We start from the raw sequence: 536725 nt of genomic DNA, 5'->3' as shown, positions 1-536725 counted from the left end.
TTTGACCTGGAACCTGGCCTGATTTCTGGGGTGTGGAGAGCTCACAAACGCAGCTCAATCTGCGCGGCCGGCAGTAGCCTAGTTTATTTTCCAGACTCCCCGAGGTCCTACATACAAGAGAGGGAATGGAGTTTCTTCCGTCTTGGTGCTGCACGCCACCGCTTTAAGTTAACGTTTCAAAGGAAGGTTAATTCAGTGGGTCTGGGTGACCCTGAAATGCCGCACCTGAAATCCTAGAAGCCAAGAGAAACATCCAGAGTTTAAGGCCACCAGGCTACCCAGGGAGAGACGCTCTTGCAGGGGCGGGGGCAGGGAAGCAGATACTGGAGGAGGAGGGAAAAGAGAAAGGTAAATTAATTTTCATGAGACTGTAATGGAGTAGGGGAGCGCTTTGGTACCAAGTGCTACTACCAGCTGGCCTCCTCCATCAGTGCCTCGGTTTGCAGGAAGAGGAAGGAAATCACAAGAAAGCTAAATAGTGAAAGGGAAGCCATTTTAGCAAAACCTCCTCGACTACTGCGGCGTCTCATCAGATTTTTTGCATAGCCGTTTGAGTTTCTTTTGGGCTAGAATTCCTGCCAAATACATTCAGCTTCTTGTTCGATTTTTAAAAAGGAAAGAAAGGAAGCTAAAAGTGTTGGTGGGGGACCTTGCAAGAAAGGAAGTGGGCACAGAGAAATTAAACAATTTGCACGTAGCAGAGCCCAGACAATGCTACCTTTGATTACCCAAGAAAAACGTCCTCGACTTCAGGCTGGTGGCGTCTAATAAGTTGAATTCACGTTCTCCGCTGAGATCCTTTCTGGCCACACCCATTATTTCTTTTTCCCTGGAAAAGGTGTTTCCAATGTTCTACCCAGAGATCTCCTTCTGCTCTCTCTGTTTTAGAGATAACATCCAAGCCTGGCTTTAGTATAATGTTCCTGGCAGATGACTAACCAGGCCAGAGAGACTTGTTCCCGCAATAAAGGACTGAGTCAGCGTAGTTCATTTAGCTCAAGTCTGTCCTCACCTAAAGACTCCAGCTAGAAATAACTGCTCCCATCCCGGGGTGAGCGTTTAATCTTGCCGTAACGCATCTGGTACAAAGGATGCTCTAGGTAGAAGGTTTTTTTCTTCCAGCCATCTATTGTCCGCTGCTCTGTCCCGTGACGACTCCAGAGACAGGTGCCACATGGCAGCTCAGTTTTCAGTCAGGACAAACGTGGTTCTTGAACCTTCTACCTCACCGCACAGCTTCCGTAAATAGATCGCTCCCAGCGAAGCCCCTCACCCATGCATATGAACTATTTTGTTTGCTTTGTATTTCCCCTCAGTACTGTGCTCTATCTCATTGTGTGTGTGTGTGTGTGTGTGTGTGTGTGTGTGAGAGAGAGAGAGAGAGAGAGAGAGAGAGAGAGAGAGGAGACAGAGAGAGGGGAGAGAGAGAGGAGAGAGAGAGGGAGAAAGAGAGAGAGGAGAGAGGAGAGAGAAGAGAGAGACAGAGGGAGGGGAGAGAGAGACAGAGAGAAGAGAGAGGGAGGGGAGAGAGAGACAGAGAGAAGAGAGAGGGAGGGGAGGAGAGAGGGGGAGAGAGAGACAGAGAAGAGAGAGAGGAGAGAGTGGGAGAGAGAGACAGAGAAGAGAAAGAGAGAGAGAGGGGGAGAGATGGGGGGAGAGAGGGGACGTTAATGGGAACAAAGGGAAAACGTGGCAAGAACAGGTCCTAATGTTCTGTGGAGCGTGAGATAACTGACTGTCTAATTCAAGAGAGAAGAGTGTTTCCAACACAAATGATAGTGTCATGTCATGGGGTCTGCCTGTGTCTGCTGCCAGCTCTCTCTTGGCGTCACCTGCTGCAGCCTCTTACCATGCTAACTCCTCGGGCTGACGGAGCAGTAGATGGAGGCTGTGTGGAGTCCACAGAGAAGTCCCGGTTGATGGCAGCGGGGAGGCTGTCCCTTAGAAAGGAATCTGATGCTGTTGAGGTAGGTTTCCCAGGGACGGCATGTGAGGGACAGGGCTCACCTCAGTCCTCACGTTACCCAGCACCCCACATATGACTTCATGGTGCCTGAAGCCGCAGCACCCCAGCCTTACTTCTTCTCCTGCCTCAGCCTGACTGGAGGAAGCACAAGGAAGCCAGAGGGAGCCACTGTCCAGGACTCACAGGTCTGCTTTTGTGACTGTGTCCCTTCCCTGTAGATTGGAGGCTGCTTCTTTTTTCTGGCCGCCCAGACCCGAAATAACCACCCAGAAACTGTACTAATTAAAACACTGCTTGGCCAATTAAGTGTATTGTTAGCTAGCTCTTATATCTTAAATTAACCCATTTCTATTATTTTATATTTTACCATTAGGCTTGTGGTTTACCAGGAAGGTGCAAGGTCCTGGTGTGTCTGTCTCCTGCAGCAGCTACATGGCCTCTCTTTGGACTCTGCCTACTGTCTCTATGTATCTTTTCCAGCCTGGCTATATTCTGTTAAGCCATTGGCCGAAAGAAGCTTCTTCATCAACCAATGGCAATAAAACATATTTACAACTTACAGAAGGGAATCCCACATCACCTCCCCTTTTCTGTCGAAATAAAAAGGAAGGTTTTAACTTTAACATAGCAAGATTACATATAACCAAACAGGTATCAAGCAAGAATTACAGTTACAATATTTACATCTACTTTATCTTTTATCCATAACTAAGGAAAACTATATCTATTCTTCAACTCCATCAAAGACTCCAGAAGGATATAATATTACTCAAGTAAACAGGAAGTGCATTGTAAGCAACTTCCAAAACTCTAGAATTGACAGAGACATCTCGCTACCTGGACAGTCACCCAAAGTTCTTTTGTAACATTGGGGCATCCATCTTCAGCCTACAGGCCCATATCCAGCAGACTTTTCCATGAAGCAGGAAATCTGAAAGACTGTTTTGCCTCTATTGACAGTTTGTCTGTCATTTTCTTCTGTATCCTGCAGAAAGTGTCTGGCAGACTCTTTCATGAAGCAGGAACCCTGAAGGACCGTCTCACCTTTAGTCAAGTCATTGAACACTGTGGACACGTACTGAAGCATCCCAGAGTGCTTCTTACAAAAGCAGGGATGATTTCTGTGTCAGTTAAAATATCTTAAGTAATGGCCAGGTGGTGGTGGTGCACACCTTTAACCCCAACACTCAGGAGGCAGAGACAGGTGAAGCTCTGAGAGTTTGAGGCCAGCCTGGTCTACACAGCCAGTTTCAGGACAGGCTTCAAAGCTACACAGATATACCCTGTCTCAACTCCCCATATATGTGTGTGTGTATGTATATATGTATATATACATATATAGATAGATATATATAGATAGATATGTATCTTAAATATTTCAAAAAATCTTAATAACAAATCGGAAGTTTCCTCTAGATTACACAGATGTCAAATTTTAAAAACAGCAGCAGGCACTATTAGAAGAAATATAGAATATCCCTAAGGGCATCTAGGCACATATTAACGTAAGATTCAGGTGACATTATCTCTGTGAGAGAGATTTCTTGTGGACTTTCTCAGAAGCAGACTGGATTTTTGAAAGAGAAGTACACGTTGGCCCTTTGTTCTCTTTGGTTTGCACACTCAGGATGCTGTGGATTCATTAGCCCTTGGGAAGGACTGGTTTGGGATTTGGTTGACTCTTTCCCTTAGGACAAAGGCTCGCTGGTTATGTCTCAGCGCTCAAAATCCATGAGCACCACAAAGAGACCCATTTGCGCAATTATTCCCCACTCTAGCCAAAGAAATACCTGTCTGAGCTTGTCCTCATTTTTTTTCCTTCTCTGAAATGACTCTTCATCTTTTAAAATATATACTTGGAAATCTGCGGTTCTATTTTAAAATGCTATCTATCCCCAAATACTTAAATAGCTCTACTAATGGGTTAAAATATATGGCCCATTACAAAATTATGACTCATGAATGAGGTCTCATGTAATTTGGTAGCCTGATATCATCTGTTTTGTATTTTTTTTAAAAAAAAAAAAAAACTTTAAAAAGTACAGGTTTGCCCATGCCTCTACTCCTTGCCTGGTCGCCCCATCTACACTTCCTGCCTGGCTACTGGCCAATCAGCATTTTATTAAAATACTGAGCCTCACACATGGTAAAGGCTCAGTAACATGAGCCAGGTGTGGTGGTTCACAGTGTAGTTACTACACCCAAGAGACTGAAGCAGAGATTGCCTGTTCGAGGCTAACCTGGACTACATAGTGGGATCCTATCTCAGAAGAAAGAAAGAGAGAGGAGGAGGAGGGAGGGAAGGAGAGAGGGAGAGGGAGAGAAGAAAAGAAAAAGACATCTTCTGATTGAACAAAAAATGAACAAAAGTGTCAAAATTTGCTCATAGTCAAGGTCGCAAAGCGGAAACAATTTCAGTTTTTTTGTGTGTATTTGAGACAGCATCTCATATATTCAAGGCTAGTCTCAAATAAAGATGTAGCCTGGGCTGTCCTTAAATGGCTGAACATCCTATTCCTACGTGCCGAGTCCTGAGATGATGGGCATGCACCCCCTCGACAAACCCGGGCAATTACTGTGATTTACAACTCCCGTTACTGGACTTCTGAACAATGAGCTTGTCCTGAGTTCTGTTCAGAATCCTTAGAGCCCCAGCAAATTCATCAACCGTGGAGTCCAGTTTCTCTGCCGTACCATTTCCTCCAGACGGCTCGTATTTGACAAGGGCGTGCGATAGGTACAGTCATTTTTCATCTTCCTGGGAAGGATGTGCTATCTGGTGGCTTCATCTTGAATGGGCTATTATAGCAAACCATGCCACTATTTCTAAGAAGAAGATACCACGTGGAGGTCAAAAAGAGCAATTTTGTCATTTGCAATAGAGTTTCTTGTTTAAAAAAAAAATGCTGTTAATCTGAAAACTGATGTCTCTCAAAGGACATCTTATTCGGTGAGGTAGTCATCGCTGTCCCCAGCCTGAACATGAGAAAAGTGAGAGCTTTTGCTGTGTGGAGGTGGTGCGTGTGTTTTATAAAATTCGTGTAATACGGCCCGTGGTTCATGAGGCAGCTGATGCACTTAAAAGATAAATAGGTCACCCCTGAAGATGCCGAGCCATCTGCTTCTCAAGGGTCTTTGTGCCACGGATGAAGACGGAATCATTATTTTTGAATCGCCTCTGCTCACGTCAGTGACTCCCTCTTCCAGCCTGTCCCCTGGTTATAAGAGCCCGGGAACTGCTGGCAGATCATAGGCAGGGCCAGGTGAAGCCCTCTCCAGCATCCTGGTAAGCTTTATTGCCTCTGTCTGTGCTTCAGCTTCTATGCCCCACCTTGAGACGAAAAACAGTCTCAACTTATACTGCTGTGGGATGTGTCTGTCTGTCTGTCTGTCTGTCTGAGATATGTTTGCTGGGAACATTTCTCAGTTGAGGGTACTTTAAATATTCTTTCTGGTTGTTATTTTCAATTCTTCTTCCTTCTCCTCCTCCTCCTAATTCTCCTCCTCTTCCTCATTTTCTTTCGCCCTCTCTCTGTATCTGTCTTTCTCTCTCCCTTTTTGTAGTACCAGGGATTGAACCCAGGACTTTGTGGATGCTAAACCATCACTGTACCACAGAGGTATATCTGTCCGCAGCCAAAGTACTTTCTATTTCTCTGCCATTTCATGTTCATAAAAGAAAAAAAAATCCGCTGACTTAAGACAAGATGTTTAGACTTAAGATTTATTTTTTAATTTTAAATCTTGTACTGTTTTGGATATCTATCTATCTATCTACTCTGTATGTATGTATGTATGTGTATATATATTATGCAGATTGCATACCCAGGCTTTCTAGGGACAGTCCCATCGCTTTGCTCAGCACATTACAGTGTTTCCATCACTGTGAAGTGTTTTAAGGTAGTCCACTGGATTTCAAGAGTCTCATTTGCAGCTGACCCTAAAAAATGGTAATAAAACTTAGGAGAGCCAATATGCTCTTTCTTTTCCTTTATCTGCATGGATCCTTGTGTTTCTTTCTCTTCCCTCTGACTGTCTTCGTGATCATAGTCCCCCCTGTTTCACACAGCACCATGTCTAAAGCACCCCTCCTGCTGCTCTGGGCTGCCCTGGTACTGAGCAGCCATGCACACGGAGCTGTGCTGAGAAAGGAAGACACGTGGAAGCCGCTGAGCAACCCCAGAAACAGAGAACTGGTAAGAATACACCTGAGGAGCAAGGACTGGGGGATGTAGCCAGCACCTCCCGAGAATCATACGGTGGCAGCCAAGGCTTGAGAAGACTCTCATCAGGACAGGACTAGATGTTGCTCCCCTAGTAGCGGGCACCCTAATGTTTCTCTAGCCGATTTACATTTGTTTCCATATGGAGAAACAAGTGTATATTAGAAGTCGGTTTATACATACACAGCACATCGCATTTGTCAGTGATCTTATCTATACCCCAGGATCAGAGCATTGATTTCTAACGTGCATACAGTATGAAAAGGGGATTGCGTCTTAGCTTGGGGTTGGGAAGCTTGCCTAGCATGCACGAGGAACCTGGGTTTGGTCCCCGGAACAGCAGGAAAAGGGGAGAGCAAGAGAGAATCGCTTTTTGTAAGGCATACATACATGGCATGGAAGACATATATGGTAGAACGATTTGCCCCACGGCGGCATTTCAAAGCTTGTTTGCAGAAACTGGACGTGGACCCTGGGCGGCTATCAGTTTCGAGCATACAGGTATCTAGAAAACAGAATTCAGAAGATCAGAAGAAAATACTCTTTTAAAAGGATGCCCAGCTCGGCAAGCGTGTTGATATGACTATTTCAAATGTAGTTTCAAGCTGCTAGCACAGCCTCTAGCCATACCTTTGCTGAAGGGTATCTGAAAACAGACACAGTAATCCAGGGCTACGTAACTGGGGTCTCCTCAGGTGGAGAAAGTGGGGTTCGGTTTCGTTGCTGACCTTGCTGGTTGGAGAAGGTTCACTATAAATCTCTGCCAGAAGTGTGGCTTCATGGATTCATGCCTTCCCGGGTTGCCACCAAGAATGCTGAATTGCCCTGTGAGGGCTGAAATGCCAGAAAGCGGGCAGAAGCTTCAAGCCTCTCTATACCGTCAACTTCCCGCTTCTCTGGCTAATGCTCAGGGAGGAGGAAGGCGGGGAAACAAACACGGGGCTCTGGGCGTTAGGGTGTTCTGTCTATAAGGCACTGAGCGTTTTCTCTGTCTTTAGTTTTTCAGAAGCCTCCAGGCCTATTTTAAGGGCCGAGGACTCGATCTTGGGAGCCTTCCAAATGCCTTCCCCATGGATGAGGACCCCAGACCTCTCCCTTTCCAGGAGGAGCGTATCGCTTCTGCATTTGCAGACTACGAAGAGCAGAAAAACTCCCTCCCTAGGTCCCACAAGGGCTGAGACCACTTCCTGTGTTTCTGGTGAGCCTTCAAGCCTAACTCTACCCAGCAGGAGGCACACATTTCCCTATCCCATGATTTGCATACCAAATGCTTTCCTGAACAAAGGCAAATCAATAAACTATAGTCACTCTGAGCCCAGGTAATGCTGCCCCTTCTGTCCCAGGGTCTGTCCAGGCGCGCAGTCATGCAGGAGACATTTTGACAGCTTCCATTGTACCCATCACTATTAAACAATGAGATTTGGCTCAGGCATTTCGTAGTCTGTTTTTTAAAAAAATAAATGATAGTAATGTCACTGAAGAGACGCCCATTCAAATCATAGAATTGTCCCTCTTAGGAGGATTTTCAAATTGATGGGTAGCACATAGTCTTACTTCTGCATTTTTTTTCCCCGACCTGGCCACATAGGTAAGTTACATGGAAAATTCCATGTAAAGAAATAGGTTAATGACTTGGACGGCATGGTAAAGATACAAGAACAGCTCTTTGGAGGAAAAGCGTCGTGCATCTCTTTGATCTTGAACTTCCTCACCTAGAAAAACAAATCGCAATATTAGCAAAGCCAGCATTTTTCTTGTAGGAAAACATTTAAAATATATTTTTATAAGATTTGAATTTCATTTTTTGCACTCTTTTCAAACAAATAGGTATGATTTTAGAAGCAGTAGGCATGCTGTATTCAAAATATTATTATTCTAGCTTGCTTAGCTGACCAATGAAGGCAATGGTATCATAATTAAAATCTTTCCCCATTCCTCCAAAAGTACACGGATTTCTTGTGAGTTTGCCATCACTGTTCTTTTCTTTCCATGATTATTTCTCTTAAGTGTAGCAGGGAATGATTGGTAATTCTAAAAAGATGGGATTGAACTTGTGGAACATACACTTGAATGCGGCACTAAAATGAGAAAACAAAACAGGACAAACAATGACATAAAGAGCCTTATAAAGTGATAAGACAAAAATGATAAAGCTGATAATGTTTACAGTTGACATTCCATAAATCCCATCTAAGTTAGCATCCTCTCATTTAATGGTTCCATTTTCAAACTGTCCAGCATTTTATCAGAGACACAAATCCCTCCATTATAACATCCCCCCCCCCATTTTTAATGTGGGAAAAACTCTCTCTTTTAACTAATTCCTCCCCTTTAAGAATTCCAAATTGTCTTATCAATTCCACCAACAATACTGATGAAGATGTGGGGCTTATTGCTGCTGCACAGAACAGTAAAAGTCTGATTGGATTTCAAGGCAGCTGCCTATTTTGGCAGCATCCCAAGATGGGGGTTCAGGGAGAGCCTGCATCACACAGTGGAGAGAGAGAGAGAGAGAGAGAGAGAGAGAGAGAGAGAGAGAGAGAGAGAGAGAGAAAAGCTGGTTATCTGAAAAATGCACAGGGAATTGTTTGGAAAAAGCATGTGTGTTGTGGGGGGCTGAGCTTCATGAAGGCTACAACAGAAAGGTTCCAAACTTGCCCAGAGGCTTGGGGACAAAAGAAGAGACAATTCATATGTGTGGGACATGTGCAGCACCAGCCTGTTCTGGTGGCTTTTTCATGAATTCGTACCCCCAAATGTTGGATGCCAAATGTAGCATGAATAATAAAAACCCAGAGACAGATATTGTTTTTCTTGTCTTGGACTGTAACTCTCTCTTACTTTTTCAGGTGCCACTGTGTTGAAGCTGCAGCAAAGCTTTTCAGTAGAAAAAACTCAACTATGGCTGAAGTCTTGTGTGTGTGTTTTCCCTTCCATGTTAGCCAATTTATAGCAATTTTATTCTACGTTTCCAGATTATACATCGAAACAGCTGGGCTTTTGCAACATATGATACTGACATGCATATTTTAGGACTATTTCCCCTCTGTGATCATAATTATCGAGTGGAAGATGGCATGTATTTGAATGAGTCACAGAAATACAACAAATGAAATAAAATAATTTTCCAAATCAGATATTTTCTTGAAGCCTGATTTAAAACTGTCTTTTTCTATTTATTACCTATTATTAATCAATATTTTTATTTAAACAAGGTGTTTACTTTTTACTACAGTGTATTGTACCTAATAGGGACTCAGACCTGTTTACTATCGTTTATAATATATAACAGAGGTTCAGACTTAGGATTTTTTTTCCTTCTAAAAAAATGATAAGTCCCACTTTTAGCTTGTGCTCTTGAAAGATCTCATCACCTACTGGGTGAGGGTGATGCGTATCCCAGTGAAATAGGAAATAAACAGGATTCTAGTTGCTGCAAGGTCTCTGGGAGATGCTTTCATGCTGCCTTTGAAGCTAAAAACTGCCACATGTCAAATATTCCACCTTGACCCTAACTTTACTTTAAATCTGAGTCACTCAACAAGGGAGAGCAGCAAAAGGTGAATTTCCTGCTCCTCCAACCAAGTCACTTTCCTACTGAGCCATTCGGGGTCCACATTTTCGTTTGATATGGCTACTTTCCTTGTGTTTTTATGAACACTGGCAGTGTTTTCTGTATGATCATTGTCCCTGAACTTACACAGCATTGCTCTGGTATCATTTGTCTGTGTATTTCAAAACGTTCCACTGTAGCTTTTTGAGAACTGTCGATGCTGAATATTGATATGGGATTCTCCTCTGTGTGCTGTGATTACCACTGATTAATAAAGAAACTGCTTTGGACCTACAGCAAGGCAGAACTTAGCTAGGCGGGGAAAACTCAACTGAATGCTGGGAGAAAGAAGGTGGGGTAAAAGGAAACTGTGTAGTCCCGCCAGAGACAGATGCCGGAACTTTACCTGGTAAGCCACAGCCACGTGGTGATACATAGATTATTACACATGGGTTCGCCAATAAGAAGCTAGAGCTAATGGGCCAAGCAGTGATTTAATTAATATGGTTTCTGTATGATTATTTCGGGGCTGAGCAGTTGGGAACAAACAAGCGGGCCTCTTACTACAGAATATGTAGAATAAAGTACTTGTGCACCAACAAGTTCCGAGTCTAGCTCAGTGCGTTCTACTGCGGTTAGTGACTTACGTGCTTGTCTCTGGAGGGTTGTGAGATGTTTGTGAGCAGCAACCGTTATGTGACTCATTCGTTGCTCTCCAGAACCTAGCCCAGTGTCTGCTGGGTAGCAGTTGTTCAGTGAATACTTGTTAAATTCAAGTGTGCCTTGACATCCTTCACACAGTCCTAAATGTAAAGCAGAGGACACTGTAGTTAACAAGATTGTTTTTCCACCATTTAAAAAGATAAGCGATTACTATTGTGTTACTCCTCATTCAAGTATAGCAGCTTTTTCAGGTAAATGGCTGGGTGAGGTGTTCTCCTCGCTTCTGTGGAGTTCCTGAGTGGAACCAGAGGCCATTTTCCCTTCCTCGACACCATTTCTCATCCAGGCGAGGGTCGATTAATTTCAGAGACCTTGAAACTGATGGGCACCCACAGGAGACTCTCTAGGTATGAGCTTGTGAATCGCAGGGCAGAGGTATGTGGTCTTCAGCTTAAAAATTCCTCCCCAGAGTATCTGTGTGTCCCATACTGGATACCCAAGAGGTCCCGAGTTGAAGGGTTTCCTCTGTTGGAAGCGAATGCACTTCAAGTGTTATAGACTGTCAAGAGTCCCATGGTGCATTTCTGTATAGGTCTATGGCAATCTTTCCCCTCTGGGTTTGCTCTTCTTCAGTGAGGATTCCATTTCCAGGATATGGCCCATTATCCCCTGTTCTGGATCTGGCACGGTCAAGAGCTTCTGAGAGTTGAGACTGTTATCCTACAAAATATTATCCTTCTATATTTTCCTCCATCCTGGCAGGCGATGAGGCCCCTGAAATGAGACAATTGGTCCAGTGACTCAGGTGTGGCAGGGAGCCTGACTCATACTCTCACTTGGTTCTGATTTATTGAAGGAGGCGAGTGAACACGGGGCCCAGAGGTATACTAGAAATAGGTGTGTCTCCACCAAAGCTGAAGAGCTCAAAATGTAGGACAATCTCTCATTATGAGTTTGTTATGGGGGAAAAGGTCCAACTTTTGCCTCAAAGGGAAATAGGATCTTTATCACAGTGATTAGAAAAGATATCTAGGCTGGGCATGATTTCACACACCTTTAAACCTTTAAACTCAGGAGGCAGAGGCAGGTGAATCTCTTTGAGTTCAAGGGCAGCCTGGTCTACACAGAGAGTTCCTGGGTAATTGCAGGGAGTATACACATAGTACACACACACACACACACACACACACACACACACACACTCATGCAGAGAGAGAGAGAGAGAGAGAGAGAGAGAGAGAGAGAGAGAGACCCACCCTGTCTGAAAAAGAGAAAAATGTTTGCTCCCTGTCCCAGAATGAGACGTCTACTTTCATGGTGTTTGATCTACAAAGATGAATGCAGGAAGAAAAAAAGATCCACAAACTTTTGCAGAAGAGTGAGATGCCCATGGAAAAATGGTTCTCTCAGAAGCATCACAACTTTTCCTGTGTCCTCCCTAACAAGAGAAAGAACAGAGTTGCCTCTCTGTCTTCTTTAATTCAATTGCCACGGCATAAATTCAATGTTCTGCTTCCTTTAGACCTTTCCATTTTGAGCCTCAAAAATCCGTCTGAAAGACCCAATTGTTTCTTGATATTTTCATTACTGTTATAACAGTTCAGCTCCATCTCTTGGTAATGTGACTGCCTCTGACTCACTCATGGACAAATTACTAAAAGGAAGTAGAAAAATAAAATCGAACTAAATGTGAAGACATTCTGACCTCGAAAACACTTCTATGTCCCGAAGGTGGTCCTGCGCAGAACCTGTCTCTTCCCAGCTCTGTCCACAGCCCCCTTTCTCTTTGCTATGCACCTGCTTTATTGCTGTATCCTTCTCATGTCCCAGTCAGCGTGGTTAGTTACCGGGTGACCACCCCTCTTCACTTTCTGTCTCTTTCCCTTTTGGAGTCAGTCCTGGCCACAGTCCTGACTTCTTAGACACAGTTCCCCAACTTCCTGAAGACTTCAGGGGAGTAATCCTCACAGCAGTTTCTGGGGATTACATTAACACGCTCCATCTGCTCCTGGATGTTTTCATGTCTATGTAGGACACTGAGGATCCTCAAGGACTCCTAACTGAGATCGTTTTCTGTCTTCTGTTAGTCCTGCTCTTGCTGGTCCTGCCCTGGGATTCTGTCATTTTGTTACGGAGCACCTTCACCTGGATTGTCATAAAGATACTCAGAGACAGGTTCCCTGTAGCCTTTCTCTCAAGTCCGGAGTGGGTTGAACTCAACTCCTTTACCCAAAGTTCCAAAGGTTCTTTTAGTTTCGTCCAACTTGATTCACAAATCTGTTTGAGCACATGCTATCAGGTTAGTCAGGTTTATAATGGCATATAGACTAATGTTCTCATGGACAGTAGGTAGTTGTTCCTTTGCGGAACTACAGCACCCGGTATTCCCAGGCGGTCTCCCATCCAAGTACTAACCAGGCCCGACCCTGCTTAGCTTCCGAGCAGCGTTCAGGGTAGGAGGGAGGGAGGGAGGGAGGGAGGGAGGGAGGGAGGGAGGGAGAGAGAGAGAGAGAGAGAGAGAGGACAAAGAAATAGCTGTAAGAGCAAAACAGAGGAGCTCCTATAAGATGAAAATGTCTGCCCCCCCCCGTGCCCGTGTGTGTGTGTGTGTGTGTGTGTGTGTGCGCACATATGTTTATAGGTAGTGTCTCTAGAGTAGGACAAAGAAATACAAGAGAAGATGCAAAACTCAGGAGCTCATAGGAATTGAGACGAATGCCCCCCTCCCCCTCCCCATTTGACCCTCACCTCCACCCCTTCCTCTCTTTGGTGATCCCTCCCCCAAATCTTTCCACCTCAGGTGTTGTCCTTCTCCCTTTCATATCGCATGTGTTTTATGACCCTCCCCACACCTCTCCATTACATCGCCTTTCTTCTCTCATAGGTTTCGAAGGATTATTTTGGGAGCTGTATGTAACAGGCAAATGAGTAGTCACCCTAGGTGAGGGATCTCATTCCCTTTAAAAGTCTGAGTGTTCGGGACAGAAAAGTGATTGACGTTAGAACTAGAAACCCAAGCGAACGCGCAACGCGCTGGCCTGTGCTGCACCCCAGATTAAGTCTCCTTCTGCTGGTAGCTCAAGGAAAAGCCGGCCTTTTCGATCTTCTCTGCCTGCCGGAAGAGGCCTAGGGCCGAGAGCGCCGGCGGAACCCGAGTGCGCGGCCGCGGCGCGAGCCGGGAAGTTTTCTGCGGCGGACGCGTCTTTCCTTAGCGCCCCAGTGGAGCCCGGGTGTTCCCGCTTTCCCGGTCCGCTACCTAGCGTCTACCTCGCCGACATGTCGGGGTTCAGCCCGGAGCTTATCGACTACCTGGAAGGCAAAATCTCCTTCGAAGAGTTTGAAAGGCGGAGAGAAGAGAGAAAAACCCGGGAGAAGAAAGTGAGTCGCTGGTCCCCCGGGGCTCCTCGGTCTGGTTTCCCCGAAGCGGTGGGCGTGCGGAGCACGGGGTGGGCGGGGGACTCGGGCTGGTTCCTCCTCTCCCAGAAATTCCGATTTTCATCCCTCACCCCCGATTTCAGCGCCTCCCAAGACACCCCCCAGCTCACAAGCTGGCCTCGGTGGGCGCCAGGCTCCCGACTTCTTAGTATTGTTCGGTGATAGCTGGAGGAGTCTGGAGCCACGGTGGTCTTGACTGGTCCTAAACCTGGTCTTGCCACTAGGTTGTCACCGTGGACGGGGCACGAATGCGCCACTGTTCTCTAGGAACCGGACCCTTTGTTTTTGTCATACGTACAGTGGTCTTGGGGGCCAAACTTCAAGGCCTCCAGCTTGCTGGACAACCCCCCCCCCCCATTGAGCTACATCCCAGGTGTGCCCGTTTTAGATGAGTCTCGGTAGTGCAGTTTTATCCTGGACATAAAAGAGAACTTAATTGCCTGACAGCAAGAACATCTTTTTACTTTGCTTTTCAAATTTTAGTAAATATCTGAACTTAAAAAATTGTTCTCACTTTTTTGAAGACCAGTCTGTTGACTTTTGAAGTTAGCCCGTGGTTTCTTACTGATTCGTGGCCGCCTAAGCACCCTATGTTTTATTTATTTGTTAGATTAATGAAATTCAAGTATTTTAAACTATCCTGTACATATTTGCAAATGACTTACATAAAGTTAAGACTTAAGTACTTTGAAATACGCTGAAAGTATTCAAATTCAGATTCCACATCCCACAAGTGGAGGTTCAAGTTTTATAAATGCCCAGTCCCAGGCCGGGAGAGTTAAATCCGTGTAAGTTTTTGAACGGTTGAACTAATATTCAATCGCAGAGCGTTCCAGAAAAAGGAAAACCATCACCCCAAGAAAACCCGGAAGTCCCATCATCATCAGGAATCGACTCTGCCAAATCCCAGGACAAAGATGCCAATGAAGGTGGGTGGACTGCGTTTGCGGCCAGCTTTAAATGCTAAGAGCCCTTAGCCAAAATGATGCAGTAAAACCACTTGCTTTCGCTGTAAAAATAGCCTGCCTGTGTTACCTGGTTTATCAGTGTTTGGCACATAGTAGCTGCTTAATATTTATTTTTTAAACAGTTGTATGTCACGATGGATGTTTTGGTATAGTTCCAGTGTTGTGGGGTTTAAAATTGATGCCAGCGTTTGTTCAGGGCCTTTTTATTGTCATTTGCTAAGTTGACCTCAAGTGGGAGAGTTCTTGCGGACTGTAGTGGATCGTGCCACTGTGCAGACTCCCGTGCTTAGATGGCATGTGTCCGTGTGCATGCGTGCCTATGTATGGAGGCCGGAGATGGACATTGAATGTCTCCCTTTAGCCCACTCCAGCATGATTTTTGACATAGGTTTCTCACTGTCTCAGTCATTGCTCTATTGCTGTGAAGAGACACCACGACTACAGCAACTTGTACAAAGGAAATCATTTAATTGGTGCTTGCTGACAGTTTCAGGGTTTAGTCCATTATTGTCATGTCAGCAGGCGTGGTGACAGGTGGGGTGCTGGAGAAGTAGCGAGGAGCTACATCGTGATCCAGAGAGAGAGAGAGAGAGAGAGAGAGAGAGAGAGGGAGGGAGGGAGGGAGGGAGGGAGGGAGAGAGGGAGAGGGAAGGAGAGAGGCTATTGAGACTAATGGGTCCTGGCTTTCAGCTGCTCTTCCCTCCTAGAACCTTCTAATTAAAGTTACTAGAAGCTGTGCGTAGCTTAGAGGATCAGAGGATGGGATTTTCACCTGTTGGCCATTGACTGCAGGGTATTTAAGCCTACATGGTGCTAATAAAGAGGGGCTTTGGTATCAGTGTTTGAAGGTCTGTGTGTCGGTCTGTCTCTGCGTCTGTGTTCTCACCCTCCAGCCCCTTGCCTGAAGCTCATGAACTGAGGTCTGGTGCAGGCCGCGGTGCTTGGCAGGAGGGGCTGGGCCTAGGTGGGCTTTTGAAACTTCAAAGTCTACCGGCCCCCCCATCCTACCTCCCAAAAGGCCACACCCACTTCAACAAAGCCACCCCTCCTAATCCTTGGCACATAGTGCCACTTCCTGGTAACTAGCATTCAAGTCTATGAGCCTGTGGAGGCCATTCTTATTTCAACCCCTGCACTCCTTAAACCTGGAGCTCACCGATTGGCTAGATGAGTTGGCTGGCAAGCTCCCATCCTGTGCTCAGCCTCAGGCCTCTCAGGTTTCAGTTGCAGGCTACTATGCGTGTCACTGGGCTCCCCTAGGTCCTAACTGTGCCTTGTGAGGGATGCTGTCTCCCTTCTCTGCTTGTCCCTGTCACTGTGTGTGCTTTTGCTCTTCCTTTGCTTGCACGTCTGGATGAGGCACAGAGGGGGAACCAGCCTTTCCTGCAGAGTGAAAGACGTGGCTTTGCAATAGCTTTCTTTTCTCTTTAGGGGGCAGGGAGGATGTTCATTTGCCATTACTTTCAGGTTTGTTGTTGCTGAGGTTAAGAACTTGTTCTCCATGAACAGGCAATTTTTTTAAAGTTGTTTTACTGATTTCCTACCCCCATAACTTCAATGTACCATTCCTTAGGAGAAACATCCGATGGAGTGAGTAAGTCAGTTCACAAAGTGTTTGCTTCTATGCTTGGAGAGACTGAAGATGATGAAGAAGAAGAGGAAGAAGAAGAGGAGGAGGAGGAAACTCCTGAGCAACCCACCGCAGGCGATGTGTTTGTGTTGGAGATGGTTCTCAACCGTGAAACCAAAAAAATGATGAAAGTAAGTTGTTAATTATTTAGTTCTTATAAAAATATAAGAAAGTGATATGGTCATTGAGCAGGAAGCTTTCAGTTATACTTGGGAAGTAGTTCAACAGTAAGAACAAAAACTGGGAGGAAACTGCCTGTTACTCATTTCTTTTTAAAATTTAACTTTTATTTCATATATGTGTGTAGTTTCTGCCCACCAGTAGCTCCCAAATAAATACACTGAGGCTTATATTAATTAAAAATGCTCGGTCAGTAGCTCATGCTTATTACTAACTAGCTCTTACAACTTAAATTAACCCATTTCTGTTAATTGTGTTGCTACGTGGCTTGTCGCTTTACCTGTCCTCCATCTGTCTTGCTCCCTGTGTCTCCTGGTGACTCTGTTGACTCCACCCTTTATCCTCCTAGCATTCTTAGCTTAGCTATCCTGCCTATACTTCCTGCCTGGCTACCGGCCAGTCAGTTCTTTGTTAACCAATGAATGTGATATATATGGACAGTATACAGAAGGACTCTTCTACAGCATGTGTGTATTGTATTTACATCAGTTCCCTTGTGCCCCCTCTAAAGTCACAGTCTCTCATTATTCTTGTTACGTGTGTGTTTGTGTATGAGAGAGAGAGAGAGAGAGAATAAATATATTAGTACAACTTGCTGTGTTCATTTAATGTTGCTCTTGTGTCTATGTGTTTAGGGCTGACTGCTCTGGAGTCAGGGTTACTAATCTGATTCTCCCTCCCTTTCTCAGCAGCACTGATTGCTGTAGCTCTTCATCTAGGGCTGGGGCCCTGTGAGATCCCCCCCCCCCCCGCCCCATCGACACTGGCCTGTCAATTGGCACTGTTATTTTTGAGGTTTTACTTAGGTAACCAGACACTGTTTCTCAGCAGACCTCCTGGTTCTCTGGCTTTTAAAACTTCCCACTCCCTGTCTGCAGTGTTCCCCAAGCCTTAGCTGTAGGAGTTGTGCTGTAGACTGCCGTTTTGACCAGCTGTGGCTTTCTGTCACCGTTCCATGTGCTGCAGAAAGAAGCTTTGTTGAGGGTGAGAGCTGTTCTAACCTGTGGATGTAAGGAGGAATATTTAGAACCTGAAGTCGTGCTGGTTTAGGAAAGTAAGCTCTTCTAGATTCCATGGCTCCACCAGTCATGAGGAGCTGCCCAAGTTACAGAACCAGGCATGCATTCCTTCTGGTTGGATGGGATTAGTCCAGTAAGGTGGCTGCTGGTTACCCCAGAATATATAGGTGTCATTATTGCACTTTCCAGAGTATTGTGCTGTTCTGGTCATATGGTTTGTAGGTTGCACACTGAATATGACCGGTTATTGGATATTATGAGAGCTTGTCTCCATCTGTTGGAAGTGTGGTTTGTCTTCAGCAAGAGAGTCTTACCTTCAATTTCTTGTAGGCAATCAAGGGCCAAGGAAAAAGCCTGTATTGTTTTGTAGGGGTGGCATGGGGGTGGGGCCTTTTGTACTTTTCTGACCAAGGACTCAAAAGGACACTTCTATACCTGGCATTGGGGTTTTTGTTAGATAAACTATCACTCTTGAGGGGAGCATTATCACCCTTAGTGGCATAACTTCATTAAATACACACACACACACACACGTTTTAAGTAAACATATCACTGTGAATCGTATGGCTTTTTAAAGCATCTTTTGTGCCACCTACCCCTCTTCCCTGGTAAGTCTTCCTTACCTGCTTTTCCTGTTTCCCTTTCATAGCACCTGCGCCCCGCATTCCCTTCGCTAGGCGTAGTGCCCTTCTCTCCTGCCAGGTAAATTTCACATGTCTGAGTTACTCCACGCTGTAGCACGTCTGTAGACTTGGAGCTGGGATCCGTAAATAAGAGAGAACATGTGGCGTTGGTTTTTCTGGGTCTGGGCTACTGCTCAGCATAATATCTTCTCGTTTCATCCATTTACCTGCACATGACATGATTTCATTTCCTTCCTAGCCGAATAGTGTTCCATAATGCGCATACACTGCATTCTGATTATTAATCCACCTGTTCCAGGCCATTTGCATTATTTCTTACCTGTTGTGAATAGAGCGTCAGGTACCACGGGGAGGGATTACCTGTGGAGTAGGGTCCCTGGGGTATATGCCGAGGCGTGGTCCAGCTGAGTTATATGCTAGATGTGTTTTTAGCTTTCTGAGGAGTCTCCACACTGCTTGTGGAGTGGCTAGTCCAGTTTAGTTCCCACCAACAGTGGCTCCTCCCTGCCCTTGCTCCTCCCCCAACCTTGACATTTGCTGTTTTGTTAACCTGTGATAAAATTTCAAATTGTCTTTATTTGCATTTTTCTAGTAGATAAGGATGATAAACACTTCTTGAGATATTTCTTAGCCACTTTTATTCCTTTTGAGAACAGATTTCAAACTTACTTCTTTTTAATTAAGTCATTTGTTTTCTTGACTTTTTTTGAGTTCTTTATATATCTGGTTCTTAATCCTCTGTCAGATGAGTATTTGACAGTCTCTCCCACTCCATGGGATTCCTTTTCACTGGGTTGATGATTTCCTGTACTACAGCCTTTGAGTTTTATGAGGCCCTTGTTTCCTGTACATAAAGGCCTGGTTTCATGAGGTCCCTGTTTCCTGTATTAAGGCCTTCTGGTTTTATGAGGTCCCACTTGTCAGTTGCTGGTCTTAATTTCTTGAAAAGTGGATCCTGTTTGAGGAAGTCTTTCTCACACCTGCCATGTTTCTTCCGGCAGTCTCAGTTGAGGTCTGTGATCATCTGGAGTTAGTTTTGCCTGGGTGGTAGATTTGGGGTTAATTTTATTGTATGTGTGGACATCCAGTTTTCTCAGCATCTTTGTTATAGTCAGGCAGCTGTAGTTCTGCGTACTCATGTTTGGGTGTTGTGTTTGATCAGTTGGTCTGCATGTCTTCTGTAGACTCATGTTTGGGTGTTGTGTTTGATCAGTTGGTCTGCATGTCTTCTGTAGACTCATGTTTGGGTGTTGTGTTTGATCAGTTGGTCTGCATGTCTTCTGTAGACTCATGTTTGGGTGTCGTGTTTGATCAGTTGGTCTGCATGTCTTCTGTAGACTCATGTTTGGGTGTTGTGTTTGATCAGTTGGTCTGCATGTCTTCTGTAGACTCATGTTTGGGTGTTGTGTTTGATCAGTTGGTCTGGATGTCTTCTGTAGACTCATGTTTGGGTGTTGTGTTTGATCAGTTGGTCTGGATGTCTTCTGTAGACTCATGTTTGGGTGTTGTGTTTGATCAGTTGGTCTGGATGTCTTCTGTAGACTCATGTTTGGGTGTTGTGTTTGATCAGTTGGTCTGCATGTCTTCTGTAGACTCATGTTTGGGTGTTGTGTTTGATCAGTTGGTCTGCATGTCTTCTGTAGACTCATGTTTGGGTGTTGTGTTTGATCAGTTGGTCTGCATGTCTGTCTGTGCCAGTGTCATACTGTTCTGTTGTTATAACTCTATATGTCTTGAAATATAGCAGGGTAATCCCTTCAGCATTGGCTTTTTTTTTCTCAGAATTGCTTTGGCTATCCAGGGCTTTTTGTGTTCCATATAAGGATGTGGTGGTGTTGATATTTCCCCCTATTTCTGTGACAAACCATTAGGATATTTCGATTGGGATAGCATTGAATCTATAAAATTGCCTTTGGTAGAATGGTTATTTTTACAATATTCTGCCAATCCATAAATTGGAGGTCCTTCAATCTTCTAGTGTCTTCCTTAATTTCTTCAGAGGTCAAAGTGTCATTGTAGAGGTCTTTTACTACCTTAGTTAGGTGTATTTCTAGAGATTTTCTTCTTTTTGAGGCTACTGTGAATTGTCATTTATTTCTTATGCTTCATTTTGGAGAAATTTTATGTAAAACTATTGTTCTTATGTCAAATGTTTTGTAGTTTTGCTACTGAAAAACCTATAACTCAGTGGGTTTTTGTTGTTGTTTACCGAGTTTTGTTTCTGATGAATTTCCAAGAAGGACTTTCTAGTAAGTGTTCTGTATGGAATGACACGGATCTAGTAAGTGTTCTCGTATGGAATGACATGGGATCTAGTAAGTGTTCTGTATGGAATGACACAGGATCTAGTAAGTGTTCTCGTACGGAATGACGGGATCTAGTAAGTGTTCTGTATGGAATGACAGGATCTAGTAAGTGTTCTCGTATGGAATGACATGGGATCTAGTAAGTGTTCTGTATGGAATGACACGGATCTAGTAAATGTTCTCGTATGGAATGACGGGATCTAGTAAGTGTTCTGTATGGAATGACAGGATCTAGTAAGTGTTCTGTATGGAATGACACAGGATCTAGTAAGTGTTCTGTATGGAATGACGGGATCTAGTAAGTGTTCTGTATGGAATGACACAGGATCTAGTAAGTGTTCTCGTACGGAATGACGGGATCTAGTAAGTGTTCTGTATGGAATGACAGGATCTAGTAAGTGTTCTCGTATGGAATGACGGGATCTAGTAAGTGTTCTGTATGGAATGACACGGATCTAGTAAGTGTTCTCGTATGGAATGACGGGATCTAGTAAGTGTTCTCGTATGGAATGACAGGATCTAGTAAGTGTTCTCGTATGGAATGACGGGATCTAGTAAGTGTTCTGTACGGAATGACAGGGGATCTAGTAAGTGTTCTGTACGGAATGACAGGGTATCTAGTAAGTGTTCTGTACGGAATGACACAGGATCTAGTAAGTGTTCTGTATGGAATGACGGGATCTAGTAAGTGTTCTCGTATGGAATGACGGGATCTAGTAAGTGTTCTCGTACGGAATGACAGGGTATCTAGTAAGTGTTCTGTACGGAATGACACAGGATCTAGTAAGTGTTCTCGTACGGAATGACAAGGGATCTAGTAAGTGTTCTGTATGGAATGACGGGATCTAGTAAGTGTTCTAGTACAGAATGACAGGGGATCTAGTAAGTGTTCTTGTATGGAATGACACGGAATCCATTTTGTTGCATGATGATACTGTTGTATTGGTCAGCAGCTCAGTAATTCCTGGCCATTTGACAGTTTGTATTTAATTGTACTATGGACTTTCAACTGTAAGAAGGTTTTTGTTTTGTTTCTATTTGGTTTTTATTTACTTGTTTTTGGTATTCCTCTTTGGAGAATATCAAAATAATTTTGAACTTTCCTGCATTTGAATTTTAGCTTGTTTTGTGTAATTAGATATAAAATTAAGGCATTAGAATTATGACTGAGTGCCTTGTTCTGAGTTTAGAAGATTTAGAAGTTTTAGAGGAAGTTCCCATTATGTTTTCTGTGTGGATGTGGATTGAACTCTGAGCTTTATCTTAATCTCCATGTTGTTTTCCTCTGAACAGGAGAAGAGGCCTCGGAGTAAACTTCCCAGAGCCCTGAGAGGTCTCATGGGCGAAGCCAATATTCGCTTTGCTCGAGGAGAACATGAAGAGGCGATATTGATGTGCATGGAAATCATAAGACAAGGTGTTTTCTGCAGGACTTTATTGATAATAGATAATTGATTGACGTTTTTAGCAAGTGGGGATGCATTTGATTGTGCAATTTATGACAATCCACCCAGAAGTGAGGGGCGGCTGTGGTAATCGGAGCCCGCTACTTTTCACACGGAGAGGAGTTACTGGGATTAAAGGCATGCGCCACCACAGCCCAGCTTATTTATTTCATTTTATAACTGTTTATTTTGGAAAACACTTTGACTTTACAGCAGTTGTTGAGATTTTTTTTTCCATGAATAATATTTTAGGAATATAGATTACCCAGCTCATTTGACACCCAAGACTGAGGTGCTGTCCCGTCCTCTGTATGCAGATGCCCTATGTGCAGATCCCCTGTGTGCAGATCCCCTGTGTGCAGGTCCCCTGTGTGCAGATCCCCTGTGTGCAGGTCCCCTGTGTGCAGATCCCCTGTGTGCAGATCCCCTGTGTGCAGATCCCCTGTGTGCAGGTCCCCATGTGCAGGTCCCCGTGTGCAGATCCCCTGTGTGCAGATCCCCGTGTGCAGATCACCTGTGTGCAGATCACCTGTGTGCAGGTCCCCGTGTGCAGGTCCCCCGTGTGCAGGTCCCCCGTGTGCAGGTCCCCCGTGTGTGCAGGTCCCCCTTGTGCAGGTCCCCGTGTGCATTCTTTCTCATGGTAGGAGTTTGCACCAGTGGACGTGCTGATGCTTCCTGGGTAAAACACCCAAGTTTTTAGGCCATATTTGGCCTTGGTAAAAAGAGATTTTCCCAAGGAAGGTGTGGCAGAAAGGAGAGTTTTCTTGAAATTGTATTTTGTTAAAAGAAAATAATGCTTTAAAAATGATGCTGGGTCTGATGGCGCTTGCTCTTAGTTTCCAGAACTAGGGAGCCTGGCAGGGTTCTTAGGTGACCAGCCTGAGCCAGGTAGTGACTGAGGACAGCCTGAGCCAGGTAGTGACTCTGAGGACAGCCTGAGCCAGGTAGTGACTGAGGACACGCTCAGCCTTCGTCTGTATTCGAGGTGGGCTCCTGAATCGTTTTTAGAGCTCTGTTGGAATGATCAGAGCTTAGATAGCGGAAAAAGTCTCCAGTTTGAACGGTAGTGTCCGTACCAGCTTAAGCCTCTTCCGTTAGCCAATGAAATTTGTTTTATTTTTATTCTTTTAGCTCCTTTGGCTTACGAGCCATTCTCTACGCTTGCCATGATATACGAGGACCAAGGTGACATGGAGAAGTCGCTGCAGTTTGAGTTGATTGCTGCACATTTAAACCCCAGTGACACAGAAGAGTGGGTTAGGCTGGCAGAAATGTCTCTGGAACAAGACAATATTAAGCAGGCTATTTTTTGCTATACAAAAGGTAATGCCATTTTTCTTGTGTAGATGGAAAGAAATTATTTTTCTTGTTTTGTTTCATTAGTTGTTATATGCATTTATTCTCTTGTTATATTGTTACTCCAACCGTATTTCTTTCTCTCTCTTTTTTTTTTAATTTAACTTTTTCGAGAACTTTATATATGAGAACTGCATCTGCCTTCCCTCTTCCCTCCAGTTCCCCTCATGCCGCCCTCCAAATTCATGCTCACCTCTCAGAGAGAGAGCATGTGTATACATAAATGTATAAATACATAAATCCTGCTAAGTCCATTTAGCTTTACTTATATGGCCATGTGTTCAGGGCTAACCACTTGGGATAGGAAAATACCTTCCTCCTCCCTCAGCACCCGCTGATCCCCTGTAGATCTTCTAGGGGCGGGGCTGTGTGGAATTTTCCTGAGCCATGTGGGCGTATCAGCTGCTGCCATTATGCTGGTCTTGTTGAGGAAACCGTATTGTTGAGGCTCATGGGTGCATTTTCCATGTCGTGTCTGGGGTACCGTCTCACAGCAGACATCCTGCCCTCTCACCTGTGATTTCCCCTGAGGCTTGGGTGTGCAGGCTGTGCTGCCAGAACTCTTAGTAAGTGAGTTGTTTCTTTCATCTGTTGAACAATGTTCCATGACCAAATGGATTTGTTCCTCATAGTCTGTTACAGCATCTCCCTGGTTCTCATGCTTATTTGTGACTTGCTTTGTATTGCATTGACTATAGCACAGAATTTCAGGATTCCCACTGAGATCAGTGCTGCCTTCAGGCTGTTAGCGTTTATGGCTTGAGTGACCAGATTACTGTAGAAAGCCAAGTCTGGCCTTAGACCAAGCCTGTTCAAGAATTCTTGTGAAGATAGTTTTATTCCAGAATAATTTTATTATTATGTTTATTACATTTTTGAGGTAAGTCACACTTCTTTTGATAAATATGTAACTTTTTTATTCCTCTTCTTTTTTTATAGCTCTTAAATATGAACCTACTAATGTCCGTTACCTGTGGGAGAGATCAAGCCTGTACGAGCAGATGGGTGATCATAAAATGGCCATGGATGGCTATAGGCGTATTTTAAATCTTCTGTCTCCGTCTGATGGAGAACGCTTTATGCAGTTGGCCAGAGATATGGCAAAGTAAGTCTGAAGTGAAATGTATATACATATATGTCTTTATTAGTTGTTTGCAAATCAAGGCTCAGACTCTGGAAAGTGAGGTGTATCTGCACGGGGCTCAGATGCTGAAAAGTGAGGTGTATCTGCACGGGGCTCAGACTCTGGAAAGTGAGGTGTATCTGCACGGGGCTCAGACTCTGGAAAGTGAGGTGTATCTGCACGGGGCTCAGACTCTGGAAAGTGAGGTGTATCTGCACAGGGCTCAGACGCTGGAAAGTGAGGTGTATCTGCACGGGGCTCAGACGCTGGAAAGTGAGGTGTATCTGCACGGGGCTCAGACTCTGGAAAGTGAGGTGTATCTGCACGGGGCTCCTACGCTGGAAAGTGAGGTGTATCTGCACAGGGCTCAGATGCTGGAAAGTGAGGTGTATCTATCTGCACGGGGCTCAGATGCTGGAAAGTGAGGTGTATCTGCACGGAGCGCCTACGCTGGAAAGTGAGGTGTATCTGCACAGGGCTCAGATGCTGGAAAGTGAGGTGTATCTGCACAGGGCTCAGATGCTGGAAAGTGAGGTATATCTGCATGGGGCTCAGACTCTAGAAAGCGAGGTGTTTCTGCATGGGGCTCAGATGCTGGAAAGCGAGGTGTATCTGCAAGGGGATTAGACTCACAGAGTTCTGTGACTTAGTTGAAGTTGTGTTTGCAATTTTTTTTACAGATTTTTTTTTATTGCAATGTGTCAATGAAATCTTCATGGTCTGCACTGTCTCTAATCCTCTTGAGTCAGTACTAGAACAGAATGTCTCGTGTTGACCGTTCCTGTCACAGGCTCGCTCTTTAGAATACTCGTACAGCACGTACTTCTCCCACTCTGTCGTGAAGCAGACAAAGCAGGAGCCATGTGGCTAAGTGACATCTCCTGCTGTCCTTCTGTTTGAAGACCATGGTGTGGCGTTTTATCCTGGGGTTCACTGTCTTGATTTTGGTATTAGGATTATCCCGTTAGCTCTGGGCCGCCCCTCCCTCCTCCAGGACAGTAGACAGACATTTCCACGTTAGTCAGGGAAGCAGCTCTGAACTGATGGCTGATGGTATGTCTGTCGTGAGCACAGAGGGTCTGCCCAGATGACCTGCCGCTAAGTTTGCAGCGGCTGCAGGGCGTGGTCTAGTAGACCCGAGGAGTTCTCAGGTGGCTTGTGATGATCCCCTTGTTTTGGATGTGTATTGTATGTGCAGAGGGACAATGGCCAGTTGATTGATTAGGCTTTGCTGTGGTCCTCAGTTACTCTCCAGAAACATTCATTGACTGTATCTTACATAGGCACTGAACAACTATGAAAAGTTCTCTGCCCTCATACAGTCTATAGCCCTGTGAGGGGAGATAGGCAGTAATCAGATAACAGCCGGATATTACTATGTCACATGATAGGTGAGGACGAAAGCAGGGAGAGGGGATAGGAGTACAGGGTATGGAGTGTGCTGTCATGAACAGTGTGGGGGAAGGACTCGGCTGAGGGAAGAGGCTCCAGCGCGCTGGGGAGTGCGAGGGAGGGCAGTGCCTTAGGGTAAGCATAGCAGTACAGCAGAGAAGTCTCAGGAGTGAGGCAGCCGGCTCTTGTGGGCTCTGGAGGGACTGTGGCTTTTACTCTAAATGAGTTTCGAAGTCACTGAAGGGTCTGAGTAGAAAATGATGATTTGACATAAGTTTTAAGTGCATCAGTTTTGGTTGCTCTTTTGAGCAAAACTTGAAGAGTGGTAAGGGCAGAGACAGGACAACAGACAATTACGGAAATGATGCTTGGGAGGGAAAGTCATAGCTTAATCAGGGCAGAAGCAGCAGAAGGCATAAGAGGTGATGAGATTCTCGATGAAACTTAAGAGTTCAGCTAAAAATACGGGGTGTGTGCGTGGGCTGATGTGTACTGGAGGGAAGGAAGATGGGGATATCGGGTGTGTGTGTGCGTGTGCACAGGCTTGTGTGCGTGGGCTCATGTGTACTGGAGGAAAGGAAGATGGGGATCTAGGGTGTGTGCATGGGCTCATGTGTACTGGAGGGAAGGAAGATGGGGATCTAGAGTGTGTGTGCATGGGCTCATGTGTACTGAAGGGAAGGAAGATGGGGATATCAGGTGTGTGTGTGCGCACAGGCTTGTGTGCGTGGGCTCATGTGTACTGGAGGGAAGGAAGATGGGGATCTAGGGTGTGCGTGATCACGTATACAGGAGGAAAGGAGAAGATGGTAAAGAAAGCTCTGAGGAAGGACTAACTCTGAGTTATTCCAGCATTTAGATATCAGGGAAAAGAGAACTTAGCCAGCAGATGAAAAGACAATACCCAGTGCAGGGAAGAAGGGAAGAAGGTGACATTCCAGACTCACAGAAGAGAGCATGTCAGTGAGGGGTGTGGGTGTCCTTGTGAAATAAGGCGGACAGGTTCCAAGGAGCGAAGACTGGGGTTTGGCGCTCAGGGTTAGCTACCTGGAGATCTTTGGTAGAATGGTAGTGTTTGCACAGCGGGGCCTGCATCAGGTGTTTCTAACTCGTCAGTCTCTAATCCAAAGAACTGAAAGAGTCCAGAGTGGCAAGGAAACTTTATTCAAAAGAAAAAAAAATGTGCAGATCAGAAAGAAACTCTGCAGGCCACATGAGTGAGAAAGTATCTATAATTGCCCAGGTTTTTCCCTTTGGGGTTCAGGAGAAGGAGTTTGGTTGTTTAAAGTGCTTTCTCCCCTAAGTTTTAAGAAACTGAAGTCACTTAATTGTTGAAGGTCCTAAGCAAGAGTTGAGTTTTATAGTCAGAGTTCAGCATTCATTGACTTGCCCCTCACTGTTTTAGGAGTTACTATGAAGCCAACGACAGCACTTCAGCTATAAACATAATTGAAGAAGCTTTCTCAAAACACCAAGGCTTAGTCTCCATGGAGGATGTGAACATAGCAGCTGAGCTGTACATTTCCAACAAGCAGTATGACAAGGCTTTGGAGGTAGGGACGTTCTCGTGCATCTCTTCTGGGTTAAAACCTGCGCTTATGTTGCAGAAATGCTTTGAAATTAGCATCTTGTCATTTTAATTTCTTACTAAAGTATGCATTTAAACTAAGTGGAAATAATAGATTTCTGGATTCCGTGTGAAGTATAAAATGTAATTATATGGTAAGTGCTGTTGCCGCTGTAAAGCCCAAGGTGTCTGCACTCAGTGGTAGCGGGACTCAGCGGAGCGACTCCTGCTGGAGAAAGCAGGTCGGTTTGCTGTCAAACTGATGCATCTTTGGTTGTAGTCGGTGTGATATGATGATGTCAGTGTTCTACAGCTAGGATTTCTCATTTTAAAAAGGTTCTTCTTCTTAATACCATTTTATGTTGTAAGAACTACTTGAAATAAATATTCACAAAAAGGTTTTTTATATATAACTTTTATTTCTCTTTTTTAAAATTTCTTTAGGTAATTACAGATTTTTCTGGAATTATCCTAGAAAAGGAAACTTTGGAAGAAGGCACCTCAGAAGAGAATAAAGGTTGTAGTTAATTTCACGTAGAACATGAGCATAACCCTCTTCTTAGGTGTGGCTCTCCTTGGTTATGTTCTCAGAGCATGTGCACGGCAGGATTCAGTTTTCTTAGATTGGCTTTTATGGAATCTTTTCCCCCCTTTTTGCAATGCTAAGGCTCAGACCCAGAGCCTTGTGCATGAAGGACAAGCATTCTACACTGACATATACTGCTAACCCTTCGTTTGCAGGCAATTTAAAAAATGTTTTGAAGTTTTTTATTTATTAATAGGTTCACTTGAACTTGACACTTCGTCTGTTTGGTTTTTTTTTTTGGCTCTTTTTTGCTTAGGATCTTACTCTGTAGCCTAACATGAAACTTACCATGTAGTCCTGGCTGGCCTCAAACTCATGGCAATCCTCCTGCCTCAGTCTTCAGATGCTGGGAGTTGTGCATCACCATATTCAGCTCCTATTTATCATTAGAAGAAAAAGAGTTTACAGTCATTCTTTATCTTTTTCCTTCCTTCCTTCTCCTTTTTTCCTTTATTTTCTTTTTTCTGTCTTTATATAAGACAGGTTCTTGCTATGTAGCTCTTGCTAGCCTCAAACTCCAGGGGCCAGAATTGTGTCACCATGCTTAGATTAGCCATATTTTTTGGTTTATACTTTCTTTCTTCTAAAATTATATTTTTGGGGCTAAGTATGATGTTGTTTACCCATAACTACAGTCTCACAGTGAAACCATGTTCCTATGACTGGGTAACTCAGACTATTAATTAATGGCAAATTCTGTAAAACAGATAAGATTACTTAATTTGCCAGTAACTTACATTTGAGCCTACTATTAAAGGCACATCATTAATATCATGCAGTTTAGGAAATGGAAGCAAACTGACTTGTAATTTGAAGTAAATATGAAATAAATATAGATTAGAAGTCCTTTAATTTCCTGGAACTTTAAAAGTTGTCTTGCTATAATAAAGTTTTAGAAAGCAGAAAAGTGACCCTTTTTATAACCTCTCTAGAGTAAAGTCTAAAGTGAAGCTTTTGAACTCAAGAATTTAAAAAGAGAGGTTTCATACATCCTGGTCATTTTTTATCTTTTAATCCTCTGCAGTCTGGTAAAAGGTATGGGAATTTTTATGTCTGGGCTAAGTCGATACTAGGAAAAAGGCAGGATGAGTACAGACACAGACAGACTGGAAGAGGTAAGAAGCCGCTGACCGTGCTGTCGAGAGTGAGCACTGACTGGGTCTCCCCTAGAGCTGTGGAAACGGCATCTTGTGTACAGGCTGAAGCTGCCTTAGGTGGCTTTGCATGCGAGCTTGCAGGTAGGAATGAGCGCCTTGTCTGTTGGTCCCCAGCTGCTGAGACCGTCACCTGTTCTATCCCTGAGAGTGTGCCCATAGACATCACGGTGAAGCTGATGGTCTGCCTGGTGCATCTCAACATCCTCGAGCCACTCAACGTAAGTAGCACGGGGGCCACACCCTCCGCAGAAGTACCGTAAGATCCTTCCTGTCGAGCCCACGGTCTCCGGCAGATGACTAGAAATTACAACGAGATCTTAGATTTTCACATTTCTTAGTGACGGGGAGGGCACAGTAAATGTCACATTACTTCCATAGGAAGGACTCATAAAAGCAGAGCGTTTTGGAATTGGACTTGGAATAATTTTCTTTTTTTTTTAATTTTTTGATTTATTTATCTTTATTTCATGTACATTGGTCTGAAGGTGTCAGATCCCCTGGAACTGGATTTTCAGACAATTGTGAGCTGCCATGTGGGTGCTGGGAATTGAACCCAGATCCTCTAGAAGAGCAGTCAGTGCTCTTAACCGCTGAGCCATTTCTCCAGCCCTGGAATAATTTTCTTTTAAAATGAGAACGAGATTAGAAGTTGTGGTTAGCCCCTAGGCAGTCTATATTGCCATATCTGCTCTCTGTTTCTGACTATGGAACAAGTATTTCATTGAATAAAAAATGTATTGGGCATCTGCTTTGTTGACCTGTGGATAAGGTATTGAGTAAAACAAACCTTCCCTTCTCTGGTAGATCATTTGTTTTAAGCGATTAAATACATTCATAAAATATGTAAGTTATCGGGTGGTAAAGTGTTCTGAAGAAAAAGAAATCTACAGAATGGAGGAAGGGGAGAGAGCCGTAGGGATCCCCTGAGAAGGTGCTGTCTGAGTAGGAGCCGAGGGAGTGGCTCTTCAGACTCCCAACAGTTGCAGGGAGCCCGCGGCACAGACTTGATGGGCTATTTAGAGAACACTCCCCAGTGAGCTCACTTCCTGGCCGCTGGCCCTTTAATAGGCCCACGCAGCGATGAGTGAGGAGTCTGGATCTTTTTAACAGAAACAGAGAAATGAGCAGTAAGCTGTTTTTGTTAGTCCTTGCTGCTTTTTTGGCTTATGTCATGTAGCTGATAACGTGGTTATTTACAATGAGTGCTTAACCTCTGGTTTTATTTGGCGTTTAGCCTCTCTTGACAACACTGGTGGAACAGAATCCTGAAGATATGGGTGACCTCTATCTGGATGTGGCTGAAGCTTTTCTGGATGTGGGTGAATACAATTCTGCACTTCCCCTGCTCAGCGCGCTGGTCTGCTCTGAAAGATACAACCTTGCAGTGGTTTGGCTTCGGCATGCAGGTAACGCTTCAGCTGCGGAGGAAGCTGTTTCAGCCTCCATTCCCAACACATTATAACGTAGAATATCCGTGCCTGTAGTTCTGAGTTTGTGTAGCTGGGAGACTGGTTTGTACTGCGGTCGTCTTGCTAGATTACCAAGTGTCAGCACCTTTGAGCCACCGCTCCTGACGTGGGTGACATCAAAGCCACAGTGTTCTCTCTAGAGGACAGTAAATTTGCCTAATGACGTTGACTTTGCGGGAAATCCGAGGGTGATAACATAAGAAAGCTGACGTGCCCCTTAAACACCTGTTCTTCACTTGCCGTAATCACGCATTATAGAACTGTATTATCAGATAGGAACAACACTATTTTTAGTTTTTATAAATGTATGTTTAATGTTATTCGGAGATAAAATAGTTGATGTGCTTTTCCATGCTATTTGAGTCCCCGTACTCAAGATTAACCTATTAATCATTTTATTTTATTGTGATTAAATCCATAGTAGTCCGAAAATAAGTTATTCAGAGTAGAGAAAACCACTTAAGAAAGCAACCAGATCTCCCAGACATACAAAAATAGAAGATAATCTGCTAGGATGTCCTAAGTAAAAAAGATTAAATGCTGGGCCTGGGGGTGCACACCTGGGGAACAAAGGCAGGCGGACTTCTCTGCATTTGAGGCCAGCCTGGTCTACAAGTTGACTCTAGGCCAGCCAGGGCTACATCGTGAGACCCTGTCTCAAACAAACAGACAAGCAAAACAAAACCCCAAAAGAAAAACAAAAAGACATCAACAGAACAGTTTTCATTTAATGTTAGAAAGCTGTAACAGGTATTGAGAGAAGCAAGTCCTCTGTAACTGGAGAAGAAATAGTTGGCCTCTAAGAACACAGCTCACATCACAGGTGGGATCTAGGAAAAATCTCATTATTAAGAGAACATTTTTTCGCCAAGTGATGGTGGTGCATGCCTCTTAGTCCCAGCACTTGGGAGGCAGAGGCAGGCAGATCTCTGTGAGTTTGAGGCCAGCCTGGTCTACAAGAGCTAGTTCCAGGACAGGCTCCAAAGCTACAGAGAAACCTTGTCTCTAAAACCAAAAACAGACAAGCAAAAAAGAGAATATTTTTCTATTTTGAAGAGTAGACATGAATGTGATAATTCCTTTAAACCAAGCCACCTTTGTGGGGTTTGTAAAGGAGCCGTGGTGCACTGGGGCTGCCCCGTGATCAGCAGTAGGCGCTTGGAAATCCTTTCTCATCCTGATTATGTTGATCACTGCTTTTTCCATTTTGAAGCCATGCAGCTTGAAGTTAGTGAATTGTGTCAGTCAGCTGAGTTGCAGTGGGAATTAAAGCTTTGGTCATCTAAACATCAGGGAAGCCCATTGAAGGATTTGATAGCTGTGGTGTCGCGTGAGCTAACTGGGACAACGAGCAGGCGATGCCATCATGCCGGTCCATTCATGCTTCCGTTCTAGTTGGTTCTCGAGAGTTAGCCGGCGCAGTGGCCAGGAGACGTTTGAGGAGGACACTTTGGGGGTCATCTGAGGGGATGTGGTGGAGCTGCTAGAACAGAGAGGACAGGAGAGAAGACAGACTCTCAGAGCAGAGAGGACAGGAGAGAAGACAGGCTCTCAGAGCAGAGAGGACAGAAGACAGACTCTCAGAGCAGAGAGGACAGGAGAGAAGACAGGCTCTCAGAGCAGAGAGGACAGGAGAGAAGACAGGCTCTCAGAGCAGAGAGGACAGGAGAGAAGACAGACTCTCAGAGCAGAGAGGACAGGAGAGAAGACAGGCTCTCAGAGCATGCCTCCGAGTTCAGATGACTGAGCGGGGTGGATGGCGAGGGGTTTCCTGCTGAGGACTCCTGTTGAGTGGAATGGGAAAGTGAGAGGTGGTTGATATTGGGGGTCTCCAAAACTAGGGAACCCAGTAACAGTGTGAGTGAACTGGTTATGTGTAGTAATATGGGCGGCGGGGCTGCATCCCCAGCACCCCGGCAGCCTGGCTAGCTTATGCTCCAAAATAACAACACACAAACTGTATTCATTTAAACACTGCTTGGCCCTTTAGCTCTAGCCCTTACAGGCTAATTCTCACATCCCGATCAACCCATCTCTAATAATCTGTGAGAACCGGTCTTACCGGGAAAGATTCTAGCCTAGTCCATCCTGGGTCGGAGCTTCATGGCGTGTGTCTGCCCAGGAGCGGGGCATGGCGTCTCTCTGAGGCATCTGCTCCCGAGAGGAGAGCTGTGGAGTCTGAGCTCACTTCCTCTTCCTCCCAGTGTTCTGTTTACTCCTCCCACCTATCTTCTAACCAATAAAATGGGCCAAGGCAGTTCCTTTATTAGCCAATGACCTTCCTCCATCAGTTATGGGGGAGTAGAGTGAGGTGAGGATTGGGGAGTCACCTTTCCATGGGCTCGTGATGCCGTGTGAGAGGAGGGAGCTAGCTTACTGTTGCCAGTACCCTGGATTTTATAAAATCCTAATCTAAGATACATCGACAGTTAATGCTGTCAGCAATCACTGTGCCATAACAAGCAAGTCTGTCGATTAAGGCGGCTCTCTGATCTTGAACTCTCGGCATGTTAAGCTGATCTATTGGGAGCTCACCAAGGCCAGCTGGACTGTGACTGAAAAAGCATGGGATAAAACTGGACTCTCTGAGCATGGCGAACAATGAGGGCTGATGAGAACCCAAGGACAATGGCACGAGGTTTTGAACCTACTTAATGTGCTGGCTTTGTGGGAGCCTAGCCAGTTTGGATGTTCACCTTCCTAGAAATGGACGGAGGGGGGAAGACCTAGGACTTACCACAGGGCAGGGAACCCTGACTGCTCTTTGGACTGGAGAGGGAGGGGGAAAGGAGTGGGGGGAGGGGGAGAAGGGTGGGAGGAGGGGGAGGGAAATGGGAGGCTGGGAGGAGGTGGAAACTTGTTTTTTTTTTTTTCTTTTCTCCTTTTCTCAATTAAAAAAAAAAAAGATGTTTCCTGTGGTATGACCAGCGTGTTTGTTACTATATAACATTCAAAATGCCAGTGAGGACATGGGGATTGCTAAAAACAGCACCCAGTGAGGAAAGACTCATCAAGTTGAATCTAGACTCTGACTGCATCCTTGAGGCAGTTTAGTTCTGAGGCCAGGCCTGGCGTCTAGCTCACCCCATAGAGTGCTTGCCTTGTATGCATAAGGCTCTGGCTTTGACCTTTACCACCAGGGAAGAGATCAGTAGAATGGCCAGTTGATCGATCAGTTAACAGAGTAGGAGGGAGGCTATAGTCGGGGTATATCGTTTATAATAAATAAATTATAATAAAGAATAAATTTTTAGACAAGGAAAAATAAGTACGAACAATATATATTCATATTATAGTTTTCTTCTGTTGCTCTAACAGTTCTTTTGTGAATGGGTACTCAAGCTCGGAGGCTGGGGCGAGAAGGTTGCAAATTTGAGATCAGTCTATACTACATAGTGAGACTCTGTCTCAGAAAGTAAAATAAAATAAATTACTAATTAAATTTGAAAAGCAATAGTTTTGTCCAGTTTATAACTTGAGAATTAGACATCTTTATTTTACCATCCTAGAATGTTTGAAGGCCTTGGGCTACATGGAGCGCGCTGCCGAGAGCTACAGCAAAGTGGTTGATCTGGCCCCACTCCACTTGGATGCAAGAATCTCACTTTCCATCCTCCAGCAGCAGCTGGGTCGTCCTGAGAAAGCCCTGGAAGCTCTGGAGCCGATGTATGACCCGGACACGTTAGCCCAGGATGCGAATGCCGCACAGCAGGTCGGTCATGCCTCTGGGCTTTCTGCTCAGTTTGCCCAGCTCAAGAACCTCTGCCTCGGTTTTTACAGCTATTGCTTAGTGTGTTCATTTAGTGGGATTTGTTTTGACATGTGTGTTGTATGTATTAGTAGCATGAGTGTGTGTCTGCTTGGAGGTCAGGCAGATGGCATGTGTGTTGTATGTAGTAGTGTGGATGTGCGTGTTTGGAGGTCAGGCAGATGACGTGTGTTGTATGTAGTAGTGTGGATGTGCGTGTTTGGAGGTCAGAGGCAGATGGCATGTGTGTTGTATGTAGTGTGGATGTGCGTGTTTGGAGGTCAGGCAGATGACGTGTGTTGTATGTAGTAGTGTGGATGTGCGTGTTTGGAGGTCAGAGGCAGATGACGTGTGTTGTATGTAGTAGTGTGGATGTGCGTGTTTGGAGGTCAGGCAGATGGCATGTGTGTTGTATGTAGTAGTGTGGATGTGCGTGTTTGGAGGTCAGGCAGATGGCATGTGTGTTGTATGTAGTAGTGTGGATGTGCGTGTTTGGAGGTCAGGCAGATGGCATGTGTTGTATGTAGTAGTGTGGATGTTGCATGTTGGGAGGTCAGGCAGATGGCATGTGTTGTATGTAGTAGTGTGGATGTTGCATGTTGGAGGTCAGAGGCAGATGTCAGGTATCTTTCCTAGGTCTCCCCACATATGTGTGTGTGTTGACACAGTCTCACTAAACGTGAAGCTCTCATCGCTATGGCTGGTCAGCGAGCCTCTGCCTCTGTGCCCTGTGCTGGGTTCTGGGGTCTCCATTTCCCTAGCCTCCAAACTGAGTGGTTTTGAAAACAGTTTCGCCTTAAGTTTTAGTCATTTTTATTAAGTATAAATTATAGCTCCTAAAGTAATAGGTTTTGATTTTATCATAAAACAAATGTTCGTAGAGTCTAGTTTCTTAAAAAAAAAAAAAAAAAAACAAACCCTTATTTCTTCAAATAAAACCATTTTCGTCAGCTTCATCTCAGCAGTCCTGTCGTGTGCTTGCTTCTCTAGGAACTGAAGCTGCTGCTTCACCGGTCTACGCTGTTATTCTCTCAAGGGAAAATGTACGGTTACCTGGACACCTTACTAACCATGCTGGCCATGCTTCTGAAGGTGGGGAACATTCAGAATGCTCATCTTAAAAACGTTCAAACAGAATGACAGCTCTGTATTAAACAGTTTAAAGGGAAAAGCTGGTGAATACAAGACTTAGAAATTAGTGATATAAGACTAGAAATTCTTTTATAACAGGGATTTACTCCAGAGCCTTGCATGTGTTAGGTAAGTACTCTCCTATTGAGCTATATCCAGCCCCAAGATTGGTAATATAAGCTTGATTGTAGAAAGACTGAAAAAATCTTTAAGTTAACTTATCTTGAAATAAGGGAACTCAAGAATTACCGATTATTAGCCCCCTAGACAGTATAGTATGTATGCATGCATGTATGTATGTATGTATGTACTAACATGGTCATTTTGTGAAAATGTTGTGCATGTTTGCACATCCATTCTGGGTCTTTTGTTGTTGAGACAGGGTTTCCCTGTGGCTTTGGAGCCTGTCCTGGAACTAGCTCTTGTAGACCGGGCTGGTCTCGAACTCACAGAGATCCGCCTGCCTCTGCCTCCCGAGTGCTGGGATTTAAGGTGTGTGAGTCTGTTTTTGCAGGGAAGCGACATGCATTTCCTCTCCCGCTCCTGCTCTGCATGTCATAGTGAACTGACAGTGTCCCCTGATAATGTTTCTGTAGTGACAGAAATTCCTTTGATAAGAAAAATAGATCAATTCATTCTACTTGTAGGCATTTAAAATGTGGAGTCATTTGCTGGCGTGCTTTCAGCCTGGTTTGTGGTACTCGTGGGTCGTCAATCTTACTAAGTTATTGGCTAAGAAGCAGCTCATCATCTTTTATTCAGGTCGCAATGAACAGAGCCCAAGTTTGTTTGATATCCAGTTCCAAATCTGGAGAAAGGCATCTCTACCTTATTAAAGTGTCAAGAGATAAAATATCAGACAACAATGAGCAGGAAACATCAAATTATGATGCAAAAGGTAATTGCTTCATTTGTTTTACATAAAACTTGACTGAATTGAAAAAGACCGAGGTAAAGCCTGATAACCACCTAGAGGAAATGAAAATTGTAATCTCAGTCTGCCAGGAATAACCAACTCATTGTTAGAAGACAACTGCAGATACTTTTAAATATTAAAAGCAAAATATCCACTGGATGCTTCTCTGAAAAACATAAAGTGATACAGTTTTGACCTTTTACGAAGAAAATTATCCTGTGAAGATTAGATGTCCCGTGACTGTGATCACATTGCTTCTGTTGTGTTAAATCCTTTTATGACAAAGGTAGCGATCACAGGAACTCTCTGCAGGTGAATGTCAGCGGCCCTCCAAGTCACGGGACTTTAAAGACATACAGTGCTGGGGTGTTGAGTGCAGTGGTTACGCAGAGAAAGATCGTTAGAGACCGGAGACGGCAGTCTGGGGGTGACTTCATTTTAGCTAACACAGCATTGACTAACTGTTAGGACCAGCACTGGAGTCCAAGAAGATGGAGTCAGGAGCGCTCAGATGCCCACGACCTAGGCTCTAGCTGCCTGTGAGCCCTTCTGTCTCCTCATTTCGTGGATTCTGGGTTTACTCCAGAAGCTTCTTGTGGCATGTAGTTTGGACATGTTTCCCTAAATTATTTTTCTGCATGTAAAACCTAGCTTTTTCCTTCCTCATTTCAGGTCTGCTGGCTTTTCTTAGTTTAGTAACTAATTTCATCTTAGTGGTGATGGCATCTGACTGGATGTCTTTATGTAGCATGCATCTTTGTAGGGCTGGGGTCAACCCGGACCTTGCACATGCTGGGCAGGTTCTACCAAAGGTCCTCTCATCCTGCATGCAGCTCTGCACTCTGTATTTTCACACAGAATTTTCTTAGGTTAGTTTGCTCTCTCTGTAGCTGGTGTGGAGAATGCACACTAGTCCACTGGATAGCAGTCTATACTATATCAGGTTATTTCTTTATATTCTGGTGTACGGATAGTACTGTAAAGTAAGCATCTTCATATATAGATCTGTCCATGTTTTCATTGTTTAACATAGATTACCAGAAGAATAGTTGGTAGCTCAGACAATACAAATCTTTTTGCCTTTCTTTTCCTCTCCCCCTCCATCCGTTTTTCTTTTTCAGTGTTAGGGATTGAACTGAGGGACCAACGCATGCTAGGCAAGCCCTCTGCTACTGAGCTGCGTTCACCAGCCCAAGTCCTTTGTCCCCTCTTCTCCCCTCCCCCACTCTTCTCCTCTTCTTCCCTCTTACTCTCTTTTTTCTTTCTCTGTTTGCCTTCTCTCCTTCCTCCCTGCTCTCCCTCCTTGTAAATTGCTTTGGCTTGTCTTAAACTTGCCATGCAGCTCAGGCTGGCCTTAAACTCTTAGCACCCTCCCACTTCATCATCCCGAGTGCTGAGACTTACAGGTGTGCACTACCGTGTCTGCCTTGCTAGTTTTTAATGTAATTTTTTAAGGAGACTAATATAAATGGACAAATGAAAAAGATGTTAAAGGCAAAGTGAAATTTTAAGGCAGAGAAAATTGAGATTTGAAAAAGACCAAAAAAACCCAAATCTGTACAGTGTGGCAGTCACTTTCCAAAGATCAGAAGGCTGTGTGCACTCTGTGTACTTAGAAGACTGTGGAGCCGGGCGGTGGTGGCGCACGCCTTTAATCCCAGCACTTGGGAGGCAGAGGCAGGCAGATCTCTGTGAGTTCGAGACCAGCCTGGTCTACAAGAGCTAGTTCCAGGATAGGCTCCAAAACCACAGAGAAACCCTGTCTCGAAAAACAAAAAAACAAACAAAAAAACTTAGAAGACCGTGGGCATCCACGGAGAAGATGCTCATTCCCCCAAGTGCATCTGAGCTGAGACCAGCAACGGCATGTGGGGTTAGTGACTGCAGTCATGAGAGTTGACTGCCATGCTAGGTTGTTGGTCATTCAGAACTGAGGGACGCAGGACTGAAGGAGTCGACACAAGCAGCCACTCTTCTTGTCTTTGTCGGGTATCAGCAGGTTAGGACTCAGGACTGCTGTTTCTGCAGCTGACATGTCCTGATTGGTTTCCCTTGTCTCGTTCTAGCAATATTTGCTGTGCTCACGAGCGTCTTGCCCAAAGATGACTGGTGGAACCTTCTCTTGAAGGCCATCTACACCTTGAGTGACTTAGCCCGGTTCCAGGAAGCCGAACTGCTCGTGGACTCCTCACTGGAGTACTACTCATTCTATGATGACAGGCAGAAGCGCAAGGAGCTGGAGTACTTTGGTCTGTCTGCTGCTATTCTGGACAAAAATTTCAGAAAGGCGTATGACTATATCAGGTGACTTTCCAGTCTTAAATCATATTTCAGAAATACTCATGTGTATGTGTGTGTGCCTGAGTGTATGTCTGTGCACCACTGTGCAGGAGCTCACGGAGCTCAGAAGAGGGCACCAGATCCCCTGGAACTGGAGTTACACATGGCTGGCAGCCAGCAGGTGGGTGCTGGGAACTTGATTCTCTGCCAAAGCTGATGGTGCGCTTAACCACTGAGCCATCTCCACCCCTCAGTCGTATTTTAAGTCTGTTTTCCGACACCACCTGTGTACTTACTTAACTTAGGCTCCTACATCAGAAATTAATAAGCTGTTTTGTTCCCGATGCTCCTGTGGCCCGTGGCTCAGTTCACTGCTGATTCTTAGGTGAACTTTACAGCTGGAGTTCTCAGGTTCGGGGCCCCCTGACATTTCCTGGTTTGTGACATCAGGCTAGTGGTTTAACCTCTCCTTCCAGGATCCCATTTATAAAAGGGCATCCTACTGTCGTTAGGGTTAAATGGCTTATCGTATCTAAAGCCTTTCACAGTGCCTGGAGCGCTGTGTTTATCAGTCACTGCTTACGGTTCTCTAGCGACAGGAAGCTGGAAGGCAGGTACAGCAAGCTGCTAGACGTTTTACATTAAGAGATGTTTTTCAACATCAAAAACAAGATAAATGCTACCTTAAGCAGTATTTTCTAGGGAACAAGATCTCTCATCATATAAGAAGCTTTGCTTTTCCTTACTGGTGGACAGCAGTAAGGGTTTTTATTAAACTTGCTGATTTCTACATTCTTTCCCTCTCGTTTCCATCCTGCTGTTGCAGGGTGATGGTGATGGAAAATGTCAACAAACCCCAGCTATGGAATATCTTCAATCAAGTCACCATGCACTCCCAAGACGTAAGACATCATCGCTTCTGCCTCCGTCTGATGCTGAAAAACCCAGAAAATCATGCTCTGTGCGTTCTAAATGGACACAACGCATTTGTATCTGGGAGCTTCAAACACGCACTTGGTAAGTGTGCTGACACCTGATTGTCGGCATGGGGTCAAGGGCCAGGCTTTCAAATCAAATAGCCTCTTTCCCATGCAGAGCAGTCCTTAAACACACCTAAGAACCTATCGTAGAGATAATTTTGGACATTCAGTGAGTTAATATAAAAAGAAATCTTTAAAACAAAGTCTGCTATGTAAGAGTGCTTCTAAGTACAAATAATAATCGTGAGAAAGTTTTGTTATTTTTCTTTAGAGGTCAGGTAGGTCTAAGGTCAGCAGGTATTCCTGCTTAGGGTTAGAAGTCATCACCTGGCAACCGTGTGCACACATGCACATGCCCACATGAACACCGTCACACACCACACACATTCTCCCTTTACTTTGAAAACAGATTTAAGGTCATAGATTATCATACTGCTAAATTATTTTAGAAGTATTATTCTATGTAGAAATGTCTATCTTGGCTCAAGTTACTCTATCATCAAGATATACTTACGAGGGTACTTCTAATAGTGGTGTACATTGCTGTCAGGTTTAAGCTGATGATAGGATCTGCATACATTTAAAAACATGTGAGCGATGAGGAAGCGGGAGCTCTGTTGTCACCATGTCATGGTCTGGCCTCACTCTCTCTCCAGGGCAGTATGTGCAAGCCTTCCGTGCCTATCCCAGCGAGCCTCTGTACAACCTCTGCATCGGCCTCACCTTCATTCACATGGCGTCTCAGAAGTATGTGCTCAAGAGACACGCTCTGACTGTGCAGGTAACTCAGTAGACTCCCGCACGTGAGTGCATGTGTGTAATGCCTTTCGGAAAACCTATTTCAAAAGTAATGCCTGCTTGATAAAAGTGTTGGGAACGCTCAGCACTGATTCCTGTGCCCCAGATTCATGGGACTCAGCATAATGTCACACTGAAGATGAACGCTGATTTCCAGCAGGTAGTGAGCATGTGCAGTAAGATCGCTGCAGCTGTAGGAGAATCTGCAGGATTTAGCAGGGTAGTGACCATGTGCAGTAAGATCACAGTGGCTATAGGTAGAATCTACAGGATTTTGAATTGGGTCCTTTTATGCTCTCTGGAGGCTCCTGTCTGAGGTCCTAAGGACTCATTTGATTAGTTTTGTGTGCCTGCTCACATCTGTGCAGGTGAAGCCACACGTGTGTGTGTGTGTGTGTGTGTGTGTGTGTGTGTGTGTGTGTGTGTAGAAGCCAGCGGTTAAATTGGAGATCTTACAGTCTTTCACCTTGCTCTTCCACAATGTTCCCTGAGCCTTGGTAGTTTTTTGTAGATGTTTTCACTGGGACTGGGCTCCACTCTGCATTTTAATTGGTGGAGGTTTTTCCTAGTGGTCTCTGTCTGTTGCAAAGAAAATGCTCCTTGACGAAGCGGGAAGACGACTCATCTGGTTAGGAATCGTGCTGGCTTACTAAAGGAGTGGTTGTAGATCCTCCTCTAATAGCCATGAGTAGCTGGCTAGGTTTCCAGTACCAGGCATGGCTTTCCTCTTGTCAGGCGGATCTTAAGTACAGGTAGAGAGCGGGGAGTGACGACCGAGGTGTGCCCCTTCAGGGTTCTCAAGCCTTGGTGGACATAGATATGATTCCTAGTATCATAGCTGTAGGAATGGTGGTTGCCTCCCTCCTTTGGAAGCTTGCATGGTGCCTTCTGGTGCCATGAAACCCAGTCCTCAGGGAGGGGACAGTGGTCTTCCAGCTCAGGGTGTCAAGGCCTGTTTCTCAAGTACATGGTGTCTTTACCAATAGGGACTGTCCTTCCATTTTGGGGTCAACTGCGGGCAGCAGCAATAGGCTGTATGCTTTGGGAGTCTCCTGAGTAGTCTGGGCCGACAGCTCAAAGGAGGACTTCTTATCTGGTATCGGGGTTTTTAGTCTCTGGCCCTTTGAAGGCAGACCAGATAAATCCATTAAAATCATAGAGAGAGAGAATTACATGCATTACAGTTGTTTTAAAAGGCAGATAGTGTGTTTTCTTGTGGCTCTTTCACTGGTGCTTGTTGGTCCTCTTCCCTCCTGTATCGCCCTGGTCAGATCGCCGGTGCCTGCCGTTCATCCCTCCTCTCTTCTCACCACCGTCCCCTCATCTAGCAGTGGTCTCACTTTATTTTCCCAATTTCTTTTTTTTTTTTTTTTTTTTTTTTTTGGTTTTTTCGAGACAAGGTTTCTCTGTGGTTTTGGAGCCTGTCCTGGAACTAGCTCTGTAGACCAGGCTGGTCTCGAACTCACAGAGATCCGCCTGCCTCTCCCAATTTCTGTAGTTGCTCCAGGCCCTGTGCTCATTTCTGAGGGTGTGGAGTTAGGAGCTTGTCTTTGGGTCTGGGTTACCTCACTAAGATCTTTTCTGGGTCCACACACTGACCTGCAGAGGTCCTGGTTCCATTTTCCTTACAGCCGAGTAGCATTCTATCGTGTGTGTGTCATTTCTTCCTCATTTGTCGTTGTAGGGCGTTTAGGTTGTGCCCATCCCCAGCTTTTCTGAGCAGCAGTCATCTGTGGAGCAGTAGCTAGAGCGCATGGGAGGTTTTATTTTTAGCTTGAGAATTCTACACACTGATTTCCATAGTGGATGCGCAAGTTTCCAGTCCTCCAGTAGTGAATGGAGGGTCTCTTTTTTCTTGCATCCTCTCATTTTTTTGTGATGGGTTATCTCTTGGCCATTCTTCTTTTCTTTTGAGAACTCTCTGTTCAGGTCCTAGACTCAGGTTTTGAATGGGTGGTGTGTGTCTTTTGACTTTCTTTTTTTAATATTCTAGTTGTTAATCTTCCGTCAGATGTACAGCTATGCAGAGGCTTTTCAGTTTTATGAGGTCCCCCTTGTCTGTAGCATGGTTCCCTGCGTCAATGGCACATTGGTGGTGTATAACTAGACTCTGACATGCGCGGACTTCTTCAGTGTGCCGCCCTTGTGTGGGCAGCGATCCAAGGTGAACACGCTCAACCGTCCTTTTCTTTTCGGTAGGGCTTCTCCTTCCTTAATCGATACCTCAGCATACGTGGGCCTTGCCAGGAATCCTTTTACAATTTGGGCCGTGGCCTCCATCAGCTGGGACTGACTCACCTTGCAATCCACTATTACCAGAAGGCTCTGGCACTCCCTCCGCTCGTGGTAGAGGTAACGTGCACATGGCTTCCACACTCTGCTCTGTAATCTGAAGGTCTAGACATAGTGTATATAGTATAATTTATGTTTGGGGTCAGGTGTAGTGATACATATCAACAATCTCATGGGAAACCAAGCAAGATCTCAAGCCAAAGGCCATCTCAGGCCACAGAAATATCTTATTATTTTCTGTAATGTATTTATATTTAGGCTTAGCAGCAGGAAGCTGTGGCATCCTGGCCTTGTGGTCTGATCAACAACCGTCTGACCCTGTGCACATGCGGTTGTGACCCTGTGCACCCTTTTCAGTTATGCAGAGGTAGTTCCTGTGTCTTCCAGTAGGAGCTGCCAGTTGTGAATCCCGAGTATCAGTGTATACTGTTCAATTCTGAGTTCCACAACAACCCGTTTCAGGAGAACAACCAAACAGCCCTTTTTTGTATGTGGGGGTTCATGTGATTGCAAGCGCATGTATACCAAAGCATGTGTGTGGAGTCCCGAGACCAGCCTCGCGTTGGGCCTTGCCATCTGTCTGTTGTGAGCCCTTGTGCACTGCAGAGGCGAGTTCTGGAGGTCTGACCTTGGGCTGCCACGCTTGCCCAGCCTCCTCACACAGACAGAGGCCACTGTCAACATAGTTTTTAAAGTTTGACACTTTAATTCCTCACACACTGTGAGCAGCAGCGTTTATTTTGGCCTCCATCAGTGAAAGTGAACTTTGAATACAGCAAGGGAACTGCCCAAGTTTTCAGACCCCTGCTAGGAACTCTTGACAAGCTCTCAGTGGGGCTCCCGACCGCTTGTGGTGCCATTTACTGACTCAGAATTTGTCTGTTCTACTGCGACTGGAAGGCTTTTCAGTTGCTTAGACATTTGACAAAACTGTGACTATACTCCTGAATCAGTGTAGGTCTGCAGGTCCAAGGTATTTTGTTTTTAGTATTATATGATTTTTAAGTCATTTTGGAAAATTACAGAAGCTTGTCATAATACTGTCATGGTTGACAGTTGGAAATAAAATACTCATTGTCTTTTCTCCTAGGGCATAGAAGCTGACCAGTTAGACCTTCGGAGAGACATTGCCTACAACATGTCTCTCATTTATCAGAGCAGCGGGAACACGGCCATGGCTCAGAGGCTTCTGTACACCTACTGTGTCATATAAGCCGCGGACCGAGAGAGGTGCGGGGACCGTGTCTTCTAGTGAGACTTTCCAGATGGTGCCGTCCCACTGCCAGCTGTCCTCACAGCCATAGCGTTGAGGCTGGAGTGGGGCTCAGCTGTACAGTGCCTGATTACTGTACGCACGAGGCCCCAGATTCGAGCCACAAGCCTTTAGAAACCAAAACACTGCTCTCATCTCTGGAATATTTGCAGTGTTACCATTCCCATGAGGGTGTGCAGAGTACTCTGTTACCTCCCTTCAGCGTTCTACAGAAAATTATTCCCAGTGCTGAAACGGACAGAGTCTCTGAGACAGTTGGAACCGAACGTTATTTTTCCATTTAGTGTCTGCTAAGCTCCTGTGTGGGAGACAGATGTTGTCCTCGAGGCATTGCAGAGTCCACTGCTGAGAATCAGCATGAGTAGAGCTGTTTTATCTACTTATTTTCTTGTGCAGTCTATCGGACCCAGGTCTGGTACCATGCTAAGCAAGCAAGTGCTCTACCACCGAGCTACATCCTCAGCCTGACAGTTCAAGTGTGAACATACAGTCTCTGCAGGGAATAGTTCCTGCATTTCTGGACAGTGTCATTGCTGTCCACATACACAGTAAAGGAGGGAGCTTACTAAAGGAGAAGCAGATTTGGATTCTTACGGTGATGTAATTACTCACAGCCAACACCTAACACAACTAATTAAGATGTTGTTATGGTAGGAAGACAATGAGTCGCTTCATTTCACATTCATTTGTGAGTATGTTAGTTTTAGAGTGTGAGCCTTGGGCCTGCGCTTAATTCGAAGCCCAGCACTCCAAGGAAAAACAGTCAGTGCATCTGGCTTCCCAGTGGAGAGAAGCGGTCATCTTATCACGTTCACACAGTAACATGTGCATCCCAGACAACTACAGACTGCAGAAGCTGGACATTTGAAGTAAAGAGTTGATAAAGTTTCAAGATATTTTATGTCATTGCATGTTGTTGAATCTCAGATCAAAACATTTGCTAGATATACTGTTTCAATAAAAAGAGCTTTTGTGGAAATGCTGTAATGTATGATTGATTCTAGAACTAGTCCAGTGTTGAGATTGAAGGTTAAAATACAACGGAGACTTTTTTAGGAGTTCTTACCCCTCTTTATACTGCATATTCAACTTTCTGAGAAGCAGAATTTGTATATAATTAGGAAATGCATCTTGTATTCTGTATATATCTATATATAAATAAATCCTTTTTAAAATTTTGTTTGTGCGTGTGTTCGCTGGTGTTTTGCCTGCAGGAGTGTCTGTGTGAGGGTGTCAGGTCCTCGAGAACTGGAGTTAGACAGGTGTGAGCTGCCATGCGGGTGCTGGGAATTGAACCTGGGACCACTGGAAGAACAGACAATGCTCTTAACTGTGGAGCCGTCTCTCCAGCCCCATACATTCTATTCTAACAATTGAGATTTTACCTTCTAAAAAATTTCATTTCATGCCATTGAGTAGTAATGATAAGGCTAACTATTGATGACTGATAAATTTAGGTCTCGGAATCCTACTGTGCATTCTGTATGTAGTCTCTATGAACCACCACGTACAGAGTTCTCTGAACAGCAGACTGGAGGACAGAGATTGGGGTTCTGTGTCGGAAGTTACTTCAGTCAGCATCTAACAGAATTATACATATTGGGTAAGCTGGGGCTGGATCTCCGCGGATGGCGTGCCTACCTCGTGTGCACGGAGTTCAGAACCAGGTGTGGTGGGTACCATCTGCAATTCTGGCCCTCAGAGGCAGAGGAGCAGTCCAGGGTCGTGCTTGGCGGCAACACGGTAAGTTCAAAGGCAGCTGGGCTCCGTGAGACGCTTGTCCTAAAGGAAATAAAGCAATTGTTGGTTGGAACACAAGCAACTGGCGTAACCTTTTACTTTTCACTTCTGTTTCTCGAGCTACACAGACTAAATGCCTGGTTTCTCAAATCCGCTAAACAGTATTGGCGGGACAAGGAACAAGTTTCCAAGAAAAAATTCTGTGTTGTGTGTTTATTTAACACTTATAGTCCCTACTAGTCCCCACAAGCAAAGCCCTCAAGCCGGGTGATGGTGTCCCTCCTACGGTGTTCAGGGATGAGAATAGGAGCTTGTGGGACAGAGAGCAACCAGAGAGACCCTGCCCCAACAATGTGGACAGTGAGAACTAATTCCCAAAAGTTGTCGTCTGACCTACCCGTGTGCCCTCAAACACACACACACACACTGAATGCTACCATCCTACTGTCTGCTAAGCATCCTTGAGATGCATGGCTTCTGATTTTGTGGAAGGCGGACGTTATTAGTTATCTTTCCTGTTCCAAAGAGGTTAACATCCTGGCCAAGATTTAGCAGTCCATGCCCAGAGTGATTCCTTCAGAGGAAAATCTGTTCCCGTTTAGAGCAGCAACACTTGTAAGAGTTTGCCCTCTGCTATTTTCCTTTCTCCCTCTCTGCACTCCCCATGCCAGCTCTGCCTGCTTCCTTGCAATATATTCGCTTCAAGGATTCTTTCTGCTGCCTGGAGTACTGCTCCCCGCTGCGCCAAAGAGTGTTGTCCTTTTCCTTCCTTGGGAATGTGGGAGTTGAACGCTAGCCCTCCTGCATGCTGAAACTGCAGCGCTATGTGGCCGGCCAGCCCTTCGCTAGTTTTATTGAGAAAGAAGAGAAATTTGCACTGTCAAGAGAACTTAAGAAATGGGACTAACCCCTAAGTTACTGTGGATGGTAGTTTTTTTTTTTTTTTTTTTTTTTTTTGGTTCTTTCGTAGGCTAGCCACCGTTCTCCTGAGTTTATTCTGGTGATGTTGGGTTTAGGGCTATCTTAGAGTTTTTATTGCTGTGAAGAGACACCACATCCACCGCAACTCTTCTTATAAGGAAAACATTTAATTGGGGCGGCTTAGTTTCAGAGGTTCAGTCCATTATCATGGTGGGGAGCATGATGGCAAACAGATGTGCTGGCTACATGCAGGTCACAGGAAGTCAGCTGGAGACACTTGGTATCCTGAGCATAGGAAACCTCAAAGCCCTCCCCCACAGTGACACACTTCCTCCAACAAGGCCATACCCACTCAAACAAAGCCACACACAATAGTGCCAGCCCCTATGAGTTTGTGGAGGCCAGGAACATTCAGAGCAACACAGTGGCTTCCACATTAATGCTGTCTGTAACTTGATTTTTTTTCCCTGTGGATTGTACCAAAATGTAAATGAATGCCACCTTCCCATTTAGCACTTGTTATATTTTCACAGCGAGGCTACACCACTTGATGGTGTCAGTTCAGCGCTGTGTATGGAGAAGACAAAAAGGTAGAAGAAATGAATAAATCTCTCAAAGATACCCAAGAAAACCAAGATAAAGCAATCAAACAGGTAATGGAAACAGTTCAAGACTTGAAAAATGAAATGGAGGTAAGGAAGAAAACACAAACCGAGGGAAGGCTGGATATGGAAAATCTGGGTAATCAAGCAGGAACTACAGAGACAAGCATAAGAAAGAAAGAATCTCAGACACCGAAAATACTATAGAGGAAATAAACTCATTGATTAAAGAAAATAACAAATCCAACAAATTCTTAACACAAAACATCCAGGAAATCTGGGACACTGTGAAAAGACCAAACCTAAGAATAAAAGGGGTAGAAGAATTACAACTCAAAGGCCCAGAAAATATATTCAACAAAATTATAGAAGAAAACTTTCCCAACCTAATGAAGGATATTCCTATGAAGGTACAAGAAGCATACAGAACACCAAATAGACTGGATCAAAAAAGCATCCCCTTGCCATATAATAATCAAAACACAAAACATAGAGAATAAAGAAGAATATTAAGAGCTACAAGGGAAAAAGGTCAAGTAACACATAAAGGGAAACCTATCAGAATTACACCTGACTTCTCAATGGAAACCATGAAAGCCAGAAGGTCTTGGATAGATGTGCTACAGACACTAAGAGACCATGGATGCAAGCCCAGACTACTATATCCAGCAAAGCTTGCATTCACCATTGATGGAGAAAACAAGATATTCCAGGACAAAAACAGATTTAAACAATACATAGCCACAAACCCAGCCTTACAGAAAATACTAGAAGGAAAGCCACGAACCAAAGAAGCAAACAACACCCATAATAACACAAGCATCTAACAACCCCCTCCACCAGCACAACTCAAAGAAGGGAAACACACAAACACTACCACCAAAAAATAACCGGAGTTAGCAACCACTGGTCATTAATATCACTTAATATCAATGGACTCAACTTACCTATAAAAAGGCACAGGTTAAGAGAATGGATACAAAAACAGGATCCAGCATTCTGCTGTTTACAAGAAACACACCTCAACCTCAAAGACAGACACTACCTCAGAGTAAAGGGTTGGGAAAAGGTTTTCCAATCAAATGGCCCAAAGAAACAAGCGGGTGTGGCTACACTAATATCTAACAAAATTGACTTCAAACTAATATCAATCAGAAGAGATGGAGAAGGACACTTTATTTTCATAACAGGAACAATTCATCAGGTGGAAGTCTCAATCCTGAATATCTACGCCCCTAATATAAAAGCACCCACATATGTAAAAGAAACATTACTAGAACTCAAAGAATACATCAAACCCCACACTCTAATAGTAGGAGATTTCAACACTCCGCTCTCACCAATGGACAGGTCAACCAGACAGAAACTTAACAGAGAAATAAGAGAACAGATGTAATGAACCAAATGGACTTAACAGACATCTATAGAACATTCCACCCAAACAGAAAAGAATATAACTTATTCTCAGCATCTCACAGAACCTTCTCAAAAATTGATCTCGTAATTGGTAACAAAGCAAACATCCATAAATACAAAGAAATTGTAGTAACCACCTGTGTACTATCATTGGATCACCATGGAATAAAGTTAGAATTCAACAACAATTCTACCCCCAGAAAGCCCACAAACTCATGGAAACTGAACAGTCAACTACTGAACCACCCCTGGGTCAAAGAAGAAATAAAGAAATTGAAGTCTTCCTTGAATTCAATGAAAATAAAGACACAACATACTCAAACCTATGGGACACTATGAAAGCAGTGCTAAGAGGAAAGTTCATAGCACTAAGTGCCCACATATAGAAAACGGAGAGATCACACATTAGAGACTTAATAGCACACCTGAAAGCTCTAGAAAAAAAAGAAGCAGACTCACCCAGGAGTAGAAGACTGGAAATAATCAAACTGAGGACTGAAATTAACAAAATAGAAACACAGAAAACAATCCAAAGAATCAATGAAACAAAAAGCTGGTTCTTGGAGAAAATCAACAAGACTGATAAACCCCTATCCAAACTAATCAAATGGCAGAGACAAAACATGCAAGTTAATAAGATCAGAAATGAAAAGGCGGATATAACCACAGATACAGAGGAAATTCAGAGAATCATCAGATCTTATTACAAAAGCCTGTATGCCACAAAATTGGAAAATGTAAAAGAAATGGATATTTTTTAGATAAGTACCATATACCAAAATTAAATCAAGACCAGGTGAACAATTTAAATAGACCTGTAAGTCGCGAAGAATTAGAAGCTGTTATCGAAAACCTCCCTACCAAAACAAAGCCCAGGACCAGATGGTTTCAAGGCAGAATTCTACCAGAACTTCCAAGAAGAGCTAATACCTATACTCCTTAATGTATTTCACAAACTAGAAACAGAAGAGTCATTGCCAAATTCCTTTTATGAAGCTACAGTTACCCTGATACCAAAACCACACAAAGACTCAACCAAGAAAGAGAATTACAGGCCAATCTCACTCATGAACATCGACGCAAAAATTCTCAATAAAATACTGGCAAACTGAATCCAAGAACACATCAAAAAAAATTATACATTATGATCAAGTAGGCTTCATCCCAGAGATGCAGGGCTGGTTCAACATACTCAAATCTATCAATGCAATCCATCATATAAATAAACTTAAAGAAAAAAAACATATGATCATTTCATTAGATGCTGAAAAAGTATTTGACAAAATTCAATACCCCTTTATGATAAAGGTTTTGGAGAGATTAGGGATACAGGGTTCATACCTAAATATAATAAAAAGCTATATACAGCAAGCCAACAGCTAACATCAACTTAAATGGAGAGAAACTCAAAGCCATTCCACTAAACTCAGGAACACGACAAGGCTGTCCTCTCTCTCCATACTTCTTCAATATAGTGGTTGAAGTTCTAGCAATAGCAATAAGACAACATAAGGAGATCAAGGGGATTCAAATTGGAAAGGAAGAAGTTAAACTTTCGTTATTTGCAGATGATATGATAGTGTACATGAGCAAACCCAAAAACTCTACCAAAGAACTCCTTCAGCTGATAAACACCTTTAGTAATGTGTCAGGATACACGATCAACTCCAAAAAATCAGTTGCCCTCCTATACACAAAGGATAAAGAAGCAGAGAAGCATTACCTTTCAAGATAGCCACAAATAGCATAAAATATCTTGGGGTAACTCTAACCAAGGAAGTAAAAGATCTATTTGACAAGAACTTTAAATCTTTTAAGAAAGAAATTGAAGAGCATACCAGAAAATGGAAGGATCTTCCTTGCTCTTGCATTGGGAGGATCAACATAGTAAAAATGGCAATTATACCAAAAGCAATCTATAGATTCAATGCAATCCCCATCAAAATCCCAACAAAATTCTTCATAGACCTTGAGAGAACAATAATTGACTTTATATGGAAAAACAAAAAAAGAAAAAAACAGGATAGCCAAAACAATTCTATACAATAAAAGTACTTCCGGAGGCATTACCATTCCTGACTTCAAACTCTATTACAGAGCTACAGTAATGAAAACAGCTTGGTATTGGCATAAAAACAGAGAAGTAGATCAATGGGATTGAATCGAAGACCCAGATATTAACCCACAAACCTATGAACACCTGATTTTCGACAAAGGAGCTAAAATTATACAATAGAAGAAAGAAAGCATCTTTAATAAATGGTGCTGGCATAACTGGATTTCAACATGTAGAAGAATGAAAATAGATCCATATCTATCACCATGCACAAAACTCAAGTCCAAATGGACTAAAGACCTCAACATAAATCTGACCACACTGAACCTGAGAGAAGAGAAAGTGGGAAGTAGTATGCAACACATGGACACAGGAGACCACTTCCTACATATAACCCCAGTAGCACAGACAATAAGAGCAACAACAAATAAATGGGCCCTCCTGAAACTGAGAAGCTTCTGTAATGCAAAGGACACTGTCATTACGACAAAAAAGCAACCTAATGAATGGGAGAAGATCTTCATCAACCCCGCATCAGACAAAGATCTGATCTCCAAAATATATAAAGAACTCAAGAAACTAGACATTAAAACTCTAATTAACCCAATTAAAAAAATGAGGTACTGAACTGAACAGAGAATTCTCAACAGAAGTTCAAATGGCCAAAAGACACTTAAGGTCATGTTCAACCTCCTTAGTGATCAGGAAAATCAAAACATCTTTGAGATACCATCTTATACCTGTCAGAATGGCTAAAATAAAAAACACCAATGATAGCCTATGCTGGAGAGGATGTGGAGTAAGGGGAACACTCATCCATTGTTGCTGGCAATGCAAACTTGTGCAACCCCTTTGGAAATCAGTGTGGCAGTTTATCAGGAAACTGGGAGTGAACCTACCTCAGGACCCAGCAATTCCACTCTTGGGAATATACCCAAGAGATGCCCAATCATACTACAAAAGCATTTGTTCAAGTATGTTCATAGCAGCACTATTTGTAATAGCCAAAACCTGGAAACAACCTAGGTCCCCCTCAATAGAAGAATGGATAAAGAAGGTGTGGCACATATACACTTTAGAGTTCTACTCAGTGGTAAAAAACAATGACATCTTGAATTTTGCATGCAAATGGATGGAAATAGAAAACACTTTATTGAGATAACCCAGACCCCAAAAGATGAATATGGTATGTACTCACTCATAAGTGGATTCTAGCTATAAACAAAGGACATTGAGCAATAGTTTGTGATCCTAGAGAAGCTAAATAAGAAGGTGAACCCAAAGAAAAACATATAGTTGTCCTCCTGGTTATTGGTAGTTGACAAGATCGCCGGGCAAAAGTTGGGAGTAGGGAGGTGGGGTGGGTTGGAGGAAAGGGGAGATGGGGAAAGAGAAGGGGAGGATTGGGGAGAGCTTGGGGGAATGGGATAATTGAGATGGAAGAAGGGTGGATATGGGAGCAGGGAAGAAGTTATCCTAATAAGGGAGCCATTTTAGGGTTGGCTAGTCTTGGCTCTAGAGGGGTTCCCAGGTGTCCAAGGGGATTTCCCCAACTAGGTCTGTAGGCAGCAGAGGAGAGGGTGCCTGAACTGGCCTTCTCCCATAGACACACTGATGAATATCTTGCATATCACCATAGATCCTTCATCCAGCAATGGATGGAGATAGAGACAGAGACCCACATCAGAGCAACGGACTGAGCTCCCAGGGTCCAGGTGGAGAACAGAAGGAGGGAGAATATGAGCAAGGAAGTCAGGACCACAAGGGGTGTCTGATCTAATGGGAGCTCACCAAGGCCAGCTGGACTGGGACTGATGGAGCATGTGATCAAACCGGAGTCTCTGAATGTGGCTGACAATGAGGGCTGACTGAGAAGCCAAGGACAATGGCACTGGATTTTGATTCTACTGCATGTACTGGCTTTTTAAGGGCCTAGTCTGTTTGGATGCTCACCTTCCTAGACCTGGATGGGGGGGGGGCTTGGACTTCCCACAAGGCAGGGTACCCTGACTTCTCTTAGGACTGGAGAGCGAGGGGGAGGAGGAGTGGGGGAAGGGGGAGAGAAAAGGGAGGATGGGAGGAGGTGGAAATGTTAAATAAATTTAAAAAAATAAAAATAAAAAAAAATAAAGGCAAAATCATATGAGAATTTTGCAGTAGAGGCTTGGGATAAGAAGGAAACTCAACTACTAATAGAGGAAATACGCAGTCCGTCTTTAAGGAAGGAGAGGTGCGTGGATGAGGGCTGGCAAGCCTGGAAACTGGAATTATGGGGAAAGTCACAGTAATAACCTTGAGGGGGTGACTGGGAAACGTTTCCTGGATACTAACTAAATAAAAAGAAATCGCCTACCATTTCCCCTAAATGTCAGGAATACAAGTTGTTCATTTCTCCACTGTACCTATTATGGAGCATTAAATGGTATGGGCAGGAGCCATTCATTAACCATGTGTTAAGACCAGAACAAGAGGCGAAAGGCTTGCTAACCATCAAAAACAAATGTTCACTAAACAAAGAAAAAATAGTATTTACTTGAAATTTCAACGGAAGAAATTGAAAATCTGCCGCGTACCGCGCCCCCGTGTCTGCGCTCTGTGCACTGGCACCCAGTTCCTGAGCTTTGGGCAAGGAGGCTGGAGGTTAAAATACACAGACACACACAGACAGAGAGACAGCGACACGGGTCATCCTTGAATTCCCCAAGAATGCCCCCTTTATTGTGTTGAGGGGCAGATTATATAGAGACAGCCACGCCCCAGCCAAATCCACCAGAAACCACTCTCCTGCCATCAGGAACTCCTGAAGGTCTCGTGCTCAGAGCAGCTGTAGGCACTCAGATCAGGGGAAAACAAGAAATTCAGGATCTGGGGTCTCACTGCTCCCAACAAAAATGTACATTTAAGTATGTGATTACTACTCAGTAACCTTTATTCCGAGAGCACGATCAATTCATTAGGATCCCTGTTTCTAGAAAGCAGTTCAGATAACAGACGAGCAGAGATAATAATCCAAGACAGTAAGAGTTTAAGGAAGTAGTCAAGAAAAGCCCTAAGAACACAAAGCTCAGCTTGCAGAAACTAAACCCAAATAAATGACAGTCACTAAGACTAAAATAAAATCAATTACATATGTTGGATTACTTATTAATATTTTAGTGAGTGGGCACATTAAAAATACTTTTTTTGAGCTGCATGCTGGAGCACACCTTTAATCCCAGCACTCAGGAGGCAGAGGCAGGCGGATCTCTGTGAGATCGAGACCAGCCTGGTCTACAGAGCTAGTTCCAGGACAGCCAGGGCTATTACACAGAGAAACCCTGAATCAAATACCAAACAAACAAAAAAAACTTTCATGGAGTTATTTGTATCCATTTACTGCAAATTGTTTTTTTTTCTAAGAGGACAGTTCCCTATTATGCATGCACGTCTTTTTCAACAAAATGCGTATTATTACTAGCAGATTTGATACCAAATAAATTTGATATACGCGTTCCAAGAATCGTAACCAGGAAAAATGTAAGCACTATGAGGAATACTTACAACTTAAGAGAACAAAAGGGAGAAAAACGACAATCACTGTTAGCCGGAAGTTACTGGCCTTACTCGTGTCTACAGCCACAGACCTTAACAGTAGAGCTAAACACCTGGCAAAGGCTGAATGAGATCAGTAATGTCTTAAAAGGTGAAGCAGGAGTTTGCAGGTGACTATGGAAGCTTTTGGGCAAATTAAGGACCACAGGCAAAGGCAAGCATTAGGACCTGCAACATCTAGGTGCCTAGAAGAGATGGAAACCAAATGCTCAAGAGGGAAGCACGGAGTGAAAGGTGGTGCTGAGGCCACGCCCAAAGGTCAAAGTTGGGGGGCGGAGGGTTGAAAGGCTTGCAATAGAATTCAAATTTTTGGAGATTTACTCAAAAGCGAACTGACTTGGTTCTGAACAAATACATGATTCTAGGTTTGCTTCTGGTGGGTAAGTTTGGGAAAGTGAAGCTCAGAACAGTGCTGAGATAAGAGCGGCATCTACAATTGCTTTTGTGGACATGGCCTCGACCAAGTTTTATCTGGTCATAAAAAACATCCACGATCTCAGTCTTCCCGCCATCCTACCATCCTACCGCTCTATCTCTGAAACACCCACAGCTTCCAGGACTTTGTTATTAATGGCGCAGTGGGCACCAACCAGGTGCCCGAATGCTTGCTAATTTCATCATCTACAGGATTACTCTCCTCAATCTGTCGGCACACCCAGCCCCGCCCTCTACTCTGAAGACACCCAGAAGCTGTGACAGAAAAAGGACTTGGCCTAAGGACGTTAACGAAGGAGGAGACAACTGGCTCTGTCCCTCAAAGTTCTCATTTTTGTCCCTGATCGTCTACTTAGATCCCAGTTGGCATCCCAAATGGCCAGGTCAGCCTCCTGTTCTAGTCTTTTTTTTTTTTTTAATTTCTATTTTCTTTCTTACCTTAATGATGTATATACAGAGCTACAAAATTAATTCATCAGGTAAGGAAACAACCGTGCTAAGCTCCTTGCTGAATTAAAAAAAATTTTTAAAAAAGCTGCTCATATTTAGAATCTGAGTGAGCAAAACCACATGATGATCTTACATTTGGTTTCCATATTTTATTGATTATTTATGTTGTATCTAAATATCCAACATATTTTCTCTTCGGACAATTTGTCAGTATAGACCTAGCATAAACTCCTCCTGTCAGACATTGAATGTTATTTAGGACTCTAAAACAGTATTTTAAACTTCTCACCTGCATGCCCGGGGCCCCGGGATCGACCCCCGTGTCCAGGTCGGCGACGAGCAGCCCGCGCCCGGGTAGCGGCACAGGAAGGAGGCAGCCCCGGTCTCGGTCTCCTTCTTCGGGAGAAGACCGTGGAAAGGGAAGGGCTCCTCGGTCGCGGCGGTGGCCGTGGACGCGGTCCAGGGGACGGAGGAAGAGGAGGAAGAAGCGAACCGCCAGGCTGCTCGTGGACGGGCGGCGAGGCGAGCCCGGGGCGGGGAGGGGGCGGGGCCGTGCCGCCGGGAACCAATCGCGTGCGGGCAGAGCTTCCGAGCCAATGACGTCTGCACCAGACCGAAACGGGCTCCTCTTCTGTCCTGCTCTTGGCCACCGGGATTCCTGAAAAATTTCTGCCTACTTCTCTCCATCGGTGTTCCTGTTTTCTCCTTCAGATTCAGCGCTGTCCTTAAACTATAGTTGGCATTTTTTTTTTCTATTAGGCTACCCAGTGACGGTGGCCAGCTTCTGCGTCCTGTGGTCCCTGAATGAGCTGGCTGTGCCTATACCTACCAGGGTAATCTTAATTGCCCCACTGACAATCGTATTAGACCCTCTCTCAGCGATTCAATACAGTGTATGAAATCCCCATTTTTGTTGACAGCTTCACATGTAAATCATCATGTGTGTGCTTTGTTTTGCATTAAATAACAAGAGTCGGCGTCAAGTCTAATAAATAAAGTCTTAAAAAATAAAGCCTACCGGGATTTCTAAATCGGAAAGCAAGTGCAAGTGACATTTGGATATATCTAAACCACACAGATTAGTTTACCTGATAACAAAGCAGCAGTATGCAGTTGTTGCCTGCTCTCATAATTAAAAAGAAACCATTTCAGAGAGGAAAAGAATTTTTTCCTATGCAATCACGGGCCCTTTGCATTTCTGTGGACTCCAGCGTAAGAGGCAGATGCACGGAATACCTTATATGTCACTTTTCAAACCACAGTCCTCCCAGTGACTCCGAACTTTGCTCTGGTGTCTGCAGCAATTCCTGCTGATTGCCTTCATTGGTCATTCTATAAGGCCCGAAGAGTTTGCTCTTGCTGGTGAGGGAAAGGCAGCAAGGTCAATGTTATCTTCATTCCCAACCAGGATTCATTACCTTTAGGACAGCATTGGAAAGCACTTAAGTATCTGAGCAGCAGAGGAAAGAGAATGACAAACTCTCCAGGGACTTTCAGTACTGAGCATGCAGTGGCAGAAGGAACTCATGTGCAGCTTCACGGGAGCCTTGGCCACCACTTCATTTCACATAGAGGAAATGACTGGAGGCCCCGGGTTACAAAACAACTCTCTGCTGAGACTAAGTTGTCTTCATGGTCTGCCTGCAGTGCTTTCTACCCTACAGTGTTGTGCCCACCAACCAGTGTACGAATGCCTACTCAGTGAGTGCTGAGAACTGCTTTTTATGAAAACTAAGTGCCAGGGTTTTTAAGAACTGAATTTCAAGTTCTCTGCTGCATCTCCCACAATTTTTAAACATTTTTTTCTACAATTTTAAGGAGACATCTGATGCCATGTCAGAGACTAGGAGACCTAAAGGACATTATTTCTGGTGTACGTATGGACTAGCATTCTTTATCTCGTTGATTTCTTGGTAGCCAGTTCAATGCCTAACATCCTTCACGTACAAAACACTCAAACACTGAAACAAAGCCAACCACTCTGTCCCTCATTCTGCAATTTTATTTTCATTCCATACAGATTTTAATCTGGATGTGATTTGCATTTTTGAAGATGTGACTTCCATTATAAATACACCACAATAAAATATCTCTTCTAAGTAGATAAGATCATAAAATGTGTTAAATTATAATTTAAATAATTTCTTGGGATCAAAATGTTAATTTTTCTTTAGGGTTGTTACCTTATAATTACAAAGTTGATGAAAACAATACAAATAAATCTTAAGATTAAAAATGAGGAGAAAAGGAGGGGACGGGAAGGGAAGACAAGGCAGCTTTTACCCAGATGTGTGGCAGGAATAAGCTACACTTGCATTAGTAACAGACTGCTTGAGTTGATAAGGATGAGATTTCCATGTGTATGCACGTCTCCTATAAAACCAGAGCCATCAGCTGCTACCTTTTAGGGAGCAAAACTGGGATACAGAAGTATTATATTCCTGTCTCAAAGGTGACAACAACAAGATCCGGGAGTACAGCTACTCCCATCTTGTTGAACCAACCACCCATGACAAATGTCATCTTTGCTATAACCGTTGCATAGATTGGAGATAAGATGGATATAATGAAATATTGGAAATTAAATACAAAACACCCCAGAGAGCACTACATGCTGTGCTTTCCTGACCATCCCCCAGCACTTGCTCCACGTGGGAGTCCCTGAGTATGTTTGAAAGACTAACATTTATGTCATGTGGTCCCTACATTATGGAATGAGACACCTACAATCCTAGCTCGTAGAAGCAAAAGGATTTTGAGCTGGAGGCCACTCTGGGCTATACAACCAGACCCTGTCTCAAAAAACAAAAAGCCTTAATTTGTTATCAATGTAAATTTTTTTTCTGTGGTACAGGATATTGATTGGAGTTTGATTTTTAAGTGTTAAAGTATTTCAGTTTGTTTATTCTTTTTTTTAATGCCCTCTGATAAAATTTTCTTCAGGAGCAAATTAAGATTAAAAAGTTACATATTTTATTGTCAAAATATAATTATAAAGTATAAATGCAGAAAAAGGTTTACAATGGTGCAATCCTATCCTCCAGTCAACAGTTCTGAATAAAGTCTATCCTTATCCACACTAGTGGAGAAAGACTCAGAGGGTTGGAATCCACTGAAGACAACCTACTTTGCCATCCACTGAATTTTAAGATCTCTCAAGGCTCCAGTGAACTCTTCTTTCAGATCTTTCTCCTTCTCTGAGTCCTTTTCTTTCTCTTTGCTGCCATTCTTCGTCTTTGTTGGTGGAGGTAGTAGATGGTAGTGCACAGGGATCACCTCCTAGGAAGGTGAGAGAAGCCTTAGGTGCATTCGCTTCCCTTCACACACTAAAACCATTGTCAGTAGCTGAGAACGTTGCGATAGGGGTTGTGCCTGGGTTGTAGTACACCGTATTCCAGATCCGAAGGGTCCAAAACCATCAAAAATACCAATCTACAATTACACCGTGGACACACAGGAAATAAATAATCTCATACCAGCAAAACCAAAAGAAGGAAAGCCCCCCATCACCAACAAAATAGCAATAATCAACAATCACTGGTTACGGATATCTCTCAATATCAATGGAGTCAAGTTATCCAATAAAAAGACACAGGCTAATAGAATGGATATGAAAGCAGGATCCATCCTTCTGTATACAAGCAACACACCTCAACATTAAAGATAGACATTACCTCAGAGTAACTGGTTAGAAAAAGGTTTTCCAAGCAAATGGCCCAAAGACACAAGCTGGTTTAGCCATTCTAACAGCTAACAAAATAGACTTCAAACAGAAGTAATCAAAAGAAACAGGGAAGGGCATGTCATATTCACCAAAGGAAAGATCCATCAAGATGATCTTTCAATTCTTAGTATCTACGCACGAAAGGCAAGAGCACCCACGTTAGTAAAGGAAACACCACCAGAGCTTAGATCACACATCAGCCTCCACTCATTGACAGGGGAGACTTCAGCACCCTACTCTCACCAATGGTCAGGTCACCCAAACAAAAACTAAACCGAGACACACTGGAGTTGAGAGATCTTATGAGCCAAATGGAGCTAACGGAGCATTTCATCCAAACACCAAAGAATGCACTTTCTTCTCAGAACCTCATAGCACCTTCTCCAGAACTGACCACCAACTCGGTCACAAAGCGAGTCTCCACAGATTCAAGAAAACTAAAAGAACTTCTGCATTCTCTCAGACCAGCACAGACTGAAAGTGAATCTCAACACCAAGAGCAACAACAGAAAGCCTACAAACTCATGGAAATGCAACAACTCTCTATTAAATCACTGTTGGGTCTAGGCAGAAACAAAGGAAGAAACTGAAGCCTTCCTAGAAGTCAATGAAAACGAGTGCAGAACATGCCCAAAGTTATGGGACACCACGGAAGCCGTGCTAGGAGGAAAGTTCATAGCGCTAATTGCTTGCATAAAGAAACTGGAGAGATCTCACACTAGTGACTTCACAGCTCACGGGAAAGCTTTAGCACAAAAGAAGCGGGTACACCCAACAGGAGTGGGTGCCAGGAAATAAACTGAGGGCCGAAATCAATAAACTAGAAACACGGAGAATAGTACAAAGAATCAACTAAACAGAGTTGGCTCTTTGAGAACATCAACAAGCTAGACAAACCCTTCTCCAAATTCACTAACAGACAGAAAGCCAATAGCTAGAATAACAAAACCAGAAATTGCTGGTGGCCATGTCAGAGCAGCAGTGGGCGGCTGACTTCAGGGGATCAGCCCACCAGGAAGCAAAGCTCTTCTGAGAGAGGTGATGTCAGACAGGCAAGGCCTGAGAGCCTCGGCTCTGGGATCTCTTGCTATTCTTACGTCTTTGTCCGTTTCCTGCTGCCCTTTCTCTCTGGTATCAGGCATGATGTGAATGAGCAGAGGGAGACGGCCACCGCCTTTCCTGTGGTGGGATTGTCTCATGGAAACACACCATTCTACTGGGCATTCCTACCTGTGGATTAGTATGCAGACGGCTTCCTCTCAAGCTGTATTGTCTACCTGAAGCAATGATTTTATATAATAATTATTATATAATAACAGAATTAATTAATATACATTAATAATACATAATTGTTAGTTGAAATATGATTTTGATTATTGAGAGTCTTTAATAAACATAACGAGAAATTGTGATAGAGGTTAGTTTAGTGGAAAAGTTATATCTCTAAAAGTGAGATACGGTGTTGCCCCCACCCCTGATAAAGCAGGGGCTGCAGAGGATATAAAATAAGAACAGGAATAACCATACAGCTTGTTTCCCTTGAGGAGCCGCATGGATTGTAGCTTAGGTTAGCGATTAAGAAAAGCAGTTGTGTCCCAGAAGCTAAGTTCGCTCAAGTTATTTTAACCTTACCTTTTAGAGATGTGTTCGCAGGTCTTGGGGTGCATCACAGCCAAAGCAAAGCTTTAAACACGATTTAGGGTTAGGTTAAGATGTTTCTGCTGATAGCCTGGAGGTGGAAAACCTGGGGAAAGCGTCTAAATTTAGTAAGGCACTTCTGAGTGAGGACGTGGTCAGGTCAGGGAACAAGAACAAAGCAGCCCAGTTCTTGTGAGTTGGTGGGCCTTTCTTGCAGGGATGGGTTGGCGATCAAACATGACGATAAATTCCTTTTACCCCTTTCTGCCCTCAGTTTCCTGTTGTTGAGTGGGTGTGCACCCTGAGGGGTTAAGGTAGTGAGGACCGATGATTGTTTTTTCATATACAAAAGTTTAGGTTTGTGGTTCTTTTAAATTCCTTTTAAGACTACCCTTTGAGATAAGTGATAAAGTGATCGATCCTTTCTTTGTAACCAGAAAAATGCAGCCTGCCAGTAAAAGACCTGGCTGAGAAAAAATATCTTGCTTGATTACACTCTGTTACTCTGTAACAAGTTGCTTGGATATGAATGTATGTGGGTTTGGGGATAATTTGTTTTTTCATCTATAATATGTAGGATGTTTAATCATGTAAGGGAAGGGAGAAACATGCTTTTTGCATTATTCATTGTATCATCCAATTGAAAAATAGAACATAACCTCATAATTTTTATACTGCTTGAAGATTTTGCTGTGATATATACTCTGTAAGGGGAAAAGTTAGTTAGAAGGAAGACGTCAAGACAGAAGGGAAACATCAGAAGAACAGAGCAGAACAGAAAGAAGAAGAAAATAAAGACCTAAGCATTGGCCCTCAGAAAAGTCCTCGTGTGTCCGCTTGTCTGTCCAGCAGTTGGCTTTCTCTGCACCCCCTCTTCAGTTTATCTGACCTGCAGGAGGCTTGTCATTCATCAGGACTCTAGGTGAGATCCTGACATGTTGGAGGTGTGTGTGTGTGTCTGTGTGCGTGTGTGTTTCTCCTTTTTGCCTGCCCAAGAGAGTTAAGTTTAACCCCTCTCACTGGCCCCAGAGATAGACAAGCAGAGTTCGGTGACAGCCCACTGCCTCCACTGGCTCCCCGTCAAACCTGCTGGAGCCTGGGTCTCAAGGCAGCAGGAGGAAATGAAAAGGGGCCCAGCCACAGACACCCAGGGTATCCAGAGAAGCAGAAGCAATAACTAGGTCATACTTTAAAAGCCAGTACTCCAAGAATTTGAAACATATAGAAGAAATAGTTAAGTTTCTTGATAGAAACCACTTACCAAAGTTAAACCAAAATCAGATTAACAATTTAAGTAACAATTAGGGGCTGGTTAAGAGCACTGGCTGCTCTTTCAGAGCTCCTGAATTCAATTCCTAGCAATCACATGGGCGGTTCACGGACATCTGGTGCCCTCTTCTGGCCTGCAGGTGTATATGCAGTTTAATAGTGTAAACAAAATAAATAAATCTTTAAAAAATGTAGGATGAACCAAAAAAAGCTACGGAGAAACCCTGTCTCGAAAAATCAAAAAAAAAAAAATGTAGGATGATCTCCCATATTGTTAAAAAAAAACAAAAATAGACCTGCAACCCTTTAAGGAAACCCTTCTATTTAAGGAAATAGAAGCAGTCATTAAAAGTTTCCCAACCTAAAACAAGCCTAGGGTCAGACAATTTTAGTGCAGAATTCTACTAGACTTTCAAAGAAGACCTAATTCCAAAACTCCTCCAATTTTTCCCACAAAATACAAACAGAAGGAACATTGTTAAATTCATCTTATGAGGCAACAGCCACCCTGATACACAAACCACACAAATAATTCAACAAAAATAGAGACTTACAGACCACTTCCCTTCATGAACATAGATGCAAAAATACTCAATAAAATACCCACAAACTAAATCCAAGAACACGCCAAAGAGCTCATTCATCATGATCAAGTAGGTTTCATCCTACAGATGCAGGGTTGGTTCTACATACAAATTCTGACAACGTAATCCACCATATAAACAAACTGAATGAAAAAACCACATGGTCATCTGATTAGATGCTGAAAAAAACCTTTGCCAAAATCCAACACCCTTTCATGATAAAGGCCCTGGAGAGATCAGGGATACAAGGAACATATCTAAACATAATAAAGACAATTCACAGCAAGCCAAGAGCCAAATTAAAAGGAGAGAAACTCAAAGCAATTCCACTAAAATCAGGAACAAGACAAGGATGTCCACTCCTCTCTATATGCGTTCAAAATAATATATATACACATATAAAAATATTATACATAATACATATACTACATATTTGTATATCAAATAGTATATTTCTAGCTAGACCAATAAGACAACAAAAGGACATCAGGGGGATGCAAATTGGAAAGGAAGAGCTAATTGCAGATGATATGGTAGTATAAAGAAGTGACCCAAAAATTTTACCTGGGAATTCCTACAGCTGATAAGCACCTTCAGTAATGTGACTGGGACTATATGTATATATATATATATATATATATATATATATATATATATATATATATATATATGTATATATACACACACACACACACACACACACACACATATATATATATATATATATATATATATATATATATATATATAAATTCCAAACAGACTGAGAAAGAAATCAGAGAAACAACATCCTTCACAATAGCCACAATAATATAAAATATCTGGGTGTAATTCTAACCGAGCAAGTAAAAGACTTATATGTCAAAAACTTCAAGTCCTTGAAGAAAGAAACTGAAGCAATCAGAAGATGGAAAGATCTCCCATGCTTATAGGTTGGTGGGATTAACAGTAAAAATAGCCACCCCACTCAAAGCAATCTACAGACTTAATGCAATCCCCGTCAAATTTCCAATCTCTCTCTCTCTCTCTCTCTCTCTCTCTCTCTCTCTGTTTTTCAAGACAAGGTCTCTCTGTGTAGCTCTGGCTGTTCTAGAACTCACTCTGTAGACCAGGCTGGCCTTGAACTCACGGAGATCCGCCTGCTTCTGCCTCCTGAGTGCTGGGATTAAAGGTGTGCACCACTCCCACCCAGCTCCAACACAATTCTTTACAGACCTTGACAGGAAAATACTGAACTTCATATTGAAAAACAAAAACCCAGGATAGCCAAAACAATCCTGTACAATCGAGGAACTTCCAGAGGCATCACCATCCCTGACATCAAACTGTATTATAGAGCTACAGGAATGAAAACAGCGTGGTGTTGGCATAAAAACAGACAGGTGGACCAATGGAATCGAATCAAAGACCCAGACATAAATCCACACACCTATGGACACCTGATTTTTGACAAAGAAGTCAAAATTATAAATAATTATAAATAAAGAATAAAGAAAGTATCTTCAACAAATTGTGCTGGCTTACCTGGATGCCGACATGTAAAAGAATACATATAGATCCATATCTATCCTCATGCACAAAACTCAAGTTCAAGTGAATCAAAGATTCCAACAGAAAAGCGGACACACTGAGCCTGAGAGAAGAGAAAGTGGAGAACAGCCTTGACCACACTGGCACAGGAGACAACTTCCTGAGCAATACACCAATAGCACAGGCACTAAGATTAACACTTAATAAATGGGCCTTCATAAAACTGAAAAAAAAAAAAACTTCTGTAGGGTAAAGGACATAGTCAATAAGATAAAATGGCAGTCTACAGAATAGGAAAAGATCGTCACCAACTCTACATCAGACAGAATGTTGTTTCCACGATATATAAAGAACTCAAGAAACTAGACATCAACACACCAAATAATACAGTTAAAACTGAGGTATGACTTAAACACAGAACACTCAACAGAGGAATCTCAAATGACTGAGACATATTAAAGAAATGTTCAATATCCTTAGCCATCAAGGACATGCAAATCAAACCTGCTTTTGAGATTCCGTTTAACACCCATCAGAATGGCTGAGATCAAAACCACAAATGACAGCTCATGCTGGGGACGATGTGGAGCAAGGGGAACACTCCTCCATTGCTGGCAGGAGTATAAACTTGTACAGCTACTATGGAAATCAATATGGAAATTCCTCAGAAAATTGGGAATTGATCTGTCTCCAGACCTCACCATACCACCAAGGACACTCCGTCATACCGCAAGGACACTGGCTCAACTGTGTTCATAGCAGCTTTATTCATAATAGCCAGAGACTGGAAACAACCTAGATGCCCCTCAACTGAAGAAGAGATAAAGAAAGTGTGGTCCTTTTATACAAAAAGGATACCATGAAATTCACAGGCAAATGGATGAAGTTGGAAAAAAATCATCTTGAGTGATGTAACAAAAGAAAAGCAAGCTGAAAACAAGAATTCATCTTGCATTAGGTAAGGGAAATATCTTGTGCACAGAAGTTTATTTTATGAGCATTTGGGATATTTTACAAAAAAAAAAAGAACAAAAAGGAAAGACAAGGGAAGAGATTGACCACTAGAGGGAGCATGGGATCCACAGAACTTTCCAAGGGCGCCCAGATTACCTGTAAGGTGTATGGGTGGGCTGCATTTTTTAAATTATTTCTTCTTTTATTTTTGGAGACTATAATAATATAATTACATCATTTACACCCTTCCATTTCCTCCCTCGGAACCCTTCCATACCCCTCCTTGCTCCCTCAAAACCGTGACCTCTTTTTTCAATAAGTGCCTCAGGAGGGGCAGTGCTGGGCTCGAAGTAGATCACCACCTGAGGCAGCTTTCCTTAGAACCGTACTAGCTGCCTTTGTCCTCCCGCCCAGGCTGCTGGACTGTGCTGACCTCCTGGACTCCCCCATAGTCTAGGGCGGGACTTCACACGAGCTGGTCAGTGACTTTTATTGCTTAAACTTTGCTCAACGTTTTGTAAACACTCAATGCTTTTCCTAACCCCCTAGTGCCTCTGCTTTCCATTTTGGGCAAAGCCCTGGGTTCGAGCCCAGCACTGCCCCTCCTGAGGCTATTGGTTTTTACGTTCACTCTGTTCACTTCCAGCTTGTTCCCTTCACTGTTTACGCTGTGTGATCACCCCTTTGGAGTTTTCCAGCTATGTTAGCCTATCGTATTCAAATGCTTTTGCTTTCCCCAGCTGTAACTGGTCCTAACTGATCTTCATAATTGCAGTGATATGTTTTGAATAGAAACCGGTTTCATCAACGGGTGTTATAGATTGAACGTGATTAGGTAAGCTTACATGCGTCTCGTGTATACACACTTGGCCGTGGTAAGAGACATCTCTCAATTCCATTGTCTTTTATGAACACGTTTCCCTTATTCATTTAGTGTGTGTACACACGCTATGGAATACACGCGAAAGACCGATAACTTGTGAGAACTGGTTCTCGGGGCTGGTTCCCTCTTTCTACTAAGTGGGGTTCGGGGATCATCAGGATTGGCAGAAACCTCTGTTGGCCACTAAGCCATCTTGCTGGCTCTATTTTCTTATATTTATTTTTAGTGAGTGTTAAATTACTTTTTGGTCTTAAAAATTATTATTATTTTTTTTGTTTTGTTTTTGGAGACAGAGTTTCTCTGTAGTTTTTGGAGCCTGTACTGGAACTCACTCTTGTAAGCCAGGCTGGCCTTGAACTCACAGAGATCCCCCCCCCCCCCTCGCCTCTGCCTCCCGAGTGCTGGGATTAAAGGTGTGTGCTACCACTGCCTGGCTCTGAGTCTGTTTTTGCAGGGAAGTGACGTGCAATTCCTCTCCCTCTCCTGCTCTGCACGTCCTTATATTGATATTGAGCAACAAGGTGGTAGTACACGCCTTTAATCCCAGCACTCAGGAGGCAGAGGCAGGCGGATCTCTTTGAGTTCGAGGCCAGTCTGGTCTACAGAGAGTTCCGGGACAGGCTCCAAAGCTACAAAGAAACCTTGTCTCAAAAAATAAAAAACAAAAAAATCAAATTGGTTTAATATACAAAAATCCTTTAAACAAGAGTAGATACATATATACAGTGTTGTAACAAATATTACCTAAAATTTGTATCAGAATACAAAAGTCCTTTAACCAAAGTTAAAGTGTAACAAAATTGACTTTGAATTGTACCCATATACCAAAATCCATGCCAGTGCAAATATCTGAGACTTATAGTTGTCTTTTTATCCTATAGTCCTATATTCCCCTAAATATAACAAGCACCCATGACCCACAAAATAACCAAAGACCACCCACAGCCTCTTTTTTCTTGGGAATGTGGTCATTGCATTCTGTAGACTGCTTCCTGCTGACTGTGGGTGAAGCCATCTTTAGAGTCCCAGGGAGAAAATTAGAGATAATGGCCAAGTCCTGGGGAGACCCGTATAACCTTTGTTAACAGAGATAACCTTTCAAGATTCAGGAGGTCTCCCCTAGTCAAATCCGATCCAAGTAAACCTGGAATGAATCCACAGCCTCTTCTTTCCTGTGGGGACAAAAGCAAAACCTCTCCTCCACAGCATTTGTGATTTCCATTTGACAAATGCATTTTTTGACTTTTTAAAAGTTAAGACATTCTTAGAGTATATAAACTGGATAATTTCTACAGCCCCTCTCTCAATTCTAGGTCTCCTAGCAGCTGCCTTTGCTTTTCAGCAATCAAAAAATTCAAAGTCAACCTGATCTCATACAGGATCCAGACTCCCTGTGTTTCCCATCTCCAAGTGGCTTTTTTTTCCTTTATATTACCTTTTACTGTCTCTTTAAAGACTTTATTATGTTTAATCTATTTTTTTATGACTACCTATACCCATTTTATTTCTTTCTTAAGCTTACGCACATTGTAAAACTCAATGGAACCTGTGTAGAGGTTTTTTTTTTTTTTTTTTTTTTTTTTGCATCTAGACCTCTGCACCAGCAAACTTTAGACTGCTAACCTACACCTGATTCTCCGTGTGCTCTGTAGGATGGTTCCACCCTCTCTTGAGTTGGTCATGAAAGCCAAGCCTAAAACTTGCGCCCTGGTTGGAGCTTCATCCTGCCAAGAACTGCACTTAGCCTACCTAGAGCTCTGGAAGGCTGATGCATGTGCGTTGACAGGCATTTTACTTCATCTTTTGTGCCTGTTTAACGTGATCAAGGGCTTGCTAGCATGTAAAAACTCTTTAAAAAGCTGTATACTCCCCCAACCACCAGTTTTTTTTAGTTTTCACTCCAAAGACATTTCATCTATAATGGCTCTGTCCTTCTCTAAATCCAAGCATGTTGTTAAAATAAAAATCCAGAGTTTCTGTCTCATGTCATGAGCCATGGTATGGGACAGAAATAAGAAAGAATTTAGGAAAAATTTTGCTTTTCTTCATATCTATTTTTGTCTCTATCGTACCTTTCATTGAATATATGTCTGTATAAATAATGTTTAAAGTTTTCCACAATGAACAATGAATTTTCCTGCAGTAACCTTTGAAGTTTCCAGGAAGAAGATGGGGCCCCACAACAACTCCACCTGGTTGATATGACATCATGTTGCTGATAGCGCTACTATAAGACCTGTTTTAGGTACCAACTGCTCAAGATGGTTCTAGCTTGGTTAGCTGAAATGGTGCACTTTTTTTTTTTTACAACGTTCTGGCCAGAACTCCAAATAGGAACCTCAGAAAAACCCTACCTAATACTCAGAGACTATCTGCAATTATACCAGACAGTAATCTTGAAATTTAGCCATCATTTTACTTTCACAGGATCCCATAGAAAGAACATCACCCCCATGACAGCTGGAATTCTAGAAGACTGTGTCCCCTCTGCCAACAAAGTTTGTCCTCAGGGTTAGGGGCATCAATTAGGGGTTGATTATAATTGGTATAGAATTGGGGGTCCAGGAGGAAATGTGTAGGCTCAGGGATTTCTTTGAAAAAAATAAAAGAGAAATTGGATGGGATAATAGATTAGTGTGAGCTTATTCACACTAATAATAATAGTGAGTAATGGAGTGAATACTTGTAAGCTATTATTTATAGGCAATTTGCATTAGTATAGATTCTTGTATATTGATACAAATTTAAATTATATTGAATATATTTCTATTTTCATATACAATATTTGTATACGCAGGCAAAGTTATTTTGTTGTATTGTATGCACGCATGCTTCTACCTCTGCTTAAGACATATTCTATATTGATGAAATTTTAGGATATATCTATCATATTGCAATATACATTTCTACCTCTGATCAAGATACTTCATTGTTTACATTTTGAGGTCATTGTTCTCACTTGTTGCACAGTTGTTTAAAGATTGTTTAATATTCTAATATGAAGTCTTAATCTTTAAGTTATATAGGTTCTAAGAATTATAGGTCAATAGTCATTCATGTTTGTCATAATTATAGTTAGACTAATAAGGCTCTTTAGATACATAGTGATTGTATTCTGCATAGATAGGTAATCTTCAACCACTTCAAAGAGCTGTAGAAATAACTCAGGGTTCTGTTGCCTTGAGACACGATTGCTTCTGGCAGCACCGATCTATTCCTGAGAGAATTTTGAGCACCACTTGGAGCTTGTTTTCTTCTTGGCAAAACTGGCCTTTGGGCAAGGAACTGCCCATGCCTCAACCACTGACAAAATACATGGTGTTCAGACAGGACAAGCAAGGTACAAGAAAAAAGGCTGTCAAATCTTGCCGCGACAGGTTAAGATGGTTTTGAAAAATTTCCTGCCTCTGAAAATGGTCTGTCCGTTACTCTAGGTCTTAGTCAAAGTTGGTTGCTCCAATGTTGCAATGAGACTTTGGGTGATTGCCCAGGTAGCCAGTTGTCTCTGTCATTTGTTGCACATTTTGGAAGTTGCTTGATTGCACTTCCTGTTTACTCAAGTAATATTATTTCCCTTCTTGGGTCTTGGATGTGGTTGAAGACTAGACAGTTGTAGTTACTTTCCTGTCATGATTTGACCAAGTTATTTATAATACAAGATTTAGACTCCTTAGGATAGGATAATTATTGAAACATTTATTACATGTTTCTTGTTTGATATTGTTTATGCCTATTGTAATTCTAATTTTATACTTGATATTCATTCTTATTGTATATAATTTTGTATTATGCTTAGAACTCTCTTATTTAAACAAAAGGGGGAAATGCTGTAGGAAATCCTTCAGCCAGTAGCCTTTAAGTGACAACCCACTTGGGCATGGCCTCTTATACTATAAATGCCGATGTAAAGCGTGCGCCCACTCTCTCTTCCAGCTGCTGGATTTGGTTGCTGTTTCCCCATTTGTGCAGAGGACTGTGATCCGTGAGTCCATCCTAAATAAATAACCCTTTATTGTACTCAGTTCTGAGCTGGTGTGGGATTTCTTTTTAGTGTTCGTCTCCTCCAGGGATGGTCATGCCTTCAGAAGTTCCTTTACTGTACAGGATTGTTTAGGCTATCCATGGTAGCAAACGGTTCTCAGAAGGAACTTCAGCTTGTCCTCCAGGCCAGTTACAATGCTCTTTAGTACCCATTCTTTGTTAAGCCCACCAAGCAATGGCAGCTCCATTCTTCTGAAGGCCAGAAAAACGTGAGCCCCTAAAACTAGAATTCTATGTGCCCTCAACCCCAATAAAAGACTAGCAGTGTACTTAGGATACAGCCTAACTCATATGGGTCTCCTTTCAAACAATAAATTCAGTTTTGCCATTATATATCAGATATTGAGTGCTGGACTCTCTAACCCTGGGCAGTTTTATAGTCACTAGTCTTTGCTTTATCATAATCGCTTACTTATATTGAGTTTTGATAGTATGAACATAAAATGCTATTACTTTGGGATCAGGTCAGATATTATGCCAATCCTTTATAAATATTGAGTCTAAATTATCCAGTCCACTATTTAATATCTGAAATAACAAATATAAAATTCAATTTGCTACTTACTAGTATAAGGAGCAGAGCAGACTCCTATATTCAGAAGCAGCCAAAGAAACTATAGTCTTTGATATGTGTTGCTTATAAGTTTTATTACAGATATACTTCTGCGATCACCCAGAAGTATGTTCAGAGGTTTAGAAGAGTGTCTACTGTTTTTATGACTAACTTCCTTTCCAGAGAGTATCCTTGATTGGTCCAAGAGTAGGGGTATTTACAATTAATTGATCACAATCGGTCACAGCGACTATCCTACAGAATGTGTCTAGAACCTCTCATTGACATAAAGCATCATATTATTTAGCGGTCATTTCATTTAACACTTTACTAAATCCTTTCTGGAAAACGGCAAATATCATATGACAGCATCTACTATCATAAAACAAACTAATTTAAATTTATTGTGTGGAAGGTAGGAAAAAGGACAAAAAGATGGGGTGTTTCTGCAGTAATATAAGAGTTCATAAAAGATAAAGTTCAAAATCTTGAGCGCATGACACGTTCTTACAATGTAGAAACAGGCCAGCCCCTCTTGCTGGCCAGCAGAATCATGGAGACATAACTTCTCACAGGAGGCTCCTCTGTCAAGGACAGTTCTTCCTCTCTGTGTCAGAATGATACTTCTTAGGCACGATCCCGAGGTTTTGTTTAGTCTCCCATCGATGGAGAACAGATTGGCTGGATGCAACCTCACGCCTCAGGTCGTGACTCTGTAGGGGAAAAAAAGATACACCCAACTCTCGTCTGCTGAGAACCAATCGTGTTCAAAGCCTGCTGCCCTCCACAGTGCATTCTGCATTTAGATGGGCAGTTTTCATCTAGATGGTTTGGGAAAGGTGGGACTTCTACCAAAACTTAGTCCACTGACTTCCGAACAGTGGTTCACAGAGCCTATAGTAAGGCGTGGCAGGACGATTAAGAAGGCTTCTGTAGTCAGAAATGGAGAAGGAAAAACTCAAGCTCTTTCACAACAACCACGTCCATCTCACCTCTTCCCGGGGAAGCCTCTGCAGCCGGTTTTTGGTCAGCTCAAGTTGTAGGCCATCGAACCTGCATTTAAACCAGCGGTGAGCTTCTTCCAGATTAGCTGTTATCTGAACATAGAAACAGCCACAAGTTCTTTCGTGTACACAGCTGGAGGTGTACAGCTAGCAGGCAGGAGACTCAGGCGCTCACGTGGGATCACAGCACTGTGTTTGTATTGTCTACTGAGCAATCAGTAAGCTGAGGGAACACTCTCTGCGCTCTAGGATCTGCTCAGGCTCCTGCTTCCCATGCATTTTGTTGGTGCTCCCTGCGGAGCCTACTCCTAGGAAGCACTGACTGGGTATGTCTGTCAAATGCATGCTCCTAAACACTTTCTGCCATGAGCGAGGCCATCTTGTGAGCATACGGTAGTGGGATAGGAGCGCTGGACTCCTTTGCTGTAATGTCATTTGACTTTCAAAGGCACAAAAATATTTTCTATTCTGTTGGAACAACCTGGTAACAGCAACAGCTTCATTCTCCAAACCCAGCCCAACCAACCCTTCCTCCAAGTGTTTTTCTTTTCTTCCCAGAAGTATGGAGAAAGGGAAATAAATTACACCACCTCCTATTGCATGGCAAATGAGCAGGGACTCACACTGAAACTTACTGAAAAATCTCTTAGAATAAGGCAGTAGTGGGTTTAGCTGAATTGTTTTGTAAAAACAGTAATGAATTGTTCCTAGAAAGTAAACACGGGCTGAGGAGCCCTTTGCTCAGTGGGTAAGGTGCTTGCTGTGTAAGAATGGGGACCTCAGTTTGATTCCCAGAACCCACATTAGAGGAGAGTCTGGATGCCGGGCCATGTACTTGTGTTCCCAGAGCCAGGGAGGAGGAGACAAGCAGATCCCTGGGACTCGCTGGATAGCCGGCCTAGCCCAGCTGCTGAGTTCCAGTCCAATAACAGACCCTGTCCCAAAAAAAAAAAAAAAAAAAAAAGAGTGGATGGGACCTGAGGACGCCCAGGGTTGTCCTCAGGCCTCCACATGCTTACACTCAGCAGACACATGCACCCCATGCAGGAACATCTCTGCATGTGCATACACACACTCAAAAATGAGAGGATATGGAGCTTTGCTGAGGGCACGCAGACTCGGGTTGTCGAGAGTCCTTTTCTTCCTAATACACTAGCTGGCGGTTACACTGCCATCCAGGAACAAAAGATAACGGACAGTTATGTCCTTGTGATACCTAGACTGTCCTTTGCATGCCATTGTAACCCCCACTGACGGTTCCACCTGGGGAGGAGCAGTGGGTGAATGCCGCGGGGTAGCCAACCACTTTCGGATTGGATCTGAGGCCTGCTCTACAGAAAGAAAACTCGTGTCGGGTACACTGTAGAGCTAGCCAAGAATCTGTGGTCAGGGAACCCACAGGGTGCCGAGCAGTATACAGTAGATCCTCACCTTGCTGCCCTTGCCTTACATTTAGTTTCATTGATATTCTAGTATTCGTTATCATCAGGACACGGAGTCTTCACAATAAAGATACCACTTAGTAACCTGTTGGCCCTGCCTGCTGCCTCCCGGCTACTATGCTGACAGCTGGCCCACAGCATTCTAGGCCCTAGGGTTGCTGACAGCAGGCTCCCAAGCACTCCAGGCTCCAGGGTTCTGATTTCTGTAAGGGCGCCGAGTCCGGCTCACCTGTTCCGACTCCACGCTGGCTTCTTTGAGTTTGTTCTCTGTGGCTTCTTTACATTTCTTCAGGTGTCTGATAGTTTCCTCCAATTCCTGAAAACATGAGCGATTTTAAAAAGCTTCCAACGTGCCATATAGACCCAAAATGCTTCACGTTTATAAAACGGCAATTAGATCATAAAAATAAGACGGGACACTTTTGAACTTCCTTTCATATTTTGATACAGCTTAATCTATAGTCTACCCAAAGAGTTTGATTTTGCTTTATGGATTCTGCCGAGAGAAATTAGTTAATGTCCCTGTTTCAGAATTAGGAGACCCTTTCACGGCTACTGGAAGATGGGGACCCAACAATGTCTTAAAGCTGGGTTTGGTTGTTACGGTTTCTATTAGGAATAGCTAAGACTCAACAGCAAGCACACTCGTTTTGCAGAGAAGAATCAAGAGCTGTAAAGCCCCTAGAGGGTTAGGGAGTCAGCTGCAAAGGCCCAGTGGCTGTATTCTGTTTATACAGGCTCTAGCTCTTCTGTAAAAGCAAACCGAGAATGAAGATTATCTTCCATATTCCCAGCTTCCATGGCTTCAGCACGAGATGACCTTCAAAAGGCCTTGCCCTGAATGCTGACTCTTCAGTTGGTGGCTTTACTTTGGAAGGCGGCAGAAACTGAGGAAGTGGGAGCTGGCTGGTTCCTGGGGTATTTGAAGTCCCAGTCCCTTCTTCTGTTTCCTGCCCACCATGAGGCGGGCAGTCTCCTTCTGTACACTCTCCTGTTCGCATGATGTCATGCCTCACCTGGGGTCCAGGAACAACTGAGCCAGGGTCTGCAGACTAAAATCTATGAAACTGTGGCCTAGCACAAATCCTCCTCTATGCTGTTTTTGTCGCGTGTTCTTGTCACTAGAATGAAGCAAGTGACTAATGTAGGTCTGTTGACCTGTGTCTACTGTTGTCCTGCTGCGAAGAGACACCATGACCACGGCAGCTCTAATAAAGGAAATATTTCATTGGTGCCGGGCTACTGTCTCAGACGGTCCATTGTCATCATGGCAGGGAAACATGGCCACAAGCCAGCAGGCATGTGCTGGAGAAGGAGCTGAGAGTCTGACATCACGATCCAGAGGTCCTATGGCTGCGGTGTGAACTGGCTGGAGCCTCAGCGCCCACCCCACAGTGATGCACTTCCTCCTGCAAGGCCCAACCTACCCCAGTGAGGCCACACCTCCTAACAGTGCCTGGCCCTATGGGCCAAGTATTCAAACCATGATGACCATTCAAACCACCATGACATCTAAACTTTTTTTTTTTTTATAGAAAGTCTAGGAAAATCCAAGTGCCATTTCACCGGATTGAGGCGCATATACTTGCTAATAACTGTTGAGAGGAGAGAATTCTCTACCTCACATCGATGCTCTAGCTCCTGCCTCAGTTTCCGCTCGGCCACTAGTCTGAGCTCCTGCTGCTTATTTCGGGCTGAGGTTTCGTACTGGCTTTTGGCCAACAGCTCCATCTCTTTCTGCAGGGTGTTCATTTCGGAGACAAATCTCTGGATACTCAGTGACTAGCAGGGGACAGGAAGGGACACACGGTGAAAGCCAGTTAGACTCCTACCTCAACAGTGAGCAGAGGTTTGGGGAATCGTATTTTACCTGTTCGTAGTTCTTTTTCTGATATTGATCCTTAATTACCTCCATTTGCCTCAATTCTGTTTCTATGTGCTGAAAGTAAATGATCAAATAACATAAAAAAAAAATAGTGGCCAGTAGGCTAACTTTAGCTTTTAGGCTGACTGAGTTCTAAGTTTCTGTTTCTGCTGGGTTCTATTTCCTACCTACCCACTGACCCCACAAGAGTCAAGACAGACAGTACATGAGGACCGCCCACCTTGGGAGAGATGGGTGGGGAGAAAGACACGCCACAGAAGCACCATGAGACCCACATTTACACAGCGGCGTCTCCCCCAAAGCAGAGATGGTCCCACAGAAGTCGCCTGCCCACCTCCCAGAGAACAACATCCCAGATCCCACGGCCTCCCAGCCCCTGAGGTAGCGAGGAGAGGCCTGGCGCCTCATACAACCTTCATCCTCTCTATATTCTGGGCATTGTTTGCCTTGGCCGACAAGTGCAGTTTGATCTGGGCCTTCTGATTCTTCAGTTTCTCCTTGTTACTGGCCACCACTTTCTCCAGCTCTGTGAGCTTCTGCCGTAGCTCTCGGTTTGTGCGGGACACTTCCACTGACCTGAAGTTGGCTTCGTCAAGAGCTTTCTTCACCTGCGAAGACAAAAGAACAAAAGAGCAGGAACTCCTCTTACCTACTGGTCAGCCAGAGAGGCTGCACTGTGTTCCTACATTTACATAGGAGCCTGAGGGCTGGGGAGACGTCAGCAGGTAAGAGCAATGGGCCTCTTGCAGAGGCCCTGGATCCGGTTCTCAGCACCCACATGGGTGGCTCATAGCCATCTGTAACTCCCATTTCAGGGCATCTGATGCCTTCTTCTGACCTCTGAAGGTACCAGGCGTGTACATGGAATACAGACCTACATGTAGGCAAAAGACTTTTACATATTAAAATCTAACTAAGAACATGCTAGAATGCACGATGTCTGATTACTAGATTTATGGAGTAACAAGCCGAGCCATTTTCACCATTTTCACATTTGAGAGTAAACCACTCTTTAGACTGGAGTATGTGAAGATGCAGTCATGAGCTGTACTTGCTGAGCATGGCTGCAGAGAGACCCAAGTTCCCATCTCAGGTTCGTCACCTGTGAGTTAGTGGGTCTGTGTAATTAACATCCTCAAGCCTTGGGTTCATTGGCTGAAAAAGGAGCGAACAGCCTACTTCAGGGGATACAGTAGAGTTAAGTAAAACAAGTAAAGAAAGAAAACAGAACCCAGTTGTTCTAGAATATTAGTTTAAGATGTGTTACATTTGTTCATGCCGTGGAACATCTGTTTAATGATGCAGAGATGTGTGGCATCCTCTTATGTTGCATTTGTTTAACTCTGTGAAGCTGTGTTACTTTGCCTGCCTAAAACACCTATTTGGCCTAATAAAGAGCTGATAAGAAGGCAGGAGAAAGAAAGAGGTGGGGCTGGCAGGCAGGGAGAATAAATAGGAGGAGAAATCCGTGAGAAGAAGATGGAGGAACAAGGAGAGGAGGATGACAACACCAGGGACCAGCCATCCAGCTACAGGGCGAGCCGCGGAGTAAGTAGTAAAGAGAGATAAACAGAAGGAGAGAAAGGTAAAAAAGCCCAGAGGCAAAAGATAGACAGGTTAATTTAAGTTAAGAAAAGCTGGCAAGAAACAAGCCAAGCTAAGGCCAGGCATTCATAAGTAAGAATAGGCCCCCGTGTGTTTATTTGGGAGTTAAGGGGCAGACCCCCCCCCCCCCCCCCAAGAGCAAACAGAAAGAGCCAAGAGAATAAAAAGCAACCGGCAACACCCGGTGCATGTCACTGCTCAGTGATGACTACCGCCATCTTGTGGCTCCTGGCTGAAGAAACGACAGTAAATTCAGAGTTGCCTGCACGTGGGCTACTGCTACTGCAAGGATTTGGTGGCGCTGCTTCTCGTTCCGAAAGAACTTTAAAACTTTTGTCTCCTGGAAAAGTAATATCATGATGACTGATCCTGCGCTGTCCTGGTTCTCATCGTGTTCCTTCAAGTTCCCACCACTGGAGTTTTAAAGCGGTGGCGACGGGAAATGAGCGGAGGGCCGGCAGCGCGGTGCAGTCCGTGCTTTCCGTCTGGCTCTCGCCACAGTTCTGTCTCTAGACCTTACGGGCCAGCACACTCGTCGGCTGCCACCACTGACCATCAGTGACGCACTCCGCTGCTTCTCAAGGAAGACAGACGCCAGGTCTAGCTACGTCTGGCCACATGGCACAGACACTTTCCAGTGTAATTCTTTCAACAAACCTGAAAAGTAGTTGTGATGACCTTGATGTGTGACCGAGGAAACGGATTCAGAAGTCAAGCCACTTAGAGCCGATGGCTACGTAGCTAAGACAGGCAGGGCTGGGACTCAGCAATGCTCTGAGTTCACATCTGTGCACTGCATCGGTGCACACGTGTTGACTGAGGTCTCTGTCCTGCCCAGTCCTACAGCCATTCAGTCCAAAGAAATACACCGAGGTCTACATTAATTACAAACTGGTTGGCCCAGTAGCTCAGGCTTCTTATTAATTCTTATAACTTATATCAGCCCATAATTCTTATCTGTATGCCATGTGGCTTGGCACATCTTGCTTCCTCTGCATCTGGCTTCCTTTCTGTCTGGGTGAAGACTGCAGACTGAAACTTCCCTTTTCCCAGAATTCTCACTGCCCGGCCTCTACTTCCTGCCTGGCTGCCCTGCCTATGCTTCCTGCCTGGCTCCTGGCCAATCCGTGTTTACTTAAAATACAAGTGACAGGGTACAGACCACTGTCCCACACTGCTGCCAGGCTCCCTCACACGTTCACCATTGCCACGGATGCTTCCTCTAGGGTTTCGGGACTTTACATTTCGGTTTATTTACGTGTCTGAGTGTTTTACCTGCTTGTGTGTACGGATACCACCTGTGCCTCCTTTCCAGTAAGGTCAGAGAGGGCACTGGATGCCCTGAAACTGGAATTAAGGGGAAGGTATGAGCTGCATGGGTACCAGGCTCCCATTTCTGGTGCTCTGCAAGCCAACAAGTGCTCCTACTGTCTGAGCCCACCTCTTCAGCCCCGTGTTTCAGTTTTCTGTGTGTTCTGAGCAATAAGCACTAATCAATGGTTTATTTTTACAGTTAGAATACCAATTTGTTTCCCGCAGAACTTATTTTTTTATAACATATTTACATATTGGCTTGCAGGTCACAAAAGTTCTATAAATATCACTACTTGAAGTTAACCGTATCCGTCAATTACAATTACTAAATGTGTCAAATTTGCTAAAACACAATTCACCTCAATTTACTACTTTTTAGTAGTTTTTATCATTGAAGGCAATTTTTAAATTTAAACACATTTTGACCATATTCGTCTGCTCACCCATGTCATTCCAGATCCTCTCCTTCCCTACCCATTTAACTTTAAATGCTTCCTCAGTATACAAACGAAGCCCTAACACAACAACAGAACCCCTCAAAACCAAGAAAACAAAATAAAACCACACCAAAATAACAAAATAACACCAAACCATAAGCAAATAAAGCACATAACAAACTTCCATTTTCTTCCCGTCCATGCTCAGAACACGGCCGTTAATGCATTTGATCCTCTATTAAAATAGCCTCTGATTATCTGCTTCCTTATCCAGCAGAACCATCTGACTTGGCCCTGGTCATCAGCAGGTATTATGCTTTTCTCTGCCCCCATCTAGCTTCTCCTTATTCTCCCCCACTTCCTCCTGCCACAACACTAACTGAACATTGCTCCCAGAGTGCTCAGGTTCCACCTGACAGTTCGTATCCAGTGGCCTAGAAGGCAAGAGGCAAGGCCATGGGGTCCGGCAGCCCATCAAAGACAACTTGCCCTTCCCTGATTTCCATTGCTGCTGTAGCTCAGCTTTGCTTGTATGATAGGGCATAGCCCGCATCTCTGTGAGGCTCAGAGCCGCATGTTCACTGTTTGCTGCCTTCTGGCCCTCAACCAGACTTGAATACACTTTCTCCTACTTTGAATTCCTTCAGGGCTGTCCACTGCCCGCAGTTACCCAAGGAAAGCTCTGGTGTCACTATTTTCTCATGTCCAGAATGGCAATCACAATTCAACACGGGTCACACAAATACCATGTCGTGTCCATTACAGCTGCTGTTTTACCCAAGGTAGTCGAGGCTGGCCTTGAACTCAATTTTTAGCTGAGGATAACCTTGAACTTCTGACTCTCCTATCTTTGGTTCCCGGTGTTGGGGTGGCAAGTGTGTACCACAGTGACTGGATTGTGTGCAGCTGAGCAAGCATCCTACAGACTACGCTGCATCCCCAGCCCTGGCGCTGGATCCCCAGCCCCTCGCGCTGCTACTGTGTGCGCCCCTCTGGAGATACCCAGTGGCTAGGAGGCCCGGGGACCAACCGCTACAGGCACCGCCCTGGCTCCACGGCTGCCCTCCTTGGAGCTGCGCCCCTCACCTCAGAAACCTCCCTCTGCGCGGCTTTCCTGGCAGTCTCTCTCTCCGCGTGAAACTGCTTTCTCAGGGCTTCAATGCGCTCCGCATGCAACTCCGCTTCTAGTTTGGCCTCCTCCGCCATCCGCTCTCTGTTTTGAAGGAAACATGATAAATTCATTTTCAAAATCATCGTCAGAGTCACAAAAAGGTTTTCAGGGGAATGTGCAACTCTCTCACAGATGTGTGATTTACCAAGGAGCAGTGTGCCACCTCAACCTCTTGAGCAGCCACTCAGAACCAAGAGAAAAGGGTGCCATTACCTGTGGTGTGAAACCAAGCCTCCCTCTGGATGCAGGGTTCAGCCCAAAGTGGGAAAACATTCATAAACACAGCAGAGGGTGCCGTCGGAATGAGAGTTATTTCTCTCTTGGGTCACGTCTGATGGGTCAGCGGCTTTCAAACTTCCTAAGGCTGCGACCCTTTAACACAGCTCCTCATGTCGTGCGGGCCCCAAGCGTGAAATTAGTCTCACTGATACTTCATAACCACACACCGCTCGTGAGAAGGTCAGAGGGCAGTTTGCAAGGCGTCTGTCTCGTCTGCTACCAGGTGGATCCCAAGGACTGAACTCTGGTTGCCACGCTTGGCAGTGAGACTCTTGGCCTCTGGGTCAGCTCATCTATCCTCAATTTTGAAGTCATTCTTCCCTTCAGTTCCCATTTCTGCTGACATTTATGTACAGATGAGCATCAGTGCTTTTCTTCTTATTGTAGAAGGAACCCTCAATGTGACATCTGTTCAGACAGAGGCTTGCACACATGGAGCAGTGTGTTAATTAAGGGCCTCACGGAATAAACGTCTTTAGGACTTATGTGAACCCTGTTCTTGTTTTTTTTTTTTTTTTTTTTTTTTTTCATCTACTATTGATTCCTGTAACCGTTTTCTGGTTTCAGGGAAATATACTCGCCTGATCTCAAACTTCACGACAACCCTTCCGCTCTGGAATCTCTCAGGGTCCACTGGGCTGCTTCTCTACCCTCTGATCAGAGAGCCCAGGCTTCTCTGCTAGACCCGGGAAGGAAGCAGCAGAAGCTCTTCTTTACACGCAGCCCCGAGCCTCCATCCTCTTTGTCCTCCCGCCTGCCTCTCCTCACCAGCTGAGTTTTGCTTCCTGAAGATTCTTATTCTGGGTAATCTTGTAAAGCTACTGAAATGGGCCACCTCAGGGTGCTCAGCAGACAGCAGCTGCTAGTTCAACGGCTCCTGCCCTGGCCTCGTCCTTCACAGGGCCGCGGCCGCCCGCTGGCCTCTGCTCTACCTCTACCTCCAGTAGCACTTCAGCACGTTAGCTCTCGTCTCGTGGGGACGGGTTCCAACTGAGACCTGCTCTCAGAGCTCGCCTGCATTTCCACATCTCAGAACTCTATATCAGAACCAAAGCGTCTACCACAGCCTCCCACAGGTGATCTCCCTTCCTAAGCGTGTGCACAGATGGGCACACACATGTGCACAGATTCAGAAGGGTTCCAAGTCTCGCGTGAGGTGGACTCTTTGGGTGGGAGCTGTAAGTGGAGGAGGGTAGGGACACATTTGGAAGCAGGCACTGCAAGGCCTGTGAGTCTCCCCTTACTCTTTCCCTGTCATTGACCTTGCAATAATCATTTTAGCAAAAGTGAGAGGGATTAGGCTTGTCTTCTTAAGTTGAATATAGATTTTTTTTCATATAATTTACTCTGGTTATGGTTCCCCTCCCTCACTTCTTCCAGATCATCCCACTTCCCCACTCACCCAAATCTATATCCTTTCTTGCTCTCTCTTATTAGAAAACAAACAGGAAGAAAATAATTATAAAATAAGATAGAATCAAAGCAGACACGCCCGAATGGGACAAAACAAACAAATGGACAGAAGACCACCGTGCCTGAAGCATTTCAGGGCATTTGGGATGGCAATGACCCACCAGGTAAACAAACAACTCCTCTGACTTTGATGGCTTTTTAACTGATTCCGCCAGCCACGACACAGTGTTATTTTACCCAGCACTGCACAGCCTTGTGGCTGTAACATCTGACCAGAAAATCAGCTTTGCACAGATTTCGTGTATGGAAAACACCTGTTTTAGCTTCTGCCCTGATCCTGCACTGATGCGTAAATCAGCGACAGGAATGAGGTTCTATATGTGTTTCCCTACGCAGAAACACCCATAGAATGCTGTTAGCGTCCAAACTATATTTACCAACATACTGTCTATAACAAAACATGCATGGTTTGATAGAACCAATTTCAGGCAAAAATTAACATAATGGGCTATCACCTGCTTAGATGGAGTCATTCCATTCCTGGACGGGTAGATCCACTCAGACTACTGTGATTTCTTGGATTAGTTATTTTGGTTTCCTTGATTTTTATGTGTGTGTGTGTGTGTGTGTGTGTGTGTGTGTGTCTGCGTGTGCACACATGCCAGAGGACAACTCCTGGGAGCTGGTTCTTCCCTTTTGCCTCTCAGGACTGGGGCTCGATCTTAGGACGGCGCACCCACACAAGTGCTCCACCCACTGAGCCATCTCCAGCCCTTACTTTGTTTTGTTGAGACAGGATCTTACTAAATAGCCCAGGCTGGCTTCAAGCCCATGATCCTCCTGCCTCAGCCTTCCAAGTGTTGGGACTCTCGGTGTGAGCCTCCACACCTGGCTCAGATAATGCTCTAAAAGGTTGGCTTATGTTTGGCTGACACACGTGAGTGTCCCCTACAGGAGTCATAAGGAATCGGCTTGAGGATGCTTGAGGAAGAACTGGAAAGGAGACCCACCCAGGCATGCTCCAGCTGGCTATTACCTGCTGCTGCTGAGTTATGCCTGCTTCTCACCATGAAAGAAAAAGGGCTTCACCATTATCTAGCGAAGCCACCTACGCCTCCGGAGGCTCTTCCCCAACTGCACTGTGAATATACCGCCCTTACTTGAAGGCTTCTAGGTTCTGCCGCTCCAGTTCTTTGCTTTCCAGTTTTTCCTGGGTGTGGTCGAGCTTAGACTGCAGGTGGCCGTTCGTCTGGAGGGCTTGCTCCAGGCTCACGGCCAGTTTCCTGTTGTCCTCTCTAGTTATGTCTAGAGACTTCTGCAGCGGCTCCATCTGGAAGGGAGAAGAGCACCTGTCAGTTCAACAGTCTTCATTCCTGACACTCTCTAAGTGCCATGGCAATAACCAGCTGGAACTAGAAACCAAAACTCTAGGTAAAATATGTAATATACACACACAGCTTACAACGGACATCGCTTAAGAGTCTTTAGGAAGGCAACTCCATTGGAGATCAAAGAGCACTGAGAAACGGAGTTAGCTTACATTGTCTCAATTTTCTTTTTTTTCATCTAATTTTCTTTTTTTATTGATTTTTATTGAGCTCTACATTTTTCTCTACTCCCCTCCCTGCTTCTCCCCTCTCCCCTCCAATCCTCCCCAAAGGTCCCCATGCTTTCAATTTACTCAGGAAATCTTGTCTTTTTCTACTTCCTGTAGTAGATTAGATCTATGTACGTCTCTCTTAGTGTCCTCATTGTTGTCTAAGTTCTCTGGGATTGTGGTTTGTAGGCTGGTTTTCTTTTCTTTATGTTTAAAAACCACCTATGAGTGAGTACATGTGATAATTGTCTTTCTGGGTCTGGGTTTCCTCACTCAAAATGATGTTTTCTAGCTCCATCCATTTCCCTGCAAGATTCAAGATGTCATTATTTTTTTCTGCTGTGTAATACTCCATTGTGTAAATGTACCACATTTTCCTTATCCATTCTTCGGTCGAGGGGCATTTAGGTTGTTTCCAGGCTCTGGCTATGCACTGTCTCGATTTTCAAGAGTTTAACCAGTTAAACTGTTCTCTTTCTGATTCTATCACCTTCTCGTCTCATCTCCAGGAGATTCAGACTGGCAACTGCACCTTGTGTCTTCTTCCCAAACCAGCTACTTAAGGGCCGCTGGGATGGCTCAGCAGAAGACGCCTGCCACCCAGCTAGTGCCTAAGAGAGCATATGACCTCTGCACACGGCACAGGTGCACTGCCTCCAAATCAGCAGGTGTTAAAAGGTTTGTTCACGTCTGTTACAGAGAAGCATGTATGGCTACACGGATATACACTCAGTGGGCACACTTGTGCGCATGTCTGCTCACTAATGGTGTCAGCAGCTAGCTGTGAGGTTACAGGTCGTTTTCAAAGGCACGGAACTCCTGAAATAGCCTGTGTGTTGAAAAATGAGAAGAATGGAGACAATGTGAGGGGAAAAGTCAGTCAAACCGCTGAGTTATTACCTACTTCCTATTCATAAGTATGTCACTGTCTCAGACTCCTAATTGGATGAGAAGGAACTGTCTCTGTTTTGTTTCAGTTTTCTAAAATAGCAAGGTCACAGGAAAGCCGAGCAGGTGGGCGTGGCCAGCTCTGACAGCTGTCCGCTACCTCGCTGCTGTGCTGGGCCTCCACAATCAGCATCCGGGCCTGCCACTGGTCCACTTCGGCTTCGAGCTTCTGTACCCTTTGTTGATTAAGAGACCTAGAAGTAGAAAGCATAGGAAATGACTGTAAGGAAGGGGACAGGAACGATGACAGCACCCACGAGCACAGGGCACCGTTCTCTCGGAAATTCAGACTGCATTAGTAGTAGAAGCTACACCTGCTCAAAATATCAGCGTTGAAAACTAACAGTGGCAGCTTCAGCTTCGGGGCAAGAAAGAAAGGCTCATGAGGCTTAAAGATCCTGTCCCATGTGCACTCAATCAGCCTTGCTCATTGGGCTATGGATCCACACTTCTGACTGACTCCTGGGATGGCAATTCAGTATATTACTTTACTGGGTGGGTAAGGGTTGGCCTCTGCTGAAACTTTTGCTTCTAAATATAACAGCCACTTTTAAATGTATTGAGACAAGTAAACAATATTTTATATGCTATTCTCTTGCCCGCTTTAGAATTTAAGGTCATATACTGACACTCATATAATATGCAAACATAACAATCCCAGCGAGTAAAACACAACTCACTTGTTTTCCGGTAATGCAGAAGCCATATGAAGCCATAAAATACATAATACATTCAAGGGGCACTATCTGCCTCAGACCATTTTTCCTTAGCACAAAAGAAATATTAAGTGCAATTTTTAACTATCGGTTTTCATTTTATGTAATTTTGAAACATTGAATAAAGCACAGCTAGAAGTAATTCTCAGGATGAGAAACCTAAAATAATTATTAACCTTGAAATAAGACAGAAATGAATGAATAATAAGCTGCTTAGCTTCGAGTTTGAGTGTGCGTGTGTGTGCGGCGAGGGACCGAGTGTGGATCTAGCACACGCTCCACAAGTGTCTACCCCCCGAAGCTGATCTCTAGATCTCCAGATTCAGCTATCTTGACAGTTAATGTTCTGCAGAGCCAAGGTCAGAATGAGGCTTAAATGGCGCAGAGAACACCACGGCTAAGAAAGTCCGCGAAGCGCAAGGACACACGCTCCTTCACGCCACTCTGAGACGGGCAACTCGGACGTTCTAGGAAGCTTTAGCCTGCAGGGTTAGCCCCAAGTCTGCTGGTTCTTTAGACACCATTTTTAACAGTTTTCAAGGTGAACGATACTCAAGAGGCTTCACATCCTTCCTAGTCACAGCGGAAACATGAACGTGGTACCTTTCCTTCTTGAGGCCGGCGATCTCCGAATCCCTCCGCCCGAGCTCGATCTGGACCTTCTCCAGCGCTCCCTGCATCTTGCTGTGAGAAGCCAGCACGTTCTCCAGCATGATGGTCACTTTGCAGTTGTCTTCTTTGGCCTCTGCTAACTGCCGCTGAAAGTTCCCCACCTGAGAGAAAACGGAACGGGCGCACATCTGAGGTGATCTGAGGGTAGAGACTGGGAGAGAAAGCGGGAACCGCTAAAGGATGATAGGACCCACAGGTCCCGCTCTCCAAGGGCATATAACACTTATCGCCGGCTATCAAGAAGCTTGAGACGGGCTAGCAAAATGGTTCAGAGTATAAAGCACTGGCTACTAAGCCTGGTCACCTGAGTTCCCTCTCTGGGATCTAGGTCATGGAAGGGGAGAGCTGACTTCTGCAATTTCCCTCTGACCTCCACGGTGCATTCACACACACCCACACAGAGACAAACATAATATATTATATATATATATATATATATATATATATATATATATATATATATATATATAATGTGTGTGTGTATCTGAAATGTGGATAGAAGAGATAAAATGACACACATACACAATGGAATATTATTCACACATAAGAATAATAATTTTGTCATTTGTAGTAACACGGATAGAAGTGGCAGACATTAGACTGGATTTAAACAACTCAGGCACAGAAAGGTACGTATTATACATGCTTACGGAAATGTGGATGCAAAAATCTGACCTCAGAGACGCAGAAAATCGCGGTTGCTGGAGCCCAGGAAAGGTGGGGGAGGACAGACAGAGGGTGGTTAGCCAGGACAGAGGGGCTACTGGACAGGAGGACCCCTACTGCTTTTTAATGTAAAGGAAGACAAGCTATCTGCCAAGAACTGTTGACTGTGTCACACACAAACAGTATGAGTAGCTAGTCAGAAGTCTACCAAGTGTTCCTGACACAAGGAAGGATAAACATTCGAGGTGACATGTTGCGTATCCTGGCATGGTTGTTTCAATACAGATGTATGAAAATGTCATATACTAACTATCCTAAATACACACAATTACAATGTGAGATTGAGAAAAGGGAAACATGTTTTTGAAAGCTGTTTGGGAGATGACCTCTGCGAAGTCACACGGGAGCACGGGCATGTCAAGGAGAAGGACCACAGTGATGCAAACCACACTAAACACAAAAGGAGGCTGGCAGGAGGGCATCTGCCTGAAATCTAGCCCTGGGGTCAGGGATGAGAGGAACTATGGAGAGACAGCCTCAGACCAGCGTGGGCTACATGGTCAGACCCTGTAAGTTAAAAATCCAAATAAATTAGCTAGGTAAAAGCCCAACAGAAGGTGATGACTACCCAAATCAGGCAGGATTTAATAGAAAACAATCAGTTTTTCTTGTAGCCACAGTGCGTCGTTATGGGAAAAATTAAAACTATTTCAGCCCTTCCCTGATGACAGCTCCCCTTTCACGGGGGAAGGAAGTTAGGGATGTGGCTTGTGGTTCTCCGTCAGAGACTATGCCTTGCCTTCTTGCTCTCCCTGTCCTCCAGAGCCTCCAGGTCCCCTCTCAGCTTCTGACTCTCCTTCAGGGCAGCATCTCGACACATCACAGCCTGGGCCAGCTCTTCCTCATTTTTCCCAAGAACAGATTTCATCTTGGAAGGGAACAAAAGAGATAAGACATAACTTTCTAAAACACGACACATCACTGATTGTAATAAGCACAGAAATTCAGAGACAAAACGTGAATAGTTAAGTATGTGTATCCACTTGAATAAATAACTGCACATGGGGTTATTTCCAGAACAGTTCAGTGAAAACACAGACACACAGAGTAAGACTACGGAGCAGAAAGTTTTACAACTTCTGGAAATGCAAATGTTTCCAGACGAAGACGGACATGAGAACCTGCCTCAGTGAGTCTGGGCAAACGAGAAGGGAAGAGGAGGGGACAACAGAAAAGGAGCAAGCAGCACAGGCCCTCAGCCCGGCCCCCTCCTGAGCACAGCGGAATCAGAAGCAGAGGCCCTGCACCCTAAGCACGGGACAAGCCTCTGACCCACCGGGCCACCTGCAGAGACAGTGACCGCCTCTGTGTTGCTGCTCCCTCTCAGAGCACAGTCTAAGACGGGAGCGTTTGGAGGGTGCAGCAGACAGGAGTGAGCTCACTTTGTTCTGAATTCTGAATTCAGACATTATAGCTCGCTGCTACTTGTTTTTGTGTCTCTATGGGAAAGCATGCTTTTGACAAGTGTGGCTGACTCACCAGATTCTCAACCCTCGGAGTATAAATTGTCTGATGCTGACTTAAGTTGGCTATTCCATGAGACTTAAGTCTGTCTCATTCTTAGGCCATGCTCTCTCGGTTTCCGGCCACCAACTAGATGGGTAAACAGTTCCCCAAACCTCAGTGTCCTGGCTATGTGCCACTTAGAGAGGGAAACTATTGGTTCAGACTGTGCTACTTCCCTCCCCCCAGCGCCTAATAAAAAGACCAATCAGAAGTCAAGAAACCTGGAGAGGAGTTCAAGTAACAGGAGACCCCACTTGGGCAGTGAAGGGTACCATGAATAACAGTGTTGGGTGCAGGGACCTCAGTTCACCGCCTAAAGATAAAGGAGGAGTCTCATAGCCCTGAACTTGGTATCAAGGGGGATTCATCCTCTGGAGTCATTTGTCTGAGTTGGGGGTCCACTGTTGGTCGCTCTGCCTGCTCCCAAGCTCAGTGGAGTTCTACGCTTCTTCGGCCTCACCCCTCGAGCTGGGGGTGACCCTAAGTAGGGCTTCAGAAGCACAAGAGTGGTCCCTGTGCAGACCTCAATGCTCGGTTTGCTTGCCGCACCCTGCAACACACTCAGCAGCCGGCCTTTGGCTGCAGCACTAGCTACCCACGGACAGATGAACTCAGGAGTCTTTGGCGTCTAGGGAAATCTGCTGGGGCTGGACTCAAAGAGAACGGTGGTCAGCATAGGCTCTGAAACGCAGGGGAAGTGAGGACAACTCTGTCTGATGTCTAAGCCAGCCTAACTGATCCCGGCTCAACACTGTCCTAAATGGTGGGAGAGCCAGACTTCAACTGGCCGCCATGTTTTACTTGGCAGACAGTTCTAGAGGATCCATTAAGAAGTTGTTCCAATACTTCATTTTTTCGGCCATGTGTATTCCCCTATTCAAAAAGTGTCTTAGTAGTATTTTTCACTTTGTTTTGTTTTTAAAAAGTATTTATGATTATATTATTGTTATTATCACTATTGTGTGTGTGACAGGCAATGTATGCTGTGTGGCTGTGTGTCCCAGCACACTGCGGAGGTCGAGAGGCCATCTTTATTGCGGCAATTCTCTCCTTTCGTCTTTGCGAGGGTCATCAGGCTTGCGTGGCAAGTGCCTTTAATACTAAGCCATCTTCTCTATTCCATTCATTTCGTTCATTTATTACTTCTACTTTTTTAATATTTATTTATTATGTATACAATATTCTGTCTGTGTGTATGTCTGCAGGCCAGAAGAGGGCATCAGACGTCATTACAGATGGTTGTGAGTCACCATGTGGTTGCCGGGAATTGAACTCAGGACCTTTGGAAGAGCAGGCAATGCTCTTAACCACTGAGCCATCTCTCCAGCCCTATTACTTCTACTTTTACCACCCATTTTCAGTTTATAGTATACTCGTGATAACTTTGCCATTTCCACAGTTACTGCTATTGTATTAATTTTCAATGTATTGTTTGGTTTCGAGTTGCTTCTGTATAGTGAATGTTACTCTGAGTGTTGCTGGGAACTGAGAGTCAGGTTGGTTCCTAAGAAGAGTCTCAAACGAAACAGAAACAGGCATTCAATCCTAAGATGCAGAAACAGCAACAGAAAAATACAAGAAACATGTAAAAGGGACAAGATACCCGCAAAGACCATGGCTCATCAGTTAGTGCGTCCTAAGAGACTGACATGGTTTAGATGCCAAACTAAGAACCCAGATTCTACTTAAAAAACGATAATGGCTTCAAAGAAAAAAAAACAAGCACGTGAAAGAAATAAGGGAAGTCAATTCAGAACACAGTAGGCCAGCAACGTGGTTGAGAAATATAGCAAGGAAATTGATAATTGAAAAAAAGAAGAGAAAGAACAGAATGTTAGAAATGAAAAACTCAAAAACCAAAGAAAGCATAAGCCATAGAGTTGATCACACAATTGAAAGAATATTAGTGGCCCAGAGAGAGAGTTCTCACATCTTAATTTAACCCATCTCTATTAATCTGAGTATCACCACGAGGCTGTGGCTTACCCGGTAAAGTTCCAGCATCTGTCAGGGGGTGGGGGGACTACATGGCATCTCCCTGACTCTGCCTTTTTTCTCCCAGAACTCAGTATAGTTTTCTGGGTCTAGCTCTGCTCTACCCTATCACAGGCCCCAAACAGCTTCTTTATTAACCAATGGTATTCACAGCACACAGAGGGGAGTCCACATCACGTGGGGGTGAGGTAGAGAATAACACAGGAAGATGCTTGATGCCTCCTCTGGCTTCTGCACTTGCAAACATGGGCACGCATATGTCCTCACACGCATGCACGTGCACACACACACTATACCACACATGTAACATACATGACAACAAACAGAAGAAAGAAGAATATTAGTGGTGGAAGGTGAAGAAACACTGCATCCAGACACCATAAATAAGCATGACCACAGCTTTCAAGAGCGCTTGAACGTGATCACGAGATCAGATGTAGGATTCTAGTGGATTAAAAGAAGGAGCTGGAGTAAAAACCAGCAGCACAGAAAATCTATTTAAAAACTCCAGCTGATCCAGTGGAAGTCACGGGGTACGCCAACCACATAACTGGGCAGGCCCCATGTCCAGGGGGAGCTGCTCAACACAAGATTAACCATATGGGGTTTTCTGTTTCATTCAGCTTTGTTTTGAGATTTTTTTTTTGTCTTATGGGATTTTTTTTTAATTTTCATTTTTTTGTAATTATTTTTAAAGCTAGAAAGAATGTAAAATTGAGTAGGTATGGCAGTGTGGAGGATCTGGAAGAGGTTGGAAAAGAGTAAAAACATGATTAAAATATACTGTATGAAATAAAATTACAATTAAGAAAGGAAAAAGGCACTTTGGGATTTCCCCCAAATTAAAGATAATAAAAATAGAAATTACAGCTGAAGTGTTCCAAATCTAGGGAAACAATGGATATCCAGGCACAAATAGACAGAGCCAGGCAGGAGAGCCATTAGGGTCCAGCCCAAGACCCTCTCAGGGCTCAGAAAGGAAGCATCAGCAAGCAAAGGACCTCAGGATTTCTGAGGGTGAATGAGTCTCTCATTACGTGATTTTCCAAATCAGTCTCTTTGTTCTTCTCCCATTCTGCAAAGTTTCCAGTTTACACACACACACACACACACACACACACACACACACACACACGCTCAGCAGGCTTCTGGCAACAGCAAGGTTCCAAGGCTTGACGTTCTCAGGCCATAAAACAGGTAAGAGAGCTGCATAAAGCAGCACCTTCAGCCTACTTTAGGGCTCAAGAGGGGCCTGGCTTCTAAAATGCCTGGGCCACTCTAAGAGGCGAAAAGGTCCATTGAAAGAGCTTTAAATTCTAAGAAGGAAAGAGAGGGGGATTCGTGTGCCACATTCCTTGATGTTGTTAATCAGACCAGAAGTGTGTGATCGATAAATGGAAGAGAGGGAAGGAATGCAGTGGCCGGCACTCTCTTGGCTCGCTGGAGTTGTGACACCTGGGAACAGCTTCAGGGTAGCCATGGCAACCAAAGTAAACTGCAGAAGGAGATGTAAGGAGCCTGTCTGTTTTAGCATTGTTTTCAAATGTTTGCTGGCTAGAGGGGACCTCTCAGATCTATGATCACATCTTTCACCCTAAGTGGTTGGAAACCAGGGAAATTTATGGTTATATAGCACAAAACTGGGGCCTGACAGTTTCCAGCTGCCTGGGCCAAACGGTGGCAGTTGCTTCCATGGCGTCCTTGGGAAAGGATTACCTTTCTCAGGAGGTGGTTAAACCTCAAAAGCTTTCCCCTGTTATCTCTCAGAGTTAAGACACAGATAGCTGGCCTTGGTGAGTTCCCGATAGAACATCCCCATTGTCTCAGTGTGTGGGTGCACCCCTCGTGGTCCTGAGTTCCTTGCTCGTGCTCTCTTTCCCTCTGCTCCTGATTTGGACCTTGAGATTTCAGTCTGGTGCTCCAATGTGGGTCTCTGTCTCTGTCTCCTTTCTTCGCCTGATGAAGGTTAATATTCAGAAGGATGCCTACATGTTTTTCTTTGGGTTCTCCTTATTTAGCTTCTCTAGGATCACTAATTATAGGCTCAATGTCCTTTGTTTATGGCTAGAAACCAAATATGAGTGAGTACATCCCCAGCTGGCCTGGGTCTGAAAAAACCTGGGATAAAACCGGACTCGCTGAACATAGCGGACAATGAGGACTACTGAGAACTCAAGAACAATGGCAGTGGGTTTTTGATACTACTGCACATACTGGCTTTGTGGGAGCCTAGGCAGTTTGGATGCTCACCTTACTAGACCTGGGTGGAGGTGGGTGGTCCTTGAACTTCCCACTGGGCAGGGAACCCTGATAGCTCTATGGGCTGACAAGGGAGGGGAACTTGATTGGGGGAGGGGGAGGGAAATGGGAGGAGGTGGCGGGGAAGAGACAGAAATCTTTAATAAATAAATAAAAGGAAAAAAAAAGACACAGATAGCTAATTTCCAAGACTAATGTCCTGTATTGATAAACCAAGGTGGGAATCGGTGCAGGGTGTTAATAGCCTGTTAAAGCCAGAGCACAGTTAACTGAGGCCACACTTTCCTATATCAGCTGTGGGTGAACCCAGTCCTTATCTGTGAAGCCTGAATCAGCAGACCCAGCTAGGCCGTTCTTTCCTCCTGTCGTCCATCTGTGGAGGTTCCAAACGCGATCTATTTGCAGGACTCCTCTTATGGCCAAATGTCTTGTCTGAAAAGATAACTACGGGGAGCTGGCTTCTAAGTTTCTCCCAGGGAAGGGAGCAGAGATTTGGCTGTGTGACTAACTTCCTCACCAGGGTCCCACAGTGTGGAAAAAGGCTCCCAATATAGCAGTACAGGGGGGAAGCTGTGCCCAATAATGAACACAGGGCTGAAGCTTTTGGAATGTGTCCTACTGTGGAGGGCGAGCGCTGCAGCATCACAGGTACTCACGGCAGGGACAGTCACTACTCACAAGGAGTGTTCTCAGATCCCTGCACCTGGGCTGGTCTCCATCAGAATGCATTCTCTGGTGGGCTGATATGTTTTGTCAGCTGAAATCTCACTGCATAATTGCGAGGACAGCAGCAGCCAGGGAACATCCAGGGAAAGGAACAATGAGTATCCAGCACAAACACACAACGCCAGGGAACAAACTCCCCATGCCACATTATAGTTCATATGCCAAAAGTACAAACAAAGAATATTAAAAGTTGTAACACAAAACACCAATTCATTTACAGAGGTAAATGTAAGGATACAATGAGATCTCTCAACAGAAATTCTAAAGCTCTGGAACCATGAAATAATATATTTCAGGCCTTGAAAGTATGTAATTGCCAACCAAGACTGCTATATCCAATAAATCTATATTTAAAAACTGATGAAGGAAAATAGAGACATTTCAAGACAAGATCAAAGGAAAAAATTCATGTCCACCAAACCAGCAATGCAACAGTATCTAAAGGAATCCTAAACATAGAGGATTTGGAAAAAAAAAAAGTCTCAATCACAATAGCACAAGAATAAATTCCATATGAGGAATAAACAAAGATAAAGCAAAAAAGAATCACCCATGTCTAAATCAATATGCCAGCAACAGTCTAAGATGAACAGGGAAGAAAGAATAAATAATAATCAAAACCAACTAGAAAAACACCTAACAACATCACAGTGATTAGTGAGACTCGCAAAAATAAACAAAAATAAACGCAAGCCATGTTCACTCTAGAGTTAAAATGTGTGGCCCAGCTGATTAAACACAAATCAGACACAAGCACTTATTGTGAATAAGAGACATATCTACTGGGGAGACACGGAGGCCGAAAGTAGAACAAGGGAAGTCGGCACAGCAAGTAAATCAGAGTGAGTAAGCTGGTGTAGCTATTCTAACACAAAGTAGAAATAAAAGCCAAAATCAAAGAAAGAAGGTCTGGAGGTATCAATACCAGAAGCAAGCCATCAAGAAGATGTAGCAATGATAAACATACATGCATCTAACACTGAAACAATTTCATAAAAACACTACTAAACATAGAGGGACAGAGAAGTCCCGACTGTAATATCTCACTTTCATCAATATATAGATCATGTAAACTGAAATAAAAAACCCAGAGTTAAAATGAACCAAGCGTGTAGATGTAACACGCTTGACAGACATATACAGAATATTCCCTTTACCGGTAGTATATTGCACATTCATACCAGCAGCTGGTGCATGGCTTTTCCTGGGGAGATCTGTACAAACATCCATTAGCCCTAGATAGAAAACCAATGGAAAACCAAAGCAATTACCCTACCTGAGTCCAACTTGGACTCACTGAGTTTAGTGGGCTTACAGGAGCTATAAGCGGAAGAGATGACTCCAAACATCTGTACCACTGAGAGTCCTATCTTGGCATGATACTGACCTCACTGGATCAGTTACTCCTCCACCTCCACGTCCCCTGGTCTAGAGCCTTCCCAAGATCACGTGCACTTGGGAGGCAGAAAGGAGCAGGGGCCATGTTGACAGGGTGAGTCTGATGACCCTCTCTGCCTCTCCTCCTGAACCGCAGGAATAGCTCCACTCTCATTTCCAGGGCCGGCTGTCCCTGGAATTTTCTGCTTGTTTTATTGGTATGACTACCAGGAAAACGCACCATTATCCAGAATGGGAATGGGATGGTTATGTTCCATGCCAAGGAAAGATTTATACTATGACAGAATCCTATGCAGCCCTCTCCAAAGTCAGTGACATCGTAGGTGATAATGCAAGGTTTAACAACCACAAAAATATCAAAATAAATTCTGTACCTTATCATGCTAGAGTAAAACTAGTCATCAGTAGCCAGCGAAGCTACAGAAACTCCAAATACAGAGACTAAACAATCGCCTTTGGATAACCAGGAGGCCGTTAAAGACACCAGGGAGGAAAGTTTTCTAAACCCAAGAATCATATAAGACGCAAAGAAAATCTATCTAAACAAAAAAAGAGTTCAGGTAGCTTTCGTACATGAACTTATAGCATGGTGCCACAGTAAGAAGTCAGAGTGCTATCGGATAGTCCTTAGCCAACAATGCCCCCCACATCTTACCCAAAATGAGCCAAGCCCAGAAGCAACAGAGGGAAAGATAATAAATGAACAAAATGGGACCCTAAAATAAAGAAGAATGCAGAGTTGGTTCTCAGCGAAAGATAAAATGTACAAACCCTTAATCAAAAGCCAAAATTAATAAAATAAGGGGTTAAAAAGGAGATATTAGAAGAAATATCAATAAAATACTCAGGACTATTAGAGAATATTTGGGAAATTTACATTTCAAAAAGATGCATAAAGAAATCAAGGATAAGTCAGGCAGCAGTGGCAGAAGCCTGTAATCTTAGTACCAGGGAGGCAGAGGCAGGTGGATCTCTGTGGATTCGAGGCCAGCCTGGTCTACAAAGTGAGTTCCAGGGCAGCCAGGGTTATCCAGAGAAATCCTGTCTCAACAACAACAAAACCAAATCAATAAATCAGGGATAAACAAATAGATCCTAGAACTTTATCTAGAAACATATAAATTAATTCAAGATGACATGAAAAAAATTAAGTAGATCTCTAACGGACAAGGAGGTTGAAGCAGCAATAAAGACTCTCCTAACAGAGAAGAAACACCGAAGGGAAGGACTACTGCCAAATTCCACCACCCCTTCCACAAGAAACAACATGCTGACGTCACACAGACAGACAGACAGACCAGCGAAATAAAACAGAGGACCGAGAAATTAACACGGAGAATCGTCAGACACACGCACTGACGAAGATACAAGAGTCTTCAATCAATGGTGCTGGGAAAGCAGGATTGACACACGCTAAGGAGAGAGAGGAGATCCAGACAGCTGACTCCCAGTGGCCGCTGAGCTCATGGGCCCTAGAGAGAGACCACCACCGGCATTTCATTATCCAGAATAGTTTCTAATTATATTCTAAATGGTCATCGCCCAGATAAGTGAGGACCTCTCCTCTCATCAAGCAATATCTTTACAGTAGACAGAGACCTGACAGAAACCCACATCTGGTCAAAGCGCAGGTAACAGTTATTGTGGGGTGCCAACCCCAAGTGACACATCTGTAACCCAACTCCTATAGCTAACGCTCCAGGAACATCGCAGAGGAGGCAGAAGAGCCCAGGAGCCACAGCATCTGCTGTGGGATCCATAGTGCCTTCTAAACACGAGACTGGACTTGGGCACTGTGGTCACTTAAAGAAGAACCACACAATGACAATACTGGTTGATGTGACAAAGTGCATGGGGGGTCTCAGAAAGCTCCACTCCTAGATGAAGATAGAGCCCATTCGTGGCTATCGAGAAAGAGAATCGATCTTCTCCAGAGTAGATCCCCTTAAAAAGTTCTGCAATACTAAGCAGTCAGTGCTAAACACGCGCACACACAAGCAACACTAAATGGACTCACAAAGCCGTGTTTATCAAGCATATGTAATAATGATAATTAAAGAAGATGTCATGAATTTGGGAGAAAGTGGTAATGGAGGCACAGGAGGAGTTGGCAGGAAAGAGGGAAGGTAAAAAAAAATGAAAACAGTACTCAGCACACATTTTCAAAACAATTATATTTAAATAAAAATAAAGACTAACAAGTGCATGTACCTGTGTGCACATATGCACACACACACACACACACACACACACACACACACACACGGCATGGGGATAGGGCTGGAAGGTTGGCTCAGCAGGAAAAAGTACTAACAAGCCTTTGGATCTGTATTAGGCCCTAGGCAGGACCCACAGGATAGAAGAGAACTTTCTCCTGCAATTTGTCCTCTGCCCTTCACGTGTGTATCACGGCATGTACTCTCCCCTCCCCTGCCCCACACAATAAAAAAATATCGCCACAGGCAAGAACTTTATGAAAAAGGATTCACTCCAGTAGCTCAGAAATAATCCCAAGAGCTGGCACACAGGGCTGTGAGCCATCAAAATGCTTCGGTACGGCACAGGAACCATCCTGGAGTGACAGTACACAAAATGAGAGGAAAGCCTTCCAACTATAGCAATGACAGGGGCTTAATATTTAGAATTCATAGGGATTCAAAACAATTAAACGATAAAACCCCAAATCATTTGATGACGATATGGACAAATGCATTGAACACACAGTTCTTCAAAGAAGAAGTAAAAATGGCAACAAGTGTGTGAAAAACTACTTACACCCTCAGTCATCAGAGAAGGCGAGCTGAAGCTTCCGGAAGTTTGCATCTCCCCCAGTCAGAGCGGTCGTTACCAGGAGAAATGGTAGCGAGCCCTGGGGGAGGATGCGGCCCCATGAAACCCTTCCCTGCTAGTGGGGATGGGAACCCGTGCGCCCACTGAGGAAAGAGAAATGGTAGCGAGCCCTGGGCGAGGATGCGGCCCCATGAAACCCTTCCCTGCTAGTGGGGATGGGAACCCGTGCACCCACTGAGGAAAGAGAAATGGTAGCAAGCCCTGGGCGAGGATGCGGCCCCATGAAACCCTTCCCTGCTAGTGGGGATGGGAACCCCTGCGCCTACTACGGAAAGAGAAATGGTAGCGAGCCCTGGGCGAGGATGCGGCCCCATGAAACCCTTCCCTGCTAGTGGGGATGGGAACCCGTGCGCCCACTGCGGAAAGCAGCATGGATGCTCTACCGCTCCTATGGAACAAGCCTTTTCTTTGGTCCACAATCAGCTCCCAAATCATGACATGGAAACCTTTCTTTAGTTATGAATGCTCATCCTTATTTTATGCTTGTTTTTTGATAATTCTTATAACTTAACCCGTTTCTCTTCATCTACATTTTTGCCTTGGGATTTTTTTTTTTTAACTTTCTTGCCGTATATCTTACTTTCTGCTGTCTCATGTCTGGCTGACTAGTGGCTGCCTAGCTTCTGGCCCCAGGAATGTCCCTCTCTTTCTCCTTTCTTCTCTCTTTGTTCTTCTTTCTCAATCCTGCATTTCTCCTCCTACTTATTATCTCTGCCTGCCAGCTCCACCTGTCCTTTCTCTGACCAGCTATTGGCCATTCAGCTCTTTATTAAACCAAAAGGGCGCCTTAGGCAGGCGGGGTGAAACATCAACACATGTTTACACAGTTAACAAGGCAGCAGAAACAAATGTAACAGTATTATTTTCACTTTGCTTAGTTCAAATAATATTCCACAACACTCCTGACTGCACACATGAAGAAATTTAAGCAAGCAACAGAGAAACATAAACATGCACATCCACAATACTGAGGCAGTATTCATGATAGCAAGATGTGGAACCAGCCCACATTCCCATAACAGATGAAAAGGTAAGGAAAATGTGATGTGTGTGTTACTCTAATCAGTGTGTCTAGATTGTTCCTGTGCTCTAAGTTATTCAATGAGCCTGAAATCTCCTTAAGATTCAACGTGTGCTCTGCACTTACCGAATCTTGTTTAAGTAGGCTTGACGACTCCTCACTGGGTAAGGGTCTTGAGGCGAGAATGTCTATTTTGCCTTCTAGCCTTCCTTCCATGGTTTTAATGGCATGTAAAAGAGTCTTCAGAGAGATTCTGGTGTCTCCAATCTCCTGAGACATCCTCATAGAAGGCAAGGTAGGTGCAAAACTCACTCGCCGTGTTGGGCTCTGGTTAACATTGGGCAGGGCAACTGCCGGAGCTCGCTCCTTTACATTACCAGCGTAAAGCCGCGAGCCTTCCAGGGACTTAGAAGACGTGGGTCTCTCTGGAGATTTCCTTTTTCTTGGAGGCATCACCAGGCACAAGTAACAGAATCTAGTAAACCTAAGACCTAGTTTTCAAGGAGTACCCGCTCAGTAAGAGAAACGGCAGAATGTCCCAGAGGAACCTGGAAACTATTCTTTGGCGTCGAGAATGGAAAGACCACACTGGTGTTTAGGATCCAGTAAAGACGCAGGCCATAGCCCGAGCTTCCTAAGCGTTCATCTACTGAGGGCCTCTTTACAACTCTGTGATCTCGCCATTCATCAGCAGATCAGTTGCTTAGAAGCCCTGGGCATTCCATTTGGACATTCCAGCACCATGGTTATCGGGGGGTATGGGTACACAAAAGTCACAGACATGGAACCTTCTGTCTATACTGAGAGTTAAAGACTTTTACATTGATCTAAGTTACACATACAGTAGACTTGTCATCACCAAACCGAACTACTTTCTTTCAGTAAGATGTTCATGGGTTAAGTTCTTTACTAAACACGTTCTATATTTTGCTTGCTTAACTCTTTTATGTGATCTACAACAGGCACCATGCTGACAAACAAGCCCCTCTGCTGCCAATACCTCTTTGAGGTGAGCTTCTGTCTGCTGCAGATATGCCTTGCTGGCACTCAGTTCTGAGTTTGCCTACAATTCAAAAAACAAAGACAACCTGTTCCTCACATTTGCCAAAAGGTGTTAAGGATTGAACTACAAAACCTATGAGCTTATGGAAGCCATGAACATCTTTCACAGCAATGCTGCTTCTTATGAGTGGCCGTGGAACAACCTATTTTCTTCCGAGAGGCATACCTTTCTATTCTGCAATAAATTTCGACTAATGCTACGCTCATAAACCCCAAGCACGCTGAGCATCCTAGCTCTGCGGGAGGCATCTCTATGGCCCCTCTCTGTCTCCACGGCAGCACTTAAGCGGAGTGAGAGAAAGCGTTCTCCTTCCCAGGACTGTTTCCGGGGAGGTGGGGAGGAAGGCACAGAGCGCACCTGAGGACGGCTGGCCCTGCAGATGCATCATACCTGAGCGTGTTTGACCTCCAGAGCCTTGTTCCGTTTGTGCAGATGGTCGTTCTGCAGCCTGGTCTCAGCCAAAGAGTGCAGTTGTTCTTCCAGCTGTTTGACTTTTATCTACAAGCAAAATAGGAGAACAATGAGGAAAGCCTGCTCTTCGAGGGGAAGGAGAAGATGCCACAAATTTAAAAAAATTAGAGAACACAACACTCGAAACTTGAAAAAAAAATCCTACGCTTTTCTAATCTTGCAAACAAAACAGTTCTTTCTGAACTCGCCGCTGCAAGCAGGCTACAGCTGTGGAAATGTGCCAAGACAACACATCTGGCTTCTACAGCCAAAGGGAAATCCAAGAGGACGTGATTCCGGACGAAACAGTGAGAGTCCTGTAGATAAATCTCAATTCTCAGTGAATTGTGGTACCTGGCATTCAAAACCCTTTCTGAGTGTGGATAATTAGAAGTGTCAATCTACAAAAAAAAAAAAAATAAATGATAGCCTTTTGTTTTGCTCAAAGAAAACTGGAAAAGTTGAATAAGTAAAATTCTCACATGTTGAGCTGAATTTAAAATGAACTCCCAATGCCAGGCATGATGGTACAGACCTGTTATCTCAGTCCTTAGGAAGCAGCAGCAGAGGACTGCTAGGAATTCTTAAATAAAATGACTATTTCATGGGATAAAAACAATCTAGGCTCCGTCCTTAGGGCTTGTCATGCTATAGCCACCAAGAAAGAGTGACGTGTCCTGAACCTGCTGGTAGCACACTGCCATCAAAGACACTTTAGCTCCGGAGTTTCCCATTTGGTGGAAATTCTTAGAATATTTAAAGTTGGAAAGAACACAGGAGCGGCGGTCAGAAGCAAATGAACCCTGGTCCCTCAGGCCTGGTGACTGCGTGAGCCTTAAAACCATTCCATGAGCAGCTCCTCAGGAAATCTGGGGATGCTCACACTGTTTCAACTGGCCAGTACACTAAATAATACTGTTAACACTATGTAAATTATGAGACAGACAAAAAATTTAACGTGTTTACACTGTAACAAATACCCGTTCATCACATTTCCCAGATACTTGTAGCAGGCACTGTGAAACTGCCCTAAGTTAGGACGTATCTATGGTGGTGGCTCATTCACAGCTTGAACGGCACTGTAGAGTTACAGTGGCCAGTGTTTGATTCCACCGAGAACGGAAGCCAGGATGGTTCCATAAGCAGTACTCACAGCGAGTACCGCCCAGCCTGCCTCCCAGCCCTGGGCCTCATGTCTGCTAACTTCAGTGTGAGGGAGGGGTGAACACTGACGGTTGGCACACCACAGCAGCTGTCCAGACCCAAGCCTCGGGGGCCTCATTTCTTACTGTCTAGTCCAGCTGTCCTTATGTACGACTGCACGAGCCATCTGGGGAGCATCTTGACTGTTGAGAGAGGATCTTACAGCTCAGGCTGGCCTCACCATTCGCTGACCTCTTCCCCATGAGCGCTTGGACTATAGGGGTACCCGATCGTGCCTGGCGCCAACTGGGGAGCTTTACAAAGTATTAACTCCGCGACTTAAATTCTGATCTAATTCCTTTTGCTGGGATTACAGTCATGGGGAATTTTTCATCTTATGTATCATGGAAAGATTTAAGCATGCAGAAAGCCTGAACGATCTTTCTGTGAATATGACCCTGTCTATCACTCTAAGGCCTACAATTATTATTACTGATATTATTATTATTACTTATCACATATCCTTCTCTCCTATGGGTCCTCTAATCTACTTTTTCCAATTGGATATATTTCAAAAGGAATGGTAAGTACATATCTCCCATTGCTGGGATTTTTTAAAAAAATCCCATCAGATTCTAATGTGTAATGAAGACTTAGAACTCACAAACTGGTGGTTAGAGTTTCCACTGGTGTTGGTCTAAGGGAGGCTCAGCATCATCAGGGGCAGGCTTCCTACTGTGTGGACACCATGGTGACAACGCAGGCAGGACTGACAGCTCAGTGCCCCGGCGGTCACACACAGATCTTGTCACACTCTCAGGACAAGCAGACTCAAAACTGTGGCCACAAGGCCAGCTTCAGTCATTGTCAAAGACCGGGCTACAAACATTCCCCAAGCCCACCATGCCCAGCTCTCTTGTTCTCACGGCCACGCACAAATGGCTGCACTAAGGCTCCAGACGGTCACAGAGCGGGCTGTGGCCCCATCATCATGAGGCTCCAGACGGCCACAGAGCGGGCTGTGGCCCCATCATCATGAGGCTCCAGACAGCCACAGAGCGGGCTGTGGCCCCATCATCTTACGGTTGGTCTGTGGGCAGCAGACATTTGGGTGCTAACGAAGAAATAAACGTAGGGAGGTTCAGAGGCTACAGAGCTAGCAAATGACAGAGCTACGTTTTCTAAAGTTCAACAAAATTTAATCCAACAATGACTATTTTAAACATCAGACAAAATCTGAAGATAGGTAATTCTCATACCTGGAGTTTCCCCTTTTCATAGGCCAGTTTATTCTTACTCTCAGTAATTTTTTCCAAGGCCTTTTCCACTTTCTGTTGAGCAAACTGATAAAGCAAACACATAGAGAGTTATCTTTTACCTACAACGTGATTACCATTCCCCGTTAAAACAGGCATTAACCCCCTCGCCATTTCTACAGAAGCAGCATCATGTTTACGTGCAGCTTACTCCGCCCCTAAGACAGCCCCTGGACAACACAGCATTTTGCCTACAGGCACCATGCACGGAGCCCGCTGATGAGATCAGATACGAAGCCTTAAGAGTTCCAGAGTGTGCTGCCGTTTGTGCGGCCATCTTTGCTGCTTGTTTCTGATTTGCCAATTAATCCTGTGTAGATATGTCCCAATCCAGACGTGAGCTATGATAGTGACTGTGAGTCACTTGAAGAGGGCTGAGCAGTTTTTAAGAACAATGACCACACCTCTTCACCTTTAGCTACCACAGCTTAAAAGGGCCTCTCAGACACTGAACATAATAAATACTTGTTGCTGAAGACACCACATACTTCGGACACACCAATGGAAAGATTTGACTGGATCTACATGGGAAAGCTTCCTGCGGTTTGGCTTTATGAGAGTATCAAAAAGTACGATGTAAGCTGCCAAGAAGGGCAAGCAATAAACAGTCATATCCACATGTGAAGCCTATGAACTGTAATAATGAACATCACGGCAAGCTTGCCCTAAAGGTATGAGTGGCGCCCATATCATGGTAGTAACCAACAACAGTCTACTGGATTTACAGCCCACTATTGGGGGAAATCACACCTGGTACTAGAAACCTAGACAGCAAACAGACCTAGAGAGGTCATGGATTCTAGAAACATTACCACCAGTTTACTAGACCTGCGCAATTCCTAACCACATTCTAAAACTTAGCATTGTAGCAACAAATGAGCCTAGTTCTCACCCCCCATCAGAGAAGCTTCTCCTTACAGCAAACAGAGACTGTTACAGAGAGCTACAACTGGCTGTAAGCAGAGGCCAATGGATGTGGGGGATTCCAGACACAATGTACAATACAACTGCTATATTTAAGACTCAAAGAACATCACAGAAGAGGGGCTCAACGGTTGTAAGAGAACATGACAGTCTGTTTGAAGATTATGTTTCCTAGAAATAACACGGAAGCTGTACCCATAATACCTCAGCAATATAGCTGCCTAAATAAGACCTCAACAATGACAATATCAATAGAGATATTAACTTATAAGGGGGAATCTCATGGGACCCCACCCCTAAACAAAGAACTGCAGACAACTAATGATTACCGAGAAGGGGACAATTACCAGGAAAATGTTCCCTAAGTGGTCATCAACTGATGCAGGGACAGTCCTGAAACCAAATACAGACACAATAAAAAGATGCAGCAGGTTATGTTTACATATGTGTGTATGTATATACATACACACATATGTATATATAAAAACAATAAAAGAAAAGAAGTCATCCATTTGAGAGGCTGTGAGGATGGAATGGGAGGGGTTTGAGGGGAAGAAAGGGAAGGAAAGGAATGACGTAATTATATTTTAATTTTTTAAAAGTTAATAAAAATGTTAGGTGCTTATTTAAACTTTTGCTTACGGGTTATTAGGTAGTCCATGCGCTTTAAATAATGGAAGAACATAGATTAACATTACTCAAATAAGTCGACACCTGATTTGTGGGGACCACAAATCAGATCAGTGTTTGCTGAAATAACCTTGGCATTATCATAAAGACTATTGATAGAGATCAAAACAAAAACTGGAGAATTACTTAACAAAGAGCATACAAAGAAGAATGATAGTATCTGTTAGAATATATATATTTTTACTCACAAAAGTTTTAGTTTTTAATCTGTTAGAATATATAGTTTTGGCACACAGAAACAACAGTACATATACTCCAAATGTTATCTCTATCGACTGATGAGAGATTATACTACAAGTTACCTATTAATAAGGATTTTAAGCCCCAAAGAACAAAAATGCATTGCTAGCATTGACTAGCAGTAGTTTTAATGACAGTGCAAAACCCATCTAACAAATCCTGAGATCTCAGCTTCATAGCTCAGGCTCGCATGTTCCACTGAAAAACCTCCCTGGTGGTTTGATGGGAAAGCTTCCAGGTAGAGACAGAACTCGGCCCATGACCGATATGAAAGCTACCACTGTGAGACCTTAAACAACAAGAGTAAGAAGAACAGGAAAGAATCAATACTGACCAAAAGTAATACGATCTACCAAAATCTCTAGGAGGAAGAGGCACAGACCGGGCTGTGGCAGTGGGTTCAGGAATTCAAGGAGGTAGATGGGGTCTTCCAGACAGTTAGACAAACCAAGCAGAGGTCTGAACAATACGCACAGGACATGACTGAATATTTAGTCTTGGAGCTGGTGTAAGATCGGACCAGGAGTCACAGCTAATGGGTCTCTGTAGGAGTCATGGAAATATACAGTATATGGCAATTGATAATTCAGATGTCCACACCCACCAGAGGAGTGACTCTAATGGAGGTCGATCCTGTCCAGGCAAGGCCTGCAGCACCATTGATCTGGAAACTGTTGCTCATATTTGCTAAGGCGGCTTGGTGTCTCCTCAATACCTGCACTGTAGTGTGTAATCTCTTGTGATGTGTATATGTAGTCTTCCCAACACCTGCACTGTAGTGTGTAATCTCCTGTGACGTGTATATGTAGTCCTTCCCAATACCTGCACTGTAGTGTGTAATCTCCTGTGACGTGGATATGTCATCTCACGATTGCATCTCAATCTTATGGGCACAAATATCTGTGGGTGGTCAGGAGGATGACCTTTCATTAAAGTGCATGATTTTGATATAACTGCATCTTCATTACTAGATCTATTTGTCCCACGAGGACCGTGGACACTTGAAAGCCCGCTTTGGTCTTTGGCTCAGACTAACTGCACACAATCAGCTCACTTTCACCTCAGAGCAAGTTCAAACTGGACTAAAGGCTTTCTGGAAACAGACCCTAAGTTTAAAACCTTACAGCTGTGCACGACGTCAGTCACAGGTGTCCAACCAGGCTGCCACACAAAGCACCCTAAGGAGAGCAGGCCAAGTCTTCGCTTGCCACATCTAGCTATGGACCCTGTGTCTCTGGGCTCTGTTACAGTCTTACTCCTGAAACCTTGACAACCTTGTCTCTGGGCTCTGTTACAGTCTTACTCCTGAAACCTTGACACCCTGTGTCTCTGCGCTCTGTTACAGTCTTACTCCCGAAACCTTGACACCCTGTGTCTCTGGGCTCTGTTACAGTCTTACTCCTGAAACCTTGACAACCTTGTCTCTGGGCTCTGTTACAGTCTTACTCCTGAAACCTTGACACCCTGTGTCTCTGGGCTCTGTTACAGTCTTACTCCTGAAACCTTGACACCCTTGTCTCTGGGCTCTGTTACAGTCTTACTCCTGAAACCTTGACACCCGGTGTCTCTGGGCTCTGTTACAGTCTTACTCCTGAAACCTTGACACCCTTGTCTCTGGGCTCTGTTACAGTCTTACTCCTGAAACCTTGACACCCTGTGTCTCTGCGCTCTGTTACAGTCTTACTCCCGAAACCTTGACACCCTGTGTCTCTGGGCTCTGTTACAGTCTTACTCCTGAAACCTTGACAACCTTGTCTCTGGGCTCTGTTACAGTCTTACTCCTGAAACCTTGACACCCTGTGTCTCTGGGCTCTGTTACAGTCTTACTCCTGAAACCTTGACACCCTTGTCTCTGGGCTCTGTTACAGTCTTACTCCTGAAACCTTGACACCCGGTGTCTCTGGGCTCTGTTACAGTCTTACTCCTGAAACCTTGACACCCTTGTCTCTGGGCTCTGTTACAGTCTTACTCCTGAAACCTTGACACCCTTGTCTCTGGGCTCTGTTACAGTCTTACTCCTGAAACCTTGACACCCGGTGTCTCTGGGCTCTGTTACAGTCTTACTCCTGAAACCTTGACACCCTGTGTCTCTGGGCTCTGTTACAGTCTTACTCCTGAAACCTTGACACCCTGTGTCTCTGGGATCTGTTACAGTCTTACTCCTGAAACCTTGACACCCTGTGTCTCTGGGCTCTGTTACAGTCTTACTCCTGAAACCTTGACACCCTGTGTCTCTGGGCTCTGTTACAGTCTTACTCCTGAAACCTTGACACCCTTGTCTCTGGGCTCTGTTACAGTCTTACTCCTGAAACCTTAACACCCTTGTCTCTGGGCTCTGTTACAGTCTTACTCCTGAAACCTTGACACCCTTGTCTCTGGGCTCTGTTACAGTCTTACTCCTGAAACCTTGACACCCTTGTCTCTGGGCTCTGTTACAGTCTTACTCCTGAAACCTTGACAACCTTGTGTCGCCATGGTGAATGGCTCGGCTACCTATTGCTTACCCTAGGAAGGCGCTTTTTGACCAATGAGAGATAACTCTTCTAACTTTTTTCATTGCTTCAGGGCTCCTGTAAAAAAGGAGTTTCTAGGCTAGAGGAGAGGAAGCTATAAAGAATTAAAATTAGAACAAGAAAATCAGAAGAGAGGCAGAAGAATAAAGAGACTTGTAGGGACCAGTATGAATGTACGAGAATTCATTTGCCCTCAGATACCCCCCGAAAAAAGTTTCTTATACTTTCTATAGCGCCCAGTCTGAACACTGAAGGGGACCTCGGGGCAGGACCCCAGTGGCCTTGATGGGTCTCGTTACCCCAACAGGCACTGGCAGACTTCCCATTGCCCACAAGAGCTCAGAACCTAAGAATTTAAAATACGCTAAAACTATCTGCTCCATGCTTCACATGTGTTAACTTAATCCCAGCACCTTTTGTAGCGATGGTGTTATTATCCTCATTCTGAGAGGTCATGAGGCTGAGGCTCTGAGGGATTAAATGTCATCTCGGGCATAGGCAAAACCGAAAGCAAGGCAGCCCGGCTCAAAAGTCATAAAAACATGAAAAGATTTAGGTTTAGTCCATGTAATTCTTCAGAGTGGAAGTAATACGAAGTTTAATCTTAGACTGAAAGGGACATTACGGTATTCTGTAAAAATCTAAGCACCGTTTTGTATGCTCTCAAACAGTATTAATCATGCTCCAGATGGTCAAATACATAGGAAAAGTATTAGCTTCTTAGCAGAATCTCTGTAAGTCCTCTTCACTTGGAGATGCTGTAGGAGCTAACAGCAAGTATTTGGAATGCGCTGACCTGGTCCAACAGCTTTCAGAAATCACACTTATTACTGGCTGCTTAATGGAGGGAAAGAACAGGTGCGAACAATACAAGATTCTTCCTTATAATTTATGTAAAAGGATGTATTTTAATACATCAGGTACATTTGTGCTTGTCAGTACTTCAGATCACTGTGACAATCATTCACAGCTGTCTTAACTCCTCCTATAGACTGACCTTTTTATACCCACCCCATGGTAGTCAGCTGTGACCCTCTGATGCTCCAGGGAAGCCATTTTGTCTGCCAGGTGCTTATTCTCTTCCAGTAGAGTCTGTAGGTTTTGGTTCAATAAGTTTATGTCTGCCTTTGAAAACGAAAGGAGAAAAAACTATTTTAAATAAAAAATTTATTTTAGAATAACAGCTGAGCTGAAAATTGGGAGGCAGCCTCTACTTGTGTTTCCCGTCCCAAAGAGTGGGGGCTTTGATGAGTCTGATAGCTCTAGGGTGTTTAAAACAAGTTGTTTTCTTTCAACTGTTTTTATTGAAAAAAAAATTTCGTGTATCTTATAGTCTGATCATACTTTTCCCCTCCCCCAACTTCTCCCAGATCTTCTCCACCCACCCGTCTCCATTCCCTTTCTCTCTTTAAAGAACAAAACCCAAGAAACACACACACAAATGCCCACAAAAACACAAGTGGAAATAAGCAAGCAGAAGATCAATATAGACAACAAATGCCCAAACAATGCATAAAGAGGCAAACAGCCTGCAAAATACCACTGAGTGTTTTGTGCAGGTCATCTGTTCCTGCGCATGGGCCCCCCATCCTGAAGAGTGGTGAGTGCACCCAGTGAGACTGCTTTGGAGAAGACGGATTTTTCCTTTTCCAGAAGACATCGATTGCACACAGCTTCTTGGCTAAGGGTGGGAGCCCATGTCCACTTGCCCCCTCATGGCTGGGACCCTGTCGGCTTGAACCTGTGCAGGTCTGCGCATGCTGCCGGTCTCTGTGGGAGCCTACCCTCTGGTTCTTACTGTCTCTGTCACTCCTCTAGTTGTTATTGGGAGAACTAGGTAATTCAGTTTAACTGGGAGTTATGCCCTGTCTAGTATCTGGTATTTGTTTATCAGTTTCAGCTTGTGTGCAGAGATGCAAAAATCTTCGACAAAATACTGCCAAAATTAACTAACCTAGGAATATACAAAATGAAAATAAGAGGTAAGTGAAGTTTACTTTGATAGCATATACTATTTACTACCAGTTTAATTTACCAAATCAATAGATAAGCCATATGACCATGTCAATAAAAATATTCATTTTAAAAACTCAACATTTCTCTATGACTTTAAAAAGCTGACATAAAAGTCATAGACACATACTAGGGAGTGTCTGCCGAGGAAGCAGGCCAGAGCCTGAAACCTATGCTGGTCCAGGTGCCAGTCTGGGACCCCAGAGGGAGCAGGTCTGAACCAGAGACTTCTGGGACTGGGTGTGAATCAGCGATATCTGATAAGGGAACTAACAGATGTTATGACTCAAATGGGACATAACAGATATCTATAGAACATTCCATTCAACACAGAAGAATATACCTTCTTCTCAGCACCTCATGGACCCTTCTCAAAAACTGACTACATACTAGGTAACAAAGCAAAAAAAAAAATGGAGTACAGACCTAAACAGAGAACTCTCAACAGAGGAATCTAAAATGGCTGAAAGACACTTAAGGAAATGTTCAACAATCTTAAGTCATCAGAGATATGCAAATCAAAACAACTCTGAGATTCCATCTTACACCTGTAAGAATGGCCAAGATCAAAAACACTGATGACAACTTATGCTGGAGAGGTTGTGGGGAAAAGGGAACACTCCTGCATTGCTGGTGTTGAGTGCAAACTGGTACAATCCCTTTACTGGGAAGACCCGCCCCCATTGGTTCTCCAATACCAAGGGGTCAGCCTTGAAATTATATACGTACCAGTAACAGCATATGAACTGATCAGGTTGTGTTCACAGATTTATGTAAGTTGAAACTTACACATACTTGTAACAACAATGAAAAAGGTCATGCATTTGAGAGAGAGCAAGGAGGGGCTTTATGGGAAAGGTTGAAGGTAAGAGAGGGAGGGGAGAAGTGTCATTATATTTTAATTTCAAAAATAAAAAAATATTAATGAAAATATCCTAAAGCTAATAGGAAGCCTATTTAATTGTAAGAGTTTAATTATAAGCTCAGAGTTTCAAAGTGGCAAAAAGAAGACACATAACCAAGGAAACATATCAGGAAGACTACAATGAGATATAAACATCTATGACCAACTCAAATCAACAAAAGTACCAACATGGTCCAAAGGAAAAAGTGGAGTTTATCAAAAGATGTGAGCAGAGGTGACATCAGTGACGTGGGAGAAGCAAGGCCCTTCAGAGCTTCTTTCTCACAGAGGCAGAACAGTCCCAATGAACTTCAAGCTAACAGAGGCGACCTATGCCATTCTTATTAAAGGGAACAGCTGAAACGAGAATGGCGAGGCTCTCGTTGTTTCTGTTTGCCCTGTTTCTGCCTTCCTGAAATCTCAGGGGACTTAAGGAGTATATTGAGATGAATAAAAAGGAAGAAACATCACAACTGAACTTATGCATGCAGTGAAGCCAGGTTAGAGGGGGGAAATTCATTCCTGAAAACATCTAGATTGTTAAAGAAGGAACATCTCTTGGTTGTGGGTCTAGTCTTTAGTGGCCGAACAGTCCAAAAGGAATGTTTCTTAAATCAATATCCCAAGCTTATCTTAAACTAGAAATCAAAGAGCAAGTTAAACACAAAGCAAACAGCAGGCCAGAACAAATACTGGTGCACAAAGGAAATAAGGTACAGGAAAAGCACAGAAGACAAAAGCAGGTGGCTGGACTAGCCAAGGACAGAGAAGACACAAACCACCAGACAGTCATGAAGTAGAGACCATCACTTCTGTTCTTGTAGAGACCACGGCGCAGGACTACTCCAGACAAGTGTGTGCGAGCAAGTTCAACACCCTAGACTGGATGGGCACACTCCTAGAAAGAAACAATCTGTTGAAACTGATTCCAAAGAAAACCAGAATTAACAGCCCCGAAAAGGAAATGAGAAAGGAGTCAGAAATTCAGAAAAGACCTTCTTCAGGAGGTGGAGTCAGTGATGATGTCCCACAGAGCAGTGTATGACAGTGTATGACAGGCCAGCTCCACTAGTCAGTGTGCCAAGGATGCTCAGGGAAGAACTGATAGGAGCCCCTCAAGAGACATTTGGCCAAAAAAGTGAAGAGAAGAAACAGTTACAAATTATTTTAAGAGGCTAATATTATCTTGACACCAAAACCAAAGTTAACACAAGAAAAGTAAAATCATAGAACAACATCTCTTGTGAATACAGATTTTATTTATTTGTGTGTGTGTGTGTGTGTGTGTGTGTGTGTGTGTGTGTGTGCGTGCATCAGCAATCACCCCTTTGCCTTCTCCGGACCCAGGGGACTTCTGGCTGAGGTACCAGTGAACTCTAGGGCAGAACCAGTGATGGCTTACAGAGGCAAACCCCATAAGCTCAACAAGCAACACCCCTAGAAAGCACTAGAAGGCCCTAAGTGACACTGGCTTTGTGCCATCTTGACCGTCAGTACGATCATCCCGCTCGTTAAATACACTGATATCGTAGGCGGCAATACAAAAAGGATCAAAAGAAAACGGAAACATCAAAAATAAAACCAAAATACCTTGCTTTTAGCTAATTCCTTTTCCAAACTGCATTTTTCTTTGGCTACTTCCTTTTCTGTTTTATTGACCTGCCCAGGTGAGAAAAAGAAGTGGATGGATGTTTAGAAGACACAGGTCCTCGAATAGCAGATGGCAGCATCCTACAGGTCAGCTAGTACCCACACTGCAGAGGTAGCACGTCCTCTCAGAAAGGGGTCAACGGCATGTCTAGGAGGTGGAGCAGACTTCACCAGGGACAGGTCTGCATGGCAGATCCTGCAGCTTGCCACCCAACTAGAAGACAGTCTGGGACTTTTAACTCTCACCCTCCTGTTTCCTTCGGAGAAAGGGTTTTTTAAGTTTGACCCCGTAACCAACAGGAGGACTGTGAGCTATCAGTTCACACTACTGCTGTTGGAGGAGCACAATGTACTGTTTGGCAAAGGCTACTTTACATGCTGAAGAATGCACACGCTAGTGGGCAACTCAGAGCATTGGAGCTCAGCTTGACTCCTGCTCTGGCTTCTGCAGTAGATACAGCTGTGAATCACCATTCTATACCCTGCCCAGGAGGGGAGTCTGCTCCCACCTCCTGCTGCTCTCACCCAGGATGGAGTCTGCTCCCCTCCTCCTGCTGCTCCTCACCTGGGGGGAGTCTGCTCCCCTCCTCCCTCTGCTCCTCACCCAGGAGGGAGTCTGCTCCCCACCTCTCTGTACCTCACCTAGGGGGGAGTCTGCTCCCCTCCTCCTGCTGCTCCTCACCTAGGAGGGAGTCTGCTCCCCACCTCCCGCTGCTCCTCACCTAGGAGGGAGTCTGCTCCCCTCCTCCCGCTGCTCCTCACCTAGGGGGGAGTCTGCTCCCCTCCTCCTGCTGCTCCTCACCCAGGATGGAGTCTGCTCCCACCTCCCGCTGCTCCTCACCTAGGGGGGAGTCTGCGCCCCACCTCTCTGTACCTCACCTAGGGGGGAGTCTGCTCCCCACCTCCTGCTGAAACCTTTCATTCTTCTCTAGCAGAGACTTCTTCTCTTGCACTGATGCTTCCAACTGGCCCCGCAGTCTGGCAATGGTTGATTCCAGAAGTTCTTTCTGTACCGCTGTCCTCTCCTCGGCCTCCTTTGCTTTCTGGAGACACTGACCGTGCTCAAGAATCAAATGGTCTCTGGAAGAAGAGAATGAAGGGCCATCAAGTCCTGCTGGCCCAGAGGTTAAATCTCCTTAAGGGAACACGACCCCTGCCTGCCAACAGTTCCCACAGTGTTCTAGCAGACTAGCTCCTCAAGGTTGGCTCAGAGAGGTGAGCTTAGACATTCCCACTAAGGACAAGAAGCAGAAATGAGGACCGAAAGGTGCACGTGGCGCTGGCTGGCTTACAGGTGTGTCTGGAGCTGGGCTTTATCATTCTGGACGGTTTGGAGTTCGCCGGTGATGCTGGCGTGGGCTGCGTCTAAAAGCAGACTTTGCTCCTGAAATGTCTCTGTGATCATCTTCTGCTCCACCTGAGAGAGTAGTAAAAGCTGAGATGCTATTTGACCGGTAACGTTCAGAGTCGCAGTTCAAAGACACTGTGCCCACTCCAAGACTTGTTTCTTTTCACAAACGAAGCCTTTGATAAGAGAGTTTGAGAACCCGGCCCTCTCTTTGGCTACAGTTCTGTTATTTTACGGGTCTACCAAACAAAGATGAAGACATATTTACCAGCCCTGAAAATATGTTGTGAAACTATAAATGTTGATATAGTTTCAAAAATGAAATCTACATTAAAATACTTCAGTATCTTAAAACTTTTTCTTACTTTGAAATATGAAACAATATAAACATCTATACATAGCAGATGAAAGGATCTTCCCATCTCTATCTTCTCCTTCCCTCCGAATAGCGTCAGTTTGTTGGGAAAGCTGTTTTGGGCAGTTGGTGTGAACTCTCTACGGCTCGCTCTTGTGTTGCCCTAGAGCGTGGCACTAACGGGACTAGTGGTTATTTGGTGCCTTTCTCTGGTTTACCATTTTCTAATTAGCAGCACTTCTATCTGCAATCCATCATAGTTTTGCAAGCCTTGAATGCATTAATAATTACTTATTAATTATTTTTATTTAACCTTTTATTGGAAAAATAAGGATAAAGATGTAGCAACTATAATAATCAGGGACTGTAACATATGTAAAATCCTTAATATCATACTTGTATATGTAAAGAAAGTAAGCAAACCAACATTCTCTCTCTCTCTCTCTCTCTCTTTCTCTCTCTCTCTCACGCATGCACACACACACACACACACACACACACACACACGCTACTACTACTTAGCATCCAAGGACCAGAATTTGAAAATTTTCTGTTTTGATTAGGATGACCAAGTTTCGTGGTGAAAGGTAATCTTAACAAAGAAGCAGAATTTCAAATAGCTGGGGTCAATGTCAAGAATATTCTTAGAATACTATAAACAAAATTGAACGTCATCGATGTTTGGGGGAAAGTAAGCCTTGAGACTCAGTTTTAAATGTATACCATCCTTAGGGGCTATAGAGACGGCTAAGTGATTAAGAGGACCCAGGTGGGGCTCCCAGACACCTACACGGTGGCTCGCTACCACCCACAACTCCAGTGTGAGGGGATCTAATGCTCTCTGCTGAAATATGGCCACCAGGCATGCACACGGTGCACATACAGACACACATGCAAGCCAAACACTCACACACACAAAATAGCTTAGTCTAAAAACTTCTTTTAAAACTACACATCATTATTACGCAAATACTAGAACAGATGTCTTTTCCTAAAATCATGAGCTTTTAGGAATAAAGCGTTAAACACCACAGAACTGCAAGGCCTTTGCAAATCAGCCCTTTGCAAAAAAGGAAGAAACTACTAATCACAGAATAACAACTGGGCCTCCACGGCAGCCTGCAACCCAGAACTCTGTAGCCTGAGGCAAAAGGATTGTAAACTCGAGACCAGCCTGATGGGCTCATACTAAGATCCCACTGGAACCATCAATCAGACAAAACAAGGGAAGGAAAGGAATGCTGGCACAAGCTGTAATTCTGGCATCCTGGAGGGAGAACCAGCAGAACCACAAGTCAAGGTCTTCTTAGCTCAGACTGAACTTGAGGCCAGACAAATGAGACCGTTTTGAGTGTCGGAAGGATACCTGCAGAATAGCACGGTGTTCAGCAACAATCCTGGCATTTTCCAGCTTTACAATCTGAAGCATGCTGGTTAGTTCTGAACACTTTCTGGAAAGCTGGTCATTCAAAACCTAAGACAGCAAAGACAGCAAGTCATAAGCCTTTCTAATACTCCACTTATATATTCTGTTTAATGATTTCACAGTAACCCGCTGAGCCTAACTTAGCTAACACATCATCAGTTAATATTTCATTAGTTTGAAAACTACTTTCAAAGACATCCCTATGCGTTACTGATCACAGAAGACCCAGAGAGAGCAAGAACAACACCGGCTTTTGCCTCTGTTCTTTGTTGCCCACCATAACAAAACAATAAGATCCGATTGCTAAAGACACTGCTCACTTTGGATGTAGAACACAACAAAATCAACCATGAACTGAACAGGAAACTCTCTCCCTGTTAGCTGGCTTTCATGCTGCCAGAAGGAGCTAAGCAGCCAGCTAGGAAAGCAAAGGTCAATGGCTTTCCCAGCACTGAATCTCTGACTGCTACAATACGGACCTGCTAGCAGGATATGCCTGCTGATGCAACTGGGCCATAGCTGCGACAGAAGTGACCGACTGTTTCCTGATTGGATACATCTGCTCTATGGGAGGGATTTCAGGCCTGGAACTATAAGCCTGGTTTAAAGTTCCTGACGGGGAAATAATGGGCCCTAGGAGGAAACCTACTGTTGTTTTGCTAAATGCTCATGCGATCAATTACATTCTAAATATTTAGGTTTAGACCCACAGGCTTGTGCTGCTCTCGACTGTGGTCCGGGAAGCTTGTGTTTGCAGCCGATAGCAGTTAATGAAGAGAATGGTAACTTAAGGTACCAAGTACAAGAGATTACAGCGCTATACTGTCAATCTCTATCCACCTCCCACAGCTCACAGACCTCTGCGGAAGAGGGAAGGGGCGAATGTAAGGGCCAGCGGGGGACGCGGAGGAAAAGGTGTGAAGTGCTGACCTCAGCACAGGGTATGGCCATCGCCCAGCTCGGCAGAGGTGCCATGGCATCCGCACATCAGCTGCTCAAGATGGAGCCAGTGGGGAGCTACTCAAAGTAGGTGGCTGCTGGAGGAGGGCCATCAGGCCTTTGGGGGTGTGGCTGCTGGAGGAGGGCCATCAGGCCTTTGGGGGTGTGGCTGCTGGAGGAGGGCCATCAGGCCTTTGGGGGTGTGGCTGCTGCTAGCCGGGGTGGGAGCGGACTCTCAGTGCCAGTGTCCAGCTGACAACACAGAAAAATCATCCCCAGAATTTTATCATCAACCCTGAGAACTGCTTACCCAATAACACAAAATATTCTTCTCACCACCAATGATAATACTTACAAAAGCAAAACACAGGTTTTAATCTCACAAGATTAATCCTTCAGAACAGAGCCCCTGTGCATCCTACCCGGATGATTCTCTCACACAAAATTCACATTTTTTCCAGGGTCTGGATTAGTCTTGGGGCTTTAAGCACGTAAATGACTTGCCCCACACTGTGCTATACCTCTGCCCCAGTTCCAGACACCCAGATTCTTGTGGCACATATATACTTGAATTATTGTTTGTTAAGGTGACATTGTTTGCTGTTTTCTGAGACTGGCTGACCATGTTTTCTCAGTAGCTGAAGAGGGCCTTGGACTTCTAGTCCTCCTGACTGTAGAGTGTGGGCTCACAGGTGAGCGCCGCCATATCTGGCTGTAGATTGTGTGCGAAGATTCACCTGTGCCTTTTCTGACGTATCTCGAAGGGACAGCATCTCGGATTTCAAGTATGTGTTCTCATCACGCTCCTTCTTCAGACACACTTGTGTACTCTGTGGAAGAACGAAAGGGGTTGTTCTCTTGTACACACGGGCAGGATACTGTGCCCATCGCCGTGTGCACGCAGGTGCGCAGAGGTGTCCCGACAGCCAAGGCGTCCTTCAGAATCTTGCTCAACTCAAAATTGCCTAAATTTCCATGGCTCGGGTATTTTTATTTTTGCGTATTTCAGAACACCGAAGCTGTTGCTTTCTAGCCTGCTTAACAAGGATTAATGTTTACTTGCCCAAGTGAAACTGATCACGAAATAAATACATAATTCCACAGAAAAATGTATGAGAAGAAAAAAACTCTATTAAAGAAAATATCCTTTTGTTTCTTAAAATTATTTCTTTTATTCTTTGAGATTATAATTGCATCATTTCCCCTCCCCTTTCCTCCCTCCAAACCTGCCCAAATACCCTTCCTTGTTCATTTTCAAATTTATGGCCTCTTTTTAAATTGTTATATCTATCTATCTATCTATCTAGATATACATATATCCTTTTGTTTTAAAACCTCTGTGTTATGCTAACAAATGGTGGTACATACAGATAATGTAATAATGTTGAACACTAAAATTAAGCTATCAAGACATAAAAACATACAAAGGAAATTTAAATATTTATTAAGCTGAAGAAGCCGATCTAAAATGTTATATTTATAATCCCAGTTATATGATATTCTGAGGAGGGTAGATCAATAGTTAATAAGGTTGGGAAGAAGAGGATTGAATATGTCTACAATTCAGAGGACTTCAGGGAAGTGACTCACTCCCTGAATCCAAGGAATTGAACATGTCTGCAATTCAGAGGACTTCAGGGAAGGGACTCACTCCCTGAATCCAAGGAATGAGCCCTAATGGGCATTTCTGACTTGATTAAAACAGACACTAATGTTGATTCATCTAGAACAATCCTGTGTTCCAGTGGGAGACGCTGACAGCGAGGGAGGCTGTACACGTTAAGAAGTAGTGGGCTGGAGAGATGGCTCAGTGGTTAAGAGCGTTGCCTGCCCTTCCAAAGGTCCTGAGTTCAGTTCTCAGCAACCACACGGTGGCTCACAGCCATCTGTAATGAGATCTGGTGCCCCCTTCTGGCCAGCAGGCATACATGCAGATAGAATACTGAGAATACTGTATACATAATAAATAAATAGATTAAAAAAAAAAGTAGGGGGTACATAGGAAATCTATATACTTTATATTCTGTGTGGTGGGGAGTGTAAAATCGCTCTGAAAGTTATGTTTTATTTTTAAAGACTTCATTAAATAGAATTTCATATTAGGATTCTGACTAGAAAAATGACTAAACCCATTCCTTAACTACTCGAGTATATTCTTATATCAAGCATGTTCTCTCTGAGAATACTTACATCATATACACATTTTTTATCACCCGTAAGACTTTGTGATTCCAGAGCAGCACATTCAAATACGTTTAAAAGTTGAGATGTCTTCACTGATAACCTCAGGGTGGAGAAGGGGAACACCTGCGCTGATGAACAGAACTAGTTCTCTCTGAGGGTGGGGAAGGGGGAGAGAGGGGCGGGGTGATTGGAGATCCCTAAGAGGGAAGGGCAGGGTGTTGCTTCTTCGTCTCCTGAGAAAACTGCTTCTCGATTTTTCAGAAGTGGGAAGATGAACATCGCACAACGTGGGGTGGGAGGGCAACAGAAAACCTCTCCCAAATGGGAGCAGAGACTACCCCAAAAATCTCACAAGATATAAAGGTATTTTTCTCTAAGTGTAGGTAAAATGAAGTTCACTATGCTGCCCGACTTTGAGAGTGTGGGTCAGTAGTATTCGATACCCACAGGGCTGGGCAACCACCAACTACAACATTGTGTTTGTTATAGTTCACGACCCCGTTTTAGAAATTAATTTGCAATTGGCAAAATCCACAAAAGTCTCATTATTTTATCTTTTGAAGACAAGATAACGTGCATACGAGGACCACTTAGTTCCTCACACACAGTACTGCCTGAATACACAGCTTATTTAAAGGAACCCTTTTTCCTAAGGCTCTTTGAGGAATCAAAAGCCTATTTCCTAGCACTAGTGAAGGACTGTGGCTTAATAAAGAGAGAGACCTCCTCCGTCTCCCACCACAGGAACACATACCTTATTCTCTTCAACCAGCTTGCAGATGAGGTTATCTCTGGAAACTGAAAACAAAGTCCACATGGTGAGATGGAGACGCAGCCCCGGAAACGGCACAGCGTCCTCCCTACACTCGGCTCGCTCTTGTCCATGTTTGTAGAGACAGTAATAACACATGCATTTGATTATTCTCATAGGGTAGGGGCTAAAACACACAACTGTCAACACAGCACTTCTGCAATCTCAGCATCTGGGAGACTGAGGCAGGGGGTCATGAGTTCAGGGCCAGCCTGCGTTACATGACAAACTTGTCTTTAAAGAGCTAAAATTAATCAGGGATTAAGTAAACTTAAAAAGAACCTGGTCCACAGTTACTTCTAATGATAAATAAGGTCACACTTTATTCAGTGCATAGATTATTCTGGGCGGGATATAACCCAAACATTTTTGTTAAATTACTTTACTCAAGATTTAATAAAATGAGGGACATACACATAAAACAGTAGGAACTATTTCCCTCCCGGCAATGACAGTGAAAACAGAGAAGAAAAACCAGACTAATGGAAAAGAAAGAGAAGCAGACTGAGAGACGGGGTGAGCATGCGGAGTGCAGACAAGGCCAGCAGGGGAGATGCTGGACTTCAGCAATGTGAGGACTGCGGGCAAGGAGCAGACTTGGGAGACAGAGCAAAAAGAACGAATGGAGCCTGGCGATGGTGGCGCATGCCTTTAATCCCAGCACTCGGGAGGCAGAGGCAGGCGGATATCTGTGAGTTTGAGACCAGCCTGGTCTACAGAGCTAGTTCCAGGACAGGCTCCAAAGCCACAGAGAAACCCTGTCTCGAAAAAAACCAAAAAAAAAAAAAAAAAAAAAAAAGAAGAAGAACGAATGGGCATGGGCATTTCCTGGTGCTCTGAGCGTCTCCCGGGCAGCCGATTGCAGGTTCTGGGCTGACAGAGGACAGTGGTTCAGAGCTCTGGAGGGACTTCAGGGTTGGGTGGGAAACCATTCACAGGGGAGCAGACAACTGGGCACACACTCGGGGGAAGGAAAATGGGGCAATGGTTTGGCAGTGCATATCAGCAACAAAAAATACATTTGACATTAATGTTTTGACTTTCCAGAAAATTTTAGAGCTTTATTAGTGCTGTTATATTTCAATTTAAAGCCAAGCAATCACAAAGCATGTCTAAACTCCTACTTTGCATAGGATTTATCTCACAGGAACTGTTTTCTACAAATGTGAGTCCATGATTCACTAAGTTCTAATTTAAAATGTGTGAAAAATGAAGAGAGATAAATGTGATCTGTTCTGAAGATACGCCCCAAGTCTGAACACAGGGAGAATGTCTATCTTCAGAGAATAGTTATTTATTATATATTGTTTACTGTTAATGAGATTTTCTATTTTTAATACATCGAAGAAAATAGAGGCATCTCTTTTCCTTAACCTGGCCATATAACTAGCTGAACCTTCAAGTGGTAAAACCGCACACAGTCAATATATTGAACACACAGTTGGTATTCGGTTAGGCTTCCCTTCCTTCACGCTATCCTGACTTACTGTGTTTAATCTCTATCTAGTGGTCTTCCACATATGCTTTATAGAATCCAAAAAATAAATAAACCATTAATCTAAGCAACAGAAAAGCCTACTGCAGAGAGAGCTCAAACAGAAGGGCCAGCACTTTGGCTCCTGCTACTTTGTGTGGAGCGGGTCTGTGAGCACCGTCTCCAGAGCGTTTTACTGTGAGTAACAGGGATATTTTCCTACTCGCTAACAAAGCTGTCGTGAAGTGAAAATGAGATCCTGGGGAAGAACATGAAATGTAACACAAACATGCGCAGGTGTGCAATCCGAAGACAGAAGGTTATCTCGAGCACTGCCAGCGAGCGCCAACACAGTGGTTCGCTCGGCAGCCCTAAGCAAAGGTGGCTAGCAGCTGTAGGAAGGCGTTGTCAGGTTTACTCTTCTGATGGAGCTTTCTGTCTCATGCAGATAGCAAACCAGAGGAAACTCTCAGCTTACAATGAGAAGACACAGGTTTAAGCTTTTCTTCTGTAGCTGTCCTGAGGTCATAGGAGCTCAAGGACTCTAGACCAGCTGGGGAGGTTGCATGGGACCAAACTAGGCCCTCTGCGTGTGGGTGACCAGGATCTATCCCTGGTGCATGAGCTGGCTTTTTGGAACCTATTCCCTATGGTGGGATGCCTTGCTCAGCCTTGATGCAGGGGGGAGGGGCTTGGTCCTGCCTCAACTCAATGTGCCAGGCTTTGTTAATTCCCCATGGGAAGCCTTACCCTTTCTGAGGAGTGGAGGGGGCACAGACCTATAATCTTAGGATGTGTAAGGCTTAGACAAGAAGATAGCAAATCTAAGGCAAACTTGGGTAACTCAGAGAGACGCTATCTCAGCAAACACGCACACAAACAAACCAAACCAAAGAGGGGCCGAAGAGGAGCAGTGTCAAAGAAAGAGTTTGCCTCGTACAAATGAGGCCCTCCCCAATCTCGTACCACATACACAGAAAATTAAGGTCAGAAAGGAGCCCGGCAAATTTTCACTCTGTTTTGTAGGAAGCACCACCAACCCTGCCAGCTACAGAATTAGGCTCTGAGGAGTCTTTGCATACTTAGATCGGACTTGAGCTTCGAGGTGGCCGTCTCCAGCTCTCCATTCTTGCTCTGCTCCTGCGCCAGAAGTTCTTGGGCGGTCTGTACAGAGCTGCGGAGGGCGGAGCAGCTCCGCTGCAAACTGTGTACCTGAAGTGTGTAAGAAAAGCTATTTCTGTAAGGCAACGCACGACCCGATACGACATGGGAAGGGAGAAGCTTCAACCTAGCATCACTGAGAGGAACAGGACGTGCCTGTGTGCCTGTGTGTCCCAGCTCAAATCTCGACAGACCGCGGCTTCTTGCTTTGAGTGCCGGCCAATAGAGCATTCTAGTCCACTTAGATACAGTAGCTGCTAGCCATAGGGTGCTCGGAGCAAGAGAAGAATTGCACCTTTAGTTCTATCTATATTTAACTAATTTTGACTTGGATGGGCTCTTTCATAAATTCCTTCAGTAAACAGACTCATTTCTATGCTTCAGCTGTGAAGTACGGTTACTGGTAAAAATAAAAAAGATTATGCATAATAATAATAAATACTAAAATGTGAATTTAAAGTATCTTCAACACAAAGGTACTTCAAATAAGTACAGTGAAGGCAAAAATATCATGTTAATATGAATCTGATAACCGAAAGCAGAAACATAAATATGTTCCTGTTATTTTACTTATTTGTTTCAAAGGTTAGTTCCACTTAGTCTTCCCTTTCTAACCAGATCAGACACATACAGCATTAGCTAAGACAACAGCTTCCACAACCAATGCCCATAGCAAAGACTGCATCGTAGAGGAGACAATAGAATTCACCGCTATAAAACCTGAGACAGACTCGCTTCTCTGGGCCTTGGCTTTCTCACTCACGAATTAAGACTGCAGAGCTTTTCTTATCTTAAAGACTGCGGTGAGAAGGCCACCGGGTTACTAAGGAAAAGGCCCCATCAATCCAGAGGAAACAGACAACCCGTGCGCTCAGGGGAAGAAGCCCAGCGCTCCCTTCTGGGTTTCAGTCCTCTCACAAGCAAGGAAAGCAAACCTCTACCTGCTTCCGCTCTGCGTCCACCGCGGACCCCATTTCTTGGATTTTGAGTAGCATGGATGATGCAGACTTCTCAAGAGACTCCCGGAAGTGCTTCTCCTGAGCCAGTTGTCTCCTGAGCTAAAGGACAACACTGCGGTTAGAAAGACCGATGGACTCCGCTCCAGCAAACACAGATGCGACCACGGCCGCAGTTTACCAGATGCGCTCCCATCCCCACGCCTGCACAGCGCTTTGAAACATGCTCGTCCGTCCCTAAAAACGAAGCCAAGTCTGTTGGCCTCATCTTCCTGCGGCTGAAGTCTGTTGAATGAACTGGGGGTCAAGAACCACTAGTAACTTACAAGCGGCATGCAGATACTAGAAAGACATTAGAAATGGCAGTGCCTGGCAAGTCACAAGGACAAGCGTCACGGAAATACCCAAGTGACTGGGGTCTGTTGGTGACGTTTTATATAAAACACCAAGATTGCTATCTATAAAAGACATTTTTAATTATACCTCATTAATATTAAAAGTTTCACTCTCTGAAAGATGTTGGTAAGCAAGTGAAAAGAAACTAGAGACTGGCAGAGAAGGTTTTTATAAATAAGACATATTTTGATAGAGGACTAATATCCTCTTAGTCTTTTATATGTCACTGTAACAAAAGATCTGAGGCTATAAAATGTATGAAGCATTGAGGTTTATTTAGCTCACGCTTTTGGTTTTAGTTGTTGTTTGTTTAAGATTTGAGGGCTCTAGCTGCGTGTACGCCTCTATGCCAGAAGAGGGCACCAGATCCCCCTATAGATGGCTGTGAGCCACGATGAGGTTGCTGGGAATTGAACTCAGGTCCTCTGGAAGAGCAGTCAGTGCTCTTAACTGCTGATCGTCTTTCTAAGCCCTAGCTCAAAGTTTTAGGAGCTAACGTTCAAGACTGGACAACTACATATGTCCAGCTCTGGGGAGGACTTGGTGACGGAAGCAACAGACTGGTGACATCCCATGGGCAAGACAAGAAGGTGCATGTTTGTGGACCAGGCTTACTCCACGTTCATAGGAACTAACCGGGGTTCTATGAAAACTATATGAACTCCTTTCAGGGGAGACTATACTCAGCGAATTAGCACTTTCCGCCACGTCCCCATCTCTTCGAGGTCTGACCACAGTTTAAGACCTCTGGAGATTCAGCCATTAGCACACGAATCTTCACAGTGTACCTTCAAATCAGACCCCAAACATACAAAGTGACAACCTCAAAGCTAAGAAGACTCAATTATGAGAAAATAATCTAAAATGTACTTCACCAATGGAGATATGACATTCCTCTCCAATACCCTGCCGCTGTCCCAGTCATGGAGATCCTGAGCTATGGGTCCCCAGGACCAGTCCCTTCACACACTCAAGCAGGCCCTAGATGGGGTAGATATTGGGGTGTGCCTACTCCAAGGCCAGATGTGTGCCTGGTTGGCAGCTAAGTTGGTCAGTCCCTGGACCACTCCTGCTGGGCTCACTCCTCTCAGACGAGGGACAGGTAACCGAGGTTGGCATGGTCTCGGCAGCAACATGGCCCCCAGACTCGAACACAGCCACAGGTGGTGACCCAGAACCCAGGCGACCGTGGTGGCAACACAGGCCAGAGCCATCATCGTAGACTCCAGCCTCTGCACGACCACGGACCCAGACATGATCTTCAGAACAGCCGGGGCCCGGATGCCACCACAGCCCTGGGGAGCAGTGCAAGCCAGGACGTGGAAATCTTACGTCCACACAACCTGTAAGACACCGGATGCTCCTTGCTAGGGAATGGATGAGGAAACGGTGCTACACATAGCTCATCACTGTTCACTACTGAGAAGGTATAAACTGCCAGTCTCGGGAAGACATGAGGGAAGTTTAAATGTACAGTTCAAAGGATGTTCTCGACTCTTCTCAACTCTACCCAAACCGTATACACAATGCTCGCTAAAGGGCTTGCAGAAGGGATGAGTGTGTGTGTGTGTGTGGCACAGGGCATCTTTAGGGCAGTGAAACTACTGTGCTCGATCCTGGAGCGGTGGATATAAGGCAAGACACACTCGTCAAAGTGCACATAAGTCTACAGTGCAGAGAGTGGGTTCTAATGACACACTCGTCAAAGTGCACAGACGTCTACGGTGCAGAGAGTGGGTTCTAATGTAAACCATGGGCTTTAACTGATATGGCATCAGTATCATTTCATAAACGGTGGCCAAGATACCTACCTCAATAATGTAATGTTAGAAAAAACCCGAGAGCTTAGAAAGTGGGCATATACTTTCTGCATAATTTTTCTATCTATCAAAAACTCAGGGTTAGGGTTTCTCCCGAACCTCGAAATGTTTTTTTATTCCAGTTTTTTTTAGTATAAACAGTGGAATTTTTATTATTATCATGTATTAAAGAAGAACAAAATCATGCCATTTTCAAGAAAATGAATGGAACTGGAGATAATCATATTAAACCAAACGAACCAAAAGAAAGTCAAATATCCCATTTTTTTCTCCATGCCATGACCAATTTTTATCTGAGTTCTGAGAATTTTAACTCATTTCTCGTCTTTGCTCAGCAAGTGTTTGGACCCAGTAAGCTATCTTTTTTTCTTACTTGGTACTCTTCTATTTTATTTAGCATTTTTAATTATTATTAAATCTCTTTTTTTAAACAATCTTTTCTCATTTTACATACCTACCCCAGTTCCCACTCCCTCTCCTCCTCCCACTCCCCTCACCGTCCCCAAACCCCAGCCAGTTTCATGGCAGCTTTAACACATGACAGTATCTTTAAGCACCTGAAGGCAGATACCCTTGCATAGGGCATGTTTTAAGAGTTCATACAATTTTGTTTCCGTTTTCAAAGGGTTCTTTTCGTTCTTTGCACTTTATTGATTTCCCCTTGCAATCCGAACACCTCTTCAACATCTCCCGTCTTTTCTCTTACCTCTTGAATTTTCAGGTTCATTTTACGCTTTGTGGTCTTTAGCTCCTCCTCAATAACGGCTGCATTCGTCTACAAGGAGGAGGAGGAAAGATCTAATACCTGAGATGACAGGAAGAAACTGTCTTAGTGTGTCGAGTCAAACTCAGTCTTTTTCCCCCTGGAAGCTTATAAGTGCTATTTTTTATTTTATTGCATGTGTGTGCAAAAATGAAACGTGTGTACACGTGTATGTATGTGTGTGTACACATGTGTATATGTATACATGTGCATGTATACAGAAGAGATAATGGGTGTCTGTTGGATTACACTCTGCCCCATGCATTCAGTAAGAGCCTGTCACCTGAACTCAGCCATCCATCCTTGAATCTGCCAGCTAATCAAGCCAGGGATCCTGCTCCTGCCTTCTCACTGTCAGGGCTGCCTGGCTTGCTTAGGATTCATGGAGATACGCAGTCGTAACAACTGGACAGCCCTACGTCCAAACTCCAGTCGTAACAACTGGACAGCCCTACGTCAATGTTTTTAAGATTTATTTTTATGTGTTTGAGTATTTGACCTGAATGTACATATCAGTACCCTGTACATATTTGATGCCCACAGAGGCCAGAAGAGGGTGCTGGATTCCTAGAACTGGAGTTACAGACATTGTGAGCTGCCATGTGTGTGCTGGGAACCGAACCTGAGTCCTGTGCAAAAGCAACAAGTGCCTTTAACCGTGTGTGTGTGTGTGTGTGTGTGTGTGTGTGAGAGAGAGAGAGAGAGAGAGAGAGAGAGAGAGAGAGAGAGAGAGAGACACTGCACAAGTGCAATGGCTGCTTTTCGTGTCTGGGATGCATTTAAAAAGGTATAGACCACCACTACCTTTTTCCTATTTAGTCTGTCTTGTTTTACCTCCCTAAATACCATCAGCTCTTAAAGAAGACAGAATCTAGATGGTCACTGTCTTCTATACACAGCAAGGGGTCTAGGAGCAACACGGAAAAGACTCTCTAACGGACCTTAGCACTGCAGACAAATCTCAGACGTCGAGAACCGACCATCACTATCGCCCATTGGTAACACAGCTTTGTGGTGCTGTTGCCTCTGCCGGGGCAGCCGCACTGGAGAATGCTGAACAACAAACCTTTGTCTCAGTGGCCGTCAATGTCTGGACTTCATCTTGTGCCGTGTCCTCTTCCTCCTGGACGTCTTTCAGCTGCTGGCGCAGATTCAACACTTCCAGGTACAGCAGCTTCAGGTCTGTGGCGTGCTCCTCCTGGATCGTGTTCAGCTGATCCTTCAGAAAAGCTGGGCACGGCACAGAGGGCAGAGCAGGAAGGTGAACAGAGGCACGGGAGGCACAAAACCGGCAAGGGCCGCACAGTGCCAAGTTCCCTGCAACCCTCTTCTAGCCGTACCTGTTTTCTGCGGATTCAGTTCCTTTTCAGTTTCTAGACGAAAGATGTTCCTCTTCAAGGACTCGATGAGGTTTTCCAAATGGCACATTCGATTCACCAGGAACTCACAGTTCTTCCATGACAGACTTGTTTTGTCTGGACGAGTTACTTCACTTGGGATAGGACAGATGACTTTCTGGCTGGCAGGGTCTTCGAAAGAGTTTGAAGTTTTAAAGTGACCTCTGAAAAAGCACCCCAAAAGAATATTACATGATGCAGTTTCCACTGCGCTAAGACCAGTCATCTGAGCCGATGGAGCCTTTCTAGTTAGAAGGGCAGTGGCCCCGCAGCATGGGAGAATTGAGGCTCCTGCCTCCTTCAGACAGGAGTGCAGCCAATGACCATTTGCACGCTGATCGGCTCTTTCTGAGAGAGTGTCGGGAATAAGACAGGACCCTCCACGCTAGGCAGTGATAACTACTCACTCTGGACGGATGGAGAAGGTGGAGGCACCACTAGCCACAGCCCCACCCAGGGCGTGCACTGGACAACCAGGACAAATCTCTGACTTCCCAGTTTCCCTAACAGCAGAGGACAAAAGCAGGTGGGAGACATCACCCTAACTCTTCTGTTCCCAAAGGGCTGGGTCCTGAATTCTCCTGGCCGCATGAACAAAGGGATTAAGGATGTGCATGCCACTTGACCACAGGACAAAACGTCAGCTCTATAAATATGCACACTTCAGAACTTGATTCCCCAGGAAGAAGATCCTAAAAGGGGTTTCCCAGAGTCCTCTCCTGCTGCTGCTGCTGACAAGTGGGTTAAGAAGACTAAGAAATGGGGTTCTAGGGCCTAAAAAGGTCAGCACTTCCCAGTCTTCTCTCCAGTTATTCCTACAACTACCAATGTAGCTAAGGAAGAGCTAGTCAGCAACTGAATGCCCTGTGAAGGATGGCACCCCAATTCTCCTAGCTCTCTCAGTGGAAGGGAAGGAGCACTGGAGAGTCCGTAGGTCACTCCACCAACAGGCTGTTGTAATCTGGAGTCTCCACTTCTAGGTATCCTACCTGACCAGGGGCTAGCACACATAGCTCCTTGATGTGGGATTCCCCTCTGTATGCTGTGAATATGTTTTACTACCATTGGTTAATAAAAGAGGCGGCTTTGGGCCTATGGCAGCACAGAGTAGGGCAAGGCGGGAATTCCAAGCAGTTAGGGGAGGAGAGAGTAGGTGGAGTCAAAGAGAAGCCATGCAACCGCTGCACGAAACAGCCGCCAGACACAGGACAGAACCTTACCTGTAGGCTACATCCACATGGTGATACACATATTAATAGAAATGGGCTAATTTAAGATATAAGAGCTAGCCAATAAGAAGCATGAGCTAATAGGCCAAGCTGTGTTGTAGTAACACACTTTCTGTGTGGTTATTTCGGGTATGGGAAACTAATGAGCTCCTGGTTTCTGTATGGTAGGACATCTCTGCACACACCTCGGTGACCTGGCTTCCAGATAACTTGCATGGGGAAGTGCAGTGGTTTAAATAGGTGTGGCTCCTATTTAATTTTATTTAAATTCTATTTAAATTTATGTGGCTCCTTGGCCTAGAGGGAGTGGCACTGTCAGGGGGTGTGGCCTTGTTGGAGGAAGCACAGAGATCTCAAATGCTCAAGCTGCACCAGTGTGGGAATCAGTTCACTCCCTCCTGCCTGCAGATCCAGATGCAGAACTCTCGGCTCCTCCAGCGCCATCCCCGTCTCAATGATAATGGACTAAAGTTCTGAAACTGAAAGCCAATACCAATGAAATCTTTTGGAAGAGTCCCCGTGGCCATACTGTCTCTTCACAGCAATAGAAACCCTGACTCAGAAGTTGGTACCAGGGACTGGGGTATTGCTGTGATAGGACTGACCTTGCTTTTGTTTGGAAGAATGAGGACCTTGGGAGTTTGGATTAGATAAGCAGTTAAACACTTTAGTGGGGCTTAATGGGCCTCCTAGTAGAAACATGGGAGACAGTGGTGCTGAGGATGATTTGAACTGGGGGGGGGGGGCTAGCTCAAGAGGTTTCGGAGGAGAACTTTACTATGTTTTGGTGAGGAATGTGTCTGCCTGTTGCCCCTGTTAGAAGACTCTTCCTGAGACTGAAGTGAAGAGGTTTGGATTAATTCGTTGGCAGAGGAAATCTCAAAACAGACTAGACTCTGCTGTGTGGTTAATAACTAATGTGTTAGCTCTAATGAAGATTTATAAGGAAAAAAAAGCGGGCTGAGCAAGTTAAAATACAAAACGTACAGACTGAAAGAGAAGGGTCACCGGGAAGCAGAATGAAGCTAAGGCCTGTGTTTACAGTGGAAAACAGACTGAGAAATGGGATACAAAGAACAGCTTAGACCAGGTGTGATGGTGCACACCTGTAATCCTATTCCTTACCAGGTGTGATGGTGCACACCTGTAATCCTATTCCTTACCAGGTGTGATGGTGCACACCTGTAATCCCATTCCTTACCAGGTGTGATGGTGCACACCTGTAATCCCATCCCTCAGAACAGCTTAGACCAGGTGTGATGGTGCACACCTGTAATCCCACTCCTCAGAACAGCTTAGACCAGGTGTGATGGTGCACACCTGTAATCCCAATCCTCAGAACAGCTTAGACCAGGTGTGATGGTGCACACCTGTAATCCCACTCCTCAGAACAGCTTAGACCAGGTGTGATGGTGCACACCTGTAATTCCACTCCTCAGAACAGCTTAGACCAGGTGTGATGGTGCACACCTGTAATCCCACTCCTCAGAAGGCAGAGGCTGGTCTGAGTCTCAGGCAGCCTCGTAGACAGAGACGTTTCAAGAAGGCCTAGTTTAGGTGGGGAAGGAAACCATCAAACACAAAAAGCTAGTGAGGATGTCATAGAGCAGGGAAACCATGTTCCCGCCCCAGCAAGCAGCAGAGCCTGGCAGCTTTGGCCATGTGGTTCTGGCTTTAGAGTTAAGGGTGGAAGAAAGGGGTCATGGAATCATCTTCCTCAGCTCAGGAAAGCTGCTGAGGCCAGGCATGTCGGGGTGTTTCTGCATGGAGGCCTTGAGAGGCCCCTGTGTGAAGCTGTGAAGGAAACCTGGACTGGCTGCACAAAGGTGCATATGCCTTACATTAGCAAGTCACTTTAAAACAACACAAAACATCGAGCAATATGGGGCGGCGGGGGCGGGGGTTCTATAATGGTTTCTCATTCTAAGGCATGGAATAGTTAAGGATTTCAAGCACATCTTTTAATTGTTTTATATTTATTTATTTATTTTTGAGACAGGGTTTCTCGGTAGGTTTTGTTTTTGTTTTTTAAAAAAAAGCTGGTTGTGGTGGCACACACCGGTAGGATTTGCTGAAGGAGGCAGAGGCAGAAGGATCAAGAGTTCGAGGCCAGCCTGGGCTACACATTTTTAAAATGGGCCTACAGTGGTGCACACCTTTAATCCCAGCACTCGGGAGGTAGAGGCAGGTGGATCTCTGTGAGTTCAATGTCAGCCTGGTCTACAGGAGCTAGTTCCAGGACAGGCTCCAAAGCTACAGAGAAACCCTATCTTGAAAAAACAAAAACAAAACAAAAACCCAAAACACCATCTTTTAATTTATACTATGATAGAAAAACTGAAGACCAGCCGGGTGGTGGTGGCGCAAGCCTTTAATCCCAGTACTCAGGAGGCAGAGACAGGCGGATCTCTGTGAGTTCAAAACAGCTTGGCCTACAAGAGCTAGTTCCAGGACAGGTTCCAAAGGCACAGAGAAACCCTGTCTCGAAAAACCAAAGGAAAAAAAAAAGAAAAGAAAAAAATGAAGAGCAAATTAATGGCATGAATCATTTCAGTTCTTCTTTTAACTATTTCCAAATAAGATCGAAACCAGTGTTTGTGGCTGCATGTTATGGTTTGTATATAAAGTGCTCCCCATGGGCTCCAATGTTCAAGCTCACTGGTCCAGCCGGTAGACCCCACCATGGGTAGGTAACACAATGGTGAGTTAAATCAGATGAGGTCACACTGAAGGTGCCATTAGGAGCTGTGGTCTGCTGAAGGAACTCTGTCTCCCCCCCACTCTCCCTGCCCTACCCTTTGGGCCACCGAGAGGATCAGGCCTGCTCTGCTATGCCTTCTCTCCCATGATGCCTTGCCTCTCCTCGGACCCACAGTGACAAGTTCAACACCAAGAACGCAAATGTCTGAAATGGTAAGCCAAAAGCAAATCCTCCTTCCCTCAAGATGTCCTCACGGGTATCTGTCATAGCACCAGAGATCTGACTGACATACAGTGGTGCTCTGAATGAGACTTGCCCCAAGTCTCCAGCACCTGCGGACCGGATCCCCTGGGGGAGCCCTGCTTGGGGAGGGCTCGGAGGTGTGGACTTGTTGGAGGAAGTAAGTCTCTGAGGGTGGAATTGGAGGTCCCCAAAGGCTCCTGCCATTCCTGTAACTGCTCTGTTTCCCGGTTGTTGCTCAAGAAGTGAGCTCCCTGCTTTTGCCTCAGCCCCCAGTCCACCACTATGGACTTGTAGCCCTGAGGAACCATAAGCTCCAAATAGGCTACTTCCTTGATAAGGTGCCTTTATAACCACAGAAAAGTAACAAAGACACCTACTCTATCACAGACCGGCAACTCTACCTAACATCGTGTCTGTGTCAAAGTTCACAGGGAAACATTTTCCAGAAGCATCTGCCTCCTCTGCTTTTCGGTCTAGTTAATCTTCCCGTTACCGTTTGTCTCCGTAGCCCAGCATGATCAGGTCATCCCTCAGAGAGCTGGTCTGCTCCTCAACGATCCTCATCTTCTGCTGAAGCACCGTGAACGTCTCTGAAGCCGTGGCGTTGATGTGGGTTGGAGACAGGACTGGTCTGCACACTGTAGTTTCCATATGCACCTAAGGTCACAAGGTCACGAGAGAGCAGAGGAGGTTCTCTCACTGGGGGAAATAGTCACAGGCCCTTCCTTGAGAGGATCGTACTTTCTGTCTTATTTACTAGGGAGTGGGTGTGGGTCCCATTTGGCTCAAATGTGAAGAAAAGCTTTAAGAGACAACGTCTCATTCACTGTCTGTGTTCTCCTCCCTCATAAGATAAGCAGCATCACAGATAGATCTGCTCTGTGGGTCAGGGTCCCGGAGTGACGATGACATGAAGCATCCATGCATATGGTGAGTGGACAGTGAGACCTATGCAGCGGTGCTAAGTTACTGGGACTGCTGAGTGCTTGGCTGTCGTGTTATAATCTATTCCACCCCACTTGCTTTACTAGTCACATACTACTTGGGACCTGAGCTTTCTCTATCATTACCACTTGTCCCCATTATAACGCCATAGCTTAGTAAGTGTCCTCCAAAAGGCTGATGCTGGAGCCTTGGTACTGCATATGAGCAGTATCTGAGAACTTATACCATGAGGCAGAGAGAGCAAGCTAACTGGTGATGGTGCTAGCTTCTGAAATCTCACCCCCCCAAATAAGGCCACACCTCCTAGTCCTTCCCAAACGGTTCCACCAACTGGGAAGCAAGCATTCAAATACATGAGCCTATGAGAACCATTCCCATTCAAACCACAACCAACATTGTTGAAAGGGGGAAAAAAAGCCATAGGATATGGAAGTTCCTGTTCACACTACTACATTAGCCAGGATGGTGTTTCCCGTGTGGCAGGGAGGAAGGCCCTTGAAGGAACCCTACAGAACTGGTTCCACTGTCAAAAGCCGGTCTCTTGTAGTCTAAGTCACATGGAGAAAGATGGGGCAGCACCCTGGAGAAATAACACAGCTACCGCCACACTATTTTCTGTCAACTGCTAATCTTATGTGTGTTTACAAAGTTGGATGTCGGGAGAGAAAAAGCAGAGGAAGGGTGTCCAATGAGGCTTGTGCAGATACCACTGACTCTGTCTTCTCTCTAAAAGACACTAGAGCGACCACGTGCCCGGTGATGCGCACCAGCCAATGAGACTTCAAGCAGAAACGATAGAGGAGATTTGGGAGAGACCGGTTTTCTGATGTGAAAGAACAGAAGTTACAGCCCCCGTCATTTCTTTCTCCCATCTGAGGCCGAGTTTTCAAAGCTCCCCCGCAGTCTGCCATTGTGATTTGAATGAGAACGGCCCCCATGGGCTCATAAGTCTGAATGCTTGCTTCCCAGCTTGTGGAACTATTTAGAAAGTATTAGGAGGCGTGGCCTTGCTAGGAGAGCTGTGTCACTGGGGTGGGCTTTGGGGTTTCACAATTTTTCCCAGTTATTTTTCTCTGTCTCCTGCCTGTTACTGGCTATGTGAGCTCTCATGCTTGCCTGCCCATCATGATCTCCAACATAATAGTGGTGGATTCTAACTCCCAAATTAACTAGTCTCCGTTCCTGCCACTATGCTGAAACACTCTGACGTAATCAGTTTAGAAGGGACAGGGTTTACTTCCTTCCACAGTACAAGGTACAAGCCACTGTGGCAGAGAAGTCCAGACAAGAGGAGCTCAGAACAGCTGGTAACAGCGTATCCACAATCACAGAGAAGAAACCGGATGATAAGTAAGACCACTTCCCCATTTTAGAGAGTCCAAATCTCCTGTCAGGGGTTGGTGTTACTCAGTCTTAATTTAGAAAATGACCCATGAACACAGCTGAGAGGCACATCTTCTAGGTTATTCTAGATTCTGTCAAGTTAGTAACACTATCCATTATAATTCCATTCCTTATCAACTTGACACCAAAACATCACTTGTAAGCCATAACCTTCTAACCCTCGTCTCCAAAGGTTTGTGACCATTTTATAGCATAAAATTAATTCAGTATAACTTTAAAAGTCTCTTAACTGTGAGTTCTCATAATGTAGATGGAGGCTGCTTGTTTGTTTCCTGGCCACCCAGACCTGAATAATCACACAGAAACAATATTAATTACAGCACTGCTTGGCCAACAGCTTAGGCTTATTACCAAGTAACTCTTACATCTTAAATCAACCCATTTCTATTAATCTGTGTATCACCCTGGGGCTGTGGCAGACCAGTAAGGTTGGTATCTGTTTCCTTCGGCAGCTTATATGGTGTCTCCTTGACTCCACCTACTTTCTCTCTATATATATCTCTGGATTTCCCACCTGGCTTTATTCTGCCCGGCCATAGGCCCAAAGCAGATTCTTTATTAACCAATGGTAATAACACATATTCACAGCATACAGAGGGGAACCCCACATCACTATAACATGAAAAGTTGCACACTTCAAACATAGAATGGTACAGCGTAAATATTTCTTTTCCAAAATGGGGGAAACTGGGATATGTCAAAAAAAACAAACAAACAATTAGACCAGAGAAAAGCCAAAACTGAAGACAAACGCCAAATTCTATACCCCTAAGCCTTGCAGTTGGGGGTTTCTATATAATCAAAAGAGTTCCAAAAGGCTTGGGTAACCCCAGTCTGCTTGTTCTTTTCTCTGTTGCATTCAGCACATACAGAGTCTCTCCCAGCTGACAGCTCACTCCATAGTACCAGGAGTGCTGTTAGCAACTGTTGTAGTAGGAGTGGCGAGGCTGTGTCCCCGGCACCCGGCCGCCTGCATGGCTAGCTTATGCCCCGAAATAATTACACGGAAACTGTATTCTTTTAAACACTGCTTGGCCCATTAGTTCCAGCCTCTTATTGGCTAGCTCTTACATATTAATCTAACCCATTTCTAATAATCTGTGTAGCCCATGAGGTGGCTTACCAGGGAAGATCTTAACCTGTGTCTGTCTGGAGTGGGAGAATCATGGCGACTCTCTGATTCAGCTTCTTTCTCCCAGCATTCTGTTCTGTTTTCTCTGCCTACCTAATTTTCTGTCCTCTTAAAGGGCCAAGGCAGTCTCTTTATTTAACCAATGAAATCAACACAAAACAGCAGACTCCCACATCAAGCAACAGCTAGTGGGAAAACAGAGAGAGCGATGGTGACACTTCTATAGTCTCTCTAAGGGAACATTTGTAGAAGGGGATCTGCAGGTATACCTTTAACACTGGAGTCCCTCAGGAAGGTGAGACTCAGTGGCCACAGCATGGAAATCCCACAGTACAGGACAAGCATTATCTCAGAGGCAAAGATCACCCCTGCAGCACAGGAAAGACTAGCCTGTGGGATTAGCTGCAGGTGAGCAGGGGAAAGAGCTCAGAGGGGACACAGAGAACAGTGTAGAAGGCACTAGAGTGCACTGGGAAGTGAGACACAGCAGGCGGCAGTGGACAATGACCAAGGAGCCGCTGTAAGGGTACACTCTCAAACAAATCTATTCTTAGGAATGTGTTAATAACGGATCATAGGGATATCTGAAAACTCTCTTACCCGACAACTGCTCCCTATCTCCCATGCCCATTTCACTTGGCTCACCTTACCATGGGGAAACAAAAATCAGTGTCAAGCTTAGGAGCCCTTGGAAACAACTGTGGACCGGGATGGCTGACCAGTGAGAGGACAGCCCTGGCCGTCACCAAGGAGAGCCTCCTGGTAACTGGGAGAATGCTCAGGGAGGTGTGAGGTAAGGACACATCTGCTGACGTGAAGCTGAAGTCAAAGTTTCTCATTTTTGCTGCAGTTCCTCATTTATTCCCATCTTCTGGATCTGACAAGCCCAGAACAGGGGCAGCAAAACGCTAGACACACTTGCACGATCCATGGCCCTGCGGCAGACCCTCTAGTCACAGCTTTGTAGCTCAGGCTAAGAAACAGAACCTTAAAAGCAAAGACTCCGTCCAATGGCGATCACCCCCTAGAAGATACTGCCTTTAATTGCCTCCACAAAGGGGCACAGAATGAATGCTGCTTTAAGCCTGAAGTGGGAAGCTGGAAAGTGGCAAAACAGAAAAACCCACCCAAGATTTCATTAAAACAACAGCAAACAGCTCATTCCTTTTCTTATGCATATCAGGCTATCTGCATGAACTTGCTGATAGACACATTACTTATAATAGTTCTAAAATATTATGACCTTCAAGTGTCCGTTCAGGGTTGTGCAAAATTCCATACAGCAGTAAAAAAATTACTAAAGTCATATCCAAATAACAAACTGAGTGAAGAGGTGGTAAAATATACATATAATATGTAGATATATAGTCAGGACTCTATGTTAGAAAACTGAAAACTAGGAAAAATTAAACTACACTGTTTAGTCATCGACATATATGATAAAACTTGACTCGGCACCCAGACTTCTTACATTCTCCAGGGTCTACGCTGGGTCCTGCCCCGGCCTCATCCGACCAGCACCCACATTTAGCCTGGGTCCCACAGCCAGTGACCAGCCTAGTTGTGCCTTCGTTGCAAAGCAACTCTACACTTGGCCCAGGCTCCCCAAACAACAGGACTCTCTCACATTGTACCCGACCTTTCCACCCAGAGATGGAGGCTTGGAACAGAGTGCACATCCTTGTCTACGCCGCCAGGCCTCTGTCTACTGACTTCATTACACTTCAAGCCATTTCCAACCCCTAAGCCCAGTTTGCCCCACACTGACTCTGCTTCTCCAACCTGCTCTGTCCATCATAAACTCAGAACTGTCATGGGATATTCTGATCACACCCTGACACGCCTGTTAGTGCCCAATAAAGTTATACCTCGACTCAGAGGGAGGAACCAGTGACTAGCTGACCGGAAATGGACACAGAGAAGCCAGAAATTTGGATAGAGACCCACAGGAATAAAGAGTGGGAACTGGAGTTTGAGCTCCCTCTTGGTTCTGGGATGAGGGAAGAGATGCGTCTCTTGCAGTGTCTCTGACCAAAAAGCAAGGTCAACCTGAGCTAGGTAGGTTTTCACCCCAGCCTTTGACTTCTGAGTCTTACTGATAAACAACACAATAGAGACATATCACAGCTGCATCAGAACCAGGCTGCAGGACCAGAAGGCCCACCAGGGCACAGTATGAATGGCGGGCCTGGTCTTTCGACAGATTTATAGGTAAACATTAGCCCGAGACGAACATGCCCCCTAAGGGGCAGGACTTATCCCTACAACCAAGAAGACATTACGATCCTAAACATACGTGCACCAAACTTGAGGTTGACCCAATTTCATTAAAAAAAAAAATCTAGTTCTGGTTGTAAAGACACAGATTAACTTCAATCCATTAATAGTAGGTGATTTCAATGCCCTACTTTTTTCAAGAGACGGGTCATGTGGACAAAAAACTAAAGAGAGAAACATCAGAATTAGTTGATATCATATATCAAATGGAACAATATCTACAGTATATTTTACCCAAACACCAAAGAATACACATTCTACTCAGTGGCATATAGAAGCTTTTCTAAAAATAGATGACATTTGGATACAATAACAGACCTTTAGAAACTCAAAAACAATGGAATCACACCTTGTATCCTGTCTGACCATAATGCACTAAGATTTAAAATTGACAGCGAAAAGAAAAACCTCTAGTAAATATACAAACTCAGAGGAATTAAACAACTCGTTAAAAAATGATGAAATGGTCAAAGAATAAATCAAGAAAGAGACACTTGCTGGGACAAAATGAAAATAAAAACACAGGACAATGAAACCTCTAGGCCATAATGAAGATGTCCTATGAGGGAAATTTGTAGCTCTACGTGCCTATGTTTTAAAAAAAATTAGAAAGAACACAACGAAATGACTAATGATGTAACAAAAAATCGGAAACACAAGGAAAACAAGGAAATCCAAACACAGCCAATGGCAAGAAATAATAAAAATCAGAACAGAAACCAATGCAATAGAAACAACTAAGAAACTAATACAAAGAACCGACCAACAGCTAGCTCCTCTGAAAAGGTAAACAGTATTGACAGACCCTTGTTTGCCTAACCAAAAGAGAGCCAGGACCCAAATGACCAAATAAAAATGAACAGAGAAACATTACAAATGACATCAAAAATTCATAATATTACAAGGGAATATTTTTAAAACTTGCACTACATAAAGCTGGGAAAGCCAAAAGAAACAGATGAACTTCTAAATCCAGGCAAACCACCAAAATTAAGCTAAGAAGTCAACAACCTAAACAGACCCATAACAAATGGGGAGATTAAAATAGGAATAAGAAGCCTTCCAGTCAAAAATGTTCAGAGCCAGACCGATTTCCAGCAGACATTCAAAGAACAGTCCTCAAAGAACAGACATACAGTCAGTCCTTAAAACTATTCAAAAGAAAATTAGAAACATAAGGAGTATGCCTTCTACAAAGCCAGTAACATTCTATTAACGGAACGAGGCAAGAACACAACAGTGGAGGAGGAGGAAGAGCAAGAAGAGGAGAAAGGAAGGGAAGAAGGAAAGAAACCAAAGACCAATATTCCTGATGAACATAGACTCAAATATACAATAAAATACCTTAAACGAATATCAAAAAGATTATACACCAAGACAAAGTTGGCTTTATCCCTGGAATGCAGGGATGGTTCAATGAATGTAATAAACCACGTCAATGGACTTAGAGACAAAAATCACATGACCTCAATGGAGGCAGAAAAAGTCTTTGACAGAATCCAAAATACTGTCATGACAAAAGTTCTAGAGAGTGTCGAGCTAGGGAGAACATATATATTTCAACACAATAAAAGCTACAGGCACGACCCACAGCCAACATCATCCTAGATGGAGAAAATCTTGAAGAAATCACGCTGAAGTCAGGAACGAGTCAGAGATGTCCACTATCCCCACGCTATGCTCAAAGTACCAACTTGAGCAACAAGGCAAGAGGAAGCAATTAAAGGAAGACAAACAGGAGAGAAGTACTCAAACCATCCCAATTTGCAGACGATATGATACTATAGGGATCCCAAAAATTCTACCAGGAAGCTATAAAACAATATAAAATCAGAAACATGGCAGGAAAAAGGATCAACTTCCACAAATGAATAGCCTTCCTATATGTCACTAACACACAGAGAAGATCATGGGCTCAGTCCCGTTCACAATATACTCAAAGAAATTAAAACCTAGGAACAACTTTCGCCAAGGAAGTGAAGGACCTCTACAATCAAACTATGAACCTCCGAAGAAAGCAGTAGAGACCCTTAGAAATGGAAAGACGTCCTATGCTCGTGGGTCAGAATTAACATTGTGAAAATGGCCATTTTACCGAAAACTATTTAGAGATTCAATAAAATCCCCCTCTCATTCTTCACAGAAAAAGAAAAAAAAAACTATCCTAAAACCCAAATGGAACCACAAATGATCCCAGAGAGCCAAAAACAATCCTAACCAAAAGGAACAATGCTGGAGGGATTACAGTTCTAGAACTTAAGATACAGTAATAAATACAACTATAGTAATAAAACAATATGGCCCCGGTAGAAAAACCAATCTAGAAGAACCAAACATAAGTACACATAATTTCAGCCACTTAATATTTGACAAAGATGCCACAAACACACACTGGAGAAAAGAAAGCATCTTCCACAAATGGTGCTGGGATAGCTGGATATCCACAGGCCGAAGAATGAAGTTAGATCTGTATCTATCACCCACGCGGGTGGCGGGAGTTGAACCCAGGCCCACCAGAAGAGAGCCGGTGCTCTTAATGGCTGAACCGTCTGTTTCAATATCAAGTCCAATGTTCGTGTTGGCCTTTTAGGTTTCTGAGTGGAAAAATAAAGACAGAGGACAAGCTCAGCCATGGACTCCTAAGAGGAGTTACACAGGTCTCACAGTGAGACGGTCCGCAGTGGTAAGGGCAGATCTTTTTTTTTTGGGGGGGGGGTCTGATGTCAATATCAGAAAAAGAGAAAAAGGAGGTGGCAAAGGAAAAGAAGCTACCTTTCTGAGACCTCAGAAAACATGGAAGCTTACCAGTAAGGGTCTGTTAAGGTAGAGATGAATATATTTCATTAAGGCATAGTTAGCTAGCTAGCTAGTTAGTTAGTTAGGCTTGCGGGTAGTCTTGTGTCGTCCAAGCTGCCCTCAAACCCACTGTGCACTGAGGATGACTTTGAGCGTCTTATCCTCAGGTCTCAGCCTCCCAATGCTAGAACTGCAGGCACATTGCCACTGAATGGGCTTGGGAAGCACCCTATTGTGTTGCACCCCCAGTTCCTACCACCCTGAGTCTTGTATATCTCTTTCTGCCTTCTGGCTCAAAGTTCTTCTCTTCAGATTGCAAAAAATTCCCATCTGAGCACCGGAGGTCTTAACCTGGCTTGTGCAGGTGAAGCTTCTACTGTCCCCATCAAACCGTGAACGAAGTCGTTAGGAAGGGGCTGCCATGGTATCTGAAGCATTGACACCACATTTGTGTTCATGCCTCAGAAGGGGTTCCAGATATGGGGGACCATTGGCTCTCTGCATCAGGAAGGATCTTACGGAACAGGAGTGTGCAGTTTTTATCAGAGGAAACTAACAGGCGCATGACACGTCCTAAATAGTGCCTGGAGTCAGTGGGTGGTGGCGCACGCCTTTAATCCCTGCACTCCCGAGGCAGAGGCAGGTGGATCTCTGAATTCTAGGCCACCCTGGTCTACAGAGCGAGTTCCAGGACAGCATAATTACACAGAGAAACCCTGTCTCAAAAAACCAAAATACTACCACAGACAGTGCTTTGAAGACAGCTGAGTGGAAGTCCCCCTGATCCTCTTCCTCCCTGCCTATCATTCCCTTGCCCTGGGGTAGTCCACGAAAAACCGAGAGTCTGTGTGCGTCCCATCTTGATTAGCATGTCTTCAAGTAGGGTGACAGCCATTAGGTTTCTGTGTTTTTTGTTTTGTTTTGTTTTGTTTTTTTGTTAGCTGGTTGTTTTGTAGATCCTCATACCATAGTGCCTTGGCTGCTGTTGGAGGCCAAACAAACACCACAATAAATATTTAACAAGATCTATTCCAGCACGGGCATGAAACTATGCACAAACGAAAATTCCTCTTGTCTTGGAAGCAAGCTTGGAAAACTAACCAGGGGTAGAAAACCAAACGTTAATGCTGAAAAAAACTCTATTTAAAGGGGAGAAGGGTGGCTAATGAGGAGGTCTCAGTCACCAGCCACCCACCTGCCATTAGGGTCCAAGCAAAGCCAATTCAGCCTGAGGTGGTTTTCACACCCAGCAAGAAGGCTGAAGCCTGGCTAAACCAAGGCCCTCGAGGTCTGGAGGGCGGGACTGGGAGGGAAAAGGACAGGTGGCCTTGGTCCGAGGCGTGCTCTCTCCCCCTGCACCGCCCGCTTCTTTTTCCCCGACCAGCCCCAGCAGCCTCACCCCTAATCCATCTACCAGCCTGTAGCTCCGTCCCCCGGCCAGCAGGTCTGTTTCCATGGGACTAAACCAGCGCTTTAAACCAACCCGCTCGCCAGCAGGGTTGCTCCCGTACGCAGGCGCACCCAAAGTGAGGCATGCCGGGAATTGTAGTTTTCCCGGCCCAGCAGGGCCCTCCGCCTGGGGAGGGACCCTAGCCGGAATCCCTCAGCGCGCGGGGAAACGCGACACCACGTGACCAGGATGACGCCACGCTCCATTGTGCTCCCAGCAGGGCATGCTGGGAAACGTAGTTGCTGACCTCTCCCTCCCTGAGCGAGTCCTGGGTCTGCTTTGCCTGGAAACTGGGTTTGCTCTGCAGGTAGCAAGAATCTAAGGTCATATGTTTTCAGTTGTAGCAGGGTCAAAGGAGCAAATATCTTCTAAACGACGGGAAATTAACGGAATTTTGCTAAGGAGAATAAAAATGGAAGAAAGCTGCTTGTTCTTGTAAAAGGAATCCAACTCGGCCCTTTTTCATGATGGTCAGGTGAACAATAAGCCACACAAAAGCTATTGTCTAATTTTCTGTCTTTTCAGCATAAGTTATGGCACCCTGTTGACAAGTAAATAAATAGAGAAGAGGGGAAGGAGGAAGGAAGTGAGAGGGAGGAGGAAAGAGAGAGATCGGGAATGAGAATAAAAGTCACGTTCCTTTCTCAGTTTTGCCGTGAAAGTGTTTACACTCTATGAAAAAGAAAATCTTCTATAGTGAAAATGTGGTGTTCAGCTTCGCTTAAGTTTTGATGTACAGGACCACACATGGTACCACCCACAGGGCAATTAGATCCCTTCTTCCTCCTGGCTGAGAGCTGGTGTACCACGATTAATAGAAACAAAGAGATAGAACTTGGGGTTCAACCTGGAGGTCAGAAAAGCAAAACAGTCAGCCACGGGCTCTTACCTCTACCTTAGTCCGAAATGGCCCTCCTGCCTCTAGAAATCTCAGAATGAGGCTGTGTCTGAGAGCTGTCTCCTCCCATTTTGTATTTCTCTCAAGGGCTGGCATTAAAGGCCTGCACCACTACTGCCCGTTTCTATGACAAACTAGTGTGGCTCCTGGGATTAAAGGTGTGTGTCACCACTGCCTGGCCTGTAAGGCTTGATCAGTGCAATTGCTTTACTCTCTGAACTTCAGGCAAGCTTTAATTATTAAAATACAAAGGAAATATCACTGCTGCTGAGTGAGGGCAGCTTTCTAATAAACGTCGTCAAGTCCAGGGTACATTCTCCTTTATTGAGCAGGGGTCTTGACAGTTTTGCCATTCTGATTCCTGTGGTGACAGTTTTTACTGCTCAGGACCAGTCCCTTTACGTGCTCCAGCAGATCATAGATGGGGTAGATGTCAGGATGGGCCCACCCAAGGCCCAGGATGTAGGTATGGATGATAGCCGAACTGCGTGGTCTGGGCCAATGGGCAAAGAATGGAGCCAGCTCTCCTAGGGCCAGCTCTCCCATGCCTGTGGTGAGAGGTGGGGCCATCTCTCCTGAGCCTAGGGGGACAGCTCCCCCATGAGGGGGAGATCTCCTGCTGCGGTGTCCAGTGAGGAGGAGAGCATCAGCTACCCCAGGGCCAGTGTTGGGTGGGACTGGCTCAGTATGGCCTTTGGATTTCACTATACACAGACCCAGCCATGTCTCAGCAGTAGCTCGGGCCTGGACTTCATGACTGGCCAAATGGTCTGCCCTGAAAACATGCATACAGGTAACATACGTATGGAACAGGTTCTCTTTATATATTTAGGGATATATAAGCCTCTGCATATACATAAATACATGTAATGACAATTAATGGGAAAGGAGGCCATGAATTTGAAAGAGAGCAGGGGGTGTTTAGAGGGAGGAAAGGGAAGGGAGAAATTGCATTAAAATCTCAAAGAAGTAAGGAAAAAACATTTAAAATATATAACGAATAATAGAAAACGGCAGTACCAGTGCCGGGTGATGGTGGCACATGCCTTTAATCCCAGCACTCGGGAGGCAGAGGCAGGCGGATCTCTGTGAGTTTGAGACCAGCCTGGTCTACAAAGCTAGTTCCAGGACAGGCTCCAAAGCCACAGAGAAACCCTGTCTCGAAAAAACAAAAAAACAAAAACAAAAACAAAAACAAAAAAAAAAAAACGACAGTACCATGTTTCTCCTCAGACACTGTGCGGTTCATGATTTATTCTCTCCCCCATTATGCATGAGGGTAAAATAAGGAAGAACTACAAGTTTAGGTTCAAGATCTGCCCTTTCTTTCAAAGCTGCGTTCTGCTTCCCAAGTGGGCTGCTTCTTCCTCCACAGGCAGAACCGTAGGCAAAAGCCTAATCCCACATTTGTTGGCTAGGTTAAGGTATTCCTCCTGTATCTGATGATTCTCTGGCTTCTTAGCGTTGATTTTTTTTCAGATGTGCTGTTTCTCTGCTTTGCCTTAGATGTGGTGGCATGTGCTGTAATCTAAGCACCTGGGAGGCGGTGGGGGCAGGAGGATCGGGAGTTTAAGTCCTCCTCAGCTGCATAGTGATTTGGGCCATCCGGGCGACATGAGACCCCCATCTCAACGAAACAAACCAAAGCGAAATTTCCATTCTGTTATTTTTAGTAGCTTCCCTTTCTCATTGGATAACATTGAACACTCTCGTCTGTTCAAGAATGTTTACCTTTATCTCATGGAGTGTGACTGTCATTGCTGATTTACAGGTTTTCAGAAATTAGATGAGAAACTGCAAAGCTTATGAGACAAATCCAACCTTCTGTCAGTTGTCATATAGCTTGTATAAAAAAAAAAAGAATTTCCCCACCATTGAAGTAGTTGGGGAAAAGTTGCCTATTTTGTGATGTACGAATTTCTTAATTTTGTTTTTATAAATCTTATTAAGATATAACCACAGTTCTTTATTTCCATGTAATCTATGACATTTTGAACGACTGTAACAGCTAAGTCATTGTGAGAGAGAACTTATGTCCCCCGTACCCTAAAATATTCCTTCCATTTGACTGTTTACAGAAACGTCTTTCTCTGCATCTGGGTTATCTCAGATTTCCTTTCTGTTGGGTGCCTTTTGCCTTAAGAACTGGTCACATTTTTCTGGTGGTTTGTGTGTTGACTAACTTTGGACTCATCTGGGGCATATTGGATATTAGTTGATGGGACTTCGGAACCTGTTAAAATCACCTCAGAAACACTGGCCAATTTTGTTTTAACAATAAACCAGAAGTAAATAATAAACCCCACTGAATGCTGTATCTAGACTCCACGAGAAGGTTCTAGGGTTTCAGTTGTCAACAAGCTTCTCTATGCTGGTTTTTCATTTATCCCAGGTAGGCATCGCTCAGAAGTGAGCCCGGGACAGTGTTAGGGATGTGCTGGCCAGTGCTCATTGTCAATTCCCCTGGAATCAGCAAGAAGGTGAGCCTCTAGACAGATCTGTGACTGGTTATTCCACTTCTGGGCATGCGGCTGAATTATCTAGATTAAATTGGTTGAGGCAATTCCACGGGCCAGAGGAAAGCAAGGTGAGCATCAACGTTCAACAGACTCTGCTTCCTGACTGTGCACCAGCTCCCCGGGCTCCTGTGGCCAGAGCTTATCTGCCAGGATCGCCTGCATCCTGGAACCATGAGCCTTCCTGCATTGAAGTTGGGCTTTTCCCCAGATACGTTTTTGAGACATTTTATTGATAGTGAATTTCACATCACGCATCCCAATCCCACTGACCTCCTTGTCCCCTCACAGGCACCCTCTGCCCTTGTGATCTCTCTTTCAAAACAAACTTTAAAGAAAAAAAATCAAACAAATAAAATAAAAAAAAAACCAATCCATCAAACACAAATCAAATCAACAAAATCTCAGCATGGAAGCTGTAGTGTGGCCTAGTGTGTCACTTACACAGTACCCTATAATCCATACAGCTTTACTTATAAGTGTTCATTGCAATGAGTTATCGGTCTGGTTCGAGGCCTCTGGCTTCTGCTACACTATCAATACTGGGCCCTCTCTGGGGCTCCTCTTGGATACCCTACTGTAGCCGTATGTCATGGAGATCCAGCAGCTTTGGGTCTGCAGTTCCGGCCCCTTCACATGCTCTAGCAGTTCGTAGGTGAGGTGGAGGTTGGGGTGGGCTACCTCATAGCCATGGTTGTTGGCCTGGGTGGTAGCTGGGCTGGTCAGCCTGCCAGCTCTCCGTTATCCTCACCAACTAGGCGAGCACCCAGTGCAGCAGGCAGCAGGGAGCAGAACCAGCTCTCCTGCTTGCATACTCTTGGGTCTGGCTCACCCACACTCACGCCGCCAGGGTCAGCTCTGCTGTTCTGCCCAGGTGAGGTGCAGGGCCTGCTCTCCCGATTGCTGCAGTTGGTGATAGGCAGTGCCAGCTCTTCAGCTCTCGTGCCCCTAAGGCCGTCTGTCCTACCTGCCACAGGTGGCAAGAGGTGGGGGAGGACATCTTTCCCTCATCCATGCCAGGGCATGACAGACGGGGGGGGGGGGGGGGGGGACTGGGGTCAGCTCTCCTGCTCACATGCCCTCAGGGCTGGCTCACCTGTGCCGCCTGGGTGAGGTGCAGGGCCTGCTGTCCCCACTGCTGCAGCTGGTGAGGCGCAGGATCAACTCTCCCGTTCTTGTGACCCTGGGACCAACATTCCTGCCTCACTTCCAGTACCTAGCCAGGGGCAAGGGGAAAGGGGGTTATTTCTCCCTCACCCGTGCCACCATGTGACAGTGGGTCTAGCTCTCCCAGTCTCACACCTTCAGGTTCAGCTCACCTGCACCCCTGCCAATGGGGTCAGATCCACTCTGCTGGCCAGGTGAGCTGCAGGGCCTGCTCTCCCAAGTGCTGCATTTAGTCAGGAGCAGGGCCAGTTCTCCCTCGTGTTGCAGCCAGTGAGGTGCAGGGCTAACTCCGTGCAGCCCTACCCTCCCTGTGGCAACAGGGACCACAGACATCAATGCAGACCGTAGCTGCAGCAGGGCTATGGACATAGACTTGGCCCTTGGCAGCAACCCAGGACCAGATGATGCCATGGCCCTGGGTGGCCGCGCAGGTCACTCAGATCTGTATGATCCTGGCAGCAATACAGCCCTTAGACACTTGCAGGGTCCTAGGTGGCAGCCTAGACCCGTGGCATCCACGTAGCCCTCCGTGGCAATGCGGGCCATGAATATCAACACAGAGTACAGCTGTGGTAGGATCACGGACCCAGACGTGGTCCTTGGCAGCAACCTGGACCCAGATGTCATCTGACTCCAATTCTCTAGTTGGCATCACAAGTGACCCAGGTCGGCATGGCCCTACTGGCAGTGTGGCCCTTGTTTTTTTTTTTTTTTTTTTTGAGACAGGGTTTCTCTGTAGCTTTGTTGCCTGTCCTGGAACTAGCTCTTGTAGACCAGGCTGGCCTCCGAAGCCCTTGAACACCGTGTCCCAGGGTGGCAGTCCAGACCCTCAGCATCTGCTTGGTCTCTGATGGTCATAGGAGTCACGGACATCAACAGACTTTGGCTGAAGCAGGACCATAGACCCAGACATGGCCCTCGCTTGCCTTAGACAACACTGAAAGACAGAAATAATGAGACCTATCTCAAAGAAATGAAAATCCTCAGAATAGTTCTTTCTTTGCTTTATTTACTTACTTACTTACTTATTTTTGAAACAGGATTTCTCTGTGTAGCCCTGGCTGTCCTGGAACTCACTTTGTAGGCCAGGCTGGCCTCGAACTCAGAGATCCGCCTGCCTCTGCCTCCTGAGTGCTGGAATTAAAGGCGTGCACCACCATCACCTGACTCTCAAAATATTTTTAATAGTAACTCAAAGGAGGAAGAAGTGACCATGTCGCTATTGAGATGTTTAGCAAAGTGGTATGGGCGATTCTGTGGAAGGAAAATAAAGAAGAGGCCATGCTCCTAGAGCACGTTCTAGAACTAGACCAGCAGACTCACTTTAGTTTTTTTTAGGAGCCAGAATTTATAAGAAAATTATAAATCATATAACTTGCGAATTATAAAAATTACATGGCAGTGTTGGTGTTTACAGTGTTAGAGCAGAGATCCAGAAAGTTGAACAAGTGGGGTATCAGGGTGATAGCTACAGGTACAGAATTTCTTTTTGGCATATTAAAAATGTCCTACACTGCATGATACTGTGGACATACTGAAACAAACAAAGCATAAAACTATACATGTTCCATAGTGAGTTGTATAGTAGTTGACTTACACCCCCATAAAACCATCCAAAAGAGAAAAGTGGGCCAAGATATGTCATTGCCGATAGCCTGTATTTCAACTACCATGGCATTTGCCCTTCGCTAGGGCAAGGTGACAGGCATTGCTGCCAAGGCAGCAACCCTGGAGTTGATCAATGGGCAGAAGACAGACGCTTCTATTCTTAGGGCTAAGATATCGGAGGAACAAATTTAAACACACACACACAACACACACACACACAACACACACACACCTTTCTTCAACTTCTGATCTCTCTCTCTCTCTCTCTCTCTTTCTCCCCCTCTTTCTTTCCTCCAGCAACTCTAAGGTTCACAGGGAAGAGAAAACTTCTAATTGAATAACTTGAAATTTTCATTTAAGGTAGCAAACAGTTCACATATCCCTATAAAATTAAGCTCCCTTAGCAATAAGGTAGTTCTGAGTGTACCCAGCCATGGCCCTGATCTTTACCTCCTTGTCTTTCTGATCCCTTTTCTAGTCACCCTTCCCTGTCTGTATCACAGGGAACTTCTCATACGTTTTCTTGCAGGCTCTGCTGGCTTGGATGGGCTGAAGGAAAGCGCAGACAGGAGACTGGAAGAGAATTTGGGCTTTGCTTCTTCTCATGTCATGGTTTTGGTCCCAACAAGATCATCTTCTGGAGGCCACCATCGGCTCCCTCTCCAGTAGACACCCTCATAGCAGGCTCAGAAACATCACCCCCTCCTCTTGACTCTTCCTGTTGAGAGGGCAAGGGCTTCCCACTGTCCTTTGAAAGTGCCCACTATCAGTCCCTTTATCCTCCTTTTTTAAACCTTCCCCCGATTTCCCCCTTGAGTATACAGTAGGTTTTTGGTCCCTTGGGCACCTACTTGATTGAACCATAGTAGGTCTGGTATCTGCCTATAAAAATGAAGAAGTCTAACAAAATGCAGAACAACAAATCCACACAAGGGTGGGGCCGCTTCACACCCACTTCTGAGCAGCGGCTCTTGCTGAAAAGAGTACAGCAGGAACCAGCCGGTAACCAGCCTCTGTTCTGCTGCCATCCAGTACATCCAAGAGTTTGAGACAGGGTGTTAGAGACCCTTATCCACAGTGAGCCAAAGACGCAAGTCACTATCGCCTGATCTTCTCATGTGCCCTGATCATGAGCAGTTTTTGTTTCTCTTTGTGTTTGGGGATCAAAAGATATGCAGATCTCAAATGGGAAGCACCAGGACTGTTTATTAATTGTAACTTTGTGGCGTTCAGTAGGTGTTCCAACCCCATAAACCTAATAGAAAATACAAATGATCAAAAAAACCTTTTGATTTGTGACTGGGTTTCGTTATAGTCCATGCCCTTCTAGCTATTATCACTGTATGTGTGACCATTCCCAAGACCTGTACCTAGGGGGCGCTAGTTGACCTTAGTGCTCTTTTTAACCAGGTAAGAAGAAAGTAAGTCTTGGGGGAGAGATTTTGCCGCGCACCGCCCCCCCCCACCCGTGTCTGCGCTCTGTGTGCTGGCACCCAGTTCGCGAGCTTCGAACAAGGGGGCTGGAGGTTAAAATACACAGACACACACAGACAGAGAGACAGCGACACGGGTCATCCTTGAATTCCCCAAGAATGCCCCCTTTATTGTGTTCAGGGCAGATTATATAGAGATAGCCACGCCCCAGCCAAACCCACCAGAAACCACTCTCCTGCCATCAGGAACCCCTGAAGGTCCCGTGCTCAGAGCAGCTGCAGGCACTCAGATCAGGGGATTACAAATTGTTTACAAGAAATTCAGGATCTGGGGTCTCACTGCTCCCAACAAGATTTAATTTGTGCTTTGAGGATTTTTTTAAAAATAAGCAGTAGCTTCAGGCTTGTTGGGTATATCTGTATTCTTTAATTCGAGACTAATACTTACCTTCAAAAAGACAAGCTCTAACCAGGAGGTGGTGGCACATGCCTTTAATCTCAGCACTGGGGAGGCAGAGGCAGGTGGATCTCTGTGAGTTCCAGGTCAGCCTGGTCTACAGAGAGAGTTCCAGGACATCCAGGACTGTTACACAGAGAAATCCTGTTTCAAAAAACAAACAAACAAACAAAAAAACCCAACACCCACAACAACAACAAAAAGTACTGTATGTACTGTGTTTGGTGGTTAAATGAAAAACTTACCCACCATGCTGGGTAGGGAGGTAGGAGGTAGGGAGGAGTTGGGAGAGGGAAAAGAATATTATCAACATTTTCATTTTATTTACGTATTCTATTGTGCGTTTGTGAATGCAAGCACACATACATGTGTGAAACTGGACAAAGGTCAGTGTTGGGCACCTTCTTTCACTCTCCACGTTGCTTTTGGATACAAGGTCCCTCACTGAACTTGGAGTTCATGGACAAGCTAGACTGGGTGACCAGTGAGTTCCAGGGACCCACTTGTCTCTGTCCCCATTGGGGTCACTGAAATGATCTCTTTTATGTGGGTGCTGGGGGTCAGAGAACTCCAGTTCTCACTGACCCATCAACTCTCATGTAAAACTTGGCCAATGATTGGTTAAGTGGGGATTGGGGAACTCTCCTGGGAAAAGTGGTTTCAACCTGTGTGTTGAGCCACAAAGTATTTCTTCTGTTTCCCCTTTTCTTCAAACCCTTCTGCCTCAAAACAGATGTAAGAGCCGAGTAATCACACCTGAGGAGTGTAAGGTCCCTGAGGTGTGTAATCCACGTCTAAAGAAGTGAAGCAAATAGGTGGCCTTTGCAAACCACGGTACAAACCTACACTGCTAACCTCTGGGTTTATTAGACAAGACAGAATGAAGTCTGGGACATACGCCACCGTCCTCATCTGCGTTACTCTAAGCCCAAACTGTCCTCTCCTGATGGAAATGAACAACCTCCTTTGGTACTGCGGCCATCCCAGTACCTCAGAGTCTGCTGGTTGAGATATTGAGGTTGCGATACTGAGGTTGATTTAGCAGGGGTGGGCCTGGACTCTTGCAACTGGACCCTACATTAAGCATGATCCGACTTAATTTTTGGGCTTCATCATTAGGCAAGCAAGATGACTATAGCAACACCACCTTCGTTGTGTTCAGTTTCCTGAAGTACAGAGGAATAAGGAGGAAAGCCTCTTTTCTTGAAGCGTCTATGAGGTCTTCTTAGGTTGCACTGGTTCCGACCAGGTTATGTGCAGGTTATGGTTTAGATGTAAATGCTTATGTCTTCAGGGCTTCTAGATTCAAAGAGAGGTGACTGAATCATGAAGGCTCTGGCTGAGTGCACACGTGAATCTACTGGTAGGTTAACAACTCCATGGCATGAATGGGAAATGGCAAAAACACTATAACTAAATCTGAAAGTCTCTTTTTCTGGAGATGTAGCCATCTTTAGCAGACAATCTACTTAATGACTGACTGAAGTCCTGATGCCCTGATGCCTGAAAATGTTATACTACATGTCAAAGAGATTTTGCTCATGTAGACAGAGTCAATAGCTTTGAAGATGAAAGAGTCGCAAGCCACAGAACATAGTCAATCTCTAGAAAGTTTGGAAAAGACAAGGGAATAATAAAGAACCAATTCTCCCATGACATCCACCGAGCACAGGCACGATGAACCCTCACTTGAGTTCACTGAAACTGACTTCACACTTCACCTCCTCTACTGGAAGATAACACACCTTTGTTTTAAAGCAACTAACTCTGTGGCCCTTCGTTACTGTAGTGATTAGAAACTAATAAAGTATGTCAGGTGAATTCTTTTCTGACCAAGGAAACAGCTCTGTTGGTTTCTTACATAGTGGGAGGGAACAACCATCCATGATGGCAAACGCTCTTCAGACCTCTTGCTGCTTGGGGTGAGCCAGTTTCCAAGGCTGTCCTACACCGTTACTTCCTTTCCATCCTTTCCATCGTAAAAGTCTAGTTGACCTAAGAAGAGGCTTGTCTTAAAGGATGCATTTTTAAAATTGAACTCTAATTGGCTGGGAAGGACACAGTGTATCATTTCATCAGTTCCCAGGGAAGACAATCTCTGGGTAGTGGTAGCAGAGCTACAGTATCAAGATGTAACAATAACAGCTTTAGCTACTAAAGGGGAAAATGTATTTGTCACTGGGTTTCAAAGAATAGATCAGAGTCTCTTTAGTAGTATTAGAAAGCCTAGCACTAAAAGCCCAATTGTTATGAATACAATGGTCGCAAAGGGGATATTTGGACAATCTTAATCATACTGTAATTTTCTAATTTTGTAATGTTGACACTAAGTGTTTTGGGAAGTTTTGTAACGTTGAAGATCCATGAAAGAAATCATAATAGCTAGAATTCTTGCTTAAAAGAAGAGATCTACAGTGTTTCTGTTTCATGTGGTAGCTAGGTCATGAGAGAAATCTTGTTTAAAATCAACAAAGTAAACCAAAGCAATCAAAGGCCTAAGCTAATAAATTCTAGTCATCATCAGAAACAATTACATGATACTACCTGGAGAAAATAGCTTCTTCCAGAAGAGTTAAAGCAAACTAGAATATAAGTCCCCTCCATGTCTCAGTTCTGTATTGCATGGTTTCTTTAGTGCACATTAGTGGTGTAGCTGAGTGCCATTTAAACAAGGCCTCTCTGGCATGGCAACAGTTGCCAAGTAGGGCTCAGCCTCCTAAGGCGTTCACAGGGAAGAGGCGCTGGCTCAACAAGCTGAGGTACCCTGTGTGGCCCGCGCGGTGAGCATATAAGCTTGGTTTCATGGTCTCTATTCAGACACAGTAACTAAGGACCAATAAGGAGCTCGATGAACTCCATCTCCAGATGCAGAAATGAAGGAAACATTACCCCTGCATTGGGGGCTACTAGATCTCCAAGCATCATGCTTTTTGGAAGGTTTTATGTTTGATTTTGTGTTCTCCACCTAATAACGTGTCTTCCGCTTAATTTTATATAAAAAGGTGAATAAGACTTCAGAAAACATAAAATTTTGCCATCTTAATCATTTTCAGTGCACAGTTAACAGACATTCACACTGGTACACAAGCCATCTCCAGAGTCTTTTTATCTCAACAATTTGAAACTCAGTTCCGGTTAACCAACAGCTTTCATGCCCCCCTCCCCAGCAACTATGAAAACCACTATTCCATTTATTATCTTTGACTCTGATTACCCAAAGGACCTCATATTTGTTCTGCTGTGCCTGCTGGATTGAAGCCTAATGTCTTCAAGGTCATCCTTTTAAAGATCGTGTTATATTCACCATAATTACACACCATATTTACTTCTCTGCTTCATTGTTTCTGGAAGTGCATCGTTTGCACATTTTGGCTATTGTGAATAAAGATGCCCTGCCCCTGGTGCACGTGTCTGTGTAAATAGAAGTTAAAGTGGGGATGGACATGGTCCCAAAATTTGGATGCCAAGATGTGAGCAGACTCTTTCAGTCTGTTTGGGCTGTTATAACAAATAAACTGGGTAGCTGATAGACAACATAGATTTAGTTTTCATATTTCTGGAGGCTGAGAAGTCCAAGATGAAGATGCCAGCAGACTGGGTATCCGGGGAAAGACTATCTCCTTCATAGATAGATAACGCCTTTTACTACACCTTCACAGAATGAAAAAGCAAGCAAGCTTCTCAAGGCTTTTTTTTTTAAATAAGATCCTTCACTCATGCTCTGATTGCCTCCACAGGCCTTCTTGCTAATATTACACCCTGGGAATCAGGATTCAACATCTTAATGGAAAAGGCACAAACACTGACATTACAGAAAAAATTCCACGTCTCACGAGGTAAGTGGGGAAGGAAACTCCAAAACACAAGCATAGATCCAGTTATAAATCACCGCATTGATCTACCAAGAAAGGAATGGGGTTTAAAAAAAAATGTTTAAAAGATATCAATGGGATTTTTTTATTTTTTAGAATGGAATGATTTCTCAGCGTTTACTTTGAATGGAAGCAGAGTGCCGTTATTCGAGAGTGTTGTATTTCATCTGGAAAACATCCAAGAAGTCTAAGAGCTGATGGGAAACTGCTGTGATGTGGGATCTTTGTGCTTGAGATGATATCAGGTAAGCTTGTGGGATTGTTGTCTGGTACCCTGTTTGAGGGCTACAGGGGAGTAGCAATTGGCCAGTGGGTCCACATTATTAGGAGCAAGCTCTGACGTTTTCAGAACATTTTATTTAAGTAAATATAAGCACAAAAACCCACACCCTATTATAACGTACTCCAACAAGTTTGCACAAAAGGATCCCCTTCTATGGCTAGCAATCAGCTTAAGGAAGGGATCGCTAGTGTCCAGGAAGCCCCTCATGGCCACTGTTTGACCCATAACCTCTACCCAAAGTAACCACTGTTCTGACTTCCACTTAGCGTTGATTGACTTTCCTTTGTTGTTGTTGAACCATATAATACATGCCTTAATTTTTTTGTTGAACCATTTAGTATATGATTTTATTTTTGTTGAATCATACAGTATATGTTTTTTTTGAGACAGAGTCTGATGTATTTTAGGTAATAACTAATGATGATTTTGAACTTCTGGTCCTCCTGAGTGTTGACTGAGGTTTCTTTCTGCCCTACCAGGTCCCAACATCTGTTTAGTCCCAAACAAACACACAAAGGCCTACATTAATTATAAACCAATTGGCCTATTAGCTCAGGCTTCTTATTAACTCTTATAATTTATATTAGCCCATAATTCTTGTCTGCGTTAGCCACATGGCGTGGTATCTTTTTCAGCAAGACAGTCACATCTTGCTTCCTCTGTGTCTGGATGACAACTACAGACTGAATCTTTCCTCTTCCCAGAATTCTCCTCACTTCCTGCCAATGAGTGTTTTATTAAAAATAATACAAGCAACAGGATAAACAGCCATTGTCCCACAGCCCCTGAGGATGGAATTGCTGGTGTGACATCAAGCCTGGTCTGTGTGTTGCTGGGGACCTAGCCAGGGTTTTATGCATGCTTGGGAAGCCCATTACCAGCCCAATGACATCCCAAGCTTAGCAGATGTCCTCTTGCGCGTGCGGTTGGTCTTTCACTCACCTCTTGCTCGTAGCCATCACTGATATTGCTTCTTAGTCGTAATTTGCTTATTCTCACCACTTACGTGGCAATTTCTGTATTTATTAAAGTAATTGATCGATTGCGTGTGTGCTTTGCATGTTGTAGCATGTGCATGTGGAGGTCAGAGCACAACTCACGTGAACCATTTGTCTCCTTTCACCACGGAGGCTCTGGGGATCGAACTTAGTTTTTCCAGTGCCTTTACCCACTGAGCCATCTAAGTCTTTCTTGCCCCTCTTTTTATAAAAAGTATAAACCTATATCCAAAGAACACAAAAGCAAATCACACAAAAAAGGAGTTTTTAAAGTGTTCCGTGTCTGTAGTTCTTCTGAGAGTAATACCTCAATACCCTGAAGCGTCGGGTCTGTGGAACCTTCTGTGTTGTTTTCTACCTGATGCAGAGCCTTGAACTAATGGCCCCAAAGTTCTAACATCAAAAGTTCTCTTCATTTATAGGCCAATAAGTGGAAATGTGGGCATCCTATTCAGCATCAAAACAGGTAAACACTCAATGACGCTAGAGCTCAGATTACCTGATGGCAATTGATTCAGGTTCCATCGATCTGAAATCTATTGATCAGAACTGTAAATACACTTCTGTGACTCCACCATCTCTCAAAGTGTGAATGTCCTAAAACACGCCTGCCAGAATACCCTGCACACAGTAGAAGGCCTGCTGGGCTCGGATACTGTGGGGAGCATGAAAAGTCCCTTCACAGGGGCCTGGGTGGAGTTAGAACAAGGACTCTTGAGACACCCGAGGAGCAAGGGAAAGCTGCTGCTATCCACAAGCAAAGAGGACTAGGGAAAGTATGTCGCCCGAGCCCAGGAGGGGCTGGAGCAGGGGAAGGTGGACTGCTGAGGTGGGAATAAAGGAGAGATGGGTGTGAGGGATGCTCTGACCTCCAGTCTAGTGACTGAAGGAGCCACTGTGTAGCCCACATGGGTAAGCCTCCCAGGACACAAGGAAGGGCAGAGAATGCTGAGACCCATGTTCCAAGGACTGGCTTGACGTACAGAGAAAACCAGGGTCAAAGGGTACACTGGATATAATGTCACATTGGCCTCAGGGCATAAGTGAGGGACACCACTTAAAAGGGCACCACAATCAAACTTCTTATATTTGATGTAATTTGCTTTTAGTGTACTTCCTATATCCCTATGCCACTTTAATTCTTCCTGGATTAATTGCTATGCCACCTATGTGTGACCTTGAACCAAGGCTCACCACCAACTCCTTGGCACAACTGTCAGTAACGACACAGTTTCTGGGAAAAGTGTCTTGTCTTTGGCCAAACGCTACACCCACGGTCTTCTCAGGCAACAGGGTCGTGTCTTGGGTTACAATTTTAAACCAAGTTTCGAACTGGTTTTTCCTGAAGTATTTGTCCACCAATAAAAAAAATATGAAAATTGTAGTAGACATACTGTATTTTCAAATCATCCGTGGTATTTTTTTTAGATATATAATGACAGTAGTTCCTTCTTTAGTGATAACTTTCCATGTCTTAATTTCTTTTACTTTTAATCTTCAGAAATTGTGGAAATATAAACAATCGGTCAACAAAGAATTTGGGGGTCTCTTCCTCTATGACTGAAACTGCTATAATGGGTCTCAGGGTGACTGTTCCTGTGAGGAATACCGTGACCAAAGCAACTTGGGGAGGAGAGGGTTGATTGGGCTCACACTTCCACATGGTTGTTCATCATTAATGAAGTCAGGACAGGACCTGACACAGAGCAGGAACCTGGACGGAGGAGCTGATGCAGAAGCCATGGAAGGGTGCTGCTTACTGGCTTACTCATCGTGGCTTTCTCAGGCTGCTCTCCCAGAGAACCCAGGGCCATCAACCCAAGGGTGGCCCCGCTCACAGAGACCCACACCTTCCCCCGTTTATCGCTAATTAAGAAAACGCCCTTCAGTTTTGCTAACAGCTGGATCTTATGAAGGCATTTTCTCAACTGAGGCTACCTCCTCTCGTTACCAGTGTCAGGAGTGTTGGCCTGTTCCTGCCACGCTCCCTGCAACAACTCAATTTCCTTCTTCTTCTTCTTCTTCTTCTTCTTCTTCTTCTTCTTCTTCTTCTTCTTCTTCTTTTCCTTCTCCTCCTCCTCTTCTTCTTCTCCTTCTCCTCCTCCTCCTTCTCCTCTGCCTCCTCTTCCTTCCCTTCTCCTCTTCCTCTTCTTCTTCCTCTCCTCCTCTTCTTTTTCTTCCCCCTTCTCATCATCTTCTCCTTCTTTTTCTCCTCCTTACTCTTCCTTTTCTTCTTCATTTTTCTTTTTTGTTTTTCAATACAGGATTTCTCTGTGTAGCCCTTGCCATATGAGAACTCTCTCTCTGTAGACTAGGCTGGCCTTGAACTCACAGAGATCCACATGCCTCTGCCTCCTGGAGTGCTGGGGTTAAAGGTATGTACCACCACTGCCTAGCTGTGAAGCTGGTTCTTGAAATGAGAAATTACATTATATCGAACTTATTGAGAAATCCATATACATTTTGTCAGTTATACAAGGATGACATTTTAAAAAGCTCTTCTAATTTTCTCTCCTTTGAGAGTGCCTTAGATCTAGTTCTACTACAACATTCAGGAGCCCAAAGGCTCTGTTACAAGCCAGAGGAAGATTTAGGAAGATAGGAGGAAGAGAAAGGAACAGTATCCCTGACAGTTATAGCAGGCCATAGAAAAAGAAGGCAGGCAGAAGCAGAAGAGGACCCTAATGTCATAGATGTGGTCCTCAAAGTATATGCCCTTTGTTCAGTTTGGCCCGGACGGGCGTCTGAGTATGATAAAGCAGGGACTCTCGCATTGGTTATATTTAGATATTAGTAAGGGCGGTGCCGCAGATTGCACAGGCATAGTCCTGAGGTCGGCTGCCTCAAGGCAAATCCAAGAGGTACACTGCTGAGAACCCCTGTGCCTAGATTTGCTGAGCTAGGCTACGGAACGTGAACATAGCCCACACGAGCGGAGTTTAGAGGAGCCTGGTGCAGCAGGGGCAATCAACTGAGAGGAGCTCAGACTAGCCAGGAGCAATGCTCAGCATCCCTCAAGCTGGGACCTCCGAGGATGAATCTCGACAGTCACAGGCTTCACAAAGCAAACCCCAGCTGAATGTCCAGAGATGGAACCAGCTGATGGTTTTCAGTTTAGATGGCCAAGAGGGCCAGCCCCCATGGAGGAGGTGTGCTGGAGGTGACCAGGGCCGTCAAACACAGCTGCTGCCAAATGATCTCAGCGGCCACCACTGTGAGCTTGGAGTTGGGAGAAAATGCAGAAGTCTGAACTTTTTTAAAGGAAAAGAATTGAGAATTAAGTTTTAAAAATCCCTTTATCGAATTTATTTGACTAATTTGGCTTTTCTTTTAGATAAAAAAAATGGTTTATTAACAAAAAGGATAGTTCGAATTAGAATCAGGAACACAACACAAAGTACCAGATCCACAGAAGCATTGATGGTGCTGATGCCTCCGCAATGGAATAACAAATTTATCCACGCTGCACTCACATCTTTGAGAGAGTCTCTGAAACGCTCAACTTGTCTGCATAAAAAAGAAAGAATGAAGTTTGTAGAAATAATACATTAAAAACAAAACAGTCTTCAGATAAGGAAAATTACCTTTGAATTAGCACAGGAGGAGGCACATGCGCACAATCTGAGCCCTCCGAAGGCTGAGGCAGGAGGATCAATCCAAGTTTGAGGCTGGTTTCAAAAATCCAGCCAGCTGACCAGCGGAGTTATTGTGGCCCGAAGCTGTAGTTTAGGAGAAAAACCACTCATATCTACTGCCTGTTTCATCACAGGCATCTGTGAATCGTGGCATGGTAAGTTAATCACAGCCGCTGTGACAAAAGCAGGGACATCGGGAATCCCTCAGGTTCGACTGGGAAATGAGAGACAGAGACAGGAGAATCCCCAGAAGGCCCGGGGCCACCTACCTGAAGTATGGGAAAGTCGGACCATATCTCAAACAAAGTAGAAAGTAAGTAGAGAAACCAGAGCTTAGCTGGGCACTTGGGAGTCAGTACCAACAGATCTCTGCGAGGCCAGCCTGGTTTATGTAGTTAGTCCCAGGCTAGGGAGGCCTATAAAGTAAGACTCTGTCTCATAAAGTAGCAAACACATGTGTACACGCACACATACAAGTGCATGTTAGAGCGCACACATACACACATATACATACACACACACAAAAAAAAACACATGTGTGCGCACACACACTCACAAACACACATCCCAAACCTACTGTCAATATTTTGGGATGGAAAGATGGATCAGTGGTTAAGAGTGGTTACTGCTCTTGCAGAGGACCTGGGTCCAGTACCCAGCATCCACATCAGGAAGCTCACAGTCACCTGTAACTCTAGTTCCAGGGGATCCTGCTGTCCTCTGTCCTCATGGCACATGAGAGATAAGGACACACACACACACACACACACACACACTTACAAAGGCACACAGATACACACACACACACACACACACAAAGGCACACAGACACAGATACACACACACTTACAAAGGCACGCAGATATATACACATGAATCTTTTAAACAATAACAACCACCACCACCACAACAAAAAATCAGGGTTGTCCTCTGATCTTCACGCATGATACAACCCATGTAGGTGTGAACACACATGTGCTCATGATACAGATGTGCACAGGCCTTTAAATGGGTATCGTTTGGCCCCCTGATTCCTTAGCCACAGCTCTCTGTTTACTTTCTTCTTAGAGATGGTGGACGAACTGCTATAGATCTGGGTGTTCCAAGGCCATCTTGCGCTCAGGTGATTAATTTTGTCATTTCTTTCCATGCTTCGAGTGCTGTGATTTGAAAAGTCTGTGCACTCCCTTTGAGATGTCAAGAGTGAAGGTGTAGGGTGTATCAGGGACTACACCCATTTGCTGAACTGAAGGAAAGCGCCTCCCTTGCTGCCAGAGCCCTGAAATGCTTCCAAACTACTCCAGTTCTGCCAGGCACAAGGGGAATTCTGATAAAGAGGAAGAGAGAATGAAGAGAGAGACAAGTCTTGAATCAGCACGGACTGCATAGACTGGTGGATTAAATGCAACAAAACTCATTTTCCATGGCTCTAAAGAGAGGAAGTTCAAGAGCAAGCGGTTAGCACGGTTGGGCTTGGGTGGGCCTAACTCTGGGTCGCAAACTGTTACCTCTATTCTGGCATGACAGAGGGGATGAACAGCTTCCAGGGTCTCAGACCCAGCATTTTTCCCTAGCCCCACTTGTGAGGAGTGCCTTCATGATTTTTGGCCCTTCCAAAGGCCTTACCCCCTGTAACACCTCATAACAGGATCGAGGTTTTTCCAGTCTCTGAATTATGGGAGTTTGAAGTAATAAGGGCAGCGGTGCTGCCCCAAAATAATTACACAGACACTGTATTCTTTTAAGCACTGCTTGGCCCTTTAGCTCTAGCACTTACAGGCTAATTCTCACATCCCGATCAACCCATCTCTTATAATCTGTGAGAACCTGTCTTACCGGGAAGATTCTAGCCTAGTCCATCCTGGGTCGGAGCTTCATGCCATGCGTCTGCCTGGGAGCGGGGCATGGTGTCTCTCTCAGGCGTCTGCTCCCTAGAGGAGAGCTGTCAAGTCTCTGACCTCACTTCCTCTTCCTCCCAGTATCCTGTTCTGTTTTCTCCTCCCACCTATCTTCTAACCAATAAAATGGGCCAGGGCAGTTCCTTTATTAGCCAATGACCTTCCTCCATCATTTCCCCTTTTTCGGTTTAAACAAAAAAAAAGGCTTTAACATAGCAAAATTACATATAACAAAACAGTTATCAAGTAAAAGTTACAACAATCTTTATCATAACTAAGGAAAACTATAACTATAACTAACTATTCTTAACTCCATCAAAGACTCCAGAAAGATACACTACTACCTAAGCAAACAAGAAAAAAGCAACTTTTAAAACTCTAGAAATGACAGAGACATCTCGCTGCCTGGACAGTCACCCAAAGTTCTTTTGTACCGTTGGGGCATCCATCTTCAGCCTTCAGGCCCATGGTATCCAGCAGACATTTCCATAAAGCAGGAAAATTCAAAGTCAGTTCAGTCTCTATCTGTTGTGTCCTGCAGAATGTCTCGCAGACTCTTTCAAAATGAATCAGGAACCCCGAAAGATCATCTCACCTTTAGGCAAGTTCAGTAGTCCTCTCTCTGCGGGTTCTCTGTGTCCAGTTTATGCAATAGTCCAGGCAAGAGCAGTTTCTTGCCCAAATGGCTATCAAACTCCATAACGAGCCTCTTCGATGCCCATCTTCCTCTTGAAGTAGATTGGTGCTGCCAGGAGCAGAGTGTCTCATTGTCATGAAAAGTCCTCAGTTATTAAAACATTAAATGTCCTATTCTGTAACCTTTGAAAGACATGAAGAATGTCTATCTAAAATATATCTCTATATATCTAGAAAATCTAACTAACATGACTACAAGCTTTACTATTATCGATGATTATCCATTAATAACCTATATTTCTTAATTATACAGTACATATTTAAATGAACTACACAATCACAATACCTTAATCAAAATCAGAAACACTTATACATATAACAAAATTGACCTTAAATCTCTATCAATAAAGCAAAATCTATACTAATGCAAATTATTCATATCTATATCATATCCCCCTTTAAATGTAAAAGAACGTTTATAAACCATATTTGGGAATATGGGCGCAGTTATTTCTCTCCAAACTGCTTCCTGCTGAATGGGGGCGTCGTTAATTAGGTCTTTCATGGTATAACCTGTGTGCTAGTTTCATCTCAGTTGGCAGTTGAGCGAAGCAATTTTCTGAAGATGTTCACTGCAACCCTTCAGGAGGGCGTGGTCCATCATACCAAATCGGAATAGAAGAAATGAACAGCGTCTCATCCTCTGTGAAAACAAAATAAGAAACTCTTTTCCAAAGTATCATATCCTTAGATCCAAATTCAAGATATTTATGTTGGATTAGTTCAGCAGCATTTATAAACAAATATCTTTTAGCATCTGTTGCTCCTTCCTCAGCATTTAAATAATTTAAAGAGAGCATAATAGCATACAGTATCAAAATTCTCTGTGTATTTTCCATCTTTGTGCAGCTTTGTTTTAACCTCTATTTTGTTTATTTTTACTTAACTCTTTGCTTTTTGAGACAGGTTCTCTGTATCTTTGACCTGAAGTAACTCTGTAGACCAGGCTGTCTTTGAACTCTCAGAGATCCGCCTGTCTCTGCCTCCCAGGCATTCAGGATTAAAGGTGTACACTACTACACCTTGAACTCACAGAGATCTCTTTGTCTCTGCCTTCTAGGCACTGGGATTAAAGGCGTGTGCTACCACACATAACAACTCTCTTCCTTTTTTTTGTTTTTTACTTTAAGAACTTCAACTTTTAGTCTGCATATATTTTTAACACACTGTAAACCATTTAAAAATTTTCTTTGTCTTTGAATCTCTCTTTACTGTATATCTCTCTTTTTCTGACCACATGAATCTTTAATTTACCAAGCAATCTCAGTAGGACTAAAGGCGTGGCTTTGCCAGCTGGATCCAGTCCATTCCTTAGCTTTCCAGCCTCGTGGCGGATATACAGGCTGTAGCCATGTTTACTGCAACAACTGTGTATGGCATTTCAAGGTCCCTGCCAGCAAGTGAGCTACAACAGACAACACTCAAGTCCTCTCTCGGTAGCCGGCCCTCCTGCCTCAAACAGTCAGAGTTTGCCCTGGCAGGATGGCCCAGAAAGCCGGCATTTTTAAACGGCGCAGCTTTTTTCCTACTACGGCTGAAAACCGAAAAGCATGCGTTCAGCTTTTCGTCAACACCGTTTAAGTGTTTCGTGGCAGGACCTCTTAAGAGCTGCAGGGTTTTGCAGCTGAAGCTGAGTCAGGAAGCCTCTCTTAGATGAGGCGCTTGCTTGCCTCTAGCAAGCAGAGTAGAACCGAGAAATTGCTGCTACCAAGAAACCAGGCACAATGCTTTCATTTTGTTCTAGAATTACTTCCCAAGCTGTCTCAGGCTTTATGTGGAAGCAGTTGTCCACGTGGGCGCCATATGAAGTAATAAGGGCAGCGGTGCTGCCCCAAAATAATTACACAGACACTGTATTCTTTTAAGCACTGCTTGGCCCTTTAGCTCTAGCACTTACAGGCTAATTCTCACATCCCGATCAACCCATCTCTTATAATCTGTGAGAACCTGTCTTACCGGGAAGATTCTAGCCTAGTCCATCCTGGGTCGGAGCTTCATGCCATGCGTCTGCCTGGGAGCGGGGCATGGTGTCTCTCTCAGGCGTCTGCTCCCTAGAGGAGAGCTGTCAAGTCTCTGACCTCACTTCCTCTTCCTCCCAGTATCCTGTTCTGTTTTCTCCTCCCACCTATCTTCTAACCAATAAAATGGGCCAGGGCAGTTCCTTTATTAGCCAATGACCTTCCTCCATCAGGAGTTCCTAAACATTCATTCCACAACATATTTCTTGAGACAAAAGTATCTCACTTTTGAAGCTTTCTTAATGTATAAAACCACACAGATAATGTCTCTAGGGCCACCTCTATGAACCTGGGAGGCCTCTGCAGGTTAAATGTCTTGAAATAGGCTTTTGGGTTTCACTCTGGATAAGAGGTCAGGATAAACACCTACAAACTTGGTCATTTCCACAGAAAAAAAGGAGATATCCGAGGGAAGATTAAGACACTGTCACATATGTGATGTTAAGGGCCGCATATCCCCCCCTCCTCCCGGAGAAAGTAACTGCTAAATGTTTGGAGTCTTGCAAGGCAGGAGAAGTGTTTAAATTACAAAGAAGTATTTAAATGTTACAAAGGAACATTTTTGAATATTAAGCTAGTTGACTAGTTAAGAATTTTCTTGGAATGAGAGGGACAAGAAAAGGCTGGGACGCAGTCAGGGGCCTGATCGGGGGCAATCTACACGGATGGTGGTGGCAGTCAGGCATTGAAGTCTTACAATTTTAGGATGATTTTGCTATCAAAATGTATAGTCAAGTAAGTTTTGTCACTTCAGTCACCTTGGTCGATATATTTGGAAGTTTTAGACAGCTGAAATTGCTTTCTAAGGATAACAATACCTCAAAAAAAAAAAAAACAAACCAACCCAATCCCCAACAATGACAACCCAGGACATCCACTTTGCCTGTGTTCGTTTCTGTCCTTTTTAGTTAAAAGACCATGGTCAGTCAATATGGAATGCTAAGGGTTGCAGGTGCGGGACTCCTGGGTCTACACCGTAGAGATTGGCTCACGGCATCCCGCAGGATTCCTATCACAGAGGATGCTGGCCCCGAGTCAAGAGGACTGGAATTGGACCTTTAGTGGTCCATCAGTGATGCCTACGATGGCACACTCAAGGACAAGCACAGCATGGCTTTTCTTGTGACCCGTGACCGAACGTAAATTAAAGTGATTGACTGGACACGTTTGACTCCTTCCAGGGCCAGGCACCCTCATCTTCATCTCAACCTCTCTTCCCCACGTTGACTTCCTGGTAGACTCTAGTGGTCCTTGCTGCTGAGTAAGAGCTTCCGGTTTTAGTGATACTAGTTTGAATAGTTTTACGTTTTCCTGAACAGATCCGAAGAAAGCTCCACACTGAATTTTTGGACTACTATGTTCACCCCCTAGCCAAGCACTGTGGTCTAGAAGATGATGGCTGGCTTGTCTAAGGATGTGCCAGTATCCAGGAACCTCAAAAACTCATTGTGTCCGAGAGACCTATATGAACCACTGCTACTAAGAAAATGAGCGTTGGGAGACACACAATACTGAGCACCCACATTCAAAAAGTATGCACATCCATAATTTGGGGTGAAGAAGTATTGTTTTCTTCCTGCATAAATATAGTTAATCTACAAACCAAGTAGCTCTCCCATGTCTAGATAGGCACCATGTAAGTACTGAGGGGGCATACTCTTACATTTCAACCTTACATTATTATTATTTTTTCTTCTAAAAGGAGATTCAAAGAAGATGCTGCAGAAAAAACACATGGGAAGTGCCAAGTATCTGTACAGCAAAATTTAGTTTTTAGTGTCCTCTCTAAGTCAAATGCGATTTTAAGAATACATTTTTCATCTTGACCCCACCCTGTGTCTGTGTGTGGCATGTGTGTTAACTGTCTTGTTCTTACAGATGGGGAAACTGAGGCATGCCGCCCCTGACTCAGCTTTCGGGTGGAATTTAGGAAGAGATTTGTCTCCATGACCTCAGCGGGTCCCTTTCATCCTTCGCGAAGCCTCTAGGAATGCTCACGTCCTTCGCTCCGCAGCAGCACCCGCCCCGCTCTGCTCTGGAGCGCCGTCCTGAGGGAGGCCCCCGCGGCCCGGCTCTGGCCGTTTCTCCCGGGCTCTGCTCGATCAGGCTCCCGGGTCCCCGACGTGCAGGCGCCCCCCACCCCGCGCCCTGCGCCCCCAGTGCGGTGCGAGCCGATGCCGCCCGGGCGTCCAGCGGACACGGCGGCGGCGCGGCTGGAGGTGAGCAAGCCGGCCAGGGACCCGGGGCGACGCGGGGAGGGGCGGGCGACGGCGAGGGGCCGCTGGCGATGCCTGGAGAGCGAGAGGAACGGGCGCCCGGGGCCCCGAGCGCGGGGAGACATGGCTCCGCGCGTCCCCGTCGCCCGCCGCCGCCGCCGCCGCCGCTGACTCAACACAATTGGCGGCTCGCGCGGCGTAACCGCGGGTGGGCGGCGGCGCAGAGTCACCTCCGGAGCGCCGAGGGTCGCGGCCGTGCGGGGATGCCGGCGCCAAGGCGAGCCGAGGACGGCCGCTGAGACGCTCGCCGGCCCCGAGAGCCGAGTGGGCTCGGTGGCCGTGGCCGCCGCCGCAGCCCCGAGCTGCAAGCTCGCTCGCTCGCCCGCCCGCCCGGCTGGCCGGCCGCCTTCTCCGCGGCGCGCACCGGCGGCTGGCGGCGACTGCGGGGCGCGCTCCCGCCTCGGCCCGGTCCCCACCCGCAGCCCGCCCTCCCGCCCAGGTGAGTGCGCGGCCCGGGCCCCGCGCTCGCGCCGCAGGTAGCGGGCGGCGGCTTTGTCTCGCTCCCTCGCGCCCTGGCGCGGTCATTCATTTGACATTCTGCTCCCCGAAGCGCCCGGAGACCGGCCGCGCCGGACGCTCCCGCTGATTCGGTGATTCCGGGGAGCTGGGACTTGGGGGCTCCGGCGAGCATCACTCGGAGGGAGAGGAGGCTTCATTTGCCTTCGGTTTGGAATGTGTGGTGAGCATCCTCGGCTGGAGCTTGGGGCCTGGAGGAAACCCGGGCTGCAGATTTAGACGTAGACGTTTGGGAGGACGTGCAGCTGCAGAGGTCTGGCTCCCTATGCCTGGTCTTCTCCCGGTAGCGGCGCTCAGCTGCTTATTATGATTAATTTTAGGAACACCATCACCGGCCCAGTTATTCCTTTTCGAGTTGGGAGTCTTTGGAGTCAGCACAGGGAGCTCACGAGTAGAGTGAGAAGGGTTCAGTCGATACTAAACTTGGAAAAGGACAGCTTCGATGATCGTATGGACAGAGGTGGACAAGAGGCAAACTTCACCGCGGCCTTTAGCATTTGTGGATAAGATTTCTGCTTTGGTCTTCTAGAGTCATGGCAACTTGGGATTCTTGTACGTATGCCTTTGCCGAAGTGTGTAACTTGGTTTTTTTTTCCTTTTTTTTTTCTTGAATAGTTTGTGTCTGTGTGTTCTTTGTCCTTTAGAAGAAAAATGAGTAATTTTAGTAGTCTTTTATTAGACATTGTGAAATTTGTTGTGTTTGTTTGTCTTGTAAATAGGATTTTCTTTTTACTGCTTCTCCTATCCCCTGAAGGGCTCATTTCTTCTATTGCCCTAGAGAGTCAGTCCGCCTCTCTCTTTTCCCTCTGCCCTCCCCCCCCCAACAGATGGCTTTATGTGCCAAGAGGTCATCTTTAAAATGTCACCCCCATCGCTGACAAACAAGGCAAGCTTAGTTCTGAAGTTCTGTCTCTGGGGTTCGGAGTGCAAGAGCCCTAATCTGATGGGAGTGTTATTAACGGTGTCAAGATCTGGATGCTGCTAATCTGTTTGGTCCTCGGAAGATCCCTGCAGAGATTGTTTTTATAGTGCAGGACAGATGGTGTCCCTAGCTGACAAGAGGAGCCAGGCAGAAAGGGGCATTGTACACTTCAGAGAGTGTCTGCTGGATTATGGGGAGGCGGAACCAAGTGGGGTGAAAGGCGATAAAGACATAATTGTGACCTCTTAAAGGGGACATTTGTTAGCCAACAACCTACATAGTTTCGTTCTTTTCAACGTTTAGCAACTCATCACTGAATTGTTTGTTTTATTACTAGATTATAGGTAAGACAGTTTCAACAGTTACAGCAACACAGTTGCCTTTGAACTTCAAAGTATCTTACCACTTGTGAAGAGAGCTAGTCCCTCTCCTCTTGATCTTTGGGGATGTTTGGGACCTTGGACTCATGATGTCCCCAAGCCTCAAGGACGTTAGTTTCATCTGCATCTGCTGGAATTAGTTTCTTTTCTTTCTCCTTGGCAGTTTGCTGACCTCCAGCCTTTGCCCCCAAACTCTCAACTACGGACATTACTTCCGTGATGATTTTACCTGTCCCTGGATATTTGTTTCACTGTGACACCCAGCAGGGGTGAGGGGTAGGGGTGCCGTGCCTCTCGGCAGTGGATCTCCCTGAAGCATTGTGCTGCCAGAGAGGAACTCCAAGTCCTGTGAACGTTTGATCGTCTAGCTGTAGGTTTTCTGATTCTGGAGATTTTGGGCTCTTGATTGCAACTGGATCAAACGTCGGTTCTTCCTTGTGATGCACGCGAGGGAAAATATTTTAACAATTATTTAGCAAAGATTAAATTTAATGGTCAAGTGGTGTTTGAGCTGAACGAGGGGCTTGACATTAAGAGCTTGGCTCTGAAGAACTCGGGCAGTGTGCTCTAAGGAGGGAAACATTCGTTCTTACTTCTTTCAGAATCTTTTGCCGCTGACCTCAGCAAATAAAAAAGAAACCCAGCTTGTTACTGTAGTTGAGTACAGATACAATGGCATTCTTTCTTGGGGACTGTGTTTTGTAGGAGGGATGACTTTGGGCCTCTGCCTGCTGTTGAATGTACTCTGTTATCAATGTTATCTGTTAGCAATCTGGTATCTTAAATCTTTGATATTCAGTTTGTGTCCCAATGCCTGTGGCCTCATGTGGTGGGCATCTCTGTTGTGAATTGCTTTTTTTAAAAGAAAAGTGCTCCTGGCATGGGCTTGCCCTGGACCTGGCTTGTTGTGGTACTCAGTAGTGAATTGCTACCTGCTTAATGGGGAGATGGGCTAGGGGTATGGGATGAGAGTAGGGGTGTGTGGGGGGGGGGGTGGTATGGGATCGTTATGCATAGTTTGTTGGACTGGGGCTAACAGCCCAAGATACTTTGTTGTTGCTAGGCTTGGTCATGAAGTTTAGTTGCTCCAGCAGGGGCAGGGCTGCTTCTTCAGGCCCAGGAGGCTGCATCAGGATGTGAAGGATATAAAGGAGAGGTTAGAAGAGTAACCAGACCTTCTTTTTTGCTGTGACGGTACCATGTTGTCGCTACTAATTTTTCTCTACTTTTAAAAATTTGGGTGATAAAGTTATGGGATTACTCTGGAAATGAGGGTGTCTTCTCTTGACCCTAGCTTTCCTTTCCTTTTCCTTCCTTCCTTCTTTCTTTCCTTCCTTCCTTCCTTCTTCTCCTTCCTCCTTCCTTCCTTTCTTTCTTTTCTCCTTCCTTCCTTCCTTCCTTCCTTCCTTTCTTCCTTTCTGACAGGGTCTTGCTATATAGCCCAGGCTGGCCTTGAATTCAAGGCCCTCTTGTTTTAACCTCCCAAATACTGTGTCTTACCATACCTAGCTGACACCAGATTTTGAGCTTGCTTAAGGTCGGTCTTTTACTTCTTGAATATTCAGTAAGAAAATAAGAAGGCGTTGGAACCTCGAAAAGGCAAAGGAAAAAGGCATAGTGGGGAAGACAAAAGACTGGGATCTATTTACACATGTAGAGAGAAGGTGCGTTAAGTCATGAAGTGTCTGTCGTGGTTCTAAGTCCCTAGTACTGTCTTCAGACAACAAGAATTACGTCTTGTCCTTTATTTGAGGCTGACACACACTGGAACGACCCCTGTGATTGGAGAGGACAGTTGCTCCAACACTTGCTGGTAGATTGAATGTGTACGTGGCCCGTACACACTTGAATGCCCGTTTTCACCATCCAATGTTAGACACAGTTCTTGGATGTTTCCTCAGAGTCCAGAACACAGATGCTTCTGCTTAGTCTTGACTCCCACATTCTTGTAGTCCCCCAGAACAATAGGGGAGCCCTTGTTTCCTGTCTCTTCTGTCTCCAGTTGGATTTCAGTCTCAGCCTTTCACAGGGAGCCCATCAGAAAATATTTGGTGCATCAATACATCCTGGGCAAAGTTTCATTGTGCAAGTAACCCGATGAGGGTTTGGGCTTTGTATGTATGAAGTTCGTGACTCCAGCTCCCGTGGCTTCAGCTGAACAGCGTGTCTGTCTAGAACGGCTGGCTTGCAGTGCTGGCCAGCAGGTATTAATTATGGTTCTCTTCTTCCCAGCACTCAGTCCACCAAAGTCCTTAGGAGCTTGGCCAGCATGTCTGAATAAGAATGAAATTTATTTATCTCCTTTATAAATATGATGACTAAGTGATTTTTTTTTTCCAGCCAAGGACATTTTTGTGAGTAAAATGTGGTACGAACTGGAAAGAGCTTCAAGGCAACCAACTGGACTCGTTCACATTTCTGAGTTACATTCCTTGTTGCTGTGCTCAAATATATGACTTACGGAAGGAGTGGTCTACTAGGTTTCTAGTTAAAGGGAATATAGTCCATCATGGTGGGGAAGGTGGACTTTCTGAGATAGCGGGCTACATTGTATCCACAGCCAGGAACCAGAGAGTAATGAATACTCCTGTCCTTCTGACTTTCTCCTTTATGTTCTCTGGGACCAGACCCCAGCCCATGGAATTGTTCATCTGTATTTAGGGTGAGTTTTCCCGCATCGCAAACCCATCTAGAAACTCCCTTCCAGATGTGACCCGGGGTCACATGGTGATTTAAAATTCCAGTAAGTTGACAGCCAAGATTAAACATTATTCCAGGGAAACCAGCATGGTTTCCTAATTATGATCCGAATCATGAACTTGGGGAGCTGGGGAGATGGCTCAACAGTTGCATGCCTGCTGTTCTCGCAGAAGACTTAGGGTTTGTCCCCAGCACCCAATCAGGTGGCTCCCTGGTTCCAGGGGATACAACATTATCTTACGGCCTCCACAGGCAAATTCATGATGTGGTGTGTACAAACCCAGGCAAGCACACACACACACACACACACACACACACACACACAAAAGAGTAGCTAAGTCTAAAAAAAAAATGTGAACTTGAGTCTTTTATGTAACATTGGTTGGCCTGGAACTTGAAGTCCTCCAGGTGCTAGGATTATAGGCATACACTGCCACACCTGGATTTCAGATTGCCGGCTTTTGTATGATGAAAGTCGCCTGATGGAAAAATACCCTTAGTTACTTCTGGATTTGTTCAATTTGTATGTCTTTGTGTGTGCTTGTATATGTTGGCAGGATATATGTAGATATATCTATTGTATGGCTAAAATAAATCACTAAGAAAGTGTGGTCATTAGAAAATTGCATATTTAATTTCTTTCATGGATTGGCTTTTAAAGTAACTCTCTGTAATTAGTCTCGCCAAACTTTAACTCAACTCCTGACCTTGTCCGGCTTTAACGCTGTTTGTGGTTATAATGTCTTTCCTTAAAATTTTGATAGCTTGTGATTTTCCGTTTGAGTCTTAAAGAAAGATCTCTACACAGATTGGTGGCTACAGAGGAAAAGAAAGAATTTCATTTGTTCATTTATTCATTCAAGTGGGTTTTTTGAGTTGGTGTCTGATGTTGGTGCTGGCTATCTGCCAGAGAACAAAACAACGGGTGCCAACCATGTGGAGTTTTCGTTCTGTTGAAGACCAGGATACTAAGTCAAACAAAAAAGAAAACGGTGTAGGATAGGAGAACGGGCAGACGTGGCCCAGTGCGCCTCACAGAGAGAATGGCCTCAAGCGGAGGACAGTTCGACGGAAGTAAGAGAAGTTGCTTATGTGCGCAGACAATGGCGAGAATTGCAGGCAGAGGGAGTGGCCAGTACATGTTTCTGGCCTGTAGGGTGGTTTGTGTTTGGATGTGTTCAGAGACCGCAAGGAGAACAGTAGGATCCTCTGCAGGCATCCAAGAGGAAGGGTAGAGATCAGCAGTGAGGTCGGAGAAGTAACATGGGCTGGTAGGGCTTCTGTAGGGCCTCGAGATAGGAGCACAGTTATGACTTCACTAGGCATTCTGTTATATCTTTTAAAAACATTATTAACACTTATATTTTTATTGTGTGTGTTTAGATCATTTGCCTGCATGTATGTATGTCTGTGCACCACGTGTGTGTGTGCCGTGTCTGTGGAGGCCAGGAGAGGAGATCAGATCCCCTAAGACTGGAGTTATAGATGGTTGTGTGACATTATGTGGGTGTTGGGAATCGAACGCAGGTCCTTTGGAAGATCAACCGGGGCTCTTGGCTGCAGAGTCCTCTCTCCAGTCCCCTATTGTATTTTTGTAAAGCCCCTCATAATATAAAGAAGACTCCCGATCAGTATTTTGTTAATGGTCTACTTCATGTTTAATATGCACTCTTTATTATTTGTTTAGTTTTTCATTGTTAACGTGTGTTTCATTATTTCTATCTCTTCCACTTCCGTGTGTGTGTGTGTGTGTGTGTGTGTGTGTGTGTGTGTGTGGCTAGAAACGGAACTCAGGACTTCATAATTGTTAGGCAAACGCTACCATTGAGCTACATTCCAAGCCCTTACTGTTGCCATTATTAAGTTGTATTTCTACTTCATAAAGTTTGACCAGTCATTCAAAACTCCACAGAAGTGTAACCGTAGTGATGAAAACAACAGGTTGAGAATACCCAATTTGAACTCTGAAATCCGAAATGCTCTCTGTCTGAAACACTGTGAGGACCACCTGACTCTTCAAATAGAAAGCTCTGTACTCTGAAGTGGTCTTCAACCTGTTGTGATCTAAATGTCCCGGTCCAGCGAGTCATCAGCATCCTTAGGGGCACGAATATCCAGGCAGATATACAATGTGAATCTCTACGCATGAGAAGAAGGGACTCAGTGTCGTGCATATGGAAAAACGACAAACTCAAAGCAATTATCTGTGGGTTTAACCGTCCATTCATTCCTGATCTCTTTTGGGAGCAAATCCTTAATCAATTCCTGTTATGAAACTCTGTCCAAGAGTGGCGTGAAGCCATAGATGTTCTTGTGCCATTTCCAAACAAAGGACAGTGGCTTGTCTGTTACGCCATTGCGTTTTTCCAGGGCAAGCCACAATAATGCTTCTCTAACAAGTTCTGTGTGTTATGTTACTAAGGGCCGGTCGGGGACCATAGCCCTACTAAGTCTTACTGAAGCACTCTTGTGGTGGGAACAAAGTATGGGCATCTTCTTGAAGAGACACTTGGATGATCAGCTGGGAAGATAAAGACAGACATTCTCCTTGGAAACCAGACGTTTTTAACCAAATTTTTCTGTGGAATGTTGTGGTCAGCCGCTGGACCACACCGCTGGAAGAGTGTGGAAGAGTAGGGTCGAGTATGTGATAGCAGACGTTTCTTTCATTTGCTGCTCGGGCGAAGCACCGTGCCCTGTGGGCATGAATCAGCTTTTGGCACTAGTTCTGGGAGGAATGCTTGGTGAGGCTTGGTTACTTACGCTTCAAGGGATGAGATTTCCCTTCTGGTTAGCCACCGCCTATGGAATTAGAAAAGACGCTTCAGAGGGGAACCGGCAGAGCCCTGGTTTAGATACGTACAAGAATGTGGCGGCGGCGGTGGCTGTGGTGGTGGTGTGTGTGTGTATGTGTGTGTGTGTTGTGTGTGTGTGTGTGTGTGTGCACCATGGTGCACATGTGGAGGTCATTGTGGCATGAACTTTCTCCTGTCACCCTTCTCGGGATCCCAGAGAGCAAACTCAGGTTGCCGTGTTTGAAGGCATGGCAAGAGTCTTTCCATTTTTACCTACCTTCTAACCTGCCTTGCTGACCAAAGAATGAGGAGGCCTTGTGAACGGTAGCTAGAAGCCAGCCACGTGCTACCAGTTTCCAAGGGGGCATGCGGCACTTCCTCATCTCGGGGAAACACTGAAACCAAGCGTGAAGATCGTGATGGGAGCAGAATTGTGTTCTCGGAACTGGGGATGTACTGTGGCCATTGACGGCTAGGACACAGATACTTCTCCATGTCGATGGACGCTGTCTGAACAGGTGCTTGGCTGATAGTTCATCTGCGGAGTAAGATATGTGTGGCTATCAAGTCCTTATGACGATGGTGTCGCAAACTGACTCCTGTTCTCTCCAGCGTCTTATCTCAGTGGTACGCTTGGCTCACAGCAAACCGCGGCAAGGGTAGGAATGGCTCACGACTAAAGACGGGAGAATCGCTAACAACTAAACCAGCACAGCGCAAGCTTCGATGTGGATTTCTTTTCCTAGTGTTGAAGGTCCGAGTGACCCCAAAGGATTAGGGAAGTAATATTTTCAGCCATGGATAGTCTTTCAAACAATACAGAGTGTTTTTTATTGAGTCAATAGAAAAATAGGTGCTCCAAAGAACAGAACAGGCAGATCGTGGTGATGAAAAAACGGAGGATACTGCGTATTTGAGAGCATGTAGAGAGGTGTGTGTGTGTGTGTGTGTGTGTGTGTGTGTGTGTGTGTGTGAGGGGCTTACTAGGTGGGAACAGAGGCAGGTGGGAAGTGGGGTGTGTGTGTGTGACAAACAAGAGGACCTTTCTTATACTCTTGCCTTATTGTATTGCTTCGGAGAAATGGACTTGGTGCCAACTAGTACAGGACGCGGTCTGTGTTGTCCTAGGCCTTACCTACGTACAAACGATGAACGGTCCCCAGTGGTCTTACTACGGTCCTAGTTTTTCTGTGTGTCTGCCTCCCCCCTCCCCCCATTCTCACTCATCATTCCCCTCCCCCTCCCCCTCTGTTAAGCCGGGAGTTAGAGTCGGCATCTTTTAGCTAGAAAAGGCATTCCGAGCACATAGACTGTTTTATCAGGTCTGGCAGGTGCTGTCCAGGGCAAGACAGCCACGTCTAGAAGGGAAGTCGGGTGCTTTTATCAGCTCCCTGCTCCAGCCAACAGGTAATGCACACGCTTATATTTAACTCCCGCCCTTAGGAAGGTACATTTCCTCCCTTTTCTCTTTGGACTGTGGTAAAGATGGAGTCGTTGCCCTTGGTCTAATGACTTCTTTGTAGTGATGGTTATTGTTTAATGCTAGTCCAGAACTCTTGTTTTTTTTTTTTTTTTCATTGAACAATCACCGACACTCTTACGGGCGAGGCTCTGTGCTGCGTGTGAAATAGGCCGCGGAGGTAAGAACAGGCAAACATGCACTCTTCATGTCGTGTGGTGAAAAGGTGAACATTCGTTCAGTCTGGTTTTCATATGTGGTTACTGCTGTGTGAGCTTCTGAATTATAATAATTTTTGGTTATATATTTGAAATATTTCATAAGAAAAAGAAGAGAAACTGATGGCAGTGTGATGTGTGTTTTGGAAGAGGTCTTGGTAGAGAATAAAACACAACCAAGACCTCTTAGATGGAGTGGGTGGGTCAACCTGAGGTCTTATCCCTCATCTACTGCATGAGAAGGGGGAGGGTAGCTTTGACAGGCTTCGGAGAAGACTCACAGAGATGATTGAAGCCAGAACGAGAGTAGGATCTGTGAGAGCCGAGGACCAGGGATGCTGAGGTCAGCAGAGCGCCCTGTCCAAGGGAGGGAGGAGGAGGCGTTTTCTTGTATTGGTCTATAAAGACTTTCACACAGCTACAGTCTTCCCACTGTGGGAAGTGGGGTGGCTGGAGCATCTCAGGTAAGAATGATATGTTAGAAGAAAACTGGCGTTTCTGTCTGGCGGTTGAGAAAAAGCTGGAAAGGGCCCAAGAGACAACCCGCTCAGCGTTTCTGCAGAGAAATGCCTCACAGTGTCCCTAAGGGTGTTTACCAGGTTCTCGGGAAGTTGGTCCTATGCTCCCTTTGCACAGGACTCTTGGGCGTGGGGGTTCTTTCTTCTCCTCCTGAACACCCAGTTCCTGCTCAGTATTTCTGCCACAGGACGGACTTGGAATGCCTGTCAGTTCTACTTACTCCCATGTCTCCAACTGCCTTTTGGTAGACAACTGAAAAATAATGGTTCTCATCACCCCACCCCCTCCCTGATTCTGGACAAGCTCGCTCTCCCTTTCCTGAAGACATTCCTAGAAGTCAAAGTAGCTTTTTCTGTCAATCATTGACAGGAGGGCGGGGTGAGATGAGTATCCATGTCTTCTGAGAAAGGATGGAGGGGAGTGAGTTTAGTTTGACATTTTCCTTCTTGGTTCCATTGCTTTTTATTCATCTATTAGCCATTAAGATTTGGTCCTCTTGCTGTTTTGGAGACTTGTTTCCCATTTGGAGAGTCTGTTTTCTAGATTTGTAATCATTGTGAACACATGGAATCTCGCCAGTGCTCTGTATAATGCCCTGTATCGATCACATAGAGACTATACAATAACTCAGTGTCTAATAGCTAAAGGAACCATCAGTTTCTTCCAGGTGGATCTTTATGAAAGGCAACTATTTATGTAAATCAGATGTTAAGTTGGCACAGAATGCTAAAAGGTGAGCATTTTTGTCTTTTTTAAAAAAACAGAATGTGACTTGGAGGTCTAAGTCATTTACATAACTCTCTCAGAAGCCTTCCATCAACGGTCTCTTGGCTCTTTGCTGTCAAAAGAGGCTCACAGCTAGCAGTGTCTGCGTCATTCTCTGGCTTTCTGCCAGATCTGCTGAATCAGGACCTGCTCCTTACGCATATTCCATATTTCCTTTACTTATTAAATACTCTTGTTAAGTGTCTACAATGCACAGTTGTACGCAGCACGGGTTAACGTGTCTTGGTAAGTAGAGTTAAGCACACCTGTTTCCTCAAGCATTTATCTCTTTGAAAGTTTCTAAAAAGTCATGTTTTGAGAATTTTTTACATAAATACACTGTGCCCACAACGTTCTCACCTCTCTGGTCGCCCCTTCTAGTTCTTCCTGTGTTTCCATGCCACATTCTCCTCCCGAATTCACGACAGACAGACAGACACACAGTGTGCCTGAAGCCTACTGACTTCACTTAATGCTGTCAGTATGTCTGTGGATTTAGAGCTGACCACTTAGACACAGGTGACCTCCTGGGGAGATCATCCCTAAAGGAAACCGACTCTCCCCTCTAAGCAGCTACTGACTGCTTCTAGGTCATCAGTCTTGTGAGTCTTTCCCCTAGCTATGTTGCTATGACAACGTGTGCACGTATACTGGCACAGGTCTGGTGCAGGCAACCGTATTCTTGAGCGTGCATGGATGCACCATCCGCATCATATCCAGAAAGCGCCATCTTGCAGTGGTCCTCTGCATCCTTTGGTTCTTGCGGTCTTTCCAGGGACGTCTTCACCATAGGGAATATGTTACAAATGTCCCATGGGGGCTAACACCTGCCACAGTCTTCTGTGTTTTGACCAGCTGTGGTTCTCTGCAGCTAAGAGAAACCTCTTTGATGGGAGAGGGCAATAGCTAGTTATCTGAGAATATAAACATTAAGTATTTAGAAGGTTAGGAAGTGTGTTAATTTAGTACAATCATAGTAGTGAGTTTTCTTTTAAAGTGTAGGATGTCTCTAGGGATGAGTTCTTGCCTAGGTTTACAGTAGCAGGCAGAAATTCCCTCCCACTGAGTGGTTCTTACGTCTGATTGGACAGCCGTGGTGGCACTGTTCCGCTGTTGCTGTTGAGGTTATCTTTCTAGGCAAGTCTTGTAGTTTACAGGATTCCTAGATAGATAAGACGATTGATGATGTTTCTTCCCTAGCACACACATGGCACCGCTAAAGGAGACAGACGCCCGAAACCTTACTGGTAAACCATGAGCCTTGTGGTAAAATACAAAATAATAGAAATGGGTTAATTTAAGATGTAAGAGTTAGTTAATAAGAAGCCTGAGCTAATAAGCCAAGCAGTGTTTTAATTCACACAGTTTCTGTGTGTTTATTTTGGGTCTGAGCAGCCAGGAACGAACGAGCAGCCTCTGCCTACATTGGTGGAGTCAGCGCAAGACATCAAACAGTGTTTCGAATCTAATGAGCAGAAGGGGTCTTTGTTAAGCAAAAGGCATCAAAAGGCATAAAATAAGGGAGCTACATTTGCTTTGACAACTCCCCTCGAGGACCGCAGTAGTGTTTTGAACACATGATGGAGGTACTGTAAGAAGTAAGGCCTAGGTCTTGTAGAAGCAGGCAAGGAGCCAAGTTCAGGGTGGAGGCAGAAGCAAGGAAACAGAGACCTGGGGGGAAGCAGGCATTGGCACGTTTGAGTCACACACTGCAGCAGGCAGTTATGGCCCCAGACTGTAGCTAGCACCTTCGTGTGCTGACGAGATGCTGAGTCAGGATTTATCGTCACTGGTAGTTGGCTCTAGGTGACTGCTAGCTTGCAGGGCCTGCCGCTGCATGTGTGAAGGTAGGAAGGAGAGTTGGAACCTTATCTAGGGGGTTTGCTACTCATTAATTTCTTCTTCAAGCGAATTCCCCAAGGGCAAGGGCAGTGTGTTATTAGCCTTTGAGGGAGCACTTGGCATGGTCTGGCTCAGTGAGTGTCTGTTGAGCAGAAGTGATTATAATGCAGAGAACTCTTCTATAGGAATTCATTTCCCCCGCTAGTTTAAATATTAACACTCTTATTAAAAGATAATTCATCTACTCTAAAACTGCTGTTTGGAAACAAAAATACGAAGCATTTTGAAATATGGATGGGTCATACTTTGTTCTTTTTCTTTTTTGGGCGAGGGTCTCTCTATGCAGCCTAGTTTGGTCTTGAACTACCAGTGTAGCTACAGAGGGACTCACATCTGTGGTCTCCCCAGCCCCTGCTTAGCAATTGAAATTACAGATGTGTACCTCCACACCTGGCAATGAGTCACACTTTTGTTGAAGAGAATTTAGTTTTTTCTTTCTTGTGTAATTGTAAAATTATTTTACTTTTAGCTGACCAAAATCTCAATAGTTTAATAAGTTGAATGGTTTAAACAATTATTCTTCATTTCTCTTTCTTCTTTCCCTCTTGGTGTGTGTGTGTGTGTGTGTGTGTGTGTGTGTGTGTGTGTGTATGTGTAAGTGTGTAATGCTGCAGGTATGTGAATGCCTGTGGAAGCCAGAAACGGACATGGGATTCCATGGAGTTACAGGCGTTTATTTGTAAGCTGCTCACCATTGGTCCTGGAAATCACGCATGGATCCTCTGGAAGAGCAACAGGGACTCTTTCTGCTGTGCTGTGTCTCCAGCCTGCAAGTCTCATTGTTTAGACTCCTTAAATGGATAACACTGTGCAGGGTTTATCATTGTCTGTCTTGTTTCACTGAGTATAGTGTTCCAAGGTTCGTCTGTGGTGTTGTGGATATCCACTTTTCCTTCTTTTGTAAGAGTGGGCATATATGTCCACACATATACACATATAGTAGGCTATCATACATAGGTGTATACACATATATATAGCATATCTCCTTCTTCATCCACCCAATGGTGAACACTTTGGCTGTTGAGAATAACACAGTGACGGCATGGTAACTACACAAAAATGTATTTATATCTTCAAGATACTGACTTCATTTCTTTGGGATAAATATCCAAGGATGGGATTGTTAATTACTGGTCATATGATAGACCATGTGTGTGCGTGTTTCTGTGTGTGCGTGCTGGTGTATGTACCTATGCATAGTTGTGGAGGCCATAGTCTTTTTGGAGACTGTCTACTTGATTCTTTGGGTGCCCTTCAAAGTTGTTGAGTTTTATCTTCTGCTATCTAGTTGTGTGAGTAGTTTATGTATTTTGGGCATTAATCTTTTGTCAAATACATGCTTGTTTTTCCGCTCTGTTGCTGTTCCTTGCGGAAGCTTTGATTTGATGCCACCCATTTGTCTCATTGTAATTGTGGGGTGTGCTTTGGTGTCCGGTCTGAGAGGCCATTCCCAGATGAGTGTTCAGGGGGTTTCCCCTCTGCCTCTTGCAGTAGGTTCTATCCTAAGTCTAAGTCTTTACTCTTTTTTGAGTTAATTTGTATGTGATGTGAGGTAAGGGTCTGTGTGTGAGCATCGGTTTTCCCAGCACCATTCTTTGACGAGGCTGTCATGGCCACATTGTCAGTTTCAACGGTTCTCCATTCTGATACTTTGGTCTACAGGTCTGTTTTACGACGGAACCATACTGTTTTGACCACCGTGGCTTTGTAATGTGTCTTGAATTCAGGAATTATGATCCCTCCAATTTGTTTTTGTGCTCAGCACCATTGTGAGTGTTCCCAGTCTTCTGTAGTTCAGTCTGAATTTTAGTCTGAGTATTTGTGAAGTCTGTGTGATTGTATGTGAAGTCTGTGTGAGTGTATGTAAAGTCTGTGTGAGTGTATGTGAAGTCTGTGTGAGTGTATGTGAAGTCTGTGTGAGTGTATGTAAAGTCCATGTGAGTGTTTTTGAATTCTGTGTGAGTGTATGTGAAGTCTGTGTGAGTGTATGTGAAGTCTGTGTGAGTGTATGTAAGGTCTGTGTGAGTGTATGTAAAGTCTGTGTGAGTGTATGTAAAGTCTGTGTGAGTGTATGTGAAGTCTGTGTGAGTGTATGTGAGGTCTGTGTGAGTGTATGTAAGGTCTGTGTGAGTGTATGTGAAGTCTGTGTGAGTGTATGTAAGGTCTGTGTGAGTGTATGTGAAGTCTGTGTGAGTGTATGTAAGGTCTGTGTGAGTGTATGTGAAGTCTGTGTGAGTGTATGTGAAGTCTGTGTGAGTGTATGTGAGGTCTGTGTGAGTGTATGTGAAGTCTGTGTGAGTGTATGTAAGGTCAGTGTGAGTGTATGTGAAGTCTGTGTGAGTGTATGTAAAGTCTGTGTGAGTGTATGTAAAGTCTGTGTGAGTGTATGTAAAGTCTGTGTGAGTGTATGTGATCATGTCCTCTGCAAACAATTTTGCACTCATTTCTACACTGCATCCCCTCCCCTCCCTCTCTCCCTCCTGCCTTCCCTCTTTTTCTTCCTTCCTCTACTTGAGTTTATGCTAAATTGGTTTCCATGCTGTAAGTTTTTTTTCTTCTGTGCCGTCTCCTCTTCTGGTTTAAGCCTGCTCTTTTTCTCTGAGGACCATCTCGGTGTGGCAGGGGAGCTTATGGGTTACTAGCATGCAACATCTGGGCTCTCTCCTTCACCTGGATCTCTCTCCTGGATAGAAAACGTAAATCCAAACCCTCTGTCCAGACTTACTTGGCACTTTTAGGTCTGTGATGCAGACATTCGTCACTTTTCCTGTGTCGTTGGTGCTGATACTGTGCCCTGCCCTGCTCCCAGGTCTGGACAGGGCACACCCACCAACCCCACCATTATCCTGCCAGAATGACACGTATTCCTCCTCTAAGGTGGTCCTTTCAGATCCTTGCGGATTTCTCACTTATGCGTAAGTTTGGTGGCTTGGGCAGTTTACCCAGTGTTCTTAAAGTGTACCCAAGATCTGGACCATTGATTTCTGTGATGTTGGGAAGTCGTCTGGATGAAGGAACTGGTGAGCCACTTCCCCAGGTCACCACAGGCCGCTTATTGGAGAGAAACTATCTCCTTTTGTTGTTGTTGATTTGCTGCTCTCCTTGGCCCGTCTCTTGTTTGCCGCAGCCGGTACCGCTGCTCCAGGCACACAGTGTTGGGCAGCTGCGTGACTTTTTAGATCTGTATGGGAAGCACTTTCCCACAGAGTGGGCATCGAGGCCCATTTCATAATGGCGAGTCTTGAGAGTAGGTCTTTCCCAGATGACCGCCAGGTCAAATAATGGCGGTTCCCAGTGATACCCAGTCTCTTTGAGAAGCTGCAAGCCTCTTGTCACTGTGATAGCTGCCAGAGCGCTGGTGTCTGAAGCTGCCATGGCTGTCACATCTTGGCTCCAAGGGTGCCATGACATTGTGGATTGGATGCTGGAAACAGACAGATTATTAAAAGCCATAAAGCATGGTCCAAAGACACAGCCATTTGTTTTTCTTGAATAAAATGTCCCCCTGCTGTCGACTTCCAGCGCTGCAGAGTGCTGCTTTGGGTGAGGCTTTTGATGGGTGTCCTAGGTGTCTATACTCCTGTAAGTCATTACTGGTTACCTCAGAAATATCCTTTCTCACCTCAAACTTTAAAGTAGCCATGACTGGATTTTTCTTTCCTTTCTAGATCTTGAAGCAAGGAATTTTATTTCTTGCCAGGTTTTGCACGTCTGTCTCCTCTTCTTGTTCGCGTTCTACACTGGTCTCCATGTACAAAGACATCCATGTGTGGATGGATGATTATGTTGCTCAGGTCTGCTCTCCAACTCCCAGGCTCCAGGGAGCCCCTTCCACCTGCCCCTCCTAGCTCTCCGAGTAGCTGGGACTGTGGGACATGCCTCTGTGCTCAGGAGAAAACGTGTGTTGTGACGGAACACGTGGGTCTTAGCTCTAGCTACTCTAACAACATGGCCTGGGTTAAAACAGCTTAAACAGCAAGCATGTGTTTCTCATCATTCTGGAAACTGGAAGGCCAAGGTTAGGGTGCCAGGTGTTGGGGTGGTTAGGGTACCAGTTCTCAGTTATGAGCAGGTGTCTTCCTGCAGTGTCTTTGATTGGCTGAAAGGGAACTAGTTAGCCCTCTAATTTTATTCATGAATCGTTTATCCTTATGATCTAATTACCTCCAAGAGGCCCACCTACCAGTGCTAACTAACACAAGGGGACAATGAGAGTAGACTTTCCTTATATAGAACCACAAACATTCAATGTACTGCAACACCTAATGTAAATATTGCCACCTTATCTTTTTTCCCCCCTCTCACTATGTAGCCCTGGCTGGCCTCGAATTCACAGTTATCTGTCTGCTTCTGCTCCTGAGATACTTAGATTAGAGGTGTGAGCCACCACTCCTGGCTCTCTGGCCCGGCTTTATATGTAGAGTGTCCTAAGTTAAAATGTTTCCCATCATGTGGAACCAGTCACTAGACTTCGTATCTGGTCAAATCGAAACTCTGTTCCCGTTAAACAGACATACCAATTTCCCTTCTTTCAGTTTTTAGTAACTTTGGTTCTTGTCTTTTGTGGTATATGTTTGTGTGTGTGTGTGTGTGTGTGTGTGTGTGTATGCATGCCTGTAGTCTAGAGGGGCTTTCACCTTGACTTTTGAGATTGAATTTCTTATAGGTATGGAACTCACCTTGACTGTTGAGACAGGACATCTTATAGGCTTGGAGCTTACCCTTGACTCTTGACACAGGATTTCTTGTTGGCTTAGAGCTTACATGCTAACTAGTGAGCCCCTGGGATCTTCTTGTCCTTATGTCCTCGGGCGTGAGATAACAAACTGCACCGCATGCCTAGCTTCTTTTCATGGGTACTGGGGCTGGGACTCAGGTCCCCATGCTCACGTGACATGTGCTTTCCTGATTGAGTTGTCTCTGTCCCCTGCTCCCCTTTCCGAGACAGAGTCTTCTGTATCCTACACTGGCCTGGAACTCACTATGTAATGACCTAGAAATCCTGATTCTCCTGCTTCTTCCACCCAGGTTCTAGGATGGCAGGCATGTGTGTTTCCCTCCCCAGTTCTGTTTTCTGTGTTTATGAGTTTGTATAGTTCATCTAAGTGCAGTATCTCATCATTTTGTGAGTAGCTTATTTCATTTAGCGCGGCCCTTTCCAATGTTTGCATGTGTCGTGGTGTGTGTCGGGGATTGCACACACACCTTTGAGGCTCCGCTTGCAATAGTTTGGAATACACGATTGACTTTTAGCTTTGTATGGGAACAGAAATGCGCAGTTTGACTATTTTTTTAATAGACTGGTAAATGCTGTTCTCTGGTTCTTCTGTGGAGGAATACGGCTCTCAGTAGACGTGACTAACCACCCTTTTCTGGTTGTTTCCAGCTATTAGACATTACCTCACTTGTGCTGGTTTTTTTTTTTTTTTCAGTTAAACTTTACGCGATAAAGTTCGTTGGGGTTAGCAGCTGAATAAATCCCAGAGCTAAATGCAGTCTGACCTCTGATTCCTGGTTAAATAAAGTGCTGTCTTTGTATTACTTTGATGAAATAAGAAGACTAAGGATACAAGTTAAGGGAGTTCTTTAAAATGAGCAGCTAACAGCATTTCCTCACGTAAACTTCGTTGATGCATTAGCAGGTTGTCAGGAACCGTGTTGCTGGAGGGGTTGCTGCTGTGGTCATGGGCAGAGATGTAAATGTGTGGTCATTGTATTTCCGGGATGTGTAATCTTGGAGCCTGCATCATGTAGATAAGGAATATAGATTTGTGGGGTACGCTGGGCGAGAGGCTCGCAAGTTGGGGCTCACAAATGTCTACTTCTTGCTGCTACTCCTTGTCCTAGAATGCAAGATATGCCCTTTTCCTGAGAAAATTCAGAAACAGCAATTATTCCAAGTCTCCTTCTTTTAAAAGAGAGGGCAAAGCCAGGCGGTGGTGGCGCACGCCTTTAATCCCAGCACTCGGGAGGCAGAGGCAGGCGGATCTCTGTGGGTTCGAGGCCAGCCTGGTCTACAAGAGCTAGTTCCAGGACAGGAACCAAAAGCTACGGAGAAACCCTGTCTCGAAAAATCCAAAAAAAAAAAAAAAAAAAAAAAAAAAAAAAAAGAGAGAGAGGGCAAGTCACTTGAAATTTTTTTCAACCTTTAGTTATCTGCCCAGGTAAGTTTGTAACTGCGTTTATAGTTCTCACAGAGGTCAAGAAGTTTTTGAGTTCAGAGCTGTTCGTTTGATAGATACAACATGAATTAATATGGTGATCGGATAAATTGAACTAAGATTTTTCTATAAAACAATTCCTCATGTTGGAAAGGACTATAAGCTTCCCCCAGTCTCTCCTTTTTTCCCTCCGAGTTAAGAAACCAGGATTTTGCACAGCGACGTGACTTTCTGTCTCGTTTCTGCTAAGATCTTGGTGGGATGTAAGACAAGCAGGAGGGTGATTGTCCCAGCTCCTCTGGCTGTGACTTACCCAAGGGCCCCAGGTCCTTAGATAAGCACTCTGCTAATGGTGTGCTCTCCCGCTCTCTTGAGTAGTTCTTGGGCTATTATTATTATTATTATTTTGTTTTTTCGAGACAGGGTTTCTCTGTGGTTTTGGAGCCTGTCCTGGAACTAGCTCTTGTAGACCAGGCTGGTCTCGAACTCACAGAGATCAGCCTGCCTCTGCCTCCCGAGTGCTGGGATTAAAGGCGTGTGCCACGGGATATGTTTACATGATACTTTCCTGTGTGTTTTCCAATGCTACCTCCTGGGGTCATCACACTCACAAATCAGAGACAGTTTCATTCAGTGAAACTCAGAAGACACTGAGTTCCGAAGAAGTTCACGGCTTCACGCCACACAGCTGGCTACCAAGAGGTGGTGTGTCCATTATAATTTCTCTTACAGCTTGGGACACGGTTGGGAGTAATAATTCCATTGTAGCAGCAGGCGTCATTGGAGAGGTCTCCGGCTGGGACGTAAGGTCCCGCTAGTGACAGGAAAGATATTGGTTCCCTTCCGAAAAACCTTTACCATCATAGGCCTGTGATAAAACACAGGCTTCTCAAGGGGGAAATACGCGTGTGCTAAAGAGACCGGAACGATGACATGAGGGATGGGGGGAAAGTTACTCGAACGGGTTTCTTGGAGGATTGTTGGTGTTTATGTATGGGGAAGTTGGCCTTTGTGACGGCTTTTATTTCTGTACTGTTTCTTAGATTCCTCCCCTTAGTGCTCTGCGAAGCTCTTTGTTTCCTTCCATTGACTTCTACTCAGAATTCTAGCCTCTATTCTGGGATAGGTGGGAGTGAAGAACATGGCATGGTTAGGATTACAGGTTGGCAGCGTGGCTCAAGAATTTTCAGACACTACTGGCTTATGTAACTCAGGCGCAGAAATAACTACCACAGCAGAGAGAATGTTCCTACAGGGACGTGTGCCCTATTGATGTTTCCCCAGTTCTGAAGAGACATGCACATACAACTTGACCTTGGATGAAATTTTAATGGATTCTTAGCTAAATCTGGAAAGGAAAAAAAAAGATAATAAGAAAGAACAAACCTAGCAAACTATGCAAAACCTGTGATTAAAACAATCCAGTGTTTCTAAAGGAAACATGGTTGAGATGCAGTCTATCAATTGCTTTATTTTTAGATATGCATGGCATTAAAGTAAAACAGATTTTCTGGGTGCCTGTGTTATGTAGGACTAAAACAGTATCTTGCCTAGGGATGAAGCTCGGTAGTGGAGTGCCTCCCAAGTCTGTTTGCTACTCTTGGGTAGTGTTGACCAGAATACTTGAAGGATTATTGTGCTCATGGTTTCAGAGGGTTCACACCAGGATTACTCAGTCTCACGTGCTTTGGAAAACCACCCTGGTGTCAGGAGTATCTGACAGGGAGGAGTCTTACCTTAAGATGGCCAGGAAGCAGTAAGGGATGGGAAGTGGTAGGGGACCTTCAAAGGCAGGCTCCCTTAAATCCCTTCTTTCACTTAGTCCCTACTTCTAAACCTGCTACCACTCCCCCAGATAGTGCCTTCATTTGAGGAAGCCCATGAAGGACATTTCCGGTCTGGGCCTCAGTACCCAGCATATGCAAAATCCTGGTACTGATCTCTAGGGTGGAAAAAGAAAACAATTAATTTTCTTTACAACTTTAAAGCCACAAAATATTTTTATCTCAGTTTCCAACATGGGATTTTTTTTTTTAGTATTTTTGTTTAATTACAGAGATTTCCAGAATTTTCTGAGTGCTTTCTTTGCAGCTGTAGGTCCTATTGTACTGTCTCCTTTCTGGCTGAGAGGTGCTTTCTTTGCAGCTGTAGGTCCTGTTGTACTGTCCGCTTTCTGGCTGAGAGGTGACTGATTTAACAGCTATTTCACTGACAAACAAAGGTCTATTTTATGATCCTTCCTAGTTAGCAGCATCTGTTAGCAAGAAGCTAACAGCTGAGCCAGTGCCCTGCACTTCATACACATGTGAGTTCACCCCACTTCTGGTACCAGTTCCTGTGATCACTTGGGTGAGCTAAGGTACTGTGACTGATGGCATAGTAACCCAATACGGAGGGAGGCTTGCTTGGTTCTGTCTCTCTCTAGCACTTGTGTTTCTTTAGGCCAGGGTGGAGAGGTGGGTTGGGGTGGAGAGTCCTGGGAGCACCGCTGAGGTCTTCTGTTGCTCTGCCCCTCCCCTGGCTGTGATGATGTCACCTGTGCGGTGGAAGCTGCTTCCCCTCCATGCTGCACATGCGCCTTTCTCTTGAGCCTCAGTGTGATGACGCCTGGAGATGGAATGAGAGCCGGCACACCTGTCTGCCTGCTGCCAAACTGTGGGCCCAGCGAAAACTTCCCAACTAGAAAAGAAGAGATTTGACTTGGGGCGAGACTCTTAAGGCCATGCAGTCTGTCACAGTGATGCGACATCTCAAGACCTTGGTTTTTTCCCCTTTAAAATGTCATGGTAACCACATCTGTTTCAGAATGGTGTCTTGAGGGTGAAGGAAAAGGGTACACAGAAATTGCTTATGGCTTTTACCAAGGACAGTGGCCTTGATCAGTATATTAATTTTTAATTATGAAGTTATTTTTCTAATGGTAAGGATAACTTTTTATTGTTATGACAATCCAGTGAGTTTAATTGGGATTGTTTCCAGGAACATGGGTGACATCTCTTTCTTGCTTTTAATAGTTATTGAACTTACTATCAATTCTTATTTTACTTCAGGAAAATTGGGCTACTTTAAGCAGTAAAAGATGCTGAATTAAATAATGGAGACTATGGATATTATAGGATGATAACATGTAGGTTTTCCAAGCGGTGTTATTAATGGAACAACCTTTCACACCGTTTCTTAGAATGGTTTTTAATGCAGAGAAAACATAAGTAGGTTTTGGGGTAAGTAGTCCATTAGAGTAATTTAATTTCACTTGCAAAAATTTTTTAGTTAGCTTTTTTTTTTCTCTTTTAAATGGGTCATCGCTGAAAGCAATTTCTTTACCTGGCAGGCTGTTCTCAGCATATGGATTCGCTGTAGAACTGAGAGTTCTAAGATGCCCATGTCAACAGAGGGTTGCTCCTTGGTGTTTGCCTGATGGGTGCACACTAGAAACCCCTTTTCAAACTTAAAGTGAAGCAGAAATTCCAGCATACACAGAACAGGAGAGGATGTGCTAACATTTCAAACTTCTCAACCCTCACAGTAGGGGAATGGAGCCTCGTATTAGGACTACTTGAGCTACCCATAGCAAGATCCAATGCTTAAATCAATAGCACAATATTCTTGAACCATATTATTACTTTGAATAGAGGGCCAACTGTATTTTGGGTTTTGTTTCCTTATTAATCTTAGCCTCCCAGTTGTTAAAGATCACTTGTTACATATTTTTTCCTGAGACTGGGTCGCTCTCCTGAAATTTCCCATGTGGCTAAAGTTAATCTCGAACTGTTCTTTCTGCCTAAGCTGCTGCATGCTGGGATTGCAGACAGGCACCGTCATGCCCAGCTCACCGCTGTCTTTAAAGGAAGCTAGGGCTTTGTTTAGAGATAAAGATGGAAAGTGACTCGGGTTCATGGATTTTCACTAGTTTTGTGGAAACTCTATGTTGGGATGGTTAATACAGGTCCTGCATCCATTGGAAAGGCAATTTCAAAAAAAAAAAATTCAAGATGGGCTTCTGGGATGGTTCAGTAGGTAAAGCCCTTGCTGAATAGGCCTGATGGCCCGGGTGCAATTCCTTGAACCATGTGAAGGGGGAAGGAGAGAACCAACTTCAGAAAGCTGTTCTCTGATTTCCATACGCATGCAATGACGTCCGTGTACACATACACACAGCTGTCTCTTGTTCTCTCTCTTCCTTGCTTTCTCTCTCTTACACACACACACACACATACACACACACACACACACACTAAAACAAACATTTTTAAATGTACAAAATTGCCGGGCGGTGGTGGCGCACGCCTTTAATCCCAGCACTCGGGAGGCAGAGGCAGGCGGATCTCTGTGAGTTCGAGGCCAGCCTGGTCTACAAGAGCTAGTTCCAGGACAGAAACCAAAAGCTACGGAGAAACCCTGTCTCGAAAAATCAAAAAAAAAAATGTACAAAATTGCCTTTAAATCTGTTTGTTTGTTAATCCCATTCTCTATGAGAAGAACATGGGGAAAGGGACAGTGTGTGTGTGTGTGGAGGGGGGGGGGTCAGGTGTGTTGAATTGAACGAGATGTCCCCCGTATTCTTGAGCATTTGAAAACTTGTTCCCCAGTCGGGAACTCTGCTTGGACAAGCTTAGAAAGTGTGGTCTTGCTGGAGGGAGTTGTTTACTGGAGGTGGGCTTTGGGTTTTCAAAGCGTCCCACTATGCCCAGTCCATCTCTCGTTTGCTGTCTGACGTCCCAGATGTGAGTTCTCAGCTGTTTCTGCCGCCGTGACTGCCTGATGCTGCCACGTGCGTGTCCTCACCGTGATGGCCTTGGATTCTTACCCCTCCGGAAACTGGAAGCCCCAAATAAACTCTTTCTTCTGTAAGCTGCCTTGGCTTGGTGCTTTATCTCAGCAACAGAATCCTAGCTAAGACAGAAACTGGTACCAGGGTTGGGTCTTACTGTTGTCTTAGTCAGGGTTTCTATTGCTGTGAAGAGACAGCATGACCACAGCAACTCTTATAAAGGAAAAATATATTGTTTTAGTCTTTTAAAAAATTTTGATATAATTTATTTTATTTTAAAAAAGAAAACAAAGTATCTTTTTTTTAAAATTTTACATACCAATCCCAGTTCCCACTCCCTCCCTTCCTCCCATTCTCTCCACCTTACCCTCCTCCCCCACTGTCCCTACCCCTCCTCAGAGAGGGTAAGGCACATTGCTTTGGGGAAGGCCCAATGCCCTCCCTACTATATCTAGGCTGAGCAAAGTATCCATCCAAAGAGAATGAGTTCCAAAAAGCCAGTACAAGCAGTAGGGATAAATCCTGGTGCCACTGCCAGTGGCCCCGCAGTCTGCCCCAGCCATACAACTATTACCTACATTCAGAGGGACTCGTTTGGTCATATGCTGGTTTCTGCCCTGTCTGGCAGGAGATGGTGAGCTCCCATTAGCTCAGGTAAACTGTTTCAGTGGGTGTCCCCAAATATGGTCTTGACCTCTTTGCTCATATTCTCACTCCTCCCACTCTTCAATTGAAGAGGAAGAAGGGGGGAATAGAACTTGAGGGAAGAAGATAAATAAGATGGAAGGAACGACAGAGACAGAGAGCAAGGAAAGAGATATTTTGACTGAGGGAGCCATTATGGGGCTAGCAAGAAACCTGACACTAGAGAAATTCCCAGGGATCCACAAGGATGACCCCAGCTAAGACCCTAAGCAATAGAGAAGAGGGTGCCTGAACTGACCTTGCCCGGTAGTCAGATTGATGACTGTCTTAAATGTCACCATAGAACCTTCATCCAGCAACTGATGGAAACAGAGGCAGAGACCTGCATGGAACACTGGGCTGAGCTCCCAAAGTCCGTTTGAAGGAGAAACATTGAACTGAAGTGTGGCTTCCAGTTTCAGAGGTTCAGTCCATTATCATCCTGGCAGGGAACACGGCGGATGCAGGCAGGTGTAGTGCTGGAGGAATAGCCGAGAGCCCTACATCTTGCGGGCAACAAGAAGGTTGACTCAGTGTCACGCTGAGGGAAGCTTGAGCAAAAGAGACTTCAAAGCCTGCCCCCACCGTCACACACTTTTTCCAGCAAAGCCACACCTCACAATAATGCCACACCTCGTGAGCTTGTGGCGGCAGGTTACATTCATCTGTCACAGCTGTCAAGTGTCTGATCGTGTTGGTTTGGGAAGGAATTCGGACAATTTGGGAACTTTGGACTAGAAACACAGTTGAATTCTGTAAGCAGGGCTTAGCAGGCCATCCTAAGAGCTTGGAAGTCAGTGAAAGGCAAAGCAGACCCTAGATGCCCATTATAGAGGTTCTGTAGGGAAGCAAGAACCTTAACAGCAGCTGGGCTTGAGCCCATTCCTGTGATTCTTTGGCAAAGACTCTCATTGCTTTCTTCAGTGTACTAAGAGTTAACTGCGGCTATCTTAAAAAGCAGCGTATTCATTTCTTTGGCGGAGGCAATTTCAAGGTAGCGTTAACATTGACTCTGGGATGTGTTTATTGTTAATAACTCTCGTGCAGACCTGCAATGAAAAAGAGAAAATGGGGCAGAAAGAAATCTAAAATGTGGAGTTAGAAGAGAAAGAGTCTGGAAAACTTGGCGTAGCGGTCAAGGCTTGTCCATTGCTGCGCGCCAAGTTCATCGTGAAGTCCTACTTACTCAGGAGGCTGGTGGCTGCCGTCAGCTTCACCCTGTGTTTCTACACTTTGTTTAAAAGGTTTAGCAAGTCAAGGAAGGATCAAAAGAAGAGAGAACTTGTACCTTCTAAGCTTCCCACACAGCGTCATCAATTAGGGATCAAGGGTTCAAGTCCCCAAGAATATGGGAGACATCTTAGTCAAACCAGCACACTCAGCAAGGAAAGGTTGCCCGCAGCCAAGCCTGGCTGGGAATCTGAGTTTGATCTCAGGGTCCACAGCCGGAAGGAAAGAACTGATTTCCCCGAGTTGTCTTATGACCTTGACAGGCATGTCATGGTGTGTGTGAACCCCCCCTCCCCATCCCAGGCACACACATATGTACATACTTACAAAACAAATATGTAACCAAAGTTAAAGAAAAAAAGAACATATTAATTTAAACTTGTGAAGTTAGAAATTTTGTTTTCTAAATTTAGCGTCTCTAAAGCTTCACTTGTTACATAAGAATCTTTCCTTGGTTTGCATTTTTTTTTTTTTTTGGGCAAAATGCTGAAAGAGAATCTGCGCTCCATCTGCTTTGTCATCAGCAACTTTAGATTGAATTCCCTGAATTTAGACTGAGTTTTTACCAACCTGCAAGCTCCTGGTACTTCCCCCCTTGACCTCCGGAATGACTCCTGGTTGTCTTTGTGGGTTGCCGTGAGGCGATCTTGAAACTTGGAGAGAAAAGGCTCCAGACACTAGCCTTTCCATCGGGTTGGACTTTCTTGTGGATTTGGTGGGTGGTGACCATAGTCAGCCAAAGTCAGCTTTGAATTAGGGAGAAAATCCAAGGCACAAATCCAGAAATGACCACCTACCGTGTCCTGGAAATGTCTGGACAAGGCAAGACCATACCACCTAGTCTTCGGTGCCCAGCAAGGCTTTAGTGATGCCCAATTTCATGTTTAAATGTATTTTTTATTATGGTTTATATACATATGGACCCCTGAATACACACTGTAGAACTTCCCATGATCGCTACCAAGCTCCAAGGAGAAGTTAAACCAGATCTGGAACTGGCAGGGTATAGGAATTAAAAATCACAAATAGAAATTTGTATATTTAATTATGTTAATGAATAATTTACATGTGTTTGTTTAGGGTGTGTGTGTGTTCACATGCATGTGCGTGTGTGCGTGTGTCCATCTGTTTGTCTGTGGGCACTTGTGGAGGTCATAGGACAGTCAAGTGAGTCAATGTTTTTCCTTCTTCACCATGTGTGCATGAAGCTTGCGTTGTCACGGTCAGCAACAGGTGCTCTTCTGTCCATTGAACCATCTCATCCTCTCTCTGTTCCCTAGAATACAAATGTTTACAGAAAAAAATAAGGCTAAGCAGAAATAAGCAAAAATATTATGAGTGTTTTCAATTAAAACTTTTTCTCTTCCCTGAACTATTATTTTAAAAAAACTTCCATGAAAAATTAGAAGGAAAAGAAAGAATACCCTTGTAGACCAACCCGGCATCAGTAACTTATCACTTTAATTCTTTCTCTATGTATGTCTAGTTTCTGAACATTTAAAGCATAAATTGGAGGTATTCTGAAACATTACTTCAAATACTTTTACATTTTCCGAGAACAAAATTTTTATTCCACCATTCTTAATATTATTATTACTGTTGTTGGACCTTAATCCAATTAATCATACCTTGATAGTGTCATCATAAATGTATTTTATATTAGATTATCCTGTAACATAGTTTAGATTCAAAGGCTGTGCATCGAATTTATTGTCTTCCCTCTTACTGTTTCCTAAAATATTTTTATTTTGCTTTTGATTTAATTAATGTAAATTTTTGTTGTAAATAATTAATGTACGAGGTGTTACGTTACACAAGGACATTTCACACAAGCCTATCTTGCACACTGGAATATTCCACCCCAACCACCCTTCCCTCTGACCCCTCCTCTTTCTCTTTGTTGCTCCCTTTTGGTTTTCTAGTTTCTTTTGCTTTATGATTATCTGTGAGACAAGTTTAGAGCAGTTGTAAAATATTTTAGGTGTGTCTGCATTTCCTGGGTTTTGGCAGGAAGGCAGTGGTGGTAATAACGTTTGCTGCGTGCCACGAGAAAGTGACCATGCAGCGGGATTGCAAGCTCGAGTGGTGACCCCGAGGCTCATCACAAAGATGCCCATTTGTCCTTTCCTGGTTTGCAGAAGGGAGCTGGAGAGCTCGCTCGTGAGCCTCCTGCTCTGGTTGATCTTTTCTAGGTACTTCCGGCTTTCCTGGGTGGTTCCTGCCCCGGCCCACCAAAGTACGACTGCCAGCGATGATTTTCTAATGCTTTCAGTCATTTTCTATCCAATAGATGGCATTCTGCAAGGTTTCCTCATGACCTCCCTCCTGCCTTAATATGGATTCATGAAGTTTATAATTAAACGTGTCAAATTTGAGTATCAGTACCCTTTCAAATTAGCTTCCGTATATAACTCCTGTAGTCGTTGAAAAGCCCTTGCTTTTAGCAGTCAACTTTTGTGACTGAAATAAAATTCTAGCGTTTCTCCAAGCAATGAGAGAGGTGGAGTCCCAACTGGTTATCTCCTGCCATCAAGCCAATCTTCCAGTCCTATGACTGGATTACATCCAGTGAAGTTTTGGCCAAAGGTGTCCCGTTGAAATCCCTAAACAACCCAGCCAAGGTAACAGGCTGCTCTTCACAAACTATCAGTGGCGTTCCCTTCCTAAGAAAACACCCACACAGCTCGCTGAATATGGAGAAGTTGAGCTGGTGCCTACACAGAACCTTCCTCCCTGTTAGTCCACTGTCTTTGGTATGGGAAGGTACTCTGCAGGCTACCGAAAGAGAAGCACAATCACCAGCCCAGCCACCACATTTTGACCTACAACCAGTCCTGCCTGCAAAATATGCTAGGGAAATGGTGGCACAGAGTTTGTGTGGGGGGTAACCAGCTGTTTTAGTGAGGGTTACAATTGCTTTGGTGACACACCATATCCGTAAACAACTTGGGGAGGAGAGGGTTTGTTTCACCCACAATTCCATAGACTAGTCCCATCACCAAAATCAGTGAGAGGAGAACATCAAGCCGGGCAGGAGCCGGGAGGCAGGCGCTGATGCAGAAGCCATGGAGGGAGCTGCTTTCTGCTTCATTCCTCATGGCTCCTTCAGCCTGCTTTCTTATAGAACCCAGGACCACCTGCCCTGGGTGGCCCCACCCACAATGGACTGGGCCCTTTCCCCCATCAATCACTAATTAAGAAAACGGCCTGTAGCTGGATCTGATGGAGGTATCTTCTCAGTTGAGGTTCCCTCCTTTCAGGTAACTCCCGCGTAGGTCAAGTTGACATCAGACTATCCAGCCAATGTCTGATTTGACTTAAGGGCTGTTTCGTGAGATGGAACCCACAGCTGACACCGCTTGGGTGACTAAGAACTGGACCTAGGATAAAAGTGAATACGACCGATCCTTTAAAACAAAGCAGTGATAAGATGACTCCTAATGATACTCTGCTATACTCATAAATCAGTGCATTACCTATCACAGAGGCTCCCTCCTGTAGGTGTGACCTACTACCAGACATTATGCAGAGGGTTGGGGGAGCGAGACCTTGGAACATATAGCTCTGAATTGGGATGACTCCATCAAATCCCTCCCCTCAGAGCTCATGGAAGAGGAGGTAGGAGTGTGGGAACCGGAGGGGATGGAAAACACCAGGAGAGGAAGGCCCTCTGAATCAACTGATCAAGGCTTATATAAACTCAGAGACTGAAGGGGTCTGCACCAGGTCCTCTGCACATATATTATAGCTTCCGGTTTAGTGTTTTTATGGGATTTCGAAATGTGTGAAGACGTGGGTCTCTGATTTTTGTGCCTTCTCTTGGGGTTCCTTTCTGTCTCTTGGTTTCCCTTGCTCAGCTTTGATGTGATAGTTTCTTTGTTTTATCTTATAAAAATATTCTGTCATGTTTGACTGTTTTCTCTTAGAAGTTCATTATCTTCTAATTAGAGACCTAAAGGGAGTAGATCTGGATGGGAGGGGAGGTGACAAGGAACTGAGAGGAGTAGAGGGAGGAAAACCGAGATCAAGATATATTATATGATAGATTTTCAAAAGAGGACTAATACCAATACTCCTCTAATTATTCCACACAATAAACACAGAAGGAACATAGCCAAACTCTTTTTATTCTTATGATGCTATAATTACCCTTACACCCACACCTAACAAAGACATTACTAAGAAAGAGAATTACAGACCAATATCACTCGTAAATATTGACGCAAAAATACTCAATAAAATACTGGCAAACTGAATCCAAGAACACATCAAAAAATTCATCCACCATGACCAAGTTGGCTTCATCCCAGAGATGCCAGGATGCTTCAAAATACAAAAATCTGTCAATGTAATTCACCATATAAACAAACTGAAAAAAAAAAACCACACATGATCATCTCATTAGATGTTGAAACAGCCTTTGGCAAAAATGCAACACCCCTTCATGATAAAGGTTTTGGAGAAACCAGGGACACAAGGAACACACCTAAACATAATAAAGGTGATGTACAGAAAGCCAACAGCCAACATAAAAGTGATCCCACTGACATCAGGAATAAGACAAAGTTGTCTACTCTCTCCAGATCTATTCAGTAAGGTACTTGAAGTTCTAGCTAGAGCAATAAGATCAAGGGGATACAAATCAGGAAAGAAGTCAAACTTCCAAATGATAGTTTACATAACTGACCCCCAAAATTCTACCAAGAAACTCCTACAACTCATAAATACTTTAATATTGTATCAAGATATAAGATGAACAACAACAACAAAAATGCATAGCTCTCCTTTATACAGATGATAAATTGGCTGAGAAAGAAATCAGAGGAACATCAACTTCACAATAGCTTCAAATAACATAAAATATCTTGTAGTGACTCTTACCAAGCAAGTGGAAGACCTGTATGACAAGAATTTTAAATCTTTGAAGAAAGAAACTGAAGAAGACACCAGAAAATGGAAAGATCTCCCATGAATAGAAGATTCAGCTATTAATCCACACACCTACGATAGAATTAACATAGTAAAAATGACAAGCTTACTAAAAGCAATCTACAGATTCAATGCATTGCCCATCAAAATCCCAGCAAAATTCCTCACAAACCTCGAAAGAACAATATACAGCTTCACATGAAAAAGCAAAAAACTCAGGATAGCCACAACATCCTGTACAATAAAGGAACTTCTGGAGTCATCACCATCCCTGACTTCAAACTCTACTACAGAGCTGAAGTACTGGAAACAGTTAAGTATTGACATAAAAACAGACCAATGGAATTGAATAGAAGATTCAGCTATTAATACACACCCCTACGAACATCTGATTTTTCTTTTTCTTTTTTTACAAAGAAACAAAAAATGTAAAATGGAAAAAAGAAAGTATATTCAACAAGTGTTTCTGGCATAACTGGATATCAACATGTAGAAGAATGAAAATATATCCATATCTATTGCCATGCACAAAACTCAAGTCCAGATGGATTAAAGATCTCAAACATAAAACCAACCACATTTTAACCTCATAGAAGAGAAAGTGGGAAGTACACTTGAACGCATTGGCACAGGAGACCACTTCCTAAATATAACCCCAGTAGCTCAGACACTGAGAGAGCAACAGTTAATAAATGGGAACTTCTAAAACTGAGAAGCTTCTATAAAGAAAAGGACATGTTCAACAAAACAAAATGGCAGTCTACAGAACAGAAAAAAATCTTCACCAGCCTCACATTGGACAGAGGGCTGATCTCCAAAATATACAAAGAACTCAAGAAAATGGTCATTAAATGAACAAATAATCCAATTAAAAATGGGATATAGACCTAAATAGAGAATTCTCAACAGATAAATCTAAAATAGCTGAGAGAAACTTAAGGAAATTCTCAATATCCTTAGTCATCAGAGAAATGCAAATCAAAACAGCTCTGAGATTCCATCTTACCCGTGTCAGAATGGCAAGGATCAAAAACACTGATGACAGCTTATGCTGGAGAGGATGTGGGGTAAAGGGAACATTCCTTCATTGCTGGTGGGAGTGTAAACTTGTACAGCCACTTTGAAAATCAAAGGCAATTTCTCAGAAAATTGGGAAACAATCTATCTTAAGACCCAGCAATACCCTTTTTGGGAATATACCCAAAGAATGCTCAATCATATCACAAGGATATGTGCTCAACTATGTTCATAGCAGCATTGTTTGTAATAGCTAAAACCTGGGTGTACCCTCTCCACTCTGCCTGGGGATATAGCATAATTCCTGGGTGTGCCCACTCCACTTTGCTTGGGGATACAGCATAATTCCTGGGTGTGCCCACTCCACTTTGCTTGGGGATACAGCATAATTCCTGGGTGTGCCCACTCCACTTTGCTTGGGGATACAGCATAATTCCTGGGTGTGCCCACTCCACTTTGCTTGGGGATACAGCATAATTCCTGGGTGTGCCCACTCCACTTTGCTTGGGGATACAGTGTAACTCCTGGGTGTCCCCACTCCACACCCCCTGGGGATACAGTGTAACTCCTGGGTGTGCCCTCTCCACATTGCCTGGGATATAGTGTAAATCCTGTGTGTCCCCACTCCACACCCCCTGGGGATACAGTGTAACTCCTGGGTGTGCCCACTCCACTCTGCCTGGGGATACAGTGTAAGTTCTGGGTGCTCATTTATTCATCATCTTTCCTAAGTCTTAACAGAAAGACCCAATTGCGGCTCTTCATCTATCCTGCCTCTGTATTTCCAGTCTCTCTCTTCAGTATCATCAGTAAAACCAGCTTTTGTAAATAACACACATAGGGAAAAAGCAATTAGATTTTCTGTTCCCGAGTTTTTTCAGCAATAGGAATCCAGTGGCCTTGTGGATAAAGTGTCTTGCTTCTGAGGTGGGAGTTGTCAGCCACCGCCACCTCCTGTGTTAAGTTCAGGTATTTTCTTTTTCTTTCTTTCTTTTTTTTTTTTTGTTTTTTTTCGAGACAAGGTTTCTCTGTGGTTTTGGAGCCTGTCCTGGAACTAGCTCTGTAGACCAGGCTGGTCTCGAACTCACAGAGATCCGCCTGCCTCTGCCTCCCGAGTGCTGGGATTAAAGGCGTGCGCCACCACCGCCCGGCTAGTTCAGGTATTTTCTTACTCTTAGATTATCTGTAGGAATGTTGGTTTCGGAATGTACCATCTCAGGCATGTGTTCTAATGTTCGTGGACCTTAGGAGGGCTGGCAAGTGAGTGGGGAGGACATGGACTGTGAAGGTCCCTAACTGGAAGCTGACATTGTCACATCTGTCATTTTCTTTTTCATCTATGACTTACAAAATAAATTTGAATATGTTTGAGAATTTCATATGCTAGTAGAACTTTCTTTTATGCCATTCCTACCCTCCCCTCTTCCCCACTCCCCATTCAACTCTTCCCGCCCCCCCCCCCCACTCCATTTTGGATTCATGACTTCTCCTCCTTCTCCTCTTCTTCCTCTTCTTCTTTTTGTTTGTTTGGTTTGTTTTTTTTTGAGACAGGATTTCCCTGTGTAACTGCCCTGGCTGTCCTGAAACTCATCGTGTAGACCAGGCTGGCCTCGAACGCACAGAGATCCACCGGCCTCTGCCTCCGGAGCGTTGGAATGAAAGGCGTGCACCACCAATGCCTGGCTTCATGACCTCTTCTGGAGTTATTATTGCTGTACACATGCACGCGTGCATACGTGTGCATACATACCCTACTGAACCCTGCTAGTGTTGCTTATCTGTACTTGTGTTTGGGGTTGCCACTTGGGATGGGATCATCTATCAGGGGTCTTGTCACTGGAGTGAACTGTTTCTCCCTATGTTGGCCGGCATCCATTAATTGCCCATTGTTCTTCATCTCTGGATGGGGTCTTGTGACATTTCCCTCTGGAAGAGTGGGTGGGAAGATTACAACAGCCAGGGGATCAAGGCACCTGCTTTGAGATAATGTCTTCTAGACTAGAAAAGAGTTGCGGGAGCGCGTTTCGCTCTTTCAGCCAATAGCTGCTGAAATACCAGCCCACTGGGGCGTGGTCTATTGCTCTTCAAAAAAGAGCGACAAGCCTCGGCTTGCTCTTTTGGTTCCCGCGCTTGGTTCCGGCTCCTGCTCCAGCCACTAGGCTCCTTTCCTGACGGTTGGTGTTTTGTAAGTTTACGCCCCCCCCCCCCCCCAAAAAAAAGAAATACCCCTTTAGATCCTAACTGGTGTGGGATTGTTTCGCGCATTTGAAAAGATGTTGTACCCATGAAGTCTCATTAGTGTGGTTGACTGGAATAAGACTTGCATGATGACCGTACCATACATAAGAGTGCTTCAGGAGAGACAAATACCTTGCTGATGTAGACATGCAGTTTATTGTGGTATTGTAACTTTCTGTGAGACTCTTCTTTATTTTCTAATGATTTGAACTTTTTTTGTATTTAGAAATTGTGTCGTTTTCCCTGCCGTCCACAGCTTTTCACATCTTGAAGAGGGTATTGATTTGTGAAAAGTTTGTATTTTTTGCAGCTACCAACTCATAATAAGGGATACAGAAAATGTTTTTTTTTTTTTTTTTTTTGGTTTTCAATCTAAGTTTCTCAATAGAAATTAGATATTCATTGTTCCTTAGTCAGATTTTTTTGGTTTTTTTTTTTTCCTTTACACTTTTTGTGTGTGTCCTATGGTTAATATGGCTGTCTCTGCTTTAGGATTATATAATCTATTTTGGTTCAATTTCTTAGTCACAAACTTTCAATGGAAAGACCCTCATTCAGTTTTTCAATGGTGGTGCTTGTCAATTCTGAGACCAAAAGACTTTCTATTAGGCAGCTTATCTAAGTGAGGACACTGTAAAATAAACCAGCACAGAAGGAAAGATCCTGTCTGATCTCACTGACGGGAGAGCTGAAATGTGGTCCAGCGGATGAATTTCTAGTCATAAGTTAAAGAGTCCCGAAGACTTGATAGAGAACACGGCGACTTTATTTAATAATGTACAATGGATTTGAATTTGCTTTTGTTGTTGTTGTTGAGACAGGGTCTCACTGTGCAGGCCACACCAATCTTGAGCTCACAGTGTAACCCAGGCTGGCCTTGAACTTGCTGTGTTCCTCCCGGCTCAGCCTTGTGAGGGTTTGGATTATAATTCTCTGTTATTATACCTGCCTTGTTACACCTTATATGTTCATAACTTTCCTTTTTTTTTTCTATTGGTTTTCTGAGAGAGGGTTTCTTATCTGAACTGGTTTCAGGCTCCCTATATAATTGAAGATGACCTTGAACCTCAAGTTGCTCCTTCCTCAGACAGACCCCCATTGCTGGTATTACAGGTGTCTACCACCATACCTGGCTATCTCAGACCTTTCTAAGAGAGTAAAGCTTACTCGCTTAGATCCCGAATACAAAGACAGGCACGTATGTAAGGGGATGGGAGTGCTATTAGCTTGATTATAATAAGCATTCCATTCTATATATGTCAGTATAGCAGGTATATATCATGTATGTGTAATTTTGATCTGTTGGTTTCACCTCAGTTAAGATGAAAAGAAGCAATAGCCCATAGTTTCACATCAGCACAAATAGAAGGAGAGGGAAATAATGATACAAGAAATGACTACTGAAGGTAACTGATCTTCGTGGAATTTACAAGACTAAGCTAGCAAAGACACCTAGCAGTGGGAACCCTCTGAGAGAGGACCAATGCTGTGTACAGCTTGCGATCAGCTCTGCTTTACCTTATTGGTCGTGGCTCTGTCGTCTAAAACAAGGGTTTTCTGGTCTCTTCTCTTGGCTATATTTTTAGGGCGGGGCTTTATTTCTGTGCCGTGCAAAGGCATTAAGAGTCGCTTCCGAGTCAACAATTTTGTGTGCCTTAATGAGCCCATAGCTCATTGTTTTTCCCGGGTAAGATTTTTCCAGTGATAACTTATTATCTGTGGATCAAAGTGGCCCTAGCCCCATTGCATGCTGGGGCATACATTTGATGGAAATTAAAGCGGAATTAGTACCAGGAAAAAGAAAAGGTATTGATACAGAACAGCAGCCTCAGTTATTGCTTCCCTACTAGGTAGGGCCCAGATTCTGAAAGGCAGGACACATATTTTGAAGAGGTGGAGGAAATTCTATTTGTTCGGCCGCCACCCATGTACTTTGAGTTAGCTCTGAGCACTTCAAAAATTCTATAGTTAGCAAATATTTTTTTTCCAGAGTTTAAATAGGTCATGGAGTCATTTGTCAACTTTCCAGGACTCTGAAGACACGGATGAGATAATGAAACGGGGACCATAAATCATGGCGTTATGCAAGTTTTGCCGCCATAAGTCAGAAGTCAAAAAAAAAAAACGTTTTAAAGTCTCATAATAAAACGTGGAGATACCATCTCCTTGGCTCCTGAGTCACTTCGCATCCCCTCCCTCCTCCCCTCCCTCCATCCCTCCCTCTCTCCCACTTCCACTTCTGTTTGGTGAGAAGGGATTGCATTGCCGCAGACTGGTCTGGAAATCAGTGTGTAGCTGAGGATGGCATCAAACTCCTGATCGTCTTGCTCCCCGTCCCGAGGATTGTAGGTATGTGTGACCCTGCCCAGCCTTGAGAGACTGGGCTGTCTGTGGAAGGTGTCTGCTGTGTTGGCTGGACACTTCCTCTGCATCATTTTGTTTAGGGGATGTGCCTGCTTTACCGGTTGGAGACTGGTTTTGTGGGAATGAGGCTTCGTGTGTATTTGATATTGATGATTCAGGTTAACGGTCTTTCCTGCCAAAGCTTATGCAGCGAGTCAGGTTGTTGTATACTTGGAATTCAGTACTTGGGAGGCTGGGACAAGAGGATTGTGATCTTGAGGCTGGCCCACACTGTAATAGCCTGAACAAACAAAGAATAAAAACCTTACGTAGTGTGTGGGGCATCCCTTTTGTTTAGTATAGACTTCTCTTAAGAAACACCCATTTGTTTGGCGAGCAATAGGCCCTGAAGTTTTCTCCAGACAGCCGTTTTGCAAGCAAAAGTGCAAATGCATCCTGCGATGCTCTGTTTCCTTGTTTATCAGCTTCCTCTCCTCCGTGAGCAGCAGCGTCTCCATTTTACTCTTCACCACCCGAACCTAGGGCAGAACCTAGTGCTCTCCGTGAGTTGGCTCAGCGAGTAGATCAACGTGTGTTGTCTGTGTCCTGGCAGGTTACACAGAAACCAGAGACACGATATGTTTCCACTAAAGGAATCTTTGAATTCTGTAACATCTTCTGAGTTATTGCATGTGATCCGTACTGTCAGGAAGACGCTGAACAGAACGATATTTCTGGAGAAGAAATGTGTGAAGAATGTTTTCCTATGGCTGGCAAAACCCACCATTAACTTCCAGCTGATCTAAATTGCTTCTCAGGAGGACGTGATAGGGAGGGCAGAGCCTGTGAGCAAGAGAAATGTTTGTTTCCTTGTGGTCCTGGCCACCCAGCGTTGCTGGAGCTTAGAGCATGACCATCTCTTTTCCGGGGTCTTAGCCAGGCTATGTAATAGACATAGTGAGGTAGGGTAGCCAACTGGAAAGGATTTTAGTTTATGGCATGCTAATAGGGTCCTAGTACTTGCAGTTTGAAGCTGAACCTGATAGGTCTTTCTCTTGATCCTCTGAAGAGAAAGCACAACTCTATCCTTGCCATTCCAACCTGTTCTCTTTTTACTCAAGGGAAACCCAGTGAAGACAAGGAGGAGAGACTTAGATGGATGCAGGGGAAGGCTAGGGGGAGCCTGGGACTCGGGTACAGGAGTTAAGACCTTACAGCCTCACGGAAGAGGGCGGAGGGAGTTTTCCTCTGCCTCTCAAGGTGATGGTGGTGGCCATTGACAGGTGATGCCAGGCAGAAGAAAGGTGTGGTCTTGTGCCAACTTCTGTCTTCTGTCCTTGTCACTGAAGAGTCAGACTTGTTCGGTTATGCAGCATCCATGTTTTCTAGGAAGCTGGAGGCTGGGTCATTTCCTGCCAGTGGGACAGCATAAAGGTTGTTTGGGAAATCTGAAGACAAGAAACAGAAAGGCTTGTCATTCAAGTGGAGCAATGGTCTGCCTGAAGAAAATCCCCAAGGATTTCCAGGCAGCCAAGGGCCTGAGGGCTCCTTTGATGGGAGAATATAAATGTGCCTGGCCCAAACCTAATGTTGGTCAGCTTCTGTGGCTATAAATCTTTTGAGCTTGGTTAGAATGTAAATCTCTCCTCCAGGTTGTCTTAGAACACATGGCTTTGCCTTGTCACATTCTGGGCTGAACCATCAATTCTTGCACCCGACTTCCCAAAGGCAGCCACTGCTTGCTCCCTTTCCGTGGAGGGTGGCTGGGCTTGGGGTGCTGTTTGAAGGAACTTCAGAGAGCAGGGTGAGACGGGGAAGACCATCAAAAAAGTAGAGGGGTGGAGAACGTTAAGAGAGGACTTGAGTCAACAAGAATCGCTGGGAAAAGAAAGCCAAGGGTGAGAGTGAGTGCAGCTGGCGTGATGTCATTGCTGGCCTGGGGAGAGAATTGGAGGCACGATTTGGATTCTCAAGTGGGATGGCACAGGCTTATGAAAATAACACACGACTGCTAAACATTTTCTTTCCTTAAAAGTTAGTATAATTTTTCAGCTCATCTTCACTCCCTCCCAAATCAAGGAGTAATTCCATATAAGTTTAAAAGAGATCAACAATTGTGTTGCCGCAAACATTTAAGCGAAGCTTCCGCTTGCTGCGGTTGGGTGACTTAAACTGCAGGGATGGAAGTTTGTCTTTGTGTAGTGTGTTGGGGGGGGGGGAATACGCACGTTAGGAAGCACATGAAAGCCAGGCATTTGTATGCTTTTAATTATCATCTGGAATAGCATTTAGGAAGTAAATAGAAGCCAACTTTTGTTAGGTCATGTCTACAGATATTAGTCTTTCCTCTTCTAAGGTGATTTAAAAGGAATGACCCTCATAGGCTCCTATGTTTGAACGCTAGGTCCACGATTAGCAGAAAGGTTTGGGAAGGATTAGGAGGTGTGGCCTTATTGGAGTTAGTGTGTTACTGGGAGCTTTGAGTCTCTCTCTCTCTCTCTCTCTCTCTCTCTCTCTCTCTCTCTCTCTCTCTCTCTGCTTGCTGTAAGCTCTTAGCTACTGCTCCAGCACCATGTCTGCCTGTCTGCCACCACACTCCCACCATGAAGCTCATGGACTAGCTCCCTAAAACTGTGAGCAAAACCCCAGTTAAATGCTTGCTTCTGTCAGTTGCCTTCAAGGTGTCTCTTCACAGCAGAAGAACAGTAGCTGAGATAATTTCCTAGAGTGGAATAAAGAAAGTAACTATTTTCCAGGGTCTGCCACTTATTAACAACAGCTTGATATTTTTTAGGGTATCATACAATGTTTCTGGAAAGTATTGTAACATTAGCTTGATTTTTTTAGGGAATCATACAATGTTTCTGGAATTATATTTCATTTAACTCTCCCTTGTCCCCATCCTTGGATAGAAGTTTTATGTTTCTTTGTCATAAAATGAGATTACATAGTTGCGTTCACTGTGAGACTCATATTTTAGTCCTGGAAGTAAAGTTAGAAATGGCCCTTAACTTACTCAGCCTTTGGAACCAGTTACTTGGCTTGCTGTGACAGAATGGACATGTGGATTTCATTTAATTTCCTAGTTGTCATTGAAGGCAATGGGATTCTTATTGGAGAAGAAGACAGATTTCAGCCTAATAGAAAGTTTGAATATTCCTTATTGTCCTGTGTCCATGGCAGAAATAAAATATGAAGCGTTTCAAGCTGTCAATCATCTCCTTAGATATTTTCTTGCGTTTATTAATCTTCATGGTTGTTACTAAAGTTCATTTATTTTATTTTTTATTTTTTACTGTGTCTGCTCTTAAGTTGTGAACAGATTGCCAAGGCACAGGGTAAGAACTGGTTATTGTCATTGATGTGTGCATCTTCCCTCTGAGTTATACCACATTCCTGCAATGGAATTCTGCTCTGTTGCTAGAAATTAGGCCAGAACAACAAGATTGACCATCACAGTATTGTCTCTGCAATGTTTTTTGTGTTTGTTTTTTTTTTTATGTTTAAGGATTGAAACCAGCTTCTGTATATGCTCCTCATTCTATTTTTAAAAGTTTTTTTTAAAGTCCTTACTGTGTTAGCAGTTCAATCCACGACCCTAGAATGATAAGCATTCTAGCTCTGAACCATATCCCCACCCCAGCCCAGTTGTCTGTCTATTTATTTATTTATTTTTATATATTTTTATTTTTTTTGTTTTTTGAGACAGGGTTTCTCTGTGGCTTTGGAGCCTGTCCTGGAACTAGCTCTTGTAGATCAGGCTGGCCTCGAACTCACAGAGATTTGCCTGCCTCTGCCTCCCGAGTGCTGGGATTAAAGGCGTGAGCCACCACTGCCTGGGCCAATTGTCTATTTAATAAAAGCTCGTGGAGAGGGACTGGGTTTGAGTTTCACGTGTGTGTTTGAATGCCCAGGGATGGAACCACTGAATATTTTTAAGGTATAAATGTAGTCACAAAATAGTATTAATATTGTCACTTTACATGGTATATATTTTTGCATCCATTTTCCTGTGTGTTCATGAGCAAAAAGTAAAATTCTAAAGAAATCTGTGTTGGGATGTTAATAGTAGGTCGTCTTTGTGGATTAGACTCAGGGTGAATTTTGTCTTCAGATGATATCAATTAATGGTAATTTTGGAAAGAAAAGCTGTTTTTCATTTTCAACCCCACACAAAACTAGACCTGGCCAGCAGGTGCTGGCTAATGATGCCATGACTGAGACTTGCCTTTGAGTTGTGCTTTTGAGAGCATGGATTTGCCACTCACAGCATCCTTAGGGAGGCTACGGGGGGTGATGCGTCTGTCAGATGAAAGGGGATACTGGATCCCGGAGTCAAACTTGGAGGAGCGCTACTTCAAATGATGGTCACTCATGAGTATCTTAACAACAATTGCATGGGAAAGAAACAATATATATATATTATATTTTTATATATTATATATTTTATATAACATATAATGCATATTATATAAAAATATGTACTTATATATTATATATACTTATATATTTTAGAAAGAATATATATTATATATATTTTTTAGAAAGAAAAGAAACAGGTCATGGGGATCAGGCAGTAAACACTGGATGGAGACTTCTAAGCATGAGTTAGAATCTATATTGAGAATATTGGCACAGGGTAGGCCAGTCAGTTGGCTTCCACACGGCCAGGTCACTAGCTCTCAGAAGGACTAATCGCTCCAGTGGATGGCTAGCTGGGCATGCAGACCGAGACACACCTCGCTGAGGTGGATGATGTATGAGCAGAATCCTGAGAAAAATCACAAACTGAATTGACAGAGGCCCAAATTTTCCTTGACCCCTCCCTCCAAACCCATCAAGAATCGGGCTAGCCCCTGGGGTCCATAGAGGCCAGCAGGTTGAATTATTGTCTTTCCTCTAAGGGACCCTGCTCACCAGTGAAGGCTGTATGAGGCCAATCAAATGCCTGTCCCCTCAGACAGCTGCGAGGTTCCTTTCTCAGGCTGTTCACACAGCTCGCTGGGGTGGGTGGGGTGAGCCAGTCCAGTCTGGACTTGGCTCTGGATTGTCTGAAACATATCAGGCGGATGGATAAAGTTCTCTGTTAGTGTCTTTTCGGCCTGTGTGGGGGGAAGTGTGGAGGTATGCCAAAGAAAATAGCTCAGATTATGATTTGTCTACACAATGTTTAAACAATTTTCCCCCTGGGATGAAAACTGTACGTTAAACATTTAGTCAGAATGAGTTCTCTGTGTGGAGAAGACCTTGGCGTAGACACTGAAGGAGATGGGGATGCTGGAAACGAATGAGATAGTGGGCTTGGAAAATGGTGCTTTGTAGCTAAGTTGGCTTAGATGCATAGAGAGGTCACTGAAACCATTTAAATGTGTTTACTTAAACATTACAGTGTTGAGTGGAAGAGGTCAATGCTGACCGAGGTTTCTGTCCTGCCTGATCCTGCAGCCGCTCAGCCCCAAAGAAACACTCAAAAAGCCAAAAATAAAAAAAAATAAAAGAAATAGAGTTTAAAATAGAGCACATAAAGATGAAAAATACAGAGAGAGTCTGTACACTGTATGTTACTGTGTTGTCTTTAAATTGTTTGATGGCTGAGGAAGGAGCAAAAGCTGCTAAAAGATATTTGATTATACATGCTGCTGGATTAATCGGATTAATTGAGCATATATATTTTGAAAATTCCTTGACTTCAAAATTTAAGTCAAAAGGAGAAGAGGTTTTGCTTTTGTTTCCACAGGAAATGAGAGGCTGTGGATTCATTCTGGATTAAGAAAAATCAGGTTTGATCAAGGAAGATTCCCTGAGAAATCTCCGATAGGAGCTGATGGCCTAGATGATTGAATGCTTCAGAGGATCTTTGTTGGAATTTCCTCTGAGGTTTACATCCAGAACAGTTTCAAGACGGTTAGCTGAGATGATCAAGCCACAGAATTTTCCAATCAGGATTTGATCGTAATTCTAAATTTTCTTTAGGTCCCCATAAGATTACCAACTCCCCTAATCAGCAGGAAGTAGCCTAGAAAATTATACCCACATTCCCAAAAAATGGATTATGGATATTTATTTTTGTTTAGAATGTTGGTTACAAGTTGTTACAGATAATGGCCAGGAGAAAAGCTAAACAGAGGATATTAGATTCAGAGTTCTTGTTTTAAAAAAAGAGGGGCAGGGAAGGAAGTGCTGCGGGACAGTGGTTTTACCCTGTAAAGATTTGTTTCTTGTACTTGTTTAATAAAATGCTGATGGGTCAGTAGCCAGGCAGGAAGTATAGGTGGGACAACCAGGCAGGAAGTAGAGGTGGCGCAATGAGAACAGGAGAATTCTGGGAAGAGGAAGGAGTCCGTCTACAGCCTTCATCCAGACACAGAGGACACAAGATGTGACTGCCTCACCGGGAAAAAAAAGTACCAAGCCACGTGGCTAACACAGACAAGAATTATGGGCTAAGTTATAAGAGTTAATAAGAAGCCTGAGCTAATAGGCCAATCAGTTTATAATTAATGTAGACCTCTGTGTGCAGAGCTATGAAGGAAGTGACGGAGGTCACTTCTGATGGATGATAGTGAGACTTCCTGGAGGAAGGAGGATGTGTGACCCGGCAGGGATGTGCGGATCCAGGGCTGTTCTTTTGACCCAACTGGTGGTTACAGAGATGCCTGCTTTGTGATTTCATCATTTGCTGTGCTGTGCATTTGTGTCTTAAGCATTTTTGTGATGTTTTTCTAACTTAAAAAAAGCCTTAGAAGGAATGTAATGACCGATTCCATTGAGTTCATACTCCTCAGTCTGGGATTTAAAAGGCATCTACATTTATGTCCTGGGTTCAACTAGGTCCTCTCCATGTTCCCATGGGCCTCAGATTGTGACTTTACTTGGAGACTGGGTCTTTTTAAAGGCACTCAAGTTGAAACAAAGTCTCCAGGTTGGGCTCTCCTCCTATCCCAGTATAACTGGGGTAGGTATTTCATCTCTACAGAGAAGATGCTCAGGGAGGGGATGATAGGAAGAAACCCAGGGATGAAGAGAGTCAAGGAGAAAGACTCCTCCCTTGCAGCCCTCAGAAAGATCCAAAGCCTGCTGGGATTGGGAACTTCCGGTCTCCAGAGCAGTGATACAATAAATGTCTGTGTTTTTACCGAGGCTGTAATGAAAGCATAGACTGAGAAGATGTTCTTCCCTCTCTCTTAATCAGCGTCTTGGCTTAGCACAGTGACCTGGTTGGGGATCTTCAAAGTGGAACAGGTAGCTACTTCTCTCCCTGTAGGATTTGGAAATTTTTTTTTTTTGCTTGTTTGTTTTTGTTTTCTGAGACAGGGTTTCTCTGTAGCTTTGGAGCCTGTCCTGGAACTAGCTCTGTAGACCTGGCTGGCCTCGAACTCACAGAGATCTGCCTGCCTCTGCCTCCCGAGTGCTGGGATTAAAGGCGTGCACCACCGCTGCCTGGTTGATTTAGGAATTTTTAATGAAGTTGATTGAAGAAGATTAGGAGCCAGGTTGTGGTTTATTCTCAGGCCATCTAGTTCCTGTGTAGTTATTTAATTATTTCTTTAACCATTACTTACCTATGATCTTTTAGAACTTTGTTTTGTAAACCTCTGTCCTATGCATGATGTCATCGTTTGTTTCTCCTTGGTTTTATCGAAGCAGTGAATTGCTTTTCCAAATGAAAATCATCCCAGGTCTGGAGATTGACTCCATTTAAGTTTCCTCAAGTTCTGGGAGAGAAGACCCGGGGATGGTTTATGTTAGCACAGCTCCGTCCTTTCATGCCTCTCTTGTAGGCATGAGAATTCTTTCTTTTGATACTCGTTTGTGATCACATGATAAAGTGCAGCCAATGAGAAGGGTGCGTCCTCCATTGCTCTTTCTTCCTGCTGCGGTGAGACTGGAGATGAGGGTGTGGATTTAGAAGTGGAAGCCTTTGGAGCCTGGATTACTAATCTCTATCTACTAATCAACATTCAATGTGAAATATTAAAATATTTTTACCCAAGCTGCTTGACCTTTTAGTTTGTGGCACCCAGCCCTGAATTTATACTCGCAACTAATAATGGCAGTAATTAAGGTTAGGTAAAGACTATAAATCTCGCAGCAACAATTCTACCCCACGCATAAATCTTCCTTGTAAGAGTGCACAAAAATACATCTACGGCTTATTTTGTGAATTTGATAGAAAATAGAGTTGATAGGGGTTCTTTGGTTGCTTAAGAGATTTGATTGAGAGAACTGTGACATCATCGTAAAGACAGGATTCAGGGGGAAGTCACAGTTGACAATGGGCCACCAAAATCCTGTTAGCCAATCCCAGCCGAGTACAGAATCCAGCCTTTTGGATGTGCAGGCTGTAACCCTTCTCGGAATGGCGAGGCACTCCTGATGGGTTTCTAGGCGAGTCACAGAATCTCAGGTAGTTCATGGTGGTCTCAGACTCGTTGGGCAACAGAAGATGACCACCTCCCAAGCACTGTGGTTAGAGGTGTGTGCTCCTGCACTGGGCTTTCACCAGTCTTGCTAGCCGCTTTTCCTAACTGACAGTTGCCACTGCCTGTTAGGAGGAGAGAGTGAAAACGACATTGTATCCTAATGTAGTCTTTGTGAAGAGAGTGAAAACGACATTGTATCCTAATGTAATCTTTGTGTCTCCCAACCCGGCACTATATTTTTAGTGGGAGTGTGGGACCACATAAGACTTCCTGACCCTTGTTTCTGGTTCCAGTCAGGTCCTGTTCTTTGTCTACAGTACTGTAGGCTCCCTTCCCTGAGGACTCTCAACCTTTGTTCGCCTCTGGCTTCTTCTGCTCTAGAGTGTCAGTTTTTACTGGCCCCACCCTTGTCTCCCGTCTGTCTGACAGCTCTTTTGGTCCATGATGCATTTACAAACTTAAGGAAGTCTTACACTGACTTACATAATCATTTCACTCTCCTCTCTCCCTCCTGGGGTCTAGCTCATCTCTCTTCTTGGCCAGCTTCAAGGTGATGGTCTTCCTCACAGCTAGTCTAGAGGTCGCATTTTTAGTTCAGACCCTGAGCCCTGAGTCAGACAGTTGTAGCGAAGTTGCACGATATAATTTATGTGCGAAGAGCTGTTTCTGTACTCTCTGTTCTTGAAGTGATGCTAGTACCCTGCTTCTTGCTTCATGGAGACAGGGTCTCACTATGTAGCTCTGACCGGATCCCAGCTCACCGTGCTCCTGTGCCTGTCTCCTGAGGGCTGGTATTACAGGCCAGTACCACTATGCCTGGCCCAGACACCTCATTTCTAAAGCCTGCAGTGTTTTCCTTGATGCTTGAAGCCACGCGGTAACAAAAGAGCCACAGACTATATAGTTGGGTAGAACTCTGGCAAGTGTAGTTATTTACATTCTTCCAAGTCCTGCTTCTAGATTACCTGCCAGATGCTTGCTCTATACTCCTCACCCAGTCACCCAGGGAAAAAGGCTGGTGGAGGGAACACATGAATAAATGATGCTACCACTTAGGAGACAATGACAGTTTGCTTCTCCCCGTGGAACCGGGTAATTGGGACTAGGAGCTGGGAAGTGTCCCTGGCGGTAATCCTCAATGAATCTAACCATAAACAAGATTTGTGCTTACAAGGAAACAGGAAAGGAATATAGTAAAGCCTTTATTTGTACAACCAGCAGTTGTAATAGGAACTAAACACCCAAATGCATACACTTTTGCCTTGTTCTGTGATTTTTCTTAGGAACAACTCTTGGTACCTGAAAAAAAAAATGCGGGTGACAGAACCCTAGGGTCAAAACATGAGCTGTGTGGTTAACACTGTCACCTTGATAGGATCTAGAGCCATGTAGGTGGTAAATCTTGGCTGTGTCTATGTAGGTGTTTCTAGATTGGGTTAACTGGGATCTAAAGACCCTACCCTAAGTGTGAGTGGCCCTGTTTCCTGGCCTGGGGTCTGGTACTGAATACAAGGAGAAGGCAAGTCGAATATCAGGATGAGTCTCTTTGCTTCCACGCTGTGAACACAATGTGAGCCCCTCTCACATGGCTATCATTGTGCCTACACATGCCTTCGCAGCCACCCTGGACTGTGTCCTGTTGAACTGTGAGCCAAAGTGGCTCCTCCTTCCTTCCACTGCCTCTGAAGTCGCCTCTTGTCATCTATTTTGGTCACAGCAGCAAGAGACATAACTAATACGAGAGCTGGCGGCGTGTTCTCCTTCGCTGAAAGCTGCATGAGTCTCTCCTGACGCTTGGAAGCTAATGAGTGTGTCATTTTGCTCCAGTAGTGATTTTTAATGCTAGAATTTACTAAAAGGAATCCACCGCATTCAATTCAGGGGATTTATGAGTCCTCTTGGGCACTATAGAATGTAATAATCTATTAAGAGGTTTTCAATTACTCTCAGGCTTGGGATCCGGTGACGCATCCCCTTAAGAACTTGGGAGCAGGGGAATCTGATGCCTGCTGAGTGGCAGACTTTCAAGCTGCCGTGTAACAGCACAGACAAAGAGCTAAGGCCCCGTTCGGCTGGCTGAATACAGAAACGGCTTAGGAGAGAATGGATCAGTGGTAAGGGGGATTGGTGAGCTGTCACACACACAAAAAGATGAGCCTCGGCCACTGGGAGTAAATACCAATACAGTTGCTACGTTAGGCTGATGCATTGTTATAAGTTCTACATAGAATAGTTCTCCTTTTTCGTTGATTAGGATTTTTATGTGCCAATTAGATTTTGTGTGTAGGGGGTGGATGTTTTTTGCAAGATGTGATACTGACTTAAAAGTGGCTTAAGTCAAAAGAGGACTTTGACTTTCCTAAGGGAAAGCTCTAAGTCTATTTGGCCTCAGGCATAGTTGGACCTTGACGTTAAAGAATGCTAGCACACACTTACGTCCTCACTCCACCCCTCAGGTGTGCATGCATGCATGTGTAAATGAATGAATAAAATAAATGTCATTTAAAAAAAGCCTTCCAGGGGCTGGAGAGATGGCTCAGAGGTTAAGAGCACTGACTGCTCTTCCAGAGGTCCTGAGTTCAAGTCTCAGCAACCACATGGTGGCTTACAGCCATCTATAATGAGACCTGGCGCCCCCTTCTGGCTTGCAGGCACACGTGGAAGGAATGCTATACACATAATATAATAAATAAATAAATTTAAAAAAAAAAGCCTTCCAGGGTCAACAAAATAGCCCTGCGGACAAGGGCCTTGCCACAAGCTTGACAGCCTAAGCTTAAAGGGGAGAGTTGACTTGTTGCAAGTTGTCCTCTGACCTCCCTACACACGCCACGGTGGAAACATATGCGCGTGCCACGTGTACGGGAACGTGCACACATACATGCATGCTCACACAGAAGTAAATACACAACCAACGACATGGGTAGCCAACATTTCCGTCTCGTCATTCTGCTCACCCGCTACGCTTCACTTTGAATCACTGGCCTCTCCTCCTGGAGAGGAGGCCAGTGGCCCCCTGCAAAGCCCGGCTATTCAGATCTTCCTAGCGTCCTGGTCCTACTGGGGCTAGCCCGTCCCGATATGTGCCACTGCCTCTCTGCGCATGCTCACAATGAATGAGAAGTTCCCGTAAGTGAAATGTTAGATTCAGAATGAAAGGAGAGTTACTTAAAGAGAAGCAATGGTTAAGGATGCAGCCTCACGCGTAGGCTTTGTGTGCGGTGGGCTTATAATTCCATTTTCTTACAGTTTGTCTTCGGCAGGTCTCTTTTATCTTTCAGCGTTGTCTTGAGAAACATGACAGTGATTTCTGGAGCCTGTGCCTTCGGCCTGTGTATTTGCTGGGCTACAGAGTAAACATTCTGAATATCCATGTTCGGGATCTTCTCGTTTCCCTGCCCATTTATGTCCGAAGCAGCGCAAGCCCTGTGCGGGCAGTCTGTGTGTTTCTCACAATGCTGAGTGCAGTCAGCTCACACCTGGCTAGGACTCTCGAGACCTTGACTTTGCATTTCTTCAGCTAGAGCCAAGTTTTCTGGAAGAACACACTGAGAAATCTGTTTCCCGCTTCGGTAATGCTCCAAGAAGCAAGGGTTAGGAAGCTCTAAGCGTGGCTCTTTAGGGGTCAGCTGGGGCAGCGGTGGAGCAGGGTGCTCTGCTGTTTTATTGATGGTCTGTTTTCTGCCTCATCGTTTTGTTGGGCAAACTGGACCAGAAGGAAGGGGCCAGTCCCGGAGACTGCGCCTCCTTGGTTAATTCGCATTTACCATTTTAAATTTCTCTGGATAGATGTGCGAGGCTCTGTGGGAACTGGAATAGGGTCTGATCCTACCTCCTGAGGCTGGTGGTGAGCTGGCCCCTGCGCCCCCTGCATGAGAACAGGCCAAAGGCTTTATGTCTGGCAGCAAAGAGGGCTGAGGCTCAGGCAGGCAGGCGGTTGTGTTAAGACGGTTCTTAGGAGCTACTTTTAGCTCTTTGAAAAATTTATATCTCAAGTCCCAAATCTCCCTCCTGCGTCACGGCAGCTGGCCTACATTCTCCGGAATATGCGCGTTCTCTTCTGATATTTATGGGAGATGAAGCGGCAGAGCCAGGCAGAATAGGCGAAGGTTGATAGGTTGTTTCAGTCTCTTTGCGAGGCTGAAAAGCTCCTCCCAGGTGTGCATCATTTCAAGGGGAGAAAACAACCCTTCCCCTCAGTTGTTCGTGCTCAGAGAATTGCGATCTCGCGGTACGCTGTCCTAGTAACGTTCGCCTGGTTATTGAGGCCAACATACAAGCGCTTAGCCCTGTCTATGATTTAAGACGGGAAGCAAGGTAAACATTCTTTTTCGCATACCACGTGGCCAGGAGGTCCTGACACCCACTAAAGCAATTCGCTTACAGCCAGACTAACCGAGACGGATGCTTTCCTATGGCCGGGAAATACATCTCTGAAATAAGGCGATACATGGCTGATTGCAAAAGATGTCAAAATGTCACGCACACCAATTTCAAATAGTCTGATCTCATTCATTTTGGGACGCAGCACTGCGACTCCTTCGCGGACACATGATCAGGAAAAGCAAATGAAATCAGATTTCTGGAACTGGTGCGGCAGTCAATGCGGGGCAGAAAAACAAGCCCCGGCGCACAGCCAAGGTCGAGTCTCAGACCCTGGAAGCTCGCGGCCACTCAGGGATCAGCTATGCGCGTCATTTCCAGCAAGGCTACTCTTGTATTTGTCCTTATGCAAAATGAAGTGGCGTGACTGGTGATGGTGAGGTCTTTTTTTCCTGCAGCTAAGCGTTGCCCTCTTAGCTTTTATAGTGAAATAAGTTGAGCAGGAAAAAAAAAAAAGTCACTGCGGCTTAAGATAGCAGTAATAGATCTACTTGCCTAAGTAAGCGTTGCTGACGGAAAACTGGGATTGAAATTACACCTTCATAATCCCCTTTCTGGTGTCATGGATGAGGAGGTGTCTGATGTTGCTGAGATTCGGGGAATAGGAGCTTCTCCACCCCTCAGCCTGGAAACTGATGAGGAAAGCAAGAACATGAAGAAAAGAAGGGAGACAGAAAGGAAGGAAAACGTTTCAGAGAGAGTTAGTGGTTTTAGTCTTAAGGGGAAAAAGGACTAAGGTACAATAGAGGTTATGTAGGGTGTGGCCTACCTATGCAGCTGGCGTCTGTACTTTGGATCTGACAAAAACAGCTAAGGTGACTATTAGTTGTCCTCATCTCCCTACCCCCAATACTTAGAATCTTGTCTGCACCTCCATTTGTGGGGCAATGCAGGGATTTGCATGTTCTCAAGCACGCTGAACCTGTACTTGTATAACTGAAGTCCATTCTCAGACATGAACGTATTTCTTTTTTAAAAAATGAAATAATTGATATTTTACTTATGGCACACATTTAAACAATATTTGCAATGCTGTGGGCACAGATTTCTACATTTGACACCAAAGTTTTAGAAAGTAAAGTCACATGTGTGCATAAAATAACATATTGAAACACAACGGAAGACCAAATACATCTTGGGCATCATTTTATGACTTCTAAAGTATCGTTATTTTTGAATATAAGGGTAATTCATTCACCATTTTTTTTTCTAAAATGTCCTGATCCCACCGTGGTGAAGTAAAACTGACCCGGTATCATGCTGATTTAGGGATTTCCAAAAGTACACATATCTGAGAAATGGGTAATCTAGCCTGTTGTCATCTTATGTTTATTTAAAATACAAAAGAAGTTTTGCTTGCAGAAAACATTCGAGTGAATGGAGTTAGATGGCCTTCTTTTGGAGACTCACAATACATTTCTGCAGGGACAAATACCAGGCAGAGGACACAGACACCTCTTAATGTATATTTTCTTTAGACTGTTTCTTGCAAACTTTCTAAGCAGACTTTCTTGCAAGTCTGTTTGCTTGCAAGAGCTTATCACTTGACTTACCCTGTTGAATGCGTTTGGCAAATCCACGATTTTCTTCAGACTAATTTAATGAAGCATTGGTTGTAGAACTTATTTATCTCCCTTTCCTCTTTGTAATCCCTGCCATACAGCGTGGCAATACTTCTTGATACAGATCTCGAATCCTTACTGGAAAACGAAGAGGACTCAAGCCTGTGTAAACTGCTCTTAATGTTTGGTAGTGACTCTTATTCAGGCAATTTATTCTCCAAGCTCCCGATGTTACCACATAGAGTAGTGTAGAGTCCAAATCCTGCTTACACCTGTTCTGTGGTGAGAGTCCACTTCACACGGCGTTTTCAGAGAATTGTCCTTGATTATATTTGTCTGTGTGATGAAGGTCTTCTTAAGTTTGGGGGTGGATTTTGAGGAGGTTTTATATCTTTTTTTTCCCCCTCTGTTCTTGGTTTTCCAAGATAGTCTTTTTCTGTGTAGCCCTGGCTGTCCTGGAACTTAATCTGTAGATCAGGTTGGCTTGGAACTCACAGAAATCAGCCTGCCTCTGCCTCCCAAGTGCTGGGATTAGAGGTGTGTGCCACCACTGCCTGGTATCTACTTACTAGTATTACTTTAAGTAAGTACAATAAAATACGGAGAGCTAGATTTCTTTTATAGATATGCAGTGATGTTCTCCTGAAGGTTCATTTCTGGTCCCTTTTGGCATCATGGGACCTGCTCCATGAAGGATGGTTCTCAGTCCTTTGGGTGCTCATCTGGGCATGCTTCATGAAGGATGGTGCTCCAGTGCCCAGCTGGACGGTTCTGCTCAGAAAGTACCAGCCTGTTCTCCTACTGCCCATGCTACAGTTTATTTAGGTACAGGGGTGCTGGTCCACATGGTGTGCTTGCTTTGAGTGGTTACAGCCCTCATCTTCATTCCATTTGTTTCTTAGGACACTATTCTGAGCAGCGTGGTCAGAATCACTCTTCTTAGCTCAATTCTTTTTTTTTTCCCTTTCGTTTCCGGGTGACTACAACTCCCTGCCCAGATAAACAAAGTTTCACTCGAAAGTTTGGGAGGTATTTCACTGAACCTGAGAAGAGAGAGAAAGCCACATAATTTTTAGACACTTAACTGCCATCCTTCATGTTTGCCTAAGACTTTGAATTGGTATTTTTAAATAGTGAACTCGGAGTGCTGGAGGGTGGGACGTTAGAAGGATGTGGAGTTGTCTCTCTCGCAGGGTTGGGATCAGGAAAAGCAGCAGGCATGACCACGCGACTCCCACTGCTCTGATGGAGAGCACACAGAACAATAGCAGAGATGCTCTGGCAAAGCCTCGGGCTTGCACAATAGAGAAGCCTTCTTTTATGCTTTGTTTGGTTGCTTATTTTGACAGGGCATCGTGTTCTGGAGCCTGGGGTGATCGTTCTAAGACATCAGGGTTCTAGCTCCAGTGATGCGGCCAGCAAGCCTTCAGCACTGACTTTGAAAATCTGTCAGCTTTTAGACATGACTAACTTTAAAAAACAATGAAAAGCAAATCCCTTTTAAGTTAAAATTAAGTTCACTTAATTTTAAGTGGGAGAGGCTGTTCTTACTACATCTCCAAAAGAACATAGGCGCTAATATTAACTTAGTATTTAATTACTTGTATGGCAGTATCTCTACATTCATATAATCGAGTCAATTAAAGGCATGTACTTGAAGATCCAGGCTTCAAGTTTAAATCCAGGTTTATTTAGGGAAGCTCCTAGTTTCACATAGAGAAACATGAGTCTAGGTTAGCACCACCGTTATAATTGCCATCACTTCAGTCCCGGCCATTTGAGTTGCTGTGGGACTCAGTTTCTAGAGAATCGGCATGAAGCTTAAGATCAAAATGACTTAATCCTTCACAGCCTCCAGAAACAAAAGGAAGCCTTATGTTTAAATGTAATTTAACTTTTATTATTGGGGTGGTGGTGGTGGTGTGTGTCTGTGTGTTTGTGCAATGCTGTTTGCCTGAAGGCTTGGGATCAACTTTCAGGACTTGGGTCTCCTTTTACCATGTGCGTTTGGAAGATCAAGTTCAGTTTTCCAAGTGTGTGTAGCAAGCACTTTTATCTGCGACACCTCTGGCCCTCCCTCCTGTATTTTTAAAAAGTCAAAATTCTCTGAGAGGATACCAGCTGCTTGTCATGTCTTTGAGCATTAGTTCACATGACACTTGGTGCAATTTCATCCATAAAAATCATTTGATACGTTTTGTAAACTCCTTCGAAAGTCTTTTATTGTATTTTACAAAATCTTTCACGGATGTCTTTTATTCCACAACCGTCTTAGCAGCTGCTCTCGGGGAGACTGTAGCCGCAGAAGCGTTGAAAAAGTCGCCAGTGCTGACCCGTGCTGGCCTCAGATTATTAGGAAAGCAAACGAAAAGGATGCACCAGGGTAGGTGCTGGTAGACCCTGAAGACGAGCAGATCTGGCAATGTGACGTTGGTTGTCTCCAACATCTTTTTTTTTTTTTTTTTTTTTTGTTTTGTTTTGGTTTTTCGAGACAGGGTTTCTCTGTGGTTTTGGAGCCTGTCCTGGAAGTAGCTCTTGTAGACCAGGCTAGTCTCGAACTCACAGAGATCCGCCTGCCTAAACATCTTTCCTACTTTGTAGAGATTTGAAACCAAGTGTTCTACCATGTTGGTGAAACTTGTGTCCGTCACTGTGGTGAGGGAAATATGGAGTTGGGGGATGGTGGGCCAGACAGTGCTGAAGATGCCCCTGGCTGTTATTGATGCAAGTCGTTCAGTACCATCAGGGAAGTGGTTCTCCTCCCATGGGTTTGAAGCCTCTTTGGGGTTGAACGACCCTTCCTCGGGGGTTGCATATCAGATATTTATGTTAGAATTCCTCACAGTAGCAAAGTTGCGGTTATGAAATCGCAACGAAAAAAATTTTGTGGCTGGGGGTCAACACAGCCTGAGGGACTGTATTAAAGGGTTGCAGCTTCAGGAAGGTTGAGAACCACTGTGTGAGAGGCAGGCTGGAGCTGAAGAGTGAAAAGTACCGCCTTTAATAAAACTTTCCAGAGCTTGTTTAGCCCCTCCTCCGTTGTTTAACCCCGCCCCCTGCTCAGCCCCCTCCCCCATTCCGAACCACTCCTGGGCGTGCACTCGCATGCTCGGGGTTGCGTGCTTTTTCTGCAAGTTTAAAGCTTCCCTGAAATGTTTTATTTACAAAATTTCATGCAGATGTAGTATTCTCTGTGTAATACGTGTTTTGCTTTAATACAAAACACTGTCTTAGCCGGGCGGTGGTGGCGCACGCCTTTAATCCCAGCACTCGGGAGGCAGAGGCAGGCGGATCTGTGTGAGTTCGAGACCAGCCTGGTCTACAAGAGCTAGTTCCAGGACAGGCTCCAAAACCACAGAGAAACCCTGTCTCGAAAAACCAAAAAAAAAAAAAAAAAAAAAAAAAAACAACAACAAAAAAAAAACACTGTCTTAAATTATTCAACATTGGGTAAAATTGGGCTCTCGCATAAGTTTTCTCGAGGTTGGCAGTGGCCTTCACGTCCCTCAGGTCCAGAGTGAGCCCTTATATGTGGTGCATTGGGTTCGAAGTGAGGTAGCCAGATTCCTGCGTGTTTCTAAACATGACTGAGGGGGAGTTTTTTGAAGCCTGTTTTCTGTCAGACGTTTTCTGAATAAAGTCAGATTTGCCTTAGCGACAGGTGGCACATTTTCTCTTCAGTCCCTTTGCAGAGGGAGGATGCAGTGAAGGGGAGCTGAGCTACACCGAGGGGGATGCTTTGGGGTGAGCAGGCTCTGGTGCCGGTTTGCCTGCTCACCGGTTTTCAGAACTGAGGCCCGTTGTCACCGTACCCACAGCAGGGCTTCAGTTCTTCACGTGTAAAATGGAGTGGTGGTCTCTGTTATCCTAGACTGTGGAGATGACATGAGCACCTTGTTTACTCTGTTCACTCTGATTATGTGCCGCTGGGATCTTGTAAGGAAATGGAGCAAAATGGAGGCCTTTTTCAATGGGCGCCTTTTCCCCAGCTTTGAACACCACCCTGTTCGAGAGTCCCCCCCGGCCACAGTGAGCTAGTACTCTCCTCCTGGTCACAGTATATTTTGTTTCTGACCTTATAGATAATCTGTGTCTTATGCTTGGTGAGCTATTTCTTTTCTGTTCTCTTTTGCACGCGCTAAATGTTAGTCTAAACTGGATTGCTTTTCCCTTTTCCTGCTAATCTTCCTCTGTAACTGTGAGACATTGATAGATGCCAGTCATGGGAAGGTCAAGTTTACAGTCTGACATAAGCCATCTTGGTTATGCATGACCACTATCAGGTTCTTCCGTTGGTTTGATTCTCAGCTCCACCACAGGCTGTACCTCCCTGCAGAGGGCTAGCCTAGCATGCCCAGGACCCGGGTTTGATCTCGGCTCCACCACAGGGGGAAAACAAGGACACAATAATGAAAAGCCTCTGCAGAGACATCAGAGTCTTAATACGAGGGGAAATAATGAGAAGCTTGGGGCAAACTAACAAGAGCTAAGCCGTCAAGGCGTGTGTTCAAAGCTATTAACATCGGACCACAGGATGTAGGACCCTTAAGGTCCCCAGTTCCTTGGTGCCTTGTCTCTTGATTCCTCAATAACTCAGACATGCCCTCCCCCCCTCCAACAGTGTCCTGTCCACCTGCATGGACACAGCATACGCCATGTGTGTACAACACTTGAGAACCAGAAAGTGCTTTTTCTGCTTCCTTAGGCTGGCCCACAGCTCGCCATACAGAGGGGCTGCACTGTAGCCAGGAATGGTTTCGTTGACAGCTATTTCCAGACCATACATTTTAAATTAGTCATAGCTCCCATGTGCTTACGTGCTTGGTACCCATCATCCCCACTCTTGGAACCTCTGGCCTTTTATTTGCTTTACAACACTTGTTTGTTCCCAGCTGCTCAGCACTGAAATAATCACACAGAAACCATATTATATACAGTACTGCTTGGCCAATAGCTTAACGCGTATTTCTGCCTAACTCATATCTTTAATTAACCCCATCTCCATTAATCTGTATATTGCCACAAGGCTGTGGCTTACAGAGTCAAGTTCCGGTGTCTGTCTACGGCAGGGCTACATAGCTTCTCTCTAACTCTGCCTTCTTTCTCCCAGCATTCAGTGTATTTTGCCCTGCCTAGCTCTGTTATGCCCTGCTCTGCTATTGGCTCAAAGCAGTTTCTTTATTTATTAACCAATAAAAGCAGCACATAGACAGAAGGACCTCCCACACTAAGCCAGCCTTCCCAGAAACACATGCCCAGCATCCCATTCTTTTAATACACCGAAGCATACATTTCTTTAATTAATTCTGCTTAAATAAAAGTAGTACTTTGGGCTAGAAAGTATTACACAAGACCAACAAAGGTAATCCAAAGAATTAAAAGCAGAAAACGGCAAGAAGCCCAAGGGTTCTGGGCTGTGTTTTTGCGGTTGATTTCCATCTTTCTTCGTATTACCCCTCTGTGTGTCTAAGAGCTCCCTTTCTGTTTTAGGTTAGGAAGGTTTGATTAGTGCAAACAGTAAAGTAAGCCTGAACTGTAAATCACACGTTCACAAAGGAATATCAAACAGAGGTGATTGCCTTGTTGAGAGACTATCCCATGAAGTTTTGTTCTTGGGCGGTGCTTTGGGTCAAAATGGCAAGATATTATGAGCCTTTAGCCATGGCGGTCGGTCCCCTCCCTAGTCTCTGGTGAACTGCCATACCCTGAGATTTGGGGAGGAGAGGCTGGAAGTGACTGGAAACAGTAGGAATGTCCTAACTTAGGACAGAACAATGGCCTTACGTTTCAGCCCGGTGCCAATTCTTCTTTGATGATGTGCCTCGTTTTCACTTCCCTTAAGGAAATTTGTTTCTCTTCGTCATCTTGCATGATTAAGAGAAGCCAGCAGTCACAGGTGTCACAGGGAGCAGAAAACCACGGCGTGAACTCCAGTTGGATCCTGAGAGTTGCTGAAGACTCTCAGCCAAATCTCTGCTTTCTTGTTAAAATGGAAAAGTTAGCAAGTATCGGCAGTGTATTAATGGCATCCTGTCATTCACAGAGTTTACTTCAGAATTATTGGAATGTGAGTTTTTCATGGCAGGTTTGACGATTTAGTTTGAGAGGTACCTTAGTAAAATCGTGGACTCCTCACCTTGTTTTCTTCTTCTTTATTATTATATATAAATATATATTTATTATGATATAAAACATTTATTATATTTGTTATTATATATACATATATTTATTATATTTATTATTAAATATAAATATATATTTCATCTTAGGTTATGGTCTCAAGCATCCCAGTAAAGAATTAATACATTACTCATGATTATCTAGAACTTCAAATATCGTGATAGACCTATCTTGGAGAATTGAATTAACCTCAGTGATATTGAGAAAGCATTTTCATCTGTGAAATGAGTGTGAAAAGATTGTGTGTATGAAGCATGGAAGTCAGGTGACCAATAGGCCACTGTCCCGAGGATGATGGATTGTCCTGTCACCAGGACACCCTGGCGTCTCCCTGAGACCGAGTCCCGCAGGTTAGGAGATGTCTCGGTTACTCCTCCTGTTGCGATGATGGATTGATTACCCCTGACTAAAGCTACTTACGGGTGAGAGGAGTGTTCATCGGGGCTTAGAGCTTTGGAGTTCAGTCCGTCCGTCATGTCAAGGGAGACAGAGGCAGGGGCTTGAGGCCGGTTGTCACGTCGCATCTGCCCTTGAGGGGCAGAGCAGGTGACTGCTCTCCTCTCTCCCCTCACCCAGCCTAGGGAGAAGCTCTGCCCAGAGAGGTGGGTCTTCCCGCCTCGACTGACCTAATGAAGGAAATCACGACCCTTCACAGGCGTGCCCAGCACTTCTCCTGGGTGATTCTAGAAACTGTCAAGGTGACATTATTAACTGTCCTATTTGGTAGTTGAAAGTAACCGAGGAACAGTCGGGACTGCCTTAAGTTATGAAACATTTGGTGCTTGCTGGGTAACAAATGTGTCTTTGGTTGAGTTTAATCCATGGCTCCATTTCATCGTGGTAGCTACCCAGTTGTAAATCTGTGAGGAATTGGCTGTACGCCTATACATGGCTTACCTGGTGCTTGGTAAAGGACCCACGCTTTATGATGAACAGATGTCTATGACTTTGTTCTTGTTGGATACAGTAACTTTAACTTTAGTCTGTTACCAAGCAACACATCTTGAATTTGGGAAAATATGGGCCCAAGGAAAGCTATAATCGCACAACCCTGGGAAGGTTTCTGTAAATCTAGGGTAGAGTACTGTTTCTCAAATCATGCGTGGAGGATTGGATTTTCCTTTTTAAACTCTAAATTCTCATGGCAAGGGGGCTGTTAGCATGAATTAGTAGAAGAAGAAGGTAAGAACTCAGATACAATGTGAGCTCGAACCCTTTAATGTTAGAAATTGGTGCACAAATTACATTCCAACAACACAAAGACCAAATGAAGAGAAAAAAAGAGAAATTATAAAGTCACAATTTAAAAACATCTACGCGTGTTCTTTAAAAGGATGTGAAAAGACAATAGAGACTTGTTGCTGTGCCCATAATTTTGCTGATCTAGAATACACTTAAAGCGGTCGTTTTAGTGAAATTGCCATCCCTTCTATTATATTTGCACATCAGGATGTGAACCCTCGGTGAGCTGCCGTCTTGTGTATGAGCATAATGAAGCTTGCACTAATGACGGTGCTTCTCACAGGGTATGATGTCCAGGAAACAGTGTTCTAGGTTTGCTTGTGTTCCCCGCCCTCCCACCAGTACCCATGACAGAAGCACACAGAGGGCATACCAGAAACAAGCCATGCCTCACATAATCTTGACAGCCTGGAGAGTTCAACGAGAAAGGAAAAAAAAGCTCAGATATTTTACTTTTGTTTTTAGATTTTAAACCTTGTTTTTAATGTATGTATGTTGCTATGTCGCATGTCTGCGTATACATCTGTGCACATGAATGGCGGTACCCAGAGGCCTGAAGAGTCCAATCACTCTGAGGTTGGAGTTACAGATGACTGTGAGCTGTCTGTATGGGTGTTGGGAATTGAGCTAGGGTCTTCTGGAAGAGCCGAGTGTGTTGTCCACTGCTGAGTCTTCTGTCCATCCCGTTGAATGTCTTTAACAAAACCAACAGACAAAAGTCCTGCGCATTTATCTTTCCATGACCTTCATCCCTGGGTGTTAGTTACTCCCTGCGGTTTCCAGACCCCACGGTCCCCGTCTCTCACCCAGGACTGACAAACGACTTCATTAGTTGTCCTTACCTGCCTGGTCCCTTTGGCTGCTAACGTTAGTGCTAACGTTGGTACAAGAGTTGTGCATTAGAATATTCTGTCAATGGTTAGCGTTTGCGAGGGACACCGTTAAAGAGAACCCCTCAGGTTGCCTCCCAGGGGATGTCATAGCCCCTGTCACCATGAGTGCTAAAGCGTATGTTGAGTGAAGTTTTGTTTCCCTTCCTGGTCCCCAGAAATGTCTTTGTTCTATCCACCTTGACTGCCTCCTGCCTCTTGGAGCTCAGCCTTTGGGTCACACAGTTTTCTCATGGGATGCTAATAATGCAATAATCTGGTGTCTTTCTTGTTCTGAAATATTCTTTCATTTCTGTTTGTCTCTTCCGTTGGAGTTTGTACAGCCAACAAAACATGAGGCAGATTGTGGCTTATTTCTGCTCTGTTCTCTGAATTTTCAGCTCCTCCCTTTGAGTTGGGTGTCCAGATGGCCCTGATGTTTGCTGGATGAATAGGGTGACTTGGTCCAGGGGCTTGAGGGCGGAGAGTGGAATTAATTTACACCTCTACAAAGCAGCAGGGACTTCAATCTTAATTCAGAGTTGATTTCTCTTTTAATAGTTCTAGAAAAATGGATGACAATAGTGATTGATATTTTCTTGTTTAATTGTATCTGTAGTTCTTGTGGTTTTATGTTTAGTAGTTTGACATTTTAGGATTCCAGGAATAGCTTAGTTACTACGCCCCATCACCGAAGTGTAATTTCTGGAGGTTTCCAAAAAGAGTGGGGAGAAGCCCTTAGAATCTTCCCTGCTAAGTATTTGTGGGCATAATGCAGAGAGGGGTGATGCCAGAGTTACATTAGTTTCATGCTATTAATTTAAAATCAGTGCTGCACAATAATTAAAAATGTTTGTTCAGAAGGTCTTTTAGGTTTTTGATCACATAATACAAAAGATAGTTAAGTTTTAAAAATATGCTTATAATAATACTCATGTTTGTGGAAAGTAATTATGAAAACAAAAACTAGTGGTTTTAGTTTTGAGGGATTGAAAGTTTTTTTTTATGAAGTATGACAATGTTATCTGTTAGAAGAAAAACCACTGTCTCACTTAAACCATTTTTATTTTCACGGATTTGAGCTGGAGGCTTATTTCAGCATTCCCTGTTGTATTCTTTGTCTTGAGTTTGGTCGCTCTATGCTTTATAGGGTAATGATTGTGGTTATTTTGAATGCGCCAGGTGAAATACTCATAAGGGGACATGCTCTAGGAGACACCGAAGCTCTGTTTAGGAAGGAGGAAGAGGGTAACGAGAAGGTGGGGGGGGGGAGAAAGGAGAGCACCCACCTCTACGTGGACGCCCGCAGGGACTGAGGGCGGCAGGCAGAAGAACAGAAGCAGGAGGTTGGGGGCATTCTGGCATGGTTTGCACATCTTCACCCATCTCCGTGGGAGGCTGGGATGAAGGAATAAAGTCTGCCCAAGGACCAAAATACTGTTCTTTCTTATTATACCCCCACCTACTCATCCTACACAGAACTCTCTGCGAACACTGGAGCTTTTTATAGTCCCCAGAACTTTGAAAGTCAGCCCTCCCAGCCCATGAGTTCCAGGGAGAACCCAGTAGCTCTCTTTTGCCAGCTCTGAAATCGTGATCTTGAAGAAAATATTCAGTGGCTCAGATTCTAGCCATGCCCGGGGTGGAAACGTTCAACTTCTCTTTAGCGTACTTACACATTGGGTGGGCACACACAAGCAGGCCCACTGACGGTTCTTTCCTGCACTGTGCTGTTGTGGCGAAGGGGTAGGAAACAGGTTAGTCAAAATAGGTCAAGGGAGAAGAAGTCATGCGTGCATGCCTCCTTCCATGTTTCAGACAGCGGCGTTCTTTTAGAGCCCTGCTCGGGGATAAAAATACCTGTGTCAAGTGACCCAGTTATTTCCCCCAATACATAAATTGTAGAAATAGCGAAAGCAAACACTGTTTAAGACACATGCGCCCGCCACCGTTTCCCAGGGCCGTTTTCAAGATCAAATCAGATTTCCAGTGCTCACCGGGATCAGAACTGCGTGGCTGTGTCACGCGAGAAGATTGCCTGGACCAACTCTTCTGTGGAGTGTCCCCAACCCTCAGAGGATGGGCTGGCAGCAGAAACAGTGAGTTGACTCTTTCCTTACCTGGGTAAAGGTCCTCCTGCTGGAGGGATGCGCCTCACAGCTTGCTGTCCTCTTTCCTAATTGTGACCTTTTGGTTGGGCGTAATGTTTGCCCGCCTGCGATTTGGAGTCAGTTGTTTTAAATAGAACGTGCTTGCTTTCCTAAGGGGATCTTGTGTTAACCCAGCAGTGGCTCTGGATTGAAAACCGACTTGGAGTAAGGTGCTGTGTTTCCTGGGTCAGGCTTTTTTTTTAACCTCATCGCTATTGATAGCCTTGTGGTTTCTATTGGCGTGATAAAACCCATCGACCCAAAGCAATGTGTGTGTGTGGGGGAGGGTTTATTCCATTTATGTCTGGAGTACAATTCTGGAAGCTGTTTCAATATTCCTTTTATTCCTACAATAAGATCGCCTTTGTCACGCTAAACTGTTCTTTGAAAGATTTTCTGATATTGTGTTTAAAAGTCTTTTGCACCCGGACTCATCGTGGAGCCTGGCCTGTAAAATGTTTCTCAAGTAATTCACCCATGGGCCACCAGCAGATGCTGGCACTCTGTGAGCTACTCTTAGGTAGCGTTCAGATAGCCATTTTCCAAGTTGTATTAGTTAAGCAATTCGCTTAATCTGGCAAGTGACATGGGTTTTCCAGTTCTGGTAGTGATATGAATTTTAGAGCTCCAGAGGTGATTCAGTGGCACGTTTATCTTTTAGTGTGGTCAATTTAAGTAAGCATTAAGTAATGTTTATACACACACAGACACAGATACACACAGACACATACACACATAGATACACACAGAGACAAAGACAAAGAGATAGACATCAGACGCAGACATACACAGACATACATACATACATACACACAGACACACACACATACATAGACACACACATAGACATACACAGACATACATACATACACACACAGACACACACACATACACAGACACACATACACATACACACATACTCAGACACAGACACACACACACACACACACACACACGAGTATCTGGTGATGTTAGCAGTCATGAAGTTAATACCCAGAGGACTGAGCCATGGAGACCATCTGTCTATCAAGCAGGTATGTTCCGCACACGGGATAAACCTGGGAAACAGAGCTCTATATTTAGCCTTGTTTGATTGGCTTTCACACAAGATGCTCAGATACTGTGGTAGTTTGAATAACTCGGCCCCCATAGGGAGCGGCTCTACTAGGGGGTGTGGCCTTGTTGGAGTAGCTATGGCTTTGTTGGAGGAAGCGTGTCACTGGGGGTGGGCTTTGAGGTCTCAGATGCTCAAGTCCTGCTCAGTGTGGCTGTCACTTCCTGCTGCCTGGGGATCCAGATGCAGAACTCTCAGCTCCTTCCAGGCACCGTGCTTCCAGCAATGATAATAAGGGACGAAACCTCTGAACTGTAAGCCAACCCAGTTAAATGTTTTCATTTATAAGAGCTTCCGTGGTCCTGGTGTCTCTTCATAGCAATAAAACCCTAACTAACACAGATCCTGTGTGTCTCCTAAATGCTCAGTCTTTCCATACAGGGGTCATCAGGCCTCTAGACTTTTTATATGGGGGTTATATGTTCTTTCAAGGATTGGTGGAATTCATCTGTGAAACCAATTAGAGTTTTTGGAGAATTTCTGTTTCTTAAAGATACTTTTCGAAACTCTCAAATGTTTTGGTCTATGCAATGTTTTTAACTTTTGAGTTTTTTTTTTTTTAAGCTTGGAATGCGTCTTCTCAGAGGTCCATCTTGTCACGCTGTCCCTTTCTGCCCCTCTTCAGTGGAGCATGCTCAGCCTGTGTCAGGCCCTTCCTTCTGACTTACAGTGTATCTGTGTTCTCTGACGGTTGTGTTGGCAACGCATCCCTGTTTCTTTGCCTTTTACCTTTATTATTCTCAGCAGCACAGTGCATATGTATATACACACATCTGTATGCAATAATTTCTTCGTAGAGTGCTCCACAATGATTGTAATACTGAATTAGCAATTCTGTCCCCTTCCTCATCTTAAATGTATCTTATCTGTGTTTTACTTCTTACTAAAAAAGGACCGTTTTTGTCTGTGTTTGTCTACTTTGTCTTTTCAAAATAGTGTCTTTTTTTTTTTTTTTTACTAGTTGTCTGGTTTCTTTGTTTTCTCTTTCATCGACTGCTATTTTGAGCGGTTCCTTCTGAAAGCTGGCTTGGTATATTAAAAATAACTTTTGGGGCTGGTGCGATGGTTCCGCAGGTAAGTACACCTGCCCTGTGAGCCTGACAGCCCGAGTTCAGCCTCCGGAGAAGGAGAGGTCTGACTGGAGGAATTGTCCTCTGACCTCCACACGTCCCGTGTGGCACGCCTGTGCCCATGCTCGCACACCATACGCACATGCAGGCACTCACACACGGTGACTTTAAAAGCTATTTTGACTTTGCCTGTTATTATTGTTGCTGCTGCGTGTGTGATGCGTATGTGTTTACGCGGGGTACATTTAACACAGAACCTACGTGGAGGTGAGAGACCGATCCAGAAGTTTGTTTTCTCCTTCCAGGCTGGGATGGGGATCCTAACTCAGGACATCGGATATGTGTGGCAAGGGCTTTCAATTGATGAGCCATCTAGTTGACCCTTGAAGTTCTTTTCTTAAGCTATAAAGTGGGGTTGTTATGATATTTTGATATTGTTATTGTTGGTTAAAATCCTGTTTTAAACACCGTAGAGCCATCCATGGCTGAACATTGGCTCTGTTGATGCTCAAGACCAGGCCTTGGGGGTGGAACTAGAGCGGCTGTCATTTTGCAGATTCACGCAGCACTGTGCACGTTTGGGGCCTTCTAGGTTTGTGCTTTGCGTGCTCTCTGGGGGCTCAGGGTTTTGTTTATTTCTGCTTGAAGATGGTGGGGTCATGGAGCCAGAGAGATGGCTCAGTGGCTAAGCGTGCATACTCCCCTTGCAGAAGACCTGGGTACGGTTCCCAGCACCCATATTAGGTGATTCACCACTGCCTGTATGACGTGTACATGTGTATGTGGGGTCTACGTGGCGGTGCACGTGGAGGTCAAAGGGCAACTTTCAAAAGTCTGTTTTCTCTCTCTCTCCAGGGATGCCAGCGAATCTGGCATCCTATTCTGGCCACTGTGGGTGCATTTTGCCCCCCCCCCCCCCCATACTCATACACACGTAACTAAAAATAAAATAAAATCCTTATAAAACTGGCTAGTAATAATGGCTGGTGAAGTTGAGGAGTAAACGAGGTGGGCAGAAGGCTGTGGCAAGCATGTTCAGGAACAAACATCTGTGCATATAAAATTAAAAAACAGCAAAATGCTGCTGCTTAGGTGTTTTGGGTTTGTGCTGTTTTCCTTTTGCGGTTATCGGGCTGTCCTTGAGTAAGTCTTAATGGAGGTCAATTCTCGGCTACTTTTCCTTTTCCTTTTCTCCATGGGATCCCTCTGGGCTGTGACTGTTGCTACTCCTGGGGACACCACACCCATTAGCAGAGTGCTGGCTTCTTCCTTTCCTCGCTTTTTCTGCGATTGACCAATGGGATGTCTGGACGGACTAGGCATGAGGGTGGCTGGGGAGGCGTCTTGTGATAGCCTTGGACAGTAGGTTTCCTTCTCTAGTCCCCTTTCTACTCGTTGCTGGGCTGACACTAAGGCATCTCATCTACCACTAAACTTTCTGAGCTCATTACTAGTCTCAGAGTTGAGGCAGAGACTCTTCCCTTCCTCTGGCCTCTTTGATCTTTCTGTCCTCACAGGGACTAATAGTGCATGCACCGAGACCTAGATCCTGCCTTCTGGAACACCATCTAGCTACCTTGGGTACAGGATTTTCCTGATGAGAAGCTTCAGGCCGGCTTCTGAAGCTTGCTTGGGTGTCTTCATAGGGTGTCTGAGCATAATCTGAGAAACACTGTGCAGTTTCTTAGGCCCAAGGGATTTCTCATGGGCAGTTATTTCAGGAAGCACAGACAAGCTCAATGAAGGCCACAGTTAGGAAGAGGTGAGGTCCCTGTGCCGTTGTGTAGAGAGAGCTTGAGTGGAGAGAGGAGAGTACCTGCTGTCTATTTAGCCCCCTGACGTTCTGGCTAGAGTAATCGGTTCTGACCTTGTCTTCCAAAACAGGAAAACAGGAACATTTGTTGGCTTAATATACAGCCTTGAAATATTTAGATATGGATATAGGCCTTCATGTCTACTCTTGCTCTGAACTTGGCGAACGGTAGAGATAGCTCTACCAAGAACATTACCCAGGTCTCGGGCTGCCCCACCTGCTGCTCTCCGGAGGATCGCACTCAGGTGAGGATAGCTCTCAGGTGAAGAGCTTGCTTCTCTCACCCAATCAGATGCTCCATCTGCCAGGAACCATTGTTCCTTAGCACAATGCCCAGCATAAAATTATCGACTGGAGGAAGGGTTGTGAGATCCTGGCTTAGTGGAAGGGAAGACTAGTCCAGGGAAGTACCCTTGCCAACGCCACTGGCCTCCGTGATGTGTCCTGCGCTGAAAGAGTCAGCTGTTCCGGGGTGCCCCCTCCCAGTGACTGATTTTTTTTTATTTTTTTGGCTTGTCTGAAGATTGAATTTGGGGGTTAGCAATAGGCACCCTCAGTTACGTGAACTTGGTATCTGTTTTTTTGTAGCCGTTCATCAGTAGCGTAGTTTCTCACTGACAGATGGGAACTTCCTAGTAATTTCCTCATTTTGAATTTCCCCACAAATACCCCTTATAGAATGATATGCGGTTTCATGAGGTTGGACGAGACAAACAAAACAAGCCAAACTCCCCACTGCAAATGTGTAAGACAAAGTAGGAGGCAAATACGTAAGAAATACATTATCAGGGAGGCCTTGTGATTGTTATTGCCCGTTGGAACTGTTTTCCAAAAGAAAACAAGATATGTTTTAGGATATTTTTTTTTTCAAATGTGCACTGGAAATTTTCAAAGCATTTAAAAAACAAAACTGTATAAGCCAGAGTTCAGGAGAGCCAAGGTTTTTCTACGAAAGGACACTTACGCTGACTTACTTGAGGGGCCGTGCATATCATGGAAGTGTTTGCAGCAAGATTGGCGAGCTTCTTTGAGGGGACTGTTTAGAGATTGAGGCTTAGAAAATTGTTATGGGTGCTGTTGCTTCTTGCCTGGGAGACTGTGCAGTAAACTGTATCAAATGCTCAGAAAAAGTGTGGAGTTTATGTTTCCAAATTAGGAAGTCTAATATTTAATTAGAAGTCCAAGTTGCTTGGTATTGGCTAGTACCTGTGAGTTAATATTTTTGAGAGCCGTTTACCTTTCAATTAATTAATTGACTTATTTATTTATTTTAAGGAAGGGTTGTCCAGGCTGACTTTGAACCTTCCGTTCTTCTGCCTTAGGTCCTTTGTGCCAAGATAACAGGACTGAACCATGCTTGGCTCCCTGGACGTTTAAGAAGGGTTATTTATTTATTTTTAATAAAAAGCAGAAGAAACCCTGTACCCTCCTCATAGGAAGCACACAGAAAAGTTCGGCTCGCAGTGCTAATTTGAGAATTGGGTAGCTTTGTTTCATAAAAAGCAAGGAAACCAGTCTGCTTTGTCAACTTCCGCAGTTGTGTGTTGCTACTGACTGTCTCTCCGACACGCTGCACTCCCTGAGAGTTGCACAGCAAGGCACAGTTTCAAACCGCTTGTTGTCTTTCATAGCTTGTAATTGTGTATCATCATTCTGCTCTGTAAGGGTTTTTTGTTGTTGTTGTTTTTTTTAGGAGTCATTAAAATATGTTCCTGCATGATTGCCAGGGCACTTTCTATTACACACAAAAACTCTCCGCTGTGATTGCTGTCTGAGAAGAACTTATCCTGTAGGAAGGGTGAAGTAGGCAGTTTCATGTCAATGTTATTTTATCTTGTTTTTCCCTCTGTCCTTTGTGTTTTGATGAGAAAAACCTTTATTTGGGGGGGGGGGTGTTTTAGTCTAGCCAATTAGGGCAGGAAAACAAGGCTGTTCTCACTGCTGGAGCCAAGCCTCCCATCTGGGGCCTCCTGTCTGTCCAGCCAAGCCCTCTTTGACTTTGGCTTCTGCAATCCCCAGTCTTAGGAAGTCTGTATCAAGGACTTATGGGAAACTTGGGGGCATAATGGAAACCAGAAGGAGTTAGCAGGGCCATGGTCAAGGAAAGGGGCTGTGGTGGAGGGCCACCTTAAATCCTGTGTGGTCTAGGGAAGTCCTTCCCAAGTGCTGTCCTGAGATCATTTCAGTGAGTTTGGAAAAACAGAAAATAGACGGCTTTTCTGAAAGCTTAGTGTATCAAAATAAGAAACTAGATTGCAAAATGATATAATCGTGCTACTTTTGTTGTTACTGTTCAGTTTAACTTTAATTTTGAGACAGAATCTCACTGCATAGCTTAGGCTAACCTGGAACTTGATGTGAAGCCCAGGCAGGCCTCCAAATAGAGATTCTCCTGTCTCAGCTTCTTGATGTGAAGCCCAGGCAGGCCTTCCAATAGAGATTCTCCTGTCTCAGCTTCTTGATGTGAGCCCAGACAGTCCTCCAAATAGAGATTCTCCTGTCTCAGCTTCTTGATGTGAAGCCCAGGCAGGCCTTCCAATAGAGATTCTCCTGTCTCAGCTTCTTGATGTGAAGCCCAGACAGTCCTCCAAATAGAGATTCTCCTGTCTCAGCTTCTTGATGTGAAGCCCAGACAGTCCTCCAAATAGAGATTCTCCTGTCTCAGCTTCTTGATGTGAAGCCCAGACAGTCCTCCAAATAGAGATTCTCCTGTCTCAGCTTCTTGATGTGAAGCCCAGGCAGTCCTCCAAATAGAGATTCTCCTGTCTCAGCTTCTTGATGTGAAGCCCGGGCAGGCCTCCCAATAGAGATGCTCCTGTCTCAGCTTCTTGATGTGAAGCCCGGGCAGGCCTCCCAATAGAGATGCTCCTGTCTCAGCTTCTTGATGTGAAGCCCGGGCAGGCCTCCCAATAGAGATGCTCCTGTCTCAGCTTCTTGATGTGAAGCCCAGACAGGCCTTCCAATAGAGATTCTCCTGTCTCAGCTTCTTGATGTGAAGCCCAGACAGGCCTCCAAATAGAGATTCTCCTGTCTCAGCTTCTTGATGTGAAGCACAGGCAGTCCTCCAAATAGAGATTCTCCTGTCTCAGCTTCTTGATGTGAAGCCCGGGCAGGCCTTCCAATAGAGATGCTCCTGTCTCAGCTTCTTGATGTGAAGCCCAGGCAGTCCTCCAAATAGAGATGCTCTTGTCTCAGCTTCTTGATGTGAAGCCCAGGCAGTCCTCCAAATAGAGATTCTCCTGTCTCAGCTTCTTGATGTGAAGCCCAGGCAGGCCTCCCAATAGAGATGCTCCTGTCTCAGCTTCTTGATGTGAAGCCCAGACAGTCCTCCAAATAGAGATTATCCTGTCTCAGCTTCTTGATGTGAAGCCCAGACAGTCCTCCAAATAGAGATTCTCCTGTCTCAGCTTCTTGATGTGAAGCCCGGGCAGGCCTCCCAATAGAGATGCTCCTGTCTCAGCTTCTTGATGTGAAGCCCAGACAGGCCTTCCAATAGAGATTCTCCTGTCTCAGCTTCTTGATGTGAAGCCAAGACAGGCCTTCCAATAGAAATTCTCCTGTCTCAGCTTCTTGATGTGAAGCCCAGACAGGCCTCCAAATAGAGATTCTCCTGTCTCAGCTTCTTGATATGAAGCGCAGGCAGTCCTCCAAATAGAGATTCTCCTGTCTCAGCTTCTTGATGTGAAGCCCAGGCAGTCCTCCAAATAGAGATGCTCTTGTCTCAGCTTCTTGATGTGAAGCCCAGGCAGTCCTCCAAATAGAGATTCTCCTGTCTCAGCTTCTTGATGTGAAGCCCGGGCAGGCCTCCCAATAGAGATGCTCCTGTCTCAGCTTCTTGATGTGAAGCCCAGACAGGCCTTCCAATAGAGATTCTCCTGTCTTAGCTTCTTGATGTGAAGCCCAGGCAGTCCTCCAAATAGAGATTCTCCTGTCTCAGCTTCTTGATGTGAAGCCCGGGCAGGCCTCCCAATAGAGATGCTCCTGTCTCAGCTTCTTGATGTGAAGCCCAGACAGGCCTTCCAATAGAGATTCTCCTGTCTTAGCTTCTTGATGTGAAGCCCAGACAGTCCTCCAAATAGAGATTCTCCTGTCTCAGCTTCTTGATGTGAAGCCCAGACAGTCCTCCAAATAGAGATTATCCTGTCTCAGCTTCTTGATGTGAAGCCCAGACAGTCCTCCAAATAGAGATTCTCCTGTCTCAGCTTCTTGATGTGAAGCCCGGGCAGGCCTCCCAATAGAGATGCTCCTGTCTCAGCTTCTTGATGTGAAGCCCAGGCAGGCCTTCCAATAGAGATTCTCCTGTCTCAGCTTCTTGATGTGAAGCCCGGGCAGGCCTCCCAATAGAGATGCTCCTGTCTCAGCTTCCCGAGAGTGCTAGGATTTCAGGCACGCACCACCATGTCTGGTGCTAAGTGTACCATTATAAAACATCTTTGGTGATATAAAGAACCTGAACAATGTTCTTGGGTTTGTACTCTCTGGCGGAACCCACAGATCTCCAACTTACTCTCTAAGTGAGCTGGTGTGTGTTCGTGGGGATACGCCTGTGCCCGCATCCTTCACGTGTGAAAGGCTGCACTGCAGGAAGATGTATATGATGGAAATACTGCCTTGAGATCAGGTGATAGGGCGTGAGATCTAGGCTTTGGCTTCCCTTAAGGGTGATATCCAAGTGTTAGGTCTCATTTAGAAATCCAAGAAAGTTCTAGTGCCGTTTAGAACAGGGCTTCTTAAACTTTCACTCATGATCCCTTTTCACCTGAGAAATCGTTATGCAACTCTGAGCATAGAGAGGTGTAAGATGAGTTCAGAAATCAAACATATTCTGTTAATAAATTATAATAAAAGAAACCGATTTGCGCACGTGTGCAAACATCCCAGAGCACGTCCGTGGAGGTCATACGGCAGCTGTCAGGAGTCCGTGCTTGCCTCCCTTGTGTGTGCAAGGGACTGAGCTTAAATCTTCAGGCTTGGCAGCAAGCTCTTTTACCTGTTATGTCGTTAAGTCTTTTTTTTTTTTTTCTTCTGTAACTGAGCCATTGTGTTCATAGAAGAGCAGAAGGCTGTGTGGAGTAGAGAGACTGCAGCGGATACAAACAGTGGTTTCAGAGCTGAATCTTGGCGTTACTGACAACGCTCGCTCATTGGTGCCGCAAGCATGAGAGCATGCGCAGTGTAGAGTACTCTTGTGTGTGTTGGGAACCAAGGCTGTGGGGAACCGAGGCTATGGGGAACCGAGGCTGTAGGGAGACCCCTTGATGGAACATAGTGAACCCTGCCCCCAAACAGTTCAGATTCACTGCCTGTTTGTTTGGGGGTTAATCTTGATCGCTGACCATACAGAAAAGTTTGACTACGTCAGCAACTTTTTCAGCCCTCACGGTTAGGTGCGCAACTCCATATTTGGTCAGGACCTGCGATTTAAGAGCTCTGGGTTAGGGCATTTGCATGTACATTAATTCATTTATTTTTTTTACAGTTGGAATCGCAAAGGTAAAGGAAGTACTGTTCATCTAGAAATTTTAATGACGCGCAAAGGGTTTTCAACGTCCATTTGTTTTTCTGCAAAGGGACATTTTAAGGATATTTGATGGTAAAACTAAATGCATTGCAGCTCACCTGGGATATGTAGACTTTAGCCCACATGCCCCCAGGTGCCTCCACCACCGCTAGTGGCAACAGCAACAAAAACAGAAACGAGGAGAAATTTAATACACAGGGGGCGTCACTGAATCCAAGCCAGCTATTTCTGAGAGGTCATAGAACATGATCCGTAATACAGTACAGTTAAGAAGAATGAACTTCAACTAAGCCCTTAAGGAAAAGAACTTTCTCGAAGAACTTGAGATCCTTAGGGAGGGGTTAGATTTTGGTCAGCAGTAGTACTTAGGTATTTAATGTGTGTGTTTTCTGTTAATTTTACCCCTTTAAAAATGCGTGGGTTTTTAACGTCTTGTTAAAAGAGTGAGAAGCAAGCCAAGCTGTGCTGTTTAGTTCAGTGTGAGAGTTCACTGAAGACCCTAAGTTAGCTTTTGAGAAATTAGCAGTGGGAACCTAGCGTGTATGAATCTGCTTGTAGATTCTAAAAATAAAACCGACATCACCCTCCAAATGAAGCCTGCTCTAAGTAGCTGGTTTCCTCTTGTGTTCCTAAGCCTTTAAGGGGTTTCCCTGCTTTGTAATGGTTGGACACAAAGGTCATTATTTACATTTATGATGTAAACATTTATATTATCAAGATACGTTTAAAGCAGCAAATATTGCTTGAAACATTAAGGATGGTACTGGGTATCGGTGCTCACTTGCTTATTCCTGGTCTCTGGAGACCGAGGCAGGTAGGTCTCCGTGAGCTGTAGGTCACCCTAGTCTACTTAGTGAGCTCCAGGTGATGAGCCAAGGCTTCAGGGTGAGGCTGTGTGGAAGGAAAGAAGCAGGGAAGAAGGAAGGGAGGGAGGGAGGAAGGAAGGAAAGAAGGAAGGAAAGGAGGGAGGGAGGAAGAGAGGGAGTGAAGGAGGGAGAGAAGGAGGGAGGAAGGAAAGAAAGAAAAAAGGCAAAAAAAAAAGTTAAAAGTGCTCAATACTGCAAAGGTCCAATAAAACCAAATACCTTCATTTACTCCATAACAATTGATAGTGAGTAAACCAATTAAGATGGAGTCAGGTGATGTTCATATGTTTTTTTTTTCTTTAAAGTGACATATGCCGAAAATGTTTAATTGAGAAAATGCAGTACAATGATAAAGGAAAACAAAAGCCAAACTCTAAGATTTATGCCGTTTTAAGTTATGAAGAGTCACGGTAGCTCCCGTTGGTCCCTGTGGGTGGGAGCGGAACTCCGTAAGCCTGGTCACTTATCACATGCGTTTCTTCGGTCCTGTCTGCAGGCATTCACATACTGTCTGCAGCCGCCCAGTATTAAGCGGGGCTGGGACACAAAGATGACTAGCCCAAGACTTCTGTGTTGGGGAACTTGATGTTTCCTTGTAAACGGTTGCAGTGTTCTGGTTAAATATCACTGTCCAGACTCCTTTCTCCTGTGAAACACTGTGTTTGCTTTAAGAATCGTGATGGTACAAACCAGTGGAAAGAAACCAGGAGTCCAAAGTTACCTCAGGAAATGTTAAGTGGACTTTTTTGAACATTTTTCAGCATGTTTATTTGGGGTGGGAGTGGGGGACAATGGATCCTAGAGTTGGGATTTGGAATAAAGCTTGAAGTTTGTTAATGTACCCATACTTTCTGCCTTGGGGATCTTAAAACCATCTGGTTTGCGATCATTGATCGGTGCTATCTATGGGGGTGTGCTGGTCTCCCTCATATCACTCAGGATTCCCGAAGACGGTTACCGACAGTGACTCATCTTTTATTCCTCTTGAACTCGGCTCTGCAGAGTGTCTGCCAAGCTGTGGGTCCTCCGTAGATGCTGGGAGATGTGAATGACCGATCCGTGTACACAGCTCACGGCTATCTCCAGAGCATAGACGTGTGGGGAAAAGAAGCTTATCGTTTCAGAAGCAATATATAATAGAAACCTGTGCCACGCATGTGGAACTTCATTTTGGGTTGTTGTCAGGGGTGTCCAAGAGACTCCCCGCCCCGGGAATAGTATAAGCTACTACCATTATCCAAACAGGCAGATACCACAGTCTGCCTTTGCTGCCGCCCTTCTGGGGGTGAGCTTCTTCCAGGGGCTACTGAGGTCATATAGTATCTCCTGCCTACTTTCTCACGGGCCTTCCCAACTCGAGACTAATGACACAGTGACTCAGACTCCGCGGGAGAAAAGTGCTGTGCACAGTCTGGATTGGAAATTCGTTATTTTTAACTCTCGTGGGAGTTCAGTGGCAAATACTGGAGAAAACAGGGCTGAAGATTGGGATGAAAACAGACTAAAAGGATTATGAACCGTATGTGTGATGGTTACAGAGATGCTTGAGATTCGTCACCCTGGTAGACGATAAACATATGAGAATTACTATGTATTACATGTCCGTATACAAATAAAGGTATCCTACGTACACAGTAGATAGCCGTTACTTAGAACCCAGGATGGATTGGTTACAAAGTTAGCCTGGATACCAAAATCTGCAGATATTTAGAATCCTTCTGGAAATGGTGCGGTGTTTGCATATGTTCCCTGCATACATTCTGTGGACTTCAAACCATTTCTAGATTAGTTAGCCAATCTGGTACAATAAAAAGGCCATGGAAATAGTTATGCTGTATTGTTTAGGGAATGATGTCAAAAAATTAGTAAATGTGTAATTTTTAGAACAGTATTTTCAACCCACGGTTAATTGTAATTGAATCGGGGGATTTAGAGCCCATGGACACAGAGTTCCAAGCTGTTTATACAGAATGTGGGGGAAATGGTTTAGCACTTAAGAGCGCTTGCTACTCTTCTCGGGGATCTGAGTTCAGATTCCAGCACCCACGTTGGGTAGCTCGTAACTTCATGATGCCAGTTCCAAAGTCCAACAACCTCTGCTGAGTTCCAAGGGTGTTTTGTGAAGTTTTTGGCTTTCGGGAGGCCTACCATCCAGTTCTCAAGTAAACACATGGAGGCTTATTCTTGCTTATGAATGCCTGGCCTTAGCTTGGCTTGTTACTTGCCAGCTTTTCTTAAATTATACCAACTACCTTTTGCTCTGGACTTTCACTTTTCTCTATTTCTGTATACTTTCTTTACTTCTTTCTCTGTGGCTTGCTGTATAGCCAGGTAGCTGGGTAGCTGGCCCCTGATATTTTCCTGTCCTTCTTTCTCCTCTCTCTCTTCTCCCTGATTTCTCCTTCCATTTATTCTTCTGCCTGCCAGCCCCTCCTATCCTTGCTACCTCCTCACCCTTGGGCACTCAGCTCTTTATTACACCATCTGGTGTTTTAGACAGGCAAAGAACCCCAGGTTTACAGAGTTAAACCAACGCAGCGTAAACAAAAGTCACACACCTTAAAATAATCTTCCCCAACAGGCTTGGGCTACACAGTGAGAGTCTCTCCCCCAAAGAGCAAAGCCCGAAACACAGGTTAATCTCTGTGCTGTGTGTTCTACATCACGTACTGTGTTATTGTCTCAGGCCACCATCTGAAGCGGTTTTTGTACCTTTCGTGGCACCTTCTCTTCGTTTCCGCCAGCTCACAAACTGTGTATAAAGAATGGTGTCTGTTGGACCAGGCATGGTGGCCTTTAATCCCAGCAGTGGGGAGGCAGAAGCAGGATGATCTCTATGAGTTCGAGGTCAGCCTGCTCTACAGAGGGAGTTCCAGAACAGCCATGCAGAGAGAGAGTCTGTGTCAAAAAAGCAAAAGAAAAAAAAAGTGTATATTGTGTTTGTTTGTTTGTTTCTTATGTATTTTTTGAGACAAGATTTCTCTGTGTAGCCTTGGCTGTCCTGGAATTAGTTCTGTACACTGGGCTTGTCTCAAACTCAGAGCTCTTCCCGCCCCTGTCTCCCAAGTGTTGATAACACTCCATCAAAGCACTCCTGGCCCACCAGATCCCAGCTTCCCTGTGTGTATCTCTGTATGTCTTCCCTTTGCATCCTTTCTTTGTTCCCTTGCCACCCCAGTCAGGCTTCCAGGACCAAGCCTTGCGGGATGTGGTACTCACCCTTCTTCTGTGAGCTCTACCTCTGTAAAGGGCGTACTAGCTACTCAACTGAGGTGTAACATCTGGAAATCTTCTGAGACCTGTGTTTCTGTGACCATTTCTCCAACTGACTTCACTTCTAAGTCCTGAAAAGTGTATGTTTTAAAACAGTCTCCTGAATCTGTACCGTCTTCCCCGTTAGTCCAGGCTTTAATTCCACCATGGAAATCTGATCTTGTCTGTGTGTGACTGTAAACTCTGCGTTAGAGCCGCCTCAACTCCAGCTAATCGTCACCTTTATGATCTGGATTCCAACTTGTAGCCCTCTTTGCAGCACAGAACCATCTTTTTCTGAATAAGTTCTACTGTCAGGCTTCTCTGGTTGCATGGATGCAGTTCCTTTTTCCTAAAAAAAGGGGGGGGGGGGTAGCAAGAAACAAACAAAATACCCAAAACTCTATCTGGCTAATTTCTACTTATCCTCCAAGACTGAACTCAAAAGCTGTGATTTGGGAGGCATTACGAGTCACTGGAGGGGATTAGTCATGCCCCTGTGTTTCTGTCTCACTTCAGACATAGAGCAGAATGTTAGACCCATTTACATGACTGCTTCTTCCCCGAGACTACGAACAACACATCTTTGTGGCCCAATGCTGAGCAGATAACCACGAATTACCACATCCAGTCCACGCTTATCTTGGCAATGCAATTGCCCATGGAGATAGCTAGAATCCTTCTCCCTCAACTTTAAGAGCTACCGTAGGCTGTCAACATCTGATTACGGTTTCACTCACCTCTAACCCCAGTTTGCTTTTCCAACGCAATTAGAGCATCCGGGAAATGTTTGTCCTGTTTCTACCTTCCATTATGGTTAGGTAAGCCTTTGACAGACAGGAAAAGCTCTGACAGTTGACCCGTTTTCGTTACCTTTTGGCGAGTTAGTCTTCTCGCATTAGAACACCTAGGCTTACTCTGAAGGTTGCATCCCCTTGCTCTCCCAGGGAGGAGAATGTGTATTTTTAAAGAAAGGAAGGGACAGTACCCAACACTCCAGCATCCCTACTTTACTCTGAAAAATAGTTGGATTGAGAAGTTATTAGAGCGGAGTTCAATGGTCTATGAGTTCATGCCAAAGCTATGTTTGAATTTCTGTTTATTTTGTCATCTAGTTCTGATTCAATGGAAACATTCAGACCTCGTCTTCTGAAATACCCTCAATGTACTTACTTGAATGGAGTCCTCATTATTCCACCCACCCACCCCCAGTAACTTTAAAGCCGCCATTAGTCTGTCTCCGCTGGGACTTTAAAGCAAGGCTTCCTGTCTGTTTTGTTTTCGAGCTACGGCTCCGTCTCTGCTTTTTTGCCCCTCAGACTTGAAAAGCCTTTGTTGTTTTGTCAGTGAAAAAAGTCTATTCGGATTTTTTTAATGAAAAAAATTTTTTTTTGTTGAGGTCGCATGTTCTATGCTGACTTCAGAGGTGTGTAGAGCGAGATTAAAAACGGCAGGAACAATGAAAGAAAGAAGAGGTTGCTGACGTCAGTCTCTCTAGAAATGCCCCTGAGTTTTACACGGGGGTGGGGTGGGGTGGGGGTGTTAGCAATAGAAAAAAATGTTATTTCAGGTTGCACAACCCGAAATGTCTGGATCCCGTACAGTCGGTTGTATGTCTAAAATCCTCAGCGTCCGTCCGAGAGTATCATCACCCTAACTTGACCCCTTCGAAAGAGACATGGACTTTGTCTGGGTCTTTATCTCCTTCCTGTGCCCTCAGTCCTGTGGCTGAGGGTGACTCACTGAACAATCTCATGCTTCAGGTCAGTACTTTACCCGGTTTCACGCATGTGGCTGGCCGATTCCTTTCCCACCTTGATCTTGGGGGCCCAAGTGTGGGCAACTTCGGGCTACTGATGTCTTCTCTGGCCTGGTCAGGGTTGGAGTGGGAAGTGAGCTGGACAGAAGACAACACAGCATCCCTGGCTTCGAGGGGGTCAACTGCATGTTCCTTGGCTATCTGATCAACAGCTGCATTTCCCTTGGCGTAGCATGCTTAATAAAAACCCAGAGACAGATATTGGGGTTCAACCTGGAGATCAGAGAAGCAAAGCAGCTTTGGAGAGCTCTTACCTCTTAGAAACCCTCAGAATGAAAAAGCAACTTGTATTGCATCCCGCCTTATATTCCTCTCTCTAGAGCTGGAATTAAAGGCATGCACCACCATCATCCGGCCTCTGTAGCTAACTAGTGTGGCTGCTGGATTATAGGTGTGTGCCACCACTGCCCGGCCTGTACGGCTGACTAGCGTGGCTGTTTTGCATTCTGTTCTTCTGGCAAGCTTTATTTATTAAAATACAAATGAAACATCACTACACCTTGGCTTCCGGAATCTGCTCTCTTGGTGTTCTTCACCGTAGATGGCTAAAGCGTCTCCAAGGTATAGAGGATGAAAGGGAAGTGGGCCCTTATCATGATCTTTTTCTACACCATGTTCCCCAGTGCCTCTGGCTTGTTTCCTCACTGAGACCTGCTCCTCAAGCCCCAGGGGCTAGAGACTCCGAGGAAAGCCTTTGAACCCAGCTTGAAGTTCAACCCCTTCCCACTCCCGGGCTGGTCGGGTTTTGAAGTTTTAAATGATACCGAGGGCAAAATATGGAGGACGTCAGCCTGCCGATGAGACTGCTATTTTAATGTGGATTTGTGCTGCAGCTTCTTCAGCTCCTTTTGGGGGAGGGGGGGTCACTCATTAGTCCCTTGCGGGTTTAGCTGTGTCCCTCTAACACACTGTGGGATCACAACGGTGTCTCTGCAAATAGCTCCCTTTGTGGGCCTCACTGGGAAAGCAGTGTTTGTGACAGAAAACCTCAGGTTTGTTATGATAGGGTGGGAGCAGCTGCCTCCGTCAGAGGTGGGAGAACCTTCTGATGGCTGCCCATAGCATAAAAACAGAGCGCACCAGCAGAACGTGGTTTCCTATCCCCCCTCACCCTCCAGAGGCCTCCTAATTACAGCCTCACGCTGCCTCTGGCCAGCAAAGCAAACTGATGCCAGGGGACTTGATGCATCTGCAATTTCACGTTTCTCGAGACCACGCCCTTGTGTGAATGCACTTTATAAGAACGATTTGAGATGACTGGAAGAAATGACAGCTCTGATTTGCCTGTGTTGTTCCAAATCTCCTGCATGTATTTTAGTTAACGTGAGTTTTTAATACAATATAGCCTGAAGGTGATATTTTACCCTCCCCTTTTGAAATTGCTTCTCTGTGAACACAGTTGCTTTAATGTCATTCTTCAGGAGCTGTCTACCTTTTTTGGTTAGTTATTTACAGTTGCGTTTTCATTTGTTAATTGTGTGTGTGTGTGTGCGCACGTATGTTCATTCACATGCCCCAGTGTGCATGCATCTTGAAGGGGTTGCTTCTCTCCCTTTACCCTGTGAGACCAGGGATGAACTCGTTCAGGCTTGGTGCAAACACTATCTGTAGGTCATCTCATCACCCCACTGTGTTTTCTGTAGCAGGGTCTCTCCTTGAGACCTGCGCTCACCCTTCAGACCAGGCTTGGTAGGTTGGCAAGCCTCAGGGATCCTTTTCTCGGCCTCCCCAGTAGAGGTGTTGCAAGTACCTGCTACCATGCATACACCTGTCATCTTGACCCTTAGAAGACTCCCCAGGAAGGTTGTCGTGATTTCGAGGTCAACCTGGGCTACAGAGAGATTCTCTCTCTCTCAAAAACCAAAGGAGAAAGAGTTAAACGGAAAAACCGTACGTGGGATTTCAAAAACCCTAATTTTTTAAAAGACTCTCTCTATGGTTAATTTTAAATGCATGTTTTATTAATTTTAATATATATCTAAAATTATTTTTTTGCGAATTGGGTATGTGAGTATACTATATTAAGTCATTTCTGTCCTTTCTTCTCCCTCTCCAACTCTTCTCTTGTCCCCTCCATCTTTAGTTCATGCCCTCTTCTTCAATAATTATCATTGATATCCATACCCACACATCTACATGCATGCAAACAAAACCTACTGTGGTTATTCTAGGTTATAGTCTCAAATATAAATGTTTGAAGTTAGGACTCCCAAATAAGAGAGAATATGTGACATTTATCTTTCTGGGTCTTTGTGACCTGACTTGGTGTAATATTTTACAGTTTTCATTCATTAAGTTTAATGATTTTATCTTTCTTTTCAACCAAATAATTCAAGTGTGTCTATCTACCGAATTTTTGTTGTCCGTCCACCAACCGATGGACATCTAGGCTGCGTTCATTTCGGAGAGAGTGACAGCGAACGTGGTGGAATGTTGTCTCTGGGGAAGGCTGTCAAGTCCTTTGGGTTTCTGCCAAGGAGTAGTATCGTTGGAGAGCAGTGTAGTGATTTATTTTCAGCTTGTGTAGACGTCTCCATATTGATTTCCATAGGCATAGATCTATTTTTAGCATCGGGAGACTTTTCCACATTGATTTTCATAGCGGCTGCTCCAGTTGAAATCCCAACCAACAGTGAATTGAGCATCCTCCTTCCCCCCCAATTCTTTTCTTTTGGGGGGTTGGGACGTTGAGACAGGGTTTCTCTCTCTCTGTAGACCAGGCTGGCCTGGAACTCAGCATTTGTTGAGGTCATTCTGATTATGGTCAGATGGACTCTCAAAGTGGTTTATGTTTTCCTTGATGGCTAAGGATGATGAACACTTTAGAAAGATATGTCTTAGCAATCTGTGCTTCTTCTGAAAACTCGGCTCAGATTCATAGCCCATTTTTTTTTAAACTGGGTCAGTTGTTTTCTTGACTCTTTGTATATTCTGAATATTAATGCTCCAAAGAGTACACTGTTGCTGAAGATGCCCTCCCACGCGCTGGGATTTCTCTTCATTTGATTGGTTGTTTTCTTGGCTCTACAGATGTTCCTTCGGTTTTATGAGCTCCCGTGGCCAACTGTTGGCCATTTTCCTGAGTGAATGGGGTCCTATTAAAAAGCTTTCCTTTACTGTACCGGCGTCATGTGGCGACTGCCCATTTTGTTCCAATAGGTTTCAAGTTTCACATTGAGGTCTTTGATCCATTTGGAGTTGGCTTTTCTACAGTGTGGTAGATACAGGTTTAATTTCATTCTTCTTAATGTGGACATTCAACTATCCCAGCACCATTTGTTCCAGCTACCTTCTTATGTCTGTTGTATATTTTGGGTGCCTTTGTCAAATATCAAATATCTGTTTTATATCATCTATATACCTATATTTTTATATATAAATATAGGACTTTCGTTCTGTTCTGTTCTTCTACATATCTGCTTTTTATTTTTTATTTTTTTTTTATTTTTTGGTTTTTCGAGGCAGGGTTTCTCTGTGGCTTTGGAGCCTGTCCTGGAACTAGCTCTTGTAGACCAGGCTGGTCTCGAACTCACAGAGATCCGCCTGCCTCTGCCTCCCGCGTGCTGGGATTAAAGGCGTGCGCCACCACCGCCCGGCTTCATATCTGCTTTTACGTCAGGTTTTATGCTGTTTTTATGACTATAGCTCTGTAACATATCTTGAAATCTGGTGTGCCAATCCCTCCAGCCATGCTCTCTCTGCGTGCTATGGACTTTCCATGGTATTGGTGCTTCCATGTGGACTTGAGGGTGACCGTCTTTGAGTTCGCCTTTCTATTTCCGTGAAGAATTTGACTGACATTTTGATTTGGGTTGTATTAAATCTGTACATTGTTTTTTTGTAGTGTGAAAATGTGTTTCCTTTGAAATTTTAGCCCAGCCAGGACTCCTATTTCACCTTTTCCCTTCCCTTTTCCCTTTGTGCCAATTAGCCAATCATGTCAGATTTTGAAGTAAGGCTGCTGGGGACAGGATGAGATGCAGCCACCAACTGTGTCGGGGATAAAAGACAGACACCATGTTGGCTCCATTGTGTTGCTGGCCTGGTTTCTTTCCTGGAGCATCCTGTGTGCAGAAAGAATTGCCTTGATGAGATCCTTTCACTTTTTTTTGCATGTTCCTTTTTGGGAGACAGAGATTATTTATTCTTTGTTTCTATAGTAGCATGGCTATTTTTACAATATTAAATCAACCAATCCATGAGCATGGGAGATCATTCCTTCTTCCTATGTCTTCCTCAATCTCTCTCTTCAGACCTTTAGGGTTTTTAATTGTCTTTTTCTTCATTGGTTGTGTTTATTTCTAGATATATATTTTGGAGGCTGTTGTGGATGGAAGTGTTTCCTTGATCTCATTGAAGTGTATCTCAGTCTACTCAGTCTATATCCGTATATAGAAAGGCTGTGGTTTTTACTAAGTTGATTTTGTGGTCCTAGGACTTTGCTGAAAATGATCATTTCCAGACGTTTTCTGGTAGAATTTTGAGAATCTCAAGTATAATCATGTTAGCTACAAATAGGGATAATTAGATTTTTTCTTCTTCTTTGCATTCCTTTAGTTTTTTTTTTTTTTTTGTCTTGTTGCCATTGCTAAATCTTCAAGCACCGTATTGAAGCAGAGTGGGTTGTGGATTGGTTAATAATTAGCCCTGCCTCATTCCAGACATTTATATGGCTGCTTAGAGTTTTTCTCTTTCTGGGTTGATACTGTAGTACATTTGTCATACATGGCCTTTCTTGTGTAGATTTATGTAGTGTGATTACTAAAAACCCAGAGACAGATATTGAGGTTCAACCTGAATGTCAGAGAAACAAAACAGCCAGCCGCTGGGTCTTACCTTTATCTCGGTCTGAAATGATGCTTCAGCCTCCAGGAATCTCCAAATGAGTCCGTGTATAAGAACTGTCTCCTCCCCTCTTATATTCCTCTCTAGTGCTGGGATTAAAGGTGTGCACCACCAGCGCCTGGGTTTCGTGGCAAACTAGTGTGGCTACTGGAATTAAAGGTGTGTGTCACCACTGCCTGGTCTGTAAGGCTGACCAGTGCGGCTGGTTTACTCATTGATCTTCAGGCAAGCTTGATTTATGAAAATACAAATGAAATATCACTACAAAGGTCTGTTCCCTCCAGTCCTTTCTCTAGAACTTTTACCTTGATAAATGTGTAGGCTTGGTTAAAGGCCTTTCTGCATCTGTTGATGTGAAATTGTTTTTAAGTCCATATGACTTATGGAATGTATTGATTTAGGTTCTTCGAACAGACTGTACACTGTTAGAGCGTGTGGGTGGGACTTCTGTCTGGGCGTGGAAGGGCATAGGGTCTGGGTCTTGAGTATTTCACCCAGTGTGAATCCAGAATAAGCTGGGCATGAAGGGATGGCTAGCATAGATGAAGGTTATGGGGCATCTCAGCTGGTGCACCCATGTGTGACTCTAGCTGGATCTGGAATCCGGGGTGGAGATGTCAAGGATCTAAAGATATTCACTAGTCAGATTAGCGTTTGGGTGTGACTCCAGCGTGGGCTCAGCATGGGCGTGCAGCCTATTTATGGTTGTGTGTGTGTGTGTGTGTGTGTGTGTGTGTGTGAGAGAGAGAGAGAGGGGGGGGGGCTCCCTAGATGCCATAGACGGGCCGTATGCTGGCCACTTTTCTGCCAGCTTGACCCAAGTTTCCCAGAGAAGGAACCCTCAATTAAGAAAATGCCTTAATTGAGCCAGTTAAGCATAGAGGGCATTTTCTTAATTAGTGACTAATGTCCATGAGTCCAGTCATTGTGGGTGAGGCCACCGCTGGGTTAGTGGTCCCGGGTTCTCTAAGAAAGCAGGCCGAGCAAGCCAGTAAACAGCACCCCTCCACGACATCTGCATCAGCTCCTGCCTCCAGATTCTTCCTCTGAGCTCTGTCCTGGCTTCCTTCAAGGATGGGCTACAGCGTGCCATCAGTAAGCCAAATAAACACTTTCCTCCCCAACTTGCTGTTTGGTGTGAAAACAATCAGGAGTGGATCCTTGAGCTTGTTTCTGCCTTCTCCGGGTGTGACCGTTCTTCACCCTTGAAGTAAGAAAGTTTTTACCTGATTTTTTTTATTTTACAGGAGCCCACAGTTGAGAGACTGAATTTTTTAAAGCGACTTTGGATTTTTAAAGAGACTAAATTTTAAAGTGTTGGGATTTGTAGAGCCTGTGGGATTTTTAATTTCTTTTGACTTCCTTGCTATTTCATTTTAGATAGGGTCTCCCAAATCTCTGTAGGCCAGCATGACGGTTTGTTTTCACTTCCTGAGCCCTGGCATTTGCAGATACGCGTCACTGTTTCCAATTGATGTGGCCTTGTGCGTGCTAGGTAAGCGCTCTGTCAGCTGAGAGCATCCATGCCTCCCTTTCTTGTTTTTATGATTATTTTATTATTCCATACGTTGGCTCATTTTTTTTCTTCTTCTTATGAGTCATTTGTTTCAATTTTTTTTTGAGATTATAATATAATTATATCATTTCCCCTTCCCCATTTCCCGGGATTAGGGAGGCTGTTTCGAATGTTGTACATACTCTGGACATGGATGTGTCATCACTAAAGCCCAAGTTAAAAGCGTGTTTTCTTATTTGCTCTTCTGCATACTGTGGGACCTGCTGGTCCGTGAGATTACAGTCAATGGACCGCTTCCACGGCCTTCTGTTGCGATGGACTTTGTCCTGGGCTTGCAAGCTGTCGGGTTGTTGCTGGGTTTGTTTATGTTTGGGGATTTGTATGTCCTTACACTTTGCCCCATATTTCCGAACCAAAGCAGCCATTCGGCCTGCTGCTACCAGGCTGGCTACTTGTTTCTGTTTTGCCAGCAGGTGCCATCTGCTGCCATGCATGCCGCCGGAAGTCTGGAATCGTGGCAAAGAAGGAAGTGGGGCTGCGGTGCTCAGAGATAGCCCTTTATCTTCCGCCTCTTCGGGGGTACTGTCGTGCAGCCTAGGTAGGCATGACCCAAGAGTGACCCAAGCGCCTTACTAAAGAAAGGGGAGTTGATGTTTGTCCTGGGTTGAGTTCTTGCTGCCCAACCTTCCTTCACCTTTGAGATCATTGCACTACTAACGAAGCTGTACCACGATGCCACCAGACAGCCCCCTCGACGGCCCTTACTGTGAGCTGTCTCTCCTCATTTTCCCTTTATTACATTCCTTGTCTTCTCATTCAAGCCTCCTGTCTCCGTCTCTGTCCTGTCTCTCCAAAATCATATATTCTATTTCTTCTACCTTGGGAGATCCTCTCCTCTTCCCCAGTCTCTCACCCACTAGATAACCTCTGTGCTTACAGTGTGCCTATCAAAGGCTTAAATGCTAGAGTCTGCATATAAGACATATACACAGCCCAGCATTTGTATTTTGAGATCTAGGTGACCTCATCCAGGATAATTTTTTTCCTAGCTTCTGTATTTCACTGTAGTCTCATGGTTTCAGCTTTGCAACAGCGGAATAATATGTTCCTGTGTCAGTTTATGACATTTTCACTATCCAGTCTTCCATTGATGGATATCTAGTTTTTTTCCCCCAGTGTATGCTATCATAAATAGAGCTGCAATGAACATAGCTGAACAAGCATCTCTGCCGTAGGATGTGGCATTCTCTGGGTATATGCCCAAGGTTTGAATAAGGCTGGCTCTCGTAGCCTCATAGATTTGAATGCTTGGTCACCACAAGGGGCAGCCCTGTTTGAAAGGATTAGAAGGGGTGGCCTTGTGGGAGGAAGTGCGTCACTGGGGGTGGGCCTTGAGGTTTTTAAAGCCCAAGCCAGTCCCCGTGTCTCTTTCTTCCTGCTGCTCCAGATGTAAACCGCTCAGCGGTGTATCTATGTGCATTCTGCGGGATCCCTGCCGTGACGACAGTGGGCTAACTCTCTGAAATTTAAGTAAGCCCCAACTAAATGCTCTCTTTTATAAGAGAAAACAAAGAGTCTGCACTGTGTCCTAGAGTTTCGTTCATTCTGATATGTGACCCCGTAAAGGACTTCCGTTAAGTCAGCGAGGCCACGCCCCTTCATTTTAAACATCTCCCCCAAAGCACTGCCAAGTCCTGAACCCATCCGTGGATTAACCCATTGCTAAAATAGTGCTGTATTGTTCAATATGTAAGGTTTTGGGGGTGCTTCATATCCGGACAGCATATGCAGGAGATATGGGGAGTGGACGCTGCTCTCCTCAGAACTGATACCCCCTCACAGAGCTGGGCCGGAAAGCGGGAGATGGGACGGGAAAATCTTTGCCAGGTAGGTCACTTTGGAAAGCATACCAGGTTTTCACGATCTTTATATTTCATTTTCACTTCAAAGGAAAATCTTATCTTTGAAGCTAAAACTTGCTTACATTTTTCGTTTTCATCTTGTGGTTTTCATTGATTCTAGAAGTATAATTAGAAGGGAGCTTGCCATTTTTCTTCATTATAAGTGATGGGGGTTTTATAATTTGAGACTGTTTTTAAGGGTCGCTTAGGCTTTGATTTTGCCCAGAGAACCGCTGGGGTGGGGGTTGGCTTGCGGCCACCCTAGAGACTGCACTAGGCTCCAGACACCGGCTTGGGAAGTGAGATGGCAGAAGCAGTGATTTTGGACCAATTCCGAGGCCCGGGAGCATGAATACAAAGCCGGGGTTGCCAGCAGGGCTCCAAGTGGTCAGGTATGGTCTTGAGGATGTCCAAGGAAGTGGTGACAATGGGAGATGCAAGCACTGGACCGGCCTTGAGCCCTTCGGTGACATCAAGGACAGGTTCTAAGCAGCTGGTGACTCCAGGGATCTCCATCCACACTGTACCTGGTCAGGGGCTTCCTGAAGGCCCCGACGGCAAATGCGGCTCCGCTGCCCAGCTCTTCCGCAGTTCTGTTTGTACTTGGCCAGGTGCTCAGATCGGCGAAGGGCAGCAGGGTGGGCAGCCGTGTTGATCTGCCCAGTGTGGGGCCCCACCCCCAGGTCAGCGATGATGAAAGTCTCCTCAGTCTCCCTAGAGCAGTGGGACACCACGATGCCCCAACTATTGGACCAGGTCAGAATACACACCTGCAGAGGCTCAGATGCAGAGCCAATTTGGTTTGCTTTGAGCGGGAAGCAGCTGCATGGCGGCTCACTGACGGCCTCGGCAATCCTTTTAGTGCTGGTTACTGTGAGATCATCCTCAACCGTGTGGATGCCTGCCTAGCCGTGCACTTCGGCCAGCTTCCCAGTCGATCTGGTCAAAGGGGTCCTCAGTGGACACCACTGGATACTCCCAGATGAAGGACTTACACAGGTCAGCCCGCTGGTCGGATGTGATGTACCCGCTAGAGTCATCAGACTTGAAATGCAGGTCATACCTGCCAGACCTGAAGAGCTCAGAGACGACCATGTGCATGCCAACGACAAGCCTTCCTAATTGTGTTCTTTGGCAGCTCCAGAGTTTCTTTGTTCTCCAGGATATAGGTGCAAACCTGCCCTCGTCACCCACTTTGGTGGCATGGTTCCTGTATTTCTCCTCGATGGCACTCTTCAGGTTGTGATAACCTCTACTGCAGCGCGCGTGACTTTCCCAAAAACCAGACGCCCCCACAGGGAGGATCATGAACTCCTGCACGGCCAGCTTGTTGCCAGCATAGGAACATCCGTTGATCACACTGAAGGCTGGGACCGACAGCATAACTTCAGGGTTGCCAGCCAAGTCAGAGATGTGACGGTAGAGGGGTACCCCCTTTTCTGCGGTGCCAGCTTTGCAGGCAGCCAGGGACACTCCCAGGATGGCATTGGCACCCAATTTAGATTTGTTTCCAGTGCCGTCCATCTCGATCATCAGTTTGTCTGTCTCCTCGTGTCCCGCAACATTCCGGTTCGCACTACCAAAGCAGGCGCAGCGATAGTTTTATGGACGCGATGCGCTCCTCAGTCTTTGAGATACACCCTCCCCGCATAGCGTATCTTATCATCATCACGGAGCCCTAGGGCCTTAGAGATGGCTGTGGAGGCTGGGAAGAGACCTTTTGAGATGTAGAGATCAACCTCAGCAGTGGGAGTCCCACGGGAGTCAAAGCGAGTTTCTGACCGTCGGATCACCCCTCAGAAGAACAGAAGTTCTGCAGACACCGTGGAGAGCCTGTGGAAGAGCCGTGCATGCGAGCCTGTGACCGAGCTTTAAGAGGATTTTGTAATTGAACTAACTGCATACCTGCTTGTCTTCTGGAACTGGTAGTTACAAGGCACGGCCAGGGTCACGGGCATTTATTTAGCATTTACTAAGTGGAAAGTACTGTGTGTGTTATTATTTCCCATGTCTTCTTTTATCTGTCACTTTTCTCAAAGACACAATAAAGAAGCCACAGTTACCTCCATCAGGCCAGTGGGAAGCTGGGACTCAGAAGTTCCGGTATTTTGCCTGGAGTTAGAAAGGTGATTGACTGTGAAGTGGGACTAAATTAAGGTTGCTTGTCCTCCAAGTGAATGGTTTTAGCCACTAGGGCATTCCGAAGTGTTCATCCAGTAAGAGGCCTTGAGTTTCGATGCAGGAGACGACTGTAAACTTGTTCAGTCTCTTCTGTAAAGAAAATAGGACTTCTGTAACATGCAAGATGAAACTAATCTGTTATTATCAAAGGCTTTGATCTTCTGAGTGAACCAGCTTTGAAGGTGGCTTGGATTGCCAGGATTATATGAAAATTGAGATCTAGTGAGTATACAAGATGATTACCTGGATAAGAGGATTTAGGCAGATCATTTCCTTCAAAAGACTCTGATTTACCCTGAGGTCAACCATCTAATGAAGCAACAGGGAGATGTCCTGGGTTTACACTCCCTCTGATAAGGCTGGCTGTGTGAGGTCTCGTTTCTGCATAGGAGACACTAAAGCTTACTTTTGGGGTTGTTGGGAGGGTCAGGGTGTTGCTACTAGCATCTCTCAGTTTAGGAACAGTGCGGACAGAGTTCATTGTCCAGGTTTTCATTTGAAAGCAGAGACAGCTCACTAGCGAAGGACTGGGTGGCATCTGACTAGACAGAGGTGGCAGAGGCAAGAGAGGTGAAAGCCGAGGGGCTCCGGACCCAGAGCCCTGAGTGCTACTTAAATGCAGGCTCGCAGTTCTGAAATATGGCCTCTTGCAGGCGCAGACCAAGGGCTCCACTTTGAGCAGGATGGGTCAGGTTCCTAACTGGGGAGGGGCAGATGACGCTTAATCCAGTTTCCTTATCATGTGCTCAGGTATACAGGAAGGGAGAGCATCTGCATGTCAGTTGTTAAGGAAGCAGTGCCTTCTGGTTGCAATATCATTGTTGTAGAAGGCACAAGACATCAGCACGGTTACCTAGACTCTCAGTGCTGGCTTGGTGGATACCTAGTATCCAAAATCTATCATTCATCTGTCTGTCTGTCTATCTATCACCCATAAGTCTGTCTTTCCATCTATCTATTTTATATCTCTCTGATATCTATTTGATATCTATCTGTCTGTCTATCTATTACACATCAGTCTGTCTTTCTATCTCTGATATCTATTTGATATCTATCTATCCTCATCATTGTTATCTATCATCTATCTATCATCTATCTATCTATCTATCTATCTATCTATCTATCTATCTCTATAATCTATCATCTAGCTATCTATCCATCTATATATGTCTATACACCTATCCATTATCTATCTATCATCTATCTATCCACCTATCCATCTATCTGTCATCTATCTATCGATCGATCATTCATTCATTTCTCTGTCTGTCTTCTGTCTGGCTCACTCTCTGGGAATTAAGGGATTCAGTCATAGAAGAAGGCATTAGAAGAATTTATGTGCGTAAGACATGGGACATAAATCTGCAGAACTACTGCCATAGATGAAAGTGAGGACCCAAGGGAGCCTGAGTGTGGGCTTTCACACCACCCTCCCTCCCGATAGCTCACGGTCAAATGAGTTCCGCAGTGACCCAGCTGACCTCCAGGGGTGACTCATTTTAATTTCGCTACCAAGCTTTTATAATTCTCGTGTAGTGCGGCACATAGATCGTGAAGATCCGTCTTACGCAAAGATTCTATTCTATAATGAAGAGATCAAGCTAAAGGCGTCTCTGGAAGAGATGCGGTATGATGGAACGGGTGGGTCTTACTGTAGTGCAGCCTGGGACATTTCAGGCTTGAAGTTAAACATTTCTCGTTTAAAGGTTTGTCATGCCATTACATAATCGAGTAGTTTCTTCATCGTGTGCCTTTGGAAGCCAAGGTTCTTCCTAGATCTGTTATAAAATCATATCAGATATGAGTATGAGCACTCAAATTGTTATGCAAGTCTTTAGGGGAAATTCCTAGTTATGGACTTAGGTCAGTTTTCACGACAAAAAAATTTAATGTATACAGCTAAATTTTTATTCAGAAATACGGTACTATTTTCTTTGTTGCTATTGCTGTTCACATAATAAACATAATGAAGTCGTTGTTTTCATAAAATTAGGTTCTGATCTGCTTCTCTAGTTAAATCATTAATTTGTTTCCTCATTTGAGTCTATAATGAAAACAACTTGTGACCCCAAGTGGTTGAACAAAAAGAGTAAAGAAATCAGGATTATTGCGTTACAGGGCTTAGCGCATAACTGTAGGGCCCCAGGGTGAGTGCTCTAACCCGGGTCTCTGGCAGCATTACTGACGTGGTGTTCCTCAGAGCACAGAAACATGGATGTGGTACTAGGTAGGTAGCTGCAAGTCCCTATGGTACTAGCTGCTTCCTAAGTAGGAGGAAAGGTGCAATATTAAAGATCTGGAGTACGGGAAACCAACCTGAACTTCGCTTTCAGCCAGGGCTAGGGTTCATCTAATTGCCTGTGTTCAGTGGAGTTCAGTGGCACCTGTTGCTGCTGAAGTCTGTGACTTTGTAGCTGGATACTGAGAACCTGTGGGCAGTGACCGGGGTGAAGCTGGTTGCTTGGTACACAGGACACATAAAATCAAATTGGCTGGTTCCTCCCTCCACTTCTCATTTCTTCCTCACTCCCCGCACTGGTTCTCAAGGATGCCGCCTTATTATGGGTGACAGATATTTGAGAGATCGTGAAGAACAGCATTACCAGTGAGAGGGACAGAACGCTGATGTTTTGTGTCTCGATAGTGTTCCTATGTCCACTCTATTGCCTATTGGAGAGTGGATGTGTGTTAGGTGCTGTCAGAATTTCTGTGTGGGTGCCCTGAGACCCAGCATATCTTGGAATGAATTCATTTGGAAAAAGTCTGTAAAGAAAAGGGACTGCATTACAGTGAAGTCACAGAGCTGGGTCATAATCCATCTCTCTAGATCATTACACACACACACACACACACACACATACTTACACACATATACATGCACACATATGCACACACACAGGCATGCACACATACACGCACACACATATACGCGCACACATACACGCGCACACACATATACGCGCACACACATACACACATACATGCACACATATATATATATACACACACACATATACACGCACACACACATACAAACACACTCACACACAAACATACATGCATGCGGACACAAACACACACACATGGTAGGGAGGGGATAACCATTTATAATTCAACAAGGGAGACCATGAACTAACCCTACTCTGACTTCATGATTTTGAACTTTTAGCCTTCAGAATTTTGAGAAAACAGCTTTTTGTTGCTGTTGTTCACGTATCCAGCCTGCCCGTGGCACTTTGCTTTGGCTGCCTGAGAAAATAGCACAGCATGTTGGGACATTTTTAGAATTAATAGTTATCTCTCAAGTTTTCCTGTGGACTCACTGCACTGTGGCATTTTTCCGCCTTTTTCCTTGGTTCCCTCCTTTCCTTTTTTTTTTTTTTTTTGTGCAGCCCAAGCTGGCCTTGAACTTGCTATCCCCACCCCCACCCCCCCCCCCCACCCCACACCCCCCCCACCCCCGCCTCTGCCTTCTCAATGCTGGGATTCCAGGCAAGCACTACTGTGCGTGGTGTGAAATTTTCTTAGTAAGATTGTTAACATAGCCAAGTAGTCTACTTCCTAGAAAGTTATTAATAAGTCTTGCCAACATTGATGGAATAAGGAGGCAGGTGGGTGAAGAGATAAACCCTCCCTGAAGGCCGTTCTGTGGCTTTAAGTAGTAAAGTTCCTGCTTCAGAGGCTACTCCTTGTCTCCGTTCAGGTTCAATATACATATCATCGTTTCCTTGTGCCCCTTTTCCTCCATCACTGCCTTCTGACTACCTCCCTTGTTTTTATTAAAGGGTTCTTCTCATCCTGGTGGGATGGCCGTCAACCGTAACCCCCCCAATTTAGGACGCCGGGACTTTGATTTCAGCTTGAGAAATGGAAGCTTCTTATGCATTTTTGTGGCCTTCCCTGTCTCCTTTAAAACTGCCCCGGCTAGATCACTTTGCATGCCCCCCCCCCAAATTCAATGGATTCTCCTGGTTCAAGCGGCATCAGCCCCTAGGCCTGGCTTGGCTGTCCTCTGGTGTGTGCAGGATACGTGAAAAATGGTCTCTGTGCTCCAGCCACTGATAGGCTGGTCTGTAGACTCCATGATACAGGATGGGATTCGCGTTCTCACGGATTCTGTGCCTTCCATCTTAGATAGGTCCTTGTATGTGAATAAAGGAGTGAGTGAGGTGTTGGCAAGTGTGCAGATGCTTTTGGGTCACCAAGAGAAGTCACTTTGTACATTGCTAAGGTGACGGGAATAGCTTAGGCATTGTGCTAACCAAGTTTTGGGCACAATGAAGCCGGTGTATGGATATTGATACATAAAAACAGGTTTAATTCAAGATGCTGCCTCACAATATTCTGGAGGCTGGAAAGTGTAATGGCCTTCTATCTATGAGCAGTGAACCCAGGCAAAGCGGTGATGAGATTCCATGTCAGAGCAAAGGCCTTAGAGCGTGGTGTGGGGGTGTGGCCATGTCCAAAGCCAGGAGCAGATGGATGCCCAAGCTCAAGGAGCTGGAGGGAGAACACATCCCATGCCTTTCGGTTCTATTTGAGACATCAGCAGATTGAGAGATGCCCACTCATATCAGTGAAGGAGGATCTTCTTGATTCCAATCCCACTGATTCCAACACCAGTCTGCCTCTCCCTGAAAGACTGCCACAGACACTTCCAGAAATACCAACACAAAATTAACCACCACACATGATCGATATATTTTTAGATTAAGATCAAAATAGGTTCATTAAACTGGGAAGATTCTAAAAGAGACCTTGTAAACTCAAATTGAGATTCACAGAGAATTTGCAAAGTAACGGTGTTGTGCACTTGAAGCTATGTATGTATCTTTAAAAACAAAGCAAAATTAGCTTGGTGCTCATAAGATCATCTCTGTGCTGCACAATAGCAAGCATGCAGGCATATTTGCTATCATAACAATATGAAAATATTTAACATGAGCCATAAAAATGTTGCCATTTGGTAGAAATAAACTGCTTACACATTTTACGCTGCAGTATCTTAAAAGACAATAAGACAAACCTGTCACTTAAACAACTGAGTATAACTAATAATCAAATATACACACACACACACACACACACACACATATACACACACACATATGTATATACACGCTTGTGTGTGGTTAGTGTTAATTGCCAATGCGTGTCGAATCAACTAGCATGGAAACCTTTAGGCACATCTGTGAGCAATTATTTAGATTAAGATTGGCGTCTGGGTGCGGCTCTGCCAATTAACCGTATTAATTGAGTTGGGAAGAGCTTTCTGCTGTGGGTGGCACCTTGTCTGCTGCATGGTCAGTGGCCTCTGTGACTTCCCTTGACCCATGGGTGAGCCTGAATGAGCCCTTTCTCCCGTTGACTGCTTCTGCCAGGGAGTTTTATCACGGTCAGAGAAAAGAGGCGCGCGCGCACACACACACACACACACACACACACACACACCATCACCCCCCACCCCGGAGGAAAGTGCTAAATTGTTAAATATCTAGGATATCAAACACGAATGTGATAAAGGAAGTATTTCTGGTGGGAACACAGGCACTTAGAGAGAGGGGCATGGCCGGTTGCACACAGTGTCTGACCGACAGATTGGGCCCCGAGCTTGTGTCTTCCTGTGTTTGGGACCCGTCGTCTGTCTGTTTTTCCTTGCGATGTAAGTGTCTATAAGGAAAACAATTCCTTTTTTTTTTTTAAGATTTATTTATGTGTACACAACATTCCTTCCATGTATACTTGCAGACCAGAAGAGGGCGCCAGATCTCATTACAGATGGCTGTGAGCCACCATGTGGTTGCTGGGAATTGAACTCGGGACCTCTGGAAGAGCAGTCAGTGCCCTTAACCTCTGAGCTATCTCTCCAGCCCCCAGCAGGTTCAGTGAATCCTATGTACAATCACTGCACTCATGTTGGTGCTGGACACGGTCACCCTAGCAGTTCCTAAATTGTCAAGATAAGATTTAGCCAGAGAAAATAAGAACACAAGAAATAGGATAAGTTTTATTTTATAACAAATAAGTATATATAACACAGTCTCACTAACCTAGAATACTGCCAACACCCCCTTCTCTAAATGTTAGCCTACAACCTGAATGATCAGCAAGAACAAAGCTTACTTTAGAGAATTTTTTTTTTTGGTGTCTCAGCTTCTCAGGTTTTAATTTCATTTTTACAGTAATGGGGGTTGAACCCAGGGACTTGTGAATGGCAGACCTCTCCATACACTTCCCAGCCCATCCTTCCTTATCCCAACAGCATCCAACCATATGTTATTGGGTTATGGTGACAATAACTCAACTCCCAGGAAGAAGACTGACTGGGATCGGATGTTCTCAAGTATTGGAGAGGGTCTGACCAATTGGGGTTTATCCCATGTCTTGCCCAATTCGCTGACGTTTAAGCTTCGTTGTAGATTATTGTGAGTTCTAAATAAGACAGGTTCAACAAATGCACACAGAAGCCCGTTGTTTATTGATTGGATGAATACGTTTCTCAGGAGCCGAGATGATAACGGGATCAATGCTTACCGCCCTAACGAAGCTCGTAGTTTAGGGACCCTCCTCAGTACCCAGCGTGGAAGAGCTGGCATAGTGCCTACCCTGTAGCAGATCCTCAGTGAATGGTGATCGTCCTTTTTCCCTTCAGGATGTCCTCTCACCCAGGGAACCTGTGGGAGAGCAGACTAAAGCCGGCTGTCTTGCCACGCATCTGCTTAGGGTAGGAGATGGCAGATTCTAAAGAGCTAGGATCCAGCCTGGAGGTCATTACCACGGTGGAGTTTGCTGGCCATGTTGTCACCGTTGCCGAAGTAGAGAGCGGCCACACCCGGCGTCTGAGCAAGTGCGTGCGTGGAACTGTGCATCTCAGAAACAAGACAGCAGGCTATAACTGTGATGACCTGCACAGCTCCTGGCGGCACAGAAGAAAGCCAGCAGGCGCAAGACGAATCAGATTTTAACTGTCGACTTTGACCTCGTTAGTCATAGCATGTGGACTCATAAAACAAGGCCTACAGTGGTGTCCTCCAAGCACAGTAAAGGGGTCGGTGTGAAGCTGAAAGAGGAAGGACTTTTACCCTCAGTAGGATGGGTAAAATGGCTGCCCAGGGCTGGGCATGTGGTTCCTGGCCCAAGTTCCTGCAATGGTGCCAATCGAAACACTTGTGTGGGTATCACAGATCCCCACAGGCTGGATTTACAAAGGATCTTAGAGGTTGGTGATTCTGCCTTCTCATTCCAGATCTGAGGAATCGTAGAGCCAGAGGGAAGTCGTGACTCAACCAAGTCTAAGTCTTCCTGGAAGGAGAGCTGGCTCTTGGGCCAGAGTATCCAGGTTTTCTTTCCATTCTGTCTGGCAACTGTGTTATGCCAAGGAAGGCTAGCTGTGGCTTGCTGTCTGTCATCAGAACGCTGTCTCTCTGTGGCAGCCATCCTTCAGTTCCCAAGTAGTACTGCTGTTTCCCATTAGGAGGGGCGGTGGCGGTTTTAACTTGATTTTTCTCCAGAAAGTACCCTCTGACCTTTATTACAGCTGAGGCAGATTTTTGCTGGGGCATTTGACACATCCTGCCTTCCTATGCCATATCTCTGTGATTCATTGTCATGGCGTTCCCACTCCAGGTAGAAGTGTGGGTCCCAAGCAGGTCCCACTGGGAAGGACGCTGCAGTGAGGTCCTTCTTACTAACTAACGGGCTGTGATTTTTGTTTACAAACACCGAATCTACTCCTTTTCCGTTTGCTGGAGACACTTTGCCTCTGGATATGTTTTATAGCCTTGGCTGCATTCCAAGATGTGATGTAGGCAAGTCATCCCTCAATGGAAATAATTCTTATTTATGCCTAACTTTCTGAGAAGAGAGGAAAAGACATCAAAGGGTATGATGTCTGTGGCAAGTCACTGTCTAAAGTCTGAACAAAGTAGTGTTGGTGGCAGAGTTCCTAATTAAAGGAATGAATCAGGAGATGTTTATACATCTTACCATGATAGGCTGAATGGTTAGACTTAGCCTCCAAACATGGACTGGACTTGGTGAGAACAAGTTATTGATCTCAAAATTATTACTGTTATTTTACTAGATGTCCGCTAATAATACCCTATGATGCTTACACCTGCCATTTCTATGTCTATATGGCAACTCAGGTTTGTATTATAATACTAGAATTATATAACAGTGTTAGTTCTTTTAGTCTCCTCGGGAGTCATTAAATGTTCTTTGAATAATGATTGTTTTAAGGTTTCAGTGACTCTCAGATTTGAGTCTTGCTATGTTAGATACAAGATGGAATCTAGTGACTTTATTTTGCTTATTACTTTTATTTTTTGAGACAGGGTGTGATGTCACCAAGGCTAACCTCTATAACCTGATGTAGCCAAGACATAGATAAGCTGTATCTTGAGTCTCTGATCTTCCCGTCTTTACCTGCCAAGTGCTGGGAGTATAGGCATGTACCGTCAGGCCCAGGGTGATATGGTGCTATGGACTGAACCTGAACTTCAGGCTTGCTATAATCCGGAGCTCTGCCAGCTGCCATGTGTCCCCAGCAGCTTTATTCATTTTTAAAATGTTTAGTTTTTTTTTTTATTTTATTTTAAGACCATCTCATCATGTAGCCCGAGCTGGTTTTGAACTCAACCCTTTTACACCAGGGCTGGTATTATCAATATAATCCATCCTACCTGGCTGGTGGCCTTGTCCTTTATATTTAAAATCACACAGTTATTAGGGTCTCTGGAGACAGTATACTTGGACTGCTTGGTGTTTCCAGTGGAGGCATTAGACTTGGAGAGGTGAAGTCAGTCGCCTGGAATCCTAAGTAATTACTTAGTGGCAGAATATGATAAAGAACCCAGGGCTGTCATTGAGGGCAGGGGTAATTAGAATTTCTGGTTTGAGGGAGCAGGTTTGAAAGACGGTATCTCCCCTTTTTACACAATTCTCCATGAGTTCTGTATGATGCTTTCCAGACCCACCCAATCTTAGACTTGCCTTCCCTACTCAGCAAGGATTTTTGCAGTTCTTTGGTATGGTGGCCTCCACGTAAGCAGTTTTGGGGGGAATCGTAGAGGTGTAAGCCAGCCTGGTAGATAAGGGACCCCAAATGCGAGACAAGGTGGAGACTTTCAGAATCAGAAGGTGCTTCGATAGCCTGAAGGCCATGGACAGCGGCAAAGGATGCCTTATGTTTGCAGAATCCCAGGACAGATAGCACAAGCCTGGAGCACAAGAAGAAGGAGCTTGCTGCTTCCCAAGTTGGAGAACCAATCAGGGCAGTTCCCATGTCCTTCAGGGCACGTTAGAGGTTGAACATAGGAACTGAGAGAGGTTTGGCTCCAGAGAGGCCTAGCCTAGGAGAAGAACTGGAACTCTCTGTGGGAGATTCCTGGGATGGTCCCGTCCGAGTCTATTGGAGTAACGAAGGGCAGAAAGAAGCATGTGCGAGTTTGCACCTGGGAGGCAGTCGTGGAATAGGAAAGGGGGCGTTGGACTAGAAGTCCAAACATCAGGGAGGAGTTGCTCCAGACACCACTCACATAACCACAAATTGATGCAAAAGCAAGAGGATTTTTATTCTGTCATGACAGGGCCCTTCAGGTTCGGGATATGAAGGACCTCAATAGCTGTTACAGCCCATCTTTTAAAGCGAAAAGCCACAGACACAAGGGGGGAACCTGTAGGTTGTTTTCCAAGTTATTGGACTGGCTTATTCAAAGGGTTACTAGTAGTGATTGGTCTATTCCAGGGCAGGAGAATAGTTACGTGGTCAGGTGATAAGGGAGAGCATCTCTGTGGTCCATCCTGACCTTTGGTCCAGTGACTAAATCAATACATCAGGAACTGAGTCAACATCTGTGGGTTGTCTTTGCCTCAATTCCCAAAATGGAGTTACGTTTGAAGATTATTCACAAGGACACAGGGGGATGAGCAGTCCAGCATGTGTGTGTGTGTGTGTGTGTGTGTGTGTGTGTGTGTGTGTGGGCGACTGTCCCTTTTCCAAGATAGAGTGAGTATAAGGTTTTAGAAAAATGTCTTAGGGTTGAGGGGGGCTTACAAATGCATTTAGAGTCTTTCAGGGGTGGGGGATACAGAAGTGGGGAACTTCCTGCAGGCTCCAGGTGTGCCAGGCAGCCTGGGGTTATGACCAGTTATTTTAGATGCATATTCTGAGGGAAGAGTTAAAATTGGTGACTTGAACCATGTCGTCTTTGGAAGATGTGAGGAAAACAGTTTAGTCCTGATAGAGACCCTGTGCGGAGTCAAAGCAAGATTTCCAAGCAGTTCTTCAGTTCTTTCCTCTTGTCCATGTCACCTCTCGTGATCAGTTCATCATGGATAAGCAATGCCTGTGAGTTTCCTGAGAGGAAGAGTCTTCTACTGGTTTGCACTGTGAGATGCAACGTCGCTACGTTGGCGGGGAGCCTCTGCTCATCGTTCTCCAAAGCCTTTCCACTTTGGGCATAAAGAAGAAGTGTGTTCACTTGGCCCGAGAATGGAGCAAGCCTGAATGCATCTCCTTTCCAGCTCTGAGCAAGCCTGTGGCTTCTTAATACAGCGTCGTTAATGTGCACCTTAAAGAGTTGGGGAAGCCAAGCGAGGACTCTGCCGTCCTACCTAATTTTAGAACGAGAAGCAAGTTTGTGGTCTTCAGAGCTCTTTAAAAAAATCTACTGCCAAACACCTGCTTTCCCATATGCCACAAGTTCTTAAGTAATCTTAAAAGCAAGGATGGGTTTTCACAGAAAGAGTTTAGCTCCATATTTAAGGCCGTCTTGAGGCTTGCTCATGCTTGCTGTCATCTCCTGACTGCAAGCGGAAGAGACTGCAGGAGGCTAAGATGAAAGCCTTTGTTTCCTTCCAGGTAAAATACTTCTTCCCCAGCTCACATAAAACACGTTTGTTGAGTGGCGCCCTCGATCAGCGCTGTGCATGGATGCAAATGCACACCTTGGCCCAGTGGAGCTAAGCAAGCATGGAGAGATGGCTGTGGCACATGAGGTATCCCCGGTCGGCAAACCGTGGGGATGCTGTAGGTGGCATCTGTGGCTGCGAGGGCATGCTCACAACCTTAGCCAAACTTGCTTAAGCAGCATGGTGGTATTTTGTTTTTCTTGTGTCACTGACAAGTCTAGACTGGGTCTGGGCTTTCGTCAGATAGGATGCCGGTATCAGGCGGGCCCGCAGAGATGTAGGTCTTTCCCTTTTCAGCTCTGTGTCCTCCTTCCTTTGCAATTTGTATTCTCTTGATCTCCTTCAGTTGTCTTATTGAGCTAGCTAAAACTTTAATACTATATTGACTAGATGTTTAGAGAGAGGACAACCTTGTCTTATTCCTGATTTTATCAGAATCGCCGTGAGATTCTCTCCATTTGTTGCCTATATGCCTGCTGAATATTGCCTTTATTTTGTTTAGATATGTCTCTTATTTCCCTAACCTCTCCAGGAAACATGGAAAGGGTGCTGGATTTTGTCAAAGGCTTTTTCTGCATCTAATGAGATGACCCAGTGTTTCCTTTTCTTTCAGTTTTATATGGTGGATTATGTTTACTGATTTTCATATGTTGAACCATCGCTGCATCTATAGGATGAAGCTGACTTGCTCGTGGTGGATGATCTAATGTGTTCTTGGATCCAGTTTGTGGGTATTTTATTGAGTACTTTTGCATCTATGCTCATAAGAGAGTTGGTCTGTAATTCTCCTTCTCTGTTAAGTCTTTCTCTGGCTTGTATGTCAGGGTAAGTGTGTCCTCATAAAACAAATGGGCCAATATTCCTTCTGTTTCTAGCTTATGGAATAATTTGAGGAGTATTGCCAGTAACTCCTCTTCAAAAGTCTGGTAGAATTTTGTACTAAAACCATCTGACCCTAGGCTTTTTTTTTGTTTGTTTGAGAGACTTTAATGTCTGCTTCCATTTCACTAGGGGATATGGGCCTATGTAAATTGTTTATCTGATCTTTATTTAACTTTGATAAATGATACCTATTGAGAAAATTATCCATTTCTTTTAGATTTTCTGATTTGGCAGTATACAGATTTTTTTTTAAGTGTATCTTTATGATTCTCTGGATTTCCTCAGTGTCTGTTGTCATTTCCCCCTTTTCCTTTCTGATAGTGTTTATTTGGATAGCCTCTCTCCTTCATTTTACTTAGTTTGGATAAAGGTTTGTCTATCTTGTTAATTTTATCAAAGAACCAACCCTTTATTTCATTGATTCGTTGTATTGTTCTTTTTGTCTCTATTTCATTGATTTCAGCCCTCAGTTTGATTCTTTCTTACTGTCTAATCCTCTTGGGTAACCTTGTTTCTTTTTGTTCTAGAGGTTTCAGGTGTGCTGTTAAGTCGTTAGTGTGAGATCTCTCCAAATATTTTATGCTGACACTTTGTGCTATGAACTTTTCTCTTAGCACTGCTTTCATTGTGTCTCATAAGTTTGGGTGTGTTGTGTATTATTCACTTTCATTTAATTATAGAGACTCTTTAATTGCTTTCTCTATTTCTACCTTGACCCATTTTTCGTTTAGTAGAGAGTTGTTCAGTTTCCATGAACTTTGTAGGCTTTCTGTGGCTTGTGTTTTTCATATCCAGCTTTCATTTGTGTTGGTCTGATAGGATGCAGGGAGTTTTTCAACTTTCCTGTATCTGTTCAGACTCGCTTTGTATCTGAGTATGTGGTCAGTGTTGGAGAAATTTCCATGAGGTACTGAGATGAAGGTGTATTCTTTTGTGTTTGGGTAAAATATTCTGTAAATAAATGTCAGTCCATATGGTTGATAACATCTATTAGCTCCAGTATTTCTCTGATTAGTTTTTGTTTGGATGTTTCTTGATGGGAGTGTTACTGAAGTGTCCCACTATCAGTGTGTGAGGTTAATGTGTGATTTAAACTGTAATAGTGCTTCTTTTTCAAAAGTGGGTACCCTTGTGTTTGGGACATAGACATTAAGAACTGAAATGTCATCTTGGTGGGTTTTTCCTTTGATGAGTATGTAGTGACCTCTCAATCCCTTTGGATTAGTTTTTGTTTGGGTCTATTTTGTTAGATATTAAAATGACCATACCAGCTTGCTTCTTTGGTCCATTTGCTTGGAATATTTTTCCAACCTTTTACCCTGAGGTAACATCTATCATTCATGTTGCCGTGTCTTTCTTTGATGTAGCATATGGATGGATCCTGTTTTCACATCCATCCTGTTAGTCTGTGTCTTTTTCCTGGGAAATTGAGACCATTGATATTGAGAGATATCAATGGCCAATGATCATTTTTTCCCATTAATTTGTTGTTTGTGGTGGTGGTTGTGCGTGTAAGTGTGAATGAGTGTGTGTGTGTGTGTTTCCCTTCTTTTGTTTTTGCTGGTATGAGGTTATTGCTTGTGGTTTTTTCATGGGTGTAGTTAACCTCCTTGGGTTGGAGTTTTCCTTCTAGCACCTTATAGAGGGTTGGATTTATAGATAGATTTTTTTTTATGATGGAATATCTTATTTTCTCCATCTATATGGGATTGAAAGTTTTGCTTGGTATAGCAGTCTGGACTGGCATCAGTAATCTTTTAGAGTCTGTAGCATTTCTGTTCAGGCCTTTCTGGCATTTCGAGTCTCCACTTGGAAGTCAGATGGAATTCTAATAAGTCTGCCCTTACATGGTCTTTTGAAACTGCCCAGAGTGAGGGGGACGTGAGCCTGTTTGGTGCCATCAGGAGTGTCCTTGATCCTCTCAGGCACAGGGATGCTTTTGTACGTGGCAGTGACCCATGAGAGCCAGTGAAATGGCGAGCTTGCATCCTGGACAGCTTAGTGAAGCTCGTTAGACAGAGGTGTTCTCACTGGAGTTGTGGCCAGCCGCTGGTCACACGTGTCTCTATCAGTAAGGCAAGGACCTTTCGGAAAGGGAGCACCATGGAGAGAGACACTTAGGCGAGAGGTGAAGGCAAATCTGGTGCAATCTGATCCAGCTGGAACCTGCTCTACACCCTCAGGACATGAGCCTCTTTCCCCTTTCTCCTTTCTCTCCATCTCTCCTTCTCCCTCTCCCTTTCTTCCTTTTCTTTCTTCTCCTCTCCTCTTATGATTGTCTCTGAAACTGTTCTGAGATAGCAAACAAGTAAATGTTTCTAAAAAAAAAAACAAAGAAGCAAAAAGCAAGCGGATAGTTCTGAGGTATTTTGTGTGCATGTGTGTATGCGACGGGGGCATGCATGTGGGCGTATGTGTCCCCCAATATCCAGAGGGAGATTTAGGCTGTCTTCCTCTGCTGCTTTCTGCCTCCTTCCCTTGAGATATGGTCTCTCACTGACCTGAGACTCACCTTTCGGGTTGGGCAGACGGCTCCTGCAATCTTCCCGTCTCTACCCTCCAGTCCTGTGGTTCCAAGGACGTGCAGTGTTTCCTGGCTCTTTGCATTGGTGCTGAGGAGATGAATTCGGGTCCTCGGGCTTGCACAGCGATCCACTCCGAAGGATTTGTTTTGAAAGTGCTTTTAACCTAGGTTGAAAAATAGTATCATTAAAATAAAGTGTACAGTATCCTGATAAAGGCATCAGTTTCCTTTCATTTATTACTTGGTGACATTTGTACTATCCACCCACCTTATCTGCTTCTGCTAGCATGCAAGCCTTTATGGTAGCTGGTAGATACGCACTTCTTCTCTTTCTACACATTTTTAATATAAGGCATCCCATGTTTATCAATAGGTATATTTAGGTACTTATTTTTCAACAATGGTATATTTTATGATGCATTACGAAGCATTTGGTGAAAACTGTATCCTTTTTTTTACTGTAAATATAATTGGTAGTCATCAATATCACTAGTGTACTGGCTGTATTTGTATGGGTTTTTTGTTTTGTTTTGTTTGTTTCCTGCTGTAGGGATCAAGCGTTGTACTCAAGCTTGCTCCACAGATGCTGTACCACGGGGCCCCAGAAGGCTGTGTTTGAAAGCATAGCATCTGAGAACAGTTACCTATAGTGAGCTGATGCTAGCCACCCTGCTTCGTGTCGTTGTTTAGTGGAGGGATGTAATCTATTCCAACCTAAATGATTCGGGAAGCAGATTTCTTTTCTGGCTTAAGAAAAGAATTCTAGCCACATTGTATTAGGCAAAAACCCTCCACTCCCACCCACATTTTCTGGTGATATGCCATTTTCTAAATATGTCCTGTCGGTTCCAAAATGAATATCGATAGCTGGAAGCCGACCATGTTAAGCTGGAGAATGTTAATTTTGCATTTGCATCGGAGAGTGTGTGCTACCCAGTGTTCTTGGAGGTGTGGCTATCTTGGCTGGTTTGAGCCACCATTCTCAGTGGCTATCAAGGGGAAAATACTTCTCTTCTATGGGTAGTGGAGGAACTCTCTACTGTGACTCGGAGCGCTACCGCCCAGAACTGTCATCAACATGCCTCTCGGTCTGGTTCCCGCGTCTTATCCCTCTGAGTGCTTCCAGTGTTCAAGAGCACTGACAATCATACTTTCTCCTTACAAGTCCCTTTTCTTAGGAGCGGTAATCTCTTAACGTAAATAGTAAAGTATAGTTACCCTCAGAGTGCCCCAAAATGAACATCTCAGATAACTGTTTTGGAGAAGGATCTGTTTGGGGGAGAGCCACACACGCTCAGAGCCTTTCCTGGAAGTTTATTTCAAGCTGCCGAGTTAGGCTCTCTGAAGGCTGGGAAAAGGTGACTCCTGAGCCAGTAAGAGCCGGCCCTAGTAGACCACTTGTGGCTCGTTAACAGAGTTAGTTAACATGCATTATCAACATCAGAGTGTAGGGAGGTCTACTTGTAACTGATAAACTGGCATATTGTTGTGAAGAAAAGACTTGCTAGCTCTCAAAATGAGTTTTGTGGCCTCTAAAATGGATTTTAACAAGATACTATGTTAGTGAGCCAATTAAGAGGTTATGACATTAGGTTTGAACAGAGATTGATAGTTTTATATTTGGACAGCCCATGAAAGCAATTTCTTTGAAGGATGGTACGGAGCAGATGTTTAATAAGCAAGATGATTGATCGAAGGAAAGAGCCAAAGAAAAAACAATGACTCCATGGTATATCCAGTGAAGAGAAAGGTTGTGGAATAGGATATTCGTTTAAGTATGTAAAGATATGTTACATTTGTTTATGCTGTATTTGTTTAAGTATGTAAAGATATGTTACGTTTGTTTATGCTGCATTGTTTTAACGATGTAAAGATGTGTATGATTTGTTTAACCTTGCATGCCTAAGGCACCGGATTGGGCTAACAAAAAGCTGAATGGCCAATAGCTAGGCAGTAGAGGGAGAGGCGGGGCTGGTGGGCAGATAGAATAAGTAGGAGGAGAAATCTAGGTGAGAGAGAGAGAGAGAGAGAGAGAGAGAGAGAGAGAGAGAGAATGAGAATGAGAGAGAAGGAGGGAGAAAGAGAGGAAGACACTCAGGGACCAGCCAGCCCAGAGGCAAATGTGGATGAAGAGAAACAGGTTAAATTAAGTTATAAGAGCTAGTGGGACAAGCCTAAGGTAAGGCCGAGCATTCATAACTAATAATAAGTCTCCCTGTTATGATTTGGGGACTGGCAGTCCAAGACAGCCCACTGCAGAGAAAGGTTAAAGAAAATATTTAGTTGTGTCTTTTTGGATCAGTAGTCAACCATAATGGGCAAGAATTTGTCTAGGGCTCTTAGGAATCATGATTTTGAGTTTAATCCAGACACAAGTCTTACAGAGAAAGCTTATTAAATTTTTACCATGGACAATGTAAACAATAAAACAGATTCTCTAAAGAAAGATGAGATTCAAAGGCAGAAGTAACTGGGTTTTTTTTTTTTTAACCTCAAAAACAACCCAAAAATCATGATGGGACATGATCCATCTTATGTTGGGGTGACTCATTTTGTCTTGGGCACATGTTTATTTTTTAATTATTCCTCTTGTGTTATAGAACTAAAAAGACATTCAGTCCAGTTTTATCTTAACCATTTGAACCTTAATTCCTGATTAAGGCTAACTACTGCTTCGTAGATTGTTCTAGAGCAAAGTTAAAGCCACGGCTGCTGCCTGTAATAAATACTGCTGCCTTTGGAAGACAATTACATTAGCCAAAATCTTATTTTTATAACTTGAGGTTCTAAAAAGCAATTCAAAATCAACCCCTTAGCATTTCCCAAAATATTCCAATCCATCTGCTGGAAAAATTTATTGCCAAATTCTTTAATTTGTTAGTAAGAAATAAAACCTGCCTACTCCTGCATCTGTTCTTGGGTGTTCATTTTCTATCGAGAGGGCCATCAGACCACCTTTCCCGGAGCACTTGAGGATATAGGCAGACACGGGCAAGCCCTATCCACCAAGTGCCTGCCAAAGGTGCTACCACCTTGCCCTGCTTGAGCGTCATTCTCTTTCCAAAAACGTGTATGAGGAGGTATCATGGCAGTAACCTTTTCTCTTCCCTGAATTCTTACAGATCTTAGCCTTGCCAGTGGGATAATCGTAGAGTTAAGTTTTGCCTCTTGCTTTAAGACAGTGGGCAGTTATACTTCAAGATTCCCTCTGGCTGCTTCTCCTTCTTGATTGATGGTTTTGTCATAGAAAGAGGGTCAAATGTCTAAGCTTAGTCACCAAAACCCTGTCATTTGATATCCTGAGTGGCCATAGGCCCTGCTTAGGTTTTGGTAGCGGCTTCATGGTCGTTAGAAAACACAGGGTGCCTAGATTAGAAGTCTAACTCCCAGCGTGATTATGGGGCTTATCCCTCCACGAATCCCCCCTCCCCATTCTACCTTTATTGTTTGACAGATGGGAATTCTGGGATGTAGACTGTAACGGCCTCTACAATGGGAACTGTGACAAGAACTGTGACAAGGTAATGACAGACAGCTGCTGGCACAGTGTCAGCCTGAGTTCCCAGCTGCCATTTTCCTTTGTATTTCATGTTGAAAGGTGCAGGATGAAATTTGGAAGCACGTGAGTTGATAAGGGGCCCCGAGGTGGGAAGCCATTTAAATGTATCTGCTTCAAAAATATTGGAAAATAGGTTTGGAAAAACTTACTCATGGATTTGAAAGTGCATGCAGACACTGATCTTTCGTTTCCCTGCCTCCCAGACCTGAATAATCACACAAAAACTATATTAATTACCACACTGTTTGGCCAATGACTCTCGTGTATCCCTAGCTAGCTCTTACATCTCGAATTAACCCATTTCTGTCAATCTGTGTATCACGACGAGGTTATGGTTTAATAGTACGTTTACTAACGTTCTGGTGTATCCTCCTTCAGCAGCTCCATGGCATCTCCCTGACTCCACCCACTCTTGCTCTTGTCTCCATTCTGATTTCCCATCTGGCTTCACTCTGCTAGGTCATTGGCCCAGACAGCTTTATTCATCAACCAATACAACAACACAAGTACAGAAGGACATCCACATCATGAGAGTAAAAGAAAAGAACCTGGTTTCATAGGAGGATGTGGAGGAAGAGGGAGAGAAGGAGGAGAGGAGAAAGAGGAGGAGAAAAAGAGGGAGAGGAGGAAGAGAGGCAGAGGGGGAGGAAGGGAGGAAGTGGAGCCAGAAAGAGAGGAAAGGGAAACGACACAAGATACTTTAGTTCTTTTTATGAAATTTCTGTACCACTCAGGTTTTGTTTCCTGGGTCAAAACGAAGCCCAGATGATGAGTGTTGTTCTCTGGATTTGGCCGCCCCTTTGGGATTTCAGAGGAGGGGGAAATCACACCACAGAGCCCCACCCAGGGTGTCTCTGAGTGAGGAAGACCGCGTTGCTGAGCTCACAGGCAGCAAGATGAGGGGGTTCAGTTCTTTGTCTCAGGAATAGCTTCACTTTACGACACTAAATAGAGGATTATATAGGCGGGTTTGAGAGAGTAACGAAAAATAACATTCTCTCCACAATTGCTACCGATCTAGTCAGAATGGAGACTGGTGCCAGGCTACGTTAGTATTTTGAAAAAGCCTGCCCATAGTTCCGAACTTGTTTCTATTAAATTCTGTCTTTGCAGCTGCAGTTTTTATTTTTTATTTTTTTGCTGGCAAGGGGTTGGCAGTGGGTGGTGTTCAGCCTGACTTGCATGACATATCTACTTTGGGTCTTTTTTAACCTTTTCCCAAATAGTCTAAGCACTAAGGTAGCTCTTGTGTGCACCCTCCCCCCTCCCCCCACATGCACAGGCGCACACAACACAGAGAAAGACATGTAAACAGAAAAAGACAAATAAAAACACCCTTCGGGAAACCATACTAAAAATTATGATTGACAATATAATGCATGTAGTAATAAATTACTATTGCTTTTCCTCTTTATTTCTAACCTCATGAGAAGAGGTGAAATACACTTTCTTTCTACACAGGGCTCATAATGAGATCACAAGTGACCATTCAGGAAGATAGCACTGGATTCTGCATACACCATGATTGACGGCAGCCACTCCCTCTAGGTCCATTTTCATAAACTGTGTGACCGTAAAACGCCGTATAGTCAACCAGCACCGAGAACATCAGGTAGCGTTGTTGGAAACCGTGTGGATTTAGCTAGGCTCTCTGAAGGGCCTTCACCCTAACCTTCTGGGTAAGAGTGAATTGTTAGGGTACCACTGTGACCTGACACGATCCGAGTTTTATAACGTCAGAGGCAGATATACCGAGTGTCTCTCTCTGGGGCATGTCAGCTGAGCAACGTCCAGAATTTTATATCTTAATTTCATGCTGTATCTACATAGTGGACACTATAGGTACTTTTTAAAAAAAAATCTTAATTTTTCAGGCCTTATTCAGGTATTTTTTTTTTCTTTGCTTAGAGCTTGGCCCAGGAATGTGAATTCTAGAAACCAGTCTACATGGATCAATGAACCCATTACTGGAGAATCTCTCGGCTCTTCCTACTGTATGTTTACATGCATGTTAGATAGATAGATCAGGGCGTGGACGAACAGAGGTAGCTGGGCTGAGTAAATGCCCAGTATTCTTTTTTTTTTTTTTTTTTTTTTTTTTGGTTTTTCGAGACATGGTTTCTCTGTGGCTTTGGAGCCTGTCCTGGAACTAGCTCTGTAGACCAGGCTGGTCTCGAACTCACAGAGATCCGCCTGCCTCTGCCTCCCGAGTGCTGGGATTAAAGGCGTGCGCCACCATCGCCCGGCCATGCCCAGCATTCTTTATCCAAACGCCTGGAGACTATTCTCTGGACTGGGTTTTTTTTGTTTGTTTGTTTTTGTTTGTTTTCCTAGCTGATGCATTTCCTTCATCTGGCATTCTGGATGATAAAAGACAAGGAAATCCAGCGCTTCTTAGCCCTGTGCGCTCTCTCTCTCTCTCTCTCTCTCTCTCTCTCTCTCTTTCTCAAAGGACTTGTCCCGTAAGAGCAGTAAACGGGAAGAGTGGTGTGTAACATCTGGGAACCATTGTCTATTGCCCACTTCCATACGTGCTGGGATATGGTGGCTTCCATTTGATCCCTGAGTGGTTTTCCATTAGCCCAGACTTTGACTCCAGAACCAGAGCCCCTAAGGCAGCATTTCACAGCCTGTGGGTCACGACCCCTTTGAGGGTTGGATGAGTCTTTCACAGGGGTCCCATGTCAGATATCCCGCACACCAGATCTTTACATTATGTATGACTCATAGCAGCAGCAAAATGACGGCTACGCAGTAGCAATGAAATAGTTTTATGTTTGGGGGTCACCACAACATGGGGTGTATTAAAGGGTCGCAGCATCAGGAAGGTTAGAACCACTGCCCGGGGGGCTTCCCCTGCTTTTCTGCGTAGGACAGATGGTCCCTTCTGACTCCCAAGGGGCCATTTGCAATCTGCCTATTATTGGAAGTGCTTCTGGAAGGCTGTGTGCCCAAGACAAAAACAAGTCTATTTTCTGGCTGTTTCCTTATCAGAGCAAGGTAAGCTTACGACGGGAGATGATTACGTAAGCCCATAGCCCGGGACCTGGCTCACTTTAACAGACTAGTAAATATGTTTCTATTTGACTTATGTTTCTATTTTTCCTTTAGATGTAAAACCCTTCTTTCATGTATTTTATTAAGATTAATAAAAGATCCAGAATATTTGATTTAGCATAGAGTTTTAACACAGCGTGCTCTCTGTGGTTCAATATAAAACAATAAGTATTTGTGATGAGAGTACCCTGATTTGGGTAACTAGCAAGGGGAAGTCTGATTCCTACTGAAGTCTTTTGTGTGTAGAAATTCCTGCTCCTTCCCAAGGCGTGCGAACACAGGCTGTGACCTGTGGGAAGTGGGATCTTCTGAAACACACAATTCTATTTTAAGTCAAGAACCGAGGAACACTAGATGATAACCCCAGCTCTTTGGAGGCCGAGGCAGGAGAATCACAAGCTTGAAGTCAGTCTGGCCAGCTCTGTAAGACTGTAAGTGCTGGAGATGCAGAGTGGTGGATATTCACTTGAGCCTGGCATGCGTGAGACTCTGGGGCAAGTCCTCAGTATTGGAGGGTGGGCACCGAAGTATAGCTCTTTATTAACTTAAAGGGTTCAATATTTTTTATTATAAATGATGGCTATTTCTCTTACTTATGTATTTATTGAACAAAAGAGATTATCAGTTATTTGACACCATCCGTTGTTATCTTTTGATCGCAACTTAATTTGAGTAGTATATTTTAAATGTTAATCTTTGGCATTCTTAATATTTAAAAATTACAATTGGCCGGGTGGTGGTGGCGCTCGCCTTTAATCCCAATACTTGGGAGGCAGAGGCAGGAGGATCCCTGTGAGTTCGAGGCCAGCCTGGTCTAAAGAGTGAGTTCCAGGACAGGCTCCAAAGCTACAAAGGAACCCTGTCTCGAAAAACCAAAACCCAAACAAAACAAAATAAAACAACATTTGTTTAAGTCTGGTGTGGTGGCACAGACCTGTCATCCCAGGACTCGGGATGCAGGGGCAAGGGAATTGTAGGCTCAAGACCATCAAGGGAGACACAGCAAATCTATTCTCCTTTTTCAAAGAGAGACTGTTTCTATTGCTAGAAAAATTTGCTGTGGTCTTAATTGAAAATATGCATTAAATTTGGTTAATAAAGATTATTTTAACTAAAAATATTCATATCTCTCCCCAAAAGAATGCCATAATTTATAAATAATACAGTTTGTAGCTAAAGAAACCTTTTGAGGAAACACATACAGAAAAATGTATATGCTATAGCATTTTACAGTTTTAGATTTTGAAATATTGAGTATTTTTATCACATAAACTCATGGGGATTTTTTATGACCATGGTTTTAGTCTCTATTTTATTTTAGAAGTTTAATGGAATTAGAAAAGAAAATCAAGATTTAATCATCACCTTTATTTGTCAGTGATGATTGACTGATCGATGTGCTGGAAGTAAAGATAGTTAATAAAAAATTAAGCACAACCCTCTACAATCATTTCCAGTAAGAATCAAAGAAAATATAAATTAACTTCCCCCACTTTTTTTTTTTTTTAGCTGTTTGGTCGACAGCATCCGGTTTAATAAGAGCTCAGTGTACTGAGAGCTCGTTGTACACAGTGCTAACTCATTTAATTCTGATACCGACCCATTCGGGCAGCTGCAATGACGTCACCTCTGTTTTAGAAACCTGAGCAGCTGAGGAGCTAAGGGAGCTGAGCTGCGGCAGAGCTAGGACGTGGTGCTGGTTGTGGCATCCCACTTCCAGAACCACAGTGTGCCCCCCAGACTGTCCCCAAGCGTGGGGAAATGCATTGTTTATGGCACCGTAAGAAAAATAGTCCCAGGGTCTGCATGTTCTGAGCTTCCTCCCTAGAGGGGACTCCAGTGACACTTACCCATTGCCAGGAGCTGCTGATTCCAGTTCTTTTTTATGGATTTATTTTTAATATTTTCATTTATTCTCTGGCAATTCCTCAAATGTACGCAATGCATCTTGGTCACCTCTAACCTAAATACTCCCCTTCTCTTAGATTGCCCCAGGAATGCTTCCCTCTCACACTTCATGTCTTCCTTTCTCTTGCTGTTTTTTTTTTTTTAAATAACCGATTTAGTGGTGCCCATGTGCTCATGGGTTTGGGACCATCTACCAGGACATGGGCAACCTGGCAGTGGTCACACCTTCAGTGGCCATGAGCTGCTAGTAGCTTCTTGGCTGAGGATGGAGCCTCATTCCAGACTGGAACCTTTGATGGGCTTGATCTTGTGCTGGTGTGAGCACCCAAGTGTGAAGACATAGCTGGTGTGAACACCCGAATGTGAACACATAGCTGGTGTGGACACCTGAGTGTGAACACATAGCTGGTGTAAACACATAGCTGATGTGAACACATAGCTGGTGTGAACACCTGAGTGTGAACACATAGCTGGTGTGAACACATAGCTGGTGTAAACACATAGATGGTGTGAACACCGAGGGTGGACACATAGATGGTGTGAACACATAGCTGGTGTGAACACCAAGGGTGGACACATAGATGGTGTGAACACATAGCTGGTGTGAACACCGAGTGTGGACACATAGCTGGTGTGAACACATAGCTGGTGTGGACACCTGAGTGTGAACACATAGCTGGTGTAAACACATAGATGGTGTGAACACCAAGTGTGGACACATAGATGGTGTAAACACATAGCTGGTGTGAACACATAGCTGGTGTAAACACCTGAGTGCGAACACATAGCTGGTGTAAACACATAGATGGTGTGAACACCGAGTGTGGACACATAGATGGTGTGAACACATAGATGGTGTGAACACCAAATGTGGACACATAGCTGGTGTGAACACATAGATGGTATGCACACCTGAGTGGGAACACATAGCTGGTGTGAACACCCGAGAGTGTGAACACATAACTGATGTGAATGCCCAAGTGCGAACATAGCTGGTGTGAATACCTGAGGGTGAACCCATAGTTGGTGTGAGCGCCCAAGTGTGAGCACATAGCTGGTATGAATACCTGAGAGCAGTGGGCCGTGTCTTGTCCAGAAACAGCATTCACAGCCCTCCTCCCCTTCCTTCAGCTCTTACACCCTCTCCTACCATAAGGAATGTTCCCTGAGCCATGCAGAAGGTACTGGCTGATATAAAAGCCCCATTTAGAACTCAGCACTCAACAGGTACTTTGCCACAGCACTTTGGACAGTTGTAAGTCTCTGCGCTAACTACTTCCAATAACAAAAAGAAGCTTTTCTGACCAATGTCAAGGATGGCATTAGCCTATGGGTAAAACCATAAATATTCAGAAAGCAGTTTGACTACATGTCCATTCAGTGAAACACCAGTAGTGTGTTTCCTCCTAAGGCCTATGGCCTCCCGTTGGCTTTTGACCAGATTTATAGTACCAGGTATAAATTCTCTCCTGTGCCCGTTACCCTTGTGCTGGTCACGCCACTATTCTGCAAGTCGACACCTTAGGTTGGTACTGTAGTCCGCAGGGGCCTTGTTGGTCAAGTCCATTGATGGCTTTCTGTTGGCTGTGTGGAGCTATTAAAGCTACCCAGAAGGGAGGACCTTTTCCATCTCTTCTCGCTTGATTGATTTCTATATGGTTTCCAGCCAAAGTGTGTTTTGTTTCATCGGTAGGGTCTCATCATCTAGCCATGGTGGAAAGCCAATGGAGATGGCATTAGTCAGTTGTTTGTTTATTTTTGTTTTTTTTTTTTTGAGGGAGGGCTACAACTTCCCCATCTAATAATTTGTGGGAGGTATTCTACACAGGACATTGAGATTTTTCATTTACTAGTCCATGTCTTCTAAGAGAAGCATTATCTATTCACACAAGGTACCTCTGTCCAAACCTTTAATTTTTTTTTTAAATTGAGTTTGAAAGCGGTGGGTTTCCACATGACCTCTTCATACATCCCTAATTTTTACTTAGCCTCCCCTCCTCTTATACCGCCCCATCTCTACTCCAAATTTTACTCTCGGTAAATGCCAAAATGAAAATATGAGGTTGTATTTAAACTAACTATTTTGAGGTATGCCATATGATGACTCTTTAAAAGGATGATACAGTGTGCGGTTTGTTAATCCGAAAGTGTACATTACACTTGTATAAGAAAAGCAGGGCTCTGAAGCAGTTTAGCTTTGTAGTATGATCTCATCCATACATAAATAGATACGGATATATTTATAGGTAGGCTGTGGGTTGCCATGTCTGGGGGCTGGCCTTAAGGATGTTTCGTTTCTGTTTTTAATCTTTTATCATATATTTTGTAGTATGTATGTGTTATTTTTTTAAAACTTGGCAAAGCACCCTACAGAGGTATTTCTTTTCCCTGTCTCACCGTTCTTACTTTGTAATAAGTTTAGGTTGGCAAGTTTTGATTTGGATTATGACTTGGGAATATGAGGTAACTGTATTGGGGGGGGGGGCTTAGGAAAAGAAGTTCCGTGTCACAATAGATATTTAAAAGCTTTGACTTACAGGGTTTGTTATTTCCTTCCCCGAAACTACTCCAGAAACTGGGGTGTGCTGTCATTGGGTGGGGATTCTCGTATAGTTGGCCTCTGCTCCTAATCTAAACGTAACTCTTCTGTGATTTAATTTCTGCAAAAATAGAAATATGAGATATTGTTGAATATTAAAACAAATGATATATCACATGCACTTCAAGTCAGCAAGTGTTACCAGTCATCAGGAATATTGGCAATCAGAATGTGTCTCTTGGGATTTCCTGTAGGTTCTGGCTAACACGCCGGATGTAGACTCTTCCATCACCCTGCGTAGCTCAGCCTGGATCTGGAGTCTGCTGGTACCCAACATGTCTGACTGGTTTGTTTTCTGTCAGAGATTTGACACTGGCTGAAAGCGGTTTATTTGGCTGTGTTGTTTGAAAGTCTTCTTGGGAAGTCAAGTACACCTCTGAGTCTAACACCACTCTACTCTGACAACCTAAATTCCTGTGCTGTTGTGGTGTGGAGGATGAGAGTTATTACCTATTTTCTGCAGAAACTTCCAAGCCTGGGTGATAGAGATCTTTGAATAACAATTGATTAGTATTATTTATGCATGTAAAAGATGTTAGTACAGAGTGAGCCTCCACTTTCTGATTCCCATGACCAGGGCACTATAGTCACAAAATGTTGAAATGTTGTTCTATATTAAACAACAGAAAGACACTATATTAGAACTCTCTGTTAAATCAAATATTCTGATGGGTCTTCTGCAAATCCTAGCAAACTCCATGATGTTGAAAATGTGATACTTGGGTCCCCAAACAGGCTAGTGTCTGTAACCCTTTTCAGAGATGCCTTTGTCTCAATACTTTGGTTTAACAAAATGTCCACGTGTCCAGCTTACTTTTATTTCATGCGTTATTGTTTTAGAATAAGGTGGTTGAAAGTGAAGGGGCAAAACTACTATGGCTTTTTTTAGGGTTTTATGGTTGGCCATCAGCAGAGCTTCCTGTAAGCCATTAATTATGCCTGAAGTCAATGAGTGGTCAGGTCCAGGGAGGCTGTCCTGAGGAAGAGAAGTCAGGGCTTCTCCCTAATCTTACAGGCATATAAAGTTAACAGAAATCAATCTGTGGCTCATACGGAAACAAGAATTACTCTTAATGTGTCTGTGAAAGATGTGTGGAGATGGAGCCGAGCAATGAATTTTCCTGCAGTAATCTTTGCAGTTTCCAGGAAGAAGATGGGGCCCCACAATAACAACTCCACCTGGATCATATTACATCATGATGCTGATAGCGCTACTATAAGACCTGTTTTGGGTACCAGCTGTTCAAGATGGTTCCAACTTGGTTAGCTGAAATAGTGCACTTTTTTTTTCCACAACGTTCTGGCCAGAACTCCAAATAGGAACCTCAGAAAAACCCTACCGAATACTCAGACACTATTTGCAATTATACCAGACAGTAATCTTGGAACTTAACCATCATCTTACTCTCACAGGATCTTACCGAATACTCAGACACTATTTGCAATTATACCAGACAGTAATCTTGGAATTTAACCATCATCTTACTTTCACAGGATCCCATAGAAAGAACATTGCCCCCATGACAGCTGGAAGTAATTCTAGAAGACGACGTCCCCTCTGCCAATAAAGTTTGTCCTCAGGGTTAGAGACATCATTTATGGGTTGATTATAATTGGTATAGGGTTGGGGGCTGGGGGGAAGATTATGTAGGATTAGGAATCTCTTTGAAGAAAATTGGATGGGATAATAGATTAGTGTGAGCTTATTCACACTAATAATAATAGTGAGTAATGGAGTGAATACTTGTGAGCTATTATTTATAAATAATTTACATTGGAATAGATTCTTGTATATTGATACAAACTTAAATTATATTGACTATGTTCCTATTTTCATCTACAATATCTGTATATCTAGGCAAAAATTATTTTGTCATATTGTATGCATGCATGCTTCTACCTCTGCTTAAGACATTTTGTATATTGATACAATTTTAGGATATATTTATCATATTGCACTATACATTTCTACCTCTACCTCTGATCAAGATACTTATACATTGTTCACATTTTGAGATCATTGTCCTCATTTGTTTCACAGTTGTTTAAAGATTGTTTAATATTCTAATATGAGGTCTTAGTCTTTAAGTTATATAGGTATTAAGATTCATAGGTCAATAGTCATCCATGTTTGTCATACTTATAGTTAGACTAATCAGGTTCTTTAGATACATAGAGATTGTATTCTGCATAGATAGGTAATCTTCAACCACTTCAAAAAGCTGTAGAATATGGCAGCATTTAAATAACTTAAGGTTCTGTTGAAGTGAGACACGATTGCTCCTGGCAGCACTGATCTATTCCCAAGAGAATGTTGAGCACTGAAGACACTCCACTTGGAGCTTGTTTTCTTCTTGGCAAAACTGGCCTTTGGGCAAGGAACTGTCCATGCATTGACCACTGACAAAATGCACAGTGTCCGGACAGGACAAGCAGGATACAAGAAAAAGACTGTCAAATCTTGCCAAGAGAGGTTAAGATGGTTTTGAAACATTTCCTGCCTCTGAAAGTGGTCTGTCAGTTACTCTAGGCCTTAGCCAAAGTTGGTTGTTCCAACATTGCAAATGAGACTTTGGGTGATTGCCCAGGTATCCAGTTGTCTCTGTCATTTGTTGCATATTTTGGAAGTTGCTTGATTGCACTTCGTGCTTACTCAAGTAATATTATTTCCCTTCTTGGGTCTTTGTTGGGGTTGAAGACTAGATAGTTGTAGTTACTTTCCTCTCGTGACTTGGCCAAGTAATTTATTATACAAGACTTAAACTTATTAGGATAGGATAATTGTTGAAACATTTATTACATGTAACAAATTGATATTGTTTATGCTGGCTGTAATTCTAATTTTTATACCTGATATTTGTTTTTATTGTATATAACTTTGTATTAGACTTAGAACTTTATTATTTAAACAAAAAGGGGAGGTGCTGTAGGAATTCCTACCACCAGTAGCCTTTAAATTACTCACCCACTTGGGCGTGGCCTCTTATACTATATATGCTGATTTAAAGTGTGTATCCAGCCTCTTTTCTGGCTACAGGATTTGGTTGCTGTTCCCCATTCCTGCAGAGGATTGTGATCTGTGAGTCTACCCCTAAATAAATTACCCTCTCTAATACTCAATTCTGATCTAGTGTGGGATTTCTTTTAAGTGTCCTTCTTCCATGAGTGGCTTGTGAGCTTTGTGTAGGTAGTTTCCAGGTAGACTGGCCTTGAGATTTAAGGCACTGACTGAAATTTGTAAGGAGTTTATTGTGTTTTCCTTTCCAAATTTTGTGCTAATCCAGGCACTGCAATACTATGGTTTGAATGTGTATCCCCAGAATTATGTGTTAGAAACCTAATACCTAAGTTCATTGCTGATTGTATTTAGAGATGAGGCTTTGGGGGAGGTAATTAGGATTGGGTTCTAGTGATGATATTCGTGGCTTTAGGAGGCAGAGACCCAAGTTTGCTTATCCCACTTGGTGATGTTCTTTGCCATGCCAAGGAGGCCTCGTCAGATGTCTGCGCCGTTCTCCTGGACTTCCCCATTTCCAGAGCTACCACCCTAATACACTATTAGCAATGAACTGCCAGGTCATGCGTGTTTTGTTATGGCAAGAGAAAACAGGCTCATCATATCCTAGACCTACGGACTCCATATGGAGCCTTGGCAAAGAGGTGAACTTTAATGACTCAAGCCCTGGTCTCAGCCAAGTCACCCTCTGTTTTGATATTTGGAAATCAAATCTGGGATTAGTAAATCCTGGTGGCGATAACAGGACCATGGGATGAGAGCAGAGTGGAGACGGATGTCATCAGGATAGTTCTTGAAGAAAATCGACACCAGGAAACCCAATTTCCCAATGACCAGGAAAAAGTGTTTGACCCTTGCAAGTGGAAGCTCAAATGATGGGTATCTGTTGGTCTTACAACAAAATCTAGGCTATAGGCATAAGGATAAGCTAGTTCTTAGAAGGAACAAATAATAGGCAGAATGTTCAATTTTTAGAGAGTTGGAAGAACTAAGTTCTTTCAAGATTTCTGGCTTTCTAATAATAAAGAAATTTTTCATTCAGACACTATGCCAGGATTCTGCCTTTCTCTGCTCTTTTTAATTCTATGATCTTCAGATTATTATTTTCCCTTCGGTTGTAAATTGCTCTAGCCTTTCCAGGCTCTCTTGACTTCATGTTTTTGCCTGTGGTCCTCAGAGTTCTTTGTTGGTTGCTTTCTGACGTGAGAATTCCTCCATGTTTTGGAGGCTTATGCGGTGTCTTTTTGGCTGTCTGTGACAGGGTCTTGCTGTGCATCCCTGGTGCTCACTTAGTTGCACAGGTTGACCTTGAACTCACATCATCCCTCGTGCCTCAGTTTCCCCAAGTGCTGTGATTGCAGGCTCTTTGTCCCTTCCCAGGCAGGGTACAGTTTGGGCAGCTGACTGTCTGCAGTGTGCCTTTCAGGATATAACTTGTCACGGCTCAAGTGAGAATTAGCTTTAAAGTCTCCAGTGTTCTGTGATACATTTTGCTGTCATTGTCTACCCCCGACTAAGATAATGAGTATGAACAATGAAGACATAGATAAGAGGGTTTTGAAAATAAAAATCATTTGCAAACAATTGTGTTACCTCCTTGTTCTTTTTGAAAAAGTAATGGCGATTTTTTAAATCCTAGCACTTATGTTAAAATTTATACTTGGCACCAGTCAACACGCAGGATCATATTGCTGAATAGAACGGCTCTCTCACACACTCTGTGTGTGTTGACTTTTCATTCTTCCATATGACTCTCTGTGGGATGGAGAAACCTCCTCTGTCTCGCCCATTTCCCACCCACTCCCCCTTCCCTCTTCTCCCTCATTCCTCCATCTCTCCTCCCCTCTTCTTCTCTTCTTCTCTCCCCCACCTTCTCCTTCCCTCATCTTCTCCCTCGCTCCCTCCATCCCTCCTTTCCTCTCTTTTGGAGAGAGAGTCTCACAGCGTAACCCAGTCTGCTCCGGAGTTCCCCATCTCCCTGCTTCAGACTTTCCAGTGTTGGGGTCCCATGTGCCATCACACCTGGCTACGATTCCCCCACCTTCCTGCCCAGACTCTGCAGTATTGGGGTTTCATGTGCCATCACACCTGGCTAAGATTCCTTCTTTGTTTTTAAGTAAGTGTCACCTTCATTGAGAATGGCGTCTTTCCTCTGTTGTGCCCCTGGAGCTGAAAAACAGTGGTCTGTCCTTTGCAGCTGTCACCGACCTGGCAATAGACAATCCGACAGGTTTACTACTCCACCTTCCTGATTTATATTTTCTTCTAATCCCTAATCTGATTTTCTTTCATTGTGTCCTCTTATTTCAAATATATGCCTGTTTATGGTGCATCTATATGTGTATACGTATGTGTGTGTGTGTGTGTGTGTGTGTGGTGTATGCACATGTGTGTGAAGAAAAAGGCCGATTTCAAATGCTCTGTTCAGTCACTTTGCCCCTTTAGTTTCTTGAGACGTCATCTCTCACTGATCCTAGAGCTAGACTGGCCCCTCCAGTCTCTAACTCCACAGCACACTGCGACGCAATTACAGACGTGGGCAGGACCACCCTTGCCTCTTCATTTGGACTTTGGGGATTTAAACTTGACTACGAAGTAAACACTGTTATTCACTGAGCCATCTCCCTGGTTTTGTCTCTCTGTCTTCTGCTTTAATGTATGGTTCGTTAACTTAAGTAGCGATGATAAACACTGGTTGGTAATGTCAGACATTGAAAAGTAGCCGGAGCTTGGCATTTTGTGTGAGGTGGGGCAGCCCCTGGAGGATCTATTGTAGAGAACCACATGACGTGGCTTAGAATTGTGTGGGTTATCTCTAGATGTTGTGTTAAAGCTAGCCTGGGCTGTATCACAGGGTGCCCCAGACACACGCACACACAAACACACACACACACACACACACACACACACACTCGCCTTCCCAACACAAATGCGCTCTGGCCGCTGTGCTCGCTTGCATCCTGTTCATTTTAAAGCCGGTGTTATAAGGTACAAATTGGCTCCTCGTGGTTTGTTTGTCTTTTGATAGGGTGTCGCTCTTGCATTGGCATTAAAGGCGTGCACCAGCTACCACCGCCTGATTGGAGGGCGTACGTGCATTGGTATCATTTTATTTTAGAGAAACATGAACTCTAAAACATACATTACAATTTCTATATGGGAAAAATCATTTTTTCAAGCGGTTTTGTAAACAGTCCCTCATGGTCATGCTGTTTTATGATGTACGCTGTGAGAGTCGGGCATCATAAAGAAGACTTCAGACCCAGCTGAGCTCTCCGGGGACAACGCTGGCACAGTCTGTGTTAATTCATTCTCAGGTTATTCTTAGGCGGAAGCTGACATTTGGGTATTTGTCTTATCCCTGCTCCTGTAATTTCCGGCAGCCGTGGCCCAGTTACAAGAGTGCTCGGGACATCCTTGGATGGATCGCTCTTAAATTCACACAAAGTCTCCTGCTTTCTTCCATCCTGTGAACGTTTCCGGGGTTCTGTTGTCCCTTAGATTTGCAGATCCTTTGTGTTCTAAAACAACAATAACAACAACAACAACAACAACAAAAAAAAACCCTAAAAATCTAAATCCCGATTTATGCTTCCTTTCTGTGTTGCTACAGCCCGTTCTTCCCAAGTGTGATGCTCAGGCCTATGGAAGCTCATGACTGTTTGCTATGTACCAGAGGCCCAGAGACAGGGAACAGGAGGAGACAGGGAATGCCTATGATCTTCCACTCCCCGAGGGCCATCCTGAGCTAGACAGGATTTGTAAGAATCAAAAGATACATGATTTCTGTTTTGAGACAAGGCCTTACTGTGTAGTATAGGCTGGCCTTTTAAAATGTATTTTTGGACCCTGTCTCGAAAAACCAAAAAAAAAATGTATTTTTGGCATTATAATATAATTATTTCACTTCCCTTTCCCTTCTGCTCTGGGTCTTACAGCCTTCCTGTGTAGTATAGGCTGGTCTTTTCTGTATTTATTTTTTTGGACTATATAATAATTACATCAACTCTCCCTTTCCTACTGCTCCGGTTCGTACATTCTTTCTGCCCTCTCTTCCTCAGTGATGTCTGAGCCACGGGAGCGGGATTTGTGTTGTAGATGTGACATCTGGGACTGGGCCCCACAACCTGCTCCCCATCTGTCGCCAACAGAAGTTTCCTTGATGCTAGGTGAAAAACCACTGTCCATGGGCCTGAGTTAGCCTAGTCTGGATTTCACAGTCTTCCTACCTCAGACTCCCAGACAGCTGGGATTACAGGCTGGTACCAGACCTACCTCAGGCTTTCTGATTAGTGTGTACTAACTTTGAAAACTCACTAGTTTGAATGATGGGCATGTGGTATGCAATTGTAGCCCTAGAACTCAGGAGATAGAAGCGGAAGAATTAGGAGTTCAAGTCCAGTCGCAGCTACTTTTTGAGCACCGTGGTAACCTGGAGTACATGAAATCCTGTTTCAAAAAAACAAAACAGAAGCGAAACGGAAGCAAACCCACCACCCTTTCTAACAGGAGCCACATAAAATGGGTTTCTTTATGACATTCCCATATGTGCATATAATATACTTTGATCATATTTATATCTCTATACCTTCACCTCCTCTTTCTGTTATGTCTGTCCTCTTCCTAAATAGCCACACTTCCACTTACATGTGTTTTTCTAAATATATATGTATATTATATATGATAAATAATAAAACATATGTTGTATATTATATTATATAATATATACATACATAAAATATTGCACACAGGGACAAAACCATGAGATATTTATCTTTCTGGCTTATTTACCATAATAGCATGATCTCTAGCTCTGTTCATTTTCTCTCGGATGACGTCATCTCATTCTTTGTGGCTGGGTAGAGTTGCGACACTAGCTGCTTCCCGTGGGATACCCTCCACGCGTCCAATCCGTTTACCTTCCACAGCCCATAAAGATTCACTCCGTGTAATCAATGAATGCACTGAAGCAGTGTGAAGTTGCTGCCACCACTGGTTTATGAATGTGGTACTCACAGTTGGCCTGCATTCTCTTTATTTATCTCTAGTTGGGGTATTTGTAAGTGATGTGATTGTACGCCACTTCGCAAGAATAAGTGCTTTGTGAGTGTTAGTTAGGGAAATACACAGGTAACCACCATCATTTGCCTCCTCCAACACAGACACCACGGGGGCATTCTCGATTGGAAGACTGTAAGCTTAGAGGTAGAAGCTAGAGGGCATCATAGGCCGGGACTTCCAAGAACTGCCAGTGTCCCTGTCCTCCAGTCTACTCTGGGAAAAACCTTCTCCTCAGACTGGATGTCTTCCTCTAACAGGAGAGTATGGTCCCCAGTTAGAGGTTTGACTAAAAGGTGTCTTGAAGACAAGAGGCCCCATGAAGAAGATCAAGGAGCCCATGCTTGCTCCCCGGGTATGGTCTAGCTCAGTGATGCTTTCCTCTTGGCTGTATGGAGACCTCTGGCAGTAAGGACGCATACGCATGTTCATCATTTAGATCTGTTCCGTGTGGGCCCCTCAGGAACCCCTACCCACTTGTAGTCATTGAGTGCATGGGGTATGGTTAATGCATTCTGTGTTTCCAGTAAGCCAAAAGCCTGGGGCGGGAGTGGGGGGAGGAGGGAATGCCTCACTCATAAAGGTTTGTATTAAATTAATGCTGAAATAGCAGGTTGTAGATATTGAGCTCAAATAGATGGTTAACATTTCTCCTTGTTTTATGTTTTCAGTGTAGTTTCTAGAAAATGTAAAATTAGCTGGGTGTTGGTGGTGCACGCCTTTAATCCCAGCACTCGGGAGGCAGAGGCAGGCGGATCTCTGTGAGTTCGAGGCCAGCCTGGTCTACAAAGCTAGTTCCAGGACAGGCTCCAAAGCTACAGAGAAACCCTGTCTCGGAAAAAAAAAATTGTAAACTTACACATGCAGATCGCATTATATTTCTGTTAGACGATGCTGGTTTATACCCCTTCACCTGTTCCACATGTCCTCAGCTGTTTCACATGTCCTCACCTGTTCCACATGTCCTCACCTGTTTCACATGTCCTCACCTGTTTCACATGTCCTCACCTGTTCCACATGTCCTCACCTGTTTCACATGTCCTCACCTGTTCCACATGTCCTCACCTGTTCCACATGTCATCACCTGTTCCACATGTCCTCACCTGTTCCACATGTCCTCACCTGTTTCACATGTCCTCACCTGTTCCACATGTCCTCAGCTGTTCCACATGTCCTCACCTGTTCCACATGTCCTCACCTGTTCCACATGTCCTCAGCTGTTCCACATGTCCTCACCTGTTTCACATGTCCTCACCTGTTCCACATGTCCTCACCTGTTTCACATGTCCTCACCTGTTCCACATGTCCTCACCTGTTTCACATGTCCTCACCTGTTCCACATGTCCTCACCTGTTTCACATGTCCTCACCTGTTCCACATGTCCTCAGCTGTTCCACATGTCCTCACCTGTTTCACATGTCCTCACCTGTTCCACATGTCCTCAGCTGTTCCACATGTCCTCACCTGTTCCACATGTCCTCACCTGTTCCACATGTCCTCACCTGTTTCACATGTCCTCACCTGTTCCACATGTCCTCAGCTGTTCCACATGTCCTCACCTGTTCCACATGTCCTCACCTGTTCCACATGTCCTCAGCTGTTTCACATGTCCTCAGCTGTTCCACATGTCCTCACCTGTTCCACATGTCCTCACCTGTTTCACATGTCCTCACCTGTTCCACATGTCCTCAGCTGTTTCACATGTCCTCAGCTGTTCCACATGTCCTCACCTGTTCCACATGTCCTCACCTGTTTCACATGTCCTCACCTGTTTCACATGTCCTCACCTGTTTCACATGTCCTCACCTGTTCCACATGTCCTCAGCTGTTCCACATGTCCTCACCTGTTCCACATGTCCTCACCTGTTCCACATGTCCTCAGCTGTTTCACATGTCCTCAGCTGTTCCACATGTCCTCACCTGTTCCACATGTCCTCACCTGTTTCACATGTCCTCACCTGTTCCACATGTCCTCAGCTGTTTCACATGTCCTCAGCTGTTCCACATGTCCTCACCTGTTCCACATGTCCTCACCTGTTTCACATGTCCTCACCTGTTTCACATGTCCTCACCTGTTCCACATGTCCTCAGCTGTTCCACATGTCCTCAGCTGTTCCACATATCCTCAGCTGTTCCACATGTCCTCAGCTGTTCCACATGTCCTCAGCTGTTCCACATGTCCTCACCTGTTCCACATGTCCTCACCTGTTCCACATGTCCTCAGCTGTTCCACATGTCCTCACCTGTTCCACATGTCCTCACCTGTTCCACATGTCCTCAGCTGTTCCACATGTCCTCAGCTGTTCCACATATCCTCAGCTGTTCCACATGTCCTCAGCTGTTCCACATGTCCTCAGCTGTTCCACATGTCCTCACCTGTTCCACATGTCCTCACCTGTTCCACATGTCCTCACCTGTTTCACATGTCCTCACCTGTTCCACATGTCCTCACCTGTTCCACATGTCCTCACCTGTTTTTATGTGATTATTTTCCTGCAATGTGTGTCTCCTCTTTCCTGCATATTCTCTTCTTTACCTACTTGTCTTTCAGCTTTTGTTCATGCAACTCATACGTTCTGAAGTTTTCTGGGATTTTTGGTTTGTTTTCATTACTGTGGAAATACTGTAAACACAAACTCCTTGTCCTCCTCAGTCAAAGGCAAACTAGCCCAGCTCTGTAGCCATCCACCCTAGCTGTGACATTTGTCTATTTCTGCTCCTCAGTGTCTCCTCTCTTGTTCCCGTCTGGGCCCTGGAGTCAATTTCCAGGAACATCAGTGTGGTCTGTGCCAAGTTTGGGTTTATGCATGTGTCAGGTGTAAGACCCCGCCTCCAGAGGTCAGCTGTGAGATCACCTGGCCTGCCCCGCCCCCAGAGGTCAGCTGTGAGATCACCGGCCTGCCCTCCTCCCCCAGAGGTCAGCTGTGAAGACCATGGGCCTGCCTTGCCCCCAGAGGTCAGCTGTGAGATCACCGGCCTGCCCTCCTCCCCCAGAGGTCAGCTGTGAAGACCATGGGCCTGCCCTGCCCCCAGAGATCAGCTGTGAGCATCACAGATGCTTTTGCGCCTAATCCCCAGCATTCCGGGGGGTCTCACTGTGTTTGGATTGCGGCTATCACAGCATTCTGGGCAGCATACAGAACTTTACAGACACCAGGCTGTCCTTTTTACACGTTTGTCGGGACAGATTGTGCGTGTGAAGCGACATCGGTAGCATATTGAATTCTTTCATATATGAGCTTTTGGTCTTGTCAAAAATCTCAAGTTCTTAGAGGGTGAGAGCCATACCATATGCGGTAGGAAGGAGATGAAATGAAAAGATGATCCCTTAGGTTTTATTGTTTAGTATCCTCTCTGGCCTGATACTAAGTACATAATAACACATGCTCCATATATGTCTGCCGATGCCATTAATTAATTAATTAATTCTATTAAGGTGGTCAATTCACGTATCTCCAGGCCTTTTTACTTTTCAACTGAGATATATGTAATGCGTTCAGGTTTTGATTTCTTATTTTATGTCTTTTCTTGGTCCAGTGTAGTCCCATGGGTGGGACACTTGTCTTTTGTTCTTTGTGTCTTCTTTTGTTCTTCTACATGTGTAATAATTGGAGCGGCGGGGCTGCGTCCCCAACACCCCAGCCGCCTGCTCGGCTAGCTTATGCCCAAAATAACAACACACAAACTGTATTCATTTAAACACTGCTTGGCCCATTCTCTTCTAGGCTAATTCTCACATATTAATTTAGCCCATTTCTAATCATCTGTGTGTAGCACCCCAAGGTGTGCTTACCGGGAAGATTCTAGCCTATGTCCATCCTGGGTCGGAGCTTCATCCCGGGAGCGGGGCATGGCGTCTCTCTCAGGCGTCTGCTCCCGAGAGGAGAGCTGTCGAGTCTCTGAGCTCACTTCCTCTTCCTCCCAGCGTTCTGTTCTGTTTACTCCTCCCACCTATCCTCTAACCAATAAAATGGGCCAAGGCAGTTCCTTTATTAGCCAATGACCTTCCTCCATCATAATAGGGACGGCGGGGCTGCATCCCCAGCATCCGGCCGCCCCTACGGCTAGCTTTACCCAAAATAATTACACGGACACTGTATTCTTTCAAACACTGCTTGGCCCATTCTCTTCTAGGCTAATTCTCACATATTAATTTAGCCCATTTCTAATCATCTGTGTGTAGCACCCCAAGGTGCGCTTACCGGGAAGATTCTAGCCTATGTCCATCCTGGGTCGGAGCTTCATCCTGGGAGCGGGGCATGGCGTCTCTCTCAGGCGTCTGCTCCCGAGAGGAGAGCTGTCGAGTCTCTGAGCTCACTTCCTCTTCCTCCCAGTGTTCTGTTCTGTTTACTCCTCCCACCTATCCTCTAACCAATAAAATGGGCCAAGGCAGTTCCTTTATTAGCCAATGACCTTCCTCCATCATACATGGGAGGTGCTCCATGTGTATCCTCTGGTGGTCACAAAGTCAGGTCTTAGCCTTCATGGCCGACTTCAGCACTGGAGAACAGCACTTGCCTGGGGCATGAGCCCAGCCGGGTTTCTTGGGAGTTGAGCTTCTTTGTGCTACAGGGTTGTTCTGTTTTGGAATGGTGCTGTGCTTTGGGTGGGTGAGGATACTGACAGCCTGCGCTCCCATAAGAAATAGACAAGGGTTGGGGATAGAGCATGGGGGGAGCGTGGGACTGTGCAAACCAGTTCTGCTTGGTGAAATTAAAGTAGAATGAACTAATGGGATAATATTCATGGCTAGACTTAATTGAACACTTAGTTTATGCTAGACATTGTTTTAAATTTGTTTTTTCTACAATAACTAATTTAGTTTTCTCCAAAGTCCTGGGTATAGAGATTAATGACAATAGAAAAACAGAAGAAGAAGACATTGAAACAAGATGTCAGTGATTGCAGGGTGAATGGTAGAGACTTGACCAGAAATACTTGCATGGGCTTTGGACCTCATTCCCTTACGCACAATGCTAACGCACTTCTCTGTTTAAATATAGACCATGCTAAAACACACAAATTCAATTGAGTGCTTTGGTCTTTTCCTTTGTTTCTAGAGCAGAATAATTTCCATAGTTGGTCTGTTGTGTTTTAAGCTGTGAAGGCTCTGGCCTGTTTCTCTCAGGAAAGTAGCTTCATTATGGACAGTGCCTTTGCTGTCTGCCTGCCTTGTGTTAGGAGTTAATTATTTATAGCTTGCGGGAACTGGTGTGGCACTTGACTCACGGAGTTCATAAAGAAATCATGGCTTACGGAAATCCCCTGGTATGAAAGAATCAAGCCGCTGGCCCGTGTTTTAGGCTTCATAAGTCAGAGAGTGTCCAGCAGTCATGGGACATATCTTAGTGCAGTGTTTCTGCTTACACCACTCAGTGTGAAGGGTCTACGTGAACAAGCAGGGGGACTTAACGCCATTACCCTGAAGAAACCAGCTTGTCTGTTTTTATTTTTGCTCTTTCCATGTAGGGTTTTCTGCCTACCAACCCAAGTTACTTTATATTTATATATTGGTTGAGCCATCTCACTGCCAAGTTATTTTGATTCAAGGAATAGCGCTAAAACCATGAGATCAACTTCATGGCAGAAATCGCCTAGATACATTTACAAGTACAGTAGGTGTATTCATGGAAACGTGAACTCTGGGGTGGCTAATCTCGGCTGTCAACTTGACACATCTGGGTAGAGAGAACTATCTTAGTAAGAGTTTCTGTGGTTGCTAGGAAACACCCTGGCCAAAAGCAAGTTGGGGAGGAAAGGGTTTATTTGACATGTGGTCCAGATCATAGTCTATCATTGGAAGAATTCAGAACAGGAACTCAAGCAGGGCTGGAACCCCGAGGCAGGAACGGATGCAAAGGCCTTGGAGGGGGGCTGTTCACTAGCTTGTTCCTCATGGCCTGCTTAACTTGCTTTCTTAGAGAATCTGGGACCACAGCCCAGGATGGCCCTGTCCACAGTGGCTTGGGCCCTCCCCCATCAATCCCTGAGAAAATGTCTTACATCTGGATCTTCTGGAGGCATTTTCTCAGCTGAGGTTCCCTCCTTTCGGATGACTCCAACTTAGGTGAAGTTAACATAAAACCAGCCAGGACGGGAACCACAACTGAAAAACTGCTGTTGTCTAACTGGCCTCTGGGCATGTCTGGGGGGCATATTCTCGGTTGCTAACTGATGGAGGAGAGCCAGCCAATCACACTGTGAACAGTGGGCCTGGGTTGTATGAATATGTAGTTCGACAAGAGCAAGGGAGCCAGCTAGCAGCCCGCATTCTCCCTGGTCCCTGATTCGCTCAGTTTCCTCCACATTCCTGCTTGGGTTTCAGCCCTGGCTTCCCTTGGGTGATGGATCGAAGCCTGGAAGCTGAAACAAACCCTCCCCTTCACTCCTTGCTTTCTGCCGTGGCGTTTGTCATCATAATAGAAAGCAAACCAGAACAGGCATCTCACCAAAAGTACGGAACGGATAGGGAAATGGAAAATATAGGGAGCCCTTTCTCCCAGTTTCTCTCCTCACAGACTTGGTATCGAAGGTTGGTGGCTATCGCACGGTATAACACCAGAGAGTAGCTGGTTTGCTTTGAAGTCAGAATTTCGTGCTAATTTTTCAGGAGTCAGTAGGTTAGCTTTAAATGAAATATTTTATATAAAAGATTCCAGCAAAGACGGACGGTACAGAATGAAACATACGAGTGGTTTATTATTAAAAGGTTTATTATTTAAAGGGGCACCCAAGAGAAGCAAATTCACTCTACATAAAGCCAGTAGGATCTGGGTGACGTAACATGAACCCACAGGCAGGGGTGGGTAAGTGGACAACCTCACAGGTACCAGGCAAAAGGACAGAAATCTTACACAGGGTCTCCTAAGCAGTTGGCCATCCTGTAGGAGGAGAGTCCCAGTGGGCACATGAGGCTGGACGCCAGGCCTAACAGGGAAGTCCATTCCTTGTTGGAGACCAAATGGTAGTCAGAGGAAAACCCTCATGATCCAGGCCGTAGGGATGCCTTGCGCCTCTGGGCACATCAAGATGAACAGAAGCAGGCTCGGAGATTTAAGTCATGCCATGGAGTCTCTAGGATAAAGATGCTCACCACTCTTCACCTGTTCAGGTAACAGTGGGTCCCACCCGCTGTCCTCCCAACGCCATTGTAGATACCGGGAATTAAATAGTGATAAAACGTGAAAAATCACTGCTTTTGTGAAACTTAAGTTCTTGATCTGGGAGATAGACAATGGCCAGGTGAGTTAGCATGAGGCAAGTCAGATCTTAGAGAAACATAAAGAGGTACTTCCAGGATGTTCCCATTCTGCAGAGAACACCTCCTCCTCTGTATTTAAATGCAGAGGAGACATTTGATCGTGCTCCCGAGAACGGCTTCAGTGAGCTGCCTTCTTCGTGGCAAGCTTCGGGGACCGAAAGCAGTGTGCGTGACCTTGGTACCATCTATCAACTGTATTTAGCACGGATCTTGCTGGTTAAAGATTTAGTCCTTTAAAGAGGGAGATAAATAACACGTGTGGGACAGAAACGGGAAAGAGGATGCTGGACTATGTGTGGATGCACAGATCTTAAAGAGATGCTAGAAAAATCCTCCTTCCTCAGTTTCTGGAGAAGCTGTGCCAAGGGAAACTGGGGGCCACAGGTGTGTGACCGCCTGACCATCATGCAACTTCTTCTGTCTGTCGGAGTTATCTGATATCGTCAGGTGACAGGTTATTTCCACAGAAGATTATTGCTTGCTGGGGTATTGATAAACTCTCCTACAGGCTTCGTGTCTGGGATGCTTAATCCTGATCCCTTGCCTTGCTAGCCCTAATATCGTATGCTTGCCTGTCTCTTGCAGCATTGTAGGAAAGCCACCTCGGAGAGGCAGACAGCATGGCTAGCTCAGCCCGGGAACATCTGCTTTTCGTACGGCGTCGAAACCCACAGATGCGGTACACGCTGAGCCCAGAGAACCTCCAGAGCCTCGCAGCCCAGAACTCCATGCCCGAGAACATGGCCCTGCAGCGAGCCAACAGCGACACAGACCTGGTGACTTCCGAGAGCCGCTCCAGCCTGACGGCCAGCATGTATGAATATACCCTGGGGCAAGCCCAGAACCTGATTATCTTCTGGGACATTAAAGAGGAGGTGGACCCCAGCGACTGGATTGGGCTCTATCACATAGGTGAGTCCAGCAAAGCCTTGTACGTGGCCCGCCCTAGAGTTTTGCTCTGAAATCGAAACGTTCTGTGTGTTCTCCTTGACATAAAAAGAAAAAAAAAAGTTTTTCCGACGCAAATAGACAAAGCAGATTCTGGAAGCTTGCTTTCTTCCTTGGGAGGAGAGGCAACTGTGTCTTTCCTTATATGCGCCGTGTGGTGACTATTTCTACCAAATTAAATGTCAGACTCCACAAGCTCCGGAGTATTGTCTTTAGTCTCTCGTCACCCTTGAGACATATCATGTCTCGGAAAGAGGGAGGTTACTGACAGCTGTGGACACTGTTAAGTTGATATGAAAACAGTGTGTTTTCTAAAGGTTGACTTCCCCTTAAGACAATCTGTCGTTGGGGGGGTATTTTTGCATGCCTGGGAAATAGTAGCTACTTGTTTTGGTGAAACAGCCCCAGCTCCGTTTAGCCATTGTCAGATCTGTTATTTCTAGGTGGATGGTGATGAATGGAACATTCCAAAAGATAAAAGTTAGTATTATTGGAATGCAAAAACCAAACCCTACCAATTCATCATAAATAAAATTTAGATCTAACGCAATGATGAAATCTCATATTACTCAAAGTGGGGAGGTTTTGTCTCTGAATGAAGGAAATTCCTTTAAGATTGACATCTGATATTGCTTTCAGTGTGGGTTTCTAGCCAAGCTTCCTTTTGGTTGTGGTTTAATGAGTAGCGGGATGGCCCGTACAGCTAGGGCTCCCTGTACGCTGGGCTGTGTGTGGGAAGTTTGCCACTGTAGAGGGATGGGGCTCAGAGGGGGCTCCACAGCCCAGCTCCCTCTGTCCTGGGAGTCATCTGGTCCACTTAGAGAACCCGGTACAAGGCGAGCCTACATCCTTGCTGAACTTTTGTTGGAACGTTAAACTCACTGAAACTTGCATTCTTTTAGGACTGGTTAATCATGCTTGATAGAAAAAAACCTAAAGTAGCAAAAATTTAGTGAATTAATAGATTTCTCCCCCCTCCCACCTCTAAAATTAACCAAAGGGGTGGTAGCAAGACTCTTAAGTTGCTTGTTTTCCTTGGGTGTATTTAACTGTATAGTCAAAGTGAGAAAGGCATACAAATTAAAGTTCTTGTTCCTATTACTATGACCATAAAAGAGCTTGTAGTTTTTGTGGGATGTAAGTCTCTCTTTGGGCTCTGTAAAACTTCTGTGTTTACTTTTCTTATTAATTTTTCTTTTTAGATTTTATAGCAAAGAAGTCTTCCTATGACATTGCAAATAAAAGATGGTGGTTTAAGATGTTTTATATGATGTTTCTTTGGAAAATAGTTTTTAATTTCTTGTGTAAGATTAATTTTATCTATGTGTGTAATAGCCTCTAAGATGCCGGAATTGTGTCGGTATTAACTCGAATTATCTAATATTTTTCCGTCCTCTCTTTTTGTTACTCCATTCGAACTGTTACCGTCTTCCTGTCTAATCTGGAAGGACTAGGAAATAAAGCCAGGGGACCAAAGCTGTAAGATGTCAGTGTTCTTGTGTTTTACCTTGTAGAGGAAGGAGTGCCTGTCAGAGTTACACATGTGAATTAACACATGGATAGAGCTAGGAAAGCAGACATGGGAAGTAAATTAACTCTTTTTCAGGAAGCTCTTAATTGTCCTCACATAGGTCACTCCTGCTTTTGGAGCTGCCTTGTGTACAGCATGTCCCCTGCATATGGTGCTGCCCGTGCTCAGCACGCCCCCTGCCCTGGCCCTTGCTCAACACGCTCCCTGCCCTTGGCGCTGCCTCTTGTGCGCATGCCCCCTGCCCTTGGAGCAGCCCCAAGTATTGCATGCCCCCTGCCCTTGGAGCTGCCCTGTGTGTAGCATGCCCCCTGCCCTTGGAGCCACCCCGTGTGTAGCCTGCCCCTGCCCTTGGCGCTGCCCCGTGTGCGCATGCTCCGTGCCATTGGAGCTGCCCCATGTGTAGCATGCCCTCTGCCCCCAGCCCTGCTGGCCGCTTTATATTTGCTCTTTATATTGATTTCCATCAGTTTGACTACGACCCGTACAGATGCAATTTTCATTTTAGTTATCTTGGGATACATGAAGTTTATGTTCATGCTTTTGATGAGTTTGAGAAACTTTTTTTGACATTGTTTTCCTAAACTGCATTTTTCTAACTATTCATACTCTATTAGTTCTCATTGTTCCGCAAGGGACCCGTGGTTTTGATCCAGTTTTCGTGGATCTATTTTCTCCTTCACAATTTATCCATCTTCCCGCTCCTTTTCCTCCTTCGTACACATGCACACACACGCAGGCACAGGTACGTTGCAAACAGAGTCTCGTGTGTCCCAGCGTAGCCTGGAAGTGCTGTGTGGCTGAGGATGACTTTGAATTCCTGATCCCTTTTGCCCTCCCCTCCCGTTCCCGAGATTATAGGAGTGGGCCACCGCAAGGCTCTCTTCACCTATCCTCAGGCTGATTATCCTTTTCCTTTTTTCCTTTATTTTGTTGTCAGTCCTGTTGACGGGTCTTAAAATTTCAGAGAGTTGACTTCTGACTTGGAGAATTTTTCATTCAGATCTCTTGGCAGGACAGAGTAGCAAGAAGCAATCATCTCAAACCTCTCAAGAGATGGCGAACACAGCCTAGGGTTTGCATTGACATGCCGAGAAAGTAGACTGAGATATTTGGTATTCTTGCACACGCCGTTAATCTTAGAAGATCTTCCACAGTAAATGGTCTTAAAAGGCATGGGTGCCAGGCTTGTAACTTTCAGTGCAATTTATTTCTGCAGTTGCAGGGCTGCTGCTGTATTTGAAAGGGGGAGGATGGAGGAGCGATTTGATTTACGTGGGTCCTCAGACCCAGTGGACAGAAGACTTTAAGCACAGTTAGCCATTTCCCTCCAGGGGTGAAAGGAGCTCTTTCCCCCTACTTCTGGGGGAGAATGGGCAAGCATGGGCATCCAAAGAGGAAAGGGGTAGGAGGCGTAACAGTGGCCTTTAACTGACAGCCGCTTGTTGGGGACTGTGGACCCCCAGAGCCTGAATTTTCTGTAAACAGCTTGTTGTTCTATGCTTGCAGCTGCTCTGAGCAAAACAGCTTGTTTTTCTGTGCTTGCCGCTGCTCTGAGCACGAGGCCCTCATCAGTCCCTGATGGCAGGGAAGTGGTTTCTGGTGGGCTTGCCGCTGAAGGATCCCGAGAGCTAGGGCGTGGCCATTGGTCAGGAAAGGCACCGTATAAGCTGCCCTGGGACACAATAAAGTTGGCATTCTTGGGGAATTCAAGGACGACCCATGTCTCTGTCTATGTGTGTGTGTGTGTGTGTGTTTGTGTGTGTGTGTTTCGATCTCCAGCCCCTTGCCCTGCTCACAAACTGTTCTGTAGTGCAGGCGGTACACTACAGGCATAGTGCACGCAGTAGCCGTAGTAGCACGCATGCCTTACAGCCAGATCCTACTGTTTCCTATTTAACTCTACTGTTCAGTCTCTCTAATGTTACTTGTATGTATGGTTTCAGACCTGACGATTTGGTATTGGATAACCAGTTGGCGTGTTCTTCCTTGGAGATGCTATTTCTCCCATTCTCAGCGTTCCTTAGTTGCTGGTAGTTCTTTCTGTAGGGTTGAGGCCTTGTGGGGTCTCCTGCCCTCCACTCTTGTCCTTGTTCAGCTCACGTGTGGGTAGTCACGTGGGTGAGACTTCGGATGTCGCTAGGCGACACAGTCTCATAGCAAACTCCCTAATCCTCTGGCTCGTACGGTTTTCCTGTCCCCTCTTCTGTAACGTTCCCTGAGCCAAAGGTAGGGGAGATTTTTGGAGACGTATCCATTGGGGCTGGAGTTTTGCATTTTTGGTTGGTCGTGATTTTCTGTAATAGTCTCTGCTGCACAGATAAGTTTCCTTGGTGAGGGGTGAGGACATCTGTGGGTATAAGGACAAAAGTCTAGAATGAAGTTGGGTATTATGCTGGTTTAGTAATTGGTAGTTATAGTTTCATCTCTAGTATCCTTGACTTCAGTAGCCCTGGGTAGTTAGCTAGGTTTTCAGTAGAGGTATGGCTTCCCTCTTGTTAAGTAGGTCTTACATCTAATTAGACAGCTGTTGGTTACAGCTAAGGCATGTGTGTCCACTATTGCACCCTTAAGGTTATCATGCCGTGCTGGCCATTGATATGATTCATGCTCAATAGAGCTGGGTAGGATTATTGGTTTCCTCCCTCATTCGGAAGCTTGCATGGTGCCTTCTGGTACCATAAAAGCTAGCCCTCAGGCTTCCCGGTCAGTTCCAGCTCAGGAACCTCTGGGCCCCGTGTCTGAAGTGCCGGGTATCTTCAGCAACAAGGATTTACCTTCCACCTCTGGGAGCGGGACTACCAAGGGAAATAGCAATAGTCTGTAAAGTTTGGGAAATCTCTTGGACAACCCTGACTGTCTTAGTTGGGGGGTTTCTATGGCTGTGAAGAGACACTGTGACCACTGTCACCCATAGAAAGGGAAAACATTTAATGGGGTGGCTTCATTTTTTTCAGAGGTTTAGGCCATTATGGTGATGGTACGTGGTGGTGCACAGGCAGACGTGGTGCTGGAGAAGAAGCTGAGAGTCCTGGACCTTGCCCCACAGGCGACAGAAAGGGGCCAGAGTATCACAGAGTGGAGCTTGAGCGAGAGACCTCCAAGCCCGCCCCCACAGTGACACACTTCCTCCAACAAGGCCACGCCTACTTCAACAAGGCCACGCCTACTTCAACAAGGCCACGCCTCTTAAACGCTCCTTTCTTTGAGCCAATACATTCAAATTACCACACTGACCTACAGCTCAAAAGAAGGCTTTTCATGTCTCGTGTTGGGGGCTTTTGTTTAGATGGTCTTTGGCCCTAGTAGGGGGCATTGTCAACCCAGATGAGAAAATTTCTTAAACGATATATGTTTATGTGTACATGGACATGTGTATTGTAAATTTATTTGGTGCAGATATAGTTAATGGTATGATTCCTCTGATATTTTCAGACATGCTATTGTGAGTTTACTCTCTTCCCTCATTTTGTGTTTCTCTCTCACCGCCTTGCCTCCTCCTCCCTAAAGGTTTTCCCTTCTTCCATGCCAATGCAAAATATCTGATATTAATTTGTGCCTTTTTATCCTATATTCCCCTAAATATAACAAATGTACACGATCCACAAAATAATAATCCAAAGACCATCCACAGCCTCTTTTCTCTTGGCAATATGGACATTGTGTTCTCTAGACTTCTTCCTGCTGAATGTGGGTGAATTTCCCAGAGAAAAAAAACTTGAGATAATGGCCAAGTCCTGGGGAGCCCCGTTATAACCTTTGTTAACAGAGATCACCTGTCAAGTTTCGGGAGGTCTCCCCTGATCAAACCAGATCCAGGTCAACCTGAAACGAATCCACAGCCTCCTGCTTCTTATGAACACAAAAGCAAAACCGCTTCTCAAAAACATTTTTGATTTCCATTTGACAAATACATTTTTTTAAATTTTTTTTTTAAAGTTAAGGCATTTAAAAAATATATAGGCTGGTTTATTTCAACAGCCCCATTTCAATTCCAGGTCTCTTAGCAGCTGGCTGCTCTTTGCTTTTCAACAGTCAAAAAATTCAGAATCAACACAATACTATACAGGATCCAGAGTCCCTCTGTGTGTGTCTTTCGTATGTTTGCCTGGCCTTTTTCTTTTACATAACTTTTACTGTCTCTTTAAAGACTTAAAAACCCTGTATTTCTTTTGCCTGTATGCCTATACCCTTTTCTTTCTTAAGCACATTGTACAACACACTGGAACCTGTGAAGAGGTTTTTGTTTTTTCTTTTTTTCCCCATCTGGACTTCTTTTACTGTGTATCTTTTAGCCTTATTTGACTGAACGAGCAAATTTTAGACTGTTAAGCTACACCTGGATCCTCCGCGTGCTCTAGCAGCTGGCTCCGCCCACTCTCGGGTCGGGTCGTGAAAGCCACGCCCAAAGCTTGTGCCTTGGTCAGAGCATTGTGACCGGGGAACTGCATTAAACCTTTCTAGCTTGATACTTGCATTGCCACCTGTGGTATTTACTTAACTTGCTGGTTCTAGTTTCTCTTTAGCGCTGCCGGCTGAACTCCAGCGCCTCATAAAGGAGCTGTATACTTTTCCCCCCCAGCTTTCTCAGACCCTACATGGAAATATGGGTCCATGTTGGGCCCCAAAATGTTGTATGGTGTTAAGCTCTTTGGGCATTTGGGGAGCCACCCAGCTCTCAAATGAATCACACACGGAGGCTTATTCTTAGCTATGAATGCCCAGCCTTAGCTTGGCTTGTTTTTTGTTGTTGTTGTTGTTGTGTTTTGTTTTGTTTTTCTTTTTTGGTTTTTTTTTTCGCCAGCTTTTCTTAATTTAAATGATCCCAACTACCTTTTCCCTCTAAGCTTTTATCTTTCTCTATTTCTGCATATCTTTCTTTCCTTCTTTCTCCGTGGCTTGCTGTGTAGCTGGGCAGTTGGCCCCTGACGTCCTCTTCCCCTTGTTCTCTTGCTCCTCCTCTTCCTCGTTTCTCCTTCTATTTATTCTCTCTGCCTGCCAGCCCCACCGGTCCTTACTCCTGCCGTGCTATTGGCCGTTCAGCTCTTTATTAGGATCGTCAGGTGTTTTAGACAGGCAAAGGGCTGCAGCTTCACGGAGCTAAACAATTGCAGCATACATAAAAGTCACACACCTTGAAATAATCTTCCCCAACAGTTACTCAAAGACGTGTATTCACAACTGAAGATTTGGAGACGGGAGCCTCAGATGAATAAGAACCTGTGATGTTTGTCTTTCTAGGTCTGGGAACCCTCACTCAATATGATCTTTTCCCAGTTCATTCATTTACCTGCAAATAATGTGGTTTCTTTTTTCTGTACAGCTAAATAGTCTTTAATAGATTATATGTACCGCGTTTTCATTATCTAACCGTAGGTTGAAGGATGGTTATGTCGTTTCCCTTTCGTAGCGATTGTGACGGGAGCAGCCACAATCATAATTGAATATCTGTGGAACAGGCAGACCTTTGTGCAAGGGTCAGTGAGTGCTGTAGCTGGGCCATAGGAAAGATTTATTTTTAGCTTTTTGAGGATTCTTCACACCGACTTCCGTGGTATCTGTGCAGGTTTGCAGTCCCGTTTGCAATCCCGTCAACCGAGAGGGAGCAGTCTCTTTTACCCACAATCCTTCCCTCGGGTTTGTCACTTGTTTGGTTGATATTTGTCATTCTGAATGAGGTAAGAAGTCCCAAAGACATTTTGATTTTCATGTCCCTAATTGCTAGGGACCATGAACATTTTTTGAAGTATTTCTTAGCCATTTTTTTTTCTTCATTTGAGAACTCTCTATTCAGATCCTAGCCCTGTATTTAAAATGGGTCATTTGGGTCCCCCCCAAATGAATATTCAGTTAATATTCTGAATATTAACTCTCTGTTAGATGTATAGACAGAGATTCTCTCCCATTCTGTGGGCTTCCTCTTCACCTAGTTGACTATTTCTTTTGCTGTGCAGAAACTTTTCAGTTTTATGAAGTCCCACTTGTCAGCTGTTGGCCTTAATTCTTTGGCAAATGGAGTCGTGTTGAGGAAGTCCTCTCTGACACCTTTGTCAGAGGCTGCCATGTTTACTTCTCTCAGTTCCGGTGTTTCTGGTTTCATGTTAAGGTTTTGATCTGTTGGGAGTTAGTTCAGTGCAGGGCAATAGATTCGAGTCCAACCTCATTCCTCTGCGTGTGGACATCCAGCTTCCTAGCACTATTTCCTGAAGATGCTTTCTTTTCTCTACCATGGTTTTGGTACCATTGTCAAATATTAAGCGGCTGAAGTTATGTTTGGGTCTTTGATTTTATTGCATTGGCTTACATCTGTTTTTGTTCTAGAGCTATGGTGTTTTTAATAGTTGTGGCTCTGGCACGTATCTAAAGATCTGGACTGGTGATCCCGCCAGCATTGCCTTTTTGCCCAGGATTGTGTTTGCTATCTGGGGTCTTTGGTAGTTTCACACTAAAGGAAGAGTTTCTAAACCTCCTCTTTTCCTTTTCTTGAGGCTCTTGGGAAAGGATGAGATGCCTCGAGCTTCTCTGTCCATGATGAGCCTTGAGATATCAATCCAGAAGATAAAAAGTTAAGGATTGTATAACACAATGATAGAGCTTGGAGTAGCACCCCAACGTTCATCAGCTGAAAGGCTCACAAGATAGATGAGAAATGGCCCAGGTGGGTTTCTCAACAACTACATTCAAAGGAAGGGTAAATATTGTTGCATCAGTATTTAACCACTTCATGAAATGCTTAGGACCACTTTAATGTATATATATATATATATATATATATATATATATATATATATATACACACACACACACACACACACACACACACACTATATAATATAACAGAGCAAGGAGCTAAGTTCAGGTAGCCAGCATCCATGTAAAATCTAGCAACCATTTGTAATCCCAGCACTGAGGGCAGAGACAGACCTTTCTGTCCAGCTGCTCTCGCCAAATGACAGTGCTCCAGGTTCTGTGAAGAGTCGCTCTCGAAATCTATAGAAGACATGCAATATCGACCTCTGGCCTCTCCATGCACACTCGTAGATGAATGTACCTGTGTAACCACGTGCACATACATGTACATACCGCTCCCCAACTCCTGCCAACTGATAACAACTGTAAGGCATGCAGAAACTTTCAGAAGATCAATAGATCTGAAAATGCGATGGGAAGACACTTTCAGTAATTAGCCCTTGAAATCAATAAGAACTATTGGTCCTATTAAACGAGGGCGGAGAAATGATACGTTTGGACCAAGTTAAGAGAAAAGCGAAAACACAAGGCTAGTGTGGGAAAAGATTTTCTGCCTATTAGAACACAGATTTAATGTCATTACAGATGAACAGGGAAATACATCATCAATTTTTGGGGGGTGGGAGATAGTATTTTCCTTAGTGCCCAGGCTGTCCTTCACCTCTTGGGCTCATGCTACCCTGCCTGAGCCTCCTGCCTGAGCTGGGATTACAGGCGTGTGCCACTGCACATGGCTCCATTACATAGTCTTCGTACGGCTGTGCAATAGATATTCTGAGAACCTGGGTTGCGTAACAATAGCACGTATGTCAGAAATAGCTTCAGCTCTCTCTGCTGCTGGGTATGAAACCACCGCACCCCTTCGGTTGTGTCTTGAGAAGCTAGACTGTCTCCTAGCAACTCCTGGTCTTATTTATGGAGCAGAGAGCTGGTCTCTATAGAAATAAGTCCCAACGGAGAAGGAAGTCAGCGGAACATCTAGCTGGTGACATGTGGCTTATTGGCACAGACTACATTTTCATTGTGCTTCTCTTGGTTGGCTTACCCTTTCTTCCAACGTGTGAGGTTTGTTTTGTTTTGTTTTTAATAATGTTTAGCATTGTACAGCTTACTCCAGATGACCTTTAGGGGTATTAATCTGGAGGAAAAACATATATACCTGAACAGTAACTGTCTAAGAGGCATGTTAGTTAGTATATAGGTTCCATTGGAAATGCAAAGGAAGAAAAAGTTGAAAATACCAAAGCTCTATTTTCAGAAACTTTGAGTGTGAACACAGTACTCAAAGCCACAGGCTCACTATTCTTTCCAGAAAATCCCACAGATACCCTGAAATTTCTAGGCATGATTTCCTTGCAGATTGTTTTCAGAAATCGTTGAGTTTATAATTTATTGTTGTTAGGAATTGATCCCTTGCAAATTTGATAGTGTTGCTCGTTGCTTCCTCCTGATCTTCTGAAATAAAAGGCACACATTCCGTGCAAGGACAGGGTACTCAAGAGACAGCTGTTTTATCAGCTGCCTCCTGTTGGGACAAACGCCTGGTAGGAAAAGCCACTTAGAAGAGGATGAGGCTATTCCAGCTTACAGTTCCAGGGGATATATTCCAGCATGGTAGCTGATGGTCATATAACATCCGGTCAGAAAGTAGAGAGTGAACAGGAAGTGGAGCTGGGCTCTGAAACCTTCAGACCTGTCCCTAGTGACCCACTTCCTCCAATAGTGCTTGACATTGTAAAGGAACAGTTTTCCAAAGAGCGCCACCAGCTGGTGACCAAGTGTCCAACACTTGAGGCTACGTTTGTGTGGGAGGGACACAGAAACATTTCCCATCCAAACTACAGCAGCAGCTCTGATAGGCTCCTTACAAAAACCAACCTTAAAGAAGGAGCTGACACAGTGAATTCGTTTCAGGCTCACCATTTAATTCCCTTTAATTTTAGTCTTGTGAGGTTTTCTCCCCCATGGGTAATCAAAAGATAAAAACAGTTCAAAAGGCCTGATTTGTCATTTCTCATTCGTGACCAACTTTAGGTCCCTGAGAAACTAGGGAAATGTGCACTATGAATATTTAAAAGTATGGACTCTGCTCTAAACTGATCTACCCAACATACGGGTCTGTATTGTGACTAAGGTGTGACTAGCCTAGGCTCTTTCTCCAGCCCGTGATTCAGTGAACCTTCGTGAAGAAACACTTGGTAGGAAAGAGAAAAAAAATCACCTAAACTAAGTCATGAGTTTGTTGATATGCATTTTGTATATGGACCAAGTTTCTTCCGTCGATGTGGATCAGAAATAAGTAACTGACCACTGTTTTCCTAGACTGTTTGAAGTGGTGTCTATGCATTGACTATATATTCAAGGATGAATGACAGAACCACTTACTTTGACTGTTGTTCTCCAAAAAGTATTGCAGCTGATGATCATGGCACCATCCATATTTCTTCGTCCTTGGGTAGTAAATGAAGTGCGATTACAAGAGAGTGAACAGACACTTAGATCATTTGTTTAGCTCTAAGATTCCAAAGTTTGAGAAGATGTTTTATAAACAAATAAATAAAGCCTGACCTGGCACTGTCCTACAGCTTGCCGAAGGTCATCAAGGCAACGCGCGTGTCTGTGCGCCAGTTTTTAGGCTCTTTCTGGAACATGGGAATTTGGCTGAGCGTTGTTCATTGGTTATTCTCTCACTGCCTTCTTGAATTTAGATATACATGCTCAACAGGTATGGTGGCACATGACTTTAGTCCCAGCAATGGGAAGGCAGAGGCAAGCAGACCTCTGTGAGTTCACGGCCACTCTTGGCTACATGGCGAGTTCCAGGCCAATCAGGTCTACAAGCTTAATAATAGAGTGTTTAAAATTCAATATTAGGTATTCAACTTTCATGATGATATGAAGGCTGAATTAATCTGAAATTCAATCAAATCAAACAAAGAATTAATGTACTAGGTATCTGGTTTCCAGAATAGCAACTAATATAGTTGAGTACCTATTCTTACACATGTTTGATGATTTTTCTATGATTAATGCCAAAGAAAAGTTGTTATAGTTCATATCTTAAAATTATAAAAATGATATTATGAAAAAAATTTTGACTATGAAGTTAAAAAAATCCAGCTTATCTAAATCACTTCTTGTAACCTGCTTGGATTATTCAAGGTAAATATGATCATGCTTTAGTGATTAACTAACCCTGAATCCTCAGTGGCTGAACAGAACAGAAGCCTGTGCTTTGGCGTTGCTCTGTGCCCAGAACCTTTGTGTGGCAGAGGCTTGATTTGTACAGGGCCTCAGGTCCACTGTGTTCTTTGTATTTTCACCGTGTTGGATTATACATTGTGCACAGCCTTGTCATGGCGGTACCTCAGATGTACAGCCTTTCTGGGGAGCAGACAGGAAGAGGTGGGATCTTGAGTCTCCAGTTCTTTTAGTTGCTAAAAGGAGATTTTTCTCTGCGTTCGCTGAGGTGATTTTCTCTTTCCACTAAGCTATTCTGGAGATGTTGTCCAAGTTGTCTCCCCATCCCGTACTCATTCATATCGCTGTTCCTTGAAGGACTCTTGCGTTGACATAATCAGCAAATGTCAAATGATATTTGCAAATATTCTGGGACTGAGATAAGATCACATTAACATGGAGTCTAGATGGTCTTCATTCTGATCAAAATCATCACTCACCCATAAAACCGTTGCTTGCTGTAATTCTGGTTTTGTGGTCAGGTATGATTTTATGGGAAGCTTTTCATGGTTTCCTAAAGATTAACCGTAGGCTTATCTATAAAGAGGTGTATTTATAATGCCTTTATTAATCCTCATATCTTTTTTTTGTGTTTGTTATTGCTCACCGTATTGTCTTCCTGGCCTTAGTTTTTGCGTGGCTTATCTTTTCCATTGATTTTCTTTCAGCCATTCATTAGCATGCATCCCATTTATCTGGTAGGAACCAGCTCAAGATGTATGCTGTCCTTCCAACATGAAAGAACATTTTTCAACTTGGGACACCGCATGTGTTTCACGTTTGATATTTATCTCAGAAACATCTGGACGTTCATCTTACTTGTTCCGTGTATCGTGACTTTTAGGCGTTAATTTCTCCGATTTTTCTGCCTCCATTGGAAGGATGGGTTTTCTTTGCTCTCCATTCCTGCATTCTTTCTTGGTCGGTTTTCTTGACAATTCGACATGCTGGTTTAATTCTGTTAGTGGTTAACCTTTCCACTTTGGCGTTCGTCATTGAGCTAATAGCGGTGGCAGTGAGTGAGCCAGTCTCTCCAAATGCCCACGGCGTATCAGAACCTGAGATCCTCTCAATCCAATCGCTTCCCTCTCCATTTGCTCCTTTGATGACAACAGCATTTAATTCCGCCCACAGAGTATCTTCTGCAACATTGGCTGTGATGACAATGATGATGACTTCATGGATAAGATTATTCTAGCTACGTCGTCTGTGTAACAAACTTCAACAAAACCGTGGCTTGCAAGTCTATCGAATAAGCAGATACTTCGAAGATTTAAAAACTATAATATCCCTGCAAAACAAAACCAAAAATCTCACAAGTGACAAAACCTTCAGACAAACAAACAAAAACCGACCTAGTAGAATACCCGAGGCTTGATTTCCTGCAGCAGGAATTGTACTGGGGAAAAATTGTTTTAAAAAAGCAGATAGAGCCGGGCGGTGGTGGTGCCCGCCTTTAATCCCAGCACTCCCAGGGAGGCAGAGGCAGGCGGATCTCTGTGAGGTTGAGGCCAGCCTGGTCTACAGAGCTAGTTCCGGGACAGGCACCAAAGCCACAGAGAAACCCTGTCTCGAAAAAAAAAAAAAGCAGATAGATAGGAGGGATTTTGATTAAAATTAAATTTCAAATTCTGTTGATTTTTTCCAAATGTACCACACACTGCTAATGTTGGTTTTGAAAAGGCCTTCAATTCTGTTTGCTCCAGGGGATGATCCCTTTGGAGCTCTCGTGCATCTCCCTTTCATTTTGCACCACTGTTTTGTAACGTCAACCCTTAGCACACCCTTACACAGGCGATTGCTAAGCCGCAGTCAAGCTATGGGGTCACTACTGAGGTTTGTAAAGGCGATAGGCTGGGTGAACTGTGCTGTGCACGTGACCCCCTGTGCACGTGACCCCCTGCATCTGCTGATTTGACCAGTGTGATGGGTGAGCACCTGCCAGGCAAGGCTGGGCTTTCCAAATGCCCTGGGATTCCTCTTTTGAATGGAGTACCTGCCAAACTGAAAAAAAATTCTTGTCAAAAGTGTGTATTAATATCATTCCACAACATCAGAATTACAGAGCTACTTGGTATTTGTTTGGGGTTTTTCCAGCTAAGGAGGTTTTACTCAAATGAAGGAAACTGTATTATTTAAGGAAGTTGGAGGCTGATAAGCAAGTACTGCGTTATTTTTTCCACTTAGAGTCATTAAATACTGTGTATAGTTTTGTTGAAGTTTATTTTATTTATTTATTTATTTATTTATTTTTATTTTCGAGACAGGGTTTCTCTGTAGTTTTTTGGTTCCTGTCCTCACAGAGATCCGCCTACCTCTGCTTCCGGAGTGCTGGGATTAAAGGCGTGCGCCACCACCGTCCGGCTTTAATTTGATTTTTGAGTCTCTCTTTTCCCCCTCCTCCCTTTCTCTCTGTCTCTCTGTGTGTGTGTGTGTGTGTGTGTGTGTAGCCAATGACGGATATTAGGCTTCTAGTCTCTCCAGCGCATTTGTTGACACGTTCTTTCACTGGGTTTGCTAATTCAGCAAGGTTGGCAACCAGCAGCTCCTGGGATCCCCTACCCTGAGCACCAGGTTTACAGGTACACAATGCAGCACCAGCTTTTCTTCTCCATGGGTCCCGGGATCCAGCTCAGCTCCTCACGCTTGCCAGGCAAGCCCTTTGCTGTCTCCTGGTCCTTCCTTAGATCGTCCGTGTGCCAGGCTGAGAGCCTGCTTCTGTGAGCTCTAGGCATAGAAAGACTGAGATAGATGAAGATTTATACAATACAGAAACTTCTTTGCGTGAAAATGCAAACCTGTTTATCCTCCTTTAGCCTGTAACTAACTCATCTACTCTGTTCTGAAGTCACCAGTTTTGGGACCAGTTCCCAAAAGTATCCAAGAATGGAACGATTTCAACAAAATTTCTTCAATATCTCAGTTGACAAAAAAAAAAGCTAATGAAGAAATTGATAATTTTATATTTGGGAAATTGTTATATATAGGTGTGTGTGTGTGCGTACATACAGTTCTTACATATGTATATTAGAGTCCCCTATCCTTGCTATTTATCAAAACGCCACGCCCTTTTAAGTCATGGACAATTCTGCACACCCCTCCCTGTGGCCTCAAAAGCTGTTTCCTGTCCTCACTGGTGAGTCTCTTTTCTGAGATACTGTCCTTGATCCCTGTTTCCTGGCCAGTCAGTCTTTTCCTCTCTCCTGCGGCCTCTTTATTTCCTCCCCCTGAGCTATTCGGGCATCTGTGGATTTCCTTCCCTTGAAGCCACTACTGTCTTTGCGTGTGCTTTCTTCTCTCTTGGTGGGAGCTGGTTTAAGCAGGAAGTTTCAGCTCTCACTGTTGACGGAACACTCTCCCCCACTCCTGGGAACCAGCTCCTCAAGTCCCTCAGGACCACCCAGCTCCTCACCCGTGCCCTCTCTCCTCTCACAGAGAGTAGTCAGCTGCCAAGGGAGCGCTTCCACCATGCAAAGCCCCAGGCAGCACACCTCACCATTAGCCCTTCCTCCAGACAGCCAGAATCCCCTCTCTCATTCCCAGGAGACTGCCCCTGTCTGTGGCTTACTCATGCCTTAGACTCATTTGCTCCAAATAAATTGATTGCCCTGTCAAACCAGTTCTTGATTTCTCTACTTTATTGGCAGAAATGGATATTGCTGCCCGTGTTTTGATTCCTGCTTCACTTTTTAATCTGATCAGCCAGCCTGCTGCTAAATGATATAAGTGTTCAGCTGGGCGTATTTTTCTGTACTGTCCCTTTAATTCTCATCGAGGTGTTTATTATCTACTACCCAAGTAATCTCAGCTTAAAACCCTTTAGTACGATCAGTGTCTCCTGTCCCTGGAAAATATTTAATTAAAATATATATATTTTTTAATTTGGGTGTTAAAATGATTTATGTATCTCGTATTATTCAACCCTTAAAGCAATCTTATGGGATGGATAATCAGGAACTTAAGAACAAATAACAAACCTGGCCCTTCCCTGAATCAGTGGTTGTGACCAAGAGAATGACACAGGCAAATTTTCCTCTGAGTCTTCAGGGTCTATTGGGAAGTCCATGGGATGATGATACAGAAACCACATCTCTGAGAATGGATGGAATGGTTGCTGTGGCATGCAGCAAGATTCTACTTAAGGTAGTTATCATTCTCTCCATTTTATGGCAGAATAAATAGATCAAGATTTTAATTAACTTCTTCAAGTTATTATAGTTAAGCCATTTTTTTTTCAGCTTGAAGGCTGTATTCTTTTGGTTTTCCTTTTCATTTATTTCCCAATTTATGGAGTAGAGACGAATGGTACAGAGTTTAGCTTCCCTGTTGCTTCCCACCGTGACCCTGGCCAGTTGCTAACCCTGCACTGATAACATTAAGAAGAAAGTCTTATCTATCCTCAGTGGAACTTTCTGCGGCTGGATTTCTCAAACTTGACATTGAGACATTACGGGAATGGAGCTTGGGTGTGGGTTTTCAGCCTTGGGGTCAGAGCTGAGGTTGAGCCAACCCCAGCTGAGTAAGCTGGGATCCCAGAAAGATGTTGCCGGGCAAAGCGTACTGTTTTTCGGCTCTGTTGCTTCTAAGTTGAGCTGACCGACATCTGCGCTCAAGTCCCCTGGAGAGAACAACTTTTGAAGAAGCGTTCATGTGGCATCAACGCTTTGAACTATTTATGGGAAAGCAAAGCGTTTCACTCGAGAGCAGCCAAGGAACAGAGAATTGGGGGAGGGTCATCTCAGAGCTTTGGGAGGACTTTTTATTAGCGGAGACATCTGAACAGTAAGGGAAACCATAGAGTACCGATCGTGGCCAGCAAGCATCAAGGGCAAGACCCCGCGCCAGTCCTAGGCATGACGCTCAGGGCGGTTGAAACGAGGTCACTTTCCCCTAAGAATAACATTGGCATTTTTGTAGGGAGCTGCAGCGCTAAGGCAGGCTAAGCCAAGGGGAGCATGAGGGGGTGGAAGGAGCAGCCCCACAAAACCTCCGAGAACACAGAGCACTAGAAATTAGATCGTAGGAACGACTCCCGAACAAAGGGTTAAGTTTTGCCTTCAGTTTACCCATGGTGCTATTTTCTTTTAATAATAACGCTTGTATATTCAGAGGAATCTTTCAGTAATATTATTTTGTGTCATTCTCGTGGCAACTATTAACCTGATTGATGGCAGAAACCAGAGAGGAAGTGGAACAGGTCAAGCTGCTTATTCAAGGTAGATGGATGGGGCCAAATCTAGAGCAGATGTCTCCCTGGGTCCTGAGTCGGAGGGGTCCCTTGAGGGCACTGCCTTTCATGCAGAATCAAGGTGGACGAGAGGATTCCAGATGACGCATAGGCAACATTTTGGAACTTCACAGCTCTGCAGCCATTTCTAAGGTTGTCTTCCATCGGTCACGGAGACTGGTTTCTGTTAGACCACGATAGATGTGTGTATGTATAAGGGGCAAAAAATTGAAAAGCCTCAAATAAACACGGGGGCGCTAGGAGTCTGTGGGACTGCACAGGCGATGCTGGATCGACCTTGGAGTTGATCATCTGAGTACGTCTGCAAGTCTTGCTCTTGGTGTGCCCCGTGGCTCGACCCTGACCTCAGAGTTAGACTGTAAAGGCGCGTGCTGGACAGTTGTTGAGTGATGAGTTCAACGGTGGCTCTCCCCAGCATCCGCGCCTTGTACCCTTAGTTGGGGATGGAGTTCTTACCCATAATAAATGGAGCCGAAGTGAGGCCGTCAGGATAGGCCTTTCTAGTGTTGTTTCTTTCATATGTTAATAAAGAAAGCTCTCCTGAAGATCAGAGAGTAAAACAGTCACGGTGATCAGCCTTACAGACCAGGCAGTGGTGACACACACCTTTAATCCCAGTGGCCACACTAGTTAGCCATAGAAACCAGGCCGTCGTGGTGCACACCCTTAATCCCAGCACTAAAGAAGATTATAAAATGGGAGGAGACAGCGCTCAGTCTCAGTCTCGTTCTGAAGCTTCCTAGAGGCACGATCGCCATTTTTGGACTGAGATCGAAGTAAGAGCCGGTGGCTGGCTGCTTCCCTTTTCTGACTTTCGGGTTGAACCCACAATTTCTATCTCTGGGTTTTTATTAATCGTGCTACAGGCCTTCCTCCACCCGTGGTTTCTCTGGGAGGCTTGTACTTTTCCTGTGCCCATGAAGGTGTCAGGTGTTGACAGAAGAGATAGGCCACTAGCAGACTCTCCCTCACAGCCCTCAGAAGAAAGCAGCCCTCCCAACACCATTATTTTGGACGTCCAGCCTCTAGAGCTATAAAATTACATTTCTGTTGCTCCTAATACCCAGTTTGTGGAATTTTGTTTTCACAGACCTCACAAGCTAGTACTTTTTGTTGTTTGTTTGTTTGTTTGTTTTTTGAGACAAGGTTTCTCTGTGTTGGCTTTGGAGCCTGTCCTGGAACTAGCTCTGTAGACCAGGCTGGCCTTGAACTCACGGAGATCCACCTGCCTCTGCCTCCCAAGTGCTGGGATTAAAGGCGTGCGCCACCAACCCGCTAAGCTAGCACTTTTCTTTTCTCCTTAAAAACTTGGAGCATGGGCCTTGGGAGGTGGCTCCACACTTAAGAGCCCTTGCTGTTCTTAGATGTGACCCGCGTTCAGTTCAAAGCACCCGCATCAGATAGCTCACAGCCACCAGTAACTCCAGTCCCAGGGGATCCGATGTCCTCTTCTGGTCTTCTTGGGCACCGCACACACATGGTGCACATAAACCCAGGCACATGCATGCACCCATAAAGTGAGAATAAATGGTTTTAAAATCTGGGAACATAATAACAGCACCCCCCTGTTATTTTGAGGTTACTCCTTCCCATGGGAGGACTCCCGTGAGCCAGCCTCCTCCGTGGCATTCTGGGCATTGAGGTCACACTAAGTTGAAAAGCCCTGTCTTCCAGTGCGGCTTTCATCAAAGCCTTCCAGGATTCAAATTAAAGGGCCTCCCCCTGAGCTTCAAGGCCTGCCCTGCCTGCCATTCCTTCTCCCCCTACTTCCGCAAGGCTTCCTCCTCTCTGAACTGCTCACCTGGGGTGCCTCCTGCTGCACCCCCTTTCATGAGCAGTTCTCTAGATCTTGGGGCTATATCACCCTGCGTCATCTCGGGGGGGGGGGGGGTGGAGCCAGGTCTGTTTCCTGAATCTCTGGCTTTCTGGTTTCTCATCGCACTTCTGGCCCAAAGAGACTCGTCAGCTTTAGAAGTGGTAATAGCCTCTTAAACCCGAAGAGCTCTGCTTGAATCCAGCACAGAATCTGGCCCTTAATTAGAGCCTACCCTCCACTCCAGCCGAGTTGTTAGCCTGCATGGTGTTTGGATCCCAGTCTGTCTGTCTGTTGTCGCAGCCTTCGACATGGGATGTTCTCATCTTTCATGGACTGGTTACCCGCTTGCCAAGACTGTAGGACGGCCTGTGTAATCATGCCGGGATCCCCAGGGCCTGTTTTCCAAAAAAAAAAATCAATAAGAGTTTGTTAAACCATACAGAAAATTTTTTTTTCTTGGTTGGGGGTTTTAAGACAAGGTGTCTCCGTGTGGCCCTGGCTGTCCTGGAACTCATTTTTTAGACCAGACCAGGCTGGCCTCGAACTCAGAGATCCACTTACCTCTGCCTCTTGGGTGTTGGGATTAAAGGCGTGTGCCACTACAGATTGTCATAGGATTTTAATGGGAAAGTGAGACTCAATGTCATCTGCTCTCATTTGACATGAATGTTAGGAATATTTCCTAACGCAAGCTCCCTGCTGACACAAAATTCCCAATCAAGCCAAATCAAAACGAGCCAATTTAAGAAATATCCAGGTTTAATGGGAGTTCTGCACTCTCGGGTGGCCCCAAGGGGGAATCCGGGATGCGACCCCCACTGGGAGGAAGGAAAGGGGACCAAGTGTTCCTCTTTTGCAGGGGGAGCGTGTCACTTAAATACCCTGGGGAGTGGTATCCCGGCCGGCCTGCTGGGATTTAAAGTCCAGACCAGGCCTGGGGGCTGGGATAGATGCGAGGGGCTGGGGCCTATGCTCCCAACTTGACATTACAGACTCTTTGGATGTAGGTGTGACAGAAAATTGGAGTGATAATTATGACAAACATTTAGGCTCTCTTGGGAAAAAAGGGCGTAAATTCAAATCTGGCTACTTCCTTCGGTCACAGGCGGTGTGAGGAAGGGAGAGCTAGGTGTCCACTTTTAGAAAGAGGTTTGGCTGGAAAGGCATCCCATGAACTGTCATCCCGGAGAAGGCAGGCATCTCTTCCTTGGGGGAGATGAGAAGGCAGGTGTCAAGTGTCTTGAGTAGGTGCCCACTTGAGCCTGGAGAGTTGGTACCAGCATGGGTGTCCCAAGAGCTTGGAAGCCGAGGGGGTGGTGAGGATTACCGTGTGAGGTCCTGTCCATCAAGGAGTTAACTGTTTGAGGAGTACTCTTTCCTCTGGGGAGAGCAGAGCAGGTTTAGGGGCATTAGGTTCCACTGGTGTGGGGGCAGGAAGACAACTGTCAGCGTGTGAACAGGGAAGGGGCCTTAAAAGGGAGAGGTAGGGTAGGTACCCCACCAGTGGAGGAGTTTGAACTGGGAGGTGATGGTTAAGGAGAAAGGGCCTGCCATAAAGCAGCACAAAAGGGCTCAGGCCCGTAGGGGAACATGGGGTGGCCCTGAGACGAGTCAGGGCAATGGGGAGAAGGGAGGGCCAAGATAACCCGTGTTCAATGGAGAGCTTGGTTAGTTGTTGTTTGATGAGTCCCATTGTCTGAGAGATATTGAGAGCTTCTGACATGAGCTCCATCACACCTGCTGTTTCCCTGGAGACTGGAAATGCTTCTATCTATCCTGTAAAAGTGTTCACAAGTGCTAAGAGATAACAAAGTTTTTTTATGAGTAGGCATATGGGTGAAATTAACCTGTGAATCTCTGTCCTGTTGGTGCCCATGAAGCTGGTGTATGTGGAGAGCTCCTTGTGGGTTGGCCTGGGCACCTGTCTGGCAGGAGCAGTGAACCTGTAAAATAGAATCTTGGAGATGGGTGGGGTTAAAAGGGGCTCCAAGAAGTGGAACAAAGCTTTGGGGAAGCAGCTAAGGCTATCTCCACCCAATAAAGGTGCTGGGCAAGCCGGTATCACTAAGAAAGAATGGGAGAAAAATTGTCCTGCAAGAATGTAGGGCAGTGGCAGAGTTTTAAGTGGGGCTTAGTGCATGGTTACTCTGCCTCAGGATATAGACATGGCATGGAATAGCCCGCACGTGCCTTTGTGGTCTATTACAGGGTAGGGTCTCTAGCCTAGCACTAAAGGAACCTCTTGGGTCAGCTGGTAGATTCTGAAACTTTCTTTGATGTGTCTTAAAAGCAGAGATCTCGAGAGCATTAGAAATGTGTGTGGGTTTGAGGATGGTAAGTGGGCCGAGAGCCTCAGGCTGACATAGCACCAAACCGTGGTCTAGGAAGTGAAGAGAATTCTGAGCCATACCAAGAAATAGAAAGTTCTCGTTTTTATATCCTAAAGACACCTTTGAGATTACTTGTTCAAACTCTTACATTTTATTCCGTAAGAGAGAGGCTTAGATACTTGCCTCCACTTCCATGGCCACTTAGTAGAGACATCAGGCTAAATCGCAAGTGTGGAAAGTTATGAGCCTTACTTTTGTTCTCTTCAGGTAGAGCCTAGACTATTTTCTCCAGAGCTTCCTACTCAGGCCTCCTTCTGTGGTGGACTGTTGAGGAACTGATTAATTCTTTAAAACAAAATGGCATGGTTTTGTACATATATTTTCAAGCCTGAATTAATTCCATTCTGGCTGATCGCAAGCTCCCAACATGTGATAACCAGCTCCAAAAAAATCCTTGAGGCAGTTAGCAATAGGTTACAGCATATCGTGGTTGTACTATCCTGCTTATTGCTTTTGGCATTGTTGGTAGCATGTTGGTGGCCATGGTCTTGTGAGATAGGTAAGTGACGGGAGCTGAAATTGTGTGGTTCAATGAAGGGCTTGCTTACTGAGTAGTTGACATTACCTGAATCTGCAGTCTCTGGATTCTGATTCCTCGACACGTTTTTGTTTCTGTAACTTTCTTGCATCAAGATATGGTAATAAGTTTGGGATCCTAAGGGAGGATGTTTCCTCCGGTGCTACAGCATTTCAAAACTGCTGTGTGGTATAACTCAGAATTTGGTGTCCAAAAGATTCCGCTTCTGCCTTGCATCATGACAAAAGATCCAACGAAGGGGTCTAACATTTCCCAGCCATCCGTTCATTCCTCCGTGTTTTCTGTTATTGATGTAACCAGACCTGGGTATGGCACTTCCCCTCCTCACTATAACAGTTTTAGAGGCTGGAGATGATAAGGTACTGGGAACAGTGTTATTAAAATCATGACCATTCAGGGAGTCTCAGGTTACAGAGTTGGAAGTACTCTACAAATAATCCCCTCCCTTGGTGACTTGTAAAAGGTGGTCTATGTGTCTTGGGAAGGAAAGTCTTCTGGAGTAGCAATACTGGGGTATGTGTAAGGTATAATACTGGGGATAAGGTCTTCTGGAGTAGGAATACTGAGGTATGTGTAAGGTATAACACTGGGGATAAGGTCTTCTGGAGTAGGAATACCGGAGGTGGAAGTCTAGAAGATCTGGGGTTCAAGTATATACCTGTGCTCAAAGTCAATAAACCATTTCTGACATGATGAACTCAATATCTCAGGAGTGCTATCTGTTCAGAGTTAAATGGAAATATTTTGAGTTTTTTCAAGACTACAGTTTAGAGAAATGTCATTAATTCTCAAGTTACCAACTACTAATTGGGGTAGCATCAGAAGGCCCTGAATCTGGAAAGTCAAGAAAGGTTTATTGAGTGTTAGAAAATGATAGCGATTTTCCTCCATCCATAGATCTAGACACTCGGTAGATCCTCTTCATTATCCGTAGCCCGTGTATACAAAGAGCATGAGGGATGCCTTGGGCAAGTAAGTAATGATCATGAAAGGGTCAGGGAGGGAGTTACAGTGTTTAACTATTAAAGGGCACTGGTTGGGATTGTAGTAGAAGGCTGCTTATTCCTTCCCGGCTGCCCAGACCACAAAATCATCACAAAGAAACTATATTATTTGCAATACCGTTTGGCCAATAGCTTAAGCGTATTTCTGGCTTACTCTTATATTTTAAATTGACCCATTTCTATTAACCTGTGTATCACCACATGGCTGTGGCTTACCCACAAGATTCCAGGGCATCTTTCCCGGGCAGTGGCTACATGGCTTCTCCCCAAATCCACCCACTCTCTCTCTCTATATATATATATATATATCTTCCAGCCTGGCTATATTCTGTTAAGCCATTGGCCGAAAGCAGCTTCTTTATTCATTAACCAATAAAACCAGCACATATACAAAAGGACTTCCCCTACCACACCCTATCTCCAAATCCACTGCCTTGTTTCCCCTCCCCTGTGCACAGTGGATAAAAATATATCAATTACCCAGGTACATGCATAAGTGGCAACAGGCAGCCCAGTTCTGGGAATGAAACCCTGGCCCTCTGGAGAGCAGCAAGTGTCTCTCCATCTGGTATGTTTTATATTTTACACAGTGTGATTGGGTACTTACTGTACTCCCACAGCCCTGGGGAGGTCACAGCAGGGAAGGTTAGGGTTCTTCAGGTATTTTTCTATAAGGCTGTTTCAGGGTCAGGCAACCCAGTTCTAAAACATCCCTTTGTTATATGAATTCACACTTTCCCTTGGCGGTTAATAGCCTTTAGAGAAAATCAATATAACATTGTTGGCTAACTATGGCCAGTAAATGCTTGCACTATTACTAAAATGTTGAGCTTCGGTGAGCTTGTGGCTTGGTTTCTAACAAAAGTATGTTTTAGAGAGTCGCTAAGATGAGGAAGTAGGGCAACGGGCTGGACGTAATCCCGAGTAAAAAGCCTTGAAAAAGCATCTGGTACACACTCGGCGCTTAAGTAAGCTGGGAGGAAAATGTGTTCTCCTCCTTGCCTTCAAAGGACCCGAGGCCTTGTGTACTTCCTCGAGCTGACAGGTTTTATGGGCAGGGCTATCTTATCTTCCCCACAGAGAGCGAATTTTCCAGACTGTTTTGGTTCATTTCCTTGAGGGTGTTTGAGCTCTAGTTTTTTTCTTTCTTTCTTTTCACTGACAAGCGATAGCTGCAAAACTTTGGGGAAGTGACTCAGTGTCCTAAAATAAATCGTGCAAGTTGCCGAGGGCTTTGTCATCAAGTCACACACTTTGCAGGAGTGAGCCGCCACAGCGTGGAAACGTCTTCATAGGGACGTTTCAAAAGATGGCGTCTTCGAGATCTGAAGGATTTCAGTTTCTGAGTCTCTTTCATATGGGATGGATTCCTAGTGATAGTCTACCTTTCGCTGGGAGTCTCCCAACCCCCCCCCCCCCCGTTCCTCTTTGAGATGCTATGGGATGGAACCAAGTCTTGCCCACGCCAGACAAGCTCTATGGCTGAGCCCTCTCCTTTCCCCATCCCCAGAAGTCTTCTTCGTCATATCTCTTTTTAAAAAAGCAGACTTTTTAAAATTGATTTTATTGAGCTCTACATTTTTCTCTGCTCCTCTCTCTTCCTCTCCTCTCCCCTTTAACCCTCTCCCATGGTCCCCATGCTCCCAATTTACTCAGGAGATCTTGTCTTTTTCTACGTCCCATGTAGATTAGATTCATGTATATCTCTCTTGGGTCCTCATTGTTGTCTAAGTTGTCTGGGACTGTGGCTTGTGGGGTGGTTTTCTTTGCTTTATGTTTAAAAACCACTTATGCATGAATACATATGATATTTGTCTTTCTGGGTCTGGGTTACCTCACTCAATATGATGGTTTCTAGATCCATCCAAAAGCAGACCTTTTTAACTATTTATCACTTTGGTAGTGTGATCATGTTTCTTCAGCTACATCTACCAAGCATATCTTTCCTACCCATCACCTGTCCCCATATAAAGTCCCAAAAGGAGCTCAGGCCCTCATGCTTGCATGGAAAGTATTTTCCTGACTGAGCTATCTCCGCACTCAGAAATGGGTGTTCACAATCCCATCTTTAAATTCATAGGTATACAAGGTCCAGGTGAAAGGTCTATTTTTACTTGCCTGGTTTTGAACTATTTTGTCAGAGGCATCCCTGATACATGTCTTTAGAAATAAGGTTGTTAAAGAAAAGATTTACCCACACAATATTACAAGAGAACTTTTTTTTTTTAAATATACAGTTTGTAATGGTACAAGTTCTCTTCCTTGCTTTATCAAAGTAAAGAAATGTTAACCATGGGTTATATATTGTAGACGCATGCATGAAAATGCTCCTTTTTGGTATGTATTTTGAGCTGTAATTTTTCTTCTGTAGCCCAGGCTAACCTTGGACAGTTCTCCCTCTGCCTCCTGACAGGAGGGGTTCTGGCCAGGACTCCTGACTTATAAACGTCCTTGTAAAGGAAGCGTAGCACACTGCCCAGATTTTCCTCTACTTCTGTTTTCACTTGGCTGCCCTGTCACCAGAGGAGCCATTGCTGTTCACGTCTTCAAAGCCCTCAACATAATCGTTGTTTATTTAGCCACAGCTCTGTCCTTGGCTTGGCTCCAACATTGCTAGTGTAAGCGCAGTAGCTCCAGCTGCTCAGCTTACGTTTTTTGATTTCTATAATATTTAGATACTTAGGGAAAACTGGGGTTCTCGCTCTTTTACATTGAGTCCCTAGGGAAGCTACATCGTGTTCCGTTTAGACGACTAACAACTGCCTTGACCCTTGTTTGCGTGCTTCAAGAAAAGCACACGCATTATGTTCTAAACAGAGCAAAATCTGGTCCCCTCGTCTCTTATTCTGGCTAGGTGAGCACAATCCCATTGTCCACTGTGTGTAGTACATGTGCCACCTCTCTGCTGGCCACAGTGGCTCTCTGGGCCGTGGAGTTGACTGCAGCAGTTCTAGGGTGCGTATGTTCGGGCACCCTAACTTCATTCTGGCCACAGAGCGACAGGTAATGATGCTCGGGCCCCACCGCGCTAGAGAGGAGGCGGGAACTGCTTCCCTCCAGAGCAGAGGACCAGGTATCGTAAAACATAGAGTTATCATAGCAAGGCCATAAGGAACTATGATAACTCTGTTTTTATTCGTAGTTATTGCTGGGAAGCTCTTACTGCCCCCGATTCTAGCTGAAGCTTTATCATGCGTATCATGCAGTAGAAAGATTTAGAGCCAGGCAGTGGTGGTACACACCTTTAATCCCAGCACTCGGGAGGCAGAGGCAGGCGGATCTCTGTGAGTCTGAGGCCAGCCTGGTCTACAAGAGCTAGTTCCAGGACAGGTTCCAAAGCCACAGTTCTCTGTCTCAAACCCTGTCTCAAAAAAACAAAACAAAAATAAATAAATAAAAGAAGAAGATTTGGTGTAACACCCAGTTCCAGGTATTCACTAGGACTCTTGGAACGTGTCTTCTACCTACGCAAGGGAATGACCAAAGGGCTCTTGCACGTACGTTTTTGGGCACTTGTGTTGCTGTCTCCTTTGTTTGGTGTGGCTGTGTCACCCAGCCTGGATTCCCACTCCCGAATCTCCTGCCTGTGCCTCTCATGTGCTAGGATTCCAGGACTGTTCCATTACACGCAGCTCTTGAGCTAATATTACTAAACAAACTTAACTTCCAGGCATGAAATTGCTAAGGCAGAGAGTATGTGCGTTTAATTTGAAGGATACGGCTAAATCCCTATTTAGAAATGTCAGTTTAGCAAAACTTTCATTAAGCATGAAATGAAATGGATGAGAAGTCTCTCTACTGATAGGAATGACAAATGGATCCCCAAGGCATGGTCTATAAGCAGAGTTCAATAAGGTTATGTTTTGTGGTAGCTAAAAATTAGTAGTTTTATGTAGACACAGGTTGAATATAAAAACATAGAAGTAAAACTTTGTAGTTTACATTTTATGAGAATGCAAGTCAGTGGCTCAAAGAGAGGGCAAAGCTCACCACTGGGTCTTGGAAAGCCGAGCAGGGATGGGGAAAGGCAATCTGTGTAGGAAGATGCTGTGTGGGACAGAACAGCGTTGGGTGAAGCGGTCATGGCTTTTAAGTAAACCAGCTGTGACTGGGAGTAGGTCCAAGAAGCTCTTTGTGTTAGGACAATGCAGATCTTTACTATGGAGTGGAAGTAGGAATACCAAGGTTTCCTGTGCATATTTGCGGTATAAAAATAACCTTCTCTTGAAAGCACGTTTATGAGTTTCGAGCGGCCCCTGCTTCTGAACTATTTCTAGACTATCCTGTTGCAGTCAGAGGGCCTGGTCTTAACACAATGCCTATCTTCCCACTCAGGAGCAAGAGAGCACTATCTGTTCCAGAGGCATGCAGCCATTATTCATCCACCCTGCCCTTCCCCAACATGAAACTCCTTCCTGTCTGTCCCGTTTCCTCCCTGATGTCCCTAACGGGAGTGATGCAACTCCTCGGGGCTGGCCTTTAGAATCAGGCTGCCTGTTTGAGAGAGGCCTAAAGAGTGAAGGGCTAGTTACTAAGGTATCAAACACTAGCCCTACTGAGATTTGGGAAACTATTGAAAACTTGATAATTGTTCTTTATAACTAGGAAAATCCTGCAGAAGGGGCCTGTTACTTCCCAGTAAGGCAGAACCTCCGTGCCTCCACCATTGACTACAAATACTCTTGAAACTCTATTTATTGTCTAACTCTGTTGTGTTAGGATCTTCTCTGAGACCGGAAATGATGATTTCAGTCCAAATATCTTTTCTTACATTGAAAGTTGGGTTTAGCGATCAATACCCAGAGTACTTTCTCCTGGATGAAAACACCAGTAGACTTGGCAGTGGCGGGCAACCCTTGTGCCCTTTGTTCAAAACTTTGTTACTCTTTGCTAACAATTTGGAATGATAACTCATTCTAAGATTCTTAGGTCTCAGAGTCCTAGCATGTCTGTCCTTAGTACTGAGCATGCCTAGTGGAAAATGTATGATGTTCAGGTGGCCTCCCTTTTACCCTGCCTTTGTCACTGACTCCCTGCTTGAACTTGAACTTCCCAGCATCGTCACCTGGTCTGGGGTGTCGCTACCCAGCAGGACTGTAGAGAGGAAGGAAGAGCATCTGAAGAGCACCTTGTGCTGCGCTTGACTTAGAGGAAGCTCGTGATTGACAGAAACTGTTCTTGTGGGTGGCGCTTGGTCCCCAGTTTTATGGAATACTTAATATAGCGCTGCTCAGAGCTCTCCACCGGAGTATCCTGACTGCAGAGACAGGAAGCACATAATGTTGGTCTGTACTTTAGCTCAGAGGAAGCTGCTAGTAGCTACAACGTATTTGGAGTCTTTGACTGGAGCTCTTCAAAATGCACATGTATGTTCTTGTAGTAATGCTGTTTCGAAAACATCAATTGAATTGCACCAATTAAAAGCAAGCATCAATTACATTATCGTTATATGGAATATCACCCTCTTCCAACATCCAGAGAAAACAGTAGCTTCTAAGAATGTGCTCTGTGTTTCCGAAAGATTTGGGCATGAGAAATAGGACAGCTCTATGTACTTCCGGAATACACTGACTTGCACCAACTGATATTTCACAGGTAAAAGTGGATCTGGGGAGCCAGTGTGTTATCCGTGCTGGAGTAACATACCACAATACTGGATTGGACATGTTCATTGTAAACCCTGCTTTCCATTTCAACTTTCTTTTCTCTTCTTTTCCTTGAGACAAGATAACGCTATGCAGCCTGTGCAACTCGTAAAGTTACTCAGGTTGGCTTCAAACTCACAGCAATCCTCTTGCCTCAGCCTCCGAAATCCTTGAGTCATAGGGGTAAACCCCTGTGCTCCACCCGGAACTCCAAGTTCTCTTTTCCTCCGAGTTGTTGTGCTGCGGTATCTGCGTGACTCTTCGGTCCTCTGAGGACAAGGTTTCCGGATAGAGTGCCCCAGGAGTCAGAGCTGCATAGTGGACCGGACTAGGCAATGAATGAAGCCCTGTAAACATATGTTTAGATAAACGTAGTAGAGATTCTTACAAGTCTTTAGAGCTTAGCGATTTTTTTATGGCTGGGAAGGAGGGATACTAGGCTTGTGTCTTCTTTTCTTTTCTCTGTAGCTGTTAGAAGTTTCACTGCTATGCACCCTACCGATCCCGAAAACATCCACTCGTACCCATGAGACTATCTGCAGCTTTCACGAAGATCTATGGAGAATGTGTGACGTATCTGCCCAGTTATTAAACATGTTTATTTCATCCACCACTTAATCATTTGCCTTCTTCAGGAGCTGCCCCACTGTTCGCTTCCATAACCCAAGGTTTCCATGTCTCCACGTTCTCATCAACACTTACTTTCTGTCTCTAAATAACAGCTAGCCTAGTGGTACCTGGTGATACAGTCCAATAATCCTAGATATTCTGGAGACAAAGGTAGTAAGATTTCAAGTTCAAGGCCTATTTGGCTATCTAATGTGTATCCAAAGCCAGCTTGGGCAACTTAGTAAGCCTCAGCCTCCAATTAAAAGGTAAAAAGATGGTGGGAGAGGTAGTTTTTTACAAACCCTGTGTAGTTAGCATGTACTAGTTACGGCATCATTGTGATTTTTGATTTGAATGTTTCTTTTTTTTTTCTTTCTTTTCTTTCTTTTTTTTTTTTGGTTGTTGTTGGGTTTTTTTTTTTTTTTTTTTTTTTGAGACAGGGTTTCTCTGTATCTTTGGAGCCTGTCCTGGAACTAGCTCTGTAGACCAGGCTGGTCTTGAACTCACAGAGATCCACCCCTCTGCCTCCTGAGTGCTGGGATTAAAGGCGTGCACCACCACCGCCAGGTGATTTGAATGTTTCTAAAGACTAACAGGGTTGGCCATCTTTTGAGATGATTGTTGGTTATTTATATGTCAGTTTTGAAGACATGATGTTCAGATTCTTTGCTGAGTTTTCAATATGGTGGCACAGTGGGTTTTTTTATTAATTTATTTGGTTGTTGAGTTGTAGGCATTCTTTATATGTTGTGGGTCCTCATCAAGGATTATTGAGTGGTCCTATTTTCTGTGCCACTGGGAGTGTTCTTGCTGAAGTCTGGACCCCCAATGCCGTGGTGTTAAAATATATAAATGGAAGGTGGTTAGGTCAGAAGAGCATCCTGCCACATGAGATAGGGCCCTTATGAAAGGGTTCTCAGGGAACTTGCTTCCCCCTCCTACCTTGCAAAGGAGACAGTGGCGTCTGTGAGAGCACAGGCTTCATTAGACCCCAATTGGCTGGTTCTCTGATCTTGGCCTCCCATGTTCGGAATTCTGGGAAACATGGGCAATGTTGTTCCCTTCTCACGGGTTCGTGACACAGCAGTGTCCCAAGTGGACTGAGAGCGTGAGCTTCCGTCTCTTTCCTGTGGATAATCTTGCTTTCCCAGCACTACTTGCTCAGAGACCCTCCACCGAATGTGAAACAGTATGAAAGCTAACGTCTCGTCAACCCTACTTTGATTTCTCTCCAAAGAGGGTTCATGGTGCCCTGAGTGTTGACAGTTTGCCAGCTGGAATTGACATCCAGCCCTGCTCCTGGCTGTTTTCCAAAGCTCTAGGCCCCTGTCTAAGTCTGTGTGTCAGAGGAACTACCACCTTCAGCCTCCTGTGTATGCCGGGCAGTCTGAATTCTTGTGGTCTAGAGGGGATGAGGTTTATTGTTTTGTTAAAACCCCAAAACCAGCTCAGATGAAGAGATGGAGGAAGCACTGTGTTCTAAGACTGAGGAGTCAGGATGCATTCTTTCCCCTTATCTGCTAGACGTAGGCTACGCCTTAGCTAATCAGACAGAAAATGAATTACACTCTGACTTCACTCTTGTTGTTGGCCATATTTTCCTCGGGTCATTTTCTAGGTATATAGGCTTGCACCCAGAGAGCGATGTTCTCGCATTGATGTTTTCTCCATTTCTTTAGAAACTTGTCTCTTCGTTGGCTTCCATTGCTTTTGTATTTCTGCCATGTTTACCAGCAATGGTTCTGAAACATAGTGGTGGCTTTTGACCTTTTCATGTTTTATATTTTGTCAAAAAGAATGACTCATTTCTCCCCATTGCCTTCTCGTGCTTCTGGGAGTCATAAACAGTTGTTTGCGCTTTAGAAGAGGGAATGTACTTTACTGACAAAGCAGAGGCATTCTTCTTGCCTCCTGTGACTTCGATATTTACAGCTAAAACTTAAGCTGCGTTTCCGGTATGCTTCTGTGCATAGATTCCAATCAATGAGTAGAAAATTGAAACTCAGGTAGTTCTCACAGCACTAACACAAAAATGCCTTTCTCTTTGCTTGCTTGTGGGAGGTGAACAATAGAATCACCCAGAAGGCTAAGTGCAGAATGACTGGGGTTTTCACGGGGAAAGAGTTGTGTCATCAAAAAGTAGTGCCCAGAATGGGCAAAGATGAGAAAAATATGACTTAGCTTTATCAGCAGTTGTTTTTTTTACATATAATAAAACTGTATCTAGCCAGGCAGTGGTGGCGCACACCTTTAATCCCAGCACTCGGGAGGCAGAGGCAGCCGGATCTCTGTGAGTTCGAGGCCAGCCTGGTCTACAGAGTGAGAGCTAGGACAGCTAGGGCTACACAGAGAAACCCCGTCTTGAAAAGCTAAAATATGCGTACGTGCATGTATGTATGTGTGCACACACACACACACACACACACACACACACATGTATACACGAGTCCCTTGTGCATACCTACCCAAACCTCAAAAGTACAACTTTATTTGGAAATGGGGTTTAATAGATTGATTTAGAGATGATGAGGTCAGATTAGCTTAGAGAGAACCTTAAACCCATTGTCTGTCTGTCTGTCTGTCTGTCTGTCTTAGAGAAGGGAGACTGAACAGAAAGGTACAAATGAGACCCATGAAGACCAGCAGGGACTGGAGTCGGTGCAGCCGCAAACCAAGGGGGTAGTCCAGACTGATTGCAACCCCAGGAAGTTAGGAACCAACAAGACAAGATTTTCCCTAGAGTCTTCAGAGGAGCCAGAGTGGTTATCATCTTAGTCTCTGCTTTAATGTCTCCAGAACTGTGAGGAGCCATGTTTTCACTGTTTGGAGACTCTCTATTTGTGGGACTTTGTTGTAGGAGTCCTAAGGAATTACGTATTGTTTGAGACCAGAGTCCAGAGTCCACACTTTTTTTTTTATGTACTTCCCAAGAACATCCGAAGGAAAACAGGGAAACTAACCTTTGAAAGAGTGGAACTAAGGCATCCTATCTGATCAACTTTTTGAGCTCTAAGTGTGAGCTTCTAAAGATAAATATTATAAGGACAGCACGACCGACCTATCTTAGACTTCCTGTTGCTCTGACAACACCATGACCGAGGCAACTTACAAAAGAAAGCATTTCACTTGGGGCTCACAGTTCCCAGGGGTAGTAGGATCCGTGACTATCATGGTGGGGCGCATGGCTTCAGGCAGACAGGTGCTAGAGCAGTAGCTGAGAGCTTATATAGGATCAACAGGCATGAGGCAGAGATAGACCAGGCCAACTGGAATAGTGTGGGCTTTTGAAGCCTTGGAGCCCACCCCCAATGACACACCTTCTCCAACAAGGCCACACCCCCTAATCCTTCCCAACTAGGGTCCAAGCATTTGGCCCCCAAGGGCACAGTCAGGGCATAAGGAGGCAGCCAGGGATGAAGCAACATGGACAGAAGCTGCAGGGCAGCTTCCACCAGCGGCCACAGACCAGTAAATGTCACAACCTTGGTGAGAGAGAGCTAGGTGGAGGTGATCACTTGGTGGGAACAGTGTGAGCTGGAGGGGAGCTACACCTTCACGACTAGGATTTTGAGTAATCTCCCCCAATACACACACACACACACACACACACACACACACACACACACACACACACCTCTTCTTCCCTTTTATCTTTTGGTGCTGCTCCCTGTTGATGAAATTCAAACAAACCACTTTTTCAGCACTGAGAACAAAGTATACTAGTGTGATACTGAGACTCTGGTGAAGAGACGCATCACCAATGCCAGTGAGTACAGGGCAACAGGCTAATAAAGAAATCGAGGCCTCGTAGGGACTTTGAGATCAGATGTGAAGTTCAACTCCCCGAAAAACCCTCTTTTGTCTAAGTGCTTTGAATAGGAACGGCCCCCCTCGGCTTGTAGACGTGCCTGCTTTGTCCCTGGGGCGTGGTGCAACTTGACAGGAATTAGTGGGTGTGGCCTTGTTAGAGTAGGGGTGTTCTTGTTAGAGGAGGTGTGTCACTGGGGGTGGGCTTTGTGGTTTCAGAGGCCCAAGCCATGCCCAGTGTCACTCTGTCTTTCTGCTGCCTTCAGATCCTGAGGCAGACTCTCAGCAACTTCTCCAGTTCCATGTCTACCACCGTGATGAGAACCTAACCCTCTGAACTGTCAGCCAGCCCCGATCAAACGTTTTGCTTCCTAAGAGTTGCTGTGGCCATGGTGCTTCTTCAGAGCCTTAGAACAGTGACTAAGTCCGCACTTAACCGATTCCTATCACTAATAAACATTCTTGTCTGTTGTAAGGCCTTAATGTCCTGTTTCTGTGGTGGGAGACGTTGCATGGAGTTGTTTTCAGATCTGAGAAAGCATTGCCCCAGCAGACTTTAAACAGGAAAATGCAGCATTATTGAATAAGAAGGTTGTAGATGTGTTATCCCCCCCCTCCCGAAGCTAAGAGTGAATTTGCTGAATTCCCCCTACCATCCTGTGAACTAATACGATTTCAGTTTCGCGGCTGAGGAAAGCAAGGTACAGAGAAGACCGAGTCTCCTGACGTTTAATATTCCATGCAGACACTTCTGGTGCTGAGGCTCAGATGTGATTCAGAAGCTGCTGTGAACTCATGTGATAATTTGGGGGCTGAAAAGGAACACCGGCAGGCATGTTCAAATCATACCCCCTGAGAATTAAATAACGAAGCTGACATTGTTTGAAGCAACCATTAAAACTTTGCAGCGTTCTCGAGCCTTTAACTCCGAGAGCAGCTGGTGAAGGCACAGACTCCAAAGATGAGCAGCCTGCCTGTGAGTTTTGAGTTGTCCCCTTTTTTTTATGTGACTCTGAGCAAGCTCCAGTAGCTTCCGTTACTGCATAAATAAAAGAGATGCGCTAATAAGAGCTACCTCATGGAGTCGTCAGGAAAATTATGAGCTAATGGGATATAGTATTTGTGGACCATGGTGATACTTCACGCAGTAGCTGGCACTGAGGAAACAGCAAGCATTATTACTCCAAGGCCTGACTCTAAAAGACTTAAGATCTTGAAATATCTAATGGTATTTTGAAAACTCAGAAAGGATCTTGGGTAGCTACAGAGCATAATCCTTGGAAGGGCCCAACTACGTCACTGTTTGGGGAGATTAAAGGGTTTGAACTGGCATCTGTGTGGTTGCCAGGGCCAGAGGTTCATGAATCATATGGTTGTGAGAAACCTTTAATCCGGAGCTGTTTCTGATTGTGTGCTCCTGAGGCTGGCTCTCTTTGTGGTTTTCAGAGAAGACCAGAGGACACAATTCCCTGCAAAGCTTTCATCCTTGCTCCTCAGAGTCTACCCTCTCAGTTCTTACTTGGTTGTTAGATCCAAGCATCTTTGAGAGCCGGGAGACAGATCCAGGATATTGACTACTCATCACCTCTTGCTCTCCAGGTACATTTTCCAGGTGGTCCCGTTAGAAAAGGTTCCCTAGGCTAAGCCATTCAGGATTCCATGCAAATCAGAAGGCTTCTGGAGCTTTGGTATTTCCTAGCGCAGGTTGTGACCTTCTAAGTAGGGCACAGATGGCCCATCCCATTCTGTTCTTGTATTTCCAGGAGCCTCTTTTTCCTAGTAATTTCTCAAAACAATAAGGTTTCTAAAAACAGCCTTTAGAGAATGATGCACCGAGGAAATATCTCTGTGAAGGATGCTAGCTGGCTCCTCCGTCTGCCTGCAACAGGACAGCTCTGAAACGCAGCAGCTAATTTCATGCATGAAATATTCTCCAATTAGTAGTGTACAGGGGGTCTGTCTGATGGGGAGAGAAACCATATATGGATGAAGAATTTGTCCTGCATGGTCCATCAAATGACTAAACCACAGCAGATTGCATACCCGCCACATCCTATCATCTACCGACGTAGTACATCCATGCTTCAGGTTCCAGGAGCCGTCACTTCCTGTTATCCCTGTAGGTTCGGATTCTGCTCTTCGTTCATAGGGTGGTCCTCATAGTGCGAGGAGCCATGCTCCTAAGGCTTGTTTTCTTGTCAACAAAAGTTACTGAGTTTAATGAGGAAAAGGCAGGTGTGTGCAGATATGTTCCTGAACCTGGGAACTGCACACGTCCAATGGTGCACACATCTAATGTTGCATACATCCGATGGTGCACGCATCCGACGGCCCACGCATCCGACGGCCCACGCATCCAAAGGCGCACGCATCCGACGGCGCGCACATCCAACAGTGCACACAAGTCTTTTCACTTAAAAAGCTCAAGAAGCTGTCATGGTCATGGTTGTGGTATGTAGAAAAATTAACCTCTTCCTTTAATTTAAACTTCCATTCTTAAATACTGAGAAGTCATATGTAGAATTGGATGCTATACAAATATTCAGAGGAAAGAAAAAGGTGTCGGTTGAAGGCCCACAAGTACATCTAGAGTAGCATAAGGTAGCAGTTAATACATGTCTGTAGAAGTCAGAAGTTAGGACTGAATCTTGGCTCTGCTAATAATTCTGTCTCCTGTGGGCATCTCTAATCTGCAGGATTATTTTCTGAGTTACAAAGAACAGCAAGCAACACATGGCCAGCAGTAAGCATTAAATAGAGTATCTCATATCGTGTCCTTAAGCAAAGACGTGAAAAATCAAGAAATTCATTCTTCATTAAATATTGTTGGGTAATTACAATGAAATTTTAAGAGCTGTTCATTGATAATGAGATTGATACGTTTTATTTAGTCTAATAAGCCTAATATTGGGATTATAACCTTGAAATTGATAAAAACTCGCTGGGGCTCTCTAGTGAAATAAGTTACTAATGATGACTCCATAGTCACAGCAAGGCAGACAAAGGCTGCCATTCAGATTCTTCTTTTATATAACCACACAGGCCTGAGAGATATTTTCTCCACCATTGACTTAATGCTGGCCTGGATACCTTGAGAGCCCAACTCCTGGAGATTATTTCTGTATCTGTTTTCATATCTGTAGCTTTATCTACCTGTGCCTAAGGCTGCAGCTGTAAAGTATTTTCTCAGAGATATGATTTGGGCACGTTTTAAAGTTTTGTGTTTTGTCCCAGAGAGAACCACCTCTTAGTCTGCTTGAGTTGCTTTAGCAGAGTAGCTTGAACTAGCTAATTTATAGGCAACGGGAGTTTCTCTCTCACAGTGCTGTGGCCAGTGAGTCCACATTTAAGGTACAGGAGATTCAGTATCCAGTGAGGCCCAGTCTCCTAAAGGGCACCTTCTCTGTACCCTCATGTACCAGAAAAGCAGAAGGGCAAGAAAGAGGTGAGCAAGCTCCCCACGGTCTTTTTTATATGAAAATCAATCTCATCAAGGGTTCCACTCTCCTAATGGACACATCTCCTAGAGACCCCCTCTGCTTCTTGGGGATTCAGTTTCAACATGGGGATTCTTGGGAGAACACAGGCATTCCGATGTGGCTCTCCAAAGCATTTAAGCCCATTCCCACAGGTAGAGATGAACTCCTCAGTGTGTGTTCTTTCAATATTACTGAGTTTTATGGGAAAAGGCTTAACCTAGCCTTAATATGTAAGTGATATGTTTGTACCAAGAAAGGACCGATAGCGAAGACGTGATGGTAAATTTAACAGAGAAACATATGAGTCATTGCCCAGCCTCGTGCATTAACATCACCATCAACTCTAAACTTCTCCGTCAGCATTTGGAGCAGATTTCATCAGCAGCATGGTAACTAGATCCCAAAAAACCAGCATCATCAGTCACAGCAAATGGATGCTGTTAGGTTCCACTTGTATTTAGTAAGAAAAATAAATTAAAAAAAATTCGTAGATCTATTTAGAACTGTTGACACATATCTAGGGATCATAGCAGGAAAGTATTCTGTGTCATGTGACGAATCTACTTCAGTTGCATAGCATCAACAAAAGAACCCACTACCTGGGGAGGAGATGGTCTTGGGCATGAGGCCTTTGCTCTGTTGAAGGGGAACTCGGCACAGAGGCCGAGGAGATTCCTCCTGCCCTTTTCCAGTTTGTCAGCTGATTCTAATCGAAACTGCGCAGTAGCTGCAGTGTGAGCCATTTGGGATGGGTGCCCGTTTCTTCGTTGTGCTCTCCGAATCCTTGTCCTGTCTGTGGCTGTCCTTGCTGCCCCTCAGCAGGCCTGGCAAGCCCTCGGCAGCTCCATCTCAGTGCCTGGAACACGAGTTAACTCCCAGCCCTCACTCCAGTCTTAGCCCAAGCATCTGTGTTTCCGCGAGGCTTTCTCTGCTCCCCAGCTCCGCTCTCCGCTCTTCTTAACAAACCATATGATTTACAGCGCTCGGTGCTCATTGCTCCTTGCCCCTCTCTTCCCTTTATTCATCCCACTATAATATGAATTCTGTGGACAAGGGAAGTTTTTGTTTGTTTGTTTCATTTAGATGGACCCAAGGGTATGTGCCCTTCTTTCAGGCACAAAGTAGGCGTGCCATAAAACATGACTAAATAAATTCGCTCCTCTACTTTTTTCGTAGTTCAATTCTTCATGAAGTTATAGCCCAAGGTTCTCTTTCTCAAGCAGTTTTGGGGTTGGGTTGAAGGTGGCTCCTTTGTATGTATCAGTGAGAAGTTGAGCATACATACTTCTTCACTGGTCTAACACTTTTTCATCAAATGATGTATTTTTAAGTTAAATAGAGCATATTTAGCAAATGTTCATACATAAGCTTCCCCGTCTGGTTAGTTTTCATTGGACTCATGTGAAACAACTAACTAAGGAAATGAAACATAGGCTGGAGAGATGGCTCAGTGGTAAAGAGCACCGATTGCTCTTCCAGAGGAACCGGGTTCAGTTCTCGAAACCCATATGACAGCTCACAACTGTCGGTAACTCCAAGATCTGACATCCTCACACAGACGTACATGCAGGCAAAATAACCAACGCACATCCAACAACAATCAAAAAAGAAAGAAAATGAAACACAACTGACCTAGCATAGTCGTTATTTTAACCTAGTTGAGTTACATTTTAATGAATAGTCTTCATGTGGATTGTGACTTAGTTTTGACTCTGTTTCTATGATAAGATACCCTGGCAAAAGCAACGTAAAGGAGGAAGGGTTTAGTCAGCTTACAGTTCCAGGTGTCCCTCATTGTGGGGAATTCAGGTGGCAGGAACTCAAGACTGCAAGTCAACTCACGTGTAGCATCAAGGGCAGAGAACAAGGAGTCAACGCACACTCACCAAGTCCTCATTTCATTTAGCCTTGTTTTTGTCGTTAACTTTTGTAGAATTCATACTGTTTATTTCATACTGTTTCTCTCAAAGTCTCCTTTAGACTCCTTAAAGCCTGTTCTGTGCTCTCTGCCTGGCTGTGTGAAGGCACAAAAGACTTTGTCTTTTGTGGTGTCTTCTGTTTAAACATTGGAGTTCTCTGGACTTTTTCCCCAGGACCATTTTCCTCCACTTTGCTCCTGTTTCTTTTATGGTCTCATCCCTTTCTTGCGGCGTTAGCCACACACCTGCATTTGAAGTCCCCGCCCTCATCTTTCTCTCCAGGAACAGTTATCATACTTCTGGATATTGGCATCGTGTTCCGAGTGGGCACAGAGTCCTCAAATTCACTGCAGCCCAGATGGAGCTGGACCCACTCTCTTTCTTTAACCAACTCATCTCGTTCTCTGGTGTTACTGATGGCGGCGGCTCTACTTGGAAGCTGAAGGCTCATTCTGATGGTTTTCTTCCTCTCTCCCATCCACCCCTGGGTTGGTCCGCCTACTCAGCCTGTCTGCTTACCGCTCCACCGCTTCCGTCCTGATTTAGAGTATCATCTCTTCAGTCCCTCGGCCACTCTCTCTTCTGACTGATGTCCCCATCAGTTCTTCCTTCATAACATCACCAGATTCGTCATCTTATGACATAGTTTTTGCTCTGATCGTGAAGGTTAAGCTCGGTGAAAAACATGGAAAATAAGGAAAGGGCAAAGAATAAATAGAAGTTTCTTGCTATGGTACAATATGCTGATGTCATCAGTTCTGGTTTGCTGCAGTCAGTGTGGATCAAGATGGCAGGCCAGCTTTATTTAGAGTCTATATATACTTTACATTTTTAAAATTAATTTTAAATTTTTATTTATTGGTATTACTATTTTGGGTTGATTTATTTTATATATATATGAGTTTGGGCCTTTAGATGTGTGTGCCCACTTGCCTGGTGTCCATGGAAGCCAAGTATATCTGGTTCCTAGAACTGGAGTTACAGATGGCTGTGAACCATCTTATTGGTGCTGGGAATTGAACTCAGGTCCTCTGCAAGAACAGCCAGTGCTCTAAACCACATTTTCTATTAGCTCTCATTTTCATTTTATTAAATGTAGGGTTTCTTTCATATAAGATCTGTCAACTGTGGGTAGGATAGTTTTTCAGTTTGGTTAGCATTGATTCTCTCTCTCTTCCCTGGTTAGCACTTTTATTCAACGCTGAGCAGAAGTGGGGAAGGCAGACACCTCGGTTTGTTTGAAACATGGCTGTTGGCTGGTTCCATCTTTCCACTACCCCGTATGATGCTGTCCTTGAGAACTTCATCCTTGCCCTACATCAGGGTGAAGAAGTGCTTTCGTCTTTCCAGTTTGCCAAGTGTTTTTATCATTAGGGTGAGGGATTATTTCAAGTTCTCTGTGTGGCTTTAATCCCCAGATTTCTATCAATGTGTATTAGTGTGATTGATGATGGTCAATGTTGTGCCATCTGAGCCTTCCTGGGGTTAATACCATTTAGTTGTTCATTTAATATGCTGCCGGCTACAGTCTGTGATACATATAACTTAGGATACATATAATACAGTTAATGGCACATATAATAAATCTGTGGTGAGAGTCTTCACAGAAAAATTACACACACACACACACACACGTGTGTGTGTGTGTGTGTGTGTACATGCTTGCTTACACGCAAAGAGCACCTACAATTTCATTGGCTCATCAGCTCCTGATTTAAGGCTCCAACCCTGCTTGAGTTCCTGCCTGACTTCCTTCAGTGATGGACTATGATGTGGAAGTGTAAGCCAAACAAACCCTTTCTTCCCTAACTTGCTTTCGGTCAAGGTGTTTCATCGTAGCAAGAGTAACCTTACCTAAGACAATGTATTAAAGTAATGATGTAAAACCATGCCTGGTCAGTTAGTGGGATGGCTTTGTGCTCACGTCATCTTTGGTGTCAGTGACATAAGAGCCAGATGGAGTTCTTACTGAAGTTGGTGGTAATAGAACAGCGACTAGGAAGGACTTAGGACTTTGGTGACATCCCCTTCAGGGCAACTACTTATTATAAATAGCAGCCTGGGGGACGGAGATGCCCAGTAGGAAAAAAAAATGATACAATTGTCAAGAGTTGGTTTATTAGGTAATTTTCTGATGTAATTAAATGCCCCAATAAAAGGCAACTTAGGAGACAGAGGATTTATTTTGGCAGAAAGTTGCAGACAGAGGCATCATGACAGGGAGAGCTGGACCTCAGGAGTGTGAGGCTGCCCCAGCAGTCAGGGAGAAGAACAAGGACAACAGGAAGTGGGGCCAGCCGTAAAACCTCAGAGCCTTCCCACAGCGATGCACTTCTTCCGGGGTCTAGAACCTGCTGAACCGTGCTGCCAGCTGAGAGCCAAGTGCTGAAACATTATCCTATGGGGGAAATTTCATATTCAAGCCATAGGAGGGGACTTTGAAGAGACAGAGTCAATGGAATGATAGCCATAGGAACTCTCAAACTCTCTTCTGAACATTACTAGGAATGCTGGTAGAAACTGTCCGACTGCCCTTTTCAGAACTCTGGAAAGCAAATGAAGACTTTCACGTTTTGTCAGACGTCTGTTCGGGACACAGGTCGAATCTCTTTTCACGGAGCTGGCTTTCGCCTGTTGTGCTCGCTGCTGACTTCGTTCATCTCTCTTCCCAGCTCCACAGTGGTTCTGGAGAGTTACAACCTTCCAACCACAGTAGCCAATGAAGACCGTACTAAGGAATTGTGCCTGGAGCAGCCAAAAGCCTCGTCCCCTAGCAGATTGCCTCCCTTCTCCCTTCTCTGGGAGAAGCCTCATTTGTATGGCTCTTCTTTATACATTAGAAAGATTGATGTTTATGTTTTATTATGCGTGTATGTGTATGTACACTCCATATGCACGTGGGTGTAACTACTCACAGGAACTGGAGTCACAGGTGGTTGTGAGCCCCAAGACAAGGTGCCTGGGAACTGAACCGGGGTCCCTGCAAAAGCAGCAAGCACTCTTAACCAGTCCCTTATAGAATTTCTCTTATTTAACCCAGCTCGTTGATCACTTGGTATAAATGGCCCTGCTGTCTTGGGTTTCTATTTTCTATTCCATTTTCTATTGCCATGAACAAGGCAACCTCTATAAGGAAGGGTTTCCCTGAAGCCTACTGTTTCAGAGACGTAGAAATGCATCACCATCGTCGTGGGGGAACACGGAAGCCGACAAGCAGATTGGGCAGCTGAGAACTCACGTCCCAAGATACACACAGGAAGCAGAGGACACACTTGAAGCCCCAACTCCACCCCTGCTAGCACACCTTCTCTGACAGGACCACACCTCCTGTTTTCCCCAGATAGGTTCTGCCAACTGGAAGAGGCCCCCACAGAAGGCTTTGAGAAGCTTAGCTGTAGCCCTACAAGTCATGCATGCAGGGCCGCTTACACGCCCAGGAAAAACAGAAGGTCATGTTGTCTTTCCTCTGCCCCACCCAAGGCTGGGTATAGGGAGGAGGTAAAGGTTAAGGCTGGTAGAGGGTTGGTGATCCTGTCCACTGTGGATACAGCCCAGCAGCAAAGGCAGGAGGCTTACAGGGACTGTGCACTTACGGGAAGCTATGTCTAGATGTTTGCTGTAACAGGAACAAGCGGGCTGCTTGTCAGCGCCCGGCTAGCTTACACCCAAAATAACCACACAGAAATTGTGTTACTTAAATTACTGTCTGGCCCATTATATCTAGCCTCTCCTTGGCCAACTGTCACATCCTGATCTAACCCATTTCTACCAATCTGTGTAACACCACAAGGTCGTGGCTTACCTGGAAAGATTCTAACCAGCGTCAGTCTCAGGCAGGAGCTTCATGGCAACCACCACACCACCTCCCAGAATTCAGTTCTCTTTTCCATGCCTCCCGAAGCTCTTCCCCATCAAAAAGCCAAGGCAGTTTCTTTATTCAACCAATGAAAGCAGCACAAATACAGAAGGACCTCCTACACCAGTTAGCTGATGTTTAAATGTGCTGCTGAGCAGACTTTAGTGGCCTTACACGACAGCTATTCCAGAAAGTCTTTATTATGCCCGAGAACAAGACTTGTCTAGTATTACGATTTCAACTGTTGAGCTGGACCTCTTTCTCCTGCTCCACTCCCCTGTGTTAAGAAGCAACATGCCAACATACAGAAAAGTACGGTGATAATGTTTTCAGCTTTAAGGGGGTGTATTTGTGGAAAGAGCCCCTGGATAAAAGGGCAGTCTTTCCAGTACCAGAGGCTTGTCTACTGTTTCTCCCAGTGACCACCCTCATCTGAGGGAGCCATTGTCCTGGCCTCACATACCAAAATAATCTAATGACTCTTCATGATTCCTCCTGAGGACTAACCCAGAAGACCCTAGGATGCTCTCATGGAAAGTATGTGGCGCCATGGATTTTAAGAAACACACAAGCCCTTGTAACTGCCATCAGATTAAAATAGAGGGCGTTTCCCTTCCATTTAAAGTCCTCCTGAGAATTGACTTCTGAAACTATAGGCCAAATTTGCCTGGTTTGGGACTATAGGAATCACATTGTTGTTATTTTTGTGTGGCATTTTTTATCATCTTCTGGCCCGGTCATTATCTTAGTAACCCTGACAACACTCTCGTTTGTCCTCTGAGATGCTGCCCTTGCCAGATTTGTGTTGTCGTTCCCAGGTAATGTCCTTTAGCCTCTCCCACTGGCCTCCAACGCTCTTGTCACTGGTGGGTACCACAAGGGTCTTGACTAGGACCAAGCTGGGCTTCCATGTTGCCGCTGTGTGGTGCAGATTTGCATTCCAGCCAAAGATAGGTGAGAGGCTTGATACCTACCTTTCCTAGTCTTTGAGTTTTTTTTTTTTCACTTTAGAAAGTTCCATTGATTTATTCTGCATGTGTGCATGGAGGCACATGTCCCCCATCCCGTGTGTGTGGCTGTCAGAGGAAAACTTTCAGGAGTGAGGTCTCTCCTTACGTCACGTAGGTCCCGGGGATTGAACTCATGCCATCAGACTTGACATGGTGCCTTTGCCCCACTGAGCCATTTCTGGCCCTTGGCACTCCTGCTATTTGTGATGCCAACGCTGGTTTGGGGCAATACCCACCCTGTAAGTTTCTCAGCCATTGTTCGTGTAGGATTTTCAAGCCTGTCGTTCCCTTCCGTGCTGTAGTCCTTCCAGTGGGAACTAAATGAAGTTGCCCTTTTTGGTGAGTGGCAAGATGTGTTTTAAGCTGTTCTAAGCACATGTGTTAAAAATATTTCATGGGCTTTGACAAGTCACAGCGTTTTTTTTTTTTTTTTTTGGAGGCCAATCCAAAAAGCCATAAGTGGGCGTGTTTTAAGAATAGTTTCAACATTTTCCTGCATCTGACTTGGATTATTAAGTCATAACAAATGATTTTTTTTTTATGTGTAAAGGAATCATTCCTGGCACTTCTGTTTTCTCCCTCTCATCTTCTGATTTCTTTTTCCCTTGAAGGAAGTTTTTAAATTAAAAAAAAAAATGTGTTTTTCAAATGTTTGATTGAGATGTTTGCATAGAATCCTTGAAGCGGGTTAGAAGGTAAAATCACAGGTCGTAATGAGAGTATTTTATAATGAAATCGCTTACAGGCTCTTAAATATAGCTTGTCAGGGAAGGGAGGAAGTGAACCTAGCTGTTACAGTTTGTTCCAGGAAAGGCACCTTGGATGGATGCCATCTATTGGTACAAAGATGTTCTATGATTTCAGTTTTATTTGCTATATTTAACCTTTCCCAAAATGATTATTTTAAAAAGTGTGTATAATAAACCAAAACAACAACAACAACAACACAGTTCCTTGAGTTAGTTGAAAATAGGCAATTCTGCCCTTCCAAAGCTGTTGCCTTTGTTTCCCTGAACATTTGAGTGGGATCTCCTCCCACGAGGTCGCTGCTTTCCGGATGAGCTGCCGCTGCTCCCCTCATGTGACCGTCGTCAAGAGAACAGTCCGAAAGCTTCTTCAGTCGTTCCTGACACCTGAGAGCAGCCAGGTGGCAAGTGTGTGCCCTGTGCCTGGCTCCTTCCTCCTCGCGTTAGGCGGCTTCACAAGCCTGCAGAACAGCTCTAGCTTTGTGCTGTTGCCGTGCCGCGCTCGCGGATGTGGGACCAAAACCGAAGAAGGCTGATCATTTGGCAAAGGTGTCTGATTTGGAAACATCACTAGAACTATCGTCACAAGCTGTCAGAGAGTTCTTAACCATATAATGAAAGGAGAAAAATGTCTCATGTTGAACTTTAAACAAACATTAAGGAAGTGTAAGGGACCAACTTAGTATGTTAATTTATGGCATAGAGGGTAAATTTGGATATGTAAAGGTTAAGTTTATTCTTTTTTTTCAATAGGAGACAGAATAGTGTTGGGGGAGAGCTCTTATTTTTCAGTCTTCCCAGGTAAAGGTAGGAAGGCAGCTAGGATGCGGGAGTTATTACTGTGACGTCACCCACTGTGTGGAAAGAGGTCATCCTTCCAGGGTCCCCATCTTATGCCTTTTATAAACACCGTGTTTAACTTGGAAGGGAAAAACATTGTTCTTGGCAGCGTCCTTATAGCACAAGTTGGAACCGCAGGGGCCCCCACGCCAGCTGCTGACCAGGAGCGGGACTACGGAGAATGTGTTTGCACCTGGCTTTGACACTGCTGGGAATGCCAACCAGTCTTCAGTCTTTGAAACTGTGGCTCAGGATGGCCCGAGTCAGAACTGCACGGGTTCGTTCTTGACAACACAGATTCCCAACACCTCTCCTTGTTGTGCAAGAGTCCCAAAGGATTTAAATGTGTGTGCAATCAAATTTGGAAACCATTCCTTCGTGTCATAAAAACCTGCAAAATAGGTTTGACTCGGACTCATCCATATACTGTGCAAAATTCTAACGCTGATTCCGAACATGCTTGCTAATGCAAATATGTTGGCGTCTCCTGGTGCAGGCTTTCAGCAGGGCCTCTCTTGGAGGTGTTTCTAGGCGAGCTGCCCTCTCACTCCTATGTAAAGCTTCACAGTGTTTCCATTTTGCAGATCAAGGGAATCAATTCAAATAAAATGATTGGCATTATTCTCTCCACCACTGGTTTTATTTGAATTGCAATGTCTTGCACGCCTAAAATCTATGCTCATATCCATCCTGGCTTCCGGTAGTTTTGTATTTGGGATAAGAGAAGCATAGCATCTCTGACCAAGGTTGGTGCTTCTGTTTTGCAATTGACATCAGTCAGTGGAGAGATGCATAGCTAGCCAAATAGCCAAAGGGCTGATATAATAAGAGATTGAATGCTTGATCCTAAATTAACGTCTATATTACCCCCGTCCCCAACACACATATATACAACACTGCCAATACCGACACCAAGGCTCAGAACATCAAAGAAGTATATAACCCGCCCCCCCCCCCCGTCTATATATAACCCCCGGTCTATATAAACCCCGTCCCCAACACACACACACACACACACACACACTGCCAATACCGACACCAAGGCTCAGGACATCAGAGAAGAGAAGGCAGAAAGAACATAAGAGCTGAAGGGTGGGAGGAGCGTTATGAAATCCTCTCTTCTGAACAAGACATGGCTGTTGGAAATCGTGAACTCACGTGGACTGTGGTTACCTGCGCTAGACCTAGACAGAGGTCCAGCTAGCCAAAATGTGGCGCAGACAACTTCTGTCTCTTTGCCGTCCAGGTCAGGGGCTGAAGTGGCAAAGTCCGGAGGAGTTTGTAGATGGGTTGTCATGGATACTACAAATAACACCTGTGGGAAATTCTTCATAGGTAACGGTCATTCTTTATTATTGAATTTGGTTGATTGCCACTTTCTAAGCTACATTTTAAAGACCACGTATTTCATATATTTAGATTTCAAATCTTAATTTTGATTTTTTTTTTAAATCAGGGATCTTTCTAATTTATGTCGACATGGGATTTAGAAATCTCAAAACAGTGAGGAAAGGAATGTTTCTCCGGATGTTTTCCAAACACAAAGGCAGAGGGAGAAGCTACCAATCCAAAGTGCAGCAGAGGCAGGCCCGTGCCGGGAAGCTCCAACAGTGTGTACTGGTGATGTCAGACTCCAGCATGCTGGGCTCTTAAACACAGAGGAGATCCCTAAAGGCTTTTTCCGTCCTGCTATGCACACCTTGGTGCTGGTTTGCATTTGCTGGTGGCATGAAGGAAGCTGGTGAGATACTGGAGGACTCTGTTGTCACACTGTGTTGTAATCTGAGGATTCGTGCCTTAGCTTTCCCCTGCCTTGCTGCCAGGAAGCGTCCCGCAAGCTTTGGGGAATAAGCTCCTTTAGTTAAACGGTGTCTTTAATTTTCTGAGATTAATCCATTCAACGGCCACAAACCACAAGGCTTCCCACAGGCATCCTTCAGAATCGATAGTTTTGAACGCTAAGGACTCTAAAAATAATCAGTTGAGGTGTCAGAAAGGGATTGGGTGCTGGGGGGGAAGAGATATTGATATTTGATATTAGCCGTTTCTGTCTCTCCCTGTGGTCTGATATTTCAAATTCCTAGAGCTTGTCCTCCTCCCTCCCTCCCTCCCTCCCTCCCTCCCTCCCTCCCTCCTTTCCTCCTTCCCTCCCTCTCTCCCTCCCAGTCCCCCCTCAACCCCCCCAACCTCCCCCCCACTCACCCTGACCCTCGGCATTCCTGGAAGTGCTACACAGCTGCTCACTGTTGGGCCTCTGCCTGGCCCTTCCGGCAGTCACCTCCCTCCCCTCCAAAGCCAGCCACCTGTCTGCACCCTTCAGGGCTCAGGTCAGGGCTCGCTGCTTCCTGGAGTGACCTTCCTTTTAGTCCATGGATCAGGTCATGTGTGCAGCAGCTGGCTCTTTGGGCCGTCTCTTTCTTCTGCATAGAATGTACTCTCGTTATATCGTTGTATAGTTAACTTTTCTTCTTTACGAAGGGAGGAACACACCATCTCTCCATGCCTAGTACCTTCTCTGAGCTCCGTTCTTGAAATTCTAATGGGTTTGAATTGGGTCTTCCCCTAGCCAGACTCTTTTGAGACTAAGACAAGGGTACTAGCTGTATGTTTTTGCTTTTGGAGCATTTCCCCTTTCCCTCCCTCTAACCTTTCCCATGCATTCCCCCTGTTCTCTCTCAAACTATGGTCTCCACTTCTTTAATTATTGTCACATATATGTATATGTGTTCCTAAATGTATAAATATGATCTTCTTAGTCTGTATATTTGTATGTATGCATGTTTCAGGGCTGGATAACCAATTCATGTGCTCTGCGGAAGACCCTTTCCCCTGCCCTCAGCATTCCTTAGAGGCTTGTAGTTCTTCTTCGTCTAAAGTTGAGGCCCCGTGAGCTTTACGCCAATCCCCCTAACTTGTCTATTGGTATCATCTTCCTCCTCCAGGTATTGCTTAGGCAGCCACGCTGGTGAGACTGTGTGTGTAGCTTCTGACATTTCTAGGAGATGAAGTCTCACTGCACACTTCCTGTTCTCCTGGCTCTTGCTATCTCTCTTCCTTCCCCATCTCCCGCAATGATTCCTGAGGCTTAGGTGTGGGAGTTGTATTGTGGATGGACCAGTTGAGCTTGGCAATACCCGGTCACTTATTCTCTGCATGTTGATTGATTGTGACTTCTGTGATGGTCTCTGTCTGTTGCAAAGAAATGTTTCTTTGAGGAAGGATGGTATATACTTATCTGTGGCATAAAGATACATATTTAGAGTGTAGTAAGGAATATTCCGATTCAATAAAATGCTGATTCTCCTTTTTTAGCTGTGAGTGGCGTTGGATAGTTGGCTTGGTTTCCAGGACCAGGCATGATTCCTTCTTGGTGAATGATCCTTGTGTCCAGTTAGAGAGCTGCTGCTTATTGCCAAGATATAAGAACTATTACAGCTCCCTTTGGACTGTTGTGCCATGCTAACCACTGCTTTAGTTCATGGGCACCGTAGCTGAGTAGGGCCATCAGTTACTTCCCTCTACTTACCTGGTACCTTCCGGCATCATAAAAACCAGTCCCCAGGGAGGACTTTCAGGTCAGAACCACCTCAGATCTTATGTCTCAGGTCTTGTGTCTGAAGTTCATGGTATTTTCAGCAATTGGGACAAACCTTCAGCATCTGGGGGGGGGGGCAAACGAGGGTAACAGCGATAGCCTGTACTGTTTTGGCAGTCTCTTAGATGATCCTGACTAACAGCTCAAAAGGGGGCTTACCATGCCTTTTGCTTGGATGCTAAATAGTCTATGGCTCTTGGGGGGGGGGGGAGTGTTGTCAGTCCAGGTGGGAATATACAGATACACACACACACACACACACACACACACACAGAGAGAGAGAGAGAGAGACAGACAGACAGACAGACAGACAGAGACAGTCTGACTTGACCGATCTACACGGCTCCTCAGTGTGTGAAGGGCTCACCAGCCTGCTCCACAGGTACTTACTCAGGTTTGTTCAATGCTGCTGTATTCCCAATGGCTGGGAAATGGAAAGAAACCAAGTGGCCCTCAGTAGATGAACAGACCATGAGAACGGGAATGCTACACACTATGGGACAATATTCAGCTGTAAAGAAAGAATGAAATCATGAAATTTTCAGGTAAATGGATGAACTATAAAAAGACCGCACTGAGTGAGGTAACCCAGTCCCAGAAGGACAAACATCACACTTTCTCCCTCATCGGAGCCTCCTAGCTCCAAATCTCCAGAAGTGAAGATGTCGCGGAACCTGGAGTAACTGCAGGAACCAGGGAAGCAGAAAGGGACCGTGGGGAGGGGAGAAATAAGAGAAGAGCAGGGTACAATTGATTTGAAAAGGGGAAAGGGGGCCTTTAATTAGGGAGGGGAGAGGGAGGTTAACACAGAGGAGGGGAGGAGCATAAAGCAACAGTAAGAATGTCTGAAACACTCTATTCTCTATCTACCTAAAATTATATGTAACGCATGTAAGTCTTGGCACTAGTTATATTGATTATCATGGTCATGTATCCATTAAAAGGAAGGTCAGGAAGTAACTTCTGAATTGATAACTGTTAATGATAATGAGATTTCATTAAAGCCATATGGTGTATGCAAAGGCAAACTTTTAATAATTCAAGATGATAAGTCTACAGATTCCACGCTGGACTGATTGGTTTGGCTACTCGGAGCCCATTTCCTAGCCTCGCAGAGGGCCATAAGCCCATAAAAGGGAGCTGCAGACTGAGATCCCAGACAGAAACTTCTCTCTCCTCTGAGTCTCTCAGACTGCAAACTCCCCTGTGCGATAGCAGGCGGTCCCCTTTGACCACAGCCTACTGTGTGTGTGAGTGAGTGTGCGCCTAGCTCGCTCCCTGGAATTCTCCCATGGAAAAGCAAAGGAAGGAAGCTGAGGGGAGGATGGGGCGATTGCATCCTGTCCCCTTTCCAGGGAGTGGCCACAACTGCCCCGGCAGAAGGGACATAACGTGACAGGCTTTGTCACTTAGGATGCCCGAGCAGTAACAAGACTTGGTGTGTGGCCAGGGTGGCTCGGTGTTTTTCTCAGCGGGACAGGACTATTCTGTCGAGGTCACTGCTAGTCCTACCTAGCATTCCATTGGTAGAGCATCTGAGGAAACGGGAGAGGCAGGGGCATCAGGGAAGAGGACCTGGCACGCTCCGAGAGCCACCCAAGGACTCCAGACCGGCCGTGGCTTTGGTTCCAGCTGCTGTGTGACGGAGCCGTCAAGTGGCTAGGTGCACTGTTTTAAGTAGAATGTTCCTTCTCCCTCTGGCTGCTTCTTATACCTGCTTTGAGCTGTCGGATCCTGCCGCGCAAAGGCAGAAGGGAACTCTCTGTGACTGTCAAAGGTAAGCTATAGGAAAATTCTGTGGAATGAATTTCACTCCTACCTGACATCTGCTCTGTTTGGGTTTCTGTTCTCTCTGCCTTTCCCTCCGAGAAGTTCTTTAACCTTTTACGTAGTCCTCTCCGCGGGTAATGGGTGGTTAGTAGTGAACTGGGTGGTGTGTTTGTCGCCTTGACTTAATTGGCAACTGAAGCGGGAGAGCAGGCCTCGGGGTTAAGACAGGAAACCTCTGTAGTAAACAGGAAGTCCCATCGTTGAATTCTAGAGCCCCCCAGTCTGAGGGGATTGCTTTTCTTGAGAAGTAAATACTGCTCCCTCCAAGACTGCTTTTGAAAGTGGCTGAGATTGAGTCTAAATATATATATATATATATATATATATATATATATATATGAATAAATTATTTGCCCCTGGAGAAGGTTATTATTATTATTTTAATGAAATTTAAAGCTCTCTTCTTTCAGGGAACGAGGTGTCAGTGTTCATTTCTTTTCAAAGTAAACAGTCTGTGGGCAAGCATGTGGGGACCATGGATTTAATGATAATCTTAAAATTAAAAATAAAGAGGATTCTCTCTGAGTGACACAAGGAGATAGACAGACAGAGACACACGGAGAGAAACAGGATTTTACGAATTCCAGGTTGGCCCTGATGTTGCTAGATAGCCAAGGATGAGTTTGAACTTACAATGCTCTGCCTCTATTTCCTGAGTCCCAGGCTTAGCAGATGTTGACACCGAGCCTAATGTATGTGATTCCCAGGGACCAAACCTAGGGCTTTCTGTGCGAGGCAAGGACCCGTTCCCGTTGACTTTTGCTCCTGCCTCTGGAAATTATCTTTTGTAATAATGAGAATAAAGAAAGGGGGGATGTGTAATCAAAACCCACGATCATTCCTGGTGACACTCTATACACATGCTGCTGAAAAATCAATCTATCTGCTTGTGTGGGGAGAGGAGGGCACCCCCAGGTGGTTCTTGGGGGAACTTGATTTAAGACTCATTAGGCACCGAGTGACGACCATTGCAGAACCAGTCAGGTCTACCAAGTCGTACGCTTCAGGGTAGTTTCAGATTACGGTACAGCATACTGACGCCCAAGGGCATGTCTTGGATGTGCAGCCTTGTGGCAAGTGTTCGTCAAGAAAGCAGAGCCTTTGGCTGGGAAGATGGCCCTGCAAGTCTGAGTACCTGAGTTCAGATCCCCAGAATTCGTGTTGGATGTGGATGCCACAGCGCATGCCTGTAACTCCAAGGGGGGGGGGAGGGGGTTAGAGACAAGAGGATTTCTGGAGCTCAAGGCTCAGCCATCCTAGCCAACTGGTGAGCTCCAGTTTCGATGGTAGAACCTGAAGTGCAAAAGATAAGGTACAGAGTGATTAACGTAGGTCCATGCTGGCCTCTGGTCCTCACCAACCCCTTCTCTGGTCATTCAGATTCTTACCCTGATATCTGACTTTTTATTGATTTTTTATTGATAAGATTAATTAGATAAATGCTTCCCTATGTGCTCAGTGTTTTTCATATATTCCCACACTTGAAAGTTTCAGAAACAAAAATAACCGTGCTTTTATTTTATTTATATATATTTAATGAGAAATTAGACAAAATTAAAAGCAAAAGCTGAGAAAGCAGGGAGAGAGAGAGAGAGAGAGACAGAGCTGGGTTGGTAGAGTACTTGTCTCCCAAGCATGTAGACCTGAGTTTGACCTCCAGAACCCTTGTTTAAAAAGAAGTCCTGGGTATAGTGGTGGTGTGTGCCCTCTATTGCTGAGTCTGCATGGAGACAGGACAATCCCTGGAGCTCACTAGCCAGCCAGCCTAGCCCAAAGGGTGAGCTGTAGGCCAATGGGAGGCCTTGTTTCTGTTCCCGAGGGTGACACCTGAGTGTGTCCTCCGGCTTCCAGATGCATTTATCCAAACATACATGAACACACACACACATCACAAATCAAAGTTAAAAAAAAAACTAAAATATGAAAACATGGGAAGTGAGGTTGAAGACATGGGCTCTGGCAGATGGAAGTCAGCCCCCTTTGAAAGAAGGTTGAAGCTGATGGAAAAACTGGACAAATGCTCTGTACTCTTAGGATGTGCCTGGCTTGCACGATTTGCTCATATCCTCCTCGCAGCCCTTCTAAGCCGATACTGTGAGCACTGTATAGACTAAAGACACAGAGCCCGTGTCCTAGAGAGGAGGGATGCGGCTGAGCTACTACTGTAATTCCAGGGACCGTAGTCAGATTGCTACAGCCAGGGTGTGGTACCCGTTGCATCTGCAGGGTGGGCACTGTACCTAAAAGACAGAAGGCATACGTTTCTCGGCACATAGAGGGTCCCTTTGGACTCGGCACCGGTGATGTCTTGCACTGAGGGTTCTGCTAAATAATGGAGAACGGGAGCTTTCTGTTTTGACTAAGGTTGAGCATGGGGAACGCTGGCCTTGGTGGACTTGTTTGAGTAAAAGGGGGCGTGTGGTCTATATATAGTATGGAACTCCGGGACCGTGGACCGACATGGAGAGGCAAGAGACAGGTGAGCCCCCATCCGCTGCGGAGCTCAAGAGGCAGAGCCGTGTTCGTGGCTGTTTGCTTTAAGGGTGGGTGTTTACGTGTCCTGCAGCTCTCTGCACTGGGCAGACGACAGGAAGCCCTGCATGTTCAGGTTCAGGCTGGAGAACCAGTGTCTGCCTATTCCTAGAACCAGGACTGTCCTCCTCCCTCTATGGGTTGCTCTGCGTACAACAGGCATGGTTTTTATTGCATGTCTCTTCCGTTCCCTGCTTAAGTTTCCAGTAAGTGACGCTCCAGCTTGCTCAGCATGGTTGCCTGCTGTGGTGCAGACAGACAGTGCCGTGAGCAAACAGTGAAGCATTTATCTAATTAATCTTATCAATAAAAATCAGGAGTCAGATATCAGGGTAAGAATCTGAATGATCAGAGAAGGGGTGGTGAGGTGACCAGTGGACTATCTCCCTCCCTCCCTTCTCCCTCCCTCCTTTCTTCCTCCTTCCCTCCCTCCCTCCCTCCCTTTTCCCTTCTCCCTCCCTTCTCCCTCTCTCCCTTGCTCCCTTCCTTCTCCCTCCCTCTCTCCCTCGCTCCCTTCTCCCTCCCTCTCTCCCTCCCTTCTCCTTCCCTCCCTTCTCCCTCCCTCCCTTCTCCCTCCCCCTCTCCCTAGCTCCCTTCTTCCTCCCTCCCTCCCTCCCTCCCTTCTCGTCCCTCCCTCCCTTCTCCCTCCCTCCCTTCTCCCTCCCTTCTCCCTCTCTCCCTTCTCCCTCCCCCTCTCCCTAGCTCCCTCCCTCCCTCCCTCCCTCCCTCCCTCCCTCCCTCCAGGTTGCTGTTTTGTTTTATGATACACCATTGTCCTTTCTTACCATCTCTAGTGTGTCTCTCAGAATATTGTTCTATCATCTAAAGTGTCCAGACAAGTAGCTCTAAGGCCACCCTGACCTAGGGGGTGAGTTTTCAGTGGGTGGCCTGCGACCTCTGTAACCTCTAATCATGCCTGACCTGTTCTTTTTTTTTTTTTTTTTTCCATTCAGAGAGGATTTTGTTGGCACCTAGGGAGTCTGGGTTTAAAAAAAAAAATGCTAGGTTTTCCAATCCATGAGAAAGTTTGTTGGTGGTTTCTCAAACGATGCGATAAAATTGGTGATCCGTTTGGTAGATTCAAAGGTGAAGACCCCCCCCTCCCCTCTGCTGTGGGCTTCAGATCTCCGTCATAGTCAAGCGTTCAATGTCCGGGTGAGAGTCCAGCAACCCTGTGCTGCATGTCGTCAATCACGACTGTTCAGCGGAGCCACGCAGTCTCTGCTGAAGGTGTGAGCCTTGCCCACACATGGAGTTTAGCAGCTTTCGTTCAAACCTAACTAGGTTGAATGTCCAATTCCTGAATGCAGCCACCGCTGAACCTGCTTCTCTGTGACCCGCTATGGAGTCAGAGTTGTTCTCAATTTATGTCCAAGGGGTAAATTGAAAATCATCTTATGTTTATTTTCCTACCTCCCCCCCACCAATACAGAGAGGAAACAGAATTACTTTGCAACAAAGGGATATTTGTAAGCATGACTTTTCATTTTTCTGACACAGACTATCATGGAAATCTTTCTCCGTAAATTTCATGTCTATGTTTAACTGCCCTGAGTTGGTTAGCACTGTAGTGGGGTCTTTGAGAAGGGTTTTTCCTATTTGTTTTTACTTTATCTCTAGAATCTGGGGGTAGGAAGAGCTTAGAGATATTCATGTAGATATAGAAGCATTTCAAAATCCAAAATATATTTGGAAATGTTTGATATGACTTATCATATTTCCTACATATCATTATAGTAAAAGATAATTTATTGTAGGTTTTCTGTAAATCCAAAGCTTATATATAGTAAAAAACTAATCTTTTATAAATAACTTTCATGCCCATCTCTGTCACTGTTTTGGGGTTTTCATAGTATTTTGAGAATCGAGTTTAAAGATAGTCTTTACAATTCATTGAGTCTCTACTTCTTTGTCTTTTTGGTTCGTGCTGCAGTTTCTTCCCTAGAGAAGAAGTACATGCTCCTAGACTATAGCAGAAATGTCATTCATGGTAGCAAGACAAATCGGAACGAGATGAGAAGGGGAACAGGGAAGACAGTGAGCAAAGAGTAAGGCGAAATCATGGAAGCTGGTGTGTTCCTAGGTTGAGTAGAAGGAAGGACCCTCTGTGAGGAGAGGTTAAAGGTTCAGGTGAGAGAAGGTAGTGAATTTGGGGGGGGGGGGGAATTCGATCAACAACACTGTCATCAAGGGGAGTGGAATCTTGAACAGGAAGGCAACCAGGACGCATGAATACAGAAGGATAATAGAGAGAGGATCTAGAAGAGGCAAGGGTGATCAGGCCTGACGTCTTCCATCATTTGGGTGCTATGACAACCTTGTCTCTGTTCTGTAAGTTAAAGGGTAACTAGACAGAGAACATGGGGACAGTGGGGTAGATTTGGAATTACCTTTAAGAGATCCAGGGAAAGAAAGTGGCCAGCTATAAACAAAACTGTTTGTAAAGATTAGGGTGTTTTTTTTCTTTTACTTGATCATATTGGAAAATTGGGTTTTTAATTCCGCTATGTTGCACTTCTAGAGAATTTAGAAATTTTTTTTTATACTTGGTGCTATTCTCTTGGGGTGGAGACATCTTTCCATGACAGATTTCCATGTTGTCAGGAAGAGTGTGTATTTCAGTGAGTAAGCGCTTGCGTGGTGTGTATGAGACCCTGGATTTAAAACTCACGTGCACTGAGCTCCTCACCAACAGCTTTCTACCCTGCATCTCATCATACATGTGATGTCTGTATTCTCTCTATCCTGTATCTCATCATACATGTGATGTCTGTATTCTTTCTACCCTGTATCTCATTATATATGTGATGTCTGTATTCTTTCTACCCTATATGTCATCATACATGTGATGTCTGTATTCTCTCTACCCTGCATCTCATCATACATGTGATGTCTGTATTCTCTCTACCCTATATGTCATCATCCATGTGATGTCTGTATTCTTTTCAGCCTAAACACTCAGGCATGTGTTAAGCATTGGGATTTAATGGACCCATCTTTCTTCCACATCCCTAACGGTACCCTTTATTTCCTTGTTTCCTTCCCGCCCACATTCCATGTATGACAAAACACATGAGGCCGTTCTTTGCGACCATGCCTTACTTGCTCGGCAGGATGATTGCCGGTACACAACATGATTTCATTCTTTGCGACTTAAGAAAGCTCCACTGTGTATCTCTACTGCATTTTTTATTCAATCATCTGTTGATGGGCACCTAGGCCAGTGCCATAACTTGTCTATGGTGCTTCGGTGAACACGAGCGCGTGGGTATATATTAGTGTACGCTAACCCTGGTTCTTGTGAGTATATATGCTCAGAAGTAGTATGGCTAGATCATTTGGTACTTCTGCTTTTAGGAACCCTCCATTCTGATTTCTTTGCTGCTTGGGATTGTTTACATTCCCATCAACACCCTTCTCCCCCACATCCTCAGCAGCATCTGCTTTTCTGGGGATGGTCATTCTGACTAGGGCGAGATGAGCTCTCCATGTACTTTTAGTGTTCATTCCCTTCTGTGATAGAGATGATATGCATCTTCACGTATTTATTAGCTACCCAATGGAGTTTTCTGTATGGAGTATGAACCATTAAAGTCAGAGATAATGATTTCTTATAGTCTGGAGGTACGTGGCATGCCTGTAGTCTACCGTGCCTCTTCTCCTCCTCCTGAGACTGATATTTCCACCCACACTGCATGTGACTGGGTCAAGAGCTGCCCACACTGGGTCTCTGTCCCTGCCTCTTCCAAGAATAGGTAAAGGATTCTGTAGCACCTCTGAGAGTCTCCTGGTCCTGAAGAGCCTTTAGAATGATTCTCCTCATTCCACTGATGTCTGGTCTGCTTTGCTGATGTTGTGTGTTGCAGGACGTACTTAATTGACTTTCACTGATGGTTTGAGAAGAAAGATCTCAGTGGGACCAGAAGGGCAGATGCCCTTACAGAAGCACAACTTCCTCATGGGCGTGTTATAGTCAGAGAAATCCTGAGCTGTGCCTTCCTGGGGTCAAGGGTAACGGCCAAATTATTTTTAGGAACTCACTCATGTGCGCTGTTGCCCCTCTCGGGTCATTTTGGTTGTTGTTGTTCTTCCGAGACAGGACTGTGCTATAGCAAGTCTAACCTGATAATTAATTATATTCCTCCTGCCTCAGCCTCCCAAGTGTGGGGGTTATAGGCACATGCCTCCACTCTCAGCTACTTATTGTAAAGAAACTTTTTGAGCCAGCAGACACTTGCTGCTCCTTGTCCCTCTGTTTTCAAAGTAAATAAGAGTTGAGGTAAATTTGTTTGCAAAAGTTTGAGAGTTCCTCTCCCCATCTAAGCAGCTCTGATTTTGCAAAAAGTAAGTGAAGGAACTACCCTGTGTAACCTAGAGCATTATTCCTTGGGCAGGCTGGTAATGATGAGTCTAAATCCCTAGTGGGTCTTACGGTGTACATACCCATCAGGAATAACGTTCGTCCACAGTGAACAGATATGACTACAGTGTCTTAGCCAGATAGAAACTCACTTATTCCCAGGTATCAGGGAGCCTAAGTACAGATGGTTTCAGAACCCTACAGACTATCATAGCTGCTTCTCGTATTCCTTGCTCTGCCCCCTTAATTTGTGGCTCTCAGCAAGAAAAAAAAAAACCAAGCAAAAAGATGCTGAGCCCATCCCCACCACTTTAAACCAGAACAGTCTTATCTGAAGTCCCCCCAATCCCAGTAAAGTCTCACTTACATCTTACTGGCCACGTGCAGCTTTGTTTAGTTGCAGAAGACTGGGAGGGGGCAAGTCTTTTGGAGCAGGAGCAACTGTTGCCTTGAACACAATTGGAGTTAGGTTGGCCAAGAAGTTCAGTGACCAGGCAGCAGACAGTAAGCCCCAGGTACCGTGCACACCTTTGAAATCCAGTGTGTAGTGGTTGCCTGAGGGCCTTCTAGGCAGACATACTGATGGAGTAGGTTGTCTGGTAGCCAGTCCAGGAGAGCAGGTGACGTCACAAATGGGACATGCTTTTCAATGCTTAGGAACTGCGGTCTTGCTTGGCCTTCTATACTAAGGAATCATTGCCTTACCGTGTGATAACCGTGAATGACATGGAAAGACCAGCCCGCTCAGAGAGCTGTGGCTTCTAGAACCCTGAACCCCAGGCCACCATGAACACTGATAGCGATCTTCCTGAGCCCCCAATCCTGGCCCATTTTCTGCTTCTTTCCAGTTGAGAAGAGGGTTGTTTTCCCACATAGGACCGTGCCTTTGTGTTCCGAATCATTTCTCCGTCTCCCCATCTTTATTGGAGGTTGTACTCTATCCTGCCTGTTTTGCCCCATGTGACTTGAAAAGCCAATGCCACTGTATCTTTTCCAAGCCAGTATACTGTAAACAATGTATCTGTTCCTCCTTTTGGCTCTCATCATGGCAGGGCAGAGTCAGAGGCAATCAGAGCATCTTCTAAGCGTAAACAAGTTGGCTTTTACCTTTTACTTCAGGAGGTGAGGCGAGCGTTACCACTTCTGGGTGGTGTGAGGAAAGCCTGGGAAATGCTGTCCTCTGGGACACCGTTGTTTCTGTCTTTCTTCCACACCACAGTGGAGACATTGCCTGTTCCTGTTGCCACCTTTGTCCTGGAAGACATGATGACTTCATAGACCCTCTTAACACGGGTCCTGCAGCTCTGCTGCTGCCTGGCTCAGCTGCTGTCCCTGGGTCCTTCGTTCACCCACCATGAGTTCTGTTGCATTCTCCCAACTCAGCTCGCTTCCTACCTTTGAGAAAGGTTCTGGAGATGAATTTTACTCCAGCCCCTTCTTGCAAATCAGCTCAGCACTGAAGCAGCAGTAACTTAACCCTTTGTTCCCCGCAAGATTATCCTTTGGCAACACCCTGGCCAGACCCGAAGGAGCCGTCGTCTTTCCTGTTATACCTTCAGTTTCCCCCCAATAGATGCAAAAGCAGAAACTCAGACGGGCTAGGAGGTAGCCATTAGAAACAGCAGTCACTGGTGTCTGCCCTCTTTATTACCGTCTTTCTACTTATTTTAGAATGTGTGCTGATCTTTGAGGTAAGAGACGATGGGTTGTAATTAACCTAAAAGTGTTTCTTTGGTTTTTTTTTTTTTTTTTTTTTTTTTTTTTTTTTTTTTGCCAGATGAGAATTCTCCAGCCAACTTCTGGGATTCTAAAAACAGGGGCGTCACTGGAACCCAAAAAGGACAAATTGTCTGGAGAATTGAGCCTGGACCCTACTTCATGGAACGTAAGTCATTGACAAGCACGATAATCTTAAAGCTGAGTAATATGCATGTGTGTTGAATGTATAGAGTCATATCTGAATGTTATTTTTAACGGTTTTGGCTCTTATTCATATGTTTCTATCATGAAGCCCCATATTAGAAAATATTTTGCTTTAGAAAATGCTCATCGGAGATTGAACATTTAATACTGGGCAAATAATGGTGACTTCATTGATTTTAGGAATCAGAAAGGATAGTTCAATGTTTTGACTGACTTAGGAATTTTGTTTGCTTTGAATATTCCTCATTTCTTACCAGCAGATGGTTACCTTTTGCATGTAGGTCAACGGAGGATGGGTAAGGTAGTCTGTGCCTCCTTCAACGTCAAATGCTAACAATCAGAAATTGGATGCAGAGAATCAACCATTATCCAATCCATCCCCTGTTGTATTTGTGAATACAGATGCTAATATAGTACATAGTTTATTCGAGATACTGCGTCTATTGGTTTTTAATAAAGTGGACAAGGTGTGTGTGCTTATATTCACTACTAATATTCCTGAAGATACGGGGATTCTCAGGGTATTTTATGGAATGGTAAGAAAACAGGTGAATAAAATAGGATTGGTGATCTGCTAGTTTACCAGTCAGTCCAGGTTAATTCAAGTATCTTCAGAAATTTTCTTTCTTTAACAAATGAGAAAGCATGGGCTTTTGAGATTTTTTTTTATTAACACTGAGCTCCAAGAAGGAAAATTTCTACATGTAAAGGATTTATTGTTAGAGATTCTATGAATACTCGAAATAACGGGACTTATCAAAGCAAAATATCAAGTGCCATTTGAACAGATGGGAACTTGATGCAAACGTGTTTAGTGAGGTTTCTAAAACATCTGTAGCATCAAAAGTTATTTTAGAAGATTAGCGTCTCTGGCCTTCATCAGTATTAAAGGTATCGGGTAGTATCTTCCTGTGTCCTCTCCAGTGTGGCAATGCTCTACAGTCCCCTCTGGTCCTGCTTCTTCCGGGTAAGCTGTGTCCTGCTTCATAGTCTGATGTTCTTGTTGTATTGTCTGTTGAAGCCTTGTAAACACAAGAAGTACAGCTGTCACCCCAAAGGGATAAAAGATAGTTTATTTTGGAGGCCAGTGTGGTGGACCATGGCCCTGGCACCCAGATTCAGGGTGGTCCAAATTCCACGTTCCAACATCGTAACTGTGAAATTTTACATAACAAAATGAAGAAAATCATAACCAAGACACCGTTCCTTCCCTCCTTCATTTATTTTTCCTTTATTGAAAATAGATTTTTCCCATATAATAGATCCTGATTTTGGTTTCCACTTCTTCTACTCTTTATCTATCCATATCCACCCCTTTTCTGTCTCTCGTTAGAAAACCAACAAGCTTCCATGAAATAATACCAAAATATACAATTTATATAATATTATAGAATAAAGCAAAAACTAATGCATCAGAATAGGACAGAACAAACAAAGAGAAGGAAAAGATCCCAAGAAATTTTGTAAGAAGCAGACATAGAATCAGGCGGTGGTGGTGCATTCCCTTAATCCCAGCACGCGGGAGACAGAGGCAGGCAGATCTCTGTGAGTGTGAGACCAGCCAGGTCTACAAAGCTAGTTCCAGGACAGCTAGAGCTGTTACACAGAGAAACCCTGTCTCAGGGGGGAAAAAAAGGGAAAAAAAAACCATAGGAACACTTATTTTCACATTCAGGCATCCCATAAAAACACTAACTGGAAGCCATAATGTATATGCTAAGAAAGAAAGAAAAAAAAATATGTGAATGAAATAAAAATAAAATGTATTTTAAAATTAAAAACAAACCAACAAAAACAGCAGAAAGCCCAGGCATAACGTTGTGAGACAAGGAACCTCCAAAGGCACTGTCCATCCTGTTTCTGTTGGCTATCCACTGCCAGGCATGCAGCCTGCCCTTAAGAGAAGTTTCTTTCCTTCGTTTTCAAGTTCAGTGCTGAACTCATCACGTGACAGGAACATGGGGAAGTCTTTGGGCCTGGGGTACTGATCTGAGGGCGTTATATAGAAAGTGGAGAAAATATAAGAACATACAGGGAAACACAGCCAAAGCCGGTTTTACTTCCAACACGGTTCTTTCCTTAAAAGGATCCCACGGTTTAAGAAATTGGTTAGGTGAACAGTATTGCCAACTAAATGCCAGGGAAGAGGTAAAATCACTTTCCTGTTGGCGCCTGAATGCTGAAGACCATGCTTGGTGCTTACCTGGAGCCTGGGGGCAAGATCTCTACCACAAGGCAACCTGGTCTGAGGAAAATCGAAAGCCCGTTCTTAGCATCTTTTCTGTTAGCGCTCCATAATGCCCTGAGGCTGTCTCAGATGGTAAATATAACACTTATAATATGCCACATAGTAGACACTTGTCTTGGGAAGTGTCTGCAGACCTCATTCTGCTGTTTAATAGAAATGGGCTTGGATCTTGATGTGGGCTAGAGAAGGTAGAGTGGGTTTCCGCCTGTTCGTCATTCCTTTTCCCTTGTGTAAACCCAGGACGGTGGAACTGAAGCCCTCCAGCGTGCTTAAGGGCTGAGAGAATAGTCCACGTTACGTCTAGACAAAGCATCGTGACTTCAGAAAAGTCAAAACGATGCAACTCCCAAGATGCTCCAGTCCACAGAGGTTAAGACAAGTCATCAAACAAATGGAGTGTTTATCTCCGAGCTTAGAAGTCAAGGGTGTCCTTTTAACGTCTTCTTGAGCCAGTGTCTGACTTAGACCATCTTAAGAGAGCTTCTCAGCATTAATGCGATCTTACGTGGCTCTTTGGAGCTTATGGCACAGAGTCTTGGGGGAAAAGTGATTAAGCCATTTAGATAGCTTCTAAAACTTCTGATACTGTCAGCCTCTGACCTAGAAAATATAATATTCAAGGGTTTTCTTTCATCTTAAGAAATACATTATGAAGCCGGGGCAGTGGTGGCGCACGCCTTTAATCCCAGCACTCGGGAGGCAGAGGCAGGCGGATCTCTGTGAGCTCGAGACCAGCCTGGTCTACAAGAGCTAGTTCCAGGACAGGCTCCAAAACCACAGAGAAACCCTGTCTCGAAAAACCAAAAAAAAAAAAAAAAAAAGAAAGAAATACATTATGTTTTTTGTCTTTAGCTTATTAGAATGGCTTACAGGAAATCTCAACAATTCACCCGTCACCCAGAGCAGACTGGAGTCGGGGTTAGATGACAACAGTGAGCCATGGCACTGCCTAGCACATGGCAAAAGTCGCTGGTCACGTTCTTCTCTTTCCGCTCTACAGAGTATATTCAGTATATTATTTGCCCGATACTTTAGCGATGCTCTTAGGAAGTTTCCACAAAGCAGACAAACCTGGGCTTGGTGCACATGTCTGTAACCCTAGCTCTTGAGAGGCTGAGGTAAGAAGACTCGGAGTTCAAGGCCATCCTGTGCTATTACTGAGTGAGCTTCAGACTAGCTTAGGTGGCTATTAAGACCCTGCGAGCCGGGCGGCGGTGGCGCACACCTTTCATCGCAGCACTCGGGAGGCAGAGGCAGGCGGATCTCTGTGAGTTCGAGACCAGCCTGGTCTACAGAGCTAGTTCCAGGACAGGCTCCAAAGTGACAAAGAAACCCTGTCTCAAAATAACCAAATAATGATGATGATGATGATGATGATGATGATGATGATGAAGACCCTGTGAAACGTAAGGCAAAGGGAAAAGCCAAATAAGCAAAACTCATCAGGAACTGGTCAGCAAAGAAGGAATTGTGTCCAGAGAGGATTGCCTGAGAGAGATATGTAGATTCATCTGTTTCTCTCCCATTGCTTTGCAGCGGAGATCAAAATCTGTTTCAAGTACTACCATGGCATTAGCGGAGCCCTGCGAGCCACAACCCCCTGCATTACTGTGAAGAACCCGGCTGTGATGGTGAGTCCCCCCATGGCTGGCTTCCTCCTGGAGCCCGTTAAGAGTCCTATTTTTGCCTGGACAGCCCTGTCAGGGTCACGAGGAACAATGAAAAGGAAACTCGACAGTGTGTTTCAGGAAAGGAAACGTGGTAAAGGTCGCCACGGCCGCATCTGCGATACCTATCAGTGGAAAAACACTTGTGACATAGCTGTCCCATGTACAATAACTCTTCGAGGGAACACGGTGACCCACAGTGTTCTGTCGTGAAGGGTTTTACACGTGGACAGTAGGAAATGGTGGTACTGTATCTCAGGTGGGTTTCCATGCATTCTGTGTGTAAAGGGGGGAGGAGCCCAGTGAGATCATAAGCATTCTACTTGCTTGACACCTGAGGAGAGTGTGTGACAGGGTTATGTATGGGCGCTTTCCTCAGAGGTCACCATGTGTGATGGGTCATATATGGGCACCTTCCTCAGAGGTCACCGTGTGTGAGGTTATATATGGGCGCTTTCCTCAGAGGTGACCGTGTGTGAGGTTATATATGGGCGCTTTCCTCAGAAGTCATGGTGTGTGATGGGGTCATATATGGGCGCTTTCCTCAGAGGTCACTGTGTGTGAGTTATATATGGGCGCTTTCCTCAGAAGTTATGGTGTGTGATGGGGTCATATATGGGTGCTTTCCTCAGAGGTCACCATGTGTGATGGGTCAGTTATGGGCGCTTTCCTCAGAGGTCTGAGTTTAAATTTCTCACCGAGTGCTGAGTGAGAATCTCCTGTTTGGTAAAATATGGACGCTCTGGGAGCCAACTTCTTCATCGAGCCCTCGGGTGAAGGGTAGTCATTGCTTTTGCAATTTTCTGACTTTTTTTCTCTTGGCAGGTCAGCTTTAAAAATCTAGAGTTCTCAAAATTAGGTTGATGGTTTAGGAAGAGTCACAGGCTTTGACATATGGGAATCTTTGCAGTTTTTGTCATTAGTAAAACTTAAGATGATAGCCAGGTTGTGGTGGCACACACCTTTAATCCCAGCACTTGGAAAGCAGAGGCAGGCAGATCTCTGTGAGTTCGAGGCCAGTCTGGTCTACAGAGTGAGTTCCAAGACAGCTGTTACACAGAGGAACTCTGTCTCCAAGAACAACAACTAAATAAATAAATGAATAAATAAATAAATAATAAAAGTCTAGAAAAAAATTTAACTCCTATGACGTGTGTGTGTGTGTGCGCGCGAGCGCGTGCGCGCACGCATGCATGCATGCTTTTATATATGGTTGCTAATTTGGAAATAGACAGGGGCCAGGTTCAACCCCCCACTTCAGGAGGTAGTCCCTATAGATGTCATTTTGGAATTGTCCATCCTCGCCGTGTGCTGTCTTTGATAGTGCCTGCGCCTCTGATTCAGCCGGTCCTTTCCTTTTGCTCATTAGTCAGACATTTCCAGTGGGCGTGTCTGCATGCCCAGCCTACTGCTCAGAATCAGATGGCAAGGAGAACGAGATTGTTGCTATTGGTGCTGTCACGAGGGAAAGCGACATCAATCAGATCCCTGTAGTGACCATTTTGTGAAGAGGAAAGTGACTTCACAATCTGCTGTGCCAGTCTAACACTGGCCTATAGACTTCCTTGCCTTTAATATTGTAAAATAAAAAGTTACAGACCTACGAGAGTAAAGCTGTGTCTAATCAAACCTCTGAAAAACTCATTCTGAGTGGAATGAGAAAACAAGACAAAAGCCAACAGTTCCTGCGTTCCGGGTTGTTTAGATGAGCGATGGTCTAGCTACTACCAAAGGCGGCAGGAATGTCCAGCCCACTGCCAGTTAGATGCACTGCCGTGACTCTCCCTTGAGATTACCCCACCACAGCCTGCAGTTTGGGAATAACTGTACTTCAGTATGACTTCAGAGGTCTGGGTAGAGGACAGCACTACAGTCAAGAGTCAACGTTTTGATCGAAAAACTCATGAATGGAAATGGTGGTCAGTAGATTTCTGAACAATCTACAAGTTCTTGGATCTGTATTCTTGGGTCTGACCTGTTGCAAGGAGGAGGCCGCTTGTTCATCCTGGCCGCCCAGAACCAAAATAACCACACAGAAACTGTATTAATTAAATCACTGCTTGGCCCATTAGCTCTAGCTTTTTATTGGCTAACCCTTACATCTTAATGTAACCCATCTCCATTAATCTGTGTATCACCATGTGGCAGTGGCTTACCAGCAAAGTTTTGGCATGTCTGACTCTGGCAACGGCTCCATGGTGTCTCTCTCTCTCCACCTTCCTTCTCCCAACATTCAGTCCAGTTTTCCCCGCCTACCTAAGTTCTGCCCTATCAACAGACCAAGGCAGTTTCTTTATTCACTAACCTCTTTATTCACTAACCAATAAAGTAACACACAGACAGAAGGAGCTCCCACACCACTGACCTCCTCTGGGGAGGTCAGCACTTCGCTGCTGTAGCAGTGTGGTGGTCCCCGGAGTGCACACCATGTATTTAACTATTGTAAACAGCAACACAGTGCTTCCTTAGTGTGCCTGTTCCATGCCTGATGCGAAGAACAACGCGGAGGAAGACAGCTGAGACTCCGCAGGTCGGGAAATGAGCCCCTGTTTTAATCCTTGTGATCTCTTCTCTCACACTCTGGCAATGAATGAAGGATGAAAACTACCGCCTCCTCTGTCGTTTGTATGTTGACGCTGACGTCTTTGCCATTCATCAGAACATAAGTGAGATGTGTGTCGGACAAAGCCTTGCAACAGGAAACCGTTCAGCTGCTGGGGCCGGTTCTGGTTGAAAGTGTCACCTCCGGGTCTTCCTGGAATGGATCTAGGGAGAGCAAGCACCTATTTAAAAACCTCCCTCTGGTCGCTGGTGCCGACGTGTTTATTATAATGAATGGCCCTGTGTTCCAGGGCAGTGCTTGGCCTTCCTTGTGCGATAAAGCTGTATTCTCTTGAGTTTTAGTTCAGATGAGTATTTTGCCAGGGAGGCGGCGCAAGCTCTCTATGAATTCTTTGGTGATTGTTTTCAGATGAGTCTTTTACCGCACGATGAATTAAGTTTTTAAAATGAAGATTGCAGGGGTCTTCTCTTGTTCCCTTGGAGTTCCTTAAAATATTTAAATTTGTTTATAAGCCTGGTGTTGTGGCGGTAAATGCCTCTATTCCTAGCACTTGATGGGGCGGCTGAGGCAGTGAATTGTGACCTGGCTACATAGGAAGACAGTGTTTGGGCGGTTGGGGGGGATGCAGAGGAAGGGAAGGAGGGAAGGGAGGAGGTAATTTTTAGGCAATCCGTTCATCTTTTCAGCCACAAATAACTGAGCACAAGCAAGTGCCTGGTTAGACACACATGTTCTATTCCCGGAGGGACGTGTCTTACCTAGTAGACAGTGTGTTTCTACTCATGGCGAGGCCCTGTTTTATGGACCCATGGTCCTAGGGTAGCCGGGAGTGTAGATTACTACCCTGTCCCAGGAGAAGTCTGCCACAGTCTGTGTCCTGTGTGCAGAACGTAGGGGAAACAGTCACAGAGATCTGCTGTCTAGACACTTGGCTGTGATCTCTACCCCTGTTAATCTGGGACTTGTGAGTCCGAGGATGAAATCCATTGTAATAATTCACAGTTGTGTTGAGTGAGCACCATGATCAGCAAGAGATTGGGATTAAGGGAGCTGGCGAGTTACGTCACTTGGTCAGGCCTGGGTGTGACTGCACACAGGTGCACTGCCAAGGCTGGGAAAGTGGTGGCAGGTGAATCCTAGGGCGTGTGGCCAGTCAGCCTTACTCTGCCTGGTCAGTGTCAGGCTGATGACAGTCTCATCGCCAAAGAAAAGGAGAAGAGGGGCTGAAACAGGAACTGAGGCTATTCTCTGGGGGAAGACGATTGAACGATAGCATGCCATGGTTCTACTATTGCTAAGTCCAGTAGCCAAGAACCCACCCTACAATACAGCAGAAGCCTGGATAAAGGTAGGATGCCTAAGTAGTAGTATATTACTACTGAAACTACACACTAAGTGTGCCAGGTCATCCTCCCTCCCTTACCTCATATCTCTGAGTATATGTGTATGTATGTATGTATGTATGTATGTATGTATATGTGTGTGTGTGTGTGTGTATTCATTGTGCATAAATATATTCCTCCAGGCATGGTGGTACATTCTGATAATCCCCACACTTGAGAGGCAATGGCAAGAATGCCGTGATGTCCGGGCCAGCTGGGGCTGTGCAGAGATGGGATGAGAATGACCAAGAAAGTGGAAGGCACAGTGACCAGCCAACCACCAAAGAACTCTTGCTGAAGGCAGAATAGTCGGATATCACCAGGGCAGGGGAGGGGCACTGGCGAGAGTTGAGAAATTTGGTCAAATGTCTATCTGATCTCCTCTCAAGGGGCGGGTTCTCTAAATGAAGCGGGCCAACTTGAGCTATACACTAAGACCCTGTCTCAAATATAACAGGAACACTACTTTCATCAATGTCACACACATGTACAGACACACACCAGATAGTGAGACAGACAGACGGACAGATGGACAGAGACAGCTGGCCTCAAATTTGTGACTCTCCTGCCTCATCCTTCTGAGTGTTGGACTTATAGGAATGTATACCATAAACAACCATACTCATATTAAAGGGAAAGTCAGAACTTACAGTAGACGTAGTAAGTTGATTGTATTAAGATTTCGTTGGGCGGTGGTGGCGCACGCCTTTAATCCCAGCACTTGGGAGGCAGAGGCAGGCGGATCTCTGTGAGTTCAAGGCCAGCTGCTTCTGGGCTACAAGAGCTAGTTCCAGGACAGGCCGAGAGCTACAGAGAAACCCTGTCTCGAAAAAACTAAAGAAAGAAAGGAAGGAAGGAAGGAGGAAGGGAGGGAGGGAGGGAGGGAGGAAGGAAGGAAGGAAGGAAGGAAGAGGGGGTAAGGAAGGGAGGGAGAGAGAGAGAGAAAGAGAAAGAAAAGAAAGAATTCAAAGTTCATATTTTTTAAATGGGGCAAAGATCAACTTTAAATATAAACCTTTGATCCTGTATTTTGGAATCTTTATTTGCATATCTAGGATTTGAAATTTTGAAGACATGCACTGCAATGCATTTGATATAAAAAAAATCATTGTATATCCAAACACATGAATTTCCCTGGACCATTGATAGCGTGATCCTCATATGAAATTTCACACCCGTTTTTCTCCTCAGATGGGGGCGGAAGGCATGGAAGGCGGTGCTTCCGGAAGTCTGCACTCTCGGAAGCTCGTCAGCTTCACGTTGTCAGGTAAGTGTCTGGGTGTGGCCTCCAGTCTGAGGATGCCCAGCGTCAGTGGAAGGCATGGTTGTTTCTTTGTCCAGTGTCATAGATGGCCTGTAAACCATGTTATTTTGAGTTCTTCTGCTCAGACTTCTGGAAAGCCATGTATGTATTTGACCATGATAAGATTAGGTGATGATTATGTTCAGAAAGTGCTGTCTCTCTCTCTCTCTCTCTCTCTCTCTCTCTCTCTCTCTCTCTCTCTCTCTTTAGCATGAAAAAGGACTGTGTGAGTATGTGAGGTTGTTGTCAGTGGGTGTAAATGGTTAAATAACTCTGCCAAGGAGCTTTGGGGATTTGAAACCACATGAGCTTACTTCATCTAGAGAAAGAAAAAGTTGGAAGTATAAACGTGAAAGGCAGGCCTTTTTCTGTGAGGGTTACACACAAAGCAGATGACTGTTTTCATGAAATTAAAAAAAAATATATATTAATAAGTAAAAAGATAATGGTTTCCTGTGTGGTAAAGTACCCCTCACCCCCCGCTGACTGAGCTGAAACCAGCATTAAAATGATTGGAGCTTACTGCCAAAGGGAAAGTTGTTTTGATGAAACCTCAGCTTACACAAATTGACATTTTGGGAAAAAAAAGAAGTAGACATGTGCATGTATGTGTGCACTGGGCTGCAACAGGAAAAGATGAAATTTATTTTGTACATGGAGCACTGTCAGAAAAAGGTTTGAAAGCCACTAACCTAGTGAGAATGAATTGGCGACTCTAGAGCCAAGAATGCGCTAAGAAAGCTGGTGCTTGGATTGGAGTTTTCAAATAGACAAGGGGACGATTGGATGGTAACTTATACAGAGTCTAAAGGTCTAAAGTTTATCCGGCTCTGTTAAAAAAAAAAAAAAAAAAAAGAACCAGTCGGTCTGAGATTTAACTGAGATTCCATTTTCTCTGCTGAAAGAGTGTGAATGAGCATCAGCCTCTAAAGGCGACCCTTGGTGTCAGCCACCTCCACACGCTGTGATGGTCCCATCAGGACCAGGCTGGCCATCATCTTCTTTAGTTTCCTTTTGTATCGTCCTTTTTGCTTCCTGTGGGGTGGTTAATTTGAAGGTCTCCTTTCCTTCCTTCAGCTTCCTGGCGAATCTCAGACCTTGTAACCTGGTGGCTTATGGTTTAGATCGGGCCCGTGTATCTATTTTTCTTGGGACCTTTGGGATTTTTAAAGTATCGATCTGGGTAATCAGAAGATAATTTAAAGCCCCATTGTCTAGCGTTTGCCCTCAAACCGATTCCTGCTGATGATTGACGGCTCCTGCTTTAGACCTGGGAAGTTATAGGGAGTTATAGACCCTGAAGCCCTTGTGGCAATTGGGAACAATTAGCCACCCCCAGTGATGGTTCGCTATGCTCTGTTGACTTCCTGGTTTAGAGCTATTGAACTATGTGTCTGGCTGATGTATATCACTTCAAACATGGCAGTCACATATCGATTTTGGCTTCAGAGGGAATGCTGTTAACTCAGTGTAGGAGAATTGCTACCGGAAAGTAAAATCATAGGGTGTCTTCCTGAAAATAAGAAACAAGTTCTAGGGCATCGGTGACTCCATCTTTAACTGCTTTGGTCACATCCCAGCACTGTTCCCACGGAAGCTGGCTGCCTGCGGGGTGTTTGTCCTCTTCTAGATAGACTTTTGCCGCACGTACCGAGACTTGTAAAAATCACAGGAGGGGAAAAATGGATTCTGTGATGTTGATTCTAAAACAATTAGCACGGCTGAAGGCTGACAGTGGGTAACATACTTATCTGAAAGATTGACGGGCTGGAACGGCTGCCTGTAAATGTTCTATGCTTGATTATCGAAGGAGAAGCAAGGAAGAAGCCCGGAGACCTGAACTCTACAGCCTGGGCCAAAACTGTGTCTTGATTCGTGTTTTAAGTCTTACCCAAGTAAGGCTGAAGCTAGGATATCCAGCGTGGGTGCTCTGTGGGTTCGCGTTCTTCTTTGGTCTGCTGTGTGATGCGGAGTTTGTGAACAGGGAAACAAGGAAAATAAAGAGAAGCAGGAACAGAGAGAAGAGAAGGGGCTGGATCAGCAGAGTGCAAGGAACTGGCCGTTTATCACTGTGTTAATGAAGATGCGTTCATCTGTGCAGTGTGTCAGTGCGGAGGAGTTGGCATCAAGGTTATCTAGCTCTGTCAGACTCTGTGGCAGCTGTTTCTGGCCACATTACTCCTCAATGACTTCAAGGAAATCCCCTGCTTGGGAGTGAACTCAATATCTAGAAGCTGTCAATCTGTCTTGAGTCGGAGGCAGGGATCCTCAAGAAGGGCAAGAAAATCAATGTGTGAGCTGTGTTTTCTTCCCGAGGCCGCTTTACGCCAACCGAGCAAAACACGCAGTTGGTCGAGTGAAAAATCTGCACTTAGTAAAGACCGGATAGTCTATGAAGTATCGAACATGGGCTCACTGGGATGATGACAGCAGCTTCACAGAGGGCCTGACTCAACCCTCCCTTGTCCCTTCCCTCTCCTGCTAATTTCTAGGTCAGCCATCAATCTCCATCTCATGCAGCGCTGTCAGCGTGGGTCCTTACAGTTGACCATCTCCCTGTTTGCTGATGTATTATCCATCCCTTCCCCTGCCGGCTGAGACCTTAGACAGCCCTGGTCTGTTTTCATCCCATGTATCTAGGCCATGTGTTCTTGTGTCCCAGCCCATCTCTTCCGAAGAGTGAGCTCTGGGGATACATAAAACCCAAGCCAGGGAAAGGGTGTCCCTGTGCATAACTGCTATCCAAGCTAGAGTGATCCAGACCTCCAGGTTGATCTGAGCCACATACAAACGCAGGCTTGTTCATAGCTTTCAAGATGGTTTAGCTGCAGAGCTGCATGCATCACGTTGATAGTCTCGGGAAGGTGCTGTGGGCCCAGCTACGGCAGCATTAGGTCTGGACATGCGTGCGCCTGTTCAGCTGACAATCTAAACGTCTCCTCGCTGAGACGGTTTCAGTGATGACTTCTGGCAGCTCATGTCACGTAAAACATATTGTGAAAATAAGGTAAGTTGTAAGGTATTCCCTGAACATTTAAATTACTTTATAGGTTATGGGAAAAAAACAAGTGAAGAATTGTTCAGAATAATGGCACTCGCGTGTTAGAGTTCTTATAGAAGATGCATGACTTTTAGGGTGTATCACAAATGAGTGTGGGCTTTAAATTTTTGATCTCAAGTTAGACTTGCTTCAGACTCACACATAGATACATACATGCATACATATATAGTGTAGATATTTGTGATTTTAGATATGTGGGTCTTTTTTATGAAAGAACATATTTTTATAAACTGATTACTGAGAGTTTCTGTTTAGAGATTACCTTCCATTGTGGCTGACCAGTCACACCGCACCCTGAAGAAGATGGTGGGGACCCACAGACATGGGGACTCTAAGGGTTCCAGATGTAGGGGCATGAGGTCATGAAAAGGGGCTGGCCTTATTTTTGCCACCTGGGAGATCCTCCTGCCGGCTTCCTGCCGTGACCCTCTCGTTATCTGTGTGACACAGAGTGACTGGCTGTCACTGCGTCACTAGCCCCTTGCTGGTTAGGGCTTTGGGTTCATTAAGAAGGCCTGAGTCTCATGCTAACTGGGATGTCTGGCTCCTTCCTCCTCTCTTCTGTGCTTTTCCCTTCCCTACTGCCTGTCCCCTCTCCCTGCTTCTCCCGACCCCCTTTCTTTAAAGATCTCAGGGCAGTTGGGCTCAAGAAAGGGATGTTCTTCAATCCCGACCCTTATCTTAAGATGTCCATTCAGCCAGGGAAGAAGAGCAGTTTCCCTACGTGCGCCCACCACGGGCAGGAGAGAAGGTCCACCATCATCAGCAACACCACCAATCCCATTTGGCACAGAGAGGTAAGACGGACCGGGGGTTGGGGGCGGAGTGTCTTCTGCCTGACGGTACTTGAGAGGCAGGCTCATCTTTTCTCTCTGCACTCTGTACAGCCTTGAGTTGTTGATGGGCTTGGGCAAGGCAGCTGCAGATGTCCGGTTTTGTTGAAGGGGGCACACTGCCCGTGAGCTACTTCCTTCCTGTTAGGGCCATGTATGCGCTAAGAGCGGCGAAGGGTTCACTCTCTGGTACAATTTTGTGGGATGCTGAAGGCTTAATGATCAAAATAGATGTCTTGATATTTTAAAAACTAATGCAAAATGTTCATGAGGAGCTAAACATACGACAGTTTCCTCAAGAACGGGAGAGTTACAGTATTATTCCCTGGCAGAGCCCAGCAGGGCTGGGACAAAGGGGGAAAGACGGGCTTCTAGTTAAGTTTTCTATCTTTTGGACTAGCACATAGTTCACTCACATTAAAGTTTCTCTCTATGGGCTTTAGCAAATGCTCTTTATGAGTTCCTAAGCGAGAATAGGAGTTACAGAAGCCGGGAGTATGGCCTCTGAGTGCCATTCGGGTTCCAAGGCTAGCAGTGTCTGTCTATAAAACGAGAAAAGGTTCCACGTGTCTTCTCAGCCAGCGTGTGGTCTGTTTCTGGTTTCAGAAATACTCCTTCTTTGCACTTCTAACCGATGTCTTAGAAATCGAAATCAAAGACAAATTTGCCAAGAGCCGCCCCATCATCAAGCGTTTCCTGGGGAAGCTGACCATTCCGGTACAGAGGCTGCTGGAGCGTCAAGCCAGCGGGTAACGGACGGGCTTTCACTGTGGGGGACCTGGAGCTCAGTCTGTGCTGGGGCAGCCAGAGTTGCACGTGACAGTCCTGGGGTGTGTCTCGCTGAGAAGAACTGGGACATATCTCTTTAAAAAAAAAAAAGTGTCCCTATGTTCAATTATGTGTATGGGACCCAAAATACCCAGTTTTAATGGCACACTTTCTGGTGGTATCAATCCCCTCTCTAAGATTCGCCCAGTTAGCCATCGGTGACAAACCTCATAGTATTCAGTCCATGTGAGGGCGTGTTGAAATCTCGCTACAACACCCTTCATTGGGCATCATATCACCGTTATGTTATCCTGCTGAATTCCATCCATGGAGCCCACCTTTGTTCATGAGGCACAGAAACAAACTGATCTGGGGCTTTCGTTTTAGTTTTTATTTTTATTTTATTTTTTGTTGTGGTTCCCGGGAGCTGTAAAAGTAAAGAGATGCAGCATGCCCTCGTCCATTGTGCAGGGTGTACTTTTACGTCCCGGGTACTAGCAAATCCAACACTAGAAGTACCCTAGGATAGCACGGCGAGAGCATTGTGTGTGTCATTTTGCACACACACAACCTTTTGAACACACAGTAGTGGTGGCAGCAGCAGTGCCTAGGGGGAGTCCCTTGGGTGAGCACCGTCCTGGCAGCGGTAGTGAGGAGATGCTGGGTTTGCACCGTCAGCCCTTGGAATAGCACATGGATTTGCCCATGGAGCCTCGGCGGCTCCAAGAGGCACATGATGCCATGCCAGCTGTCCCAGAGAAGAGGCATCTGAGGCTGGCAGGCCAGTGGTAGAGCTGCGATTTGGGGGCTCGAGACCCTCTTTTCTCTGAAACACCTTGAGTGCTGGTTGCAATTGTTGCTGTGGAAACCCAGCCCCGCGCATCCTCTACAGTTTGCTTGGGTTTCCGTTTCCTCTTCTGAGAGCAATTGGCCCTCTAGCACTTCAAACATGAGGCTCAGAAGTCCTCACGAATTCTGATCCGCTTGGCTTGAAGATGTGAACGTTGTGTTTGGACAGCCCACACAAAGTAGAGATAATACAAATTTCTAGAAGCCTGGTTTATCTGATAAAAGCTGAGACATGGCAGTGATTTTTTTTTTAAGGAAAATAATTATAGCTTCTAGAAGACACATTTTGAGAGCTTTCCAAATTGTTTTAACACATATCAACAGTGAAAGGTGATGATGAGGTTCAACTACAAAGAATCTAATACCTTTCTCATTCATGTAATAATATATATGTATCAACTCTGTGTACTGACAGCAAGAATGATCAAGGGAGAGCTAAATCTCGTCAGTCCCCAAACTGCCATGAACTCTCTGCTGCTTGAGTGAGTCTTCTCAAGAGCGGAACACCCACCGGGTCAACAGACCCAGTTCTGTGTCTAGTGGAAGAAACGTCCAAACTGCACTCATGAAGTATCAGGACTGAGGCGTTTCTCTGAGCACGGGTTATAAGCATTGCTGTCACGCTAGAGACGTCCGTATTTCTAACCTGATGGCTGTTTTCTATCCGGTTGCTTGAGTATCTATGTGGTGAACTGTGGCTATCGGAAATAGTTGGAAATGTCCAGGGTACGGCTATGTGGGTTAAGCCACACTCCCGATCTGTTTTTAAGGCATCTGTTTCGATGTGGCATTTTTCATGGCATGGCTGACTTCTCCCTGAAACACTTGCCGTGGCCCCACGCTCATCAGTTCCCCCATCAGTGAGAAAATGCCTCAGGCACCTAGGGAAAGTCTTTAGTGTTTATTTTTATAATAATAGTAACGTATAGCATATGCTGCATAGTGATGTAGCACAGCGGGAGGCAGGCTGAGTCGGAGTAGGACGGGACAAGCCCAGGAGGAGGACCACGTCCCCAGACTGGCACTATTGTACAATAGTGCACTCTCCACGGAGGGTCTGCGGCCTTCGGGGGCTTTGGTGCAGAACAGGTGAGCTGAGGTGAGCTCAGTTAAACTTCTTCCAAGTAAAGGTTCTCGCTCAGCAGTTGGTAAAGATGTATACATTAAGCGCCTAGTAAATGTCAAGAGCTACGCTGGGTATTAGCAATGAGAGAGTCGCCGAAACAGATGGGCACAGTCCTTTATACTCAGCTCTTACAAAGCATTCATTCTCTCCCCTATCTGTCGCTGCTGCGAGTCTTCCGTCATCAGGGTCATTATTTCTTGGCAGAAGAAGGGAGGAACCATCAGTCTCCTTTAACAAGGAAATGGTGGCCATATTAGAGACAGAGTGCCAAAACAGATGGAAGAAAAGACAGGGAAGTGGAGACAAGGCATAGCATCTGCTGCTCGGTGGACACACGAGTGTGCAAGCACCCTTGTGCATGTGTGTGTGTGTGTGTTCTCTAAATGCAGGAATACCGGACTGCAGTGGTGGGGGGAGCAGAGGGAGGCGTCCCTGTTGTTAGGCAGATTTCAGCGGTCCTGCGGTTCTGTTATGCGTTCTAGTGCAGTTTGGGAAGAGAGTATTGATAGCTGCGTTATGTCCCGGTATCCCGCAAGAAAGAATGGCAGGAAGAGGAACTCCACCCAAAGCAGCCCCGAATCGCAGACCGTGAAGTGAACTTGTGCTATCAGGGGCTTCTGCCGCAGGATAATATATGACTCCCCCCCCGGGTCGGTCCTCAAGGAGCTTCCTAGCTAGAAAGCAGGGCTGACGCTTCCTGCCCAGTGGCCAGGGGGTAAAGAACAGCATATCCCTAGAGACCTCAGCAGTGTGTGCCTGTCACTCAGTGAACACTCTGTATAGGGAAGCAAGATGTTAGATAGCATCCATCGAGAACAAGAAACATGACGTCATGGATGAAATGCCTAAGAACTTGACTATGAATTCAGGTGAATTATCAATTGGTAAATGCTTTTTTTTTTTTATTTCTTAAGAGATATTCACACCCGGGTGGGGTGGCGCACACCTTTAATTCTAGAGGCAGAGGCAGGTGGATCTCTGTGAGTTCAGGGCCAGTGGAGGACAGAGCAAGTGCCAGGACAGTCTCCAGGACTACACAGAGAAACCTTGTCTCGAAAAAACAAGATTAAGAATGTGTTCATCTATGTAGGTAGGTTGACGCCCCAATGCTAGCTAGTAGCTCTCTGATGTCCAGTGCTGCAGACGCGTCTCTTTCCAGAACGGCCAGTAGAGGGCAGTGTGAGCGCAGAAATAGTGTGATTTCATTAGCCTTTTGGTTGGTCTCTAATTAGAAGTCAATCATCGCTTGGCTCGCAGTTGCTTGCATTTGAATCTGGGAAATAGACATGGGCTTGAAATAGCTGGATAATTCCATCTTTAGGAAAGCCAGCAGCCTAAGGCAAGCCAGAGAATGAGCGGTCCAGCTATGGTCCCCTCTAGCACCAGACATGGGATGGATGTGGTCCCCGCTCATTGCAGAACTGCTTGTTAGAACCTGAGACTCAGTGGGAGGCCAGGTGCCCTGAGATCAAGAGCCATCAGCCCCATTCCTTATTTTGTTGGTGAGGAAGGGGAGGTGGGCACCTCTCTTGCTCACCCAGTTGGGGCAGTCGTCTGGGAGTGACCTGGTTTTGTGTTTTCATATCGCTCTTTCCCCTTTGCTGTGTCCTATCGCAAGGCTTTCCTGTGTCCCCGGGTCACTCGTGCAAATGAATAACAACACATCAGGTCGTACTGTGCTCGAGCCTGTATTTACTTAAAACTCTGAAGGTTCCAGGGGCCGTCTGTGGGGCGTGGGGTGGCCCGTGGGAGGAAAGCAAAGGTACAGCCAGGCTGAATGGCCTTTCTCCTCCTGCAGTGATCAGATGCTCAGCTACAGCCTCGGCCGAAGGCTCCCAGCGGACCACGTGAGTGGCTACCTCCAGTTTAAAGTAGAAGTCACATCCTCTGTCCACGAAGGTGAGGTGCCTGTGCAAACACGTAAGCGCGTGCCGCGTTCGCTAGGATGATCGTTAGCATGTGAGCGGGACAGTTTCGTGTCTGGTGCCAAAACTGAAATGGCTTCCCAGTGATTGCCTGTCGTCTTTCAGAGTGCTTAGGAAAATTTCTTTAGCAAAGACGGGCCCCCGGAGAGCTTTGTTTGCGCTCTGAAGCTAGGCTGAAGTTTCTTGCAGGAGAGAGAGCATCTACGGCTCCTACCCCAAACTTTCTGCAGGACTAGTGAACCCGAGCAGCCAGCGGATGCTGCCCCGGGGTCGCATGGAATGACAGAGCTTAGCAAGCTGGTTAGTGTCAGGGCAATAGATTTCTCTGTCTTCTTCCTCCTGCTCACCAACGCTGCTCTTCCCACCCAGATGCATCTCCCGAAGCTGTTGGCACCATCCTCGGAGTCAACACCGTTAACGGAGACCTGGGCAGCCCTTCTGATGATGAAGATCTGCCCGGGAGCCATCACGACAGCACCGTTTGCGCTAATGGACCAGTGTCTGAGGACAGTGCCGCCGATGGGACCCCCAAGCATTCTTTCCGGACTAGCTCTACTCTGGAGATGGACACAGAGGACTTAATCTCTACTTCCTCAAGGACCTCACCTCCCAGAGGTCGCCAGGATTCTCTTAACGATTACTTAGATGCTATCGAACACAATGGCCCCTCCAGGCCAGGGGCCGCTACCTCCTCCTCCGAGCGGCCCATAGGCGCCTCTCCCAAACTGAGGAGTAGTTTTCCCACTGACACAAGACTCAATGCGATGCTCCACATAGACTCGGATGAAGAAGACCACGAGTTCCAGCAAGATCTAGGCTACCCGTCTTCCTTGGAGGAGGAAGGGGGCTTGGTCATGTTCAGTAGAGCATCCAGAAGTGATGCGGGGAGCCTGGCATCTCAGACCAAGCCAGAGGAGGACAACCCCGTTGAGAACGAGGATGCCTCTGTTCACGAAGTCGCTTCCTTGGAAGAGAGGCCGGAGAACCTTCCAGAGCTTGCCGATGGCTCCTTGCCCTCAAGTTCAGCCCCTGATGACAACGAAGCCAGCCTAGAGCCCTATCCCAGTGCTGACCAGGGCGGCGCTGAATTGTCAGGCTCTCAAGAGGCTGATCAGACCCCGAGTGGTGCGGACACGGGAGCCTCTGACACATCTGGAGGGAGTCGCAGAGCTGCCAGTGAGACCGAGTCCCTGGACCAGGGATCCGAACCTTCCCAGGTGTCCTCGGAGACAGAACCCAGTGACCCTGCCAGGACAGAGAGCTTCAGTGAGGCCAGCACCCGGCCCGAGGGGGAGAGCGACCTGGAAGGTGCTGACAGCTCATGCAACGACAGTGTGACCACACAGCTGTCCTCGGTGGACACACGGTGCTCATCTCTGGAGAGTGCGCGATACCCAGAAACCCCAGCCTTTTCTTCCCAAGAAGAGGAAGAGGGGGCCTGTGCAGCTGAGCCCACCAGCAGCGGCCCAGCAGAGGGGTCGCAGGAGTCCGTCTGCACTCCGGGTTCCTTACCTGCTGTGCAGGTGCCCAATGGAGGAGAAGCAGAAGGGCCAGGGGCTGAGGCTGCCGCTCTATCTGAGCAGGGGGAGCTGGGGGAGGTCTGGCAGAGGAGGGAGAGTCTGGAGGGAGCTGCTGCTGCTGTTGCTGCTGCTCCTGATGCTGCCACTGAGAGCCAGCCCCAGGAAGATGGGGATGCTGGGGACAGCCAAGGTGCCTGCGAAGGGGCCGCTGCCCAGGAGGAGGGCGCCACCGGAGGTAGGAAAAAGAAGACAGCATGACTCTTAGCTTAAGCATATCTGTTCAAAAATAAATTCTAAAGTTTCCCTCCCTGTAAAGGATAGTGCAGCTTGCACGTGTAGGTGAGTGGACAGGCAGAATCCTCACCTGGGGCTCAGGCATTAGCAAATGGATTAAGAAGGGGAAGAGGTAGCCTGGGCTGGGCAGTGGTGGCACACGCCTTTTATCCCAGCACCCAGGAAGCAGAGGCAGGCGGATCTTTGGGAGTTCTTTGAGGCCAGCCTGGTCTACAAGAGCAAGTTCCAGGACAGGCTCCAAAGCTACAGAGAAACCCTGTCTCGGAAAAACGAAGAAAAAATAAAGGGGGGGTGGTGGAAGCAGGTTACAAATTATAGATACCTGAAGCCTTCCTGTGTATCAGGCCTTCCAGTCCAGATCGGGGAGGCAGACCCAGGCTTCACTGCTCCCATAACCGGGGGAGAAGACACGGTTTTTGTGCCCATAGATCTCCCTCAGTTCCAATTCAGTCTTTTTAAAACCTGGATCCCCTATTGCTGCCGTAAGAGGCCCGGCACACAGCAGTCTTCAATCTTCAATAAGATACAGAATCGGTCTCTGCCTTAATGTAATGCGTGGGGGTTATCAAAAGTCCCTCTTTCTTAAAGTCCCGGGACGGACGCTATGGGCTCTGCATCAAAACTTGGTCCAAGAAAGATCAACTGTGTTGAGTGGTCATGCCAACGCGTGAAGATGGAGAACAGGGGCAAGCATGTTCAGACATAAAATCTTCCCTGAATCCCAAGAGTGATTTATTTAAAATGCTCTAGAGAGGGACAGTAAGAAAGAGAAGGGACGGTTTTATGTGCCCAAGTAGCAAAGACTCAGATAGGAATCATTCCTTTTCTTTTGGAGTGGGGGGGGGGGGGCTGGTGCTGTGGCCTTGAGGATATGTGCCAGGCAAGCACTGTGTGAAAGACGTTCACCCCAGTCCTAGGAATCGTTTTCTTATTGTGTGATTTATTTTTCTGCCTAAGTTATCATGTTCTTTCCCTCCGACCCCTATTTTGCTTTCCGTCAACCTATGGTCACTTTGTGGCCCTGTTAGTACATGAGCAAATTAAAGGCAGGGAGGGGCAGTGAAAGAGGCATGCTGGGGACATTCCTCTTGGGTCACCTCTTCTGAGCCCCTACATCCACGCGGAAAGAGATAAAGAGAGCGTGAGAACAACCTTTGGGGTTGATCTTCAGTTGTTTGTTTACTTGCTTTTTATTGAGACAGAGTCTTGCTGTGTGGCCCAGGCTAGCCTAAAACTCGCTATCCTCCTGCCTCAATCGACTGGGTCCTGGGATTACATAGATGTAATCGCAACACATCTGTCCTAGATGTGCGTTTCTCATGTGTGTGTGTGAGAGAGCGTGCATGCACACGTGTGCACATAGAGAGACCTATTTTGAGGCAAAAAGGAAAGCAATCCCTGGGCAACTCGAGTAACTCTTGACCTTTAATCCTAGGTTCACAAGCCAATGGCCACCAGCCATTGCGGTCACTGCCTTCAGTGCGTCAGGATGTCAGCCGGTACCAGAGGGTGGACGAGGCTCTCCCACCAAGTGAGCAACTGTTCGCTAAGGGCTTAGCCTACCTGCAGTGCACATGGGTGACAGGCAGATCCACCCCATGGGTCCTGGAGGAGAAGGTGTCTGGGAGATGACCAAGTGGCTGTGATCTGGGATGCCCTGACCGGTCACTCCTCCCTGGTGCTATTCTAAATGAGAGGGCAGCCATGGAAAAGCGAACGTCGCTATGTAAATGCTGTAATTGGGGGAGCAGATCCTCATATTTCAGCCCTTAGTTGGCTAAGTAATTTTTAAGATTGTTCTACACAGCAGCACGATTTTAGTGAGTGCGCAAAACGGGGCGCTCTCGCGAGAATCTCCCCCTGGAATGTACTGGCTTTTCGTCTCTTCCGTCGGTTTAAATTATTAAGCACAAGGATCTGAGTTTTTTCCTTCAGGATATACAGGGCATGTTATTAATTTCAGAAATTAGCCTGTAGTTTCTTTTGGAGGGGGGGATGTAATCATAGTATGAGGATATAAAGAGCGTTTCATTCTTCTACTTCCAGAAGACACTGAGCCCCTGAGTTGGGGGCTGAGGACTAGGGGTGTGGGAGAAATGGCTCACAGCCTAAATTGCACTCACCTACTCCTAATCAGCACAAAATGTGAAGTCTGTTTACATTTGTGAGAGCAGCTCACAGCGTGGCTGAGCATGCGGCTCTGTCAGGTGCCCTGTTGGAGAAGCAGCTGGACAGATGCCCTCGCGGTGTGTGGTTTCCTCTCTTTTCCACTCTCCTTGCGGGTCTCTACCCACGTGGGCCTTCCTGTTGGACCTTCCCATGCTATCAAATATGGGGCGGGGTGTGAAGAGAGCCAGCTACTCTCCATCCAAAACCTACATTTTTCACAATTGTGTCTAAAATATACGCATGGACATTTCTGCTAAGCTGGGAAAGGAGGGGGAAGGGCGCAGGTGGAGAAGAAGGAAAAAAAAAGATGAAATCTGGGTGAAAAGTAAACACCGATACCATTTTTGATGTGAAACTATCAAAAAACGATACCACCTGCATTTGAAAACAGGTGCTTTCAGGTAAAGAGGGCCGAGGGCGAGCAACATGAAAAGATGCTTTAGATTTAGAAATTCTTTAAGGGTTCTGTATCCTCCATGCCTCGGAGACTTAATAACCAGTAACGACAGCTTTCCAAGTGGACTGGGGAGGCACGCTGGGCTACGCAGTGAGGTGTGTGTTATTAGCCACAAATTATAGCGTGCGCGGGAGGGAAAACTTGCGCTGAGCTTAATGAGCCGTCTTCCTGGCCCAGCTCCTCCTCCCCCTCCTCATCTCTCTTGGTGTCCTTCCTGCCCTTTAGACTGGGAGGCGCGCATTGACAGCCACGGCAGGATCTTCTACGTGGACCATGTGAACAGAACTACGACGTGGCAGCGGCCCACTGCTCCCCCCGCCCCCCAGGTCCTGCAGAGATCCAACTCCATCCAGCAGATGGAACAGCTGAACCGGCGGTGAGCATGCCCCTAATACTCTCTCGCTGCTCTGTCTCGTGGTTGGGCTTTTCCCTGGTGTGCAGAGGAGAAGACTCGGCTGCTTTCAGCTTTGATGTCCCTGCCACAGAGCTGTGTGTGTCATAGACTGCATTGGATTCCTCCTGGGGGAAAGAAAACAAAACATAAACGCACATACATGCATGGTTGGGGAAGTACAAAGAAAATAACTGTAGTAATTCCTATAATGCATTGGATTTTAGTAAGGCAAACATACACAATGGGGATTTGAAGCCAAACATCCCTTACCATGTAGTCGTATGCACCTAACATTTTCAAAGCAGTCAGGCCTTCTCTGTCAAAAGCTAATTGTCATAGGACATCAACCTGGTTTTTTTCCTTCCTTACAGATAGGTTTTCGTTGGTTAAGGGACACAGTTGTTTTAAGTTTTATTAATTTGTCAGGAAAATGGTCTATAAAGATGGGAGGGCGGAGCTTCAATGTGGTGTCATTTACAATTAAGCAAGAGAGCTTCCTGAGGCGGAGGACAGGAACCTGGGACCCAGCACTTGAAGTGGAGAGGCCTGGAACTTTGGGTTCTAGGGCGACTTCCAGCGGCTGGAATGTAACGCCGGGTTCACGTTTTCAGTTATCAGAGCATCCGGAGAACCATGACCAATGAGAGGCCTGAGGAAAACGCCAGTGCTATCGACGGGGCAGGGGAGGAAGCCGACTTCCACCCGGCCAGCGCAGGTAAGAGAGGGCCTTTAGCCGCAACCTCGTAGATGGAGAAAAAGAACAAGGGATTCTAAGAAATAAGCTATCCTTTCGGAGAATTCTTGTTCTTCTGTAGATATAAGAAAACTTGAAAAACAAAATAAAATAAAATATTCAACAGAAGTCTTTCCTGATACTAAACCTTCATGAGTTCTGAGGAAAGGATCACAAAGCCAAACAGATTGTAAACCGCCGTAGCCTCTGAACGTGTGTCAAAGTGGAACAAGAGAGTAGCCATCTTCAAAAAGCTACGGATGCATTACCACATTGATAACTAGAAATGAGAGCCAGTGTATTGTAGTGCCATTAAGAATCGTTTGGTTTACACGTGAATTCTTTGGCAAAAAAAAAAAAAATGTTGTTTTTAGGGAGTTGAAGTCCTAGCAATGGATGTAAGCATTATTGTTTAGTCCTGAAAGCCTATGTGATCTCTGCTTAGATTTCCGACGGGAGAGCGTCCTGCCCCACTCTACCTCCAGATCCAGGCTCACGCTGCTGCTGCAGTCTCCTCCTGTGAAGTTCCTCATCAGCCCAGAGTTCTTCACAGTGCTGCATTCCAACCCTGTGAGTAACAAAACCGGGAGGAACACGCTGGAAAGGACCACGGGGCCGAAGACAATGATGCCCCTCACTTGTGACCTGCCCCCCCCAGCTCGTGACCCTTCCACTCATGACCCCCACTGGTGACTGCCGCTTGTGTCCTCTGCTCGTGACCCCCCCCCCCCCGCTCGTGTCCTGCCGTTCATGACCCCTGCTCATGATCCCCTCCCACTCGTGACTCCCGCTCTGATGCTGGGACCCATCGGGAGTATCTCCCCAGTGCTTTGTGTGTTTGGAATGCTGCGCTGAGTAATTTGCATTTAAAACAACCACTGCCTAGTCTATATAACAGACATCCAAAATCAAACAAAGGCAAAACCCTTTAGAACGGACTGGCTGATAAATAGTAAGAGTTCATTTCCCACCATCTTGGGGGCTGTGAAGTTCAGGATCCTTCTGGCTGACCTGGAGTCAGGTGCTGTCCTGATATCGCTCATGAGTTGCACCCTCCTGAAAAGGTGTGAGAGCTGCCTTTGGTTCTGCTTTAAGGAGGGCGGGGGCACTAATTCTACTGGGGAGGATCCTCAGGTAACGGCTGAGTTACCTCCTGATGTCATCCTATTGGTGATTAGGTTTCCGCAAATGAATTGCAATGGGGTTTGGCACGGGGTTGGGAGAATCACATCCAGTCAAACCCTACCAGGAGGGTCATTCCATCAGACTCCGAGGGTTGAGGGAACAGCTTTGCCGAAGATGTTAATTGGAGAAAGGCTGTCTTAATTGTTTATGGAAGTCAGCTGGGTAGAATCCATTCCTCAGGGTGTGAGCCGAGAGGAGCCTCAACTAGAGAAGGACCCAGCGGGAGCAGAAGCAACCGAAAGTTGGCAAGATTTGGTGGGTTAGAAGCTGACGATTAGACCCCGAAGTTGGTCCTGAAGAGTGAGGATATCACATTAATAACTGATAATAACAGGGAAGTTAGAAGGGAAGGGGAAATCTTGCATGTGGCAGAACAAATCAAACATCTTAGGAAAATCAGACTAGACCAAAGGAAAAGACGACGCTGGCATAGTACTAGTACCGGAGGTGTCTGTGGAGTACTTTCTGAGTACCTGTTTACTGATATTCACGTGTTTCTGCCTAACTTCATAAGTATGTGCATCTCCATGGATTTGCTCATCACAATGTCCTGGTTTACAGGTTTGTCTTGGAACGAAAATGGCTTGAGTGGGGAGAGAGCATAGGTAGCAAGGTCTTCGCAGCTTGCACGAGGACTTAGGCTTTTGCACACTTGCCGACTTTCTATTCATTCCCTGGTATATACTAGGGAATGAGTAACATTGCAGGGTTTTTTGTTTTTGAAGATGATGCAGAAGGGATGTGTGAGAACAGGTGTGTAACAGAGGGTGTGTAACTCCACCGGGAAGGCACAGGGAAGGGGTCACGGATGGGAATGTATTTGCAAAGGGTTCTGCAGGCCGAACGAGAGCTTGTCCTACGGACACAGACATCAAGAGCAGTGTAGCTAGAAGGAGCAGTTCTGTCAAGTAAAATCGTGGTCATTGCTAGAGACGATCAGTGATGCTGGGCCAGCAGTGCCATGGTGTAGCGCTGCTGTGGAGACAGGGCACAGGGAAGTCAGACTTGAACCCAAGCTTGTGTGTGGCATGAGTCTGGGAGACGATGGTTTTCTACAAAGAGGGATAGACTAACATTTAGAATTGTCACAAGACACAGAAACTCTCGTAGAGAGAAGCGCTTTGGCTTAGAATCAGATAATACAAGCTTTTATTTGTTTTTATTTTTGCTTATTTGTTTTATTTGTTTGTTTATTCATTCTGTCTGTTCGTTAAATCCCTGTGATTTCCCTAGAGTTGGTGGTGGACAAGACAGGCAGAGTGCCTGGAGGGCTTGAAGGATGCCTTGTTGATTGTTACCTGTGGGCCTGTGCTCTGGAGAGGCTGCCAAACAATGAATCAAGCCCTGCTTCTCATTTCCCATTTTTGGCAGTGTGAACGCTATCCCCCACTGAGTTCCGATGCTAGGGACATCATTCAGTGGGGCTCCTGACGTCTCTGTGGTGTCATAACCAGTTGATGAGCTGTGGTGTAAACCTGTGGTTTTTCATTTGATCGGCCTTTTCAGATACACGCAACGTGTTGATTCCTTGTAGATTCTGCTCCGACAGGGCTGCAGTGAGCCCCGGGGATCTGTGTGGTCATTCAAAGGAATGGAGTAAACGCACGCGCACTGCCTTCCTCACAGCTGTGGCCTGTAGGCACTGGATGCCGACTGTAGCCGCTTAGCCCAGGCTTTCCTGCAGTCGCTTGGTGTCTGGTGCTAACTCTCTCTCTCTTACCCTCTAATTCTCTCTCTCTCTCTCTCTCTCTCTCTATCTCTCTCTCTAATTCTCTCTTTCTCTTTCTCTCTAACTCTCTAATTCTCTAACTCTCTCTTTCTCTCTCTAACTCTCTTTCTAATTCTCTCTCTTTCTCTCTCTAACTCTCTCTCTCTCTCTCTTCCTTCCATACTTGGGTGCAATTTTATAATTCCTTTCTCTGAACAGCCCATCTGGAGTTAAAAATACTCTTCCCTAGAGACTTCACGTTTTTGGCTTTGGTTTTCTTTTTTTTTTTTCTACCCAAACTGGTTTAGAAGATACGCATGTCCATTTCAGTTCTGCAGGTTAAGAAATCTTGTTTTCTGACTTATATTTGGCATGAACCGAAGTAGCTGTCATTTTCCTTATTCAGGTCTTGAGCTATGGGATGAATAGGAACGACCTCTGTGAAGCGAGAGAGACAGACGCTGTTTTTTCCTTATTTGGAGATTGGTAGAAAATATTATAAAGTAAACTTTCCTGAATTTTTTTTAAATCTACTTTTTATTTTCTTGCTTTTTGATTGAATTCTTTTAGCTCGTAGATATTTCAGTAAATCCTTCTTTAGGTTATTGTAAATAGCATTCGAAAGAAGTGTTGGCATTTGCAATTCTCCTTGTTCTCTCTATTAAAACAATTTGAAGAAATGAATTCATGTTGAAAGATGAGCATGAAACACATACTGCACGGAGCAGCGATTTGCATGATAATGCATGCTGGAGAGTAAACCTAAGCAAGCATCATCCAGTCCCCATAACTGAAAACTGACCTGTTTCCCTGCTTTCCATAACTTTTAGGTGGTTTTACTGCCCTCTGCTGGTTGGATCAGATTTCTTTGCAAATTGCCTCCAAACTAACCCAAGATTTAGTTCCTAGCGCCCAGTCTTTGTAGTTGAGATGCCTGTGTTTGTCTAACTTATGTTACAGGGAAGTGCACTTAATTATATGTAACAGAATTATATTTTCAACATACATGCTAAAAATTACTACCCTGACTTTTTAATAAGCTTTAGGAATGCATTCATTCAATTATCTGAATTCCTTAGGACTTAATAAAGAATTAAATAAATAAATAATTATTTATAAATAATGTCTTAAACATGCTCTTAGAAACAAGGGTTTCTGCTGTTGCACAGTGGGTGGGCTGATAGGTTGCAGGTATTTCTGCTGATGAAAGAAAGTTTCCCTCCCTAGTATCCTTTAGCTAGTTGAAAACAACTTAAAATTAAATTATTTAAAATCAAATTAATCAATAACAGTATTAACACAGACGATAGCAAGCAGGATTATTTCCATATACTAGATGGCCTACTTTGGAACCGGTATTTCCTGCTTTTGTTAATCATAGTTTTTATTTAAGTGAGTGATATACAACATCGCTGATATTTGCCCCAAGAGGCATTGGCTATTAAGTCGGGGATGCTGTTTTCCAAATCCGATTTAAAATACCTATTCTTGATGAAGAGTCTCTGAATAAAAGGTGTTATTCATTAGTCGTGTATTTAGTGGTATTTTTGAAACTGACAGAATTAGGTGAGACTAGAACCAGACTTGGAGGAGCTTGGACCACCACAACACTAAAGAAGACCTTCAGCATCGATCTAGGGTTCGATGGTCACTCACAGTTGCTAAGAACTGAGTGTTTCCTATTTTGCCGTCTTCCTTTTAGCTCCTTTCGATGTTTTTCACTTCTAAAACCTCAAACACTTAGCCAAGGGAGACACATTTGAGCTCCAGATTTAACAGAATTCTGCCAAGGAAGCTGTTGACTCGGCCACTGAATATTGATTTCAGGAAGATGGGCGACATGGAAGGGGGAGGCTGGGAAAGGCTCAACAGGGTGCTGACTTCCCATCAAGGGAAGCCCAGACATTCGGTCGGTCAGATATTATTTAAAGGTGCCTCATATCCCATTCACGGTCTCCTGCTCACTCCGCCTCACTGGAATCCACGACCAGACCTCCAGAGAGCTCATCCTGCCTGGGGCCATGAGGCTGTGGTATGAACTAAGCAACATTCCCTCTTCCCTGGCTTGCTGTTGTTTTGGACAAGAAAGCCGATCCATTTACCTAGCTAGAACCACTCACCGCAACGCGGAAATGACGAGCCAGCCCTCTTTTCTCTTAAAGCAAGGCCTCACCAATGCCACGCTCCAGCTCCACCGAGACAAGACGCACCCTTCCAGTCTGAACTCACCTGCTGGGTGTCACTTGTCCTTGTCCTTAGCTCCGTTAGGTCTGCCAGTTTGTTCCAGCCCTGTGACCTTTGTTATTCCAACCCGATTTTCTGTCGCCCTGTCCTGCACCAGCCTCCTGCTTTTGACTGCAGAGTTCCGTAACCCCAGGCTTTCACGGGGCAGAACTGTGGGTAGTTAATGACAGGTTAGGAGACCCCTGGGCTAATAGAAAGTGGGCGGCTGGCCCATGGGCTTCAAAGGCTAAGAGTAGAAAAGTTTTACTGCTCCATTTGTCTGATTTGACCCTAGCTAGATTGGAATAGCCCCCCAGATAGTCTTTTAATTACATGTGCCCTGTATTCTCTAATGACCTTCTCAAAGCAGCTTTACATCCTCTATTCTCCTGGTTTTGGACCTTAGTATGTTATTACTCCTCACGGCTGAGCAAACAGAGGCAAATGAGATTAAGAGTCTCTGTCTCTGTAGCTGTGACAACAGGATTCTGTGTAAACTGGAGTATACATATTCTTTTTAAACTTTATGTGTTTGCCTAGACAGAGCACACTATACATCATGCGTGTATACATATATACACGGTACGGCGTATGTGTTGCCTGCTTACATATATGTCTGTTCAAACATTCTTCCCCGATGAAGAGGGAACAGCTTGGAGAGCTGTTTTCTTCAGCCCCTGACTGTCACGGTGACGTTTTTCAGACTTGGCAAGGCTATGATTCTAAAGCTTGTTTACTGCTTACGAATGGGCAAAGAATACTTCTTACTCTTAATTTGCTTTGATAGGCGCTTTTTTTCCCAAGATCAGTCCCACCTGGCACAGTGTCTCCCTGAGTCGGGAGGAGGAAGATAAAAGGATATCCTTAATTATAAGACCTGGGTAGGATTCCCACGCTGGAGGAGCCGTCCATTCACCGGGAATTGCACCAAGCCCGAGGCTGGCAAGGGTTCCTGACCCTGACTGCCACGTCCTGCTCTACTGGAGCTGGGCTGCCTCTCTTGAGCAGACAGGAGGGACGGGTTTGCTGCTCTGGATTAGGAAGCACTGTGTCCCGTCTCCTTTGCTACACCCACTTAGAACAATGGCCAGTGCACCATCTCTTCAGCCCAGTCAGCGTGCAAGCGTTTGTCCCCAGAGAGGCTTGTTACACAGAATGACCCGAAAGTTCTTTGTCATCACCGCACAGACTGGTGCGGTCTCGGGCACTGAAACTTGTCGTGGCTGTGTGAGGAACACAGAGCCAGTACAGGAAGCAAGCGCCTGCTGATGGCAGTGAAAACCTCAAGTCGGGCTAACCACAGGATAAACGATTCGCTAGCCCAAGTTTCTCTCTGGCAACCTCCAACTTATTTTGTTAGACCCCCGCCCCTGTCTTCATAGAATCATTTTCCCATGCTCTCATGTTCCCTGATCTCCTGCCTGCTTTGCAGTCCTGAGGCTCTGGACCACACAAAGCCTCCAGCCATCAAAAACAGTTCGCCTTTAGACTGGCAAGTTGAAATGCCTTATGGTATTTAAGACTCTGGTTTAAGGAACTAAGATCTGAGATTGGTTTATTATAGCTGATCACCTTCCCTCCCTTTGTCTCTTCCTTCCCTTTTCCCTCCCTCCTTCCTTCTATTATATGTATTGATAGGGAAAAATATTTTAAATGCGAAGCAATAACTATCTATGAGAGGGCGCTAATAAGAACCCTTTTTTGTTACACACCAGGCACAGGAACTATCAAATGCCAGCAAGTTAAGCTAACTAAGCTGTGTTTTCATTCCAAGTAAGATTACCAGAATTCTCATGATCCCAACACACTCACAAGCTAGGCTGGAATGTTCCCACTTCCCGTGCTTACCACACCAAAGGGAAGAAAGCTCCGTGGGGCTTCACAATGAGCCATAAAATGTGTGAGCTGGATGTGACTACTCCGGAGGACCCTGGAGAGACTGCTGTGTCACATCTTTTGTACTGATAGCTACGTAGTACTGACACAGACAGATGGGAAATGGTCATTCCGTTGGCACTGTGTCCAGGTACTCTGAGGTCTGCGCAAGTTACTTTGGGCTAAGACTGAAAGAAATAACAAAGCCCATGAAGGAAAGCCCTAAGACCTCAGACTCCACCAATCCTAGTACCTCTGCGATGCTGAAAAGCAGGGCACTCAGGAGTCCTTTCACTGTATTGATGAGGAATAGAATTCCAGGGCGGATGATTGATAGCCTGGTCGGCTTCCTGGGTATCAACTTTCCTAGTGACTCAGGAGCATAGATCCCTTTCTGCTGCGAAGTACGCAGATTAGCTCACGCGTTTGCTGAAGAACCGAGGTGTGGGCAGTCTGAGACACAGGCAGGTTTCGCAATCTTTGATAATGAGTTTAAATAGTAGTGTTTATAACCAGATAATCTTTTTGGTTTGAGGGTGGCGGTAGAGTGGTATTTTATTAAACGTGTGTTTTAATCAATGCAGCTGTGTGTGTGGACAAGGGGGTGGGTGGGGACCACCAAAACAAGACAAAACAGTGAGGGATGGTCTCCAAGGTGTTCTAACTACGCCCTGGCTCCCTAAGCATCTGCCCCCACCTACCCAGGAGGGTGCAGGATTTCAGATGAGTGTCTCTGTCTGCTGTGGTCTCCATGGACATGATTGACTAAAGAGCAACTCACCTTGTTAGTGTGTTTCTGATATCCAAATATAGAGTAAGCATTTTCCAAACAGCGCGACCCTTAACTCTATGCTTCTACACTGTCTGACCCTCTGAGCCAGGGACCTGCTCCAAAGCTGGAGGAAGAGCAGACTCTTGGGGTTCACTGTCGGGTGGTATGTTTATCCCCAACATCATACACTTGCGATTGTGTGTTTTCTTAAGACCAACCCTAGGATCTAATGTCCTATACTTATTCTCAGAAAGCTAAAAACCAGGTTGGGCAGTGGTGGTGCACACCTCTAATCCCAGCACTAGGGAGGTAAAGGCAGGTGGATCTCTGTGAGTTCAAGGCCAGCCTGGTCTACAGAGGGAATTTGAGGATAGCCAGGGCTATACAAAGAAATCCTGTCCTGAAAAAACCAAACGGGCTGGGAGGGGGAAGCAGAAGTAGGGAGAAAAAGAACACTAGAAACCAGTCATGAAGGGCCTCGCTTTCTACAGTTTCTGTGTGTGCCGAGTCAGTTTGCTCCTTTGGCTGTTTCCATATGTGGGTTTGGGGTGACGCAGAAGCCTGTGTTCATGTTTTCCACACCATCAAAGGACCCGGTATCTGCCGTGCGGTGATTCCCAGGCCCGTGCACGCGGACAGCCTAACCGTTGTTTGTCGTCGTCTTCCCTCTAGAGTGCCTACCGTATGTTTACAAACAACACGTGTCTGAAGCACATGATCACCAAAGTCCGGCGGGACACCCACCACTTCGAACGCTATCAGCATAACCGGGACCTCGTGGGCTTCCTCAACATGTTTGCAAACAAGCAGCTGGAGCTACCGAGGGGCTGGGAGATGAAGCATGACCATCAGGGCAAGGTAACCTGAGCCGCTGGGCGGCTGCGGCTGCTTTTGGGGTTTCCCTCGACTTTTGCAGGGACAAACATCCCATCTCCTCGTTCAGTGCAAACCTGCCCAGACAGGTTGCTGCAAGAAGCATGGGTTTGGTGTCCATGTTCCTTTCCCTGGACCTTCTTCGGTCTGTGCTCTCTTACCGTTTTCCGGACAACACTTACTTACCCTCCTGTGTGGTGTGACTTGTGTTGTAAACAGGAGACTAAGGCATGGCCGTGTGGTTTAGAGAGTGTAGTTACGAATCAGTGCGCCATTGTGCAAGTCGCTGGCCAAGCTCAGAGCCCTGGCCTGGCTGCACCTTGATCAGCTCCCTAGTTTATAACCAGAAGCACATAAAGACCAGAGTGATGACGTCTTCCTGTGCAGACGGCTAGCCAGAAAGCCCAGTTTTAATCGGGGCGTTGGACGTGAGTGACGAGTCCCAATGAGAAAGTTGCTTTTGTTCGAAGGTGTTCCCCTAGTGAACATTTTTTTTTTATTGGACGCTTGCTTGACACCCCCTGTGAACCGTGCACTGTCTAAGGTCTTGATAGATACGTAGAGGCTTCTCACGTCACGCACGGTGAAGCACCTTAAGCATGAGATGTTCCGGAGCCAAAGCGGCTCAGCAGCCTGCCTGGCATCCCCAAGACAGGCTATGGCTAAACTGTGCTGGGGCCCAGATCATCTGGTTCCACGAACCGTGCTCTGGACTGCGATAATATAGTTTCTAGATTTTGTATAATGAACCCCGGTTTCTCTTCCTATATGAAGTATGGGTGTATCACACTTACAAAGAGGACTATAATGGCATGTTATTTAAAGTACGTAACAATGAGAGTCTTTTTTTTTTTTTTTTTTTTTTTGCAAAGCCAGGCTTTGAGCACCCCTACCAAGCAGTTAAGCCTTTCACTTCAGAGGCGTGCCCTTTGAAGAAAAGAGACAGGCAAGAGGGCAAGTAAAGAAACTGTGTGCCCAGAGGTGATTAATACCACGTTGTAGGCTGAGGCCAGAGTCTGTGGAAAGATGGGAACATTCTGTACAGGTGTTTGGGGACGTCTTCGTGGTAGATAGGGAAGCATGAAGGACATGGGGTGTGAGCTCACTCCCGGGGGAAGAGCGTTCAAGGTAAACGGGGCCGGTAAAGTTTGCTATACAAGCTGCTTTCCCAGAAGTGCCTTCTACAACCTCAATTTCCACTCCCAGCCATCTTCTCCCAGAGCCCCTTGCAGTCAAAGCGTTTGTTTTAGTGAGAGGAGGAACTCGGACTCATGGGAACTACTGACTTGATTCCTACAGGGCTGATTGACAAGTTCTCTCGTTCCCGAACAAGGGTTTAGTAGGGTCAGGCATGAGTTTAGAGGCCATCAAGGCAATGATCTGCGATTATGGCCCTGGGTCACAGGTCCAGTGGTAGTGAGTCAAAAGCATTACAGTCTGACTAGGAAGACAGAAGCAGGGACACCGGGGAGGACGTGGCATCGCTGTAGCTAAGTCTACATCAATCGATTGAAACGACGCCCAGCAACTGCTTAGACTGACCTGGACCCCACAATTAGGGCCGAGGGTGAAGGCTCACACCTGTAATCTCATCCCTTGCAAGGCGGAGCAGGATTGGCATGGCTTAGAGGCTAGCCTGGGCTACACAGTCAACTCAAGACAAGCCTAGGGTATGTAACATGAAGGGCCAGGCCTCCTTGTTTGGGTTTCTGTCCCACCCGGTACCCCACAACTGTTTAGCCCCAAAGAAAATCACACATAGGTCTCCATAAATTATAAGCTGATTGGCCCATTAGCTCTAGCCTCTCACTGGCTAACTCTCACATCTTGATTAACCCATTTTTCTGGTCTATGATAGCCATGTGGCTCAGTACCTTTTTTTCAGTGGGGCAGCTCACATCCTGCTGCTTCGGTGGTCTGGGCAGGAGTGGGAAGAATCAGCTTCCTCCTTCCCAGAATTCTCCTGTTCTCATTACATCATTTCTACTTCCTGTCTGGTTTTCCCACCTGTATTTCCTGCCTGGCCAATCAGCGTTTATTTAAAACAAGATTGACAGGGCTGGAGAGATGGCTCAGAGGTTAAGAGCACTAGCTGCTCTTCCAGAGGTCCTGAGTTCAATTCCCAGCAACCACATGGTGGCTCACAACCATCTATAATGAGATCTGGTGCCTCTTCTGGTGTATATATGTTAACAGAACATTGTATGCATAATAAATAAATCTTTAAAAAAAAAAAACAAGATTGACAGAATACAGACAGTTCTCCCGCACCAAGGGTACAGAGCAAGACCCTGTCTCAAAAAAAAAAAAAAAAACCCAGAATGTCACATTTCATGAGCGATAGGCTTGGGTGTTCAATGTTCCCTTCCCCTGAGTCTCACTCTTGAGCGGGTGGATGGCTGTCTTCTTCAATTATTGTGCCGACAGCAAAGACTTGTCAGGGGAGGTCCTCATCTGCCTGATGATATGATTATTAACGTGCCCTAGCTTCCTGAGCAGAAGATCCCCCCATGAGGTTTCTTCTGTGTGTCTGGGTCACGCCCCTTTCTCCCAGTGCACTCGTGGAGAAACACCTCAAATCAGTGAATGAAGGAGACATCACCTGTGGTTCTCTATCATAATCTTCCCTCGGAGTGAAGCAAGACGCTCCCGGGCTCACTCTCCTGACGCCCACCCCTCCCATCTGCTCTCTCGCTAGATATAGCTCTTTCCATCGGGCCATCTTTTTCCCCCTTTTTTATTTTACGTGTCTGGTTATTTCTCCTGCAGTTAGCTCTATATACCGTGTGTGCATGACATGCCCTTAGAAGCCAGAAGAGGGCCTCAGAGGGTCTCTGGGACTGGCGCGTCAGAGGGTTGTGAACTTCCATGTGGGTACTGGGAATTGAACCTGGGCCCTCTGGAAGAGCGGCCGTTGCTCTTTACCCCGGGGCCTTCTCTCAAGCCTTCCACCTGAGCTCTTTTAATTATTCATAGCTTGTCTTGGCTGGTTTACATTCCATACTTGTGATGTGTGCTTCAGGTGATTTTAATTTTGGAAGAGATTTTCTTTTTTGGGCGGATAATTTTTAATCAGACGACTGTCGATTCCACAGGAACACAAATCCAGCTACTCTGGGAGTTGTGAGGTAAAGACTGTTTTTTAAGACACACAAATGAAGGGTGTGGCGTAGAACATTCATTTAAGATTGACGGGGCCGGAGAGGTGTCACAGTGATTAAGAGCCCTTGTTGCTCTCGCAGAGGACCTAGGTTTGGTTCCCAGAACCCACATGGAAATTTACAACGCCCATCACCCCAATTCCAGGGAATCCAACTCTCTCTTCTTCCCTCCTGATGTGCCAAGCACATACAAGGAACACATACATATATGCAGATATAAATACTCATATATGTAGAGTAAAATAAATGAATCAATTGATAATTTTAAAGATAAATAATCAAAGAGTAAGAATAAATTGCATGACATTTTGCACTTGGCCGGGGGAGCATATAGAGAAGTTGGACCCCTCGGCTCCTGCTGATAGAAGCAGAAAATGATCCATCAACTTTGGAACCAGCCTGGGAGTTTCTGAACCTCTTAAGCGAGCAGATGTCGTGTAACCTGCCAATTTTATATATACACCCAAGAGAAACACACGTCCCACATAAAAGCACCCATTTCAGTGTTCAGAGCTGTATTACTTATAAACCAGAAGTTGGAAATAAGCCAAATATGTATCGTTGATTAAATAAGATGTGGTGGATTGGTCCAATGGAACATGGCTTGATACTACAAAGGAATGAAATCAACACCATGCCACCACATATATGAACGTTGAAAATGCTTGCTAAGGGAAAGAAACCAAAGGTTACATATTGTGCCATACCCCGAAGAGGCACTGCAGAGAGGCTGAAGGTAGACTATTGGCTTCCTAAAATAGGTATAAGATTTCATTTTGGAGGAAAATTTTGCTAAAATTAGATAGTGGCCACACTTATGCGTCCCTGTGTCTACATTAACAGAGCAAAACAGATACAGTAAGTGAATGAATTGTGTGGTATCTGAGTTCATTGTTAGCAAAAGTAGTTTTAAAATGAATAGATTCAGTTAAAGGGTGAAAATTCCTATTTTAAAGCTCTTAGGTTGTATAGGTTTTGGCTTCCTTGACCTCTAAGGTTAGGTTACATGATTCTTAACTGTGACTTAATAACAATTATGTAGTGATCTTGTTTTTTTTTTTTAAGTACTTTAGTAAAATATAGAGTGTGTGGTTTACACACAACAGAAACTCATTCCTCACAATTCCAGAGGCTGAGATGTTCTGGATCAAGGTGCTGGCAGGACTTGTGTGTTCAGGGAGGGCCTGTATTCTCTTTTTTTTCTAAATATTTATTTATTATGTATAAATATTCTGTCTACATGTATACCTGCAGGCCAGAAGAGGGCACCAGACCTCATTTCAGATGGTTGTGAGCCACCATGTGGTTGCTGGGAAATGAACTCAGGACCTTTGGAAGAGCTGGCAATGCTCTTAACCGCTGAGCCATTGCTCCAGCCTGGCTTGTATTCTTGTAAGTGGCTAAAGTCACTAGGTAGCTCTCCGGACACTTCTTTGAACAAGCGCGGATGCCATTCTTGAGGTCCCTCTGCCATTACTGATCCTATTTTTGGGGGGGGCCCACTCTCGTATGACCTAATCACCTCCCAAGGATGCTCCCCGTTCCAGCATTTGGCTGGAAGTGCAGGTGGGATGAGGGAGAGCACAGATAAACTATAATGCTCACGCTTTTCTTCCTGATCTGAATTTCATTTGGAGTGAGCTCTCATTCAAAACCCCATTATAGTATTTTTTATTAGTTGTACTTTATTCTGTTATCGCCTTAATTATTTTAATTCTGTAACTTTGAAGCTGACAGTTAATCCAGGTTTAGTTTTATACACAATAGATGTTTGAAGACTACATGACCAACTTCTGCATACATGTATTGAAGTCAGGACCCAGGATTTCCCCCAGGACACGAATGTACATGTATTCTCTCCCCACCCCCACTCTGAGCATCAACCCAGGGCCTTGCCCATGTTGGGCAAACTGTGGCTGAGCTGTCTGGTATCTGTCTCTGCTTCTAGTTCTCTTTCTCATTTTTTGAGACAAGGTCTCCAAAGGTTGATCAAGCTGACCTTGAACTCTCCCTTAGTCCAGTTAGGCCTTGACTTTGGGATCTTCCTTCTTTAGCCTCCCAGACTCTGGATCTCGAAGAGTGTGCTGTGTTCCCCAGTGCAAAGATCTCATTTTGAAGGAACCACAAACAAAGAAAAAGAACTATTATTTAAACATTTTTCTTGCCTCTTAGAAGAACAGTCTTTAAACTTTGGCACACTCAGGAGTATTAAAATCAAGGGCAGTTTGAGATCTGAGTAGCAGTGCTGATAAAAAGTTTTATTATTTATATGAGAAAAGGTCATCAAATACTATTAAGATGTGACTTACTTCAAATATCTCTGGTCCTTGGCTGAGTTTAGTAATTAGTAAGAGCTCACAGCAGTCAGACAGTTAGGAACTGAAGATGCAGTTTCGCAGGGAGAATACTGGTTTTAAATACCTTAACTTTTTTTTTTCTCTCTGTGTTTTATTTTGCTCTGTTTTGGGTTTGCAATGGTTAATTTAATGGATTTGAAAAAAAAACATATGTTAAATTGTAAGCTTCTTGGATCTGCAGCTACTTGGCATGACCTCTGTGATCCTCGGTTCTCTTTCCTGTGAGTGTTTGTACCCACGCTGCCCTGCCCCCAGAGCTGTGGTAACACCAAACCCTCCTAATGGGGAGATGGTAAGGCTCACACTCGCTCAACAGCTGAATTATCAGCCACTGTTTTTAAGGACCCCTTGCCTAATTTTTAAGTGGTAAACGATACCAAGTCAAAAAACCCACAGGGAGATAAAGATCAGATGTATTAGATTCAGTTACGAAAAGATCACAATGACACCCATTATCTTATCTAACTAACGTAAACTGATCATTTCTGTTGTCTGAATAAACACAAATTAGTAGATATAGAACACAAACGGCAAAATGAGAGTCATTGTCTTTCTGGGCTGCGTCAATTTGGGTGAAGGAATCATAGAACAAGCTTGAGCTTCGTGGGTGTTTCTGAGTAAAATGCTCAGATTTTAGACTCTGGAAGGAAATGCCCGAATCAGGAATGGATTTTCCCTTTCTTTCTTCTTAAGTTATCCTCATGACTTTCATTGGGACTTTAAAAACATATTATTTTTCAGAGTCTCCAGCAATCCCTCTGTTTTCCTGGAAAATGTGTTGATTTGGATAACCCCATTTTTAGTCTTCCACGGTCATGTGGTCATAAATAAGAGAAAGGAAAATGTTAGCAGCGACCGCCCGTCTGGAGTGGGGCGGGGGCTCTGTGTTTTGCTGTGTTTGCATGCCTGGTCCTTTCATAGATATTCCCGGTTTGGCAAAATATTAACTGGAAACAATCCCAAGCTTCTTTGGCTTAGATTCGTTGAGTCTGCAGTTGGTATTTCTTCATAAGTACGGATGGCCTTTTTTTTTTTTGCTTACAATAATAGAAGTTTAAAAAAAAAAAAGACAAGAAAAAAGAAAAAGAGAATTGTGTAAAGAAAGAAATGTGTTTTGTTTGGCCTTGCAAAAATACCGCTTGGCTCCAGCCGGCCCATATTTCTTGACTCTGACTGTGCCCTGCAGCCCTGAAAGGGGAGGATGGTTTTCAATGAGACGTGAGCGCACGCGTGTGCGTGCATGCGTGTGTGTGTGTGTGTGTGTGTGTGTGTGTGTGTTTGCATTCTGCTCCGCTTCTGCGTTGCTAGTCTTAGTGGGCCCAGCTCTAGGAAGCTTGAGTGAATTTCCTTTATGAAACTTGACAGTAGAGAAGGGTGCTGTTTGGAAAATGCCCTGAGAGTTGCTAATTTGAACAGGACTAAAGTCTTCCGATGACTGTTTTCTTAAATCAAGTTTCAGACAGTTGCCTGCTAGATAGACACCCATCAGTAATTGCAGGCTGTTCAGGAGCTGTGGCGTGAAAGTGACCCAATTTTTTTTTTTTTTTTTAAAAAAAGGACCAGGTCAGCTTCGTTGCTCACTTGAACTAGTTAGCGTTCCCTGTGGAAAGTGATCTACTTTTCTGATATAATTGGTGTGTGTCATCCGCGGAACTAACTAGCCAGCGTGCAAATTACTCGGTGATTTTTCGTGCTTCATCTGGGGTTTCTTGCTCCTGGTGGTGCTAGCGATGAAACCCAGGCCCAGTTTACTTTAAAGTAGCCTGCATTTTGACACCTTGGCCGTGACCTGAGTCACCCCCTTTTACAGATATATAACACAGCAAAATCTTAGGAGACCCATCCAAGGTCACACAAAGGGCCCTGAGCCCAAACGCGTGCTGAGCAATTGCTCCTGAGTGCTGTATCCTGTTAGTGCCCTAGATCTGTGATGCTCGCGGAGATTTTCAAGACCTTTCCTCTCAAGTGCTTGCGACTGGAAAAACTTATGTAAACAGTGCACACATTCCATTGAGTCTCTGGAACGGGACCCCTCCTGATGTGGCGAACACACGGCCCTCCCCGCCCACGGCCAGGCCTCCGACCTCTTAGTGGTGAGGGTTGCCGCGCAGGTCACGTGGACAATGCGGCTGAGCCTCTTCAGATTGCATCAGTAGAGAAAAAGCCACGTGCCGCGCATGAGTGGCTGTGGTTCTCAACCCCGGTCAAGGCATCCTTCAGTGCTTTTCCAAAGCCAAGTTTGGGATGAGGTATGGGAGAAGCGAGAGGAGCACCCACCGTATGGATCTTGAGAGCGCGCCATAGACGGGGAAGAGCTATAAGGACAGAGCAATGTCCCAGCTTTGTAAGTTCCCAAGTGTTTCCCTGAAATCCACAGTTGTGACACAATTGGATTAATAGTGACCGATAATCAGATGTCGTTATCAAATAGTGAAAACCCTTTGCTGAGATGCTGGCTCCAGTCTCAAGTTTAGCGAGGGCACGGTTGCTTTGCCGTGGAGATTGTGGTGTGACCGGCTGGGGTTGGCTTGCCTGGACTGTGATAGAAGACCTACGCAGGGTTTACTTGGGAGAGTGTATTCATTCGTATGTGGAAGTTCAGAGGTGAGCCTGCTGGATTGATCCGGAGGTTCCTGAAGTTACAAGACCGCCCCCCTCCCGCTCCTCCAGTTCCCTCCTTTTGTTTACCCATTTCCATTGCTTTAGTATGCTGGCTGTTGGAAGTTCCTGCACCCCAGAAGCCTCTCCACCGACACAGCAATCCAACTCAGACCAAATCAAAACAAATTAGAAAAAGTCCGAGTTTAATGGATTAAAAAAACGCTCCCCAGTGATTTTCCAGCCCCTACCCCTACTCCCAGAGGAGAAAGTCCGAGTTTAATGGATAGAAAACTCTCCTGGATGATTTTCCAGACGCCCCCCCCCTCCCCAGAGAGGAGACAGAAAAGAGAGATGGGAAAAACCACGTGTCTGTTTTCTAGGGGGGCAGTTTAAATGCTCTGTGGGAGTGGCCTTGAGCATCTCTGGGAGAGGGGTCAGGGCATTCTGAGCTGCAGCAGGGTTTGAAGAGAGATGGGGAGAGGTCTTGGGGTGGAGCTACCACCCGAACATTCCACACTCTTTGGGTGTACAGATGCCAGGGGTTGGGGGTGGAGCTTCCACCAGGACATTCCAGACTCTTTGGGTGTATGGATGCTAAGGGCTGGGGTGGATCTTCCACCAGAACAGCTGTTAACGTCCTTACTTTAGGGGACTGGATGGAGGATGAGCAGAAGGACCCCACTTGTGTCCCTAATAAGGAGACTTGCTAGCTACAAATGGAATATTCCACTTAGTCATGGCCCCTCGCATGCGAGGGGTCAGGAAGAATTCCTTTCCCTGATTCTCTATGGTCCTTGCGGTTTGTTTTTCCACCCTCGTGTGTGGACTGTAGCAAGAAACTCTGGAATGTTTAGGGAAAAGGATCAGAATTGAAAACTATTTTTCCTGATAATAGCAGTCACTCATATTTTAAAGGTCATAGAAATGGTGTTTAAAAATGGGCATGAATCTTCTCTTTAGCTTTGCTTGAACATAGATGTAATGTCCTAATTTAACAGGGAAAAAAAATAATAAGCGGAACCTTAAACTTAGAGGCAGTTTGCCCAGAATTACAGTCGGAATGAGTGGCAGGGTGGAGCTCAGAAATGGACGTGTCCTTTTCTGGGTCCCAAGCATGCGGTGATTACTTTGTCACTTACTTTGAATGTTTTCGTCTGAGAGTTTGTTCATATCTATAACTTGAGTTTCAAAACTTTCTCTTCCAAGATCTTCTGAGTAAATTGGGAGCATGGGGACCTTGGAGGAGGGCTGAGGGGGGAAGGGGAAAGGCAGGGAGGAGAGCAGAGAAAAATGGAGAGCTCAATAAAAATCAATAAAAAAAGAAAAAGTCAAAGAATAAATAAAAATAAAAACCTTAACCCTGCTTTTAAAAAAACAAAAAAAACTTTGTCTTCTATTTAGTTCTCAACTTAATCTTTACTTTCTCAGACTTTATGTTTTATATACCCCTTTCATTTCTTTTTAATTCTTCTACATCTTTAGCTATTGTTGTGCTTTTCATAGATAGTTAGGCAGGAGCTGCCCCTTCACGAGGGTTGGGAGGCTGTTAGGAGCACTTTGCTATTTCTTGGGCGCCTTCCTTTTCCCAGGTCAGCCCTGAAAGCGATTGAGGATGGCAGGGTGAGTAAGAATAGTCTTCTTCCCTCGGGACATTTACATAATTCCTTGGAGAATGGGTTTGAAACAAGCCTGTTAACGTCAAATTAGGTTCTGACACTGTATGCAAATCCGCACTGACCTACCTGCAGACACCCATTTGTGTCTTGTAATTATTGGTGCATCATGGTGCCTGTGGTTGCCACCCATCCTTGAAAGCATTCCTAAGGTGCTACATAATTAGGCCATACTATTTTAGCACTTTTTATATTTTCTCTTAAGTAACATGGTTTATATTATTATGTTTGTAGTAAAATTTATACAAAAAGAGACTTGGTAATATCTGCTAGGGTTTTTTTTTGGGGGGGGGGTGGTTTTTCGAGACAGTGTTTCTCTGTAGCTTTGGAGCCTCTCCTGGAACTCTCTGTGTAGACCAGGTTGGCCTAGAACTCAGAGATCCGCCTGCCTCTGCCTCCCGAGTGCTGGGATTAAAAGTGGCACCAGCACTGCCCCAGCAATAATATCTGTTTTTTAAAGGCAGGAGTTAAATAAACATGCCTGTTTGTAGAAATGATTGCTATGTCGTGACATTTTGAATAATGTCAGGAATAATGAACAGCTGTGTTAGAAACCTAAATAAAGCGAAGGCTGGCGTGAAATTTGAGGCCAGAACCTGTCCGTAAGAGGCTATGAAGGTCTGTCACCCATGCATTTTTTCATAGTGATAAGACCAAGGATGCTCCAGTCTCTCTTAGCTCGGGGAAGACGCACTCAGTGTGTGTACTTAGAAATCCCATAGTGTGATGAGGGGCCTGGAACATTCTTGTTCTGTCATTGTTCTGCTTTGTTTATTTAAGAGGGTAAAAAAGAAAAAAAATCAAATACTCTGTTTTTTAGGATCTGTGAGAACTGTCCCAAGTTTTGGGGGGGGGTACATTAGAGACATTGGGTGGCCGTTAGAAGCTTTGTTTTAGAGTCGTGACGTCATCTAAGTGCTCAGGAGGAAGAGTCTTCTAAAAGGTTTGAGGAATAAAGGCGTCGGGGAGATGGGAACTACTGAGGAACTAGTGGTGTGGTTCTTGCAGAATGAGCTCCAGAATGAGCTCCAGAATGAGCTCCTGGATGAGCTCCTGGATGAGCTCCTGGATGAGCTCCTGGATGAGCTCCTGGATGAGCTCCTGGAGTGTGCTCAGAGGCCAGGAGGGGACAGAGAGAGGACTGGCCATGGGAAAACAGGCAGAGTCTAGCAGCTGATTGCTTGGGAAAGGGAAGAAGAGAGTCATTGATGGTGAAGTTTCGGATGATTAGACTTTTGTAGTAACCAGGTGTGGGAGGGGCCCAAGAGCACCAATTAGAAGAGTCCAGAGGCCCTTCCCACTCATTGTTATGGCTGCTGCTTTGTTTTGAAGCAGGATCTCCCTGTGTATCCCAGGGTAGCCTCCTCCACCTAAGGATGCTTTTGTTTCCACAGTCAGCGCTGGGATGACAGGCCTGTGCCACCACACCCCGCTCCAGATATCCACCCCATGGCCTCCTTCTAAGGTCACATCTTTGATGACCTAGAGCATTTTCTAAAACTTCATGTCATGTTCCTCCCTGCTGTCTTCGCTCTGGATGCAGGCTAGATGTGCCTTTCCCTAGTCCACCCTGTCTTGTCAAGACATTCTTCCAAGGGTTGTAAATTGTGCGAAAACGAGACTCAGATCACCACCCGAGAGTGGGTAGTTTCCCCGACTGCGCTGTGCCCTAGGTCTGCTGAGACGCGTGCGCGCGCATGCATGCGACGCCTGTTGGCCCGCTCCACGCTGATGCAATGGGTTGTATCCTAGGCGTTTTTTGTTGACCACAACTCCCGGACCACCACGTTCATCGACCCTCGGCTCCCACTTCAGAGCAGCAGGCCCACGAGCGCGCTGGTTCATCGGCAACACCTGACCAGGCAACGCAGCCACAGTGCTGGGGAGGTAAGTCGTGGCCAGTCGATGGGCGATGACAGCCGCTAGGATGCCGATATGGTTCTGTGTGAAATTGTGTTGCCTTTTCTGTCGTTTGCTTGTTTCATTTTCTGGTTTTCTTTTAGTTTTCAGTTTAGTTTGGTTTTATTCAATTTAAGTGTATCATTTATAGGCTTCAAAAGTTCCGGAATGTTGACAAGGTTTCTCTGAAAATACCTCTAAGCTAAATTGCAAATTTAGTAGTTTGGGTATATGATGAACGACTGAAGAATGAAGTTTCGTGTTTAACCCAGACGGAATTGGTACTGATTAGTGCACACAGAAGACAATAATCCCTTTGCACACCCAAGGACAGTCTCATAAGAAAACAATGAATGAACTTTAGTGGGGCAAAAACTGTCTTTTCCGCAGGGAAGAATTCCCCAAGTGAGGTTTACTGGATACCATTAAAATATCCGGATATCCAAGGGTGAATCCTTGGCTGGTATTGTCTAAAATTCAGATGTATTTGACTGAAGTGGTCATGTGCTTACCGCACAGAGAAAACGGCCTGAACTAAGAACGACTGGACAGCCCTGAGTTCCTGCTTTGCCAGTTTGCAGTGGTCTGTGGTAACCACATGAGGGCTCTCCAGCACCCTAGCCCCAAACACATAAAAATCCCCTCTTGTTTCATTTTTCTTTCAACGGCTTGAATGCGTGAAAGGACTGTTTGAGGGCGAAGTGTCTCCTCCTTAAGGGAGCTTACGGCTTGAGTGTGCACTGTGGCTTGCTGTGCGCCCTTTGGAGGGGAGACCCTTAGACAAATGGAATTAAGATTTCTTTTCCTGCCTGCCGTTCCTAAACGCGTATCCGATTTCCAATATGATACCGTAGGCCAAATGTTCTGAGGGCTTTCTTGTAATAAAAAATTATGAATGCAATAAGTAACTGGGTTCAGTTCATCAAGATTCCACCCGTGGAATTTCCCCCCATGCTGTTCATGCTGCTTTAATGCATCACGTGTGCCCTGTTTATAGAAGAACATACACGAGAAGCTCATATAAAAATGATGTATAGGTCTAACGCAGGGTGAGCTATGCATGAAAATATTTATGCTTTATGAGTAGCCCATAAATCTTTATCATGCTTTTCTGTAAACCATGAGTGGTGAACTGGAGGACACGAACAGCGTTTATCTCACCAAGTACAACCGAACTCTTACCCTTGGACCTTGCCTAGATGTATACATGATTAGGACCCTGCCTAGCTTTAGCACGTGGACAGTCCGCTTTAACCATTTGCTTGACGGTGGCTTCACAAGCTGAAGGTGGCTGTTCTGTCTAGTCAGGGCGATGTTTTTGAGAAAATATGAGAGATTACTAGCGGTACTTCCCCACCCCCCACCCCCACCCCCGTTTCTTCTAGCACCCCTGCTTCAGAACTTTGAATGACTTTCAAAGTCTAGAAGTAGCCAGTCCGTGGGACAGAGCCCATCAAGGGTATATTAGCAACTAAATGAAAATCTCCCTTCTACTGCTGGGAACTGAACAGTGAAACAGAGTAACCCAGCAGGCAGCCACATTATCATCCAACCTCTCTCAGAGGCTGTTCTTTATGCACACCCTGGAAGCAGGGCAGCTCGAGGCATTGCCTGTGTTTCTTGGAGGAGTTGACCGCTGTCTTGTGGCCTGGTTTTAAGAAGTGAAGGCTTTGCGACCTTTGGCTGTTCTAGGAAATGTTGACACACGGCAACACACTGGCAGGAGGGAAATTACATAGACTGGTGTCTTGAAAAGCTAAGTGCTCCTCTGTCTGAAGATGTGAAGATGATAACCGAATCTTCTCAGAGTGGCTAGATGCATTCCTCAAAGCCAGTAACTCAGAAGGAGCAGGCTGAGAAAACTTGCAGTTATGGAGTGGGTCCGCACTGTGACCATGCAAGCCTCATTCATCAGGGTCTGCCGCTGCTATTGCAGCTGTGGACAAACACCTGCAGCCGTGCAGACACATCGTGGTTGACGGTGTAATGAGTGCAAATAATTAGGGCCTATTTCCCACATTCTTAGTACGGAGAGCAAGTTTAAAGTGATATTTGAAATGATGGAAAATAAGAGGGAAAAAGTCCTTGATAAACTTTTTTTTTCTTGTTTTTTTTTTTTTTTATCTTTTGTTTTTTCAGGACAGGGTTTCTCTGTGGTTTTGGAGCCTGTCCTGGAACTAGCTCTTGTAGACCAGGCTGGCCTCAAACTCACAGCTATCCACCTGCCTCTGCCTCCCGAGAGCTGGGATTAAAGGCGTGCGCCACCCCTGCCCTGCCTTGATAAAGCTTTAAGGGGCCCACAAGGCTGCCAGGGCAGGGGGTGTGACACTCTTGCTGCATGGCCTAGTGGCCTGACTTTGATCCTGGGAACCCAGGAGAGAGTGGAAAGCGAGAACTCACTCCACAGACTTTCCCTCTGACCTCCACGTGGACACCGTGGCACCCCGAACACCAACCACCATAACCAATCACATTGCATTGTTTTTAATAGCTGAGGAAGAAAGCTGTGTTTTAATAACTCCTTTTAGTAATAATGTGGACTTTTTAAATTGTTTCCAGCTTTAGGGGGGCATAGGAAATAAATAACAAATGGCTGATAACGGCAGCTGATTTTGAAATATCCCCGGAGCCCCGCGGGAGCTCAGAGGAGAAGATTATGTTTAACCTCACCTTGAAGAGAAGGGAAGGTTTGGCGGAGGAAGATGGGGCTGTTTGAACTTTACTTTGAAGAATGAGTGAGAGCACTTCCTGAAGGATGGGGGCGGGGCAGGGGAGGTGGAAAGGCTCTTTCTGATGGGAGGGGCTGTAGAGATGGCCTCAACAAGTACCCAGCTGACATAATATGATAAAATGGCCTTGAGGATTTCAGCGTGAGGGGGTATGAGTCCAGTGTCACCTCCTGTCCTCTCCTTAAAAGCCTTTTTGGAATATGCGAGAAGGTGCTAGAACAGAAGCTAAAGCAAGGTTAGACTTCCCTGGCACGAGCACAGATGAATGGATTGGTTATCTATCTGTAGGGGTTCCTAAGCCCATAAGAGGCGCAATGAATAATCAAGGGATTATTTAAAAAAAAAGGAAACCGTATTTAGATCATGCACACCTGCTCCTGTTAGCCTTCTGGTGTGGGAGGCTCAAACCAGAAAGAGCTGTTACACCAGCTCCTCTAATGAGCATATAAAATTGCTTCTGAGGAGATAATGTCCTACTGAACAACCCCGCAGGAAGATTGCCGCCGCTCAGCTCCTCTTCTGCGGAGGCAGGGAATTCCCTCAGCTAAAAGAAGGAATATCCAGGCGCAGCCGGATGCATCTTGTATCACCCAGCTCTTCCCTTTGACCGCATTGCGGCAGGTTGGGGTTCTGGCTGTGCAGACAATCCTGCTCAGCAATTCTTCAATTTTGCTTCTGCGGCCTTGGTAAAGGCAAGCAGATTGAACTCCCAAGCCATGCATGTTCACTGGCCTAGCTCCTGTCACTGACGGACCTGTCTCACCCATCAGCTTGAAGCCTTAAGAACAGACCTTTCAAGGACCTGGCCTCAGCACCTTAGCTGGCACCTGTCCTGATCAATTGCTTATTGGCCTCCAAGTGTTTTGAACAACTCAGTTTGAGATGCCAATGCAAAGCCCTGGAGCTCTTGGTGCAGACATAAATGTTGCTTGTCTTCGCAGGTAGGCGAAGACTCTCGGCACGCGGGACCACCCGTTCTTCCCAGACCATCCAGCACATTCAATACCGTCAGCAGGCCGCAGTACCAGGACATGGTTCCAGTGGGTACGTCAGCTCTTTCTGCACATCTTTATCCGCCTTATCCTGCTACTGCATAGAGTGCCCACGGGTGCCCCCTGCCAGCCTCCCACTCCTCCCTCGGTTGTCCTTAAGCCACTATAACTATATCCTAGTCCCTTGATTCTCAGAGAGCTTCTGCCTTATAAAACCCCGTAGTCCCGCTTAGCAAGTATTGGGTTGCTGAAGGTAAGGAACACTAATGAAATAATATGCAATCACTGTAAATTAAGCTTTCAAACAAACGTATAATTAGAATATATCGCATCCTAGGATGGAATTTAAGGGGTGTGTGAATCCGTGGTAGCCTCATTCACCATCCAAGCAAGGCTTCCACGTTCTTACGGGCTTTTATAACAAACAGAAAAGCAGCAAAGCCTCCAGAATAGTAAACTGAAATCAACGGATGTGGGCTTCCAGGTCTGAAAACAATTTTTGAACTGTTATTAAAACAGTGAAGCTAAAGTAGAGTCATGGTCTCCAGCCTGGAGCCCCCGAGGCGTGCAGAGCGGACAAACTGCAGAGAGGTGGCTAAACTCCCTCCCCACCTTAAAGCAAAACAGCTTTCTCTTTGTCTGTTTTTACATCAAAACACAAACATACTTAACCTGGCAGGGGAGATGCCATGTTCATGAAGGTGGTTCTCCCAGGGCGAGGCACCTGCGTTGTGCTCCAGATGAGCTGACCCTGGGATTTCCCCAAGTGTGGGAAACCTGACCACATAGCCTATTGTGGGGGGTAGGGGCTTGTTTCTCTACCCTAGAAACAAACAAACAAAAACACTTCTGCAACAAAATACGGTGTACTACCCATGGCTTAAAGATAACCACCAGATAAGATATCTAGGGTTGATGTCTGTCCATACTTATAGCATCATTATTAATATATAATTATTAATAACTACTACATGCGTAACTTTCAAGAGCTTTAAAGTTATTGCATAAGAAGTATCTCGTCTCTGATCTTAGATGGAAAATAAAACGATTCCATTGTAAAAATGTCCTCAGTTCATATATCATGAAATGTTAACTTAGGGATTCTTGGTGTTGACATTAGAATTCAGTCTTAACAGATAAGATTTAAAAACTTTTGAAACATTTAGCTAAAATATGTATGTGTAGACAGTATGGCATTTTAGACACAGCTGCCTGTAGAATTACCGGGCTCCCTGTTGTTTGTGAATTCAGACCCTCTCTCAGCTTGGTTCTCTGAATTATATTTATTACCGATTCCTGATTATTCATAATATAACTAAGCAGAAGAATCCTAAGTATGCAGATTCATTTTCCTGACAGAAGAGGTAATAATGGACCACCTAATAAAATTTTTTTTTAACAATTTTGACATTTCTGTAGCCATGGTAAGTAGGTTGTAGATTGTTTAAAAATGTATGTTTGCCAGTAGTTGGTGATGGTGTTGCAGTTGTTTGGTGTGGAGTTGTTCGTGTTTGGCATTTATTTCCATGTAGAGTTAGAAAATGGCTTGTTCATTAGCACTGTGGCCATAGCTGTCACTGTTACTGGTGACTATTGTTTTGGGGGGTGGGCGGATCTCTGGTTCTACCTCTCTGGCCAGCTACTATTTAACCAGAAGACAATTTCCCGCTTCTTATGGTTGTCATTTCTGTGAGGTTGTCTGCTGCTGGCGTTTCGTTGATGGTGGTAGTTTTGGTTTGGTTTGGCTGTTGAGGCAGTGGTACAATGTAGCCCAGGTTGGCCTCAAACTCAGTCCTCCTGCTTCAGTCTCCCAAGTGCTGGGATTGTAGGCCTGTACCGCCATGCTTGGCTTTCAGGTTGATTTTGGTAAACTTAAAATTATGACCATCTAGAATTTTGTTAGTGAACTAATCTTGTCATTTGCAAGTATTTTTGGCTCATGAGATATATTGAAAAAGAATAGCAAGAATAGCAAGTAGCAAGTGTAAGCCCAAGAATCGTGTAACAGCTTAGACAAAGTGGGAAAGTAAGCATCTATGCCCCAGTGGCAGAATAGCTCCAAACTGAGGACTTGGGGGGAATGGATGTTAGCAATAAAACGTAGTTTTTAAAGTCTGGATTTATATGAATTTATATCATCATAGAAGTAGTAGTAGATTTTTTTTTAAGAATCATTGTTTCTTTTTACTTTTTTCTTCCAGCCTACAATGACAAAATCGTTGCGTTTTTGCGTCAACCCAACATCTTTGAAATTCTCCAAGAGCGTCAACCCGATCTTACCAGAAACCACTCACTCAGGTAACCAGGATATCAGGATTTGTTTGAAGGGGCATCAACACCCATATCAAGTCTTAGTGGTACCGCCAGTCATCGGGGGGGGGGGGGGTGGCTTCCCATCTGACATTGTTTACAAGGATCATATATATATATATGAATAAGTTCTGTCATCAACACCAGCTCGGTTTAGTCCCAGTTTCTCTCCTAAGCACAAGAGTTGAGTAAGATTGGCTAAATAAGCTACAATCTCCCTAACAGAAGAAACATTAAAAGGAGACAAAGGTGTCCAACCAAGACTACATCACAGCTTACAACAATGACACTGACGTTTTAACTGCAGCTTGAATCAACAAGAGTAGTCTTCTATCGAGATCGAGTTGAGATTTATCAAGTCCCAGGCTTGAAATTCCATTTTTTTTCCTTAATGAAAACATAGCAGAGCCACGTAGAGAATCCGGTTTCCCTGTGAGAGCCCACCATACACCGATGTCACTGTTACAGCCTTCCTCTCCCTTCCTAAACTGTGCTCCTCTTCCCTGCAGACTTGGCTGCTTCTTGGCTTGTCAAGCAGGGACTTTCTTTTTTAAACTCTCGCCTTTGAAACCTTGCAACTCCACAGTGGCTCTTAGGTTCGGGATATTGGACAGTGTTTCCATGTCCCAGCGGGCTGTGCGTCACCGGAAGTAGCAGAAGGGAAGTGTTATACTAGGCGCCCACTTGATTTATACGTTATTTTTTATGGTAGAGATGCATTTGCCGATGATATCGCATCACATATAGTATATCATATCGTATAGATGATATTTGCCGTGCATAGCAGTGCTTCTCAAAGCTGACCCATCTTGTTTTCACCCAAATAATGTAGGAGCTTTATAAAATGCAAAATGCCAGGCCTCAATGTCCAACACACAGTCTGTCTGTCTGTCTGTCTGTCTGTCTATCTGTCTATCTATCTGCATCTATCTATCTATCTATCTATCTATCTATCTATCTATCTATCTATATGCCTCTATCTATATCTATCTATCATCTATCTGTCCATCCATCCGTCCATCCGTCCGTCTGTCTGTCTCTCCTCTTCCTTCCTTACCCTCTCCAGAAACGCCATCCAGGAAGCATGGGTCAAGCTCAGGCAGTGTTTTCTCTGAGCCTCTCCATGTAGTTTTCCGGCACGGCCAGGTGCAATAGCCTGAGTAGACACTAATTTGATAGTTAATCGTGCGATGTCCGAAGCCGTTCTTTGTATTCCTGACTAAGCGACTTTCTTGCTCTGATTTGATTTTCCAAGTTCTCACTTCTCAGTTAGGTTCTCAGATCCTTTCCGGTAGGGATTGTTTCTAGCTCACCCATCCCCTGAGGTCTGTCCCTTGATGCTCAGAGATCTAAAAGCACTTTCTATACCGTGAATAAATTGCCAATGTTATTATGCAGCCCTTAGCCCCAGAACCTTGTGTTTCTGAAGACGAGAAATTAGGCAAAATTTTAAGGCCCACAAACAATGACTATGTTAGAATCCTAGTTTACATAATTGTGGGTTTCCAGAGTGGAGTCCTGGTGTTCTCTTCACCTAAGCAGGCTGTTCTTGACCGCCACAAACATTATTAAGACAACAGTTACGGATTTTTGAATGTCTCTTCCTCTGGGCGTCTCCTTGGCAATCCAGGGTCCCCTAGAGATGAATAAAACTGCAGAAGTGAGTTAGCCAGTTTAACCTTCTATTGGAATTAAGGATCCTAGGGATTCTGGACCTCCTCAGTGCAAAACAACTTCTTCCTGCCTTGTTAATCATGAGGGAAAGACAGTTCTAGTTTCTCTCAGTTTTACTTCCTGCACACACATACACATGGCCAGGGCGGGGGTGGGGGATCTTCTAATGAATCCCATCCCCCACAAAACAGACTCAGAGTGTGAATGCTTAAGTTTTGTGCTTTTCCTTTGTACGCTAGCTTATTATTTAAGGTAATTAGCATCTCTTCACGTCCCCATCCCCGGGGAGCTGCATGATGTAGTTGGCCTGAACAGAGCATCTGGCTTACCACAAGTCTGTAATGGCTTAGAACATTAGCAAGCATATTAAAGGGGCGGTGGGAGGCTCCAGCTGATAACATCCAACTTCTGCCTTGTTTTGTTTTCTTTCTGCTTTTTATTGCTAAGACGCCCGAGGATTTTTAACTTTTTCAGTGCCGTCAGGGTCCCTCCCCAGTTAACCACAGTTCTGCATAGCGCTCACATGGCATCTCTTACGGAGGAATGACTTCATATTTTCTTTGAGATGTTTCCATCTATGTATGATTCGAGCCTCTGCAGATTGTGGCCATGGGAAGCCTCAGCAAGCATGACCGGCCGAATGAAGCAGGAACTTAAGTCGATGAGATAATGTTGTTTCCCCTACCCGGTGTGTTTGCTTAGCCTGACAACTTAAAGAAGAAGTTCTTGATTCTGAGAGAACATTCTGTTTCATAGAGCTAAAAAAAAACTGCATTGTAAGGAACGTTCCCACAAATATAGGGGTGGAGTCTAAATTGTGATTTTTTTTTTAAATCTCAGCTTTAAGTGATATTTTTGATAGATTGTGTTAGTCAGCTGTCGTTATAACAAGATACCTGAGATAATTGATTTATAAAGAAAAAAGCTTACGTTCCTTTTAATGTTTCTAGTCCTTGATCTGGTGGACCAGTTGTCTTTGGTCCTCTGAGGGGCAGGCAGGCATCACCAGATGGGAACAGCGGAAGGCTAAATGCTTGCCTCACAGCAGGGAAGCTGAAAGCAAGCTTTAGGAACTAGGGTCCCTCAGTCCCCATGGGGACCACAATCCTGATAACTGAAGAACCTCCCTCCGGACATCTCCTGGAAGTCCACAGCAATTCCAATAGCACCGCCCTAAAAGCAGAGACTAGCTTCTGGACCTTGATGACTTGCAGACTAGACCCTGTGGGTCATCTGTGTTCACAGGTGTCTTTGAGCTATCTGTTCCTGCCTGGTCAGGGACTCCTGACACCGATACAGAGTCCCGTGTCCTCCTCACTGATAGCACAACCACTGGGGACACTGGAGAGAAGCACAAGGCTTCCTTGTCCTCTGAGGAAGGGACAGCACTGGGGGACAGAAGTGGTCTCTTTGGCCTTGTGTGTCTTTTGCGTTTTCTGCTTCCTCCTAAACCAGAGCAGAGCGAGCAATTGGTTTGGCTTTATTCACAGCCACTTTTGATGAGATTCCACGTTTCTCTTTTCATGAGAGAGAATGCTCATGCTTGTCCACATACAGAATGGCGTTTGTGTCAACGGCTGGTCTGAAATCCCCGTTTCCCCTCTAGCCTCTCATAAGGCCAGAATGGTGCCAGCTTGTCCCTTCAGATCCTTAGTCCTAGAAGGGGTTTATTTCTCCAGCTAAGAGATGAATGTCCAGAGCGGGAGACGATTCAGCGTTTAGGACTGTGTACTGCTCTCTCAGAGGACCCGGGTTTGCTTTCCAGTAGCCATTGTTAGGAATATTTCTTAAGACGGGCCACTCTACCGGCACAAAGAATTCAGGCAGACCAGATAAACCAAATTAAAATGCCCATGTTTGATAAATGCTGCACTCTTGGGTGGCCAGGAGTGCATGGCAAAGGAAGGTGGGGTGTCAATCCACACAACCCCCCAAAAAAACCAAATGTTCTTCTTTCCTGAGCAAGCCTAAATAGCCTGGGGGAGTGGTCCTGACCCTCCCCAGGGAGGGGTCACCACTTGGCAAGCTGGGAGTTGGAGTCCAAGCCAGGGCAACTGCCAGGCCAGGGGCTTCCAATCATCCCAGACTTCTTGGATATAGGGGGATTAGAGGGCTGGGGTGATGTCCCCAGCTTAATATTACACCCCCCATGTTGGGTGGCTCACAACCACCTGTAACTCCAGCTCCAGGGCCTCAGAGAAAAGGGCACTACTGTGTTTAGAATTGTGTTTTATTGGATGCATGGTTCCCATCAGCACTGAGTTGTGAGAAACATAAACCCTTCAGGTGAGCCATGTGGTACCCATCGCACGAGTCCTACTTTAAGGAGAGGTCAGTATCTAGTCTACTATTCCTTATCGAGTCTTCACTACAAATCCGTGGAACGAACGAACGCTATGTTTTCAGTAGATTGCCAACAGCAGCACAGGAAAAAGAGCGGATCTCCAGAAGCCTAGCTTGACTCTGTTTCCAACAGAGCCTCGTGTTGGGAAAAGCATAAATAACTCTGCGGCCCATCTAATAACAGGCTTGCGAGTTTAGAGTCTTTGAAGGCCGACGACAGAATAAGCTCCAGGCTAAGTATTTGCATTCTAAATATGCTTGTTTTAAGATGAAGAGGCGGAGTTAAGCCCGTCTTAGTCCTTGGCCTGTAGATGATTTAGATGATTTACATCCACCTATAAGATATCCTCAACACGTGGTCAACTCATGTCATCTCTGTGTGTCCGGAAGAGTCCTGTTCTAAACCCAACCTACAAAGCGGCAAGTAGGAAGAAAATGAGCCTTTCTGTTGTGGGCCTTCTGTCCAGACAGACTGTGCTGGGATAGCCATCCATGTCTATCGCTAATTTCCCTCTCTTGGGTATGTAGCCTTAGGGGACTCCAAATGCTTCTCTAAAATTGTCCCAGGCAGTTTGGGAAGCACACGTGTTTGCCACTGCGTTACCGAGTGCCTGTGCAGGAACCCAAGTACAGGGAACGCCTTGAGGCGGCGTGCCCTTCTTTAACTGCAAGACCGGAGAGAGGGTTGGTTTCAGTGAGATTGTTTTCTCTGGGAATTCCAGCCTTAAGACATTGCTCCTTGTCCTCAAATGACCTCCCCCCTGCAAGAGAGTCCCTCTCTGGAGGCAGATCTGTGCCCTGGGAGGAAGTGGTTACAAGCTGGGTGTGAGGGACAGCACACACGGACCACTTTTTCCTGCCGTCGTCTTGAATGTCTTTTCACTGTCCTCGGCCGATTCCAGTTCAGCCATGAACCTGAAGTCAGCGTCCTGATTCTGTTTTCCTGCCACAGCAAAAAGTGATGGCAGTATTGTTCATGATCAACATGGAGTATGGGTGTTAGAACGTGGTTATTTTGGCATTGGCTGATCACGTGCCTGACATTTTACCAGGCTTTCCTGTGCATAAACACTGTGAAGCATGTGGCCAGAGGATATAGGGAGAAGGACCTTTGTCCCCCAGAGACTCATTCATATCTCGAAAGGAATTTATAATCTTCGTTATAAACCACTAAGATTGAATTTCTTCCTTCCTTCCTCCCCCCTCTCTCTTTCCTGTTTATTTTTTTTGGGGGGGGGGTGGCTTTTTGACAGAGTTTTTCTGTGTAGCCCTGACTGTCCTGGAACTCACTCTATAGACCAGGCTGGCCTTGAACTCACAGAGATCCACCTGCCTCTGCCTCCCGAGTGCTGGGATTAAAAACTTGTGCCACCATGCCCGGCAAAAAGGTGTTTGCTTATTTTGGTTTTGGTTTTGCTTTTTAGGATCCTTTCAATTCTATATATTAGCTAAATAAATATATTAAAGTAGTATTCAGAATCCTCTAATTACAGTCGAGTGTGTCAGTAACATGTTTCAAACGGTGTTAATTCCAGATACTAAGCAGCTCTGTGGAAGTTCATATGAATTCAGTCTCATTTTCTGAAAGAATTAGAGGAATAGCAGATCACTCACATTGACTGTGGCCTCTTCTGTTCTGAAGAAACTTAAATATGCTTAAATATAAAACGCATATCACTTTCCCGTGATTATAATTCTTATGAACCACAAACCAAGAGATGTATAAATTAAAACCGAGAAAATTATATGATATAAATTAATTCTCTTTTTGTAAGTCCCCCTGAAGGGTATGCTGTTTCTGGATGAGCTGCGACACCAGGGCGATGTATAGAGAGGTTGGACCGAGCTCCTGTCCCCTCCCTCTGCTTCCCAAATCCACTTCATATGCTGTCCTTGGGCAGAGGGTTATCCTATATTAAACTGATACACACAGGTTGTAGACTTATCTTTGCCAGAATGCCGAGAGGCAAGAGAATGAATACTTTATCTGAGATCTTTTTTCAAGAGTCAAATAATAGATATTGAGACTGTTACCAGTAGAAAGAGGCACGTGTCTTTTGTTTGCCCGGTGTTTGACTCAGTCCTGTGCTTTGGTCTCTGATGGTCTGTGACACGCATCCTTGGCATTATCCCAGTCTCCGTTATCTCCTTCACAATAGAAAACCCTCTTGTAGTCACAGGTTTGTTGGTTTAGCCCATCAGTTTATTTAGAATATTCCCAAATATTATAGTGAAGATGTTAGTGAATGCATCCCGTGATGTGTGAATTCCACCACTTTTCTATTTGCAGGATGCTTTTGAACTTCTGTTCATAGAATGAGACCTGCACATCCCACCCCAAGTTCTGCATCAAGTTTTAAGTGTTTTCTCATTCTGGTGACTGAAGCCACGAGCATTAGAGAAGCATGTAGAAGACATGCGTGACTGTCTGCCACCATGGGACTTCATGTCCCATGACGTGTAGTTGTAAGAGAAGCACTCAGCAATTAGACATGACTCTTAAAGTGTTAGTGAGCAGGGTTCATACGTTACTTAGCATAACTCTATAATATCCTTTTTAAGTTCATCTCTTCATTTTCTCTGTAGCCTGTGGCAACCTATATGACTTAGCATCCCTTGATCATTTCCATGGAAATTAATAATGTAGCAGAAAAGTTGTCCTTCCAGTAAGAGAATTGTGCATGAGCAGAAGACAGGTGCCGTTGCCATACTTGACAACAAGGCCCTGGTGGTGTAATGTAGTATGGAAGCCGCTTGTTCATTTCCCGGCCACCCAGACTCCCAAAATAACCACACAGAAACTGTATTAATTAAATCACTGCTTGGCCTTTTAGCTCTAACTTCTTACTGGCTAGCTCTTACATCTTAATTTAGCCCATTTTTATTATTTTGTATTTTACCATGAAGCTCATGGCCTACCAGCAAGGTTCCAGCGTGTCTGTCTCCAGCGGCACCTCCAAGGTTTCTCTCTGACTCCGCCTCTTTTCTTCCAGCATTCAGTTTAGTTTTCCCCGCCTAGCCTACTCTATTCTACCCTATCCCAGGCCTAGAACAGTTTCTTTATTAACCAGTGGTATTCACAGTATACAGAGGGGACTTCCACATCAGTGGAAGGGCAGACAGCCCTGCTCGCTAACACTTGAAGAGTCTGTGTCTAATTGCTGAGTACTTGTCTTGCAACTACACGTCATGGGACATGAAGTCCCATGGTAGCAGACAATCATGCATGTGTTCTACATGCTTCTCTAACATTCATGGCTTCAATCATGAGAAAACACTTAAAACTTGCTGCAGAACTTGGCGTGGTATCTGCAGATTTCTCATAGACGAGGTAGCCGGTTGAGGAACAATGGTCTATAGGACGTTGGGCAAATCGGTGATAACCAAGGAGCGTTTCCTTCTGCATTCTTGGAAAGCAGGTGCCATTTCTGAGACTCTGCTGAATTCTCTCTTCCTCTCCCTTGGTTCATTTTCTTAAGCATCAATAAGCGAAGCTCGTTTTTGTTTTTACGTGAAAAGACTTTAGAAAAAAAAACCTCTAGCTAAGGCCTAAAACAGAGTTAGGGTATAGGAACAGAACACTTGGCATAGGTTTATATACTATTGGGAATTGCCTTTGGCTTGCTATAGCACCATAAGCTCCCGGGTAGGCATTTTTGTGGTTTTCTTTCCTTCCTTCCTTCCTTCCTCCCTCCCTCCCTCCCTCCCTCCCTCCTTCCCTCCCTCCCTCCCTCCTTCCCTCCCTCCCTCCCTTCCTTCCTTCCTTCCTTCCTTCCTTCCTTCCTTCCTTCCGTGGTTTTTTGAGACAGGGTTTCTCTGTATAACAGCTGCCCTGGCTGTCCTGGAACTAGCTCTTGTAGACCAGGCTGCTCGAACTCACAGACATCTGCCTGTCACTGCCTCCCGGGTGCTGGGATTAAAGGCATGCGCCACCACTGCCCAATGTGGTTTTTTTTATTGGATTCCAAGTCCACGGGAGACTGTGCCCGGCACAAATTAAGTGCTTGAGAAATGCTTGAAGAAAAGAGGGATGCTGAAGTAGTCTAAGAAAGGAGTAAAGAGCTGGGTAGTGCTGGCTCACACCTTTAATCCCATCACCCAGGAGGAAGAGGCAGGCTGATCTCTGAGTCTGAGGCCAATCTAGTCAATAAAATGAGTTCCGGGACAACCAGGGCTGCACAGAGAAAACCTGTCTTGAAAAGAAGAAAGGAGGGCGAGAGAAAGAAAAGAAAGAAACTCCCTAATTCAGAAGGTAACAGATGGTACCAGTTTCTAATACACTCTAGCGCTTTCTCCTGGAAGCGTGACCCATAGCTTGTCACCGTGACAAATATTCTGGCCTGGTAGAAAACTGGTCTCAGTCCGCCTCGCTGTGTTCTCATCTGAGAAATCAAAACCAGTTGTTTCCGTTGCCTAGTAGTTAGTGTAGCGAGAGCGCTGAGCAGTTTTCCCGCTGACCTCCTGCCTCCGATGCCAGGCTCCTTCCTTGCCTTCTCTGGGTCTTCCCTGTGATTCAGATGAGGGAGATGATGGTCCTCTTATTCACCGGATATCTGCAGGCCACGCTACGGTCAGAACCTAGCGTCTGTGCCATCGCCTTGTCCCATTCCAGGGAGCACAGCTGGGGAAAGTGTAAGCCTGGTTTCTGCTTTTGTTTCATCTGCCTTGCTGCCTCATGACTGTAGACTGGAGAGATAAAGCGTGTATTTGCTGGAGACGGTTCCAAGATCAAAGCATGGCTTTATCGGCCCTTACACGGGACTTCTTAGGAACTGTTCCTTTTCCTACAAGATAATTTTTTTTCTAATTTAGATTTCTTAAAATCTAATCCCTAGATCTCTTATAAAAGAATTCACCAGATAATAGGCCTTGATTTCCAGCATGTGCTTCCCAATCCGATGCTAAGACTTGTGGACACCACCCTTCCTGGTTCTGATCTTCAAGGCAGAGAGATTTTGCAGAGAACCTGGCCTCTCTTGAAAATTCACATCTCTTGAAAATGAATGTCCAAGTACCATGTCTTCATAGTCTCTTGCTGACTATACAGGACAGAAAAGAAACGTTTCTAAAGACAATAAAAGTCAGGTGCCTCCTGTACTAATAATGTAAAATAGATCTAACCAGAGGACACCAGGGCCTGAAGCCTATCCCCTCACCCTGTAAGCTGAGCAGCCAGAGGGAAGTCAGTTTCTACGTGTCTGGGGACTCTTCATCTGGACACCTTAGCCTTACCTTCTAGCCCGCGGCTTTCAGCTCTGTTGAGAATCTTAATGAGGTGACTTGGCTCCTAGGAACCTAAAATGCAGTGGAATTGGTGAAGCCCGGTGCTCTACAGATCAGAACCGAAGCCAGAAGAGTAGGCAGAGGTGCCTCCATGTTACGCTGCGGTTCTCAGAACGCCTTGTCCTTAGCTCCCAGAGTGGCTTCCACGCTCCATCAAAGGAAATGGCTTTGGGGCCATGGCTTGCACTTACATTTTCCGCTCCTCTTACACATCGCTATGGTGTGCTCTGAAATAACATGAGATAAATTAAGAGAAAGAAAAGGTTTGATTGGCACAACCAAAGGTGTTACCACATGTATCTATGGTCAGATAATGAATGGGAGAAATCACATGTCAGTGCACTGCGTGTGCGCTCGCGTGCTGTATTAGGGCTCCCCGCACAAGGCCTTGAATGTTCCAGCCAACCACTCAACCACTGACCTGCAGCCCCGCCCACAGCGTTGTGTCTGGCGTGTGAGGTCTGTTTCCATTTGCACTTTAGACACACAATCTGCTTGACGAGTCTTCATAGCTAAGAACGCATCGCTGTTTAAAATAGCTGTCTTCTTTTTTGACCGAGGTTACGAGCACGGGCGCTGTCTGTTTCCAAGTGTGACAGCGCTTTGGCCCATGTCACTTGCGGGTCCATCTTCAGGAAAGTCGGTGGATATCCCTCCGCAACACGTTTGCAATGGCAGGAGAGAAATCTGGGTGCTTGCTTTCGGAAGAGCAAGGGGTCCCCCCTTTAGAAGTGTTGCTTAGATTCAAACCCACAGGTGGCCTTAGCTCAGAATGAGGACTGGTTTTACCAGCTGGGAGCAGTACTGTGTATCTATAATGATGCTTAGTGGAGTGTTGGAAGCAACAGAATAACTATATTCTATAGTAATAATAATAGAATATGGTCCTTTCATTATATGTTTTGTTTTGTCCTTTTTGTTTTCCTTATAGTGCTAAGAATGAATTCAGGGTCTCCTGCATGCTAGGCAAGGACTCTACTACCTCAGTCCAGTCCCAAAATGTTCTACCCAAAAGCAAGGACTATGTCTGTTGGGGATTTGTATCCCCAAGGTTCCATAACACAGTGCCATTTAATAGGGACCCAAAATGCGGCAGCCGTGATAGAACACATGGTCATCCAAAAAGTTACATCCCGGAGCCTGACACATCCATTTGCCCTGTTTCCTTGCCCCCACAGGGAGAAGATCCAGTTTATCCGAACTGAAGGGACCCCTGGATTGGTTCGGCTCTCCAGCGATGCGGACCTCGTCATGCTCCTGAGGTAGGGGCCGTTGGGACTGCAGGCGGCAGTGTCCCGCTTTTAGAAAATAATATGCCAGGGTTGGCAGCCTAAAGGCGTCTCCTTTCTCCTCAAAGTCTAAGGAAATCGTGCGTTGAAGACTTAGGATGCAGCTTTCCGAAGGATTCATTTCCAATGACACCTGATAGCCTCCCCGAGACTTGCTTATTCATGTTTCGCAGCACTGGAAGAGGGAAAGGTTATAATGACAAGCAAATCAAAAGTCCCACTCAAGGAGCAGAGCAGGGGGTAGCCTTATAAGACTGTGCAGCTCGCCCCTCAGTGCAGAGTGGAGGTCACATCTCTATTTCTTTCCACTTTCTTCTTCTTCTTCTTCTTCTTCTTCTTCTTCTTCTTCTTCTTCTTCTTCTTCCTCCTCCTCCTCCTCCTCCTCTTCCTCCTCTTCTTCCTCTTCTTCTCAGAATGTGCTCTGCCTCCTTTGGCTAGATTTTAGGCGTAGACTATTTACTTGACGGTTTTGAGAGTTTAAGTTGGGGGAATGGAAAGGTCTTCGTTTGGTCAACGGTCCTGCCAATTTGACAGCACTTCGTGGAATGGACCCGTTTTGTTTTCTTTCATGGTGGTTAGATCGGGTTTGGTTTTAAATTGTAGAGGTCTTGGCGAGGGCAGCTGTCAAAACTTCCTCATGTTTCACATCGTCCCCCAAGCAGAGAAGAATCACAGCTAAAGCCAAGCTTTGCAGGACCCACTGGTTGGAAGCTGCCCTTGAGGCCTCCCTAAGATCAAGAGCAGCTATGAGGAGCTGGCCACTCAGTGCTAAAGGCCTCCAGGAGTTGGGATTTTCGTTTGTTTATTTGGTTTGGTTTTGACTTGGGTTTTTTGTTGGTTTTTTTTTCCCCCCATTTATTTTGACCCTGACTCTGATTTTCTCCCACCTAGTGCTTGTTGCCTTCTTTCTTGCTACTTCTTTGCTGCTGTTGAAGGAAGATTCCCATGAGACGATCACTTCCCAAAAGTGTTTCTCCTCCCTTGACTCTGAAGACTCTTGGGGACAGGGTGTCGCTTCTCAAACTAGCCAGAGACCCTTTTAACCGAGACGTACTGAACTAGTTCTGAAAATAGTCCAGCCTCCCAGATAGTCAGACTGTCTCTGAGAAGGTCAGCAGCAGGAGAGACAGACAAGAAAACAAGCATCTTAAGACAATACAGGCTTTTATTTGGGAGAAAAACCCTCTAGCCGGAATCCCAAAGAATCGGAACCCCGTATGCACGCACACAAGCTGGGCTCAGTTATAGGGCAGAAGAGGAAATGGGCAAGGAGGTTGGGAAGTAGTGGGTAAAGGAATGTCAGATGATGGATAAACATCACAGCTGCCATTATCAAGGTGTCTGCAGGGGGCAGGAATTAAGAAAATACATCTGGAATTCAGATTACCATAGTCTCACTGACACCAAACCAAAAGCTTTTCAAAATGGTGTGACCGTGGCTCACCGGCTTATTCTCCATCTGTCTTTAGTTAAATAATCTTTAGGTGGTGTGGTCCTAAGTGTTTTCATTAATTATAGCTAAAATGTGTGTACATTGTTAAAGACCATAGTCTACATGCATTTCTTCTATCCTGCATGGTTGAATTGGAAGTTTTAAAAAAAAAAAATCTCACCAGTAAAGAGCAAGACTACATCACATTGTGCTTGGGAAAATAAACGTGTTCGCTGAAACTAAACAGCCTTTGAAGAAGTTGAAGAATTTGCTCACACATAATAATTCTATCGTTTGAACATGTTATACACTCAGTTCTAGATCATCATTTTATTTGGGTTATCGAATGTATTTATTAATAGTATACAGTAGTACAATATACTATTTGTAATTACCTAATGAACAGTATTCCCTACTTGTGGGAAATGTGGGGTTTTACTTCTTTGCACACGAAAGAGTATACTTGCTGCGTACTTACTGGGTGTGTCTGTGTCTCTTTGGGGTTTTACTTCTTAGAGGGAAGGAGCAGTCCTGGTACAAATGTGCTTGATTATCAGTAAGTCACAGTGTGAGGCTGTGCTGCTTTGGCACAATATTCAAATCAAATCGAACCTATTTTAAGGTATCTTTCTATGACTATTATAAAATATTGTAAAAATTTAAATACCTTTGTTGAATTTGCTATTGAGTATTCATTTCCTATATTCAATTATTATTATTATATATTAGTTATTCCAGTAACTAATTTCATTAACACTTTGCCATTATCAGGATTCACATAGGAAGTAGTAGGTGAATTTGAACATATAAAAAATTTTCAAGTTGTACAACAAAAGATGCCAGAAGTAAAGGCACGAAAAATGTAGCAAGCGGAAAGGGTGATTTTGACAACAGATAACGAGCAGGGGAAGAATGACTTTCAATTAGCGGATCTCTGAGTTCGAGGCCAGCCTGGTCTACAAGAGCTAGTTCCAGGACAGCCTCCAAAGCTACAGAGAAACCCTGTCTCAAAAAAATAAAAACAAACAAACAAACAAACAAACAAAAAAGACAAGAACCAAACACTCGGTAAAGGAAATGAGATGGCATCTCACAGGATTTGAAGAATTTGATTCATGCAGGTGTGTGGGAAGACGCTGGTGACCAAAAGCTGAAGTTGTGTACAATGAGCCACTGTTTGACATGACATTTGTAGATCCTCAAAAAGTCTAATGATGCCAGTGAGGCTGAGGCACTCTCGTGTTACCTGGCTTGAGGAGACTGAAGTTTCTCTTGAGACAACATCTCTGCACACAAATTGGCAACATCTCGTACAATTAAAAAAGCTAAAAACATTCTTGCATTTTTAAGAATTATGTATCTATTTTTACATGTCTGGGAGTTTTTGCTTTGTGTGTGTGTGTGTGTGTGTATGTGCGTGCGCACACATTGTATGTGTATACTGCCTGCAGAGGCTGGGGAGTAGCACCATTGGTAATAAAAAGCAGGCAGTTAGGGTGTCTTAGTTAGGGTTTCTATTGCTAGGAAGAGACACCATGACTATGGCAACACTCTTGAAGGAAAAGCATTTAATTGGGGTGGCTTACCTTTTCAGAGGTTCAGTCCATTATTATCATGGGGCAGCATGGTGGCATGCAGGCAGACATGGTGCTGGGGTAGGATACATTTTGATCTGCAGGCAACAGGAAGTAGTCTGAGACACTGGGCAGCTTCTTGAGCATAGGAGACTTGGAAGCCTGCTCCCACAGAGACACACTTCCTCCAACAAGGCCACACCTACTTCAACAAAGTCACATCCCACTCCCTGTGAGCTTATGGGGAGGGGCAATTATACTCAAACTACCACATGGGGAGAGGGTAAATATTTTTCAAAAAAAATAGGGATAAATAAACTAGTATGTTTATTGAATGGCCTGATACACAGCCAGCCAAAGGGATATCCTCGACTCGTACGTAGCCATGCAGATATCAGACTACAATAATATTGTTGATTGAGGGAGGTCAATAAAACTCAAGTGTAGTAGAGACAGAGAACATTTAAAATGCACACAGCAGAATTATGTTTTACTTGTATATGGCTGTTTCTAAGTATGAAACTGTGGAAGGAAATTACCTGCTAAATCAAGGAAAACAAGAGGCTCCACAGGGTCCTTCCTCTTCCTCCCCGCAGACGCGGTTTCCTCAGCCTCTTTAGCTAACATCTGTCTTCTCTTTCATGTCTTTCCCCAGCTTGTTTGAGGAAGAGATCATGTCCTATGTGCCTCCACACGCCTTACTCCACCCCAGCTACTGTCAGTCCCCGAGAGGCTCCCCCGTTTCATCTCCCCAAAACTCACCAGGTGAGTCTGCCTACAGCGTGGGAATTCTCTGAGGAGCACAAGCAGGGATTGCTCCGCCTACAGGTACACACTGTGTGGCATTTGCTGCCTTTTTAAGGAACGGGCTTCCTTGTGAGTTCGTCGGCTGACGGATAATAAATAGGAGGATGAGTGTTAGCAGTGTAACGTAAGATGCATTCTTAGAAGACGTTCTTGGAATCCCAGCCTGAAAATAATGACACCTTTGGCTTAGGCTTGTCCCCAGCTAGCTCTTATAACTCAAATTCACCTGCTTCTATGTTCTGTGTTCTGCCACGTGGCTTTTACCTTTTCCCAGTAAAGCAAGGCCTACTTACTCTGAGTCTGCTTAGCAAATCACCTTTCTTCTTCCCAGAGTTCTCTCTCTCCCTGGAAATCCTGCCTATCCTCTCCTGCCTAGCTATTGGCCATCCAGCTCTTTATTAAACCGATCAGAAGGTTCCTTGGCAAAGACGCATCTTCACAGTGTACACAAATATTTTGCAACAGTATAATGCATCCTGCTGTAGATTTTTGCTTTTCGTTTTGCTATCTAATGCCTAATGTTTCTTGGGAAATATTAGGCACAAAAATACTAGTTGAGCTTTTTTTGACTTAGAGTTTGGTTGAGACCAGGCGGTGGTGTCACACACCTTTAATCCCAACAGTTGGGAGGCAGAGGCAGGCAGATCTCTGTGAGTTCGAGGCCAGCCTGGTCTACAAGAGCTAGTTCCAGGACAGGCTCCAAAGCTACAGAGAAACCCTGTCTCGAAAAACCAAAACCAAACAAACAAAAACAAGCAAAAAAAAGTTTGGGTTGAGGGTACAGTTTTGATAGACAATAAAAATAATGTCTCCACTCTTAAGAAATAATACAGAATTTAAATTATTTGCTATAATGGACTTGGGCATTTTCCTCCTGTTGTATGAGATGGTGCTGGGGAGATGAATGGACAGATGGAACGTGGTGATAAGTGAAAACGTATCTGAACTCTGTTGGAAGAGACAGATGTGAATTAAGGGGTCGTAAACAGCTGGGGTGTGTGGATGATACACGTGGAACTTGGCAGAAGTGAATTTTTAGGGAAGACAGCCACGATGTTGACAGATTATCAACTGTATCTTTATCTTAGGTAGTGTTGTTCAGACTTCTGTAGAATTTAAAGCTATTTCAGTCAAAATGCAGACTTCAGGTGTGCCTGAAAGCTATGGTGCTCTTTCATGTGCGACACATGTCCTCACACCGTGCTCTGAGAGTATAGCTGCCGTCTAATTGAACACCGCGAACAGGAAAAGCCCTATTAATTCATCCACGTAACACAGATTTATTGAGCATCCAACTCTGAGCCAAGCACCTAGCCAGACCGTGGTGGTTTAGAGATGAACGGTGTGGTCTCTGCTTTTGAAGGGCTCGTGGTGAGGGAGTGAGTCAGCGGAGACTCTGAAGCCCAGTGGGCGATGCTGTCATGGTGAGACATCTGGGAACACAGGTGTGGGAACAGTTGTCCAGGGAAGATGAAGGGTGTGGGGCAGCCTTGAAGGACAGGTGAGTGACTAGAAATTTGCTAGGCAGGGCTGGAAATTTCACTGGGCGATAGTGTACTTGCTTAGCTCTGGGATTGGTCCCTCGCAATAGCTGTGTGGAGGAAGGGCAGAGAAACAAAACCCTGGAGAACTAGAAATTTCCCAGATGAACCGAAGACAGAAAGACATTCTGGCTAGACGGGTGAGCACGCACTGAGCATGGACGGGGAATGCTGAGGAGAAAGAGCAGCCGTGGAAGGCAGCTCTCAAGATTCAGGCTGGAAATCCAGGCCAGATTGAGGTCTTTCTATGTGACCTACTCAGTTCACACCCTGCTTTGGCAAAGGTCCTTAATAACTTCGTGAATTTCAACCCAGTGGCCTGTCTTTGGACCCCATCTTGAGCATCTGGCTCTGCTCTATTTTTTATTTATTTATTTATTTTTTAATTTTCGAGACAGGGTTTCTCCGTAGCTTTTTTGGTTCCGGTCCTGGAACTAGCTCTTGTAGACCAGGCTGGCCTCGAACTCACAGAGATCCGCCTGCCTCTGCCTCCCGAGTGCTGGGATTAAAGGCGTGTGCCACCACCGCCCGGCATGGCTCTGCTCTAACCATGCCTTGAAAACTGACCTTTGGTGAAACCTCTGAAGCTCTACAAAAACTAAAATGCCAGCGATATCCGATTTTATGAAGATCAGTTTGATGGCAGGAGGGAAGATGACAGAGTTTGAAGGACTGGAGGCCGAGCAGTCACTTGAGAGAGGGTCACGTGACATATGGTAAAGGACTGGACTTGGAAGGCAGAGGTGAGGGAGACACAGGGACAAAGGAATGGGACATGTGACTCGCTGAGCTGTCAGGACCGAGCCCAGGTAAGGAAAAGCCGAAGCAGGTCAGAAGGTCTTCTTGCCCATGATGTCCAGCAGATATCTGTGCCACTTGCCAAGAAAACAAGAAGATTTAACTTAAAAAGAAATGTAAAATGAGTGTGACTCGTTGCGAGTTTTAGTAAGACATTTTGGGGGCTCCCAATCTGAGATCCCCAAAGACAAGTGGAAAATGCAGTTAGGAGATACCAAAGACAAGTGGACCATGCAGACTGACAGCAAGAACTTGAGTTTCCTGAGAACTGAATCCTGAAGTATAGAGGAAGCATTGAGAAGATAAAGCAGGATGGTCACGTGGAGAACTCTAGTATCTAAGGGCCCTGCTAAGGTGGAGGGGTGGATCTGGGGTAGAACTAGGAACATGCTTCCACAGGTGTCCATTTTCAAGGAGGTGTGGCTAATAAAGCCAAATGCTGAGAGGACTCAGGAAGAAGGAAGTCCTAAGAGAGACCCAGAATGTGAAACTCGGTTATCCCTGCCAAAGCAGGCTCTCGAAACCAGTGGACGGTATGTGGGATTGTGCCGGGTACAGCGTGGCGCGTGGTGCTGAGTGGATGCCACGAGTGCGGGATGCTCTTTTTATAAAGTGCGGTTGTCCCCAAGACAAAGTTGGACGGTAGTCAGAAGCAGGAAAACTGAAGGAAGGGACTCTCGGCTGGAGAAGCTGCAGGCGTGTGCACACAGGTCTCAGGGGATGCCGATGGAGGCAGAAGCCTCTGCCGCTGCCGTCGAACCTTTGAGAAGGTTACAGTATACCACAGGCAGAAGCACACACAGATCAGCATCAGAGCAGTTGGAGAGAGACACGTATGTGGATGAAAGAAGATCTCTGTCTGACACTCCGGCTAAGTTTACTGGTGTAGAGGGACGTCAGGATTCACAGCTGGCCTCAGTGAGTTCTTTTATCAGTGGAGAACCTTTGGGTCAGTGTATCTCCTGCCAGAACTTTGAATTTCCTTTTGTAATAAAAATGGGTATAGTTATAATCACCTCACTTTTGACTTTTTTTTTTTTTGTGGCGGCAGCCGTGGGGGATACCTTGCACTGCAAATATCCAGTAAACATTATTATTTTTTCTTTCTTTCTGGAACTATGTACAATAGTACGCTTTGTCCCTCCATGAGCCATTCATCACTGGCAGATAGGAGTCCATTTTTTTCTTGACTTGCTAGCTTGGCTGGTTTAGGCGTTGAATCATCCGGAGAGGTCTTTGTCTTCACTAAGATGTTTGGTAAAGCTGTCAGCGGACTGTCTTTTTTGTCTTGCTGTTTTATGATTAAACAAGTGAAACCATGTGGGATTTGTTCATCCCCGTTTTTCTAGGCATTTCCAAGGTTCTTCTTCCCTAAGAAAAACGTAGACCCCCCCCCCCAAGAATCTGTCTTCTGAGCCCTCACACAAGCATGCTCTTTGAGACCGCCTGAGCGTCCTCTTGTCCTGCGCAGACATTCCAAATGGTGACAGACCACAGTCTTCCCTTAGCATCCCAGATGTACGCAAATAATTTGTGGCAGTAATAGAGTGTGTTCTGGAAACTCAGGGTTAAACATTTTCCAATGACATGTGTAATCCGGCCATATCTAAATTGCTAGCGGTGTTTGTGGTGGTTTTAATTTGCAGGAAAAAATCATCTCCGTATTCTTGGCGGCTCTGTCCCAGCGGGCTTGGTTTGGTGTTGAGATGGGGTGCGCTGTCTGATAGGAGCGGAGGCAACCGTAATGATACCCCGTGAGCAGAGCCAGGCCTCGCTACCCTCCTTCCCCTGCGGAGGAATCTTTGTTCCTGAGAATGACTTCTGCTCCTGCCAGGCCCTTTGCTGGCTGTGGAAAATCAACATTTCAAAAATAACTTTTTGAGTGGCCTGGTCCCGTCCGTGCGACTAGAATTTCACCCATTTTAGTGGTTTGAGAATGGGATTGTGAAAATGATGACAATAATAAATTTTAACGCTCTTCACTCTGAGTGCCCAGGAACCTGGTAACCTTTCCATATTTTTCCTCATCCCGAGCACATTTGCTTGTCTTTTCGAGAGAAGAGGGGCTTTGGAAACACTGACTCACTGCTTTCCGCGGCTGGGAGAGAGTGTTCACCTAAAACTCGTCAAAATTTTGGAATGCGAAGGCTTGTTTTTCTAGGGCCGTTATAACGCCAGTCCAACCTCAGCTGCGTCCGAAGGAAAGGATCTCTGCAAACACCGTGTGGTTTGCTGTGCCAAATAGGAAACCAGCAAGTTTGCCTCAGGGCACATCTCTGGGAAGGTAGATGCAGTGGCACCTGATTTGTCTAATATATTGGAGATTTACTTTCTGGTCTGCATTTCCCAGGGGATTAAAACTAGGTGTCAATGGCATGAGAATTTATCTAGCACCACGTTTATTGAAATCCCTCCTGTGTATTATTTTTCCCCATGTTTTCATATCTGTGGCACATGGAGGTGCTGCCTCGTGGGTGTAAGGGGTCCTTGGGTCCGAATGTGGTTCACAACTGTGGTGGCTTCACCGGAACTGGAGCAGTTGGAGCTACAAGCAGCGTGAGGTCACGGGACTCGCAGCCCTGAGGAGCCTCCTGGGTCTTCATCAGGGTCGCCTCAATGGAACAGACCATGAGAGGGTTTATTTCCCTTTAAAGGATCTTTTCTTCTCATGAATTCTTGAATATGACTGGCCACGGGTATTACCTTCTCCTCTTAGAGACATTTCTCTCTGTTCCTCCCTAACCCTCTGTTGACAGAGTTTCTGTCCCACCGGGTCCCGCAGTCTTTCAGTCCCAAGGAAACACACAGAGGTCTACATTAATTGTAAACTGATTGGCCCATTAGCCCAGGCTTCTTATTAACTCTTATAACTTATGTTAACCCATAATTCTTCTTTGTGTTAGCCACATGGCTTGGTACCTTTTTTGGCGAGGCAGTCTCATCTTGCTTGCTCTGTGTCTAGGTGACTACTGCAAACTGAATCTTTCCTCTTCCCAGAATTCTCCTGTTCTCAATGCCCCGCCTCTACTTCCTACCTGGTTGTTTCACCTATACTTCCTGCCTGGCTACTGGCCAATCAGCATTTTATTAAACAAGTACAAGAAACATATCTTTACAGGGTAAAACCATTGTCCCATAGCAGCCCTCCTCATTCTCTTCCCTCTCTTCTCAGTACTGTTATAATATGACTATTATTTTTATCATTTTTATTCATATAGTATATATTGATCAAATCTAACCACCAGTACTCTCTTCTGACTATCCCTACTACCCTTACCCACCTCCCTCTGAATTTCATGTCCTCTTTTTATTTTTTTGTTATTAATAACCCCCTGAATCCAGTTAGTGTAGATAGTTCATTTTTTATTAATCTTCATTGGCCTCACCCCTGGAACTGCCAGGATAGGGTGTCTATTATTGGCATACCCCTCAGCGTTCCCCTTTTTAATAAGATACTTCTTGGCCAAGTCTGAAAAAGCGCAGTTCTCAATCTGCTCTCAGTAAATGGTAGGAGCCAAGCCTAACGGCTGAGATCCACAATCCCAGCTACTTCGAGAGATGGCAAGTTAAAAGTTCTACCTTCCAAGTGAGTTCTAGGGTAACCTGGGCAACTTAGTGAGACCTTGTCAAAGTAAAAATGAAAAAGTAAGCTGAGTATGCAGCTAGGTGATAGATTACTTGTCTGACAAATACATGAGACCTCACATTTAATCCCCAGAATCCCTCCCAAAAAAGCAAAAAAAAAAAAAATGGAAAATTAAGTAGTATGTATAGGAATATCCATAGATCTAAGGCTTTTGCTACTCTTGAAAAATAGGCAATAGATATGAGGACTTACATATTATGTTTCGTCTAAACTATGCCTAGGGTGCTCCCCCTCTAAGAACATTCTACTGTGCTCCAGATAAGACTGTCTGGACATTGTTGTGATGCTCGTTGGCTTGTTCTGTGTTACTAATGGGGAATTGAGGTGACATATTTGTACAGTGTGTGAGGATGTGTTGCTGTGATTGGTGAAATCAAAAGCTGAATGGCCAATAGTTAGGCAGGAGAGGATAGATGGGACTTCCTGGGAGAGAGAGGAAGAGGAGGAGGAATCTAGGCACAGAATTCACCAGCAGATGAACAAGTTGGACATGCTGTTCACAATGGCCGAACTTAGATGACTAGAAACAGGGTAATTATATTATAAGGGCTAGTTGGGGCCAAGCCTACGCTAAAGGCCAAGCTTTCATTATTAATAAGAAGTCCCCATGTCATTATTTGGGGGCTGGTGATCCAAAGGTAGTTCAACAAGAAAGCTTGCTATAAGGGATTGAGGGGAAAGTGTGTGTGTGTGTGTGTGTGTGTGTGTAAGTAAAAGGAACCAAGGAAGAAGGGAGCCTCTAAGCTGTGCTAGGGCCAAAGCCTAGAGTTATGTACTCAGGGTTCAACTCCCTTCAGAAAAGAGCATAAATCCAACCGGATTCCAGGATCCAGAAGCAGAAAAACACAGACTTGTCCAGAATTTGATGCCAAAATTTTTCTAGTGTCATCTGAGATACTTTGTCAGATAGAGTTTTATAGTTGGGAACTATGCAGTGTTGTATGGAAAACAGACAGAGAGGGTACGAGAGTTCTTAAGATCTACCTAGCAGTGACGAAGAGAAGCAGCCGTAAGAGCTGTTAAGGAAAAAACATGTTCCCGCAAATATTTAACATAGTACTCATCATCCACGAAGTCTGTTCTCCACGGGATCACTTGCTAGAAGCATCTTTTTCCATATAGTTCCCTTTGGTAAGAGCTGAGAGCAAGGGCCTTCGGGTGCAGTTGTGGTTAACATACATTTCTCTCAGCTCAGCCTTCCAAGAACATTTTTTTGGTTTCTTGAAGCAAAATAACCTCATTCTTTCCTGGGAAGCTCTTGGCAGTTGAGCCTGATTTGTAGTGATTATATGACAGTTGTTTTGGGAATGATGGCTCATATCTAGAATCCCAGGCCCCGGAATGGGGAGGCAGGACGATTTGAAGTTTTTCAAGTCCCAGGCTAGCCTGGGCTATATAGCAAGACCCTGCTACCCTACTTCTCAAAATACTTACCCATAAACAGACAGTTTTGTAAGTTATGTTAAATAATATATCAGTAAAATTTCTATTTTTCTTTTTGAATTTACTCTAATAACACTGTCCTTTCCCAAAACAAAATTAACTCCTAAGAACTAATATGGATAATATTTGTTCAAAACTATAGATGGTCAGAATTCTATTCCTACTTTACAATGAGGAACCCAGTCTTCCGGCCACCCCTGAAGCAACTCCCACGAAGCTCTAGTCTGTTTCCAATATATGATACTTAGCTCCCTGAGTCTGGCATCCATGTTAGGGCCAGATCAACCTCTGGGATTATATAGCTCTTTCACTATTAATTTTGTTGAAAAACTATTCATGATCCATGACTTCCTGTATTGAAGAACGACGTCCTACCACGTAGACTCAGTTGCAAGCCCCACACGGGATCCCGTCCTTGTCTGTGTCCCATTGCCTACCTGTTTGTTCTGGGTCCCTCAGACAGGTCTTTCCTGGACTGCCTAGCTCGTCTCCTGGCTCGCAAGAGAATCTGTACTCTACTACTAACCTTTCAAATCCTGCTTCAGACCCCTCTAAAAAAAAATCATGTGTCTTCCCCATCTCAATAAGTTTCTTACCTACAGGTTCTGAGCTCTGTGTGGTGGTGCATGCCTGTAATCCCAGCACTTATGCCCGGTTACAGAGTGAGTTTGTTTACTTATTTTTTTATTTATTTATTTATTTTCGAGACAGAGTTTCTCTGTAGCTTTGGAACCTGTCCTAGAACTACCTCTTGTAAACCAGGCTGGCCCAGCCCCAGGCTGGGCTACGGGAGACTTGAAAACAGATATAGAAATTGACAAATTGACAAAGGCCAACAGTACTTACTGTTTACTGTCGTTTTCAGTGAATCACATGTGATTATTTTTCATAACAGAACTATTAGCGATGGGATGCTCACCTTGAACCATTGCTGTTACCAGGCTCTCGATGGTTAAGTCCCTGAGCTGGAGTGTAAATGGAGGCGGAGCTAACTTTTCATTTATCGGTATTGAGAGTGACAGGGTGCATGGTGGGACTTCCCACGGCCTAGCTTGAGTTATACAGGCGTAGTAATTACTTCTTAAAGTCATCAACTAGACGAATGATGTTTCTTTTTGAGGCTATAAAGAGTTTTCATTCAGTCTTTGAGCTTTATTTCCTGTTCCCCATCGACGACTCCTGTTGACGCAAATTTGTTGTGGCTACTTTCTGGGCTTTTGGGTGACAGCGTAGAGCTCCTTGCAACTTTCTTGGGTGTCCTGAGTGGCCCAGTGTTGCGTCGTCTTGACCTCCATGCACCCAGCAGCAGCCCTGTGCTCCCGCGGCTCCTGTCCATTTGTGGAGCACACAGGCAGCCACTGCCCAGTGTGAGCTACTGGACGCTGCCCACATGTCTCACAGCTTTCTGTTGAGCTTGCTTTCTGTAAGCCATTCTTCAGCTTGGCTGCCTTTTGGAATCATCTGGAGAGCTGCAGAAAACACGGAGGCCTGGATCCTGCCCCCACAGATTCTGATGTCATGGTTTGGGCAGTGGCTTGCACTTTGGAATTTTTTAAAGTTCCCTCAGAGACTCTGACGTGCCCTCAAGGTCGAGTGCTTAGGATTCTCCTTTATTTCCTGGATTTTGTAAGGTTGAGTTTATTTGTTTTCTTCATGACTTAACTCTTAGCTCTTTGAAGGAAAGGTTTATAACTCTGCAGACAAGCTTCTAAGACTGGTCAGGAGCCGGTCTTGTGACTATCCATCCCTGAAGCTCCAACATGTTTGCCTATGTGTTGAGGATGTATTTCCATAACATGAACAGCCAGCACACAGAAGACTTCTAGTGATCGACACTGCACAGGGTCATGCATGCACAAACCTGTCTTATCCACAGGAATTAGCTGATCCCTCACGCAAACGCAGGAGCTCTCCTGTCCAGGGGCTGTAGAGAGCATCCCTGACTGTTGCATCCAACTCAATATTCACAAAGCCTCCTGTGTCCCTTGACTACCAACGTCACCCTCCCCATACACACTGCTTTTAGCATCCAATAGACCTTGTCAAATCCCAAATTCCTGTTCCTGGGGTAGGATTTGCGCATGAAGCTGCTTCCTCGTTTTCTTCCGTCAGAGTGATGATGGAGACCTTAATGGCCCCTTCAGAGGCTCTGTGTGAGGACTTCTCAAGACTCCCACTATGGAAAGTGCCGCAATATCCCCAGCGGATAGCAGGTGCTTATCTGACAACAGCTATCATTATTATTAAGAAACGCTGTTATCATCAGAGCTCCCCATCCCCCCCACCCCCCTTTGCTTTTCTACTGGTGCTAATTTGTATTTCGCATGCGCGGGGTTCCTCTGAGTCACCCACACTCCTGACTAGTTCTTATCCCCTCAGGCCTCAGTTGCTGTCTAAACTCCTAACTGCTTCTCCGCCCTTCCGTCCTCCTTCCTCTTTTCCACCCTACATCTGCCCTCCGCCCTCCGCTGAGAATTTCTCTAACCAAATCCCACTTCGGCATTCTTCCCTTTCCTTTCCTCAGTGGTCTATAAAGGAGCCCCGCCCCCTATTCCCTAACACCAGCGGCAGGATTTTTAAATCTCTCTCCTAACTGACTTCAGCCCTTGTCTCTCCGGTATGCCCTCCATAGCATCTGAACACACATTCAGTATCTAGTCCCATTCTTTCTGCTGTGAACAGGCATAAAATTCAGAGTCTTTTCTAGTCACAAGTTTAGTGGTACTGAATCTTCTCATTGTAGTGACCAAATACCAGACATTAAAAACCTTAAGACAGGGAAGGTTTATTCGGGCTTATAGTTAGAGGGGATACAGTACCGCTGGGTCAAGGAAGACGTGGTGGCAGGGGCAGGTGGTGGCTGCTTTTATTGATTGCATCCTCAGTCAAAAGCCGAGAGATGGATCTCAGGTACGAAGCCCTCTTCTTTCTCCACGGCTAGACCCCAGCCCCTGAAATGGTGCCACTCACATTTAGGGTGGGTCCCCCTACCTCAATTAACCAGAGCTAGAAATTCCATCGCTGGCTTGCCCAGAGGTTTGTCTCCATGGTGATTGTAGATCCTATCTGCTTGGCAATTAACCACTTAGGCTCCAATTAAGCTCCTCCCTGAGGTCTTTTCCATTTTGATCCCTACACACACACACACACACACACACACACACACACACACACACATATTACTGCTCTGTGACATCACCATTATCTCCTATACCACTGGTCTCAAAGGCAAACACCTAGGCAATCAGATAGCCCGTGCCCCTGAGTGGATCCAAGGAAGTGGAGTCCGAGGAAGCAGCATCCTCAAGGAGGCTCAAGCCAGTTGTAAAATTTCTCCTAATTTTCAAGAGAAAAACATGTGTTTCCTTACCTTGAAATTGCCTCATTTTTAAATGCTGGCGATGAATCTAGTCATCTAGTCTTATTTATTTATTTGTTTATTTATTTATTTATTTTAATGTAGGGGGCAAACAAAGTAGACATTCGAGACTGGATATAGCCCCAGGGCTATAATTTTTATCTCCTCTGTTTTAGGGTTTGTATCCCTACTAGTTTAAGACCTAATTATTTAATATGTTTTATTTCTGTCTTCTCAACCAGGACATCCATTGTTGACTATAACGCAAGACTAGCAATAATAATAAATAGCCATCCTAGCTACCTCATTTGTTAAAGAAATTTCTGCTAAGCAGGATGGCTCAGGCCTGTAATTGTAGCCTATATAATTGAGGCACAGGCAGGGGAATGGAAAATTCGAGGCCAGTCTAGGCTAACTAACAAGCTTCTGTCTCAACAGAACAAATAACAACACACACACACAACACATCAAATAAAAAATTTCATGGAACTCGAATGCTGTGTAAGGAGCGAGATAGGAATTTGTTTTCTGCTTCCTTTCACTGAGATGGGAAATATTTCATGGAAGCAGCCGGTGTTTATTTCATGCGTCGGTTCCCGATTCCCCTGGTCATCACCAGTCCAACATTCCAACATGTAACCTAATCCCCTGGGACACACGGATTTTTCTGTGGAAAGAGGAAGAAATCATGTCGTATTTACACCTTATTAATAATACTTTATTAATAACGAATGGCGTATTTTTAATCTATAGCTATTGGCAGTACTCGACACATTGGAAATACAGTAAATACTAATAATGCTTATTCTTCGTGCAGCTCCAAGATATACATTCCTCCCACAACTCTGTTTTTAGATTAATCTCTTATCCTACAATATAAAATAAGTGTAATTGTATTTCTAAGATCATTCTTAAATATACTGCCTATCTAAAAACACTTTCGCCGGGCTCCGTGAGACTTCCTTTAGAGCTTCCATGATATTGTTTCTTCTGCAAGCAAAGATAATTCATCCTGACTAGTTATCCTTAGACATGAATAACTCTTTGACTCATTCTGGTTTGGATGGAAAAGGGGAACATATCTGAGAAACAGTGAGCGTATTTGGCTGCTTAACCGGGATCTTCATTCTCAGTCAAAAAGCAACCAAGGAGAATTTCCCCTAAGACCTTCCTTAAGCTCTGCTAAGGCCTTCACCGTTGGAGAGGGTGGAGGAGGGGTGATGTCTCGGTTTTCTTTGCTAACTTGTGGCAGTTTTTCGTGGTGTTGGGACGATGCTGGCACAGAGCGCGGATCCAGCTTGTCCTCCTTTGGTTGCTACAGGTACTCAGCGTGCCAATGCCCGGGCTCCAGCCCCTTACAAGAGAGATTTTGAAGCCAAACTGAGGAACTTTTACAGGAAGTTAGAAACGAAAGGATATGGACAAGGCCCGGGGAAATTAAAGTAAGTAGAAATGACGCAAACCACGTGGTTTAGAGGTGATGGATGGGTAGGAGCAGTTGTGAGTTTGAAAAATTGGGCGTCGCATGAGTCTATTTTCTTGGGCATGATTCTTTCAGAAATTGTAAATTACACTCTAATGATGTAAAATGTTCAGGAATTAAACGCTAGTAAGCTTGTGGTTTTCAATCAGGCTAGGCCTGTGTAAAACAACATGCAAAATCCAAAATTGATGACTTTTTTCTCTCTCTCTGCTGGCCTATCTGATATTTGTGAGATGTGTCATTATCACAGTGTTTTATGCCACATGTTACTAGTTCCAGGTCAACATGAGCACAGGATAATAACCAGCCCTATTCGTTCTGTGAAACAAATCTCACTTGAACAACAGAACCTGTCGTGAATGCTGTGTCTGCCTCTTTAGCCACCTCCCTTGCTTGTCCAGAGATCTTCTCATCCCTGTGTGCCTCTTTCCTGTCTTCCTACCTCTGTGTCCCCACTTGAGCTCACTGTCCCACCTGTGAGAAGACAGGAAGATAGGGGAGGGACAGTCACCTTGTACCCTGAGAGTCCAGGGGAGGTCCAGCCCCCATGCTCACTGCCCCAGGCACAGGAATGTTGGCTTGGTCAATTCCACTTTTATCGGCCCCAACTCCATATCTCTCTGAACTGCTTCTATCATATTTGAATTACCAAGATCTTCATAAGTTCAGGCTCCCTGTCATGTCCTCGTTGCTCTTGACATTAAGGGTAATTTGATGCCTGCAGAAGATGGCTTCAGTTGTCATCATCACAGGAGATTGTCACAAGCTTCACTTATTTTTCTCTACCCCTTAGGAAGTCTCAAGGTTCACAAAATATTTAAAATCCAGTATAATTGTAAACTCTTTTGCTTTGCAGCACACACACACACACACACACACACACACACACACCCTCCTGGTTCTCACTGGGCATGAGTAATTGAATTCTATGCTAGGTGCATTCCAGACTTTAAAAATTACCTCATAGTGTTGTTCTTTCTTTAGTAAGATATCTCTGTCTCTCCCTGTCTCCCTCTCCCTTCGCTACCCCCCGCCGTGTGTGTGTGTGTGTGTGTGTGTGTGTGTGTGTGTGTGTGTGATGACCACTTCCCTTCTGGGATCCATGTCTTGGCCACTCAGAAAGGACCCGTGGATTTTTTTCACAGGTCACGGGTTTTACCCATGATGGTCTCAAGTAACTTTTGCTCTTGGCTGTGAAAGAGTTAAAGCCAGATGTGTACTCAAGTGCAGATGGCAAGGGCATTAAAGCAGCTTCCCTCCTCGCCTCGTTGATTGTGGCAAACAGAAATCATAAGGCAAGAAAGATAAGGCACAGGAAGTAATCTCTTAATGCACTTTTCCAATCGCCTCTCCGCGGACAGGTTAATTATCCGAAGGGACCACTTGTTAGAAGATGCTTTTAACCAGATTATGGGCTACTCCAGAAAAGACCTGCAGAGGAATAAGCTGTACGTCACCTTCGTTGGGGAAGAAGGGTAAGTAGAACAGAGAAGTGGTCTATGCAACCCAGGCTGTGGCTACAGAGCGGATGTTTCTCCGCATCTGTGGTTCCCAAAACAGGAAGTCCTTCTGGCAGGAAGTGTTGGTCTCACATGCTTAAACATTTTGTCCTTTTTTTTTTCTCCACTTCCCCTGGTTTTTAAATCATTTGACATAGAATTTTTTTTTTAATTAAAATAACTGTTACCTGTAATTCATTGTTTCAGTTAGAAGGCCAGTGTGGTTGTTTTTCTTTTATCTCTCCCATCTTTTTTGAAGGGGAAAAGTGGAACTTTGAGGGGGAGGGAACAGGAACTATAGTTTACATCTTGTTTTCCACCCCAGTGCACTGCGTAGAATGTGTGTCACCTGTTAAATAAGCCCCCTAGTTCAGATCCATCCTGCCGCTCTGCCCGGAAGTGCCCACAGCAATTGCACCAATGCCTTTGCTCTGTTTTCCCCACCCCCAGTTCTCTTCCCTTGGAAGGGCAGCATACCTCCCCATAGAACCACCTCTTGTAAACAAACCATGCAACCTGACTCCTCCGTGAGTGTGCTCATCTAGATAAGGGTTGGGAAACAAAGGCCTGGGGCTCCCACACTTGAATCTGCTGCAACCCAGGTAGACATAGCCTTTGTTAATAGACTGAAGCTTACATCCCTCCCAGGCCCCTCCTTCTTCCAACCTCAGGACTCAGTGCTTGCTTTGTAGCTTGTAGCTACTAGACACAATCTAAAAAGGTCACGCCCAGCCTTAATACACGAGGAGGTGCCCAGTCTCACTGCAACTTGATATGCCATATTTTATTGCTACTCACGGGAGATCTGCCCTTTCCTGGATAGAGAAGGAAGAGGAGGGGATTGGAAAGTGGGGGTGCGAATTGGGACGGGAGGATGGAGGTGGGGAGCCTGTCACCAGGAAGTAAAATAAATAGATGAATAGTTTTTAAAATGCCACACAGTCATCCAAACTCTGGCTGTGTTCTGTTTGACACTGTTGGCTTGGGTATTTGCTTGTTGAGCAGTGCTGAGGAGCTTGGAGCCTTGCAGATAAGCTACACCAGCTCTCTGAGGTATCCCTAGCCCTTGTCTAGATTTTATTTTGAGAGAGGGTTTTATCAAAACACACAAGCTGGCCTTGACTTAGTCCATAGCCCAGTGAGATCTCGACCGCCTTGTAACTGGGCTTCCAGGCCCGTGCTACCAAGCCCAGTAGTGCAGATCACTTTAAAAAACACCCCATTGAGTCTTACCCGGTAGTGAAGAAGGTTAAGGAACCATAGTAGTGATAGCCAACAACTTCCCTCCCCCCCCCAGCCCCGTATGTGGTAAATGGGGGGGGGGGGGGGGTTCAAAGTGCATCATGACCAAACCTGTCCATGGAACTAGAGAACAGCAAAACGAAGCCCCAAGCCCAAGCCTTAAGTCTTTCTTCTGATACCCTTGGACCAGACTGGGATTTAAGAAACACTCCTTATCTTCAGTCTGCCCGTGTCCCGTTCCCCCCTCCCTTGGAATGCATTTTAGCGTTCCAGATAGTGACTGAATGCATGAAGTTCGGGCTTCAGCCTACCTGAGACTTCAGCCTTCCGTGACTAATGTTGTGAGTGCACTTGGAACCCGTGTTAGTCTGTTTAAAGATGCAGGTGCGTGGCTGAAGACGGAGGCAAGTGTTGTTATCCTCCTCCCTGGTATGCAAGAGATGCCAAGCATTTCCTCACAGGATGAGTCTGGTTTAGGCGAGAATATTTTCTTCTCCCCGAACTCCAGCTGCCTTCTTTTATTATTAAACCACAGACTTTTTTTTTTTTTTTTTTTGACACACGATCTTGCTATGTTGCTCAGATTGGCCTTGAATGTTCAAGCAGAAGTGGCCTCAGCCTCCAAAGAGCTCGGAACCGGGCCCACGGATGTCCGTCAACACTTCTGGCTTAGGCCACCGTTTGTGAGGATCTCAGGCATACACTTCAGAAGCCCTAGTGAACGTGTTTGGCTTGAACAGATGTTTGTCAGGTGTGATCATCCTGAGTGGTCCCTACCATGTTCTGAGCCGATGATATCGGTTCCAAGCAGAGCTAGATTCCTTTCTGTGTGATGCCCAAGTGCTTCCTGCCCCTGTCTCTTGTCTACTTCCTATGACATCAGAGGGAAGACAGAGAGAGGATGCTTCGGGGGTGGTCTCAGTTGTCAGTAACAATCCCTTAATCTGCTCCCTCTCTGCATGGTGTTGACTCTGAGTTTCTGGACTCAGGCTCTATCATGAAAGTAGCCTTTAGATAGGATGGAAGATACAGGTCCTGTATTCCAGTTAGGGTGCTGAGAATACATCAGCTGGCTTTGAAAAATGAAAACAGAAACCTCAAAAACTACATTAAAGTTAAAAAATGAAAAGACTTTTCAAAGAATATCACATTAAAATATATTTCTCTCTGGGTTATAAAAAATGTTCACGTTTTCCCATTGTATTTTGGAAATGGAACTTTTCTGTTTCTCCAGATTCAGTGCTGTCAAATTATTTATTTTTTTTAAATTCTTTGAGTTTAAGCCTACTCTTTGGCATTTAAAAACATGTCTGTTGTTCAGACATTGGGTTTCTAGTTTTTCTTCAGTGCCACGTGTTGATTCTAGGCCCAGGACAAGAAGTGCATACAAGATGGAGCCTGAAGGGCCTCCCAGTGCCTTCCATAAAGTAGGGAAGTTTGTCAACAGCTCCAAACCACAGGGCCCAGGAGCCAACAGAGTCCCCAGTGATCAAAATGGGAATAATTTCAATTACAAAATGAATAAATATTAAAGGACTATTGAACTCTCATTCCAAGCCATTGGATATATGATCAAATGAGGAAACAGGTAGGAGAAAGGAGAATCTCTCCGAATAACTCAGGAGAATTTCACAAGAGTGACTTGGATAGTGACTGTTTCCCAAATAACGCAGGAAGGGTAAGGGGGCAGAGAAGCGAGTTGGTTTTGTTGAAGCCTGGCAAGCATTGTCTCAGCCGTCAGTCATGTTGACAGCGTGTTCATCACATGAGAACAACACTTAACCCAAACCCATAATCACAGTCCGTCTGCAGGAAAAACACGGGACAGTTCCCAGCTGAGGGACATGGTAAGAACCTCTCACCAGTCTTCTCGGAGATCATGGAGGACCCTGAACAAGCGGAAGAGCTTGCAAGATCGCTAGAGTCAAGAAGAGACTTGATTAAATGTAACGCTACCTCCTAGATGAAATTGCAGAAATAGCAGGGGGAAGTGAACGGAATCTGGATAAAGTCTGCGTTGTGTCCACAGTTACACATCCGCATTGGCTCGTGAATATGACGGTTGATGGCAGTCCCTGGGCCAGGCTTTGTGAAAGAGTTTATTTCCCCGGCAATGGAGCCGAGTCACAGATCTGCCGGCCCAGGTTACGAGGTCTGAGTAGGCTGAGAGACAGTGTGGCCTGAAGTGTGGAGAAAAGTTAAAACAGGGTCCGTTCCCTGCGCAACTACCCTCTTCACAGGCCTCAGGCTGAGGAAAAGCTTACCATCCGTGTAATCCAAAATTATCAAATAAGGCACACTGCTGAGGTCCAAGTGAACAGTTGATAGCTTCAGCTAGCTTGAGACACACAAACATGGCTCCAAGTTCCTGAAAAACAACTTAGGCAACTGTTGCCTCTGGGGCATTGTCTGTCAGCAGAGAGGATGATGGGAGCATACCAGACTAGTCGGTGATAGGTCTGGTGAAGCTAGAGGCCTTATCTAGAGTTCCCATCAGATGTATTGATGAGGAACGTTCTATACTGAGTAGAGATATTCATAAAGGCTATGCAAGAGCACTTAGCCCTGTCTTTTCTTATAATCCAAAGAAATTCTAAAATAATAGGTTTGACAAATGAGAGCATTGGGTCAGGATTTGGAGAGGTTTAACCAATGTTTCCTTTTTGAGTTTTCTGGTTGCCTTACTGTTAGAGGCTGATTTCCCTGGGATTATTTTTAGTAGAGGCCTCTGTCATCGGAGTTAATTTTTGAGAAGTCTAAATTAATACTAATACTGACATTCAAAGAGTATTATTTTGTGTCAACTTTATGCTAGCCGTGAGGGATCAATACTCTGCGGTTTTTGTGGATACTATCTCAGTGATATTTCTAATCTGACAACAGTCAGTCTGGCCTTGCCAAAGCATAAAGAATAGTGAATTTACTTTTAATAACAATGCATGTACCTGTCTTCCATAAAGGCATGGATTAGCCACTTCCCAGAAGCAATAGCTATGTCTCATGCTGTATGTTCACAGATAGCTGAAACACAATATATAGATTGTTCCAGAAGTAATGAATCTCTAGGATAATACAGATGCTATTTGACATTCAGTTTCAAAACCACAGACATCCTCCTCTGGCCTATAAATGTAGATGCATTCGAATAAAAATAAGTTTTTTTTTTTTTCCTGAAGCGATTCTTTGTGCTAGCCTTGGCTTTTTACACAATGTAGATAGGTTCTAAGCGCTGTCTCATGGTTTAGTCAGGCCAGAGCTGGGAGCTGTGTTCCAGGCACTGAATCTCTACCGAGCTCAGTATGGTTATGTTGTCTCAAAGTTAGGGCAGGGGAGGACCTCTGTGGCAGAATTACCAAAACCAGTCACCCTGCTCAAAGGTGAGGAGAAATGGTTTGTTGCCCATTTCTGAGGAGCTCTGGTCTGCCTGGGAGTTGCTTATGGGATGGACGAAAACAGTTCTTCCTTGGTGTATTGTTTTTGCTAATTTAAAGTCCTAGCAACCAAAGCTCACGTGGTATCAGAGTTCAGGGAGAACCTGATAAGGCATTCAGGCCATGACCTAAGTCCTAGTACTCCCAGCTAAAGAAATAATGTCCTAGACAGCTCTGATGCTGGCTCTATGATTGGGCCACCTCTTGTCTGCTCCTTGACAACTCTGTAAAGGGCACCTTTATTGAAGAAAGAATGAGTTCATTATGTACCACGTGCTGTCAAGATGACATCAGTCTTCAGTCTTGCAAGCCCCATGTAGACTAGGAAGGAGCATTTGCAAATGCTTTTCCTTTGGGGACCTGTGTGTAGTATCTTTCTGTATTCCCCTGGGATAAGGACATAAAAATAATCACGAGATGGGAATGACTTGAGATGGTTTTCTTGGCCCCTTACGGTTTACCAATGAACCAGTTGCCTTCATATATCACCAAACTGGGGTCTGAGCCGCCCAGCTATAGGCTGAACTCGCGGTTGCTGCTTGCTCTCTTCAAAGAGGGATCCACATCATTCGAATCATCCTAACCTGCCAAAGAAGATGGATGCTCTGTAGCCGCACCCTGGCTAGGTACCACCAAGTGTAACCTTTTCCTATGAGACTTCCGTCCTCTGCTCCAGTCCTTGTTTAGTGGCTCAAGAGCTGATGCTTCATTGTTCTCCATCTCTGTGGCTGAATCAGAAGGTACCCAGCCCACGTGCACCTGGACAAACTTTTGAGAAAAGAGAGTGTGACCTCCGGAGGCTACCATATTCTCTCTCAATTTTCAGTTTGTTCCCATCGGAGCGTTTTGGCTTGGATTATTTTTAGTTGAAACAGAAAGAACGGGAGAATAAAATGAACTATTTTAACACCTGTCAAATGCTGCTAATAACGCATGTGGTATGCCAGGCCAGCAGCGTGACGCTGGGAGAAATGCCTTGTCAGCAGGCAGGGCCCAGGACACCGTGGTCACCCCACTGACATCTCTGCTTACTCAGAAATGCCCTCCAATGCAGCTGTTATGTGGCTACACGCCCGTTGTCCGGAGTTTCTGTACTTCCTTGCCAAGCCTTTGGCTGTGGAACCAACCTAACTGGCAAAACAGGAATGTGGCAAATGATCCCCGAGGTATGAGTCACGTTAACTATTTATATGGAAGAGGTGTTGGAGGAGCTGCGTGCCCACATGCCCTGCTGGGACATGTTTCCTTGAGTTTGCTAGATGGCAAGAGCAATCGCAGCCCGCAGCGGACTCACCCCTAAATACGCAGTTCTACATTCGGAGTTACAACCAAATTGAAGTCGTAGGCTTCTCTTGCCTTTGGATTGACTCTATTCATGGCTCAAGAGTTAAGAAGAAAAAAAAAAAGGAAGATAAAAAGTAAAGTTTCCCAGTTAACCTGCATTTCCTACTGAGGAGCTGTCAGTTTTCTTCCCTTCCAGGTTTTGCTTTTCAACTTAACGCCTCAGAGAAAATGTGTTTGTCTTCAGCCGCAAGAGGAACTAATCAGTAAGGTCATTGTCGTCTTAACAAACTTCACCATGTTAGAAGATGTTACACCGTGACCGTCCCAAGCCAGCTTCCCTGTGTGGCGGTAGTTTTGGATTGAGTCGTCTCTTAGGGATTGACTCAGTTTGCTCCTGGCATTGAACTCATGTCCCACGGCCCCGGCCCCGTGGCAAACTGGCTTGCAGTTCTTCACACTGCCAAATGCCAAGCAACGATATAAGGGATGCTGATTTTCTTTGGGGAGCCTCAGGGAGCTGCAGTCGCAATTCGGCAAATGTGCGTTGAGCTCCTACAGAATATCATTCTGCAAGCATGAGTGTCTTAGTTAGGGTTACCATTTCTGTGAAGAAACACTGTAACCAAAACAACAACAAAACAAACAAGTTGGAGAGGAAAGGGTTTATCTGGCTTATGCTTCCACATCACTGTTCATCAGTACAGAAATCAAGACAGGAATTCAAACAGGACAGGAAGCTGGAGGCAGGAGCTGATGCAGAGGTTATAGAGGGGTGCTGTTTGCTGGCTTGCTCCCCAGCGCTTGCTCAGCCTGATTCCTTGTAGAGCCCAGAACCGCGAGCCCAGGGCTGACACAACCCACACCCACAATGGGCTGTGCCCGCTCCTCTCCATCGCTAATTAGGAAAATGCCCTACAGGCTTGCCTACAGCCGGATCTTTCGGAGGCATTTTCTTAATTGAGCTTCCCTCCTCTCAGATGACTTTAGCTTGGGGACAGATTGACGTAAAACTATCCAGCGCAAAGAGTGAGACACGCTCACCTGCGCCCAGTGAGGTCAAAGTCTCAACTTACGTACAGGGGAAGCAGACACACAGGGGTCATTAGAATGTACTCTGGTAAGTGCAGTATTATTGAAATGTTCGGAGTTAAGTCTTAGGGACCACCTCGTAATTTTTAATGGAAAATCCACAGTAGAGTCAAGTTTGCCTAGTACAGTCGTCTCAAAGAAAGCAGGCTCACTCTACCGCTGGTCTGTGACCCTAGTGTCCTGCAGGCCTCTACAAGGCGAAAAGCCCAGCAGAGGAGTGACCACAGCCAGTCAGTGTTTATGTCTCCTTGGAGAGTCTCCATAAAGATTTATAGTAAGCTAGATGTTTTAAGAATGCGTCTCCCTCCCCCTCCCCCCGTTTTTTGTGACGGCAGCAGTTGGCAAAACTTGTCCATAAAGAGACAGATGGTAAACATCTTTAGACTTTGCCCATTGTGCGTTCTCTGAGGCACGTACACCTCCACATCTTATCAGGGCACAGCTACAGGCAACCCGCACGTCAACGCGGTCGGGCGCATTTCAGTATAGCTTCGTTTACCAAACCTGGACTTCGGCAGTCCTGCCCTTAGGACATAGTTAGCCAAGCCCTGCTCTAGAAGCAATATTGTTTTAATCTTGATAGACAGTTAAAACGTACTGAAGGGGCAGGGCACGTAGAATAACCTTAAAGTTGAAATAAGGACACCTGTTTAGGGTTTAACAGCCAGCACGTCTTCACCGTGCTTCTCTGATCCAGCTCACCGGGTTTCTCTGGCCTCTTTCTTCTCTATTAAAAAAAAAAAAATGATGAAATTTAACAAAATGACTTCCTTGATGTCTTTGACAATGGATGTCCTAGCTCTGTTTCTGCTAGGATGAAAAGCCAGTTGGGGAGGAAATGATTGACTTCAGCCTATAAATTACAGCCTGTCGTGCAAGGAAACCAGGGCAGGAACACAAGGCAGGGGCTGAATCGGAAACCATAGCTTACTGGCTTGCTTCAAGTCTCCCGTTCAGCTCTCACACACTGCCTGGACCACCTGCCCGGAGGTGGCCTTGTGGCCTTAGTGGGCTTGGCTGTTCCACATCAATGAGCAGCTAAGAGAATACCACACAGACATGCCTGCAGGCCAATCTGAAGGAGGCACAGTTCTTCGGCTGAGGTGAAGGAAAAGACGTGACTTCCCCAGGTGGGGTAACGTCAACCTGCTTGAGCGAAAGAAAGCGTCCAGACTTCCTTAGCTCCTTCGCCACCCCTCAGGCTTGGGGTCGGTTCCAGGGGACCAGGAAATCCCCACCTGTGCAGTGAGAGAAGGCATCCAAATATGGCGTCCTGTCAGGAGTAGCTCCTTCAAGACCTAGATTAACACTTAGGCTGGAATGGGCATTTCAGTCTTTGTTGGGAGGCTGTGGGCAAAGAACATCCAAATGGAAGAAAGTAGCTGCTGCTGGCCTCCCTAGAGTATGTGACGTGATGGGAGCTGAGTTCTGGGTACCTGTGAGTAACCTCATTGAGGCCTGAAGATGGCCTTCCTAACCTAGGCTGGAGCCACAAGTTGACTTCATTATCAGCAGTTATAATGACAGGGCCACCATGCCTCTGTGGGAAGCCTGACTGGCCTGCAGAGTTGCCAGTACCTACCCATTCCCACTCAATAGGTTGCCAGCAGGTTCCTTGTGGGTATGAATCTAGGAGCATGAAGTCTTCACCCATGCGGTTCTGGTCAGTTTTAACTGGTGCTTATGCTTCCTCTAATGTATATTAGGAAAAATTTGAACCCGCACATGGAAATATAAATATTACATAAGACTGGAGTGAAAAAAGTCAGAGTTGATGTATTGAAAATAGACATGAAGTGAATAATGGCATCTACAGTCAGAGAAGACAAAAATGGGAAGTTCATATGTGAATAGTTGAAGTCCACACTGTGTAAATTCAGTTATACGATCACTACAGGAAGAGGTCATTTTTATTTTTGGTTACATTTTAATTTTTCCAAATCTTCTGCCTATAACAGGATTATTTTCTAGTTTATAAAATTCCATCACTGGAAAAGGGTCAGATGATTCCACTTTCATTAAAAAATGTAGTGGAGGCCAGGCACTCCTGGGGGAGGCAGAGACACTCCTGGAGAGACAGAGACACTCCTGGAGAGACAGAGAGACTCCTGGGGGAGACAGAGACACTCCTGGGAGAGGCAGAGACACTCCTGGGGGAGGTAGAGCGACACTCCTGGGGTCTTTGAGATTCACTGACCACTTATCATAACCTGTCTGGTGAGCTATAGGCCAGTGAGAGAGCCTGTCTCAAAAAGGTGGGTGTCACCTGAAGATTTGTCGCCTGGCCTCTGCACACACACACACACACACACACACACACACACACAGAGCAATAATACCCAAATAACAAGATCTGGGAAGACATAGAGGTGGTGGACAAGAGAAAGCAAACAAAAGTCTTGATTGGAGTTGCCGGCTCCCTATCTCACTCCCATTGCTAAATCTTTTTATCAAAAGGCTGATATATTTTATATTTTCCATTTGAAACTTAGCATATCAAGTTGCTTTCTACTTCCTGCTTCTCTTTGCTGCACCCTTCCCACGTGGGCATCCTTGGCCACTTGTCACTCCTCCCACCACGTCCCTCTGGCCCTGAAGCTGTTGCAAGTTAAATGGAGTTCCCAGTGTAGTCCGGGCGCTGGAGGTCCAGGCTGTCCAAGTACCGTACAAGTACCAAGTACAAGTTAGAAAACTCTCAGCACCTTCCTTTCCTTGCCTGTGATTCTCCGCGGTGTTTCATAATTTATACTTTCTACTTGTATCCTCTTATTCCGTGTTTTTTTCTCTGACATCCTTAAAAAAGACTTCTTTTTCTTCCCCCATTTAGAAGATTTCCAGAAATATCCGAGGCCTTCATTTGCTCTAAGCGGTGTAACTGCTTCTGTCTGTATGAACGAAACATTCCCATGACACTCCCTTCCCTGTGGCCTTGCTGTTTGTGTGTGTTTGTGTGTGTGTGTTTGTATAAGCAATGAGTGTATTGCATATTGTGTGCCTTGTCAAATGGGGTAGCTAAGGTTTTGGGTATGTGCTGTATAGATGATTAGTTATTTTGAGTCAAGAATACTGAGATCAGAGTTTTTTCATTTTTGTTTGCAGAGTCCTGATATGTAGACAGTCACTGTAATGAGTATTCTCTAGAAAGCTAAACACAGAAGAAAATATGCCCAACACCTAGAAAGAGTAGAAACTGATTATTCTTATGTAATTTTTTTTTTTTTTACAGGTTGGATTATAGCGGGCCTTCCAGAGAGTTTTTCTTCTTGGTATCCAGAGAACTCTTTAACCCCTATTATGGCTTATTTGAATATTCAGCCAATGACACATACACCGTACAAATAAGTCCCATGTCTGCTTTTGTAGACAATCACCATGAATGGTAAGGGTTTTGTTTCTGTGACAGTTATCCTCAGTTAATTTTCTGGCATGCTAAGCTCCCCCTCCCCCCTCCAAAAGAAGCCGCGTTTCTTTAGACGTTTCTCCCTCCTGGATAAAAATTACATTATCAGCTATATATCTCATTTGGTGTTTATTTTTGTTCTCAAACTAAATTACATAGACAGTCATCTCCCCCCACCCCAGCCAGTAATTGGTTCTATTGCATAAGGTCAACTTTAAGTGAGTTGAATAGAATTCAAAAGCTTTATAGCATTGGGGAAATATTACAGGTGATTCGTTTGTTAGCAAGACCCCAAGTCCGGTGGTTCTCGGCCTCCCTCATGCTGCGACCCCTAAACACAGTTCCTCGTGTTGTGGTGACCCCCAACTGTGAAATTATGTCTTTGATGCTTCATAACTGTAATTTTGCTATTGTTATGAATCATAATATAGATATCTGATATGCAACCCCCAAAGGGGTTGTGACCCACAGGTTGAGAATCACTGCCCAGGTCCCTATGGTAGAGGCCAAGCAATTTATCTAACAGCCTGGGCAGATCTGGCCTTGGGGGAGGGGAAGTGGATGTGCTGGGGCCCTGAAAAAGTGTGAGTGTGTGTGCATGTGTGAGAGAGAGAGAGAAAGAGAGAATGAATGTGAGCATGTGTGTGTGCGTCTGTGTGTGCACACGAGCAAGCACACGTACATGGAGAGTGGCCCCGGGGGAACTGCAGATCAAGAGCAGGAATAGGAAGTCCATGCAGCACCCGCTCACACACCAGCGTGTTCCAGCCTCTTCGAGTCTGGAAGCAGAGATTGCTTAATTTCTCTTAATTTATCACACTAAACCAAGGCAAACAATTTCAAGATTCCCATCTGGAGGTACTTATTCTGAAAAAATCCCAAATTACACTCTTTCCAAATGGCCTTACATCTTTTTCAAATCCCTGCATTTGTAGACTTTAAATATTTACATAACCCCTATTAACTTGTTGCTGGTCGCTTTTCACTGATAGTAACAAAGCAAGGACACAGTGGAAAAGGCTCTCTGAGTCACGAGGTTATTGACGGGTGAAAGGCATTGACTCTGAGGACTCGCTCCTCAAATTCATTTCTTGTTTAGTTACAAATTTGGAGGCCTCCTAACTCTGGCTGTAACAGCTCCGCTCACATGAGTGGAAATAAAGAGAGGCAAAAGCTGTTAGCTGCTGACCTCGAAAAGCCTTCCCTACTGAAATGACAGACGCGCAGTACTCTGGTAGGCATCAGGCTTGGAGGCGCTGGAAACCAAAAAACTTGTGATGGAGAAAATGACCGTGTGCCTCAGGCAGAAAACCCAGCCTTAACAGATCTGTATGATAAAGTTTCCAAGTCGATTCAGAAGAGCGTTCAATTTTGACATTTTGGAGAACGGGATGTCTCATAAGGAAAGCTCCTCCCCCCAAATGTCTGTATGAATGCTTCGTGGGTGATGGTATTTACCGTCAGGAGTGAGGCTTGAACCTCCTCAACCTGAATAAAGGCTTTTCCTCAAAAGGGAATGGCTCGTAGTTTGCATTAGAGAAATCAACTAATATCTATATGCATAAAATGAAGATGACATTTTCTCTTAATCTTTATCAGTATCTCTTGGGATGGTCTGGGGAAATGTTACTGAAAAGCTAAGGGGAATTCATACTGTCGAATGCGGGGTAACTTGGAGTAAGGGTAAGGTGTCCCTAAATACTAGAGGAACAGATCCCCCCGCCCCAAGTAAACCCTGGCCAATGAAGACACACTCTACAGTGCCCAGAACCTCTCTCGTAGAGCTGGCAGGCAGGTAATCTTGGACAGAGAGTTGAGATTCATTCTAGGAAGTAAACACAGAGTCGTGTTCAGCTGCCTCGTGTTTTTCCTTCCCAGGTTCCGGTTCAGTGGGAGGATCCTCGGCCTTGCGCTAATCCACCAGTATCTGTTGGACGCCTTCTTCACGCGACCCTTCTATAAGGCTCTTCTCAGAATGTAAGTGTATGTCTGTGCCTGCATAATCAGCCTCTAAAGCTCAAACGGGCTTTCCTGAAGAGGTTTCGTCGGGGACTCTGCTTATCTGCGCGCTATCCCAAATCGGTGGCTAAATGCATAGTGGTTTAGAGTTAAAAAAGCAAATACGGTTTCAAATGTGGCTGTTAGCTTCTGACCCTTTGTTTCTGATGACACACCACGTCTTGGTTTTGTTCGCCCCTGAATATTTGGTTCTCCTCTGTGGCAACACATGTTTCTTTAAAACACCCATACATCAAACACAGCACTGAGATTCTTGCGGCCTCGACGCCGATTATTAATAGAATGGTGTGGATTAGTCCCCGGTGACTCACAGCCTGTGCCCTTTGTGAAGTGTGCGTTGTTGTTTGCCGTGTGCACTTCCAACAGCTTGCCCGTGGTCACAAGTTCATTTTCTTTTGTTTAATTTCAGTTTTCCTTTTGGTTTCTCTGCTAGGCGTAGACAATGCCATACTTTTTTTTTTTTTTTTTTGTGACCTTCCTCTATCAAAACAGCAGTGTACGGGGCAAATGGTCTTTTTCTTTGTTTAGGTCCCAATGACAGATAGCAGTCATTGTACAACGTAGAGTAAAAGCGTCCACATATTCTGCCTGTAGTCACTGACGAGACCAAGCGAAAGGCAAGGGTTAGGGAGAGGAAGGCTTGTATAGATGCCAATTGCAAAGCACTGAAGTACGGAACTGTGGCTGGGAGCTCTCTGGCACATTCTTCCATCAAGCCCATGAGCCTCTTGTGAAGTGAAGAAGTCTTGACCTCAAATGAAAACCAACAGAGTGTTTCTCATGAGGCTTTGGCATGCTCAGTAGGAGGACTTTGCTCGTGGGCAACAAGGACCTGCGTCCCTGCTTTTCCCAGGCCCCTCTTGTCACCCCTACATCTCCTTGTCTTCTTTCATAGGTTTCCTGAAAGCCATACCCACCAGTTACATTTGCTCCTAAGTCATTCCGCCCACACGTGCTGTTCCGGCTTCTCTCTCTCTGTGAACACATGGTTGCTATTGATGAGTCCCTATCTTCTTCGATCGTTTTTGCTGCTTCTGATGCTAATATTTCAACTCTGGGAAAGCAGAGACGATCAGAAACTAAAAGTTCTCTCTTCCACCCTCAAAGTTATCCCTGGGTCTTTCCTACCCTGACGCTTGCGACAGTGTTCCTACACCTCTGTGGGCCTTTCTTGGGACTTGCCCTTCACCTTGGGGTTTCAGAAGCTTTCACCCCACGCCCAGCTTTCCTCTCTCTAGAGCTGCCAGAAGGAAATTCCTCCACTTGGCTTCTTCTCCTATGGACCACTGAATCTAACCCCGAGTCTTGCTCTCTTGAGTTACAGGCTCATGGGAACAGTCCTCTGAACAAGAAGTCCTGCTTCTTGGGTGCCTCAGGGGGACTCCAAATCTGCATAGTTAAAGAGGAACTCTTTGTGGGCGTCGAAGTGAAACTTCTTCTTATGTGTCCACCAGACGTTAATGGTCCACACGTTCTTGGTTATTCTGGTTAGACTTCGGAAGGGGATCCTAAGCAAGCAGAGCAGATAAAACAGTGTAGGTTTTCAAGTTGTGTTCTTGGTGATGCTGGGACAAAATGCTTGACCAGAGCAGCTTAAGAGACAGTTTGTTTTGCCTTACAGTTTGAGGAATGCCAGGCATCCTGGCAGGGCAGCTGGTAACATTTCATCCTCAGTTAGGAAGCAGAGAGAGTGTTCAATTCAGGTGCTTCTTCTTCTTCTTCTTCTTCTTCTTCTTCTTCTTCTTCTTCTTCTTCTTCTTCTTCCTCTTCTTCCTCTTCTTCCTCTTCTTCCTCTTCTTCCTCTCCTCCCCCTCTCCCTCCCCTCCTCCTCTTCTTTCTTCTTCTTCTTTCTCCTTCTCCTCTACCTCCTCCTCCTTCTCCTCTACCTCCTTCTCCTCCTCCTCTTTCTCTCTCTACCTTTTCCTCCTCCTCTTCTTCTTCTTTCTCCTACTCCTACTCCTTTCTGGAGCCCCAGCCCATAGAATGGTTGGTTCTGCCCACATTTGGATGGCATCTTCCACTACAATTACATTAATCTAGAAAATTCCCCACAGGCATATCCAGAGGCTATCTCCTTGGTGATGCTGCGCCCCGTCAGCTAACACTAGTGCCCTTCACGGCATCCTCCACCTTCTCTTTTCCCGACCCAGGGGTTATTTTCGAAGGACGCGTGGTGCTTTTCCCACTGAAATCACGTGACCTCAGAAATCTTCTCAAGTTCGTTTCACTGAAAATTGTTGATTGAATCAGGCAACATGGTTGAGATCTAAGAGCACCTTTAAGAGTTGGCTTGTGACGTGAATGTATTTGCTGTCCTTATTTTAGGTCATCCTCCTTTATTGTCAGTGTGTCTGTCTCCCCAACAAGATCACTTCCTTCCCAGAGCAACCGGTCCCCCAAGCAGTTATTAATATGTGTGGCACACATTCGATACCTAATAAATATCTAAAATAAACCAAACAAGACAGCCCTTGAAGTTGAGCTGGCTGAAGGACAGGAAATTTCAAAACAACTATAGCAAATCAGTTACTACCCCCTAACACCGGGGCATAGAACAGTAATCTAGCTCAAGCGACTCTTGTCGCCACAAAGAGAAAAAGCCCCGGTGGAGTGAAGGACAGGAAACTTGGTTGATTTTTTTTCCTCTGGCTTACTATTGTGATGGTGGCGGAATAAGAACCAGGAGAGAAAGGACGTTCGTTACAGTATCTAGTCTTGTAAGAAAGGCAAGTGAAGAACAAAGTTAAAATACAGAGAAATCAATAAGAGATTTCAAATGGGCGAGACAGTACGTTTTGATAGGATAGCACAGCAGAAGAGAATATTGGCGCACGTTTTCAGCCTGTGCCGGCTCCAGATCTGGCACTGGCTGCAGATGGCCGTGTATATGACAGCCATTCTTTGTGCCTCCTGGTTCTATTTTTGGGAGAAGAGATAGGTAAGTGGTTCCCATGGCGTTTTATATACCCAGGATTTAAAAATGTATGTCACAGTTCTGTCTCACTTCGGTAGCGTGACCACCACGCCCTGGGCTATTCCAGGTACCACCCCCTACTGAATGGGTTTTGTTCTTGTCACCGGGCCTCGGTTCCCAGATTCCCCACGTCTGCGTCTCGCGATTCTGGAGTTTGCCGCTAACTAACGAGGCCTGTGTGCCTGCTTCTGTTTGTCACCCTAGCCTGTGTGACCTGAGCGACCTGGAATATCTCGATGAGGAGTTCCACCAGAGCCTCCAATGGATGAAAGACAACGACATCCATGACATCCTGGACCTCACGTTCACTGTGAACGAAGAGGTGTTTGGACAGGTCTGTTACAGGCTAACGGGAGGTCGCTGGCTGGTGGAAAGCCAGCTCCATGGCTAAGATCAATGCCAGTCTCTTCTCTGTGGCTCATTGGGCGATTGAACCCAGGACTAAACAGTAGTAAGCTGGAGTGCAGAGATTATTCTAATGCCAACTACAGTTTAAGGTGTTCTCATTTATAGGTTATGAGAAGGATTTATATATTATAAATAATCTTCTTACTTCCAACTCAAATGGATATGGGATATGAGACTATCTAGAGATATCTAGAGATGGGATAATATATCTCACACAGAATACATTTGAATAGTCTCTGTTATCCCTGAGTTGGATATGAAATTATTTAATTTTAATATGAAATTAAGGTCCATTTATTTCCAACTCAATGGATATGAGATATGAGACTATCTAGAGATGTGAAAATATATCTCACACAGAATACATTTGAATAGTTCCTCCTATCCCTGAGTTGGATATGAAATTATTTAATTTTAATATAAAATTAAGATCCATTTAGATTGAAAAACTGTAATCAGTTGCTTTGAAACAGAATATTTTTGAAGAATGCCTGAAAACAGAGAGCATATTGGTTTTATTTTCAATTTGATGGCAGGGAAGACTAAGATTCCTATCAGGAGCCTTGTATTAGTTCTCCCTGGGCACTGGGACCAGGAGCTATGTATTAGTTCTTGCTGGGCATTGGGATTCACCTGGGTCCCCTGTAATCCATGTGCTTTGAAAACTGAGCTCTCAATTTAAGATTACTCAGGTATGTTTCTGTTTTCCTTAGGTCTATCTTTTACACTGGCTCAATAGGTATAGTTGATTCCAAACCTTAGATCAATGGTTCTCAACCTGTGGGTTGTAACCTTTTGGGAGTTGAATGACCCTTCCCCAGGGGCCCCCAAGACCATCTGCCTAGCAGATACTTGCATTATAATTCTTATGAAATAGCAATGAAATCATTTTATGCTGAGGGGGTCCCCCAATAACATGGAGAACTGTGTAATAGGGTCGCAGCAGCATCAGGAAGGTTGAGAAGCACGGCCCCAGATGCTTCTCCCTGCTGTGGGATGCACCTGAGGCGGAGAAGGGCTGGGTGCCTGGCCTCAGCTTGTTGGTAGCTGTTAACAATCCAGCGTGCTGCTTTCTGATCAGGTCTTCTCCTTCATAATGGCAGATTACTGAACGAGAGTTAAAACCAGGAGGCGCCAACATCCCGGTCACAGAGAAGAACAAGAAGGAGTACATCGAGAGGATGGTGAAGTGGAGGATCGAGAGGGGCGTGGTACAGCAGACGGAGAGCCTAGTCCGTGGTTTCTACGAGGTGAGGCAGCAGCGGCGGCAGACTCTGCGCTTCCACAGCTCGGCTGCCCGTCCCTTCTACCAGGCTCCCCATAGAGAATATGTTTCTCTTCTCTCTTGCCACATTTGCTCTTGTTCTTTAATTCAGAAAGTCACATATGTTCCCGTATGTCTCCAAAGTACACACGTGAAGTTATAAGTTTACCATGCATGTTAGAAGAGATCGCGGAAGTGAGTGGTACCCTGGTCTTAGGTGTACCATTTTAATGGCTTAATGACTACTGATAACTTGGAAGTTATGATTCTTACTCATGCGTAGATACGCACAATCAAATCTCCCACCTGATATGTGCAGTGATTGCGTGGACAGGCCAGAATTTATCATACATATTCCATGTAACTTTCTCTGTAAGACCACTAAATCTTTTTCAAAAGGAAAACGACAAACAACTAGATTACTCAGTGGTCAGTTGTGCGACAAAGTCCTCCTATTCTAGAACTCACTGGACACTTGCTTAGCTTCTGAGACCAGAGGAGACCTAGCAGGGTGTGTGGGATATGGTGATACAAGAATTCTCAAGGCTAATCCTACCGACTATCAACCAATCTGCACAGTAGGACAAGTTTAGCATACTAGTTCCGAGTATAACTAACCATTGTCCTCGCGAAACTCCCTGTGTCCTGCACTTCTGATGAGGCTTCCTGATGGCTGACGTGTCCCTAGGCTCCTAAGCCATGCCTGTGGCCTTTCTGTTTCGCAGGTGGTAGATGCCAGGCTAGTATCTGTCTTCGATGCGCGAGAGCTGGAGCTGGTCATCGCTGGCACCGCTGAAATAGACCTCAATGACTGGAGAAACAACACTGAATATAGAGGCGGTGAGGTTTGATTCGTGAATGTCTAGATTTAAGTTCCAGCGCGGGTCTGAGCACAGGGCAAAGGCATTTGCTTTAATCGCTGGTCTGCCGCTGTTTTCCGGGAGACCCTGGGCGAGGTGGGTCCCTTCTGTACCTACTGACTCCATTAGTCAAAACGGGGAAGGACTGTTTCCACCCCTCTGAGGATGTCATAACTCCTAATTGCCGGTGAGGAAATGTGATCATTAGACCTCCAATTAATTATCGGATGACGTCGTTAGTGAGGCACGAGGAGGCTCTAGCCAGCTGGTTCAACCCTACCTGACTGATCTACATTCTAAACCTCCAAGTGCCACACCCTTTGGGCTTCCTAACCCGCACAGGTGAGGAAGAACAGAGTTCCTTGAACTCTCTGTCAGTGAGAGCTCACAGTTAAAAACCCTAGCAGGAACAAGATAGGGGGTCTCTAAATTCGCACGCCCATCTGCAAGACCCTTCTCAGCTGGAGCTCGATTCTGACTGGAAAGGGAACTGCTGTGGGATCATTTTAAGTGGGGGCTCTTCGGAAGCGGCTCTCTGTAGATCAGCGTACAGCTCTGGCTAGTCATTTGGACCAGTGTGACCGGGTTTGTCCCTTATTAAAAAGCGGAAACCTAAGGGCAGCCCGGAGTTCTGTCGAATAATTTCCAATGAAGAAAGTATGCCTTCCTGGGGTGTGCGGTAGTGTTAGGGTTTTCTCGGAAAGGTCATGTTAAATTGGTGGTTCTACCAGTGCTCTTTCTGAAGTCAAACTGTGCAGCCGATTTTCCCTGGCTGGACCCATGTAGCATCCCTCTATGATCTTGGTTATTAAAGATGTCTTTGTTAGCTGTATTGGTTTTTTTTTCTAATTAAAATGTAATTTCTCTGATATCCCACCTAACTTAAATTTTGTGGTAAATATGATTTCCTCGTATCATGTTCCCAGGAGATTCTAATAGAATACAGCCATCAAATTAGTCACTTTTGTATTTACATAGTCTAAGATTTTTTTACTTGCTTCATGTGACTAAATCAAGGACCTACTTTAGTGGTAAATCTTCCAGAATGAGACCTTAGAAGAGACCAGAAAAAGGACAAGATACTGAGCTGCCATGGTTGCCCAGGGCAGCTAGCTAGTTGGCACTGCACAAAAAAAAAAGGAGTTAGGCTGTGGCTTAGCATCTGTTTCTGCAGCAGCTGTTTGTGGGCAACGTCACTCTCCTTTCAAGATAGACTTAGCACAAGCAGTGAAGGCTTAGCTCGCAAGGACAGGAAGCGTCAGAGCCCCAGAGCTAATGCACGCACCCATCAGTCTCACTAGCAAAGTCTTTCCAAAGACTGCACCCGATCGAATGCTGTTTACCCTCCACTGAGACTCTTTCTTCTCCAAGGGGAACAGGCACCCTTAATGAGAGTTCCTGGTACACTTTACAACCATGGGGCCTTGAGGATGCGTTCAGATGAAGGTTGATTTCTACTCACCTTCGTCTCTACTCACGTACAGCCCAGAATTAAATAAAGTAGCTTTCGTAAGACGTGACTACCACTTGATTTGAATCACTATTGGCTTGGGAATTCCTGTCAGCCTTCCCTTTGAGCTGGGCTATCCTTTGCTGAGAAGTTAGAACACCCATCAGCACCGCTTTCGCCCAGATCTGTGAGATAGTGTTGGCATTTTGTGTGAGAGAATATTGACATGTCCTACAAAAATATAAGGTGATTGTGACGTTTCGTTACATTCTTCTAAAGTATGAACCAAAAGTAAAATTGAGATCATTCATTGAAGAAATGAAAGGTCTCTTTCCTGTTTATTAATAAATAGTGCAAAAATCATTTGGTTTTATTTCTATTTTAATTCTTTTTGGTGTTGCTGGGGATTGAACTGAAAGCCCTGGCCTTCCTAAGCAAGTGCTTTGCCATTGAGCTTCATGCCCGGTCTCAATAATTTGGTTTTACTATGAACTATGAATAGGATGGATAGCTTTTAGGGATGCACGTGGAATTGAAATAGGCAGCTGCAAAAAGAGTGTCCATTCTTCGTAAAAATTGTGTGATTGATGTGTTTTTCTTTCACCAGGAAGTCCTGTGAGGGTCTGTTTTCTCTGTCATTAGATGCCCCCTAGCTTAGTCTAGTGCTTGGCGTAATGGTATTTGGAAGTTATTTCTTATAGTAATAACTAAAAGAGTTAAGCATTTCTCGTCATAGCAATTGTATTTTTCAGAAATGATGGAGCTGAAATCACTTACTTGTCTTTCTTCTCACTGCTAAATGAAAGTAGAAGTCCGTTGGGTTCGTGTGTGCTGTCTTGTTCAACTCTGGATTCCCATATGATCTCATTGATAAAGTTGCTCTCTATCTTGCATTATAAACAGCATTTAATTTGTGTGTAGGGCATTATGGGCCTTTGTCATGCTTCTTGGTAGTTTAAGATGGGAAAGTCAAAGTAACATGCGCTTTCGTGGTGGATTCTAGGGTACCATGACAATCACATCGTAATTCGGTGGTTCTGGGCTGCGGTAGAACGATTCAACAATGAACAGCGACTAAGGTTGTTACAGGTAAGAGGCCACCGATTCATCAGTTTTTAACACAATTACATGTTGTTGGAAGACAGATCTTTTTGAACTCCAGTGCACGCTTAAAATCTCATAAAGGGCAACGGCCAGATGTCGGTGAAGAAATTACTTCTGGCAAAGATATACTGTCACACGCTGAGGTTGTTTGTGTATCCCTCATAGATACAAACCTTGTTTCTCTGGCAATGACATTTTCATACCCTTCTGACGGTGGGTCCACCGACTGCATCAGCAGCCAGGTCAAAGCCCTTCTTGAGGGTCGTGTGGAGCCGATTCTGGTCTGGGGAAACTCAGGATTGACATATGCCCCCAGGACAGTCGGGGCCTTGTGGTGACAGCCAGTGGCCTTCTGCAGTCGGCATGCTTCTTAGAAAAAGAGTTGATGTTCAGTACTGTAAGGAAAACCCCATTTGTTGATACAGACCTTTCCCCCCTCACTTGACTTTCCATAGCCTACAGAACGAGGGCATTTTAGGGAACACGTCATTGTGTTCTGTGGCGTCTAGAAAAGCTCCCATCCGGGGAAATGCTGGTAAGAAGCCACTAAAGTACTAGATCCAAGGAAGCCTCTGGACCCTAAGGCACAGCCTTACATGTTGGCTCGTATGTGCCTTTGGATTAAGGACTGGAACTCAGATTTGCGGCCCACAGAATTCCTAAAAGTCTTGCGGAATTGATGACAGGCTGATGCTAAGCAAGTTTAGGTGAATTGGTAGACCCATGGCGTTCATCTGTCATGGGACATGTGCCTGGCTTAAACATCCGAGCGGGTCAACTGCACAGAATGCTTTATCTTCTATCAATGCTTTGCACCTCACTCCCAGGTATAATTGACTTCCCTTTCTCCGTGTGGCTGAGTGATTGTCAGACTGAGTTTTGGTTCTCCCCATGCTGAGGAAACTTTGACTTCTGAAGCTCCCTGCTTGTGCCTCCTACTCGGGAGTGCGACGCAGCCATCATGGAGCTCCGATCCTTACTGAGGTTTCTGACTTCGCCTCTCTCCTCTGTTTCTGTGACTGACAGTTCGTTACAGGTACCTCTAGCATACCCTATGAAGGATTCGCTTCTCTCCGAGGGAGTAATGGCCCAAGAAGGTTCTGTGTAGAGAAATGGGGAAAAATCACCGCACTTCCCAGGTAAGGTAGAAAATGACCTTCTTTTCCTCCCAATACAGCGCAAGGAAACCTCAGCTTAATCTATATTTTATAGTATATTCATATATATATATATATTTAAATATATTCCTATTTATATGAATGAATGAATGAATGAATGAATGAATATACGTGTGTATGGATCAATTGCCGTTTTATGTGAAGACTTGAAAACTGGAAAGCTTGAAAGATGAAATTCTTTAGTGGGGAAAGACAAGAGACCCCGTGTAATGTACACGCATCCGTGTATCAAAGTATAAAACACAGCAAAGGCAGACTATTTACTAGCTTTAGTTAGGCACTGTCTGTCCGAGTTGGGGTTTCTATTGCTGTGATGAAAGACCGTGACCACTAGCTAGCTTTTCTTTAAGTTTGGTTCATTGGGTATGCAATTTTTTAAGGCTATTTTTTATCATGGAAAGTTTTTCTTTCTCCTTCAACTATGGCAGACACTTTTGCTAGGTCTGTTTTAGCTGGCCATGGCTGTCTTGCAGGACTCGGAGCACAATGTTTCTGGTTTTCAACACTGATAACACCAACAGACATGCTCTCGTGGATGGAGGAAAGTGCGGGAGGCCACAACCATAGACAGAGAATGATAGGCAGGCAAGGAATGCTGAAAGTGGCAGAAACTGTCTTCCCCAGGGAAGAGCTCACCAGTTATTGTCCAATACCAGATGGTCAGCCTTGACCACATGCCTACAAATAGCATCATATAGACGGTGCAGGTTGTATTCATGTGTTTAGGAATACACACACACACACACACACACACACACACACTTATAGGCAAAGAGGCCATAAATTTGAAAGAGCAAAGAAGGGGACATGGCAGATTTGAAGGGAAAAACGGGAAAGGCGACAGAATGTGATTATATTATAATCTCAAAAAATACTTAAAAATGAATAAAAAGCAAACATCAACAAAACCATCATGACCAAAAGCAAATTTCAGAGGAAAGGATTTATTTCACCTTACAACTTATAGGCCATTACCCAAGGGGATCCAGGGCAGGAACTCAAGGCAGGAACTGATGGAGAGGCCATGGAGGGGAGCCACTTACGGGCTTGCTTCCCACGGCTCATTCGTCCTGCTTTCTTATAGCACCCAGGAAACACCAACCCAGGTGTGGCACCACCACAGTGAGTTGCACCCTTCCACGTCAATCATCGATTACAAAAAAATGTGCCAGAGTCTTGCCCACAGGCAATGTGGTAGGGCATTTCCTCAAGTGACATCTAAAACGACTCTAGCTTCTGTCACCTTGGTATAAGCTAGCGGGTCCAAAGCTCTAGCGTGAAGGGTGTGTTATAAACGGTTGAGCAGGACTTCCCTAGAAACACCGCTGTGGGTGGAGAGGAGTCCGTCTCGTGGGTACGCTCTTCCTCTCTGGTATGTGGTCTCTGTGCTGTCATTCCTTTTGAATGCCCTGCAGCTGGTTCTCCACGCTGCCATGCACCTGGTTGCGGTGGAACGGCATTGTGTGGCTAGCAATCAGTACACAGGGCTGGCAGATAGTGCTTGGGCAGAAAGGCATTTAGGAGGTTAAATGGCGACAACTCGGGCTTGCCTAAATGCCTCGTGTACCTATGTGTATCACAAACCGTACGTGGTCATCCTGCAGCCCAGACTTAGTATCTTGTCAATTTGATACCCTAAATTGGATGGCTGTGACTTTCAGCACTTAAAGAACTTGTTTGTTTTATTCCATGTGCCTCGTGCTTGGGTAGCGAGGCTCCCCACCTCCCCGTAATGCATATTTGTCTCTTAAGAACAGATTTCTTCTATCTTGATAAGGTTTTCCACTTTCTGAGAAACTTAAGGATTAGCCTAGGAAACACAGGAAGCTTCAGATCAACTGTGTGCCACATGGCTATTGAATCTTTTCCGGCGAAGCCACTAAGGTTGATGAAATAATGTCTGTTATAATAGCTGTTCACACTTAACCCCTGGAACCTGTTGAGCAGAGAAAGAGAGTTCCTTACCACCCTCTTTCTCATTTGCCTCATACTGAGGGCTCGCTGAAGTCTTTTGCATAAGACACACTGTTCATTGGCCCTGCGTTTTCTGCTGGCCACCGCTATGGCTGTTGCTGCCATGTCTGTCACCACCATCTGCAATTAGGCAGTGACACATTTAGGCATGCAGAAGGTGGTAAGTTAGAACTCCCGGGTCCAGTTCTGCTTTGTCACCAACAAACTCTGGGGGCCTCGGAGCCACTGCTTTCTGCGTTGCAGGGCCCAGTTGGCTTGTCTATAGACATCAGGAGGGGGTGGCGTGTTGGTTCAACTGAGAGGTAACGCACAGACGGTTGCTGTAGAGTCTTGGGGGTTGTCTGGCATGTCTACTTCCCCCTGGTAGTTCCAGAAAGTTCTCACGCTGACTCATTGTAGATGGAGTTGTTCCTCAGAGAATGGAAATGCACGCTTGGATAACAGCTATGGTCATTCTTCCTCTCTTCCTGGGCAGCACCTGGTTCGACCCTGATTATAACCTGGCATAAATCAAAGGTGTGATTATCCATCTCTGCAGAGCAGAAATGACAATGCCTGGCTCAGAGATTAGTTCTAACACTTGAGCGAGATAATGTGTTGGAAGGTCCTTAGGGAATGTATGCTTTCTTGTTTCTTTTTAAGCCTTTAATCCTTAACCTCTGTAGGTACTGTATTACTCAGATGAAATTCTCTCCCCCTCCCTTCCCTCCCTCCCGTCTCTTTTACACACACACACACACCGAGTTCAGACAAAATCATAATACAAACAACCTCAGCGTGTGACAGTATATCTTTGCCAGAAGTAATTTCTTCACCGACATCTGGCCATTGCCCTTTATGAGATTTTAAGCGTGCACTGGAGTTCAAAAAGATCTGTCACGTCAGTTCCAACCTAAAGACGTTATTTTATATTACTGAGTCTAGTAATCTTAAGACCAAAATATATGCGCTCAAGTCATTTTCCTGCCACTTCCTGGTAGATGTGAGTCACAGAGCTGGGGAGCTGGTCTGTCTCAAGTCGGTCAGCTCTAGCGTGTTCTTTTCCCTCCAAGAGGCTCTGTCTGTGTCTAGGGTTTCAGTTGTGACACTGTGCGTATATACTAGATACATCGGGTGGAGGGCCTCCTTACTAAAAGTAAATGTATTCTTAAGTCCCCTGCTACAAGTTTGGCAATCTTCGCGTGACAGTCTGTTATAACCTGCAGAGCTGGAAGGGTGTGAAGGGTGACAGCCAGCTGTCCTTGCAAGCCAGAGTGATGACAGAGAGCCTCTTGGCCTTTCCAGACAGGCAATTCAGTCTTTTGGCCTTCTAAGCAAGCAAGGGGTTGACCCTTCTTCTTTGATTTCCTAGTCTCATTTTGTGGTAGCCCTGACCACGACGTGCCCCGAGACATGTATTAAAGTATGTATAGTAACCCCTGAAGTCAGAACAAGTGGCATCCATGACTTTCCCAGCTCCTCTACGGTAATAAAGTAACCGGCGATTTAGCGGATAAATAATCATAGAGACTTGATGGTGTCTCCGTGGAGACCAGCAGCCTGAGCACATTACTGCACTTCCTCTGCTTTGTGGTCGGTGGCTGGACTAGCTTTGCATTTGCATCTCTGTAGAAGCCTCCCTGCCCCCCGGAGCTCTGACGGATTTTATGAGTAAAGAGTAAACCCACTTTATGGCATTTCCTCTTGACAGTGCAAAACAAAACAAAACAAAAAAAAGTACTGTTCCCATGCCAGCCTGCAGGGTACAGGGCCCTTCTCTCCCCGATCTGGATAAGAGCTCCCAAGTTTATCTGAGGTTTCTGCCAATGGAGTTGAAGAAGAAGAGTTAGAAACTGCAGTCCGGGTACAAGGGGTGGCGTTTGACAAAGGAGAAAGTGTTAATTTGGGAAATTAGTTGTATCAAGAGACTATTGAAAATAAAATGTCCACCCAAAAGTTAGGAAATGGAATGCAAGTGCTCACTCGAAATAGGGGTCTCTCAGGGAAACTGCTTTACGCACTAGACTAGGGCTGGTATTTTGCGATCTGTGAGCTCAGGCTGACCTTGAATTTGTGACCTTTTGCCCTTGTCTCACTGCTCTCACCGTTCTGGCCTGGCACCAGAGGTACACATAGTGCCATGCAATGAAACAGACCTGGAAAAACACAATGCGCGCTCTCTCTCTCTTCCCCTCTCTCCCTTTCTCTCTCTCTCTCCTCTCCCTCTCTTTCTCCCCCCTCCCTCCTTCTCTCTCCCCTCCCTCTCTCTCTTCCCCTCCCCCTCCTTTTCTTCCCCTTTCTTTCCCCCCTCTCTCCCCTTCTCTTTTCCTCTCTCTCCCTCTCTTTCCCCCTTTCTCTCCCTCTCTTTTTGTATCTTTCTCCCCCTTTCCATCTCTCTCTCTCCCTCCCCCCCCCAATGAGAACCATCTTCCCCCTGTAAAATCCTATTTGTTATTCTTATCATAAAAAGAAAACTTTTTGCAGATGTGCCAAGGAAGATATTTAAGTTTTAGGGTACACAACACATGTCAGTCAACAGTCCAGCAGCGAGAGAAGTCCTCTCAGCGGTATGGAGAATCTGATCCCGTCGTCCTTCAGATTCTCACACGCATGCATGCATGAGGACAAAACTTGCTCTGCAGAGCATGTCTGCAAGCTGCTTTTGGGGCATTGCACCATTAATTATAAACCTCTTTCCATGTATTTAAATATCGCTCCACGATGTCATCAATAATGCAGTTTCTCCTCCTCCAGTGGAAGAGCGTTGTTGACAGTCAAGGTGAGCTTCCAGCGAGCAAATAGGCTGACAGCAGAGGAGTCCCATGATAAACTGCTCCTTTGCTCAATTACAAACATTAACCAGACAAGGATGCGCCCTGGAAATACCCTTTGGGGCCACTTCTTTTGAAGCGTCCAGCTGCTGGCGTCTGGGGTGGCTGTGAGGTTCTCATAGTTGAGTCTCTAATCCAGCGTCCCTCTTGGACACCTCTCCACACCGCCCTCCTACTCAGTTCTGTAAAGCAGCGATAACGAACGATTCTGCCATTTAATCAACTTCTCAACATATATATGTAAATATGAAAGACCTTTTGGCTCGGTCTCTGGGAGGTAGACCGGGAAGCCAGGCCGGTGGTGCCTACCTGTGATTCCGGAAAACCAGAGTCCAGAAGAGTTCAGAGTCCAGAGGGTTCGGTAAAAGCTAAAGCACTGAAAGAATCTGCTGATTTCTGATGCAGCGTTTCCATTGCTACCTGAGGTAGGGGATGACGTAATCCGGGCGAACCTGACCAGCAGGCCTTGGGGCTGTCTCCTAAAGCGTTCTTTAAGTGTATTGGTGGGCAGTAGACAACGCAGCTGATAAAGAGTAAGTCATTTCTTTCCTTCTGCTCCAAGAGCACAAACTTGGCTCATCTCTTATCAACCGCTTACTCCATGACACGCTCACCTCTCACCCGGATCGCTGCGGCAGGGAGCCAGCCAGACTCCTCCGGTCCCATCTACCCTGACATTTGTTCATCCTGCTTCTTAAGAGATTTGTTCATCTCTTTCCCTGGCTTACCTCCTTCAGTTGTCTAAAGAAAATTCAGACTCCTTCCGAAGTACTGGAGGGCGGGAGACCTGATCAGGCATTCAGCTCCGGCTTCAGCCCATCCGTGCCTCTGCAGCTGGCCTCCTGGCTAGTCTTCAAGGCCCTGTGTGGGGCCTGCTGGCCAGCACTCCTTTCTGTTGGCGTTTTCTCATCCCTGAGAATTGGGCTAGGCTGTGACCCCATCAGAAAGGCCCCTCTGACATCTTCACTCGATGGTCCCTGCACTGCACTCTGGCAAAATGTGTTTCTGTCAGAAGACTTACCCTAACCCACTGATCAAGTTTAGTGGTTAGTGTATTTATTCCCTTTCCCCTTCAGGAATATAACCCTATGAGGACAAGGACCTTGTGTGAATTTAACATGGCCTTGACGTTAGCGTTGAGCTGAGCGCCTGACACCCACGGCTTGTTGTTAGTGGGATGTTTTTTTTTTGTTTTGTTTTGTTTCTGATTTTTGAGACAGGGTTTCTCTGTAGCTTTGGAGACTGTCCTGGAACTATTTCTTGTAGACCAGGCTGGTCTCGAACTCACAGAGATCTGCCTGCCTCTGCCTCCCAAGTGCTGGAATTAAAGGCATACGCCACCACCGCTTGTCCGTGGGATAGTTTTTAACTTGACTTTATACGCATCTGAAAAGCCAAGGGCTGCTGCTGGCACTCACATTATAAAGCTGTAAAATCGAAATGAGACTATACACGCAACGTGAAGGCTAACACCGCAGCCAGTAGGTGCAGGCAAAGATGGAACTTGCTTGGAATGCATAGTTCGAGGCATTTCTTCTGCTAGTAGTCTGCAGGACAGGAGTTCCCCCTGCAGCAGCGTTTGCACACTGTGCTCATAGATCAGGTATCTCCACTAAGGTGACCTCAGAGACACTGGGATAAGACTGAGCTCACAGATCTCATTCTTCACTGCTTACTGAGCAAGTACTTATGTGATGAATAAATTGATCTCTGTTCGTGTGGCCTTAAAACAGGAAGAAAAAATGGTAGTCTAATGCTAAATTAATTAATGCAAATTAGCATTTTTGTACACCAAATAATATGAAAAAGAGATTGTTGGAGTAATAAATACCACAGCTCTCCTCCCCATTAGTTCATATTTAGTGAACACCTGATAGGGTGTTCAACAGATTAAATAGATAAAATTATTACCTAGTGTTAGCAAGAATTTCTATTCTAAATTTCCCGGCCCAAGCAGATATTATATTAATAAGGATACTAGAGAAATTATTATCATTTTTAAAAAATTAAGAATATTAAGAAATGGCAAGTTATACCCTAATTTGTGCTAATGATGCTACCTAAGCTAAGAAAACTGACCCTGGGTATCTTTACTGAATCCCGTCACGCTGGGTGACTGGTAATTTTGGATTTCTCATGCTGATTACAGCCATGGTTCATCTTCGGTCCTTATCTAGCTCCTCTGTTCTCTGCCTTGTTTAATGGCACCTCTGCCACCCAATTGCACACCCAACCAGTGTTCCCTCTCATCCCTGAAATAAATGAAAAAGGCTTTTGCATGCACATACCTGCATCCCTCTGGACCATCCTCTCTTTCTGGCCTGGTCTAGCTTTGACCCTGGTTGGTTCCTTGCCCTTCTCTGGTTTCCTGGCAACACCATGCTTTCTCTCCCAGGCTTCCAGCCCATCTGTTGGAAAACATCCTTCGTGTTGATCCAGAAAAGCCCTGCACGCCTACAAAGTCTTCCAGCCTTGGCATAGGCAGGATCCGCCACAAAACCTTGCCCAACGTGGCTGGACAGACTTATAACTCATTGTATTATCACTGTATGCTAAACCACACATAACCCACAGGAATCTTTCGGATTAATTAGACAAAGGTGTGTCAGTCTTTGGGAGAAAATGCAGCCCAGATCTGGGACTAAGAGCCCAAAGCCATATTGGGTCTCAGAGCCGCTTGCTCCAGGCAGATTCCTCAGCACAGAGCACAAGCTCCTGACCCTTCGGCTTCCTTTTGCTGAACATGGGAATTCTTTGAGGACAGAGACCAGACCTTTCTTCCTCTTCTACCTGAGCAGCTCAGTGCCTGACATGCAGCCTCTGTTGAGTGGGCGTTTGTTTGGCAAGTGAAGGAACAAGGAAGGTGTCATGCAAGTTGAAGATTTAAGTTTTGATCATCAGAGGTGGTTTGCATGAACACGGCAGGGGATCTTCACGGGGAGGGAGAATCATATGGGTATTTTCCTCTTAGTGAGAAGATTCTAGAAATGAAAGGATTAGAGCCTTCCCGAACACCCATGGGTCCGTGAACTGGGAACTTGAAAAGCCAGAAAGGGGGCGGAGAGGCACTACCAGAACCCCCAGACACATGTATAACCCCGAGAATTATCTTCTCCAACCACAACAGCTGATAGACCCCTAAGCACACTCACTTCCCTTGAAAGCAGTGCCCGCAACACTCTTGCAAATAGGTACAGTTTGAACCCCATAAATCAGTTTGAGAACACGCGCATTGCCAGAGAAGTTCTGACATTGCAAAATGATACTTCACAGATCCTTGCAGATCTCCCGGTGGTTTTTTTTTTTTTTTAAATATTTGTTTTTGATCGGTGAAATTTCTTGACAGAAAAGTAGGAAGAGGAATAAGAAACCTGACACGTGACCTGTGAGACATCAGGGCATTTGAGATGAGAGTATTGGCGCATTCTACCTCCCAGAGCCTGCAAGAGAACTGCTTTGGTGCCAACATTTGATTTTTGTATGACACCTGTTACTTAAAACTAGATGCATGATTTTCTCTTCCTCTCTTTCTCTTTCCCTCCCCCTCCCCCTCCCTCCCTCTCGCCCTCACTCTCTCTCTCTCATGTACTTTCTCCTATTTTAAAATCTCAATTTTCATTTCTTCTTTGTCTAGCATTTTGAGTGCTTGAACAAAAACCAGGATGACTCTTGGGTACAGGACATGTGAGGGATACGTTAGTCAGCCAAGTGGCTTGTGCAGGCATAACTGATGCTCACTGGGTTTAGGTAACTCAGTCACCATAGGAAGCCCAAAGGAGGGCAAGCCTGGGACCCTGTGTTTAATATCAGAAAAAAAAAATCCAGAAAATGCTGAGACAACCGTTAAGTCAGACCATAGATCTGGGGGCTGGGGAGTGGGGCTTTGCTTTCTTTTGAGTGCTCTGGCTGAAGAGCTTGAAGTGAGGTAAACTCATTATGACTTCAGGGTGGCTGGCTTTGGAAGATTTGAAAAAACATTCTCTTACTGAGACTGAAAAAACTGGGTGCACTTTTGCTGCCAATATCAACACAGTTCAGAGGCCCTTTTGGTACTTTCTACTAGTTTTTTTTTAGGACATGGAATGAACTTGGGGTGGGTAGAGTATGAAAAGCCTCAGAGGATTTTTTTTGTTTGCTTGCCTTTTTTTTTTCTTTCTCGTACTTGGCTCATCCAACAAGCTGATGGTAAATATTGGGCAACTTATTTAACCACACTCTTCCTCAATTTCCTTATTAGCAGCGTTGTTTGTGTGCAGTTTTGAAATATTTGCAAGCACACAGAATGTCAGCGTGGCGATCCAATTTAGAGAGTGTATTTCTAATTGGCTTGATGTCTCTCCAGTGGTGCAGACCACCTACAGCAGAATCATTTGGAGTAAATCTTAAAATACAGATCACCAGGACACCCCCCCCCCCAGCCATCCAACTGAGAATCTCAGGGACAAACCCCAGACTCCTTGGGTAATTCTGAGGCACACCAAAATGCCCCCTGGAGGACCTCTGTTCTCCCTCCCGTGAACCTGAGATTCAGCTTGCTAGTTTGGTGGCTGAAAAATCCCCTGGTATCTCCCAGGATCTTCTGGATTGACCCAGATTTGATAGTTGTCCCCAGAGATACTGCGCCCTGTTACTGACTAGCTCCTTAAAAATTCCAACATACACACACCCCGTAATCCTTTTCCACGGATGTTTGTGGCTATTGTGCAAAAGGCATACAGCATGCCGAGGACTCACAGCCCACATTCAGGGGTTGCATGGTAGGAGTGAAGAATGCAGCTGGATATTGGGCTTCCATGAGGAGGCCCCGGGGGGGGGGGGGGGTTGTGGTGCTATTTGTTTGGATGATGTTGTTGGGCCACTTGCTTATCTTTGACCTTAGGAAAACCATTCAATCCTTGCACATGGCTTCCCCGTGTAGAATATAGGCGCCTGTCTCTACCTTCATGAGACTTTCTCCAGAGGATCTGTTTATTCAGAAGGAAAGTTAGGTTGCGGTAACTACATGTTATGCAACCAGACGTAACTTGAGAAGCAACGATGACTACATTGTGCAGCAGTGACGGTGGTTACGTCTCGTGACTGAGGAGGAGCAAAGAGAATATTACTCCAGGATGAAGTGGTAACTTAATTGGGAGGCTAAGATAGGAGGTTTGCATTGAGTACAGGCCCAGCTTGAGCTACATTATGTTCCAATCTACCCTATGCTAGAATCTCTCTCTCTCTCTCTCTCTCTCTCTCTCTCTCTCTCTTTCTCTCTCTCTCTCTCTCTCTCTCTCTCTCTCTCTCTCACACACACACACACACACACACACACACACACACGCCCAGTGGTTCAGTCCTCCCTTTCATGTTGAGAACTGAAATCAGGACCCAGGCTTGTGGAAATTCCTAGATAAGAGGCAACGGCAAAGATGCTACAGAAACTGAAAGGGCCGTACACGATTCCTGTTCAACCTCGCTTCAGCACTGACCCTTGACCCATGATCATGTCCTATGAAGTCATCACCGCATTCCATACCTTTCCTTGTGTGCTCGAGGACCTTGACACTTGGTACTAATTTTCTGGTTGCTGCCAAACAAACCACGCAAACTTAGTGATTGAAAATGCCCCCGCAAGTCTTTCTGTGTTTTTGGTGCAAGGGTTCAGGCAGGGCTTAGTGAAGTCTACACAGCCTCCCAAGACTGGATTTGGGTGTCTCCTGGGTTTTTTTTTTCTCAGAGGAAGACTCAGCCAGGGAAGGGTGTGTTTCCAAGCTCCTTTAGACTTCAGGCTTCGTGTCAGCTTGCTTCTTCAAACTCAACAAGAGAGTCCATTTTTTTTTATTATATAACATTTAGATGAGTCAATAAGAACCCTGGAAAAATGAATGGTTTCGTACCCATTAGGATGGCTAGACTAAAGATTAAAAAAATACCAATGTGCTGGGTAGTTTTATGTCCACTTGACATAAGCTAATGTAAACTATAAGAGGAGGAAACGTCAATTAAGAAAATGCCTCTGTAAGATGAGGCAGTAGACAAACCTTTAGAACATTTTCCTAATTAGTGATTGATTAGTGATAGGAAGGGCCCCGTCCATTTTAATCGGTGCCGTCCCTAGCCTGGTAGTTCTGGGTTCTATAAGAAAGCAGGTCGAACAAGCCATGATGAGCAAGCCAGTAAGCAGCACCCCTCCATGGCCTCTGCATCAGCCCCTGCCTCCAGGTTCCTGCCCTGCTTGAGTTCCTGTCCTGGCTTCCTTTGATGATAAACAATGGTGTAGAAGCCTAAGCCAAATAAACCCTTCCCTCCCCAAGTTGCTTTGGTCACACTGTTTCAGTTTAGCAATAGAAACCCTAGCTAAACTGGGTGGTGGTGGCCGCTCACGCCTTTAATCCCAGCACCCAGAGGCAGAGGCAGGCGGATCTCTGTGAGTTTGAGGCCAACTTGGTCTACAGAGCAAGTTCCGGGACAGCCAGAGCTACACGGAGAAACCCTGTCTTGAAGCACACACACCCTAAGACAATAAATAAGATGTAGAGAATGAATGTTATGAATGTTGACGAAGATATCAAGTGATAAGAGCTCCTGTACACTGCTGGCATGGATGGAAAATGTGGAACCAGTAAGGAGCACTGGTGGGTCCTTAACATGTTAAATACATCATGTTCCCACAATTCCACTCCTGGATCTCTCCCCCAAAGCCTGAAAGCAGAGATTTGCAGAGATTTAAACGGGTATTGCATGCGTGCAAGTCAGTCTCTCTCTCTCTCTCTCTCTCTGTGTGTGTGTGTGTGTGTGTGTGTGTGTGTTCACAGCAGCAGTGTTTCTGATAGCCAGAGGTGGGAAACAGACTCACGTTCATCAATGGATGAAACGATCAACAGATCATGGTATACGCACAGTGGCCTGAATGAAGGGGACCCTGAGCCATGGTTACAAAATCCACCTTAAAAACATTACGCAAAATGAAATAAGCCAGACACAGTGAACATATATCTTAAGATTCTACTTTAAAGTACACAGAGTAGTAAAAATCACAGACAGAAAACAGAACTGTGCATTCCGGGGCACAGGAGGAAGAAAAACGGGCTCCATTTACTGTTTGATGGAGCCAGTTCAGAAGCGGTATGTCAGTGTTCTGGAACTAGCGGATGGGGCCGGTTGCTGGTCCATTTGTATTCGTCTCTGTGCCTGCCGCTGTTCTAAAATGCCCTGACAAAAGCCACAAAAGAGAGGGGAAGCTGGTCTTAGCTCACATTTCACGGGGCACATCCATCCTGGTGGCAGGAGCTTGAGGTGACTGATCGTACTGCACCCAGTCTGGGGGCAGAACCTCTGACGAACGCGCCCAAGTCTCCTGGGTCACTTGCCTCCCTTTCAGGTGGACAGTCAACAGTAGCCACCACACTGCCTGAGTGCCTTTGATGCCACCAAACTGAGCCCTTAAAAACATCCACAGTGGCCAGGCAGTGGTGGCGCAGGCCTTTAATCCCAGCACTCGGGAGGCAGAGGCCGGCGGATCTCTGTGAGTTCAAGGCCAGCCTGGTCTACAAGAGCTAGTTCTAGGACAGGCTCCAAAAGCTACAGAGAAACCCTGTCTCGAAAACAAACAAACAAACAAAAAAAAATCCACAGTGGTAAAATTTCACCACCATCAAAGCATTAAAAAGGAAATGTAGGGAAAAGAAAAGGTGAAGATCACAAAGCAGTGAATCCTAAGACTACGTACACCTGTTAGACCAAGACACGAAACTGAGAACAGTGAAGTGCCTACCATACCTCAGTCACATGGGGTAATAAATACTCCCTGGCTGTCACACAAAGTCTGACATGTTATTCTGTTCAAACAATATTTCACTTCTGTATTTATCCCTCACCTGCCCTGGAACAAAAATGAAACCAGGTATATATAAATTTCTATTTTTATTTTCTTATTGGTTTTTTTGAGACAGGTTTCTCTGTGCAACAGCACTGGCTGTCCTGGGACTTGCTCTGTAGACCAGGCTGGCCTCAAACTCACAGAGATCCACCTGCCTCTGCCTCCCAGGTGCTTGGGATTAAAGGTGTGTACCACCACCGCTCAGCCCAGATATATATATTAATTTCAGAGTTTCACACCAGATAGATTTTAAGCCATCCCTGGGACTCTGTTTTGCCACATTAGTAAAAACTTTGCCTTGGGATCCAGATCTGGGCTCCATTATAAGGAAATAACAAAAGAATTATGATAAATACAATTCTAGGATGCTTGGTAGGGTTTTTTGTTTTCATTTTTGTTTGTTTGTTTTTAGTTTGCCCGCAAAGATTGATGAGGTGATTTCCACCAATATGTCCAAGTATTTGAGGTATCAGGAGTGGAAAACCTGGAACCTTAATTTCAGGGTTGTTTAACAGAGCCCCTCACATTCTCGTTTCTGTAAGTTATATGAACGCACACATGCTTGCTTAGCTCTGTTTTCCATGGGTCATTGTTATCGCTGGCCATCAGGATACAGTCCTCTGGTGATGAGGAAATGTATCTAACAATGCAGCTCTATTATGTGGTCCAACACCACGTGCCAGCCATTCTCTGAAGCGTGTTTCTCTTATTTCGGTGAATCTCACCCCCTTCTGATATCAACTGCCTTATTGTATTGACTCCCATTTAACAGGTAAGAAATTTAAGTCTCAGAATTCTAACACAACACTCCAAATCACACAGCTGGTACGGATGGTAAAAGGGGTACTCAACCCCAAATCTCCCCAAGACCAAGGTTAATCTTCCCCCGTTTAGTATCGCCTACGGGAATAGTATTTTATATTTACATCATAAGACATACATGATTTGTAACAATAAAATTTGCACATTGCTTTTGTATAAATATTGTGGCTCCTCAAACTTCATGTTACTTCAGGGTCTTTTTTTTTTGTTGTTTTCTGTTTTGTTTTGTCTTGTTTTTTGTTTTTCTATCTCTCTTAAGTCTAAGCTACTTAGCCCAGCAAATTCTCGTGCGTTCAGGACGGGGCATTTCCTATGCCGTGTCAAAAGTGCAGATCTGTTCCCTGATAAGATGTACTATTTGGAGACGAATTTTTTTTTTAAATTGTGAATCAGGTGAAAATAACAGGAAAACACCCCCCCCCCCTTCTTGGCAAAAGAGCAGGTATTTCTAAAAAGAGCACTGCACACAACTGTGATTTAATGGCCCTTTTTCTTGAGTTGTGACGGGTGGGAAGGCAGATTAGAGCACACAGTTCAAAGCAGTCCCAGTGTTTACTGACTTCCAAACACAAGTCTAGCCAGGGACTTTCCCCCAAACTCTGAGCCATAGTCTGGGCTTCAGAGACAGTTTGCTGGTCTTCCCTGCCCAAGGAAATGAAAAACTGCCGGGCCCCAGACTCTCAGAGGGGCACCCTGGCAACTGGCAGTGTTGGAAGGGAATCAAAGTGCATCCCTTGGCAAGGCCTTTATTCTTAACTTTGAACAGAGAGGAAGAAAAAGGACTAAACTTGGCGTTTTCATTCTCATACAGCTCAGCAAGCAATACTATGCACGGAATATATCTTCTAAAGGTGACGTGTAAAAAAAAATTCCAATGTGTCCAACTCCTCTAAAGAAAAATGCAACTCTGAATTTTTTTTTAAGTTAAAACATCTTCACTTTTCCCAAAATAACTGTGGAAATGGTAACAGATAAATTCAAATAAGAAAGGAAAAGGCATTCTTGTGGGTGCGCACATGCACGTGCGTGCACGCGCCCCCACCGCACACGCATGCGTACATGAGCGCCTGAAGAGGCGCTTTCGGTTTTTCTCATCATGCTTCTTCTGTTTGCAGAGCCCACACTTGTTTTAACCGCCTGGATCTGCCTCCGTACCCTTCCTTTTCCATGCTGTATGAGAAACTCTTGACAGCAGTCGAAGAGACCAGCACCTTTGGGCTTGAGTGAGCTGGGAGGAGGATGCTCGGCTCTTGGCGGACAGGCAGCGTCAGAAGCCGCCTCCGGAAGAGTGGCAGAGCAGCGGTAGTCTCCAGCCCACGGTTCCAGGAGAACAAACTGCGTGTTGCTCTGGAGGAACACAGGCTCGTGTGTTGGGGGGCTGGCTGTGAGTGCCCTTGGAAGCCTTGGGGTGAGCTCGGGGCCCGTGGAACAACCCAACAGTCTTTCAATCAACAGTTCTTGACTGCCAAACCTTTTCCCATGCGTTATGTTTCAAGATAAAGGTGAACCTGCGCTTGAGCAACTCCATGGGGGGACTTTCAGTGACTCGGGCGAATCTTGGAACGCTCCCGTCGGGCATAACTTCAAGCCAAACTGGCAGCACTTGGCCCAATCTCCAAATTAGTGCAAGTGGAAGATTATCATAAAAAAATATATATTTCCCGAAAGTACATTTGTTTAAGCCCTAAGTTATAACCGAAATACTCATTTCTTGCTTACGCGTGCCTGCATGGTGTCCACTATAGGTTTCGACATTCACGGAACGCGAGCGAAACGGAAGTCAGTATGAGGTAACTGTAAAGATTGGCCGCAAGGTGGTCCTGTAACAGTGTATATGCAAGTGGTATGTGTGTCCTTGCGGCTGAAGACAAACTTGTTCAGTGAACTGCTAATGAGAGATCGGATGCTTTATAATGCATGAAAACAGATGTCAAATAACTAGCAATTAATCACAGCATATCAGGAAAACGTACACAGTGAGTTCTGTTTATTTTATTTTTTTATAGGTTCGTTCTATTTCTGTTCTCTAAGATGTATATAAGGACCTAGCTACCATATTGTCCGTACCTCCTCTTCATTTTCACGTTCCGTGCTTACTCGGGCATCTGGCTAGTCTTGTCTCCTTGTAAGCCCGCTCAAGGGAAGTAAAGGGCCTTTTATTTTTATAAAGGTTACAAAAAAAATCCCCCCAAATATTTTGCACTGAACGTACCAAAGTCGAAGGGACATTACAATATGACTAACAGCAGCTCCATCTCTTGCTGAGTTACAACAGACGTTGCTTCTGAATCAGATTTCCTTCCCAGTGCCGTGGCAGCCACTGCAAGGACTGTGCATCTAAGTAATAATTTTTTTAAGACTCACACTATGTGATAGTATGATATGCATTTATTTAAAAATGCATTAGATTCTCTTCCATCCATCGACTACTTTACAGGATGGCATTTATTACAGAAATTTCGTATTCCTCCTCCCCGCTGCTTTTTATTTGTACAGCATCATCGAACAGCAAGCTTGGTTAGGGAGCCGTCGGCGGTGTCAGAGAGGTCAACTCTCCTCGTAGGAAGAATTCCACTTTCCCTCATCAGTGAAGATACCACGAATTGAAACTCTCAGCACTATATTTCTAGGCCTGCATTTTCACTGATGCATAACTTTCTTATTAATATCAAGAAAAAGTCTTTTCTATGGTCTCTCAGAAACTGCATGACATCACTGACAAGCCTTCTTAATTTAATAAAAGGATATCCTTCATTTTAATTGCTTTCGGGACTGTCCCATGCTATTGTTTGTTCCTTGATTTATGACATCGCTAAGCAGATGCAGAATTCAGTGAGGTGGGATGGAATTGAGGGCCGGGAAAACCATTGGATTAGCATTTAATCTGCCAGTCTGCGGGGAGGGGCGTTCCAGGCATTCCCTACACATTGCTCCGAGCATCTTGTTTATAAGTGGCGTGGACGTCTGTGGTGGGATGTGGGTGACTTTGCAGGTCACGGGCTTACATGCACAGGTACCCAGAGGTGTGTAGTAAGAGCAGTTACTCTCCTGCTAGTGAAGCTGTGTGTCCTGTTAGATCCTCAGGAGGAATGACGCTCAGGTTGTGTTACAGTGTTAAAAGATAAGCACTGGATGTGGGGAAACATTCCAGGAGAAAAGCTTATAGGAACCTGGGAAAGATATGAAGACTATTTATTTGTATACTATAATTGGGCCAGAAAAAAAACTAAACCTTTTGACCGGAATTATTAGTTTGTACTTATTTGCCATGAATACAAGTATATATTTAATTTTTGCAAACTTCTTTTGTTTGTGTTTTTTTCATCGTAAGGAAAGCAGAGCACACCAACACGCTCTGAGAATCACACTTTGATGTGTCAGAGCATCCCCTGACTGACAGCTGCCACAGGGTCTCCTCACGGGAAAGCTGCCTTTCCTTCAAAAGTACATGTCTAGCTAGGCCGCGTTAGTGTTTGTTTGGTTTGAGACGTTTTGCCACCCACCGTAGGCCCTATTGTTGGCGGAAGATATTTGAAATAACATGTACCCCTTTATTTCTAATTGATGCTATCTTGTTGATGCTGAGGCATCCAACTTCTCAAATAACCATTTTAGATGCGCTCAGATGTTCTTAAAGTAGTACGATTTAGTCTAGTTGGCCCTGTTCTGAGAGTTGGAAAATGATCAGAATTGAAGCTAGCATATCAGAAAACCAGGATAACTTGTCTGCTGTTCTCCGTGGGTAAAACCAAAAGCACACGACTAACTTTTACAGCTTGTAAAAGTTAGACAACATAGCCACTGAATAAATTAGATGTTATTGTATACCACAATTAGAAATATCCATAAATATGTTCTTCTGGAATGTGAACCCCAATAACTTGGCTCTTTGGTTTGGTTTGAAGAGATTTCTAAATGAGGCTACTAGCAGCATAAAAGACAATTTTGGTACCCCATCATCGTTCAAAGCACGGACACATCGTTGGGGTTCTCTTCGTGCCAGTCACTCATTTGATGATGGAGCCCCCAAGAATCTGAATCTGGCCTCCAGAAAAACGCTCACGGTCTACTAGAGAGGGCATTGAGTTTCCAAAACATTTTTCATTAAAAAAAAACCGAGTTCTACAATTCATGAATGAAGAGAGAATAACCTATCCGTCCCCCCCCCCCCCCCCGCCCCGCCAGAGTCTTGGTTATAGCTTCGTGTATGTGAAACCGTGTAGCTCCAAGTCATCATCACAGATGTGCTGTTTCTCTCGGTAACTACAAAGGTGTCAGAATATCAGTGCTGGTAAATCTTGAGACCCAAAATGCATTCATAATGAGGAGGGCTTTGAGTCTACAGATGGAGCCTGAGTTGTGAAGGAGCAAGTCAAGGGTCTTTAAATTATCAAAGAAATATCATCCTAGATAGAAAAGAATAGAAAAAAAAAAGAAATATCAAAATGAAGTCTGGGTATTTCCTCCCATCCCTGCGCTACAACACACGTTCCATTTTCGGTGTAAAATATCTCAATTCCTGAGCCAAAAACCACACCCGGGATCAGAACATCTCTCTGGCGCACAAAATGAATGGAAGTCACTTTTCTAGTACATGCTGTATTTATACTTTAGTGGTCACTCTGTAATAAATAAATATAAAAGATGCAATTGAACTAGAGAAGGAATACATTTTGCAAAACCAGAGTGCAACCCCTCCAGACATTCTCAGTCCATTAAACTCTAGTCGTAAGGACTGAGGTCTGTTCACAGCCGCCCTGATGGAAATGTGAGAAAGCCCGAAGCGCTGGAGCCTTTGTTGCCCAGCGCTGAAGCGCTTCCCAGTGTTTGCCAGAGCATCCTCATCCTCCTTTGGTCCTCAGTGCTCGCTTAGGGAGAAGGATCAAGCTCCCGCTGGGATCGGGCTCATTTCTCGCGTAACTGGGGAGATGAGTTCTCCTACTTTGGTGCCGCGATCCTGTTTCATCGCGGGAACTACGAAGGCTAATGTTTGTACCGATCTACTCGATTTTCAGACTTTCCTTTCCCGAACTCTCACTTTCTCAAACACGCTTCAGTTGTGGCGCTCCTGCGGAGGCCATGGAGAAAGGAGTATATCCGTGGAGAAGGCTCTTCACCGGCACAGTGTTTACATGTCCTGCCTGTGGGAGCAACTGAAGACCAGTCTGGTTGTCTTTGGTGGGCTTCCTTGGGGATTATGTAGAAGCAAGAATATGGAAAAGGCCATTATTGATTTTTGCTAAACCCGAGTCTTCAGAGGCCTGGCAGCTGGCTCCCAGTGATGTGGAGGAAGGGACCACCCGCAGCTTCCGTTTATCTTCCTGTCTTCCTGATATTTATTCAAATGACTTTTTTTTTCTACCTTTTGCACTACTTCTCACAAGGAACATAACTTATAATGAAGAGTCTAGAGTTTTATTCAATTTAACTTCATTCAGGAAATTCCAGGGGCAGGAAACGAGGCCGTTCTCTCATGACAAGGCACCACTAACCCCACATAAGAAACAACATGCTGTTGAAAAAAATACAGCCTGTCCCCCTCCCACGTCCCCAGTTACACTTGAGATTTGGGTCAGCTGTTGCAGAGTGGTGTCCTCAATCGGCCAGCCTACTCACATGTGACTTGACTTTAAGTTAATGAGAATGTCCCCCTGGCAGCAGATTCTAATCAGAAGACTCTATTTGCTTCGAAGTTAGTTTTGTTTTTAGATCATCTGTCTAGCACAGAAGCAAAGGAACCCCAGAGACATCAGAGGTTTCTGGGCTGTAACTCAAGGTCCAACCACTACCGTTCAAAGGTTGGTTAAAAAAATAAAAAGAGATGCCTGGCAATTGTACCGCTCTGGCCATCTAACCGTAACTGCTGTCGAGATTCAGGAGTAACAGCTGCATCTCCAGGAACTGACGTTATGGATAGAAAGAACGTGTTTGACTCCGTGAGAGCCATCAGGGTTAGGAGTGAAGGCGCATTTAAGATCGCAGGAGAGCCAAGGAGACAGGGGAACATTGCTGCAAACACCATCAGACTCAGAGCATGCTGAAGGGGGAGTCGGAATGTGTGACTTTTCTGAGTTGAAAACAATGTCTTAGTTTTGTGAACACACTGATGGGCCATCTACCTGGTGGGAGATACCCATATTGTGTGATTTCAGTAAGCTAGTATTTCCTGTTCTGCAAAATGTCATTTAGTCCCAAAGTTTTAAGGCTAACCATAGCTTGATCAGGAAGCTCAACAGTTTGCATTGATTTTTTTTTTAACTTGGAAATTATTGTTACTACTATCAAACGCTATTTTTGAAATAAAAGTGCTTTTATTTCATTATGGTTCGTTTGTTTTTACAGCTGACATTAACATAACTTTTGAGATATTCTCACTCTCCAATCAGCTCTCCAATTAGTGTTGATTTACACTATTATAATAGTGTAATATTACACTATTTATTATAATAGTGTAATATTACACTATTATATTGTTGATTTAACATTTCCTATTAGTGTGGAAAGCAAGCTCTGAAGTGTGAGGTTACCGAATCACAAAAGGAGACCGAATGACGGCTTCCTACCAAAGAAGTTAAGACAGCAGATACATTTGCTTCAGTTTTGATGGTCAAGGTACTTGATTCTGATTTCGTGATCAAATAGCTCAACAGGACAGATGGCTCTAGCTGTTTATGATTTTTATGTCTGGTGGCCTTGGGCAAGTGATATCTTCAAATCCAATTTCATTTTAAGATATGACAAACCTGAGGAATGTTGATAGGAATGTTTATGATTCAAAGTGAATCAGCTACTACTGGTGTAGGTAAGAAATCATCAGTAAATTCTGGTAATTATCACCTTCTGTTAAAAGGGATGGGTAATGTTTAAGAAACACCTTGGAAGGGTGAACCAGGAAACACAGAACAGAATGTTTTGTTAGGACATCAATGCCCTAAAAGATATAATTACAGCTTATTTTTCTTTATGTAATATCATAAGTAAAATATGGGGGCTGTTAGCACACTGGAAAGTGCATAAGATTACATGTTTTTATAATAGGGGTGCAGGCATTCCAAAATAAATGAATGAAAAAAAAAACCTACATGCATCTCTCTTGCCTCTTACTGAAAGTATTAATCTAATTTTATAATAATGCTTACTTTTTAATATCAAGGCTCTGTAAAGACATTTTATTTCTAAGATTTCAGTAGAGCACAGGCGGTGTATTTTTTAAGCCTCTCTGTCTCTTCACCAGCCCCGCCCTTCATGCCCACTGTACCATAGATCACAGTAAATTGTCACACTTCTGGGTCTGTTGATTTGATTTAAGCTTTGTATTTCTTCGGTGTAACTTTTAATAGAGAAAACTAATGGGAGGTGTTTGATATTAGAATAAGATTACACAGCCCTCATTTGACCTTACAGTAACATTTTTTTTTAAGGCACATACTATAGGGTGTTGGTAGCCGTCCTGGAAATGCGTCATGACTGGCATTACACAAAGCTTACAACTGAATCGTGGACCAGTTGTTCATTTTTTTCCGGGAAGTCTGTATTCTTATCCTCACCTGAGCCCCTGACTCTTGTGTTGTATTTTTTATGATTATGAAATGCTTTGACGGAAAGATATTTTAATGTGTACAATTTGTTTTATTTTCATACTGATCTCTATTTTTGTTTAAAGCCATGTTACATCACGAAATCACTTAATCAAAAATAAATTCTTCTTTTAAAAAAATGAGTTGGGACTTTTCTGTCATAGTTTGGGGGAAGAATAAACTCCAGAAGGAGAAAATTAGGGATACAGTACTTGGGATTAGTAGACAGTTCTGCAGACATGTTAATTTCTCCCTTCATTGGATTCGTAATCAAGGATCTGTTTTGTTTATCTTTACAAGAATATTTTTGTTCTCAGTGGTGCACCAATGGATGTTACAGGAATTAAAACAAAGCATAGGGTTTTCACTCACGCATTGAGTCTATTTGGTAGGTCATGTTGAACCTTTAACTCATAATCATATGTACACCAGCTCCCCTACTATCGCCCAGATCAATATAATCTGAGGGTCATGTATTCATGCCTGGAAAAAGCCGGTAGGAAAACTGGCTGAGCCTGAGCAACAGACCAATGGGGCTTCCAAATATCTTGCTCCTTCAGATCCTAGCCTTGTGTAATTCTGGTCCAGCATTGAAAATCCGTTGATTTATAAGGAGAAACGCAGCGATTCAAATGTTGGTATGATTGTTCCAAACCGTTTGATATATATTAGACGGATCAAACCCACCGTGTCCACAGGTTGAATTTGACTTATAGAGGTAGAGTTTGATACCCTTGATTTAATCCATTAATCCTTTATGCCTGGCTTAGTAGTGACCTAAATGAACTGCCCAAATAAAGAAAATGCTACTAGGACATAGTAGTTAATAGGAGAGGAAGAAGAAAGGAAAAAACGTGAACACATGGTATGAAAGGCAACAGTTAGTAGCCAGGAAAGGGTAGCTCTATAGTACAAAGGCCAGCAGGCGGTACCTGGAGTTTATACTTGAAAATTACATAGTATTAGTATCTTTCTGCAAAACTAGCTTGTGTTGGTTCATATAAGAGGGTCCCTGTCAAGATGTCATGAGTCTTGAGATATCATTAAACCCTTTCTTTGATAATCTAGATTGGGGATTCTACTTTCTGTAGACATGAGAGTTTGAAACAGGATTTCACTATTACAGGTTTGCACTGTTGCTGCAAGACAAGCGTGGGGGATGGCATTCGTGCCTCTGACTTCCTGCTCTGCCTTTTGATTTCACCGTGTCTCTGTCATGATAAACTTACCTGCTCTTGTTTTGTTCTCTTAATGTAAAGCTCAAACCCACTTCCCTGGTGACGATAGAACAGCCGCTCTCTGCTACCCTGGCTATTTCACGCTGTTGTGGAATCGTTTCTTTGGCTGGCTGGTTGGTTTTATTTGGTTTTTCATCTTTAAGCCAGAAAGCATTTCAACTCCTGGCGAAGGAATAGAGACTTTCTCCTCGTCCTTTCTTTTCCTTATTGATGAGTGGGTCCCTAATCGTGACTTTCCTTTTTCTGATAGCAACTTCCCGACTATTGTGTCTCCCAGTCAAACAAAACTCTGGAATCACAAGAACAAACTGAACTGAGAGCTCCCGATAAAGCTACGCTTGCTGAGACACGTTCCGTCCACTTTGTTTGCTGGAGAACTTGAAAATCCTCACATAAAAAGATCTCCTCAAAGATGCTCAGACATTTGGGAAATGCGAGTAACGTTCCAGGGGCTCTTGGGAGCAGCCTGCATTTCTTTCCTGATTTATCACAATGCCATAAAGTGCCACCTCACGACACGAAATGCTTAGATGGGGTAATAATTCATGACTCATTAATATTCATTTGACAAGCTCACATTCTTGAGAGCAATCATGACATAGTCAACCGCGCCCCCCCCCCACTCCCGCTGTGGGCCCACTCAAAGTGAAATTCTGAGGTTGAGGCCGTAAAGATCTGCCTTTTCTAATTGACAGTTTTGTCCGGATTTGTCAAGTCGGTTTTTCTAGAATTTGACTAACCCCAGTGGAGGACATCTTTTCACGGAAACAGAATGGAGTCTAAAGAAATCAACTGAAGTATGGTGTTGCCGTCTAGATCTGGTGAACAACGGGGGGCAATGGCAATAGCCTGTCTTGTTTGGGGAGCCCCTGGGACTTTCCTGGCTAGCAGCTCATAGGGAGGTTGCTTATACCCAAACTAGGACGTTCATTTAACAACCCACGGCTTCTCAGGGCAGCATTTCCCACTCACGCAGGGTACCTCCATTCAAACTCTCCTTTTCAATGACAGATTTTAGTTCATTGACAAAGTGCCAGGTTTCCAAATGTTTTTTCCCCGTATCCTCGGCTTGGGTTTGTCATTTTTTTTTTCCTTGCTGCCAATGGAGTCGGAGGCTCAGATATGTTCAGGATTTGGCCTCACAAATAATCCACCTCCATGGCCAAGGAAGACGTGGTTGTTGGAGGTGCCATGACATTAATACTGCTTTACAAGAGGTGATGAAGACTGCCTTCATCCACAGTGGCCAAGCACATGGCATCTGTGAGGCTGCTAAAGCCTTAGTTAACTGCCAAGCCCATCTTCTGTGCTTGTACCCAATTGTGATCAGCATATATAACTACCATATATATATATATGTATATATATATACATATATATACATATATATATAATAGTTATATACATATCATATATATATCATAGTTAGGCTATTTATTGCTGTGAAGAGACTCCATTACCACGGCAACTATTATAAAGAAGATTTTAATCAGGGTGGCTCACTTAACAGTTTCAGCGGTTTGGTCCATTATCATGATAAGGAGCAAGGTGGTGTGCAACGCGGTGCTGGTGCTGTTAGAGCTACGTCTTGCAGACAACAGGAAGTTGACTAACACACTGGGCAGTATCCTGAGTATAGGAAACCTCAAAGCCCACCCCCACGGTGACACACTTCCTCCAACAAGGCCACACCCACTCCAACAAGCCACACCTCCTAATAGTGCCACTCCCTCACTCACTATGAGATTATGGGGGCCAATTACATCCAAACTGAGATATATATATATATATATATATATATATATATATATATATATATTAGAGGCCCTTTGCACTGAGCATCAAATCAACCTAAGTAAGGTAGATGACAACAAGAAAGTATGAGTAGGCCTCTGTAAAACTGATCAAGAGGGAAAACCACTGAACATGGTTGGTTGTACTTGTGTAATGGTTGAGGGCTATGGCAAAGAATCCCAAGCTAAGCATATCCCCAAAGAGTACTTTAGAAGCAAGAAATGAACATATAAAAAATGGCCCATTAAAGCAGAAAAGGAATCAGATGCTTAATACTAAATGTGTATCCCCAAATTTCACGTTTTGAAGCTTAATCACAAAGGCTGCTGTATTTAGAAGCAGGGCTTTTAAGACAGGCATAGTGGCACATACCTTTAACCCCAGTACTCAGGAGGCAGAGACAAGCAGGGTTCCAAGTCAGCCTGGTCTACAGAATAAGTTCCAGAACAGCCAGGTCTGCACAGAAAAATCCCGTTTCAAACAAACAAGATAGAAATTATGTTTGTAAGATTTGATTAAGCCAAGAGAGTGAAATTCTCATGAATGGGCTTAGTGCCATTACAATCGGTATCCCAGAAGGCTCCTTGACTTCTGCGGTGTAAGGGAATAGCGAAAAGACACCCATGTGTGTCAAGAAGCTGGCCCTCACCACACAATGGATCTGGCTGAGCGCTGATTTGGGCTTGCCAGTTTATAGGACTGTAAGAAATCAAATTTCGTGTTTATAAGTACCGAGACTGTGCTACCCTGCCATGGAAACCCAAATGGATTGTGTTACCAAAAGAAACCAAAATGTTTCCTATGTCTATTTCTTCCTAAGATCCCTCTTAGCTGCAGGATCAGGCAATTCCAGGAAGAAATTAAAAATCAGACAATAAAAAACAAAATACTTAAAGCAAAGCAGATTTATATTACCACTTCAGGCCTGAATAAAAACAACATAGGCCTTTTTTTTTTTAAATGTATCTGGGTGTTTTGCCTACTTGTGTCTCTATGTACCACAAGGCTGCAGTGCCTGAAGAGACCGGAAGAACACATTGGATCATTTAGAACTGGCGTTACAGATGGTTGTGGGTACCCTGTGGATGCCGGGAACCGAATGCTGGTCCTCTGCCAAGTCAACAAAAGCTCTTAACCACCGAGCCCTCTCTCCAGACCCAAGTACAGGACTTTTTGATCAGTCTGGAGAATTGGGAGATGGTGATGTTTTACTAAGGTGGGGCAGCTCTTGTTACAGTCCATCTTCGTGGCGTGGGAATAGAAGAGAAACCCAGAGTAATAAGTGAAGCAGGAGTCCAGAACCAGGCTGATCCAGAACAGCATTTCTCTGAGGTGGCACGAGGGAGGATGGAGAGAGCTATGAGTTGCCATTTGGGGGCTGATTCTTCCAGAATTTGGCTTTCGAGAATAAAACTAAATAAGCAAATGACCTGTCACCTACGATGCTCCTATCTGCGGGCTCAGGAAGTAGTCACCAATTAGTGCTAATTTTTCATCACTTTAGCTTCAGGTGGGAAACCCTGTCTCTTAGCATTTGCATCCTGTCACCCTTAATGCCAGAGGACCCTTCCAACAGGGAGGTGCAGGAGCGTGACGCTATTCCTGCCCCTCACAACGACTTCTGTTTTATTTATTGTTCGCTAAACCCTTCACCTAGCACCCCGAGTATTAGAGGCATATGTCAACCCAATAAGGTTCCATCTTTGATTTTCTCCATTCTTTGTCTGGTCCCTGTGTTCCCACACTAACTTGAAAATATTGTCTGGAAAATGATTCTTTTATTATCACTGATCTTTTGGAGCCAAAATGCTTGGCTTGCTTTGGCTCACGTGTATCTAGCTCGTCTGTCACGTCACACAGATCAACGGATGTTTCGGGAGGCGTGGAGATAGCAGGCTGCCTGTGGCTCAGAATTCCAGCAGGAATGCTTACAGTGTAGTGGGGAGAGAGGACACACACACGCTTCTCTAACCCGCTGTGCAGCTGAGCTGTGACAGTAACTGTACAGTTCACTTGAGTAAACGTCTCCAGCTTGACTTCAGTGCACCCTTAGCTAAGGCCCTAATTAACACATAAAATCTTGGCGTTTCCTAGTGTCTTGTGCTGCAACGTAAGTAATGAGAAAATTAGTAGACAATGGGGGTCTCCAAGAGGAGTCAAGAGTTCCAGTGGCCAGAGCTGGAATAATCTGAACAGCCCAATGTTTATTTTACCAAATAAAATCAAAGTATAGCCGGGCAGTGGTGGTGCATGCCTTTAATCTCAGCACTGGGGAGCAGAGGCAGGCGGATCTCTGTGAGTGCGTGCCACTGGGATAGCCAGAGCTACACAAAAGAACCCTGTCTCAAAAAAAAAAAAAAGGATGTACTCCAATTCATAATGTGCCTTATGAAGTATAATTAATGATGTATTAGTGTATGTTAGTGTGGGAGCTGGGTATGGCCTCTATGTAAACTCTATACGACTTTCTCAACTTTTCTGTAAATAGGAAACTAATAAAGTATATTGAGAACAAACGGAAGCATTCATGTAGAAAAATAAGGGCCCAAGCAGACCGTGTGACAAAGCCAGCCAATCAATGGAATGATGATTGAAAGGGGACCCAGGCCATTAAGTATAATCCATAGCAGCTATGAAAATGAGCATCATTTGAACACGATTCCCTGGCTCCGAGCCCAAGCATCACAGAGAGTACAGCGAGAATAAAGGCAGCTGGATAGACGGCGACCAATGGGAGAAACCAACGTGGAAACTGCTGTCCCGCTGAGCAACATATTGGGCTACAAAAGGGGAATTCTGAAATTTTGTATTAAAAGCAAATAGTTTTTGTTTACCTTCGTTTTGCATTTAGGAACGAGAGAACTAAGATGTGCTCCGGTTAGCAGACTGCTTTCCCAGTATGCGTAAGGCCCCAGGTTCAGCCCCTAACAAAGCATAAATCAGGCACAATGACAAGCACCTGTAATCCAGAGAGTTGGAGCATGGAGGCAGGAAGACCGGGAGCTCAGAGTCATCGATACAGAAAGCCTGAGAGCAGCTCAGGCTACATGGGAGATGCAGGGGAATAAAAAGAACAGCTGTAAGAACGGAAGAGAATTATGAATTGATGCAAAACACCTCGGGAAGGAGGTCTCACTCATGAAAGAGAAGAGAGACGGCAACCCCTTTCCGATAGTGCTGGGCCAAGAATGGCCTCTGGCCTGTTTATCTTATTCACTTTTTAAAATAAACATTTTTTGTAGTGGCATTTCAATCGTGTTTTAATAAATAAAGACTGCCTGCAGATCTGAGAGTAAAACAGTCCCACTGGTCAGACTTACAGACCAGGTTATGGTGACACACACCTTTAATCCCAGTAGCCACAATGACACACACCTTTAATCCCAGTAGCCACACTAGTTGCTGTAGAATTCGGGTGGTGCATGCTTTTAATCCCAGTCCTAGAAAGGAATATAAGACAGTGGGGCAGGGCGGGTGGGGGGTCAACTCTCAGACACAATCTCCTTCTGAGATTCTGGGAGGCAGGATTGCCGTTTCAGACTGAGGTCAAGGCAAGAGCCAGTGGCTGGCTGTTTTGCTTTTCAGATCTTCAGGTTGAATCCCAATTTTCTGACCCTAAGTTTTTTATTAATTGTGCATTATTTTTCTTTAAACTTTATCCTTAAAAATTTCAAATAAAAATAAAAGCACACACGGAAATTAGCCAGATCCAACGTCTTAGTGAGCTTCCATACAGCCAGAGTGGCCATTAGGAATGCGAGCTGTGGAGTTTCACGTTGGATCCCAGACTTTCACAAGCATGATACCTGCTAAGACACCAAAGTGTAAGTCTCTAAAACCATGGCCTGCCTCCATCGGAGTGAGCAGAGGGAGGAGGAGAGGTGACGCCCACTGTGGGCAAGGATGTGGACTAGGAGCACACTCTGGACCGCTGAGCAGAATGTAAGCTCACTGAGCCACTCTATGAAACTGGCGGTGTCGTCTAAATCCAGACTATGTAGAAACCAGAAATGAATGCTTTTACAGGCTGTCCCCAAATAAGCGCCAAAGAATGCCTATAGCACTCGGTTAATAAAACTGGAAATAATGAAGTGCCCATCCACAGCAGGATACATGGAACGTGATTTGATGACTTCATCGAACTGTCCCATAGAGATGAAAAAAGAATCAATTACCACGACAGCACGGGCGAATTTCACAAAGTTCAACATCAAAAGAGGTTCCAGCACAATTCCATTGACGTCAAGTCTAAAACAGGAGCCTGTGATGACTGAAGCCAATTAGTGGCTGCCTTGGGCATAACAACTGTGGGAAGGACACCGGGGAAGCTTCACCAGTCGGAGGCTCAAAATGTCGTATTTCTTAACCTGGTTGATGATGATGGGATATACACATCTTTAAATTTTATCGACTGTACACTTAAAATATGAACACATTTTACGTTTAGTTAAAAAAAGAATTGTCTTCTAAAAGTGATAGAAGAAGGAGAAGAAAAAGAAGAAAGAAGAAGAAGAAGAGGAGGAGGAGGAGGAGGAAAGAGGAAGAAGGAAGAAGGAAGAGGAGGAGGAGGAGGAGGAGGAGGAGGAGGAGGAGGAGGAGGAAGAAGAAGAAGAAGAAGAAGAAGAAGAAGAAGAAGAAGAAGAGGAGGAGGAGGAGGAGGAAAGAGGAAGAAGGAAGAAGGAAGAGGAGGAGGAGGAGGAGGAGGAGGAAGAAGAAGAAGAAGAAGAAGAAGAAGAAGAAGAAGAAGAAGAAGAAGAAAAGGAGGAGAAGGAAGGAGAAGAAGAAGGAGGAGGAGGATGAAGGAGGAGGAGGAGACACATGGCCTTGAACACATGACAAGTCTAATTCCACATCCTGGTGCTATCACTTGTGTGTGGATGGGCATGTGTTGTGTTCAGGTTCATGTGTGTGTTGGGGTGCCTGTGTGCATACGTATGTTTGCACATGGACGCCAGCAGGTAATCGTGAGTGGTGTTCCTCAGGTGCTGGCCACCCTTTTGGAGATAATGTCTCACACTAACCAGGCACTTGCCAAGCAGACTCAGCTAGCCGGCCAGTGAGCCCCAGGGATGAGCTTGCCTCCCAAAGCATTGGGATTATAAGTGCACGTTGTGACACTGTGGCCTTTTTGTTTGGGTTCTGGGGATCAAACTTGGGTCCTGGTTCTTAAACATACTAGCCAGGCTCAGCCATCATCTCCCCAGGCCCTCTGTCATTTTTTATATGACCTCAGGCAACTCACGAACCCATGCCTTGGGTTTTAGTTTGTAAATCGGGGCTAAATCCTTTCTCCTACCCTGCTCTTTGTGTTGTGGGATTACGCATGCATGGTGCTGTCTGGTGCTTGGGAAATTCTTTGTAGATGCTACTTCCCATTTTCTCTCTGTCCCAACAGGACAGTCTCACGGTTCCTACATTTTGTCACTGGGAGACTATCAGATGTCATCCCTGTTTTTAGGGACCGGTGATTGACTTACTCTGATCTACAATGTGATCCATCCTGCCCTAGATTGGGTGATCAAACCACCTACTTCCTCAGCTCCCTTCGGGAACTTCTAGAAGTGATCTGCCCATCCATCTGTCCATTCATCCACCCATCCATCCAAGGAACACACACTGGGCTGCTGTTTTCTTTCAGGTACCATGGTGTGTGCTTGGGAAACGGCCGTGTAAAGTAGCCAGATGCTGGTGTGGGACTCCCTTTGGGGAGTTTACAGTCTCCGAGGGAGGACAGACAATCTTGAGCTGTCCGTGTGATGACTAAGTGTGACTTTAAAAGGTTCCATAAAGAAAAAGGGGCAGCACTGGAGAGAAGAAAAAAAAAAACACCTCTCTGAGGATGCCACACTGAGGATGGGAACGGGAGGGGGAAGATCAGAGGGAAAGCTTCTGCGGCATCCTATCATTGCCGTCCCATAAACATCCCAAATAATTACAGAGCGCGCATGAAAGGCAGAGTCTCTTCCAGGGAGCATCTTCTTTCTCATGAAGACTGAGCGCTGGGACACCCATCCTGCTTCCTTCCTCTTTGACCCGACAGCCAGTTAAGTAGGCTCCCCAAGTGTGATGTGAGTCTCTTGTGTAATGAGTTTGGAGCCAGGACACGGCGAGAAGGAAAATGTGAGAACACGTGACCTGCATGTAGCGTGTACTATGGAGTGCTAAGGGCGTGAGATTGGTAGCCTGAACCGAAAAAAAAATCTGTGTCCATTGATTGGCTCCATGATTCCAGACAGGTGAGTGAGCCTGAATTTCCCTAAATGAGACTACTTTACAATCTAAGCTCCAAGGATTAATAAAATGGCATATACATTTCGTCTCATGCGAGAAAGTACGGCCAACTTTTCTTACTTTACTTTGTCTAGTCTTGATCTGGAAATGCGGGTTCTGAAGGACAAGCAGACTCCCCTGACTGCTGGCTCGCAATTCTAGTGTATGCTTGATACCATTAGCTCCAAGGTCGATCGGCCCTGACCTACCGAATCCTCACGAACACTCGGACGGTCTAGGATGGGAGACAGGAGTGAGTCTGGCCTAGCCAGTAGAGACTCTATGATCACTAAGGGACCAAGTCTTAGGACTTCCGGTTTAACACAGCTGCGTGTGAGAGACCCGCACGTTCCCCCCTTTGCTCGCCATCTGCTGACAAATTATGCTTTGCTTTCCCCCATCTGCCCGTGGCTGCCGCGTCATAGGACCCCCTAGTCTGATTCAGGAAAGGATGAGAGTGGGGGAAGGGAAGCGGCCCTGAAGTCTCGCCCTGGCTTACCCTTTCCTTGGGTGTATCCCACAGTGCCTGCGCGATCATCGGCTCCAGCCCTCGCCTCTATGGGCATCTCATCTCCTCGTTCCTTTCTCGTCTGTGGAATGGGATAATGCTAGCCTTGCTTGCGGTCATGCTAGAGTTAGTTACCAGGGCTGGGCTAAAACACTACCCACGGAAACTGTCCAGTAACTCTAAAGTGTGGCCATTAATACTGATATACCCTGTGCCACAGGCAGCCTGCATGGCTGGCCTAGAAACTCTTATACCCGCTCTGGGGCTCTGCTACTCAATGGAGATTTTTATAGGTCAAACAGGTAATGGGGAATGTCTCAAAAGAACTGTCTTAATTTTGTTTGCCTAGAGCAGTCTTCTTAGAGGCCGGCTCATAGTGCTGAAATCTTGAGGTTCAGAAGAGTAAAATAACGAAGTACTAAACAAAACAGGCCTATTCTGATCATTTCTATGGCTGAAAATACATACGTGATGCTGTCTGGGTTAAAGTGAGCAACGCTTACCAAAGTAATGGGAACAGGTCAAAACCATCTTTGCCATGTCCTGTTCTTAGCAGGCAGAGAAGACAGACACGGTGGGTGAGAGGCAGGAAGACGTAAAGGCACGCGATCTTCTGGCCTGTGCAGTTTCAAGTACATCAAGATAAGAAGCCACACACTGCTCAGAGCGCTCGTGGTTAGCGAGATGCACCCATAATTTGAGTGTGCAAGAAGCAGGTTATCATTGCTCATTATAAGAGCCTGTTCTTCAATATGTCAACTTGTTCTCGAGTTACGCTGTCTTATATCTTTCTGTTGCGTTGGGTACTGTACCCACGCCTGTCTTGTGACGACACAGGGATGCCCCCCAACCTCAGACTCAACAATCAAAGTACACAAAACGAGAAAGAAAAATCAATGTTTGCTTCCCTGGGTATTTTTTTTTTTTTGAATTATTTCAAGACTTCAGAGAATCTTTCCTCTTCCGTATTGTTTCCGTTTCAAGCAGCGTTTCTGCTTCCAGAAGAAGATGCTGTTCTCAGCCAAAATGGACTTAAACCCCTAACAGTTTGAGTTAGGATGAACTGGAAACATCTGTAGGACCCAATCAGCCTGCACGCTCTCCACCCTTAATGTGTAACAGGAAGGTAATTTGGATTTAAAAAACAACTTTAAAATATACTTGCAAAATTACAGAAATCAGAACCATTCCTGGCCCAGGCAGCCCAAATGGAGTGGTATTATACATTATATAAATAAGAAGAAAGAAACCTAATAGGAGCCAGGTCCTGGATCCTTTCGAGATACTTCACTACCTTTGAACTCCAGTATGGTTCTCACGACACTCTTATGCACTCTATAAAGTGAGATTCTCTCAGACATTTCTGTTTTGGTTGGCTCAGAAAGGCTGGAGGGACTTGAAGGGATTTCTGATGAACTAAGCATATGGCATGGCGTCACCGGCTGCTCGCCTCAGAGCCTCTTGCTCCTTTATAGGAGCTGCGTAGCTGAGCAGTAACAACCAAAGTCTTACACTCTACTGGTTACGAGTTGGATCATGGTTCCAAAGTCTGGGTAAAAGTTCATTGCGGGAGTAGGACGCCAGCATCTCCTTTTTCAACTCTGAAAATGTAAATGTTTTAATTTGCTTAAGCAGTTTTTTATTTTTGTTGGCAGATAAAGGACTAAAGGTCAGGGTATGTTTATTTTGTTTTCTTTTTTTAAAAAAAATTAATGACTTCTTTATGGAATCTCAGGAAGGCCGATTGATATAAACAGGATCAAGATCTGTATACACAGTTGCTTGTAGGATCGGTCAGAGTTCTTGAGCCTCTCTGGATGAGCGAAATTTAAGAATATTAAAATGGGCATCTGAACAGGAGAGCCAGGATCAGGATGAATAGCTATGAACAGCGTCCAAAGTCCTGTTTGCAGATGTTGTAAGTACAGATTCCGCCACTCCCAAACATGGGACTCCAAGCTGCAGTGTGTACCACAGATGCCTCTCAGAGTGAACACAGATGGGGCCTCCGGAGCCTTTGCTTCTGAGCTCTGATATCTTTGCCACCCCTCCTGCCATCTCAGAGTCGGTCACAACTGATGTGGGATTCCCCTCTGTATGCAGTGAATATGACTGGTTAATAAAGAAACTGTGTTGAGCCCGTGATAGGGTAGAATGGAGCTGGGTGGGGAAGACCAAGCTGAATGCTGGGAGAAAGAAGGGCGGAGTCAGGGAGAAGCCACGGAGCCCCTCTGGAGCCAGATGGAACTTTAGCCAGTAAGCCACAGCCATGTGACAATACACAGAATAGAAATGGGTTAAATTAATATGTAAGAGCTAGCCAATAAGAAGCTAGAGCTAATGGATGAAGCAGTGATTTTTGCTGGAAGCTCCGCAGTATCCTGAGAGATGAAGAAGGAAAGGAGATCAACACGTTAGCATCATTATGAAACCAGTTTTGACACTGGTGTCTCTGAAAGGGTCTTGGCGTTTCTTCATAGTTCTAGACCAGCTAGGTGGAAGATGCCCCTTATGATTGGAACCAGATGGGGTATATCAAGTCAGAGCACACAGCGCAATGACGATACCTTCATTCCTGTCATGATTTTTGCACAGAGGTGGGCAGGATTGAGTCTCCACCAAGTTATTAAAATGATCATGTTTTGAATAGGTAGGAAAACCAAGAGCTGGAGTCTATTGGTCGGTTTATTGAGCTTTATTTCACTCTCTCCTTTAATTTGGAGAAGGATTACTTCCACCTTTAGTTTCCGGTCCTGTAGTTTTCCTATGTGGATGCCTTAAAAAATGGTAGACAAGTTATTATTAAGCAAGCCATTAAAAAAAGCTATAGATTCCTAGAATTATCGCAAATGTAGGATAAAGGTCCTGCATGCTTGTGACCAATTTCCCCTATGGCAGGGCGCATTTATCACATCTAGCGCATTAACACAAACTCACAGTTATCAGCCATGGCACAGTGCTTGTTCAGAGTCTCATTTTCCCACTTCAGGTTCCCACGCAGGATGTCACATTCAATCCAGTCCCCACAGCACCTCAGACCCTCCTTACCTATGACTGAGTCTCAGACGTCCCTCAGGTTTGATGGCTTTAGCTGTTCTGAGGGCCATCACTCAGGTGTATTACCGAGTGCTCTCTGGTCAGGGCTACGGATGTTAAGGGGGAAGGCATGAGAGGCATGCCATAGTCAGCGACCCAGACCCAGACACAGGTTATCATTTTGACTACACAAGCGTTCCTGACTTTGAAACTTCCTGGGCTTGAACTATTATCACTTCCCTCCACTATTAATGCTGCGCTGCTCTCTCTCCCCCACCGTGTCTGTCGGGAAGAAAGTCATTGACAGACAGGACTTAGCTAAGCAATGAGAAGTTCTACCTTCTGCCTGGAAGATATCGCTTCTCTATTGCTGTTTATTGGTTCACTTACTCATTTGAGTTATTATCAATCCAGGAATATGTATCTCTTACTCAGACGTGTTGCTCAAAGTCCCCGGCCTTGGTCACTTACCCTGTGGACACACCCTACACGCCCCACGTTGTGTGATGGCCCTTGTCTGTCTACACTGCTTTTCTAGACTCCATGCTAGCTTAGGCCTACGGTTTACCATTGTGCTCTGCAGAACCAGCCACACCCATAAGGAGCTTTGGTGCCTTTGACTTGAGCATGTAAGACCTGAATACTTGTTGCTTGTTGGGCATATTATATTTAGGCATTCCTGGCTGACATTCCAAGGAGAGACACGCACATTGATGATGTGCGTGCGCATCAATGAACATTTAGAGAGGTAAGCATCTATCTACATGAAGATAACCACGAATTCACACAGATGTGTTGGATTCACTGCCGCAGGGGATGTGCTAACCCCCATCTCTTACATTTTTATACTGTTACGATATTATTTTAGTAATTGAAAATGGTATGTTTGAGAAATAGCCAAAGCATGAGGAGAGTGGGAATTGCAGGGATTCTTGTGAATGATTGGTTTGCAGTGGTGGGGACGGAGCCTGGGGTCTCCCACCCATTAGGCCAGCATTGTGCACCAGCTCTGCTCACAACACCAAGGAAATTAGGCACCCCGGTGTAGATTTCATTGGTTAAGCAATAAAGAAACCGCTTGGCCCTGATAGGTTAAAACATAGGTGGGAGGAGTAAACAGAACAGAATGCTGGGAGGAAGAGGAAGTGAGCTCAGAGACGCCATGCTCCCCTCTCCCGGGCAGATGGGAGATAGCTCTGCTCTCTGAGGCACACGCTATGAAACTCCGACCCAGGATGGACATAGGCTAGAATCTTCCCGGTAAGTGCACCTAGTGGTGCTACACAGATGATTAGAAATGGGCTAAATTAATATGTGAGAATTAGCCTAGAAGAGGCTAGATAGAAATGGGCCAAGTAGTGTTTAAATGAATACAGTTTGTGTGTTGTTATTTCGGGCATAAGCTAGGAGGCGGCCGGGGTGCTGGGGACGCGGCTCTTATTACTACACCCCGGAAGTTGGGCTCCTGTGTCAGTAGCTACAGTTAGCAGAGATCTGTAACAGGAATGCCACTTGTTTGTCCCGGCTGCCCAGAACTGGAATAACCACACAGAAACTGTACTCATTAAAACACTGCTTGGCCCATTAGCTCTAGCTTCTTATTGGCTAACTCTTATGTTAATTTAACCCATTTCTATACATCTGTATATCGCCACGTGGTCGTGGCTTACCGGCAAAGATTCAGCATGTCTGACTCTGGCAGATCTATGGTGTCTCGCTCTGACTCTGCCTCCTTTCTCCCAGCATGCCATTTAGCACCCCTCCCCCATGCCTAGCTCTTTTCCCTTATAGCTTTGCTAGAGGCCCAAAGCAGTTCCTTTATTAACCAATGAAAGCAACACATAGACAGAAGGACCTTCTACGCGAGAGATCCATAGATAAAGGCCCTGCAGCAGAGATGGGGTTGGAGCCTGGATTCATGGGTAACTACTTTAGTTACTGGGTAGAACGGATTCCTCCAGTTCATTATCTTCAAAGAGGGAAAGTGTAGCACTTTAATTCATGAGAATGTGTGAGTGGCTTGGGGAATTAACACAAGCTCCACATTTAGAATCGCCCAGCTCATTATTTGTGAGTTGTTGTTATTTATACCGTGGGGCAAGTGTATTATTATCTCCATTTTACAGATGAAAATAGAGAGGCACAGAAATTTTCTGTCTTGCTCGAGGCTTCCCAGCTGGTAAATTAGAGAGCAACTCTGCCATCCACTGTGACCTTTCAAGGGCTGCTGCCCATGTCTGAGCTTGCTTCTTGTTCTACAAAAATAGCGTTATGAACGGCTGCTCTCTGTGTCTCAGAGTAGAATACGCCACTGAGAAGATCTTCATGTCAGCGGTACCATGACAGCGGTGTCAAAGGTCTCAGTGAGTAGAGGACCTTTCTCAATACTTGTGGTATTGCCTTAAAACAGATGAGACCAAGGTTCCTCCTAAAGAGGTAGCTCTTCCCCAGCTCTTCCCGTTACTGCCTGTTGTATGAAAACACAGTGAAGGAAGCTTAGATATTGCCCTCCCGCTGTATACTCCAACAATGCATGCATTGGGAAAGTGAACAGAAGATCTGCTGGGGAGAGCCAGTAGGATAGTTTAGCTTCCCAAATCAAGTTGGTAACAATCCACTCCCCACCTTTCCTGCCTTGCTCCGCTCCTATCTGCTTCCCTTAAATCCTGGTCCTAATTCCTTTATCTCACATTGCCCCCACCCCCAGGCTTCACCATTTATTGAGTCTAGAGATTCATGTTGATTGTGGCCCATCAACCAGGCAAATCCTGAAAGCAATCCTCCTCTTTGCCCTCTCCCTCCCCAGGGATTGACTTCACTGCGCGGTCTTCACACTAGCCATCTCTTTTGGCTTCTCGGATGTGTATTCGCCTTGCCCTGTCTGTCTCCGGCCTTGGACGGTCACAGGTGCAGTCAATGGACCAGGCAACTATGGTCCCTTCTCTGCAGGGAGCCTGTGGACCTTCGGAAACTCTCATCAGGTGATGGAAGCCCTGCTTGATTCGGCCAGGGGTTGTCTAGCCGTCATAATCACATTGAAATCTTACAGAGGCAGCTGTTCCTTTTATTTCCCTTTTAATTGCAAGAAAACCAAGGACTTTCCAAAGTCACAGAAGGAACTGACAGATAACGCTGCAGCCCGAATCATGTCATATAGACATCCTCTTTCTTTCTCACCCTTCTCGCTGGGCGGGGTGTTCAAGGCTGGGCTGTTGGGCCGGCAGCTCTTTGCTATGCTGCCATTTGTCCTAAGTCTTTTGGTTTGCAAATAGAAGTCTCTGATGCCCAACGGTAAACAAAGTGTGGCGGACAGCTGGGAAATGACAGCTGCAGAGAGAGAGAGAGAGAGAGAGAGAGAGAGAGAGAGAGAGAGAGAAATGTGGCCGGATGCTCTGGGAGTGGGTGGGATGCAGGCATGGTCAGGTGACTCCCTGAAGAGGAAACTGTGACAGACAGGCTGAGGTAAGGGGCACTGTGAGGTTCAGTCACCCAGCCCCCCAACCACAGTGTAAGCAGGTACCAACGCATTTGCTTTCTTTTGTCTGTAGCATTTGATCAATTGTCCAAACAAATTTGATTTCTTTGATTTTTTTCCCGCCTGGAGTGTATATCTGACATAAGAATAACAAACTATCCTAGATTAAGAAGCAGGAGATGTAGGGCCAGGCTATATTGTTTGATGATACAGTGCTTGCACAAGGTCCCGAGTCCGAGCTTCAACACTGCAAACTGAGACATAATGAAAATAAACAAAACTACTACCTAAACATCTGTTCAGGTACCGGCTAACGATGAGTGTAGGCTTGCGAGCGAGCCTATAACTTCTCTCGTTCCATTTTCTTTCTTTACTTTCTAAATCAAGGAAACTGGGCTAGTAGTGATATTTGAAATTCCAAACTTTTCTGGTTCTATGACTTACTGAAAGCTTGTAATGTCTCCAACAATGAATTAGGGCAATCTGAGATTTAGACCAATTAAAAGAGTACATTTCCAGATTCGTAGACCTGGGCAGTAAAGCAGCCACCAGCATGGGTTGATGCAGCCCTCGAAATGTGGTGAATGGGGCTCAACTTTCCTTTTAGGTCTCCTTCCTTAAATTTAATTAAGAATGTTTACTACGGTCATTTATTTTAAAAATAATATATTCAAAATCACTTACACATGTGGATCTATTTTATCCTGTGGTAAATATTATGAGCTATAAACACATTTAGTGGTTGAACTGGAAAGAGCTATTGGATGTAAATTTAAAGATAATATAAAAAGGAAGCAAAACATCCCAATAAAGCCGGGCAGTGGTGGTGCCTGCCTTTAATCGCAGAACTCGGGAGACAGAGGCAGTTGAATGTCTGTGAGTTCAAGGTCTGCCTAGTCTACAGAGCAAGTTTCAGGACAGGCTCCAAAAGCTACAGAGAAACCCTGTCTCAAAAAGCCAAAGAGAAAAAAAAATCTAATAATTCGTTCCACGTTGAAATGCTAATACTTTAGTTATACTAAAAAAAAAATAGTATCAACATTTACAGAATTTATTTTTTTAATATGGCTATAGAACTCTTAGAATTACTAATGTGTATGGTATTTCTTTCAGAAGGCTCTGCCAGTTTTCCCCTGTAAACTGTAGTGGGTGGCTGCATTAGCATAATGGCCCTCGTCTGACATGAATTGTGTCTCAGTTTGAGGAAGTCACCTGACTCACCCTGAGTCACTCTTTTTTGCCAGGAAGACTTGCCCCAATTACTTTTGCTAACAGGGCCTAGGAGAGTCTGGAGGTTTGAATCGGTGTCTGCAGCTTGAGGGGCCTTCACATCTGGGATGTGCATAAGTGGCGCGGCTAAAAGACACTCTGATGTCTTCATCTGACACCTGAAAGAGGCATCCCTTGCCTTCAGAGAGTGAGTGTTTAGAGGCCTGGGCTCCATCCAGCGTGAGTTCCTCTGTTGGGTGGAAGTTTATGCCACGCCTCTACAGAAGTGGTTGACTCCTCTTGTGTCTGGCTGCCTTCAATCTGGCCTCAAATGTCTGGACTATTTGGCTGTGAATAGTTTGATGTCATCTTGACACAAGCTAGAGTCATTCCGGAAGAGGGACACTCATTTGAGAAAATGCTTCCCCCAGATTGGCCTAGGGTCCATTTCCTTGATGGATGACGGGTGTGGGGAGGGCCCAGATCGCCTTGGGTGGTACCACTTCTGGGCAGGTGGGCCTGGGTGCTATAACAGAGCAAGCCGAGCAAGCCATGAGAGAGCAGGCTACTGAGAAGCATTCCTCAATGGCTTCTCCACCAGGTCCTGCTTCCAGGTTCCTGCCCTGACTTTCTTCAGTGATGGACGATGATATGGAAGTCTAAGATGACATAAACCCTCTCCTCCCCAGGCTGCTTCTGGTCATGGCATTTGATCATAGTAATAGAAAACCAATTAAGACAACAGTAAAGAGTGTTTTTGTTTTCCTCTTTTCACATAGATTGACCTCTAGGCCCTTAATATTTAAATACTGGTAGGCATTGTGGGTATCTTTTAAGGAGGATGTGACAGGAATTGGAGTTTGAAGGCTTCTCTCTGCAAAACACTCTCTGCAAAATACTCTGGAGGTATTGAACGGAGATCAGGGAGAATTCCTTTCTCTGGTCAATACATAACGATTGGCCTGTTTGGACCAGGGAAGGGAGCTTTTCCTGGTATCGTGGACAGAGTGGGCATGATCAGAACAGGACAGTGAACATTTTGGACATGGGCACACTTAACTAGAGTGGCCAGGAAGGACCACCTGCTCCTAGTCCACATGTGAGTTCTAAGCTGTGAGGACAACTGTGTTATTTTGCAAGGGCTGCTCCGATAGATACCAGAGTGAGTAGCTTACCCAACAGAAACCGGCCCTTCTCACAGTCTGGAGCGAGCGCTGGGTCAAGGTGCCAGATTGAGGGTCTTCTAAGGGGTCTCCCCTTGGCTCGCAGATGGCTACCTTCTTATGGTATCTTTCCATGATTGTCCCTGGGTCTGCACTGTGAGCAAATCTCTTCTAATTCTTAATATAGTATGGAGACCGGCCATACTATATCAAGATCCTCTCATGTGACCTCATCTTACTTCGACTGCCTATTTAAAGATAACACCTTCCAAACACAGCCTGATTTTAACGTTGATATAAGGTGCAAATGAATTGGGAGAATTCATCCATTCAATCTATGACCACCGCCATGCCTGCTGGTCAGTGGTGTTCAAGGATATCAGGGCCAAGGCTACGACAGCAGAATGACCACCTCACTACACGAGGATTTCCTCTTCGAATGAATAACAATAAGAACATACATGGCCGTGACTGCATTGAATTCCCGATTGCCTTCAGAGACCACAGGTGGTACAGGACTCTCCTCAGAATAGGATATTCCTTGTTACTTAAATCACAGTACCAGAGACCTAGCAAATGCAGTTGAATGTGTGTCTTTGGAAGAATATAAGTCTGGCATCAGGGACAGGGTTATGGAACTATAATGGTTAGGTTTGTTTGTTTGTTTGTTTTGATTTGATTTGACCTAGAATCCCCTAAGACGTTAGTGAGAGATTGTCCACACTGGACTGACCAGTGGACATGCCTGTGGGATTATCTCAATTAACTGGTGTGGGAAGACCAGGCCAGTGTGGGCAGCACCATTCCCTAGATAAGTAGGGAAATTGAGCTGAACACAAGCAACCGGGGAAGCATGCATTCGTTTCTTTCTGCTCTTGATAGCATATGTGATATAACTGGCTGTTTGAGTTTGAGGTTCCTGCCCTGACTTCTCCACAATGATGAACTGGGTCTGGGGTGATGGGTGAAATAAACCTTATTCCATAGGTCGCTTAGGGCGGTTGTTGGGCTATTTTTAGTGCAACAGAAATGAACCTGGGACAACATAAAAGTAACACACAGGAAAAACCCATGCATGGTAACCACACTGGAAGCATAGAGCACAATACAACAAAGACTTCTGATTGCTGGAGAAGGCAGCCTGCTTACAGTTCAACAGTAAACGGATGGAAGAAGATGGCGGCGGAGAAGCTGGTGGCCTATGGATGGTGGCAGCAGAGAAATGACTCCTTGGTTAAGATATGGTGATATCTAACTCCAGCTCCATGGGGGAGGAGGGTGCACCACTTCCAGCCTCCCCTGACTCCTGTACTCATGTGTGCCATACCCTTCACATACAAAGGATTAAAAGTAAAAGGTGTTTGTTGTTGTGGTGGTGTTGGGAATGGGCTAGTCTCAGTTGGTAGAAATGTTTGCCTTGCCACCACATTGCCCTCAGCTGAGATCCCCACGTAAGAAGCCGGACACAATGGCACCTGAATGTGTCACCTGTAATCCCAGTGCTGGGAAAGTGGAGACAGGTGGATGGATCCCCAGAGCTCGCTGGCCGAGTCTGTAGAACTGATTCAGAAGGAGACTGTCTTAAAAGCAAGGTGGAGAGCTAACGAGGAGGCCTCTGGCTTCTTCACGCAGGCACACAGATGCACACAGCCCCACGTAAGTACACAAACACACTCCAACACACACAAAGCTGACAACCGAGGCACTGTCGAGATGACAAGGGTAGAGTTACACACATGCATACACCAGAAACCACCACAAAGAACCCTCAGAGGGTACTGCCTCCGGTTTTGATGCTGAGACTTTCCTGAAAGGAAAGATGGGACAGTTTCATTGGTTTGTGGACACCTGACAAATCTATTTCAGTGTGTGACTTTGTTTCCACCCTAACATTAGGCTTCCCTGACCGAAAAATGCAATGTTCTCAATTAGACAAAGCTTAGAGAATCAATACGCAATGCTGAGGCCCGTATAAATAACAACAGACTTCATGAAATGGCCATGATGCTTGAAATGTATCTGTCTTAGGATGTTTGGAAAATCAAACGGAGGGTCTGGGGAAAGCTTGGTTAAATGTGACCAAGGAGAACAACTCCCCTTAAAAATGTTGCTAAGATCTTTTATAAGCAAGAGGATCTCACTTCCAGTATGCTTCCCCAATAGTTTTTCACATCTATTGAAAAAAAGATACTCTTCCACCAATTTTAGATTCTATGTGCGTATACTACATATAAGTAACCTAGGATCTTATATGTATGTAAACCTACTGTGTCTAGCCCAGAACTTTCAATTTTTTTCACTGTCTTCAAGATTCTGGGGGCTGGGGCTGGAACTCAGTGATGGAGCCCTTGCTTAGCATGTGAAAAGCCCCGGGTTTTCTCTGGACTCCTAACACTGCTGAATAAAAAATAAAAAATAAGGTTTTCATCCTTTCTCTTAGCTCAGTAAACTAGCAATTAGTTCGTCTTCGGCCTTACAGTGCCTCGAGCCAGTGTCTCAGGACACCCAGCTGCAGAGACCAGAATCGGGGAATCCCTGGGTCGTGTTTATGGTTCCATGAACTTGTACCGAACCGACAGCAAACAGAAATCTCTATTTGTAGGGAAGGTTCAGGTGGTAAGGAAGAGGAAGACTTAAAGAACAGGACTTTGGTCGTCACAGAGACAGACAGACCTCCGACTTCGGTCCTCTCTGGCGTCTCAGGACTCACACCTCCCGGGGCCACGGGAGGTGGAAAAGGTCGCGCCCGCCCCCGCCCACCCTCTCCGCAGTCCCAGACTTCCAGCAGCCAAGCCTGCAGGGGCCAGGAGCCCCGCCCAGGCCCCGCCCACTCCCCCGCTTCGGCCCCGCCCCTCAGCACGCGCTGCCGGCCGGCGCCCCGCCCCGCCCTCCCACGTGACGACCCCACCCTCCGCGCGCGCTCCGATTGGCTCTTGGGCGCGAGCGGGCGGAGTCTGCCGAAGTCCAGCGGCCCCCAGACGCGGCTGCACTTTTCAAACCTCAACCGTGAGAAGCGCCGGTCGGCGTCCGTGCGTGCGGCGCTCGTCGCCGGGAGTCGCCTCCCAGGGACCCGGCCGCCGGCGAGCAGTCGCCGTGAGCGGGGAAGAGAGCGAGGTGAGCCTGGGTAGCCGCCGCCCCGTCGAGGGGCAGAGCCCGCGGCGGGCCGAACCGTCCGTCCGTCCGCCGGCGTCGGGGGTGCGGGGCGCGGGGGACACGGCGGGGAGCCCGAGGGCCGGGGCGGCCGTCCGGGAGCGTGGGCCTTGCCCGATCGCCTCCACGAAGTGTGTGTGGACGCGGTGGTGGATCCCGGGCTCGCGTGCTGCGGCCACGGGACGCTTTCCCGTCGGGGCGGACGCGCTCGGCCCGCAGCCCCGGAGGAACTCGGCGGCCATCGCATGGGCCGCTGTCAGCCCCGGTGTGGGGGAGCCGCAGCTGTTTGCCCGGACGGTCCGGCTTTCCCCTGTGCTGGTGACCGAGCCTCAGACTGCGGTCTGGACCGGTCTCCCCGCCCGCCCGGCCCTACCGTGGGAAAAGGCGCTTCCGTCCGCTTCCCCTTCCCCCCTTCGGGACGTGGAGGAGTGGAGACAAAGTGGCGAGGAACTCCCCTGCCGGCTTGCGGCCGGTCTCGGTGGCTTGCATGGGGGACTAGAGGCTTGCTGGCTTCAGCTTGCAAGTTGGGATGAAGGAATACAGCCGAAAGTTTAGTGATTTCGGTCATCCTCAAGCGTCAGGTCCGTGGATGACATTCACCGAGTGTTGGGCTGACGTCATGTTGACACCCGTGGCACCGATAACGCCGAGCCTCGCCGGCAGGTTTGATAGCGTGTGGACTTTTTAAAAAAGTTTTTCCAAGTCTAGCAGAGACTCTGTGCCTTGGGCGGCAAGGTCTGCCGCGATACATAGGCGACTGGAGGGGTTTGAAACGTGGGATTTTGAACTCCAGGAGCAGAGTTTTATTACAGAGAGATAATAAACTCACTTTCTCATTGGTACACCGTTGTACCGTCTTTAGGGTGAGATGCCCAGAAATGGTTTTGCACAGTTTCGTAAAAATTGAATCACACTGCTTTAAAATCGTGTATATTTCAAAAAAGCTGGTGACCAAATTTTAGACCCGTGTTCTTTCCCAACCCTTTTCTGATAATAATTAAATTTTCTGATTTTAATATTTCAAGTAATTGTTACTTTTTTGAGATACACAACCATTTTAGATAATTTTCTAAAATGAAGGTTTTACTCTTAAAGTACATTTACCTTCATGACAGTATGTTTAAGTTAGAGAAATAACATTTCTGTAATCATTTGAAAATCTTTTTGTATGTAGACAGGATAGTGACGGTTTCTCTTGGATTAAGTAAAAAATTACAGTTCCAGGTCAGGGAAAAGGCTCTGCTGGAAAAGTGCCTGTCACCAACCCAAATGTCCTGATCCCCTGGGACCTGCATGGTGGAAAGAGAGAACTTACTCTCACTGACCTCTCCTCTTGCATGTAATAAAAAAGAAAAAAAGGAATTACAGTTTGATTAAGGTAGCAGTGGTATTTTAGTAGAGACCTCATTAATCAATGTGAATGACATCTATAGAAACTGCAGGCATTTAATAGCAGGCATTTTTTTTATTAATTTCATTTTTAAGTTTGTACTGACAGCCAGACAGTGTTGGTGCTTGCCTTTACTCTCAGCATTCGGAAGGCAGAGGCAGGTGGATCTCTGTGAGTTTGAGGCCAGCCTGGTCTACAGAGTGAGCTCCAGGACAGCCAGGACTCTTACACAGAGAAGCCCTGTCTGGAAAGAAAAAAACATAAACAAACAAACAAACAAACTCTGCCAACAGCGAACAGTTTACTGGTACTGAGCGAACAGGCACATTTGTCTCAACGCTTTGTTCTGTAGCAGTTTGAGAATTATAAAGCAGGATTTCTGTGTCAAAAGCTCTCAGTTTTAATTTTAGAGACTTAGTTTAAAACTCAAATCAAGAAAATCAATTACAAATTTATGCATTTTATCCTTAATATATATATTATAATGCACACTCCCTTTGTCTAAAATTCTTACTTCCTGCACCTTGGCATTCGCTTAGCTGTTGAGCTATACACCCCAGTTTGAAAGGAGTGCTGCTCTTTGAGACAGAGCGTTCCCCACCCCTCCCCCCCTGTAGTCCAGGCTGGCTCAGACCTCAAGAGAGCCACCTGCTGTTGCCTCCCAAGTGCCAAGAGTAAAGACGTGAGCCACCACGACTGCTCAGAGCTGATTGTTTGTTTCTGTGGGGTGCCGGGCATTGAATATGGCCTCGTGGACTCCACCCACAGAGCTGTGCATGCAACCATACATATCTTACATTTTCTATACCAGACTACTAGAAAAAGACAGGTTTTCTTTTCTTGCTGGATTCAAAGCAGAGAAATGTTCTTTTCAATCAAGTCACAAGTGTCTACTTTTATGATGTTTCTGTGATAAAAGTTGCATTTTTGAGAACATCGTTCATTAAATTGCTTTCTTCTATTTATGTTTTACCTGAGCATTTAATTCAGTTATTTTGTGCATGTAAATGAGTCCTCTTATAAATGTTTATACATAATATGTTTGGTTGATTTCCTTGCTCTTTCCAACTAGTCCAAAAGAGGACGTATTAAGCACTGAGAGACTTGAATGGTGAGATGGCCGGTCTCTCTAATCCTTTAAGGCTAGATTCCCTTTTGCATTGTGATAGCTACTGAGCAAACAGTGCTTTGGCTGTGCTGTTATGTTAGTAAATGGTGTGGTAATTTATTGTACAACAGAAGCCCGGCTTTCCGCCTGATGAGTGACAAGCTCCGTGTAATTGTTGGCCCACTATTATTTCCGGTTTTCAACATCTTCCATCCTACTTCACAATTGTAGGATCTATTCTTCTCTGAAGGTGGGGAGAGGTGGCTGCAGGCCTTACTGCCTTGGCCTGGTGTCAGGCTGGGGTTCTTTGCCTGGACTGCTACCCTGGTGTAAACCATACCCCAGGGCTGGACTAGAGTCACTTGGCTTCCTATTGTGATCTTCAGGGGATTAAATTATCAAATTATGCTTGCTGTTGAGTACTTAAAGACAAACACAAACAGCACAACCCTATCAGAACACACAGCACGTGGGAGCCGACATTTGCTTGCGGCAGGACTGTGTTCCAGTCACTGGCCGACCGAAGCAGATCCCTCCTCAACATGGCAGGAAGTTGTGTTTTTATGGATGCTAGGTAAATACATCTTCAGTCTGTCTTTTCCTGGATGCAGCTCAGCCTTGTTGGTGCGCATGTAGGAGAGAGGAGTTGCTCCCCTGCCATAGCCGTTCACATTTCCTTCATGCAGATCTAGATTTGCCAGTCTTCAGGCAGCACAATGTGGGGCTCTCAGGGAGCGCTTAGCTAACCCAGATATTGATGTGCAAATGGGGGGTCACCTGGGCAAAAATTAGCAAGTACAGACTAAATGGTTTTTCAATTTTGCATTACAGTAGATGATAAAGATAATTGTCACATTTCTAGGTCTTGTGATGACCTCGTTTTGAACTGACAGTCTATAAGAGAAATCTTAATTATTTAGTCAACTGCTGAAATAATGAGAGACCGCTGAAAGCTTCAGGACTGCAATTTCAAGATGATCTCAGTTCAGCCTACCCCTTAGATGTTCCTAGACATACATTTTGCTGTGCCTTACCTATAGACTTGTAGTCAAACGTTTTCAATCCTCACTAGGGACACCGCGCTGAGGTGCATGAGCTCAAGTGAATCGTGGGTGTCCCCAGACACAGTGTGCTGCTCTCTAACATTCAGTCTTCAGGTGCTGTGTCCAGGGCCCTCTTGTGTGAAGATAGACAAAAGGCATGTAAGACAGCCTGTGGGTTTTAGGCAAAGCTTCCTGGGGCAGAGCATGCATAAGAAGTAGCCCTTTAAGGAAAGGTAGGATATATGTTTCAGGCAGAGAAGTAAAGCAAAGAAGTGGAGATCAAATAGGAAACTGAAGCATGAGAGGAAACGGAGCTAGGGCATATTGAGCTTCCGGGGTCTTTGAGCGTCACACCGCAGAGGGGTTTACCTTACAGTTCCTGGGGCTAATAAAGGGCTCATCGCAGGCAACTTATTTCTCAGTGCGTTCAGGATTGCATTCTGTGGTTTCTGCATCCACAAGCTCTTTGCAGTTGATAGCTTTGAAAGAGTATTGCAGTGAGTAAGTTTTAAGTTTGAAGGTTGTTTATTTAATGCTCATCATGCTGGCTTTCCCCGTCCAGCCCAGCCCAGGCACAGACTGAATCTAACATTTCCTCTCTTCCTTCCATCCTTGATTCCTATCTGAATTCCTACTGTAATTATCATAGTGGGAGTTAGTGAAGACACTGGAAAGAGTGTGTGACCCCATGCGTGTGCACCACGCGAGCGCACGGTTGACATCTCTCTGTGCCTCGGTTGTGCCTCCTGGCGCTGTGTCTGTGATTGCTATAGTCTGATAAAATAGTCAGTGATTTCAAATTGAGTAAGCTAAATTGGTAATTTGAATTTGAATGTTACATCCTTGGTTAGAATTGGCTATAAAAGCTATGAATTGTAGAAGAGATCTCTGGATTGTTATTAGAAATGAGAACTGGATGATCATTTGAGGACAGACAAGGAGAGGCAGAACTGACTGGCAGCCCTCATGTGTATTGTATCACAGGCAGCCCCCGTTTGTGAAGACTTTGTTGACCAGAGATGACTTGTGCTCCCTTCCAGGCAACATTGGATATAGGAGAAACAGGGAAACACGTAGACCGACAGCTCTTAAGGAAATTAGGAGGCGGCAAACAAGGCTTCAACAGCTTCCGGTGCAGGTGTATTAGCAATAGGCAGATGTGCCTATGGTCTGGTCTCTTGAAATGTCTTGTCCTACGGCAGAACTTGTATCCCAGGAGATAAAGAGCCACGATGAAATGAGTCAGAGCATCCAAATTCATTTGCATATTTAAATGTATTTGGAAAACTGCAATTGCCCAATTCTGTTTCTGGCTACATCTGTTGTCATACAAGTACCTGTGCTATACTCATCCTTTCTGGTGACCATCATATGAGTGTTAAAGAATTTGCTAGGGTATGAAGTTAATACATGCCAAAGACCAGTTAGGAAGTCCTTGAAGTGGGCTGATCAATAAGATCTGCTTTAGACCAGTTAGGAAGTCCTTGAAGTGGGCTGATCAATAAGATCTGCTTTAGACTACTGTTGTGCACTTCACTCCCTTTTATTAAAAAGAAACTATGCTCCCTTTTTCCTCATGTAACTAAACAGCAGGCTTGGCCACACTTAATTCTCATTACTAGACTTGAATGTCACACTTTGGACTCTTGGTGTCAGTATCGGACTTTTCTCAATACCCACTCTGTGTGTGTAGAATTATTCTCTGAAAATTTCATGCATGTATACAATGTATACAATGTATCCGTGCCCACCCCTCCCTCCATCTTCTCTTCGGACTGCATCACATCTTCCTTCTAACTTCATGGCCTTATTTATTCATTTAATCTCACTGAGGCCAGTATGTGCATGGCTGCTAAATTAGCACATGGGGAATTTTCAGTGACCACACTCCTAAAGGAAAGGGGCTCCCCCTCTTCTAATAGGTCATCAACTCCTGATAGAGCCTCAGCTAGGGGTGGGGCCACGGGAGCACCTCCCCATGCTAGAACTTTCCCTGTGATTTTGTGCAGGTAAGCACAGCAGCCGAGAGCTGAACCGTGCAGCCCACGTCTCGCCCAAAGGAGAGCATTTCACAGCACTCCCTGTCCTCCAGGTCTAACGTTCTCCCCCGAGATGTTCCCGACTCATTACATACAGTGAGAACTAAGTCTTGGCAAGAAATGCTTAGTGTTTTTCTACATAACATTAAACAGTACACTGATTTGTGTTTAGATTATAGCCTGAAGTTGTACATGGTCTCTGTATGAGAACTGACCTTTGATTTGGATAATAAACACCACCAACTATACATAAAAGCAAAGAAAATGTTGAGACCTTGAAAAACCTGGCCAATAATGGTTACTGAACTGATTTATCTATAAACTTTTATGTCTTTCATTTCGTACTTAATGAGGTAAAAAGTCATCTTTCAAAGTGCAACTTTGTTGAGTGTTAATATGTGGATTTTAGAGTTTCAGATTTTTGCAGTGTTTTTAAAGTCAGAAATTATGCTTAATTGAACATAAACCTTTCATGCCATAAAAGGATTGTATTACCTCTTGAAAACTGAGAGTAGAAAGTGATTATTCATAAAATGTTTATTGGTTTTAGTTTCTATGAGAGGCAAATATCCTAGAATCTAAAATTTATATATATAAAAAAAACCTCATAAACTTGTCTCTCTGATTACTTGCCATGTTTTTTTGTTGATGAAAGGTGCCGGGACTACAGCCCAGTTATGTCAGTGACTGAGCCCTGGCCTTCTATTTGTGGAAATGGGAATAATGGAAGTGTAACCATAAGCATGGGCTCGAAATAAAGGTGGCACCGGAAAGCCTTAGCCTAACTCCACGTAGAGACGGATACTTGCATTGATTTGTCGGAGAATAAAATGTGACCCATGCACTGCAGCACTAGGAAAGTATGAAGAAGTTCACGCCAGTGGGTGTGATGGCACAGGCCTGTAATCCCAGCTGGAGAGAGGGGGGGGGGATTATAACCAGTTCAAGGTCTCCCTGGATTACACAGAGTTTTCTAGGTTAACCTGGACTGCATAGTGAGACCCTTAAAAACAAACAAACAAACAACAACAAAACCCAAACCAGTAGCTTTCCTCGGTGGTCATTTTCTGCCGGTGTTGTGGCTTGCCTTGCACTCATGTGGTTTTGTATAGGAACACCAAAGTCTTAGTGCATTAGTGCCCACTTTACTGGCCATTTTAACTTAGCGCCTCAAGCGCCCTTATCTGAAAAGGCAGTTTGAGTGTGAGTTACTGGGGGTTAATATTTCACTAACAAATACAAGGAAGGTGTAGTTTGCCCTAGAACGGGAGCCGTTAGGATCCCAAACTCATGTTGAATCCCCATTGCGAGGCTCCCTTTCCCTCCTAGACAAGGTTTTGTTGTGTAGACCTCTTACTCCGTGTGGTTCAGGTTGGCCTCAGACTCCCAGCTGTCCTCCCTGCCTTGAACCTTCAGACTGTTTTAGCCTTCTGAGTGCTGGGTTCATAGGCGTGCGCACCACCGCACCCAACCATTGTGAGGTGTTGAGAGGGTGAGGACTTGAGGCTGTGTTAGAGCCACTGGGAAGTGATTAGGGTTAAGTAGGGTCCTTAGGTTAGAACCCCATGGTGATGAAGCACCCTAGGGGCTTTATGAAAGGAGGGGAAGAGACAGACAAGTGCACACACTCCTTGTATCTTGTGATGGTTTGTGATATCTTTGGACTCTCCAGCAAGAAGGCCACCATCATTTGAGGCTCCTTGGCCTTCTACTTCCAGAACTGTAAGCCAAAATACACACTCTTTCTTTAGTAATAGCGCAGTTGCTGTATTGGCCCTCCAGTATAGTGACAAGAACCAGACTGACACAGTCGGGAACTTAAAACTGCACGGCCTCGTGGCAGTAATGAAGAGTGAATGGGATTCAGACCCGAGCATTTCAGCTCTGTGGTTTTTCAGTGTACTGCGTTGATGCTCTTAGACTCCTAGAGATGTTCCTCCAACTACCTAGAGGAGTTTTCCCGTGGGACCAAAGGTTACAGAGAAACGGTTTGCAGATTTGAGAATTGAACAGGAAACTGTGCTCCAGTCACACTGCCTGTTTGCTGAAATACAGAAGAGAATAGTTTGCATTTTAATTAAAATGCAAAATTAATTAAAAAAAAAAACAGTTCTGAAGCAGGAAGTGAGGCGGGGATGTGGCAGTGGGAACTGTCTAGGGGGTTTTATAGAGGGTGCTAGCGGACTGATTCCTGGCCTTTCCTTAGGCAGAGGTGGCAGAGGCCACCGTAATTACACAAGTTCAGCTCATACGAACCAGCAGTTCGGTAGTGAGTCTTCATAAAGCTTTAATATTAGTTAATATGAAGCAGGAATTTCACACCAGACATGGCCACATAAAGTACACGAAGCTGCAGACAGTCTGAGCTCAGATGCGGATTTGAGCTCTGGGTTGGTGATTATCTCTGGCCAGTCCCTGACCCAGCGAAATTCCTGAGTTTTCCTGCGCGGCCCACTCAGCGTTGAGGCTCTGCCCTAGAAAGAACTCTTCAGGTCTAAGGGAGGTTCTAGATTTAGTTTTGAAAAGTAGCCAGTCCATGAACAAGTTCTATTTTTGTGTTTCACAGGACTGTGATATAATTCACAAAATGTGAACTTGCCCCCCAAGCTTGTTTTATCATATGAAGTTAAAACACAGTCTTTACATTGCTATGCTAAATTGCACAGGTGTGTGAAACCTGTCACTTAAAGAAGGGTCGTTCACAAATCAAATAATGATCACCTCGTTCCATTTTAATCATATGATTTTTACTGTTTTCATAGCAATTTCATTTAGAAGTGAAGTCGGTAGCTTTGTTTCTGTGCCATAGAGGAGGGGATACCAGTTTAAGCTTCTAGCGTTTTCTCCGTGTGAATAGCATGGTTTCTGAAATCAGCCTATCTGCACTGTGGTCGCATCTTAATACTATATTTGGACTTGTGCGCTGTAGTGCACATCCTGCCTGAGATAATGTCTCTCTTTCTTGGTGACATTTAAGTACAACCTCTCTTCCTGTCCCCCCTTCTAACAGGTAAAAGTGTGTGCCCAGAGAAGCAGGCCTGTCATCATCTGCCATGTCTCGGAGAAGATTTGATTGCCGCAGTGTCTCCGGCCTGCTGACCACCACTCCTCAAACGCCAATGAAGACGGAAAATTTTAATAATTTCTATACACTTATGTCGAAAGAACTCGGGAGGTAAGGAGACTTTGATATGTATGCTGTCTAAATTCAAATGTTTTATTTCTGCTCTAAAGCTCACTTGGGCCACTATCAGTAATTAGAAAGAAAAGCCGCCACCTCTGCTCTCTTAGTGGACTAGAAAGTCACATCTGTGGAGGAGTTCATATCCAAGGGCCCACCCAGCTTCAAAGCTCAGCTCTTCCTGCGTCTGTGAGTGGGAAGGGGCAGCTTAGGCTGCCAGGCCCCCATCTGGGCTCTGCCACTGGCTGTCTGGGTGACTTCAGCTGTTAAACGTACCTCTAAGTGCCGGTCTCATCTTCTTAAAAAGAGATGCGGATCATACGTGGATGCTCACATGTAACTCATTTAGAATTTTCAGGGTTAAGTCACCTAATGTTTGTGAAGTGCTTAGTGCGGTGTTATATGCTGTGGTTTTAACACATTTGTCTCCATTTCTGGTGTTTGTCTAAGAGAGAAATAGAGAGATGCTTCACACACGCACACACACACACACACACACACACACACACTTTCATAAACAAAGAATATTTGACTCCTGTCTGATATCACAATTTATATCACAGAGAGCTGGTGTCCTATAAATAGAAGCTCTATGAATTCTGCCTTGGCTTAACCAGACACATCTTTCTCATGGCCAAGGGTGCCCTTGACACTTAGTACAGAAGTACTTTTGATAGGCTTGAGAATTAGAAAAGCTATGCCCAGTTATTTATCTGTTGTGTGTCTCCTTAGGTTTAAATTAAGTGTGGTGGTGAAGGTTAGACGGCCGTGGTCATATATATATATGTATGTGGAGGTCAGTGTTTTGTTTTATGCTACAGCGATCTATAAAGTCTGTTTTTGTTAATGGATAGACAGTAAACTAATATGTTTACTTTAGCCTGAAAATCTCTGTGTGGAACCTCAGATTTGCTGACCATGAACTTTAATTCTTTGTTGGCGTCTTCAATGTTTAGTAGAGGCTAGCCCTGGCTTTCTACTTTTTCAGCTGTCTCACACAGCCCTGCTTTCATAACATAAAAATGAACCCCTCTCTCATCGCTATAGAATATTTTGCTTTCTGCTCTGCTAATCTCTATTTGACGGACACAGTTTTCTTTTTGTAGCTGCACGCAGTATACGTTGAGGTAGCAGTCTCTCAAACGTTTAAACAAAGCTGAACATCGCTGGTTCCCTTAAGTGCTTATCAGGTGATCCAATATCCAGATCGCCTTCCTTGGTGCAGTTTCCCTCCTCTGGACCTCATTCTGCTTCTGATTGTTTCTGTTGAAAAGAGAGGCCTGTATTAGACCCAGCGTTGTTAGTAGCTTCCTCTTTGGGTTGTAAGCAGACTAGTGAAGAAACCCAGCATGCCATTAGGTGCCTGTCTGCCTGCTGTACATTGTTCCTCTCTCTCCTCCCTTTCTTCATCCCCTTTGGTCACTGCACTTGTCCAGCCTGTGTCGTACAGCATGATGTTCCTCCACCTGAGCTAGGAGCTCCTCGAGCTGCCTTGGCTCTGGATCAGAATTTGTGTGATGGTCTTAGTTGTGTGCTCTATTTTTCTTAGTTGAGAAGATAGACTAAATATGTTCAAGTTGCCTCTTATTGCCAAATGTCTGGAAATTGCTCTGAACAGATACTTAGACCATGACTCGTTTAATCTATACCACAAGAAGCCTTCTCACCTATTTTTCTAGGTATACTGTTTGGATGAGTAACTTTATTAGGTTGACTTTGAAAAATAATAGGTATAGTAGCTCCTGAGGGCCTTCTCCCTTTAGCTCTGTAGAGAACGTGAGTGGGCCCACTCTGAGCTTTAAATTGTCTTACAGAGGTGGTGTCATAAGGAGCCATCATGAGTTGCAGTTAGTTTGCTTTTAAGCATTTTAAAGCAAAAGCTCATGTTAGGAGCTGATTAAAAAACCGAGTCAGACTGCTAAAATGCCGGCATCAGATGTCGTCATGGAAGAGACCTAAATTGCGTTTTTGAATTGCTTTGGGCCAATGACTCACATGGTAGATACTGATGCGTTTAATTTTTAACCTTGGCAATTAAAAATCATTATTTTTTAATTTTCTGTCCTTTAAGAAGAGCCTTTCAAGCTGACAACCAGTCTTAGTGTGCAACCCTTGTGAAGTGAGTCTGGGGTTCTGAGCATGTTTCCCTGGGCGGCCTGCTCATTGTGTAACATAAACGTAATTCTAGCATGTGGAAAGCTACAGAGTTATCTTTCTGTGTCAGCTTGTCTTTAAAATTTAATTTTAAAATGTCAGTGTTTGAGAGTGTATTTCCCTTTAGCAATACAAAGGAAACTGTATAAAGTAAGTCTAAGTTCATTTTTCACTATTCTCAAAAACTGCATTGTTCCTGTTTTTTAACATGTTGGATATGTTTTTTCCACCCCTCCCCCAGCTGAGGCAAAGTTTCGTGGGCCTTGTGGTTAGAAGGGTGGAGCAGATTCAAACGTCAGCTTCCTCTGTGGCTTCCCCTCCCCCCTTCATATTTTATTGTGTGTTGTAGATGCAGAGAGTACCGGGTAGACGTTTCTCTGCGGGGAAACTAGTCAGTTCTGCCCTCTGAAGGTGTGTGTGGACTGGTATTATTAAGGTTTTACGTTTTCTTGACTCTGTCTTAAATTTGTACAGGAACATTGTATATTGAAGATTATTTTTATACTTCTAGCCTAAACTGCAACTAGCATCTTAAAATGTAAAACAGATAGTTGATTGTTCTTCTTAAAGCCTCTAATATTTATGCTAAAATATTTATCTTTTTTTCACAGTATGTATGACTTTATGCATGTGTGATTATGTGTTAATATATGGATAACTTTATCAAGACCTCAAATGTGGTAGTGCACACCTTTAATCCCAGCACTCCAGAGGTGAGACAGGCTCTGAGTGTGGGCCAGCCTTGTCTACAGAGTGAGTACTAGGACAGCCAGAGCTACCCAAAGAACCCTTTCTTAAAAAAAAATCCTCTGTGGATTTAAAAACCTAGCATAATGTATAGTATCACAGTAGCTCCACAAACTCTGCTGCTTATCAGATCCTATGGTGTGTTAGTTTGCAGAATATAGATTTTTATAGACTTGATTAATGAGGTCAGAAATGTTTCCTTTGCTCGTAGTGCTTTTCCTTAGCAGTGAACATGTCAGGTGACCATTCATTGCCCATGACATTTGCTCAACTTTGTCCTGGCTCATGGGAGTAAGAGTAGGAAGTCTCAGGAAAGCCAGAAACAGTGAGGTAAAAGCAGGTGAAACTTGTTCATCTTGCTACTTGTTTTTGAAGTGATTCTAGTGCCTAGATACTGTCACGTGACTAGCGTTGTGATGTCATCACAGCTGCAAACTGTGTCTTTCAGATACATAGCTCTCTTGGCTTCCTAGTTTGTTTCTAAACTTTACAAGGTGAGTTTTTTTTTTTTTTCATAAAACCCCAAACTTCCTCTCTGTTTTAGACAAGTTTTTGCTTCCATATCTCAGTAAGAATTAGTAAGTGTGAAAGCTAATAGAGAAGCAAAGTCATTTTAAGGGGAGAAGTTATTCCGTAGTTGTGAGACAAGCAAGCTCGGAGTTCAGATTCCCTGGTTTAATTCCTGGCACTCAGCAATAAAGAATCAGGTTTGTACGTGTAGCATTATTTAGTTACAGTATATTTTAATAAATGTAGGGTTCAGATTATAGCGTGTACATTTTATTTTTAATTATTAGCTATATACTTTAGATTATTAACACTAGTTTTGAGGTAATTAGGAAGCAGTGAGGAGGAATCTGTCATTTTGGTTCTTGGAAGTAAAAGATAAAATCCAGTCAAGCAACTTATTCTCCTAACCCCACACACTGTGAGCACAACTTATTCTCCTAACCCCACACACTGTGAGCACCACGTGGGTTAAGTGCTTGACCCACTATCAGCTCTCCTAACCCCACACACTGTGAGCAGCACTTGTGTTAAGTGCTTGACCCCACTACCAGCTGACCATCCATTAGAAGTCTGTTTCTGAGAGTAACTGCAGCAGTGGGGTTAAAATCACGTGCTTTCTGAAGATGTGTTTGTACCGGTGGTATCAGAAACCAGAGTGTGGTTTATTCTTAACATGGAGGTTATTAAATTGGGGTCTTTCAGAGTAAGGCCTGGAAGGTTTGTGATAGGCTTCAATCTGAAAAAGGACACAATCTGTCACGTGACTAGAGTTGTGATGTCATCACAGCTGCAAACTGTGTCTTTCAGATACATAGCTCTCTTGGCTTCCTAGTTTGTTATTAAACTTTACAAGGTGAGGTTTTATCCTAAAACCCTGAAAAAGAGGGTTTGCAATTGGCTTTGACCTGAAAACCCTCCAGAAAGGAATGTAAACCTTCTTATTTGAGGGTATGTATGCATTTTTTGGAGTGTACAAATCAATAGCTTTTATTAGTTTTTAAAATAATCCTTGCTTCAAAATAACTTTACATCTTTGTAAAACTAAATGCTGTAATAGATGCGTATACCAGGAGGAATAGTCTCTGTGCTTTAACTTTGGGTAGGATGCTGAGTATTTCTGTTAGAGAGAGAAAAGCATTTGTACTTTCTTAGAAAGATTAGCGTGGCATTACTAGTGTGCTTGTGCCAAACTGTTGATAACCCCGAATTTCTTTGCCGATCAAAAATGCATTTGAATAGACTCCATATCTCTTAGGTGTCTGTTAGGAGCATGAAGTTGGTAGGCAAACAAAACCATCGGGTATGCTAAAATTGTGTCACACTAATACTGAAAATAAATTGATTACCTGCTAAGATAGTTAGCCTTCTGCATTTTATGTGGTCGCATTGTAGACTTTATAAAGGAAAATACGGTATTTGATTCAACTTATAGAGGAAAAAATGGCGCAGATGTGAACCAATTCACTCTAAGTTGAAGATATAAAACCGCCCTTTTCTTTCTCTCTAGAGGAAAGTTTGCTGTTGTTAGACAATGTATATCAAAATCTACGGGCCAAGAGTATGCTGCAAAATTTCTGAAGAAGAGGAGAAGAGGCCAGGATTGCCGGGCAGAGATTCTGCACGAGATAGCTGTGCTGGAGCTGGCCAGGGCCTGCCCCCATGTGATCAATCTGCACGAGGTCTACGAGACGGCCACCGAAATCATCCTGGTGTTAGAATAGTAAGTGTGTGCGTTCTCATGCACTTGAGTGTTCATTGTGATTGTGGAACGTGGTATGAAATGTCAGAGACAATAATAATAACAGTCTGGCAAAATTTATAGATGCTTGTTAAAAAATATTCGTTTATGTTTGTACATTTTTGACAAGACTAAATGTTTAACTTCATACTTACATACCAAAACTAATTAACAGCAGGTAATAAACAAAAGACAATATAATAATTTGGGAATATAGTTGCAAGAATTTGATTCCATATAAATAGTACACAAATTGAGATTTTCTTCTAGAAAATAATGGTAAATAAAATCGAAGTAATTTTTATGACTAAAAACTAAAACCAAACCTGTTTTTTAATAAAACATGCCTAAGAAAATGATTCAAGAAGAAGCTTGCCCAGAGGTGTGCCTCCAGCGTCACCAAGATGTGTATAGTACATACAATGTAAAAGGACTGTCAGGAACTATGGCCAAAAGAGAGGGGAAAATCTCTTGTTAGTAAAACAATAGGAACACCAAAATGCACAGTAGACTGCCATGGCCTGCTGACGCACAGATTAACATCCAGTACAAACAATTAGAATTTTTTTGAAGATAAAGAACACTGGAAAGAGATCAGGTAAATTAATACTGAGTTTATCTCAGGTTTTGATAGGTTTTAATAAAGTAATGATGCTTTAATTAAATTTAATAAAGTAATTTATGCCAATTTAGCACAAACTATTAAAGAAAAGTGCTATTTTAGAGAAAATAAGGCTATAAACTATAGTGATTCTTTATGCCTGCCAGTGTACATCATTGCCCGTTGAATTTGTAAGTGTATTTGTCCTATTTTATTTGCACAATTATGTGTCTCTAGAGTGTGTGTGTGTGTAGCACACAAGCTTGTGGGGATTGGAGATAGAGTTTAGCTGCCCTCCTCAGTTGGTGTCCACCTTATGTATCGAAGCAGACCTTTCACTGAACCGAGAACTCACCGTTTCTGCTGATCTGCCTGCCCTGTTGGCTCCTGAGATTCCCCCCTTGCGTTAGCATTGCAGGTGGGCCACCACACCTGCCTGGTGGCCAGGACTCCATCCTCATGCTCCTGTGGCAAGTCTATCATCTGCTGAGTCACCTCCCCAGCTCCCAGGGCTTTTATTTTAGTGTTGATGTTGTAAGGAAGTGGAGATTTGTTTATACAGTGTTTGAAAACCAATTGTTTTGTGGAAGGAAATAGATGTGGCTAGAATTAATGGATGAAAATGCTGCTTTTCTAAGGTCAAGCTGGCTTGGGGTTTCCTGAGCAGTGAACAGTGTGTGCGTCCCCAGAACCAGACCCCTCAGCAAAGTCTGTTCTAGAGCCGGCAGAGTAAGGTAGAGTAACAAGGAAGACTAGGAGACCAATGCCACTTCAGTTTTCATATAGTTTATGATGACTCTTGTCAAAGATTCTTAGCAGCCTTTGCTCTAAATAGAGCTACCTTCCTGTAAGCCATGGGAAAGGCAGCCAGCATAGAAACAGTTAAGGAAAGGCTGGAGGATGAGTCCGTACAGGACCCTGACTGTGTCCGTCAGTCCTGCTGGAGCTCAGGGGAAGCAGCAAGAGTCTCTCGGAAACACGATGCGTGTCATGCATAGCCTGCGTTTACAGTCGGAAATGGGTCCAGAGACCTCTCCCAATGACTTAGGACAATTGTTGTGACCTCACTGGCTGGCTGAAATATAACGAGCTCTCAGCAACTGTTTGAGTAGATTAGTACATTTAATCCCATAAAGTGGCTACGACTAAAATTTATTGCTAGGATTGGGGCTTAATTGTGTCTATCACTTTCGGGGTGGCAGCCACCCTGGCGTTTTCATATAATTCCAACAGTTTGGCCAGACAGATTTGCTGTAACAAGGAGACATACATCTTTTGTCTTACAGTGAAAATGAAATGGTGGAGTCTTTTCCTCTGATAATTTACAGATTAAATTCCTACCACAAACCATCCCATGTACTCACGTTTATTCTACAAAATTAAAATCTCTGAAGACTTGGAAACATAATACAGTTGTCATTCATGCATTCTTCGCTTTGATTCCTTGGTTGTTGACCTTGTGCCGTCTTCACTGAGCCCCTGGAAGACTGCACATGTTAGTACGTCACATCAGGTGGCATTAGCATCAGCTGGTTTTGTTAGCTTTGAAGAGAGTACAGCGGTCTGCCAGATCTCCCATCCGTTATAAAGGGACAGCCTCCTTTGCAGTTGTCACTAATCTGAGTGATGACCTAGTAAATGCCCTTCTCCTTGACAGGCTTGCTGGCCTTAGCAGTCACCGTGGATGTCGGGACGTGCTTCATTCTAATCCCATTATTCTCTCTGCATGTATTTACGTAAATTGTGTATTTACATTGATTTAAGCTGGCTTTCTTCTGATAAAAGTGTTCCTTTCCCCTTTCTCACTATGTTTTCATGGTTTCGTTGAACTGTTAGCTAGCATCAAGTAAAGGTAACTCATTATGATCAATTAGTGGGCCTAATCAGCTTCTTCCATGATTTTCCTTCATGCCAAGTTTATCAAAGATTGACATTTGTCAGGTAGGCTTTAGAGTTCTTCAAGTTCTATTGTGTTTTTGTATTTTGCTGTTTTGTCTCAATCCAAACCTTTTTTAAAAACCAAATTGTTTACTTTTGTAAATCAAAGTGGGGTTCTTCTAATTACCTTGTCACTCATAAGTAAGTTTTAGATCTTCCTATTTTTGTCGAAACACATAGCCCACATAAAAGTATTACCTTCCAGTTAAATGTATCAGTGACTGTCCAGTCCTCTCTTTGGCTGCTTTGCTGCGGTGGTCTTGTTGCATCTCTTTATGAATTAGGGTTCTGAGAATAGACAAGCCACCACACCCCCACTTTGCCCACACTGAGTGCTTTAAAAGCGTGTGTGCAGGCAATGAGGAAAATACCTTTAAAAATTAGTAAGGGGAACACGTTTTCTAAACGGACACATGAAGTGTTTAGTGCTGAGTTTTAAGCAAACTAAAATTGATTATGGCATAAACTGATTCGTTTTTTGAAGCCATGAGACAAACGCTGCCCTTGAAACAGAGCAGCCTGAAGGGGAAGTTGCTTGTAATTATCAAGCAATCGCTGTAGCTGTGCAGGATTGAGACGAGACTTGCTTTCTGTTGGGAAGTCACAGAGTTCTGTCCATTGGGAACGTCCGCGGTGCTAGCCAATCCAGCAGCAGCCGCCCCCACGAGTACCCGCTGACCCGTCAGTTCATGGTACATCTGCACCTTGTACAGTGCCTAGCACCCAAGTTCTGAGAACTTCGTGTGTCATCTCTCTGTTCTCACCTTCTGAGAATTGCATTTGCAGTATTGTATTGCTAATCTCATGTCGGTGCCGCTGCAGGAATGCAGTTGGGCCACTCTATTCTTGAGTGGCATTTTTAGTTACAGTAAATAGTGGAACTAGAAAGGGAGGGGTAGATGTGTTGCCATCTACACCATGGATTCCTGCTTCTTCCTCCAAAGACCTCGGGGAACTGTGTGGAAAGAAGAGGCTAGTATATTAAATATTCATGAGTATAAACTTATTTCTTTTTCCAGATTTGTTTTCCTATATTGCCTTCCCATGACTGGTTTTGTAGTTTCTAATTGTGAAATTTCTGATACTTACATTGCCTTTATTATGATACGTCAAGTCAGACAATACAGTTAGTTTTTGTGAATGTTCAAAAGGTTTTGGTGAGTGGGTAGGATGGAGTGGGGGGTGTCGTTACTGTTGAGTGGGTAGGATGGGGGGGGGGTCACTGTTGAGTGGGTAGGATGGAGTGGGGGGTGTGTTATTGGCACCTTCAGACATGTTCCTTACCAGCGGATATTTTTTCCTATGTTGTCATAAACCAAGTGTCAGCAGCAAATTCTCATGGTTTTCCTTGGCATGCTATGTGCAGATTAATCTGTGACAGCTTGCAGCGGCAGTGTAAAGTATTGGTGCTTGGAACTTAGGTTTGAGACCACCATACCCTACATACAACATCTTTCTTAGTCTTGACAGCCACGGAGATGCTATACAAGCATGGACGTTTACATGAACATTTGCTTAATGGGTATACAATATTTAAAGGTTATTTTTAGATAAATGATTTTAATAGTTCTATTTGAATTTTCTTTCAGTGCTGCAGGTGGAGAAATATTCAACCTCTGTTTACCTGAGGTGGCTGAAATGGTATCTGAAAATGATGTTGTCAGACTCATTAAACAAATACTTGAAGGAGTGGATTATCTACATCAGAATAACATTGTTCACCTTGACTTAAAGGTATGGTAATGTGATTGAAACTAACATTGCTGTTCTTTCTCTGTCCTTGGTAGCTCAGTGTCAGGCTGGCCTTGGTAGAAATAGGGCCTGTCACGGTCCTCCAGACTTGTGGGTGCCTCTGCCCAGGGTAGGGCTGCATTGGGCTTTGCTTTGTACTGAGTCAGGAGAGGCTGCCTGTGTGCTAAGCATGAAATATACCACCTAAAATCTAGCACCCTTACATGTAATCCATCCATCCTGCTCCAAGGCACATGTACATTGCCTGGCTCCTCCTCCCTTTGAAGTGATTGGTTCTGATGACTGCCTGATCCCCTCCTGTTGCTTTTTGTCCTTCTGCGTCTTGTTCCCCTTTCTCTGAGGTGTCATGTGGTCTGTCTCTGTAGTTTAGTCTGAGTTCTCACCCAGTCAGTCCCCAGAGCCATGGTCTGTCTTTCCTGCACAGTCGCTCCCAGGCCTTGTAGTCCGAAGGAACACGTTTGTTACCCCGTGGATTCTCTGTCTGTATAGTTGGCCTGCAGGAGCCTTTGGCTTCCTCTGCCACCTTCATAATATAATTTCAAAATCGGTGCCTAGCATAGCCCAGACCTGTCTCTAATTTCCACCTGTGGATTCTGTACCATTTGAAAGTTCTATAAATTTAAATGTACATTGCCCAGCTCTTTATCCTATCCCCTTAAAAAACAAAGCAGAACAAAGACAAAAACCACATTTTTATTTGTTTCCCTGTGGAGGGGAAGGAAATTTTTATCATCTGGCCTCCCTGCCCTTTCTCCTATAATCACGTGGTTGGGGAAGGGCAGCATAGTAAGTGCCAGGATGATTACCTGTGAATCTGTTTGGTCTTTGTCCTGTGTAATGCACACTGTCCCATGGCACCTCCGAGCACTTGAAGTCGGGGTGGTCTATAAACCTGGCTTTTCACACTGCAACCATGAAGCTGACAGCAGAGTTCACTTGTCTCCTATAGTCGTCTCTTGTGATTTAGTCCCTAAGCTAAAAGACTGTTAGGATTTTTGCACAGACTTTGTGAGCAACACTTCTGCATTTATAATGGGTTCTGATAGGGTGCTTTGTCATACCTACAGTAATAAAGTCGAGTCATGTGGCTCTTGGGGACAGTGGAGAACACGCACATATACAGATACAGCTTATTGTCTGAGCCATACACCTCGAGACAGTCAGGACCATCCGTCACACTGTATAGAACCACGTTGTGCCCTGGGCATGCATATGCGTGTAACTCCTGCATGCTTACCGTGTGTGTGTGTGTGTGTGTGTGTGTGCGCACGCGCACGCGTGTGTGCGTGTGTTCACCACTTGAACTTTTTGTGGCAGAATTTAGTGCTCTTGTCTTTATAACTACATAGTCCATATGTCATAATGAGCCCAATGTCTTACAAACTGAAACTCCTTCTTGGCCGCCTTTTGCTTTCTTCATCTTTAAATGTGGGCTTCTCCTAACTGGCAGTTGAGCGGTGTTGGCTGAAGTACTGTAAGGATGCATAGAGCCGAGCAGCAAGGTAGACTCATTTGCCCGCAGTCTAGGACCAGCCCCTTGCTGTGCATTGCTCATCTCCTCTGTGTGCTTTATCTAGCCGCAGAACATACTACTGAGCAGTATATACCCACTTGGAGACATAAAGATTGTAGATTTTGGAATGTCTCGAAAAATTGGGAATGCGTGTGAGCTTCGAGAAATCATGGGAACACCTGAATACTTAGGTAAGAAATGCATTTTATTTTTATATCATTTTGAAATGTATAAAGATCCCTATTTAAAGCTATATTTATGGTGGAGATGTGGCTAACTATTATGGTAGAGTGCTCACTTAGCACCAAACAAACAGAAAATCCTCACGTATTTTAGATCACACAGTACTAGGATTCATTTGATTCAGATTTGGTTATGACTCATTAAATGAGGGGCAGTGAGTACAGGAACAGGTTACACATTTGGAACAGCTCACAGGACATTGGCTACGTGCAAAAGCTCAGTGCGTGTTTATACTGACTGTGTGCAGGGAGAAATGCGTAAAAGGGAAATCAGTAGCAAATAGGCAGAAAGCAGAGGAGAGAAACAGAAGCACTTCTTCATGGCATTTTCACACTATCAGCTGTGAATAATCTCAAAATAATTAAAGCCCCACTACATCCCTGTTGGCATTCTCTTACTCTGCCTTCCGTAGCCAGATCAAGTCGTAATTTAATGTAAGGTGATTATTTTGTTTTCAAGTTTGCCCGTGTTGAGTCTTAATTTAATTTTCTCTTTCAGCTCCAGAAATCCTCAACTATGACCCCATTACCACGGCGACAGATATGTGGTGAGAGTCTACTGGTTATCTAGACACACCCTTTACAGCTGCACACTAGATGCTTAGCTTTTAGAAAAGCAACTTTAATACTAAGAATAAGGCTTTCTGTCAAAGATGCTATTGCAAAGAGGTCATTGAGGACATTTGACCTGCCTGTCCTTTTCATTGAGCTCCTGACCAGAGGTGCAGAGATAGAAACTCCCCTCCCTGGTCACCTCAGTGACACACACTCAGGAAGCTGGCTGGTGTGTCCGTCATAGCTTGGGGTGATTCTCTGCCCAGCTGTGCGAGTATAGAAGGGATCGGCACTGTGTTTGCTGAGCAGGAGGAGGTCAGGTGCACACAGAAGCTCAATTTATGGTTCACCTGGTTCACTTCTAGGGAATTGTGGGGTTTGAGGTCTCAGAGAGACCTCACAGGAGGCAGCACTAGGATGGGCAATGGAATTTCTGTTGCCACAACAGACCGACTGACTTACCCTTAGCCTTACTCTCCCGATTCTTTAAATCTAATGGGTTTGTAACGATACAAAGATCTGAGTACTGATACATGTGTAAAGTCTGCTGTGTTGTCTTGTTCTAGCTCCTGACCAGCCTTGTCCTTAACATATTTACATTTGAAAGTTTTTGCCCTTCCAACCTTGGGCTTTGCCAAACTTGTAGACTGAGTTTGCACAAAACCCTGGCTACATCATTATTGTGTAATTGGGCAGACTTAAAATGCAGCTGTCTTATGTTCCCATCACGTGTCTATACCGAAGGTTGTATAGACTGTAGATAAAATAATATTTTCATTGGATTATGTTGATATTATATGTAACATATATGTGGACTCTGTTTTCTTTGTGAGGCCAATGGAAGTAATGTAACTATTTTAGGTTTTATAATACAGTAATCTCTAGAAGCAATTTAAGTCTTTTTTTACTGCCAGTTTTGAGGACAGGAACTTGTGTGCTATTAACTGTATTATCTATAAACATTGTTAAATTAATAGACCTTTTAAGCTTTCTTCTCCCTCATGTCTTTCAGGAATATTGGCGTCATAGCATATATGTTGTTAACTCACACGTCGCCATTTGTAGGAGAAGATAATCAAGAAACATACCTGAATATTTCTCAAGTCAACGTAGATTATTCAGAAGAAACTTTCTCCTCAGTTTCACAACTGGCCACAGACTTCATCCAGACCCTCCTAGTAAAGAATCCAGAGTAAGTAAAGCTGTGAGTTAAATGTTGTTACAGAACAAACGTGTCCCTATTGAGAAGGGCGCAGTCTACACAAAGTGCACCGTGTGTGCAGACCATGGTGGGCGCATGGAAGTTGAAGGGAACTGACAGAAAAGCGGGCAGGGGTATGGGGAAGAGAGGGATGGGAATCTCAGTAATAAAAATTATTTTGTGCATGTATGGAATTGTTATTGTGAACCATTTTTGTAAAATTTGAAATGCTAGGAAAGTAAAAACACACTAATGTCACAAGAAAGGTGATTCTAAAGTCACACAGAGTTATTACACGTCTGTTCAGATTTCTGGTAAAGCGTATAAATGCTAGTAAAATAAAAACACTACTGTCACAAGAAAGGTAATTCTAAAGTTATCCAAAGTTATTACACGTCTGTTCAGATTTCTGGTTAAGTGATAGAAAGTTGATATGAAAGACAATTAAATAACTAATATGCAACTCTAAGCAAAAAAGCATACAGCAGGGAGTTTAGAATGAAGGGGAGATTTGACTGAATATTTGCTCAACCAGTGCCTTATCCTTGGCTCACTATGATGGGCCCCGAATGTTTGCCGTCAAGTAAGTCTGTGGCATAACGGGCACAGGTTACCAATGGCGAAATCTTAAAGGATTAGATGTCTGCTCTTTTATATAGAAGAATGGGCAAATTTTGATGGCTTAGAAGAAAGAAAAAAAAAAGCCCAAGGTCATAGAGTATCTTTCACCCCGGCATATGCTGAAAATGCAATGCATCATGGGATTTACTGGAGAAAGGACTTGATCACTGGCAGTTTCAAGGGAAGAAGAGGCCCTGCTCTTCTTCAAGAAGGCTGGCTTGTGTGCCGGGGCCGGTGGTCTCACCTGCAGACTTCTGTTGTTGGCAGTTAGCCTGGAGGACTCAGTTTCTTTATCTTTGAGAGGAAAAAACAAAGCAACAACAACCAAAACAGCTTTCTGAATGTTTTGCCAAATGAATTTGAATCCAGACAACTCTTGCTTGGTAATTTTGGACATGAATGTTTATTTCATATAAAGAATTATATTGTGGTTTGTTTATAAGCCATTTTTGTTTTCTTAAGTAGACTTTGCCTATAGTCTCTTTAATGAGCATATTACTAGTTTAATTATGAAAGACGACATACAAAAACAAAAGACCAGAAATAGCTACCAAATGGTTCCTATTGAGCCTTTGGGTTCACAGGTGTTTCTCCTTTTGAACACTAAAAAGCGATTTTCAGACCCAGAGTACTGGGTGGACATCACTGACTGTCTTTTCAGGATTTAGCAGTTGCTAGTTGTTGTTGTTGTTTGCTTTGTTTTTTTCTGAGACAGGGTCTCTCTGTGTAGCTCTGGCTGTCCTGGAATTTGCTCTGTAGACCAGGCTGGCCTCGAACTCCCGAGCACTGGGATTACCCAGCGACAGTTACTATTTTTAAGAGTATAAACTAAATGCAGAAAATAAATTCCTGATTTACAGTTTCTCCAGAGGCTTTCTAAATTGAAGGGCTTTAGTAATTTCACTAACCTGTGTTTGCTTGGCCAGCACGTGCTTCAAGCTTGACTGGATTTCCATTTGTTCTCTGACACATTTTCTGTTCAGCATAGGTTAGGGTGAGGCATCTACACCCCAGTTTTCCTCTCAGCTGTCATGAAAACACATCTTCATGCGTAAAGGGAATCTCCCCATAAGCAGACGTTAGGCCTGGAGGTGAGGAGGAAATGCTCTGTCCAATCCTCTCAATTCTGTGTTTTCGGGTAGTATTGAAACATACAGTATTTAAGCATTTTGCTTACTAGCTGTCACTCTTCCACCCTGGTACCCCACAGTCTGTTTAACAAAACCCTACTGGTGCTTCCAAGACCTTGATGTTATAAACAGCAATCTGGTAAATACTAAGGAAATGCTTCCAGAAACTAGGTTGATTCTCCCCAGAGCAGGAATTTCTGTTTTATATTTTGCAACATGGTTTTATGTGTCCTCCCAATTACTTCTAATATTCAATAATACCAGTATCTTTTAGAAGATTATGGAAAACAAGCATTTATAGTATCTAGGATGTACTTTGTGAACTTAGACCTTTCTTCCTTAATCTTTGTTTACATACTAGTTTTCAGTGGTGGGGACCAATGCCACGGCCTTACACAAATGAGGGAATTCCACCATTTGGCTTCACCCTCAGCCCATGAATTCACATTTGTGTAAGGAATACAAAACAAATCTGTTTCTATAAATGTCATAGAAAACATCAGTCAATGGTCATGCCTGATTGTTGCACTTAATTTTTAGATATCCTTTATTACAGAATATATACGTGCTTTATTTAGCTCTGCAGTGACGCAGACGGATACTTAAGCTGTATTATCTACTTTGAGTTACCACCTGGCTCAGAGTGGCTGTCATCAGAAAATCTGATAACTCTCGTGCTGGAGAGGATGTGAGGAAAGAGGAATCCTAGTCTCTGTTTGAGACTGAGAATCAGTAGTCGCTATGCAAATTAACTTGTAGGTTCTCTAAAATTCAAAAGAAATTATTTTATGACCCAGAGGGACTCTATGTCCTACCACAGAGATATTGGTATACCCATGATTATTGGTGCTTTATTTATAATAGCAAAGAAACCGAGCGAATCAGTAGATGAATAGATAGTGAAAATACACAAAATATACACAATGAAATATTATCCAGTTGTAAAGAAAAATCATGAAATTTGTAGGGAAATGACGTTGGAAAGTATAGTAAGGAGGTGCCTAAAACTAGCAGAAGAAACCCCCTATGTTCTCCCTCATATGTGGGTCTTAGGCTTCAGAATTCCATGCTAACTGTGGAGAAGGCTGCTGAGACGCACAGGCCGCGACCGGGCAAGTGTTTGAGTGGCTGCTTAATCTGTTGTGAGCTCATTATAACAAAATGGTTTTGTTTACTAAGAGTAAAGTGACGTATTTTCAGGTGGGTGAGAAAGCAGCTGACAAAAATGATCATAGAGAAACTCTCTGGAGTTGACATAGAGAAAATGATCATAGAGAAACTCTCTGGAGTTGACATAGAGAAAATGATCATAGAGAAACTAAACTCTCTGGAGTTGACATAGAGAAAATGATCATAGAGAAACTAAACTCTCTGGAGTTGACATAGAGAAAATAATCTTACTTCCTTAGAACAAGACGTGAAAGTACACACTGTAGCCCACGCCTCCTCCTGGCTGCCAGGCAGGATCCATTACCGTCACGGGTTAACACAGACCTTGCACTGCCGGGAAGAGAGGTTCCGCTCAGGACCTCACAGTGTTCGCCACTTGTCTCTGCCGCGTGGGGCCGTGGCGAGATGGAGCATGACGTGCCGTATAACGAAGGCCCAGCCATGTTACCTACCTCCTCCAGGGTTGTCCTCAGTGCTCCAACTGCCTTCAGCGAGTCCACCACCTTCCACCAGTGTCACAGGCTGGTGGCCTTTGGGGAGACACTCAGTGTCCAGACTGCAGCGCAGGACGCTGACAGTTGGGAAATTGGGTGGTCTGTTAGATGACAGTGATGGTGCCTGTTTCCTAGGTTCCCTGTGATGATTAATAATATACTGAAGCATGTGAACTAGCCCTAGCGTATGCATGAGCAGTTCGTGAGAGTCAGCTGTGTGCTGTCTCCATCCGTGTTCGTGTAAAGCAGATGGGAAGCCGTCTCCAGTCGGCTCTTGCGCTCACCTTTCCCGTGTGCTTTCCGCCACAGGAAAAGACCCACAGCAGAATCCTGCCTGTCTCATTCGTGGCTGCAGCAGTGGGACTTTGGAAGCTTGTTTCACCCCGAGGAGACTTCAGGTTCCTCTCCAGTTCAGGATCACACCCTCAGGTCCTCTGAAGACAGGACCCCCAAATCCTCCTGTCACGGGAGCTGTGGAGACCGGGAGGACAAGGAGAATATCCCCGAGGACAGCAGCGTGATCTCTAAGCGATTCCGCTTTGACGACTCCTTGCCCAGCCCCCACGAGCTTGTTCCAGACTTGCTGTGCTAGCACTTTCCTCTGTGAGCCGGCGGGACTGACGTGGAGATTGAAAATCCTCTCTGTGTGAGATTGTCTCTTTAGCTTCATATGTGATATGTTTTTATTACAAATGCACTTTTGCTTAGAAGAACGTAGGGAACAGTTTAAATGCTAGGTTTCTGTTTGCTAGCGTAGCATTTCCTGTCCTGAAGTTGTTTTACAGAGAAAAATATTTAAGTATATGACAAAAATGTAAATTGTGCATGTGAGTTCACATGCAACTAAAAGAATTCAAGTTCAGTTGAACTTATAAAATGTTTTACATATCAAGAAAAATGGGTTCTATTATGGTGAGTGAAGACTGAACAGAGTGGAAACATTGGAATGTAATAGCTTCTCTAAGGCGAGCCCTGTGCCGTGACTGTTGACGGAACTGTTCTGGGGAAGCAATGTCAAGTATAAACCACACTGTACTGAGACGGTGTTTATTAGCAAAGCTCCAGAGATATTCACAATTGGAAGTGCTTCCCACTTACCAATACCTTGAAACTATGTAAGATTTCCTTTGTGTGCGGGATGCTCCGAGAGAGGGGCTGTCAGCCAGAGCAGAGAGGAAGCAGGGCTGAGCCAGGCTGTTTCTCTGCAAGCTGAAGCAAAACATGGCATCATTTTCCAACTCCGATGTGTTTTGCACACTCATCGTACATCAGATCTAGCAAAGGTCTGGAAGATAGGAATGTGTGTTTTGCAGATAAGAAAGGTCCTCCTCATCCTCTAGAATTACCAGAGTATAGGAGAATTGGGAAAAGCCAAATGTATTCTCATTTCAGTCAGCTAGACACACTCATAAAGGGAAATGTTAAGTCCAGGCAGCTCACTCAGTGTTGGGTATCTCCTAAGTCTTAGAACAAGCCCACCGCTTAGAGTCTTCCACAAAAGTACCAGAGTATTAGTGGAACTGTTGGCACCAGAGTCCTTGGTAGGCAGCGCAAAACATTATGGCTTAGGCATTGCTGGAGTTCTTCAGTGAAATTCCGAGTGAGTGAGGAGGCTTGACACGCAGCTATCTCCAGGGTCCGTGTGTGTGTGTGCGTGTGTGTGTGTGCGTGTGTGTGGTTCTGCTGGAAACGACACAGATGAGCGTCTAGTGTTGAGTCCGTGGTCAGTAACTGTGTTCAGTCCTGATGGGAAGGAGCCTGGGGAATGCTCTGGTGACTTCCCGTTTGTGCCTGCTAGAGGTCTGTAATAATATGCTACTATAATAAACTCCATTACCAAAAACCTTAATAAAAAGCCCGTGTATTTCCACATTGAAGTGGGTTTAGGCTAATGATCTGTAAATTCTTGAAATTGTTAATTCTGAGTTCTTTAGAAAACTTTAAACTATTTTAAATGAGCATCAGGTGTTTGACTAAACATTGAGTTCCTTCTATCTTTGTCATCTTTAAAGGAAAAGTTGTGCTTTGTATATGTGTGTGCATATGTGTATGTGTACAGTGTATGTATATATGTATAGATAGAGAAAATAGAGTCTTGGGTTGTTTTTTTATTTTATTTTTTTTATTTTTATTTTTGTTTTTCGAGACAGGAATTTTCTGTAGCTTTGGAGCCTGTCCTGGAACTAGCTCTTGTAGACCAGGCTGGCCTCGAACTCACAGAGATCCGCCTGCCTCTGCCTCCCGAGTGCTGGGATTAAAGGCGTGCGCCACCACCGCCTGGCCAAATAGAGTCTTTAAACATTCTTACATTAGACATTCTTTGTTTGTGTATTGTGCTCAACTCAGGTGCCAAAGGAACCCTCTTGTATGAATCATAGATGCTTTCTCTAGGACGTCATCTGTTGGCCCAGTAAGCTAAACTCTGAAGATGCTGCATTTAACTCATGTGTCTAAAACTGAGGAGTTGATAAATCATTGATTGCTTGTGTATTTTCCACCAGTATTAATTCAGGTGAAGTTGTTAGTCAAATCATGAGGAAGGATTGTGGTTGCTTTCCCAACAGGTTACATCTTATTGTAAAACTTTAAAAAGTATTATGCCAGACCACAAGAAGTTTTAATTTTAAGCCATTTGTTTAAAAATCTCTTTTTTATTGTCTTTCTTTTTCTGGGGAATTCTGAGATGGTTTGCCTGTTCTCCTTAGTTAAAGGGCCACCAATCTGTAAACTCCCGCACCTTTTCTTGAGATGTTGTTTATTGTAAAACAGTAGCTAGTGGTCATACACAGAATATAAAAACGGTCTTTCTTTCCATAAAGGGGAATTCAAGTATTTCCTGTGTTGAAATCTGGAAATAAATGTCTTTTGAGAGAATCTATCTGAAAATGTCTCCGTTCTTCCTCTTCTCCCTGCAAGGCTGAAGAACAGGTCTATCAAGAGCAGACGATGAGATGATGTCTCTCTTGCTCGAGTAGGAATTGGAGAGTCCCTCTGAGAATCAGCTTACACACCTGAGGAGAGCTCATGAAACTCCCATTGCTGTTTCGGATGGATCTGGGTGGCTGGGATTTTGGAACTGCTGGTGCATCAAAGGCATTTGAGGGGTCTCCGTTTGTGACTGAGGTGGCGTTGATCCTGTTACTCACGATGCTAACAGCCACAGTCTGTCTAAAGTTCCCACCCTTGCAGAGTTCTGCAGCTTTGCTCCCCAGGAGATGCAGCAGCGTGCTTTTGTAACCTCTGCTTGTAACATTCTTCTTTGACAACCAGTCGGCACGCAGCCTCACTCACCTGTTTAGAGACGCTATGTAATGTAATCTACATGGCTAGGTCATTAGCTTCGAACCAGCTGGAAATAGTAGTCTAGGCTGTAATGCCAACCCCAGAGAGACATACACAGGAGCGTCTTCAGCGCATTCAAGACCAGCCTGGTCTGCACAGTGAGTCCCAGACTAGACGGACAGCATAGTGTCTCATAAAAGCCAAAGCAAACGAACACCTGTGCCTGACTTATGCTGAACTCAGGGCTACGAGGATGAACTCCTGGGCCTTGCTTGTCACGCTAATTCTCTCCATATCACCGTCCTCTGGGTGTAGAGACAGACACACACAACACGGTACTCTGCCGTGTTGAACTGAAACCAGCAAAAGCGTCGGCTTTTTCAAGTTCTGTGACAGTCTCCTGCTTGACAGTACAGAGTTACCCCAGCGGAGAACAAGTTCCGTCAGGTGCCTTTTTCTTTTGAGAAATGGTCAAAACAAGATCGTGGCAGAAGCCACAAATTACGTTGCTGGCAATTTTAGACTCAGAGCCTTCTCCGTGAGACCAGCCCTTATGTGAACTGTTCCAAACCAAGCGCACGGGGGGACCGAGACTGTGGGCATAGGACGAAAAGGTCTCGGCTTCCTTCAGGAAGGTCTGCCTTGCATCAGGGGAGGAGGCCTATTTTGGTGGGAAACTTGGTTTAACTTTAAAATTTTTAGTTTACCCCCTCCCCTTAAAAAAAAAAAACCCCATCATGTAGGCTCCCATCTTGATTTAAAAAAAAAAAATCAAAGTGACACTAATGTCAAAGGGTCGTTGGGAATCCATCCAGACTTAGAACCTTCTCTCAAAGGAGCTTTGGACACGTAAACGTGGGGGTCCAAACCTTAGCACCACAAAAACAAAAAACAAAACCCAACCCCACCCCTCCAAAAAACAAAACAGAAACAAAACCTTTAAGGTTCATTTATCAGCATTGAAAAAATAAGACCAGTTTTCTCCTTAAGAAGTGTCCAGCCAAATCAGAGTAAGTGCAAGAAAGGACTCGGAAGCCAGTCAGTCCTGACCCCGGGCCAACCTTCCAGTCTGGGGCAACATAGGGTAAAATGTCTTTGGATATTATCCACGGACACTTAAACTTGGAACATAGCACTAGATAGCAAAGCGATGGGATTCAGTGATATTCAAAATCTAGCTTATCCAGGGGGTGGCATTCATACTGCTTTGTGAGAACCAAATCATTTCCTTGTGTCCATCAGCTACTGTCATTGCTGTTACAACATACCAGACAAGCAACGCAAGAGAGGAAGTCTGTTTGACTTTACAGGTAGTTCATCTAGGTGGGCGAGCTCGGCAACAACGGTAGGAACCAGCAGGGCGTATTTCGGCCATAGTTAGAAGGCAGAGGTCGGACAGGACATGTGGGCAGGCTGATAGCCCTCAAAACAACCCTCACTGCTTACAACAGCCTTCCAGAACTGCTACTAGCTTGGGGCCCACGTGTGCACACCTGTAAGCCTCCAGAGAGACACTGTGACTGACGGCAGGCCCCTGACCTGAGAAACACTGCTCTCACCACCCTCCGGAGCTCCGTAAGCTCCACGTGCATGCCAGGAGCCAGTAGCAGATTCTGATACAGTGTGCGCTGATTCTCATGGTCCCTCTGTGTGCCAAAGATGTTTTCTGAATAGAAAGTCATTGCGGTGGAGTTTCGCTCAAGACTCAACTTGACCATGCCTGGGCTTCCAGAACTTTCCCTTTCACTGTTTCTCTACCGCTAGCACGTATCTCTTTGTGATATTTTCTATAACTCAACGTGAAGGTCTTTTTATATCTCTGTGTTCTGGGCAAATACAGTTGGTGAAAACAGAAAAACCTGTATGGTTTCCTTACATATGTGTACATAATAACTCCATACTCTTCCATCTTAAACGTTAATACAAAAGGTTTTCTTAGGAGGAAGTAAATTGATCTTCCAACTTGACGAAGTATATGATTTCCTTCCCTTTAGGATGCATTACTAAAAAAAAAAAACAAAAAAAAAAAACTTCAAAATCACCTCCAGTGGAGACAGCAAGCATCAACATGGCCAAATCTGATTAATAAAATCCCATGTGTACATCCAAGCCAACCTATGCTGTAGTCCAGCCTTAGAATACGCGAAAAGAAAAGGATTATTTTATAATTAGTTCAGAGGATTCCGCCCTCCGCGGCTCACCGCTGGAATTTAAATTTAGTAACTAGAATACTCCTTTGAAAGACCCATGGAGAGGTATCTGCTAATTATCCTGGTATTTCTAGCCAGATTGTAAAGTGAATCGGGGTCACTAATTACGCAGTTGCCAGTGTACAATCAGCTCGGCTGTGCGCAATGACCAACGAATAAATGCGGAATATTGGTGGAAATTAGAAGATAGACTTGCTGAACGATTTAGACAACGGATTCTGTCGCGTAATGTACACTCCAACCCCTTCACTCTGCGAACCAACAAACGTACGTAAGCTGCTAGACCTTTTGATTCTCTGTAGTTTCACCCTTGGAACCCAGCATATTTTATACCTAGATTTCATAATTTGTATCGCCGAATTAACCGTCTAAATTGCCTTCCTCCGAGTCAGATTTTACGGGTGAGATATTGTAGCTTGTGTCTTCCTTTGAGATCGGTCGTTAGCCCCCACTTAATTGGAACGTGATTGGGTTCTAAAGCGCGATGTGTACAAAAAGGCCTCTGAAGTAAATGAATATTTAAGTAAGCACAGGCTGAAGACCATTGAAAACAAGTTGAAAGGGGGAAAAAGCGCCTGGTCGTTTACCCAGAGGCCGCCTTGGCTGCTGGAACCCGCGCGAACATCAGCTCCTTTCTCTTAGAGAGCCCCAACCATCAGCGGGTTTGCTTCTTTGATTCGTTCCGGTCCTGATTCATTTAACACTCATGATTAAGCACAGGATACTACAAATGAGCCTGTCTCCTTTCTTCCCAGAAGTTGAATGATTGCTGGCCAGTGGCTGGGGCTTCTATATGACTACATTTGCTAGGGATTTAATTACTTGGGCTCCTCTCCAACAGTCCTGAGCAAACACGGCAAACAACCCCACAATATTGTAGCCAAGTAGGCAGCCTCGTTTTGAACTCTCAGCAAAATGTGCCGCTACTGAATTGGGTGCTTGGATGTGGCGTAACAAGTATGGCCTGCGGATACAACCGTGTTCGGAGAGAGGCAGCCTAGAAGGCGAAAGAAGGAAAAGTGTTCAAGGACCTATCGTGAGTCAGGAAGGATATTTGGCTCTTTTCTTCATGTGGTTCATGTACTTTTTGCATGATGAGCCGGCAAGGCTAATACCACGCTCCTTGTGCGCAGGCAAGGAAGCAGATCTCCTACAGCTAGGTAACCTTTCAAAGTTCTCAGATGACCGTGTGCTGGGATTTGTGCTGAGGTTCTTCCTTCCTAAGGCAGCCTTCCTGCATCCTCCCCCTTTCCTAAGGCTGCCTTCTGTCCATCCTTCCCCCCTCCTAAGGCTTCCTTCCTGCCATGCTCCCCCTCCCACTTTTATTCCTTCCTTCCTTCCTTCCTGCCTTGTAAGTATGCTAAATAATGAGTCTTTCAAAGACATCTTTTTCAGATATCCTTTGCCCTATCATACCAAAATGGAACTGAATTTTTCAGGAACAATTTAAAAACTTGAGGAAGTCACTGGAACCTGATCATTCTTTGAAAATGGATGAAAACCTGAATTCTTGCATGATCAACTGAAAATATATCACAATGCCAGCGAAGTCTATGCTATAATATTCTAAATGTCGGTGTCTGTTGTAGTGCCCAATGAGCTAAGTGCTAAACAGAGATGCGAACAATTCATTGTCCTATGTCATTTCGACTGCACACAAACAGCTATGGTGCTGACTTCCTAGCTCCATACAGTTTGCTGCCCTGGAGTCAGAACTAGGTCAGTGTTGGTCCTTCTTTAACCACCATGTCTGAGAAGCATCTAATAAGCGTAGTTCTCACCGAAGACCTCCTCCAGGAAGGACGATCAGCATTTGCTCTGAGGCACAGAATGCCTGATTCATCCAAGGAACTGAGCTTCCCGAGAGGTGAGGGCAGGGGAGGGTCGGGTGGGCGGGGCGAGCGTGCGCGGGTGTGGGCGGGGGAGCGCGGTGTGGGCGGAGATCGGGTTAACAAGCTCAGCTTTATTCTCAGGGCTACGAGCTCCTCTTCAGAGAGTCTTAAGGCTGACTTTGGCGTAATCTTATTTCCCCGTTTCAAGGGGTCTTTGTTTGGTTGTGGTGTGGAAGATGGGTCAGATCTAAGAGATGTCATCTAGGAACATAGTTCCCTGTATCCCGGAGGGAGGACGGGGTGTGGGCCCGAGAGAAATGGAGGGATTCCAACAAAATCTGGGAGACGGATGTGACTGTCTCCTGGTTATTCGGGTGTGCCCAATGCGGGATGTACAGAGCTGTCTTCTGAACCAAGCAACTACTGTCTTGGAGAGTTCAGCTGTGCCCACTGGCCAAAGATTATTCTAGTCTGTTGCCCATTTACATCCCCTCACAGAAGGGCAGTGAGGACCACGATACCCTCTCTCTACCTCCCGTTACTTACCGTACTGTCTTAATTACGTGTGATCTTGGAGCAGCTAGACCACAGAAGGCTGGGGGAGGGGCCCTATGTAGGTGGCCGCAGGAAGGCTGTCATCTGAGTTGGTAAAGACCTCCCGCTGTGGCTGTGTCCGTGGGGAGCATCCACACCCAGTCACCTCTCATCTTTACTCTGTCAGGAACCCCCCAATAAACTCACTGGTTCCCTGGAGTGAACTTTGGTAGAGAGGTACCTCCGTTTGTCTTTGGGATCACAGGAGCAGAGGTAGATGTTCTTAATGTCTCCTCTTGGGAAAAATTTTGGCAGCAAAATTAGAATTATTATCCAATTTGTTATCATCTACATAACTTTTGAATGTAGATAAACCTCATTCTGTTCTCTACCTAGGGAGTGCTCAGTATTAGCTTTGAACTTGTAATAAAAGCCAGTGGATTAATTTAAATTTTCTGATGATGGTTCTGTAGCTTGCTTCAGTGTAAACTGTGTTGCCCAAATGCTAGGCATTTATGAGTGAGTACACAGCTTGAAACTCTACCTGGAAATGGCGGTATTAGTAATATTGCTAATTACTACGGCAATAGTAGTCATGTTGGAAGAATATGGCATCCCTGTTACTGTATAGAAAATGAGCCATGCTATGTATAGTGCACTTATGAATCTCTTACCTCGTGTTGGCTTATGTATGTTGTATGTACATATTCCTGTGTATGTACATGTAAGGATGTGAGCCTGCACATGCCTGAGACTGACGTCAGGAGTACCCTTAGGTCATGTCAATCTCGGTCATGGAGGCAGAGTCCCCCACTGACTCCAGAGCTGGCCCACAGCAGCTAATCTGGCTGGCTTGCCGGGGGAATCCTGTGGCCACCTCCCTTGTAATGGAATTACAGGCAGGCTGCTACGCCCATGCAGCGCATTTGTGGGCTCCGGGGAATCCAGTCTGAGTAGTGTGCAAGTCATCTCCTAGCCCTCCACCTTATTTTACGAGACGAGGTCTCTCCCTGAGCTTGGCGTTGGAGATTTAGCTGGACTACCTGGCTAGTGAAGTCTTAGATCCGGCACAGAGCTGGGGTAACGCCATATACTAGGGCTCTATGTGGTTGCTGGGAATCTGACTGGGGTCCTCACTCATGCCTTCCGAACACTTCACCATCTTCCCAGTCCGAAACAACAGGTTTATGGAGGTGTAATTCCCACATCATAAATTGACCCACTTAAAGATTTCAAGCTTCTGTCAATGTGTTTGTTATTTACCGGCTTACGTAACCAACACCGATAATTCCAGAACATTCCATCCTCCTCAGCGAGAAATCCAGCATCACTGTGGAGTAGCCCGTTCTAGACATTTCATATAAATGAAATCCTAAAATGGGCTTTTTGTGAATGGCTTCTTACTCCGCATTCCGAAATTTATACATTTTATAACATAAATCAGTATTTGCTTTCCTTCTCTTGATAAATAATATCCTCTCTATTTATAGACATGTCATTTTCTTTTTCATTAGTTGTTAGATGTTTGACTCATTTCTACACTTTGGCTAAAAATAAATCCTGATACTGAGCAACATGTATGTACAAATTTTTGTGGGAACGCATGATCTCATTTCATTTGGTCATATACATAGGAGAAGTGCCAGGTATTAATGGTACCAACTGACACATTGTTTTCTGGTTTGCTTCCACGCAAGCAGTAAGCCTAAGGATTTAACATTCTCCTCTGCTCTTGTGACTGTCTATGGTATGTATATGTAGTGTGCGTGTCCCCTCAGTGGGGACAGTGGCATCTCTGCATAGCTTGGGTTTTTTTTTTTAATGATGATTTATGACCTTGGGGTTTTTTTCAGGTGCTTGATAACATTTATGTATATTTATCGGAGAAATGACTACAGGTTTTTTTGCAAAATTTAAAATGGAATGGTTTTCCTTTCTACATATAGGCAAGCCTCAATTGTTCGAAACCTTCATCAAGAAAAAAAATATTAGATAAATGAAGATAATCTGATTTGGACACAAAGCAAGCGATGATACACTAAACCTCTGAATTATAAGCCAAGATATACCTTCTCAACTTGTAAAATGATTATCTCAGGGATTTTCTGTAGCAGCCGAAAGCCGGTCATGGCCTGGTTTTCTATGTCTGTGACAAACACAGTTTAAGTGGAGGTGGGGGAGCTGGCTGTGTTGCTTGAGGTCTGAGGCAGGATGGAAGGAGTACCGAGGCAACAGGAATGAGCAGAACATTGGGTCCTCTCACGATGCCCCAAAAACAGAAAGAGGGAGCAGGATGGCTCTAGGGACAGGCTATGGCCCTCAAATGCTCACCTCCTAGGGACCACTTTCTCCAGTGAGGCTCCACTTCCTAACCTCACTACCCCTAAATAATGTCATTGAATTCTGAGTCCGGCAGTGGACTCGTTTACTCAAGACAGAATTCTGGTGGCTTGATCGATTTCCTAAAGTCCCATATTGGGACACTGTTGCACTAGGGACGGTGGATGTAACCTTCTCCTGGAGAGCCAAAGTAACAATTGTGTTCAAATCTAGGTTGGCGAACCAATTATTTTAATCGGCGTTTCTTTCTGGTGCAATGGGTGTGGAATTATTTCTTGGAGCAATGCAACACGGGGCTATCCCATGGAAGAAAACGTCTCCCAGTAACCACCTCTCTCTTCAGGGAGGAGTGGGGCTGCTTAAACCCCTCCTCCCAGTAACTGTCGGTGGGGAAGAGCAGGGTCTCAGAAATCCCTCTGCGACTCCCTGCTGGAACCTAACTGGCCAACTGCGTACAGGTTTCAAGTGGTCATCACAACTGCTGAGTGTTAAACAGGCCATAGCCGTACCGTGCCCGGAGAGCACGCTCCACCATGGGACCAAGGCTGCAGTAGATGGTAGATGAGCCTGGCAGGCAGCCTTTCATAGCCGAATCAGAGCACAGAAGAGCCCCGTGAATCCCCTCAGCCCGTTAACCTGGATTCTGCGCAGTGAAATCGAGGTTATATTTTTTTCCAGGCTTTACAATTCTTTCTGGAACGAGCATTTCTTCGATAATCAGGGCATTTTACTAAAGGGGAGGAAAATTGTCTCGGCGGTAGTGTTGGACCATTTGGAGTCCTGGCCTCCAGCTGCTCTTCCCTGCTAGAGAGCTTTACTTTCCTTCTGATTTGAGCTACTGAAAGCTGTGTCAAAGTTGTTTACCAGCTCTGCTTCACGAGCTCGTGTTGCCTTGGCCTTGATCAGAGGATGAGGTTTTCACCTGTTGGCCCACCTGACTATGTTGGGTATATAAACCTCCGTGGTGCTATTGAATAAGGGGCTTCTTACCAGTGACTAGAGGTCCGTGTCTCTGTCTGTCTGTGTGTCTTTGTATGTTTCAATCTCTAGCCCCTTGCCCAAATCTTGTGAACTGTATGGTAGCGCATAGAGCGCAGACAGGCGTTGTGTGCTGCACGGTAGCATAAAAAAATTGTGAAATTAAAGCTAATAGATTATCTTTGAAGATCTGAGAGGGCTTTGGAATTCTGAGTCGGTGTTTCATGACTCTGTATTATACCTTTTTACCTTTTTTTTTTTTTTTTTTAGTAAAGTCAGGAAGTGAGAGTCATTTTCCCTGTAGTGTTCCTAGCCACTTATCTTAGACTGTACTTCTCCATTTAAGTTGCTTCTTGGAGGGTAGCTTGGGAAACCGAGAAACACTTCCTTGTTCAGAAACAATACTCTGTGGGGGTGTACACCCTTTATATTTTCCAAGGTTTGGGGAATTCTGATCAGAGACCATTTTTGCTTTCTCACGGTTTATTTCCTTGCTTCATGTACCTTTGAAAGAGGGGCACAGAAATCTCTGAAAACATTTGTGTGTGTGTGTGTGTGTGTCATAAAATTCCCCGCAGCATGTTTTTCTGGGGCTGAGGCTATTCCCGTGAAGCAGGCAAGCAATGGATCTCTGGCCACAGTTCCTGCAACTGCTGTCATTTCAAGGCCAACCACTAATTGCAGAGGAATTCACTTGGAGCTAAAGATTTCTTTGCAGGAGACTCCTCAAGACTCCTCCCAGATTTCCCTTGCTCGAAACGCGGGTGCTCCTTAGGCATGGCAGTCCTCCCCTGCTCTCCGCGTGAACAGGATTCTGAGACAGAGCTACTTCTGAAGAACAGAATGTTCTGGTGGGTTTGGCTGCACCACACCACAGAGACGCTGGCACGGGGCTGCGGACACGCGTCCAGAAGTGCTGTTTGCAATTGTGATAGCAATCTTCCTAAAAATAAGGACTCTCTTTGCAGTTCACAGAGGTGTGGGTACCGCTGTCCCCACGTCTCCCAAAGCCCTTTCGTTTCCTGATGGATGTTGATTTTTTTTTTTTTTGGTTTTTTTTGAGACAGGGTTTCTCTGTGGTTTTGGAGCCTGTCCTGGAACTAGCTCTTGTAGACCAGGCTGGCCTTGAACTCACAGAGATCCGCCTGCCTCTGCCTCCCAAGTGCTGGGATTAAAGGCGTGCGCCACCACCGCCCAGCTTTGAATGTTGATGTTTCAAAGACTTCACATGAATCATAATATTTTTTTTTCACTTCAGTTTCTGTTCTTAGCAGAAAGCATTGTCTGTAGGTATCCTTTTCCAAATTATATCTTTTTAAAATCTGAAACCTGAATTTCCGCAGTTTTTTTAAAGGAGGGAGACAAATCTCTTTGTTTAAGGCCAAGAAATTCTGTGGAAGAGATCATGCAACTCCTCCTAATGACGGTCTCCACTCCAAAGCGACCTGGTTCCAATGTTTTACCTTTTAAGTAAATGTTCCTGCTTTATTTTTTCCAAGAGTGAAGACGGACGCTAAAAAGAAATCCCACATGAGCTCAGAATTGAGTATAACAAAGGGTAATTTATTTAGGGGTAGACTCGCAGATCACAGTTTTCTGCTAGAATGGGGAGCAGGAACCGAATCTTGCAGCTGGAAGAGAGAGGGCGAATATGCGCTTTACATATAGAAGAGGCCACGCCCAAGTGGACGGGTAACTTAAAGGCTACTGGCTGGAGGAATTTCCTACAGCCAGTAGTCAGTGTTCCAGTCATGGATTATTTGTCACGTGAAGGGGTTACTGTTCCTGTGCTCAGGCAAAGAGTATGTCCAGCTGTCCCTTTTGCTGAATAACTCATCTCTGGGCTTCAGCGATGTTTACAAATTTAGGCAGAGATTTCGTTCAGCCCTTTAAAAACTTTGGGAACGTCTGCATAATTTCAGGGAGAAGAAGAGCATCACGCAGTTTGAAGAGGACCCCCTGTTGCCCAACTCTTGCTGGACTCCGGCTAACAAAATGGTAAGTGTATTGCTCTCCAAGGCTGTGTGGCGTTTGTAGTTCTCCAAGTCAACTCTGACTGTTATAACAAAATGCCACAAGCTGGGCGGCTTCAACACCCCGAACATTGCTTTCCTCCGTTCTGGAGGCTGAAGGCCCAAGATCAAAGCCAAACCAGTCCCCCATTTTCAGAGAGAGGTCTTCACAGTGTGTCCTCACACGGTGAAGAGAGCCAGGTATCTTCCTCACCTTGTCTCATTTTCTAATGGTACCAGTACCGTCCGTGGGCGTTCCGTCTTTACTACCTGCAAAGGCCCCAACTCCGAGTACCGTCACTAGAGACTTCAACTCATGGTTTTGAGAGAGGCAAAATATCCAGGTCACAGTAATGGCCGATGTAGAGCAGGGAAAGGCTGTAACGAGAGCCGCCATGAATATCACTGCGGTGTCCGCCACGTTGCTCTCAATGACTCGCCCGCCCATCACTTCTCATCTTTTCCACCTGCTCTCCATAGAGCAAGGCTCAACACTCGTGTGGCGCCTGCTCATGCACTGCACGGACCATCTAAAGAGAAGCAGTGCGAGCCCGAGCGTTGGGTGATGTTTTGAGTGTGTTCTGAAGGCGGGACTGAGCGAGGATCTCTGCTCCTTCCGGTGGGGGGAACCAGAGAGGCGGTAAGCTCCCCTCGTGGCTCCCCTGCTTCCCTGATCTTTCAGGTTTTTACCCCAATATCGGACTCCTGGTTTTTCTATTGATAAAGATTAATGAGATTAACACTTCACAGGAGCTTTAGCAGAGCCTTCAATAAACATTGCATTTGCTGTTATAACTATATTGATTAAAAACTAATAGATTGTATTTTTTTACAGAAATAGTCTATTAATAACAGGTTATAAGTTGAATTTTTCATATCTGTTTCACAGCATCTAGGAGTTTGTATTTAAGAAGCATACTGTTTTACAAATCTCTTTTGAAAGCATTCTGTTGTTTTATTTTAATTAAAGCAGAAAATGCACTTCCCATAGAAAGAGCAAAAAAAAGAAAACTCAGTTTAAACCTTTATAAGGTATCAATGCAGTTAATACATCACAAGGTGGTTCTTGCCACAAAATGTCCTAACATAGCATTATTTTCAGTAATACCATTACCTGGCATTGTGTGGGTGGCTCATCTCTTTTTAAACTAATTCTCTCACTTTGGGACATTTCGTTTTAAAAACAGTCTTCATCGGAGACAAGGTAGCTATTATCCTTAAAGGTAAAGTTTATGATCTAGTCACAGTTATTTCCTTAAGATAACTTTTTCATGAAAGTAGAATATCAAGGTTAAAAAATGTGCAAAAAGTTTTTTTTTCCTTTTAGAAAAAAATTGTGATATTTTAAGGCCCCATCAGCTGAGTTCCCGTTTTTATATTTAGGATTTATAGAAAAATAGTACTTTGTTTTTTGCTATTTACTTTTTGGTTGTTTGTGCTCCTTATGTCTTTCTCTTTATATTTTCATATTGAGAAATAAGATTTTAAAATAATTTTGGCTCAGTTTAAGAAATACTAAATCCCAATGACTGATTGAAGACCAGGTATTAGATTTTTTGTTTGTTTGTTTGTTTACTGGATTCTTTTTCTTTCTTGACGTGTAAAGACCAAGGCCTTTGGAAATAGACTGCTTGGTGCTTGATGTCACTGAAGTACAGCCTTGAACAGTGGCAGGGCTTTCTGATGTGGACAACCACACATGGTGGCCATTGGATGGGCGTGTGAAGAACTGGGTAGCGGTTGGAGACTATGACCCACAGTAGGCCTTTTTCTCATTGGACTTCAAATCTTAGCACTTAGTAGTCTCTGTGGCTCCAAAGCTATTATTGGCAGATAGTTTTGAGCTCTCAAATTCAGCTCCATCTGTAATTGAATCAGAGACCCACATTCTGTTCTCCAGGGAGACAGATGCCCAATCACTGTCTTTGATTTCTATTTATGGAAAATGTCAGTGATGAGAAGCATGAACGAACCTTAATATCTTTATTTTCAATCTAACTTAATAATCAAACGCGAAAGTGAGAAAATTTCTGCCAAACACTATTTAGGAGGAATGTTCTGGGCTGAAAAGCTGGACTGAGGTCCAAAATAAACACAAGTCAAACTTTCATGATGTGGACAAATAAACTTAGAAAATCTAGTGGAAATATGCAAAATATGCAAAAGATCAAAAAGAGGGATCTGTGCCCAAATGGCTAAGATTAATTCTGGCTGTTTTCCACTTGAGGTTGGTGGGTTTTCAAAGTTTGGAAGTTGTCATTTACAGTTGAGATAACCACTTCCTTGTCTTGTCTCTATCTCTGTATGTGTGTACATATTCCTGAGTGCGTGTGCATGCATGTGTGTGTGCATGTGTGAGCGTTCACACATGTGTGCACGTGGTCACACCACACCCATGCACACCCACTCTGCCTCTCCACAGAATCCATCTACTGGTCTAGGACTGTATGTCCCTGCTCTGTGAGTCTTAGTCTCTGCCTACAAAAGAACATCTGCTTTGTGCCGTTTTCACTTGCTATTCCGTCACGTTAAAACGACTCAAATAATACTATAAAGAGGATTTTCCATTCTGTATTTGTTCATATCTTGTTTCGCTTCCCAAATGATTCAGAGAAACCTCTGGGCTGTCCATGGAGGAGGATGTGTTTGGGGGCAAGAAAAGAGAGGGGCAGAGATAATAAAAGTCATGAAGATATGTGCTAGAATGGCCACAGCTGGCACAGAGGGGCAGTGGCGCACCAGACACTGCTCCAGGTGCCCACAGAAAGGACTCTAATTAACAGTCAGCCTCCCGGTCATCCCAGGTTCACAGCCATGGGAATGGAAATCCAGGGGTCTGGGTCACATAGCTCAAGGGCTGGAAGACAGGATGGAAACATAAGCAGCTCCAACCACTGAACTCTTCTCTGGACGTCTATGCCTCTGTCTCCAGCCTTCTCTGGACGTCTATGCATCTGTCTCCAGCCTGCTTCTCGATGCCCCTTGGGAATCAGAGGCTAAACATCAGAGGCCCAGGCTCCTCAATCCATGCTACTCAACCCTTTACTGGGAAAAGTGACCTTAGGCAAGTTACCACCCTCTGCGGCCCGATTTTCTCATCTGTCAGATTCTAATGACATTAAAAAGTGCCATATGTTTAGTGTGGACGTTAAACCTGGCCGTGGATAGAAGATACTCAGCCTAAGACCTGACGTCGTCATATCATCTGCCTGCCGGGGAAGTACGAAGTTGACAGAGCTGAGACCCAAGCTTGCACAGTTGGTAACACAGTTATACAGATTGGACAGTGGGTGACAGCGTCGTAAAGGTTACCCGTCTATTCATCCCCAGCACACTCTGATTCCATGCCTTCTTGATGGAGGAGATCACCCCTCAAATTTTGTGTTTCTTGTCATCCTCCTTAGTTCCAACGTGCATGCACAAAAACAATGTGTGTGTATGAGTGTGTGAGTGTCCGGCACATTATCGATGCCTGATATCTCACTTAGTATAAAGACTAATATTAACACATGTTTGTATGTGCTATTATATAATATATAGCACAGCATATATTATCATATATACAATAAATGGCCTAGCAAAATTAGGACGTATTATGATAATCACACCATTGGTTTGTTATTAATTAATAATATATTAACTCGACCCATGGCTAAGATACTAAGATCCTGTTGTCATATGCAGATGAAGGTCAATAGTTTAAGGTATTGAATAATGATTTATCACGTGGCCATCACAGAGCTCATTCATTTCCCTTGTTAATGGGCATTGAAGCCGCAGCTCAGTCGGAAAGCTGCGAGGGACCCTTGAGAGAGAGCAGACACTGTCGTCTTTGCTACCACCACACGTTGTCCTCTCTCCATGTTCCTCCTTACAGAAACCAGTTAGGAAACCACCATGCCCTTCCAGGGGGCCAGGGGCCAAGCTTGATTCCGTCTTTCCCTCGCGACTGGTTTAGGGATGGCCGCACGCCTCTGAGGAGATCTTCCCACCCACTGCGTGGAAAGGACCCATGATGCAGCTAGCTCTCTTTTCCACCTTTTGGGCGTTACTGAGTAAGGACCATAAATGCTTGGAACTGAAGTAAACAAACTCAACCAGGAGCACCTAGCGCAGCCTTCAGGCTGAGACAGGCATGGGCTCCGGACCTCAGGGTACCGTTAAGCTAACCTGGAACACGCAGACTCCGACTCCGGTGCTTGCTCCCGGTTCGTGTGTGAGACGGTAGATCTGATTTTCCGGTCGCGGCTTCCGTTCCTTGTAGCAGGAATATCCATGCTAACACCACAGCACACACACCTGGCTGTCTAGGTGTAACGTTTTCCTCTGCTGGTGTAAAAGGGCGGCTACAGGATGCGGGGCTCACAGTGCTACCCATTGACTCTCATACAACACATCCCTGTGTTCTTTCTGGAGGCGCAGGGGGAAATCTCACTTTTCTTCGTTCCTTGTCAGATTCTAGAAACTGCCTATTCTCCCTGGCGCATGCATGGCCTGTTTTACTCTATTTGAATTGCAACCCAAAAAATACCTTACATTGAACAATTTCTAAACAGAAACTGCCTCCAGTACGGGAGGCTTGGGCATTCAACATTGAGATGCCAGCAGACTCCTTGAGGCGTAGGCTCCTTGCCGTCCACGGGTCCTCCTTGCTGTGCCCTTACATGGCAGAAGAAGCCCTCTATCACGGGCCTACTCATTTATGCCAGAATGAGCAATCTTGCCTGCCATGTCAATAACAACCCTTGACAACCCGACTGAGTCTTTGCTATATGCCGTTTTAAGGGCTTTAACTGGGTATGACCAGTAATTAGGGCATTACTTTGAAATTATTGTCACTGTTAGACTCCCATTCTGCAGAGGGGCACATTCAACTGTGGATGCTGATTTTTGTCTACTTTTAAACCAGTCGAAAGCCCATGGATTTTAGTACTCTTTCAGAAAAAAAAAAAGGGCAAGCTTCTCCACCTGGGGGGGCGGTAGCTAGGGTGGTACTGTGACTTTAATCTATCAAGGAGGGCTTGGACAGCGGAATTTATCACCTTTCCAAGCAGGAAGTCCAGAGAGAGAGAGAGAGAGAGAGAGAGAGAGAGAGAGAGAGAGAGAGAGAGAGAGCGCGCGCTAGGGGGACAAATTAAGCAACTGGGTCAAGTGAAGTTTCCTTTTATTAGGGAAGAAAGGCTCCATTTGCAAAGCCCTTAAGCAGTGTCTTTATTGGCTTGATCCCTGCACCGTTTCCTGGCAAGGGGGAAGGGCCCTGCCTGACTCTGTGCTGGTTAGAGCCCTGACCAAAGCCAAGAGTCCCTTAGCGAAGAGCATAGACAGGGAGCCCGGGGCCTTGGTCTCTCCAGGCCTTTGCGCGCCTACCTGCAGAATGCAGGACGCCTAGCTGCACGCTTTTACAGAAAGCCGGCGTCCCCAAAGCCTCTGACCACTTCTTGATGTGACTCAGAACAGCTTTCCAATTGCGCCCTAGCTGGAAACGCGGCAGGGTAAATGGAATTCACTTCTTATCTGCTGGCCTCAGAGGGTCTGGGGAGTAACAGTTCCAGATCACTTTGAAGATAATGTTTTATCATGAGGAAGGAAAGGTTCCCCTTGCGGACCCAATGCGTATCTTCTCCTCGGAGGCCTTTCAATACTGGCTGGAATCGTAAAACAAGTTTCCTTCTACAACCCCCACCGCAAGTAACCTATTTCCCTAAGAGTAAAGCATGTGACATTTATCTTCCCCAAGCACGGCAGAGCTGAGTCACCCACACAGGGACTCAGACTTTCCCTGCAAAGCAGGGATGCAAAGCAACCTTCTGAGCCTCAGCCTCCTGCTTCCCCGTCCTCGAGAGGGTCCTACAACTCGGGATCCTTGACGCGTATCTCAGCGTTCTTGACCAGCCGGCTCTTGTGTGCACGTCCTGTTGTAATCAGATCATTCCCATGTTTCAGAAAAGCAGGGTTTTTGCTTTGTTTGTTTTTTTTTTTTTTAGCTTGGAGTTTTGATCGAATGGACGCATACATGAAAACAAGCTTTCTGACC

General features: G+C 44.8%; 5 protein-coding genes, 1 long non-coding RNA gene, 1 other non-coding gene and 1 pseudogene across 13 annotated transcripts; 6 read left to right on the top strand and 2 right to left on the bottom strand.

Moving 5' to 3' along the window:
• Window positions 1-5660: 5660 nt before the first annotated feature.
• CUNH2orf66 (chromosome unknown C2orf66 homolog) lies at window positions 5661-9136 on the top strand. Its single transcript, XM_041667917.1, has 3 exons — window positions 5661-6162; window positions 7188-7387; window positions 9039-9136. Exons 1-2 carry the CDS (start codon window positions 5914-5916, stop codon window positions 7365-7367), a joined length of 429 nt encoding a protein of 142 aa, XP_041523851.1. The 5' UTR covers window positions 5661-5913; the 3' UTR covers window positions 7368-7387; window positions 9039-9136.
• Window positions 9137-13638: 4502 nt separating this feature from the next.
• Gtf3c3 (general transcription factor IIIC subunit 3) lies at window positions 13639-45272 on the top strand. 2 transcript variants are annotated; one of them, XM_041668625.1, is made up of 18 exons: window positions 13639-13783; window positions 14667-14769; window positions 16382-16569; window positions 21881-22004; window positions 23164-23355; window positions 24328-24493; window positions 27309-27456; window positions 27915-27987; window positions 29328-29431; window positions 30448-30619; window positions 34192-34394; window positions 35421-35522; window positions 36324-36459; window positions 38544-38781; window positions 39584-39774; window positions 40394-40518; window positions 42735-42887; window positions 43918-45272. In XM_041668625.1, the coding sequence occupies exons 1-18, from the start codon at window positions 13682-13684 to the stop codon at window positions 44038-44040; spliced, it is 2643 nt and encodes an 880-aa protein (XP_041524559.1). In that variant the 5' UTR covers window positions 13639-13681; the 3' UTR covers window positions 44041-45272. The 2 variants fall into 2 exon arrangements, 1 of the variants encoding a protein (XP_041524559.1); XR_005975907.1 differs by lacking the exons at window positions 42735-42887; window positions 43918-45272 and having other exon boundaries at window positions 39618-39774; window positions 40394-40514.
• On the bottom strand, window positions 28382-55754 carry LOC121459105. The gene is made up of 3 exons (XR_005975908.1): window positions 55601-55754; window positions 45742-45882; window positions 28382-28432 (listed from the first exon to the last, which is right to left on the bottom strand). It is a non-coding gene; the product is annotated as an uncharacterized LOC121459105 (long non-coding RNA).
• Window positions 55755-70902: 15148 nt separating this feature from the next.
• On the bottom strand, window positions 70903-139570 carry Ccdc150 (coiled-coil domain containing 150). The gene is made up of 28 exons (XM_041668570.1): window positions 139514-139570; window positions 130054-130217; window positions 125331-125551; window positions 125057-125220; window positions 123934-124002; window positions 120997-121113; window positions 119977-120106; window positions 117364-117407; window positions 115163-115255; window positions 113427-113534; window positions 111650-111774; window positions 111260-111437; window positions 110298-110366; window positions 106802-106915; window positions 101367-101438; window positions 98905-99012; window positions 98452-98514; window positions 86436-86564; window positions 84902-85071; window positions 83683-83776; window positions 82198-82367; window positions 79261-79387; window positions 75232-75426; window positions 74804-74872; window positions 74554-74715; window positions 73163-73249; window positions 71460-71584; window positions 70903-71198 (listed from the first exon to the last, which is right to left on the bottom strand). The coding sequence occupies exons 1-28, from the start codon at window positions 139568-139570 to the stop codon at window positions 71075-71077; spliced, it is 3348 nt and encodes a 1115-aa protein (XP_041524504.1). The 3' UTR covers window positions 70903-71074.
• Window positions 139571-163471: 23901 nt separating this feature from the next.
• On the top strand, window positions 163472-470662 carry Hecw2 (HECT, C2 and WW domain containing E3 ubiquitin protein ligase 2). Of its 6 annotated transcripts, XM_041668110.1 has the most exons (30): window positions 163773-163998; window positions 164156-164387; window positions 290939-291265; window positions 349821-349928; window positions 353751-353845; window positions 359018-359093; window positions 362818-362987; window positions 363630-363772; window positions 367565-367665; window positions 368061-369446; window positions 370941-371036; window positions 372357-372507; window positions 373137-373240; window positions 373704-373828; window positions 381694-381879; window positions 393439-393573; window positions 397256-397358; window positions 399508-399604; window positions 410095-410178; window positions 413867-413976; window positions 426126-426246; window positions 427649-427762; window positions 438059-438211; window positions 440111-440209; window positions 443430-443559; window positions 444737-444883; window positions 445623-445737; window positions 448211-448296; window positions 449338-449450; window positions 464072-470662. In XM_041668110.1, the coding sequence occupies exons 3-30, from the start codon at window positions 290974-290976 to the stop codon at window positions 464181-464183; spliced, it is 4752 nt and encodes a 1583-aa protein (XP_041524044.1). In that variant the 5' UTR covers window positions 163773-163998; window positions 164156-164387; window positions 290939-290973; the 3' UTR covers window positions 464184-470662. The 6 variants fall into 6 exon arrangements, with proteins under 6 accessions (XP_041524042.1, XP_041524044.1, XP_041524043.1 ...); XM_041668108.1 differs by lacking the exons at window positions 163773-163998; window positions 164156-164387 and adding an exon at window positions 163472-163758; XM_041668109.1 differs by lacking the exon at window positions 163773-163998 and having other exon boundaries at window positions 164082-164387.
• On the top strand, window positions 397970-398131 carry LOC121459153. Its single transcript, XR_005975913.1, has one exon. It is a non-coding gene; the product is annotated as a U1 spliceosomal RNA (small nuclear RNA).
• A 2267-nt stretch (window positions 470663-472929) lies between the features above and the next one.
• On the top strand, window positions 472930-473790 carry LOC121459111 (annotated as a pseudogene).
• An 18410-nt stretch (window positions 473791-492200) lies between these two features.
• On the top strand, window positions 492201-519648 carry Stk17b (serine/threonine kinase 17b). Its single transcript, XM_041668566.1, has 8 exons — window positions 492201-492340; window positions 500967-501131; window positions 506056-506268; window positions 510415-510559; window positions 512155-512281; window positions 512832-512880; window positions 513900-514079; window positions 517813-519648. Exons 2-8 carry the CDS (start codon window positions 501010-501012, stop codon window positions 518093-518095), a joined length of 1119 nt encoding a protein of 372 aa, XP_041524500.1. The 5' UTR covers window positions 492201-492340; window positions 500967-501009; the 3' UTR covers window positions 518096-519648.
• The last annotated feature ends 17077 nt before the right edge of the window (window positions 519649-536725 follow it).

Source organism: Microtus oregoni, unplaced genomic scaffold (genome assembly GCF_018167655.1).
Source record: "Microtus oregoni isolate MIOR12 unplaced genomic scaffold, Mior012 000018F_ref0000195, whole genome shotgun sequence".
In the NCBI taxonomy this organism is placed as follows: Eukaryota; Metazoa; Chordata; class Mammalia; order Rodentia; family Cricetidae; genus Microtus; species Microtus oregoni.
Note: the sequence above shows the minus strand (reverse complement) of the source record. Positions and strands in the feature narration are given on the sequence as shown.

Excerpts from the sequence above, each read along its gene's own strand:
- Ccdc150 (XM_041668570.1), bottom strand. The coding sequence starts at position 139,570 with ATGGAAACAGACCTGCTGGCCGGGGGACGGAGCTACAGGCTGGTAGAT. Across the intron at positions 115,256-117,363 it reads AGCTGGTTGAAGAGAATAAG|AGTACACAAGTGTGTCTGAA; the intron begins GTATGTGTTCCT and ends GTTCTTCCACAG. Across the intron at positions 111,438-111,649 it reads GCCCAGCTCCAGACACACCT|AGACCATTTGATTCTTGAGC; the intron begins GTAAGCCAGCCA and ends CTCTTCTTCCAG.
- Gtf3c3 (XM_041668625.1), top strand. The coding sequence starts at position 13,682 with ATGTCGGGGTTCAGCCCGGAGCTTATCGACTACCTGGAAGGCAAAATC. Across the intron at positions 27,988-29,327 it reads CACCTCAGAAGAGAATAAAG|CTGCTGAGACCGTCACCTGT; the intron begins GTTGTAGTTAAT and ends GTTGGTCCCCAG. Across the intron at positions 39,775-40,393 it reads GAGCTTCAAACACGCACTTG|GGCAGTATGTGCAAGCCTTC; the intron begins GTAAGTGTGCTG and ends CTCTCTCTCCAG.
- Stk17b (XM_041668566.1), top strand. The coding sequence starts at position 501,010 with ATGTCTCGGAGAAGATTTGATTGCCGCAGTGTCTCCGGCCTGCTGACC. Across the intron at positions 512,282-512,831 it reads GGGAACACCTGAATACTTAG|CTCCAGAAATCCTCAACTAT; the intron begins GTAAGAAATGCA and ends TTTCTCTTTCAG. Across the intron at positions 512,881-513,899 it reads ACCACGGCGACAGATATGTG|GAATATTGGCGTCATAGCAT; the intron begins GTGAGAGTCTAC and ends CATGTCTTTCAG.
- CUNH2orf66 (XM_041667917.1), top strand. The coding sequence starts at position 5,914 with ATGGTAATAAAACTTAGGAGAGCCAATATGCTCTTTCTTTTCCTTTAT. Across the intron at positions 6,163-7,187 it reads ACCCCAGAAACAGAGAACTG|TTTTTCAGAAGCCTCCAGGC; the intron begins GTAAGAATACAC and ends CTCTGTCTTTAG.
- Hecw2 (XM_041668108.1), top strand. The coding sequence starts at position 290,974 with ATGGCTAGCTCAGCCCGGGAACATCTGCTTTTCGTACGGCGTCGAAAC. Across the intron at positions 373,829-381,693 it reads CAGTGCTGCATTCCAACCCT|AGTGCCTACCGTATGTTTAC; the intron begins GTGAGTAACAAA and ends TCTTCCCTCTAG. Across the intron at positions 445,738-448,210 it reads CAACACTGAATATAGAGGCG|GGTACCATGACAATCACATC; the intron begins GTGAGGTTTGAT and ends GGTGGATTCTAG.